The following is a 576,716-nucleotide window of genomic DNA, read 5'->3' as shown; positions in this document are numbered from 1 at the left end:
ATTTGTTCCATTTCATTGACAAAAACATGATATTTTGATAGGGATTACATTAAATGTGCAGATCGCTTTAGGTAGCATAGACATTTTCACAATATTTGTTCTTCCAATCCATGAGCTTGGAATGTTTTTCCATTTCTTTGTGTTTTCCTCAATTTCTTTCATGAGTACTTTTCTGAGCACTTTCTGAGTACAGATTCTTTGCCTCTTTGGTTAGGTTTATTCCTAGGTATCTTATGGTTTTGAATGCAATTGTAAATGGGATGGACTCCTTAATTATTCTTTCTTCTCTCTTGTTGTTGGTATATAGAAATGCAACTGACTTCTGTGCATTGATTTTATATCCTGACACTTTATCGAATTCCTGTACAAGTTCTAGCAGTTTTGGAGTGGAGTCTTTTGGGTTTTCCACATAAAGTATCATACCATCTGCAAAGAGTTAGAGTTTTACTACTTCTTTGCTGATTCGGATGCCTTTAACTTCTTTTTGTTGTCTGATTGCTGAGGCTAGGACTTCTAGTACTATGTTGAATAGCAGTGGTGATAATGGACATCCCTACAGTCTTCCTGACCTTAGCGGAAAAGCTCTCAGCTTTTCCCCATTAAGAATGATATTTGCAGTGGGATTTTCATAGATGGCTTTGATGATGTTGAGGTATATACCCTTTATATCTACACTTTGAAGAGTTTTGATCAAGAAGGGATGCTGTACTTTGTCAAATGCTTTTTCAGCATCTATTGAGAGTATCATATGGTTCTTGTTCTTTCTTTTATTAATGTGTTGTATCACATTGATTGGTTTGTGGATGTTGAACCAACCTTGCAGCCCAGGAATAAATCTCACTTTGTGATGGTGAATAATCCTTTTAATGTACTGTTGGATCCTACTGGCTAGTATTTTGGTGAGAATTTTCACATCTGTGTTCATCAAGGATATTCGTCTGTAATTCTCCTTTTTGATGGGGTCTTTGTCTGGTTTTGGGATCAAGGTAATGCTGGCCTCATAAAATGAGTTTGGAAGTTTTCCTTCCATTTCTATTTTTTGGAACATTTTCAGGAGAATAGGTATTAATTCTTCTTTAAATGTTTGGTAGAATTCTCCTGGGAAGCCATTTGGCCCTGGGTTCTTGTTTTTTGGGAGATTTTTGATGACTGCTGCAATCTCCTTACTGGTTATGGGTCTGTTCAGGTTTTCTATTTATTCCTGGTTCAGTTTTGGTAGTTTATATGTCTCTAGAAATGCATCCATTTCTTCCAGATTGTCAAATTTGCTGGCATATAGTTGCTCATAATATGTTCTTATAATTGTTTGTATTTTTTTGTGTTGGTTGTGATGTCTCCTCTTTCATTCATGATTTTATTAATTTGGGTCCTTTCCCTTTTCTTTTTGATATGTCTGGCCAGGGGTTTATCAATCTTATTAATTCTTTCAAAGAACCAATTCATAGTTTCATGGATTTGTTCTACTGTTCTTTTGGTTTCTATTTCATTGATTTCTGCTCTGATCTTTATTATTTCTCTTCTCCTGCTGGGTTTAGGTTTTCTTTGCTGTTCTTCCTCCAGCTTCTTTAGGTGTAGGGTTAGGTTACATACTTGAGAACTTTCTTGTTTCTTGAGAAATGCTTTTATTGCTATAAACTTTTCTCTCAGGACTGCCTTTGATGTGTCCCACAGAGTTTGAACAGTTGTGTTTTCATTTTCATTTGTTTCCATGAATTTTTTCAATTCTTCTTTAATTTCCTGGTTGACCCATTTATTTTTTTGTAGTATGCTCTTTAGCCTCCATGTATTTGTGTTCTTTCCAACTTTCCTCTTGTGATTGAGTTCTAGCTTCAGAGCATTATGGTCTGAAAATATGCAGGGAATGATCCCAATCTTTTGGTACGGGTTGAGACCTGATTTGTAACCCAGGGTGTGATCTATTCTAGAGAATGTTCCATGTGCACTACAGAAGAATGTGTATTCATTGCTTTGGGTTGGAATGTTCTGAATATATCTGTGATGTCCATCTGGTCCAGTGTGTCATTTAAGGCCTTTATTTCCTTGTTGATCTTTTGCTTGGATGGTCTGTCCATTTCAGTCAGGGGTTGTTAAAGTCCCCTACTATTATTGTATTATTGTTGATGTGTTTCTTTGATTTTGTTATTAATTGCTTTATATAGTTGGCTGCTCCCATGTTAGGGGCATAGACATTTACAATTATCAGATCTTCTTGTTGGAAAGACCCTTTGAGTATGATATAGTGTCCTTCTTTATCTCTTATTACAGTCTTTGGCTTAAAATCTAATTTATCTGATGTAAGGATTGTCACCCCAGCTTTATTTTGATGTCCATTTGCATGGTAAATTGTTTTCCACCCCCTCACTTTAAATCTGGAGGTGTCTTTGGGTCTAAAATGAGTTTCTTGTAGTCAGCATATTGATGGGTTTTGTTTTTTATCCATTCTGATACCCTGTGTCTTTTGATTGGGGCATTTAGCCCATTTACATTCAGGGTAACTATTGAAAGATATGAATTTAGTGCCATTGTATTGCCTGTAAGCTGACTGTTACTGTATGTTGTCTCTGTTCCTTTCTGTTCTACTACTTTTAGGCTCTCTCTCTGCTCAGAGGACCCCTTTCAATGTTTCCTCTAGAGCTGGTTTGGTGTTTACAAATTCCCTCAGTTTTTGTTTGTCCTGGAAGCTTTTTAATCTCTCCTTTTATTTTCAGTGATAGCCTAGCTGGATATAGTATTCTTGGCTGCATATTTTTCTCATTTAGTGCTCTGGATATATCATGCCAGTTCTTCCTGGCCTGCCAGATCTCTGTGGATAAGTTTGCTGCCAATCTAATATTTTTACCATTGTATGTTACAGACTTCTTGTCCCAAGCTGCTTTCAGGATTTTCTCTTTGTCACTAAGACTTGTAAGTTTTACTTTTAGATGATAGGGTGTGGACCTATTTTTGAAGATTTTCAGGGGGGTTCTCTGCATCTCCTGGATTTTGATGCTTCTTCCCTTTGCCACGTTAGGGAAATTCTCTACTATAATTTGCTCCAATATACCTTCTGCCCCCCTCTCTCTTTCTTCTTCTTCTGGAATCCCAATTATTCTAATATTGTTTCATCTTATGGTATCACTTATCTGTCCAATTCTCCCCTCATGGTCCAGTAGTTGTTTGTCTCTCTTTTGCTCAGCTTCTTCTTCTTTTTTTTTTTATTTTATTTTATTTATTTATTTATTTGACAGACAGAGAGGCAGAGAGGCAGGCAGAAAGAGAGAAAGGGAAGCAGGCTCCCTGCTGAGCAGGGAGCCCAATGCGGGACCCTGGGATCATGACCTGAGCCAAAGGCAGAGGCTTTAACCCTCTGAGCCACCCAGGCACCCTTTTGCTCAGCTTCTTTATTCTCCTGCATTCGGTTCTATATCACTAGTTCTCTCTTCTGCCTCATTTATCCTAGCAGTAAGAGCCTCTATTTTTTATTGCACCCCAGTCATAGCTTTTTTGACTTCAGCCTGGTTAAATTTTAGTTCTTTTATTTCTCCAGAAAGGGATTTTATTTCTCCAGACAGGTTTCTCTAATATCTTCCATGCCTTTTTTTGAGCCCAGCTAGCACCTTGAGAATTGTCATTCTGAACTCTAGATCTGACATATTACCAATGTCTGTATTGTTTAGGTCCCTAGCCTTTGGTACTGCCTCTTGTTCTTTTTTCTGTGGTGAGTTTTTCCACCTTGTCATTTTATCCAGATAAGAATATATGAACGAGAGAATAAAATACAAAAAGGGTGCCAAAGACCCCAGAAAAATGTACGCTAACCAAATCAGAAGAGATCCAAAACTGGGAGGGGGGGTGGCAAAAAGAAAAGAAAAAAATATATATATAAAAATATATATTAGACTGGTGAATAGAACAGAGTCACCCACTTGATTTTGGGTGTATTTTGGTCTCTTAGAAGAAACTATCTCCCATAATTTTAAAAAAGGAAAAACTTATATATACACAAAAATAAGGGTAAACATGATGAAGGGATGGAATACAACTATAAAGATGAAAATTTTTTAAAAAATTCTAAAAAAGGAATTCATAAGATAAACTGGTTGAAAAAAGAAAGATTAAAAAAAAGTGGAGAGAATGTGCTTAGGCTGGAGACTAGAACAAAGCCCTGTGCTACATTTAGGGTATATTTTGATCTATTAGAAAAACTTGTATCCCAAAAATTTTTAGGAAAAATCCCCTATATGTGTACAAAAAATAAGGTTAAATACAATGAAGTATGAAATATGATTGTAATAATGAAGGTTTAAAAGATTTTTTTAGAATGGTATTATTAAGATAAACTAGTTAAAAATGTGAAAAGAAGAAAGAGGAAAAGTTTAAAAATTAGAATAAGAAAAAAGTAAAATTAAAAAAATTTAATTTAACTTTGCAAGACTGAAGGATCATGGGGAGAAAGCCATGAATTCCAAGCATTGCTTTCCCCTAGCTCTGGAGTTCTGCTATTCTTCTTGATAGGCTTGGTCTTCACTGGATTTCTTGCTGATCTTCTGAGGGAGGGGCCTGTTTCAGTGATTCTCAAATATCTTTGCCCAGGCGGAACTGTGCTGCCCTTTCCATGGGCCGGGCTAAGTAATCTGCTTGGGTTCGCTCTTGGGAGCTTTTGTTCTCTGAACGCTTTCCATAGAGCTCTGGAGGATGGGAATGAAAATGGCGGCCTCACAATATCCAGCCTGGAGGAGCTGAGAGCTTGGACCCCACTCCTCAGTGCGCCCTCAGAGAAAAGCAGTCAATCCTTCCTGTCTCCCTGGTGTCCGGCTGTTTTCCAAGCTCACCTGGCCTGTGACTGAGTGTTTCTGTCTCTGGCACACAGCCCCATTTGGAGTCTCCAAACCCAGGAGATTCCTACTGCTCTGCTCTTCCAGTGGATGAAGGTGGGTCTCCATGCATCTGTTGCCTGTGGGGTTCCTGCTCAAAGAGTAGTGGTCCGACTGTGCCATGGATCACAGTTTAAGGTTACCCCGAGCTGAGAGCTCACTCCTGGGCTCTGTCTCTGTATTTGGCTTCCCACTCTGATACCTGTGAGCTCTGCTACAATCAGACACTCCCGATCCTTCTATGACCCCACGGGGCCTGAGACTACATTGTCCCTGTGAGGGCTCCAATCCTGCTTAGCCTCTGGAGCAACGTCCTTCAGTGGAACACACTTCTAAAAGTCCAGATTTTATGCTCCGCTGCTCCACAGCTTGCTGGGAGCCGGCCCCTCCCCCTGGGGGTCTATCTTCCCTTCACTTCGGAGTCACTTCTCTGCAAGTCCTACCTTTCAGAAAGTGGTCAATTTTCTGTTGCTAGAATTGCTGTTCTTTTTCTCTTTGATCTCCTGTTGAGTTTGTAGGTGTTCAGAATAGTTTGATAACTATCTAGCTGAACTCCTGTGACTTGATGTCATCTTAGTCTGCTACTCCTCTGCCATCTTGCCTCTCTCCATCTTTTTTGTTTTGTTAATGATTTCCTTTGCTGTGCAAACGCTTTTTATTTCAGTGTAGTCCCAGTGGTGTATTTTTTTTTGCTTTTGTTTCTGTTGTTTGAGCAGACAGGTCCATAAACATGTTGCTAAGGCCGATGTCCTGGAGATGACTGCCTATCCATGGTATCTACTTTAAAGATTGTTATGAGGGTTGGGATGCCTGGGTGGCTCAGTCCATTAAGCACCTGCCTTTGGCTCAGGTTGATCTCTGGGTTCTCAGGTCAAGTCCCATGTGGGGCTCTGAGCTCCATGTTCAGTGGGGAATCTGCTTTTTTATCTCCCTCTAACCCTCCCCCCACTCGTGCTTTTTCTCTCACTCTCAAATGGATGAATAAAATTGTTTAAAAATAGATTTTTATAAGAGTTACATGAGTTTTAAACAATGAAAGTTCTTAGAATAGTGCTGGGCATATAGGAAGCACTCAATAAATAATAAATAAATTCTTTTTTTATTGTGATGAAATACACAGAGCATAAAATTCACCATTTTAACCATTTTTAACTGTACAGGTCATTGCATGAGGGTACGTTCTCATTGTTGTGCAGCTATCACCCCCGTCCATCTCCAGAACTTTTTCATCTTCCCAAACAGAAACTCTGCCTCATTAAATACTAACTCCCCATTCCTCCCTCTCTCTAGCCTCTGGTAACCATTGTATGAATTCAACTACTCTAGGTTCCTTCCGGAAATGGGATCAAATAATACTTGTCCTGTTGTGACTGGCTCATTTCTCTTAGCATAATGTCTTCAAAGTTCACCCATGTTATAGTGGGTGCCAGAATTTCCTTCCTTTTTTTTTTTTTTAGATTTTATTTATTTACTTGAGAGAGAGAAAGCATGTGAGAGAGCATGAGCAAGGGGAGGGACAGGAGAGGAGAGGCAGACTCCCCGTTGAGCAGGGAGCCCCACTCAGCTCTCAATCCCAGGACCCCGAGATCAGGACCTGAGCCAACGTCAGATGCTTAACCCACTGAGCCACCCAGGCATGCCAATATCCTTCCTTTTTGAAGCCAAATAATAGCCCATTTTATACATATAGACCACATTTTGTTTATCCACTCATCTACTGATGGACATTTGGGTTGTTTCCACCTTTTGGCGTTTGTGAATAATGCTGCTGTGTATACAGGTGTACAAATACCTATTTGAGTTCCTACTTTCACTTCTCTTGGGTGTATATCCAGAAATGGAATTGCTGAATCATATGGAAATTTGGTGTTTAGTTTCTTTTGAGAGACCGCCATACTGTTTCTTGTAGCAGTCTCACCATCGCTCTTGTTTTTTATACACCACAGGCTGACAAATTCTGCTTTATGCCTATGTTAGGTCTTTTCTGAGCTGTAGAAGGATATACACAATTGCCTACTTGATCTCGTCAGTGAGATGTCTCACAGGCATCTTGAGATTAAACAAGTCCCAGGTGGAACCTTTTACCCCACCTCCTACTCTTCCCCATTTTGGGAAATGGCAGTAATGAAGCATCTAGTTGCTCAAGCTGGAAATTTTCAAGCAAGGCCAGTTTCATAATTTGGTAGACTCAGTGGAAAATGAAGACCTGGAGCCTCAACCAGGCAGGGAAGTCTCCAGTCTATTGCCCCATCTCACAGTGAATGGGCAGCCTGCAAGGGCCAGCTGGCAGCCCGGAGGCTGGGAGGTGCTCAGTGCCTGGATCCGGGGTGGCAGAGAGCCGTCCACTGAGGTCCCTGCCAGCCCAACATGGGGACAGCTTGTGCACTCATCATGCACCCATGTAGCTGGCCCAGCCTTCGATGAATCCTTGATTCCTGTTTCCCTCACCCTCCACATTCACTTTGTCACCAGGACTTGTAATTTCTATCTCTAAAATAAATCTCAGCCCTCTGCTTCTCTGTCTCTACTGTCATGACCCACCTCCAAGCCATCACCTTCTCTTTGTCTCAGACCACCCAGTGGGTCTTCTTTCCTCCCATTGGTCCCTCCCACCACATTCCACATAAAAGTCAGAGTCATTGTTTCCACAAATGAATTATCCATGTTTACTGCCCAGTTTTAGAATATGGGCTCCTTGCCATACCTGAAATAAGATGGCAGCTCCTTACTATGGCATACAAGGGTGTGTCCTGTCTGCTTCCACCTACTTCCTTGACTGACTTAATAGCTATTCTCTTTTCTGTTCTTCTCCAGTCATGGTGTCCTGCTTTCTACACCTTGAAGGTGCCAAGCCTGTGATGGCCTTAGGGAAGGCTTTCTCAACCATGTCAACCATTGACGTTTTGGATAATTATCTACATAAAGGTTTGTCCTATGCAAACTGTAGGATGTTTATTTGCATCCCTGGCCTCTAGCCATTAGATGCCAGTAGGTTGTTCTACCACCATGTTGTGTTGAGTACCAGAAAGTCTAGACGTGGACAAATGTTCCCTGGGGGGGGGGGCAAATTCCATATTCTTGAGAATAATTCCTTGCATCCTTGGGGTGCACTGGTTCGTCCCTCTGTCTAGATCTTCGCCCCGACATCCTATACCACCTTCCTCCTTCTAGTGCTTTCTTGCCCTTCAGATATCAATTTAATGTCACCTTCTTAAAGAGACCTCCCTGACCAATCAATATAAAACAGCCACTGAGTCATTTTCTCTGGTTTCAGTGGCTGTGTAAACCCCACCCCAGTCTCTGATCTCTCTTTTAGGCAGTAATTTAGATCATTTTGTTGGGTGCTGTATTTCTAACACCAAGCATGGAACCTGCCACACAGTGGGGGTTCAGGACATATTTGCTGAATGAATGAATTCATGACACTTTGACTCTGCAACCTTGCCTGTTCCTGTATACTTGTTAGGTCATTTTCATATATTTCTAGTTTGTCCTCTGTTCTTCCTTTTTAAAATTGAAGGATAGTCAACCTACAGTGTAGTATTAGTTGTAGGTGTTCAATATGGTGATTCAACAATTCCCCATTACTCTGTGTGTATCATGATGGCTGTGCTCTTAATCCCCATCACATTTCCCCCCCCACTTCCCCTCTGATAACCACCAGTTTGTCTCTTTTTTCCTTTGTCTGTTTTGTTTCTTAAATTTCACCTGAGAGTGAAATCATGTGGTATTTGTCTTTCTCTGTCTGACTTATTTTGCTTAGCCTTATGCTCTCTAGCTCTGTCCATGCCACTGCAAATGACAAGATTTCATTCTTTTTTCATGTCTAAGTAATATTCCATAGTGTTTGTGTGTGTGTGTGTGTACCCTATTTTCTTTATTCATTCATGTATTAATGGAAACTTGGGTTGCTTCCATATCTTGGCTATTGTAAATAATCAGCTTTTCTTTTAATACACATTTTTAGGGCGCCTGGGGAGCTCAGTGGGTTGAAGCTTCTGCCTTAGGCTCAGGTCATGATCTCAGGTTCCTGGGATCAAGCCCCACATTGGGCTCTCTGCTCAGCAGGGAGTCTGCTTCCTCCTCTCTCCTTCTCTGCCTGCCTCTCAGCCTACTTGTGATCTCTGTCTGTCAAATAAATAAATAAAAAAATAAAACCTTACCAAAAAAAAAACCCCCAAAAAATGCATTTTTAAAAAAGATTTTGTTTATTTACTGGAGAGAAAGTGAAAGAGAGAGAGAGAGCATGAGAGGGGGAAGGGCCAGAGGGAGAAGCAGACTCCCCACTGAACGGGGAGCCCCTCATGAGACTCAATCCCAGGACCCCAGGATCATGACCCAAGCATAAGGCAGGCACCTAACCGACTGAGCCACCCAGGTGCCCCAATCAGCTTTTCTTTTGATATCCTTTACTTTCCCTTTCTTATCCCCATTTTGCTTCCTGTTGTTTTTTTCTCTCTCTTCATTATGCAGCGGGTGATATTTCCCTCCATTACTTTGATTCAACATCTTCCACAACAGAAACTCAGTCTAGGATAACAGGATGCAGATAAGGTTTCAGTGAAGTTATCCCTAAGGAACAAGATCTGATGATAAGAGCTTGTTGAACTGTACATGACAGGAGGGTCTCCCGGGACATACAGTTCCAGGAATTGACTGGAATTGGAGAAGACAGCCCTGGTGGGAACCTAGGTGGCCCTCTCGCTCTGTCTCTTGTCTTTCTTTCCCTCTGAGTCTTGGCTTTATTCTTTATAAACCAATCCCCCAAGCCTCTCTTCATCTGGCAACATCCAATGTTGCTGCTGTCTGCACCTCAATAGGCTGTATTAAGAAATCATGCAGACTGAGCTAAGAGATCCTTTTTTGTTTTTAAAGATTTTATTCTTTATTTATTTTTGCACACGAGAGAAAGAGAGCACGAGAAGTGGGGGAGAGACAGAGGGAGAAGCAGATTCCCCTGCTGAGCAGGGAGCCCAATGCAGACTCAGTTCCAGGACCCCAGGATCAAGACCTGAGCCGAAGACAGACGCTAATGGACCGAGCCACCCAGGCACCCCTGAGCTAAAATATCTTAATTCCAAGTTCAGATGTCTGCAGAGAAGATTCATTAGCTCAGGCTAGGGTGGGAGTTTTTCTTACTGTGTGTCTACCATGGGCTGGGTGCTCTCCGGGTGATGAGGGTCCAGTAGAGAACAGAACAGACAGAATCCTGTTGTCACTAAACTTATATTTTTATGTTATTTACTCTATGTTTATGACTAAGCACCTATCAAGTTGCAAGAGACATGCAGCTGTAATTGCATATGGTGATAAATTCATTCATTTTTTAGTGAACTTTCTAGATGGCTATAGGAACATATAGTAAGGGCACTTGATCTGCTGAGCGGGGGTGTGGGGCTGGGGAAATTTTTTTTGATGGGAATTAAATTAACTTTATTTTTTAGAACAGTTTTAGATTTACAGGGAAATTGTAAAGACAGTACAGAGAGTCCCAGATATTTCACGTCCAATTTCCCTTATTATTTACATCTTCCACCACCGTGGCATGTTTGTCATGTATGGTGAACCATTATTGGTATATTATTATTAAGTCAAGTCTGTACTTAATTCACATTTCCTTAGTTTGTACCTAATGTTCTTTTTCTCTCTCAGGAGCCCATCCAGGATATCACATCACATTTATTTATTTTTAGTTTTTTAATTTTTGTTGGTAAAGATTTTATTTATTTATTTGTCAGAGAGAGAGAAAGCACAAGCAGGGGGAGTGGCAGAGGGAGAGGGAGAGGGAGAAGCAGGTTACCCGCTGAGCAGGGAGCCCAATGTGGGCCTTGATCCCAGGACCCCAGGATTATGACCTGAGCCGAAGGCAGACACCTAACCAGCTGAGCCACCCAGGTACCCCTCACATCACATTTTGTCGTCATATCTCCTCTATGAATATGAAAATTTTCTTAGACTCTTCTTGCTTTTGATAACCTTGACAGTTTTGAGGACTATTAACAAGTTATACTGTAGGAAGCCCCCCTACTGGAATTTTTCTCGTGGTTAGGCTGGGGTAATGGTGTTACGGCGTTACTTTCAACCTGACTTATCATTGTTGATATTGACCATGATCACTTGGCTGGTACAGTTCTTGTCACGTTTCTCCAGGGTGGAGGTACCTCCCTTCCCTCTTTCCCTTTCCATGTTATCAACTTTGGAAGGAAGTCACTATGTGCAGCCCACATTTAAGGGGGAAAGGGGCTCTACCTCCTTGACGGTATTGTTGGATTTTTAAAACTAGCTTTAATGAGGTATAATTTACATACCACAAAATTCACCTGTTTCAAGTGAACAATTTGATGAATTTTCAGAAATTTATACAATTGGGCCGGGGTGCACTGGTCTTTGAACTGGCATCCGAAAGATAAGGATAAGTTAAGTAGGCAGAGGAAGGGAAACACTATTTCAGGCAGAGGTAACAGCACATTCAAGCCCCTCAAGGGAGCATGGAGCATTCCAGGAACTTTGGTTCACCCAGAATCACCCAGAAAAGGTAGAACATGTCACCATCCTTCATTTAATATGCTTCGTAAATATTTTCTTCAAAACATTTAAAAGTCAACAGCCTTTTATTGCCTGAATGTATCAACTTTAGTTCTTTGAAACACTTCTCTGGAACAGCTCAGCCCCTGATGGTTTATCTAAGATTTTACTATAACAATAAGTAAACATTAGGGCAGTAAAATGCGGAATGGTCCCTGAGGAGAAGAAAATGTCATAAAATTTCCTTCCCATTCAGGTCTTGTTTAAACAAGAATGTAAAGTGCAGGTACTACTTCCTTTCCGATAAGTCCTTGATTTATTTCCCTTTGGAACAAACACACCAAAACAAAGTGGGAATGGGGAAGGTAACTCGGAGGTAGAGGAAGGAAGGGAACTATACTCTGAAATGTGTCCGAGACAAATTCAGCACTGAAAAAAATCCAGTTAGCAAATACACTGCAAGGCTTTTTCCATGCATAAAGTAGACAAGAGGTTCTCTCAGAACTTCTGTGGTGCACTGGGAAGTCCGGGCATGTATGGGCACCCTATTAGTCTGGATAGGCCGGGAGTGCTGCAGTAACAAGCAGACCACATATTCTTAGTGCTTACTCCGATAGGTCCTTGCTTGTTGGAGGTCTGGTGGCTCTCCTGCAATGATTGATTCAGGCCTCTAGGCTCTGTTAATCTTGCCATCGTGTCATCTTAATCCTATGTCCTCAAGGTTTGCCAAGGAGGAGGAGGAGTGAGTGTGGATGACGCCGTAGGGGATAGTATGGGGTGGAAATGGGATATATCATTCCTGCCTGCATCCCTTCAGTAAGAACCTGGTTACATAACCAGAGCCTTAGCACGCAGGACGTTGGGAAATGTAGTTATCTCGTGGATGCAGGAAGAAGAAAATAAAGTGGGATTGGATGAAGGTATTTGCCATAGGCTTCTAAATTTTTTTCATTTGATGTTTTTCAAATGATAAAATATGTGCTTGGTATAACAAGTGAAACATGGGTGTAGAAAAGTGAAACTAATTATCTCCCTACTTCCTGTCAGCTCTCACTCCTCCCTGTCTGTGGATCCTGCCACACCTTCTTCCTTGTTCATATGACTGTATTCCACATACATGGGTGACTCAGGGGAAATGAACTCCTGGCAGACACTTCCGGTCTGGAGGTTTTCATGATAATGCTTCTAGTTGCTAAGAAACACTTGAATGAATTCTTCATCCAAGAGGTACCTCATGCTGACAGAGGAGAGAGAGAATTTTGCTGGAATTTAAAATTGAGTGCTTTTGTTTATGTTGGTCTTGGCTTTTCTACAGTTCTTTGGCATTCACACCTCCTCTGGGAAGGCTCTCCCAGCTCCCTTTGTCACTAGGAGAGGCTCTGCCTCTGAATGGTGCCAGCAGCCATGGAATCAGAAAGATCTGGGTTCAAATCCTGACTCTGCCTCCTGTAATTTCTGTGACTCTGGACAAGTGATAAAGTCCTCCAAGCATCATGGAAGCATAACGAGCTCATATTTGAAACAAATCTAGAACCTAGGACTTGGGGGTATTTTCAGTACTACGAGATAAAGTCTACTCTTAAGTCTTGGGTGGCTAGATGTCTGGACATCTTAATGTGCACAATTAGAGACCAAGGCAACTAGTATTTAAAACCAGGGGTGCCTGGGTGACTCAGTCAGTTAAGCTTCTGCCTTCGGCTCAGGTCGTGATCTCAGGGTCCTGGGATCGAGCCCCACATCAGGTTCCCTGCTCAGTAGGGAGCCTGCTTTTCCCTCTCCATCTGCCCCTCCCCCATTCATGTGCTCTCTCTTTCAAATAGATAAATAAAATCTTTAAAAATATAAAGAAAATAAATTGTGCACAATGTAACTAAGAAGCTGAGGTAATCTTTTATGAAACAAAGTACCATAAGATGGGGAGGAAAGGGAGAGAAAATCCAGACTGGAAAATGTTAGTGGGCTGAGGAGTATTTGGAATATTCATTTAGGAAGGAAAGAAGACATATAGGGAAATGAAGATCAGACGATGTAGAAGTTATTAGAAACATGTTGAGACTGATCAGGCCAGATTGCTCCCAATTTTCCTCTTCATTAGTTATGCATAGCTCCCATCAACAGGGACACAGTCCTGCTGTGCGGACCTTTTTTGTTAATGACCCAGTGGAACAAAAGTTTCCCTGGAACTTGGAGGTGTTCCCAGAGAAAGGGATGGGGGTCTGCTCGGTGTTTTAAGGCTGTTTTGCAGTTGAGTGTAACCTGGGCCTAAAAGAGGAGCCCGGTTAAGGGCAAGCATCCAATTTTGCCAATGTCGAGAGGGTGGTAGGAAGAAACATCAGCAACCACAAAATTAGCAACAGGAAGATCCTGTCAAAGAACTCTGAGGACAAAGGACAGGGAGCCAAACACAAAAACTTGGGCATCGCCGCAAATATCCAAAAGAAAAATATACAGAAGAAAAAAAAAATCAAGGGTCCATCAGTAAGGGTGTGGTCAGGAAAACCAGAAACCACTTTAGCTATTTCAAAGTAAGAAGGAATTGTCTTAAAGCTGTTGAGAGGGCTAGGAGAGCAAAAAGGTAGAAAGTGTTATTACCCAGAGGTTGGAAATTCCGGGAGCTGGGACTGATCCCATGCAGTTCAGTTCTGGACGCTGAAGGCTGTCTATCACCCAGTGTTTTAAGAAGAGCTCAGCAGCTTTCTGGTCTTTGTGTTACCCACCAATATGGCTTAGCCTAGAATCCCAAGCCTTAATTCTGTGCAGTTCCCTATAGGTGCTCAAGACTCTGACAATGATAAGGTAGTAATGGAGAGGCTATGAAAACTCGTCCATGGTGTCTCAAAACTTTGGCCCACTAGTGGCCATTTACACAGATGGGCTGCCGAGAATCGCTCTCTTGGTTTTGCCTTTCTCTGATTCAGGCCAGGGGTGCGTTTGTTCTGTGACTGGCTGCCATTTGTATAAATGTGAAGAGATGGTGTGGGGAGGCCTTTCGTGGTTCTAGGTAGTTCCTCTATGAACATCTTTGTTGTAAGCCACGTTGCTGGGTAGCTAATTGACGGTAAGGCCATTTTCCTGTAAAAGATTAAAAAAAAAATAGCTGGTTGACCGTTTGGTTTGACAGTTTGTTGGTTTCATCAATGGGTTTTATTTCTTCATTGACGCAGTACTCCCATTTTTATTGTATATAAATCTCAGCCCTCTTAATGGTCTATATAGCGCTGCAAAGTTTTGAACCCACATTTCCCATAGAACTTTGGACCATTTATCAATGGACATCTGATGATATGCCAAGAACAAACAACAGCATAGAGGCTTTCAAAATGCAGTGGCTTTCCCAGGGCAACGCAAAACTTGGGTACAAACATGCGTCGTAGTATTTGGAAGCCGAAACCTCTCTTAATGAAGAAAGACATTTTAGCAAAAAAAAAAAAAAAAAAAAAAAAAAGTGCGCCGTCAAATCAGGAAATGAACCAACATACAGAAAAGGAGAGAGAGAGGAAGAAAGAGACAGAGAGAAAGCATTATATTATAGAGGAGAGATTTTGAAAACTAGTGCTTAGGTACAACCCATAAGATAAAATCAGTTATTTGTGCCACCTAAGCCTGAATCTACACACATGTTCAATGTGTTCAGATATTTTGTATTTTGCAATAAAGTCCTTTTACATGTGTTATACATTTTTTCGTGTTTCATTATGTGGTTTTTAGTGAAGATGCCTCTTTGCTATTTTTGCAAGTTTGTCTTGTACGACAACGTCGCTTGCCCGCCGAGCAGGTGGCGGAGATGCTCGTGGGGAAGATGCTGGCAGCGACGCCAGCGGACACAGGAACAGAGCACGGTTCTGCGCAGCCGCCTGGAGTGGCGCCCTCTCTTCCAGGCAACCGCACCCTGCTCATCCTGTCCTCTTTTGCACCCCTGGCCTGTCCTGCCAGCGCTGTCCCTCCCACCCAGGCTGGAAGAGCAACCCTTGCTTTTCCCCATTCTCTCTGCACCTGCCGTTGACACATGTGCTGTTAACATGGAGCCCAGCATCCCCGACTGATCAGTCATCAGCCGCGGTTCTGTTGGTGGAGTCCGTGGTTTTGTGAGGAAGTGCTAAGTGATGGGTTTTCTGCTCTTAAGCCCCACTTGCTACCCTGGAGTTTCTTCTTTGTTCCTCACCCATCACCCAAGATGGGAGATTATGCATCAAGAAATAAATGTTGCCACTGAGTCCTCTCCCCAAGAGCTTTCCAGTCTCCCTAAAGTAGGGTCAGGGGGTGCCCGGGTGGCTCAGCTGCTTAAGCATCTGCCTTCAGCTCAGGTCATGATCTTGGGGTCCTGGGTCCATCGGGCTCCCGGCTCAGTGGGGAGCCTGCTTCTCCCTCTCCCTCTGCCTGCTGCTCCCCCTGCTTGTGTTCTCTCTCTCTGTGTTGAATAAATAAATCTTGAGAAAAAAAAAAAAAGTAGGATCAAGTTCCCCAGCCTGAGAAGTCTGTTTCAGACTTGGTGTGGTACCCAACTTGTTCTGGAATCTACTGCCAGTCACTGAGTAGGGTTCCCTCCCCCCAGCCCCATCCTCTCTGATCCCACATTTAGTTTCCTCCTTCACAAGGTGCCACTGCTCAAAGCTTTCTTGGCAGGGACTGTCTTAGAGCAAGTGTCTCCCAACACCTCCTGAGCCCAGCTGGCCCAAGGAAGGTGGCATTCTAGACAGCTTCTTGGAGAGTGTGTTCTGGAAGCCTGAGGTTACTTCTCCTGCGTGTGATCGCTGGGAACACCCAGACCTGGGAGCTCCCGCCAGCTGATAGAAGGCACGCAACTTTTCCCACACAGTGTGGTTTGCAGTTTGCAATGCTTCCTACATCCTAACACACATTGTTACCTTGATCCTCACGTTTGTGATTTTTCACAGATGACAAAATTGGAGTTTCAGGGATTAGTGTGTTGATGCCTGCTCACACAGTAGAAAGTTGGGCGAGAAATCCACTCTAGATCGTCAGACTTTGACTTCTAGACCCTTCTCCCCATACTGAAGAAGGAACAGACTAAGATGGAAACCATAATGAGCGGGAGTGTTTACAGAGAATTTGACCTTCCAAGGTCAAAAAGATGAATTTGGGGCACCTGGGTGGCTCAGTCGTTGAGCGTCGGATCGTGAGATCGAGCCCCATGTCAGCTTCGCACTCAGTGCAGAATCTGCTTGAGATTCTCTCCCTCCTGTCCCTCCCCCTGCTTGTACGCTCTCTATAAGAAATGAAAATCTTAGGGGCACCTGGGTGGCTCAGTGGGTTAAAGCCTCTGCCTTCGGCTCAGGTCATGATCCCAGGGTTCTGGGATCGAGCTCCGCATTGGGCTCTCTGCTCAGCGGGGAGCCTGCTTCCTCTTCTCTCTCTGCCTGCCTCTCTGCCTACTTGTGATCTCTGTCTGTCAAATAAATAAATAAAATCTTAAAAAAAAAAAGATAAATTTATCCTTCCGAGCCTGCTGATCAAGGAAAGGAAGAAGATGGGGTAGACAAAGGAGAGGTTTAAGTATACATCATAACTCATGTGAGCCTTGTTTTTCCTGGGCCTTCATTTCACAGGCTTCACTGCCCTGAGAATATTCAGGAAGAGTCGTGGAATCGACGAGTTTGAATGGTTGTTCTCTTCCTTTATCTAAGCATTTTTGCATCACTGGAGTAATAGAATCTTATTTATTTTAGTATGTAATGTATTCCTATCTCTCAGGGAAGATTGGGAGACAGAACAGTCTAGTGGGGGGGAAAAAAGCACAGGCCTTGGATTAATAATCAGCTCGCCTTTGCTGACTTCTGACTTTGTCGCAGAGATGGTTCTAAGCACCTGACTTGTGCTGACCTGTCATAATCCCTGGAGATAAGCACTATCCGTGTTTTATTGTACAGGGGGGAAATGAGCATTTACAGAGATGAAGTAACTTGCCTGAGGTCACACAGCTAGTAAGTGAGGGGTTAAGATGTGAACCCAGGCCGTGGGACTCCAGAGCCCAGATTGTCAATGCCTCCCGCATAAGGTCAGGACATTGCTCAAAGTCTCTGAGTCTCAGGATCCTTATCTTGACACTGGTGATAAATACACACCATGCCCTGTGGTCCAATGAAAGAGCAGGCTGGGGGCGCCTGGGTGGCTCAGTCGGTTAAGCGTCTGCCTTCAGCTCAGGTCGTGATCCCAGGGTCCTGGGATCAAGTCCCACATCGGGCTCCCTGCTCAGCGGGGAGCCTGCTTCTCCTTCTGCCTGCTGCTCCTCCTGCTTGTGCGCGCGCTCTCTCTCTCTCTCTCTGACAAATGAATAAATAAAACATAAAAGAAAGAAAGAAAGAATGAACAGACTAAAGCATCTGGCGTGCAGTAGGTTCTTAGAGATTGGCTGTTATTATTAGCACAGTGGAAATCTGCCTGATGGTTCTTCTGAATGGAAACCGGGATGTGGACCCTGATAGCATGTAGACATATAAGCATCTGGGCCCCCCTCTAACAAGCTCTGTGATTTTGGGGAAGTCGCTTCACTTCCCTGAACACGTACCTCATTAGTAAAGAGGAGAGGATAATAATAATACTTCTCTGTTAGGGTTGTTGTAAGGATCACATGAGATCATGTGAGCTTGCCTGGCACCTGGAGCGGGTTCAGTGCATGTGAGCTCTTATTATTTGTTAAAGGTACGTTTTTTTAAAGAAAGCCTCTTGTGAAGAGTGGTGGGGTGGGGGTATGAAAGCAGGGTATGGTAGTGGAGGAGCCCCTCCATTGAGGCAGCTATTTCGGACATTTTCCAGGGATGCCTGGGTGGCTCAGTTGGTTAAGTGTCTGCCTTCCACTCAGGTCATGGTTCCAGAGTCCTGGGATCGAGTCCTGCGTCAGGCTCCCAGCTCAGCCAGGAGTCAGCTTCTCCTTCTCCCTCTGCCCCTCCTTCTGCTCGTGCTCTTTCTCTTTCTCTCTCTGACAGATAAATGGACAAAATTTAAAAAAAAATTTATAAAAAAGAACATTTTCCAAAAGTAGCATATTTTGATTTAAAAAAAAAAAATATTAGAGGGGCGCCTGGGTGGCTCAGGGTGGGTTAAAGCCTCTGCCTTCAGCTCAGGTCATGATCCCAGAGTCCTGGGCTCTCTGCTAAGCGGGGAGACTTCTTCCTTCTTTCTCTCTGCCTGCCTCTCTGCCTACTAGTGATCTCTGTCAAATAAATAAATAAAATCTTTAAAAAAATATTAGAAAAAGCAGCTCTGTTCAATATGTGATTGAGGGAAGAGGAATTTGACTCTAAAATTCTCAAAGAAGGTAGTAGAACGTGGTGTAGTTTCAGGCTCCCGTCTCCCAAACCAGGTTCATCCCTCTGATGCTAAATCTTAGGTATTCTTTCGGAAGAAAAGGGGAAGAGGACTCGAAAATATATTGATTTTTTTCCCTGCTGTGACACCCCTGGGCCCTCCGTCTCGAGTATGTCGAGAGTTGCTGACCAGACTTTATATCCCCAGGATTCAGGCCTCATCTGGGGCTGCTGTGAGGCTGGTGAGGCAGATCCTTGTTCTAGCTCCAACCCTGAAAGGCGTATTTATCTAAGAGTTTATTTATTCATTTTGAGAGAGAGAGAGAGAGAGAGAGAGCGAGGGGAGGGCAGAGGGGGAGGGAGAAGGACAAGCAGACTGGGCACTGACTGCAGAGCCTGAAGGGGGGCTTGATCTCAAGACTCAGAGATCATGACCTGAGCCGAGAAGAAGAGTTCAATGCTTAACCGACTGTGCCTCCCAGGCGCCCCTGCAGGGCAGTTTTTAGCACAGCAAGGCCACCCATCACCCTTTTGGACATTGAGGGCACTCAAGAACCTCCACAGTGGCCCAGCGTTGGGGTGGGGATGGGGATGATCCAGGGTTCTGTTTCCTGGAGGGAGAAGGCGGGTCAGCAGGTGGATGGCATCCATGTCCTGGGGGAATTACCCAGTAGCCCCTGCTGGACCGCAGACACGTGAACGGGAGGCAGGATGAGGGGGAAGCCCCTTGCTGGGGGTTGGGGGCGTGGGGTAGCACCTCTCCTTGTAGGGAAGCGGAGCTGGAGTTGGAGAAGGTAGTGCATGCTGCCTGGCTGTGAAGGGACACACACATCCCCGTGACACTATTCCCGGAAAGGTTGAGAGGTCTCGTGGTGGCTGAGTTACCCTCCAGTGGCAGGCAGGGTCAGGGCTAGGGAACTGTTGGACTTCAGTGCGAAATGTCTTCTTTGAGTCTGTCCCCTGCCAGGAAGCCGCGACCCCACCCCTTGTCGAGTGGCCACTCAGAGGCCGAGCAGGTATTCAAAGAGACGGCCGCAGGGAGCAGGAGGCTCACCCCGTCAGTGCCCATGTTTGCTTTGCCTCAAAGGAAAGGCATTCTTTCTGCTCAGGAAGCCCCAGACCACGGGCCTGTAATCGAAGGTATGTGTGACAAAGGTGACAAGGCATCTGTCTTTCATCAGGTTTCTAGGGGCAGAGCCATGCCTGGCTCACCTTCTTCTCTCCTCCATCCCCCAACCTCTCATCAGCCCCTAATCCAGACTATTTGTAGACTCTGGTTGGACTCCATCAGTTGGTCTGTCCTCCCCCGCCTCTCTCCCCTCCAGGCCCTGCTTGAGGACTCCACAGGCCCCCGCCTACCAGCCACCAAGCATGCTAGGGAGTGAAAGGAGGGCCCAGAGAAGTCAGGGAGATGGTTTGCAGGAAGGGGTGAAACAGAAGAAATGGGAGGGAGTGTGTGCAGTGAGGCCAGGTGAGGAAATGTGGTTAGTGGCTGCTCACCTAGTTTTCAGCCAAGGGACTCAAGGTAGATAGATCACTGCTCCCTCTGCTCCCCTGGCCACCTCTGTCTGCCTTGAAGCAATAGCAGAGGGCTGACGGCACATAACTGATGGGAAGAAAACCGTCCCGTAAACATTGTCACCTCGAGGGCTGACATTGCAGTCTCCTGAGCTTTGAATCCGGATCTCGGGCTTAATCTTGAGGAGGCCAAGGAGAGTGGGGGTGGTGGTGGGAAGGTGAGGGCTCTCGATTCTTGCCATCCTCGCTGAGCACTGTGTGGATTCTGGAGAGCGGGCAGCATCAGTAGGTCCTCAGTGCCCGGATGTAGACCCTTAGTCTCCAGAATGTGACATGCCCCCGGAATCCGAGGGTCTCTGTCGTCTTAGGCAGGGCTGGCTTCACATAGAACCCCAGGCACAGAAGGGACCTGCGCTTGAGGAATGCTCTGTTGCCACCGTGTTGAAATTCTTATTTTTTCTTATTTCATATATATATATATATATATATATATATATATATATATATATATGTATGTATGTATATACATATATATATATACTTTTGTTTAAGATTTTAATTTTTAATTTATCTCTACCCCGAATGTGAGACTCGAACTCATGACCCCAAGATCAAGAGTCACACGCTCCCACGGCTGAGCCAGCCAGGTGCCCCAGTAAATTTTCTATTGTGGTAAAATATATACAACATAGTATTGTACCATAATTAAAAATAAAACATATCATAAATTTTGCCATTTTTTAAAATCCCAAGATAGTTAACATACAGTGTAATATTAGTTTCAGGTGTACAATAGGATTCAACACTTCCGTCTGTCACCCAGTGCCTGTGACAACCAGTTCGCTCCCTCTCCCCATCATTTTTTCACCCATCCCCCCACCCACCTCCCCTCTGGCAACCACCAACTTATTCTCTGTGGTTAAGGGTCTGGCTTTTTGTTTGTCTCTTTTCTTCTTTGTTCATCTGTCTTGATTTTTAAATTCCACATACGAGTGAAATCCTATGGGATTGGTATTTCTCTGATTGACTCACTTCACTTAGCATAATACTTAGCTCTGTTGTCACAAATGGCAAGATTTCCTTCTTTGTGGCTGAGCAATATTCCATTGTGTGTATATTATATATACACATGTGACATGTGTATATATGTGTGTTATATATTGTATATTATATATTATATGTATTACCTGTATAATATATACATATATATTATACACACACATACACATATTTTTAAAACATATATTTTTATCCCCAGGGGTACAGGTCTGTGAATCGCCAGGTTTACACACTTCACAGCACTCACCATAGCAGATACCCTCCCCAATGTCCATAACCCCACCCCCTTCTGCCAACCCCCCTCCCCCCAGCAACCCTCAGTTTGTTTTGTGAGATTGAGTCACTTATGGTTTGTCTCCCTCCCAATCCCATCTTGTTTCATTTATTCTTCTCCTACCCCCTTAACCCCCCATGTTACATCTCCACTTCCTCATATCAGGGAGATCATATGATAGTTATCTTTCTCTGATTGACTTATTTCGCTAAGCATGATACCCTCTAGTTCCATCCACGTCATCGCAAATGGCAAGATTTCATTTCTTTTGATGGCTGCATAGTATTCCATTGTGTATATATACCACATCTTCTTTATCCATTCATCTGTTGATGGACATCTAGGTTCTTTCCATAGTTTGGCTATTGTAGACATTGCTGCTATAAACATTCGGGTGCACGTGCCCCTTCGGATCACTACGTTTGTATCTTTAGGGTAAATACCCAGTAGTACAATTGCTGGGTCATAGGGTAGTTCTATTTTCAACATTTTGAGGAACCTCCATGCTGTTTTCCAGAGTGGTTGCACCAGCCTGCATTCCCACCAACAGTGTAGGAGGGTTCCCCTTTCTCTGCATCCTCGCCAGCATCTGTCATTTCCTGACTTGTTAATTGTAGCCATTCTGACTGGTGTGAGGTGATATCTCATTGTGGTTTTGATTTGTATTTCCCTGATGCCGAGTGATATGGAGCACTTTTTCAACACATATATTTTTTTTAAGATTTTATTTATTTGACAGAGAGAGAGATCACAAGTAGGCAGAGAGGCAGGCAGAGAGAGAGGGGGAAGCAGGCTCCCCTCTGAGCAGAGAGCCCGATGCGGGGCTCCATCCCAGGGCCCTGAGATCATGACCTGAGCCGAAGGCAGAGGCTCAACCCACTGAGCCACCCAGGTGCCCCACATACACATATCTTTATATATATCGATATATATCTACCATATTTTTATCCATTTATCTAATGATGGACACTCGGGTAGTAAAATTTGCTATTTTGTTTTTTAGCTTTTTTTTTAATTTAAATTTTTTATTTTTTAAAAAAGATTTTATTTATTTGACACAGAGATCACAAGTAGGCAGAGAGGCAGACAGAGAGAGAGGAAGGGAAGCAAGCTCCCTGCTGAGCAGAGAGCCCGATGCGGGGCTCCATCCCAGGACCCTGGGATCATGACCTGAGCTGAAGGCAGAGGCTTTAACCCACTGAGCCATCCCGGCACCCCTAGTTTTTGGCTTTTTTTTAGAGACACAGAGTATGTGCGAGTTGGGGTCGGGAGGAAGAGAGGTAAAGAGAGAGTCTTAAGCAGGCTCTACACTCAGTGTGAAGACTAGTGCAGGACTCGTTCTCTTTGACTGACTGAGCCAAGCAGGTGCCCCTAAAATTTGTCATTTTGAAGTATACAATTCAATGGCATTACATTCACAATATTGTGCAATTGTCGCCACTACCTGTTGTCAAAACATTTCGTCATCCCAAATAGACAATCTAAACCCATTAAGCAATGACCCTTCATTCCTGCCTTCCCTCATCCCCTCAGCCCCAATTACCTCTAACTTAGTTTCTGTCTCTGTGAATTTGCCTAATCTGGGTATTTCATGTAAGTAGAATCATACGATATTTGTCCTTTTGTGTTAGGTCTATTTCTCTTAGTATAATGTTTTAAGGGTTTATCCATATTATAGTATGTGTCAGAACTTTATTCCTTTTGGGGCACCTGGCCACTTCAGTCGGTAGAGCCTGCAACTCTTGATCTTGGGGTTGTGAGTTTGAGCCCCACACTGGGTGTAGACATTACATAAAAATAAAAAATCTTTAAAAAATAACTTTATTCCTTTTTATGGATGAATAATACTCCATTGTGTGTATAGACCACATTTTGTTTATCCATTCCTCTGTCGATGGACACTTAGGTTGTTTCTACCTTTAGGCTATTGTGAATAATGCCACGTGCAAAGGCATGCAGGGGTGTGCCAATACGTGTTTGAGTCCCTGTTTTCAATTTTTGGGGTGTATACCGGGGAGTAGTATTGCTGGGTCATGGAAATTCTGTGTTTAGCTTTTGAGGAACTACCAAACTCTTTGCCATTAGTTCTTGAACAGAGGGCCCTGCATTTTCATTTTGCACTGGGCTCTTCAAGTCATGCAGCGATTCCTCTCTCAGGGCTATCTTCAGAGGCTATCCCAGTCCAAAGACGTCTTTTTTTTTTTTTTTTGGTAAAGATGTTATTTATTTATTTGAGAGTGAAAGAGCACAAGCAGGGGGAGCAGGAGAGGGAGAAGCAGGCTCCCCACAGAGCAGGGAGCCCAATGTGGGACTCCATCCCAGGACCCCGGAACCATGACCTGAGCCGAAGGCAGACACTTAACCATCTAAGCCACCCAGGCACCCAAGGTTATCCCAGTCTAAAACATACCTGAATTACCTGTCCCTCGGGAGGTCCAGCATGTTATCAGCCCTCTATAGCTAGAACTTAGCCGTCCCACCTACTCTAGGGCCTGTGGACCCACATGGCCTTCTTGTCTGTTTACGTCGTATTCTGGAAGGAGAATGGTTAATGTAAGCCATTTAGCTTGAGGACTGAAACCACCAAGTCCCACTTAGTCTCTGCCTTCGGCTCAGGTCATCTGCAGCAACGTGGCTGCTCACTAAGCGTGACTTAATTCCACAGTCTTTACCAAATAATTTTACTATTATAGAAACACTCACCGAAGACAAAAGTTGTAAATGGCTGTTGTTTTAAGAACTTACCAAAACCCACTTAAAACTGCTTAACTTCAAAAGATAGCAGTAAAGGACTATTAACTCACCTTGCTGTGCCCACAATCCTGACCTTTTATATCATGAGCCTTAGCCGATCCTAATCCACCCCACACCAAAACACCCACCATAAATGCTGAAGCCCTGACTTCACCACCCTCCACGGATATATTGTTAAAACTGCTAAGAAGGGGGCGCCTGGGCGGCTCAGTGGGTTAAGCCTCTGCCTTCAGCTCAGGTCATGATCTCAGGGTCCTGGGATGGAGCCCCGAATCCAGTTGTCTGCTCAGCGGGGAGACTGCTTCCCCTCCCCCTCTGCCTGCCTCCCTGCCAACTTGTGATCTCTGTCTATCAAATAAATAAATAAAATATTTTAAAAAAACCAAAAAACAAAAAATCCCCAAAACTATTAAGAAGAAGGCATCTGCCCGGCTCAGTGGGGTGGAGCGTGTAACTCTTGATCGTGGGGTTGTAAGTTTGAGTCCCGCTTCAGGAATAGAGATTACTAAAAATAAAATGTTAGGGGCACCTTGGTGGCTCAGTGGGTTAAAGCTTCTGCCTTCAGCTCAGGTCATGATCCCAGGGTCCTTGGATCGAGCCCCACATCGGGCTCTCTGCTCAGTGGGGAGCCTGCTTCCTCCTCTCTCTCTCTGCCTGCCTCTCTGCCTACTTGTGATCTCTATCTGTCAAATAATTAAATAAAATCTTTAAAAAATAAAATAAAATAAAATGTTAAAAAAAAAAACAGCCGAGAACCAAACTCTCTTCATGTCAAGAGCTGTGCCTTATCAACAGATCGTCCTTTTGTTATTTTATGGGAGCCCGTATTTAATCAACTACAGTTTTACCTTCTACGCTATGCATTTGCTCCGATTCTATTTTGGATATTTCATCCCATACCCATTCGTCCATTGATGCGTTGCGTGCCTGCCATGAGTTAGGCACCCTTAGACACTAGCTTTGTGATGACTGAGACAGATGCAGCTTTCATTTTCATAGAGCTCACCCTCTCCTTCATCCTTATATCACATTTCTGCTGCAAGGGAAAGTAGAGACCAAGAACCACTTTCAACTTGAATTTATTTGAAAATGGAGCTTCTCCAGCAAACAAGCCAGGTCTCTGCTTTTTTTTTTTTTTTTTATTTGACAGAGAGAGAGATCACAAGTAGGCAGAGAGGCAGGCAGAGAGAGGCGGAAGCAGGCTCCCCGCTGAGCAGAGAGCCCGATGCGGGGCTCGATCCCAGGACCCTGAGATCATGACCTGAGCCGAAGGCAGAGGCTTAACCCACTGAGCCACCCAGGTGCCCCAGGTCTCTGCTTTTTAAATCTGGATGTCTTGATATTGTTGGGGAGGAAAAAACTTTTCTTCTACCCTCTTAGGTTCAGTGCCTGGGGGCCTGCAAATTTAAGCAACAAAAGACAGACAAATAAGAGAAAAGGAATATAAATTTTATTAATATATTTCTTGCAAAGGAGTTCACAGAAAAGAGGTGGTTAGACTTGGTTTGGGGCTTGTATGCCGTCTTTATGAATGGAAAGGAGATTTGGGCTTTAAGGAGCCATACACTGCGAAGTGATGAGGATATATATATGGGAAAATGAAGGGTTTTTTTAGTAAGGTCTGTTAATGCAGACTCATCTCCGTGATGACTCCCTTGGTGATAAGAGTCACTCTCTTCCTAGTATGGGAGATGGGGACACCTTCACAAAGGGAAATTTATGTTTTGCTTTTAGGCAGAAAAGCGAAGGGAGGAGAATTCTTCCTTCCTGCATTTTGTTGATTCTCAGATGCCTTCAGCTTAAAATAATTCTTATGCCAGGGTAGCATATTTTTGGGTGGAATATCTTGATCCCCTTCAACTCGATCTTTATTCTTTTAAAGATTTATTTATTTATTGGGTGCCTGGCTGGCTGTCATTTAAGTGTCCGCCTTCACCTCGGGTAAGGATCGCAGGGTCCTGAGATTGAGTCCCACTGAGCCTGCTTCTCCTTGTTCTTCTGCTGGCAGCTCCCCCTGCTTGTAATCTCTCTCTCTGCCCAAATCTTTACATCTTAAAAAAAAAAAAAAAAAAAAAGATTTATTTATTTGAGAGAGAGAGAGAGAGCATGCCTGTGAGTTGGGAGAGAGAATCTTCAAGCAGACTCCCCGGCTGAGCTCAGAGCCCCAGGCAAGCCTCCAACCCACAAGCCATAAGATCATGACCTGAGCCGAAAGCAATGGTCAAGACACTCAACCGACTGAGCCACCCAGGTGCCCCCATTAGAAGGCAAGGCAGCAAGATGTTCTTTGAATGAGATTGTGGCTCGTAATGGTTCCTTCTTACTGCTATGCTACCTTACCTCCAAGGTACTCCTTGTGTCCTGGTGCTGGTCCTTGCTGCCGTTTCAGGGACAGAGCCCAGGGCTTGGATGTTGTGAAGCCGCCTGAGCCTCCCCAACCGGGCTGTTTTGAAGCCCTGTGTCCAGTTGGTGAAATGACCCCCAGGAGGCACATGAGAGCCCCCCCCCCCAGGGATATTTCCAGGATATGCCATCAGTCTGGTAAGGAAGGGACCTTATCAGAGGCTTCACCAAGAGATTAGGACCCGCCAGACCGGTTTGTCAGCCAGCTCCAGCCACTTTGGGGTAACTGTTGGCCGTCTGGGGGAACACAAATCTGGATGCTCAAACAATTCTCTCAATGTTTGGTTTTCTTTTAACTGAAGAAGCTCTTTCACTTTTCTTCACATTTAATCTGTGTTGCCGCTGGTTCTTAGAGACCCTCTAGCCCAGTCCGTTGATCTTGTGAGTTTCAGAAGGCACCCTACCCCCATCCCCGCTCCCATGGCTCCTTCCCCATGCATGTGATTACATCTTTCCTTGGTAATGGGGTTTCGACTGGCCTTTTGTAGTGTGCGAAGCCACAATGGGACAAGAATATTCTCCCCTTATTTTTATCAGGCGCTTTTATTTCCTGAGCTGTTTTTGTAAGTGTGCTTGTTTCTGGTTCTGCTCCTCATCTGGAAGGGGGCCCGGGATTCAGGGATAAGATTAGATGCCCTGCTGTGTCAATTGGTCTTTAAAAGAAAAAAGCAAAAGTTGATCACATGCTGAAGCTCAGGGCCGATGCAGAACCGCCTCCCAAGAGGCCAATCAATTTCAATTAAGGAGATTAAAAGCCCCGAGCAATGAGAGGCCTGGTCACGGGTTTCTGAATGCCTTGCTCCTCCAGCAGCCTAAAAAGCAGGCAGTGGACCCCGGAAGCACTGGATCTCGTCCTCCAGGCCAATGTCAAGACCACAGTGAGGGAGCACATGCAAAAGAAGAGGCTAGCTGAAGGGGCGCAGTGATCCTTCACGGGGTCCTACTGGCATCTGTCACTGTCCTTACCCCCACCAGGTATCCAGATCCACATTACTAGGTCAACCAACCGAGTGCAAACTAACCCCATCATACTTCCCGCAGGACCGAACTACCCCAGTTTCTCATGGTTTGTCCCCTCCCCTTCTACTGGGCTTCACAGAGGCTCCGAGGTATCTGCCCTCCCCACCGGATTCCAGACCCCACCTTCCCTAACTGCTCGGGCATCCTAGAGCCCACACCACTGAGGGGTGAGGGCAGGGGCCAGAGAGGGGAATTGCCCAGCAGAGGAGAAGGGTCTTAGCACCCCACAGGGTCTGCATCTTACCAGCTCTGCGTTGGCCCTGAGTCAGCACGTGAACAAGTTTCTTTTTAAGAATGGTTGGCACACCAGGGCATCCCCTCAGCACCCAGGGATCTCAGCGAGCCTTCCTTGCCATGTGTCTCAAAATGGAACAACCGCTCGCCTCCCCGGATTGGCCAGCCTCCCAGGAGGTCACGCATGTATACATCAAGTGCCTGACATCCCCTTGCCACTGTCCATAGGCAGCCTTTCCGATGACAGCGGCCCTGCGCAGATGGGGAGGTGGGGGGTGGGTTGACATTCAGCACCGCTCCCCCCATGTGGTGGTTTTTGTTCAGAAGCCAGTGACTCAACAGTACTGTTAGTGCCCAGCCATCATGTTCTGTCTGCCGTGAATGCTGTGTAAATATCGACGCTGGGTCACCGGCCAGGGACAGGGAGAACCAGGGCTGAAGAAGGGGGGGGTGCCGGGATGCAGGGGAGGGGGCTTAGCCTGCTGCAGCTGGAGCAGGGCAGGAAGGAAGAAGGGCTGTCCGGGGAGGGGAGTGGCAGGATACTCGGACAAGAAAGAGAAGTGGCCAGCAACTCTGCTTCGTGCCCTGGAGTAGCTACAGAGACAACAAGATCTAGCAAACACCAGGAGTCTGAAGCCTCTGTTCCCCCTCGCTTCTCTCTCTGCCACTTCTCCTCTCACTGCTTTCCTATTTACAGGCCGGTCTGGTGAGAGAAGGTGCCAAGGAGGAGGCTTGGTCCAGGCCATGTGGCTGCACGTCTCTAAAGGACAGGAGGGGCCGCTGTGGACCGCCACTGCATCGAGAAGTCTGGGGTCACAGCTCTCCCAGGCCTGTGGGGTGCCAGGTGCCCAAGGTCGGCTCCTGCACTTGCTCGAGGTCACTCTAGTTCATGGCAGGGCCATTTCCGCTGGTCCTTCTCCCAAACCTCTGGCTTCCTGGGCCTGCTTTCATCCCTGACCTACTTCTCCCAAGATAATTGAGAAAAAAATGACCACAGCTGCAGGCCTCAGCTTGCTGGGAAGGCTTGGGATGGCTGTTCATCAACATGAAAGCATCTGGACCTTTTTTTCTCCCCTAAAACAACAAGAAAAGTAAGTCTTGGGCAGATTGCATTAAATACAAATGGCATATTTCTGGATACAGATATATTTTACAAATGTAGAAAAATGGAACTTAATGGAACTTATCATCATTCACATTGAAGAGGAGGAAACTATTGCTTTGTGGAGTTTTAAGGAAGCTCTAAGTTGCTAAAGAAGGAATAGATGAGCTTCTCAGAGGAAGCCTTGCCTCCAGGTAGGACCAGCTTTGTGGGAGGGAAGGGATCAGGAGCAACTAGCCTGTCCTTCTTAAGATAGAAACTACCTGTGGTATGGCTGCTCCATCAGGCAACAGGGAGGCCCTGGGGTGTGATGTGCCCTGGGACCTGCCTTCTTCTTCTTCTTCTTCTTCTTCTTTTTTTTTTTTTTTTTAAGATTTTGTTTATTTATCTGAGAGACAGAGTGAGAGAGAGCATGAGAGGGGAGAGGGCCAGAAGGGGAAGCCCACTTCCTGTGGAGCTGGGAGCCTGATGCGGGACTCGATCCTGGGACTCTGGGATCATGACCTGAGCCAAGGGCAGTTGCTTAACCAACTGAGCCACCCAGGCACCCAAAATAAAATCTTTAAAAAAAAAAAAATAATAATTGCTGACCAAAGAGAAGAGTGGAGCAGTAGATTTACTCCATGTCTAAGCTAAACATGGACCTTGTGAGCACCAAACAGCTGGTCGGTCTGGGCTTTCTGGGCTCTGGCATAGGGAAGCCCCATAGACATGATCCTGGGGCACTGGGCTCACTGTCAGGAGACCAGGGGTCTCTCATTCATCATCGGCAAAGTGGCAGCAACAACCCCAGTATTAGTTGGCGGGGGCGGGGGGATGCCCTAACCAAGCCCCACGGCGTGAGGGGTTTAAACAACAGAAATGTGTTTTCCCACAATCCCTTCCCTCATGGCCTCAGAAGGAACCAGTCCTGCACATGACTCCATGTCCGGTTTCTAACCACCAGAACTGTGAGAAAATAAATGTCTCCAGCAGTGAAATAAGGGGTGAGCCTGGGATCCCCCAGATTCAGCCTGACTAAACAGATTATGTGTCCGCGCAGAACTGCGCCTCAGCCTTCCCCACGCTGCCGAACGTGTGACTTTGACCATGTAATCGCTCCAGGTTAAAATTTATGTATAAAGCACAGATAATAAAAATAACATCTATTTATCTCCCCAGGTGTTCTGAGCCTTCAGTGTGGTTGCGGGGATGATGGATCACAAAACGAAACAAATGAGTCTTTGGGACGGTCGACCCAGGGGCAAAATCAGCTACCACAACAAAAAAGACAAGCTTGCAAACCAACAAGAGAAGACAAGATTGTAATGCCTTCCTAACAACGTTGCTTTATTGATGCGATGCAAGGAAAACGACATTAGATTCTATCGATTCTCTTTGAGATCTAATAATATGCTTTATTCAGATCTTATTCACAGACAGCTTTCTTCATGGTCTTCTCTGGAGCTGAAATTGGCCAGTTACAAACAGAATTTGTTCTCCTGTCCTTTGAAATCACAAAAGCGGACGTGTTTTAGAACACAAAAGATACCAAGCTTTCTCGGGGAAACAAAGCAGAGCTGGAAAAAAGAAAAAAAAAAAAAAGAAAAAAAACAAACAAACAAAAAACTCCCCTTTAAACAAAATTGAAAGCATGCCTTACTTGAGATTTATTTGATTACAAAGTCTTTCTCGGGGCTAATCAGTTTTAGAAGCCGTTCCTATTGGCACCAATGAGCCAATAAAAAATCCAGAAGGAGAGAAGAAGTATCACAACTCAGGGAAACAGGGTTGTTCATTTTTTAAAAAAGCACTGAATTAATGTTTACGCTGCAGAGTCCAATTATTTATACGTATGCTATAGGTTTTGCATCCCTGGAATTTGTTAGCATTCAGAGTATGATAAATTGTACCTGACTGACTGGTGAAAAATCATCTCGAGGAGGATTTTTTTTTTCCAGTGGGAAAATATGTAGATGACACACAGTGGTTTATTGGAACTGTTCTTCAGATGAACAGCCTGAAGGGAGAGGCAAATTTTTAGATGTCACAACGAATGGTTAAGAATTTCGGCTATGGGGTAGTATTATCAAGCTCATCGAGTCACTGCACTTCTCTACCTCATGTTCATCATCTCTCCAGTAAGTTCCAAACTCAGGGTTTTCTGCAAATTTTCAGAATCTAATCAATGTCAGCTTTTATATCATTATTATTATAGAGAATCTTTTCCTGTGTATACTGCATCTGCAAAAAAAATTACAAAAAGGATTAAATCTTTTGGAAAAAAAAACCCAACAAAGTAGGTCTTTTGCACCTCCTTAATGCATGTACTATGTCAGGTCTAAGAAGGGAGGTTAACAAGTGTTAGGAAGCCCATGGAGAAACCAGAACACTCGTTTGTTGCTGGTGGGGCATTGAAGGGTCAGACCCTCTGGAAATCTGGTCGTTCCTTAAAAAAGTGAAGCACAGGGTTACTCTTGGCCCAGCAGCTCCACTCCTAGCTGTATGTATACCCAAGGGCATCTAATACATGCATCTCTATAAAATTTGCCTATAGATGTTCATTGCAGCATTATTCACAATAGCCAAAAGGCAGAAACAGCTTAGGTATCTATCAGCTCATGAGTGGATAAACAAATCATGGTAGAATATCATCTGGCCAAAAGTAGCAATGATAACACTGGTAGATGCTACAATGCGGATAAACTATAAATACATTGTACTAAGTCAAAGAAGCCAGGCGTCACAAAAGACACCTTGGTATGATTCCGTTTTAAAAAAATTTTTTTTGATGTAGAAGTTTTATTTTTATCACTGGCAAATTATATTTTCTCTTCTGATTTTTTAAAAAAGTCATTTATTTTTTAAGTAATCCCTACACCCAGTGTGGGGCTTGAACTTACAACCCTGAGATACAGAGTTGCATTCTGTGACAGCTGAGCCAGCCAGCCACCCCTCTTGTGATTATTTGAATACGATATTGTTAGTTTCAGGTGTATAACATAGTGATCCATCTTATGCATTTGTTCTGAAATGACCGCTTTGATAAGTGTAGTCACTGTGGGTGATTCCATTTATGTGAAAGACACAGAACAGGCAAATCCAGAGAGACCAGAAAGTAATTATCTGTTGCCTAGGTTGGGTCAAGGAGCTAACGGGTGCAGGGTTTCTGGAATTTGGTAGTGATGATGGTTGTGCAACTTTGTGACTGTACTAAAAACTACTGAGTTGTACACTTTAATATGGTTAGTTTTATGGTCTATGAATTATTTCTGGGGGAAAAATTTTGAAGGCTTAATGTGGAAGATAAGAAGGAAACAAAAACATTGCAGCATCCAGAGATAATCACCGCAAATGTTTTGATGTAGTAGATCCTTCAGACTCAAATGCAAATATACACATTTAAAAAATAATAATAAAATGGGATCACATAGTGCATACTGCTGAGTGGAAGTTTTATTTTTATAGTAGTATTCTATATTAGGAAATTGCCTCTACACTTCGATGACTTCTACCTTGGAATCTTCCAGAATGTCTGGCCTTTCCACATTTCTTGCCATGTTGTTCTCTTTCCAAAGCTCTTCAGGAGCACTTTCCAAACTATTTTGCACTCCTCGGATCACCAGGGTACTTCCGGGGCTTGCTGTCCCAACTTGCCCCGTGTTATATTTCATTAACACCTATAATTTCTATAGAATTGATTCATAAATCCATATTTCTACCTTGACTTTTATCCCCTCTACTAGGCATCTCCAAATGCCTACTGGAAATTCCTACTAGGATATTCATCACTGACATTATCGTATGACTAAAATCGAACTCATTATACTTTTCAATGCCACAGCCTGGCACGGCAGAAGATGTGCTGAGTGGTGAATCTTGAGAGGAGAGTTCGTGCCCACACTTAACCTTTCTGATTCAAATCAGGCTTCTTGGAAGTTACGGAGACCTATTCTGGCTAATTTAGAAATGGGATGCAGGGAGGGACGTGTGGTCGCTCTTGCCACAGGCAGGAAGGCTGGATATGGGACGGGGCAGTGAAAAACAGCACCCATCCACTTCGCTTAGCCTTGATTTCCTTAAACCGAGAAAGATGGGGATAATTTCGCCTCATGGGATTTGTAAGGAAGACAGTTGGGATTCTGGAAGATACTTTGTAAACCAGGAACCCCTGCACAGGTGTGAAGTTGTTTATACCAGAAAGTGAGGTTTTCTTTCCAGTTTCTGTTCTGTTCCTGACCATTTGTAACCTCTGTGTCCCCTAAGCATCCTCCCTTACCCATTAGCAGGCCCTTCTCGCCTCCATGCCCCCTACCCCCTCCACACCTCCGTATCCAAGCCACAGGGTTTTTGTTCATTATTCCTTCACCTTTCTCCCACCTTTTTCTCCCCATCATCACTGGCACCTTATTCAGCTGCACCAATGGAAACCAATCTTTCCCAAGCCTGATTACACATTGGACTCACCTGGTGTAATGATTTCTGCCTCAGAAGGCCTATCACAGACCTCCTTGTTTCTTCTTTTTTTTTTAAGATTTTATTTATTTATTTATTTGACAGAGAGAGAGAGAGAGAGAGATCACAAGTAGGCAGAGAGGAAGGCAGAGAGAGAGGGGTAACAGGCTCCCCGCTGAGCAGAGAGCCCGATGTGGGGCTCAATCCCAGGACCATGAGATCATGGTCATGACCCGATCACGACCCAAGCTAAAGGCAGAGGATTAATCCACTGAGCCACCCAGGCGCCCCCCCCTCCTCGTTTATTCTTAAGCTCCTAAGGAGGGCACAACAGAAACGGGCCCACCCTACGGAACTGAGAACCAAGTTTCTCACTTGGAGCACTCATCCCCAGAAAATAAGTTTAGAAAACGCTGCATCCATCTCCCTCTTCAAGATCCACAATTTCAAGAGGTCCTGCAGGAAAGATACCTGGACGACTGTGCAAACGCGTAAGGCCTAGGAGACTGTAAACCCATTCTGTCCCGTGATACTGTGGTTTATAGTAAAAAATATGTATTTGGGCTTGTTTCTGGTGCAAAATCCTCCAAACCGTTGGAATTTCCTCAATAATGAGAGCCACAAAGGTGTTTGTTATGTAAAGGAGGTGACTTTTGGACCCCATCTCAGGCTAAGGCTGGTTGGCCGGAGAACCAGACTTGCCCTCCTTCCAGTATCCCACCCACCCCCCCCCCCCCCGCCCTTTTGGTGAAGGGAGAGGAGCTGGAGGTTGAGTTCAAACAGGAATTTGAATCTAACGTGCCTGTGTAATGAAACCTCCATGAAAACCCAAAAGGAGATGACTCCGAGAGCTTCCAGGCTGGTGGGCACGGGGAGATTCGGGGAGAGTGGCGCGTCCAGAGAGCCGGAGGCGCCTCACCCCTTTCCCCACACCTGGCCCTGTGCCCCCTTCCATCTGGCTGTTCCTGAGTCCTCTCGTTTTATATGATAAATTGATCATCTAGGAAGTAAAGTGCTTCTGAATTCTGTGAGCCACTCAGGCCAGCTGATCGAACCTGAGGAAGGAGTCATGGAGCCGGTATGACCTCCGGAAGTGTTGACGTTTTGTCTCTTTGCTGACCCTTTGAAAGCAATGACCGCGCATAGGTTCTTTTAGACTCTCTTCTGGGTGCAGGGCCCTCGTCCAGTAGGTGTGCAGTAAACGGTTGTTGGTTTGCTTCCCGTCTTTTGGGACTCGGTGGTTTTGCTATCTTCTCCAGCTGCTGCTGCTGGACCTCCTGGGACGTGATGGTGGTGTCAGCGTCGTTCTGGAGGGCAGGGTGCTCAGGCAGCCATGTGCAGAGATGGAAGGGAGGTCTGGGAGGAACCCGCTGGCTGACTCGGACTTAGGGAAGGCAGTGACAGGCTGAGTCTGTGCCCAAGGAGGAGAGGTCTGGTGTTAATCCTTGATCTAACTCCTCTCTGCTGTCTGGGGTCCTCGATCAGAGCAGCCACAAAAAAGAAGGGGCTGGGTTTCAAATTTTCCCCATAGCAGCAGTTCCCACCCTTGGCCCCGCCTCCACGGGGGTCCCTGGAGAATCGGGCACTTCCCATTGCTTCTATAACTAGCCACCTGGTTCTCTCTAGTCAGAAGGTAAAGGACAGTGATGCCGTCACAGGGAAAGCTTTGAATTGCTCGAATTCATTGAGGGAGCGAATTCACACCTTGTTCTCTGTTGGTCACAAGTTACTGGTAATCCTCTTCATGGCTCCAAGGATGGGGCCCTGCCTACCTCCCAGGTGTTCTGGGGCTGTGGCTCCCAAACTTTGGTGCGTATCAGGAGAGGCTGGGGGTGGTGGTGGCGGTTTAACACCCACTGCGCCCCGGCCCAGAGCCTCTGGGTGAGCTCCGGGAGATTGACAGCTCCACCAAGTTCCGGGGTGACCGCAGTGCTGCCCATCTGGGGAATCCCAGCTTGCGGAGCACTGGCTTTTGGCATCACCTGCAGGAAATATCTCCTCCTAAATTAGGGGGTTCTCAGTGATTTCCGTGGCTTTCTTCATTCTGGAGATCGTCTTTCTTCCATTTAATCTCCCCCGATTCCTGTCCGGACAGATGGACAGTGGAGAGTGGGAGGAAATCGAGGATAAAAAGACACCAGAGCTAAGCGAGTGACAGATCCAGTATTTAAACTCTGGTCATTCTGGTTGCAAAACTCCTTCTTTTCAGCACTCTGCTGTGTTCTCTTGAAAGCTTTTTAATAAAGAACCTGTTGTCAGGTTGAAGACACGAGCTCCTTCTCGGCCTCTTTCTGGCACTATGAGGATATTTCAAACGAAATGATTCAAGTAAAACACTTAAGACCCGACATAGACTAGATAGCCAATACCTTTACGTAGAAATACATCCTAAACCATAAGGTTCAGAAGCATGGCCTCTAGATCAGAATGCCTGGGCTTGAATCCTGGCTCAGTCACATAGTAGATATATGACGGGGGCAGAGTTATTTCAGCTCTTTGAGACTCAGTGTCCTCATCTGTGAAATGGGCATGATAATAGTACTTCTGGACTTATAACGGAGATTAACTGAATTAGTATGGGTAAGATACTGAGGACAGTTCCTGGCTCTGAAGAAGCCTCAATACACATGTGTTCAATGCTTTTGTGCAAAATTCTGGCTCCATGCTTTTGTGCAAACTAAGGTATAAAGAGCACTGGAAAAAATATCATATATGCCCATCTCACCCGGGTCCTTCTGAACACTTCTCTCTGGAGTCAGAGTCCCATTCCCTGGTTTAAAATCTTGACTAAAACCAGTCCTTAGGTCTGGGAGCTGAAACAGGTCACTTCCCTTCTTTCCACCTGTTAAATGAGGATAATAATCGGATGTATTCTAGTTACACTACATGGCCTGAACTGCTTAAATTCTTGGCCCCATTTGCCTCAGCAGCTCCCCCCACCCCCAGCCCCACCCCCGACACACTGTGGTGTTTTTGGTTTTGTTTTCAGGTAGTCCTCCGAATCCCAAAGGCCCCGAGGGTGTCGTTTTTTGAACCGATTTGTCAAATGCCCTTGTAGCTCCGACGGGCTGCTTCTTGTCTTGCCGCTAATACATTTTTTACAGAGCATCATCTCCAGTTTCCTTTCAAGTTACGGAGAGGATATCCTTTTCTGGTTAGCCTGCGCAATGGTTGTTTTTTTTTTCCCCCTCCCTTTCAAAGTAAAGCCTTAACCTTCAGAGTCCTGTAAATAGGTTCAATGTACATACCATTGGAGTAGCGAGTTGAAGTTTTCACTGGAACTTATGTGACATTTCAGAAGCCGGCATTACAAGGAGTTATGCTGGTATTTTGGACATTTCCTAACAGCATCCAAGCGGCATTACATAGTCACGGATCTATAGACCACTGAGCCCTTTCTTCCTACTCGTCATTCTTTTACAAAGGGTAACTAAGCTGATAGTAAAACATCGTCTGTACCTTTTTAAAGCTGTAGCTGCCTGTTGGTATCCATTTTGGGGACATCCTGCAATCTGACTGTGTTTGTAGTTACAATGACCATGACTTCTAACTTTACAAAAAGAAGTGCGTTTCTGAAATTAAGAAGTACGATCAGGCTGAACATACTATTTAACGGTAAACATACCACGTTTCTCCACGCCGTTCAGTTTCCTACATTATTAAAAAATCTTTAATTTCCCTTCTCATTGCAAAAGCAGCATGTTCTTGACCACAATATTAATTTAGGTAAACGACAGGAAGAAACTTTTAAAGAACCTATAATCTTACCATCCAGAGATAACTGATTAACGGGTGGGTGTATGCTCTCTTCGAATTTTTTTTCTATGATTTTCTGCATTCAAAAAAAAAAAAGATCCTGCAGTATTTATTTTTCTGTGACCTGCTTTTTTTCAATGAATTGATTGTGGATTTCTATGTACACCACTTAGAATGGCTGCATAGTATCCCATTTTAAGGAGGTATTGGAATTTAAACTATGGTTGGTCATTGTAAATTGTCTTGGTTGGTTGGTTGGTTTTATTACTTTAGCTATGTGTGATGAACTCGCTGTGGTTTTGTGGCTTGGTCTTTGGGTAGATCTTTATCACTTTCAGAAAAATTCTTTCGGGCACAATTGCTGGGTCAACGGTTTTGCACAAATTTGATTTATGTTGCCAAACCACCCCCAGAAATACTGTACTAATTAACGTGCCTATCGGTCGTATCTAAGTGCCTTTCATTACAAGAAACACTGGTGCAACCTTTCTTTAAACTTCTGCCAGTTGAATGAATAACCAAAATATTTCCTGGTACTATATTAATTTGTATTTCTTGGTTTCATTTGAGCATTTTAGTATTTACTGGCCATTTGATTTATGAGTTGGATGTGTAATAAGTATAATCTTAACAACCATTTAGTTTGCAAATATTTTTCTCATTTTGTCATTTGCTATTAAGTCTTGTGAAATTTTGGTGCACCTGGCTGGCTCAGTCCATGAGTCATGTGACTCTTGATCTTAGGGTTGTAAGTTCGAGCCCCACATTGGGTGTAGAGATTACTTAAAAATAAAATCTTTAAGGGGCCCCTGGGTGGTTCAGTGGGCTGGGCGTCTGACTTGGGTTCAGGTCATGATCTTGGGGTCCTGGGATCAAGCCCACTTCTGGCTCTGTGCTCAGTGGGGAGTCTGCTTCTCCCTCTCCCTTTGTCCCTCCCCGCCCCGCTTGTGTGCTCTCTTTCTTTCTCTCTCTTTTTCTCAAATGGATGAATAAAATCTTAAAAAAAGTTAAACTTTTTTGGTAAAATTTTGAAAGTATGATTTAAATGTTTTTAGTTAATGAATTCATTTTTACTTGATAATTTCTTCATGTTTTGGAAATCCTTTCTCTCCTCAAGCTTATGGAAATAAGAATTTAAAACTTCTTAGTATTTTTATTATTTGTTTTGCTTGAATCCTTGAAATACCTGGAATCAGTTGGCACATACAGGGTAAGGTAGGAGGGTCTAACTTCATCAGTAGATTTTATGACCTGTTCATTGTGATAGAATTCACACAAGAAAATTCACATACTGTAGACTGAACGTTCATGTAGAAGTCTTCTGTGTACACGTTTTCAGTTCTCTTGGGTCTATTCCTAGGAGTGTAACTGCTAGGTCTTACGGTGAGTCTATGTTAATTTTTAGAGGAATTGCCAATCTGTTTTCCAAAGAGACTGCACCATTTTACATTCCCACCAGCAATGTTTGAGGGTTCCAATTTCTCCACATTCGTACAACACTGTTGTCTGTCATTTGATTCCAGCCTTCTTTGTGGGTGTGAAGTGGTATCTGGCGGCTTGGATTTGCATTTCCCTAATGACTGTAATGTTGAGCATCTTTTCATGTGCTTATCAGCTTATTGGCCATTTAGATATCTTTTGAGAGAAGTCTGTTGGAATCTCTTGCCCATTTTTAAATTGGGTTATCTTTTTATTTTTTAGTTGTAAAAGTTCTTTATATATCCTAGATACAAATTCTTTATCAGATATATGCTTCGGAAATCTGTTCTTCCCTTCTGTGAGTTGTCTTTTGACTTTCTTTGAAGCACAGAAGTGTTTTATTTCTGTGATGTCCCGCGTTCGTCTAGTTTTCTTTGTCCCTTGTGCTTTGGGTGTCCTATCTAAGAAGCTATCACCTGCCCCAAGAGTGTGAAGACTTACCTCTCTGTTTTCTTCAAGTTTTAGAGTGTTAGCTTTTACATTTAGGTCTATGATCCATTTTGAGTTAATTTTGTTCTTGCAAATGGCTGGCTGGTTGCCTTCAACACTATTTATCGAATCATTTGTCTTTTCCTGCCATTTAAAATTATATTTGTGGAACCAACAACTCATTGTCCCCAGTATCCATTCTCCCACTCCTCTTGGTAGTAACAGAATGCAAATTCTGGCTGGGCACATAGTCATCCAGCTAGAAATATATTTCTTAGCCCCTCCTTCGTTGTAGCAGAAGTGATCTATGCAACCCCCAAATCAAGTTTTCCTAAGGAAATTGTTCCCCTCCAGGAACTTTTTCCCACCTTCGCATGAGCTCAAACGTAGACTTCTGCTGGTGAGCCAGCTTTGACAACATGGTTGTAGACCTCTTCTAGGAGATGAGAGAACAATAAGATATGAATGGGTTTCAAGATGATCTCATGGAACAGAGCTACCTACCATCAGTATGGACCACGCAACCCACTCTGGGCCATTCTGAGTTAGAGGGAAAAAAAAAACCTGTATTTCATTTGAGCCCCCTTTATATTTAGGCCTCTTGTCATTACAATATCTTTAATATATGCTATATGTCTCTATAGGTAAGGTTTTCCTTAAATTCCCGTTCTATTTTATCAATCTATTCTTATACCAAAACCACAGCTTCAATTTCTGTAGTTTTATAATATGTTTAAGTGAGGGAATGAAGAGAGGGGAGTAAGATTCTGTCACAGTTCCTAAAGCATTTTCTTGGCTCTTCTCCTGCATTCAATCTGTCCAATGAATTCAGACTAATTTTGTCAACTTCCACCGCCTTCTCCTTCCCACCTCCAAAGTCACTGGGTACTTTCCAATCAAAAGTCATTTCTTGGTCTTTGAGAGTTTGTTCATTCTCTAAAACTATATATTTTGCTAGCTTAGGCATGATCGAGGTGCATTTTGGCTCCTCTTGCTTCATACGGGTGGTAGCCTGTGTCCGGGACTCAGCCCCATGCTGAAATACGCCCACCCCACCAGGACTGGTGAGCCAGTCCCATGAGGACAAAGTACAGGAAAGATGAGCTGTGGTTCTCGCCCCCCAAGGAATACCGACACGATGGAGGTGGGTAGGACAGACATACTTGAACAGTGCAGGACACAAACCAAAGAAACAGAATCTTCATGATGAGAGTCAAGGCTGTCCACAGCTGTGGGTCTGTCTGTTACAGGGAGAATTGGCAAGAGGAGTGGAAGGAGGTCGCAATGCTTCACACCGTGAAATAGTTCCCCTAACCGGGCAGTGTTACAATATTCCTCACAAGAGGGGGATGGGGTTAGCATAGGTGTTGTTAGCTGAGTTGCTTCTGGTTTCCAGGTGTTAGAAATACATCACTTTTGGAGGATGCTTAATTCAGTAATATAGAGAGTAAGTGCCATCTATTCTAATGTATTCTCTTTTTCTGCCTGTTGCTAGAGTAGAGCAGAAGGTCGTTTTTTCTACCAGAATATGCAATTGGTCCACCACTTCATTGAACCAATTTAGGACGCTCAATTTCCTTTGTAAAATTGATTTTTCACTCCGTATTCACATCGAGGGCCCTCCATGTTTTGAACTGTTACGGTGGCGTGGTGGAGAGTGTGAACACCTGAAAGTCAAGAAAGCCAGTTTCTGACCAGTGCCTCCATTTCCCATGCTCCCATCAGCTGCATTTTGGGAAAGTATTTTAAAAGGAATTATCAAAAGTAGCTTAGTTTCAAACTTTAGGTTTAGATGTCCCTCAATCTCTTAGCATTAACAGATAAAAATGGCAAAAAAAAAAAAACAACCAAAAACCAAAAACCAAAAAACCCCAACCCACACAATTAAAAAGGCCCTTAAGTATCAAGTCTTTTTGAAATATCAGCATGTGTAACACACAGCATACTCAGGTTATCCCACCTGGGCTTTGTTTCCAGACTGTTCTTTGGCTTTTTCATATGTATATTTCATATATATATATATATGTGTGTGTGTGTGTGTGTGTGTGTGTGTGTGTGTGTGTGTATAGTTTTAGGGGGATTATCTGTTGCCTACTGTTGAGGTTACAAAGTACAGACTGAGATGATTTGTGTAAATTCGAAGGGTTGCTCTGAATCATTTGAGTTCCCAAATTCTCATGGGTCCCACTTACATGTCTTGCATGGCACTTGTGCTCTGTTGATGAAGAGTGCCCATAAAGGGAAGAGAAAGGGCATGGGATTGAAGACTAGGGGACAGAAGAAAAGAGAGGGCAGCACACAACACCCCTCATCTGTCACAGTCCACCCCTTCTTGGGGAGAGTGACGTCCAGAAAATGTCTGAACCAGAGCCTGAAATGTTTCCTTCATGGTCTTACAGATAAGGTCCCTGACCTCATGAGGCTTAGATGCCGGTGGAAAACAGGCCATAAACAATCATGTTGTTAAGCAAGGCAGTGTCAGAGAGTGGTAAGTGACAAGACAGAGCCTGTGACCTGACAGGGGCCAGTGGCTGCTTGTGAGCCTCGGGTTAGGACTCGCTCTGTGCTGATGTGTAGTTGAGACTCGAGTCATGCTGCATGAAGGGTGCTGTGAATCTTGATTGCCTCTAGTTTGGGGCTGAGCTCCAAGTTCAAGTGCCTTCTCTGGTTCAGGAGCATACTGTACCTTATATCCTGGTGTTTCCTTAGGGCTCAGACTTTGTGAATGATGGTCCTGGCGAGGACTTTGGCTCACTGTTCTCCTGGCCTCTAGAACAGCACCAGGCACATTCTACGTGTTCAACACACACATGTTGAATGAATGAATGGAGTCACCTCCACACCCTAACGCACCTGTCATTCTTCTCCCAAAGGCGCCTCTCCGTGCTCCCTACCTTAAGGAGCACAAAGGACCCTGAGGTTCCCCAACCAGAGCTCCTCCCTAGAGCTGCACTCCCCTTTCTACCCCAGGCTAGTCCTGTTGGATCTCTCCTGCTCAGGCATTCAGGGCTGTGTCCTCATGGCAGCTTGATCTAACGCTAGCTATTCCAGCAGCTTCTTAATGGGACTCCCTACTTGAGGCTCGCCTGTGCCCAGTCAGTGTACCCTATCTCAGCCAGACACATCAATATGTTCTATGAATCTGATCAAGAGCCTTAGGGTGACTCAGGGGCCCTCACGACCTCCCACCCCTGCCCTGTTGTCTTCCCAGTTTCTTGGGATGGTCTGCATGGCCTGGCATATTTGGTCTGGGGCCGACCTCCCCAGTCTTGGCCCTCACTGCTCTGTCCCTTGCTTCCAAGCGTCCCTGCCGGACTGATCCAATGCAGCACCTGCCCACAGTGGGTGTATAGTGAACGGCTGAGCTGGGCACGAGGTGCCCCTGGGGAATGAGCCAGTGACTGCTCCCAATCACGCTGTGAGGCCAGGCCTGTGGAAGGGGAGGCAACGGAGGAAGTCTGTGAGCTTTCTGTCTGTGGGGATGGGACATGGTCCCCTTCCCGGTGACACCTCCCGTGGTGCACCTGGGCCCCTCACACTGCCCTGGAGAGCCCTTTAGGGCTGTCCGTTGGGTGACAAATGTGTGGGAGCAAGGGCATCCTAGGGCCTTGGGCCACCGCATCGTGGCAGTTGGGGCCGGCTGGTGTCAGTCTCCCAGCTTCTAGGAGGCGTGGGGATGTGAGAGCCTCCGGTCGGCTGGAGTTCGGGTTTTCTTGTTCTTGCAAGTGCCTCGCCCTGCTGCCTTCTCACCCTCGATCCAGCTGCTTTCTTCTGTGGCAGCTGCAGAAGAGCTCGGGGCCCTCCCAAGTAGGGCCCCAGAACCAGACCCCGAAGAGAGGCCAGGAGAGAATGGACAGACCAGCCTGGGTGCGCTCCAGGCCGGGGAGCATTGGGGTGGGGTGGGGGCCATGAGAGGCAGCGCCCTCCCGTGTTCAGAGAGGAGAAGAAAGCGATTATGTTGGACCAGCCACTTTGCATTAAAGAAGACTGATTTGTCCTTCTGATGTGTTGTTTCCATAGAAGCAGGGCTTAACCTTTTAAGTGAAGATTATAAAGCTACCTATTTCATTTAAAATTAGGCTTCAAGCCTATCCGTACTTAATGCTCCAGTGGTACAAGGGGGACTGGTTGCAGCCATTCACGGGGACTGCCAGGCAGAGCCTGTGACTTTCTGTGTTTGAAGACACTCTTTCTGGGGGCGATCTAGTTTATTTATTTATTTTTAAAAATTAGCTTCCTAAGGAGATGTAACCCTCTGTGTAAGATCACCCAAGTATTAATAAATACCTTTTAATTAATGATTAGCCCTGACTCCTCTTCATAAGCACAGGAGGACTGGCACACAGGCACGAAACAGGCATGTTCAATTAAAGTAATTTATTGTATTCTTCTGGAACGGACATAAAGAGCATCTTGGGAATTGATATCACAACACAATGTTATTCACCATTTCACAACTAGCCTTGTGTTGAAATTCTTTTTAAAGAACATAGTAATTTTAAAAAATCTAAATATTTACATGTTAATAAAACATATATACAGAAGATTGAGACATCATCCATAGATAATGGAATTTTTTTTTTTTTTACTAAGAAAGCCTATAAAAAGGATTTCTGAATAAAGTCTGAACAGTAGTCACAGTAAGTAAACACAAATACAATTTTAATGTACAAAATATGATTTTACTGTTACAGTTTTGTGATATGTATTTCCAATTTGTGGATGCATTGCACATACTTGTAAGTTGAGCAGTACCCCCCCCTCAAGTATTGAAAAATCCAAGCTGTCACCCAGTCTTGGAAGGAAGTGCTTTCGAAGGTTTGTGACGCGTATTTAACAGATCCCACAGTGGTAAGGTAAATGTTTCTCCCTTTATTAGCAACACACTCATCTCACTGTAATAGAGTTGAAAGGTCACTAATTAATCTTTTCAATTCCCTTGAGAAATATCTCCTGCTGAGGGGCAAAAGACAAATTTTAAAACACACGTTGTGGAAAAACAAAAGCCCTGAATGCAGAACTTCATCAGGCCACTTGATGACCAGTGGGACCAGTTTCAGGGAAGGGATTCCTAACTGGCCTAGAAATGTAAAAGGCTAATAACTACAGGACGAGACGGAAACCGTTTCTCTGAACCTTCCTTGTAACTTCAGAAATAAGACAAAAGACACACGGATAAGAGATGGAGCTCTCCAGCAGTGAGGTGGATTCCGCAAGCCACGCCTGCGACCAGCTTTGTCACATTTCAGGGACGCCTCCTAGCTCTCATCTTTGGCTGATGAGCTGGTCTTTGGTGGCACTCCGCATCGCCCCCAAGCTCAGGGGGAGCGGCTTGGCGTGTTACGGCACATATCCCCTGGACAGGGCGGCTCTACAAGAACTCGGAGCTCTAATGCTCTATGACTCATAAAACAAGTGCTAGGGAAATGACAGCCATTCTCTCCCTCTCTGGCTCGGCCTGGCTACAGACCCAATTTCTTTCTGGCCGATTTTTGGCCTTTGGGTCAAGTGCCAAAGACTTTATGGTAATTTAATTATACAGTGAATGAGATCTACGTGCAATGTTTCTAAGTAAAACGATATTTTTAAAATTCACCATCTTTTTGGAGAAGGGATGTGGAGGTAAATATTTCTGTAAAATAAATACCCACATGGCAAGATATCTCTTCAGTGTAAACCCTTATTTTCATATGTTGGTTTCATACGAAGCAGAGGGCGAGCGTCCTAAGAGCCAAATAAAGTATTAAGTCCCTTTGTGGCTGGTTGTCCAAAACCCTGGACCCTGCAGTTTAAAATCCTCTGTGAAAACAGTTGTCGGGTATCATGTGGGTCACTGGTTACTTTGAGTTCCTTGCCTTTTAGTTATTTTGTCACTGTGTTGATACAATCTTTGTGAAATGTCCTTCTTTCCTTGGAGTTCCTAGATCATTTGCACTTACTCAGTAACAAATGGCTATCTTTGGAGGAAATTATGTCACAAATGATTTCATCTACTAGGTCAGAGCTCTCCTGTCCCTCAAAACAACTTTTTCATCTTCGAAGCAGCTGAAGGCCTAATTAATGTTGGCCTTCCTAACTGCTCCCCAAGGCTGGGAAGAGCTGTTTTCCTTTATTCTGCATCTAAGCAGTGCACATGAAAATAAATACGCTTCAAAACTCCATATATTCACATTGAGCTTATGAAAAAAAAAAAAAAAACGAGAGAGAGCTGCTGCTTTTTAATGAACAATGAACTCACTGGTCTGATGCCAGAATTTTGAAAGGAATGAGTTAACTCTCAAAATGATTTCTAAAAATCTTAACACCAAATTGGAGGCTTGATTATCACACACAACAAAGTATATGACAACTATTCAGATATGACGGGAAAACTTCACAGAACGCCCACACTTTGCAGGAACCTGAAATGCTACGTGGATCTTTGAAGGAATTCAACAGAACAGTTACGTGTGCTAATGAACAGTGTCACTAAAAGGAAAGTCTAGGCAGTGAAATCTGGCTCTGTGTCTTCCGTGTTTTCTCTCCTGGTGTCAAATATATGACCTACAACAGAGACAAGACAATGAAGGGGGGCAGCTTCTCTAAAGGGGAGTCGCACACTTTTCTATGACTGGGCAAGAGGCAAGGAGGCTGGGCGGCTGGAGAACCTCACTGGTGAAGTATTGGCTTCACATTTAAATCACTGATTTTTCAGCCAAGGCTTTAGTTGTGAGCCATTTTAGCCCCTGGAGATTTGTACTGATTATTTTTACAGGAAAGTCCATGACACTGTGTCACTATTAGAGCATGTCCACACAGTGTTCAGGATAAGAATAGGGCTAAATAAAATAGGGTTTACCTGTAAGAGAGAACATGATGCAGCCATTAAAATAATGTGTACGAATATTTGTGAAAAGTGGACAATGTTTGTTATGTTAAAAAAAAAGGGAGAAAAACTCTCAGGAAACAAAAATTTTATGTAGTTGGGTGTCCGATGAGTAAATAAAAAAGTCTGGGGGAAAAATACCCATTAATGGCTGTCTCTGAATGGTAAAACTAATTTAAATTTTCTTTTATGTCTGTTAAGTGTTTAGAAGTATGTAAAAGATGGCCAATTTTGAAAAAAATTGCTAGGCCCAGGTGAGCTCTCTTCTCTCCTCTTTCAAATTAAGAAGTCTTCTTTGTCAATTTTAGAAAGCACTGTTTTGATTTTACTTTCTCTGTAGTCCCCCCCCTCCCCCCCCGCCACCCTTGGCCTGCCTCACATGGGACCAGGCTTCCCCGAGGGCGGGCGTTTGTTCCCAGAACCTAACAGGGCTGAGGCGATCGAGACACACTAGTCTAACCAAGATGATCTATTTCCAATACTGTGACATTTGAGCACCAATCCGTGACTTCGTTTCCCCTTTTCTAAATTGATAAATGGTATTATTTATCATGCTGCTCAGTAACCTGTAGCAAACGTCAATAGACTAGTGAAAGACCTGGCCTAGTCCTCTGTGTCCGTCAGGACCTCACCACCTCGGGCAAGGTTCGAGAAAGAACTCCAGTAAGTGAGTTTTAAGGCAGAGGACTTCAGGTAGGCTTACAACGGACATTCTAACTGTGAAGACAGACAGTGGAATGGAATCCTAAAGGGATTAGCACATCCAGTGACTCTTAAGATCTTTAGGAAACATGCAGAGAAAAGCTGGCTTTGGCTTAGGTATAAGAAAGCTACGCGGTGTAAGGGCTGGAAGTCGAGAGGCCGGGGGTCCGGCCGGGCCACCAACCAGCTGGGAGACCTTGACAGAGTCATTTAGTGTTTCTGGGCCTCAGGCTTTTTTACCTGTAAAATAAAAGGACTGGATAAAAAGAAGGGAGGGGACTAGATGATCTCTAACGTTCCTTCTTTCTCAGATTCCTTGAAATTCTTTTCAGTTCCGTGAGGTGTTTCTACCATCCCGGGTTCAATTTCCTCATCTGAAACATCTCTCTGCCTCCATCTTCAGACAGGAAAACGCAAAGGTATTATTTCAAGGGGAATGGCTTTCGAATAATAATAGCAGTACTGCTAATAATCACAAAGCCCACAGTGTCAGGGAGATCGTAGGGAAGGGCAGCACTGTGGGCTCTGGGAGTGAAGGGGCTGGGGGAGCCGGGGAGGAAGGCTGGATGGCACAACCGGGACAGCGGGGATTCCTCCACACTGCCTCCTGAAATGCACGGTTTCATGCCGGCCGGTATCCTTCCTGTGTCTACTGGGAGCGGGCTGGGTGTGATCAGAACAAGGCTCATACGAGCTGTGCTGATGGACAAGGACACGATGGGAAGGAACAGTAGAGATCATGCATTTCAGTTATCTTAATTCATAAATGTGGAAATGTAGCCAAACAAGCAGTCTGATTGCCTTTCGTATGATGGCTGCACGCGGTAAGGGCTTGATGTAAGCAGAGCTTTTTTGCACGAGGGGCCGCAGTTCATTTATGTGCCCATCCATCTGTTCCTTAGCCATGGAGTACCCAAGCGAGCTGCGCGACATTTACACGGCCCGGCTTTCTCACAGTCCTGACCAGGGTCTGTCCCGCAGCTGGGAGCTCTGCTCTCCTTGCCTTCTCAGGACAGCTGCTCCCAGGGAGCACACGACCCAGCAGGGCTCCTACGAAGACTAGCTCCTCCACTTACATTTGCTAGATTTTACTTAAAACTTACCACCCTATATCCGGAGTTAGGCTTTTTAGAGTGTCTGGGTTTTATGGGCAGAAAATGGTCAGGTTGACTTTGCTGGGAGGTCAATAAAGAGTCAGGGAGTAAATGGTCACGTGGCTCAGGGATCAGACCCCGTCCTTCGGGCTCTCAGGTATAAGCAAACAGAGAGGCAGGAGGCCGGGGTCGGAGTCAAATACTATGAGGTCAGAATGATGTCTGTGGCTTCCCACTGCAGCAGATGCTGCCCAGAATGTTCTATCTGGCTGATCTGCTTCTAGGACCAGGAACTGGCAGCCGGGCTGGAGGGACTGGTCTGTTCATGCACTCGCACTATTCGCTGAGTGCCTGTTTCGTGACGAGCCACGACTGCCTCTCAAAACCCCTTTTGGGGGAGGTGGATGAGGACAGAATGGACATGAATTTCATCATAAAACCGGTGATCCTTGTTCTAGAAAGCAATATCGTTTCATGTAAAAGTCCTCTTAATGCCCACAGGTTTTGGGAGGCACAATGTTATGACACTAAGTTCTTAGGACTTGCTGTTCTGGGGCTCTTGAGAATGTGAGACAGTGTGAGAAAAACAGGAGCTTTTCAGACTCAGGGTAAAAATATCTCTGAACACAGGGCACTGAGAACCTCTGATTACTAGGGTCTGGGCCAGAAGCCGTTGCCTCAAGCATCTGCGTCTGTGACGTTACAAACATTTCCAATGCAAATATTTTCATGTGCTGCATTTTCCAGCGGGTGATGAAAATGTAAATGTGTTTTACCTGTTGGTGGTAGGGAAATGCTGTCCAGTCTTTCATCACCGTCAGCTACCTCTGCTGGTTACAAACATAAAACACAAATCTCATTAGTTTCAGGGAGCACATTCATTTTCCTGAATACAGTAATACAATTTAAAAACTCCAATAATGCATAATAGTTTCAACTTTCTCCCCCCCTTTCAGCTTCAGTTGGTTCACATTACATATTTTAGTACCAGTAGTTAAGTAAAGTATTTTTTAAGATAATGATATAACATCTTTTCTCCTGCATTGAATTTCTTTCTGGTATCTTATGAACCTTATTCTGTCAATCATTGATGATTTCAGTTCATTTTCCCTTGTTTGCCAAGGCTTAAATATCCACCTAGTATCTGGGGGGAATTGTTTCAATATGATGATGGAAGGATAGAAGTCAGTGAGTCCCTGTGCTAGAATTTTCCCTTGTCATCCCCAAAACCATCCCGGTGAGGGAGGCTTAGGAAATCCTGGAGACGAGCCTTTCTTTGGAGATGACTGGAAACTCTGATCCCAGAGCGGCCTGTCTAAAATTGAGTCATAAATTCAGTCATAAAATAAAGTCATCAATTCAGTCATAAAGAAAATCAGAAGGAGTAAGTGTATCTTCAAAAGATTCATCACGTCTGTGTTTTAAAATGCAAACCTTTGCTCATGCCTGATATGTTTTAATCTTCTTAAGAGTTTTCCAAAGGTATCTCCTTCAGTCACAGAGAACCTTCCACTAAGTACAAAAAAGAGAGTGCTCCCATGTCTCGTGATAAATGATGGGGTGATCGGGCTCCCCGACCTGCTGGGAACAGGTCAAGACATTTCGTCAGGGTCATTTGCTCCCTGCATCCCGAGGCTGGTTCCCTCTCACAGGGGTGTGTGAGGCCAGTCATGTGGGGGCTGCCATTTGCCATCGCGTTGGAATGTTGAGTGGGTGGGCAGCAAAAGTAATACTGAGCTCCTGCTTTTATTGCTGTGGCTTTAAACCCAATCAGGGGGGCAGATATGGCTGGGAACATTCCCCTCCGGTTCATGCTCTCACACCTTGTCCTCAGATAGCTACACCCTGACTGGCCTCAGTGAAAGACCCATTGTGTACCGACCCGCTGAATCCACCACAGAGAAAACGCTGAGAGGACACAGCAGTCAAGGCCAGGCTGGGCTGGAGAAGAGTTTCTGCTCTTCTCCTCTAAAATGATGCTGTAGGGGACTATTTAGTAACATAAAACATTCAATTGAAGTGTGAGGATAAATGAGAAGATTAAAAATCTTTAAATAAGCTTATAGACAAAATACAGGACATACTAAAATGTTAACAGTGTCTCCTTCTGGAGGAGAGGCTTTTAGGCATTTAAAATTTTGTTCTTTGGGTTTTTAAAATTGTAAATATTTATGAAATGATGAACATACATTATCTTTATATTGAGAAGACACCATTTTCTTCTAATTGGCCTGAGTGAATTTGATTAGGGAGATGAACTACATGGTAGTCCTTTCACTGCCTAGGATTTAAAAAATTTTTCAGTAATAATACCAATAATAGCAACAAGAGCCACCACCGTTTATTAAATGTTTACCATTTACTGAACATTTGACATACGTCGTGTCATTTAACTTTTAGAAAATCCTACAAGGGAGGTCAGTTAATATGCCCGTTTTGACAAAGGAAACAACTAGAGGTTAAGAGACTGAGGTAATACAGGGCAGCTGGCTGGCTCAGTTAGAAGAGTGTGTAGCTCTTGATCTCAGGGTCATGGGTTTGAGCCCCCGCTGGGTACAGGGATTACTAAAAATAATAATAATGATGATGATAATAATAAACTTAACAAAAAGAGAGAGAGAGATGAAAGGACTGTAGCTAGTAAGTGGCCAAGGCTGTGAGTCAGGTTCATGCCTGGGCTCTTAATCTCTTTGCTGTTAACAGTCCAGACATATACTGTCTGCATCACTGTGAGCTAATTTTTAAAATCTCCAACTTCTAGTTCATTTTATATTTTAGTTACTTTCTCTACATGTATAATTACTTTCTCTTTAGTTATAACAAAATCCCACCCCTTTGCAATTTAACCATCCCTATTTTTTAAAAACCAGGCCTATGCAGTCCTGTGCTCTTGTAAAAACAAAATGTGGGGCACCTGGGTGGCTCAGTGGGTTAAAGCCTCTGCCTTCGGCTCAGGTCATGATCCCAGGGTACTGGGATCGAGCCCCGCATCAGGCTCTCTGCTCAGTGGGGAGCCCGCTTCCTCCTCTCTCTCTCTGCCTGCCTCTCTGCCTGCTTGTGATCTCTCTCTGTCAAATAAATAAATAAAATCTTTAAAAAAAAATGTATACATCTGAAAAATATACAAATTATTGTATGCAAATTAGTGTCTGCTGGCTACACGAACAGGGCCAAGTGACACGGCTGAAGAACACGGCTGTGTTCCTTAAATTTAATTATAACATCTGTCTGTACCAACAAACTCATAGTCTTTCTTCTCAGGTGACAGTCAAGTTGTGAAATTTAGAAAAGATTGAGCAAGTTCAATAAAAATTTAATAGCAGTGACAGCTTTGCTCTTAGATCTAACACAAATAAAAAACTGTGGTTGCAAGCTCGGAGGAAATAACCTAATGAAAATGATTAAAAATCTACACCGAGAAAGGAATCATTCCAGTTACAAGAGGAAATTATTACATGGGAGGAGAGCCCCTGATGAATTTTTTTTTTTCTTTCTTTCTTTCTTTGACAGAGAAAGAAATCACAAGTAGGCAGAGAGGGGAAGCAGGCTCCCTGCTGAGCAGAGAGCCCGATGCAGGGCTAGATCCCAGGACACTGAGACCATGACCTGAGCTGAAGGCAAAGGCTTAACCCACTGAGCCACACAGGCGCCCCCCTCAATGAATTTCTACTCAGTCTTACAGAACCACTTTTCAGATCTGTGTGGGGCACTTCTCTTTCCTGGAGGCAGGGTGGGCTTCCTTCAGCAGCAAGCCAATGAGCTCGCCCCGTTGGAGTCTGTGCCTAATCCCAGGAACTGCACCAAATATGGTAAATAAGGTTGAAGATGTGGAACATCTATGGGACAATGTTCGTATGATCATTTGGACAGAGAATAATCAAGACAAAAGAACATGTGTGGGAGCAACATTGATCTAGGACTCTCAGTTGCTATCAGCCTCAGGAAATCTGGGCAAGGGTCCCACTTTGGTGCCGCTTGAGAAGAATGAAGTGTAACAATATTTAGTGAAACTAGAAGGGAAAGGCTATTTGGCAGGTCACCGCTGATGTGCTGTGCCTTGGTATAGTTTGGTCTGTAGGTCAGGGCTGGTTTCGCCCTGGAACCACATCCCCCTTGTCAGATGCAGAAGGGACCTACCGAGAAGGCAGAGGTATGCCAAGGTGCCCACCACAAACAGCTAGGCAGATGTGAAGATGCCCTCAAGCCAATACAGGGATGACGAGGGAAGGGGCAGACACCATCTGAGCCTGTGAGAGGCTCCGGCAGGAAGGGAAGGGTGGGGGAGCGGTCCACACTTTGGACCCCATTCTGCACAAGCAGGCGTGCATCTGTGCAATGTGTGTGTCCTCGTGAATTACTAATACAGATGCCAGGATGGTTAAGAAATGTGCTCACTGGCCAGTCTGTGGGAAACAGAAGCAGGAACATGGAGGAAAGTCCCCACTATGTGCAAGTGTGTTTGCTGAGGGGAAGCAGGGAAGGGAATGGAGACCAGAGCTCATCCTAATTGGTCTCAGCATCTGACAATGGGGCGGGGCGGGGGGGGGGATGTGCTTCTGGATAAAAGATACAGCACGAGGGAAACAAAATTTTTTAAATCAAATATAAATTTATATCAAGATCAACTTTTTCCCCAACCAGCTTACAAGTGGATTTTCCTTTTTCTTTGTAAAAACAAACAAACAAAGAAACAAAACCCGCCAACTATATGTTGAAGATGTTTCCACACTACCTTACAACAAGGAAACAAAATTTAAACCAAACTTCCTATTTTAGTCATGTGGGCCGTTCCCAGTTGAAAGATACAATTCATCTGAGTAAATGTGGAGACCCAGTTGGCTCAATGAAGGGATTCAGGAATCGGGCAGCATCCCATCCAGCAAAGAGGAGCTCCAAAGGGCTCCGGCAAAGCATGAAGGTTTTAAAAGGAGGAGAAAGTCATCAACAGAAGAAAGGATTATTGTGGGTAAGGTCACCTTCCTTTGGGGACAGAAGGGTCTTAGTAGGTAGATTACTTCATCTTGCTCGGGGAGACGGAGAAGGTCCATGTGACCGATTACTTTATTAGAGCTAACCCCCAAATCCCTGACTGACCAGTTAGGAGTACATTCCCGGGGGAGGTTGAAAGTCCAGTCAGATTAGGGACGACGCCCCCTTCTGGTGATGCGGCCTGGCACAAGAGACTCCATTTTGAGCCTGTGAGTTTCCTTTTAACACCAGAAAGGCTGTTTCTGTGTCTCTGAAGATGGCTTTCCACAATACACTCTGTATACTCGATACCCTCCCTACTTTTCATGTCTTCTACTTTCAGAGGTTCCTCTTCAGACTTAAACTTTTCAGGTTCCCCAGGACTACAGGTCCCCTTGTAGTCCTTCTCCTCAGCTAGAGACACGTGTTCTGTAACACAAAGCCCCTTTCCTCCTTCCTTGGAGTTGCTCTGTCTTTCCTGAATTAGCAGTATTGGTACTCTGGATTCATACAGTTCTTTTTCCCCAAGCTTCCAAGTTGCTCCAAGTATTTCTCCCATTTTCCCACTGCCTCCCGCCACCCCCTGTGGAGCAGGCAGGGACCAGGCAGCTTCTGCGGATTCTAGGTTGAGGAACAGAAGGGCACGCTTATGCTAACCCCCCTCAGGCTAGAGGTTGGTGGCATTCCTGGGACCAGTGTGTGGAAGCACCAGAAGGTAGTCAAGTGGCCGGGTCTTGGGTACTTTGGGCCTTTCCCTCTCTTTCGGGCTTACAGACTATTAAATTCAGGTTTCTTCGCTATGGCAAATTTTAAATTTCTCTCAGGCCTGACGATTCTCCTTAGCATCTCTGTTTTTTGGGCTTCAACAATTTCCTCAATAGGTAAACGAAGTTCCTATATATGTAAACAGTCCAGATTGCCAAGGCAGAATTTCGGCAACACAGGACCAATTAAATACTCACTAGCAAAGACACTATCCAGGCTTAATAAACGGAATGTCACTTGGGATATAAAACTGAGGAGATACAGCACCCAGCATGACATCAGTGCTCAGTTTGCTGTTTGGTCTACTGGGCATTTGTCTTTGATAACACCTGTCATTCAACTGTGACCCTTTCCCCCAACACTTTCCTGGAGGCTGAAGTAATAAAAGGGTCTTTGAGAGGCAAACAAAGCTGAGGCAGGCAGAAGACCTTTAGCATAAGAAGGAGTGAGAGACCCACTAGGGGAGTTAACCTTCCTAATTGTTATTCAGTGTGTCTACCTTGTGTGAGGTCAGGCCACTGTGACTATGAACCTTTGGGGGAGGAAGCGGGAAGAGAGGAAATCGGGAGAGGACTAAGGAGGTAGGGTGCAGAGAAGGAAATGGGAGAATGCGCTTGAGGAGGAGGAAGGAAGGGACACTCAAGGACGACCATGTGGGTGCCACAGGCGTCCCCTGGAGTTCTAGGGACCTCATCCCCAGGGACAGAGCTCAGTGATGCTGTCACCCTGTGGCTTCTGCGGGGCATGGAATAAGTATTTGAATGTCAAGTAAGGAACTAATAGAATAGTTTCCAGGATCTTACGTGACCAGGATGAGCTAAACAATAAGACCTTTTCGTTGTGATTATTGCCTCTTCTTTTCCACGGACTGATTTGTGGGTTTATTCAACAAATATTCTTGTGTACCCATGCTGTGCCACCCACTTGGGAGAGAAACACGACTCAGGTGCAGACCCTGCTCCTGGGGATCTCGTGGTCAGTGGAAGAGACAGGAGTGCCATTATTCTGGTGGCAGAAAGACCAGGGGCCACTTATCAAGGCTCCTGGAGGAAGTGTCCTTTAAGATCTGTGACAAGAGTAGGTGCCATTTCCCAGGGAGAGCCCAGCAGGTTTCACAACAGGGAGGCGTCTGGCGAGGCTGGGGCAGGAGAAGTGGGTGAGGAGGGTGGGGCTGGCTGTCAGGGATGCTGCCTGCCCTGCTGAAGGGGGGGTGTACTAGGGATTGTGTTTGGGGAAGACAAAAAGCTAGAGGAAGTACCTAATTCTCAGAGAGCGAAGTTTAGGGTCTCGGCACACAGCCAGTCTGGAGCGGCAAACCAGTGAGCCATCCATGGTGGGACGGGTCAAGTCCTGGGTGAGGCCTTAGAATAACAACAGCACCAAGAATGGAAAGCAAGCCATGGGGTTTCGGAGGTGTGCCCAGAAGGAGGCAGCGGCTGTGGACTAGACCGAAGGCAGTGTGGGAGAACAGGGAGGACAAGCAAAGACAGGGAGGCCCCAGAGCCCAGGGGAACAGACCCCATGGAATCAAATCAACAAGAAGGTCAAGTGGAGTGTTAATGTAAGCAGAGAACAAATGTGATCATCCCACGCGAATGCAGCGGGAGTTTCTGTACGGGGACGGGCAGAGGGCAAAAGGCAATGGGTTCTGAAGTGAGCAGGGACAGGGAAGCCGACTCTGGCAGTGCCAACCCTCTGGGAGGAAATCTGACCAACGTCATCCAGGAGAACGAGACGGTGGTGGTTTTAAGAAATGGCAGGGATAGGGGCACCTGGATGGCTCAGTCGTTAAGCGTCTGCCTTCGGCTCAGGTCATGATCCCAGGATTCTGGGATCGAGCCCCGCATCAGGCTCCCGGCTTGGTGGGAAGCCTGCTTCTCCCTCTCTCACTCCCCCTGCTTGTGTTCCCTCTCTCACTGTGTCTCTCTGTCAAATAAATAAGTACAATATTTAAAAAAAAAAATGGCAGGGATAAACGAATAGTTCTGCTTTGTTTGGGGTTGGCAAAGGGAAGGAGGATCAGGGCCTGAACATTTTTTGAGCATTACCTGTTGGCTTTATATTAGTGGCAATACTTACACGGTCTAATTCCAACTCTGAAAACAGCCCTAAGGCAGGTATTAGCCTCATTATATAAACAGAGAGCCTGAGGCTCAGAGAAGGTCCCAGGAATTTGGAAATGGCAGATGGGAGCTAGGAAGTCAGACCTGTTCTTCCCAGTGCTCCCCTGCTGAGTTTATTTGCGGTGATTTGTAGATTAAGAAAAAGAAGGCAGAGTAAAACGAGAGACCCCGGGGAAGGGCGAGTGTATCATTTATTCATTATCCAAGCCTGGAAACCTGCGCAGGCACAAAGGGCGTTAGTAGCAGTTACGCTGGGACAACAGGAGCAGAGGGGACTGCCGGGCAGGGCGGGCTGCCTGGGCCCCTGACCTAGGACACCCCCTCCCCAGTGCTGCTGCCCACAGGCACACTGGTTTTGTTTATGGAGACATTTACGTATGACGTATGTCTGGAACCTCGTGATGCAGGCTTATCTTTCTGTCCCTTCATGATTGAGACACTGAGGACTGGGAAGCTGGAGTGACTTGCCCGGGGTCCAGGGCTGGTGAAGAGCAGAGGAGAGACCTGAACGCCAGGTCTGGACTCCACTACAACTTACTGCCTGATGCAACGCTACGTTTCTACCGACGACAAATACCAGTCGTCCACTGCTGTTTATGGAGAGCATCAGTTCGTATAAAAGGAAGCGAATGGGAAAAAAAAAAAAAGAGGAAGGGAAAGTTTTAATTAAAAATAAAATTATCTACAGCTAAATACTGTAGAGTCCTGATAGCTACTTTATGGAAGAGAGCTGTAAGGTTTTTCACCCTGAAGACATACTTGGTCCCTTGCCGCCCGTGTCTCGCTGCATCGAGCATGTTCCCAGCCTGAGCTGGGGGGCTCCCCACTGGGGACTGGTCACTGTTCCCAGTATGCTGTGAGTGCACCTAAGTGACCCAGAGACCCAGGCCCCTGTGTGTGTGCTGCTGTTCTCGGGGCCTCCGTACCAGCCAGCTGTGCAGTGGTCAGCATCTGGAGCTTGGCTCCCACACTTGCGTGCTCTGCTAGAGGAGCATGGAGGCTCTTAGCGGGCCAGGCGTCCTGAGGTTTGATGGGAATTGTTTGTTTGTTTAAAAAATAACGTCTAGAGGTTTGTGGCCTCCTAGAGATGATGATTCTTACATGATGGCAGAAAACTGATCTCAAAGGAATTCTTCACTGGTAAATTGGCCCACTATCATTTGGGACTGCAAATCACCAAATCTAAGTAGTCCTAGTTCAACTGGTATTCTTGTTCCTGGGTAAAATCATCTCCAGACTGCCAAAGCCCGATTTGAAAAAATATCTATGCAACTTAAAATCCCTTTGTCCATTTCATGCAGTGTTTCTGGTAGGAGGATTTTTTTTTTTTATACACCTCAAGCAGCTGGTACTTTTTAATAAAGTCATGCAGATCCAAACAAAACTCAACAGCAAATAGAAGTGGATCATAAAAGAGAGACCTTGCTTCACAGGTAAGACACACAAGGCCACGAACAAGATAAGTAACCTTCTTCATTCATACTAGTAAAAGTAAATGGCCTGATGTAATTTTTACTGTTTAACCTTCAGGTGAATTTCAGAACTCACTCAAGTAAGACTTTAAAATGCAAAATCACAGCACCTTCTCCAGAGCTTTTCCTTCAAAAGACAAAAGACAGAAAGCGCCCTAGAGCAGAGGAATTGTACTTTGCCGCATCTAAGAATTCAGGAAAGGGCTGATGGTGATGATTCTTTTCCTGCAACTGATTCATACCTGAGCCTCTTTTTAACCTTCTTCTGGCCAGTTTGATTTGATCCTGCAGAATCTGTACCCAGTCTCTCGGGCCAGGAAGTTTATCCACGTGGTTAGCCGTACAGTATTTTTCTGTGAAGACTGAGAGAAAATATGAAATATTGTTAAATACTTTCATAAATAAGCCACGCAGATCTGAAATAGGAATATATCCCAAAAAGAAAAAAAAATGTGTTTTTCTAAAAGTGGGTATCTTCAACGTCTATACTACGTTCCTTTGGTAAAGATGGAGGCTGGCAGGACCCCCCTCACTGGATGGTGCCTCAGGATGTAGCTGGCCATAGAACATGAGTAGATCTAATGGAACCTCTCTTTCTATTTGTTCCACGTGCATGTACATGTGTCTTACGGGCAGAGAAGAAAAAGCTTCCTCTGGGTCTGCTGGCGCCATGACAGAATTCAGCCAATGGATTAGTACTGTTGGTAAATTGAATCTCGGGCAAGATCAAACAAAATCGAATGCCAGATGACACAAAAAGATGGCATTCTCACAGTGTTTCCCTCTAACTCAGTCAACACTCAAACAAGAAAGCAGGTGTGTCTTAGAGTCTAGGCAGTACTAGGAGTCAGCCTCTGGTGTGTGGTGCTTGCACCTGGGAGAGTGGTGTATGGGGAGCTACGGAGGGAGCCGTGATGGGACACAAGGGAGGCGGGCCAGTGGCCCTCTGAAAGGCACGCAGTGTGTGGCAGCCCATCCCAGTGCTGCGGTGGACAGTCCCGCTTCCCTCCGCTCCTGGGCACTGTCATACCCTCATCTGTGCAAGGACAAGACCTGGTATGTGTCAGCTCCTCTGCTTTTGTGGTATTTAAAATACTGGCAGTTTTAATGTTTTAAAGGTTTCTTTTAAAAAGAAAGGGCAAGGGGAACTGTTGCAGATTCCACTCTCTACAACTGTAAAACTTCTACTGAACGAGAAAGAAACACTTCATCAGAATAAGAAAAGCTGATTGCGCTAAATACGACCGAAGAGGTTCCATATCCATCACCCAAAAAAAAGTTCATTCAAATAAAAGAACTACTTCAAAAGTCTCTGTAGATAAATGGACAGAGTGTGCCTAGGAGACTCGGCAGTCAATACATAAACCAAAGAATTGCAGAACACACTTTATATCACTACATTAGGGAAACGACATTAAAAAGCTAATACTTAATACGGATACAACAGTGGGGACCAGACCCATTCAAACATTAGAGAGCAGGCGGCGGGGGTGACTGGACCTGGTAGATATGGGAGAAACGACACATTTGAGGGAAAGGCGTGCTGTGCTGGGTTTGGTTTGGGTCGGGCTGATTTCGGGTGTCTGCAAAGCACCCACGTGGGGATGGCTAGCCGCTACTTGACATGGAAGCCTGCGGCTCAGGGAAGGGGTCCAGGCAGAAGATACGGATCCAAGGGGCGCATACCTATAGGTGGTAGTTAGAAATGAGAAAAAAATGTTGACCAGGAGAGCATACGGAGTGAAGAGAGTACCAGGTCAAGCCCAGAGCCAGACAGAACCCCAGATGGAAGGAGATGAAGGCACAGGACTAGCGAAATCCGGGGAACCGAGAAGTGTGGTCTGTAAAGACCAGTGAGGGGCGCTAAGGAAGACAAGGGACAACAGTCTGAAGTACAGAAGGGAGGGTCAGGCACAGCGCTTTGCTAGGTGTCACTGGAGCCCCTCAAGGGAGAGGTGGTGCGGCCACAGATGACATTCCAGAAACACCAGGTCAGTGGGGGAAGAAGAAGAGGGGCCAGGATGGGGGAGGGCTGTAGGCGGAAAAGATGTGAGCATGGTTTCCATTCTGGAGAAGGCAGGAGCCAGAATGGGTTGCAGGGGAGGGGTTGCCCTCCAACAGGAGGAAGACTCTCCCCTCTGAGCCCAGAGGGAGTGGGAGCTGGGGTGGACCTAGAAGTGGTCTAGGTTGGAACAGTCACTCCTGAGACCTCAGTGACTCAGTGGCAAAGGGTAGGGAGAGTGTGGGGAATGTCTGGCATTGTCTCTGAGAAGAAGAGGAATAGGACAGAGGTAGACCAAGGACGTGAGCACGGCAAGTCAAAGAGAAGCCTACACGCTTGTGGTGGCAACAGTCCTGTGGCAGCCTGCAGCTCGGGGCTAGGAGTGGTGCCACTGGATGGCAGTTTTGGCCCAAGTCAGGATTCTGCTGGATGGTTTCGGCAGGAGGACAGGGACAGAAAGCTCTTGCAGATGCCAGTGAGATTCTATTACCTCTGTTTTCTTCACTCCCCCACCCCGTCCCCCAATCTGGGGAGGAAGCAAAGCCAGAAAAAGGCTCAGACGCTTGGAAAAAAATCTCTGGGGATCCAGGGAATGGAATCAGTGGGGTTGGCAAGGAGGTGTCATAGAGTAAGGGCAATTGAGAAAGTCATGCTGGAGTAGACGACATCCATGGGGGAGCGGTTCTGTATGAGAATGCTGAGGTGTGGTCACAAGGGACTGGGTCTGGACATGATGTGGCTAGGGGTCAGGATCTTTCATGAGGATCGTGGAGTCACTCAAGGTGCCAGCAGGACCTGAGAGGGAGAGGAAGGCGTGTAGCTGTGGTAAGAGCCTTGATGGAAAGGGTCCACTCCAGCCCCCACCAAGCAGAGGAAGGGAGACGATTAGAAAGCAGGGCTGAGGATGGGGGAGAATGTCAACCAGGTCATCTAGTATACGGCCTGTGGGCATGAGCAAGCCCTGTGGACTCTACTCTCTACTCAGGAGGGAGGCAGATGCCGTGCTATTCCCAGGGGTAGGTGTGTCCTTGAATCTCCTATGCCAGATTGGAGACCATTTCAAGGGTCCTCATGTATCTTGTCTCCCTCAAAGCACTGACAATAGTGCCCTGTACTGAGCAAGAGGTCAATAAATATTTGATGAACACACGTATTTCCCAGTTTTGTTTCTAATGGCAACAGATACAATAGCTCATGAATTTAGACTAATTAGGAAGTTTTAGTTCATGGAATATAGTTAAATAAGACTGAATTACATCCAAATGCCCACAATAACACTTGCTAATCAGAGAATTGCCAAAAGGTTCTTAAAGTTCTATTTTAACAAAAGGAAAATAATTGTATGTAGCACACTGTTAATTTATGTGAAAATGTGTACCACAAAAATGACTGAATATATCATCTTACCAGGTAAACATCTCCCTCCCTGTGATATTATTTCTAAAATTAATTTCTATAGCAACCCCTCTTTTCTTAGATTGTGAAATGCCTATGTCCAAATTAGCACACACCAGAAAACAGTGGTTCCAAATTACAAAGTCAATGTGGGTTATGCCAACATCGAAATGACTCCTAGCAACCACGCATGTCAATAACCAAGTTTAGGAGAACCAAAGGGAAGGCTCTGGAATGTTTTCTCCCACTCTGTGAGGGACTTCCAAGCAGATCCTTCTTTTTTTTTTTTTTCCCCAAGCAGATCCTTCTAAGCTAATCTTGGGCTCAAATATTCTGTCACCCACTAAAAAGGCAATAATTTCGATTTCTTTTTTCTCCTTTTAGTTAAAATTCATCCAGTCATAATGAAAAGCCAGGGCAATCTCTATCTTCTGGGTGTGTGTCTGAGACCTTTGAAGGCACAGCATTAGGCTTCTCAGAAAATACCTACACCAACAAATAGTTCCACAGGCTATATTACTGATATTCTATTTCGTGGATCACATTCAAACTTAAAAGAGACTTTTAACTTGGATCTATCTCCTGAAGATGAAATCCTATTCTGTTACATGTGCAGATGAGGCCTTAGAACAAGGCCAGAAGATTGTCATTGTGTTGATCCAAAAATGCTCAATATGCTGTGTGAATAGAGGTATCGAGTAAGCAGAATATATTTTGCTGTCTGAATCTATAGCTAAAGGTCAAGCTATTATCCTGGTAACAGTTCCATTAGGAGTAATGATGTGAAAAGAGGCATTGCATTAATGCACTGGGTTTCCTACTATGTTAATGGTGGGTCATTAAGAATCATAGCACAATTTGCATTCATCCTTAGAATGCGATAGGTACTAAAAAGAAATTTCCCTCTTTTTTCTATTTTCATGTATTAGGGAGAAGCAAGGACTAATTTTAAACAAGTCCGAATAATCTGAGCAAGCGGATTAGAGCCAACAATGAGACTCAGTAAAAGAGTTGAAGCATCTCCTGCGCTTCATATAATTTGAGGTCCCAAGGTACAAAGGGTATGTTAAGTCACTAGGGAAATGACAAATGTTCAGTTTGATCTGTACATGAGTAATGACTTTTCTCATATGCTTGTGTTCATTTGAACCGTACCCTTTAATTGTATATAAATAATGAATAAGCTGGCAGTAGCTGAGCAGATCCGTCCCCGGGAAACGCAGCATCTAATGTAATCATCAATGAACAGGCGGTCTATAGGGTGTCTGGTTGTGCCCTGCTGAGGACACGGTGGATTGGCCGCGTTCCCCAAACAGCTATCTGTTCACACAGTGGTTCCTAGAGGATTTTTCTGCTCCCTATCCTGGGAAAAGCAGAACATGGAGAGGGTGTTTAAAGGAAGTCACTGGATGGCAGAGACACTCGGAGAAGCAGGAGGAGACCTGCAGAGCTTTCGTTTCTCTGCAGCACCTTCAGACGAGGCCACAGCTGGCCAGCAGAGAGAGCCCAAGTTCTGATCTGATGATGCAGTTTTATGTTTTGGTCAAATAGACAAGTGGTAATCAAGGCGGGCATCAAGCCACACTGAAGCCAGGTCCTCCCGGGCCCCGCCCATGTCCCCAAGCACGAGAGGGGCCAGGGACCAGTGGGAAGGAGCTCTCTCTGTGGTTAGGTTTTGGGGCTGTGCCAAGGAGAGGGAACCCTGGTGCCAGCCTGCGGGAGTCAATGAGATCTTCCTGCAGGCTGCCCACCTTCCCCTTCTCACATGTGAGCCACCCGAAGACCACCAGCACCCTCCCATGGCCCCCTCTTCCCTTTGCTCTTTTGAAACCATTATGTGGAGCTTCCCATGTGCTAATAAGCACGTTATAGATCTATCTCATTTAATAGTCGCTGTAACCTGATGGTACAGGTGTTGGCATACTGTACTAGAGACAAAATCAAAGTACAGGTGGGTTAAGTAATCGGTCCCAGACTGCATGGCTAATAGGGATTATTTTCCACATAAATTATTTAAATTTTTTTAAATAATGTTTTTAAAAGATTGTTTGAGAGAGAGAGAGCACAGAGAAAAGAATGAGAGGGAGAAGGAGGCTCCCTGCTAAGCAGAGAGACCTACATGGGGTTTGATCCCAGGACCCTGGGATCATGACCTGAGCTGAAGGCAGGTGCTTAACCACCTGAGCCACCCAGGCGCCTCCTAATTTTTAATTTAAAGTTATATATGAGCACATAGATTTTGTAGAAGAATAATGACTGAATTCTAAATATAAGCAAATCAATAGCTAACTTAATGTTGTGAATATTGGTCTTACTTTCATCTACACAAAACAGAAGCAAGGGGGGACAAGAAGGGAGAGGACCCGGGTGTCTGTGAGATCACCTTCCCTCTAGATCAAAGGGGTTGGTCAGCCTGAGGCAAGGAAGGGAGAAGGAGTGTGGGCCTTGAGGAGGATGGGCATACAGGTTTTTTTCAACTTCTGAGATTAAGGACTTGGTCCACTTTTTAAAAAAAATATTTTATTTTTTTGACAGAGATCAAAAGTAGGCAGGGAGGCCAGGTGGGGTGGGGAGCAGACTCCCTGATGAGCAGAGAGCCCGATGCGGGGCTCGATCCCAGGACCCTGAGGTTATGACTTGAGCCGAAGGCAGAGGCTTAACCCACTGAGCCACCCAGGTGCCCCTTGGTCCACATTTTATATGGATCTAACAGAGAATATCTTTTCTTTGATGATAAGATGGTGCTTCATTTCCCAGTTTCCAGGGGACAGCTGAAATCCCACAAGTCCTAGGCTTGATACCCATTCCACTAATTTATTAGTCACAAGAAACATGGACATACTAGGACGGAAAGGGAAAGAGCTAGAAGAAGGGCTGGAGGATGCTGCATGGTGTTCTAATGCTTCAGATCTCAGGGCAAGTGCTGCTGGTTTGGAGATGGGCTCTCAGCGTGCAGCTTCAAAACTCTGATTGTCTCAGACCACCCAGGGCTTCAGGCCTGAGAAACCAGCTCACAATGACTAGACCTACAAGGAACTAATCAATAAACGACAATGAAATTAATTAGTGCGTAAGCAGGGATTACCTTCCTAGTATGTGGAACATCTGTCATAACCCAGTACTCTCACTTCTTGGAATCAACGTGCTGGAATGAAAAACTCAACAGAAGGCTTGACTTGAAGCAAAGGTACCTGGATGATGTGGGGCTGGCCAAGCTCAAAGATGCCTCTGGAAAACCACCCCATGCCCCCGACCCCTGCCGCTGAAGTGGGCAGGAATGTTTCGTACCTGCACCCTCAGCTCAGTCACAACAGTGACGGGAGCTTGACCACATACAGCACAAAAGGATGAGCTTCTCAGAATAGCAAGCAAGGAGAGGCCGAGGGCTTGAGCAGTAATACGTAAAGCCGAGACCTCATGGTGTGAGTGGCCCTAACATATCTTGCAAACCACAACTGTCGGGGCCGGGGTGGGACAGGGGAAGGAAGCAAGGAGAGAAAGCCAGCTGGTAAGGAGGAGAAGGAGCAGATGTGCAGAGAGAAGAAGGGAGACAGAGAGACTGACAAGTGTCACTTGGAAGCAAGGGAGGCAGCGTGCAGGCAGTCAACAGCGTGTCTATTTTGCAGCCTTGCAAAACTTAGCTTCTTCCTAAGGGAGCGTTAGTGACACTGTGTTTTGAGACCAAAAAGAGCCTTCTTGAAGAGAACATTTTATACACACTGAAGTCTGGTTTTTCTTTTTCTTCTTCTTTTTTTTTTTTTTAAGATTTTATTTATTTATTTGTCAGAGAGAGAGAGAGAGGCAAGCAAAAGGAAAAGCAGGTTCCCTGCTGGGCAAGGAGCCCGATGCAGACTCAATCCCAGGACACTGGGACCATGACCTGAGCCTAAGGCAGACGCTTAGCCACTTAACTGACTAAACCACCCAGGCGTCCCTCTTTTTTTTTCCCCCTCTCTTCAAACTCACGATCCTGAGATCAAGACCTGAGCTGGAACCAAGAGTCAGACGCCCAACTGACTGAGCCACCCAGACGCCCCAAGTTAAAACCTGATTCTTAATTCACCACCAATTACACATGAATGACCACCAAACCCTACCATTACCATTACAGTTACAAATTAGGCAACCAAGCACATTCATAAGAATATATACCTAGACAGAGAAAACAGAGAATACCAAGGCAAAGAGATCTTAAAAGGAACTAGACGTAAAAAGATTGTCTATGGAAGAACAACAGACCGACAATAGCAACCAAATCTTGAAGAACATGGGATGTTTTCAAATTGCTCTGTAAAAGCCGCCCTCAGGCTAGAGCACAGTACCCCACTGGACTACACACCAGTCAACAGTGAGGGTGAAATAGGGAAATGGTCAGAACAGAGACTGCAGTAACATACCACACAGACCCTCGAAGAATTACTACAGGCTGTAGCTGAGGAAGAAGAGCGCTGAGAGCAGAAGGGAGAAGGGGAGGGGATACGGGGAGGGGAGGAGGGGGGAGGGAGGGCATAAGCTCTGAGATACTAGGTGATCCTGAAATGCCAAATTAATGAAAACTGTAGGACTGGCTCAGAGGCAGACCAAAGACCAAGTGTAAACAGGTAAAGTGTGAGCTTGGTATAGAACTGAGGGGCAATTACAATCCATGTAAAAAAAGAGGATGGTGTTAAAATGATTATTGCCCAGAGAGAAAAACAAATTAAATCCTTCCCTCACATTTTAGGCAAAAGCAAATTCCAAGGGGATGAAAGACCCAAACAGAAAAGATAAAACTTTAAAACTTGGGAAAAAAAAAATAGGAATATCATTATATATTATCATGGTAGGGAGAATTTCTTAAAACAGCCATCAAAAAAAAAAAAAGGCATAAAGTAGTCTATCTGGTTGTTAGATCTCAACTTTGGTGTGGTAAGAGGTCAGAGACAGAGTTTTCACAGGTGAGAAAATAAGAGAAAACATTTGTAACATGTGCAACTGACAGAAGAATTCACAGAAGTCTACAAGAACACAACAGCCTATTGGAGAGACAGGAAAAGGACGGAAATTCACAGAGGGAAAATAACCAAAGAGTGGTGAGTAGGAAAGGATGGTCAATGTTCTTAATCAGGGAATCCACCACTGAGGTACCGCTTAAGACCAATCAGACAGGTAAAGATTAAAACTTGTTAGTACCACAAGTTGGCAAGAATGAGGCAAAACAGGATTTCTTATTTGTTGCTGGTGGATATGTAAGTGATGTGTCACATGAACGAGCCATTTGGCAAAATGCTTAATGAAGCTGAAGATGCTCATGTCCTCAGTTCTGCTCCCCGGTGTGTCCCCCAGAGATACGCCTACATGAGCCACAGGACACACAATGGGGACTGTCGCCAGCCTAACTAACCCTTAACAGAAGACTGCAGAAAAAAATCACTGTGTTGATAGAATGGTTAGTGGTTAAACTGAATCAACGAGATTTATAATGTATTGATATGGATAAATCTTTAAAAAAAAGTAAAAAACTTGCAAAAGTACAGTATAAGGCTGTGTGTGTGGATTCATAAATTCACGAGACAGTAGTACAGGTGATTTATGGACACACACTTAAGCAGTAATGTACAAAAACATAAGGGAGAAAGATTCACACCAACCTCGGGTTACTCTGGAGTGGGAGGGAGAAAGAAAGGAGATGGTAGAAGAATATTTTTATTAATATTTTTTTTAAGGAGGGGGAGAGAGAGAGAATCTTAAGCAGGCTCCACGCCCGCGCAGAGCCCCAAGGCAGTGCTCTATCTCAGGACCCTGAGATCATGACCTGAGCCGGAATCAAGAGTTGGATGCTAAACCGACTGAGCCCCCCAGGCGCCCCGAACATTTTGACTCTTAATAAAATAAAAGGGTGGGTATGCAGTAAATATAACATCTGTTTTAAACCTCAGTGGTACGGTGGAGAGAAAATGAATCTTGGAAAATGTCTTCAACGTATTTAAGATGAAGAAGAATGCTACTATTTCTACTTCTGGCCTAATGACCACTGCTAATGGGGACAAATGCCATTCTTCTGTCATCGTATGAACCAATCAGAGTTTCTCCTAGGATGATGCTGGGACAATGTCAGTTCTGACAGGATCTCAAGTCTGCTGCCTACATCCACTCTCTCTTGGCAAAGGGGGGATCACAGAGAAGGCTCAGTACTTTGCCTGCCCGGAGCAGCAGGGGAAGGAGTCAGTCACCCGCCCCTCTCCCAGGCTCTGAGCTGAAATAAACGTGACCTTCTCAGCCAAGGGCCTCCTGAGCTCGTTAACCAGTGGTTTTCAGAATTACAGCATGTAGTGATCAGTGGGACTCTGCACTTGGCAAGGGCAGAGATCACGGCTCCCTCGCACATGGTGGCTGGCCCATGTCAGGTAGCGGTTCGTGAAAGAATAAAACCTGAGAAAAAGTTTGCTCGGGTCTGTGCCTTCACTTGAAAGAATTAGAGAATTTCTTCAGTAAACAGCCGTAGGTCTTGAGATTACACGGAGCCCTCAAGTTCATTTGGGATTTCATCTAATCAAAAGATTCAGCATAGTTCATCAACTAATGCACCTAAAAATGACATTTTTTTAAAAAAAAACCGCAATCTTTAAAGTTAACAAGTGAAGAAAATACAGCAGTGCCAACAATGATGCATTCAGTGATGAAATGAGAATGTCCTCCTGGATTATCTATACAGGGGACTGCAGGTGAGTCAGCTGGTCTAGCGGAAGGGTGACCATAATGTCCATTGTATTCTTTGTCCCCTAGTGCTGATCCCCGTGTGGGGCCGTAATTTCCATAAAATTGATTCGCAGTCATATTTACTTAATTCTCTAGGATTACTTTTGAGAATGTGGACTAAAATTACTGAACCATAGACTTTCTGAACTGGCAGAGATTTTAAAAATCAGCCAACCCACACCTCTTCCTTTCTTTTTCCCCCCAAGAGAAGGTAGTGTTTCAAGACCTTAATCACAGCATTAGGAGTGGTCTACACCCACAATGCTCCTTTCAGGATCCCCAAACTGGTGAGGCTTTGAGGTCTGAGCAATCTTGTTTAATCACAGTGATCCGCAAAGATTTGAGGCCAGAATAGTCTGGGGAAAAGAACAATATCCCTTGTCTTCTTTTTGCTACACTGGCATCTCTGTCTAAAAGAAAGTGCCTTTAGTGGTTTCTCAGATTAAACAAAGTTAATCTTAAATTTACTTCGATCCGAGAGAACCCTCAGCAGAGCTCATGTATAATACAACTTAGTGGGAGCTATGATGAACACTTTCCTTTGGCTCGCTCCAACAACACATGTTTGTTTAACATGTTTGCTATATTTCAAGGGAATAAATTATATCTGTGAAATATTAAGGTCTGGATAATAACCAGTTTTGATGTCACAGTGGTTTTACTATTTACTCCCTTTTTCAGGCACAGAAAAATATGCCTGGAAAAATCACAGATTTATAGAAATTCTACTTGGAAGACATCTTGGAGATAGTACAACCCACTTATTTTCTAGATCAGAGCTGAGAGAACCATTGGTTCAAGAAGTCAGGCAAGTGGCATAAGGCGCTCCCTCTCCCCAACCTTTGGGGCACGGGGCGTTGCTGTGTTTGTCTGCTCTGCATGTAAATGATGAGGAGAATGTACTGACTTTTTCTCCTGGTTTTTAAAAGTAGGGTTTCTGGGGCACCTGGGGGGCTCAATCGGTTAAGCATCTGCCTTTGGCTCAGGTCATGATCCCAGGGTCCTGGGATCAAGCCCGGTATCGGGTTCCCTACTTAGTGGGGAGCCTGTTTCTCCCTCTCCTTCTGCCTCCTCCCCCTGCTTGTGCTCTCTCTCTCACTCTCTAATAAATAAGATCTTAAAAAAATAAAGAATAAACTAGGGTTTCATGCAATATGAACTTTTGAAGTCATTCCACGAGGTGCTGAGTTCATGCCCTGGCCGGTAAATCTGGAAGCTATACCCACAGTACCAGAGTAAGTTAGGGAACATTCTGGAAGTTCAGGTACTGTCCTGGCCCTCACAACCACCTATACTCAGAGATGGCTAAGGGGGGAAGAATAAGAGTGATGAGCTAGGAGGGCAGTGGTACAGGGCCTCACCTACGAGGATCAGGTCACTGGATCAGGACTCTCGCCACCATCCCGGCCGCTACTGGCCTGTGGGCGTTATGTGGTGTGTGTGGTATGGTGGTGTGACTTCAGGGTGACGACGCTGGGGGTTGGGCAGGCCAATGCCTCAGAGGCTTTTGTTTTCTGTTCTTTCTTAATGGTGATAACTGCCTCCTCTAATGGAGATCTGCCAAAGGAGAATTTTGGGGCTCCCATTTTGAGGCTGACAATATAAAAGTTCTCTTTTCTTTGATACTGTCTTTGAGGCACCACGTTGCCATGATGGTAAGTGCTAAAAAACACACATGGATGGATAAGCACACTCAGATTTCCAGAAGACTTGAGATGGCAAAGACAGGAACTGGCACACTGAGCCGGCTATTGGGTTCCACGATGGGGTTTGTTTCCATCACAGTCCCACAATGCCATTATTATACATAACATTTGAAGAGGACTGTTCTCCGGTATGAAGGAAGGCATGACACTCTGCTCCTTCCATGCAGCAGACCGAGGAGGCTGCTCTATGACACTTGACAAGTCAGGGATTTCCAGGTCTCCACTGGACGAAGCGGGTTTGACATTCAGGGTCATCGTGATGCTTCTGGCTGACGAGATTTCTACCAGCCTTGACTGTGGTGCACAACTTGACTTGTCGGTTGGCGTCTCTTCTCATCTGCAGATGTACATTCTGCCTTCTGTAATTTCAGCTGCCCTCCTCCGAGGGGTCATGGAGAAGCTGTGTAGTTCTCCCATTATTCATGCCCTGTGTCCCTCCAATGTAGTGGAGCTGTGTTGGCTTTTTTTTTTTTTTTTTTTTTTTTTTGTGTTGGCATTTTTAAGAAACCACCTTTTTAGGGGCGCCTGGGTGGCTCAGTGGGTTAGAGCCTCTGCCTTTGGCTCAGGTCACGATCCCAGGGTCTTGGGATCGAGACCCACATCGGGCTGTCTGCTCCGCAAGGAGTCTGCTTCCTCTTCTCTCTCTGCCTCTCTGCCTACTTGTGATCTCTGTCTGTCAAATAAATAAATAAAATCTTAAAAAAAAAAAAAAAGAAACCACCTTTTTCCCTGAATAGACCTTGACTGCCTCATTCCTTCCATCCCCTTTTCCTTCCTTCCTCTATTCATCAGGGATTATGTGGGCGGCACTGTGCCACACGCCAAGGAGCATGCAAAGCAAATCGAGAAGGTGGTCTCTGCCCCACAGGGGCTTGCAGTCTTGTTGAGAAGACAAGAGGTGCAAGCTAAGTAGGATGGCCACATATCCTGCTTTGTCCAGGACAGTTCAAAATACCTGTTTTCCTGGTGAAATGATTGAGAGCCCCCTCTTCACTCTCCAAAGCAACATGGTTTGGGAAATAAATGATACTGTCATCTTCCACATAAACCATGAGTGGCAAAGCAAAGGGTTGAGATTTATGGGTAAACTACACAAAGGTAATGTGTGCGACAGGAATGCAGAGAAAGGAGAAATCAGGACAGGCTGGGACACTGGGGAAAGTCTCATGGTAGAGATCGTGAGATGTGGCCGGACCATGAAGAGCTGGATTTGTCCAAAGAGAGAAGAGTGTGGCAGTCCCAGAACCCAGCATAACTCAGAGTCCATGATGAAAACGTGACCCCTGGGGAACAGTGTCAATGCCGGGCTGGCTCACCTGGTAGGAAGGGGCACTGGGACATGTAGTTGTGAGGAGAGAGAACTCCAGTAATGGCGAGTCTGGAAGAGGCCAGAGTTTGGACTTAACGGGCAAAGATGGGTTAGGTGGGGAAATGGTAGAAATTTGGGTTTATAAGTAAATGTTACTTGGCCACATGCTAATACAGCAGGAACTGGAGGGGGAAAGGCAGGGCACGAGGATATTTACAGAGATCTTTTTCCAGACCATCAAGGCCAAGGTGATGCATGGCTGGATTAGTATTTTACCAGTGATGAGGGAGTGAGGACAGAGAGAACAGACAGGGCTGGGTGAGTAGGCAGGGTTAGGGGCAAAGGCAAAAAGGCACCAAAGAGGGTTCCGAGCATTCAAACAGAAAAAGCAGAATGTTGATTTCTCTGCCAACAGTGTGATTGTGAGGGGGTGTTATGTCAGAAATCCCATGCTACCCTTCAAGGGGTGTGCTGTGTGGGTAAGGAGGACACACCTGACTTTCAAAAGAGGCCAGGCCAGGCCCCAAGCCCTGCAATTAAGCCAGCGTGTTCTGCATGTCTTAGTCCCCACCGTCCACTGTCTCATCTGCTCCTGGCTTCTGTGCCCATTTCTAATCAGGATCGGCCCCCACTTAGTTGCCTGTGGTTATACTGATAGTCTGGGTGGTGATGAAGAGGTGTGGGAGGGATGTATGTAATGAGAACTGGTTTGTTCTGGGGTCAAAGGCACACAGTTGATGAGGGGAAGTTCAGGTTCTGAGAGCTACCAGAAGCTGGCCACGGAGAGGCGTCAAGATCTCACCAAGAGCCCGGTGCAAGAAAGAAGAGCCTTTTCCAGGTTACACAGTCAGTGTAACAAGAGACTCAAGTGTCAGGAGCAGCCGTGGGAAGACGGGATGTGTCCAAGAGGCAGCCTCCCTCTCTTCTAAGGGTGCTTTTAACAGGATAGATGCAGCCATGCCTGCTTTTAGACAAAGATATCTTAAAGGTGGCCAAAATCAATGCCACTTTCAGTTCAATTTTAAATGAAGGTCTATGGATTTTCAAGGGGTTTTCTTAATGGAAGCTCACATACACCGTCAATTTTTTTGCATGGTACTACAGGGACTAGAAGTATTCCACGATCGTTTGCACACACACTTTAGGGCAGAAATTCATGCGAGTGTCAATTTCTGCGTCTCTCAGATTTTGGAGGCATAGCTTGTAGGAGATCGTCAACAACCATTCATGGAACAGAACTGGAACTTGTGTCAGATCACTGGCACCCATGACAGGTCCAGTTGAAAAGCTACAAGGAGTGTAACATGACCAGCTGTGGGCTTCCTCTACAAGTCTGCTCCCCTATAGTGGGAAAGAAAACAGAGATGCGGCTTTGTTGCCTTACGATGCTGGTGAGCGCTCTGGATTAGCTACGTCATTGAGGAATCCATGCAAAAAAAGATGACAGGCCACGAAAACACCACTTTCTATTTCCGGGGCCATGGTTGGGCCATACGGTGCCGCCGTGCAAACCAGGAAGGCACCCCTTCCTCAGGACGTTTTACTTGTGCCTGCCAGGAAACTGTCATAATGAAGAGACAAATCGGCAATGTCAACAATGGGAAGGGTGCCTGTAATGTTGTGCAATGCACAGTCACGCTGGAGTGGCCCTATTTGGGCCACAGAAACTTATCTCTTTTGACAGGAGGCTTTTTTTGTCAACCCAGGTGTTAAAATGTGGGTTTTGTAAGAATTCAGTCACTGGGAGTTGGAGCTGGATCCTTGTCGCTTAGCCCACAGCTGTTTCCTGTCCATTCTGTGAGAGGCTGAATAAAGAGCCACGAGAAGCTGCAACCTTCTTAACAAATATCCCCCCATCTCTCCACATGCTCCTTATGTAGCAAGCAGATGGATCTGGAATTCTGAGGTAGGCGAGATTCCTTTGTTGAGCTTATGGAAGACCGGTGACAAAGGAGGGACAGAATTCTGACTTGCTGTGGCCACAACCCCCCAAATTCTGACTCTTCAGGTCTGAGGGGGAGACATTCAGAAGCTTGGGAAGAAACTTCCAGAAGTGCGGCTCAGGCTGAAAACCCCTGGGGAGTGTTTCCCTGGCATCTATAATCACAGAATTTAAACACTTCAAGGAAAACAGGTCAGTGAGGACTCAAGGCCCAACAACTCAGAACAGACTTTAAACAGTTCTGGGGGCAAAAGGCTTCCATCCAATGTTTTATTTAATTTCGGCCTCCTTGAACTTATCCTGCAGTTAACCTTTTCCATCCCACTTGCATTTGATCCACTTTTCATCCTTCACGGTCTAGTTCAGAGTCACCTATTATGTAAGGCCTTCTCTTTTAGGGCTGTCCCTCCTCTGTGCTCTCCCTCCATTCAGTAGTGGGTGATACCGTGGAGGTTTTGGCATTCTCGTGACTGACCCAGTACTGGAGAAGCAGTCAGGACCACAGCTTTGGCGTCATGTATGGTGAAGAAGTTGGCTACACTGAGTGCGCCAAACTCGCAACTGAGGAGACTGGCTGTGAGCTTGCCAACAATGGAGATGACACTTTCTTCAAGCCTTTAATGAGAAGGCCATATGGAAAACTATACAGCATTTGTTTAGTGATCCAGATGTGAGAGTTGTGCTGATGTCTGGAAAGGCCTTTCTGCCAGTGATAAATGAGGCCATTATTCAGGTGCAGGCATGTCTGAAACTGGGATCCTCATGTAACACAACGGATATGAGTAATTTCTAGCCCCAGAGGTTCGAAGGACGAGAGCCTTGACATATGCTATTTTCTCATTTGCTCCAGAAGAGAAGTAGGGCAGCCTTCAGAAAAAGAGCTGTTCTTGAAGAACAGAAGAAGGAGACCGAGTTTCACAGGATAGCTCGTATGTTAGAATCTGCCATCAGCATCAGGAGCTCGATGGTATGGCTTCCCAAGGGTGGTGTGAGACCACCTACGTCACCGTCACCCGCTGTTGCTCGTCCAAAGTTAGATTTCTGGGACTACCCTACACCTACTGAATCAGTCTCTGAGGAGGGCACCCAGAAATCTGAATTTGGGTTCAAAATTCTTCAGGTGATCCTGATGCATACTAAAATGTGAGACTCGCTATGGAAGGGGTTGAATATAGGGCTCTCTGCATAAAATGGCCAAGATTCAATACTGCCTATCTGTCACCGGGTCTCCATAAAAAGTGGGAAAATACAACCTCAATAACAACTACGTAAGAGTTCCTGAGCCAGGGGACAGCTATGTGTGTGATATAATTATAGAGCTGTTACATGTTATTTTGCTGTTATATATTATGCAGTTTATCCTGTTTTAAGCTGATCTGTTATGTAAAAATATGAACAGATAAATTAACAAATGATTATGCATCTTCCAAAAGGATTCTTGAATTAGAGCATTCATCAATTGGTTTCAATTGCCAAACAGTTCCGCTAGAATTAAATTTATAGACAACTTTGAAAAATTACTTACATGCAGTGTGACTTCCAAGCTCCACATATTGGAAGAGTCTCAGAAGTGTCTCTTTTCCTTGGGGAGGGGATTGCACTTCTCTTCTCCCTAGCATGATGGGACCGATTCTCACTACCTTCAGCGGAGCCCTAGCCCTTGAAGTTGCTGAGTAAACTGAGCTATAGCCCTACCCTTTACCCAGAAACTCACTGTGAATGTGCTCTGCATACACGGTAACCGACTAGTCATTTTAAATAACGAGTATAGCCACCTTCCTAGGAATTTATAAAGGATCCAAAAATGCTAAATTTCCAGGCAGAAATTGAAAGTTGGGACAACCTTTCTTCTTTCCTTTCAGATACTGCTTGGAGAAGGAAAGGACTGTGCTAGACAGTGGCTCTGGAGCCAGACAGGCCTGGGGCCAAGTCCCAGTTCTACCACCTACTATAGGTTTATCCTTAAGTTAGTTACTCAGTTTCTGAGATCTTCAGTTTGCTCTCCTGAAAATGAAGATAAAATCACCAACACCGTGAGGCTGTTTACACCCAAGCTGATGGCCCATCCTTGATCTTACAGAGAGTTCTCAGGATACACAGAGGTATCAAGAAAGAAATAATAAATCGGAGGTAAATCCCACAACCATATTAATTTCTATCTGTGAGGTCAAATGAAAAGCATATTTGCAAATGCAATAAAAATGGAAAATCGAAGTATTTTGAAAGGACTCCTATGGGTCCTATAAGTCCCCAGAGTTGCCGGGATAAAATGCGAGGTTTTGGTGGTCAACTCGGCAGAGTCTCTGAGAGGGCAATGCCAACTCTGGTTGGGCTTTCCATTCTTGCTAGAGGCATAGTTAAGTTTCTGGAGGCCTGCCAGCCGCGGAGGGTTCCCTCACAGGGAGGCTGTGACCCCCACGGCTAATGTCAGCGCTGACTGCCCGCCAGGGGGGCCACAGCTTGGGTTTACGCGTGTGTTCATGTGTTGCAGGGAGTAAACTGAGAGCGGTTGGTCGGGTCTTTCGTGTGACAGGCGTACAGAATTTCCTCTGAATGCAAGAAGATTCAAGAATCTAGTAGAGTTTGATAGTAATAAAACGTTCTCAACTAATCGCCATGAAACTGAATTAAAAACCAGAACCTGGGTCCTAAAAATTGCTTTACAGCAACTATATTTTCCGAACAGTCAGAGATCCAAGGATTACATCAATGTTCAGATAACTCTCACTAAGGCAAACTGTACAGTCTCCTGGCATATAGCAAGAATGAGCTGGTCTTCAGAGAACGTACCTGGGTCCTGACCTCTATTCTATGTTCTGGCCATGAAGTAAGTTCTGAATTCAATCCAAGATACTAAACTGTCCTCAGCCTTAAAATCTAAAGCTCCACTTAATAAGATCATAAGGTGCTTCTTTCCAGAGTTAAACTCCAAGTGCTCAGGTAAATGCTTCTAATTAAAGATCCTTTCATCATTAATACTTTGGGTCATAGTTATAAATGAATTTTTAATGAATTACCAATGGAAGTGGTAACCACCATAAAGCAGATTAAAATATGTGAAAAGTGTGATCTCTATAAAGACTTATGTCTTAGTTTCAAGATACTGTCATGGGGAATATTAATTATCACTACAAAAAGCCTTGTTAATAATCCCACAATAAACTCTTCTTCTGGGGCGCCTGGGTGGCTCAGTCGTTAAGCGTCTGCCTTCGGCTCAGGTCATGATCCCAGGGTCTTGGGATCGAGCCCCATGTCGGGCTCCCTACTCCTCAGGAAGCCTGTTTCTCCCTCTCCCACTCCCCCTACCTGTGTTCCCTCTCTTGCTGTGTCTCTCTGTCAAATAAATAAATAAAATCTTAAAAAAAACACAACTCTTCTTCAGTCCATGTCTGTTATTTATAACCATATTACAGATTTTCATTTATCTTTTTCCCCCACTCCTGTTTTAACCAGCCCAATTACTTCATTTGGAACAAAATTCAGCCCCTACTGTTATTTTTAGTTGTAATATCTTATAAAATTGACCAGTCTTTGTAAATTCCTAGGTTGTAGAACTTTTGAATTTATACGGTATTGGTGTATTATCCCTGAAAGGATAGAGGAAGGAGGACAGTATTTAATATTTGGAAAATCTTGTCCAAATCTGTGGCAGACACCAGCAATAACACGAGTGGTTCTGCCTCCTTACATATAAAGAAGCCATTTTTTTTCACTTTCCCAGATGACAATGATTCAAAAGACTTGGGTTAGGGAAGTAAACTTCCCTTTTTATCTCTACCAATAAATAGCAAGAAAAGCCAGGGAGAGTTATAAGACCTTCAATTACTAGCTACTTTCAAAGACCACTTTAAATTCTAATATGTGTGTTAATGAACTTTCTAGTGGAAGTATGGTAATGTATGTAAAGGAAAAAAGTACTAAGGAATGAAGAGAGTTGTACCTAAATTTATACTGAATTTTGGTTTCCTTTTTTTTTCCCCCTCACTGGCATTTTATTAACTGGTAGAAATTCACAACATTTTGATGTCAATCATTTCAAATCGGTTGAAGACATAAAGATGGGTATTTTGTATAAGAACCATATATCAATACATGAAGGCCAAAGCCAAGATTAAAAAAATAAAAACTCATGTCTGTTCACTCACCCAGCGTGTATTGATGGAAACCCCACTATGTGTAAAGCTTAGTGAAGCATCAAAGGTAATAAAAAATATTTAAGACAGAGCTTGTCCTCAGGGTGCTTATGAGAAATTACCAGAATAAATCTTTAAGGTAAAAACGATGGCTGACCATTACAAACAGAATGTCCTTGTAAGAAAGACAAATCTGATACCAGAGTCAAACTCTGAATAAAGATTTCATGGGGAAAAAAAGATGGGAATGTACAGAGTAACTTCTGAAGAATGTGACTATGGAGGCTTTTTAGCTTTCTATACATTCCTATGGTTTGGAATTTTTACAAGCATGTACTATTTTTGTAACTAGGGGAAAAAAAATCTAGATCAAAATATACACACTTATGAGTAAATACTGCAAGGAAACAAGGGAATATACAGTATTTGTTGATTTAAGTTGGTGGCTTATGGTTGGATTTCTCTGTTTTAAAGTGTTCTTGTTGTTTTAATAGAATTTTAATGCCAGATTTAATTCAACAATAAAAGTAGATAGAATATTTAATTTCCTTGATTTGAATAATCTGCTTTATTGTAATTAGGAGCAGAAGCCTTGTTACAATTGTTATTTCTAGCTAAAGAGGAGGCTGTGAACAAAATGAAGGCATATTCTCTATTTCTCTGTGTAATATGCTTTTTCAAACTATCGTGTAATGACCAGTCTCAAGCGAAAATGGTAGAATAAACCCTATCACTACTTGTAATGACATATTTCAACACCATCTATCATTAGGGTAACTCCTCTACTGTCATTAAAATGGAACATGGTCACTTCCAGTTCCCTAATTTCTAAATTCTTTCATACTGTTATACACTGTCCTGAAAAAAGAAAATTAAAACTATTCCTGGTGACATTTCAATGTGTTTAAAAGCTTCAGCATGAAAAGCGTCATCAACCTTGACCTTCATGTTTCTAGAAGGCTCCAGCCACATTAAATGGAAATGGGACCCTTCCTGACTTTAGCTGGTCTCAGTTACATCACTGACCGTTTTTCAAATTCAGTAATCTAGTTTTTAGTGTCACTTCAGGCTGAATCATTCTTTTCAGAAATGACACAGATTGTAGTATCTCTGTAGCTTTTCCTATTTAATACAACTCAACTGTCACTTTAAGTGAAAAAATTCTGTCAGAGAATGAGAAATTTTCTGTTAGTCAAGGCTTGTGTCCTTCTGGTCATAAAAAGGCTGTTGGGTACTTGCTAACTCCATTTAAAAGTCACGTTATTTTGTAAAGCTAATTGTGGGTTTCGAAGTATCCTTTAAGCGCTATTAAATTCATTTACTCATTTTGCAAGATAACGGGGAGCAGGAGTGGGGAAGAAGGCACTCCGCGTCCAGCCCCAGGCTGCAACCCCAGCAAGGCAGGGACTGAGGCAATGAAGAACGTCCTTATCAGCAATTCGAGTGTAAATTAAGGCCTGATCTCAAATGCCATTTTCATGGTAGTTGTGTTTATATTTGAGAATTCATTTACGTTCTTCTTTGAAAATAACGTTTAAGGACTTCTATTACCTAAAATTACATTTATCAGAGTTCTACATAAGGACTTTTTAAAGTGAAGAAATGGGCTTAGGATGCAGACCTGGATATAAATGAAAAGCTACTTATACAGGCACCTGCACGGCTACTGTCACGTGTGGAGCTCGGGTGTGTGTTCATGGTGCCGAGGGGGAGAGACTCACAGTTTTCTCCGCACGTAACTCGCATGACTCCGCACACAGAACGAGAGGGAGCAGAGCAGGCCAGGAATGGGTGCAGATGTGCAGGGTTTGGCTTCACTTTTCAATTTAAATTTAAAATGTCTTTACTCTAGAAGCCATGACCTATGTATGTGAAGCAACTTCCTAACTTTGGAGGGAACTGTTTTCCTTTATTTTCCAAAAAGCATCATAGTTTTATCCTTTCAACTAAAAATTGAAGTCAAAATAATATTTTGATGAAGTTCTCAGTTAGAAATTACTAAGAGGAAAGATGCTTTCTTCTTAAACACTTAGAGAAAAACTTCTTGGTTCTGCAGCAGAACAAACTGTCTCTGAAATAATTTTAACAAGCCAGCGTCACCTTCAAATACCAAATTCTGGTGATATTTGGGGTGCTGAGTTACAGAGCTCATACCCCAAAGCCACACCGGTGTGTAAATTGCCAAGGGCAAATTAAAGTGACCTCTAGCTACGTGACTACAGGTTCCACTGCATCTTTATGAAATGAAGGCAAAGCTCAACAAAGAACCCATAAAATGAAATGACGCACACCAACCTTTGATTGCACCCACAATATTTTGGTCTAGTCCTTTCCGGTTGTCATTGAGTCCTCTTTTCCTCTTCCCATTGGGTAAGGAGTTAGCCAAAGTCTTGTCATCAAAAAATGCACACACCAGCTTTCTAAACAGAAGGCTTCCTGAGCGAGTGTAGTTTGACAATATAGAGTCCAGCTGTGATTTAGGCATGAACACATCAAAGCCTTCAGCAAGTTGCACTTCTGGCTACCAAAAGAACATAAATATTTCATTAAAAGCAACATTTGAAGCATTTTACTTCAGGCATATGCGCAACAAAAAACCATCGCTAGCTTCTGCAATGTCTGTATCCTATAAACGAGGTGGTTTCGGCTTCATGCACCAGTGTTTGCAATTTATAAAACCAGTGACTAGTTATTACTCACAAAACAAGATGCTCTAATTCCAGCATTAAGTCTCTTCCAAAGCAACGGACAGGAGCACGCTGAAAATGCATGCTTGTCCTCAGAAACAGTCAAGAGAAGGCAGATCAACTCAAATTCATAGAACTGTAAAGCTACAGGGGGCTTGAGATTTCTAGATGAAATACTCTCATTTTCTTTGTTTCTTGAAATGAAGGAACTAAGGTCCAAAGAGATCATGATGAAATGATTTAAAAATAATCTGAATGTACTCAGTGCATTGTACTTGATAGGCTACTTTCTCCTACATGAAATAATTTCATTTGCCTAAGCACACGAATACGGGCCTACCCAGAGGCCCCTGCTCTTTTACTCTGCCAGTGGTTTTCGGCTGTGCGACTGTATTTTTTTTTTCCTCCAGTGAGAACTTATGGAAACTAATCCATAAAATAAATAGACAGGAAAAGCAGGTGCCCCAGGCAGTTTGATTCTGCCTCTCACCCCTACCCTTGGGAGGAGAATCTGAAGGCAGGTCCCACAGCACAACTCAAAAACCAATGCACCTGTCACCCTGCTTCCCTGTCAGGGATTTTCTGCCTGGGCTGCCGGAGCAGAAGACCTGTAACGCACCTTTCAACTTGGACTCTATGTGGTATGATATGAGCTCAGATGGTGATAATATATTGTCTGTCAGCACTCCGTGGATGCTTACAGCTTGTCTTTTCCTCCGCAACCCAGTGAACACTTCATTTTCAAAGCCTTTGCTAACTCTTTCCTTCCCGTGGAGGTGGCCACGTATTCTGACTGCTCTTTATGTGACATACTCACATGGCTGCATTTATTACACTGGATAATTATTTCTTAGATGTGGCCCTTTCTGATGCCTGCAACTTAGACTTTCTATCTCCGAGGCCTGGCACATAGTAAGTACTCAGTAATTTCTTGAATAGAGAAAAGTTAATTAATCATAATCTAAACTATTATGTCATTGACTGTTGATTACAACATGATAACTCTTAAATAATAACTTTATTTTTAAAAAGATTTTATTTATTTATTTGACAAAGAGAGAGAGATCACAAGTAGGCAGAGAGGCAGGCAGTAGGGGGAAGCAGTCTCCCTGCTGAGCAGAGAGCCCGATGTAGGGCTCCATCCCAGGACCCTGAGATCATGACCTGAGGGCAGAGGTCTAACCCACTGAGCCACCCATGTGCTCCTCAAATAATGACCTTAATACGAAGAAATGCAATTGGTAAGTGTTGATTAGGAAAAAGGAAGAAAATCTCACTTAAGTAAGATGTATTATAAAAGCTGATTCTTCGATCATCATACTTATCACTTTGCAAATCTGGTCCTACTTTAGATTTTTAAAACCATATTGGAAACAAGAGGATCTGGGATTTGTTCTTCTCCTGGTGAATAGGAATTATTAGTTTTATTTGTCCTAGTGCTTCTCAAAAATGCCTAGCACACTATGGTCAGCGTAAAGAGGGCGTCAATGATTCAGATGATGGGGGAAGTTTAGGCCCTGCCCTTGCCAAATGCTATTCTCAACTGGATTATCCATGACATCTCATTTCTCTGCTTCACTTTGGCTTCCAACTTGTGGTCCCTGATGCTTGGTAAACATCATTATGCAAAGAGTGCTCTCAGACTGTTTGCTGAGTTTGGGGTCCTGCGGCTGGTAAAGGGTGTGTAAGGGCGTTGCTGGGGAGCCAGAGGCTGTGACTGTGACTCCTGTCCCATACCGCGTGCTCCATGCATGTTTGTCAAATGAGTCGATGTGGGAATATTAGATGGAGAGAGTTTTACCATCATCATCTAAGATGAAGTTTTATTCATAACCAGAATTTTGCTATGCCTATCAATGGCTGCATTCAGACTTTATTCCAAATTAATTGATCTTAGATTTTTGCTAAGTGCTCCTATATCATTTAGAAGCAATTAAAAAAACGAATCCCAATTTACTTTACAGAAGCAGCTGTGTATAGCTATATGGGGGGCTAAGGGGGTATAGAAGCTTTTAGAGGTTCAGGAGTCAAAAGGCGAAGACACCAGCCACTCTGGTTCGTACACCCCGTTGAAATCTGATACTATCAACCAGCTGCTTCACACTCAGCCACCTGACCCGAGACTCCCAGAAGCCGCCCAGGACCCACCTGGCAGGACTTGACCCTGGTTTGAGGACTGTGGACCTAATCTAGCCATCAGGCAAAAGTGAGCCCCTCCTTTCTTCACAGACTCCGTCTTTTCTAGCAACTATGTTTCCAGCACTTTCCACACTGCATTTCTTTGGTTGGGAGTTTGTGTTTCTCATAAGAATAGGCATTCTTTTATGCTCAGAGAGCCAAATGCCCTGTTACTGCCCAAGAGGTATTTGTCAGAATAAACAAAACACTATGTAAGAATTCATTCAAAATTCATTCATTCAAAAATTGTATTGATTTAGACACGTTTTGGCCCCATGCAAAGGGAGCATGTTTGAGAGCCTGCCATGCCGTGGCTGAGCGTACTGTCTTCCCCGGGGCAGCTCGAGTGCTCGCTGGAGGTGCAGACTGCTTGGAGGGCACTGAACTGAGTCAATACGTATCTATTGTGTGTGTAGCTCCACATGCAAGGGGTTTCGGGTTGGGCTCCCCAGATGAGATACATACATAAATATCTGTCATATAAAGTACAAGGTGATAAATGCCACAAGAGAGGTTCAGGGCGTTAGGAAGCATTTGGTGGGTGAGGAGTGAGCGGAGTTGGGGAGGGGCCAGGATGGCATTTTAGGAGGGTCTTACGGCAGCATTTAGAAGACAGAGATGCAGTTGCTATTTCTAGCATTTGCTGCGACTCCTAAAACTGGGTATCTGGAGGTTTCTGTGGAGCCGGGAGCTCCCTATGGGATCATACAGCATCTTGACTTCTGAGACGCTGTCCTAATGCAGAAGCTGGCAGTGCTTCCTAGTCCACTTTCTACTGGCGGACAAAGATTGTTATTTTGAAGTGTTCTTACCAGATCAAGGCACGTGAATTTGCCGAGTTATGAGCCGCGTACAGAGGGGGCAGCTTTCTGACTTTCGGCCATAGCAGTGGCAGCAAGAGCAGAGGTGGCTCGTGTTTGGCCCCTTCCTGCTCTCCAGCCCTTCCTCTTATGCAGATTCTTGTAGCTCCTTGTAAGGAGCGCCAACACCATGTCTACAAGGGGCCACAGAGCAACAAACTCCAAAAAAGAGGGTCGCTTTATTTTCTGAGACATGAAGAAAACAAATCTCGAAATTTCACTATGAAACCTTCTGATTTCCTTCATTTTATAAATAAAATCACTGTGGACTACCATGTGATGAGCTGTAACTCTGCACGCATATGTAAAAACAGGTTAAAACTCCAGTTGTATCGTTGGATCGCCTCTTTTTGCTTACTGCTGCTGGTTTAAACAGGCTCTCTTTGCTTACTAAGGACGGCTGTGATAGAAACCACACTATTCCAAATGAGTATCATTTTACAAACTAGACTTTCTTTGACAGCATCACTCTCTGCTATTCAAGCAAAGACAGGTCTCTAATACACTAACTGACAGATTCTGTTGTTTACTGAGGTAGTTTGAGCTTTAAAGGAGGACATCCAAAGTGTGGGGTGGGGGTGGAATTTACGACACTTCGAGTCCTCATCTTAAGAGTTAAGAGTCTGAATTTGTGCCATAAATTTGGGTTTTCATGGATGTCTTGCCCATTTTTGAAACTGCAGCTACTTAGGACCAGAGCATATCAGAGGTTGAATTTTCTTTATCTTGTCCTCTACCCAGGAAGTCTGGAGGCAGAAACCACCTGTAGTTATAATGACCCTTAAAAATATTCATGGACTCAGGCCTGGGGGCATTAACTCTCCTGTTTCTCCTTGCACTTCAGTTGAGGCCTTCCTTTGCTTAGTAGAAGTTGGGGGCAGGATCTAGTATGGGTGGAGGATTCCCCTAACCAGGTAAATTAAAAGATTTCCCCCTCAGTCCCTGTGAGTGAGGGTATCATGTGATTCCCTTGTACAATCCAAAGAAACACTTGTAAGGCAATTTTAAAGAGATCATATCAGTGAATCACAGAAGGAACAATTCTGATAGAGGCTATTTTCCAGAAGGTATTATCAATGCTGAATTATAGTATAACATGTAAATAGCTAAATGTGGTCCATGGTTAAAGGAGTAAAAAACAGCTGCGTGAATATTCACACTAGACATTAACCTCAGATTTTCAATTGCCAGTTAGTAAATTACACACAGGAGTTGGTATACTCTGCTGCCTAGCTAGTTGAGCTTCAGACGGGCTCAAGAAAAAAACCCAAACAAACCATGAATGAAGAGGCCGGATTCTGGGGAATAGGACTAACTGATTTGGGGGCTGAAAACCCACAACAGAATTGTTAAGATTGTGTAAAGACTATGAATTTAGTCTTTCTGCTCCTAATACTTCCATATACAATGATCCTTTATTCTCATTTCATATTTATTTTGCAGTATTAGATGTATTTCTAGGCAAATGAGCTTTAGTTTATGAAAAGAAATTTTTAAAAAACCACGAAAGCCCCTCACAGCGGGTTTTATTTTGCTCAAAAATGTGATCTGGTTCGGTTGCTCACAAATGTGATCTGGAAAAACTGAAATCATTTCCTCTAACTCGGGTCTGCTCCAGGTAGGTGAAGCAGGAACCACTATTACTGTTTATTAAATGCAACGCCATCATGATGGCCAGGGAGCTGGGTAGTCATGAGAATACACCAGATCACAAGGCTGGGCTGCCACTGCCGGTCTAGCTGGGAGCTAGGAGCCTCAGTGTCGAAGGGGCAGAGTCTCCACCTTGGATGAACTATAGCAAGACTCAATTGCAAGGTGAATGCTCGGCAGTAGGTAAAAAATGCTTGGGCAAAAGTTCTAGCTCAACTATATACTAGCGTACATGTAAGGTTGTACTGGATGAAAATGACAAGAAGTCATTAAAGGGCTAAGCCTTTAATGTGTGTTCGACAAACTTTTGGTAGAACTAAGCATTTAACTTCAGAAAACACAATACAACTTGGCCCCTTGAAATTTCTCTGCGCACTTGCATAATGAGACACTCCAACGTCTTTTAGAGATGTTTTTGACTTTTTTCTTCCTCAGGTGGTAAATTAATGACTCGAAGCACTATGGCTTGATTTATGCTAAAGATATTTGAGCCCAAATGTTGAAGATGTAAGATGTTAGCCACGGCCCTCTTGCTTCTTCAACTCCAGTGCACCTGTTCCTCGGAGAGCCTGTCCTTGACCTTCCAGACAGAGGGCCAGTTCTGCTCTTGAAGTCTCCTCTGCCATCTTCTGACTGCCACGACTAGACCTTCCATCGTATTACACCGTTCCTCTTGCTTCTGTGTTTTCCTCCTATACTACTTGCAGGGCAAGGGCTGTTTCCTTCACTTAGGTATGCCCCGGAAAATGGAGATGTCATTAACATTTACTCGCTACTCCATATTCCAGGCCCTAGGCTAACCCACATGAAGTGGATTTTTCTAACTTTTATCCTCACCCTGCGAAGTGAGTATTTTATTATCCCCCGTTTGCAGATGCAAAAACTAAGGCTTGGAGAGGTCAGATAACTGGTTTAAGATTATCCAGCTAATTAGGGGCAAAGGCAGGATTTGAACTCGAACAGTCAGCACTGGAACATCCTTACTTAAGCATATGCTGCCTGAAGTGCAGTGTGTCAGTGAGTAACAGTCACCTGCTTGACTGATTGGCTTTACTAGTTTCCAGTGGGTGACATATTTCTTGGGCTAAGAAGGTGTTAAGAAACCAGATTCTGATTTTAGAAGTTACTTCTGTTGAGAGCAGCAATACATTTTAAATTATTTATTTTTGGAAGAATGACTTAGTATAAACATTAATGAAATTATCTTCAGTTAATGAGTAGCCATAGATTTATCTTCTGATACCTTTTAAATTTGGATAATCTAGGTTTACTGGAAAGTATTCACAATAATTCCAATAAAGAGAAAAAAGTGCTCTATTATTAAAAATTATCATAAACATATATATATATGTACTATATATATATATATATATATATATATATATATATATGTAGTATTTAAATTTGAAATTCGGTTTTGGGTTTTGGGCTCCTGGTTTGGCGTCTGTGGAACTTAGGCTTGAATTTTATTTAATGTGCTAATTTAAAATGGGTCAAATACTTCTTCCCCAAAGTAGAAACATTTCTGGCCACTCTATTTTTATAAACACTATTTATTCGTGTGTATTTATTCATTTACATGTACACTTCAGTTTATTTAACAAACATTTAGATCTGTCCCTATAATATAATCAGCTAGGACTGCTACGGTTCAAAAAAGAACCAAAATTTATTGAGTATTTAAATAATACCAGGAACTATTCAAAGTGCTTCACATAGATGACTTCATGTAACTCTTCCGGCAAGCCAGTTCTAGGAGGTCAGCGTTCCTATAATTCCCATTTTATGGAAAGAAAACTGAGGCGAGGGCTACCTGGCTGAGCTTCTCACAAAGGCAGCCTGATTTCAGATTTCACCATTCACTTCTCTCCTAGAACCTTCCAAGTAAACAGAACTGCCTTGATCCCACCTTTCTGTTCTCCTCACACAACGATTGTCCTGTGACCAGTTACTGAGTGAGGGTCACATACAGGAACAGAGCTAGAACAGATGCCCAAGTGTGTCACTCGGTGATTAAGGGCGACTGCAGACCTGAGTGTGAGAACCAGCTCAATGTTTCTGGCTGGGACCCCAAGCAGGCTATGTAAGCGCTTTATGCCACTGTGTCCTCATCTACGAGAACAGTGATGACACCTCAGAGAGCGGGGATGAAAGTGATTTAAAATTATTGAGCCAAGGGGGGCACACAAATACTATTATTATCATATAGCCCCTGCTCTGGAGAAACTGGCATTCCTTCCTGGAAGGAAGGGAAATCATGTAAATAATTACAGACTAGTATAAAAAGTTCTATAAAAGAGAACTATCTTGGGAGCACCTGGGGGGCTCAGGCGGTTGACCATCTGACTCTTGATCACAGCTCAGATCATGATCTCAGGGTTTTGAGATCGGGCCCCACATTGGGCTCCACGCTCAGTAGGGAGTCTGCTTGAGATTCTCTCTCCCCTTCTCCCTCTGCCCCTGCTGCCTGTGTTCTCTCTCTCCCTCCCTCTCCCTGTGCCCCTCCCCACACTCCCATGCATGCACGAGTGCTTGTTCTCTCTCTCAAATAAATAAATAAATCTTTAAAAAAAAAATTACATTGGAGCCCAGGGAAGGGGTACTGAGAAGGGTAACGAGGAGAGAACGAGGAAATGGGAGTTAAGGTGAAGAGAGGTTCCTAATTAAAGCTGAGCCCTAGATCTAAAGCTTCCAAAGTTTATTTTGTATATTGTGCTTCATGCAAATGCAGCTGCTTTGTTGTTTGCAGACTAAGTCACATTTATTGAGTACCTTTTACGTGCCAGGCCCTGCAGGAGGGCAGTCGCACGTGCTCTCTATCATTTAGTGTTTACAACACTCGGAGGGTCAGTGCTGGTGGCTTTGGTGAGAGTGCAGTTTTTACACATCTGAGTAGGGGTAACCATTGTGGCTCAGATGACGGGCGGTCTCCCTGCAAGGCCCTGCAGGGCCCCTAGACAAATCTGTATTGGGGTGACTCTAAAAGTCATGGTGCAAAACAGAGGACTTACACTGTGAATGAAAAAAAATTAATGTGAATTTTAACACTTAACAATGCCGTGAAAGCACAAGTTTTACGTGTCTTTTTCTTGTTGCTTCTAGCTCTGATCTTTCTGCCACCCTCCATCTAAGAACTTTTTTGCGATACAAACTTACTTGTGCTTCCCATCTGGAGCTGAAGGCCCTCTTCTGCCGTTGTTTCCTCTATATCTCCGTTAACCGAGTGCCTAACTTGGTTATCCAAAAGAGAAATGTGGGGGCTGTTTTCGACCGAGCCACCAAGGCCTCTGTGCACTTCCTAAATGGCTCCTTTCTCTTTCTGCAGGCTCACTGCTCATGTAGACCCTCCCAGACCGACCGACTCTGTCTTCTTCCTGGTCTCTTGGTCTCTACTATCTTTTCTCCATCTCTCTCTCATCTACAAGGCAGTGCCACTCTCCACTCTTAAGACACAGGTGTGACCATTCCTCTACTTGAAACTTGCAATGGCTCCCTAGTGTCCACAAGATGAAGGTCGAGGGCATCGGCATGGCATGGTAGGGCTTTCACTACCTGGTCCCATAGTACCTTTGTATCATCCTCTGCTACCAGTGCTGGCCAGACAGCTGTTCCAGCAGCCTTGGGCCACTTGCCCAATCCTACAGCTTTGGACCTAATCCTCCCATTGCTGGGTACTTCCTAGGGGCCATCTTCAAATCCACAAATACAGAATTCCCATCCATTTATATATAATCCAATTATATTTCATTTTCTCATATTCATTCTAAGGAACAATTCCTACAAGATCATTATGTATTTCCTATTTTCTCCTCTGGATTTCCACCAGATTTAAAAGGACCATGGCTAAGAAATAATAAAGAATAGAAGGGCACCTAGATCTAGATGCCTTTGCACTGATGATTCTGTCAACTAAGGGAGTCAATCCACACACCCTCCCCTGCCCCCCATACCTGCCCTGCCCAGCGACCGTGGAAGCTGGCTCATTAATGCCAGTGAACACCATCTGTGGACAGAACTGCCTCACCCATTGATGGGATTCATTGCACAGAGCTCTTGGCGCCGGTACAGTTTCTGCTGAACAGATGAATCGGATGGTATATCAGCTGGATAATATAAAGATAATTATCTCTATATATTTTTTGCTTTTAGAAGCATGTTATTCTTCATTCAAAGCTAATCAGCATCTAACTGAGTTTTCATGGACAATTCTGAATGTGCTTTGTTAAATTTAACAGCTCTTGTTAGCAAAAATAATCATGAATAAAAGGCAATTTGTTTTTATTTGGCATATAAGCAAAATTATGCTGATATTGGTAAAATTCTATTCTGTTTTATTAGTGTACATAAAGATTCTATCAGATCTTCCTCAATTTACCTCTGAAGTATATTTGGAGCTTAAAAATAAAGAAAGGAGGAAGTTCAGTTATTAGCATGGAAGTGACCCATTTAGGAGATGAGTTACGCAATTCAAATGATGGCTCCTGATACATTAGTGTCTATCAGAAAAGAACTCTTGGAATGTTCAAGAAAAATACAAAAGTTTTACGAAAACTGCTTAAGATGGAATGTACTTTGTGTTGTGGAATAATTCACCTCTGTTTCCCAATTTGTGATCTATCTGTGTTTTGAAACCAGGGCCTTAGTTGCAGTAAGCGTATGATATAATCAAATCAGCTGACTGGCCTGGGGTAGAACATTATCATCATTAGTGATTTTTTTTGAAGTTTAGTTTTGAGTTGATAAGAACTGTTTCATAATTTTAGCATGCGTTCAAAGATAAAAAACAAAAACAAAAACAAAAACAAGAAAACCCTTTCACACTAAGGACTGGGCAAAAGTTCAAATGACTTTCTAGTCTAAGAATGTCACCTCCCTTTAGTAAAGACCCAATGTGGATACATACTAGCAAACTTCAATTTAAAAGGGAACACTTTTTTTTTTTAATAGCAATTATTTTTTATTTAAAGTTTAAAAGGTAGGGCTGAACTCCAATCCCATATACGCCTGTGGGTGTTCTCAGCAGGATTCTCATCCTATGCAAACTGATAATAATAGATCACTCATTCTTGTTTATTTTAAGAACTCCCCCAACAAGATGGGGCTCGCATCCATGTACTTAAAGATGTTGTGAAAAGCGTGTGCAGTTGCAAAGATAGCATATTCTTAAAGACATGAGTTTATGATCATAGGACTATAAAATGGCTGGTCGGATGGATATCTTAGATGTCATCCAACATCTGGGACTGCACCAACTTTCTAGCTATGATATTAAAATAGAAAAACCTTTGCAGAGCGTTAACCTATCATTACACAGAGTAAATGGCATGGCACTGCGACCTAATTAGCAGTGTGGCTTGCATCTGTAAAATAGAATTAGCACTACTGCTCTTTTTCTTTATTATTAGTTTGTGTTTCTAGAAAGGTGTGACCTTATCTGTAAGGTTCTGTTCATTTATGCCCATTTACAAAGGATTTAATTATGTTCCTTTAACTCTCTACGATGAGGAAATTGAAAATGGCCACATCAGAATTAAAACTGTTAAAGAAATTAGTAGCTGATTATTTACTCCATCAGCCTCCGTGCAGGGATAAAGGCTGGAGGCAGGTTCAAATAAAGAAAGTAGAAGATTTGGGGAAGAGAAAATTCTAGGCAAGGAAATTATTGATAGTCTTCCTTTCCTCCTTCCCACATGTCTTTTGCAAGTTTCTCTAGTGTTCTTGCGAGGAGCCAGCTACGGAGAAAGTGTACAATTCTACAAAATTCCTGCAAGTGACATCAGCTTAGTGTCAGCAGCGAGAGAACATGGACTTACATCTGAGGCAGGCGACTCCAGGACAATGCCGAATCCCAGCACGCGGTTCTCCCCGGCCGAGGGGGGCTCGGCAGTCTGGGAGCCAGGCTGCTCGGACGCCCCGGCTGTCTTCTTCTCCATTTCTAACACGCCAGGCTTCTGCCTCACGGTCAGAGGTTCAACGGTCTTTGGGGGCACTTTTTTCTTTTTATTTCTCTTGCGATTGACAGCAGTTCGCTGGGAGCATATAAGGGAAATTGGGGGTTGTTGTCTGTTTTGGGTTCCAACTGTGGAGAATGAACAAAAATAGGGTACAGGTACCTGAGTCTAACTTAGGAGAAATTATCACCCATCTACATGTTCCACAAGCTGAGACTGAAACAGGGTTCAGTCAAGGAAGCAGACCAAAGGCAATCTCCTGTGGGACCTGTAGGTCACCAGAGATGGTCTCTGGAGCATTGTCGAGTTGTACGTGCAGGAGAGTAACCCAGAGAAGACTCTGTCCCCCACGCTGGTGAATGATGGCACTGACTGCTGCAGATGGGCTCCGGGGAAGAGAGGGTTGATGAGCCATAGGAAAATAACTGAGCCTGATCTCACAAGTCGCAGGACATTTTTATATAAATGGGAACCCAGAACTTAACTCCGGGTGTAGCAGTCCGTGCTTCCTGGTAAGCCAAACTCAGGAATGTTCTAATTGTCCTTTGAGGATAAAATGATCAACTGCTAGCAATCTACAGACACCAAAACTGATTAAGACTGAGCAACGGTGACCATTTATTAAAGAACGAGTCTGGAATGACTAGTCCGTATGTGGGCAAAGCCTGCTGGTCATTTCTCAGGGACGGTTACTGCTTCTGCACAAACCCATACTGTCCACACATCAGCTATCTCCACAGCCTTACACTCACTACTGCATTCTGCCCAGGCTGCCCTCCATACCTTGGTTTTAGGTAGCTAAAAGATAGGAATGACACAGTTCTGCACAAGTCAAGAAGACCAGTAAAATCCAGAAACAGAGGGAGTTCCAAAGACGAAAGCACCGAACAAAGGCCAAGTACCAGTACTGAATCTACACTTAAGGAAACCGAGGATAGTAAGTACAGTTTTCACAGACGCTCTTTGGCAAGTCATGTTTGTTAACCATTTAGAAATATTCTGATGGAAAGTGTTGGAGGAAAAATACGGCATCATTATTTAAATCTTCATGTATCAATATGGCTTACTAAATACGATCAGAGGATATGCCTGCTTTTTTATAGAAAGAAGCCAAATGAAAACCAAAGATCTTTAAATGCACATAAATATGGATCATCTCCTATCAGTTTGCAAATAAAGGGTATTTATACTTTGAACTTGGTATTTGCATCTCTAGACTGGCAAGAAATTTACAAGTATTAGAAATGAACTACTTGGAGAGCCTGGCTGGCTCAGCTGGAAGAGTGGGCAACCTTGATCTTGGGGTTGTAAATTTGAGCCCCACGTTGGGTACAGAGATTACTTTAAAAAAAAAGAAAAAGAAAAAGAAAGAAACCAACTACTCGCACTTCATAGGAGCACTGAAACAGTTTTTAGCCACCTGTGCAGTAATTAGTCTTGTTCATTGGAGCTTGACCTTGGCTGAACATTAGAATCACCCGGGAGCTTTAAAAAAAAAACAAAAAAAAGTCCGTGCCTCAGCCTTACCCCAGACTAACTGAATTGGAATTTGCAGGGGTGACGCCCGGGCACTTAGATCTTTTTTAAAGCTCTGCCAGTAATTCCAGTGTACAAGCCCGAGAGAAGAACTTTTGTCTCTTCTCTGGACTTTCACCAAAGGCCAGGTCTCCATACCCAAAGTCAAACGGACAACGGAAGCAGCTCTCAGTGGTCCAGGACTCACACCTCTCCAAGCCTCGCTATTCTAAAGTAAAAGTGAAAATGCTTTGGCTTTAAAGAACACAGGGACTATCTGAGTTTTTCTCCTCCGTTGGCAAGTCTAGACACAGTTGTCCTCGGTTGCTTCCAGATCTTATCATTTCATCGTATTCCTTTTCTTCTCCCTCAAGCAAAGGTGAAATTTTCTGAATATAATTTAAATCTACGTGTTACAGGCAATAAGCCTTAAGTCAATCTACCCACACAACACAGATTCTTAAGTTTAAGGAAATTAAAGATGAGTAATTTTTTCGGTTTATCCTTTCTGCTCTCCTACGAGCTCTGGAATCATTTACCGGCCTAATCTGCAAAGGTTCGGAAAAGAAAACACGGTGACAAAGTGGCATTTACTTAATAGATTCCAAAAGGGCTTCAGTCAAGGATTTAAATGGTTGCAATTCGTAGTGTGCCATTTCGGTAGTAAGGAGCTTAAGTAACAAAATAAATCATTAGAATTTCATATGCATATTTTCTTAAGTGCTAACAAACTCTTCCTCCGAGAAAAGAATCTGTACATCATGGAGTAAACTTTCTTTCTGTGTTCCTCATTTAAGAGATGTTAACTTTTGCCAGGTCAGTAAGAACATGGGTGGTTGTGTTGGAACAAGATGAGTGAACGCCTACTGGCCTGACCAAAATGCTTATTCCTTCCTCGGGCTAAAACCAAATTCAGCACATACAATTAGATGTTGCTTCTCAAGGGCCCTTTTGCTCACCTTCCTTTCCTGTGCTCTTGGGTGATGAGCGTGTCTAAGTATTAAGCTTTTTATATCAAAACCACATCACTGAATATTATAATTTTACTAGAATTCACCAAATGACGCCAAGTACGGTTTTGGAAGGATGACCTTCCTGAATCTCTTTCCAGTGCAGGGATGGGAAGGCTGACCGTATACGACTATACTATTTCCTGCTCAGGCACCAGTCTTCCCTCACCAGAGGAGGCCTTAATGAAATGACTTAGTATTTTCTGGACCTGTGACCAGAAAGTTGTATTCCCCCCCCATTGATGGAGATTAGACACCACAGCCGCTGTGGTGAACCCGCTCCTGGTCTTTAGAACAACACTAATGAAATAGTTGCTGCCTGTATCATGCTTTACAGACTTCATTTACGTTTACTAACTCATCCTATTTTGAAAACCATCCTGCGAGTTAGATATTAACATTCCCGCTCCAGAGGATAAATGTGAGAGCAGAGAAGTCACACAGCTTCATGAGGAGAACAAGGATCCTGACCCCAGCTGCAGACTCATGGCTCTTCCATCCTTCCACTTGACTAACAAGAGTGAGAACAAAAGAAGCGTCGTGTAACTAAGGAAGACAGGACGCCCAGTGTCTTTGGGCTTCTATATGCTGAATATTAGGGAGACAAGCCAGAAGCAGGGCCTAAGAGGCAACACCTCATGTGCTTATGCTCGTGAATGTCTCTTCCAGGACAGCCCGTGCCCCGAGAGGGCCCTTCAGCCCCTGTATGACAGTGCACGGCTTCCCCTCTGTCACACTGCACCCCACAAGGGAGGGGGATGGGCGTGGGGGTTCCCGGCGCACATGCAGCCCCCAAATGGAGCACCTCAGGAGGTCAGAGGAGTCAGCCATGCTTTTGTTCTGAGGTGAACTTCCTTGCTGACTCACACAGGGAAAGTGAGCTGAAGAACTATGCCCACCTTCACTTATGACTGTTTCAAAACTCAGTTAACTGACACGTGTCAAGGCCTTGGAGATGAGGGAGTGAACTCTGCGGAGCACGTGTGCACCAGTGTATGAGGAGTAGTATCAGCGATGAGAAACCTGTTAGATTTGCTACAGGAAAAAGGTGTTGGAGCAAAAGCTGAGGAAACAAAAAAGCACAGCGGACAGCAAGGTGGGAAGAACCAGATACGCAGAGCACAATAACCGTCCCAGCCCAAGAGGCCTAAGGCGTCACAAGCCAGGGGCCTCCTCCCTGGCCTGGTCTCGATACCTGCTTGAATTTGCATTAATTTCCGCATGGTCCTGAGTTCTTGGAGGATGGCCTGCAACGTCGACTGGCAATTGCAAGTACAGCAGTTTGATCCAACGGACGAATTCATGGCCGGAAGTTCTCCTAAGCATCAGAGAAGAGAATGGCCCACTCCAAGCATCATCAACAAATTACAAAGGGAAGGGGAGGGGGAGGAAGGTATCTTGACAGTAGTATGAGACAGTGCCCAAGGGAAATGGACCTAATAACGGTTACCACCTTAATATCGGGGGCCCACGCTCGCTCATAGCAGGCCTCCCTAGTGTCACACTGGTGCATCTCAGGGGACAGCACTGTAAAAATTCACTAGAAACACACACTCCATTGTACAAAAATAGGAGTTCTGAAAAAAACGGCCTTCCAGAAAAACCTGGGACCCACCTGTTCGAAAATCTCACGTTAAAAGTGAAATCTGTCTAACTATTAAAAAAATAGTTTTTCGGGGCACCCAGGTGGCTCAGTCATTAAGTGTCTGCCTTCAGCTCAGGTCATGATCCAGGGTCCTGGGATTGAGCCCCACATCAGGCTCCCTGTTTGGTGGGAGGCCTGCTTCTCCCTCTTCACTCCCCCTGTTTGTTTTCCCTTTCTCGCTGTGTCTCTCTCTGTCAAATAAAGAAATAAAATCTTTAAAAATATATATAGTTTTTCTAGTATTTCCCTAAATTAAGAACTGTGAACACATTAAAACTTTTAGAACACTCTCTGAGGGGTGGGACATCGGGGCGGGGAAGAGCCAGCGGAGCACAGTGTACTGGGAGGCTGTATTCAGACTCAGTGGGTTCCGGGCCGGGGGTGTGTTGGCTTTCCTCCACCTTAATGAAGGAGATCCTCATACATCTTTTCTCCATCTTCATGTTTTACATTTCCATCACTTTAGCCTCTTTATCTCTGTTTCAATTTAGTATCTTTTCCTTAATAAAACTGTCCTATTAAAGTAAACAGAGGTTGTTCCCTTGTCCTTGGGATACAGTGTAACATTTGGAAAATCCCTCTTTCTGCAGAGCTCCCTCTAGTGTCTGTGTCCAGCCCGACCACTGGGAACTGGAATGTGCTGCTGTTACTTAGGTTGTCCCTAGGCGCAATGGGAAAGTTTGAAGGATTGGATCTAATGGTATCTTTTGTTATACATTAAATGCAATTTTAATTCTACGGTATGCATTATTTGAGGATACTACAAAAAACTTCACGTACGGACAACTTAAGGCTTGGGGTACCATAATTATTTACACTCAAAGTTTGTAGCAAACAGAAATGTTTTAACTTTAAAAACTGCAAACAATTTCAATGAAATTCGAGGTAGTCACAGTTATAGATGATGAATGTCTACTGAAAATAAGCAAACAATAAACACAAAAAATCTGTTTTCAAACCAATATGGGGGGAATTTATGTTTGTAACTTTTAAAATTAATAACATTTCTCCAAGTAAATCCACCATCCTTGTTGCATGCTGTAAAACAGAACGCTCTTTACACAGAACTTATTGATGTTGGGTGAACTAACTTCATACACATCTAAGGGTGTCCTATTTCTCTTACCATTTCTTCCATGGCAGTCAAATTAGGAGGGTCTTATAGAATATTCCTACTCACTATGCTAAGTACTGTCTTTATCATTTTTAGAGGACCAAATCAACCCTTTCCAGCTTGTTATAAATCATTTTCTAATTTTAAAGAGAACTGACTTCTTATTTTTATGGAGAAGTCTTTGAAGAGCCATGTCCCCTTAACTTGGAAGCATGCCAGCAAGTGAATGTGATCTGGCTTATGCAATATTGAGAGAAAGAGAAGACTCCTGTACGTCTCTTGGGGTCCCTCCTGTCTCATCAGCTGTGCCTCGGGATGGCTTTTCGTGCCTCTGAACTAGTTACTGCAAATTGTGTTAAAAAATAATCAAAACAGTTTTCTTGTTGAAGAAATAATGAATGGAAAAAGGAAATCCTTAACTTTTCAAGGAAACTGAAAAATGCAGTCTTGCTTTTTCTTGTTCTCTTTCTGAAAACTACAGATCTGCACATCCATATATAATTTATGGGACAACTAACATCCAAGGTTACTGAATGGAAAGTTAACACATCCAGAAAAAAATTTTCAATTTCTTTAAGCTCTGGGAAAAAAATGCCATTTAATTTTTTTCTGAACAATTAGGAATTTAAATTAAGGAAATTTTATTCTAAAGGGATAATTTTCAGCCCCAATGAAGCCTGCCCCACAACAAGGGTCACCTGCTGCTGTTGCTGGAACGTGCCATAAAAGCGAAGGTGTCACTAGGATGTTGGGATATGTGTCCCCCCCTTTCACCACAAGTCTTGTGCTCACAAAGAAAAGCAAAAAACAAAAAAGAATAGGATGTAATCATAATATACATATGACTGGAAGTTCCCTTTGATGACAAAGGGGAGCTCCTTCTGCCCTAATGTTCAGTCTCTTGTGATAAAAGTATCTGCATGTAGGCAAATAATAGCTTTCACTTTTTAAAGGGCTGAAATCTCTACTAAGAAATCGTTACTTCTAACATAGAGCCTCAGTCTCGCTTCTCAATCTGGTTTTTTATACCCTTTGCGTTACTCAGTCAAGGCAGGTGACTAGGGAAGGATTTAATGTACTGAACTCAAAACCATGCTGAACATGTAGAAATAAAACACATTCAGACACACCCCCTACCCCCACGAGCATTCTCAATGTCTGATAATGACCATACTATACCGTTGGAGCTCCCAGTGGTGTGGGGCTGACTCTGGAAGGTTCTAGAGCGCGTGCCATACTGCCCTGAGAACTGCCCGCTGGGGGGTGGTAACTCATTCCATGCACCACGTGAAGGAGGGTGGAGGCTCTGTGGGGCCTCAGCAGAGGAGTTCAAACGTGGAGGCCAGACTGCATCCAAATCCTGGGGTTCTTCTTTTAATTTTTCTCCTTCTTTGCCTACACGTTGATAGATCCTCCCAGTGCTATCATTCAGTAATCTTCTCATTCCTGTGATTTGTTTTTTAATTTCCATGCTTTCATCTCCTAATGGAAACAGGGCCAAAGAGATCACTGCGCATGAACAGAAGAAAAAATAATCCACTGCCAAAAAACACATCCCTTCTTTGGAAATGGGAACGATTCCTGAGTTCAGAGGCAAGCTTTCAGAAACTTAAGTAATCTATAAAAATTAAAGGCAAGAAAACTGGCTATGGTCTCAAGCAACCCATCATATTCCTGGTGCATCTCATTTTAACTTTCTTTCTGGCTAAGTTCTCTTAGGATAAAATAACTTTTCCTGAGCAGGTTTCCTCTGGAACACATCTTAAATTCCCTTTGAGGGAGGGTGTCATAAGAAAATAAGAAAATGAGCTGAGGCAAAAGACCCACGATGGGACAATAGGGCTGAAAGCCTGGGCTTGGCTCTGCCGCAGACGTTCACTTGGGTTGGACATGGAAGCCAGCCAGCCCGCTCATCCACCGGGCCGGCAGATGCAAGTACCAGGAAGAGTATGTGGCATGGGTTGGGATAGAGAGCTTTCGGAGAATGGGCTGTCGGCATAGAAGACACCGCAGTATGATGCTGTTGCTGGAGGCATCACCTTCAGAAATGACAGTGTAGGAGCAGAGAGATATCCAAGGCAATGGAGGTGGGGGTTTTGTCTTTCTCCAGCCTTGACTCACGGGAGGAGACGTCCCTGCAACTATGCCTTCCTGGACCTACCCAGACCAAATCCACTGCCATCCACTTTGTAACTATGTGTCTTCATTTTCCCTCCCAATTATGGTTAAAAAACACATAACATAAAATTTACTATCTTAATCATTTTTTAAAAAAGATTTATTTGAGAGAGAGCACGCGCATGCACACACACCCTCAAGCAAGTGGGGAGAGGGGCAGAGGGAGAGACTCTTGAAGCAGACTCTCCATTGAGCGGGGAGCTCAATGAGGGGCTCGATCTCACGACTCTGAGATCATGACCTGAACCAAAATCAAGAGTCAGAGGCTTAACCAATTGAGCCACTAGGCACCTTACCATCTTAACCATTTTTAAGTGCGTAGTTCAGTTAATTATATTTGCATTGTTGTGCAAAAGATCTCCAGAACTTTTACAATGACTTTAAGATTCTTTTTCCCTAAGGGGATTTTGTTTTTGAACTAAGGTATCTCTGGATTGCACTGGGCGTACAATAAATACTACCTAAAGAAAAGTCTAAAATTAGGTACAAAATTGTTTCCGTAAATAATAACATTAGAATATGCTATGAGGAGCTGTTTTGGACCTCCTGTCTTTTTACCGTGGGCATCACCTGGTGTCCTCCCAAAGATTGAGAGAAGTGGATTTTTTCCCCCTCTAACCTGGGTGTTAAAGTGGAAGTCTTATGCCAGGATTTCTGCCCCCCACCCCCATATCTGGGAGTTAAAATAAAAGTCTCACACAGTCACTCCATTAAATGCCTGAAATTTAAACTATGATGAAAACAAAAGGTCTATAGAAAGTATCTATCAGGAAAAGCACAGCTTTGGCAGATAAATACAGCACATTTACTATTATGATATTTTAATGCAATTAGCATCATATAAGCCAGATTTCTCTGTAGAATTGGTAACTGTATAACGAATCTAGGTATTTTGTGTTGCATAAACAGTATTTTGTGTTGCCTAGCTAGATATTTAGCTAATTAATATATGGATATATTATTGAATATAAGGAAACTTTTATATACTGCTTTGAGATAAGTATCTCCAATTTTTAAAAAGGTAATAAAAGTATTAATTTTGCCTTTACTATCTAACAGGGGTGAACACAAATGGCACAGATTTCCAACTTTACAATATTGTTATGTGTTGGTGTCTGCTTGAGAGGAGAAATATTTTCATTTGTGATGAAACTATTTTTACCTCAAACACCTGCAAAAAGGACAACACAGAAACAGTAAGTGATATGCCAGACCTTAGGAGAATGAATGACTAAGCACGATTTAAATAATGCAGAGCCAGCAAAATTTACGACCTCCTCAGGATGTCTATGGCACAGGGTGTGTCTGGAAGAGCTCGGGGAGGAATTCCGAAGGGAAGCTGCACGCAAACGTGGTGTTAGTTTCAGCACCCAAACACATACTTTCCTGGCTGGTGACCAGCACAGTCTGGGCAAGAAGCTGCTTTCCTTCGGGGTTTTTCTCCTCCATCTTCTCAAGTCAGGAGCCCGGGCACCGGCTGATTTCCGCGGGCACAGCTGGTGGCTGCCACGCGCCCCCTCCTGGCACCCTGGCAGGAGCCGTGCCCACTCGGCCGCCTTCTGCCTACTCCTCTGGTTGGTGCCAACCTGCTTCTCTGCACGAACCCTGACACATCGAGCTAAAGGGATGTTCTCTCTTCAGAGCTTCCACCTCTGCTTTGGAGATCGAGCTCCACGATAGAGGGCTGTCCTCAAGGGGACAGAAAGAAAGCTACGGGATTTGGGACCTGCTAAAAGCCAATGTGCTTTGTCACAATCTGAGTTTCTTAGTTCTGAAAATTACCAGAATAAATGAACAGGCCACTTGAGTTTCACACGCTTTCTGTGTTTGTGGGGAGGGTCAGAACCTGGCCCTACAAGTTGAGTCTGCAAGAGGAGATGAGAGTATAAAGGGAGCCTCTGGTTAGGGGCCATCTCAGCAATGTTTAGAAACATTTCTTCTGAAGTCACAACAAAAACCCACCAAACGACAACAAATCAGGACCCGGTGGGGCCCAAGGAGGAAGACGCAGTGCTGGGAAGGAGGACAGCCCATAGTCTATCTGCCTGCAGAGGATCTCAAAGAACAGAAGACAGAGACCTGCTGCAGTCAATGAGGGGAAAGTCAGAGGGGAAGGTGGAGGAAGGCTGAGCTCAGAAAGCTCCTCAGAAGAGACAGGCTGGGCATCCCTAGAGGACAACCAGATGGATGTGTGCACATGTCGTCGGGGTAACTGAACTGTCCTTCTTTGGCCAGAGAAGCTGGGAGTAACCCTGAAAATCCCACCTGAAGAAGAGGTCCTGGAGTCCTGCTATATCTACGGGCAATGGCGGTCTTTGGCAGAAAGAGGGGAGACCCTCCCCCACACCTTGGGGGCAGATGGAGCAACGGTCAGAAACAAAAGCCGGAGATCAAAAGCATCCGAGTAAACGGACATAAACTGGGATGGAGTGGGTACCGAACACAGCAAGCGGGCTGAGAGGGCACAGGTTCTTTGACTTAAAACGCAATGGTGAAAAGTATGTAAGAGATTGAGATGGGAAGCATTAGTTGACTTGACTTGTCTTTCCAGTTGGGATCAGTCAGCATCTTCGCCATGTTTAATGCCAGGAAAAGGAAGCTCCGCAAGCATGATTCTATAAGGAAACGTGCGCACTTTCTTCATTTCTTTCCAAATCTATGTCTTTACTTATGCTCAACTCCAAGGGACTGAATCTTTTTAGGAAAGACAAAAAGAAATTTTACTAAAAGGTAAAACAACCTCATCTAAAATCCTTTTGAGAGTTTGGACAAGGTCTTAAAAAAATTGCAGAATGAATTCTATCTTTGGCTAAATTTCCAGACTCTACCAGATCACTTTTCTTTGCATAAACAACATACAGGTATATCATAATAATAATCCTACATATGATGATTCTGCATAATAATACATACAAAGTCTTGCAACACAGAGATCATACACGATCTCTCTTAAATTGGCCAGGAGAGAAGGATTTGCTACACAAATCATCATGGTCTGGGATGATAAAAGAAAAAGCTGGTAACATACATATAGTAAGAGATTATGTGTAAACATCTTTTTTTTAAAATGAAGTTTATTTTTTTTTTAAGATTTTTATTTATTTGACAGACAGAGATCACAAGAAGGCAGAGAGAGGGAGGGAGAAGCAGGCTCCCCACTGAGCAGAGAGGCCGATGCAGGGCTCGATCCCAGGACCCTGGCATCATGACCTGAGCCGAAGGCAGATGCTTAACCCACTGAGCCGCCCAGGCGTCTACCTCTAAATGTCTTACTATGAAGATTCACGGAGAACAGTCATCCTATCTTTGCCCTACAAATGTTCTCATGTAGATGCATGGTATGTAGTCCATAAAATTTTCCTAAGTGAATGAAAGAAATGGCTTTTTGAAACCAGAATGAATCCAGTAGAATTAAATGTAATATTAACATTATAAGCAAACACTATACTAATAGAGTGAAGTGAAAAAAGTCACAGACATAAATTGTTCAACAAACATTTATCAAGCACTTTCTGGGCCTCAGAGATGTAAAGATCATCTGGCACAAATTAAAAGATAGCCCCTCTCCAAATCTTTTGACATTTTTTTGCCCAGAATGCTTTATATTGATCGGTTGTTCTGAAAAATGGTCCTGATTTTTCCTGGCCCGTTGACCTCTAACATTGTGGACCTTGTGCTGCAGGACTTAAACCAGCAAACTACCCCACTATTTGCCAATGATTTGCTTCCTGCTAAAGCTGAAGACCTTCCCTGATGGTCCTGCTTCCCCTGAAGCCCCTCCCTTTGGGGCTGGAGATGGTGGCTCCCCAAAACATCACACTTCCGGCCCCAGGAGAAAGCTCTTGTCTGAGTAGATGCTCCAGAGCTGTCCCCTCTCCCCCTTCTCCCTCAACGGCGGTTCTGTGTGCCAGGAGTTCAAGCTCTCTAAGGGGAAGGACAGGTGATGAAGTTGAACTGTAGAGCAAGGTCATCCCATTAAGGGCCATACATGCCAGGCGAAGGAAGAATAATTTTACACGAGAGATACTAGGTTATTACTCCGGGTAATTTTAGATTCATATCTCTTTCAATAGAAGGACAGTAAATAATCAGGTCTATCCCGTAGAAAAAGAATTCTGGTAAAACTATGGTGAACACGGTGTGGTGAAAGAAAACCAGTTAGTTACAGTGTCCTTGCTGATGGCTGGGTGAAGGACCCGAGAGTCTCTGCCAGGACTGGAGGGGCTGCGGTTGGAGAGAGACCCTGAAGAAGCTTCATCAGATAGACCTGGTGATGGGCTGGACGTGGGGACAGGTGGTGAAGGACGAGAACCCGTGAAAGAGGACACCATGATTTCTAGCTTGGGTAACTGATGGGTACTAACACCAGTCAGGGAATTAGAAAAAAAAAAAAAAAAGGTTGCTGTGGAGTGAGGTTATAGTGATAGTTCTGACAAAGAAAATTCCAATAATAAGCAGGCAACTGGGAACGCAGCCACGTTCATGGCTGGGACATGAAGCAGACTCCAGAGCTGTCCTGTTAATAGTTGCTACTGCCACTACCAGTAGTAACCAGCCGTCTGGGCCGAGTAAGCCCCTAGAGTTCACTAACAACTCAGGGGGTGGAAGGGCACCTTATACAGAGACGCCAGATTTCCTATCAATCTAGCGTGCAGAGAGTGCGAAACCCCCATGTCCATAGGAGAAGAGCCACAAGCTCATCTGTTTCCAAGCTGGCAAAGTGGGTCACCTCATTCCTCCTGGGCTTCTGACCCCTGGGCAAGCAACAGTCACCTTGGTCAGAAGTGAGTCATCTGCCAAGCCCTCCCTCCTCCTACCGCCAACAAGAAGTCCACCACGGGAGCGCCACCCTTGGTAACACACCTCAACAGGAGGACTGACAGAATCCTAAGGAAACGAGGGACCATTCCACCATATTTGGCACTGGTTGACCTTCATTATACTGTCATGTCCAGTTTTGTCCTATTTTAAAGAGGTCATTGAGAGTCTTTAGGATGTCATGAAAAGTCAACAGGAAAGGTTAAAGGGACAAGGACAGGTTACAGGAGTTGGGTGTTTCACTGAGAAATCAATGTTTTTCCAGTGACTCGTCTTCGACTATACTATGGGCTGTTATGGGTAGAACGTTGTTCTTTATCACCAAAGGAGAAATGGATTGCACTGGAGCTTCTAGGCAGGAGGCTGGGCACATCTGGTCTTCAAGAACTGATCCTTCCAGCCCATAAACACCAACCGCACAGCAGAGACGCAGCAGAGAACATGTCCAGAAGGAGGGACAAGAATGCTTTTGTGTTCGGGATGATGAATAAGTTCAGGAAACGGATAGAGGTGGTGGTTGCACAATACGGAATATACTTAAAAAAAGAAAAAAGAAAGAAAGAAAGGATGCTTTAAAACTCCTTGTATTTTTCAGGTAATGAAGTGTTAAAAGATAAAGAAGTTGAGTACACCAGTAAGAAGCACTAAGAGGACCGGATTTATACTAAACAGTCCAACTATGTCTTCTCAAGCACTAGTAGAAGCAACACGGAGCCCCGCTGTAGAAGAGAATCACCCACAGCGGCTCAAATGACAGCACTGAGAGAGAGCAGGAGAAGGGGATAGGGTGCTTCTGGCCAACGCTACAGCTTTCTTGAGCACAAATCTCAACAAACAGTCTCAGAGCAGAGAAATGGGAAGCAGACGCTGTGCTGTGGGGAGGCCTGAGGTCGACACCCTTGTTTCAAGCCCATCCTCACACACACAGGATATCAAGGTTCCACCTGGCCACCCTCAAGGCTGAGAGCCGTGTTGACAAAGCACAGGCAAGACTGGGATTCTACCTCAGCAAAAATGGTCTGAAAAGCATGAGTTTACAGAGCAATCTTTTCCAAGTGAGCCCTTTCCTCTAATGCAATCTTAAGCGGGACCCCAATAAATAAAGCAGAGTAAACTGCTGCTGAAGAGAACATGCCAGAACGCACATTCCTGCATCAGTCCCTGGGGCGCATTCAGGAACTCTGTGGGCACCACACCACGGAGTCTAAATGCCACTGAGACGGAAGGAGGCAAAGAGTATCTCCAGAATCATTTGCTTGGTTGAATCAAACACTATGGTAAGGAGTATCTCAGCCGCGTGTGCATTGGCACATGTGCGGGGACCCAGTTAAACTGAAAGGTAGAAGTGCAAATAATTAAGCAGCTCAGTATATACATGGCATTTTCATTTAAAGGGCAACTAAGATCCTTTCAAATCTATTTAGGGAATATCAGGTTCATTCATCCATTCAATAAATATTTACTGCACTACTACTAAATATGAGATACTGTGGGACTAAAAAAAGGAAAAGAAAAGAGATATAAGCTCCAGTGGCTCCCCGTGAGGGTGTGCAGTCCGGCAGGGCAGACACTTGAATGTACAGACAATTTTAAAAACATGATGCCCCTCTTCTAATGAATGGCAGGCTCTCACCCAGGATAAGCCACCTGAAGCCAGGGTGGGAGGCTGGAGCTCTTTTTATTGAAGGCTGAGCATGTGAAGCCAGGACAGGTACCAGGAGAGGATGCCATGGATCCGAGCTGGAGAATAGGCCTTCAAAGTAAAAAGAACTTGAGACGACTGTTTAGGGCCCAAAGAGCAAAGACAGACCAGGAAATGAAGCAAAGCCTAGCAGTTCAAAATGCGCCATCAGCATCAGTACTGAGCTGTAAGAAAAGAATGAGATCTTGCCATTGGCACCAACATGGATGGACCCAGAGGGTGTCGTGTGAAGTGAAATAAATCAGACAGAGACAGATAGATACCATAGGATTTCACTTATCTTTGGAATCTAAAAAGCAAAAACATCCAAACAAAACTGAAACATACTCTTAAGACACAGAGAACTGGGGGTCGCCAGAGAGGAGAGGAGTAGGAGGATGAGCAAAATAGATGAAGGGGATTAAGAGGGAGAAAAGTCCAGTTGTACAGTAAGACAAGGGGATGAAAGTATAACATCAGGAATCTAGTCAATAATATTGTAATCATGTTGTCTGGTGACCACGGGGAGCACAGGGTAATGTACAGAATTGTCTGTCTGCCGTACACCTGAAGCTACCATACGTTGTACGTCAACTACTCTTCAATAAATAAATAAAATCAACTGGACAGCTATAGAAAATGGGCTGTCATACTGTTTCTCAAATGTGTCCCTCAAAGAATACCTACAAAGGAGAATAAACATAGAAGAAGCTTGGGGGCAAAGTCCTAAAAAGGGACTAGGGAATAATTTTCTTTGAGTCTTCATTTTACCTTAAAAAATAAATGCCAGTATTATACTCTGCTCTCTACCCATCAAGTGCAGGTTCCTGTTAACTTGCCAGTTACAAGTCTGCAGTTTAAAATGGACTGGTCAGCAGGAGGAGACGCTGGGCTGTTACAGAAGGCAAAGGGCTTGGCTTTTTAAGTCAGGCTTTTGAATGCTCCCAGCCACTTTCTAAGAGAACATCTCTAACGTCCATGACTGAACAGACAAAAACCAAGAGATTACATGAGAAATGCCTTGGACATTGCATGAATTACAAGGAATTGAGAGGCCGTTTTAAACTGGGAGTGCCACAGCCAGTGTCATGAAGATGCCTGATGTGAGCGGGTCAGTAAAGATGGCTAGCATTTCCATGGGCACTTCTGGGAAGAAAAGGGAGGGAACGGTTTCGAGCAAAGACTGAACACAGAGAAAAACAGAATGGGTAATGGTAAACAAGCTAACTCAGCTGGAGTTGAGGCACTGAGTGGGTAAAGTGAACAACAGAAAAACACTGAAGCTTTTACTTTATCCTGCAATGTCAGGAAGTCAACAAGGTTTTTCCATGAGACTCACAGTGATACATAAAAAGTAGCTGGAACTTCCCAACCAATTCCAAGAGTAGAATCGCTCCCTCAAATATTCTTGTATCATGGAAAATGAACTTTTATTTTATAATAACTACAACACGGCTGTCCAACTGAATGCTCTTTGGATGTGTAATTCCAGCCATTGTTATCAGAAGCCATCACTTTAAACAATGTTCGAGAATAATTAAGCCGGGGCACCTGCGTAGCTCAGTTGGTTAAGCGTCTGCCTTCAGCTCAGGTCATTATCCCAGGGTTCTGGGATTGAATCCTGCATTAGGCTCCTTGCTCAGAGGGGAGCCTGCTTCTCCCTCTGCCTGCTGCTCCCCCCGCTTGTGTGCTCTCTCTCTCTCTCTCTCTGACAAATAAATAAAATCTTAAAAAATAAGAAATAGTTTAAATCCCTTAATCTCCATAATTATTAATGTAAAGAAAATTAAATAATATGACATTCTTTATCTATTAATTTGGCAAAGACTGTAGCTTCATAAAACCCATTTTGGGTGGAAGTGTAGGGTTACAGTTGCTCTCACATGCTGTTGGTAGGGAATCTTTCTGGAGGGAAATTCAGCAATTCCACTACCAGGAATTGATTCTATAGAAACATCCCACCAAGTACCCATGACATATATACAAGAATATTCACGACGGCATTATTGTACTCATGAAACCCTGTGAACCATCCAAACATTTGTCAATGGAGCATCAGATAAGTGAATAATGCCATGTTGGTATAATGAAATTGATATATGTTTACATATCCTGTAAAGAACGAAATAGCCCTTTTTATAGTCATTTGGAGGTATGTGCAAGACAAACTGTAAACTCGTGATGGTTGATATCACGGTGACTTCATTCACTACCTTATAACCAGGGCTGACTGTCTGCCTCAAACTAGCCACTCAGTTCTTGTAGAATACATGGAGCCTCCATTAAGCAAAAAACTTACAAAATGTTATATAGCATAGTCCCATTTTCCTTTCATTATAACACACACAAAAACAACTCTACTCTTAACAGTGCTTGTTACTGGAAAGTCTGATGGGAACAGGATGTTCTCCTTTTTACCTTCTACCTTTTTTTCACCTTTCTCAATTTTAAGTTTAAAAATGGTTTTGAAATTATTTGAAACGTATTATTTTTTTTGTAAGAAAAAAATGACCTAGAAGAATTATGTGAGATCCTTTCCCTGTGGTATTCTGAAGCTAGGTATAGTGGCAGCTTTTGACATGAAAGTATCTTACAATGTCACCCAGGAAAGACGAAGTTGGACAGGAGTGAGTAAAAGGGGGCTAGAGGTAGCAGCAAAAGCAAGTCAAGGAAAGAGGATGCTGGGGTGCAGTCTCTTTTGCAACTCTTGGTGTACAGGCCTAAGATAACTTTCCCCTGAATCTCATACAAGCCACGTATTCTGTATTTTTTTTTTAATTTTGTTTATGTATGTGTGTGTGTATGTGCGTAAGTAATCTTTATAGCTAACGTGGGGCTCGAACTCATGACCCTGAGATCAAGAGTCACATGCTCTTCCAACTGAGCCAGCCAAGCACCCCAACCCATGTATTTTTTTTTTTTTTTTAAGTAATTTGGCAGTATGTAGGGGAAAAGTGTTACAGTCACCATTTATGGAGTACTCACTATGTACCAGGCCCTTGGGCAAACTCTACTTTTAATCCTGATGACAAGGTAAGAGTTTTAACTGTTGATGAATACATTTTACCCAGGAAATAACAGAGACTTTGAGACTGGAGTTTTAAACTGGGTAGGTCAGGCTCCAATGTCCATGAACTACTCTACTAAAACGCTCAAGGAACAGGCTGACTGGCAGGAATGAGGCCATTCACAAAATAATCCAGCCGCGTGGTATCCAGGAAGCAGTGAGGGTGCTGTGTGAACCAGTTAGCACCTTAACCACCGTTATGTTAACACATATGGTGGAAACAATTCAATCATTGCACCAAACCATCTATGAATTTCAGCTTAGTTGTACTGTTTCTAACTAAGGAGAATGAGGCTCAGATATTTCTTTTTAAATTGGCAGCACGGTTCACGTGAATCCTGTGAGTTCTACAAAAGCCAAATATTAACACTTGGAGGACACGCAATCAGAATTTGTTTATGTTCGTGATCCTGTGAAACACAGCAAAAATCTTTGAATGCTGGCAATAGAGCTTAAATATATCAAGACTAGCGTAGGAGCTGCTTCCGTATTCTTGTAGTGGCCTCGCCTTTATTCAACAAGAGGTAAAATGTTCATAACTTAGTCTGGAAAGAGTCCTTTTCAATAGAATTTGAAGTGCTGATCCTCTGCTCTCCTGTACAGAAAACTTCTAAAAGAATGCTCAGAGTGCAAATCTCCTCTGCCCGAGCCCTCAGTTTACACATGCCCATCATAGACCAGTTAAGTGTGAACGTGTTTAAGTAAAGGCCATACTGTTTTTTCGGCCATTTAAAATTTTAAAATATTCCTAGTTATATGTACACGCTATTGTCCTGTCTCATCATCAGTGTAAATAGTGTTCCTGATGACGAGAAACGGATCATATTCACAGCACCTTTTTTTCCCGAGGATTTCAGGGAACTCCGCTGAGTCTGGGTCCAAAGCACCTGGAGAGTGGTAGCCTTTCCTGAGTGACACTAATGACAGAGCTCCAAGGGTAAGGCAGCCATGGCTTAGGTCGGTGGGTTCCAACCTTTTTTGACCAGGGTTCACAGCAAGAAATACATTTTTCATGATTTCACACACTTTCATATGCATGCATGTGCGCACGCGCGTGCGCACACACACACACACACACACACACACACACACACTACGTATGTAATTATAAAAGATTCATGAATTTATCCTTCCTGCGTGCAATGCACTCTGACATTTTCTATTCTACTCTCTCTTTGTTATTATTATTACCATTATTGTTGTTAGCTCCTATGGGTGACAATCTGCTAAATCGATTTCATGACCCACTTATGGGTCACAACACTGGTGTGAAAAGCACTGCCCTAAATGTCGAAGGTTTTCAGGATGCTGCCTGGGCAGCCTTCTCACTCCCCACACCCTTTCTGGACCCACAGATCCTCTCTCTGGCTCCGTTGAACATCTGTATGTGAGGACTCCAGCCCTGATCCCGCTTCAGGGCTCCAAACCCACACATCCAATTGCCCACTGGACAGCCCCACTTGTGCACTTCAAAAGCAGCCTTAATGCCATGTCCAAAACCATATTTAACGCTGACTCTCTGTGAGCCTTACTGAACAGCACCCACCCTGCCATTCAAGCCAGAAACCTAGGACTTCTCTCTCTCCCTGCCCTCCCACAGCCAGTTAATCATAGAGTCCTGCCTACGGTGACTTCCAAATTACTTTTGAATCTTTCCACTTCTCTCCATCCCCCTGTCCCCATTATCTCTTGATGGGGCTACTGCCAAAAGCCTCCAGTGTTGCACCCCTCTCTCCAATCCCTCTTCCACCCCGAGGCCAGTGTGATCTCTCAGACATGCAAACCTCATTACATGACACACCACAGTGGAATGCCAACCACCTCAGGATGGAGCCCAGCTCCATATCTGACCTTCTTGGTCTCTCTCTCCCGTCTCAGCTCTTGCCACGTTCCCTCTCCCATCCCCATTCCCTTTATTCTACATGGGGGGGTGGGGGGGTTCGGGGGTGGGGGTTGGTTCACAGGTCTGGCTGCAGTTAGGATCACCTAGACAACTCTGTAAAAATACCAGTGCCCAGGCCTCACTTCAGAACAATTAAATACCAATCCAATTAGTAAATATAATGGACAGCTGGAGGCCCTCTGCTTTCCTTTATTATTTTTTTTTTTAAGATTTTATCCATTTATTTGACAGACAGAGATCACAAGTAGGCAGAGAGGCAGGCAGAGAGAGAGGGGGAAGCAGGCTCCCTGCTGGGCAGAGAGCCCGATGATGCTGCAGGGCTTGACCCCAGGACCCTGAGATCATGACCTGAGCCGAAGGTAGAGGCTTAACCCACTGAGCCATGCAGGCACCCCTGCTTTCCTTTAGAAGGAAAGTCTCTCGGTGGTCTGGAAGTGCTCTCACTTCCGGGCCTTCATACAGCCTCGGCTCTAGCCCCGCCCCATACTTACCCCTCAGGTGTCTGCTGGAATGTCATCTTCTCAAGGCTGTATCCCCTAATCCCCCAAGCCTGGTGAGTCCCCTCCTCCCCCATTCCATGTTCAAGTAGAATACTTCTACTCCCTGTCGCAACCTAGTGAGCTTCAAAATCTTTTAGCTTGGCACTAATGGCTACTCAACAAATACCCACAAAACGAACACAAGAAATAGTGAATTCCAGCATCAGATATGCAGAGAAGCAGCAGTTGAGGAGACCTGACAAAGAAAACACTACTGACGGGTCAAGACGTAGACCATCTGTGCCTTCTTAGATTCTCATGTCCACGGGGTGTGTAGGGTTGGAAGCCGAGGCCACTTGGGGTTTAAAGTCAATCATGTCTTCTTATGAAAGCTTTCCCAAAGGAACACAGCTCATCCTCATCGCATTCCTAGTTCATCAAAGGTGACAGACAGGGACTCACTTGCCCCATTTAACAAAGGATAAGACTAAGTTGCTTGCCCAGATTGACCAAAGCAGACCAGAGGAAGGCAAGTCAGATCTGAGCCACGTGTGTCCGTGGGATCAAGGCAGCAGGCTCTGTCTTCCAGAGCAGAGCTAGACAGCAGAACAGCGAACGTACAGAGAAAGCTAAGGCTAACATTCCAGCAGCAACTCCTTTTCAACTGTATTTCACACAATGCTTATTACGGTACCCATTAAAGTCTTGCTAGTAATTGAAAAAATTATATATGTGCAATGAGCATGAGTTAATGTTAACAGAAGAACCTTAACTTTTGCATCTCCTGACTTTTTACTTTTAGCTTGTACCTTAGCCTTGCATTTTTGTGGGGTTCTTTACATTTTATATGGAGGTGTAAAGTCACATTTGAGATATAATTCCATTAGCCATACAAGCAACTTCATAAGGCTATTATGTTGCATCAACTTTTTCTGTAAAAATAAATTGTTAAGGATATTATTCCTGGAACAGAATAAATTCTTGGAATTACTGAGTAACTTATGTACCGTACCACTGTTCCAAGAACACATTACTTATTTTATCATGACAAAGTAAAGTTATTAATCTTCTGGCTTCCATTTCAACAATGAGAAATGCCGTGAGAGGCAGAGACACCTGCATTACATTTCAGTTCAACTTTATATCATCCATAAACATCTCTGCTTTGGACACCTCATCCAAACAAATGCTCACAGAATCCTCTATGTAGCATTCGATTTTATGAAACTATAGAAGTTCCTTGCTGTTAATTACAGAGACAAATGTCTCATCACACATTTGGTTACCAGATAGCATAATTAGTTTTCTCCATTAACCTTTCAGATATAAAATTTGATTTCCAAGTAAAAAAACATTGTAAAACCCTTGCAATTCAAATGATACAGTATATTTGGACATGTTTGGGGAAAAAAGCAATACTAAGCAAACAATTTTATGGATTCTTATTTACAAGGATACTGATTGTCTGAAACACTCAAAGGCAATCTGTCTAAACTTCTTAATGATTTTAAAATATATGATCGAATATGCATATAACAAGGTGTACTTTGTATAGAAAGGAGGCTCAGTAATCTGACTGTGAATGGAATGTGCCCTTTGCTCTCGCTCTGGGTATGGTGATGTGGCTGAGTGGGTCCACCTTGGCCGCTCATCTCTGCCCCCTTCACATGGGCATCTGGGAGACAGCTGGTGACGAAGGGTGTGTAGTCTAGAGCAGTGTAATAGCATTTCTCTGCTCAAAGCTAAATGACCCCACAGCCTTGTCCTGCAGAGGACCACATGCCAGCCGACATGTGTAGGGGGCATTTCCGATCATCACAATGACTGGGGGTGGGGGGGTGTGCTCCTGACATTTATGTACACTGATGCTGCCAACATTCAGTCCTCTTGTAACACGCAGGACAGTCCTGCACAAGAAAACCGTCTCACCACAACAGACTGTCCAACTTGATCAGCGGATAATTGGCAGCAAATTGCATTTTTAACATGTTTTAAACATGGCACTTACTTGTTTATTCAAAAAGAATTATCGAGACTCGACTCTGTGTCAAGTATCGTGTACTAGGAACACAGTCAACAGAGTCTTGGTCTGCAGGAATTCAAGCTGAGATGGGAAAAATGAAGCCTTAGACAGAGAGGGCGGCAGGGGTGGGCAGAGCCCAGCAGGCCAGATGCCAGGCCCACTGGACTGCGGCATCCGGGGAGGCCCGCACAGTATGGTGTATCTGCAGGGCCCCGGGGGCCAGGGCTGGTGCACGTACACAGGCACAGGGATGCGTCCTCTCTCAGGGTTCAACTTTAAAAGGGGCCCTGCCATTAACTAATCAAAAAGAACAAAAATAGGAAATGAAAACTAAAGCGTCTGTGATCAGTGTTGACAAATTTTACTCCTCATATGTGAGGTCCAGTTAGCTACTAAGAAGGGAGTGTAAATTTTCACCCCCTGAAGCCAGAATGGAACTTAGAGGTAAGAGTTGAATAATAAAGTTTCAAAGTAGCTGAATCCACCACTTAATTTTGAATTTAAAAGTGGACATCTTACTCATTGCCTGAGCATGTACTGGTGATTATCACGTGACCAGGATGGTGCTGGGCAGTGGGGACACAGAGATGATTCTCAGGAAGTTTACAGCCCGGCAGGGAGAGAAAAGTAAACCAGCAATGCCTTGGCTGTGATGGCACCATGCCCTGGAGGCTGTGGAGGGAGAGGTGAGGGGAATCAGAGAAGACTTCGTGGAAGAAGTTTCATCAACTTGAAGTCTTTAGGGAAAAGAGAAAGCCAAGCCAAGCAGAGGGAGGATGATGCAAGTGTGAAATTCCAAGGCTTCCGTGCAGCCACCAGGGTGAGAAAGTGCCTGGCCTCAAAGGCGAGGAAGGATTCCTGCTGCAGTAATGAAAGAGGTCTGGTATGGGTGACGCCTGCGAAGGACAATGTCAGCAATGAGCTCCAAAAAAACAGGTGGCAGTTCACTCAGAGTCTTATCTGTCAGGCTGAGGAGTCTTAATCCTAAACTGAAAGCCACAGATAATGAAGAAGTTCAGGCAAGGAGCAACCCAAGTGGCCCAGCACCTGGACAAATCCCTGCAGGGTGGGGCACCTGCCCCTTGCAGGATCTGCCACCCCCACTACTGCATGCACACACTCGGGCACATCGATTCCAGGTAGCATCCACTCCAGGAATCTGTGACTTATGAGAATAACAGAGTTGCTTTGTAAATGTCCTAGATCTATTTTTAACTTGGAGATGCAAAACACACTGCTCCAAAATCTTTATTTTATCTTATAGATGGCCATGTTATTTTCTTCCAAAAGTAAAAATCCATATTCCCATGGGAACCAGAGAGGCTAAATTGTTAATACATCTCCTTAGAGCCTGTCCTTCTTGGAGGGTTTTTATTTTTTTTTAATTTTTTATTTTATTTTATTATTTTTTTAATGATTTGGTCACAATCAGAGAAGGAACAGCAAATGATCACAACCTGCATACATGTTACCCCGAGGGTGGCTCCTGAGCCACACCACGTCTGGAGAAACAGAAAGAAGCAACTTTTCCTGGGGACACAGAAGGGCGTTGGGGAGGGGGCACAGCATGTGCGCTCCCTCACCATGTCACATGCACCAAGGTCTGTTGCTGAAGGCTTGGCTTTTGGTTTTTCTGAAATTTAGGTAGGAAAACTTGCTTCCTTTGGAAATTGAGACCCAGATAATGCCAAAAATCAGTTGATAAACAGGTCAGTCCTCTCTTAAGCACCCTGAAGAGGGTGCACCAATGTCACAGCACACAGGGAGCCAGCAGAGCTCAGACTATTTTTGTTTTGATTTTCAACATTTCTCTGGCTTTCATATGCAAGGTCCTCTCCTTTTTGGTATTTCTAGGTTTGAAGGGGGAAAAAAGGTTTCAAGTTGTATCTCACAAATCAACCTCAGAAATCCCAAATTTCTGCACTAGTTGAATATATTATAAAAGATTCTTCCAGTTAAATGTGGCATATTTTAGTCTGGCTCACTAAATGTCCCCCAAATCTCAACAGAGTAGTATATTTTATTTTATTTTTTTGAAAGATTTTATTTATTTGACAGAGAGAGACAGAGATCACAAGTAGGCAGAGAGGCAGGCAGAGGGGAAGGGGGAAGCAGGCCCCCTGCTGAGCAGAGCATCCAATGCAGGGCTCCATCCCAAGACCCTGAGATCATGACCCGAGCCAAAGGCAGAGGCTTAAACCACTGAGCCACCCAGGTGCTCCAGAGTGGTGTATTTTAAAGCAGCTCTTCAGGGTGGCTCAATGGGTTAAGCCTCTGCCTTCGGCTCAGGTCATGATCTCAGGGTCCTGGGATAAAGCCCCACGTCTGGCTCCATGCTCAGAGGGGAGTCTGCTTCTCCCTCTCCATCTGCCCCTCCCCCCACTAGTTTCCTTCTCTCTCTCAAAATAAATAAATAAAATCCTTTAAAAAAATAAAGCAACTCTTCATTGGTCTATACGATAGTGTCCAAGCTACTCACGCACTTAGATATTTGAGTACCTATCATCTGGGTCCCTATTATGAACACAACACTGTGCTGGGTGCTTCAAAGGATATGAAAAAGAATCCAGGTCACACTCGCTCTGTGATCTTACAATTTACAGGAGGAGAGATGGTGCAAATAAACAACCACAGTTCAATGCAGTAATTGTTCAGGTTTGGGGATGATGGGCATGTCTGCAGGGTAACTTGCAGTGCAATAAAGCTGTGTAAAAATTAGTGGGTATTAGGCAGTACAAGGGAAGCGCCATAAAAGAGTGATGTTATTATTTAGTGCTAAGACGTTCAGAAGAACATTTAAATTCTATTTCAGAAAGAGAACGGACAAGGGGATAATAAAAATAAGTATACAGCATTTCCTACTTTGAAAAAGTGTTTTGTCATTGGGGTTTCCTACATGCTAGCGGAGAACCTGCTGGGGAAGTGAGGGCCCACATTATTATTCTATTACGGAAGACAAAGAAAAACCCTCAAGAGTTTTGTGCAAGGTTTTATTAACTGTTAACCTGAGATTCAAACCAAGGTTTTCTGACTTCAAACCTGACTTCTCTTTACTGTGCTAGACAAACTGAGAAGGCCTCCAGGCTTAGGTAATGTTTGAATTGGGCTTTAAAAACCAATAGGAGATAGGACTGTAATAGATGGAGTCTGGAAACAGGCTAAGACATGGGAGCGCCTGGAGAGACAGGCTGGAGAGAGGTGCACACACGGGCAGGGCAAGGTGCTCCAAGAAGGAATGCTAAGAGACCAGGCTGACATGAGCGCATGTTTTTAGCAGGAGGAAGAGGGAGATAAGGCTAGAAAGGTGAGCTAGAAGCAGACTACGAACGGCAAAGGGAGGAGGTAAGGGGGCCTGGCTTTCTCAGAGGCTGCCGGGCAGAGCAGAGCAGCAACAACGTGGGAGCCATGTCCACAGCCAGGCTCTCACCTGTGAGCTCTCTGACCTAGGGCAAACTGACATTTCCAAAGACGCCTATTTTTCATTAAAAAATGGAATTAACAATACTTCTCCAGTACGGGAAGTGCCCTGCGTACAGCAAATGTTCGACTAACTGGGCTTCCTTTCTTCCCAAGTGGGTCCTAGGCTCTGCCCAGTGGAAGCTTCCGCCCACCCCTCCCTTCCACCGAGAGCCCGTGCCCCCTCTCACATCTGGGGCCCCGCTCTGCCCGGGAGAGGATGAGACGTTACACACCCAACTCAGCCCATGCGTGCAGAAGGGCAGGCAGGACAGCTGGCAGAACTGCCATGGTGAAAGAGGGCAGGAATGGGCGTCAAGACACCGGAGTCTAAAGCATACTCAACTACTAATTTCCTTGTGCCCTGGTGCAAATCACTTTCACCTCCGAGCTCCGCTTCCTGTCTGTATAGCTGGTATAACACCCGCCTCATGCGCAGTTGTGATGTTAGCTAAATGATTAACCCCGGTATGCGTCAGGCCTAACTGCAAACTCTACCTGAACTTGAGGCCATGAGTAATATCTAAGAGCGTCTCCGTCTGCGTCTATAGGTAACAGAAGCACATTTACACATGCGCTTCTACTCAAGGAAGCCATCAGTGTTCAAGAGTCTCAAGAGGCTCTCTCAACCTTGACTTTGCTTGCAATTGTTCGGGAAGCCATTTGTGGACCTAGAGGATGAGCAGGTCTACTGTTAGTGCTATAGGAAACCTTTTAGAAACCATTCCAATCAGAGGTTTTTCCATGGTGACAGGGGTGCCCTAAAAGCCGTGCAGACGCCCAGAGAGGTGGGGAGGTAGGGGTGGGATGTGTCACCTGGGATAACACGCGAAGTTCTTACCATGGTGCCTGGCACACGGCCAGCTCTTCCAAAATGACCCCTACAGTTACTGGCTGTGTTTCCAACCCCAGGAAATGCTCAGGCCCACTTGGACGGACCTCCATGGCATTTGAGGTTGTTTCTCACTCGTGGAACTCCAGCCACAGGTGAGGTAACACATCAGGGCCCTTTCCCTCTGGGGAAGAAACAGGAAGCAAGCGGGACCCAGGCTGCCGGACTTTAGGTGAAGAGCACCCCCATTTAACACACGCACAAGTCTATGTCTCCGGGAAGGAGACTTACGCTGTCATGAGAGGCTGGCGCCCTAGCCTGGAAAAGTGGGTAGGGATTATTTGAGTGTGTCATCTTTGAGAGGACTCTGGGACCCTGGTGGGGGTGGCTGTCATCAGCAAAGCCACGGAAAAAGATTTCAAAATTCCGACATCTCGACCCTGCTCAACTGGCATGGCTACAACACGTGCTTTCTTTGTCTTCCGAAAGCTGTGTAACCGAACCGAGTACTGAAAGGAACGAGGACAGGGCCAGGGCCTGGCATGTAATTGGAGCTCAAGAAATATTTGTCGAATGAATAAATGAATGAGACCGAACACCTGAGAAACAGACATGTTCCAAATTTATATCTTATGACAGTAAACCTAAAACAAATCTCAACATCTCAAAAGAGATTTTATCAAGAGTTTGTATTATTGTTATGAGTAATAAACTCGCTGTCTCACTAAAATACTTTCCAAAAGTGCCTTGTTCTCTCTGGTAAGTTCTCCTAATGATTCTTGAATTGTCTGGCCCAGCATGGTAGAGAGGAAAGGTCTCTGGACAGGAGCCGTGGGTCCGCTCCAGGTTCCGCTATTTCTGAGCAAGTTGCTTTACTCTGAGCCTCAGGTCTGTCCTCTAAGTAATGGGAATAAGAACACCTGCCCCAGTGACCTTACAGGAAGTAAAAACCACAGGATGACAGAGGTGAAAGCAGTTCTTAAATGGACGGCACTCACTTAATGTCCGATCCTGATGACACTTCTCTGCTGTAGCTTACAGCACCCTTTGCACCTGGAACCTTCTCCAGCTCCCCTCTGTCTATGCAAATTGTCTCCAGGTTTGAGGGAGACTCCCCACTTGACCCTCCATTTGATCCTTCCCTTCCCATGCTGCTTTGGCTCACTGCCCTGATGGTCTGTATTTGTTGGTTAATTACCGTTCACTCCGAGAGGCATGCAGTGGGGTGTTTCCAGCATGGGCGGATGCACTGGGCTCCCAGCTGTGGCACTTGCTACTTGAGCGGCCTCTGGCAGGCCACTAAACATCTAAGTCTCATGTACAAAATGGGGAGGATAATGACTTACAGGTTTGCCGCGAGAGGTAAATGAACATAATTCACATGAGGGACTCAGGTCAACACCATGCGCACAGAAAGTGCCCAGCGACGGGAGCTGTTACAGTCACTGAACATTGCTCCTTAACTGTGTTCTGAATGTGCCCCATCTCCTCAACTGGATTTCATCTTTGAGAACAAGGTCTCTGTCCTTTCCATTTCTTTGGTTACCCCCAATCCCACTCTCATCCCAGAAAAGCACTGAGCGCATAGTCTTTTCTCAATAAATAAATAAATAAATAAATAAAAAATAAAAATAAAAAAAATCTGTTGAGTTGATTAAAACAGATAGTTGTTTTTCTCCAAACAGGACTCAAATTTTTATGGTCGCCCATCACAGCCAGCCTGACAATGTCAATGTCCACAGGGCAAAGTAACCTCCTCTGGCCCTATTATCACACTAAAAATGTGTGGGTAACTCTGAAAGCACTCAGCCAAGCCGTTCACACTACTGAGCTATCCTACCATGCTGGATGTGCTGCATTAGTCAACAGCCTAAAAATATTCCAGAGAAATAAATTTCATGTGGGAACACTGCAAAAACCTGGAGCACTCACTCTCTTTTCCTGAGATGTGAACTTTAATCTTATAGGTGCGAATAGTATTAAAAATACGACATAGGTCTGAACACAGAAAATCCTATACAACATCCTAGGGGCCATGTATTAGGACTAGATTATATTTGAAACCGTTCTTCTGGCGTTTGGCTAACAAACTCCCTTGGATGTCATAAACCTCACACTGAATTCTACACCCTAGCAAGTAACATCACGGATAGACTCAAGCAATTTATAAAACAAGCATGCTTTAAATCTATGTTTTGAAACAAGAACCTATAAACTAAAAAATGCCTGTTTTAGAACATCAGAGACAACCAAAATCTTAATTTCCTATGTTTTCAGTAACTATTCCCAATTGCTCTAGAAATTATGTTAGCGTAAACACTTAATTCTCTAGTTTTTAAAAAAATAACTGGAAATCACAAAATACAAATGTTCTTTGGGAACCACATCTCACGTCCCCCAGAATGAGCAAGACTGAGAAGTAAGCCAGGCACACGTCTGCACTGTTCAATCTTTGGTCTCTTCATGGCTGAGGCCTTCTTGACCAGTAACTTGCAAAGCTTATCTTGACCCTGGTCTTTCGCTGATGTTCTCTTATCTTCCTGGACTCGAGCCGGAAAAATGAAAGCAGCAACGTGTGCCCCTTTCAAGAGTTTGCATTTTCCTGAATTCTGAGAACTAGCATCTTCCTGTTGTTCAGCCCCCTACTCTGTCATACCCAGAATTACCTCACTGTATAGCATCCTTACTGTTTTCCAAACACACAGCAGGACAGGGGAAAAAGCCTGCTTTGTTGAAGAATAACTCAACCAAGGACACGATGTTCCGTTTTTATGATAAATGTAAATTTTCTACTAATGGGCAAATTCCTCATTTCCAATGACTACATCGAGTAGTACTTAGATACAGAATTCCAACCAATCAAGCTTAGGGAACTGAAGATACAAAATTCCAACTGATTAAGTTTAAGGAACTGAAGAGAGTGCCAACCAAGAATATTCTCCTTCTGGGTCGTAGCATTTCACTTGACTATTCACTTTTTGGTTTTTAGTTCTCTTTTTTTTTTTTTTTTAAAGATTTTATTTATTTATTTGACACAGAGAGAGAGAGAGAGAGAGAGAGAGAGAGAGAGATCACAAGTAGGCAGAGAGGCAGGCAGAGAGAGGGGGAAGCAGGCTCACCGCCAAGCAGAGAGCCCGATGCGGGGCTCGATCCCAAGACCCTGAGATCATGACCTGAGCTGAAGGCAGAGGCTCAACCCACTGAGCCACCCAGGCGCCCCTGGTTTTTAGTTCTCTTAACCGTAAACAGGTGCTGAGCACAGCTGCCGGCCTCAGTGACAGTCTCTGCTTGAGTACAGAGATCTACGTGCTTTCAGTGGTCACTTATGACCACTAAGTTTGTTTGCTGATACTTCCCTCCTATTTTACCTCGCTCAAGTATCCGTTTTGATTTCTCAGTCCACCGCATCCCACCGTTTCTCTCTCTCAAAGCCAGAAAGAGAGATCCTGGTGGCTGAGGACTCCACCATGTGGCTTTCATGTTGTTGGGATCTGCACCAATCCTACATCCTTCAGCCCTCGATACTCCCCAGAGAGCTGGCAAAGCTGACCCTTGCTTTTCCTCACTCTTGCCCCGTCTCCCACTTTATGCTCCCTTGCCATGCAGCATCCAGCTCTTACATCACTACCAAGGATGGTGGGGAAGCTCAGGATGGGCAAGGTGGAAGCCACATGCCACTGTTTACTCTCTAATTCTACTTCTCCTCCTCTCTGGGTACTCCACTCTTAGTAGCAAAATCGCAAGTTGTTTACATTTTGGGTTCACGGTCTGCAAATAACGAACTGCACATGCAAGTTCTCTCCTGTATGGCATTTGTCCCAAAAGCTGTACTTAAAGAGACTGGCAATGCTTCTGACCACCTACTTATTCATCACGCAGCTACCCTTGTCGGATGGTCTCCCGGACGCCACTTTTGCTCGGCCTGTCCCTAAGGTGAGCTGGGAATGAGGATGGTAAGAGCAAAAAGTATGGCTAGTCACCCTGACCACAGGTATCGGGGTGAAATGCACACAGGTCCAGGAAAATGATAGCTAGGACTCTCAAGAGGTGGTTAGGTGGACAATCACACTTTGATTTTCCTTACGCTTTTTGACTGTAGATTTAATTTAATTTTGTCATGGCAGGATTAGCAACCAGGCCACAGAGGTGAAGGGACATTATAATAAGACAGCATATTAATCCTCCATCCCACCCAAGGCAGAAGCAAAACCAAACAAATAGCAGCTTCCTGGAAATTGAATTTCTGTTATCCAGATGTCAAAGATGTAATACCCCAATTACACAAACTATTGCCAGTGAAGCATGCCAGCGAATATGCAATGTAAATGGGGTGAGCACAGAGCGACAAACCTGCACAGTCAGCATCTGGCTCTGGGAGTGAGTGATAATTAGCACTGTGTGTAGACACTAATAAACATTTATGTCTGAAATTACAACTTTTAGCAATGTTAATAAGGGATATATTGGCAATCTGTAAAATAAAAGGTCTTGAAAAGAATGTCATACATTAAGCAATGGCAGACATTTCCCGTTCTGGCACAATCTTTTTTTTTTTCCCCCTTCCCCCTAACTGCAAATGGCCACACTGTTTTGCTGAGAAATTAATTGACATAGGAACCTACCTAAATAAATGGGTTGTGTTTCTTTGGCCTCCCCATTAACATCGTTGCTGAATTCTGAGATCTTATATACCTCATGGTGATAATCTGGGATGAGAAAACAACCAAAAATTAAAATTCTAATGACCTGCAAGTTATGAAAAAAATAATAAAAACTAACTCTCCTTATATATAAGGAGTAGAATCTATACTTTAAATTATAAAATAATTTCCAAGAACTCAATTAATCACCGAATTTATAGTCACTAATAATCCCTAAAACTTTGCTTACTCTGAAGAAGTACACAGACTTGAAATATTACTTTGACTTTAGAAAGCAGCTTTGCTGATCACATGGTTTTCACAGTAAATTTGGCCCAGAGATGCCAATTACTAGGCCTCTTTGCTTTCAAATGACAACTATGTTTATAAGGGAAAGAAAAACCTTGCCCAATCATAGGCCAGGGGGTTGATTCCAAAATTATCTCAACTCATTTCCATGAGTACAGTATATCAAGAGCATGCTTTAGGGTAACCCGACACTCAGTTTTCTCAGTTTACCCAGCAAAATCCCAGCCTTTAAGCAGCTTACCGGAAAGCACACACGAAAAATACTGATTTGTTATTTCAAATATAGTATAATCTAGATAAGAAAGCGAGATTCTCATCTTTCACACAATCTTTTGCATTCAGCTACTGCACTTTAATATGCAATAGTTTATTTGCTAAAAATGCACCTGCAGAGAGAAGAATCAGACCCATAATTTAAAGAGAGGAAAAAAAGTAAAAAGAAAAACTTGCTAGGTCAGTCAAACTCTACAATACAGTACTTTAGGCGCTTCCTTCTTCTCTACCGAGGCTACTGGGCTTGCCAATGGTCTATTATCTAAAAAGTAGGATCATCTAGGTGAGAAAATAGAGGTTCCTTCTTAACAGCCATTCCTTTTTTTGTGGCTTGAGACCTGACAGGACAAGGTCTACAAAACTACTCTCACTTTTCAGATAAAATAGGAAGTTTCCTGAGGTCATAAATAAGAAAGCAGCCTACATTCCTGAATGAATCAATAGACCAACAGGCCAGTCACATATGGAGAGTTGTTTTTTTGTTTTGTTTTGTTTTTAAGGACAAATGACTGAGTAATCCACACAGAGAAAGCGGGAAGAGCCAAATATTTTGAATACGTAAAACGATCTCAGGCCTCTTTCATTAAACAGTATCCACACTAAATCAGGGGGAATAGATATGAGCAGATCTTCAAAATGTCTATAATCAGACCATTTTCAGGCCAGCCAAAAGCAGGCTTTATTGAATCTACATCATAGTTAGCTCAGCTTAGCTTGAAAAGCTCTATTACTTGGAATCACCCTCTAATTTTCATCAGCTCACATGTGACTTCCCCAGGTTGTTGAAACAATCGCCTTGCTTTCTACTCTGATGCCAATGCTAAATAAAACAACAGAGAAAAGGGGACAGGTTCTGTGGTTTGGTTTTGACCTCAAGTTGACTCAAAGAAGATAGTTCAACAAGGTGATTCTAAACTCAATAACAGGACTTGTGACATTAGGACGAGAAAAGTCACCTGTCTCTCATGTAAGGTGACACAATGCATTTTAATAGACATATTTTTATGTCTGCTCTTATCTCAAGTTCTCATCGTCTCTGACAAAGTCCAATCAGAAAAATAAAGCCCCTGGCAAGTAACTGAACCCAGACAAGGCGATTCAACTTTCCCCTCCCCTGATAAAATAGACCCAAGCCCAAACACCGCGATGTACACCTGTTAAATCGTCAGGAACACGCTGGAATTTTTTTTTTTTTTTTTTAAATAGGGATACTTTTCTGACCGATAAGTGATCTCTTCCCAAACACCTTTCCAACCCAAATAACGTCTCTAGAAAAGATGCCGGAGGTCAACAATTCTCATTTGGGCTCGTACACCTAATGAGCTTCTTTCTGGTTCTTAAAAGAACCACCACCTTTTTTTTTGCTTCTGTTTGGGGGAAAAAAGCAAACCCACAACCATTGGTCGGGATCCGTGTGTGCACGGCCTGACGGAGAGGCAGTTCTCCCCCACCCCTCAACCTAGCCACAGGAGTGGAATACCAAAGAAGGCTCTCGGCTCCCCAAGTGTCATTGTTTGTTAATTTCCTGATGTGCCCTCCGACTTGTTTACGCTGAATAACATCCTGCCTCCCCCCGCACAACTTTCCCTGCCGCGCGGCGTGTGCGGCCGCGGCCCCCGCGGGAGGAGATTCGGGGGTCCCGGAAGCCTGGACCCCCGGCTGGGACGCGCGGCCGGGGCGAGGGGCGGCGGGCCGGGCGCGGGGATGTTTACGCGGCGCCAAGTCCTCCCTCCGCCGCCCGCACGCCCCCCGCCCGGCCCGGCGCGGCCCGCCGCTTACCTCGGCTCACCAGTTTGAAGCTCTGGGATTTCCTGCTCCTTTTCCTCTCGGAGAACTCCATGGTGCTGGCAGGAGGCAGGGGCTGCGGCCAGTGGGCGGCCGGCGGGCGGAGGGAGCGGCGGCCGAGGCGGCGGCGGTGGTGGCGGCGCTGGCTCTTGTCACCCGGCAGCGGGAGCGCCAGGACCAAGGTCCGTGTCTTGAATCCGCAGGGGGAGGCAAAGGCAAGGGAAAAACCACCTCGAGCCCACTCGGGGGCTGCGGCTCGCGGGGTCGGCAGGAGGCGCTTTCCCGGGAGAAGTTGCCCCCGCCTCGCCGCCGCCGCCCGGTCCCCTCAGCACGCCCCCCGACCCCCTCTCATTCCCGGTCTCTTGTGCCACACGCAGCCGGAGCCGAACTTTCCGTTGGGGAGCGAGTTGGGGGCGGGGAGGGCGCGGCGCGGCGGGCCGGGTGCTGCCGGCGCCCTGCGCGCTGGCCGCGGGCCGGCCTGGGCGCTGCTCCGGACGCCGCGGCGGCGGCGGCGAGCGCGGCCCCGGGGACGCGGCAGGCGGGCCGAGGGCGGCGGCGGCGGCGGCGGTGGCGGCGGCGGGGTGCGAGCCGGGTCGGGGCGCTGACCGCCCCCGCGGGAGGAGGGGCACCGGGGAGGAGGCGGCGCCGCCGGGACCCCGGGGCCACCTGCTGGCGGAGCGCGGCCGCCGCCATCCCCGGGGGCCCGGGCAGCCGCCACCCACCGGCCTGGACGCGCGGCGCCCTGAAGAGGAGCCGGAGGCCGCGACGCAGCGCCCTCGGCCCGGCCGGCCGGCCTTCCCGCGGGGACGGCGGGCCCGGCTGGACGCGGGGGTCGGGGGGTCGGGGCGCTGCTGCTTGGGGCCCGGCTCTCGGCCCCGAGCTCGCCTGCCTGTCGCCACCGCTTCCCGGGGCCGAGCTTGTTATACGTAGTGCTGGGTGTCGGGGACCCTCCGGCCAGCCCACTCCTTGCCTTGAGAGCCAGGATGTCTGAGGGCCACACTCACGGGCTTCATGCAAGTTTTAGGAAACACACACACACACACACACACACACACACACACACACACACACACAACTTACCCTCCGCGCTCTGCAAGGAAACGGAGAGATTTGAGAATTTACTGGTGAGAAGAGTATAGAAAAGAGTGAGCTTCTTCTTCACCAACAAAGAGGGTTGTAGAAAGATCCGGAGTTATATTCAAGGAGACAACTTAGAATGAGGGGCTTGGAGCGAGTGGAAGGAACGAGGGGTGCAACGTCAGTGGGTGCTCGATGGCTTTGCTGACTCTTAGAGAAGAAACGGCCAAGGCAGGTGCGGGGGGAGGGGGGGCTCTGCCACCTGGTGTAACAGTGCCAAAATAATTGACAGCAACAATGCTTTTATTACTTTTATATAACATTCTTCTCTGGGGAGCTAGGAGCACGCCATTTCCTTCTTAGAACCTCTTTAGGGTGGGAATGGAAGAGAATTTTACACCACCTGGGAATGGCAGTACAGGACAGTAATCTGACATGCTTAAAAGTACCTCACCAAACTGACCGTCCCTAGACCTAAATACAAAAGAGAGTAAAGAGATGGACAAGGCATTCAGCCCGGCGGCAAACTCACGTGGCCCCAAAAGAGTGGCGAGGAATAAGGGAAAAGGGTATGTTGATAAATGCGATACATTTCATCACGGGTCACACTCAGAGGAGGAGACAGTCCCTCTGTTTAACTGGGATACACGAATAGGACAACTTTGAGCAAGGGGGAAGTTGAAGGCAGCTAGGATACACAACACCAGGAAACAAAACCAAGGAATAAGGTAATCAGATAGTGGAAGCAGGGCCTGGTATACCTTCTAAGGTCTTTTTGTAAGGCAGTATGCCGCAAGTGAGGAGGCTGGGTGTTCTACATGGCCAGGTGTGAGGAGAAATGTCCATTCACTTTCATTAAACAAACCTTAAACAAGAGGTTCTTAACCTTTTCTGGGTCATTGTTTCCTTGGAGATTATGTTCAAACCTAAGGGTCCTTCTCCCAGAAAATATGTAGAGGACACACAAAATTTTGTATTTTTTTTGGAGTAACTTAGACCCCTTGGAGCTCTAAAAGGTAGCAAAAGAGATTAAAGTGATAAAAAGGGATTAAATCCACCATGTTATTTGGTTCTCTTCCATACCTCTCCCTTTCTTTCTTCAAAGCCAGGCAGTAAACATCTCATGATGTTTTGAATGTTTCTGAAGAAACAAGCATACCATTTTGTTATCTAGGCTGGGACCCTTTCTTTTTTGTGATGTTCACGTAAATGTTGTTCCCAAAACCACAAGGTTGCATACTATACTGGTTGAGGAACATTTAGGATCGTTCCTGCCTTGAAGCATAAAATGAGATTTTATTATGCTTAAACTCTGGTGAAATCATTGCAGGTGTCACACCAGGAAGAAAATCCCTAGGGGAGAGATGAACACCTTTGCATTTTCAGTTAGAATGGAAATATAAGTTCTATGTATTGAGGAAAATATTTTTTATATAATTAAGAATGAAATATTTTTTAAAAGATTTTATTTATTTATTTGACAGAGAGAGATCACAAGTAGGCAGAGAGGCAGGCAGAGAGAGAGGGAGAGGCAGCCTCCCAGCTGAGCAGAGAGCCCAATGCAGGGCTCGATCCCAGGACCCTGAGATCATGACCTGAGCCAAAGGCAGAGGCTTAAACCACTGAGCCACCCAGGCACCCCAAGAATGAAATATTTTGAAGTAACAGTGTTTTTAGATAGTAATAATTTTCCTTGACCCTTTTTCCTGGCTCGACAAAGTTGGTCTATGAGTGAGTTGGTCTACAGAGGCCATGGGTCAGACCTGTCCTGATAACACATAGAGAAAATCAACAAATATTTATTTTTTATTTTTCACATTGTGCAAGTCACTATGCCTTTATATAACAAAAGTATGTATTCATAGCCTTAGGTAAAGATTAATTATGATATTTAATAAAAAAGAGATTGCTTTATGGGGCGCCTGGGTGGCTCAGTGGGTTAAAGCCTCTGCCTTCAGCTCAGGTCATGATCCCAGGATGCTGGGATCGAGCCCCCCCCCCCCCCCCCCCATAGGGCTCTCTGCTCAGCAGGGAGCCTGCTTCCCTTCCTCTCTCTCGGCCTGCCTCTCTGCCTACTTGTTATCTCTCTGTAAAAAAAAAAAAAAAAAAAAGAGATTGCTTTAATCAGTGAATTTCTGTGTTTGTTGCTTGAACTACCATAACAAAATACAGTAGACTGGGAGGTTTAAACTATCAAAATTTATTTTCTCCCAGTTCTGAAGACTAGAAGTCCCAGATGAAGGTCTGGCAGGCTCAGATCCTGGTGAGAGCTCTCTTCCTGGTTTCTCTTCCTGCTTTCTCACAGTGTTCTCACATCAGAGAGTTCTGATCTTTTCCTCCTCTTATAAGGACATCAATCTATTAGCACCCCATCCTTAGGACCTCATCTAAACCTAATTACTTCCCAAAGTCCCTACTTCTAAATACGGTCATATTGGGGGTTAGGGCTTCAACATATGAATTTAGGAGAACACAGTTCATTTCATAGCATTTTTGGTGAATTAAATGTATCATTTGTATTGGGGCATCCTGGAAAGTCAGGTTGGAGATCTGTTAAGGTCATTTCTCTGCCTCAATAGTACAAAGCCCTGAAATGTTTTAGAACTACAGGTTTACATATTACTAAAGCTCAGGGAAAACTGATTAAATAACCTGTGGCTTCATGGGGGTCAAACATCGGATGACCATTCAAAAACTCAGTTGATTATGAAGATTCAACATAGATTTTAATTGTTGGTAAAGACATGTAATTTGGCCAGAAAACAGTTAAGCAAGCTTCATCCTAATTCTTAAAACTCTTTTGAAAACTCTGTCTTAAGAGAAATAGCATTATGAAATTTCCATCTTTAGTTAGATCTCTGCTGTCCAATAGAAATATAATGCCAGCCATATAAAGAATTTAAAGTTTTCTATTAGCCACATCAGAAAAACTAAAAATAAGCTGGTTAAATTCATTGTAGTATACCTTATTTAACCCAGTGTATTAAAAATACTATCATTTTGACATGTAATCAATATAAAAATATGAATGAGATATATTATGTTCATTTTTGGGTGAAATTTTGAAGCTGATGTGTATATTATACTTAGAGGACAGACAGATCAATTCAGATTAGCGAAATTTCACGTGCTCAGTAGCCACATATGGCTAGTGGCTACCACACTGGACAGCTCTGATTTACAGGAATTATGATTTGATCCATGCTATTTATATACAGAGAGACGACTGCAACCTTGTTTGTTTTATTAATAACTTTCAAAAAGGAGATAAGCAGGATGGTATTATTGGGCTTGAAACTTTATAAATCTTTGGAGTTTCTGGAATTGAGTATCTTGTCCCAGGTAGATTCTGGAATCCTCCAGGAAGATTTAATGTTAGGATAAACATTACTTTTTCAGTTGAATGAGAATTGCCTATCAGAAGGGTCATGGAAAGAGTGGGCAGCTCTACTTTAGTACCAATTATCAATTTATCAATTTGTTGCTGGCCTAACTCAAGTTCCTCTTTCATTTACTTTATGGGTTTTACTTTATTGTATTTTACAAGAATGCAAGTTATATTTCTAAGAGATTACTTAAGTGAAAATGGTATCTTGGAAGGCTCCACAAATATTACCTTATATTGACAAAGGACTTCTCTTATAGCAGTGCAAAGATATTTTTACATTATCTAATACTCTTAGTTGCTATATGAGGATGGTAGATATTACTACCAAATGAGAAATTTGCAAATGAGGAAAATCCTAAAACTTTTTTTTTCTTTTTAAGGATTCTATTTATTTATTTGACACACACACACAGAGATAGCACAAGCAGGGGGAGTAGCAGGCAGTGGGAGAGGGAGAAGCAGACTTCTTGCTGAGGAGACCCCGACTCGGGGCTCCATCCCAGGATGCTGGGATCATGACCAAAGCCAAAGGCAGCCGCTTTAACCAACTGAGCCACACAGGCATCCTAAAACTCTTTTTTAAGTGAAACTTCAAAATGGTATACTGGTTATCTTAAATGTGATTATCTTAAATGTGATGCATTAACCAAGGTGCATTTCTACATTTCTGTCGTTTCTTTAAAATAAATATTTAATGTTCTTTTTTATTAAGATCTAATTTATATTTGGTAAAGAATATAAATCTGGTGTGTACACTTCAATTCCTTTTACTTTGGTATACATCTGTGTAAACTCCCTCCCCCCAGATTAAGATACAGAACATTTCCAGCCCAGCAGCAGGCTCCCCTGTGGCTCCCCTACCCCAGATAATCCCCCAGGGAAACCACAGTTCTAACTTCTGTCACCATACCTCCATAAGTGCCTGTTCTTGAACTTCCTGTTAATGGAGTCATAGCTGTTTTGCGTCAGGCTTCTTTTGGTCAGCGTCCTGTGTGTGAGATTCATTTATGTTGGCTAGAGGGACAGTTCACTCTTTTCCATTGCCATGTGTTCTTTCTTTTTTTTTTTTAAAGATTTTATTTATTTATTTGACAGAGATCACAAGTAGGCAGAGAGGCAGGCAGAGAGAGAGGAGGAAGCAGGCTCCCTGCTGAGCAGAGAGCCCGACTCGGGTCTCGATCCCAGGACCCTGAGATCATGACCTGAGCCGAAGGCAGAGGCTTAACCCACTGAGCCACCCAGGCGCCCCTGCCCTGTGTTATTTCATCATCTAAATCTACCACAGTTTTTTTTAATCCATTCTATTGTTGATGGATATTCTTGTACATTTGCTTTTGTCTATTTTAATGGAAGTGTATTAACATACCATGTTACATTGGTTTGAGGTTTACACTATAATGATTTAACCATTCTATACTTTACTCTGTGCTCCTCAAGGTAAGTGTGCTCTTGATTCCTTTTATCTGTTTTGCCCATTCCCAACCCCCACATCTCCTCCAGCAGTCACCAGTTTGTTTTCTGTTTTTAAGAATCTGTTCTTTTATTTCTCTCTCTTTTTTTTTGTCTGTTTGTTTGGTTAGTTTTTTAAATTCGACATTTGAGTGAAATCACATGCTGTTTGTCTTTCTCTGACGTATCTCATGTAACATTATACCCTCCAGGTCCATGCATGTTGTTGTACCTGGCAACATATCTCTTTTTTTTTAAGATTTTATGTATTTATTTGACAGCGACAGTAAGAGAGGGAACACAAGCAGTGGGATTGGGAGAGGGAGAAGCAGGCTTCCTGCCAAGCAGGGAGCCGGATGCGGGGCTCAATCCCAGGACCCTGGGATCATGACCTGAGCCGAAGGCAGACGCTTAACAACTAAGCCACCCAGGCACCCCGACATATCTCTCTTTTATGGCTGAGTAATATTCCATGGTATATCTGTACCACATTTCCTTTATCCTTTCATCTGTGCATGGACATTTGGGTTCCTTCCATATCTTAGCTATTGTAAGTAAATAACACCGCAATAAACACTGGAGTGCATATGTCTTTTAAAATTAGTATTTTCATTTTCTTTGGATGAATATCCAGTCATGGAATTTTTGCATCATATGGTGATTCTGTTTTCAATATTTTGGGACACCTCTGTACTGTTTTCCAAGCTGCATCAATTTGCATTCCCACCAACAGTTCACAAGGGTTCCTTTTTTCCCACACCCTCACCAACACTTGTTTCTCGTGTTTTCGATTTCATTCATTCTGACAGGTGTGAGGTAATAACTTGTTTGGTTTTGATTTGTATTTCCCTGGTGATGAGTGATGTTGAACATCTTTTCATGTGTCTGTTGGCCATCTGGATGTCTGCTTTGGAAAAATGTTTATTCAGTGACTCTGTCCATTTTTAAATTGGATTATTTGTTGTTTTTGTGTTGAGTTGTATACTTTATGTACTCTGGATATTAATCCCTTATTGGATGTATCATTTGCTAATATTTTCTCCCATTCAGTAGGTTACCTTTTCATTTTGTAGATGGGTTCCTTCGCTGTGCAAAAGACTTTCATTTTGGTAGTACCAACAATTTACTTTTGCTTTTGTTTTCCTTGTCTGAGGAGATATATCTAGAAAAATGTTGCTAAGACAATGGTAGAAAGATTACTGCTTATGTTTTCTTCTAGGAGTTTATGGTCTCAGGTCTCACATTTAGGTCTTTAACCCATTTTGAGTTTATTTTGTGGATGGTGTGAGAAAGTGGTCCAGTGTCATTCTTTAGTGTATAGCTGTCCCTTTTCCCCAACACCATTTGTTGAAGAAACTGTCTTTTCCTTATTGTATATTCTTGCCTCCCTTGTCATAGATTAATTGACCATATAAGTGTGGTTATTTCTGGGCTTTCAGCCTGTTCTATTTATTGATCTATGTGTCTATTTTTAGGCTAACACCATACTGTTTTGATTACTATAGCTTTGTAGTATATCTTGAAGTCTGGGATTGTGATAACTCCAGCTTTGTCCTTCTTAAGATTCCTCTGGCTATTTGGCATCTTTTGTGGTTCCATACACATTTCAGTATTGTTTGTTCTAGTTCTGTGAAAAATGCTATTGGTATTTTGATAGGGATTGCACTGAATCTGTAGATTGCTTTGGATAATATGGACATTTTAACAATATTAATTCTTCCAGTCCATGAGTGTGGACTGTTTTTCCATTTATTTGTGTTGTCTTTAGTTTCTTTCATCAATATTTTATAGTTTTCAGAGTATAGGTCTCACCCCTCCTTGGTTAGGTTTATTCCTATGTATTTTATTCTTTTTGATGTAATTATAAGTGGAATTATTTTCTTAATTTCTTTTTCTGCTACTACGTTATTAGTGTATAGAAACACAAGATATGGGGCGCCTGGGTGGTTCAGTGGGTTAAAGCCTCTGCCTTCGGCTCAGGTCATGATCCCAGGATCCTGGGATTGAGCCCCGCATCAGGCTCTCCGTCAGCAGGGAGCCTGCTCCCCTTCCTCTTTCTCTGCCTGCCTCTCTGACTGCTTGTGATCTCTGTCTTTGAAATAAATAAATAAAATCTTAAAAAAAAAAAAAACACAAAATATTTTTGTATTTTGGTTTTGCATCCTGCAATTTTACGGAATTCTTTTTTTTTTTTTTTAAGATTTTGTTTATTTGTTTGACAGAGACAGAGAGAGAAAGACCACAAGTAGGCAGAGAGGCAGGCAGAGAGAGAGTGGGGGAAGCAGCCTCCCTGCCGAACAGAGAGCCCGATGTGGGGCTCGATCCCAGGACCCTGAGATCATGACCTGAGCTGAAGGCAGAGGCTTAACCCACTGAGCCCCTCAGGCGCCCCAATTCTTAATGAATTATGTAAGTCAGGTAACTATTTCTGGTAGTTTTTTGGTGGGATCTTCAGGGTTTTACGTGTACAGTATCATGTCATCTGTAAACAGTGACAGTTTAACTTCTTCCCTAATTATTCAGATACCTTTTTATTTCTTTTCCCTGATTGCTGTCATTAGGACTTCCAGTACTATGTTGAATAGAAGTGAAGGGAATGGACATTCTTGTCTTGCTCTTGAACTTAAATGAAAAGCTTCCAGATTTTAATGTTGAGTATGATGTTAGCCGTGGGTTTTTCCACATATGGCCTTTATTATGTTGAGGTTTGTTCCCTTGAAACCCACTTTTTTGAGAGTTACCATAAACGAATGTTGAATTTGATCAAATGCTTTTTCCACATCTATTATGATGATCATATGATTTTTATCCTTCATTTTCTTAATGTAGGATGTCATGTTGATCGACTTGCAGATATTGAACCATCCTTGCATCCCCAGAATAAATTCCACTCGAACATGGTGAATGATCATTTTATTGTAGTGTTGAGTGTAGTTTACTAATATTTCGTTTAGGATTTTTGCATCTATGTTCATCAGGGTTATTGGCCTATTGTTGTCTTTCTTTCTCTTCTTTTGTAGCATCTTTGTCTGGGTTTTGGTATCAGGGGAATGATGGTTTTTTAGAACGTATTTGGAAGCTTTCCTTCCTCTCTATTTTTTGGAATAGTTTGAAAAAATAGATATTAACTCTTCCTTAAATGTTTGGTTGAATTTACCTGTGAAAACATTTTTCCTGGACTTTTGTTTGTTGGGAATTTTTTTGATTATAAATTCAATTTTGTTACTAGTAATTGGGCTATTCATATTTTCTATTTCTCCCTGATTCAATTTTAGAAGATTTTATTTTCCATGTAGTTTGTGTTTTTATTCTCAATGTTCTTTTTTTTTTTTTCCTTAAGTTTTTATTTATTTATTTGCTGGGGCACCTGGCTCATGACCTGAGCCAAAGGCCTTTGGCTCAGGTCATGATCCACCTGGGGTCCTGGGATCAAGCCCTGCATTGGGCTCTCTGCTCAGTGGGAAGCCTGCTTCTCCCTTTCTCACTCCCCTTGCTTGTGTTCCCTCTCTCCCTGTGTCTTTCTCTGTCAAAGAATAAATAAAAATCTTAAAAAAAAGAAAATTAAAAAAAACAAGATTTTATTTATTTATTTGAGAAAGAGAGAGAGCAAGAGGGAACACCAGCAGGGGTTGGGGAGGGGAGAGATGGAGGAAGAGGGAGAAGCAGATTTGTTGCTGAGCAGGGAGCCTGATGCAGGGCTTGATCCCAGGAACCTAGGATCATAATCTGAGCTGAAGGCAGAGGCTTAACCTCCTGAGCCACCCAGGCATCCCCATTCTGCATGTTCTAAACATCCTTCATTTTATTTATTTATTTTTTTTGAGTGAGAGAATGAGAGTAAGAATGAGTGTGTCTGTGAGCACTTGGGGTGGGGGGCGGCAAAGGGAGAGGAAGAGAGAATCTCAAGCAGGCTCCATGCTCAGTCTAAGCCCACACGGGGCTTGATCTCACAACCCTGAGATCCTGACCTGACCCCAAATCAAGAGCCAGAGGCTTAACTGACTGAGCCACCCAGGTGCCCAGCATCCTTTATTTTAATGAAGCTAATTTTATAAAACTATTTATGTCATGTTTAGAAATTATTTTCTATCTGTATAAACTTCTCTTTTAAACTTGAGTTTATCAGTATGTTAGCTCCCTTGAAGTTGTTGTAAGAATTTATCACAAACTGGTGATTTAAAACGATAGAAATTTAGTCTCTCATAGTTCTGGAGGCCAGAAATTGGAAGTCAGTAAAGCTGGGCTATTGTCAAGGTGTCAGCAGGGCTGTGTTACCTACAGAAGTTCTAGAGGAGAAGCTGTTCCTTATTTCTTTCTGTGCCTTTTCTCTTCCAGCTTCTGGAGGCTACTGGCATTCCTTGGCCTGTGGCCATATCATTCCCATCTTTGCCTCCATCTTCACTACATCATTTCTTGTATGTGCATTTCTTGTATGTGCTGTCTAATGAGGACTCTTATAATGTCATTTAGGGGCTACTCTGATTATCTAGGATCACTCCTCTCTCCCCTTAATTTAATCACATCTGCAAAGTTCCCTTTTCCATATAAGGTTATACATACAGGCTTTGAGAATTAGGACATGGATCTTTTGGAGATCCATTATTTGGTCTCACACTCCAATTGCCTCCAGAGTAACTAAACCTCAAGACAAGATCATGATATTATAGACAAAGTTCTGGCTGGCAGTTGGAAGACTTGAGTGTACTTGTGTAAAATGTTAATATCTGTGGGCTTCAGTTTCTTTATAGGAATGATAACATATGCCTTATCAACTCTACAGAGTTGTTTGGTGGTGAAACTCTGCATATAAAAGGGATCTGAGGGGCGCCTGGGTGGCTTAGTTAGTTAAGTGTCTGCCTTCAGCTCAGGTCATGATCATGATCCCAGGGTCTTAGGATCGAGTCCTGCATCAGGCTCCTTGCTCAGCGGGGAGCCTGCTTCTCCTGTACTGCAGTTCTCATTTTTACAGCCTCAGAGGGTCCAGACTGGGGGTGGAGTTAATCCAGATTCTATCCCAAACACGGGAGACTGTAGCATCATATTTTGGAGTGTCCCTCTGGTATCAGATTTACTGGGTTTGAAGCCCAGCTTGATTGCTTCCTAGTGGTACAGTCTTGGGACTATTTGGGGTCTGAAATAATAGAGTATCCTTCCAGCACTCTATCTAGGGACAATTTAATATGAAGACTTGCTCACTAGTAGAAGGGGGCTGACTACTTACAGGAGTAAAAGTTGTGTGCCAACCACTTCCTCTTGGCTGAAGAGAGGAGACAATAAAGGAACTAAGGGCCAGGGTGGGAGTCAGTCCTCTTCAGAGAAGCTGTGGGTACCTCAGGAACATGCAGCCTGCTGGTGGGGAAGGACTTTCCAGAAGGTAGGACCAGAGCTGTGCTGCAGAAGCCGCTAGGGAGGACAGTGTGGCCCCAGGTACAGCGGGGACTCCTCCAAGCTGCCTTCTGGTTTCTCCTGACGAAGAACAAACATGGAGGGTCGGGGCCTGGAGGGGAGGGTCTTCCTGGCATGTCCCTCTGGTGCCCTCTATTGACACAATATTTGGCCAGTCCCAGCTCACAAAACCGGGCAAAGGAGGGTGGGTTTGGAGCCGAGGGACAATACAGTGATATCCGGCAGTTATTTTTTCTCTTAGGCTTTAATGTTCTTCGTCTAGAAACTGGGGATAAGAATTGTGCCCCCAGGTAGAACTATCGTACAAAATAAATGAATTAATGCCTGTAAGTGCTTAGACCAGGGGCTAGCACAGTCTAGGTCATCTATTCCAACCCATCTTATTTATTCCTCGTTCCGGGTCTGTGTCATGTGCTGACATGGAGAGAAAAATGCGACACTCCCTCTGGCTTCATAGAGCCTCATCTTTAGCACCTTAATTACCTGCTCAGATTTGAGATACTTCCTAGGTTATATTTTAAGGACAAATACTATCTCAAAGCCTACCCTCAAGAATTTAAAAAATTTCTCCCCATAGTAGAACAATTTGGGCAGGGGGGGAATCTAGTTCTTTTTAGCAGAGAATATGCATGCTATTTTTCTGTCTGACTCTGTAAATGGAGAGGTCAGTGCCAAATAAGTGACTTCCTTTAACCAATCCTTAACTGCGTGCTGTGGGTCAGGCAGTGTTCTAGGCACAATGGTATAGAAGAAAACAAGACAAAAACAAAAAATTTCTGTCCTCGTGGAGCTTAGATTCTAGGTGAGAGCCAGAGGACACAGGCAATAAATAAACTAAAAAATTATGTAGACGTGCTAAATACTATGGTGAAAACTAAAACTGGGAGCGAGGATAAATTTTATTCTTCTCAAATCTCACTACTTAAAAGGAATTGTGTGCACATGTGTTTTGGTACCAGATCCTTGTCCATTCAGCGATTCTGTGTCATCTGTGGAAACCAGAAACCCCAGGACCCCAGGAGAGCCTGTGCTGGGAAAGTTTTCCTTTTCACACAGAGGAATTTTGGTTAAATTGGAGTTAGGGGGTGCCTGGGTGGCTCAGTGGGTTAGGCCTCTGCCTTCAGCTCAGGTCATGATCCCAGAGTCCTGGGATCAAGTCCCGCATCGGGCTCTCTGCTCAGCAGGGAGCCTGCTTCCCACTACCCCCGTCTGTCCCTCTGCCTACTTGTGATCTCTCTGTCTGTCAAATAAATAGATCCTTGATAATGAAAAAAAAATTGGAGTTAGGTTCTCTTATTTTAAAATCTTCTCCTCATACTATAAACATGTGCACAATTCAGATTCATCACACCCAGTTTCACATATACTCTGTGAGCAATAAACTCCTCTTCCTTAATGTTCTCTTAACTGTTAGATTGTTGGTGACGATGTCTGGAGAGTTCCTAAACCTCATCTTTTTTCACCTATATGTCTGAATGGCAACATCTCCTTAAATCTGACTAGGACCTTTGTGTTAAGTTCTTTAAAAAAAAAAAAAAAAATTCTTTTTTCAATATTCATGGGAATGGCTGATCTCCAACCTATGAAATGAAAGGAGAAGTTTTAGAAGAATCTCTTCCATTTAATTCCCCCACTGTAGAGACTTTAGAAACAGGTCTCAAAATTATAGGAACCACAAATTTAAAAAGTGTTAGTTTGATATGTCTGAAATTAATGCTTTAATTTATTCACCACAGAATGTCTTCACACATCGCTGTTTTGTGTAATTTATACCATATACTGTCTACTCAAGTTAATGTGTGAAGCATGGTTAAATTATGCCTAAAATGGAATATGAAAACTATCTACAATATGGTGACGGGAAAAGGGCCTAAGTAGGAGTAATGGGGCAAAATTTAAATATGACAAATGGAAATAGAAGCTTCAGAAAAACTGTCAGGTGTCTAAGATGAGCCTAACTGGAACACGCTCCCCACAAAAGACTTTAAGACATTCAGAGAAGTCTACTGGGAAAGGGGCAGACAAAGTTCTAGAAAATATTTCTATAGGGAACACGTAATTGTACATGTGGCCTAAAAAATGGACTAGATAATCTAATAGGCTTTTGTGTGTCTCATATCTTCAGTTTTCAGTCTTTGGTTAATCATGTCAAAGAAGCTTTGGGATAAAGATCAAATGAACAATTATAGAGAAAAAGGAGACCTATTTTGTCAATATGATTTCATTTGTTCTTTTCCCCAAAGTGTATAGCATGCTGATAGGACTGTCATTCATTTTTTTTATGGCTAATTTAATGCTGGTAAAAGGGGCCAAACCCATAGCTTGGGAGAATGCAGTCTGCCCTTCACTCCCCTGACCTTGTGCTCAGTCTCATTCTCAAGGAGTCTGGGGGAGAACCGTAAAGGCAGGATGATCTCCCAGTGATCCAATTTGGTTTTGTTTTTGAGATTAATAATACAATGCTAGTTAGTGTTGTTAAATATTAACAATTTGGAGATTGTTTTCATTAATTCACTGAAACTCCTGCTTATGTGCAAAGCACTTGCTTCTAGGTTTTAGGCCATGTAGGAAATACAGGTCTCTGGGAGACTGTTCCTGCCTTCAGTGGTGTACAGCTCGGTTAGCTGCTAAAATGAGAAAGAGCTGCTGTGTTTACAGTGGGCCATCACTTCTAAAACACTGAAGGCACAATGGGAAATGGAATTGAGATTAGGGGCTGGGGAGAGGGGATGTGCAGGAAGAGGTCCCTAGGTTGGGTGGGTCTAAGTTTATTTCCCTCTGTGATGTTTAATAGTCTTGTTTTTACTCTTATATTAATCAGGGCTTTCCAGAGAAACAGAATCAATAAGGGATATAGATATAGACTCAGATATAGAGATTCCTTTGAGGAACTGGCCCGGAGGCGGAGGAATCCCACAGTCCAATTCTGCAAGCTGGAGACCCAGGAAGGTCAAAGGTGTAGCTTGGTCCGAGTCTGAAGGTCAGAGAACCAGAGGAGCTGAGGCTGTAACTCTCAGTCCAAGGGCAGGAGAGGACTGATGTCCCAGCTCAAGCAGGCAGGGAGGAAGGCAAAGAGGCGAATTCCTCTTTCCTCTGCCCGTTTTCTTCAGACCCTCAAGGGTTTGGATAATGCCCACCCACCCACTTGGGGAGGGCGATCTACTGAACCAGGACCACTGAGTCAACTGTTAATCTCATTTGGAAACACCTTCATAGGCACACCAAGAAATAACATTTAATTTGAGTGCCCATGTCCCAGTCAGATACAATTAACCGTCATCACAACTCTGAAGTTGTATTTCAGCAAAAGAGCCTAAGTTTTGGACTTTGCTGGAGGAGGCGTCTCAGGACAGTCTCTTAGCTGTTGTCTGCACCACCGTCCCTTAGACCTCACCCTGTTTCACTCACACCCTGAGTGCCTGCCTCCTCTTGATCCCCTGCTGTGTTCTCTGGTGTGGGGCAGAGGGTGCTCTGCTCTCACAGGAGCCGAGTCACCCCCTATGAGCGCATGGCTGCTGCTTCCCCTAGAACTAGCACAGCCCAGGTCCACTCTGACAGTGGGGCCAACCAAGGGCCTTTCATTGCTTCCACACATCCTGGGTAGCTAAAATCCTTGCTTAGGAATGCTTGAATGAGATCTCTATCTTAGGGGGGACCTATAGTTTTTTAAAAGCAAAGCAAAACAAGTAAACTGGAGGTCTGCTATAAAATTCAAGTGATCTGGTACACCTTCTGGTTTCATAAATTGGTTATTAGTAATTAATAATCCATGCAGATATGTTCTACCATTTTAGTAATTTTTGCTAATTTCATCGAAGTCGTTTATTTTTTATTTTATTTTATTTTTTATTTTTATTTTTTTTAAGATTTTATTTATTTATTTGAAAGACGGAGATCACAAAGAAGCAGGCAGAGAGAGAGAAGGAAGCAGGCTCCCCGCTGAGCAGAGAGCCCGATGTGGGGCTCAATCCCAGGACCCTGGGATCATGACCTGAGCCGAAGGCAGAGGCTTTAACCCACTGAGCCACCCAGGCGCCCTATTTTTTATTTTTTTAAAAGATTTTATTTACTTATTTATTTATTTGTCAGAGAAAGAGAGAGAGAGAGCAAGCGAGCGAGCACAAGCAGGCAGAGTGAGAAGCAGGCTCCTCGCTGAGCAAGGCGCCCAATGCTGGTCTTGATCCCAGAATCCTGGGATCATGACCTGAGCCGAAGGCAGCAGCTTAACCAACTGAGCCACCCAGGTGTCCCATCGAAGTAGTTTATAATTTCATTTTAAATGAGATGTAAATATATTCCGTATTTGCTTTGAAAGTAATGCTCAACCCCCAGGAAGCTACGTGGCACTAGTTTCAATCTCTGAAGCATTAGGCTGAGCCTACTTTTTCTTTTCTTATGAGGATGAGCAGGATTGAAGGTGAGCAAGTGAGAATAAAACAGACTACACTGTGTTTATCTCTGCAAGTCTTCACTTTTCGACTCAATCTATATTAGCATTTTTCAAGACAAAAATATCATGGGCTTTTGAGCACTTGGGCCAAGGCCTACCTTTCACCCCTGAGTTTTTCCAGGTGGGCCTGGTTAGTTTAGCGTCTTTGATCTCTTTGTCTTCTCAGTCGGGCTATACAGATTTCCTCTGGACTTTTGTGTTCCTATAAGCAGTTTGCTTTGCAATTCCCATCACCCTTTACAGAAACTGAGAAGAGACTTTGATCTCATCTGTACAAGGTGTGCTCACAAGGAATTACCGCACGTCTACAGCATCATTTATGCTTTATGGACAAACTGACGTAGTATCTCTCTCTAGTACACCAATAAAACAGTTCCAGCTACTTAACCATCTTACTACTCTGTGTCTGATCTTGTTGTTTCCAGAGACAGTTTATTATTATTTTTTGATATTCTGATGTTTTAGTTACTTTCTAAAAAAGATTATTTATTTACTTATTTATTTTTGTGTGAGAGGGAGAGAGAGAGTGCACAAGCAGGGGCAGAGGGAGAAGCAGACTCCTGGCCGAGCAGGGAGCCCGACACGGAGCTCCATCTCAGGGTCCTGGAATCACGACCTGAGTCCAAGGCAGGCACTTAACCAACTGAGCCACTCAGGTGCCTCCAGGTACATTTTTAATGGGCAACTCAAGACACAATATCTACCTAAGAATTCCCATTTTTAAGCCTAACTTATTCATTCTTGGTTGGTATTTTTCTCATTGATTGTTCTAAATTAGGGTTACCAGATCTCTGGGGATAATTCATAAAGAAACACCAGCTAAATTTGAACTTCACATAATAATAAATGCTTTCTTTATAAGTATGCCCCATGCAATATTTGGGACCTACTCATACTAAGAAATTATTCATTCTCTATGTGAAATTCAGACTTAATTCAGTGTATCGTGTTTTATTTTGCAAACATCATAAATGGGAATTTCTGCTCTGCAGCATCTCCACCCTTCAATCCCCAGAAATTCGGGGGTTCAGAGTCCAAAGAGGGGGAAGGGGATATAGGAGTAGATACTTGGCTTTCATTATTAGGTCTTTGGTAATTTCTGGGGTTTTAAACACCCTTGGAAGCCTAGAAAAGTGGTACCTGAGGCATTCAGTGAAAGGAGAGGGACCCCAGGAATGAGGTTGCCCCAGGGATGAGATAGCTCTTCATGACATGGTTTACACATCCATTTAAATCAATATCAATTTATCCAGACCCCAGCAGGCCTGCAGCAATAGACACCAGTGAGTGTGTGGTCCTTGAACTGTTCATCTAGAGTCCGTGGGCGGGTCATGTTGTACTGTATGCTATCCTGATAGTGTGTCTGGCCAAGGTTACTTATCATACTATTGCTGTTTAGTGAAATGGAATTCTGCTTGTAAGATGTTGGTATGACAAGGAAAAAGATTCATATTTCAGGATTCATAGCCTTTCCCCCTCCTCACCTTGAAAAAGAGAGTTTCTTTTCATTTGCGCTCTGTCTCTGGTCCCAGCATTGCACGGGACCAGGTTAATGCATGAGGAAGGGAATTAATACAGCCAAAGCCAGTTCAATTCATTTCAGGAAGCAGCACGATGAGAAAATACCAGATCGAGAAGATGAGAGGGGTAGGCAGAAAAAGAACAGGGTGCTCTGTGTGTGCAAGGAGGCCTGGGAGAGAATGAGAAAGGGGGCTTTTGGAGGAATACAACAGAAAAGGAGGAGGTCTGGAAGCAGTGTTCCTGCTGGACTCCATGAAACACCAGAGAAGAGAAAGAAAAGATTAGAAGTTGTGCCATGGCTTGTAAGATTCATCCCCCTCTTGGCATTTTTTGAGAGACTGTGGTTAATATTATTTTTATCTGATGACTTTTGCTTTCACAGAGATTTCCTCCGTGTGTGAATGGTCCTGAAATATACGTACATGTAACCCAGCTTCTGCTGTTGACACAACAGGGGGAGGGAGGGTAAAGCAGGGCAGTAAGGATCCCTTAAATTCTGATCAGACAGTTGTTGGGTAGCAAAACTGTAGAACTTGTATCTCCTGATTTCATCATATACCATTCCCTGTTGGGGGGAGTAGGGGGGCTAGAACTGTTATTCCCGATGGGAACACTAAAAAACAAATCAACCCTATCTATTCATGTCTTTGTGACATTATGGATTTTCTCTCTACCTTCATTCCCTTTCCTCACGTAGTTAAGTATGTGTGTGACATAATGTATATATGACATGAGCATGAGATTTTAACTTATATTTTGGTCATGCGAAGTAGAACTTACACTCCAGATTACTGTGTTTTTCTTCCATAGTTGTCAACGTGAATGCTTCAATGTTTGCATCTTTGCATTATTTCCAGATATTGCATTAACTTTGACACTGCATTGTTCAAAAAAATTGGGATCTCCTGTTTTGGCATAACCTTCAGAGTCTATGTCAGATTACTTTGATTATCTTCAGTAATGGGAAATCTTCATCCTTAAGGATGCATTTGACTTTTGGAAACAACCAAGGATAATCTGGAACACGCTTTGATGGATAAAGTACATAATCATAATAGATAACGCTTCTGGGGGTGCCTGGGTGGCTCAGTCGATTCAGCGTCTGACTCTCACTTTTGGTTCAAGGCATGATCTCAGATTCATGGGACTGAGCCCTGTGTCAGGCTCTGTGCTCTGTGAGGAGTCTGCTTGAGATTCTCTCTCCCTCTCCCTCTCCTCCTGGCCCTGCTCACATGTGCTCTCTCTCTCTCTCTCTCTAAAATAAATCTTTAAAAAAGAAGATAACACTTTGGGATAAAAACAACACAGGAAAATTGATGAAGCTTTTTGTATCATTCATAAACGAAAAACAGTTATAAAAATAAGGTATTCTAAGTTATTTTTGAGCAATGGATTGAGTTGAATGAAAGTATAGTCTACTGAAAAACTATTTCAAAATAACCATTTGTTTGGAACTGTGTTTACTTTTTCATTCATCTATACATTCAGCATAAATTCAATAGATATGCCTTGAGGACCTACCCAATCTTAAAACAGTAGCTGTGAGAATACCAAGATCTTAAAAAAGGAAAGAAAAAAAGGAAAACTTGATTCTTGTCCTCAAAGAACTTCTAATTCTATAGAAAAATATTTATGTAAACATGATCTTAGTATGCAGATCTTATCTGAAACCTTTCATGGGTTTTAGAACTCAGAATATTTCACATTTTTACAAGGTAATAGGAGGAGATTCCAATCACTGTGGCTGCAGAACATTACCTAAAATTTTGTGCCTTAAAACAAAAACATGTATCTTTCTCATGAATCTGTGTTTGGGTCAAGGCTTGGTGTCAGCTTGTCTTTGCTCTGCTCAGCCAATAGGTGGGGGCACTTGAGTATCAAGGATAGGCATCATCTGAAGATGTCAGTTCATTCTCACGTCTGGTCGTTGATGCTGGTTGGTTGTTGATGCTGGTCGGTCATTGATGATGACTGGTAATCGAGACCTTGGCTGGGGCTGTGGGCTAGAACAGCTACAGGTGGCCTCACTACATGGATGAATTTCCTCACAACATGGTGGCTGAGTTCCAAGGGCAAGCATTTTGAGAGTGGAATGGAGAATAGGTAGAAGCCATATCACCTTTTGTGACCTAGCCTTGGAAGTCAAGCTGTGTCTCTTCTACTACTTTTATTCATAAAATCACTCCCATTTTCAAGGGGGGAGTAAAAATAGACCTCCCCTCTTGATAAGTGGTAAAGTTCTAGAAGAACTTGTGGGATGAGACACGTTGCAGTAGCCATTTTTGGAATGATGCATAGAGTAGAGGTACATATACTATGTGTTACATACTGTTACCAGTGGGGACTGAGGCTTCACTCTGCAGTGAAACCCATTAATATTTCTGCAGCAAAATTAATGAATATTAATACAAAGAATAAATTGAGATTATAAATATAGGTAGTTCAATTCAGATCTTATCACCAAATGAGTTACCAAAAATTTTTCAGTTTTAAGAGATTTTCTGATTTCACTCAGACTTTCTAGTAGCTGGTTTTTGAGCTGTCATGTAATTCGCACTGATGGGAGGCCATAGGTATCTACAACACATCTGAACAAGAAACCATAGGAGAACTGGAGGAGAAAAAAATCTTCATAGGACAGGTAGCTGAAAGTGGATTATTTAGAAAGGGTGTTCCAAACCAAAGAAACTCCAAAAGAATGGATGTCTGAGTGGAGAAAAGCAAGATTTTCAAAATAGGTAGAATGTACGCATTAGAGAACACAAGAGGCCAGATCATGAAGAGTCTTGGATGCCCTATTATGGAATTTGCATTTTATCCTGTAGAGACAAAATGAAGCCAATCAGGGGTTTTAAGCAGGAGAGAACTGTGATCATATTTGCCCTTCAGAATGATAATTTTGGTGACGGACAGTAGATTGAGGCAGATGAAGATAGGGTTCACTCTGGAAGCTCTTCAACAGGCAACCAAAACTGATGATCACCTGAAATAAAAGCAGGAAAGAACTGTTGCATTTAGCTGCCATTTTATTTTGTGCTAAGATCAGCATTAAGCATGAAAATGTGATGTGGAGATGGAGAGGAGTTGTCAGATTGTCTCTTATAATTAATGTTTTTATCCAAGTAGTGCATATATCTTCTTTACAATGTTAACTAGCACAAAACATAGATTAAAAGCCAACGTGCACCGTACCACATCCCATTACCCCAAGTCTTATTCCTTAAAGGCTACCACTTTCACCCCTTTAAATGGTTTCTTCTGGGATCTATATAAGGTGCCGCATCTGCTGCAAGTAACAAAATAAACCAATTTGAAAATATCTTAAATAATAACACTTATTATCACAACAGGCTGTCCAGAATGGACAGGCTTCAGACACTATATTTGCTTCCATCTCAGCTGTCTCATCATGATCACAAGATCAATGCTTCTGTTCCAAGAATCATATGAAAAAATCCATTGTAAGAAGAGGGACCATTCTTCTTGTGAGTCTTTGGGGTTTGTTTTGTTTTGTTTTCATTTTTCTTTGTTTTTTGTTTTTTTAGTTTATTAGCAAATAATTTTTTTTTTCCATAAGCTCTCTAGCTGCCTTTCCCTCCTGTGCCTTTGGCTAATTTGTGTCACATGCCTTGTTTGGATTCTGTATTGTCAACTTGGCATCACCACCACCCCTTCTAAAGTCTCCTTTCCTTTGAAGAGAAGCCAGGAGCTACATTTGCTAGATTCCCCTTTGTTGTATGGTCCCAGGCTAGAGTGTACTGATGAGAGGCAACCTTGAGCCAAAGTAATGGAGAGCTCATTATTCTTAGACAGTTGCAGCCAGAACTGGGGAAACTTCAAGGTGAGTTTTGAAAACCACCTGCTTGAACACTTCAGGTTGAGGAGGTCGGTAGCAATTTCTCTACCGAGAAACTGCTCTTAAGTTTTTTGGGGGGAGGGGGAATAAGCCACCAATTCCCTGTATTAAAGCCCTTTATAGCTAGCTCTGGTTTTATAGAATGATCTATGACCCTTCCTAAACATAGCACCAATGCAAGGGAAATGAATTACAACACTGATATAGACAAATCAGGATTTAAGTATGATTCCAGTGTGGAACACCATGGTAATATGGGGAAATTTGACTTCAATGGTAGTGTAGCTCGGTCAAGCTGATCTTCCTACAGATAACAATGATAGAGTCTGGATGGGAATGTTAAAAACCAGCTATCTGAAGGCATTGGACAGAGACCAAACACAAGCAGATATTGAGGAGTCTACCTTTAAAAGATTAGAATTACACCACTGTAGTTTTTGAATTTGTAGTTTTTGCTCAAAGTTGTTCACCAGTCCATTATGTGGCTCAGAATGAAAACCTTACTGAATATTGGTGTCAGAGTATAGAGTTCAGGACTGGAAGAGCAGCTGGGGAGCTGGGAGGGTGTATCCTAGGAGGGAGGAGGCATAGAGGTTGTGAACCTAAATCTTCATATAAACTTTGCTGAATTTCTTGTTCAGGTGCTAAAATGTGCATCAGTAGGAGAGACCACATAGAGTACAAAGAGAAAGTGACCACTAGAAACTGAAAGAATTAAGCAGAGATTTCAGCTATCACCCAGAACAGAGGAGACAGACTTAGGAATTTGAGTCCAGCCAATTTAACTCCCTGCTAGAACAAAAATCACTCTTCTTAACAATGTAACAGAATCCAGAATTTCTACAATGTATAATTTCTAATGTCTAGTATACAATAAAAATAACCAAATGTGTAAAGAAATGGGAAAATATGACCCATATGCAAGAAGGAAAAAACAACCAAAGAAAACCAAACCTTACATGGTACATTATAGACAGAAACTTTAAAGCAGCTATTATAAATATGTATGAGAACTTATGGGAAAATATAGTCTTAATGAATGAACAGATGGAGAAACATCAACAAAATAGAATGAAAAGTCCATTTTCCTCTGTGCTACTCTAACAAAAACACCATAGCCTGGGTGGCTTAAATAACAAATATTTATTTCTCATACTTCTGGAAGCTGGGCAGTCCAGGATCAAGGTGCCAGCAGGTCTGGTCTCTGATGACATTCTGCTTACTGGTTTGGAGTTGGCCATCTTCTCACTGTGTCCTTGCCTAGCAGAAAGAAGGAGCTCTCTGGGGTTTCTTGTACAAGGGCACTAATACCATTCACAAAGACTCCACCTCATGACCTCATTACCTGTCAGAGGCCCCACCTCCTCTAGTACCATCACACTGGGGGTTAGGATTTCAACATGTGAATGGCAGGGAGAGACACATTCCATCTACAGCAGACTCAAATGAAAATTCTAGGTGAAAAATACAGAAACTAAAATGAAAAACTTACGAGATATGCTTAGTGGCAGATTAGGGAATGCCCAAGAATCAGTGAATTTGAAAGCAGATAAATGGAAATTGTTCAAATTCCAGAAAAGGGAGAAAAGATAGAAGAAATATGAATGGATTTTTCAAAGAGCTCTGGTTTCTTAAATACGAGCAGTCTAATACATGTGATTAGAATACTAGGAGCCAAGAGAATAGGGAAGAAAAAGTATTTGAAGAAACAATGGCTGAAAACTTAGCAATTTGGTAAAAACAATAATGGATCCAAGGTCAGTGAAGCACAAACAAAATAAATACAAAGAAAACAACACTAGACACATGACTGACTGTTGGATTCTAAAGATAAAGAGAAAGGATTCAGGAGAAGAATAAGGCCTGTATGTTACTTAGAGAGAACCAATACAAATAAGGCAGACTTCTCACGAGAAACAGGGGAGACCAGAAGTCTGTGATACACACCCAGATCACATCAGTGGAAAAACCCGTTGCCCCAGCTGAGAGGAGTGCCTTCAGCAGACAACCTTCCATTTTCAGCCCATTAGGAGGGATTGACTCAGCTGTAGAGCACTAACTTAAGATCAAGCCTCTTCCTGGGATACCTACAGCGGTGGTTGATCAGGGCGGGACCTGACCATCTTGGCCCAATGCAAGACAAATCTGAAGGGCCATTCTTGCTCCAGATCTCCCCCCGGGGCGTTGGCTGAGGCTACCAAAGGACATGCATCAGAGCTCAGTTTTTCCTTCTGACTACTCTTGCTTCCTTCTCCTTTCCACAGGTTTTGATACCAAGGAGACTCCTTAGTAAACATTCTGCTGGCTCAATTCCACCTCAGAGTCTACCTCCTAGGAAACCCAACCCATGACGACTATTGGATAACACCTTTAAGTACTAAAATAAGTACAGCTGTTAACCCAGCTTCTATATGCTACAAAATTATCTTTCAAAAATGAAGAAAAACAAAGATGTTTTCAGATGGACAAAAGCTAAAAATCGGTGTGTTGTCTTATAAGAAATACTTGAGGTAATTCTTAAGTGGGAGGTGAATGACATCAGATGATAACTTGGATTCAATGGAAGAAATTAAGAGCACAGGAAATGGTAAATTTAGGGGTAAACATGAGAAAATACACACATTTTCTTTTCTTTTTTTTTTTAAGATTTTATTTTTAAGTAATCTCTATACCCAAAGTGGGGCTTGAACTCATAACTCTTAGATCAAGAGTTACATGCTCCACCAACTGAACCAGCCGGGGGCCCCTTGTACCCATTTTCTTAATTTCTTGAAAAAGCATAGGATTGCATAATGCAGCTTATGACATAGTATTGTGGGTTTTATAACGTAAGTACCTATAGTAGATATGACAAAAATCTCACCAAGTTGGAAGAGTGGTAAATAAAACTATGATTATTAAAAGGTTGCTATATTTTATGTGAAGTAGTACAGTATAAACTCTAAGTAGATTGTGGTAATATAAAGATGTATATTGAAGTCCTTGGAGTAACTACTAAAAATAATGGAAGATATATAGCTAAAAAACCAACAAAGAAATCAAAATGGAATACTCTAAAGTATTCCAACAACCCAAAAGAAGGAAAGAAGAAAGGGAAAAAATGAAGTGGACAAACAAAACAAACTGAATGCATTATTAATGTATAATAATGATTGTGGGAGCTAGGTTTCTTATCATCAGAGAAGGAAATTATCAATGTAGAAAGTAGAGTCAACTAGTGGTATTGGAATTTACTTATATAAGTAAACACACAAATATGGATATAATATATATATGTGTATGTGGGTATCCATAGATATCTGTAGATACACACAACTATATTATTTCTAGCTGTGACCACCGACAAGGTTTGAAAACATCAACTATGAGCGTATTTAGAGGCCAAGTCTTGATTTCTGAAAATGTTTCTCAGTGTAAAAGAACCAAGCCTTTTTGTTGAGAAATGACTGATTTGAGGACTGGGGTAGGGAATGTACAAAATGAGCCTGGAAGAGGCGCCTGGGTGGCTCAGTGGGTTGGGCCGCTGCCTTCGGCTCAGGTCATGATCTCAGGGTTCTGGGATCGAGCCCCGCATCGGGCTCTCTGTTCAGCGGGGAGCCTGCTTCCTCCTCTCTCTCTGCCTGCTTGTGATCTCTGTCTGTCAAATAAATAAATAAAATCTTTAAAAAAAAAAAATGAGCCTGGAACATTCTGTGCCCCAAAGTAAGGAAGTCCCTGAGGAGTGATGGGGATCTGTCAAGGGCCATAGAATCCAGCTTGACTGGGCTTCCCACCAGTGAAATATGGAACACTGTGACTTCGAAATAAATAATAGTAACAAATTGTAAGCCATTGAATAATACAAGAATTCATGAGTCCACAGTTGCTCTGAGTAAATATGTGAGTAAATTGAAATTTAAGTGAAGGAACAGATATCTACATAGTCTTTACCTCTTCATGAAGCACTTCTTGATTACAGAGGGAAAAAGTAAGTTGAGAGTGGAAGAAGCCTGCCAGACACCAGATCTTAATCAAATGAGCCACAGCAACATCCCTAGTAATGGGACAAACAAATCAGAACCACCTGCTAGAACACAATGAGAAGAACACACAAAACATCACTTCCGTGATAACTCCTGTCGAAGATTCATAAGCTGCATCTAATCATGAGGAAACAGCAGAGAAACCCAAACTGAAGGACATTATACAAAATAACTGTTTTGTAATCTTCAGAATTGTCAAGGTCATGAAAGTCAAGAAAGGACCAAGGAACTATTCCAGAGAGAAGGTTACAAAAGAAACATGACAAGTAAATGCAGTGTATTATCCTGGACCGGCTCCTTTTGCTATTAAGATTGTTACTGGAACAACTGGTGAAACTTAAATGGGTAGAAGAATTAAATAGTAATGTATTAATGTTAATTTCCTCACTTTGATGATGGTGTTGTGATTATGCAGGAGAATAACCTTGCCTTTAAGAAGTATACACTCAAGTATTTGAGAGTAAGGAACATGATATTAGTAACTTATCTCAACTGGCTTAGGAGGAAAAGTACTGTGCACTGTACCTGCAACTTTTCTGTAAGTTTGAGCTTGTTTCCAAAATAAACAAATACCCACTTAGGAACAAAACCCACAAGATAGCATTAGAATGGTTAAAATAAATTAGAAAGGATGATAGAAATGTTGAGAGGAGGGTTCAAAGCAACCAGTACTCTCATAAATTGCTGGTGTAATGTGAAATTATAAAATCATGTTGGAAAATGTTTGGTAGTTTCGTATAAGGTTATCCCTTCCTTTGAGCCAGCAATCCCACTCCTGGGTATGTATCCAAGAGAAATGAAAATGTATGCCAACACAGATACTTGGACAGGAATACTTGTGGCAGCTCTCTTCATAATAGCCAAAATCTGGAACAAAAGATCTCTCAGTAGGAAAATGGATTTTAAATTGTTGATACAATTGTACAGTGTAATATTACTCTGACCAAAATGTACTATTTATACATGAAATAGTATGAGTGAATTTCATAGACGTTATGCTGAGTGAACAAAACTGGAGTACATACTGTATGATTCCATTTATGGAGAGTTTTAGAGGAGGCAGAACTACTTTATGATGCAAAAACTAAGAACAGTTACTGCCTCTGGTGGGATTAACTGCAAAAGGACACTAGAGATATTTGGGGGGTATGTAGATGTTCTACATCTTGTTGGAGTGTGGGTTACAGAGGTACATAAATTAATCTAAATTGTAGACTGTTGACATAGACAATCCTAAGGAATCTACAAAAAAAAAAAAAAGATGAGAATTTAGCAAGGTTGCAATATACAAATTTACTACTCAAAAATGAATTTTAATTTTATATAGTAGCAGCGAACAATTGGAAATGAAAAAGAATTTTTTCAGGGAGAGAGTGCGTGCATGAGCATTAGGGGAGAGGCAGAGGAAGAGGGAGAGAATCCTAAGAAGACTCCTAGCTGAGCAAGGAGCCAATGTGGGGCTTGATTCCATGACCCCAAGATCATGACCGAGGCAAAAATCAAGAGTCAACACTTGACTGACTGAGCCACCCAGGCACCTTGGAAATGAAAAGCATTATTCCATTTATAGTAATGTCAAAATTTACAACATTTGGGAAGAATTTAGCAAAAGATATGCAAGACCCCTATCCTGGAAACTACAAAATAATTTTGAGAAAAAAAATTAAAAAAAAATCTCAAGAAATGGAGAGAGATACCAAGTTGAAGAATTGGAAGACCCAATATTGCCAGTGTGTCACTTCTCCCCAAATTGATTTCAATCCCACTAGGCTTTTTTTGTAGAAATTGAGTAGCCAATTGTATTTTGGTAGAATTACAAAGGACTTAAAATATTCAAATCATTCTTGAAAAAGAACATTAGAGGTGTTCCTCAATAGTTTAGTGATCATGGCCTGTCCTTTTACCTACAGAAATAAGATATTAAAAAATAATAATTAGAAGCTTAATGTGTATAAATAGGGCTGTTGTATGCATAGGATTACTGTCTGGTAGGTTTCACTGTAGGCTAATTGGCAGACCCATAGTTGTTTTATTGGTAAACTATCAAATGCAAATGTCTGCACATTTTCTCCAGGAGGATAGGGGTACATGAGGGGTGGTGGTGTGAGGCACTTGTGGTTGGTGGTATAAGCTTGGGAGATGACAGTGGGAAAAGGGACTTCAGATGATATTCACTATGCAGACTTTCATGCAAAAATGTTTCAGGGACATTTCTTCATTGCCTCCCTCTACAAAGTGTCCATGGCCAGAGTGTAGGGTTAAACCTCTCCAAAAATACAATAAATGTCTTACCCCTTCTGTGGGTTGGTAATGGAGTTTATGGAGGATCAGAGAGATTTTTTTTTTTTATAGGCACTTTAATCCCATTCTCACACCCACCTTCTGTCTTATTTGGTACCTCTAATGTCCAGGCCTTCCCAGGGTTCTTTTTGGTAAATTGAATTGCTTCTTGTTGGCATGTTATTGCCAACAAGTCTGGTTGTGGTTTTTTTTTAACTCTCTCCTGTCTTGCTAAGAAAATTTCCACTCCACCATCTGTTTTCCTTTTTCCAAAATTTCATTGATAATACTTATCTGTCACTTCCTTCCCTTTCCTTCTTCGTGTGTGTGTGTGTGTGTGTGTGTGTGTGTGTGTGTGTGTGTGTGTGGTTTTGCATTTTTTAATTCTTTACTATCATTTTTGTTTGGTTTCAGGAGTGAGCAGGTAAAAACACTTTGTTAATGTGATCTTTAGTTTAATCTACCATGAAAAACTGGAAATCCTTCTGAGCTTTCCTAAAAGGTAGTATGATTCAGAGTGGTAGAGTGGAGGGGAGGGTATCACAATGGGAGAGAGATGCCTTAGATGGAGAGAGGGGACAAATACAAAAGATAGGTAGATAGCATTTTTTAACCCAATCCTATTACTTTATATTCTTGAATATATAGCCCCAATAACATGAATATTTAATCATTCTACTATCCAAAGAATGTAAAAATACCCTTTTTTTTTCTGCACAAACACATGTGGATTATTGTAAAATAATATATGTTTTACTGCTGCTCAAAAATCAATTCTTCCTCAACAAAATATTAGCAAGTTGAATCAAACAATGAATAAAAAAATGATACACCACAACCAAGTGGGATTTATTCCAGTTACACAAGGCCAGTTCAACATTTGAAATCAATTAATGTAATCCATCACGTCAATAGGCTGAAGAAGAAAAATCACCAGCATATTGATAGATGCAGAAAATCTGACATTTATTCATGGTAAAAACTCTCAAAAACTAGGAATGGAGGGGAACTTCCTTAATTTTATAAAGAATATCTACTAAAAAGCCTACTCAATATCGTTCTTAATGATGAGAAACTAGGGACTTTCCCACTTGATTGGGAACATGACAGAACTCTCTTGCCACTCCTATTCGACATCATATTTGAAGTCATAGCTAATGGAATAAGACAAGAAAAGGGAGGAAAGATAAACAGGTTGGAAAGGAAGATGTAAAACAGTCTTTGTTTTCAGATGACATGACTGTCTATGTAGAAAATCTCAAAAAATCAATAACAAAAAAACACCTGAAACAAAGGTCATAGCAAGGTTGCAGGATACAAGGTTAATATATAAAAGTTAATTGACTTTTTATGTACTAGCAACAAGCAAGTGGAATTTGAAATTTAAAACATAGTACTATATACATTAGCACCAAAATTGAAATAAAGATCAAAGAAGATATAAATGAACAAAGAGATATTCCATGCGCATGAATAGGAATACACAGTATGTCAAGATGTCAGTTTTTTCCAACTTAATGTATAGACTTAATGCAATCCTAATCCAAGAATAGAGAGCCCAGACATAAATCCACACAAATACAGTCATTTTAGACTGTAGGAGCAAAAGGAGCAAAACGCAACTTAATGGATAAATAATAGTCTTTTAACCAAATGGTGCTTGAACAATTGGATACTCACATGCAAAAAAATGAATCAATGCACTTTTCACAAAAAAACTAACTCAAAATGAATTATGAACTTAAATATATAGAACTCTTAGAAGATAAAATAGAAAATCTAAGTGACTGGTTTTGGTGGTGACTTTTCAGATAAAGCACCAAAAGCATGATCCATGAAAGATAAATTGATAAACTGGACTTCATTAAAATTGAAAAAACTTCTCTGCAATAGACACTGTTCAAAGAATGAAATAAACCAGAAATTGAGAGGAAAAATCTTTGCAAAATACATATCTGATAAAGGACTGGTATCCAAATATGTAAAGAACTCTTAAAACTCAATAAGAAAACAAACAGCTCAATTTTTTAAAAAGATTTTATTTATTTATTTGACAGAGAGAGACACAATGAGAGAGGGAACTCAAGCAGGGAGCCTAATTGCTACCAGGAGCCTGATGTGGGACTCAATCCCAGGACCCTGGGATCATGACCTAAGCCAAAGGCAGATGCTTAATGACTGAGCCACCAAGGCACCTCAACAGCTCAATTTTTTTAATGGACAAAAGATCTAAATAGTCACATTACCAAAGAAGCTACACAAATGGCAAATAATTATATGAAGAGGTGTTTAATATCATATATCAAAAGGAATTGCAAATAAAAACAACAAGATACCACTATACATTGCTATACATCTATTAGAATGGCCAAAATCCAGAACACTGATAACACTAAATGCTGCTGAGTTTGTGGAGAAACAGGAACTCAGCAGTGGTGGGAATATGCAATAATACAGTGAGTTTGGAAGACAATTTAACAGTTTTTTGTTTTTTTGGCTTTGTTTGATTTGTATTTTTTATAAAGCCTTAACATACTCCCCTTCCATATGATCCAGCAATCATGCTCCTTGGTATTTACTCAAATGAGCTGAAAATTTAACATTCACACAAAAATCTGCACATGGTTTACAGCAGCTTTATTCATAATTGCCAAAACTTGGAAGCAAACAAGATGTCTTTCAGCAAGTGAATGGATAAATAGACCCTGGTATATCCAGGCAGTGGAATATTATTCAGTGATGAAAAGTAATGAGCTATTAAGCCACAAAAAGACATGGAGGAAAGTTAACTGCATTTTGCAAAATGAAAAAAGCCAATCTGAAAAACCTACATAGTGCATGATTCTGAATATGTGACATTCTTTGAAAGGCAAAACTACCTGGAGAAAATAATATCAGTCGTTTCTAGGGATCAGAAGGTGGGAGGAAAGAATGATTAGGTAGAGCACAGGGATTCTTAAGACAGTGAAAATATGATACTATAATGGTGTATGTATGTCATTATGCATTTGTAAAAACGTATAGAATGTACAACACAAAGTATGAACCCTACTGTAAATTTGGACTTTAGATAATCATAATCTATTAATATTGGCTCATCAGTTCTGTCAAGTGCACTATACTAATGCAAATGTTAACAATGGAGGAAACAGTGTGGAGGGGCAAGGGGGTATCTGGGAACTCTGTACTTTCTACTCATTTTTCTATAAACCTGAAACTGCCCTAAAAAGAAAGTCTATTATTTTACATATGCATACATACTTTTTTTTTTTTAATGTAAACTCTACCCAGATTGGGTTTTGAACTCACGACCCCAAGATCAAGAGTCACATGTTCTATGGACTGAGACAGACAAGTGCCAAAGTCTATTATTAAAAAAAAGAAAGAAGGAAGGAAAGAAAGAAAGAAAGAAAAGAAAGAAAGAAAGAGAGAAAGAATAAATAAAGAGAGACGAGGCTATTTAAAAAGCCAAGTCCAGGGGTTCCTGGGTGGCTTGGTGGGTTAAGCCTCTGCTTTCTGCTCAGGTCTTGATCTCAGGGTCCTGGGATCAAGCCTAGCATTGGGCTCTCTGCTGAGTGGGGAGCCTGCTTCCCCCTCTCTCTCTACCTGCCTCTCTGCCTACTTGTGATCTCTCTCTCTCTCTCTGTCAAATAAATAAATAATAATAATAAATCTTAAAAAAAAAGCCAAGTCCATGAGAGAGTTATAGTGATGGAAGTTGTATTTACACATGTGTGTATGTTAATCAAAACTCATTTAACCATACACTTAAGATTTATACATTTAACTGCATGTAAATTTTATCTCAATAAAAAGTCAACTCTGTATTATTATCTGTGCTTAATTTGGCTGTAGCCAACTAAATATATGATGCAACAGTGAAAAATTTAAAGAAAGCAGGACTTAGCTATAAATAAGTGTTCTTGACCTTGAAGAGATGCTGCAGTGTTCTTGAGCATCATGACTAGGTGGAGAATGGCTCTCTCAAATGTATTTCCCTGTGTAGCTAGTCCTCTTGCAGGTTAGTTAATATGCAGAGGGGAAAAAAAATCTAGCTCCAGCTCTCATTCCTCTCTGGCTTTTTTTGATGTCTCATTATATCTTTTCTTTTGGATTTCGTCAGAATCTTGGTAGAGGAGCATTGTGAACTTTTTCATGAAGGAAGTGAGGGGTCTGCATGGGCAGAGAAATTGAGATTCACAGCAGCAGGAATGCCCATGATCTACTGGTGAATGCTAGTGAATAAGAAAGAGGCAGAGCTGACCTGACTCACCAAGAGAAAGGTTGTATTCAGGATCCATGAGAGATAAGTATTTAAACATAAAAATGAGAAATGTGGGTTTGGTTCCATAATCTTGAACTAATTGGGAAAAGATACATTTATCTCTACCTGTCTCCCATATTCAGGAGTTGAGTGACCTGGATTTGTTTCAGTGGCTGTGATGGTTAATTCTCTATTGGCCAGGCTATGGTGCCCAGTTGTTTTGGCCAAATATATTCAGAGGCTATTTGTTCAATGACACTAGCATTTAAATTAGTAGAGTCTTGAGTAAAACAGTAACTCTTTGTAACGTTGTGGGCCTCGTCCAATCAGATGAGGGTCTTTTTTTTTTTTTTTAAGATTTTATTTATTTGACAGAGAGAGGGAGAGAGAGAGCAAGCATGAGCAGGGGGAGAGGGAGAAGCAGGCTCTTTGCTGAGCAGGGAGCCCGATGTGAGGCTTGATCACAGAACCCTGGGATCATAACCCGAGCCAAAGGCAGTCACTCAGCCAACTGAGCCACCCAGGTGCCCCATCAGATAAGGGTCTTAAGAGAAAATGGCTGAGATTCCCCAAAGAGGAAGAAATTCTATCTCTAGGCTGCCTTTACATCAACACTGAAACATTGGGGCACCTGGGTGGCTCAGTTGGTTGAGCATCTGACGCTTGATTTTGGCTTAGCTCATAATCGCACACTTGTGGGATTGAGCCCCGTGTTGGACTCCACACTCAGCATAGAGTCTGCTTGAGATTCTCTCTCTTCCTTTGCCTCCGCCCCTCCCTCCACTCATGTTCTCTCTCAAAATAAATAAAATCTTAAAAAGCAAACCAAAACCAGCAACATCAACTCTTCCTGGGTGCCAGCCTGCTGGCCTGCCCTGCGGATTTTGGTCTTGTCAGTCTCCACAACTGCATGAGCCAATTCCTTAAAATCAGTCTCTTTGTGTATTCATATAGACTGTTGGTTCTGTTTCTCTAGAGAACACTGACTAATGCAATGTCTAATAGTCCACTGCCAGCTCTGAAATCCTCTTGCCTCCTTTCCCCTTCAACCCATATTAGCTTCTAGCTAATTCTCAATTTGTGGAAAAATAGAGAATTTACATTGAAATATTGTTTATGTGAAGTTGGTAGGGCATTTCGTATCTTTTTAACAATGATAATGCCCTCAGGCTAAAAGGTTGGTGGATTGTACCATACATATGCATCTAATTATCCATACATGGGCATATGTTTTCAGGCTCTTTCTGGATGTCCCGTTGCTACCAGCAGCAGATAGGGAGTGCTAAGTCTTTGTGACTTTGTAATAAATAGATCTTTTCAGTCGTGGGTAGTCCATTAAAAACCCAGGCCACTAGTTCCAGATATAGTCTGCTGCTCTCAATCAGACATCTCATGTAGTGATACCCCCAAAACCCAAATACTTATAAGCCTGCCTGCTGCTTGTAGGCACAGAATTCCCTACTGTTCCTTACATGGGCCTGCTTTACACAACTGGGCTTCTCCCCTGGTTCCTTGTTTGCACTCTAGTAATCTGGTAGTTCTGGAACCATGCCACAAAGCAAGACCAGTTTGGCTGGGCTCTGATCGCCTGTCAAGATTATATTGGCTCCTCTGCCCCTGGGTATCTGACCTTGTTCACCCCTCTCTAAGTCTCGTTCAACCTGGATAAACTCCTCTTGAACTTTGATTTCGGTTCTGCTTGATTGTGTGTGTTACCACCCCTCTGTGACCACCAATGCTGTGTCCTTACTGGATAAGGCCTCCCAGGTGGATCCAACTTGAACTTGACCCAAATTTTTCTTGCTTCAGTGGACATTGTAATATGCATTTAGGGACCCACTATTGTTCCTGGGTTGGTGTATCATGAATCTAGTCCCACTGGCTCCAGTTTATGTCCTGGTTCCTGCTGTTTAGCCTTTGGGGACTCAACATACTTCACATTTTGGTCTGTAAGGGTTATAATAGAGTAGTCCAATCATACCACATGGAAGCAAATAAGGATATCTTTAGTAGGAAAATGACATGATGAAAGTGGTATATTAGGATAATTAATCTCTTAGTGTTCTGCAGGATAGATTGGAAGCAAGGGAGACTGGGTAGCATGTTAATCTGTTAATTCGGAGATGTGATGCTTAAGATCAGGCCTAGAGTGGTAGTGAATATAAGAAGAAGTAAAGAATCTTAATACTTTATGCCAGTAAAATGCTATTTGCATAAAGATGTTCACTGCAGAATAGTTTATAACCACAAAAACTTGCAATGATCTAAATATCCAACAGCAGGGGAATGATTTAAGTAAATTTTGGTAGTAGCCCACTTCATGAAATGTTATGTAGCTAATAAATAAACTGTTAAAGCTATTAATCAAAATATAGAAGTTCCTATGATGTAATAGTAAGGGGGAAAAAGCAGGATATCAGCAATGCAAACTGGTGTAGCTGTTATGAGAAACAGTATGGATGTTCCTCAAAAAATTAAAAATAGAATTACCATATGAGCCAGTAATTCCACTACTAGGTATTTACCCAAAGGATATAAAAAATGCTAATTTGAAAAGATATTTGTACCCCTGTGTTTATTGTAGTAGCCAATTATAGAAGCCACCCAAGTGCCAATTGATGAATGAACCAATAAATACGTGGTGTATACACACAATGGAATATTACTAAGCCATAAAAAAGAATGAGGTCTTGCCATTTTGCAAAAACAGGATGGATCTAGAGGATATAATGCTAAGTGAAATAAATCAGAGAAAGACAGATGCCATATAATTTCACTCACATGTGGAATTTAAGAAACAAAACAAACAAACAGACAAAAGAGACAAACCAGAAAACAGACTCTTAAATATAGTAGAACAAACTGATGGTTACTGGGGAGGAGGGGATTAAAGAGTACCCTTATCTTAATGAACAGTGAGTAATGTACAGAATTGTTGAATTACTATATTGTTATTGTATTCCTAAAACTAATATAACACTGCATGTTATTAATTATACTGGAATTAAAAGTTTAAAAAGGGTATAAAATACACACACAATTATTAAAAAGTCTGTAAATATGCATATAAAATATGTATATAAGTTGTATGAAATGATAACAATGATGGTAGTAGAGTTGGAATTACATATGCTTTCATTTTCTCTATTTTCCAAGTTTCTCAAATCTTTAATTTTAAAGACTATAGAATAACTACTAATAATATAATATAAATATATATAATATAAATAATATAATAACTAATTCATTCTCTCATTTAAGTGATTATTTTGACAAATTTATTTGTGTTCTCATGTCTTCTAGGTCCTGGAATGAGCCTGGAGAAAGTATAAGCATAGCCATTTTGAGAAAGTCATCATTTCATTACCAAAGGCAGGTTTGGCTATATTGAAAAATAAAAACAAAGAAGCAAAAACCACTAAAACATCTTTTTCTAGGTACTCCCAGGAAGACCTACTTAATGAAGATTTCTGCATTGGATTTATATTGATTTCTAGCATAGCTGGGCTCTAGCACTCTTCTGGACAACCAGGGGACCATATTTTGTACTCACTTTCTCTTCCCCTTTGGCCATGGTGGGAATTAGTGTTGAAATCAATAAGCCCTAACCATTGTCTCATTGACATGGAGTTCACCTGTGCTTTTTTTGTCCTCTGACAGTGTTCCTTATTTTTACCTTAGGGAGTGCTAACTTAGTTAGTAAGATCATAGACTTTGAACTAAGGCAAATATGGGTTCAGGTTCTAGGTCTTCTGCTCATAGCTGTATAACTCTGGACAAGTTGCATAATCATGCTGTGTCTTTGTTTGCTCAAGGGTGAGATTACTTACCTTTGGGGATTGGAGGGTAGTTGAAGCAAGGCAAAGGAAGAGCTTTTGATAGAGCTGTCTCTTAACTTTATCAAATTGCTGCTGAGAGAGAAGGGCTCTGGCCCCTGAGTGGATCCTGTAACTTCCACTCCCCCCTTTCAGGAGAGGTCAGGGCAGAGCTGTACTCAAAGACCTTATGTCTTTTGACTCAATGGATTCTGAGATATCATCTGTATTAATGACTCTCCTGGGACATTTGGAAGTCACCATGATCTACTGCCCAGATACTCTTAAGAACTACAGAATTTATTAAGGACAATAATTTCCAGAGGAGGCTGGAAAGGTAGCACTCTTTGTATACCTTAATAGTGGCAAAGATGAGTAGATAAGTCAGTAATCAGAAATAACCTCTGCATTTATATATAATAGCTCTCTGAACTCCTCTCCCCTGAATGCCCCCTTTTGTGGTATTTATTGTTTTACTCTCACCTCTTCCAGGATTACCCGGAACTTCTGGGAGCTCAGCTACTGGTCAAACCTATGTTTGAGCTCAGACTGCTTAGAAACACCTATAGGACATCCTCTAGCCTGACAAGGGGCATTATAATACAAGGCCATAGTCAATAGGTACCAAATACCTATTGGAATTTGTATTCCATTGGGGAATGAGTCAGATGGGAGAAATCCTGGCTGTCCTTCTCCCACTCTCCTCATCTGTCCTTGTCAGAGAGTTTGGGCCCTTTGTAATGACAAAGTCCATAGCTCTGGTTGCCTCCCACATTCAGTTCCTCCATTCCTCCTTTCTTACCTCAAATTTTAGCAACTTTTCTCTATTACACACCCTAGAGACTCACCCCAGCAATCTTATATGAGGCCCCAAACAAGTGATTGATGTAGACAGAACCTCCAAGAATAGTTCCAACTCAGCCCAGTGGAAGGGGCCCAGACTGCAGGATGCTCAAGGATGCTCATACACAGCCCAGAGGGCAACTCCATTTCTGTCAGAATACCCAAATGGGTAGCTCCAGGTCTATCCTCTCTGGTGGGGGGAACTTTTGGAAGAGATTAGCCTGTCTGTATCCTTAAACTGGCCAGCTACTTCTAGCACATGGGTCCAATCCTCAATGTAAATGAATTCCTACTCTGATACATTGTGCACAGCTTAGAATGCCAAATATTTATTTCAGGATTGCACTGTGTTTTGGGAAGAGATTTATAATGCCTTTTGCTCTTGATCCCTTGCCCCATCTCCTGTTTATGGGTATATACTTGTCCCTCCAATTTCATGCTTGATGCTGTCCTTTGGGCATGGACTTTTAATTTTTCTATACAGTGACTTTGATTTACCCTTAGGATTACCTCTGCTTCTTCTTCTTTTAGTCAACACTTATGCCTGGTCCAGCCCTCCCCTCATAACACCTGATATTACCTTTCATGGCAGGTATTTTCCACCCTGGCCCTGTTAATAGGAACCACATATAAAAAGTAACACATGAGGTTATCATCTACTGTAAGGACTATAGGTTTCTAGGGATTTTCACCTCTTTCACCCCACAGAACCCCAGTCTAATAACTCTCAAGGGGAAGATTTATAGCCAGCAGAGTCAGAAACCATCCAGGTATGAATACTTGAAGACTGACGGGGTAAAACAAAAACAGGTGTGGAATACAGCTGGGAAGCTGTAAATAATACATGCATCTAACATTCTTGCTCATGGACTCTGATCATGGCATTTTGTTACCTATGTTTCTTCTCTATCTGTTCCTAACTCTAAATGGTTTCCTCTTGGCTGGATCCATGAATTTGCTGGCTGTTTTTCTTGACTGACTTCTTCCCTGTTGCATTTTGACAATAGCCCTTATTCTCTGTCCCTCATCTGTCCTCCACCCTGCCTCTCCAGCGTGGAATGGTCAGGTCCTCCTCCACCAACTGCTACTCTTTTCCTTATTTTGTGGTCTAGATACTTTTAAATAGGGCTGTACTTTTAAATACACTCCCTATGGGGAATTTAGAAGAAAGATGGTTAAGTGATGGCAAGAGGGGATGAGGCAAAGAGGTAGTAGGAAGTGGGAAAGGGTGAAGCCAGGGAAGAGCCATGGAGGGAGAGGAAGAATTATAAGGTCATTCAGGTAATATTTGGTGGGTAAAACATTTGAAAGAATGAAGACAAATGGTAAATGGAATTCTCCAAGAACACAAGTAAAGTGTGTGGACGTGAGACCTGAACATAGGAAAAGAAAATGGGTGTAATAGTCATTGGAGAGGTGTGTGGCAGGAATGAGTGCTGGGAAGGTGAAATACAGGGCCATTCCAAGGTGAAAGGATAAGGGTGGGCACCTGAAACATTAAACAGAGGACTCCCATGAAAGGTCCCTGTCATAGTTCTTGTCTTGAAGAAAGGGATATTTTGAAGTTTATTTATTTATTTTTTTAAATAATCTCTCCACCCAGCGTGGGGCTCAAACTCATTACCTGAGATCAAAAGTCATTTACTGTTCCGACTAAACCAGGCAGGGACCCCAAGAAAGGGATATTCTAAAAAATGGCTTGAATAAGTACAAAAATAACTATACAACAAAGTAGACTATTAACTACAACCAGAAAAATACAAATAAAGGGTAAGGGGGGACTGCAAAAAGGATGCCATGGCAGTTAACACTTAGTGCTGTGCCTTATATGGAGTATATACTCAACAAAACCATTTTAGGAGAAAAGCTGACATTGGAAAGGGTACATGTGTGCTTTTGAAATCGTATAGCTGATGTTTACTTCTCTACTAGTGATTCTCAACAATGGATGCACATAAGAATTCCCTGGGAAGCCTTTAGAATGACCAATATCCAGACTTGGATTCAGAAGTTTTCAGTTAATGTGTCTGGAATAAAACCTGGGCATTACTATTTTTCTAAAGCTCCCAGATGATTCTAATGGTCAACCAAGATGAGAGACCTTTGGTATGCGTATATTTTTTTCTTTTGAAAGATTAAAGGGCTTAGAATCAAAGGATAGAAACACAAATTTGGGAAATAGAAGGTACAGATTCTAGATTAAGCACTAATGCCAGTTAATACATCTTGGATAATTTTCTGCCAGGGGTGCCTGTGTGGCTCAATTAGTTGAGTGTTCAACTCTTGATTTTGGCTCAGGTCATGATCTCTGGGTCATGACACTGAGAGCCCCACATCGGGCTTAGGTGCAGTTCAGTATGGAGTCTGCTTGTCCCTCTCCCTCCCCCTCTGCTCCCACCTCAGATTTGCTCATGTGCACGCTCTCTCTCTAAAATAAATAAATAAATCTTTTTAAAAATATCCTTTCATCCGTACAATTTTAAAAATGGTATATAAACTCAGGGTAATATATTGTTTCAGTCCCTTGTCTCTCAGGAGTTTGGAGAATTAAATTCGGGGATTTTTTTCAGTAGGAAGTTACTATGTAAATACACTTAATTACTATAATCAATCAAAGGAAAATCATGGGTTTTTGTTTGTTTGTTTGTTTTGTTTTTTACTTTCTAAAAATTGAGGTTGGGGCATCTGGATGGCTCAGTTGGTTAAGCATCTACCTTCAGTTTAGGTCATGATCCCAGGCTCCTGGTATCAAGTCCCATGTTGGACCCACTGCTCATCAGGGAGTCTGCTGCTTCCTCTGCCCTTCCCCTTCTCTCACTCACTCCATCTCTCTCTCAATAAATAAATAAATAGATAAATAAATAAATAAAATCTTTTAAAAAATGAGGTATAATTGACATATAACTTCAGTTTCAGGTGTATCATGTTATTTTGGGTAACAAAAATCTATTATGATTAAGAGTCCATTTATCATATTAATTTATGCATTTTGACATCCATCATCTCATTTTTTTCCTCTCAAAATCTTTGCCAGTTAAGTATTATCTTTATTTTGCAAATGACTGACCTACAGTCACACCTCCTAATGTGACAAAGCCACTCTTTATTTTCTTTCTTCAGTCTTAAGTATCTTTCTAAATCTTTGTTGACATGGTATATTTTACAGTGAGTCAGTAGCATTGGTTATAATGCAAAGAGTAAAAACTATAGCTCTGTTCAACCAGTTGTCTAACTGATAGGATGATGGAACAGAAATAAAATGTCTTGAGGAGGATAAGTAAGTCGGGAGAAATTGACCGTTTGGCCGTTGCTAAGCAGATTAAAAGGAAAAAAAAAAAACCAGTAACAAACTGCAATAAACTATTCAGGTTTTAGCATTATAACTGCTAGATAAATGTTGAAAGAATGAATAAATGAATAGGTGAATTTTAAAATATTTATGGAAGTGACCATAAGGATACATAAACTCTTTGAATACTTACATATGCCAGGCACTATTTTTAGCGCTTTATGTGTATTATCTCTTTTTTTTCTTTTTTTTTTAAGATTTTTGAGTAATCTTTACACCCAGTGTGGGGCTTGAACTCACAAGTCCAAGATCCATAGTTGCATGCTCCACTGACTGAGCCAGCCAGGTGCCCCGGGCTTATCTCAATCAACATGCTAATTCTTTTAGGTCGGCATTATTATCATTATTCATTTTGCAGATGAAGAAACTGAAGTGCAGACTGATTAATTATAGTGCTGAGGCATCTATTTGTCTTTTCTTTTTGTGGTGCCACCTGCTGGAGACCAGACCCGCTCTTGTTGCCTTTCCAGACCACTAGCTCTTCCAACCTGTTCCAAAGTCTGTCTGCACTGCTTGTCAGTGCAGGGCACCTCTTTTGCCTTAACTGGGGACAGGAATACAGGGCCACAGGGCTGATAATGTCATACATAACATAAAGACTCTGGCCCAGGGCATGGATTTCAGTCCTCTAGATTCTGCCTTGGCTCTCATCTCTTCTGTCTTAACCTTGTCAGCCACAGCAAAAACCTGTGCATCCTCTGTCCAGTCATTCTGCAGCTTATTGATTCTGTGGAAGCCATGAATTCTAAGGTGCGCCAGTAAAAGAAATTTACTACTAAGAAAAATAAACACATCCAATTATTATTTTATTTTTATTTATTTACTTTTTTAGAGAGGGGGCGAGGGAGAGTGTACAGAGGGAAATGGAGAGAGAAAATCTTAAGCAGGTTCCACACCCAGGGCAGAGCTGGATTCAGAACTCGATCTCACAACTCTGAGATCATGACCTGAGCCAAAATCAAAAGTCGGACACTTAACTGACCGAGCCACCTAGATGCCCCATAAACACACCCAATTATAATGATATGATGTCACCAGTTGAAAGATGCATCCCTGTTTCAGAAAAGTTAAAATGTGTAAAAAAAAAAAAAAAAGAGCATTTTAAATTTGATGATATATAGTATAAAATGTGTTTTGATAGATTTTTCTGACACTTAGGGGCTGTTCATAACCAGCTTTTCTCATGACCACTGCTATTGCCAACTTGCAGTGTTTGTCCCTCCTTTCAGGTGCTGTGAACTGTAGCAGCTTTTGTCACAAGCAGGGCTTTCCTTGAAAAAATTGTGAAATGTGTGTATTCTGGGGAGTGGTGGTTCATACAGGAGAAGAGAATGGTGGAACTCTCTAAAGACTGGATACAATCAGATTGTGGAATATACCAGATGATAGGGAGGTTAAGGAGGTTCTAGAAGTGTCTCTTTTACCACTTTGTGATATGTAGAATTTCCATCCCCCCTCAAAGTTTCCTTCCTGCCCCTTTGTAGTCAACTCCAGCTCAGACCCCAGCTCCTGGCAGTCACTAATCTGCTATCACTACAGTTTTAACTTTTTAAGAATTTGAGTGCATGGAGGGACGCCTGGGTGGCTCAGTCGGTTAAGCATCTGACTCTTGAACTCAGCTCAGATCTTGATCTCAGCGCGGTGAGTTCAAGATCCACATTGGTGTCCCTGCCGGGTGTGGAGCCCACTTAAAAAAGAAAAAAAAAGAATTCATGTGCATGGAATCATGAAGTGTATGGTGTTTTGTGTCTGAGATATCCTACTTAACATAATGTTTTGAAACCTCTCAGCTGTTAACTCCCTTCTATTGCAGAATAGTAGTCCTTTGAATGGATTGTACCACAGTTTATTTATCCATTTATCAGTTGGTATACATTTGGATTGTGCCCAAACCCAATGGGGGCACAATTTAGTGTTTCAACATCTAGTATGATATTAACTTTGTAATGATATTAACTTTGTATGATATTAACTTTGTAAATGCTCTTTTTCCAAATTTGCTGTCTTCTGCTGTGGTGTTGGATTTTGTGAAATGCTTTTTCACCTATCATTTACTATAGTCACTTGCTTTTTCTTCTTTAGCTTGTTGATATGGTGGATGACATTGATTGATTTCTGGATGTTGAATCATATCCTTGCACATCACTTTATTAAGATATATAATTCTTTTTATACATAGTTGGATTGAATTTGTTAATGTTTTGTTAAGGAATTCTGTATCTTTAGTTTATGAGAGATGTTGGTTTGTTGTTTTCTTTTTCTGTACTGTCTTTGTCTGGTTTTGGTATCAGAGGAATGCTGGCCTCATAAAATAAGTTGGGAAGTGTCACCGCCTTTTCCATTTTCTGAAAGAAACTGTCCAAAATTTGTGTTAATGCTTCTTTAAATATTTGAAAACTTCTCCAGTGACTCTATTAGGGCCTGCAGATTTCTGTTTATATCCCAGAGATTTTTAGACCCTGTGCTCTGATTTTCATTCAGTTCAAAATACTTTTTAATTTTCCTTGTGATTTCTTCTTTGATTCTGTGGGTTATTTATAAGGGTGTTTAACTTCCAGTATTTGGGGATTTTTCTAGAAATATTTCTGTTACTGATTACTAGTTTAGTTCATTATCAGAAAACATACAGAGCATGGTTTTAATAGTTTTTAATTTATTGAGATTTGTTTATTGTCACCAGAATATGATCTGTTTTAGTACGTATTCCAAATGGACTTCAAAAGAACATGCATATAGGGGCACCTGGCTGGCTCACCTGGTAGAATATGTGACTCTTGATCTTGAGGTTATGAGTCCAAGCCCCATGCTGGGTGTAGAGCTCACTTTAAAAAAATAAATAAAAGAGCACATATGCATTCTGAAATTCAGGGTAGATTGTTCTATAAATTTTAATTAGCTCATGTTAGTTTGGATAGTGTTCAAGCCTATTGTATTCTTACTGATTTCCTGTCCACTTATTCTATCAATTACTGATAGTAATGTATGGAACTCTCTCTCTCTAATTGTGGACTTGTTTACTTCTTTCAATTCTAACAGTTTTTGCTTCATGTATTTTGATGCTATGTTATAAAATACATATGAATTTAGGATAGCATGTTCTCTTGTTACTGCAACATCTTTATCAGTATAAAATATCTCTCTTGATCCTTAATAATAGTCCTAATTCCAAAGTTTACTTTGTCTGATATTACTATAGCCACTCCCAATTTCTTTTTATTAATGACAGCATGCATATATCCTTTCTCATCCTTTTACCTTTAACCTATTTGTGTTTTTATATTTAAATTAGGATTCTTGTGGACCTCATATAGTTGGATCTTGTTTTTGTTTTTTTTTCTTTAAGTCCACCTGATAATCTCTGCTTTTCAATTATACTGTTTAGGCAATTTATATTTAATACAATTATTGATATATATAGTTTGTTACCTTTCTTTTAACAAGATTAAACAATTAGGAAAAGTCTTTTCTATTTAATCCACGTTTAGCATTTCCATACTGTTAGTCCTTTTGCAACATTTTTCTTCCATATGAAGAACTTCAACATTTCCTTCTTTTTAAAGAGTTATTTCTTTGTTGTAGAGAGGTGGTGAGGGGCAGAGGGGGAGGGAGGGGGACAAACAAACTTGGCCCTGGTCACTGAGCCCCATGTGGGGCTCTGTCTGAGGACCCTGAGATCATGACCTGAGCTGAAACCAAGAGTTGGACACTTAACTTACTGCACCACTCAGGTGCCCCAAGAACTTCAACCTTTCTTATAGCACAGGCTTGCTGATGAATCCTCTCAACAATTTTTGTCTAAAAAAAAAAAATCTTTAGTTCATTTCCGTTTTTAATAGATATTTTTGCTGAGTGTAGAATTCTAGGTTGACAGTTTTTTCTTTCAGTACTTTAGAAACGTCACTCCTTTGTCTTCTAGCTCATGTCATTTCTTTTTTTTTTTTAATTTGTTTGAGAGAGAGAGAACAAGCGAGCGAGCGCACACAAGCAGGAGGGAGGGCCAGAGGGAGAGGTTGAAGCAGACTCCCCAGGGAGCAGGGAGCCTGACTTGGGCTCAGTCCCTGGACCATGGGGATCACGACCTGAGCTGAAGGCAGACACTTACCTGACTGAGCCACCCAGGTGTCCCTAGCTTGCATCATTTCTAATGGGAGCTCTGTAGTCATTCTTTCCTTTGTTCCTCTTTACATAATGACTTTGGGTGCAGCTTTAAACATATTCTTTTATCACTGTGTCTCACAAATTTGATTATGATGTGCTTTGGTGTCGTTTTCTGTTGGGTTTATGAGCTTTTTGGATCTGTGTATTTTCTAATTTTCATCAGATTTGGAAAAATTTTGGCCATTGCTTCTTGAAACATCTACCCCAACCCCTGCCACCAACCCCTGCCCTGCAACCTCTGATTTCCTGGAGCTCCAATTACAGACACGTTAGACTACTTGATATTGTTCCACTGGTCACTCATGCTACTTTTTTTTTTCCATTTCATTTCAGATACTGTGTTTTTCATCTAAAATTTCCATTTGGTCTTGTTTTTTTCCCTTTCTCTCTTCATTATGTTTATATTTTCCTCTGCATTCCTGAGTATCTGGAGCATATTTATAATAGCTGGTTTGGAAGCTTTCCTAGTTCATCATCTCTGTCATTTCTAGGCTTATTCATATTGATTGACTTTTCCCCTGGTTATGGATTTTATTTTCTGCATGTCTGGTAATTCTGTTTGAATCTCAGGACACTAGATTTTTATGTTTTGGGTTGCTGGATTTTGTTCTGTTCCTTCAAAAATGTTGGCCTTTTATCTGACAAGCAGTTAAGTTAGTGGGGATCAGTTTGATCCTTTTGAGGCTTGCTTCTTTGCTTTGTTAGGGTGAATCAAAGCAGTCTTCAGTCTGGAATAATTTAGACCCACTACTTGGGTGATTCCCTTCTGAAGACTTCATCCAATGCGTGATGCCCTGTGTGAACTCTGGGCATTTGCAAGTCCTACTGCTTTATGTTGGTTCTTTACTCACTCTTTGGAATTTCAACCAAATATATGCAGATCGGGATTCAGACAATGACTTGAAGGCTCTCCTCTACAGATCTCTTGAGATCTCCCCCCGGACACCTTTTTCCTCGCGAGTACTCTTCCTCCACAAATGTAGCTTCCTCAATCTGACAGTACATTTTCCTCAACTCAGTGAAACAACTGGGCTCTGTTTAGGTTTTCTATACCTGTGCTGTTATCCCGGAAACTGCCTCCATGTAGTAATCCTGGGCTAGGGCTCACCTCATTTGTTTTCCTTCTCTTAGGAATCATAGCCCTTTGTGGCGTATTGTCCAACGTCTGAAAAATAGTTAAGTTTCATCTGTCTTGCCTGTTTTTCTAGTTGTTTATGCTCAGACAGCAGTTCCTATGGCACTTAGTCCTTCAGGCCAGAAGCAACAGTCCACTATACCTTTCCATTATTTTTGTGATTATTATTGGAATTGTATGCTTCCATATGATCTGCAAGCTCATTATCTCCTATTACAAAAACCCTGCTCCATTATTATAAGTGAAACATGGAATTTATATATTACCTTTTGAAAGGTGACACTTGCACTGAATGTACAAAAGCAATACCAAGTTTGCTGACGCACTGGCAGGAATCAAAGCAGTGTTGCTAAACTGCGCAAGAAGGCTTATTCCTCATCTGCCTGCAGTCACACACACAAAAGCCAGTGTCATTTGAAAATTCCTAAAAAAAAAAAAATTAATTTTTATTAACTCTTGACACACAAGTAGGCTTTTCTGTAACATTCTGTGAGATGGCATGGGAAGTACACAGAAGCATGTCTGCTGTGGACTGAAGTATAATAGTTGGCTGCAGGAAAAGCGCTGGGTCATTGCTTAAATTGCAAGGTGAACTAGCTCTTGTTTTTATGTGGTACTACTTTTACTTAAAATAATAATCAGTGGACAAATATGGTTATTCAGATTTGGGTATTTGGCGGATGTTTTCTTGCAAATAAAGTGAGCCTGTCTCTTAGAGAAAACAATGACTATATTTGTTGCTAGTGATAAAGTATGAGCTTTCAGGGAAAATTATCATTTTACAATTAGTCAATTGCATCTGCCACCATGAGCTTAATAGCTTCCCAATAATTAAAAGGCTTTTCTGATGAGATTCAGGGGGTGATATTAATGGATGTGATTTTTAAAATGTCGTGTAATAAAGTGTGTCAACATTTGGAAGGTTCATGTGAATCAGTGAACTAATATTTTCCAAATGACCAATGCCTGATGTTACAACGTTATGTGCAAGTAAAAGATCCCTTCGAAGTTCAAGATAGGCCAATGAATTTAATGTAATGGAGAATGGAAAGTTTTTCAATAGGTAGGACACCTGGATGGTTCAGTCAGTTAAGCATCTGACTCTTGATTTTGGCTCAGGTCACGATCTCAGGGTCATGAGATTGAGCCCTGAGTCTGGCTCCATGCTGAGTGAGAATCCTGCTTAAGATTTTCTCTCTTTCCCGAACCATGAGAGACCATGGACTCTGGGAATCAAACTGAGGGTTTCAGAGGGAAGGGGGATAGGGGGATAGGTGAGCCAGATGATGGGTAGTAAGGAGGCCATGGAGCACTGGGTGTTATACGCAAACAATGAATCATGGAACACTACATCAAAAACTAATGATGTACTGTATGATGACTAACATAACATAATACAAAAATTATAAAAAAAACAACAACAGAAAAACTATCTGAAACTTAAAAAAAAAGAAAAGATTTTTCTTTCTCCCTTTCCCTCTGTCCTTCCCCCACCATGTTTGCACACTCCTGCTCCCCAGCTCTTGCTCTCTCTCTCTCTGAAAAAAAAAATAATAATAAATTTTTCAAAAGTTTATCAACATGGTTTTGGATTACAGCTAACTTTTAGGAAACTACCAGTTGTCATGTTCGGGTGTAGTATCATAGAAGAATGTCCGCAATTATCTGATAAAGATACTCTTCCCTGGGGCCTGACTGGTGGCAACTCTGAATCTGGGGCTCCTGGGTTCAAGCTCCATGTTGGGTGTAGAGCTTACTTAAAAAATAAAGATTCTCTTCTCTTTTCCAAGTACATATCTGTGTGAGGCTAGACTTTCTTCTTGTAGTTCAGATAAAATAACATATTATAACAGAGATTGAGTGCAGAAGCAGATATGAAAATCTGGATTTTTTTTAACTTAGGTGTGACACTAAAGAGGCTTATGAAAATGTGAAAGAATGCCACTCTTCTTCCTAATTTTTTTGAAAATATTTTTTTACCAAATATATTATTTATATGGATATATATAATATTTGTTATTTTTAAATGAATTAATAACTTGACATTTTTTCCTGTTTTAATTTCTAGGATGGTAAGTATTGATAGTTCTAACCTATATAAACAAAGCCTTTCTGAAAAATTCAAGAATTTTTAAGAAGAGACAGGGGCTCTGAGCCAGAAAGTTTGAATTATCTGTTTTTTAAAGATTGCATGCAGTGAAAACGTCAGAATCTGATGCTTTTTAAATGGGAGAATTTATAATCACCTTTTCTTTCTTTCCACTGTAATTGCTTATTTCAGTTTTATACTTTTAGTTGAGCGATTTTGTTAAGTTTTTGTTAGGAAATCATATCTTTAAGGTTTTTTAATTTATTGCCATTGTGTTGCAGGCAGTATTTTTGACATTTCCTTTAATGTTTTTTGTACCCTAGGTTTTTCTCCTTTCTTATTCCTAATCTTGGATTTTTTTCTCCTGAGCCCCACTCTTTATTTCCTTCAGTGCCCACAACCCATTAATAAAACAGTACAAAAGCTTTGGGATGAAGGGAATACAAGGGAAGACCATAGCAGACAAGCACTGTTCAGGAAGAAGGAAAGGGGTCTGATGGGTGTGTGGGGTGTCCCTCTCGTTTGATCCCTACGAAAGTTCCAGACAGAGACCTCAGTGGGGATTGCCAGCTGGTCTCTCAGCCTAGGCTTCACAGGGCCATCGTTTATAGATCCACCAGGATTCAAGCCTTTCTTCTCAAATTTTAGTGTCCTTAACTTTAATATTGCTTGTGTTACCAGATTTGAATCAGGTTCTGGAGTAACTGGCTAACCCTAGTCACAGAAATGACTGATGTGAAAGCTAGAATGCCAATTTAATAGTTTCCTAACAAATGAAGCTGAATACCTGTGTTTGTGGATGGATGCATTGTTTTCTTTTGCTTGCAAGTGTTTCTGGTTTCCTAGAGACTGCTCCTGGAGATGCATCTGTAAGGGAATGAGGAAGGCAGGGTTTGGCAGAGGGAGTTGCAACTCTGATGTCCTGGGACCCCATGGAGAGCTCTGCAGTGAGAATGGCCCTTTGAGATGCTCTAAGTTGAGGCAGTGAGCCGGGCCTTGGAATCCCCACATCAGTCAGTAGTTGCTTATGGACACCACCTGGGAGAGCCTGTAACCACAGCCGAGGCAGGTCCCTGCAGCCTGAGGCTTTGCCCAGTGAGGGATGCCGCTGTGCGCCCCCTGTCCCCAGCAGATGGGGGATGGGTGCCTGGGCCCTAAAGAGAGGTCCTAGGCAGAACACCAGAGCATTCACTACAAACGCATTGGTTGTAAGATACATCCTGAATTCAGAAACATTAAATGGGAAGAATGTACACCTTAAAATAGGGGTAGAACTAGGTTGTAAAGATTTAGTAGTGTTTTTTGGTACAGAGATGCAAGTTGGACTTCAGGATGAATCCAAGCAGAGAATGGGAAATCCAGGGGGTGTCAGGGTTTATACTCCATTGTCTGTCATTTATGATTTTTAAAAAAAATCTATTTTATTCTTCCTTCTTGATATTCCAACTTTCTTTGCTGAAGAGTTTAGCAAAGCCCACATGGGAGGTGGATGATGGCCAACACTGTGCTGGTGAGCATATAAGTTGGCTCTCTGGTGGAAAAGAAGTGTGCATATATAGTCATGTAATTTTTGCTGATATAAAGGATATGGAGGACACAATTTTAGGCAATAATGAACTCTACAATATTTTTTGCTCTAAGTTCCATATAGCCAGTTGATTCTCACAGAATGCTTTAATGGATTTTTGCAGAACTCTTGTATCCCCAGCTAACCTGTGTTTATAAAGGATGAATAAGTCTAGCTCTGACACGAAAGCTGGTTAATATTTTTGCCTAAATTAATAAGGCAGAAGTGTAGCAACAACAATGCATGTTAGAACTTCATTTGTTTGTCACGTGAGATGACTTTTTTATTGAATCAGATAATAGTTCTCGAATCCTGGGAGAATAGCTCCTCAATTTTTTCCTCTTCACCTACTAGGCGACAGCTGCAGACATAACACTTTTAAATTTAATTTGTATCAATTCTTTTGGACCGGAGAGAGATTTTGCTCCTCAGAGGATCTTTGGCAATGTCCAGAGACATTTTTGCTGGTCACAACTATAGAAGGAGGGTGTTACTGGCATCTAATAGATAAATAGATGTCAAACATCCCTCTCCCGCAAAAGAATTATCTGGTTCAAGGTTGAGAAATCCTGATCAATATCAGTAACATTTTCTCCATAACTCTTTAAAGTTTAGATAGTCAACAAAATAATAAATCAAGTCCATATTTGTAGCAGCTGCCAATTTCAGTGGTGTAAATATTCCCACTATGGCTGATTGAATCTACCAATATGACATCTTCAAGTGTGGAGTCGTTGAAAAATGTGCGGTAGCACGTTACGTGGAATTTCCACCGCAGAGAGGCAATAGTTATAACTAACTCCAAGATTAGAAATTCTAAATTAACATGTAGTAATATAATTGTACGTAATAGGTTCTGTGTATCTATTGCCTGCTTTTATAATGTACTTATGTAAATAAACATTTAACTTTTACTAATGGCTGTGCTTCACAGCTGGCTCATAAAATTCTTAAAGATTTAGCAGTTCACTCTTGGAGGTCAGTATAGACCAGCCTGGCTCCAGCTTGCCACTGAAATGACTATCCTCCACCCTTGAATTCACATTTTGTATTTCCTGCATCTTAGAAATATCGACCCAATTCCAATGCCAGTTTCCTAGAGAATGGACTCTGGCTCACCCAGAGTGGGTCAGGTACCCGCCCATGGTGTAGCTATGTGAATATAGCTGGATCCAAAGGGAGCCTGTCCCCTCCCATTAGGAAATTTCTAGAAGCTTCCCTGTGCGTGGGAGGGCACCCTCAGAGGAGTCCATGACTGCTACAGACACATAGACACTTGCTTCCTCCTCCGCTCCTGTTTATCAAGACTCCATGCAGACTGAGTTTCTGACTCATCCACTTTTTCCTCCCCAGAGAGATTTCAAAATAATGTATTAGATCAGTGGTTCTCAAAGTGTGGTCCCGGGATCAACAACAGCTGCTTCACTTGGGAGCTTGTTCAAAAAGCAAATTATTGGGCAGGACTTCAAACCTCCTGACTGAGATGTTCTGGGGGGTGGGGACCAGCATTCTGGGTTTCAAAAGGTCCTCCAGGTTATTCTCAGGGAAGCTGAAGAATGAGAGCTACTGTACTAGATTATCTAGTTTTTAAAAAGAAGTTACATTCTATTCTTTAGGACAGCAGCAAAACAAACCCAGTCATCCTGATTAAATTTGATATTTCTTCCAGTCTTCAGAAATGACAATCTCCCTTTGGATGAATTACTTTAGCAGAGGAAAAATATCATCAATCTTACATTGATTGATTTTTACTATTTCTTCTTTTAGAAAATGACTGGTCTTTTAGTTCTGTGAATGCTTTATTATAACCTCATCTATGCTATTAAATTATAGTTAACTTATATAATTTGACTTTTCAGGATCAATTTCTTGATTCCCAAGCCAGCTGGTAGTATCCTCAAGAGTAGGAACAATGTTTTGTATTTGGTTTAGGTCACAGAACCTAATGTAGTACAGAGCTCACAGAGGACACCTAAATATTGGTTGAATAATTATAAAGATTTACACAAATTTTTTTGTCCAATCCCTTGCTTTCTTTTATTGGCATTATTTAAAGTTTATCACACCTTATTTCTAAAGTAGTTACACTGGAAAAATTTAAAAAGAATTTCAATAATTAAAACAGAAAATGGATATTTTCTCCAAATTATGGGACTTTTATCAAATTATGTGCGAGGAAGAAAAGGAGAATCACCAGTGGTTACTATGGACAGATAACAAGCTGATATTTTGTTTCCTTCCAATCATTTTTTCTCAGTTTATACAGTTTTCTAACCAAAACGAAACCATATACTAGATTTCTAGTTTCATTAATTTACTTTTTCACTAAGCACTATATCATGAGCATTCTCATATAATTGTATATTTTTCTGAAACATGGTTTTTAATGTTCTAGATTATTCTGTTCTATGTATGAACTGTAAGTTATTTAACCATTCCTCCATTTAGGATATTTGGGTTGCTAACAAAATTTGACTTTTTAAATAACTACTGTGATGGAATGGGATGCAGTTTTCTTAAAGGTCTTATTTATTTAGAGTGCACAAGCCGGGGTGGGAGGGTGGGGGAAGGGACAGAGGGCTAATGAGAAAGAGAATCTGAAGTTGACTTCCCGCTGAGTCTGGGGGGCGGGGTTAACCTCCTGACGCAGAGATCTTGACCAGAGATCAAGAGCGGTTTGCTCAACGGACCAAGCCTCCCGGAGGCTCCAGGATGCATAGTTTGGAAATGAACACATTCTCCCTCAGAGTCAGGATGGGTTGGTTCTCTCCTGGTCGTCTTTTTTCCCTTCTGTACTGAAAAGCTTACTCATCAGTTCGCTTGTTCAAGTACACATCTCTCTGTTTCATTTCAAGCCTTTGTCAAGATTTAATGCATATGTTTACATAAACATCGAAATCAGCGAGAGCCTGAAATTTAAAAGGAGCCTGTTTTTGGTAGCTAGTTTTTTCTCTGTCTTGCACTTAGCTGTCTCCCATTGGCCAGCTGTTCCTTTGCTGGAAACCTTCCCTCACTGTTACTATCATCCCTGTCAATTCTTCATTCAGGTTTCTGTGTAATAATCTCTCATCCCTAAAACAGGAAAATGTTAATAAATTATTTGCTTAGGGAATTATAAGTGACTTAGAAGACTCTTAGCCATATAAGAGTGTTGCCATGTTTATTAGTTCAAGGACTTTTTCTTTGTAAAATATTTTAAGCTTTCCAAAGCCTTAAAAATTAGTTTAGGATTATCAGGGAGTGAGTTAACTTCCTACGTTGATTTCTTTCTGGTAAAAGTCAGCCATCTTTTGGATGAAATGTAACCAACACACACACGTGCACGTGCGCGCGCACACACAGGTGTACAAAACTTTGTAAATCGATTGAACAGTTCTCTACCATCTTTTATTTTGTTAAATCATCTCACCCAGTATCAACGGACTGAACTGAATGATATTTCTTTCCTTTTTTAATGGGAAAAACTAACCTGTCAAATATTGTTCAATTATGACTTATTTGGAATTTCAAAAACAACTTTGATGGCATAGAACCAAAGATAAATGCTTTGTAAACAGTTCTTAAGGTTTTTTTTTTCCTATAAAGATTTTTATTTATTTGGTAGACAGAGATCACAAGTAGGCAGAGAGGCAGGCAGAGAGAGGAGGAAGCAGGCTCCCCGCGGAGCAGAGAGGCCGATGTGCAGTTCAATCTGAGAACTCTGGGATCATGACCTGAGCCGAAGGCAGAGGCTTTAACCCACTGAGCCACCCAGGCGTCCCTTAAGGTCTTTTTAAAAATTTTAAAATCTTGGGGCGCCTGGGTGGCTCAGTGGGTTAAAACCTCTGCCTTCGGCTCAGGTCATGATCCCAGGGTCCTGGGATCGAGTACCACATCGGGCTTTCTGTTCAGCAGGGAGCCTGCTTCCTCCTCTCTCTCTGCCTGCCTCTCTGCCTACTTGTGATCTGTCAAATAAATAAATAAAATCTTTTAAAAAAAAATTAAAATCTTAGGGGTGCCTGGGTGGCTCAGTGGTTTAGGCCTCTGCCTTCAGCTTTGGTCATGATCTCAGGGTCCTGGGATCAAGCCCCGCATCGGGTCCTCTGCTCAGCAGGGAGCCTGCTTTCCCCTACCTCTCTGCCTGTCTCTCTGCCTGCTTGTGATCTATCTCTTTCTGTCAAATGACTAAATAAAATCTTTAAAAAAAATAAAAATTAAAATCTTAAATATAATTTTTCTCCACAATTTAATTTTTCTTGGGTTGGACTGACACAGACACAGACACAGACACACACACACACACACACACACACACTTTCTGATTACATCTCCCAATCATGTCACTGAAAATCTTGATTGCTGAACACATGACCATAAAGATTATCTCAGTTAGCCTGGGGTAAAAGTTCAATTAGCACCAAGATATGTAAGCCCTTTAGAACTGAGAAATGAGAGACATTTACTTCTGAAGTGACTTAAATGGACGTAGTTGCTTAACTTTACAGGAAATTTAATGGGCTGGCAATGAACACTGCCCCTTTATTCTTTACTGAGCTAATAGTATTGTTCACGGTTTTCCCACTTTAGTGCATTCATTTTGACAAGCAAGCAAGCATTTTGACAAGACAAGGTAACTTCAAGAACTCTGGTTTGAACTGGTTTAATGAGTGAGGATCTGGACCTAATTAATATAATTGAAGTGTTCTATGAGGAGACTTTTTCTTCTGAACTAGCAGGTACAAGCAGATGCAATAACTTCTCATTAAAAATACAGCATGTCGACCTCCACCGACTTCAAGAAGACTCCTGTTTCAGCCTACTTTGAATTGTTAGCTCTCCTAACATCAACGACCGGCGCGCTGCCGGAGGGCGCCACCAGGAGGCGCAAGTCTACAGAGGCTTCGTCAACAACGGGCCCCTGGAGCACTCCCTCCCCTCCTCTCACTCACTTCGGCTTCCGCCGGAAGCGGTTATTGTCAGTCGTTGTCGGGTACTTGGACTTGTTTGTGGTGGCTTCGCTGCGCCTTGCCGGCTGAGGCTTGGTCGGAGGAGCCCGTCGGGCGTAAACCCGGGCAACGAGATGGACGTTCTGAAATCGGAGATCCTCCGGAAGCGGCAGCTGGTGGAGGACAGGAACCTGTTGGTGGTGAGGTTCCTTGGCTGTCTTGGGGCTTTGGCGTTCGAAGACGTGTGGGTGGGGGGCGCAGGGAGTGAGGGTGGGGTGAAGGGGTCTGGGCGGAGATGAGGCTTGGTGGGAGCTCCGCGGCTACTCGGAGCAGCCCCTTTAGACCCACCTTTTGACATCTACCTCGGGAGTCTGAGGGAGGCGGGGAATTGCAGCAAACGCCCAAATTTTGGCAGATTTCCCCCAGCTGCCCTCTTTCCCTCGAAGTTTCCCTGTTTACCCTTTACACCCACTCCCATATGTCCGTATTCTGCGAACGTGCCCCGGTTCTGGTGGTTCACGTCTGTGGTTTTACTGAGGGTTTGTGCCCGGCTGAAACGAGAGAATAAAAGGGCAGGGCCAGAATTATTTTAAAATCTAGGACTCCGTCCTACTTTTGAAACCCGAGTTTTTATTACATCCCTCCAGTACATAACAAAAGTCTTTTGGCCAGCCCTTCGCTTGATAGGACGGCTAAAACTATTGTGGACAAACAGTGGAGTAAAAGGAGAAAGGAGAGAATTGCGTGGTTTAGAAACTTCCTTAACTAGATGTTCATGACTTTGTTGCATAACAATAACTGAGACCAGCGGTTTTCAAAGCCTTAGGCCTCCGGAGCCCTTTACACTATTACAAATTAGGATCACAAAGGGCTTTGGTTGGGGTATTTGTAGATATTTGCCGCATTAGAAGTTAAAGCTGAGAAGTTTTTCTTATTGAAATTTAGATGAGGTACAAAACTGTATTAGTTGCAGGTGCTTAACATAGTGGTTGACAATTAGAGACATTAGGAAATGCTGACCACATTGCAATTTAATATCTGTCACCAACAAAGGTATTAAAATGTTACTGAGTGTATTCCCAGTGCTGTACTTTTCATCAGCGTGACTTAATTTTATAATGGGAAGTTTGTATCTTTTAGTCCTCCTCACCTGTTTTGCTAGAGCCCCACCCGATCACCTTTTCTCTGTATTTTTTAGTTTTTTTTCCCTTTAGATTTTATATATAAGTGATATTATATGGTATTTCTTTCTCTGATTTACTTCACTTAGGGAAATGACCTCCAGCTCCATCTGTATTGTCCCAAATGGCAAGATTTCATTTTTTTATATGCAACTGTATAATTTTATATAGAATTGACGATTTATAATCCTTTCTGCGTTGAAGTGTCCATCAGTAGTTTTCAAATTTTTCACTGGACACAGTCACTTTAAGAAATTTTTATATTTTGCTCTGATATATATGTGGAAAAAATTTCATGAAATAGTTAACTACATGTAATTCAGTCATATGTTTTAATCTCTTCTGTTTGATTTAAAAATGCTGGTTGGGGGGGCGCCTGGGTGGCTCAGTGGGTTAAGCCGCTGCCTTCGGCTCAGGTCATGATCTCAGAGTCCTGGGATCGAGCCCCGCATCGGGCTCTCTGCTGTCTAGGGGAGCCTGCTTCCTCCTCTCTCTCTGCCTGCCTCTCTGCCTGCTTGTGATCTCTCTGTCAAATAAATAAAAAAAAAAAAAAAAAAAAATGCTGGTTGGGGATCGCTGAATTGTTTTCATTGCCTTATCTGTAGCTGGAAAACACCTGTGTTACCTTGTTCTTCTGGAAGAGCTGCCTCAACTTGGTCATTTCAAGTGATGTCGCAGCTTTTTATTGTTAGTCCGAGAGTTGAAATAGTAAGTACTTATTGCGAGTGCCTCATTGTTAAATTGGAGAAGCTCCTACAATAGCCTCCCGTCATCTGTCCTAAATTATCTGCCTGGTGTAACTACTCAGGTAAGTGTAGTCTCTGCGTTGCTCTCATACCAGTGCTTTGGGGCTAACACAGAGCATCATTATGTGGAAAATGCAGGGTGCTTAAGGAACAATAGAGCATAAGTAGCAGGTTTTTTTTTTTTTTTTTTTTTTTTTTTAAGATTTTCACAAGTAGGCAGAGAGGCAGGCAGAGAATGAGAGGAGGAAGCAGGCTCCCTGCTGAGCAGAGAGCCCGATGTGGGGCTCGATCCCAGGACCCTGGGATCACGACCTGAGCCGAAGGCAGAGGCTTTAACCTGCTGAGCCACCCAGGCGCCCCATAAGTAGCAGTTTTTGTTGTAGTGATGAGGATGGGCTTTGGGTAGAATTTTTAGTTTTGTTTTTTCCCCCAGTATTTATTGAATGTTTTGTATATTTCTATATATGCTACACTGTGCCACAGAAGATTAAAAAAAAATCATGCTCGATCCTTTAAGGAGTATGCATTCAGTTTCACAGAAAATAGGGAAGCCAACAGGCATGATACTCCTCACCTTTTTTTCCTGTTGAAACAGGATGAAGTTATCAGTTAAAGCTTGGGTCAAACTTTCCACCTGCGCACTGGATCCGAGCTCATCCTAGCACCACCAGAAACCTGAAATGTCACGTATGTCATTTCTTCCTTTGCCTTCCATCTATTGGCTTACCCCCACCAGCCCTGGAACATACTAGATGCCTCTTTCGTCTTTAACAAGGGTTTTTTTTTTTTGTTTTTTTTTAAAGATTTTATTTATTTATTTGACACACAGATCACAAGTAGGCAGAGAGGCAGGCAGAGAGAGAGGGGGAGTGGGGCTCCCTGCTGAGCAGAGAGCCTGATGCAGGGCTCGATCCCAGGACCCTGAGATCATGACCTGAGTGGAAGGCAGAGGCTTAACCCACCGAGCCACCCAGGCGCCCAACAATCAGTCTTCTTAAAATAAGTCCTAATTTCTGCACACTCCTTAACATGATGCACAAAGGTTGCTGCCCCCACAACGGTTCTGAATCCGTTCTAATCAGGGACAGCAGTGACCTCCATGTTTTCCAGCTGACCTCGACAACACTTGACACTCTTGACCAGTCTTCTTGCTACAGGTGCTCCTCCACCTCTCCTCCTTTATGATAGTACTAAAAGGATCTTGGACTTAAAAATGTCAGGAGTTAGTAATTTCTATGCCGGTGAAAATCTGTGCCCATTATACCCTAGCACCACAGTTGTTCTGGCTATTTTGGACCTTTTCTCATTTTTTCAGTTCTTTGAACTTGCCCTTCTTACTCTTACTCATCCTTTTTTTTTTTTTTTTTAAATAGTCTTCTGTAATTTTCTTCAGCTCCATCATGATCAGTGAATAGCCTTCGAAAGTGTTTTTTTCTTCCTAGTATAGCCAAAAAAAAAACAGTGTGATAGGGGCTTTGTTGATAGCATATTTTGACATCTGCGGAGTAGATTTTTTTCCTTCATTTTACTGTAAAAATTTTTAGTTGTGCAGAAAACTCAAAATTGTACAGTTACAGGGGTGCCTGGGTGGCCCAGTCAGTTAAGCGTCTGTCTTGAGCTCAGGCCATGACCTCGGGGTTCTGGGATCTAGCTGTGGGTCGGGCTCCCTGCTCAACAGGGTATCAGAGTATCTGCTTCTCCCTCTCCTTTGCCCCTTGCCACTGCTTGTGACTTCTCTCTCTCCCTCTCTCTCTCAAATAAATAAAATCTTAAAAAAAAAAATTTAAAAAATTGCACAGTTGGAAACTCACATGCGTACTATCTAGATTCTTTAGTTAAACCTGCATTAATATTTTGCTCTATTTGCGTTATCATGTACCTGTCCAAGAGGAAAGCTCCATAGCTCAGGGGTAAGAGCACTGGTCTTGTATCATGTACCTGTCCATCTGTCTATCACTTCATGTAACAATGTAGAAACTACTTCAGAGCGGTTACAGCGGTCAGAACTTTTTAGGACGGTGATAGGCTATTGTAGCTTCTCCACAGTTTGATGAAGGGGCACTCACAAGGTAAGTATTGTAACTCACAGATTAACAATAAAAAGCTGGGACACCACTTGAAATGACCAAAGATAAGGGAGCTCTTCGGGAGCTCTACGGACCGGTGTTACTCAGCTGCAGATGGGGTAATGAAAACAATTTAACGATCTTAATAATTTCAAGTTAGGTTATAGACATTGGCACACTTTACCCCTAAACAATTTGGTGTGCATATCATGAACAAGAGTTCAGTGTTTTAAATAAACACTTCTTTTTATGTGTATGCACAATTTTACATATTAAATAAATTTTAAATTTTGAAATTTAAAATATTTTATATATTAAGAAATACACAGATCAGTGAATTTTGACAAATGCATATGCCTGTGTAATCCCATCTGTGTCAAACTAGAGAGTATTACCTCACTCCATCTTCCAGTCATTCCCTTTGCCTACTACCCCCAGAAGTCACCACTGTTCGTATTTCTTTGCACCAGTGGTTAGTTTTGCCTGCTCTAGAGCCTCACAGGACTGGAATCGTACTGTGCACTCTTCTGTGTTCCACTGTGTTTCATCATAATGATTTGAGTTTTCTCCATGTTGGACAGATCAGTTCCTTTTTTTGCTGAGTAGTATTTCATTGCATGAATAGATCTGGTTTGGGAATCCGTTCTTCTGATGTTGGGCACATGGGCTGTTTCCAGGGTTTGGCTCTGAAGATGAAAGCTGCTGTGGAACTTGCTGTGTAAGTCTGCTGTTTTCATTTCTCTGAGGAAAATGCCAGGGAGTGGAATTGCTAGGTCACAGAGTACATATATGTTTTTATAAAAAGCCACCACATGTTTTTCTAATGTGTTTGGACATAATGTTACATATCTACCAGCGAGGAGGGTTCAGAGGTCCTCCATTCCCACGAACAGTTTGTGTTGTCAGTCTTTTTAACTTCAGCCATTTAGAGGATGTGTAGTGATACTGCATTTTGGTTTTAATTTGCATCTGCCTGATAATGATGATAAGTGCTCTGTGTGTGTGTGTGTGTGTGTTTAGCTCTTTTGTAAAGTGTTAAAATTGCTTGCATATTTTTTAATTGGGTTGGGTTTTTTCCCCTTCTTGTGTTGAAGGAATTCTTCATTAATTATTGATGCCAGGCTTTAGATACCTCAGAGATGTTTTGTGAACATTTATTCCAGACTGTGGGTCTTCTATTTCATTCCTTTCCTTTCCTTTCTCTTCTCTTCCTCTCCCCCCTTAACCCTCCCCCCTCTGCTTTTCCCTTTCCTTTTCCCCTCCCCTCCCTTTCCTTTCCTTTTCTTTAAGGATTTATTTATTTGAGAAGGAAGGGAGAGGCAGGGAAAGGCAGAGGGAGAGGGAGAGAAGCAGACTCCACTAAGTGGGGAGCCCGACACAGGGCTTGATCTCACCACCCTGAGATCGTGACCTGAGCCAAAATCAAGAGTCTGACGCTTAACTGACTGAGCCACCAGGCACCCCTCTATTCATTTTCTCAATTATGTTTTTTGAAGAGCAAAAGCTTTGAAATTTGATAAGGCCATTTTACCAATTTGTAATGGTTATTGTTCTGTGTGTCCTGTCTGGGAGTATGAGAGCACAGCTAGCTGGAAAAAAGTTTGGCCGTTCTTAAAAGCTAAACATACTCCTACTGTATACGATCCAGTCCCTCTATTCCTAGGTGTTAATTCAGGAGACTAAGGTATTCTCTCACATTCTAAAAGCTTTTTGTTTTTATTTAATAAACAGAATTCTAAACAATTTTGAATCAGTTTTTTGGTATGATGTGAGGTAGTGGTATGGTTTATTGCATTCCATGTGGGTATCTAGTGCTTCCAGCACCATTTACTGAAAATAATTTTCCCTTTGGATGGTTTTGGTGTCTTGAAAAATCAAATAATTGTTTAAGTGTGGCTCCATTCTGGGTGCTCACTTCTATTCTCGTAAGCTCTTTGTTGATCTTTATTACAATGCCACACTGTCTTTTGATTCCTTTCGCATTATGGTGAGTCTCAAAGTCAGGCGAGGTCCATACCACCACCACCACCACTACTAATTCTCCTTCCTTCCTTCTCTTCCCCTTTCTCTTCCTTTTTATTCTCTTGCTGTGATATTTTATTTTTAAGCAACTTTATTGAGGTGTGATTGACATACAGTATACTACACATATTTAAAATGTACAGTCAGGTGCATTCGACCTAAGTGTTTACCTGTGAAACTTTCACCACAGTGAAGAGCATGAACATGTCCATCGCACCCCAGAGTTTCCTTTTGCCCTTTTGTAATCCCACTTTCCTGCCCCTCCCTGCCCCCAACACTTGCTCGTCCACAGGCAACCACTGATCTGCTTTTACTTTCAATTAGTTAGCATTTTCTAGAGTTACCTGAGAAAGAAATTGTTGAGTATGGTTTTTTTTTTTTTAAAGATTTTATTTATTTGACAGAAATCACAAGTAGGCAGAGAGGCAGAGATAGAGAGAGGAAGAAGCAGGCTCCCTGCCAAGCAGAGAGCCCGATGCGGGACTTGATCCCAGGACCCTGAGATCATGACCTGAGCCAAAGGCAGAGGCTTAACCCACTGAGCCACCCAGGCGCCCCTGTTGAGTATGTTTTCTATCTTGTCGGCCTCCTTTCATTCAGCCTAATAATCATGAGGTTGATTCATATGCTTGTATATATCAGTATTTTATTATTTTTGTTACTGAACAATATTCCACCCTTATATGGGGAAACCCCAATTTGTTAATTAAACTATTGAAAGGCATTTAGGTTGTTTACAGTTTTTGGCTGTTACGATAGAGCTGCTTTGAACATTCGTGGACAGGTTTTTATATGGACATACGCTTTCATTTCCCTTGACTAAATGCCGAGGAGTGAGATGGTTGGGTCATATAGTAGTTATGTTTAATTTTATTTTCTTTAAGAGTTTGTGTAAGATTCTTGCATACAGTTTTATATAATTGTATATGTTTTATAGCATATGTAATTACAAAATAGATTTGTGCAAAGTAAATCTTCATGTAATTTTCTCCTTTGGATGATATCAGAGATAAAATACAGCCAACAGGATTCATTGGCACTTAATAGCTCTTTCATTTTGAAAAGCATTTGTCTTTTTTTTCTTTGGTGAGGACTTAAGGTTTACTCTCTTCAATTTCATTTTTCAGTTTTCAAATGTGTAACAGTAGTCACCGTGCTATACACTATATCTCTGTTAGTAATTATTTTATACCTGCAAGTTTGTACCTTTTGATCATCACCCATTCCCCCAATCCAACTCCTGCCTCTGGCAACCACTAACCTGTGTATTTCGGAGCTTGGTTTGTTGTTGTTAAAATTCCTTGTGTAAGTGAGATCATACATTGTCTTTCTCACTTCAGACTTCACTTAGAGTAATGCCCTCAGGGTCTGTCCATGTTGTTGTAAATGGCAAGATTTCATTTTTTATGGCTGAGTAATACTCCATTTGTGTGTGTGTGTGAGAGAGAGAGAGAGAGAGAGAAGGAAAGAGAGATTTTTAAATTTTTTAATCCATTCGTTCAGTGATGGACAAGTTGTTTCCGTGTCTTGGCTATTAAAAATAATGCTGCGATGAACACGAGGGTGCAGACATCTTTTCAAATTAGCGTTTTCGGTTTCTTTGGATAAATACCCTGAAGTGCAGTTGCTGAACAATATGGTGCTTCTGTTTTTAAGTTTTTGAGGAACCTCCACATCATTTTCTGTAGTGGCTCCACCAGTTTATATTTCCACCAAGAGTGCACAAGGGTTCTCTTTTCTCCGCATCTTTGCCAATGCTTGTTATTTCCTGATGGGTGTGAGGTGATAATCTCCTGGTTTTGGTTTGCATTTCCCTGATTAGTGATGTTGATTGGCATCTTTTCATGTGTCTGTTGGCCATCTTTGGGAAAATGTCTATTCAGGCCTTCTGCTTATTTTTAAATTAGATTATTTTTGTGCTATTTAGTTGAATGAGTTCTATATATATTTTGGATATTAACCCTCTATCAGGTATGTGATTTATAAATATCTTTTATTCAGTAGATTGCCTTTTCATTTTGTTGATGGTTTTGTTTGCTTAGCAGAAACTTTCTAGTTTCATGTAGTTTCACTTATTTTCTTTTCTTGTTGGCTTTGGTTTTGGAGTCAGACCTAAAAACTCCTTATTAAGACAGATGTCAAAGAGCTAACTGCCTCTGGTTTAATGGCTTTGGGTCTTACATTCAAATCTTTAATCAATTTTGAGTTAATTTTTATGTATGGTTTATGATAGTAGTGTAGTTCAGTTCTTTTGCATGTGGCAATCCAGCCCCATTTTTTGAAGAGACTACGTTTTCCTTGTATATTTTTGGCTCCCTTGTTGTAAATTAATGGATTATGTGGGCATGGGTTTATTTCGGAACTATTTTTTTTTTTAAAGACTGATTTATTTGAGAGAGAGAGAGCGAGCAGGCGGGGGAGAGGGAGAGAGACTCAAGCAGATCCACTGTTGAGTGCGGAGCCTGACCTGGGGCTTGCTCTCAGGACCCTGAGATCATGACCTGAGCCGAAATCAAGAGTTGGATGTTTAACTGACTGAGCCACCCAGGCACCCCTCTGGGCTCTCTCTTTTGTTGCATTCATCTGTTTTTATGCAGCTGCCTGTTTGAATTACTCTAACTTCGTATTATAGTCAGAGATGAGGGAGTGTGATACCTCCAGCTTTGTTCTTTCTCAAAATTACTTTGGCTATTGAGGTCTTTCATGGTTCCATATAAAACTTTGGATTGTTCTTTCTATTTTTGTAATAAATGCTATTGTAATTTTGACAGGGATTGGTTTGAATTTGTAGAGTGCTTTGAGTAGTGTGGATATTTTCACAGTACAGGCATACCTTGGAGATACTGCAGTTTTGGTTCCAGTCCACTGCAGTAAAGCAAATATTGCAATAAAGTGAGTCAGAGTTTTTTGGTTTCCCAATGCACATCAGAGTTAAGTTTACACTATATTAAGTGTGCAGTAGCCTCGTGTCTATAAAAATACAACATAATTTACAAATATGGCTAAAATATGCTAACCATCATCTGTGCTTCTAGTGAGTTGTAATCATTGATCAGATACCATAGCAAAAATAATAAAATAATAAAAGTGAAAAAGTTTGAAGTATTGCTGGAATTAACAAAGTAGGGCACAAAGTACACAAATGCTGTGGAAAAATGACACTGATAGACTTGCTCAAGTCAGGGTTGCTACACATCTTCAGTTTGTAAAAGGCTTAATATCTGTGGAGCACAATAAAACAACATAAGCCTGCACAGAATATCTTTCCAATTATTTGTGTCTTTAGTTTCTTTCATCACTGTCTTAGGGTTTTCAGCATATAGCTATTTTATCTCCTTGGTTAAATTTATTTTTTGGTAGTTTATTCATTTTGATGCAACTGTAAATGGAATTGTTTTCTTAATTTCTGTATCTGATACTTTATTAGTGCATAGAAACAACAGATTTGTATATTGATTTTTGTATCCTGCAGTTTTGCTGAATTTATGTATTCTTACAGTTTTTTTGATGGAGTCTTTAGGGCTTTCTGTATATAATATGTCTTCTGCAAATAGTGACAGTTTTACCTTTTCATTTTGGATTTTTCTTGAGTATTTGCTATGGTGAGGACTTCAAATACTGTGTTGAATAAAAGTGATGAGAATCGATCCTGTTGTCTTGTTCTGATCTTAGAGGAAAAGCTTTCAACTTTTCATTATTGAGTATGATGTTTTCTGTGGGCTTGTCCTATTAGGCCTTTATTATGTTAGTATGTTCCCTCTCTAACACTATTTTGAGAGTTGTTTTTTTTAATCATAAGTGGATGTTGAATTTTGTCAAATGCTTTTTCTGCATCTATTGAGATGATAAGATTTTTTTCCCTTCCATTTTGTTAATGTGGTGTATCCCATCGATTTGCAGGCCTTGAATCATCCTTGCATCCTTAGAATAAATCCCACTTGGTTAGGTGTATGGTTCTCCAAATTCATCGTTGAATTTGACTTGTTAATATTTTGTTGAGGATTTTTGCGTCTATATTCTTCAGGAATATTGGCCAGTAATTTTTCTTTCCTTGTAGGATCCTTGTATGGTTTTAGAATTGGGGTGATGCTGGCCTAATAAGATGAGTTTGGAAGTGTTCCCTTCTCTATTTTTTGGAAGCATTTGTGAAGGATTAGTGTCAATTCTTTGAATGTTTAGTAGACTTAACCAGTAAATCCATCTGGTCCTGAACTTTTGTTTTTTGAGAGGTCTTTGATTTCTGATTCAGTCTCCTTGCTAGTAATCAGTTTGTTCAGATTTTGTATTTCTTGATGATTCAGTCTTGAAGGTTGTAGTTTTCTAGGAATTTATCCAAGGTTGTCCAGTTTGTTGGCATGTGATTGTTCATGATAGTTTCTTTAAGATCTTTTGTATTTCTGTGGTATCAATTGTAACGTCTTTCATTTATGATTTTATTTGAGCACTCTTTTTACTTGATAAGTGTAGCTGAAGATTTGTTGATGTTTATCTTCTCAAAAAAAAACTTAGTTTCATTGATCTCTTAGCGTTTTAGTCTCAATTTCATTTATTTTTGCTCTGATATTTGTTAATTCCTTCCCTCTGTGAACTTCAGGATTCATTTATTCTTTTCCAGTTCCTTGAGGTGTGAAGTTAGGTTGTTGGAGATTTTTCTTGTTTCCTGAGGTAAGCATGTATTGGTATGAGCTTCCCTCTTAGAACTGCTTTTGCTGCATCCCATAAATTTTAGTAAGTTATACTTCCATTTTATTTGTTTGAAGGTGTTTTTTCATTTCTCCTTTGATTTCATTGACACTGCCTTTGTTCAGTAACATGTTGTTTAATCTCCACATATTTGTGAAATTTCCAGTTTGCTTCCTGTAATTGATGTCTGGTTTCATACCGTTGTGGTTGGAAAAGATGGGTTGATGTGATTTGATTCTTCTTTAAGACTTGCGTTGTGGCCTAATGCATGATCTGTTCTGGAGAATGTTCCATGTGCACTCGAAGAATGTCTATTCTGTTTTTGGATGGAATGTTCTGTATGTATGTGTTATGTCCAGCTGGTTTTAAGGCATCATTTCCTTATTTTTTAAATCTGTCTGGATGATCTGTCCAATGGTGTAGCATTGTGTCTCTTCAGATTGTTTGTGTGTCCTCCCATTTGGTATATTACTTTAGGGATTTTAAGACTTATTTTCATATTTCAGCAAGATGTTAACCCTGCTACATGGTTTGCGATCTCATGTATAGTGTCTTTTTTTTTTTTTTAAAGACTGCATCTGAGAGAGCATGTGAGCCGGGGAGGGGCAGATGGAGAGAATCTTAAGCAGGCTCAACAGGAAGCCCCAGGTAGGGCTTGATAACAGGACCCTGAGATCCTGGCCTGAACCTAAATCAAAGAGTCTGATGCTTAACTGACTGAGCCACCCAGGCGCCCATATAGTATCTTGCTTTGCATATTCAGGCTATATATTTGTTGGCTTTCCAATGTGTTTTTGTAGAGTTCCTGGTGATGTTTGTATCTAATTTATGTAAGCACTAAAAACCTTAACATGATTCAGGAAGGCTGATTTTAAATTATTGAAATGTTGACAGTCATGCTTGAAAGTTTTAAATTTTGCTTTTCCTTTATTAGGAAGGCAGACATTTTAGGTAATATGGTAGGTAGGTAGGTTTCTTTACTTTGGACCTATGAATCTCAGTTTTATAATCTAGAAAGTACAACTTGGATAGAGTCCAAGAATAACATTTGTGAAGCAGCATGTAGGAATTAGGTTCTGTCTTAAAAAGTAGAAGCACTTTTATATACATCCTTTGCGCATTGTTTTTTAAAATCTGCCAGGGTGAAAGGGCCAATAGAAATGTTAGGTGCTTTAGGAGAGAATCCAAAGAAATATAAACCATCCATTCATATGCTGTCTTAAACTGTATACCAGGCACTTACAGATTTTCATGTTTGTAGGTCTTTATTATGCATTCTGTAGTTCAACAAACTTTGAGTTTAAATATTTTGAATATAGTTAGAAAGGAAAATAAAGTTGTAAAGTGAATAAACAAGTTGTAAAACCTGACTGTGGCTGCATTCCTGGATAGCTCTATAACTTTGGGCAAGTTATCCAACCTCCTTGAGTTAACTTTAAAGGTACTGAATCACTGATATTTAAGTTTTAATACTGTGTAGTTTTAATTCTCTCATAAGTGTGTCCCCAGCACCTTATATTTCAAAGCGTATTTTCAGTGTACTTTATAAAATAACGTTTTACGGTTAGAGAAGCTTTAGTTGCTCTTGCAAACTGCTCTTTTTTTCTAAATAGAAGGCATATAAAGAGTGGCATTTGAAACATGGTGGGTAACCTTTTGTGCCAGACATCTTTTGTTGTCATAAAATAAATGGTCACATAGTACAAAGCAAAGTATTTTTATTTTTCTCATCCTAATTCCGAAATGAAGAGCTAAGTAATTAAAAATTTTATTGTTAATCATTCATTCAGAGGTGCCTGGGTGGCTCAGTTGGTTAAGCATCTGCCTCCACTCTGGTCGTGATCTCTAGGTCCTAGGATTGAGCCCTGCATCAGGCTCCCTGCTCAGCGGGGAGATCTTGAGCTCTGGAATGCCCCTGGAAGGGATGGGCCTTAGGCAGGAGGAGGGTTTCCTTTTCTGTTCTGAAATGAAGAAAGTATTAGTACAGAGCCCCATAAGGATTAGTATGGGGAGGACTTCTCTTTCAGTGGCTTCCTTTTTCTCTGTAACAGAGTGGCTTAGTCATTTGCTGAGAATGAGGCGGAAAATGAAGGGGTAAGAGGTCCAAGAGAGTGGAGAATGTTACTGGTCATTGTAGAGAATAGGAGAGCAAACTAAATGGATAAATACACCAGTATCAGTGGACAGCATTGAGGCCCAAGTGGTTTCCTAATATGCTTAGCACACTGGGTACCACCATGAGGAGGGCCAATGAAGGGATTCTACTAGGACCTTGGTTCTCACTTCTTGATTTTAGAACCCCTTTACATCTTTAGTTGATGGCTCCAGAGAGCTTTTGTTTATACAGGATGTATTTATTGATAATTATGCAATTAGAAATCAAAACTGGGAAATTTAGGGGCGTCTGGGTGGCTCAGTTAAGTACCTGCCTCTTAATTTTGGCTCAGGCCAGGATCCCAGGGTATTGAGATCGAGCGTCATGTCGGGCTCCGTGATGGACGTGGAGCTGGACGTGCTTGAGATTCTTTCTCTCTTCCCTCACCCACTCCCCTTACTCATGCGTGAGTGCATTCTCTCTCTCAAAAAATAAAATAAATAAAATAAATGAAGAATTAAAAATTAAAACTGGGAAATTTAAAAATACTTACATTCCATGTTGACTTCTATTTTATACTATAGTAAACCCATGTGTGTTAACATAGTGCTCTTATGAAAACTGTATTTTCCAAAACAAAAGAAATTAGCAAGAAGAATGACATTTTTTACAACTTTGCAAATCTTTTTAATCCCTGTCATGTTAGGAGACAGTTGGAGTCTCCTGTTTCTCCATTCAGCCTGTTGCGATATGTTGTTTTTGTTCACGTATATGAGGAAACTTCATTTTCACATAGCTAGGTAGTTGGAAAAGGTAGTATTTTAATAGCCTTTTCAGATAATTGTGGATATTCTTCTTTGATACTATACTAAAACTACACAAATGGTAAATTTTTAAAGATGAGAGTATGGATTCTGGCTGATACCAATGAACTTTTTTTTTAAAAGATTTTATTTTTAAGTAATCTCTGTACCCAACTTGGGTGTCAAACTTGACACACCTTGATCAAGAGTCATATTCTCCACTGGCTGAACCAGCCAGGTGCCCCATCAGTGAACTTTTTATATATTACAGTCTATTGATCTATTATGCTCCAGATCTATTCTAATCTAGCCTGCTCATAAATCTTTTGCCTATGCATAATTTCGGAGTTTGTTTCCTTTGTACTGTCATAGTTTGCTGAGTTACATAGATCTTCTACATGGTGATATGTTTCAGTAGATGATGTAAAAATGACATTCATTAATATCACCACTGATTCATCTGAAAAGTTTTCAAGTATTGGGAAGCCATCAAGTTCATAGAGATGGCTGCAAGGTTGCCACCATTCTGATTTTTGCTTGAAAGATGGAATTTTATCATAGGCAAGAAATAGTATCGTTGTCCTTTTAGTAACAGGCTTGCTTTGTCCAGCTTTGAGAAAGCGTCTGCCAACAGGAGACAGCTATTCTACTTTCTTATGTAGCAGAACTGCTTTATTTGTTTGATTTCATCACACCAAATAGTAAAAGATGAAGAATACAATGAACTCTGAGGCATAAATAAAGATCAGTACTTTATTTGTGCTGAAGTTCCAGTGGGCTTCAGCACCCCTGCTTTTGAACCATCAGTGCAAATATGATCGCAAGGAGGGGGGGGGGCACATAACCTCTTAGTATTATTATGATAATATGTCTGGCCTTGTACAACCTCTGAAAGGGTCTTAGGGACCCCCCAGAGGTCCATGAACAACATTTTGAGTATCAGTGTTCTGGGCTAAGATTTTCTTAGCCCAGAGATTTTCTTTCCAATTCCATTGGAATTGGGGTGTGGTAGTAAAAGATGCTACTGCAGACTGGACCACAGACTCTGGCCTGGAGAGTCCTTTACTTACTTTCTACATAGCTGTTCCTTCTGAGAGGATACCAATGTGTGTTTGTCAGCTTATTTATTTGAAATGTGACGGGGTGCCTGGGTGGCTCAGTTGGTAAAGCGTCTGCCTTTGGCTCAGGTCATGATCCTGGGGTCTTGCTCTGTGGGAGTCTGCTTCTTCCTCTGCCCCTCCCCCGATTTGTGTATCTCTCCCCCCGCCCCCAACTCCCTCACTCCCTCTCAAATTAAAAAAAAAAAAAAAAAAAAAAAAAAATAAAACCTTAAAAAAAAAAAAAAACAGCTATGTAGTCAAAAGAAATGGCTGATGCTGGGGTAAGATATTGGCAGTGAAGAACTGTAGCTTGCAATACTGGATCAGTTCAAAGGATTTTTTTTTTTTAAAGATTTTATTTATTTGACAGAGAGAAATCACAAGTAGGCAGAGAGGCAGGCAGAGAGAGAGGAGGAAGCAGGCTCCCTGCTGAGCAGAAAAGCCCGATGTGGGGATCCGACCTGGCATCATGACCTGAGCCGAAGGCAGCGGCTTAACCCACTGAGCCACCCAGGCGCCCCCAGTTCAAAGGATTTAAGGACCAGAGTTCTAGTTGTGCGTGTTACTCATGAGACTCAGTAAGTTGTGAGAATGTCCCCTGCCCTTTCTAACTCTCAGGTCTCTCGTGTCTAAACTGGGATTAATATTACTTGCTTCCAACTTTCTCAGGTAGTGTTGATGTTGGGACGATGCCATCAGTTCTTTATTCCAGGGAATACCTTCAACTTGATATCTATAAAGCTGTGTTTAGTGTGTGGTAGATGAATCAGTAAATGTTCATTGAGTTAATGGACTAAAACAAAGCTGTTTATTGTGAGAAATTTAAACATATGCAAAAAGAGAATTATATAATGAACCTCTCTCTATCCTTGTCTTAACACTTTGTAACTCTAGAAAATAAGAACATGTTCCTTTATAAACAAGATGTGATCATACCCAAAAAAATTACAGTTAGGTCCTTAATATCATTAAATACTCCTCTCACTCCAGTGTCTGCAATTGAATGAAAATATGTACATGCATGTTTTTTACAGTTTTTTCAAGTCCGATGCAGTCAGTCCACTCATTGCATTTGTTTACTATGACTCTTGGTTTCTTTTAATCAAGAACAATTTCATTCAAACCCTTCCCCCGTTTTTATGCCATTAACTTGTTGGAGAAACTGGCTAGTTTGATAAGTGTCCCAGTTTTTTTATTGCTTCCCTGTGATGGTGTATAGTTTATTTCCCTATTCCCTACATTTCTAATAAATTAGAGATGAGACCTACCATCAACAGATGAATGGATAAAGGTGTGATATGTGTACACACACACAATGGAATATTACTCAGCCATCAGAAAGAATGAAATCTTGCCATTTGCAGTGACATGGATGGAACTAGTGGGTATTATGCTAAGTGAAATAAGTCTGAGAAAGACAAATACCATACGATTTCACTCACGTGGAATTTAAGAGACAAAACAGATGAACGTAGGGGGCGGGAAGGAAAAATAAAAAAAAATGGAGGCAAACCATAAGAGACTCTTAGCTTATAGAGAACAAACCAAGGGTTGCTGAAGGATAGGTTAGCGGGGGGAAGGAGTGATGGACATTAAGGTGGGCACTTGATGTAATGAGCACTGGGTGTTATATGCAACTCAGAAATCACCGAATTCTACCCCTGAAACTAGTAACACACTGTATGTTAACTAAATTGGATTTAAATAAAACTTTTAAAAAAGACTTAAATGTGTGATTAGATTGACATGGAGCTTTTTGGCAGGAATACTTTGTAGATGTGCTGTATACCTCCTACATGTATAATATAGGAGACACTTAATGTTTTCCTGATGCCAGGCCTTCAGGTGTGGTGCCCTGAGCTGTTGATTGTTCACCATCAACTTCTTTTGTCATGATCTTAGCATCCATGATTATTGTCAGAGTGAATGAGCTTAGACACTGAGGTGCTAAATACATGTGTGGAGATATTACTGAGGTACTGTTACAGATACTACTAATAAAGTAGGGCAGTAGCATTATTTGAGCTAAATCATTAGTGGAATAGTATCCAAGATGGATAGTTGTAGACGATGGTAACAACATCCAAATTAGGGACCGTAGGTTTAACAAGAGACTAATGTATGTAGTATAGAACTAATATTTTTTTCTCCTACAGATTTAGAGCTTGTCTCATAACACTGAATCCTATAAAACAAATAGCTTTAAATGATTTTGTTAATACTTTCAAACCATTTTATGTCTGCATTAAGAATTAATACAATTTTATGGCTTGATTAATACAAATATAAGTAATTGATACAAAAAGATTGCAAGTGACAAGAAGAACTTGGACACACCCTTGGAGCTGTCTGGGTAATGGGAGTTAAGATGTCAAATATAGTTAACCCTAAATTTTGTTCAGTTGTTTCTGTTGGGAGAAAATAAAGCATCTGGTTTTATGTGGTTCATAATGAATTCATTTGTAGAAATTATCTTTGAAACCAAACATTGGGAAATCAAATCAAAACAATGTGGACAATTGGAAAATATTGTTGGTTTCTTCTCTTTGCTATTGGATATGCCTGTTAAAATGATGCTGTAAGAAAAATACTTCATATTTAGAGCGGGGTAGAGGACAGGTGCCATGTTCAAGAAATCAGTATAATCTCTGTAGAATCAAACTTGACCATACTCTTGAAAAACTGAAAAGTGTTTTTAGGTTGATGGTAGAACATGAAATTTTTTCCCCAGGGACCTATTAATGTACTTCTTTCTTCAATAGGAAAATAGAAAGTATTTCAAGCGTAGTGAACTTGCAAAAAAAGAAGAGGAAGCATATTTTGAAAGATGTGGCTACAAGGTATGACTGCTTGCTTTTATGTTATTGTATATTCGAGTTTAAATTTTTATAGCTGTTGTTAAAGTGACAAAATTATTGATCTCTGTTCACTTTATCAATGTTATACATTAGCCTATAAATGAGAAGCCATCTGGAGAGGTATGAGCTTTTTTCTTTTCTTTTCTTTTCTTTTTTTAATCTTGAATTCAGGAAAATACATGCATGACTTTTGGCTTGGAATGGTTTGGCTTTTTGTGGACAGCATGAAGTGGCTTGAGATCAAAGCTTGAATTTTTTTTTTTTTTCTTTCAATTCCTGGATCTGATACTGCCTCATCTTCATCACCACCACCATGCCTTTCCTCACCTCTCCCAATAAAAGTATTTTAAAGGGTTTCAAAACATTTTATTTATTCAACCACCGAGGTGTTACCAGTGGTATTTTCCCCACTTTCACTTGAATATTTTAAGCCATTCTTTTTGTTTGCATTGTTGGTTCCTTTTGGCTCTAAGTACCTCTGTCTGAGATAGTAAGCCATACATTTATATGCTTTTGTGTAATAAGGTACCACATTTGAAACACTGCTTGTCTATTGTATAGAAAATGTATAGAAATATTTGTTAGAAACAAGTGAGTTGTCTGGAAGACTATACTTTTGAAGCATGACTAAAAGTATCCTTAAGGTTCCCCTATTATTACCCTATTCAGCTATTATCCTAGATGAATAATATTTTGGCGTTTTTATTGGGAGGGGTTAAATGTTATGAGGTGAAGTTCTGTTTAAATTATTTTAAAAGAAGACAATATCTAGTGTGATAATTTTTTAAACAATACCTAGCGGTTCTGCTGAAATATTTTTGCCAGATCATAAATTTGACATCAACTTTTTGCTTGTGAAATGTGTATAATATAATATTCTTGTGCATGTGATGGGGAAAGTTCTAGAAATTAATCTAGCAAAGCACTTCTAGATGGAAGCATGAGGAATGCAAATAGTATGTATATGCATTTGATTTTGTCTTGTAGTGTGGCAGAGGGCAAGTGTTAATGTAGTTTTACATTTCTGATAGATTTCTAAAATACGAAAGTTTGCATTTGTATTTTATATTTCCCATAAATATATTGGTTTCATTTGTTTCCAGTTTAGGAAGTTAAAACATAATTCAGTAAATAGCCATCAAATAGATACTAAGAAGAATTCTTTTGCTTACCCATTGTTGTCTAACTGACACTTGATCTGGAATAAGAATCATTGACCATGGGTTTAGTCTGCTGAATTGTTGCTTTCCCCCATTCCTAAATTTGAACCTTTTCCACTTTTTGGTAAGGTAGGAAAATAATTTAAAACAGGCAGTTTTGCGTTGTTTAGATTGCTTCAGTGATGTGTTGGTACTTGTTGATACAGAGCGAAGCACTGAAGCAAATCACTACTGTAAAGTTACTGGTTACAACATGGGAGTCCTGCTGACAACATGTCTTCGATTTTTTTTTTTTTCCTACAAGTGATGAGCTGGCATTCTATCATTAAAAATGCTTTCCATCCTCAGAGTTTGCGAGAAATACCTGTTTTTATGCTTAAAAAGAAAGGGTTTCTAAAACATGTTTAATATTTCCTTCTTGGTAATAATGAAATACAGCACATGTTACCTTTATTCCTTTATGAAAACTAGTTACCATTTATGAGGCTTGAGGCTGATGTGGTTTGTGAAAAATCTGGAAGTTTAGTTTTTTCTTCAGTTTTCTGTCTGTACCAATTAATATAACCTTTAACCCTTAACTACAGAATCAGAAATGATATAATTTTAACCATATAGCCTTTCTTAATTGCTTTTTTTCCTCTTAATGTTGACCTTTTATATATTTTTTTATCTTCTTTTGGCATTTTAGATTAGTCTCATGATCAGATGGAAAACCGTGTTTGAGTATGTTTTTACAGACCACACACGCCATGGGCCTTATAAATTGCTGAACTTAATTTTCCTAAACTGTGAGCTGGGCAGTAGACTCAAGAAAGCACATGAAGAGATTTTTTTCCCCTGCAGGTCCCTATACACAAGAATGTCCACTCTGTGTGGATGAGTGGGAAGGTGCTAGAGCTGTTGTTGATGCTGTGGTGCTGTTATTTCCTTGGGGTTTATAGTGCAGTTTGGGGGCAGATCTCTGTAGCTTTGGGAGTGTTTCTCCATGTCCAGCAGTGATTTCAGTGCACTTGGAATCCAGCCTTTCAAAAAGGAGGGTAGGAAATAAACAGGAGCTTGAAGCATCATGGGTTTCTTAGAAAGCAGTTTTTTTGGGTCTTCATTTAAAACCCAGAGCAAGGATCTGGGTTTTAACCCTGTCAGATAATTTTCTCAAAGAAGAGAAGCCAATTGATTGTTTTGAAGGAAAAAGTAAATTCTTAAGAGTCTAGGGAGGAAGGAGTCTAAATTACAGCCCTTTTAAAAGTTTTTGATTTTGGAAACCATTATATTTCTGTCACTTTTCAGTAGCAAGAATGCTGTCTCCTGTGTGCATGTTTGCTACTTGTGTCCCTAAAATGGAGGCGTTTGATGAGTTTTCAAAAGCATGTCCATTTATTAGGAGCTTTTTCCTTGGTGGAACATTTATAAAACCTGGAATATTTGAAACATGTTTAATTTCCATTACCAACTAATGCACAGAATGGTAAATATTAGCTGTATTATACTTTAAAAACCTAAATTTAATTCTTTTGGCTATTAATACAGATACAGCCAAAGGAGGAGGACCAGAAACCATTAACTTCTTCAAATCCAGTGCTAGAACTTGAACTGGCAGAGGAAAAGTTACCCATGACTCTTTCTAGGCAGGAGGTAAGTTTATATATAAGTGTTTGGGGAAAAAAAAAAAAAAAAATCTCCAGAGCATTTGCATTTATCTTCTGTTCTTTCCAGTAAGCTTGTGTCATTATTGCCTATATAACATGTCTGGCTGAACTAAAATAATGTGCAGCTAGCCAGTTTCCTTCTTGAGATTCTAAATCTCCACGCTTTTTTTTTTTTTTTTTTTAAAGAGAGAGAGATTGCATGCACATGAACATGGGAGAGGGACAGAGATAAAGGGAGAGGGGAGAAGCAGACGCCCTCCTGAGATAGGGACTTGGGGGCTCTATCCCAGGGCCCCGAGATCATGACCCAAGCCAAAGACAGATGCTTAATCCACTGAGCCACCCAGATGCACCAATCTCTGCTTTTCTTCATACTCTTAAAGTTTTAAAAGAATATATTTTTCTAAACTTTAAAAATTAAACACATTGTTCTAATATATATTTTTAAAGTAATTATACATAGATTATTTGTCTAAATTATTTTAAATACACATTTTGTAACAATATATCACTCTAGGTCAAAACACAGATCTGTATAATTTTTTATAACTATATAGTTTCCCATAATATTTTAAAAACCTATTATTATTTTAAAAATCAAACAGTAATGGTCAGTTAGATTGCTTCAGGATTTCCCTATTATAAATCCTACTGAGATGAACATTTTTATACAGATGTCATCACATGCATGCTAACATATGATTGAACAAAATTTGGAAAATTTGTGAGAAGCATGATTTCTGGAGTCTGTTGACTAAAGACTGCGTTTCTGTGACGCGGGGTACATATCACTACAGGGCTCTTGTAGACATGTTGCCCCAGTTTGTACGCTTAACTACAGTGCTCGTCTGTACATGGGTCAATATCAACTGTTACTTTTCTGAAAAAGCCAAAAACCACAAAAATTTCAGTATACTCCTGTGACACGAAGACTACAGACTATACGGGGTGGGGGGTGGAGGGAACCAAACAAAAATGAACTTGGAATGGAAGGAAAGGGAGGATAGAAAGCATGGCTGACCCTAAACGCTGTCATGGGAGTCAGATGAAGGGTTTTGGAATACCGAGCCTGAAGAGAAGAATATTGGAGACCTTAAAAAAAAAATCCATTGACAGCAGGTGTAATTTTGAAAACATTTTATATCTTCTGTGGTTTCATGGAGTAGAAATGAGATAAATAGGGAGAATTTTGAGGCAGAGATTTTAGTTGATTGTGAGAAGTAAAAGCTATCTGTCCCAAACTGGTATGACCTGTTGCATAAGAGATGTGGTCCCTGTCATTGGTCAGTTGCGGACCTCGTAGAGGTGCATTTGAGGTCATTTCTGCGTTGATGGGAGGTAGCACCAGATGGCCTCTTAAGCTGCTTTTGAATACCGAGCTTCGGTTAACTCAGTGGGAGCTCGACCAGTGGTTTCTGTGCTACTATTTATGTTTCCAGATAAAGTTCTTGGTACTTAAAAAACATTTTGGATCAACCTTTATTTTTCTCAGTTATAGTTTTTTCTTATGAAATGGAATGTATATGCAAATAGCACACAAAATATGCATGTGCAATATAATGGAAGATTCTCAAACAGACACCCATTGACCATCACCCAAGTCAAGACACAGTATTCTCAGTCCCTCAAAAGCCTGCCCTGTGCCCTCCCCTGATCATTACTCACTTCTCTTCTGGGAGGTAAGTGTTTGGTTTTCATGTAGTCTTGGTCATGGTCTGTGAGTTATCAGCTGATTCTGGACTGTATTTTCCTTCTACATAAATAAAAATATATAAAAGTTACCATTCCCTTCCATCTTAATGTTTTTCTTAGGTATTCTGTTATACAGATGGAGCCTTTGCTGAGAGTCAGCCAAAGGACCTTAAATATGGTAGGGTTTTTTAAAGTGTGACAGTAACTCATTGTATCCATTCATGGAAAATTAAAAAGCAAACACAACTGACTTTTTCTGTCTACATTTCAAAATAAGTATTTTGTCACTTAAGGGAGGAATTACTATTACTCCAAACACTGGAATTACTATTATTGTTAATACTTCTTACAGGTTATCAGAAGATTGAGAGAAAGAGGAGAACCAATCAGACTATTCGGAGAAACTGATTATGATGCTTTTCAACGTTTAAGAAAAATAGAGATCCTCACACCAGAAGTTAATAAGGTAAGAAGTCAGAACAAAACTTGAGAAAGCTCACTGTACCACATAAACAAGAATAGTATGGAATTTGAGTTATTGCATTATTTTAGGCAAAGATGAAAAAGTAAAGTTGCCAGATTATTGCTGCTGAATGTAAGTTTTCTTTAATTCTTTTAAAAAGCACCTGTCTTAAGCATACAGTTCAGTGCATTTTGACGAGTCCACTCCAGGCATGTAACCACAACCCTTAGGAAGATACAGAAGGTTTTCACCACACTTTCTTTTTTTTTTTTTTAAGATTTTATTTATTTATTTGACAGAGAGATCACAAGTAGGCAGAGAGAGAGAGGGAAGCAGGCTCCCTGCTGAGCAGAGAGCCCGATGTGGGGCTCGATCCCAGGACTCTGGGATCATGACCTGAGCCGAAGGCAGAGGCTTTAACCCACTGAGCCACCCAGGCGCCCCTTCACCACACTTTCTTGTGTGTCCAGTGCCCCTTCTTAGCCAGTCCTGTTCCTTCTCCTCAATGCCTGAGCAAACACCTTTTAAAATTCTATCACTGTAGATTAATTTTGCTTGTTCTGCATTTCATATAGATGGAGTCATGAGAGTATGTGTGGCTTCTTCTGCTGAGCATATTTTTAAAAAGACTGTTTCTGCAGAAATAGGTACTTTGTTCCTTTTCATTGCTGGTGATAGTTGCCTGAATATCCCACCATTTGTTTCCAACTTTGGGCTGTTATGAATAACACTGCTATGAACAATTTTTAAACAGATCTGCTTGGGACCTGTGTTACTTTTCTGTGGTAAATATGTTCTATCTCTTAGTAAATACCTGAAGAAGAATTGCTGAATAATGAGTAAATGTGTGCTTTAGTTTTTAAGAAATGCCAGGTGTTTCCAAATGTCATCAGTATTTGTTATTTTAAGTCTTTTAAATTGTAACCGTTCTCTTGTATGTGTAGTAGTATTTTGTTGCGGTTCTATTCACAGCCTCCTGTTAACTAACTGTAATGAGCATCTTTCCTTAGATTTACTGCCCGTACATTGCTCTGGGCAGTGCATGTTAAAACCTTTTGTTCATGTTTTAGTTGGGTTGTTTGCCCTTTTATTTTTGAATTGTAGGAGTTCTTTGTATATTCTCAATACAAGCCCTTAGATGTACAGATATATGGTTTGTTACTATTTTCTGCTTGTCTTTGGCTTACCTTTTCTTTTCATGGTGTCTTTTGATGGGCAAATTTAAATTTTGATGAACTCCACTTTTTTTTGGTTATCACTTTTGGTGTTTTTCTGAAGAAATATTTGCCTATCCCAAGGTTTTAAAGAGATACGCTTTATTTTCTCTAAAAGCTTAACAGTTATAGCTCTTAGGGCTTTGATCTGGTCTTATAGCTCAGCAGATGGTCTGTCTTGGTGAATATTCCGTAGGCTCCTAAAAAAAAAATGTCTTTTATACATTGGGTAAATGTCAGTTACAGTAGTGTTGTTCAGATCTTCTGTGGCCTTAATAACTTACCTGTTTTCTCTACCGTTACTGAGAGACAGGTGTGTGATCTGTGCTGTGTAACATGCCGCTGCAAAACTGAGGAGCTTCAAACAATTTACTGTAAAATCTTTTTCAGTCCTCTGTGCCTGTAACGAACCGCCCTGAAACTTAGTAACTTAAGATAATTTATTTTATCACTTAGGGTTCTGTGGTTTGATTGGGGGTGCACTGGACAGTTTTTTTTGCTTGGAGTCTCTCATGTGATTGCAGTCCAATGTGGACTGTGGCCAAGGTTATCAAAGGGTCCCTTGGACTGGCCTTCCAACTGCGTAATACCATAGAAGTTCATCTATGTGATAGTGTAGGTCAGAATTTCCTTCCTTTTTAAGGCTGAATTAATACTCTCTTGTTCATATGGATCCCATTTTGTTTATCCATTCAGCTTTGATGGACATTTGAGTTGTTGCTACCTTTTAGCTATTTTGAATAATCCTGCTTTCAACGGAGGTTTACAAATACCTGTTTGAGTCCCTGCTTTCACTTCTTTTATGTATACCTGAGATGCAGACTTGGTGGATGCCACAGTCATTCTGTTTAGCTTCTTTCTTTTAAGCATAAATGAATAAAAACATTCACCTGCTCTAATGTTCACAGCAATTTTTTGAAAAATTTTCAGTCCTGTTGAAATTCTTAGAGTTAGTGGTTTTTGTAATGCTTGATTTTTACCAACATTTATTTCTTTTCTATATCCTGAATTCCTTTCTTTATCAAAAGATAGTATTAAGGGGTGCCTGGGTGGCTCAGTGGGTAAAGCTTCTGCCTTGGCTCAGGTCATGATCTCAGGGTCCTGGGATTGAGCCCCGCATCGGGCTCTCTGCTTGGCAGGGAGCCTGCTTCCCACCCCCCTGCCCCCTGCCTGACTTCCTTCTACTTGTGATCTCTGTCTGTCAAATAAATAAATAAAATCTTTTAAAAAAGAAGATAGTATTAAAATACTAATGTGATTAAATTAGTATGTGTAAATTAGTATTTGTAAATTTTTTAAAAATTGAGATATAATTGATATATTACATATATTAGTTTCAGATGTATAGCTTAGTGATTTTAGTGTGTTTTGTGAAATGATCCCTACAATAAGTGTAGTTAATATCTGTCACCATACATAGTTACAAATTTTTTTTGCTTGTGGTAAGGACCTTTAAGATCTACTCTTATCGGGGCACCTGGGTGGCTCAGTGGGTTAAGCCTCTGCCTTCGGCTCAGGTCATGATCCCAGGGTCCTGGGATCCAGCCCCACATCTGGCGCTCTGCTCAGCAGAGAGTCTGCTTCCCACCCCCCTGCCCCCTGCCTGACTCTCTGCCTACTTGTGATCTCTGTCTGTCAAATAAATAAATAAAAAGTCTTAAAAAAAAGATCTACTCCTACCAATTTTTAAGTACGCAATGCAGTATTAACGGTGGTCACCATGCTGAGCATTACATCCCAGTGACTTAATTTATAATTGAAACAGACTATTTGAAGATGATAACATAAGCATGAATGCATTCTAAAGCTCTCCATATTTACGCCGCCCGGCCATGTCTTAGTCACATTTTACATGTTTTTCTTGTGTATCCTTTAACTTAATGATTGTAGTTATTTTTACTATTTTTGTCTTTATAAGTGATTAATCTACTATCTTTACTATATATTTACCTATTCCAGTGAGATTTATACTTTCATATGTTGTTACTAATTAGCCCCCTTTACAGCTTAAAGAAGGCCCCTTAACATTGCTTGTAAGGCTGGTTTAGTGGCGATGAACTCATTTAGTTTTGCATGTCTGGGAGATTCTCTCCTCCAATTCTGGGTGATGACTTTGTGAGGTATAGTATTCTTGGTTGGAAGTTTTTTCTTGAAGCACTTTGAATATATTATGCTCTACCCCCCCCTTTGTCCTGCAGAATTTCTGCTGAAAAATCTGCTGATAGGTCCACAACAGATGGTTTTTCTTTTGCTGCTTTTAATATTCTCTCTTTGTCTTTACCTTGTGGTATTTTAATTAGAATATGTCTTGGTATGGGTGCATGTCAGTTTTTGAGGTGATTGCCATACAGTTTCCCAGCAGCTGTACCATTTTACATTTCCAGCAACGAAGGGTTCCATTTCTCCACATCCTAGCCAGCACTTACTACTTCCTGTTATTTTTGATCATAGCCATCCTGATGGATTTGAAATGCTATCTTAATGTGTGTGTGTTTTAAGATTTTTATTTATTTGAGAGAGAGAGCATGGGCAGTGGGAAGGGGCAGAGGGAGAGGGAGAAGCAGACTCCCTGCTAAGCAGGGAGCCCAATGTGGGGCAGGGTAGGGGGGCGCCTGTCAAAGCAGATGCTTAAATGACTGAGCCACCGAGGCATCCCCTTATTGTGGTTTTGATTTGCATTCCCCTAATGACTAGTGATGTTAAACATCTTTTCATTTGCTTATTGGCATTTTATGTGTGGTCTTCTATTCAAGACCTTTGCCATTTTTAGTGGTTTTTTTGTTGTTATTTTGGAGCAGTTCTTTGTATATTCTGGATATCAGTCATTATCAGATTAGTGACTTGCAAATATTTCTCCCATTCCACTGGTTATCTTTTCACTCTGTTGATAGTATCTTTGCAGAAAAGTTTTTAATTTTGATGAAGTCCAGCATGTACCTATTTTGTTCTGGGTTTTTTTTTTTTTTGGTGTGTGTGTGTGTGTGTGTGTGTGTGTGTGTGTGTGTTTGCCTGTGCCTTTGGTCTTGTATCCAAGAAACGATTGCCAAATCCAATATCATGAAGCTTTTCTCATGTGTGTCCTCTGGGAGTTTTATAGATTGAGCTCTTAAATGTACATCTTTGATTCATTTTGAGTTAGTTTTTGTATGTGGTGTAAGGGATGGGTCCAGATTTAAGGCTTCTTCTGTTTTTATCAAATGGTCACAAACTGGATGTGAATAGAATGTGGAATTTTCTGGTTTATTAGAAACCTGGTGAAAGCCTAGGATATAGATAAGATGCTATTTTCATGCAACTGACATTGCTGAATGTTAAGGGAATTCAGAGTTGTTGCAGTGAGGTTAGACATTTTAAGTAAACTGGGAAAATGGGTGAGGGCTTGAGTGGAGACCTGGTCACTTATTCAGCATCTATGAATATTCTCATCACTTATGTTTTATTTTTCTGACCAGGGTAGTTTTGTGCATACATTCTTCTAAATTTAAATATGTTCATTATATTTAACTTTGGACAATGATGATAGCTACATAATAAATTGAAATCTTACTCAAGTCTCTAGTTTTACTACGCTCTTAACTCCTGTGGAGGAAAAAAATGAACTGAACTTACTAGTAGTGAAAAATCAAAAGGGAAACATGAGTGAAATTCCGTAGTATGTGTAATTTTTCACCTTTCTTAGGGATTGAGGAATGATCTGAAAGCTGCTTTGGATAAGATTGATCAGCAGTACCTCAATGAGCTTGTGGGTGGTCAGGAACCTGGAGAGGAAGATACACAGAATGATTTGAAAGTTCATGAAGAAAACACCACAATTGAAGAGTTAGAGGTAATCTTTACACCCACCTGATCTCATATCTCATTTCCCCATCACATCCTTCATTTGCTGGGGCAGATGATGCTTGATTTGATCATGTTGTTCAATTTAGAGCACGTTACTATGGGCTGTGGTCATTACAAAAGCCCTTTTTATAAAAAATTTCTTGCTTTTATTCACTCCCTCTTTCCTCATTCTCCACTCATATTACCCTACTTCCTGCCTTCAGAAGTAATCATTCTGACATATTTGATGTGCATCCTCTTATTTGTTGGGGGTCTTTGTAAAGCCAGTAGTATTTTGTATGCTTATGTTTTAATATACATAAATGATACTATACTGTGAAATTTTTCTTTTAAATGTTTCTTTTTTTCCACTTGGAACTATAGTTAAGATCCTTCTTTGATGCTTTATGTATATCTGAACCTTTGATTTTAACTGCCGCATAGCATTTCCTACTTTATGGCATTCACTCCCTTTTACTTTTTGTTCCCTTGTAATGAGAGCTGGATTTCTCCCAGCTCCCTATTACTACAGCTTTGTGATGAATAGTCTTGTACGTAACCCCTGTGGACTCAGAAGCAGGATGGCTGGATTTATCTATGTGTAACTTGTCCAAGTACTGTCATGTTGCTCTCTGGAATGGCTGTACCAGTCTGCACCCCCATCAAAAGTGTGTGCGTGCCTTTTATTCCCACAGCACTGCCAACACTTGGCAGTATCTTGCTTTTTAATTTTTGCCAATGTGTTGAATGTGGAATGATACATGTAATCCTAATTAAAAATCCATGTTATACTATCTAAATTATCTCGCTCAAGCAGAAATTATGGCTTAGTTGAAAGCTTCTACTGCTTAATAAACAGAAACTGTTATTTTTCTGTTTATTTTCATTCCTGGCTGTGCTCTTTGTGAGATCATAGTTGTTTTAATTGTGGCCCTCCTCCCACCCCCCAGCACCTCTCTATAGATCCTAAATTTGACAGCAATAGTGTGAGCAAATCATTTCTGGCTTTTTTCTTAAATAGCTTTATTGAGATACTCACTTTACAACTTAACCATTTAAAATGTACAGTTCACTGGTTTTTAGTATATTCACAGGTTGTTGCAACCATCATCATGACCTAATTCTAGAACATTTCTGTTCCCTTAAAAAGAAATTTACCCATTAGTTCCCTAAGCCCCTCCCCCCTTTTTTGTCTTTTTTGTCTTCCTGTCTGAATTTCAATGGCAGATTGGTGTTTTCTTCTTTTTTAACTTACCTAGAAGTTCCTTTGGGTTTTTTAAAAATAGAAATTAGTATATATAATAAATATCCATGTTCAGACTGGTGTTGAGAATGACTATTCAACTGTTGGTCTTCACTAATGCACAGAAGCGTTGTTTTTCTGCAGGCATTGGGAGAGTCTTTAGGAAAAGGCGATGATCATAAGGACATGGACATCATTACCAAGTTCCTTAAGGTATGTACTTTTAGGCCTAGGAAAGGACATTTGGGTTGGTTAAAAACTGTTGTTTAATTTTTGGATGATTTAAGGGTTAAGGACTGGAAAGGAAATCCCTCAATAAACATGTTTTGCATGTATACAGTTTATGATATTGCTGTACACTGGCATTTGGAGGTTAATCAAAGGAGACGTATATTTACTTCACTGCAGCACTTTAAAACGGACTTGTCAATGTAAACACACAGAAAAGAGTCACAGCAGTGGAATGAACAAGAAGTTGGGGGATTTTAAAATTTTTAAAAAACATTCCAGGAGAGAGTGCAGTGAGGGGAGTATTCCAGAAGCTTTTATGAGTGGTGATGACAGTAGGGAGAGGAAGGAGGTGGGAAGACCTTGGCAGTGGAAAAAAGCAAACCCATCAGCAACCTTTCAGAGACTGTTCATTTTCTCAGTTCTGCAGATAGCTGCGTATTCCTGCTGTGATAAGTTCAATCCATCTTTGTCCTCAGCATTTCTTGCTTTACTGGTTTAGGTAGAGTGTGTGCAAATGCCAGATTCATTTTAGCATTTATTCACAAAACATTTGTGTTTAAGCCAAGAGATTAAAATGCAGGAAGTGCTTTTATTTGTATTAACAGTTTAAATACAACATATTAGTCATCAAGATTCTCAGTCTATTGAAGATATGGTATGGAATTAGATAAGCTTGGGAACTAGTGTGAGCTAGAATTTTCCTCTCTGAGTGACAGCCTCTCCTTATAGGGGGTACCCATAGGTAATGCCACTAGGGGGATATGTCCTTCGCCACCTTCCCTGTGTATGTGCCTCTAGGAATGGTGCTCTTGATGTGTTTGAACCCAGGGGGCCCCAGAGTGGTTTTCCAGGGCCAGGAGGAGGGGTTATAGTTTCTTTATTTCTGTTCTTTGTTTTTTCTTTCTTTCTCCTTTAGTCATGTGCTTTAGTGGGAGTATTTAAATTGTCCCTACTACCAAAAGCAGAAAGTCCAAATAGAGGTGTACCCCACTTTTATAGTGCTTGGTTTTATTGTGCTTTGTTGATAATGCTGTTTTCTTTGGTGATTTTGTTGTTGTTTGTTTTTTTTTTGTTTTCCTATAAATGGATGGTTTGTGGCAGCCATGTATGGAACAAGTGTACTGGCATTGTTTTTCCAGTAGCATTTGTTCACTTTGTATCTCTGTGTCACATTTTGGTGATTCTTGCAGTATTTCAGACTTTTTCATTGTTACTATATTTGTCATGGTTAATTGTGATCAGTGATTAGGACATGAAAGCTCAGATGATGATTAGCATGTTTTGGCAATAAAGTGTTTTTTTTAAGGGGGGAGGGGGAGAGGAAGAGAGAGAATCTCAGGGAGGCTCCATGCCCAGTGCAGAGCCTGATGCAGGGGCCCAATCTCAGTCTCATGACCCTGAGAATAGACCTGAGCTGAAATCAAGAGTCAGATATTTAACCGACTGAGCCACCCAGGTGCCCCAGCAATGAAGTATTCTTTAGTTAAGGTATATACATTTCTTTAAGACATAGTGCTGTCATACACTTAATAGACTCCATTACAGTGTAAACATAACTTTTATATACATTAGGAAACTGAAAAATTCATTTGACTCACTTTGTTGTAATACTTGCTTTATTAATCTGGTGGTGTGGAACCAGTCCTGCAGCATCCATGGGGTGTGCCTAGAGCACAGCAACATACTTGGAAGATTCAGTATCACAGCACAGTAGGTATTATGGCAAATGAATCTAGGTGGGTTGAATTTTAGTAGAAATACGAGTAAAAGTTTATTTCTGTCAAGGTTAGCTATGAAATTTGATAGTTGTTAGCTGGAAATTGTTTGCATTAGGAATGAATATATATGTATGTAAATATAGAATAGGGAAGTTAGTGACTTGTCAAGGCGCTACAAACACACATGTCATATATGACAAAATAAGCACAAATAGTTCATCACTTAAATATTGATGCTATTTTAATTAGAAAAAAATTTACTTTAAAGATGATAATACGTTGTTGAGTGTGTTAGAGAACTTTTAAACCTTTTGAACCACTGGGTGGCATCATAGTCTAAATTTACCCATTCTTTCAACAGTTTCTTCTTGGTGTTTGGGCTAAAGAATTGAATGCCCGAGAAGATTACGTGAAGCGCAGCGTGCAGGGCAAACTGAACAGTGCTACTCAAAAACAAACCGAGTCCTATCTCAGACCCCTTTTCAGAAAGCTACGGAAAAGGGTAAGGTTCCTTGAAAAATGCTTTCACATAACTGATTTAAAAAAAAAAAAAAAAAGACTATCTAAAGTTAGTATAAATGGTAGTCTGTAATTATACACAGTAGCTTCCGTAAATAGTTACACTTTTTTTTTCTTTTCCAGAATCTTCCTGCTGATATTAAAGAATCCATAACAGATATTATTAAATTCATGTTGCAGAGAGAATATGTAAAGGTACATTACCATGCTGTGCATCAATGTTATGGTTATGAGCTTATCTAGGTTGTGTTTACATAATACGTTCATTTGATGTGGAAGTATTTTACATAGGAACTTTAAGAATAAATGTGAAATGAATTAGTAGTAAAAAACAAAACCAAACCTTTATTTTCTAATTCATTGTCAGCTTTATTACTAGGCATCGATAATAAACTTTCCTGACCACATTGGTTTTTTAGTCATTTTTAAGATAGGTGTAAAGATTCTTCAGAGCATGAACTGGATATAGGCAATGTTCATTTCATGAATGGGATTGAATTTCAAAGATTGTCCAAGATTATGGCTTAGAACAAAATTTCCCATAGAAACATAGATTAGTTTCCCAGGCCAGCTATAAAAGCCTACTTAATCCGTAATATAGCTGAACTATTGTACTAATGATACAATGGAATTTAACCACCCTTTATACTTGTATGAGAAAATGTTCCAAGTAAGGCTGCTAGAATTCATCCCTCCCATTTCAGAACAGCAACAATAGCAGACCCCTTGTTAGGGAAGACTTTTCCCCCTGCCCCAGTGTCTTTGTAGGCAGTGGCAGGGGGAAAGAGCTCCCCGCAGCCCAGCGCTCCTGGAGTGGAGTTCAGGAAGGGGAGTGGGAAGCTGTCACCTGCGGCAGGGAATGGAAGGAGAATGGCCTGCTGTACCAGTAGTGAGGATTGGAAACGTGCCCCTGCATCTGGCCCATCAGCAGAGCCTGAAGAGGGAGGCTTCTAGTGGCAGTGCCTCTCAAGAGCGAGGAGGAGGGAGTTTGATCGCAGTGGTTCCCCTGTCTGTTCCAGAGCCGTAGGTGGGGCTCTGGCAGAAAAGTGGGGAATGCCAAGGCTTACTCCTGTACTCGGAGTATCTGTAGTAAACAGAGGGTTGCCTGGCATGCCTCCCGGCTAGAACCTTGTGCTTATGAGGTGAAGTGTTTTACTACCTCTGTAAAGAGCCAGTTTGTTTTATCAAAGGAAATGTTTTTGTTTTGGGCCTATAAATTTTATTCCTGGGTAGTTTCTGTTAGTTGCATGGTACCTAGTAAGGACAGTTGCCTTGGAAGGGATGGATAAGGTCACCATTGCTGCAGAAAGAAATCCGATCACTTGCCTACTAGCAAGTATGCCTTCCCTCTTGTTGCTTTTTCCATTTTTATATTTGAGAAGCAGGTGAAAGTTTATTTTGTGTAAACTGCGGAAGAACGAAGAAATTCGGACAGCGTTCTTCAGAAATTTTGGGAGACTAAATATTGGAAATTTTATCAGTTAATAACCAATGTGAAAATGGACACAAGTCAGAATCTGATAAGTGTGTAACATGCTCTTTAAAATTAAGCTTTGTAAAACTGAGTAGCGCAAATTCAAATTTGCCTTCAGGGCAGAATTTGATCTTCTAGTTGGCCTATTTGTGGTACCTGATTTTTAAAATCAACTCTGCATATCAATCGTGTATTTGGTTTTTTAAAAATAAAATCTCTTCAAAACCTGGCTATTTGAGCTTCTCTGAAACCCTAGGGGTCTTTCAGAATTTACTTGATTTCTGTTTTATTCTTTTTTTTCCTCCTAGGTAGCCAGACTTGGTTTAGAAAAAGAGCCGTTTGTCTTCATTGATTTCTGTCTTTACATTTTGTAGCTTTTATTTTAAGGTTCTTGGCAGGTGGGAGGTGCAGAAGGGCCAAAGTGAAACAATCTCATCCAGTAACTATTCAGCTCAAGGGCTAGTATTTAATCTCTGTTTACACATCTGCTGTGGACCCTGTGTGATAGTCCCAGCTCACACAGCCGTCCCCACCCCACCACCTCCCCCCACCCCAGCTTTCAGAGGCAGACAGTGGATATAGTTGCAGGTTGGATTCTGAAAAACCAGTTAGCCTCCATCTTCTCCATGTGACCACCTGTAGAGAAAACTGGGTCTAGAGGAGACCCAAATTAGAGTTGCATCAAAGTACCTACCTGGTACTTCCAGATCTGAAATGTATTCATTGTGGGGGCATAAAGGCTGCAAAGGAATGTTTGTCTTTTTACTCACAGGATTAGCTTTGGTTTCTGGTTTTCCATGGACGTTTGTGGTCCTGGGCAGGGCAGTCCTGACACCTCATATTTTAATTTCTTTTGTTTGAATAATGGAAATGATAATACTTGCAACATGCTCAAGAGATGGATGAAAATTGTGTTGTAAGGGGCTGTGAAATACTTCACAAATTGGGACCAACCCAGTATTTTTGTTTTTCTGATCTCTTAAACTTTTCTTTTTAGGCTAATGATGCTTATCTTCAGATGGCCATTGGAAATGCCCCTTGGCCCATAGGTGTCACCATGGTTGGTATCCATGCCAGAACTGGCAGAGAAAAGATTTTTTCTAAGCATGTTGCACATGTTTTAAATGATGAAACACAGCGGAAATACATTCAGGTAAGCAACTGGGAGGGAGAGAAGTTGCTCTGGAGGTTAACGTTCTGCAGTTCCCAAACTGTCAGTTTTTGAGAGCAGGAGAAGAATTGTAGCAAATTGGATATAATATGATAGGACACAAGTTCACTTTTTGTAAGTACTTACACTTAAGACCTCTTCACAGAATAGAAGAGAAACCTTGTAAGTTTCGTGTATGACGCAAGACAGGGTGAGACGTTGTGCTTTAATTCCCTCAGCATTGGAATAATGCTGTTTCATTTGGCTTTGGGAGTTTGGTGAAGAAGGACAAATTTAGACTGTTTAGCAGTAAATCTCATTTTGTCATTTTCCAGATAGATCTCGTATCTACTGGGCTAAAAAGGTATGAATAGTAAAAATCTGACTTTAATGAAAAATTATTTTTCAGTAACATTTAATGACACTTCTTGACACAAATAGGGTGAAAGGGTTAATAGTTTATTTTCTTACGGTCCTCTTTGCCTCACATAAACTTGTTTGCGTTATTGTTGGGTAAAACTTTTCTCCTTGGTGGAGGAAGAAAGTCAACTGTTACACCACTATTGCCAAATTGTCAAAAATCCCAGATTCTGTCTGTATAAGGACTTCTGCCGGATGCTAATTCTAAAGTTTGAAGATGATACTCGGGAAGTTTATTTAAAATGTAAAATTTGCTTAGAATGCATAACGTGCTTTCAGATTTTGTGCCAGAGAGCAATTATTACCATATTCATGAATTATCTTGTTATGTGATTTCAATTCCAAGTGCTGAAGATTAACTTGTGCGTCATGCTTGATGCCTTATTCATATATATTAGCATTTTCAGATAGTTCAACTTGACTCCCTAATATGAATTGTAGAATTTATAGAGTTCAAATATACTTGTTGAAATTCAAAGACCTTTCCGTTTTTTAAATAACCACTAGTGACTGTTGAAGGCAAAAAGCTTTTATTTCAGTGGGGGGAGGGGAAGGTCGTTTGTCTTTAACAATAGAAAATAGTTTCCGATGATTAAATTTGCAATTGTGTTCAACTGTACCATAGCCAAAGCCAGAGTGTGTGTAAAAGTTCATATAACAACATAAATTGTCTCAGGGACAGCTTTTAGGTTTTTCAACAATAGCATGATTTCCACTTCCCCACAAACCGATTTTCTTCTTAAAAATATATCTAACATTTTTAAAGATTCCTGGTTTATTTTTGAAAGCTATATAATGACCTGTTCTTCCATTGGTCTTCTTTTTTAACTCTTCCCTTCCCATTTAAAAAAATCTTCCTTTTTTTCCCGAAGATGATTAGGGAAAATTGGCAAATATACTGAACTTTAGGAGGATGTTTGACCTAAACCTAATACTTTTCTCATGGACAGATGTTGATATGCTAATACAGTCAGGTAGACGCATAGCTGGTTGAGTGAGGGATGCCTCAGGACTCAGTAATGGATCCATGACTCTTTGGATGGATGCTAGTGAGATATCATGGGGTTCTTAGTCACTTAATCCTGTCCTGTTAAAACATTTTAATGACTGATTTGTTGGCTCTATCTATAGAGAGGTTTATTTATCAGATTTATGGACAATAACGGTAGGGTGTGTGTTAAGGTGGAAAAGGACGTTGGCATTCCAGAAGTTCTTGACAGACTGAAGGAAAGAACAGATTCTAAAAATAAATATGTAGCAAGAATGACCATAAAAAAATTGGATCCAGAGAACTGGTTGCTTGAATATACAGTCTGAGCAATGTAGATAATGAGAAAGGATTAGGGAATTTTGTAGGCTACATGCAGTAAAATTAAGAGTATGATATGACTGCTACAGAATCTAATGGTAGCTTATGCTACATTATTAGACATAATAATTTAGGTGTAGGTTCCATAGGCAAGAACATGGTTCACTGTTACATACCCAGAGTCTAGAACAGTTCCTTACTCAGTGGTGCATGCTCAGTAAATATTTGCTGATGGAATGAATATTGTATAGGACCTGAAATGTGAAAAAGTCTTGTTACTTTTGTAGTTCTTGAAGGAAAGGACACTGTTGGTGGGGGATCTGAGCAAGACACCTGTAGATAATGGTGGACCTTTTCTGGCAGAAAAGGGAGTAAACTTGTCCTATAGTTAAGGATCAATTGAAGTAATAGGAAGGAAGATGCATTTTTTTTTAATCAGTGCAAGAAAACAGTGATTTTCTTTTTATTAAACTTTTATTTTAGAATAATTACGATAAACTCACAAGAGGTTGAAAAATAGGACAAAGAAGCTTCTTAACAGAAGTGCCCTGAGACAGGAGTAGAGCCACTGGGAATATGTGAGGGAGATCCCTGCCACTTGATGTTTGCCAGCGTCAGGTTAATTATTGCCCTTTTTGCTCCTTGGATAGCTTTGATTCTGCTCTGCCATTTTTCCTTGAGGCCATTGCTTAAACCTAAGGTTGCAAGCTCACATGCCCCGACAGTCAGTAGTGAGTGAGCTGAGTGTGTAAGAAACACTTGAGCCTCTGTCTTTTGTTTTCCTACTTCTCATATAGGCAAAATCGAAGTAGTATTTCATTTTGTCTCAACTCGTTGTAACAGGGGACAGTGGAGGCTGGTGTGCAGTGTCAGCTGATGCATGACCCTCACTGGTGCTGGAGTTACTTCAGCTTGTTGTTCCCTCGGAGGGATAATAGTAGTGCTCCATCTTCCACTTTCTTTTTAATATGTTAAATATCTTAATTTTTTAAAAAAAAAATTGAATGGTTCTATTTTTAAAATAATGGCACCAAATTATTAAAATTAAATTAAAGTAGCATTGTGTATGGACAGGTAAAATGTGCGAATCAGCTCAAGGCCAAAAAACACTGCCATCTCCACATGAGAATTTTATGAGATTCTTGATGGCAATGAACGGACTCATTTGCTAAGGTCTTTTGAGTCTCCCTCCTGTTACTTTGGTGTTTGGGTGAGGTGGATTTGGACTATCCTTGGAAAAGGAACACTTTAAATATATTACTTGAAGATTAAGTCAGGGGTTGACAAACTTTGTCTTAAAGGATCAGATAGAAAATACTTGAGGCTTTGCATTTCCTAGGTGTCTATTGCACCTCTTAGACCCGGCAGCTGGGGTGTGAAGGCAGCTGGTGGCTGCAGTCCCAGAGTACTAGATAGGAAAGAAGCGGGTGGCCTGTGGACCCTCGTTTGCTGACCTCCAGTAAACTGCCTGACCCACATGTTTTCTACTTTAAGATACTGGTGGAGTAGGCAGTAATGGAAATTCTTCAATAGGGTGACTATTTCTACTAAATTGAGGTACAGTTAACCTATCAAAGGCAGTGAGTGTGTGAGGTGTACTCATCTTCATTGTACCACTCAGTGACTCTTGGTGTGCATAATAATTTATCAAGACAGAAAACAACGTCTAGATGCAGAACGTTTCTGACGGCACCCCAGGAGTTTGTTCATGCCTTTTCCCAGCTCAAGTCCTCCTGCCATCAAAAATAACCAGTCTTCTGACTTGTGTTCCTATAGGTTAATTTTGCCTGTTTTTGGACATCATCTAATGGAATCTTAGATGTATGGAATAATTATTCTTTTATTTAGAAATCCTGGTGAGAAATATCTGTGTTAGAAAATACGGTTGAAAACAATTCAAGGGGCTATTTTATTGTACCATGATTTCATCTTTGGGTTTTATGTAAACCTCTATAGAATTTAAACTGTGAAAGTTGTTTGAAGTGTTCTCTTGCGCACAAAAATTAAACACACCACAGGGAGGGTTTTTTCACCATGCAGATCAAAGAAAAGCTGTATAGTTTATTAGCTAGCCTCAAGTCTGGGGTTAGATTTAAATTGGTATTAGTAACTTCAAGAACTTTGTTTGCCAAATACAGATGTAACCTTTGGCCCAGATTTGGGTAAAGCTTCTTTTATACAGATTATAGTAAACTCTTGCTATTGAGAGACTATAATTGAGTCATTTAAAGACATCTCTTGAAAAGGTCCACGTCTTGGGCATTCTTTACTTGTCTGTGAAGACGAGGAGGAGGAAGAGCTAAAATGCACACCAGGTGGCTGTTTGCTCTGCTGGTCACTCTCCACTTTTCCTCACCTTGTCCTGTGCCCCCAGAAACCTGGCTTTTATGAACATTGACAGGCTCCCTTTTCTTGAGTCCGAGAGGGGTAGGCAGTGACAGGGACGGGAAGACATTTTGTAGGTGGCAGAAGCACAAGTTTGGGGTATTTATTTCCCCGCCTTCCTCCCTGTGGGGTCACTGAGGGTTGTTGGCACCTCCTACCCAAGGCCATAGCTTCTCCCAGATTGCCATCGGCACACAGTTACCCTCTCTGGGCTTCGGTTAATTACCCCCTTTCCTTGCCTCTCAGAGCACAGGCTGGCTACTGCTTCCCAGTGTTGGTAGTTACAGTACTATCTCCTGTTGGTCCCACGTACTGCCCATTCCATGCCTTTGTAAAGTTCTGGGAAATACTACCATCAGATTTTCAAGTTTGAGCACGCTCTTTGTTTCCTGCTGGTAACATCCCTGATATATCTAGATTAATTGATCTGTGTACTGTGTTAGAACAGATTTCTCTGGGGATTAGATGATTAAGGAGTCATAATTCATTTTGAATAATTTTTCTTAGAGTCGCACGTTATAAAAGGCAAATGTCCTATAGCAGTCTGCTCTGACAGTTTTCTGTAATCTAAGTTAGCATATTCCCTAGTAAAGACATCATTCCAACATTTTCTGTCAGTTATTTCAATCCGTATTTCAGGTTTTGTATTGCCCAAAATGATAAAACAGACACTTTAGTCACTGCACTGAATGGTCACAACTTGAGCCACACATTGAATAGACAGTCTCATGGTTAGCTGGTAAACATTCCCTGAGCGTCAAAGCATATGTCACACTTGTGGGTCATGTGGCTTCATGCTGCCTCCTGGCATTGTTGGCTATGACCTGCCATTTCTTAAAGGCAGGTTATTGTGTGATATTGTACTGTTTACCCATTTAATATTTTCTGCCACATTAAATTTTTAGAAAAAAATACTGCTAGCATTTATTGACCACATACATCACCTTCTAAGAGCATAGAATACCAGTGTTCAGTGGAAACACATTTGGGGAATGCTGATCTAAGCAGTGCATGTTTCCTTTTCAGCTGGCAACTGAAGTAATAGCAAACAGACATTTAACTTGGGGTACTAAATCTTCTATTTCTCAACTACATGCTTGAGAAAAAAGATCACCCCGTACTGGGAAAGCCTGGTAATCAAATAAAGGAAATCTTCCCCCAGATGGGTCATTTAGTAAAAATTTTTACCTAACTTAGAGCTAAGCAGGCAAGTGCTGTTTTTAAAATGGAGTTCTCACTTGTGATTGTGCCTTGTTACTTTGTGTGAAATGTTGAGCCCGTGAGCTAGAAGTACATTCTCTTAAAGAAGCATTCAGACAAGTGAAAAATGAGTGCAGCTCTGCTTCTTACCGTGAGCCAGAGAGGCACCTTGAGTCCCGAGTTACCAGTTTTGTTTCGGCATCCATTAAGTTCTACAGATACTGAAAAATTTTATACTTTTGATACTTGCAGTAGGACTTTTCATCATCCCAGGTAGTGAGGTCCAGATAAGTTATTTAAAAGGCTAGAGTGAGTTATTTAGATGAAAGCGCTTTTAATGATCTTGTGTGAAAAGAATTCCTGTAGACAGTTTTTGAGGGATTGGCCTTTTTATGCCTAGCTATGGGTGTTAGTTGAAATTGTAGAAATTAACTTTTCATTATTAAGTACACGTTTTTTGAATATTCTATTTTAGGTCAAGTGAGTATTCCTTCAATCCAAAGTCAGGATTAATTCTTAAGTGTCTCATGTTAATTCATTCCTTATCAGAACTTTGGCAACTCATTGACAGAATTTTAAATAGCTAGGAAGAAAATGTCACTCAGGTAAGATCTTACTTTTCACATTCTTGGGCTGTATCACTAGACGGATCTGTGCTTTCAATTTCAAGACTTTGTTCTTAGAGTATAGACTAGTGATAGGGACAAATAATTGATGAGATGAAATGTCTTCTTTGCACTTCAGTACAGAGATTACTTAAGAACAGTAACAAAATCTTCCGTAAGTCCTAGTAACTAATGAGAATTTATAAACGAAAAGGCAAGTCTAGCTGAAGAATTGTGATTATAGTTGGTTTGGTTTTAAAAAGCTACTGTTTTCTGCAATAATAAAAAAAATTGGTCATTTTTTAGTGGCTGCAGGTTGATATAATGGTTCGTTGGTTTTTATCTGGGTATAAACAGCTTTCATTATGGAGAGTTTGTATCCTGTATCATGTGCTATAATACACCAGACTGTATCTGTATTTGGTATTTTTATACTTTATGTAGAATATTCTGTAACAATTTTAATTAGATTTTTGGAATATTGTGAAATAAAATTTACCATGTTCATCACTTTTAAGTGTACAGTTCATCAATTAGACTTTTATTTCAATGCAGGTATTTTTCTAGAAACATACTGATGAAAATAGTTTGGTTAAATTTGTGTGGGGAGGAGTCATTAAGAAGCCATTAATGTAAACTATGGAATCTGGAGGGATCAAGGTGTGGGGCTATTTGGCACCACTTCTAAAAGGTCAGACTATGGGATGGGGCTGAAAATGAGGGAGTGGCTGAGAATTAGGATAAGTAGGCCAGAGAGATTCCTTCTCCCTTATCCAGGTGGGCTCTCCTGCCCTTCTCTGGCAGAAAGCAGTTAACTTCCTAAGGGATCTCTACTGTTCAGGAACGGTGACATGCCTTAGTGAAAAGAGGAAACTTAACTGAGAGCCTGTATATTGGCAGATGAGCCCTGTAGTTCCTGTTCTCCCTTGATTCCTGTGATGTTGGAAGCTGGGCTTTTACCTTCCCACTCAGGAATTGAGAGGATTCTTCTCTGTGAACTGACTTGAGAAAAGATTGGCATTTACTTAACATTCAGTATTCCTCCAATGGAAAAAACTAGCTTGCTGCCATATTGTCCCCAAATGAACCTCCACTGACAGGCCCTGCCCATTCAGGGAGTGTCCCTTAGCTCTTCAGTGCCTTACTCATAAATATGAATGTTCACCTAGGATCATCAGACCTTTAGAGAAAGTTTACAGTGTGAAAGAGACCAGAATAAACTCTAGAAAACAAGGAATTCAGAGAAAGAAGGAACAGAAAAAAAAAAACAAAAAAACTTCAATTAAAAGCTTGCTTAATATCCTTAGCTAAGGCTGTGACCATGAAATAAGAACAGTATGCCACAAAGAAGAGTGAGAGAATCAAAGTTAGCTTTTAGACATTAAACATTATAAAAGAAATTCGAAAGTTAAAAGGGTTAGAAGGATAAGACAATGAGGGAGTCAGTCTAGAAGATCTGCACTATTCAGATTCTAGGAAAAAGTGAAGAGAATTGGAGAGTAGGAAATAAAGACTAATGCAGAAAAACTTCCCAGAGCTGAAAGATCGAAGTGTCTAGAATGAAAAGAGCTCACTGAATACATAACAAATGAGGATGAAAGTTCTCACACCAAGCCCTAATATAATGAAATACTGGAAGGCCAAAAATTAAAAAAAGGACTTGAAATGCTTTGGGAGAAAAGAAACAGGTCATTTACAGGGACTCAGGGATTCAAATGCCATCATATTTCTCATTAACAGTTCTGGAAGCTGGGAGACAGTGGGAGAGTACCTGTGTCATAACAAGGAAAATAATTTTCAACTCATTTACATTCTTCTTTGAACTATCCGTGAAGTGTGAATATAAGCTAAAGATGTTTTCAGATGAGTCTCAGAATGTCTTCAGAATGTGACCTCTCACGTATCCTTCTTCAGAATCATTGTTAACATTTATATCATGCTCACTGGATGCTTCACTTCAGTACTTTGGAGCAGCAGTATGCGGTTGATGGTATAATTTCTCTGTTTTACAAGTGGAGAAACTGAGCTGTGGAGAAGTTCGCAGGGTTACTCAGCTAGGAAGTGGCGGAATGAGGATTTGAACCTAAGTCCACGGTGTTAGACTGCCTCTACTTGAGGATGTGCTCCATCACTGTGACAGAGGGAAACAGAAGACCCAGGAAACAAGATCCAGGACAGGAGGGAATCAGAAGGAACTGCCGGGTTGGAGGTGAAGGGATGCACTAGGGTAACAGCAGTACAAGGAGCTCCGGAATTCATTTGTTCTAGGTTGGAACACAGAGAGGGCTCCAGGAGAAAAATGGAACAGATTTAATACCTGTTCTGTTTGGCCATATTGAGCGTAGTCTACTGGTGAAAAGTGAATTGGCGGTATCTCCATAAACAAAAAGAGAAAAATATGAAAGGAGGTATCGTCATAATATGCTGCATGGCTCTGCTTTGAATAATATTTGTGTAGACAGTATGCAGTAAATCCTGAATGTTGCATTCACTAGGAATTACGATTGGGGAGAATGGGGAAGAGAATTGCATTTAGGTGTCTATGCCTGTGCAGGGCCAGTGAGTGTGGCGTAAGAGGATTAAATCTCAGCTTTCACAGTAGGAAGTCCGTAGAGACGATTTTGAGACAGAAGAAAAATTAGGCACTGTCAATATCAGTAAATACCAGAAGAAACAGGAGATTTAAAGTGGTTGCCTCTGGGGCGCTGGAATTAGGGACTGGAAAGTGTGAGGCAAAGGACTGCTATCATTTAAGAAGCATGTGACTTCAAAAAAATAATTGTGTGTATACAAAACATGGCGTTATTTTTCTGTCTCAGCCCATAACCTGTGTGTCAGCAAACCTTGTGGTTCTATATGCAGAGTCTGTCTGTGGTCTGGGCCCTTCTCCGCACTATCACTGCTGCCCCCTGGGCTCAGCCACCAACCTCTCTTACCTGGATTACTACAGCGTCTCCTGTCTGGACTCTGAGCTTGTATCCTTGTTCTTTTTTCTCTTTTTTTTTAAGATTTTATTTTTAAGTAATCTCTACACCCAACATGGGGCCTGAACTTAGAACCCCGAGATCAAGATTTGCATGCTCTACTAACTGAGCCAGCCAGGCACCCCAGCTCCTTGCTCCTCTTCAGGATCTGCACAGTACCCAGAGCGAGGCAGTTCAAGTATGAATCAGATTATGATGCTCTCTTGCCCAGAGCTCTGCAGTGGTGTCCTAGTTCACTTGGAGTAAAAGCTCAAATGCCCTTCTGGCCACTCCCTATATCCACATACACCCCTCCCTGCTGTATTTTTCTCCATCACATTTATCATCTAATATTACATGTTTTACGTACTCCTTTTGTTTCTTGGCTGTGTTCCCTCATTAGAATATAATCTTAATGAGTGTGGGGATTTTTGTCTGCTTTGTTCCCATATTCTCAGCTGAAAACTGTGTGTGGCACACTGTAGCCCCTGAATAAAGATTTCTTAAATGTATTGCTTTCATGGAAAAAAAAATTACATTTAAAAATGGCACCAGTTTTTAGGAAGCTATTTGCAGTAAGCTAAGCTAAGCAGTTCGTTGTCTGACTGGTGTAAGCATCCTCGAGCAATTGGAAACGGAAATCCTGGGGGATCTAATTGAAAAGATTTGTTTCCAATTTGGAAAATAACCATATGCTGTCCTGACACTATGCCCCTTGAAAAATGTGTGCTGTGTACTCTCAGTCCTTACTGCAGAAGTGGATCATAATGTTTTGTGGTAACCATTTATGACTCAGACTGTTGACTTTCACAACCTTTTGGCAGCTGAGATTCCAGACAGGATACTGGTATTTATTTTTAAATCCTAGAATCTGCTTAGTGAGGTTAAGTAAGCATCAGAGATACCTCCTATGAGGAGCCAACAGCCAAGATTCCATTTCTTACAGGGAACACTACCTCCAGCAGTCTGAACACCAGGTGGCCTCGTGTTGGCTCGCAATCCTTCTTGGCGTGTTGCGGCTGACTAAGGCTGCTTGCATCTCGTTGGCGCGGTCTTTCTCAGCCCTCTGCCTTCTCACCTCTTCGTCCAGAAAGTATAAGGTGCCACACGAGTGCGATCACCTACATTTCCATGGCTACAGATCACATGTGTGCATGCACATGGTTAGAGTTCCCAGCGGGAGAAGCTGCACTGTGAGAGGGGAGGGTCTTCATCCTGAAGCAAACCCCGATCACGGGGGCCGACCGTGAGAAGACATGAGCGGGGAGCGAGGTGAATGACACGGTCTCTCTCTGCACTGCCTGCAGATGTCTCCTTGGAAGTCAGCTGAAGCATAACCTTACTCCACACTCCCGCTTCTTAAGTTAGCACAGAGTGGCTACGCTTTGAATCTACGAAGGACTTCAAGTGAGGTGCTTGAAAATCATGCTCCTCAGATGTTGGATCTGTTAGGCTGAGTTCCGTGTGTATTTGAGGGAATGTATATTTGTGTTCAGTTAACTGTGGCACCAAAGAGGTTTCGCAGGGACTTTTGTTGTTGTCATTATTGATTTTGTTTGGCTTTTGGTGATTTCCTGAGTGTAAGTGTTGTTTGCATACTTCCAGTAATTACAGAGCAAGAGTTCTAAATGCGTGATGGTGACTTGGGTCCCTGTTACGTCAGCGGGCCTTTCCAGGCTGTGTTTTGCCCTTCCTCCTCAGACTTCCAGATACGCCCTTGTGTTACTGCATTGTATAACGATCTATATAATGATAGCCACACACTGCTTTTCCTGCTAGGCTGTGAAGCTCTTCCTTGTTTTAAGAGCAGATGCTATTTTGTTGTATTGTTTTGAGGAAAGATACTGAATCCTGACAGAATCCTAGTTAAGTAGCAGGCAGTGCGCTGTATACATTTTCATATTCAGTATCCGGTAGAGCTCTGGCTGAAGCCAGCCTTTGGCCTGTGATAGGATTTCGTTGTTCTCGTTACTGTGATAGGAATTGGATGGCTTCGGCTTTTGCAAACCCAAGGTGAGAAACCTTAAACTAATTTGTGCCAAACAATACCTTGTGGGTCATTAAAATGAAGTGCCATTATGCTTGGTGGTGGTGGTTTATGTATAGATCGCAATAAAACATGGGGCAGAGCGTCTCCTTGTAAACAAAGCTTGTAGACTGGCAGACGAGAGTGAATAGGATCCATTGCTGTTGGAGGAGCTCTTCCAGAATTGTTCTGGAGAGATCTGTAGTGACATGTTGCAGGTTTCTACTCTTGTCCCTCTCCAGTTGGTGAATTCGGATAATGACTTAGGGGTATGTTTGCTCAGTGGTGGATGAGAAAGCCGAGAGGAATAACTAAAAGCCAGATGCCAGCTAAGGATGTTGAAAGATCACAGAAGGATCTGTGAAGGGTGAGCTGCAGGGGGCCGAATGAATTCTAATAGTGGCAGTTCTTGTCATCGATTCCCGAGTCTCTACAAAGTTAGATTGGTGAAGAACTAGCCAAACTGCAGAAGAGAGACAAGCACTTGAAATTTGTGAGATCCCGTGTGTCTTAGTTGCTTGAAAAGAATCAGAGCCTGGTGACAGATGCCAGAGGTGTAGAACAGAGGCAGTATGGGGGTCCTTGGACTGAATTCTGAAGGAATAGCTGGGTTAGGTTTGGGATGCTGTACTGTGCTCTTACGCTTATATTAGAATGTTTTTTATCATGTAATACTTGGTAATATAAAAGAATACATGTAATATATAAGTTATGAAACAAAAAATTTATCTAAAGACCGGTTCCCAGCTTAAAAACTAGAACATGTGAAGAACATTGACTGTTTTCCTCCTCTACCCCAGAAGTAACTGTTATTCTGAATTTGCCATTGCCTTGCTTTTTTCAGAAGTAATTCTTCCATGCTGTGTGTGTATTTGTAAGTCATGTATTGTTTAAAATTGTTCTTCAGTTTTATTAAAATGACATTATACTTACAAGCCTTTGCTCCTTGCTTTTTACGTTCAGTATTGTTTCTAAGATGCATGTGTTTCAGTTCTCAACCAGAATCCCTCATCATCAGAATTCCTGCATGGAACACAGAACATCTTGTGTGTTTTCTCAGTTCTCGCAAGGATGGTACATATGCAGCACTTTCTAGATGCACTGGAGAGCTGCGATCTGGGTACCTACCTTCCATGGGTGCTCGAGAGCGGCACTTTGGGCTTCACTCTCCGTTGGAACCCACTGGAGTTCTACTTAATACTAAGTTAATACTAGTTAATACTAAGTTAATATTAATTAATACTAAGTTTACTGCTGTAAAATGTTCCATGTGTGAGCATGGTAAAGCTTACTCATCTCTTCTCCTTTCGTGGACGTTTGGGTCGTTGCCGCACTTTCGTTGTTGTGGACAGTTTCGCTCTGTGTTGTATGCATCTTGGGTGTGTGTGAATAAACATTTCTCTCCGTGTACATCTGGTTGATGTTGCTGGGGTGCTGCGTTTTCATGGGGACATTGGTAAACCCGTGAGTAAAACGAAGGGTGATTCAGAATAGTTCATTCAGCTCTATCATAACCGGTCTTTATTCTTATTATCTTCTTAGGGATTGAAGAGGTTAATGACCATTTGCCAGAAGCACTTTCCTACAGATCCATCAAAATGTGTGGAGTACAATGCACTGTGAAGTCTGTGAATGGTGTCGAAGTAACAGGAAACTTGAGTGGACGTGGCACAGACTTCTGGAATTACCAGCAAGAGTGAGGGAAGAAGAGCAACGAACGCGGTTTCCTGTGTTTGAGTTCTACCTAATACTACTCTCACAGTGTTAAGAAACGGTGTTGGCTCTGTCACATCTGCTACAAACTGATTTTTGTGTCATTTACTTTAAATAGTCAAAAAATTAAGTTCTAAAAACTTCTTCAAATTTAAATGTGTAGACAACTGTCCCAGACGGGGGTCTAAAATGATGTCTTCCCTCTAGACCTGCAAGCTGGCAGTTAGATGCCTGAAAAGGAACATTTGAGGATGGGACTTAATTCTTTCTGTAAAATATGGTAATTTTCACATTGTCTTTTATGTAACATTTTTAAAAGATATTTTTATATATTTCAACAAAAATATGGAACCATTTAATGAAACTTTATAGTCCTTAAATGTTGCTGAACTTTTGCCATCTTGCAGTAGAATTGGAATGTAAATATTACTACTGTTAACTCAAGTGTTGTTTTTCTTGCATTTCAAGGCTTGCTTTTACCTTCTAAGGAGTGTGAATTTTAGTATTTGTCATCTCTTGGGACAGAAAGAATTAAAAGGAAATCGTGATTTGAAAAAGATGGTACATGATACCAACAGAAGTTTAAGTTAAGGAACCCCAGTGCATCCAAGTTCAAGGTGGGGCAGTGGATTGTCAAGCCAGCCAAGGATGGAGCTGTTGGGACACCACTGGTTCTTCCCAGACTAGGACTGCCAGCGAGTCTCCCTGTTGCAGGGTCTGTGGTGGGCTGCCGCCCCTGGCTGTGTGCCACCGGGCAGAAGGACAAGGGCCCGGAACTCCGGTCCCTGCCTGACCCAGTAGGCCGGGTCTGAGTTGGCCCAGATGAAGGCTTCCGGATCTCAGTGTCCTATGCAAATAATGGTGATGAATCGCTGTGGTCTGCGAGCTGTGAGGACTCGGTTAATAGAGGAAGGTGGGTGAAGGGAGCCGACCTGCCCAGGTGGAGTGACTGTGTCGATAGCAGTAAGGGGGTGCTCCCGAGGCAGCACTGCCGAGCTGGAGATCCCAGCTCTTCCCCCATGAGTGCATGACCCTGGGTATCACTTAGCCTTTCTCCACTTCATTTCCCCATCTGCAAGCCGTCGTGAGGAATTGGGAGTGTATACCTCAGCACGCCGTTGTGGTGTTCAAGTCAAATAAAACGCTTAGCACTCTGCCTGGCAAATGAGAGCTCGGCCAGTACTGGTTCTTGTGTCCTTGTTCCTCGAGTGTTGCCACAGTAGCGTTCCTGAGCCCTGTGCCTAGGGACGATGTGTGCTCAGGTCATGGGAACCCCAGCGACAGGGTGGTGGCAGCAAGAGCTATTGGGGTAGGAGCGGTTACCAAGCAGGGACTGTGTCTGGGCTCTTGACAGCTCCCACTTTTCAGCCAGTTCGGAGTTGAAAGGGTGAGAGATCATGGGGGAAGCTAGAGTCCGCTGAGTTGTAGGTGGGGGTAGCTTCTCAGCTTCACGGTCACCTATTCTGGCCCCTTTGGGAAGTCTTGAGAGCCTTTTGTGGTCACTTGCGTATGGCCCTGCCTGTCGGATCATTTCTGTTGGGTTTTTGCTCGGGGTGGCTGGAGCCCGCCGTCGTGAATTGAATCAGGCTTACTCCCTGCCCCACTCCCCACTTTGGAAACCATTTCTTACGATTAAATTAGTTAGGACTTAGGAGAGCTTACTCTAGGGCAGATGAGAGACTTCCATAAGCTAGGATGCTAGTCTAGACTTGAGTTATGTAGTCTTTTTTGTGTCAGACTTGTTGATGAGTACTGTTGAATGAATACTCCCCAAATTGCTTTTTTTTTTTTTTTTGGTCAGACCACAGCTTGGTAATCCGAGGACTTCATACTGTCTTCCCGTTTGCTTTTAATTAATACTCCACATAAAGAAGAAACTATCATGTGATACCAACACCTTCTAAAATTGATCCATATGGGTAGAAGGTTTGGGGGGAAAAAATGGTCACCTTCTATAGTCTGTGGGCTTGGGTAGAGGGAAGCAGCTTCATAGAAAAGCTTTCCATTTCCCTCAAAGATCTTCTGCTAAGTGCAAATAATCATGTGGCTATATAGAACAGTGACCTCCCAGATTCTCCACAGCATGAAAATTGTAGCTCAGCAGATATGACATTCTTCTGGTTTTAGCCATTTTAAAAATAATAAAGGCATCCTTCAAAAATCAATCACAGCCCTGAAATAACCATTCTTCCCTTTCTTCGTTACTGTCGGCCCAGACTCCTGTCCAAAGTCTTTTTGGAGTCAAATTTAAGAAATTCTGGTTCTCTCTCAGAAGTCATATTGTATTTCCTAGGAGTGTTCTTGCCAACTGTGGAGACCAAGCATTGTATTTTAGCATTACAACACACAGCCTGTGGCAATCTGGAAGCCAGGGCCGTGCTCTCAGTCTTTGGGGGAAAATTAGGAAAATAAAGTTGAAGCCAAAGACAATTGAGGGAGAGAGAATGAGGATGGTCCAGATCTCCTACAGAGAAGGGCGAGGTCCCGGGAGACCTGAGCTGGGAAGGCAGCCATCACGAGTCACAGAACTTAGGGATTTGCTCCGAGTTTGGCAAGAATTGGGAGGAATGGGAAATAGGATTGATAGCAGTAGGGCTTCTTCGTGTTAAGTTCTTCCATCTGGTGATTTCCTGACCTACTCTCACACTCTGGATTGCCCTGGGTGTTGACCTCGGTAAATACTTGAGAAACGCAACTGTCTTTTCACTTGAAAGAAAGTAATTTATTCTGAAAGCAAACAGTTTAGAAAAGACAACAAAAAGTGTTCCATTGTCTTTGGTAGATTTGAATTTGGGGATTCCTATCCCCGACTCCTTTTCAGCCACACAGTCACCCCCTTTTAATGCTTCATATGGAAGGTGGTCGAACTTGGGGCAGTTGCAGTGAAAGGGGAGCCTTAAGTTGCAGTGTGGCAGTTGTCTTTGAGTGTCTTGGAGATGTGCCTCCCCCACTGTGCTCACATGAAGCCCCTCGCAGACCAACTCGATCCTGTAGAAATGTAGGATATGGGATCACATTGGGAGTCCTGAACTGCAAGAACTTTCTCACGGCATATTTATGTAAGAGTTTCCAGCTGTCCGGAGTGTGGGGAGCCAGCGCCAGTCCCCCGAGGGTCACTGTGGGAACACTGTTATGGCAACTGGTTTTCATCACAGACGCTGTCGCTCCGTTGGCTGAATTTTAACCACACACTAGTAGCGTAATGGTTAATGGTATCCTGCAGATCTTTTGAAATTTAAGAGTAAGTTCTGGTGGTGTGGAGTAACTAGGGGGAAGGCCGTGTGGCCGGCGGCGGCAGCTGTGGTGTGAGCTGACCCCATTCGAGATTTTGGAACCATGCTCATTTAGAAAAAGGTTTTTGTACATTTACCAAAACTGCTTATTATGAAAGCTGTGATTACTTACCCAGGTGTCCCCATTGTAACCCCCAGGGTCCTTGGTACAACTTGCTGGAGCCACCCGTCCTCACACTGCCGTCGGGATTGCTCTGTTGAAGCGGGTGTCTTGGTTTTGTGGAGTTGTGCCTCCCCACCTTTAAGCACCAGGTTTGAAAATACTGTCAGCCTTCCCTCACAGCATTCCAGCTGGACACATACTTTCACCGTGGAGAGCACCTAAGAACTTTCGAGCTTCCTTTTGAGTATGATCAGTGACCTCAGACGTGTTCACCGAGCTTCTTTCCACAACTTGCACAGTCTGCTCTCCGTGCCTTTCTGAACTCCCAGTGTGACAGCTTGCCGAAACCAAATTGCCTTTCCTGTCCATCTGCTCTGTCTTTAAGGCTTCGGAGCAGTCAGGAACCTTTAGCCTGAGCCTGACTTGAGCTTCTGCCCTCCGGAGAAGCAGGAGAGTTAAAGCTGTAGCTTTGGAAACTTTCTGACCACAACTCAGACAGTAATAAATGCGTACGTACATAAACGCATATGGAACTGAAACAAAGGCACTCACATACTCTTCTCTTGTATTTCTTTTAAAAACATGCTGGCCTTGACTCCACAAATTGGCTTACAACGTATCAATGCGCTGTGACCAGTAGTTTGAAAACCACTGATTAAGACCACCAGTTATCGGTAGAGTTAAGGGTGGAAATGACCTGGTAGATGAATTCAGGGCAAAAGGACTCTACTTTTAAAAAGGGTTTTTTTTGTTTTTGTTTTTGTTTTGTTTTTAAATACAGAGCTACAAGATAATACTCAGCATTCAAGGTTAGTGTGAAGTAGAGCAGATTATAAAACTTTTCCAGTGCTGAGTACTTGGGAAGCAGTAATCCTATTTCAGATGAAGATTGTCCACCAAGGGGGGAATAACCACAACACACGGCCTAGCGCTGGCGGGGCTAGGTGGCCACCTGTGCTTGCTGTCAGTGGTATAAAGCGAGATGAAACAAGATCTAACATAAATGGGAGCTCAGGTAGGGCTGAGGCAGAAAAAGATGCCTAAGTGACCAGTATCATGCATCAAATATGTATTGAGAATTGGTGCAGGCCTTTAATGATTACTTCCCAAGGCTCAGGTAGGGCTGGATTACATTCCTTTTATTTTTTTTTTCCTATTTCATTTTTATTTATTTATTTTTTAAAGATTTTATTTATTTATTTGACAGATCACAAGTAGGCAGAGAGGCAGGCAGAGAGCAAGAGGGAAGCAGGCTCCCTGCCGAGCAGAAAACCTGATGCGGGGCTCAATCCCAGGACCCTGAGACCATGACCTGAGCTGAAGGTGGAGGCTTAACCCACTGAGCCACCCAGGCGCCCCTACATTCCTTTTAATGTAAATTTTTAAGTAACTGTGTAACACACAAAAAAGGACAAATCAGAAGAGCACCATGTCCTGATATATTTTTCAAAGTGAACTTTTCCTAAAGTTTCTAGCACCCGAGTCAGATAACGTTATTAATGCCCCGGAAGTCTCCTCCAGCCCCCTTCTGGTCACAGCCTTGGTCTTAATGTCCCACACCGTTACTGTTCTGTGATGTACATGTCCTGTGGTTCATTTATTAAAAGTACGTAGTGGATTTAGAACATCAGAGTTGTGCTGCCATCACTATGATCTAAGTTCAGAACATTCCTTCACCCCCAGAACTAACAGGTTTGCCTGATTTTCTGATCTGCTCATTTGTAAGTGGACTCAGTATGGTTGATTTGTTTCATGTTTGCTTTTTTCTGGTTTCTGATTCTCTTCCTCACGTGTAGTTGTGGTTGGTTCATTCTCATTGCCACATCCCACCGTTTATCTGTTTGACCGTCGGTAGACTTCTGGGTTGGTTCCAATCTGTGTATGAACATTGTGGTGCATTCCTTGGTAAATATGAATCTCTGGAGGGTACACGCCACGGTGCGAAATCTCTGGGATATGGGGTATGTACGTACTCAGCGATATTAAGATACTGTCCAGGAATTTCCCAAAGGGCTTGTACAGTGGACACTCCCCCAGGCAGGATTTGAGAGCTCCAGCTCCTCCACTTCCCAGCCATGCACGATCTAGTCTCTGCCATTTTTCATTCTAGCCCTTCTGGTGGGTTAACATGGTATTATTCCATGGCTTGAATTTGCATTTCCTGGCTGACATGTACAGGTGAGCACCTTCCGTGCTTGCTGGCCGTTTGGATGTTCTGTTTTGTGCAATTCCCATTCAGAATTTTATTTTTCCCCATGTCTTCTGTTTAACTGCCGGCTGTTTTCTTAGTGATCGTAGTTTTTCTTCTGGGTAGGAGTCCATTGTTGGACGCATTTTTTGCAAATACTTCTCCTACTCTGTGGCTTGCCTCTCTGCGAGGTTCCTCTTTATGCCAAGTGGAAATAACCTTGTAACCAGCTCAAATACTGACATAATCGTTGCTACCTGTGCCAGGTTGCGCAACAGTCAAATCGCGCGCTAGTCGCACAGGAACCTTTTCTCTTGATTAATAATGTCATCATATTGGTGTGCCTTAAGGGTGTAGGACTTGAAAGAGAGGAAATCATGGTTTTGGGGGGTTTTTTTAGTTTTTGCTATACTTCAGTTTTATTAGATTATTCTTTTTTTTTTTTTTTAAGATTTTATTTATTTATGTGACAGAGATCACAAGTAGACAGAGAGGCAGACAGAGAGAGAGAGAGAGCGAGAGGGAAGCAGGCTCCCTGCTGAGCAGGGAGCCCGATGCGGGACTTGATCCCAGGACCCTGAGATCATGACCTGAGCCGAAGGCAGCGGCTTAACCCACTGAGCCACCCAGGTGCCCCAGTTTTATTAGATTATTATTTTATTTAAGACTTGGCGACTTTTCTCTTCCTTTGGTGTGCAGGTTTGTATGCCATCTCTGTGTGGTGTAGACATTGCTAGTGGCTTACCCTGTTTTCGTTCTTCTCCTCTTGGTAACAGAAGCTTAATTTGTTCAGAGCTACAAGGAGTTAAAACTCCTTGCTCTCCCAGGACCCTTTGAAGTTAGGGTTGGCTTTGTGACCTGTTCTGCTAATAACCTATGGAGAGAAGAAGTCTGTTGGGTGGGAGTTCCCGAAAGCTGTTGCTTTTCTAAGAGAAAAAGAAATAGAATTAGCTGACAGACATCTTTTGCCCTTTCTCTGTTCTGTTCTGGAAGGTGGTTGTGAACCTCACATGCTTCGTAGCCATGGTGCAGTCATTGACGGCGAGAGAGACGTGCTAAACATGGCAGAGCTGGTTCTTGGGTGGTGTCATGGAGTCACTGTATAAACCTTGAACTGCTTTCTTAGGTTCTCCAGAGGGCAACAGGAGATTATGTATGTATCTCTATCTCTATAAAGTGAATGATGTACATTTATGAATATATATTAAAATATAGGAGCTACATGTAATTACATAAATGTGTATGTATTATGAGGAATTGGCTCCTGTGACTATGGAGACTGAGAAGCCCCGTGATTTGCTGTCTGTAGGCTAGAGACCCAGGAGAGATGGTGGTAGAAATTCCAGTTGGAATCAAATGCTTGGTATAATCAAAGCCAATGGTATAAGTCTTACTCTGAGGGAAGGAGAAGACCAAGACCCTAGTTCAACGATCAGGCAGAGGGAGCGTGCGTGCGCATGTGCATGTAGTCTCCCCTACCCTCAACTGACTGGTCGGGCCCACCAACACTGGGAGGAGCCATCTGCTTTCCACAGTCCACTGGTTCAGATACTCATCTTACTCAGAATAATGTTTAACTGGACATCTGGCCCCCAGTGTCCCAGTCGTGTTGACACATGAAATTAACCATAACAGCTGCCTTCCTCTGGGCCTCTTGTTTTATGAGACTAGTACGGGGTCATTTCCCAGGACTGTGTGTTCCCATATATGCCACTGGATTCAGTCCCTAAGCAATATGTATGTTACTCAGATATTTTGTGGCTTTCAACATCACTGAGACTCGTGGCAGGTGTGTGATGGTGACCTCAGCTGGACTAAAATGGGACTTGGCCGCATCCTGCTAAGGTAGAAATAGGTGTCACTGTTCATCTGAGTGAGCCCACTGGGTGCTGGCACCAGGCCACCAGCTGTGGAAGAGCCCTTCATCAGGCTGATGTTAAAGGCAGTTCAGAGACAACCATGTGTTCGAGCCCCAGAGGAGTGCTTCTGGTCGGTCGTGACAATTCCTGCTCATTTGACAAAGCATCTAGCTCTTATCCCTCTTTTGGGTTTTCCCCAGAGCTTCATTAGAATAAGAAATGACTTGGAGAGGACAGACTCCTAAATACTTCTTACGGATGTGAGACACACTTGAGAAAATAGATGATTGTGACTTCGTTATTTTGGGGAAAACTGGCTTTGACTTGCTCTTCTTCTGAGACTGTGACTCACTTTATACTCCCATGGGCCCAAAAGATATTGGTGTCTTTTGTCCTTGATAACATTTCTTTTAATCTTAAAAATTGAAGATTGGCTTGCTGTTAATGTGGCGGGAGCTTTTACCAGTGTCTGATGGCAGAGCCTTGGGGTCCATGCATTGACGGGATGCTGTGGGCCTGCCAGTGAGCCGACAGGGACAGCTTGGGGCATGCGGGCCAGGCCTCTCTTCCCACACCTTGCACGGCAGCTGCGACACGGAACAGCGAGCCGCCTTTCTCCTTGGGTGGCCGGCTTCCTGTTAGGTTCGGCCGACGGCGGGCACAGGAGAGACGGGCAGCTCCTCTCTGTTGGCTTTTTCCTTCCCTCACAGAGGTGGTGTGGCCACGGCTCCCCAGCCTGGCACAGCCGTCGGGTACGGACGGAGGAGCTGCTTCCCGCGGGCAGTTTTCCACACATGGAGAGGGGGCTCCGTTCCGCCGCTCAGAGATCACAGCCCTATTGGTGGGGGCCGCCTCTCCTGGGGCCCGAAACCCAGCGCTGTGGGTCCTACCGACTTGCCGGGGCCCCGGGCGGCCAGCTGCCGAGGCGAGCGGCTCCCCTCAGTCTGCTGCTCGCGGGGTTGCCTTCCAGCTCCGCGGGGCACCTCCTCATGCTTCTAGGTTTTCACAGTCCCTCACCTTGGTTTCCCTGCCCTGAGCAGGGGCTGCTTCCCTGGGGTCCTCTTTGCGATCTTGCGTTCTGTTGTGCTGTCCCCTCTTCACCGTCTGGGTGACAGTCTGGCCCTTCTTAGGAAATCCTCTCTGTTAAGGTCATGGCTATGGTCTCGGACTCCTGATCCGAAAGGCAGTCAGATGGGCAGCGCCTGCACAAAGGGGAGGGGGCCCTGGGTCCTCTTCCTGGCACCCCCGAGCTCTGAGAGGTTTCCCCACTAGCGTGCATCACTGTAGCATCGAGACTTTCCTCCTAGGTGATAGGGTTCACTCCCGGGGGCTGAGGTTGTGGGGACCCCCATATCGTCCCTGCTGTCTGGTCCTGAGGTCCTGTCCTTGCTGCCTCTCTCCTTGCCCCCCACTCTGCTCTTCGGCGGCCTCTTCAAGGCATCCTTCCATTCCTGCGGTGACTTCGACTTTCTCAGGACCGTCTTGGCTCTGCCTTTCCTTGTGGATCCCATTGTCATTGTCACTCTCCTGGGGACCTTCTGTTGCCTTGCTCTTCTGTCCTGCCACACGGTGCTACAAAAACCTAGCTGTGTCATCCCGTCAGTGTCCTCCAGAGCGTCTGGAGGGGATTGACCAAGTGTCCAGTGTCCCCTGGGCCCCAGGTGATACCTGGAGACATTCTTCCATCTTCTCTCCTCTCGGGGGCTCTCCTCAACGGACTGCTCTCTGTGGACCCGGCCCCGCTGTCTCTTCCTTCGCGCTTAGCTGCGGCCTCACCTGGCTTGGCTTGTGCTGGGCTGACCGTGGAGGGGACCTTCAGCGCTCTGCCTCCACACTCGTCAGCAACTGGCCTTACTTCACTGGGAGGAAAAGCTGTTCTTCCACCCGTCCTAAGTAAAATCTGCTTTCTTAGCACCTGGTAGTATGTTCTAGAACTGATTTCATTTTTCCCTCCCTGCACTCCTGATCTCATGGGAGTCTCATCAGGGCATGGGCGCTGCGTCCTCGGTTTGCTGCAGATGTGAGGCGAGAGAGAGAATGGCTGGATGGTCATCCAGTGGTGTGGCAAGATGGTCGGGCGGTCCCGGGCTTTCTGGCCTGACCCTGGATGGCTGGACATGCCTGAGCTGCGGGAGGTGGTGAGGGAGCAGATTCGGAGGGAAGGCTCAGAACTCTGGCTCTGGCCATGTTAGCGCGTTCGACCGCCGAGCGGTACAGGTGTTGTCAGCCCCTAGATGACACTGAAAACCGTGAGGCCAGGGGAGAGCTACCAGAAGCGCTGTTGGAGGGGAGGAGCCCGAGAGTAGAGCTGGGTGGGACACACCATGCCGGGTCGGCACCAGGAGATGACAACTGTCAGGGAGGCTGGAAAGAGGAGCCCCGCCCGTCAAGAGCAGGAGGACCCAAGAAGGCGTCGCATCCTGGCCTTGTGGTGAAGGATGCCAGGGGATCCGCTGTTTCCTGTTGCTGGTAAATCACGTGAGCTGAGGACAGAGACTTAGCCATTGTCTGTGGCGCTGTGCAGTTCCTCCTTGACCTGGGCAGCAGTGGCTTTGGAGGGAGCGGTGGTAGATCAAAAGCACGCAAGGAGTAGGTTTGACAGAAAATGGAGGAATGAATGAAAAACAGAAGGAACCTGCTCGTGTGTAGGGATAGCAGTTTATGGGGAGAAGAATGGGTTTCTGGTAAGAACTCTTGCACAGTTGTAAATGTACGGGCTCTGTGAGTCCGCTCGCTGTTTAGACTCGGCACTGCAGACCCCATCGCCCCTGTGTGAGGGGACAGTGGCTGTGCCTGGGGGCGGGGGGCCTTGGTGCAAGACAAAGAGGGTGTAGCAGGTTCTTGCCCTCTCCACGGCTGTGACTCGCAGCAGCCGGCTCCTCGGACCAGGTTAGCAGTGAGATCCCGAGTAGACACTCGGGGATTTCTTCCCTTTCGGACCTCTTTGACTCTTTTCCTTCCCTTTAACGTTGGTGACTTAGTTTGCTTTTCTCTTGCGGTGGTGGGTCTGTGTCTAACCTGTGCGAGTGTACGCTTTTGGAGACCGGACTCCACCTGCCCAGACATGCAGCATGGCACTGCCTGCCCACCCCGCCGGGGCTTCTCGGATGCCTGCTTTGGGGAGGAGGTTACAGACGGCCTCTTCTGAACTGGTATTCGGGAGAGAGGAGCCAAAGGCCTGGGTTATTTTTAATGCCTTCTGCTGGGATTTTTGGGTGTTTGTGTTCTCCGAAAACCAGAATAATAGCTGTGTAGAAGTGCTTTGTGAGCACTTTGTTAGTATGGGGCCGGGGGTGGGGGGGCGGGGTGTGTGTGTGGGGGGGCATGTAGAAGGTGGAGGAAGTGCAAAAGCACGGTCTTCCTGCTGCTTGCCTTCGTGGGCTCGTCAGAGCTTCATGAGGAGATAGCGGATTTGTCTCCCGAGCTGTGACATGTTTGCAGGGAAAAAACTTAGAGAAGATGTGGCTGTGTGACGTGAATGCTGATCATCTTGAGGTACGGAGCCCCTGGCTGCTTTCGCAGGGGAAGGCTCAGAAGTGTAAATGCCCTAATGAGCTCGCGTCCCACACGCATCACGTTCTCTATGGATGGTTTTCATTTTTGGCAGGGCTTAGCTCACTCTGGCTACAAGTGCTCCAGCAAGGGCTTTCCATCTGGAGGATGCTCTTGGCTTCCAGACGTCTGGGCTCCTGCTGGCGAAGACATGCCTGTTGGCCCAGGGGACGGGGGATGTGACCGCAGCACCGTCCTTACGAAGGTGAGCAGGTCACCGTCTTATCATTAAGTGGCGGGGTGGGGGGCTTTTGGTGCCCGTGGGCCCCGCAGGCTGCTGTGTTGGTGATGCGACTCCGGCGGTGGGGGATGGGTTTGACGGTAGGGTGGGCACGAGGCTGGTGAGGAGCCTGAGCATCCCACTGCCTCCCTGACGGGCCCTTGGCTTCCTGCACGGCCCTGGGCACTGCACAGGGCGGTGGAGAACCCAAGGACGGCCTCCAAAGCCCACATTCCCTCTCTCTCCCACCACAGAGAGTTCTGTACGAACAGGACCCAAACCTGGCATGAACTGCAGACCGGTAACTAGTTGTAACCAACGGTGTCAGACAAAGACCGACCTCTAACCTCAGACCCTTTTTTGTGGCGGGAGAATACACAGTTGAGAATGGATTATCTCTGTATACTTAACAAGCCCGTTAGAGTAAGGGAGAATTAGACTTGACCACACAAACTGAGCTCATCTGTATCTAAAAAGCCAGTAAGGAGATTAGCTTTCGATTGACTTTAAAAAAGGAGTCCAGCGAGGCTGCAGGCACCCGAATTAGAGATTTCCAGACTGTGGGTCATCTAGAAACAAAATCTCCAAGAGGCAGCTGAGATCTTTTCATTTTGAAAATGCTTTAATAAGTGTTGACAACACTGTTTTGCAAAATGTAAATGTACTATACAAATTCTTAATACAAAAAGAATAAATTAAAAGCAGATTTCTTTTTTAATTCTGCAACTTTGTCTACAACATACATCCTTTTCATTGATTACAGTTGAACAGAATCCAGTAAAATCATTTTCCATGCTCTACAGTCAGTTTCAGGAGCAACCTAACCCTTTCTCCCCGTTATTAAACTAGAGTCCATTTTACACGACGTGTAATAAACTATTGACATGAATGTGTATGTAAAACTTTACACCTAGTTAACTAAGCAGTAACTGGTCATCTGATAGCACCTGGAGGGGGTCTGCTCTATTTAGAACTAACACTGAATGAAAACAAATCGGGATTTTAACAGTTTCAACACTCACCTGCATATAATAAAATAAAGAAAATCCACCTGTCTTACAACAAAGTCTGATGTAGGTGTTCCTACCAGTCTTCAGGCTTAACAGGCAACTTCTTACACGTATCCAAAGAATCCAGTCGGGCCTTTATATCAGACCAGGGGGCTCAGATTCCATCTTACTTTGTTTTAAAGAGAGACGGATCTGTGAAGAGCTCGCAAGTGCTTGTTTGCACTGCCTCCCGTTCCCCGCCACACTGATCACTAATCCCGTGGCTCTCAAAGGACTAACATTATGTACATTTTGTAGTAACTGAACGCAGCTCAACAGTAAAACCTGTTTTACGTCATCTCTGTCTTTCCTACCAGACTCTCGTGGCGTTTGAACTATAATTTTCCTCCCTCTCCGTTCCTTTCTGCCTCCTGAATTTGAAACCCAAGCGTTGAGAAAGAATTTTCATCTCTTATCCCTGTCACCCAGCCGGGCTAAAAGCGCGATCTGAGGGACTGCAGGCCGGATTTGAAACTATGGGACATGCTATGTAACCTGCTGCCACGTGACCTCATCACCTCTGTTTCTCTGGACTTTTCCCATTGCACACAGTTCAGTCTGATTGGCCAGTATGTCTCTGGGGTGAAAGAAAAATGGCCCAGTGTATAGTGTTCTGAATGGGGAAGGAAGAAACCTGTTGGCCATAGCTCTGATCGTCAAAGTATGAGCAACAAAAATACCACCCCCTCCGTCCCCAGAATCCGTTAATAACATTAGAACCAGTTTTGTTGATCCCGCAGGGTTTACCCACGTGTTGTGTGAATATTCGTCCCTTCCCCAAGCTGTGTCACCAATCCGGTGCCCACAGGGCTGGGGAAGCAGGCCCTGAATTGTCCGGAGTGGTCCCAGTGTGCTGTGAGCCCACAGCGCTTTCCAAGCTGCAGCGGAGGGAGCACTGTTAAACTGACTTTTTAGGGTCCATCTTCCCTCCTGGTCTGGTAGTCTCGTGCTTCTCGGATTACACATACATAAAAAAAATGATTTTTCTTTTTATTCTAAAGCTAACTGTGGTTTTGCTTTCCCACAAAACTACCCCACCCCAGCTCCTGTCCCTGGCTGTCAAATGCCTTTCCAATAGGAAGTCGTTAAGTGAGAAAAACGGTCCGTCCCCCCGCCCCCCCCCCCTTGCGCCCATAAGCACAGCGTACCACCTCCGTGGAGACCGTGTTTGTGCCATTTTGAACAACCCAACTAAGAGTGTGCGCTTGTTATGATTAGAAAAGTATTTTTGAGGCCTTTGAAGATAGATGGCTTTCCAGTTGTGTCTTAAGCATAGCTCAAAACACATGTAAACATGCAGCTCTTTCTTCCCCTCTGGGTTTCTGCAGACCACTGTGGTCGCTCAGGGTCGCTGCCAAGGCCGGAGGCCCCCGGGCCCCCGGGGAGCTGGCGTGCTCTTCAGCCCCGCTCCGCCTGCTAGTAGACACGGGAGTAAACTCTTCCTACCTAAGGGCAGAGTTGGGTTCTCGGAGTAAGTGACACATGGTAACCGGGTGCCCAGAGAAGTCGGGTCTGAGCTCATTGTCACACAAGTGCTAACAAGTAGAAAATGAGCCACAACAGTTAAACACTCGAATGGATCGTGATGTGCTTTTTCCCTTGGTTTCCCATAAAAAGTAAAATCAAACACCTTGTGCAAAACAACAGGACACGCTTTTACTGCTTGTTTTAATAGAGAGAAGCGCTCTTGGCCATCCCCACCTTCCGCTTCCTACAGATCCCACCAGGAACGCAGCTCGGTGCAGCGGGCTGGGCCCGGACCCCCACGCAGCCCGGGCTGGCGGCGCACCCTGCTCCCCGCCTGCGGGCCTGGCCTCCGTGGGCACACCCCTGGGGACCCAAGGCCGCAGCACCGCTCCGGCTCCCTTGACTTGATCATCATACCGGCTGAGTTCTCCAGGCTCTGGCCTGAGAGAGAAGGTGGGACATTAAGGGCAAGGGATAAAGAGAGGGAAACAATTTACAAATGGTTGACTTTTCACTTGTGATGAGTAGTAGCAGTTGAGAATTTAAAAGATTTCACTGCAGAAAGAATGTCTTCCTCTTGGCCCCTCATATTTTTTTATTTTTAATTTTTTTTTTTTTAATCTTTGGCAGCATAGAACTGATTGTGATCCTTGGGTGCATCTCTGACACATGAAGCTTCCTGTTCATTCTCCTTCCCCTCCCCCAACAGCGACTCCCCCAGGGAACATTTCAAGTGTCAACTGAGCAGTCCCCGCGCATTCGAGGTGTCCTCCTCACCGAGCACCTGGTGGGCCTGCGGGTGGCAGGCTGACCACAGCGGAACAGTCCTTCAGGATCACCCTGTACGTAAGTCCCCTTTCCTGTTCTCCTGCCACTTGTCCACAGGAATTGGATGTCTGCTACCTTCCCTGATGGTTTCTGGCCTGGGGGCTGTCATGGCCCCGGGGTGGGGGGAAGCCACCAAGGTGCCATTGAGGATTGGTGCCTGGCTCTCTGTGGGTGAGAGCGCCAGGTGACACACAGTGGGACCGGAACCTTCCAGAATGTCTCCTCAGTCAGGGTTTTAAGGGTGAAGGGGATGCGGAGACGGGAGGAAAAAAAAGTGCTGAGGGCCGAAGCTGGTGCAGGGTGACAGTGCGTCTGGGTAAGGCAAATGAGAGGCAGTGAGGTGATCTCTGAATGGCGTTGAGGCGGTCAGATTGCGGCCGGCTGGCTCACACGAGGGTCCCGGGCTTGGCTTTCTCCTGCCCGTACCACTGGACATCGGCTAGTTCTGGATAGAGGGAGGAATCCAGGAAACAGCGGTCGGTGCAGCTCCTGCAGGGAAGGCGAGGAGGAGAGGAGCAGGTTAGTGGACGAGAGCGGCCTTCCTCGGCCCTCGAGCACAAGTCCGTGCGCCTTCACGGGGGAGGGGGGGTCTGCTACTGCCGGGGGTTTCCCTGGGTCGTGGGGAGGTCGGCCTGAGTCGGCCCAGCAGGGGGAAGCTGCTCACAGGCAAGAAAAAAGAAATCCACGTTCAGGAGCCCTGCACCAGGGACACCCGTGGAGGGGGAGAGGGAGACAGGGGCTTGAGAACTCTAGGAAACCCTCTGGTCCGGGCCCTGCCCTCTGCGCCTGCACCTCAGGAGCGTGCAGACCTCCGGGATGCCTAGAGTCCTCTTTCAGAGAGCAGCTGCTTGGGTCGCCCTCCAGGGGACCTCAGGCACCACCAGCTTTCCCTGCATTTGTATGTGGTCCTAGAAGCACGTTCAGAGTGTCAAGTGAAACGGAGATGATATTTTGAAAGGAGTTTAAAAAATTTCTGAATCCGCACTATTTATTTTAAATTACATCCACTGTTTTCTGATTACAGAAACTGTATGGAAAATGTATTGGACACTAGAATGAAAAAAGAGACTTTTTCAAGTCCTCGAGGTACGCATCACCGTGGAGGCTGGGAGAGGTGAGGAGGTAACTACAGACACGCCGAGGCCAGTATTCAGGACTAGGAAACCGCCCCTTTCTGATCCCAAGCTGGCTCTTTCGGGTCAAGAGTAGAGGTCAGACTTCACCTCCACGGACCCAGGAGAGGGGGTGGCATTCCCCCGATTGGTGTCTGGAGGCAGGCTAAGGGCTTGGGGCAGCCTCTGCGGCCTGGGTAGATGAAGGCCTGCCCTCCTCTCCCCTGCCCAGCTGGCCACAGCCCTACTGCTGGCCAGCTCAACTCTGGGCTCTGTTCACGCACTGCATGTCGGGCCTGGCGCCCCTCAGGTGCTGTTGCCTTTGTTCCTAGCATGGCTCCTACTATCCTCTGAGTGTCGATTTGTAGCGAGTCCCACAGCGATGAAACTAGAGGCCTAGAGCCTCCAGGTAATGAAGCAACATGTCCTGTGAGTGACATTGGTCTGTGATTCTGGGGCAGTAGGAGTGTCTAGGCCCCAGAGCATATGCTGTTTCGGGGTAGAGCTGCTGCTTTGGGAACACCACAGGGCTTCTGCGTATGTGTCAGAGGAGACCTGGTTCTCCTCGCCCTTGGCGCTAGGGCTTGGGGTGGCAGGAAAGCAACCCCGAACCCCACGCCCTGCAGCGAGGTGAGCGAGCACCTTCCCCCCAGCCCCACGAGCCAGTCGGTGAGCGAGAGCAGCTGTTGGGACCATCTCTCTCTCTCTGACTGGCCGACCTTGCTAGGAACGAAGGGATGAAGGCATTGTGGTTTTGTAGATGTTTCTCATCTGGCTTTTTAAAAAAACCCATAAAAGTTGGAAAACCCAAGGCATCGGTGGCATCCAGGGGCCTTTACTGAGAGCCCTGGGTTAGGACTCCTGACCCAGTGGGATGAAGGCCACTTTCAGAAGCAAAGTGACATACGGGCCCTTCCTCCTGGTGCTGGCCACAGGCACCTGTGAGCGGTGCAGGGCCCTGGAAGCTCCCTCTCCACCCTGGCAGAAGTGCCATTTGCCATATGCCTGAGGACTGAGAAAGTTTTTCTGGCAGGAAGCGGTTGGATCCACTGGGGGGACCTATGCTGTACTTTGGGGGCTGGTCCCTCCCTAACTCCTTATGGTCCTGATGCTGCCCTTCCCCTTCCCCCAGGTGAACCAGTGACCCAGGTGGGCCAGTTAGAATCCTCTACCCGCGGTCTCGGACTGCTTCAGAGAGGCCCAGCAAGGCCAAGCAGCCTTCAGCCCAGGGGGACGTGTTTCCTCCTCACACTGTAGTTAGCAGGGGCAGGAAGTGGAGGCAGAGATGAATGAGAACTAGCCGGTTCTGGCTCCTCTTGTGCTCTAAACCACGAGACAGCCACGATACTGGAAAACCCATCCATTTCTAAAACAACAGTTGGATCCAAATTGTTTCTGGGAGTTGGAATAAATGAAGGCTACCTGCTCAGACGGCTGAAGCACCTGTGGAGAAGACACTTAGGATTTTCACTCACCTAAGTTCCAAATAGACTTGCCCCTCTTTTTTCATTCTGGTAAGAATGACCGCCCTGAAGTTCGCACTTCAAAGAAACGGCCTATATGACAGGTCCTGGAGGAGACCAGCTGGAGCATTTATGTCTCAGAGAGAAGGCAAGCTCCTCCAAGAAGGATTTTTGGAATTTGTAACAACAACAAGAACAACAAAAACCCTTAGTGGAAGGGCTTTGAATTGCTTCCAGAGCACGGGACTATTCCTGTAAACACTGAATTTGTAAGATGGGGACACCTGTCCTTAGTTCCTCAACAACGGGGATTGCAACTTGTTTAAAAGCCAGTAAGATCCTGAAACTTTACTTAGTTGAATTTTGTTTTCTAACAGTTTGGTGACAGTGCTGGGATCCTAAGGAGACCTCACACGGCTTCGGGGACAGCAAGAAACACAGGCAGTGGAGACTGTGAGCCCCGAGGTGTCTCTGTCACCGTTTGTGAGGCCGTGGGTAAGTTCCTCTCAGTTCCGAGCTCTGCTTTCTTGTGTTAAGCTCCCCATGGAAGTGGCTTCTGGGTCTAAGTGACCATTGTCTGGCCTGACAGGTGGCTCTGAGTCCTCGGCCCTCACTTCACCTGCAGTCCCAGGCCAGGGCGTGGTGGCTTGGCTTGAGCTGGCTGATGGTTGCACCTGGAACCTCAGTCCCTAGTACTCGGTTAGTCTCCAGGGCCCACATGTTGTGGGCTGCTGGCTGTGCGCACCTGATGCCTCCTTTTGGCCAGTCCTCGGCATCATCTCTGTGGTTACTGCGGGTCTGTTAACGTGCCCGTGAGGTGAAGGAATAACATGTTCATGAGAACCTCAGAAGCCAAAGCTGCAAAATGGGTGGGCGCAGGCCAAGCACTAAGAAGCCATTAGGGCGCTTGCCCCCCCAGTGCTGGGGCAAGTGGGTTACGGAATGGGTTAGACGGCCACCAGGTCGACCTCAAGAAAACTTCCATGACAAGGTACACTGTGAAAGGCCCCAAGAACCCCAACCAGCGGCATGTCCCTCTTGGGTGTTCACTGGTCTCTGAGAGACCAAAGGCTCAGCTGAGAGCTCTTGTCCTCCAGAGAATGGTTCCAGAGAATGGCATGTGCCACCTGCTGGCGCAGCTGCTTGGGTGCCGTCTGGTAAAACATGCTAGCATCATCGTGGCCGTCGGGAAGCAATTTCAGTCCAGAGCAAGACCACAGAATGTGAAATGGAGCTGCTCAGGCACATGCCCTCAAAAGGACAGATCGTAAATGCCGAGAGACTGATGTCCTGTAACTGCCTGATCAATAGAAGACAGACACTTCTCTCCTGAGCAGCCAACACCTGCCCAGGATCTCTCCCTGTTCTCAAGCCAGTGAATTGGGACTGTGGACATTGCTAGAACACTTGCCACTTTTCTGTGAGACCACCTTCTGCAAAGTGTAAGACTCCTGTGTAAGGATAAGGTGCTTACGGACACGTAGGCTTCACACCGGGTCACCTGTCACCCACCAGACAATCCCGTGCGATCAGGGACACCTGGTCTTAGGTCAGACCTCTTGGAAAAACTCCCCAAAATGGGATCCCAGTCATCTCAAGGCTCTATGGGTGCCCCCACCAAACCCCAGGGTTTTCATGCTAAAAATAGTTATGGTATCTCATGCACACAGACCAGCAGTACTGAAGACAACCTAGAATCCCAGAGATCCCTATGAAGATTGTTCCAGTGAGGTAAGTTCGTTCATTTAAGACGTGCACGTGAATGTAAGGGTTCCCAAACAGAATGGGATCCATGTTTTAGTTGGTACGCAGAAGCCTCCGGAAGGCTTCAAAATTTGGCACTGCTTCACTAATTCTGATTCATTGCAAAAGGGTAATGAAAAGTTCAAGACAGAGGTGGTACCTAAAACAAAAGACTGTCCGCCTGCTGGGACTCCTGCTACTCCCCGTTACCCTCCTCTACACCGAAGCGCTCGTGGTATTACTCCTTTATCCAAATGGTCTTCCAGCCCGCAAGAGACTACGTGAGCCTGTAACACGGCTGTCAAAGGAGGGTCCCCACACGGGGCCCTCGAGGGATTCTCTTGTAACTGCTACCAGTGACTCCTGAAAGAGCCCAGCAGAAACTAAACCTGGGGCACCCCTGTCAGGTTCCAGTAGTGCATGAGATATACACTCTGTACTTCAAACCCCACTTGCTCTGGAGCCCACAGATGGGAATCCTGGAAAAACTAGCAGAAGCCTGCGGCAGGCAAGAATCCTTACCAGAGTCCTCTCTCCCAAATCTCTGTAGCCCACTCGGGAGAGGAAGGTAAAATTTTGAGTTCCTTCCTTTCCAACTCCAAACTGACGGGTTACTGAACCTCTCTTTCCCGGGGACAGCTGTTGCCCTCCTGTCTCCTGGGTCCTGAGAGCTGGGCTTGGCAGCCATCACATTGCCCCCCCACCCCCCAATATATGGCCAGGCAGAAATGTGGGTTGAACTCCATATGCTTATCGCCAGTCCTCAGGAAGTCTCTCGGCCTGTTTTGGTCATCTCTGGGAGTGGCTCTGGCTCCTGGGCGAGTGGTATTCTCTGTACCCTCTCTGAGGATGCCTTCTGTGTCCATGGTGGTGTTCAGTCCTAGCCAGGAATAGTTACTGTTTGGGCTCAAACCTGACAGAGTTGAAAGGATTTTTAGGAAGCTCTCTGGTCAGAAGTTGGCCAGATTGGAAGCAGCCTGTCCTCATCAGAGCCTGACAGCAACCTCATGGGCGGCTTTCTCCCCATGTCCTCAGAGGGAAAGAAAAACATTTTTGCCGCCATCTATGGAAGGATTTACTAGAACAAGCCAGAGACTAAGCTCTAAATCTGGAACACAGGAATCTTGTGATTTCCATTCTAACTGAAGGTGGAGTGGGATGGGTGGGTCTGCCTGTGATGTCTCTCAGGTCGCAACCCAATTTCTTGAGGAATTAAAAACAAGGGTTCCTGTCTGAGGACAAATCACATCTTCACCAGAACAAGTATAACTCTCGGAGCAAGTCAGATCCCACCTGTCGTTTTGACCCATCCCCAACCCTTCCCAGTTCGTCTCAAGAGGCTTGATGTGAAGGCCTTCTCCCAGGAATGGTGGGAATGTTCTACTTGCAGAACTTGTCTCATAGGCCATCTCTTTCCCGTGCAAACTTCAGGGAGGTCATTCTTACCAGAAGGAGAAAAACGGGGAGGCTATTTGGAATTAGGCGACTGGCAGTCTTAAATGTCTTCTCCCCAGATGCTTTAGCCGTCTGAGCAGGTGACCTGAATTCATCCCAACTTTCAAAAACATGATTTAGTTCCAGCTGTTCTTCTGTAAACTAGTCAGTTTTGTGTTCTCATACTGGTCTCCTGGCTACGCTTTAAAACGAAAGCTGTAAGATCTCTATGTCTGTGGATCTATGTTGTAGTTGGGTGACGTTTTTTCTACCTCTGGGTGATAATGCCAAAATTAATTTGTAAAAGCTTTTTAATTAATTGGCTTAAAAAGAAGCTTTCCTTGTCAACAAACCACTGCCAGTTTTGTAGCAACAAGATTACTTGAGAACACCATCTGGACCTGGGCCGCTGCCACAGGTTTGCACACTGACCTCAGAGGCCACATCCCTGGCCTGCCGATCCCAGAGCACGCACAGCCCTTCCTGTGCCTCAGAGGCTGCCCTGCCCTGCCCTCCTTAATCTCCGGGACTAGTAGAAAGGACTAAAGGCATCCTTGAAACCCCATTAGGAAACTTCTGTGCAACTCTGGAATTTCTCTGGACCAAGATGCGGTCATTGGACTTTCTGAAGCTCCAGTCCTTACGTTTAGAAAAGCTTGTTCCTTACAGAGCAGTAACTGGCGGGTGTACACATTTGCCTTCTTCCTGGTACTCTGACCCTCAGATTGCCCAACCAGACCTGTTAGGATATTGCCACTTCCTCTCTCTTTCCAGAACAAGAATACCACCCGACCCTCATGAGCCACATGCCGGAGAGTACTCGTACTGGAAGAGACGAGTCAAGTCAAGTCAAGGACTCCCTCTGTCCTATTGTGAAAGGACCTTTCTGGTACTGCTGACCAGTTCCTGCCCAGCTAACCCTGGAGGCATCTGCCCCAACGTCCAGGAGTCAGGGGACCTGAAAGGAACAGCCGCAAGCTCTCCAGCCACCAGCAGCAGAGGGCTAGCCCAGATGTCGGACCAGGCCTCGAACTCTCCTCCTTCCCTCTGAAAATCGTGACAGGCAAAAATGAAGCAGACTCCTCCACGTAAGTGTTGTTTTTCTATCTGCTCTCTTCTGTTACTCCTTGGAAAGACTTGGAAAGACTGTACGTTCCCCCTTACGGGCAACTGCCCAGGGAGACAACCTCTCAGACTGCTGAATCTGCCTTCGCAAACTCTGATCTGTCCATGGTTTTGGGCACCCCTGGGCTTTCCCGCATCCAGTTCTCCTTCATAAACCACATCCGAATTCCCTTCAATGTCAGCTTCTACAGTTAGACTTCGCAGCCAGGCTTTCCCAGTGTCGTCTTGTTACCGTTCTCCAGTGATACCCGTCCTTGACCAACGAGGTACAGATACCCGTGTGCCCTAGATAAGTCCACTGGCATCACCAGGCTCTTATGATTTTCCAAATCAGATTTGCCCCTGATCACAAAGAATTTTCACCAGAAGCATCTGCTTTGGCAAGGAATTTAGAACAACTCTTTACTTCAGACTAGGAGACTGACTTCCTGAATGTGCCAGAAACCTAACCAACCCCTGGCTGGACCGAGCAGACGTGGCGCTGACCACCTGAGCAGGGCCGCTTCAGCCCGACAGCACTGGTCTTTGTCCGGGGCGGGGCGCTGATCCTTCTCCCGGGGCCTCTGGGCACCCAGACTGGCATATAAGCAGTTCTCTCTCACTGTACCCCAACGGTCCGCAGCCAAACTGGGACATCTTATTGGTCAGCTCCCCTGGATTTACATTATCAGGTTAGAGGAGACCAGGAAGCATTCATAATTCAGGAGTCGCTTCCTTTGGCTGATCTCTACCTCGATGATTAGGGGCGCGCAAATAGGCTAGGGCCCCAGACTTTGCTTTAACCCATCGAACCACTGACAGCTCAGGTGCTAAGGCTATCACTGCCCAGCAAGACTCCCTAGATTCTCTGCCTAAAATGGTCTTTGACGGCGGGCTAGCTCTCGATTACCTCCTGGCAGTACAGGCTGGCTGTGCCACAGTTAGTCAGGATGCAGACTTGGCTTAACACTTCCAGGGAAGTCAAGGTTCAGTTACATCGTCTGAGAACAAGCCACTGGTTACAAGTCCAGTTTGACTCATCTTGGAATTTTTATTCAGCTGGTTCCCAAAAAGACCAGGCTTCTGGTTTAAATCTATACTACAACTGGGTCTTTCTATCCTACTTGTCATTTTGTTTTATGATTCTTTAAAGTACTGAGTTACCCAGTCTGGCCTTTGTGAAAATAACGAGCCTGACGCATTTCAAAGCCTTGGGCAAGCAGTGTCTGACATCTACACCCTTGACAAAGTCTCCTTGCCTTGACCGTCCACTTTGACCCAATATAAGTTGCTCAGGTGTGGCCTTTTGCTTGCTACTATTCCCGAAGCTGTTCTCACCCTGAAGGAAGGCATGGTAAAGAATAAAGATACGAGCATGAGCGAAGAAACAACACGGATCATCAAAAGGTGAAGTCCCTGCAAAAGACACTCAGCGGTGTATTGCGTGATTGCTGCCCCTCACTCGATACTGAAGGGGAAATGTAGAACCAAACTAAAATGGAGTCACTTATGTCAAGGACAAAATGGAGACAATCAGTGCAGGCTCATAAAGGAAGATTAACCTATCCTTACACAAATTCTCGCTCTTCCCAGAAATCAGAGGACACCAACCAGTCTCCCAAAGCCAATTCGGTTTAGTCTCTTTCTGAACTTCCCTGTCCCCTGCAAATACGCATGGTTTGGTTTTTGGCCTTGCTACTTGTTCAGATGGGGCCACTGAGATCCCCTTTCCAGTTCCCTCCTCTGTAGCACATGACATGTGAAGATGGTCTTCCCTCCAAGGGGCTTGTGCTCCATCTAACATCTTTGATTATGGAAGGAATAAAAGGGCAAACAATGCCTAAACAACATGGTTATCAGTGATGGTTTCTGCAAAAGATCTTGAGCAACAGTGGGGAATGTGAAAGGATTTCAATCTAAAATGAAACCAGAGGCTATGAAATGAACAATCTCACGCATGTCCCCTCAGAAGAATGGAACTTAAGAACTCAGAAATTGATTTTCCGTAAATACTTAACTTACTTACAGAAGACTGAGACTGCTTAACCAGAGAACTATGCCAAGGATCTCTTCCTGTCCTGCAGCTGATGAATTTGTTTAGACTCTGGCTAGACTTTTCCCTCTTTGCACACTTTGCAAATCCAGCCTGCCCCAAGCCCTCAATGCTCACCTGTAGCTTGCTACAGCCTGCATTTCTCAAAGTGCACTTCTTCTGCCACTCCCACAGGAACCCCATTTCTGGCCGCTGGAGCCTGCCTCAGTTGACCTCCTTATTGAGGTAGTTCGCCATCACTGGGAACATTCCAGTTAGATAATCCACGTAAGTCAACCTGAGAGCAAGGTTTGCCAAACTCATCAGAATGGGTTACCCATCTTCATGGGCATGCGGAAGCCTCCAAAAGGTTTCACAGTACCAGAATAGCTTCATTAAGAAAGTCATTGCAGGGGCGCCTGGGTGGCTCAGAGGGTTAAGGCCTCTGCCTTTGGCTCGGGTCATGATCCAGGGTCCTGGGATCGAGCCCCACGTCGGGCTCTCTGCTCAGCAAGAAGCCTGCTTCCCCCCTCTCTCTGCCTACTTGTGATCTCTGTCAAATAAATAAATAAAATTAAAAAAAAAAAAAAGTCATTGCAAAAGGATAATGAAATGTGAAAGACACAAGAGGTACCCAAAACCAAGACCGTAACATTGACGTGACTTTTCCTTTATCCTCTCTCCCCTCCGAGCACTCATGATCCGCTCATCCTCTGAAGTGTGTTTCCCCTCTGAAGAGACCACATGACTGTCAACAAAAGTCTGCCCTGTTACTGGCCCCAAAGGTGGGCCTCCGTATGAGCCCTCCTCATAGTTGACGGGACTCTGAGGGGTTTTCTGATAACCTGTGACCAGTTAGTCCATTAAACAGCCAACGGGAAACTAAAATGGAAATGAATGGAGAGCCTTGCTCAATTCTGATAGATCCTAGGGCTATATGCTCCACTTTATGCCTCACTTGCTTGAGACCCTGCAGGTGAGGGCCTGGGAAAAGTGGCAGAAGCTGGCAAAGGGTGGGAATCCTGATCAGAGTCCGCTTCCCTGACTTCTTACGACTCAAGTCTTTACAAGAACAGAAGTACGGCCATTTAAATGGAAGCAATTCAGAGCCCACTTAGCATTTTTAGCAATCCCCAAATCTCCACACCCACCCCCCTCCTCCCGCCATCATCTCAAAAACTTTATAATTACTGTAAAATTCTGGCCTCAGGATACCAAAATTCCGTCTTGAAGGAACTAGAGATGTGAATGTTCTATCTGGTTTTCTCTAGAGTGTCCCTGGAAAATCTCAAAGGATTTGTTTCTCCCCTTATAAAAGATGCTTCACTAATTAGGTTTATTTGCTACGTTAAATTACATGGGAAGCTTTGTCATGTAAGTAATGAAAACCTTCTTAGGTTATTTTTATAGACCATGTTATTCTTGAAAATGTATGAAGTTTCTAGAAATCTGATATGTCCTGGGTATAATGTTATTCACAATTTCAGTTATTATCTTTAAATGTTGTACATCACAGAAATAATCAAATTTCCTTATCAATTTCATTATAATGAACTCCAATTAGATCTGAGCATTTTAAAGTGTTTTGTCATTTACAGCCATTTGATTTTGCAGAACTGAGAATCAGGAAGGAATCCTACCAAGAACTCCTGACACCGCTGCTCGATTACAGGGTGCTGAACCCTAGTGCGTATTTTGTGACCGAAGAAGGCTCCATCTCCCGTCTGGTCCACTGCAGAAGCTGGAGACGCCAGACTCAAACTGACAAGTTAGAGGGGTACCAAGTCGAGGTTGAGGGCTTCCTCCCAAGGTGTGGCAAATTTCTCCTTCCCTCTCTGACCATTCTTCCCCTAATTCTTACTCCATGAAGGTCTGCGTGATCCTTTTGTCCACCTTTCTCCTGGCCCTGGCCTGCAGAGATAATGCCATTGTGCACCCGTCTCAGGCCACTGCCACGGGAGAGGTAATCTGCCCGTCACAGACTTCTGCCTGACTGCCCGCGCCTCAGTTACCCTGGGCCCAACGCAGCCCCTCTCTCCACCAGGTCACAGGCCCTGGTTACGAACCCCAGGCCCAGAGAACTTGGCGTCCAGGCTCTGTCCAAAGAAAGGGACACCAGGCAAGGGTAATAACCAAATAAAACCACAGACCTCGAGTTGTACTGGCCTCCGTGGCTGTCCTCCTCTGAGTCCCAAGCCACAGACTCAAATAGAAATGACCAAGAACCATTCACGAATCCAAGTTTGCTTCCCTTGGCAGATCGTCCGCCTCCTGGACAGGAGTAAGCACGAGCAAGCCTGCACTTTGGGACTTCTCCCTCACTCTCGCAGATGTCGCAGAATTGGCTTCTAGAACAAGACCTGCCTCACGAATTCCTAGGCTCTCTGCCCGAGCTGTTCCTACGCATAGCCCTGGAGTGTCTCTCAGCTGAGGTGCTGCTGTGGCCAAACAGTGCCACTTGCTGAACTCGGATCGATGCTTCCCGGGAAGTGAAGACTCAGTTACCCAACACCCCCGCACACGGCAGTGGCTTACAAAAGGGACTCCGTCGGTGGGGTCTTCCTGATCAGTTGTTCCTCTGCTCTGATAACCACAGTCGTCCCACTCACGCACGCTTTGCTCTCAAAAGCTTTAACTACATGGTTGCAGCCATTCACCACCCAGCAAAGGATCTCTCTACGGACAGAACTTCAGAAAAGGAACGAAGAGAATGACCAGTGTAAATAATGAACCTGATCTACTGACCTGTGAGTACCGCACAGATTCAGCAAAACCTGTGAGAACTGAGCGTTAGCTACAAGTAACCCTAATGCCTTAAGTTTTGATCACATCTCTTGGTGAGGCTAGGAGTCTGATTAAAAGGAAGGAATTGTTAAAAATAAGAAAACGAGCCCCAAATGGAGTCACCGATGCTAAGACCCACATCACCAAACTGAGACCTCAACTTTAGTATCAGTTCTCCCAGAGTCATAACCCAATCAAAAATGACCTTGCAAGAACCAGTCGATTTTTTGCCTCGTATAAATCCGTGTTCCTGCTCCCTTCTGCCTAGAGAAGTCTCATCTGGAACAGCTCCTTTCTGTCTGCTAGAGATGCTGCCCGAGTCATGAATTACTGAATAAAGCCTATACTGTCTCTCCGATTTCCTCGGTTTGTTTTTTTGAGCACCATCTTCCTCTCAAAGGCTAAGCCCCTGTTTTCCTAATCTCCCATCTGCCAACTCAGGAGCCTTTCAATAAAAACTGTTCCACGTGTCTCTCCTAATTTGTTCAGGATCTCATCCTGCCCTACTTTTTAGGGAGAAGTCTCTACAACACTCACTCTCTACAAGAAGATGAGGCTCTTTGCTGGTCATCAGACACCCCTGCCTCTTGCTGCATCTGTGTTTTTGCCTGTGGAATGCCGCCGCCCCCCCCCCCAAACCCACCCCACGTCGTGGAAGCCAGATTCAAGAGCTATCGCCGTAAGCCCGAGTCCTCCTGCTCCCCCTGGAATGCTCTGAAGTCTCGGAGTAGTTAATACCTACGTCCTGCTCTTCCTCCCTCTCCTCGCATGGCTCCTGTTAGAACTCCTGGTCTCAAGCATGGTTCCTGGGACACAGGGTTCTATTTTTGGCTGAAAAAAAAGCTTATAACTTTTTATCCACTATCCTTATCTTTTTTAGTCAACCCTTGAAATGCTAGTTAAATCTCAGTGTCTTATCTACCAGTTGGAATCTGGGCCCTGGGAAGCAGAACCTGACCAGGAGGTACTGGTTTTCTGCCCACTACAGCAGGGCTTCGCGAATTTCAATGTGCATTTGGTTCACCCAGGGAGCTCATTAAAATGCAGATTCAGGGCGCAGGGGTGGCTCAGTGGGTGAAAGCCTCTGCCTTCGGCTAAGGTCATGATCCTAGGGTCCTAGGATCGAGCCCCCCATTGGGCTCTCTGCTCAGCAGGGAGCCTGCCTCCTCCTCTCTCTCTCTGCCTGCCTTTCTGCCTACTTGTGATCTCGGTCTGTCAAATAAATGGGTAAAATCTTAAAAAATAATAATAAAATGCAGATTCAATTTCAGTATGCCCAGGAGTCCAGCTGTCCACCAAGCCCCCGCGTAATGATGGCGGACCACATTCTGGAAAGCAGGGCATTTGGCAGAGTCTGCATCTGTCCCTCAGGAATGCTGGACGAAATCAGGGGTGGTCTTCAGGTGCCTCGGTCAACTCGGGTCTGCTTTAAGTGCTTTGAAATGTCAACTGCAAGAAGCTCTTCTCTCCATGGACTAAACCATAGTCACTAAACCAATACGTACACAGAGTCTGGAAAGGGCCAGAACATACTCCGAGGTCTTTTCTGGGAAGTAGCATGGGGACTATCTAACATCTGCTATAAAAACAGACATATACACAGAGCTCCACGGGTTTCCAGAAATAAGACATAACAATAACAGCTTCCATACCATTCACAAGTTTCCTTCTGGAAATTACGATATGGGCAGGGGGGACACATGCAGCACATCTGAGACCACAAACTCATGAGCAGCAAAGGGGGGAGGGCTAGGAGAACCAAACATTCCCTTACGGTACCTCTATTCATCAGTGCTTTGGTGAGTTGGAGACTCAGACCCATCCATAATGGGTGAGTTTTCTGTTGCTTCTCTGAACAAAGGAAAGCAGAAGAAGGAAGAGAAGAGAGGTCATGTTAAAGAGAGGAACCGACACAGACATGATTAGTAGCTTATTAATACATTGGAGAGATCAGCTGACTCCATACCCCAGTGTTGGTGACAGACAATCCCAGCATGCAGAGCTTTCAGGCCCCCGGAGTGAGTCAGAGACCTCAGTTCTGTGAGGAAGGCAGGCTTTGGCACTTTTTACCCATTTCCCATTTTCTGATCACAGCACGGGGAGTAGTTACTGGTTGTTAATGATCATTCACCTCCACCCGATAAAGGTTCACTTCAAGGACCCAGACTGTTTCCAGTGGGTTTCTGGTTGGTTCTGAGGCCTCAACCAGCTCTCTGCAGTGACACCCAGGTTTCAAGACCAGCACAAGCCACGTAGGCCTTTGAGGTTGTGTTCACCCACTTCCCGCGGGCTGTCAGTCAGTCACATTCAGATCAGGGGAGACCGGGCACGATCCAGAAAACGTGGAGGAGCCAAACAGGCTAAAACCTGAAGCTCTTACTTGGGTGGAAGGGTTTGGCCCCAGGAGGTGCCATCCTGAGAGCAGACCTAACATTCTTGGAGTTCCTCTGGGTGCAACTCTGGGGCCCGAGGCCTTGCAGCAGCTGCCCGACCCCACCAGACGGAGCTGGCGTGAGGCTGGGATGCAAGGGAGGGTCATAATGATCTGGGACAAGGACAGAGCTGTGGCCCCAAAGGTACACCGAGACATGGGAGCGGTTGCAAGTTCCCTGCAGTTGGGACTGCGGGTTCTCCCACGGCAGATGGAGGGGGAGGCAGCAGGGGGCACAGCTCAGGGCCGGGCAATCTCAAGCAGGCCTCAGAACCTCGTTCAAACACAACTGCCCGGTCCCACGCCAGAGTTTCTAATTTCGTAGTCATGGGTGGGCCCCAGAATCTGCCTTTCTCACAAGATCCCAGGCCACAGATGCTCAGGCTACTGGTCTGGGGACAACACTGTAAGAACCACCGGCCTGGCAGAAAAACACAAGACCCCGGAGGTCCGGGAACGCACACAGCTTCATTCGGCCGTGTGACTCCGGGCAGGGCATGGCTTTTCCCTGAGCCTCCTCTGTCAAACCCAGAGATCTGCGTGTCGCCCCCTCGAGGCCGCAGTGAGGGACATACGAACGCCTCCGCCTTAGAAAAAGCTCCTGGCCTTTGAGTACGCAGCAAGCACTCAATAAGCATTAGCTCGCCTTCCCTTGTGTCAAACACTGGGGCCCCAGAGAGCCGGGCCTTAAAACCACCACAGGTACGTGAACAGGAACGGAAACACCACCTGCCCAGCGCAGGAGCCGGAAATGCCTGCCGGGAAGCGGATCGCGGTCCCGCTGACCCCGCCCCCGCACAGCTGCCCACCCTTCCCGACCTCCCCGCGGACGCTCCAGCAAACGGGGACCTGACTAAAGCCGGACAAGGGATCCCTCACTTCTTCACCCCACGGTCACCGACAGGACGTGACAGCCAGGTCGAGGCGACATCTGAGGAGCAACAGAGGCGGCAGGACCGCAAGGACAGCAGCTTCCGTGCGTCCTCGGGGCTTCGGGAGTCTCGAGCTCTAACTGTCCTCGAGGTCAGAAGCGCTCTGCCCACGCTGGAGCCCGAGAAGGAACGGAATGCTGCTTCATCTGGGTGGATCATGTCTTACGGTTCTCAGGGTGCCTGTCCCCGGTGCCCTGTGTTTGTTACAAACAAGCAGCCGGCCAGGATGGAGACGGGCTCTGAGCCTCCTGCCCGTTTCCCTCAGAAGCATCTTGGTTCCCGGACAGGACACCCTGGGGAGCGAGTGAAGCCCGCGCGGGGCCCAGCGCCTGGTGCTCAGATCCTCTGCCTCTCACCAGGCCCTGCAAGTCCACCTGAGACCATCTGAACACAAATACACAGGCTGTGACCAAGAAGCGCAGTCTACCTTCGGGCACCGACCTTCCCCATGTTCCTGGGACCAGTGTCGAGAGAGAGCCGAGACCCCTAGCCTGTCTAAAGGGACAGCTATGGAAAGGAGCCAGGTCAGAGGGAACAGCGTTCTCGCAGCTTCTTCGGGAAGGAAGAGGTTTCCCAGGAACACACCCTTACCATGTGTTTGCTGACAAACCCTTCTGTCACTAGGATCCTGTACTTGTTACTACAGCCTTCCTCACTAACAAGGAAAGCTGAGGATCATTCTAGGGCCTGGAAGAGGAGCCTGGAAAGTCTGAAAGGGGGACTCACCCAGTCTGCCAGGTTAGGATGTGGTGGGGACTGCTTGGGGGCGTCGCTCCAATTTCACTCGACGGTGTTGAGCTTCTCTGGCTTTGAGGTAAGGCAGCTGCAGGGAGGGGACGCAGAAGAGACAGGGCTCACACACAACTCAGGTGAACTTCCTTCCAGAAAACCCAGATATGACCCCGCAGTGGGGTCACAGTGGGGAGATGCCCCCCACGTTTGGCCAGCTCCATTTTCATCCTCAAAGCATGCGGCTCCATTCTGAGTCCAGCTGACCTGGGGATCCTAGGCCCCAGCTCTGCACTAGCAAGTGGCCACAGGGATGGCAACAGCCCCCACTGTGGCAGGGAATCTGAAGCCCCGGGAAGAGCCCGTCTCTCTGGACACCAGGGAGAGAAACCTCCGGGCATCCTCAGATGTGGCCCCAGTGTTAAAACAGTGCTGTGAACAGAGAACTTCCAGAAAGATGGCCAGCACTTGCTCCTTGTTTCAGGCCTGTAACTGACCACATCCAAGGGCGCAGGGCCTCTATAGGAAAGCTCATCCAAACCTGACTACTAGTGTATCGATATGGGTCGCATTTTTCTAGCTAGGAAAATTCACTAGCAAGTAAATCCTCCTGGAACGCATCCTCTGCCTTCCCGGGAACGGAATCTTTCTCATCAGTAACCCTCAGAGACAGCTGCTTTGAACTGTCACCTACCATACGCTCCCGGAGAGCTACCGAATCTCTGTCCGGGAAGCCAATCTACCGGGCGAGCGCTACCGTTTTGACAGAACAGAAACCGCTGTTCCCATCAGCGGGCAGCTGCTAACGCCATTCCAGAGGCTCGTGCTCTTTGAATGGTAACGTGTAATGCATTCATTTGCTCCTTCTCAAAATCCACCTGGAGAGTCCAAGGCACATTTCGCCGGGCTTCCATAACAGATGAAGGAGGAACATGGAAAGGGGCGAGGACCATGGTTCTCTCATGGTTGCCTGAATCACTTCTGTTCTCATCTCTGGAACTTGTCATTTGGTCTATGGGCCATAATGAATGAGTCAACGGGGACAGAAGGCAGGAGCTGTGAGCCCTGGTGCACCCAGGCTGGTGGCCCGTCCCTCCTCTTTGTCCCACTCATTCCAGGTCCCAAGAATCCCCTCCTGTTCCCCAAAGGTGAACCCCCTTTTCTATCCTTCCCCCGATTACCCTCATCTAACTCCTGTCACAAGCGGATCCTGACTTGGAGTTCTAACTCCCGTCACAAGCAGATCCTGACTTGGAGTTCCTTCTGTTGACTACTCACTCTCATTTTATTCTTCCATTTTTTAAAAATCATTTTACTATGTCTCAACCTCCTTCCTTTTCTTTCCCTATGGTCAGTCTGAGCAGAGCCTCCCGGCCATGCCCCCACCTCCCTGCCCTGTGTGTGTGCTGAGAGCCCTGCCCCTCACTGCTGAGCACTGACGGCCGTTGTCACCACTGTTGTTTCCCAAGGAGGGGCTGGGAAGAGAAAGTAGCTTCTGAAGCCAGCGGTGATGGTGTTCACTCTGGCCCTGCCCAGTACTTAGTACAAGGATAGAAAGTAACTCTTAATTAGGTTAGGAAAGTTTTCAAGATGTAGTATCATCTTGATACTACAAAAATTCCTCCGGTCCCGTTCCTAACATCACAGAGAGGGGATCTCCAGAGTTCTGGCACTAGAGCTGTCCTCAGCCCCATCCAGGGGACACCCCCTGAATCCCAGGGCCCTGGCGCCGAAGCCCAGCACCAGCGTCCTCTGGAAGGGGCCCCTCGGGTCTCTAACTAGTGTCTCTTCAACCAGGGTGAAGGTGCACCTTGCACTGGATAAAGCCTGAGACCTGTCTGCACAGAGCTTCTCTGGCTGTCCCTACAGGAAGTGGCTGGAGGGACGGTTTGCACCCCCACCTCGGAAGCCGAAGTGGGAGCCAGTTAGCCCAGCACTGCCCCTATGTTCCCCGAGATCTATCGCCCCTGCAAAACCGGGGCTGGCATCGCGGGCGTGGAGGGGGGCTCCCCCGGAAGGCCTCCAGTCTCATCTGTCTGACGCCAAGGTTTCTAGAACTCACGATACTCTGAGCAAACCAGAAGGCCCCGGAAACAAGCCGCTGACTCCACCCACCCCCACCCCATGCGAGGACGCATGTGCCAGGTCGTGCCCCCCCCACCTCACCTGACGTGGCCTTGCACATCTGGGGCATCCTGGTGACCCTGCTGTGCGCCACGAAGGTGCTCTGGGAGGAGGTGCTGTACTGGGAGCCGCTGTCCGAGGACGTGGAGCTGGTGTGCGACAGGCGGCTGTGCTCCTTGTGCGAGGCCGTGGAGCGCTGGTACCACTGGCGCAGCTCGTCCGACACGGCGGCGCGGCCCGCGCCCTTGTCGTGGGCGCCCTCGCGGCCCAGCGACGGAGTCCGCAGGATCTGCGAGCGCGACGGCGTCAGGCGGCCCGCATCGCCCTCGTCGCCGCCGCGCCAGCTCTCCCTGAACAGGCCGCCCGCCGTGTACGAGTTGGAGGTCTTGAACTGCGCCTTGACGCTGTAGTGGCCCTCCTGGTCGCTCTCCAGGCTGCGCACCACCACGGGCGTGGCGCTGCCCTCGATGTACAGCGGGTACTCCTTGATGCGGTACTGCGAGCTCGGCTGGCTCTGGCTGTGCAGGTAGACGCCGTGCGCGCCGCCGCCGCGCGCCGCCAGGTTGGGCATGCTGCCCGAGTTCGCCGCGCCCAGCGCGCCCGCCGCCCGCTGTCGCTGCCGCTGCCGCGCGCGCGCCTTGGACGGCGAGTCCTCGGCCAGCGTGGAGTAGTTGGCGTTCATCTGCGCCGGGTAGTAGTGCTCCGAGCTCGAGTGGCTGGTGCAGGAGGAGCAGTCGTCCATGGGGTCGGAGCCGTTGCTGCTACGAGTCCGTGGGGTGTAGAAGTCGGGGCTCCCCGTGTCGTTCTCCGAGCCCAGGAGCTTGCCCTGGGACTCCAAGCTGGAGCTCCGGTGCCTAAAGTGCAGGGCGAGGCTGTGCAGCCGTGTGGGGCTGAGGTCCACTGACCTGCGGGGAGATGGCGCCTGGGTGGGTGGGTGGGGGCCCGAGGGAGGGGGACGGAGAGCGGGGAGCGGGCTCTGCCATCCTCGGACCTGGGAAAGGGCAGAACGCCCAGCCCAGAGCTGCCATCTAGCAGACAGGGGAGAAGCAGGGCCACCCTGGGAGTCAGGGCTCTCCCTGCCATCGACAGGTGAACGCAGGGGCCGGAGGAGACAGCAGATCCCTGGAGGCCAGCCCCGCCTCGCCTGCGATGCCTGAGTCCCCAGGGGGCCTGGGACAGGAGCCAGCACCCACGGAAGGGTGTCCTCTGAAAAAATACGCCAGTAGTCTGGCCTGTTTGTTTTCTTTTCTTTTTTTCTTTTTTTTTTTTTTTTTAATTGTGGAAAGGGCTTCTATAGATACAAAGAGAACCAAGAGAATCCCTATTCTAGTATTATGTTCAATCATCTGAAATGCCCACTTTTTGTAGATCAAACAAGAGTCCCACAGCAGGCTCTTCACAGGCTTCAAGCAAATGCTAGTATGAAACCAACAGAAATGGATTTCCGTTCCCCTGAAACTACAACGGAAGGCTGCGGGCACGTGAGCACTTCGGAATGCCTGGTGCCAACACTTACCCTGCCACTACCTTGTCTACAGTGCCCGCTCTTCTTTTGCGCCCACACTCCAAGCACCCACCTCTGTTGCAGGGGTGGCCAATGCTAGGACACGTGTGAGACTCAGGGTGGCCCCACTGGCCAGGGAGAGGTGAGTTCCTGTTCTGTCACTCAGGGTAGAACCTGAAGTCCCTGGCAAGGGGCCCTCCGGACTCGGTCCTCAGTTTCCTCTCTGGTCCCACCCTCTCCATCACCTGCTCTGGGCAAACTGGCCTCCTGGGAATGTGCCAAGAGCAGGCCTGCCTCTGGGGCTTTGACCAGTCCCCGAGATGGCCTCAGAACTTGCTACCCCATCCATTCAGGTCTCTGCTCAAATGTCACCTTATTAAAGAGAACTTGCCTGTCCCTGATGCTTTCACTTAACAGAGACTCTCTTTCCATTGCGCAGACTCCTTCCCTGTTCCCTTTTCTTCTTTGTGCTTATCACCACTTGACATATATTTTTCTTTTTTGTGACTCCCCAGTGCTAAAATGTCACTCCAGTGAGAGCTGGAGTGTGGTCTGTTTTGTCACTGCTCTAACCCTTATGGGGGTACCTGGTACATAAAGGCACCTGGTAAATATTTGTTGCATGAAAGGATGAAGGAGACAATCTTGCCTGGACACTCAATCTTATCCTGTATAAACCCATCCTTTGCGCCACAGTCCTGGGCAATCAGGCTTTGATAAAATGGAATGATGGCTTTGGTTCTACCCCACATTTGGGGTAGATATTGCTTAAATAAATTTTAAACAAATATTTAAAAAAAAAAAAAAAGGGAAGCTCCATGCCCACTGGCTCTAGAAGCCTGGGGTTCTCCAGGCGACTCCTGGTGCCACTGAACGTAACTGGGATAAGAACAGGTCTCGTAGCTAACATGGGCTGGCCGCCTGCTCGGATCTTCATCCTGCCTCGCTTTACAGGAACCTCCCTCACTGGTTCAGGCCTCCCCTAGTTCACCATTCTTTGGGCCAGTTTGGGGCCAGGGAGACCTGCTCTAGGGAGGGAAGTGGCTCTGAAGCCTGATACACTCACCTCGTGGAATGAACATAGTGGGGACTCCGGACCCGGAGGTCTGGCGTGGACGGCATGCTGGACTGCGAGTTCCAGTGGGGGAGGCTGCGGATGGGGCTGTTCTGCAGGGAGCTGCTGCCCCCGCCGGCTTCGGCACAGCTCCCTGTGCTGGGAAAGCGCTTGTGGCTGCTGCAAACCAGAGGACACCAGGCCGGTCACTGCCAAGACACAACTGGCCCTCTTCCCAGGGGGCCACCTAGCTGCGGACATCAGCTCTGGTGTCGGGAAAGCTGGCCCAGGACCGCCCCACCTCTCGCTTGGATTCTGATTGTGGTACTCAGCCATCACCCCAGAAGTGGGTGGGGGTCCCCATCCCTGATCCCCATGGTGGTGTGAGACAAACACCCTCATCAACCCTGTTCTGTGTCGTCCCTGCCCTCAACCAAGTTTCTGTTTTCCAGCCGACAAATATTTACCTGTCTGGACAGCCACTGGGAGCTTTAAAGGGCGTAATTAAAGGAAATGAGAAAAACAGAGAAGTGGACCAAAAATGCCTTCCTCCTCTGCAAGACTCTGCAATCTCAGCTGAGTAATGAGCTGATAACATACAGCTAAGACCACAGCTGTCCGGTTCCAGAATCCTGTTGGACGATGGTGCTGGATTCTGAGCCACTTTGGGATTCCTACGAGTGGCATCTCACTTGCCATGCAGAGTAGTACCGCCCCAGACTTCCTCGTTACCTCCCGCGTCATCACACAACCTTCTAGCCCTGTGCCAACACGCCAGCTGTGAGCCCAGACGCCCCCCCTTTCCTTGTGGGGACGGAGCTGCACCTCAACAGGGTCAGCAGCAGAGGGCGCTGTGAGCACAGCACAGGGCGTCCCGGGAGGGAGGCCATCGCCCCGAGGGGATTCTGTGACTGGTGGATGCTGGTTAGGACAGCCTTTGCTTTTTTTTTTTTTTTTTCTGTGGCCTCCCGGACCCTGCTCACCTGGAATGGCCGTGGGAGGAGCGTTTCTTGACCTTCTCGTAAGGCTCATCCAAAGAGGACTCGCTCCACATTTTGGGTTTTATGGGGGACTTGTCATAGTCGTTGCGGTGATAGTGCATCTGCCGGAGTCCCTCCAGGGACTGGGGAGGGGGGGGCCTGTTGTGTGATGGTGGCCGAGGAGGGAGTCCCTTGTGAGGAGACTGTAAGGGGGACAGTGTGCTGGTGACCTGAGAGTCTTCTGCGCAGAGATGGAGAGAGACGAACTGAGCAAGGGTCCCTCCCGCCGACCCTGACAGACCCGCCACCCCCGCCCACATCCTCCCCTGCCCTGCAGACGGGGTGCGCTCGGTGAGAGCACCCCACGGCTTCCCCACTTGCCAAGACCAGTCCAAACAAAACAAACCAAACCGACATTTCAAGCAGCACTGGGCGGGGAGAGGAGTTTGACTTCGTGTTACCTATAGACCAAGTGAGGCCCAAATTCCATTAAGACCCACCGCAAATGATGGCTTCATAGTGAACAGCAGAATGGGGTCCTGATTATATCGTCAAGTTGTTTCTCGGCAGACCCTAAGCATCTGTTTTGCTCTGGAGAAGTTTTAGCTCTGTGAGGGTTCTCTTTTGTTCACTTCTACAACCTCAGTGCCTAGAGTGACGGCACCCATCAATAAATACTTGATGTGTATTTTGTGTATTCTGACGGCTCAGTAAATACTTGTTAGAAGAAAAGGTATGTATGTTGAATGTCATGATCCGTTGTTGGTGGCTCTGGGTTTCCTCTCTGCTTTCCTCAGATGGCTATGGTCCTTTAATGTGTGCCTGGAGATTTTCCTCTCAGACCTGCCTTAGGTTCTTCTGGAAGGAGACAGGCTACAGATACTAACCAAACAGAAGACTATTCCCTGCCCTCAAGTCAGCAGTGGATGGGCAGAGAGGAGGAAGGGAAGAGCCCAGGGCCACATCCAGCTGGGACGGTGGCTGGTGAGGAGGAGGAGGGAGAGAGTGGGGAGCTCCTTTCAGGGGCAAGGGCAGCTGACCTGCTGTGCCCCCTGAGATGACCCGGGTGCCCCAGCTGACAGGGGACCTTGATTCCGACTGAGGAATGGGAATTCGCAACTTCGCAAGCATGGATGTGTCAGAAAGAAAATCATGTTTGAGAGCCGGTCAGCTAGCAGGGTTCAAAGCAGGCAAGGCTGGGAGAGGGATGAGGCAGGGGTTGAGGGAGAGGGAGATATCCAGCGTGGAGAATGGTGGGGGTGTGAGGGAGCAGCAGTGAGCAGAGGGAGGAAGGAAGAATTCAGGGTTCATTGTGATGGCAGAGGGGCGAGTGTGAAGGAAAAAATACACAGAAGTAAACCTCAGAAACTCCAACCACCTTTCACTTGGCTCCATCCATCTCCCACCAGTGTTCTTAATCATAGCCTAATTTTCCATCCCTGATCTGGGACTCTATTATGTACCCTCTCCTCAAATCAGTAAAGGCAAGAGCCCCTAGAAGGGGCAAGCCTGCAGTGGGAGTGGGGGTCCAGGTGAGGCAGTAATGCCCCTCAGGGGGCCTGGGGGTCTGGAGACTAATCGCCCATGGGGCATCCACATTAGCTGACAACAGGCAGGTCCCCCAACTCTTCTCTTACCATGGAATCTCACTAAATGGTCCGTGCTCCCTCCTTTGGAGAGACTGCAGCCCAGAGGCCAGAACCAGGGCTGGATCTTCCACATGCAAAACGCTTCTCCCTGCTCCCCTGCAACCTGGCCTCGTCCCCGCCCGTGTAACAACGCTGACAATAAAAATACTATGACCTGATCACTAACAGCAAGGCCAAGACCACCAGGAAAATAACCTGCCAGCCTCTCCCCCATCAGTAGCACTATTACCAGCCTCGCAGTGATCACCACGACTCTGCATTGGGCAGATCGTTTTATATTTTCTGTGTGAACAGCTTCTTAACACTGCCCACAGGAGGTTTCCCTAAAGGGCAAAACAAATTAAGTGCCACTTAATATATTTCCATATCATTTAAGTCCTGGCCAAGTGTTGGTTTAAACCCACAGGAATACTCCCAAAGATGGTCCTGTGCCTGGAATTCTTTCTTCCCCCACATGTGGTGGAGGTGGGCTAGCGGGCTGGGGGATCAGTTCTGTTTTTCTAAGAATTTCCCAAGAAAATATCCTGATAACCGCTGGGCTTTCAGGTCAATGGAAAAGAGCAAGACAGTTTCAAGGCCTGACCAGCAATCTAAAGAGACATCTTCCCTTCCAACTTCACTATTTCTCAGGACGATGTGGAGGGCTGGTTTTCTTCCTGCCAACCCCGGGCTTTTCTAGTAGGTTTCCATCTTTGACTTGTGATCCAGCCAAAGTCCATGTCGTTCCTCCAGAAATGATGAAAAATCAAAAGGCAGCTGCACACGGTGTTTAGGTACAAATGTGGTGTTGGCAACCACAACCCAGAACACCGTTCACGGTCTGTCACCTTATCCACTACCTCTGGGCCACAGAAGATACTCCAGTTCCAACGGACATGAGTGGACGTTGCACTCACCTGCTCCCAACTGCACGCGTGAGCGCTGGAGATGAGGGACTCACGGAGCACCTGGCTGCCACCCAGGCCTGGCTCTTGCCTTTCCACCCAGCTGCGCCCGGAGACACACAGCTTAATGCCTGTTTAATCTAGGCCCGAGTTCTGAAGCAGGAAACGGACAACCTACCGTCCTCTAGCACAAGGGCGTCTGAGAGGGAACTGTCTTCACTGGCAATATTTCCATCTGAGAAGACAAAAGGCAAAAGTCTATGAGTTTCACACATTCCCCCAGACAGAGCCCTGCCTGTAAAAATCATGAGTTTTAGGACCATCATGTCCTCTTTCTGATCAGAAGGGTCGCCTGAAACACAATAAAAGTGCTGGCTGGCATTTCTTTGGACAGTCCCTGGGGTGGGTCATTCCCCACTCCTGACGCTACACTGTGCCCCAGTGTCTCTGTCTGTCTGTCTGCGCTCTTGCTTCCCTGGGACTGGCAGTGCTGAGTAGCTTAATATCCAGGATAAAGGCTGCCTGGCCTGGTTAAGCTGCGTCACTGTCCCGGCCCAATCTCAGGGCGTGTTCCAACTGGACCAAAGAAAGAGAACTGCTCTTTATTCTACACACGCCAAACCAGGGTGAGGAACTTGGCTTTGCTCTTATGGCCATAAATGTCTTCTCCATAAAACTCTAAAGTCATTAGTAGTGAAAACAAGCTGCTAAATACAGCTTCTCTCTCTCTAAGGCTTATTTTTATGGATACTAGTTAACCATGAAGACGCGCCCAAGAGGGAGCCAAATAATCCTTCCTCTCTAACATCTGGGGAAACTGAGGGCCACCTAGGGAGGAGTGGTTTATCTGCAGTCGCTCTGCTCTCTTGGAAAAAGGAGCCAGAAGTCTCAGTTCTGAAAGTTCCAAGTTTAGTGTTTTAACTCTTGAAATAAAACACCAGGCTAAGGAACTACAGAGAACTACAATTATTCCTCTAATTCGAGCGCAGCAGAAACCGTATTTAAAGGATGCAGCAAAATAAAGAAGATATATTCTTGAACAGTTAAGGAAAAAAAAAAAAAGGCTGCAAACCTGGGTGGGACCCTGTGCTGGGGGGACAGACACAGATCTGAACACAGACTCTGGTGGCAGGGCTCACAGAACAGACTTCGCGGGGCAGGCTGGGGAAGTTGGTTCTTCTGTGGCCGGCCAGGGACAGGCTCCCCCACCCCAAACTCAGCTCTGGTGACCATGCTGGGTGCTCCCACAGAGCTGCGACTCCCCGAGGGCCTTTGAGGGCCACAATGAGGCCCCAAAGAGGCATCACCAGGGCTGGCTGGCTGCTGCTGTGTTCAGAAGTGAGTTACAAAGGGACAAAGTCTTGGCCACGGACAATGGGGTAGGATGGGGAAAGACAGTTACTCCAAATTTCCTAGAGGGAAAGGATTCTTTTATGGCCTCTCTCTGGTTTTCCTCAACTAGGAAGTCACTTTATTGGTGTTACTTGGTGGACTGTGAGCAACTAGGGGACACAGAACCTTGACTTTGGTGTCTTGGGAGTTTCCAGTACAGCGTGGCTTCCCTAGTAAGCCCACGTTTTAAGGTTGCACAATTATATTTCATGAATTAGATAGTATTATTACATATATATGTACATATATACAATTGTGGTAAAACATACATAACATAAAATTTACCATTTTAACCGCTGTGAGCCGCACAGTTCAGGGGCATTAAGCGTATCTGCATTCTTGTGAAACCAGCACCGCCATCATCTCCCGAACTTTTTCATTTTTCCAAACAAAACTCATACCCATCAAATTCTAACTCCCTGCTCCTCCTCCCCCAACCCCTGGAACCTCTGTTCTACTTTTGGTCTTCCTAGAGCCAAAGTGTTTTCAACGTGTCAACTATGAAAGAACACTTGACATGTACTGTCTGGAGTCCGCTAGACATGGAAAAAGAGGACTGTAACCGCTGGGGGACTTGGTGGTGTTGGTGGATTCAGGGCTATTTCCTGCTAGTGTTTACCAGATAGAATCACCCAGATTCCTAACCCCTGCTGACCTGAGTTCGGGGGGCTAGAAAGTCAGAGAGGAGCAGCCGCAGCCTCCATGGCTTTGGCTCTAGGACAGGGGCCCTTGGAGCGGCTCTGTCTGAGGACAGAGGCTCAGTGGGGGTGCTGGCTAGCCGCATGCCCCAGCCATCCAGATGTGGGCAGGGAGTTCGGGTCCCTGAGGAGGTCAGAGCCTGGGCAACTCCAGCGAGGCCGAACCAGTTCGGTGAGCTCAGCCCGGCTCCTGGTGAGGGCTGGGGAGAGTGTGCGGCCCAGGGCTGCGGGCTCTTCCACGGGGCACTAAGGAGTGATCAGGACACTCCGACCGTGTAATCCTCCTCCTCTGTGGACCCGACCTCCCTCTGTTGCTCTCATTTGGTATCAGGCCTTGGCAAGCTTCGCTTTACGGATTTAAAAAAAAAAAAAAAAAAAAAAAAAAGCTAAGGCCCAGGGTGGTTAAATGGCTCGCTCAGATCCCACAGGGAGCCAGCTCTGGCCCCGCTCCTGGGGTTGGGTCTCGACGCCCCAGTGGGGAGCGGGCTTAGCACGGACCTGCGATGATCAGGGATGCCCTCTGTGTGGGCTTCTTCCCGGACTTGATGCGGTTCTCATTGATGGCATTTTCAATCTCCTGCAGCTTCTTCAGTGCATTCAGATAAGAGGTTTTCCTTTGTTTCTTCAGTTTTTTGCTGACATTGGGGTCACTGGCGAGGCGGCGGGCAGCCTCTGTAATCTGGGATTGAATGGCAAACTCTCGTTCCAGGCGTTCCAGCTCAGCTTCCTGTGGGAGGGAGAGGAGGCTGCTCACACTTCGCGGGACACGAAGGGCTCAGGGAGCAGCTGAGGGAGGCACTGTCCTCCCGGGCCCCGCCCCAAGGCCAGCGCACCCTACTCTTAGTCTCCCTAAGAGGACCCAGCCCCAACCTTGCTGACCCTGCAGTGGCCCTTCCCTAAAATCTCTGGCAGCCAGGCCCTGGGCACTCCCACTCTCGGGACCCTTGGCCCCTGTTACGTTCAGGAGACGAGTGCTGGTTGCTACGTGGGCAGCACCAGCGAGAAGCAGAGCTTTCCCGCAGCAGGTGGAGGCAGGGGCTCACTCGGCTTCATCTCCCTGGTCTCCACAGCAAGGGTCACGAAGACCAGACCCTCAGGGAAATCAGAGCCTGTCTGGGTGGCGTCTCCCTGCCACCTTGGACAGGGAGGCACCACTGCTTCCAGAGCAGGCTTCCATGGGTTTGCCAGCAGGGGGCTCACATGGGCCCTCTGTCTCTCATTTTTTGAGCCCCTCATGGTGGGATGTACCCCACTCCGCAGATCTCTTTTGGAAGCCCATTCTCCAAGCTCCAGCGGTCCTCACACCGGCCCGATGGCAGCAGTGCTGGGCTGCGAGGCGCTACGGGAGGGCAGAGGAGCCCGGCCCCCACTCCTGGGACTAAACGCCCCAGGGCATTCTCTGATCTCCCCTCCGTCATCTCCCTGCGGCTGCCACCCCTGACTTTGGCCAGAAGAAGCAAATGAGTGAATATATCCTCAAACAGTTTCGGCCCCAGGAGAAATGAGGCTGTGGCTGCCAGGACTGGGCGGATGGACGGGGACGGCCTGCAGGTGGCCAGCCTCTCTGCAAACATCTGATAGGAACGGACCCACGCACCAACCCACTGCGAGGGACCCATCCCCGTGTTCATGGGGATGGACAGACCTTCCTGGTTAACGCCGCATAACAAAGCCTTGCCTCCCAGCGGCCCGTGCAGGCCCCGGAGCTGGCATGGAGCACAACACACTTAGCGGGATTCCCTTCTGTTTGAGCACCTTGAGCCTGAGGGAGTGGGGACTTGGGAGGGAGGGGAAGCATGGGGATGACACAGAACTGCTCCGGAGACGATAAACCCCTTCCAGGTCCTTCCAGTGCTGGCTGCACTGGCTCTCTGGAGAGAGAGGAACGTGGGGATGGATTCCTGCCCAGAGTCTTGAAACAAACAAGTCACCAAGGACAAAGGCTGGTCTGTGAGGCTTCACTGCTAGAAGCAGCTGTCCCTGGGCGGTGAGGGGAGCTCTGGCCCTGGGGCCCAACATGGCGTGGGAGCCCAGGATGCGTTCGCACTCCCGGAGCGGACACGCACACGGCCACCGGCCCCGGGTGTCCAGACGGCTGCCTGCAGTGTGGACGGGGAAGTCAAGTGCGTTCCCAGGAGAAACAGAGGCAGCAACAGAGCTGAGGGTAGGGAGCCCTTCCTTCCTAGAGGAGCTCTGCACGGGCTCCTGCCGGCTCGGGGGTACTTCCTGTCACTAACTCCGGACCAATACACACAGGGACAGGTAAGGATGACAGGCGCACACGGACTTCTCGGGGAAGGAAAGGCCTCGCTTACTGGCATGTGGGAAGGAGCTGCTGGTGGGAAGGCATTCAGGGCTGTGGGCCCTTGCTAAGGTGGGGTCCGCTCTTCAAAGTTTAGTCCAGCTGTCTGTCCAGCATAAGAGTGGAAGTTGCCCAGGCAATCCCGGTGACAGCTGGATTTTAGAAGTACTTGACCTGATGGTCTTCTAAATCCCACCCACGCTCCCCCCCTGCTCTGCCCACCCGCAGCCCCTGCTTCGGCTGTCTCCTCCCCGCCTGCAGCAGCTCATGGTTACCGAGCACAAAGCAGGTGTCAAATAGCAAGCTAAGCGTTTCCCACACACCAGCGCCTATAATCCTAGCAACCACTCCAAGACATAAGGATTATGAAGCTCCTCTTCCAGAAGAGGAAAACTGCTGAGCGTCAGATGTGCCCGAAGCCTCTGGTGAGTCCACCTGTGCCCTGAGGCCCTGTGACCAGATCTCAGACTGGTTCCCTGCTGGTGGCTGCAGGGCACCTGCGTCCCCCCTGAATCTGCCCTCACACTCACCCGCTGTGGCTGTGACTCAAGAATGCCAGCTTCTCTCAGTCCCTTTTGTAAGAATATCTGTTTCAACGTGGCCACGGTATTCCCTTCCCTTCCCCCTTGGCTTTGATTCCTATTCTTGTAAGTCCTCTGTTCAAATAGCATTTTAATTCATAGTTTCACTCAGAATAAATCCATGAAGACAGTTCCTGGACGTGACCTTGAGGCCTAAAGGTTTGCATGGCCTCAACTCTCTCAGTCTGAGGCTGGAGAGCTTGTTAACCAGAGGGAGACCCAAGTCCCCGTACGTCCTGGAATCTGGACTCTCCAGCCCCAGCCCCCAGCAACTTTTAGTGTCGGAGGTGATAAATGAGCAACGCTTCAGTGGCTCCTCCAAATGCGGACGAATGACATCAGGACAGCTCAGCGCCTAGCTCATCCGCTGGCAGCAGTGCTAGCAGCAAGGCCCTACAGTCCCTCCCCAGTCAACAGCAGCCCTGCGCCTACAGGCAAGACCTTTCTTTCTCCCTTGGTTGTTTCCTTCCACAGGAGACTGGGCTCTGAGTAACAAAGAGCTGGAAGGCCATTAAAAAGACAGGTACACCTGAGAGTCTGGGATGTTCTCCCAAGCTTCACTTCACCGCTTACAACAGGCCTATCATGTTGGACAAACAACTTCCCCAGAAAGCGAAATGCCTACTCATGCAAGCGAATGAATCGGACCAAGGGGAGCCCCACGCTGACTGAGCAGCTAACTTAAAAGGGAGAATGGAAGATTCTGGGGAGGAAGGGGAAATGGCCTTTGGTATTGGGTAGAAGGAAGACCCTGTTACAGAAAACATGGATGCCCCAATATTTGGGGGAAATATGGCTAAAGTGAGAGAATCCAGCAACATCAGAAAAACACACCTCTCCTTTGGGCAGGATTTTCTGTTCATCCAGCTTGAAGGCTGTCCCGATTCTTCTTCGAACGATGGGTGGTTCCTCCCCTGGGTCCAAGGGATATTCAACGGGCAGCTTGCCTGTCAGCTCCTGCATATGAGCAACAGCACGAGAACAGGAATCAGAAGACGGCACGGGCTCGGTTCCTAGGAGGCACGCATGCACACGCACAGGCTTCAAAGCCTAGATTCAGTGCGTAGGCTTGAAATCGTCACCTTTAGCAATACATCTAAGGGCTCCTGAAATGCAATTTCATTTCTCTCTCTTAAGATTTTATTTATTTATGTGAGAGAGAGAGGGAGAAAGATTACATGCACGCATGCCTGAGTAGGGGGAGGGGCAGAAGGAGAGGGAGAAGCAGACTCTTTGCTGAGCAGGGAGCCTGATGCGGGGCTCTATCCCAGGACCCTGAGGTCAGGACCCAAGCCGAAGGCAGATGTTTACCTGACTGAGCCACCCAGGCGCCCCTCTTTTCTCTAAAAAATTATGAGAGCAGCCCTCTCTTTATAAAACAGATGTGCTTCAAAAAGTTTTTCCCAAAGTAAATGTCTTTTGGGTAAATAAAAGCGCCATCGGCATTCATCATAAAACCCGAATCTCATCCATTTGTTAATTTACCAAGTGTCCCCCGTGCCTGCTATGTGCCAGGTGGGACCACACAGCCAGGAGGGGCCAGAGCCCACACGACAGCTCTGGTCCGTCCAGGTTCTGTGTCCTTCCACTGCATCAAATAGTCCCTCATAAATATCTAAGTTCAGAATGTCCTTGAAATGAGTGTTCTTAGGAGGAGCGGTATCTAAACAGCGAAGCCAAGAAAGGTGCATATTACATAAACTAGAAACTGAACATAAATAATAATTACTCAACTCAGGCTAGGTGCTCAAGGCGCAGGCTGAGCTTAAAAAACATTACATGTATACAAATAAGAGTTTCACTAGAAACTGAAAATATAATCCATTTTGGTGACAAAGTCATTGAAAAAGACCTGTTGTGCATTTCCAGCTCTTAGAAATCTGTGTGACCACAATGACAGTGAACTTCGCTGATGGACCGCCACAGTGACTGTGACCCTGGCAGACGCCAAGGTCTGTGCAGCGATTCCGGATTAGAACGAGGCTCCATATTAGAGGTTATGTCTGGGAATAAAGATCAATTTGTAACCCACGTGGTAGAGGTGAGGCCTCCAGTGGACGGGGTCACTTCCAGGGGCCAGAGGCATGTGGGAGAGCCACCGTGCGCCTCCACTGGCAAGGCCCAGCCCCGGGTTTCCAGTCCCTGGTCAATGCCTACGGGGCTGCTCAGACACAGAGGAGCTCCCGGTCCATCTGCACAGAGAGCCTTTGTGCCACGCAGCCCAGTACGAGTGTGTAATGTGTGAGCAAGCCCCAAACACAGGACTCGAGGTGTTCACCCGCCTTCTGATAGAAGGAGGGATCTCGCCTTTCCCCACCACTGTGTGTGCACATGGAGTGCTTGTGTGCACACTGGGATGGGTGCATGCACTATGTGTGTGTGCACTAGGCTGTGTATGCGTATGCATGTGTGTGCGTGCATGTGTGCGCTGGGAGTGAGACTAGGTTGTATATCTGTGCGCTGGGATGGGTGTATTAGTAGGGTGTGTGTGTGCACTGAGTTGTGTGTAAGTGTAATAGGGAGTGTGCACATACATATGTATATGTGTCTGTACACTGGGAAGTGTGTGTATATGTGTGCAGTATGTGTGTGTGTGTGTGTGTGTGTGAGAGAGAGAGAGAGAGAGAGCGAGCGAGCAACTGGCATGCACAAACACAGCCACTGCTCACTCTCCTGGGCCTCTAGCCTGGGTTCAGGCCACCAGGAAATGAACTCTTGGGCTTTTTACTCCCCAGTGTAAGCATTTCTGAACATAATGGCCAACTGTTGAGTATGAAAGGCTCTGCAATTTTCTTCCCTGTTTTTGTAAAAAAATGTGGTTCAAATGTCCCCAGAGTAGTTATGTGTCTATTCTGCAACATTTTTATCTACTCCCCTAGAAGCCTGTCTATAAATAACATAACACACTGTGGATTTTATATGGTTAGAGCTTTTCCTTTCTACTTTGAAACTTACAAAAAGGAGGGGAATATTAACACGATCATTGACTTAATAACTAATGTGTCTGTAGTTCTGAAACAGACTACTTTAAGAATGCAAGGCTACGGATTTTCCAGCACCCACTAGAAGGTACTGGGTTCTCCATATTTAATCTGCCTTCACAGATAACCAGAGCCACGGGGGGAGGAGCTTGCTTTGGCGCTTGCAAGGGGCTCGGCCTGCTCCCCCACTTCCCTCTGGGGGAGTCAGCAGACCGGCTGAGCCGACACCAAGCAATCGGCCCCCAGGGCCCCTGTCCCCAGAGAGGCGACTCCTTCCACTCAAGTTCTGTTTTCTGGTGTCAACGCTCTAAGAAGTGGGAGCTTTGTTTTCCTTATTTTGCTTTTATTTCGAGAGAGACAGGGAGGCCTTTGTAACGCATGCTAACCCTGCCTTGACGCGGTTCTCCAGTTTTCTGATGCGGATTCCCTGCTGGGTTTAGGGATGTTTCCTTTATTAAAAACAAAACAAATCTTTTGCAAATTATTAAACACAGAGACCCAAGCTCTCCTTTTTTCACTGCTTTCAGGAGATTCTCTATGAAAAGGTTACTAATATTGAGAGAGTCTCAACACATATCCCTGGCCAGGCAGGCTGCTTTCCGGAGCTCTGCGGGGGATTTGTGCTGTGCGGGGGTGGGGGGGGGGGCGCTGCTGAAATCAGCCCAGAGCCTAATTAAGTCAAGTTGAAATGTAATACGATCCCATTCTATAGCCCCTTGTTTCATGCTTCCTGGGGCAAGGATTTGGGGGCAGAGGAAGTTACTCTCTTCAACTGAGCTCAGGAACCTCTTTTGCTTCCTATTCTGAGCTGCTGACCACCAGAGCTCTGTGTGACGTCACGCAGAGCACAGCCGCTCTCCCGAGGGCTCCCACCCACAGCATCTGTGTGCGACCCCGTGCTCATGCGTGTGTGCACACCCCCCCGGCATGTGTGTTGCATGACCAAATCAACTTTTCAAACATGCTAACAGTCATGGAATGAACAGGAGAACGTGGAAGCAGATATTCCTGCAAATAAACAGTGGCGGGCCACAGCGTCTAAACCCCCTGGCAACACAAGACCAATGTGTACACGGACTTGAGGAAGGCTTGCTTTGCATAAAATTAAAAACATCACTAGGCTGAGACCTCATTTTAAAAAAGGGAAGCACCAGATCATGAGTTTGAAAGGGGATTGTATACCAAGCGAAATCTTCATTTCCTTGTTGATCCCCACTGAGGCTTTTCCATAGGATTTCCCAAGACCAGTGTGAATTATCCTCAAGAGAAACAAAGGCACCATGACAATAAACTCGGGCACAAATTTTAGGAAGCTGGTGGCAAGCCAATATGTCCAAGGAGGTTATACCACAGGAAGTGACGTTTTATAAACTATGTTGCACATAGGACGGACCTCCATTATTACTTGTCATTTGGTCTCCAGTGGAGTCCCAATGAGGGTTTGAGCAGAGCAGCTCTACCTGCTATTGTCGCATTTCACTAAGGTCCACTCTTCCTGTTCATAACAGGGCGCGTTGTAGGGGTTGGGATTCCCACATTTGTGCTGCAGAAGTAGTCCTGCCCTCCGCTGATGCTCGCTGTGCAATCCCCGCCTTTGCTTTTCACAAATACATGAAGACAGAGGAACACACACACACACACACACACACACACACACACACACGGAATGTGAACTTACAGCTTCTCGAAGACAGAGTTTCTTTAGTTCCTCCAGCCGCTGGCGGAGTGTTTCCTCCAGCGCTTCCTGCCTGGATTTCAAGGCGGCCAGCATGTCCTTCTTGGCCGACTGAGAGCTATCAGATTCCTGAGAACCTGTTAATAAACAGTAGGGTTACTAGAGCAGCAGACAGGGGACCCACACCTGGACTATGGAGCATGTCACTGGAGCCCATGCCGTGGAGGTGGGACCTACCCAGGAGTCAGGGGAGCGGGGCACAAAGCGGGTGCTGTGGAGTCCCAGGGCCAAGGAGCAAATTCTTGGCACTTAGTGGAATTTATAGTTCCTCAGAGGACTGGCAGGAAAACTGACATGCCTGGAAAAGAAGTTTCTCTTTCTTGATAATCTGAAGATACGTGGCATACCTGTTTGATTTTCACTAGCATATCTTAATAGGCTTTATGCAGTGAAGCGGAAAGTTAAAATTCAGGCCAGTGATTTTAATACATAGTTTTAATTTTCTTTTTTTTTTCCATTTAAGAATGCTTATTTTTGGCTTAGTTCAAAGATGATGCATGCTTGTCATTAGAATTTTGAAAATGGAGACCTGTATAGAAATAGTCTATAAATAAGTCCTCCAGAGATAACCACTTCTGTGTATTCTTTTGATCTTTTTTATCATAGTGCACATATTTTAAAAATAAAATTTGATTTTCACTATATGTATTTTTAACTTAATACTGTGTCATGAGCAAATTCCCTCCTGATGAAAGTTATACATATTTTACCACTCAGGGTGGAGATATCTGCATGATGATTCGAGCAGCAGACTGCTAGATATGAAATCTTGGGGGAAGGCAAACTGTGAACGAAACACAAAAGGAAATATGCAAAAATGCCAACTGGAGGAATTTAGGTTGGATCAAAAGAACACTTTCAGGGCTGCAGTGTTTGGCTCCTGAAGCGGGTTTCCAGCAATGAAGCTGTTAAACATGTTTACCTTGATGGGTTCTGACAAGGCCCACTGATGCCCTGGGAAGGAGAAACTGATTACATTGCTTCTCATGCCCATGAATGTGGACAGATGTTCCTGGGTGTGTATTCAAGGGGCTCAGATGATGATGCCATTTACAATAGCATCAAACACCACCAAATACCTGGGGATAAATCTAGAGAAAGATGTGTAAGATCTCTATAGTGAAAACTGTAATATTCTGCTGAGAAACATTAAAACCCTAAAAAATAGAAAGGTATACCATAGTCATGGATTGGAGGCCTGATGCTGTAGAGGTATCCATTTTCCAGGAATTAAACAAGAGAACTGTTGCAATCCCAGGAAAAATTCCAGTGGGATTTTTTTTTGGGGGGTGGGTGGGGAGGCAGGTAGGAACTGTATTTCTGTAGGAAATCTGAGACAAGTCAGTGATCAGATGACAGACTTGAGAACAATGCAGTCACAACTGCCAGACACTCAAGTGTTCTGTCTCTTCCAATGGTAAAGAAAGCATCCTAGAATCCTCAGACTAGAAAGGTCTTTATGACTTTGCATCAGAAACCTCTGCTATACTCAAATCATCCCCCTAAATATACTATTCTTCTTAGTCCTTGAACAGTCTCTTACCATGGGACTAGGTTCCTAGAACCCTAATACTCAATATGTCTCAACAGCTATGTCTATTTTGACTTCAACTTGGGCTTTTCACTTTTTCTCCCCCAGCCCACCTTAGCTGGAAATAGAGAATATCACTGCAAGAACATATCATCTTCATGCCTCCACAGTAGCTAATAAATATTACCTTGAACAAACATATAAATGTCATCATTCATATACTTGGATGCTATGATTAAGCTGTAGCTTATCTTGGTAAAGAAATCTAGGACCCAGGAGTACGTATAAATTATAGAACCGGCCTTCCAAACTTTCATTAATTTTTGTAGCTCTTCCCCAGAATTTGCCAAGCTCAGTTGCAGGACTCCAACTTTAACAGCAAACCCGAACAAAAGCATGAATCTTACTAAGGCTCTCCTGACCTTGTGGTTGTCAGATATGAAGGCAACACATCACTGGACAATACTGCAAGCTCCCCTCCTGATATGGCTCAGATTTCTTGCCTCTGGAAGTCAATTACCCTGTGCTTATCAGTCCTCAACTATCTCTAGTTTACACCCATCCAAGATCCCATAGCTCAATCATGATGTGTCTTAACCTGGTTCTCTGAGCCATACTCACCAATCAAAATGGCAGACACAGAAACCCTTAATGGGGTTCTCTCCATTCCACCATCTAAAGCATTAATAAGGATGTAATATAATGTGGGGAAGAAGTCAGACTTCAGGTTTCAAAAACAGGCCTGGAGAAAACTGGACCTAAGGATATTAAAGAAGTTCTAGCTCAAGTGAAAAACTCATTGCTCTAATCTAAATACAGAACTAGTGATCTAGAGGACAAACTGACAGAGAAAAAGGATCAGGAGGAGGCCTGAAACAAACAGTTTAGAAGCCATGAAAACAGAATTAGGGAAATAAATCATACCATGAAACGTTCCAGCATCAGAATTATTGGGATCCCTGAGGAGGCGGAGAAAGAGAGAAGACTGGAAGATATAGTTGAACAAATTCTGGATGAAAATTTTCCCAATCTGGGGAATGGAACCAGTGTTTGTGTCCAAGAGGCAGAAAGATACCACCCAAGATCAACAAATCTAGAAAGACCTCGAGACACTTGATTGTGAGTCTGAAGAATCATAATTTTAGACAAGAGCTTCTGAGGGCAGCAAGGGGGAAGAGAACACTTACATATAGAGGAAGGTCCATCAGAATAAGGTCAGACCTGTCCACAGAAACCTGGCAAGCCAGAAAGGGCTTGCAAGACATATTCAGGGCACTAAATGAGAACATGCAGCCAAGAATACTTTATCCAGCAAGGCTGACATTCAAAATGGGTAGAGAGATAAAGAGCTTCCAAGACCAGCTACCGGGTGGCTGCTTCGTTGCTCGGGGCCCGTGTGCCAACGGGTGATGAGGACAAAGAGTATGTGACCATCAAGCTGGGACTACAAGAAATATTAAGGGGGGGGGTTCTATAAAAGAAGAAAGAGCCCAAGAGTGTCATAGAACAGAAATTTACAGACACAATCTATAGAAACAAGGACTTCACAGGCAACATGATGTCAATAAAAACATATCTTTCAATAATTACTCTCGACATGAACGGCCTAAACACTGCCATAAAACGGCAGGGTTGCAGATTGGATAAAATGACAGGACCCATCCACATGTTGTCTACAAAAGACCCATTTGGAACCTAAGGATACATCCAGACTGAAAGTGAAGAGATGGAGAACCATCTTTCATGCCAACAGGCCTCAAAAGAAAGCTGGGGCAGCGATTCTCATATCAGATAAATTAGATTTTAAACTAAAGACTGTAGTCAGAGATCATGAAAAACTCATTGCTTTCCCTTTCACCCCTGCCTAACCTCTCAACAGGAAATGATGATCTATTAGGTCTAAGGGTTCACCGTGCTCAAAATGGCAGACATCATAAGAACATTCAACTTTGGGAGGCAAAGCACAACATTTTTGGATAATCTGGTCTCTGAGCTTTGGTGTTGAATTACATGGCTCATTAGTGCTACTTAAATTATTATTATTTATAATAATTAGTCTAAATACCAAACCCACATAAGACAGGGTGGATGGCTCAAGAGGCCCCTTCTGTACCTGAAACCATGAATACTGGCAGGCTCCAGCTCATACCTTTATTCTGGAAATTGCTTCACGAGGAATGCAGTGCTGGGTACCAAGTTAAATTTTTACAAAGTAACTGAGCTGGCCTGGCCATGCAGATTTTTTTTTTAGTGGTAACTGGATGGTGAGCAGAGGTCAAACAGACCTGGTTTTGATGCACTCTATGCTGCTCACTAGTTGCGTAACCTTGGGTACATGACCTGCCCTCCTTAACCCGTCATAAAGTCTAAAGGAGATAATACGATGCACATACGATGCTTAACACAGTGGCTTAAACAGGTCAGTCCTCAAAATCCAGGGTACATTCAATGGGAGTGAAACACACACACACAAGCAGAACTGGAAAGAAAAACCACTGATGCTACCTCCTCCTCGTTGCTCAAGAAGAGACCTCACTGTGCAACTCTGCATACAAAAGCAGTATTTTCAAACTGTTTCTTGGATGCCTGAGTTTGCGGTTAGGTTTTTGGAGCTGCTGTGCCTGAGGTTGGGAACAGGATCACGGAGATTCAGGGGTTCAGGGGCCCCGTACTCCATGCTCCTCAAGCTAGGACAGCTCTGCATTCACTGAGTCTCGCATTTGAAACACTGCATTTGAAAAGAGGTTCCCAGGGCCTTTGTTTCTTGAAAGGAAATCCAGGGCACTGGGGGAAGGGTTCTGAGCCGGGGCAGCTGTTCCATGCAACCAGGCAAACATGGTGACCACGAGAAGAGATGACTGAGTGCGATGCCAGGGCAGCTTCCTACTGCCTCCGACGGGGGCCCTCGGGCATCCCTGGACCATCATGGCAGACACGTACAAGGGAGGCCAGCAAGAGGGCCAGGAGTCGGGAGGCATTGATTCACTGCTATTCTCAAGTGACCCAGAAGGACTCCAGGAAGAAACTCAATCAGAGAAGGGCCTCAGGTCAGCAGGAGTCTTACAAACTAAAGATGTGTGAACAAGAAATGATTCCGGATGGAGAGATCATTTCCCATCAGCACCTGGACTTGGTGAAAGGTACAGAAGTTCTCCACTGCTCTGGTTTACCCATTTCTGGTTATTTGAACACATGCATGCCTTGGCACACACAAGACCACGCTGAGGTTCTAAGTTTCACCTCTTGGAAATCAAAAAAGATGTCAGTCTGCTACCTCTGAGAGGAACGGTGATGGGCAGGGAAGGGACCTGGGTTTCCATCATATATCTGCTATTGATTGGTATAAGACCTCGGGTCACTCAACTCTTGGACCCATGATGTCCCCATCTGGAAAATGGCCAATTAACCAACCTCCAAGATGCTCCCAAACTTGGAGACTGTATTGCTTAATAAGCAGCTTACTTAGGTAGTACCCGCCTCCAGCGATCCTTGCTGCCAGTGTTACAGCTGTTACGTAACAGTGTCAACTTCTCTCTTCTTCACCATTCTGGCTTCCAGAAAAGACAAGCACCCTGCCAACTCTGGTCCTATCCCCAGTTACTGGGAGAGTGCCTCGAACTGGAGGGAATGTCTAATTATCGACCAGGGCTGAAAGGATTTACCCCCCATCTCAGCAACGGACCACATGGGTGTCAGTTTGGATGCTAAAAGAGGCTCATCTGAGCTGTTTTTGGGATTAATGAAGCAGGAAGATGGGTGGAACTTCTCTACTGCAGTCAGAGGAGGAAGACTGCAAAATTTATAGGTCGGCAGAACAGTAGTCGAGTGCTACTTGGAAAGGACACTTTCCACATGTGACAGATTCGTGCAGGAGCCAAAGAGAAAACAGAGGCGCTGTGAGCACTTTTGAAAGATAGAATTGTTGCTCCAAGTTTTAAAGTGATACCACATTTATGGAAGGAAGGAAGTAAATATTCTTTGGAAAACACACAGGCCCAGAGCCTCCCGAGGCAGGAGTGGTTTCGAGTGAGCAGGTCTGGGCTTGTGTCCCAGCTCTGCGACGCGCTAGTGGTGGGGACTGGCAACAGGGTACCATGTCTCTCAGCCTCTGAGTTCTCCCCCTACAGTACAAGAATGAACACAGGCCTTCTTCAGAAGCTGGGGGAGATAAGGCCAAAAGATGCCTGAAGAGAGTCAGAGCCTCATAAATGCTATGTGGGCATCTGTAGTTTTTGTATTCAATGGTACACCTGGCCTTTATGGGGAGTTGGCACCCCAATTCCAGGGAACCCCATAAAATAAAAAGACACATTAGTGGGCAGGGAAGATGCGTGGCGAGCCAATGGAGGGTGCGCACCATGGCCACCCTGTGCCCTTAGGACGGTTGGGAGGAAATGGAGAGGAAATGGATTTTCCCAGACTCCTGGCAGGAGCTGCCTGCATCACAGTTCATGTTATCCTCACAAAAACATTAGCACTGTTTTCACAGAAGAGGTCCCTGGGACACGAGGAAGCAGAGCTGGGATTTCAGTTGGGTGGCTCTGTTTGGCACCCCAAATGGAAAGGGCACAGGAGCTGGAACTTTGTCTTGGTCATGGCTGGGTTGCCCCAGTAAAAAATGATGCAGTGTGCAATCGTATCTGCCTTTCACACCCAGACTCTTTCCACATCCTGCATGGGATACAGTGCAGGCTGAAGGAGGGAGGAGAAGGAGTGGAGGGGTTCTTCAGATGAGCCAGTGAAGACCGAGTGTCTGTGAGCACGGTGGGGTGGAAGGGATGGGTGACCAGATGTGGGCCTGCCCTCAGAGAGCCGGGGGCAGGGGCGTGTGCAAAGCTGCCTACCAGGAAGAGGTGGCAGACAAGCAACACCACCTGGATGAGGGAGGGAACTGCATACAGGAGGGAACCCTTGTCTGGAGCCAGCGGGTAATTCATCTGGAGAGCTGAAGGTCCCCTCCAGTCTGAGCAGCTGAGACACTCCGCCCCCCCACCCGCTGCACTGCCAGGAAGCCGCATGTCAGATCTGTGCTCTAGAAATCTCCCCAGTTAGTGCTCAGTAACCACCTGTTTGCATGACACCAGGTGGAAAAGACCATCTTTAGGTTTTGGCAATTTTATTATCATGTTTCAATCCGAATCTAAAGGATTTTCTAGAAATAGGTCACTAATAATTTAACGATTAATTTAGGTGGGGGGAACACGAAAACAAACCTGACCTCCAAGAAGACAATTCCTATCCATCCAGCCAGAGTCAGAGAGTTCTTGCCTATTGTGCTCAACGGTCAGACAGAGTCGCTTTCGGTGTGTATCGGGACATCTTCGGAGAGAACTACTGACCCTGTGGGGCCAACTCTGCAGAGGTCACTGGTGGAGATGTGGTGAAAATCTGCTTGGCTACCTCTGGAGGAAAAGCCTCCACCACTTTCTTATTTCCCAGTTGGGGAACTCCAGACTTCAGCCCGTGGGCAGCTGGTGGCCGGGGGCAGGATGTGGGGGGAGGCGGGGGGACAGCAGCTCCCCTCCAGCCGGCAAACACATGGAAGGATATCCTCATTCAGCTGTGATGGAGAATCTGCTCCAAGCTTTGCAAAGACCCTCGGCCACTCAGCGCCGGATATGAACGCGCATCCTATGAAGAGAATGTTGTCAGGAACTGTGGCTCATCTGTTTGGATGCAGATGGAAATCTGGTGACTAGCCCGCTGATCTCAGAAGACAGAAGGGGTGCTTTCCTCTTTGAAAAGAGGGGAAATTTGAAACCAATAGTACCCTAAAGAAGAAAGAAATCCGTTGTCCTGAAAGTCAGGGAAGGAAACGACAATCTATCTGTTTCAGCCTTTGGGGACGTGGGGGGTGGGCAGAAAAAAAAGGAGGAGGAGGAGGATATTCTCAGCAGATCCATAAAAGCTGTAAGGAAAAGTTTCGGCAGACACCTCAGGAATAAATACGAGGGAAAGTTTGAACTCTCTCTCATGATGAAGAGATACTCATTTCCCTTACAAATCCTCAACGATGAGTTCCTTCCATAAAAGATGTCCTACGAGACCCTGGGAAATAATGTCACACTGCAGATTTTAAGGAAAATGTTGTCATCTCTGGAGATGGCCTCTGAGAACTAAATGTGATTTTAATATGTAAAACGTGTGCTTGGACAACTCGCCATTCAGGCTCAGGAATTATAAAAATAAAGTGGTTCACTTCCAAGAGCAGCGACGTGAAGGCTCTGTGGAAAAGCGGAAGCTCTGACGGCAGCCGGGGGTCTCCGGCCGAGGTCTACCGGGTGGCTGCTTCGTTGCTCGGGGCCCGTGTGCCAACGGGTGATGAGGACAAACAGAACTGGGGGAGGGTCAGGTCTGAACAGTTAATTATAAAAATTAGCAGCAGCATCTAGTAAAACCACGAAGTGCGATCTCTATCTGAACCTACTGCTCACGAGCGAGTCGAACGATTTCCCTTTCCTGTACTGTGGAAGGAGGGGGCCTAATTTTGCAGTTCCCAGACTCTATTGGTTCCCGCACAGCATCGGGAGGGCTGGCCTAAACGGGAACAGAGCGGTGCCTAGAAGAGGCCATAGTGATACTTATCTTTCCAATATTTAGAATCTCATTACTGAGCGGTGTTCACTCAGGTCATCCACGGTTCCTCTGTTCTGGTTCTCTTTCCCAGGCAGAGCAATTCCTTGAGCACCAGCACCCAAGGGCAGAAATAGAGCACTTTAAATGATTTAATTAGGCCTCCCCTCCCTCATCTGAGATCAGAAAGGGACAACTGTTCTTCCTTTTTGTCAGTCTCGACTCTGGCCCATCCTACACCAGCAAGCCCAGAAAAATCCATCCCACAGAGAAGGAGCTCTCTCAGCCGACCTCGGTCATGCAGTCCAGCAGGAACATGGCCTGGCAGAGCCCCAGGCGTCTGGCAGGGCCTGCGGGGCTGTGCCCGCCTGCAGAGCGCCGAGGTTCTGAGCAAAATCAAAGCCCCTGGAATCCTGCTCATCCCCAGACCCAAAAGCAGAGGCGGCAGGGAGCTGGTAACAGAGACTTTTAAGGGGCTGGTGAGAGACACACTGGAGAGGAGAGACTGAGGGGAGGCAAGACGGGAAGTGGACAGAAAACCCCGAACAAACCAAAAGACAATGAGACCCCTACCAGCGCCAGGCAGCATGCTCTGAGAAGAGAACAGCCGTGACCTTGAGGCTGGCTGATGCGATCAGATCAAATCTCGGTGGGGAGCGAGGTCAGATGTTGGCATGTTCATTGTTGTATCAGTTATTAATAAACTTCCTAACAATGGAAGGAAGTGCCAGCCCCAGAGAAGGGGAATGTGTGAAAGGGTGAGTAATAGTTGCAGACAGACCCCAGGTGGTGCGAGGGCCCCAGCTCGGCACGCAGTGCCCCCAGGAAGGAAAGCATCGGCCTGGGGCACGAACACACACCGCAGGGTTTGGGGGGGGATGTTTTAGACCAAAGATCCCTCCCTCACCACATTCTCTGCAATCCTGCTGATCACAATGATGACTCAATCACCATCTCGTTAATCACACAGCCTCACTCCTATTTATAGACACAACACAGCCCTTTGTTTTGGAGCAAATGGGTGGCTGAGGCCAGCAGCAGTCCCATGGTTTCATCTCTTGAAGAGAGGACACACAGTACCTTTTTTTTTTATGGTTTGGGAGGCTCCCGCAACAAGCCACAGGGGCCTCAAAACACTTCCAAGTCAGTTTCCACCACTTTCTTTAAATAGTTTGAGAGCAAAACCCTGTTTGGCTCAGCGCCCCCGCATGCCTGCGGGCCTCAGCTCTGTTCCCCGATGGTGTAGCCTCCAAACAAGGCCCACTCCTCTGCCACCTCCCACTGTCACTTGGTGCGGGAGGCCAGGCACGGACCGCTACAGGCACAAGCACAGGGGCTCTTCAGGTTTCTGTTTTGTGGCTACATTTTTTTCTCTTCTCCCATCTATTTTTTTGTTTTGTTTTGTTTTGTTTTTGTTTTTGAGATTTCAAGAAATGGGGGAAGGGAAGAGAGGTGTAAACCCTTTGAAGTCCCACAGAAAAAGATTTCGGATTTTTTTTTTTTAACTCGGAGAACATGGGCACTGGCTGGTTTGAGCCCACAGCTGTCCTCTCGGCCTCTGAACCTCCGCAGATTTGCTACCTGAGTGCAGAGGAGCCAAGGCCACAAAGGGGGAGGAACGGTGCTGGCTGTCCCAGGCCACAGTGGAGAGAGGGCCCCCATTTCCCGGCCCTGCAGCAGTCGGTCAGTCCGTCCGCAGGCTCGGGGGCACCCGCTAGGCAGAGTCAAGCTTGCAGAGGGCAGGGCATATGTCTCTGCGGCCTGCCTTGGTGCCAGCGCTGCCTCAATGTCCCTTCTTCCAGGGACTCTGGGAAGACCACACCATCTCTCAGCTGATGTGTTCTGGGGACAAGGGTCCTCACATCCTTTTCAAGCCTGGCTGCCAGGCCCCTCCACAGACGGATTCGGGATGAGGGTTCCATAACCTTCACGTGGTCTGTATCACATTCAGTGTTGGATCGGGCAGATTCCTTTTGGTCCAACACAGGCCTTGCGTCTTGGGCTCAGACAGCTCACTGCCTCTAAGGGTGTCTACTAGGACAGGGGCCTACAGACCTAACACAGCAGGGCCCTATGCATCACCGTCGAAGAATTTAGGGGGCCGGGCCCTAAGCCCTCATAAATCATTTCAACTATGTGGGACCCTTTCTTTTTGAAAACTAGCCACTGGCTCAGGGCATTAGCGAGTGTGGACTCCCAACTTCTTCCATACATAGCAATGACCCTGCTCTGTTTCTCTAGCAACTCATACCTCAGATACCAAGTACGGGATACCTGTAATTTTAAAGGTATTTACATGTCTTTAGTTAAATATGAAAATCACCCTCAAAGTTACTAAGGGCCTAGAAATATTTTATCTCTGTTAACATCAATAAACAGTGTGAAGCACTCTGAAGAGAGGGACTCTCACTTTTTAAAATGTTGTGTATAGTACCCAGCAAAGCTTGGGGAGCTAGAAAAGGTTTTCACCCCACAGTGATACCGCATTGTTGTTACACAGCCCAGCCACACCACAATCCGGGTATAGACCGGGGCGAAAAAGTGGATAGAAGACAGCAAGGATGCGTGCTATTTGCAACAGGAGCCTGATCTGACAAGATTAACCTTTCAAGGTCTGATGCCTGGGTACACAGCGATACGGGACAATCCGAGGGAGAATGTCGGGACAATCCGAGGCAAGGCCCAAGATGCCGTACGCTCCAGGAACACCGAAGGTTCTTAGAATGCAGCACATGAAGGGTTGTTACTACTCATCTTCTGGTTCTGCTTTCAATAACCCTACACCACGGACAATGGTTTTGTCAGGGATTTTTTTTTGATTTGACACCAAAATCAAAGGCACCCAAAGTAAAAATGAACAAGCGGAACTACATCAAACTAAAAGCTTTTGCGCAGTAAAGGAAACCGTCAACAGAACGAAAAGGTGACCTACTGAATAGGGGAAGGGATTTGCAAACCGTATAACTGATTAAGGACTTAGTATCCAAAATAAATCAAGAACCCATACAACTCAATAGCAAAGAAACAAACAATCCATTTTAAAAATGGGCAGAGGATGCCTGGGTGGCTCAGTGGGTTAAGCCTCTGCCTTCAGCGCAGGTCATGATCCCAGGGTCCTGGGATCGAGCCCCGCATCGGGTTCTCTGCTCAGCAGGGAGCCTGCTTCCCACTGCCACACCCCACTCTGTCTCTCTGCCTACTTGTGATCTCTGTCAAATAAATAAATAAAATCTTTAAAAAAAAATGGGCAGAGGATCTTATTAGACATCTTTCCAAAGACATGCAAATGGCCAATAGACATGAAAAGCTGTTCAACATCACTCGTCATCAGGGAAATGCAAATAAAAACCACGACAAGGTATCATCTCACACCTGTCAGAATGGCTAAAACCAAAAAGAGAAGAAACAACAGGAGTTGGCAAAGATGTGGAGAAAAAGGGACCCTCGTGCACTGTTGGTGGGAATGCAAACTGGTGCAGTCACTGTGGGAACGGTATGGAGGTTTCTCAAAAACACTAAGAACAAAACTATTCTGCGATCTAGTATTCACTTCTGGGTGTTTATCCGGAAAGAATGAAAACACGAACTCAAAAAGATACATGCACCCCTCCATTCTCTGCAGCATTACTTACAACAGAAAAGGTAGGGAGACACCCCACCAATGACTGGATGACAATGGAGTACTAGCCATAAAAAAAAAAAAATGAAATCCTGCTGTTTGGGACAACACAGATGGACCTTGAGGGCACTGTTAAGGGAAGTAAGCCCAAAGGAGAGAAACAAATATCATACTGTATGATCTCACTTTTATGTGGAACTTGAAAAACCCAAACCCAAAAAACTGAAGCTCACAGATACCCAGAACATGCTGGTGGCTGCCAGAGACGGGGTCGGAGAAATGGGTGAAGGGGTTCAAAAGGTACTATTTCCAGTTAGAAGTAAGTCATGGAAATGTAATATTAAAACATTTTTAAAAATCCTGTTTGGAGTATCTACTGGATGTCAGGCACTGGTCTAGAAGTAGAAAAAAGCATTTTCTTTTTTCTTTTTTAAAGTATGCTCCATGCCCAAAGCAGAGTCCAAGGCAGGGCTCAAACTCATGACCCTGAGATCAGGACCTGAGCTGAGTCCAGGAGTCAGAGGCTTGACGGACTGAGCCATCCAGGTGCCCCTGAAAAAGGGATTTTAAAATGAAAATTCATTTCTCAAAATATTTTCAAGGAATATTTACTAGACACCTTTCTTTTTTTTCTTTCCTTCTCTTTCTTTCTTAGCATAAGGCAGTAGGTGAAGGAGAAAGACTAACTGACCTTATAGGATACCGAATTAGATGCATCGTGTTTTCTTTTTTTTTTTTTAATATATTTTTTTTTATTTATTTGACAGAGAGAGATCAAAAATAGGGAGAGAGGGAGGGGGGGGGGGGGGGGAAGCAGGCTCCCTGCTGAGCAGAGAGCCTGATGTGGGGCTTGATCCCAGGACCCTGAGATCATAACCCTGGCCGAAGGCAGAGGCTTAACCGACTGAGCCACCCAGGTGCCCCTGCATCGTGTTTTCTAAATGCAAAGTAGAACATGGGGTCTGGCAAATGTAATAAAAAGAGCGTTTAAAATCAGGGTGCTCCTGGGAAAGCAGTGCCTTGGCCATCTGTGGGAGCACATCACTCAGGAATTCTCAAGGAACAGTTAGGCAAAAGGACACTGAAGGACAAACAGAACCAAGGGGGACACCAGCCAGCTGGGGAGCTATTTAAGCCAGCTGGATGTCCTCACCATGGGGGGCGGGGAAACCCTCCCTTCCAGGTGAGGGCAGCAGACGGAGGGCCAGCAATCAGCAGCCCCAGGGGGAGTGATGACCGGATTTGCGGACACTCGAGATTCCCTTTGTTAACTGATGGCCTCTATTCCTGTCTGTGGGGGATCTCTCCCTGCATGGTCTTTCTAAGTCACAGGAGGGAAACCTCCCCACGGACTCTCAGCCTCCGAGTGGCCTCCGGCTCCAGCTGGCAGGACTGGGCAGGGTTTGAGTGGCTGCCTGGTCTGGTCGCCTCCTACTTTCTGGGCTTCTCTTCTCTTGGGGCTTTCCTCTTGCACTGCGGTGTAGCAGAGAGTGGGCGAGGAGAGAGTCCGGGGGGTCCGTGCCCACGGATGTTGCCCCAATGAAAGCTGGGACAGCAAGGTCTTCGGCTGCTTCCAACAACTTCCCAACAGCTCAGCCTGGGGCCCCGGAAGCGAAATTACCACCCATTTGAAAATCACTTTAATATTCTGGTATAAAGGGGCACCTAGGTGGCTCAGCGGGTTAAAGCCTCTGCCTTAGGCTCAGGTCATGATCCCAGGGTCCTGGGATCAAGCCCCGCATCAAGCTCTCCATCAGCAGGGAGCCTGCTCCCCTTCCTCTCTCTCTGCCTGCCTCTCTGCCTGCTTATGATCTCTGTCAAATACATAAATAACATCTTAAAAAATATTTTGGTATGAGGATGCTTTATTTGATATTATTCTATTATTCTATCAGGCTGGGGGCAGTCACAGATGGACTGCTTTCTAATCCTTTAGATGCCTGGATCTCACTGGCTGATGACTGACTGATGTCCGTTCTAGGTCAGGAGGCTTGGGGTTCCCAGGCGCAGCCGGGTCCGTGGCTCTGGTAGGTTACTGGCATGGTGCCCACAGAGGCTGACAGGAGTAGTCAGAGGAGACAGCCCAAGACATGGGTCTGGAAGCGGGGACCCCTGCGTTCTGTGCTCCTGAGCAACCCTGTCACCTTAGGCTTTTATTGCTCCCTCAGCAGGAAGAGGGGCTCAAGGTGTGGGCCCCAGACCAGCTGCACTGGCATCTCTTAGGGACTTGTTACCAAGGCCAATTCTCAGGCTCACCCCAGGCCCGCAGAGTCAGACACCCTGGGGCTGGAGCTCAGCTCTCTGTGTTTGAACCGCCCTCCAAGTGATTCTGATGCACCTAGAGTTTGAGAAGCCCCAGGCTGCAAGAATCCATTGTCCTTTGGGATAGAACCAGACCAAATTCAGAAAGTACCCAGATTTCCAAGTGGATATGAAACCACAGCAGGGAGGCAAACCTCATTGAGCCTCAAGGATAAGTTGGGCTCTTGTGTGGCTGGAGGAGGAGGACAGTGGGCAGATCAATCCAGACTCTAATCTCAGACTCTGGGCTTTGACGAGGGTTAGAAGTGTCTAGAGTACAAACACAGGGGTTGGTGCTGGCTCTGCCGTCCGCCACTCAGCAGAGGGCTGAGAGTGGCTATAACCCCAGGGGTCTGGGGCTTTGTAGGATACCCTCTTCAATACAAGACAGCAATGTTCTTTACAGTGCTCGCTGTAAACCTCAAGGCCTCAGAAGTAACGATCATTTGGCTCACTGTGCTGATGAAAACATGTTGAAGACTCTGAGGCAGGGAGGGGTATATGGTGAACCCCATGGTGACCTGGCAGAGGGAGATCTTATAAGCTTATATTGGTGGCTTCATTTGAGGAAAAGAATGCAATTATTACAATAGCCAAGGTATGGAGGCAATGTAAGGTCCGCTGATGGATGAATGGATAAAGATGATGTGGTGTATACACACGATGGAGTATTACTCAGCCACAAGAAAGAATGAGAGCCTGCCATTTCTGACAACATGGGTGGACTCGGGGGGTCCTATGCTAAACGAAGTAAGTCAGAAAAATGAATACCATATGATTTCACTTACATGTGAAATCTAAAAAACAAACGAACAAACAAAAAAGCAGAAACTGATCCAAAAATACAGAGAGCTGGTGGTCGCCAGAGGGGAGGGGGCGGGGAGAGGGGCAAAACAGGTGAAGGGGAGGGGGGGGGGGGTCCAGGCTTCCAGTGGTGAAATAAGTACATCCCAGGGCTGAAATGGACAGCACGTGGAATATAGTCGATGCCATGGTACTAGTGTCGCAGGGTGACAGATGGGAGCCACACCTGCGGGGAGCACAGCAGACCTCAGACCAATCACTACACTGTATGCCTGAAACTAACATTGTGTCACATTGTGTGTCATCTACACTTCAAGGTGAGAAAGCAAAGAATGCAAAACGCGTCATGTTCACAAAAATACATGGGCCCTCCCAAGGCCTCTGAACGGCATGCCCTGTGTGGGCCTCTGAGCTGAAGCTCCATGAGCCCCCCCCCCCACCCCGCCCCAGTAAACGGGCCTCCTACGCCAGGCAGGGCATATCCTTCCCTTCATCCTCTGGGCCCACATTTCCTCCTGGCTTTGACTGCACTCAGCCGGCCTAGAAGCCACCTAAACCGCTTCAGGCTCTCCTCCTCCACGGGCTCTCCTCCTCCTCCTCCCTGCTGCTGTGTGCAGTCAGTAGACGTGATTCTAGGAAAGACCCTGGGGACTGACGGGTTTTTATTCTTATGAAGACATAATCACTTTCCACTGCTCATGCTTGCTTGTTTATCTTTGGTGATATTTTCACTTCCATCCTTTTATAACTGTGGAAGTGCCAGGGGAAAAGAAAACGGAAAACTAGGAGAGAAACACAATACGGAAGGTGCAACAAAGGGGAAGTGTCGTGAGGGGTGGAAGAATCTAGACCAAGCCAAGGGAGGCAGGAGACGAGATCCGGGCAGGCAGGATGGCTCCGTGAATAAAGGTGCTATGGTTCTCATCCCGAATCTCATCACCAGGGGTGGAAGCGAGAGCAGTGGAGAAGGAAAGGCTTCGTGTGAAGGGCGGGGCCTCGGTGGGCTGCACGGGGCGGGGCCTCCCTAAGCACCACCCCCCATGGGGCGGGGTCATCAAAGACGGAGGGATGTTCCAACAGGTATAGAACAAAGGTGACACTACGGACATAATATTCAGAGGCAGCTCCTAGAATGCTAGAACAGGAAGGAATCTTAAGAAAAAAGAAGAAGAAGAAAGAACAAACACTCTGGAAGATGAGGTTGGACAAAGACTTCTTGCTTCCTTTTCATGGCGCTGAGGCAAGGGTATACTTTCTCCAAGAACAATCAGCCTTTGATGGTGTAGCCTGGGGACTGACCTGCATTAGTTACTTTCTAACATTTCCAAACAATGATGGCCTCCCTCCCTCTTCCTGGGGTCCTCAAACCTTGCCCTCCTTCCTCTCACTAAAGCGAAAGGCATCCCTATTCTGGACATCCGCCCCATCTGAATCCTCAGGACTCATCCATCCCTCGCACACCCATGACAGAATGACTTGCTGGGGGCTCTTACTGCTCTCCCTGCTACACCACATTTGGTGACCGCAAGACTCTCCGGGCAAAGGCCAAGAGTTTCTGTGCCTTCTAGGGTCCTGAAGAGTTCTCCTGAGAATACCATGCAGTGTTGCTCTGCATCAGGAGCCCGCCTCAGCCCCTCCTCCATCTAACTCTTCTTTAAGGACACACAAATGAACACACCCCACCCTGTCCTTGGACTTGACATTCCTGACCCTCACCCATCAGAAAGCTCTGGGGGGCGCCTGAGGAGAGGTACGGGGCCAACAGTCGTTCCCACACAGCAGGGTTCTGCTGCTTCTTATTCCCCTCCACCCTTTGGCACTTTTGGCAGTTTTCTCAGATGCCTATTTGGCTCAGAAACTTGGTCTCACAACCGGAGCCAGCTCCTGGCAAGCCTGCCAAGCTGTGCCCTCAGCGGCGGCCGCTCCCCAGTCTTCCCCGGAGCCACTGTGGGGTGGGAGTCATGTGTCGGCAACAGCATCTCCCACGTTCCCCACTCGGCGGCTCTCCAACAAGAGCTGGCTTACCTGACGACAGGAGGCTCCCGCTGCTGCCACTGATGATCTTCCCTTTGCTCCCCATGTTGGCCAGCTTGGAGGTCTTCAGCGTGCCTGTCTCGGTGAGGTCAATAGCGATCTCGCTCAGGCTCCGTGCGGCATGGATTTTAGACTAGAGTGGAAAAGACAGCCGGGTTACAAAGAGGTGTTCACCTGGGAGACAGAAAGGTTATCACTCGTGGGCTTGTCTTCCTGAGATTTAGCAAATGGACTAACGGCCTGGCTTGTAGCATTTTTAGGTGTGTGTTCCCGGACCCCATCCCTCATACTGAAACTCTCTGCAGGGCCTGTGGCTCTAGAGTGTAGACACTGATGCGTTTTCCAAGCTATTCTACAGGCTCTGCTGTGCCGAGAACAGGGGCTTTGGTGGCAGATGGACCGCATCAGAGTCCTGGTTTGGGGAAAGTCCCTTGATCTCACTGAGCCTCATTATTCCCAACTATAAAATGGGAAAAAACCACTACCTACCACTGAAGGTTCTGTTAGGGTCAAAGGAAGTCAGGCTTCGGAAGGGCTCCCCTATGCCGCCCCCCTTCTAGGACACAGCTCTCAATAAATAGCAATGATCATAGTTTATGTTTAAAGGAGAAAAAAAAATTTTCAGCTTTATGAATGACAGAAGATGTATGTGAAACAGATTTGTGAAGTTCCAGTATATTCTGAGGGGATTTCAACTCCTTACAGTGTTAGCCACATGGCCATGAAATGTTCAGAGGGCTGGCAAGTGATCCTGCTCCAGACGTACGAGGAACATGTCTACAGTGTAGAAGCTGCTGGAACAACTGCTCCCATGGACACTCAGGTCCCGCCAATAAGTGACCGACACCATGCTCTGCTTCTATTTTGATACCTAACTGTGCTCTCCAAAGTCTTCAGATTCTACTTAAAGCTCCACTCCATTTATCCTGCTTATTAATTGGCCTGCCTTGGCTAAGAATAACATCGGGCTGGATTAATTAGAAAAGTCCTCTGTTACCACAATCATATTCCTAAAAGTGTTAGTTTTTCACAAAGCTACCTTTTTAGTTACTTGCCCTCGGTAGATGAAAATGGGTTTGCATTTCCTACACCTGTTTGATGTTTGATGTTTGGGTTTTTTTTCCTCCCTTTAAGAAATCAATTTTTGTGATCGTGCTTAAGGCAATAGGCTTTCCCCACAGCATGAACTTAATGAAAACCACCGTAAATGCTAGTACCACCCATACATTTGCTGAGGGGTCTTTCCGTGGCCACTGGCTATAGCCCGAATACCGATGGAACCAGGTGACGTCCAAAACTGAGGTTTTCAGTCCCTTCATGTGTGTTCATCCAACCATCCCCCACCACAGCCCTGTGTGTGAGACCAAGTCTGTCCCCCACACAGGAGAAGCCAGCAAAGGGCAGATATGGGGGGCATGGCATGGTGGGTAGATGCAGCCCATTCTTCCTTACTGACGTCCTCTGCCCAGGTGCCCTGTGCTGCCCAGCAGAGAGGCTCTCTGAACCCCCATGGCTTTGCCCTTCCTCTGGTCTCCACACTGACACTGATGAAGGATCAGGTCTTCCGACAGCTGAGCACTTTCTTGTTGTTGTAAGAGCGTCTGAGGGACTGAGGAAACATGCAATGTTTTTGCTTGTTTTGTTCTCCGGGTATGCATGTCATCCCATTGGTCCTTCCTTGACTGATGTCTCCTTTCTGACCTTGACTCTGAATGTCCCTGCACTCAGATCCAGGTCACTTTCCTCAGGTCAGGGGCCTACTTGCTCAGGATATAAGCCGGGCCACCAGGGACCCTGCAGTGCTCTGGCTGGGGGTGGCGGGGGGGGGGGGGGGGGGGGGCGGTGCAGGAAGAAGCAGGAAGTGCCTTTCATTTCGCAAATAAAGCACAGGACCACGGGCCCAGCTGGTTGAGCTTCACCCTCTGAGCAAGCAGAGGGAGCACACCCATTCCTTTCTGTAGCACTCCTCTTCACCAACGCCCACACTTGAATAAAAGGAGCTGTCGCTTGTAGCTACTTAATGACTCATGGAGACAGAGAACAACTCAGTGTGGCGGGGAGGCGTCCAGGCTTTGAAGTCAGAAAGATCTGGACTGGAATCTTGGCTCTGGCCAGTTCACCACTGTTTGGCCATGACCTTCAGCCTGTCTGATACTCAGATGCCTGTCTGTAAAATGGGAGCTCTTAAAACTCACATGGCAGAGTTGTGGTAAGGACTAAATTAGATAATACATGGAAAAGCTACTGGAATTGAACTAGGAAAAGATCCAAATCAGGGCCTGGAAGTAATTTGCTAAAATGAGGTGAGATTGATGGCTCAACCTGGGGGCTCTCCCTAATCACATGGAAGACATGCCCCTCCCCCCACAACCTTCACTCCCACCACGGATGGATCTGAGAGGCAAAAACCCAAATATGGAAAAGGGACCAAGAGATACCCTTCCCAAGAGAGACTGGATTCTTAGAAGCTTTAGGAAATTACTAGCTTCTCTCCAAATGGAAATAAGACAATGACCCAAAAGACCCAGTGCAAAGAGCAATGCTAAGAGGAGTGAGTACAGACGGGGAGAGTCAAGCCTTTGGGACAACCTAAAAGACCCTCCAACATTCTGAGCTCTGTGTTTTGAGGGGCTTGCCCTACTGAGTTTTAATACTGTCACCCGATTGCGCTGTTCCCTACCATGCTGTCACTCTGGCTCTCATCTAGGTGGAATGAGGAAGATGGATAAGGAAAAAAAAAAAAGAAAGAAACTATTGAGAAGAAGGAAAGATGTCTGGACTGGAGGCCAACTTGAGAAGTCCCCACTCTGAGTTCAGAAGAGAGGCATCTAAGGTTTACTCTCCACAATTCCAGCTTTCAAATATTTTCCCCCCAAGTCAACAAGACAGTCCTCGGCTCTGGGCTTCAGAGGTTGCTAGGATGCTTGGGGTCAGGAAATACAAGTTGCCAGTTGTAACTGGTGCCTGTACAGCCCCCTTCATTCTGCAAGAGCCACAGGAAACCAACCAATGGGGGCTCTTTCCATTCTGTCTTTGGTGATGGAAGGTGTGGTATGTGTGTGTGTGTCTGTATGTGTGAATGAGAGGGAGAAAGAGAGAGAGAGACTGAGAGCTGTTCTTACAGGATTTGGACAAGGTTCCTGAAAGAGGAAAATGCCTGAGTACCAGGGAAGAACCCGAGACTGCTCGGCCTCCCCACCCCCGCTGACTCAGACCACTAGACCGCACTTGTCTCTGGGGCTGATAAGCATCACTTGGGAGGCCCGGGCCCTGCCGAAGCACTTCAGAGAACGGAATGGCTGGCATGGCCCGGGGCAGCGGGGTGTGAAGCAACGGCCCATATGCCAGCCAGCACCGGTTGCTCAGAAATATTTTGCAGCTCGTCCCAGGCCTGTCGGCCATCACTCAGCAGAGGTCATTCTGCCCACCAGAGATGGATCACATCACCTTTGTACAGAGAACGACATTCCAGAAGCGAAAGGTGTTGTAACGTACTTCCTAAGGGGAATTTTCTCCTCTCTGACTTCATTTGGGAAGCTTTAACCTTTACGCAAGAACTTAACCTTTACGCAAGTGTTGGCCAGGGAACAGTATGGTGGATGGATGCTGATAATAAAAGACAGCACATATCTCAAGCGATTTCACACACACTATGTCATCGGGCCAGTCAATAATTTCTGCATTTCCTTTCTTGTTCTCTAATTGGGGAAGCTAAGCAGGAGCAACGGAGACTTGCCTAGGCTCACAGAACTGGAAACAGAGTCCCTGGGCTTCCATGTGGGACAGTTTGTTCCCCCTTGCCACTGTGGATTGCAGAATGTGTTCTCACGAGAAACGCAAGGGCTCTGGAGTGTCTGAGCATTCAGAGCTTACTGGGGGAAAATTCTCCTGCTTCTGGGTGTATATTTCCTTCGGTCCCCCAGGGGTCACTGAGAAGGACAGCTGAAATTTCCCTATTGCTATGGGCACATGTTTGGCCTTTTAAAAGGCACTTCCTGTTAATAAATGATCTTTGATAATTACTTTTTGAAGTTGATCAGAGGGCTATTCTCTAAGCCTGGTTGGTAAGGCTTCTTCAACTGCAGAGTAAAACCATCTTCAAAAATGGGGAAGAAAGAAGGCCTTGTTAATGGGCCTCTTGTGTTACCCAAGAGACCCTCAGTGCAAAGAACAAGTCTGGCAGTGGAAGCGGAAGATCTCAAACCACTAATGCATTAAGCTAAGGGTGAGATACACTTTGTCTTCTCCTTTCAAAATTGTGCTAACAGTGTGTGGGGGGTCTGCCCACAGGAGGAACTGGCAGTGGGGTTCAGGAGGGCTGCCAAGGTCTCTACCCCTTACCACCCATTCCCAAACAATGCAGAGGTTGGAGTCCGCATTTTAAGGTTTGGACCTCCAGCGACCCGAGGGCAAAATGCTGACACCCACCCACCGTCTCAATCTAAAGCATGAGTCAAAACGCTTTGGCCCTGTTTCTTTTGATCTAATCAGGCTTCAAATCCCTGTGCCAATGTCCATCATCACCAGGAAAGCTGTGGAATGCTCCCATTATGCCTAACAACAGCCCACCCCCCCACTCTGTGCCCATTCACCCCAGAAAATGACCAAAAAAGGGGTCAGGAAGAAGACTTAGCAGAGGAGAAAAACGTGTTACAAAGAAGAAAGTGACAGCTACACAGGAAGGGCTCGGATTTGAAACTGAATTATGAGTTGAGAGATTGTTTCCTTTTCTCCTATTTTCATACTATCTTTCTCCTTCCTCCCACTAGATGCCAAGGTCTCTTCTTCCCTCCACTTCCCAAGCCAGGGAAAGAGCAACTCCATCCGGACAGAAAATAAGGCAGAAGAAGAAGTCGTAAGTATCCAAGAGGGGACAGATCTGATGAATCTCAGGCCCAGTCAAGCCAGGGTCCGGCCACCTTCTCACCTCCGGAGAGCCCACATGATGGGACAAAATCTCCCAGGGGCCAATGCCAGCTCCCTCCATAACTCTGCAACCCCTCCTCCCCAAGCCAGCAGGATCCTGGGAAAGGGGCAAGACCCATCCCGATGGGGCTCTTCAGCAGAGAGCTCTCGAAGGAGAACAGCTCGTAGGGGGAAGGCAAGGCAGCACGGCAGACAGGGGCTGGAGGAAGAGGGGGCCGAGTGTTGACAGAAGCCCTGTGTGAACCAAGGAGACGTCATTCTCCCACCTGCCGGGAAATGCACCTGTGTGTCTGCACAGGGGCTGGGTCAGATCTCCCTTGGAGGATGACTGTTTACCAAGGCCTGAGGCTCTAGGCCTACCTTAGGGAAGCAGGGCTGGGTGGTGCTGGTGCTGTTTTGTTTTGTTTTAAATGTTTCCAGTTCTGACTTAAAAAAAAAAAAAAAAAAAAATGGAGGTGGCAGTTGGAAAAGCCTGAAGCACTTTCACAGCAATTATCCTAAACAGTTAGATGGTGTCTATTAATTGCAAACGGTTGCTTTTTTTTTTCCCCCTCTCAAAAAGAAAACAATACGCCACTGTTTAAACACCATAAAGGGCTTGACGGCTTGTTCCCGGGAGAAGTTCCTGAGGTTCAGAAGCACACTCTGAATTCCTCAAAAGGGCCCTACCTGGCTACAGGAAATGGTTCAAGAGGCTGCAACCATGGCTGGGCCCAAGCCCCCTAATCAAGGCGCGTGGAACGTGCCCCCGGGAAGAGCTGTCTCCTTCCTCCCGCCCATAACTGAAAGGCAAGTCCAAACCTGCACACGTCTCAGGGCGAGGGACACAAGGCCAGCCCCACCCACCTAATTCCCAATCCCTCAACTAGGAAACACGGGCCCTAGGGTGCCCTCCGGCAGGCCAGCGGTGTGATAAAAGGGCTAGTCATTACGGAGTCCCTCCCAGTCCCTGGAGAAGGACTTACCTTACTCTGCTTTCTGTCCAGATAGAACTGGTGTTGGCTAATGGCCATAGCCCAGATGGACTTGATCAAAGCTGGACATGCGTACCACGTATGCACCGCAATGCCACTGTGTCCAAACGTCCTCCTCGTCACTGAAGCCCTGGGACGGCAAGAATCACAAGGTTCAACCATGTCGATGATGCAGGACTCCAGGGACCAGTTGACAGCTTTTACTGATAACCCAAGGGATCTAAAAGCCCTTGCATAAATGGACAGAGGAGCGTACACACACGCAAATACGCAAATACACACACACACACACACACACACACACACACACTTAGGGAAACTAGCTGGAAAAGGCTATCTCTTTAATTGTTTAATAAAAATTGCATTTTAACCATTCATCAGTCAATGGACATTTGGGCTCTTTCCACAATTTGGCTCTTGTGGACACTGCTGCTATAAACATTGGGGTACATGGGTCCCTTCAAATCAGCATTTTTGTGTCCTTGGGATAAGTAGCTAGCAGTGCATTTGCTGGATCACAGGGTAGATCTATTTTTAGCTTTTTAAGGAACCTCCATACTATTCCAGAGTGGCTGTACCAGTTTTCATTCCCACCAACAGTATAAGAGGGTTCCCCTTTCTCCATATCCTCACCAATACCTATGTTTCCGGAGTTGTTAATTTTAGGTATCCTGACAGGTGTGATGTAATATCTCATTGTGGTTCTGATTTACATTTCACTGATGAGCGATGGGGAGCATCTTTTCATGTGTCCGTTGGCCATCTGGATGTCTGCTTTGGAAAAGTGTCTATTCATGTCTTCTGCCCATTTCTTAACTGGATTATTTGGTTATATTTCCTTATATATTTCAGAAACTAACCCTTTATCTAATATGTTGTTTGCAAATATATTCTCCCATTCCTTCAGTTGCCTTTCACTTTTGTTGATTATTTCCTTCACTGCGCTTTAGTTTTTTATTTTGATGAGGTTCCAATAGTTCCTTTTTGCTTTTCTCTTGGCTCCTTATATAATGGAGAATTGCTTGGTGATTTAAAAAAAAAGAAATCTTGCCATTTGCAACAGTGCGGATGGAACTAGAGTGTGTTATGCTAAGTGAGGTAAGTCAGAGAAAGACAAATATCATATGACTTCACTCAATGTGGAATTTAAGAAACAAAACAGATGAAGAGAGGGGAAGGGAGGGAAAAATAAGATAAAACAGAGAGGGAAGCAATCCATTAAGAGGCTCTGAGAGTAGAGAACAATCGGAGGGTTGCTGGAAGGGAGCTGGGTGAGAGGGCTATAAGGGTGATGGGCATTAAGGAGGGCTCTTGGGATAAACCCCGGGTGTTGCGTGTGGGTCATAAAATCACTGGATTCTGCTCCTGAAACCAGTGCTGCGCTCAATGCTAGCTCGAATTTAAACTGAAAAAATTCTATTTCGGGTGTATGAGAGGATTTGATACACATACACATAGTGAAATGATTATTACTCTCAAGGTAATGAACATAGATCATGACTTCATTTATCTGTCTCCAGAGCCCCTGAGATCTACTCTTTGTTCATTTCCAGGATTCAGTACAGCATCATTAACTACAGTCCCCATGCTGTAGCTTAGCTCCGTGGGCTTATTCATCCTGCATAACCACAACTTTGTACGTCTGACCAACATCCCCTCGTTTCCGCTCTTCCCAGGTCCAGGTAACCACCCTTCTACTCTCCGCTTCTACATATTTGATTTTTGAGAGTCTACATATGCATGAGATCATGCGGTTCTTTTTTTTTTTTTCCCCCGTGTCTGGCTTATTTCACTTCACATAATGTCATCCATGTTATTCCACATGGCTGCCAAAGGCAGGATGGCCTCCTTTCTTATGGGTGAATAATACTCCATTGTCTATACACACATCACCATGTCTTTATCTGCTCATCCCTCCATGAACACTCAGGTTGTTTCCATATTTTGGCTATCATGAATAATGCTATTCTTTTTATTTACTGGCTCCTTAGGGTTCAGAATTTGTCCAAGCCTTTGTCTTGTCTGGGATAAGATGGGTCATTCAAGGTCACTGGACAGTCCTTTCTGAGCTTTAGCTCCTGGCACTGGGCCAAGACAAACTTCAGAAACAGGAAAAGCCTTTGACAATGTCCTTTATTAAGCAGGCAATACTGCCTATGGTGAAGGATAAGTAAATTCTGTTCTAATCACCAAGGCCACAGCCTGTGGGACATCCCGAGGGAGTCTGGACTTCTCACACTGCTCTAACTCAGTGTTCCTTGAAAGAGCTGGTTATCAATTTCAAATTCAGTCAGCTGGCAGGCTGGGTATAAAGAGAGAGCGATGGTAGAAAGCAGTGTAGCCCATCTTCCACATTATCCCACCAACACACACATATTTATGGAGCAGGTAAGGCATAAATCTGGGGTACACAGAGGCAATCAGATGGTAACAAGTGGGAAATGTGGGTCCCAACATAATTTGCCACATCCATGGTGTTGGGGGAAAAAATAGTGACAGGATCATGCTTTCTGCAAATGAAATTGGAGAATGCGTTTGCATGCGTGCGTGTGTGTGTGCGTGCACACACACTCACATGCGCACGGGGCAAGGTGCTGGGGTGGGGCCTGGGTATCCGATGTGAACATCAGGAGAGAAGAGTGTTCTCAGGTTTAAGATATCTAATTTATTTATTTTTTACTTTATTTATTTGTTTGACAGAGAAAGATCACAAGTAGGCAGAGAGGCAGGCAGAGAGAGAGAGGGGGAAGCAGGCTCCCCGCTGAGCAGAGAGCCCGATGTGGGGCTCGATCCCAGGACCCTGAGATCATGACCTGAGCCGAAAGCAGAGGCTCAACCCACTGAGCCACCCAGGTGCCCCTAAGATATCTAATTTAGAAGAAACTCTCAAATAATCGTTTTTTTAATGACACATTTTCCCTGGAAGAAAATCTAGAGCTGTTCCCATGATTTTATCTTGGTGGCTAAAGACCAAAAAGAGGGTCTTCTTCAGACCCACTTTTAGGGAAAAACTCAAATCTGGTGGCTCATTACTGCTACTGATTCTAGGCACAGTAATTCCTCACTTGAGTTAAAAGTCAGGAGAAAACGCCAGCTCTGAGAGAGAACACAGTTGAAGATAATGGGGAAGGAGCCAGCAAGAGTCAGGAGCAGCAGCCCCACAGGTCTTTGGACAAGTAAAAAGAAACTGATCAGAGCTCCCACATTGGCTTCTACACCCATGGCAGCTCCTGGGAGGAAGTGTTATCTTTTCTCCCTGAAAAGCAGAATTAGAAAGGAAAGTAAGGAGTGCCTGGGTGGCTCAGCAGGTTAAAGCCTCTTACTTGTCAGGTCATGATCCCAGGGTCCTGGGATGGAGCCCCGCATGGGGTTCCCTGCTCAGGAGGGAGCCTGTTTCCTGCCTCTCTGCCTACCTGTGATCTCTGTTAAATAAATAAATAAAATCCTTTAAAAAAATAAAAGAAATGGAAAGTAACTGGGAGTGTGTCTGAGTGAGAGCATGAGTGGGTAGAGGCCAGGTGCTTGGCCTGTAAGGAAGGCAAGGGAGGAAGGGTTCAGGGGCTGGCCAGGTCTGGAAGGTTCTGCTGGAAACCATACCAGACACTGAGTCTTCTCCTGCTCCATTAGTAATTTATCTCTTCTCCACATCTTTCCCTTCAGGCTCTTCCCAGCCCACCAACTTCTGTTTTGCCTAAACCTTAGAAACGGAGGATTTGCCAAGCCCAGGGAACCACAGAATCCATGTGGGTATCGAGTTAAGGGGTCTAAGGTTACCTTCTATGGTCCCACCTGGGACCCGTGATCAAGGACGCACCCTCTGCCTGGGCTGATGCCCCGTCCCTACCGTGTCCCATCGGTGGCCCCTTTAGGACTGGATCCTGTTCCGTACTTGCTCTCCCATCACTCTGGTTCAGACCCCCTTTCCTGGCTGGGACCACCCCAACGTAGAGTCAACCAGACTCGTCTTCCCTGCTCCAAACAAACCTGGCAACAGCCGTGGGCATGGTGGTTACTGGAAGGAGCACCCTGCGGCCGTGGGAAGAGCACTTGCTTGCCGCCGCAGGAGGGGAAACTCTCAGGGCAGAGCAGAGGCACTGTGCCAGCAGCAACCCGGTGCACACACGGAGAAGCCGTCTTTAAAGCATCAGGGCAGACACCGTCCTGGCCTCCCTCCCTGCCCGCCCTGCCTCTAGGCTGACAGAGGGCTGTTTTCCTGGGGGAGAGGTGATCACACTCCGTGCGTTGCCAGCCTCCGGCACCTCCCTCCTCTCTTCTGACACCACCCAATGAAGCCTTCATCCCCCCCAAGGGCCGACCTTCAGCTTGCAATCCTAGTCATGCTTTGGGGTTCGGCTCAGAATCTCTCCTCCTCAGGAACTGCCCCGACCAGTCCGGCTGCTGGCCACCTTCAGTATTTATGGCCCGTGCCACCCGGCCCCACACTCGGGCCCCAGTGTGTTGTGCTGAACACAGCAGGGATGCCGGTGGTTTGTGGAGCCAGGCTCCCTGGGTTGAAATTCTTCTTGGACCACTTGGCCAGCTTTTTACAACCTAGAGCAGGTGACTTTGGTTCTTGTGTGCCTCAGTTTCCCCACATGTAGAACAGGAAGCTAGCAGTACCTCCTTCTTGTCCTGAGGCACAGCCCCTTAGATGACCCAGTCCCCGGGTTTCATCCTGTCAGGCAACCCCTTTCTAGCTCTGACTCACTGGGCATCTCACTCTTGTCACAAAGAACTTTTCCCTCCCCTTGCGCTTCTGAGACTGGTCTGGTTCAGTTTGCAGTTTGCCTGCAAAAGCCTGGCTGGAGTATTACTCTCAGCGTCTGTCTCACCCCCACAGGACTCTGCACAGATGGCTTCCTGCTCTGCGAGGCAGCCTCTCCAGCCCGAGACACCCCCAAGGACCCCAAGAAATGCTGCACAAGTCGTTCCTCTGCTAATGTCGCCGCCTTCATCTGATTGTGCAGACTGGATCTCCACCACGTTCTGCACCTGCTGGCTGTGTGGGAACCGAGGGGCGTGGGCTGAGCCTTCCCCCTCCGCGGAGTGACTGTGTCACACAGATTACAATGGCAGGGCAGGGTGGCCTGTCAGCTCTGCTGGGTTATCGCTGGTGGCAGGAGCAGAGACACTGCCCCAGCTCAGCCCTCTGACTGGGGGGCCAGCATCCTGTTCTGAGAGCTCTCTGGGAGGCAAAGAGGCTTGTTTGGGCTGCTCAGAGGCCATGTGTGAGGGCGGCTGAGGCCACCTTCTCTTTGGCAGGCCAAGGCTGGGGCATCCATGGTACCTAAATGTCCTGTTGGCTCCTCCATAGAGTCTGACTTTTCACCATCTTCCTAGGACTACTTCCTAGTAAATCCTCTCTGGACCTCCTGAAAGCAATTTATCCTTAGGTGTCAGGCCCGTTGTCAGGGGATTTTGCTGCTGTTTCTGAGCTGCCTCTAAGTCCAGGACTGCCGGCAGACAAAGAGAGGAAAAGCAGCCAGTATGTGCCGCCGAGAACCTTCCACGCAGGGCTTGCTGCATTCCAAACTGGGACCCTATTGTTTGGCATCTGACTTAGCACAGCTTTTTACGCGAGTGCTCCCTGCGACACAATGTGAGGTGGGGAGAAAAAGAACTCTCTCGCTTTCAACACCCACCCACAACACTAACCCCCGAAAATCACAGCTCAGGGAACCAAACAAGCTCACACTTTAGGTATAGCTTCCTTTCCATGCCAACTGTTCTCCCTGAAACATTCTCAGAAGCTCTGACAAGCTGTCCTTCAGACTCTCCTCTGGCACAGGCTCCCAAAAAGGACTCAGGCCACCACCCGCTCAAGTGCCATCCATCCACCCTAAAACGTCCCGGCATGCCAAGACACCACACACGAACACCGAACACGTGTAGCTTGAGGAGATGATCTCAGAATTGCCAATTCCTCTCATGCACACAGGCGTGCAAGCGCACGTGCACACACACACACATACTCCCGCGCACATGCAAAGCACACTTGGACCCACAGCATCTATCGACATATTTAGTACAAAACAAAGCTTCACAGTCAGATTGGAGGGCACTCCCCATGGGCAACCGCCCTCTCCCCGCTCTCCGTTCCCCAAGATGAACAATGACAGCATGAAAATAATAATACAAATAACATGCCAGCTGGGCCACACACTCCCAGCAGAAAAGCACTTTCCTGGCTTACCTGCGGGGGTCATGAACTTCCACGGAAAACTTCTTCTCTCTGAAATACAGGTTTTCCAACTGCCTCCATTGGAATATCTGGACAGAAAACAATGCGGTTTACGTTCAGGAGTGCTTGGCTCAGGGCTCTCCTCCTCGCTTTGCTGCTTAACTTCTACAGCTGGCAGCTTCCTTATCAAAGCAGAGACCGCACAGTTGTTTGCAAGTCCTCCGCCTCTTGGTGCAGACACACACACACACACACACACACACACACACACACACACACACACTGCTGCTCTCCAATTCAAAACCCGGCAACGTGGGTGTGGATTTTCCTGCAGGTTTCTTAACGGGAACAAAACAAGTTCTTTGCAAGTTGTTCCCCTCTGCTTTGCCTTTGTTGCTTTACCCAAGACCGTGCCCAGCTCCGCGGACTTTTCCCTCCAAAGACCGGGCGAGCGGGGGCAAGCGGGGGCGCTGGCAGGGCGAGCTGCGGAGCGGGGAGCAGGGGCGCGCTCAGAGGGGAGCGGGAGCCATCTGCGCGCAGCGCTGAACTGAGCTTCCTCCCTCCAGTGCTGAAATGGGAAGGCGGTCAAATTCCCAGCCTCCCATCGGGACTCCACTTCCTGCCCACTAATGTGTAAGAGCTTGGACTCGCCCAGGCGATCTGGCTCGGGAAGCTTCCCCGAGAAGGGTGGGGGCTGCTGGAACCTTATTTCGGGGCAGGCAACTCGAGATATCAATATGAGCTTGTCAAGCCCCTGCTTCTTTCCGCAGCACAGAGCAAATCCAGAGTCCGGCAGCGGGCGGGACGCTGCCGCCAGGGGCTGGCTGCCATCAGAGAGGGGGAGGTCGAAATGAGGCCGTTTTGCGAAGTGGGAGGGAGCGAGTTCCTCCCACTGCCCAATGCGTGCCCTCGGGGTTCTGGTGGGCACTCCTCCTTGCACGAGGGAGCCTGTTAACAAGAAACTGCAGGGTCTGGGAGTGATTAGAGCAGCAGTTCCGAGAGGGGGGTGGGGTCCTTTCATCGGAAGAAAAAGAAAGTTAATTAACCCTCTGGAAAATGTCAAAAGAGGTTAAAGTTATGTGCATACACATTTGTATTTCTATTCTTTATGCTTCTGTTTGATGCATTCCGCAGCTCCTTCTAAGCACCTAGAATTTGAGTTGATTTTGCCCAAAGTAGGGTAAAACGGGAATCCTGTGCTTCCTCCTCATCTTGGGAGCCGCGGATGCCTCCCTGGGGTCTTCTCTTATGCACTGCATTGAGGCATGTGCTTTTTAGGGTCTCCTCCTAGCCTCCCCCACAACCCAGTCCTCTCGGCTGGGGCTCCTGACACTCCCTGACCTACTCCCATATTTGCCTCCTAGAGATGGGATAGTGATTTCCCTGTGCCCTGTCAACCCTCCCCTTCCAGACCCAGACACGCCCACTAGTCAGGTCTTGGCCAAAGGACTCCACCCCTTCGTGGAACTGGGCTGGAAGAAAACCTGCTCCAAGAACGGCCGCATTCTTTTCTTTTCACGACCTGCTCTGCAGCACGTGACAATTATTCTGTCTGCGTAATAGGAAGGAGGTCATCTACTCTTACGACTCTTTGGTCCACAGTTCAAAGACCATTTTGCTCTGAAGCCCAAGGAAAACTGTACTTCTCTTTTTCCTTTAGTGCTGATCCCAAGCAAGCGGGTAGAGAGACATTCTCAAAGCAAGCAAGGGACCCAAAGCCCTACCTTGGCTCAGACAGCTGTGTGTGAGGTCACGGATGAAAGTTCACCTGAGCAGAGTCCATTACTCAAGTCACAGATCTGAGTCTCATGCTCCTGTTGGATGCTCTGCTAAGCTCAATCCCTCAATGAAATACCTTAAGTTCCTCTCTGACCAACCCCCTTCCCCGCTGTTAGATATTTATAGACATTCCACCTGAACTTTGCCAGACACAAAAACGCCCAATCTAACAGACCCCAGACACTGACCTCCTAGACCGGAGGTAGTAAGTCTACTGGATGCAGTGGCCAGGCACGCACGCCCTGGGGTCCGACTGCATCTGGGTGAATGCAGGGTCCCTGGATCCACGTTGTTTGACCTTAGGCAAGCGACAGCATCTCCTCCAGCCTGTTTCCCCATCTATAAAAGGGCAATAACACCCTTCTAAGGTAGAAGCAACAGATCCTCAACATGCTATCAGCACAAAGGAAGCGCTCCAAGAACTTAGATCTTAGTGTGATCCCTAATTGTTCTTACCAAATCCTGGCAAATAACAGAAACACCAAAATAATTTTTTTCTTAAATTTCCGAACTCAAGAGCTGACATCAGGGTTTAAGAAAAAGAAAATGTGATTATTCGCATGCTGGAAATCCTCGACTGAAGTGTGTAGAATTACTCCCCTGACCCCTTCCCCCATCCCTCTCTGAAAAATGCTGTGGATGGCAGCTGGCTATCCTCTCAGCGGGACCCTCAGCCCCGCACCGCACCCATCTTGGCTATGACCGGCCTCACGGGTGTGTGCCATGTGCTCAGCAGAGCCCCGCACTTGGTTTGGTGTTTTGCTGTTTCCCTCCCACTAAGTTTTGATCAAGTAGCCCCACAAATTCTATCATTGGTCCCAGTCTTTGGTCCTGGCTGGTGCTCAGGTCACAGGCTCGGTGCCCGGCTGGGCCGCACTTAGGGTCAGGTGCCTTCTCTGAATTTGATGGGTGGACCTCCAGGGCTTTCTCCTCCTGATCACAAGGAAAGAAAACAAACCTGGCACTTTGGAACACCTCACCTGGGCTTTTGTGTGAAGCCCTTCCCGCCGGGTGGAGGACCTGAGCAAGGAGAGCCCTGGCTCAGAGGGCTTGGCTCCCCGGTACCTCCTCCGTCCTGCTCCTCGAAAAGCGGAAGGCAAGCCGAGCCTCAGCTGTGGTCCCTGGCGGCCTGGTTCCTAGCATCTCTCTAGGAGGCTCTGTGCTTGTAGACATTTTCTAATAAGGGACAGGGCACGGGCTCTCCTTCAGGTGTGCTCTAAGCAGGGAGCTCGTCTGCAAATCAAACACTGGGAAGGGAGGGTGAGAGTAAGGTGAATGAACGGACAGTTTTTTAGGACAGAATTCCACTGGGGCATTAGCAGGGTCCCAGAACAGAAGAAGAGGAGGTGCTCATGGGGGAACACAAGCCTGATCCTTTTCGCCTCACGCAGGGGGTACTGGGAAGGCTGGGGGCCCCGGGTACAAAGGCAGCTCACATCTCTGCACCTCCCCCGACCTCCCTGAGCATGCAGGCAGCTGCTAGCCACTAGGGCCTTCACCCCTTGCTGGAAAGGCACAGTCCCTTCCTAGAGGGCTAGGCTCTTCTGTCCCCAGGCCCCTGTGCCCCAGAGCTCAGAGGCCCAGCCTGCTCCAGAGAGTTCTCCACTCTGCAGCTGACAGTTCAAGCAGAGAGCAAACAGAAGCTTCTCGAGCTTGCCTCCTCTCTGTTAACAGGGTCCACGGGGTGCCGTTGTGCTGGTTTTGGAGGCGGCCCCAGATCATCCATGTCATTTCAGAGAGCCTCGCTGGCTTGCTGCGGCTGTCCTAACCCAGCTCCCAGCTAGAGCCATCAACGAGCTTTGTGAGTCCACACAAAGACGCACACACAGAGACGATCATCACCGCCCGGCTATTCCCTTATGATTTTGTATGACTTAGGCCCATGAAGCTAATTAAAAGCTAACCTACTGGTTTATCAATAATTAAAGGATTTATTAATTAATACCTATTAAATCAGGCCTTTCTAATGCACCTGGGCATCTTTAAAGCTCTACAAACATCGCTTCTTTGATCTTCCAGCACCCCCCCCCCCCCACGAGGAGAACCAGTGGGAAATTTTCTTCTGGGGGAAAGTGAAGCCCAGAGAGATTAAGGGGCGCTGCCTAAGGCCACACAGCGAGTCAGGGAAGGAACCAGAAGCAGGAATCAAGGGCACCTGGCCCATTACTCTACGCTTCTGTCCACATGGGCCCACCAATTAGTGGGAACAGCTCTTACTTACTAATGGCTGGTTAACTTTATGAGTGGAATTATTTTTACAAATGAGCAACAATGGGACTGTCAGGAGGAAGTATAAAACCAAGTCTTGTGCGTCCTACCCAGTGGCTTTTCTTTCCTGTTTTGCTGTACATGATAACAAATACTACTTCTTTATCCTCTTAGAGACCTGGATTCCTCTGGTTTCCTATACAGCAAAGCCTCGCTGCGTTGCAGCGGCTCATGACGGACTACCAACCAACAAGAACCAGGAGTAAGAACGGCCTTAATCATGGGGGCCTGCCTTGAAAACAAAGACTTGGAGAAACTGTCCATGTCATTGACATGGTGTCTGTCACCCTTGAGGGGACCACGGTGGGTACCAGACGTGGTTTGTAGTTTTTGCCCCAGACAGGTGACTCCCAGGTGATGACAGATCCTCCACTCTCACCGTCTAATGTAGAGAACAGGAGCGGAGAGACATTTATCCACGGAGAGCAAACAAGAGCGGCTAATACATACCGCCTTTGAGTCCTTATACTGGGTCCCCTATAAACAGTTCATGAGCAGACCTGGATACTGGATCCTATTAGCAAGTCTGTTGGAATCCCACTTCCTGTGTATCACTGAAGGTTGGCGCAGAAAACAGCTACTGCCCGCCCCCCTGCCCCCACAAGCCCTGTTCCTTGTGGGTGGGGGAAGGCATGGCAGGGCCAAGTGTTTACAGAGTGCCGGAACAGCACATGGGTGGTGGACGAGCTCTTGCAATGATGGGACATAAAGGCCTGACAGGAAGCTCGTTTTAATGGGTCTGATTCTTGACCAGGACTTCAGGGAGCCTGTCTTCCTCCTGTCCCTGAGGCTGAGTCACCAAGCCTCTTAATGACCTCTGAGTAACTTCCTGCTTCTACTGGGGTGAGAGGGGGGCATTGGACAAAAATTCCAGCAGCCATCTGCTCCCATGTCCTCCTTCCACAGATAAAGCAAGCCCAGTGGAGAGAGGTTAGGGGCCAGGCGGAGGTTAAATAAGAAACTGATGTCAAGACTCATCCTGGGACTGGGTTGTCCTGGGCTCTTTCTAACACACCGGGAAGACCTGATCATGAGCAGGAACCACACTGTTGCGAGCCAATGGGTAAGGAAATGATCGGAAATGATCCCTTCTTCAAGGGCAGCGTCAAGATCCCGCATGCTTTCCAAGCATCAGCAAAGAGTTCTCTTACAAAAAGAGTGAGACTCGCAGCCAGGAATAATCTCCGAGCTCAGAATGAAACAAACAAACTAGAAAACTCACTTCCTTGTTTCATTTCTGCTCTGTTCACCTTCTAGGAGGAGGGCTGTCACTTACAACTTGGTGGGCTCACACCATCTACCAGGGTTTGTTTGTGTGTCTTAATTGCATAAGGATTCAATATATTTTACTTTATGCTTAAAGAAGAGAGCAGAGGCCCTGGGCTTTTAGGCCATCTCTTATCCTTACCCCCACTCCCATCTTCCAAGAAGGGGGTGTCTGCTTTGTGCCAACCCACGCTAATAGGAAAGAGAAAGAACATGATGCCTAATGGGTGTTTGTATTTCTCAGGAGCTCACAATCTAGTTGGGAAGAGAAGCCAGACAAGGAGTAGACTGTAGAGCAAGGACACAGCAATTAGCTTTCTGATGGAAAGCAAAATTGTCTACAGTTTCTAGCTTAGACTTCTCAAACTCTCCAGAGGCTCTGTGCTACCTTATTCAGATAGGGTTCATGCTCCTGCCTCACATAATCAATCATGGCCATCATTTATTCTCTACTGGTTCAGTGTATCATTTTTAGGGGCGAGAACTCTGGCTTGGAAGTTGAGAGGCTTTGTGATAGTCCTGACTCTCTGGGTCCCTCTCCATCCTAGCTGCCTTTACCATAAAACGGGGGGTGTGTGTGCACGCGCAGGGACATTCCTAGATCTTATGCACGGGCTAGAGGTCAGCACTGTAAATCCAGGGAGTGTCACAGGGCTACTCCTTGGAATTTAAAAATAAAGTTGCTTGTCTTAAACACTTCCTACTTCTGAATAACACAGACTAAAAGATGGTTTTCAAAGCCACATTGTCTACCACTCACTGGCTGTGGATTCTGGTGATGTCATTTCTTTGGGTCTTAGATTTCTCATCTTTGAAATACGACTAATAAGTTGTTTTTTTTTTTCCATAGAGCTTTTGTATGAATATATATATACTATATACAGCCAAAAGCTGTGCCTGGTACCCAGCACTCAAAAAATACTAGCTATCATTATGTGCTCTCCGTTCCATCATTTACACACCAGTGTTATTCTTCATGTCAAAATACAGTTCTGAACACATAGTAGCCCAAGGTACAGGTTATGTAATTTTTTTTTTTTTTTTTTAAAGAGATGGCTAACATGGTAACATGGGCCTTCTAAAAACTGTTTTGTCTTACTTGGATTTTTCCAACGCAATCATTGGCCTAACCCGGGCTCTTGTTCATTGCCTTTCGGTTGGCGTTTGCTATATTCTCTTTGGGATCCTTGGTTCCAGTTATCCAGCCAATTCCTAGGTCCACTACAATTCTGACCAGAGTCAGCTTGACCTGTTATCTCAAAACATTCACCCTGGGAAGAAGGCATCTTACCATAATCCGGATCAGTAGTACGTGGAACGGACTATGTTGGGAACCAAATCAGGCCCTCCAACATAATAAACTAGGTCCACAGATAATGAGCTTAGGAAGTGAAGAGGAGTATGGCCTTTGTTACCTGCACTGAAGGAGGGCTCCTTGACCTCTCTCTTCTTCTGAGAGGGCCACATATCCAGCAAGGAAAACAATGGCTAATTTTTCTTAGACGTAATGGAATCAAGATGTCCCCCCAGCTGGCTGCCTACTCCTCACTGTCAGACTCCACAAGCTCTGAACTGATTTAGTTAATTCAGTGACAGATGCCCAGAGCGCCAGGCCTTGACCCTTTAATGGATGACCTCTTTTTAACCCATCAGAAACCTCTTAGCTTCCTTTGGCTTAAGAGTCATTACTCAGGGCAGAGAGAGAAAGAGGGTCAACAAGTACTTAACAGGCCCAGAAAAACAGGCCACTTTTTCCCCCACTGGACTACACTGCCTTTTATTTTTCTCCCTGGGCAGGGGAGAGCATCTCTATTATCTTCTTGTGTGTACTTTGGTTTTTCTTCTAGAAAGACCTTACCAGAAATCTCTGGCAAATGTAGAAGCTTTAAAGAGAAGCTCAAAGTGTTTTTCCTTCTTATCCTTGGCCTCATGATGTCCCTTCTTCCCTCCTCAGAGTGTGCTTCTGGGGGATGCTGCAGGGTTAGTGTTGAATGGAGAAGTTGGCCAGTGATTCTTGATATCTGGGTCCAGATTTGCTGTCTTTCTCTCTCTCTCTTATCTTAAGCAATGAGCACTATAGCCCAGTTTTGTGTGGGTCAACCTGAGCTCCAGGCTTTCCTTTAAAAAACCTTCAAGGCTTGGGGTTGGGGCGGGGGTGAGGGGAATGGGTTAAGCCGGAGACGGGAACGAAGGAGCGTGCTTGTCGCAATGAGCACACGGTGATGTAGGTTAGTGCTAGCTTACTAGATGGTATACCTGAAACTAATATTACACTTATGAAATGAAAATAAAAACTTAAAAAAACAATCCTTCAATGCTAATCACACCTGCCCCGACTTCTTTCAATGGGAAGCCTCATGCAGGGAATTAATGCGACATCTGGCACATCTGGAGGGAAAATGATGAACATCTTCACCTGCAATGGCAAAGACCTCTGTTTGGATAGCCGTGAAGGGTTTTTGGTTGCTCTGGGGGAAAACCTGTGTTTCTCTCTTGGGGGCGGGGAGAGGGGCTGGCCGTCATCAGTACTCTTATGCCTGGTGGCTCTGTCCAGAGGTGTGTCCTCACAGTAACCCCTGATTTCGCAGGTGGAAACCACTGGACTCCATGAAGATGGGGACAGGATGGAGAACAGGTTGGCAAGCACTTCTCCATGGAAAGAAAGGTAGACTCTCACAACTAGAACCCTGTTTAATTAAGCTAAAAAAAGAAAAAAAAAGCTTAAATGACAGTCCTCTACCTTTAAAAAAAATTAGTAAGGCAGCCAAGGGCTCTTTGGGAATAATTAAGAGCAGCTCGTGTGCACCTTTAGCACACCTCAGGCTTCCAGAGTTGGCCAATCCCCCGGGAGGGGGAAGGTCTTGAAGACCGCCGTTTCTGTGGGCTCCAGGAGGGAAGCGGCCGGCTGCAGAGACCCCAGGTGTGAGCTCCGAGCCCTTCTGGCTGGAAGCATCCCAGAGCGGCAGCCGAGCAGGCACGGAACCAGGGCTTGGCAGGCTGCTTTCCGAGGCAGGCTGCAGCTGAGAACACTTGTGGTCTTACAGTGGGGACTGCAGCCAGCGGAGGTCGGCGACTGCCCCGCTCCAGCTGCTGGAGGGTCCGGCCCCTCCCCTGGACAGAGGCATGGAGGGGCCCCGGCTGAGCTGCCAGCCCTGTTTGCTGGAGCGGTTTTGTTTCTGTGCCTCCGTGTTCTTTCCCAGAAAGGAGGAGGAGAGGTGGTTTCCTAGAGGTGAGGACTTCGACTCTAGATTTTCTCTTTCCAGAAGGACTGGTCCTATTTTATAAAAAATTTTTTTTATCTCCCCTTCCTTGGATTCTGAAGTGGGCAGGTCAGTTTGGGGAACTATGCGTTTAGGGGAGGTGGGGGGAGCCAAGGAGGAAACAGACACTTGGACTCAGCAGCCAGCTGTCCCTGGGGCTTTCCCAGCCCCCAGCCTGCTCTCTGGGACATTCACGTGAGTACTTCTGCCAAAGCAAGGACCATCCTGTATCACAATGGTCTTTTTTCCCCTCAAATGTCTTCGCTACCAGGCTGTAAGCCTCCTGAAAGAAACTTCCTGGCACCTAACACAGTGCCTGAGGCTTATCAGGCACTCAACGACGGTCTGTTGGGATGGTGAAGTTTTTGAAGTAGGTATTACGGCAGTGGAAGCTCAGAGAGGTTAAGTCACTTTCTCAAAGTCACACAGGTACTAAATGATGGGAGCTAGGATCTGAACCACACTGTGAAGAACTGAAGGGTTGGACGTACACATCCGCTTACAAGTAGAGCTCTCAACAGGAAGGCATATGGCAACAGGGAAGTGGCAGTGAGGGCCAGCCCCAAGAGCCACAACCCAGGAACCACAGCCCTTCCCCCTTCCTGGCAATCCTGCCTGAGCTCAACTATTCCACAGGCAACCGGGGACATCTATGGTCGCAAGCTGGACCTCGCCAGACCTGAAGGAACCCCCACAACTCATTCTGCCTACAAACTGTCTGAAGTCAGCTGGAGGCTCCTTGTGAGGCTCCCCGCCCCCATCATAGTGTCTTCTACCCCACCCGGAGGCGCCCACGTGGAGCCCCAGAAAGCCGGGTCTGAGGGCCGCGTTCTGGCTGTGCCAGCATTCGGGGTTCAACAGTCTCACACTTTCAGGAAGGTGAGGTTAGCCTGGGTTTCCCCTTAGAATCACGCTCATTAAGTAAAAACACAATCTCACAGAACTCCCTGAATATCATATGGCTCAGCAGAAATGAGCTGCTAAGGTCCCCCCAAGACAAAGGGAAGGTTACTGGAATCAACAAACAGGGTTTCCCAGCAGAGGTTTCTTGCCTGAGAAAGAAAAGGCATCCAACCCGCCCGCTTGGCTCATGGCCCCGTAGGAGTTCAGTGACACACCCCACATGTCCCAGGACCATTAGCTTTTTGGGTCCTTTTGGTCCAAGAGACAGAAGAATAAAATCGAGGGATGGTCCAGATGGAAGGAACTCCTTATGCTTTCATCTTCCCATCAATAAGCCTAACGTGTGAAAACGCTGGTGCCTCCCTCCTCCCTTCCTCTTGCTTCTAATGGGCTCCTTCTCACTGGAGTCCTCAAACCCTGCCTTGCAGGGGTGACGTGCTTGTCCTGATGTCCACGAGGCCAGTGCAGGTGGACACGTCCCCATGACTGGCGGTGGGACACAACACGCTAATGCTCGGCTCTGCTTTCACTCGCTGAGCAGCTGTTTATGGAGAAGCTATCATGAGTCAGGCACTGGGCTAGGCAGCACACAGGCAGTACTGGGGAGAAAAAAGAGAAAAATCTCTACATTTTTCTGAGGGGGGAGGTGGGCAAATAAAACTACACCGTAAGGAAGGCGGAGCAAAACAGGTTCCAACGATGAACAGAAAGATGATAGGATGGGAGCTAGTAAGGCGGTTGGGGGAAGGCATCACTGAACCACCACTGGAGTCCTTTCAGAAGGAATCTGGGGGGGAGTCATTTGCCCTAGGAGAGGATATGGTGAACACAAAGGCCCACGGGCACCACTGGTGGGGGCGGGTGTGTTTGCTACAGTAATGCAGAAAATGTGGAAGGAAACATTAGACGACAACAAAATATCCTTCAGCCATAAAGAGGAATGAACTCCTAATTCATACTACATAACACAATGACCCTTGAAAACATTCTTCTAAGTGGAAGAAGCCAGACCCAAAGGACGCAGATACTAGGATTCTACTCATACCAAATGTCTAGAAGAGGGGAATCCACAAGACAGAAAGTAGATTCAGGGGGCCTGGGGCTTGGGAGATGACATGGGGAGGGACCAAGAGCTCCCTGTGACTTTTCTACAAAAAAGAGCTTTTTTTCTACAAAAAAGAGCTCCTTGTGGCTTTTCTACAAAAATTGACCAGTTTGACTGGTCAATCCTAGTTTGGATTAATCACAAATCACAGGATGCTCTTTGGCTAAAACTTCATAAAGCTAACTATTTCAAAGGAGCCGACAGTCCAGGACAAAGGGCCCCTGATCCCAGGAGGCTCCCCTTCTCCATAAGAAGCACCACCAACCCGTCAGAAGGTTCTCCTACCAGGGCCGTCTGCCTGGAGTTGCTGTGGTGGCTTCTGTGGGTGACAAAGGACCCCCTCCCACCTCCCGCCTCCAGCCCAACAACTCTGAGCTGTGAAGGCATCTGGGGCAGGGGGCGGGGGCGGGATTGTTCTCCTCAGCGGCTGTGGGACCTATAGTGCGTCCCAGAGTTAGCTGGTGGGAAATCTGGTCAGGGAGCTGGTTTCTATGGTTTTTCAAGCCCCACAGCTGCAAGCATAAAGTCAATGATGTACCTAAACACATTCACGTGTGCAGACACATGGAGGCAACTCCCTCAGCTGGGGCTCCTAACGCCTCCCACAGCCAGGGCTGGGTTTGGGTTTCCAGTCAACAATAGGCCTAGAGAGATGGGCATTCAGAGCCCCTCTGGCTCTCTGTGCCCCCAATAAAAGTCCGGAACAGAACATTCAGCACAAGGAGGCTGAATCTGCTCTGTTCAGGGGGAGTCCATGGACCACATCTGATGTCAGCATACATCTAGCATTACATACATCATTATATATACATTAATCATTTCTAGAATGATTGTAGGAATTGGTGAGGGGGCTTACAAAGCCCCACGGAGCCATCAGAAACACCGATTGGTGATGCTGGGAAGAACTGGCTGGTCGGATGTCACGGGATTTCACCGGCCACGCTCCTCTGGAATTGCCCCAGTTCTTGGCTCAACACAGGCTTGTGACGGGCTGTGCTGTGTGGGGGTGATAGCACCCCAGCAGAGCCATGGTGCGGGATTCGGAAATGGAAGCACCAGCTGAGGCTTTAAGATGATCTTTCTTTTCAGAGGGACCAGTGAGCAGACCACCCTATAGTGGAGGCCAAGAAAGGGTCAAGGGCAGGCTCGACAGGCCAGCACAAGCCTTGGTCTGCTGTGACAGCCCTGGCTGGTCTGATGTCCTGGTGGGATTGCTCACTGGGACCGCCATCCACCACCTAAAGCATCCTGGGTTTGGTATGATAATCTTATGGTCACGAAAATACAGATCCTCTATGATTCCACCCAGATGAAGTGCCCAGACTCACAGGCACGCAGCAACGGTGGGTCCCGGGGGGAGGGGATGGGCCTCGGTTTAAGGGGACAGACTTTCAGTCTTGCACCGTGAAGGAGTTCTGGAGACTGACTGAACGACAATGTGGATATACTTAACACCAAGGAACTGGACAAGTAGAAATGTTCCGATGGTAAATTCTACGTGCATTTAATCACAATTTAAAAATTTAAAAATAAATTTTAAGCCTCATAGTTGAGATGGCTCTGCAACTCTTCACCATCAACTGGGGTATAAAATGTTTAGGGGCGCCTGGGTGGCTCAGTTGGTTAAGCCTCTGCCTTCAGCTCAGGTCGTGATCTCAGGGTCCTGGGATTGAGCCCCGCCCGCATCAGGCTCTCTGCTCAGGGGTAGTTGGCTTCTCCCACTCCCTCTGCCCCTCCCCCTGCTATACTTGTGTGCGTTCTCTCTCTCTCACATAAAGAAAATCTTTAAGAGAAAAACATTTAGAAAGGTAGAAACTGAGGGAGAATATTAGGAAGAGAGAGGTGTGCTGTGAGCCTCCCCGACCTGGGGAGGGCAGTGGAGGATACCTTCTGCAAACCTCCTGAGAGAGCTCACTAGGGGCCCCGGGAGAGCTTGAGGGCTACCTTCTGAAGTTAGGGGAACCAAAAACGACTGCCTCACTTCTTGCTCCAGAGATCAAAACACTGAGAAGCAGGCTGGCCACATGAGCTGGAGAAGGGAAAAGATTTAACTTTAAGCCAAGCTTGGAGCTTCGGTTGTTAGAAAGGACTGGGCACTCTAATTACTTAACGAAATCAATTTTGCTAGTCAAAGTGACTGTGAGGCTTTGTATTTATTACTTAGAAGTGATCCGACAAGTCAAAGGACTTCCCCTGTTTTCAATCTAGGGAAGAACCCATTTCTAACAAACAGTATGCGGTAAAAGGGAGTTGCCTTTTGAGTGTCCCAGGGGATTGCGGTTCTTGTTAGACTAGGGAAGTCTTTGGGTTTTCATGAGCCAGAGAAACCGAATCTATTCCTGCATCCCTGCTGGCTCCTGGTTTCTTCTGGAGTGGATGGGGCTCTGGGATGCTCCTTGCAGGGGTCTAGGATCCAACAATAGCATTTGGTTTTGATTTGCTTCTTCAACTTGCATCCAAGGTCAGTGGGGCTCCCTGAGTAGCGGGAATCTGGTTCTGTGACTTAGAAGAGTCAGTCTCCAGGGGGCTGCTGGCCAGGCTGCCTGGGTGTTTATTAGCATGTTATAAATACCTAGGCTGGTGTTTGACCCTTACTCTCCATGCATCACCGTGGATGTTTATACAGCCTCCCCTGCGCTGTCATATGCTCCCATCCTCCTCTGCAGGACAAGAAGCCTGAGACCCGGCGAGGATCTGAGAAGCAGTTGAGCCCTGGGAGACCTCACGCTTCTCGGAAGGGACAGGTGTGTCACTCAGGGAGAAGAGCTGCCTCTGCTCATCTCATTAGGTCTCCCTTGGGCTCTGTCTGAACCGGGCAACCATCAAAGACAGCCAGGGGTTTGCCTACTTAGAAATGGGCATTTTCTCTTTCTACCACTTTCTTCCGAGGAAATGTTGCCCTTCATTCCTCCTTCTGTTAACTGCTCCTTTCTAGTTCTATGATGGGCTCGCCCCTTGCTTCGTTCTCTTCAACTGTTTCTAGTCTCCTGACTCTCCCCACCTCAAGAGTCCTGTCTATATTAGCTGTCTTGTCGATAAGAATCTGAGGCCTGGAGAAGTGACTTGTTTCACAGCCCGAGAGCTAGGTAGGACTCAGGTGTCCTGACTAGCAGGCCTGCTGTCTTCCCACTACAATTACGGGCGGGGGGGGGGGGGGGGACCAGGAACGTGGTGCCCAAATGGTTAAGCCAGCCCTGGAGGTTAACCCCCACAGCCATTCCCCCCCTCCCCGGACCATCTGGCTGGGATCTTGAGGGCAGAGGGTACCTCTACGGGGTACCTTCCAGCAGCTCAGCCCAGGAGAGCTTGGGATCTGCCTCTCCTAAAGGAGTAATTACATTCCTCTCCTTCCATAGGGCTGCCGAGAAACGGCTCTCCCAGGACAGCTTCTTTCTAAGGATGATCCCCATGGATGGGGCAGTACTTTTAGTTTCTGCTCACAGACCTCGTCTTCTGCCAAAGTGCCCATCTGACAGCAGCACGAGTATTGTGGGACACTTGCAACAAGAATGCAACAATACAAGCCGTGTCCTTGGAGCTTTGGGTAACTCAGGACGAGGCTCTGACACGGCCTTCACAGAGACTTGTGTGAACAGATGGACCTTGGGTTCCCAGATCCAATGACCAAGGAGAAAAAAATCGGTCCTCTTAACAAAGAGAGATTGTTTGCTCTTCGTGGCAATTCTGCCTCTTTCGCTCGCTATAAAAGAGGCCAACGATACTTCCTATGTCGAGGGCCACAGCATTTTTAGAGAGAAAGTAAAACTCAGATGTCAACATTCAAACGGAGAAAATCTGACTCTACCTCATGGCTTAGTCTCCATTTCACAGATATAACAAGAGAATCCCACAGAGTGAATGGGTTATCACCACTTTTTTGAATATGCCGGAAGGACTCGTGGACACGGAGTGCCGAGTCCCACCCTCTGACTGTCTGAGTGCACGGCTCAGGCGGGGGCGTGGAGTGTGCCCTTTCCACAGGTTCCAGGGTGGGGGGCTGGGCTGCCGGTCCATGGCCATGTTCTGAGAACCACGGCTGTAAAAGCCACATGCCCTACTGACTAGTCTCTCCCTCTTGGACTGACAGGCTCATCCCCTCTCTGGGAATTGCCCTCCACAGTAGGGAGCCACTTTGCTAAGGTCACGGCCCCTTCCCTGTGGGTCCCCTTCATCTAGTGATTGGGGATTAGGCTCGGTCCCCTGTCTCAGGTGGTGGCTCTGATGGCTCCTCCCGAGCTCCAGAGCTTGGTCCAAGCCTGCATCATAGCTCAGCCTCCCTCTCTGCGGGGTCCTGCTTCCTTACCCTGCCCCACTGGCGTTAATCCCAGAGTACTTCCTCTGTGCAAATCTGCCTTCGATGCTGCTTTCCACGGGGCCTCATGTGCCCCCTCCTGGAGGGAGGGTCACTTAAACGTCACCTGCTTGGCGAGACCAATCCTGACCATCCGCCACTCCTCCTTATTCTGACTTGTCTTTCTAGAACGGACACCGTGCATCATAGACTGACTTCATGTCATCATTGGACCATCTTCCCTGCTGGGCCACACGCGCTGGGACAGTATGGACCTCTTTTGTTCCCTCCAGCAGCGCCTGGCCCACAAGCGGCAGTTCTTGAACAGGAGGGAGAGACTAGGATTCCCACGCTAGACAGAGAATTCAGCCATGCCTCCTACTGGTGTCTTGAAGACAGGAGGTCTCTCTCCTATTTTGGGAAGGGCATTTCAGCTTCCTTAGAAGACAACTGCTTTTCCCCCTTTCTCTTGGGGAGTTCGGATGGCAAACTCCGGTAGTGCTCTATGTCCCCATACACACCATCACCCTTCCGGCAGGCCTGCTCCCCGGCTTTGAGGCAGTCCCCTCTTGGTGACCCGTGGTCAGGGTCCCTGCACCCTTCTGGGTCCGCTCCGCACCGAGGGAGATCTCTGAACTGATAGGGGGCAACCAGAGGACGTCCTCCGATCCAACACTGTGAAGGAGCAAAGGCTGCAAAATATAAGGAAATGCTCAAAGTATGGCATGGGGTTCTTCCTCCACGCAGCACACTGGGTGCGGTGTCCAAGAGGGATACAGACAGCAGAACTGAGGGAGGAGCCCACCCAGGGCCCGCCAAGGCAGAGGGCTCAGCAGCCCGAAAATGTGTCAAGTGCCTCCAAACAGAAGCTGAAAAAGAGGTCGGCAGTGCACTTAATGGAGTGCTTATGGCTGAATAATGGAAGCAGGCTAGCTCCACTGGGAGTCAGTTCACAGTTAATGGAATATTTCCTGTAAATATTATTTTTTCTTCCTGTCTCATCATCAGAAATCTTTACTAATCTGGGGAGGTGACAGTAATGCATCAATTCCCTGAGCTAATGCCCCTGCTTCTGAAATACTCTCAGGAACCGTAGGAAGCTCCGCTGGCTGCCTGGGGACACAGGGCAGACCAGTTACTCCGGTTCCTTCTCCAAATGTCTCAGAGGAGACCCCTCGGAGCTCCTAATTGTGCATCTAAGTGTACATAAAAGCGCTCCCTAATTGCATATCAAATAAATAAGTAAATGATGTCTGCTGAATATGTAACAAAGAGCATACCACCATGCCTCCCCAGCGCGCAGACCTCATCAGATGCGGGCTGGCCTGCGGGCCGCAGCCATAAATAAAGACGATGAACAGATATCGAACATCCCTTCCGGGGGCAGGGGGTGGTCCTGGAGCCACGTGTCTCTTGCTGTTTGTCCTCTAATGCTTATAGCCTCAGATAGAGCCCACAGGAGGGAGGACTCACACCCTCCTGGCGCCCCATTTGGAAAGCCTTTCCTCTAGTAATTTATGATGGCTTCTAATGGTTCCATGGCTGGGGTGTTCACAGCTTTGAAGGGTGCTAGCTACAGCAGCATGGCAGAGAAGCAGTTCAGCGTGGCACCGAGTGGGAGCAGAGTCCCGAGTGTGCGACACCCTGGTATCCTAACACCGCTGGTTCTCGTGCTTCCAGGAAGGGACTGGTGGTCCCAGAGATCAGGCTTTCAGACTTTCTCAGTTTTGCTCTAAGGAATGCAAGGTTCTCCTCAAAAAGAACCCTATGGGACAGATTATTTCCAGCCTACTCATCTCTGCCCCGTGACACAGTTCCGTGAGAGTTAATAACCAACGCCTCCTTGAGATCTGCCACATAATTTTCATTCAAGTGACGTCCATAGCATGTCATCACATCACCACCGTCACCGTCACCACCAAGAGTCCCTTAACATAGCTGGCACTCAGTCTTCTTTTGATGGCTTAGGTCTCTTTGTTCAGCTGTAAATGCAAACTAAGATGAAGCTCAAGACCGACTTCAAGCGCCCTTCAAGATTGGACCGTGTTTCTTTCTTCCCCAAGGCCAGGAGGATGGAGCTAACTTCTGAGAACAAGAACCTTGTCCTTAGGCAGCGCTCCCTTGCTCCATAAGCGTGCACGTGTGAAAATGGACTGTGGTAGCTAGGAGCAAATGCGCTAAGATAATCTCTGCAGCTGCAAGATTCTATTTCCGGACCACTGTGACCCTCCTTCCCCTTCTCTCACCGGGGCCAAAGCCACACAGGCAGATGCGTGGACACTGGGGTTCCAGTACACGCAAACCAAGTTCTCGACGGTGTATGAGAACTGTCCAACCATAAGGAGAGAGGAGAGGAGGAGATAGGCGAGCTGAGGCAACCACAGGGAGGTTTCCAAGCGTCACACAGTATTGCATAGGAACATCCCGGAGTTCAGGTGTGGGGAGGCGGGTACAGGGTGGGAGGGAACTACAACGCAGCTAGGGAAAGGGGAGAAGCAGAAGGATTTGCTGAGGACGTAGCAGAGTATTTGAGAGTTTATCACAGATGTGGATCCGTAGCGTTGGATACTGTTTGGGGTGCTCCCTAAGCTTCTCAAAGGAGCTCATGCGTGCAGGCAAGGGCTCATGTTCTCGGATACGTGTATGTAGTATAGATTCCTATTTTGATTTCGTTCTTTTTGTGGATTTTTTAGTTTTTGGTGGGGTATTCTTCTGCAGATGCAGTTCTAAAATACTTCTGGGGGCAACCCGGGTGGTGCAGTTGGTTGAGCCTCTAACTCTTGGCTTCGGCGCGGGCCGTGATCTCGGGGTCCTGGGACGGATGCTCAGCAGGGAGTCTGCTGGAGCTTATCTCCCTCTGCCTCTCCGCCCCCACTCACGTGTGTGCTCTCACTCTCAAAATAAATAACATCTTAAAAATTTAAGAAAAAATACTTCTGAAGTTGGCTTTGAGCTTCTGAACATACACAAAAGCCAAAACACCATTTTCAGGTGTCCCCACGTGTCTAGCTGCTCCTGACACATGCGCCCTGAGGACAAAGAAGCGGGTTTTCTCCTGATAAACAGGAGTGGCTTGTGTCGGGGGTTGTGCATCTGCAAGCCGGAGCCCATCTGTTAGAAGGTTCAGGTGGCAGTAGGAGCGTGTCATTAGGAAAGGACTTCCATGTTCTCTCTCCTCCACCTGTGAGGGACTCTGCTTTACTCCCTGTCCCCCAAAGCCACCAGGGTCTCAGAGTGACAATTAAGCAATTTAGGGAGACTCTGTGACCACAATGGCAAAGTGCACCCAACAGAGACGCTAGAATGAGCCAGGGTCCCGCCCATTTCTGGACAGAGATCAGCTACCCGCCACCCTCCTTTTCGGTGGATCATATGGAAACACTTGAGTACGTTCCCACAGGCAGCCTCTGAGTTCCTCCGGCTGTGTTGATGGCTTGCTGATGCATACCAGAGGATGCCTCCGGGCCCTCCGAAGAAAAGGCAGCAGGCTCAGCCTGTCACTGCCTCTACTTGAATGTTGGCTCTTAGAATAGCGCTGCGTGTGATGGAGCTGCTGGCACTGGGTCAGAGTGTCAGGCTAGCTCTGCCCCGGCTGGAGGTGCAGCTCTTGCTGCAGAAGGGCCTCCAGGTGCGCTGAACTGGGTGCCACTCCCAGTCTCCTGAGCAGCGCTGGGGGCCCACCGAGGTGGAGCTCCGCCTGGGCCCTGAGCAAGAGTGGTGGTGCTGCTGGAAGGCCACCCTTCCAAGGAGCTGGCCCCGCCTTGAGCCTGGGCTCTCCACGCATGGAGGTACTGCCAGACACACCTGCCAAGCGGGCTGACCTTCCCAGAGCTGGGCCAGGAAGTGCAGAGGGCTGCAAGTCCTAACTCCAGGGGTCCTGACTCCAGCAGGCCTGGGGGGAATGGGGAAATGGCCCCTCAGAGACAGTCATGAGTGGAGTGGCACGGCTGCGGCCCCTGCATGGTCAGCTTCCTGTGAGTTTCCAATATTCACGGAGACAAAGCAGCACCTGTCCGGAACTCTGGAGACTGACTTCGGGCACTTTCTGTGTCACTCCGCTTCGGCAGGCAGCAGAACAGACGTTCTCTTCCGAACTTGCTGATGTTGGGAGTGAGGAGAGGGAAGAGTTCCCTGCTGCGTTCCTACCATGGCTCCAGTTTAGGTCTGGTTTCCTGTGGGTTCCACCCCGCATCTTTGCAGACAAGAATCCTCCTCCAGCTAATGAAACTCAGGCATCTTTTCCTCGTCCAGCCCTTGCAAACGCCTGTTCTTATTTCACGGGCAGATTGCTCATTAATTTCTTAAAGAGGACTCCCCAAATGACATCGGGTTCAGGGCTGCACCACCTGGTCTGTCCCACAGTGAATGTCATGGTGGGGAACCCAGCTGAAGTCTGTTCACAGCCACTAGAAATTTCTCTGGTGTGTCAAGTGTCTCTCCCTCTCCTGTGCCCATTCAGTCTCTGGTTCAGTTATGCTTTTGGAAATTCTTCACACTCTGGAGCTACCACTGGATACCGAACTGCTTATCTCTCACAACAACCCAGATGTCCCAACACGCCTCAAACTCTGCAGGTCCTAAACTGCCCTTATATCCCATGCTCTGGCTGGGAGGCATTCCAGATACCCTCCTGCTCTGACGGCCACCTTCTCGACCACACAACAGATCAATCTCACCTACCTTCTAAACATCACCCTATTACTGAGACCCTGTTTGGTGGCTCTCACTGCCTCAGAGATGAAACCCCCTTCACAGAGCCTTCAGGGCTCCCCAAGCTGCCCAGTGGGGCCTTGTCAGCCCCCTCTCTGGCTGGCCTCCTCTGCCTCTTGCTTCCAAGTCCAGTGGAGCTGTGTGCTTCTCCACCTGGCACGCTGCTCTCCCTCAGGAGGCTCCCATGCACACTGGCATGCCTGCCCACCCAGTTCCTTCTGCTCCCACTCTGCTGCCTGGGAAGACTTTTCTTTCCTCCTTAAGCCCAGTGACTCTCCTTCAATTCTTCATCGACCCCCAAGCAGGCCTCTCTTAGAGCACTTGGGGACACTGACACAATTATACACCTCACTTCCTGACGACCTGGCCAGGCCTTGTACCTCTACACCTTCTGCTCAACTTGGCACATAACGAGTATGCAATAAATATTTTTCTGAATGAGCAAATGAACGGTGACTTTGGTGGTTTTATTGTTCCTCAGTTAGTAATAGATTGAAGAATCTCAACTACTGGGGTGCTTGGGTGGCTCAACCGGTTGGGAGTTTGCCTTTGGCTGGGGTCAAAATCTGAGTCCTGGGGTCAGGCTCCAGGCTCAGTGGGGAGTCTGCTTCTCCCTCTCCCTCTGCCCCCCGACCAACTCATAACTCCTTCATCAGAGGCCACAGAAACATCGGTTACTTTGTGTAACAACTCGGTTTGAATACAGCCAATGCTCTGAATAAATATCCTGACCTTTTAACATTTTTATTTTGCTGACCTGGATAAACTCAACAAATGAGTCTCAGTCAATGGCTGACCCTCTCAGTCAGTGGCTGATTACCCACACTTTTGGCTTCGTACTTTTCCCGATCCTGAAGCCTGTCAGAGTCCCGAGAGACAGTGACAATTGATGGCATCCCTACCACGTGTTGTGCCCTGCGTTTCCCATCTATTGGGTGCTATCTCATTAGTTCTGCAATCTTCATTAGCGCCTCAATTAGAGAAATGAAACTAGCTCACACTTATTAATAAATGAAACTGAATGCCCAAGAATACATGTCAGCATGTCTTTTCCACCCCCAGAGGGAGAGCAGAATGCTACCGCTGCATTAGAACTCTGCTCACTGGGAACTATGCACGTCCGCCTTGGTCCTCCACCAGGGTGGGTAATCAGGAGCTGGAGGGATTGGGACCAGGGTTTTGCGAGAGGATCTAGGAGGGTTCTTGGCTCTTGCAAGCAGGAAAAAAGGTCAGCCAGGTTTCAAAGAGAGGAGAGTGGATGTCCAAAGGAGGAGGGAGGGAAGAGACCATGCAAGGAAAAAAAAAAAGCACAGAAACTTACAAAGGCCAAGTGGGAAAGAGGCAGAGGGGAAACTGAAAGAAAGAGACAGTGTGGAAGCAGCACAGACCCTGCAACTGAGAAAAACACAGAGAAACCAAATCACACAGGACCCAGTGCAGGTCTTACAGCATATAGAGAAAACTGGAGAGGTTTGGGATTTAGCCACCGAACCAGGTGTCCCTGGATGCCCAGGTGAATTGTTCCCAAGGGAGAACAACCCCTTCACTTGCTCAGGATCTTTTCTTTGAACTTAACTGACTTACTGATCAACAGAGTGAAAATCCTCCCCAGCAAAGGGCATTTTCTCCCCCTATCATTTTAATAAAGCAGCTGGCTAAGGCAGATGCTAAGCAGACAGCCTACCATAAGCTCAGATATGTAGTATGGATTTCCATCCCGTTCGTGGATAAAGAAGCTTGGAAAGCGATCCGGAATGACATAATGGACCAATATTGCTTTCCCTCTCCTACAGCAAGTGTGGTTTTGATAGACTTTTAATATGTATTTCGGGGCTTGAACTGCATACCATCTCTCCATTATTCTCTGCCAGAGGAGCTGAATGACAGCTCTAGCCCAGAGACATTTTTCCATTATAATTTTTCAATTTGTTCTGGTCTGAAAAATGTGTGTAAATGAAAACAGAGAAAAGTCAAGCACTGTGTCCCCTTCAAATGTTCTGTTTTGCGTTTACGATGGCTTTGCAAACGCGGTTCTGCTTCCCTTTCTTTTTTGGCAAATGACCTTATTTTTTCCAGATTTCTGATCACTCCTAATATGCCATAAACTATTTATCCGATTTGCAGAAATGCCCCTGACTCTTCTTTATTTTTCACTCTGTTTTGACCTACAATTTCTTTTTTTAGCTCCCCGCCACCAAAACCAAAACAAACAAAAACTAATGAAGCACACTGACAAGCTTCGGGAAAGCTCAGATTGGCCTCAGGACGGAAGAGAGATATTCCCTCCCTTTCCCAAGTGCACGGAGCCCCCACCCTCCCCAGCCAGGAAACGAAGGAACAGGACAGTCCCTCAAAGCCCTTTTGCCCATCTCCTTTGGGAGAGCTGGGCCAGTTTTCTTACCTTAAATAATTATAACAGTTCAGGTTTCCCTAGTGACCGGGAGAAAAAATATTTACCCGGGAACTCAGACTGCACGACTGCGGAGTAATCTGTATACACTCAGATTTGCAGGGGATTGGTGAGCCCGGAGGCCCCGAGGCTGCACGGTGTCATATTTTTACTCACTTCTCTCCGCGAGCCATCCGCCCACAGAGGAGAGCACGCTTACCTTCCGCGGCTTCACTTTATCGTGGTAGTCATACTGGAAGATTCCTTTGTAGCTCAGTCCCAGCCACCATGGTATCCCCTGCTTGTCCTAGGGCACAGAAAAAAGTACGGGTAAATACAGGGCTGGAGAACACACATGGAAACCAAGGGAAGGCCTCCGGGCTCAGGAAAATGCAAATCCCTTGATACGGATGGAGGCCACCTCTCTCTTTTTCACCTTAACTGATGTGTCCCATCATCAACTGATGCTCAGATATGTGAACAAGATGCCATGGAAGGTGCCCTGGGGTGGGGACCCAGCTCTGTTCCTAATCAGGAGCCCACCATGGTCCTTCCCCACTCCCACCCTTTATGAATAAGTGACAAATGCCTTGTTCTTTGTCCTCCTTCTAAGACTCCAGGTTTCACCAAAACAGAATACCTGAGAGCATTCGAATAAAATGACCTGAGCAGAAAAACTGTCGTCGACTATCAGAGCTGGAAGGGACAGTAAAGAAGGCAACGCCTCTAAAAACCTTTTTAAAGACCTTATTCTTTTTTTTTTTTTTTTTTAAAGAGAAGTCTGAGGTCCAGGTTCACAGCAAAATGGAGAGGGAAGTATAGAGATGTCCCACACTCCCCTGCCCCCATACCTGCAGGGTCTCCCCCAGGATCAACATCCCCACCAGAGGGGAACATCTGTTATAACCTGATGAACCTACATTGATACATCATGGTCATCCGAAGTCCAGAGTTCACATTAGGGTTCATTCTTGGTGTTGAATCCTCCGTGAGTTTGGACAAATGCATAATGAGGTCTACCTGTCATTATAATACCATGTGGAGGAGCTTCGCTGCCCTAAAAATCTTGTGTTCTGCCTGTTTGCCCCTTCTTCTCCCCCCTCCCAGGTTCTGGCAGAACCATTCCACTCCTTGGAATCATACAGTATGTACCCTTTCCACCTTGGCTTCTTTCACTCGATGATATGCATTTAAGATTCCTCCAGTTTTAAAGACATAAAAGTCAAAGCAGGGGCATCTGGGTTACTCAGTGGGTTAAGCGTCTGCCTTCGGCTCAAGTCATGATCCCAGGGTCCTGGGATAGGTTCTGAGTTAGGCTCCCTGGCTCAGCAGGGAGTCTGTTTCTCCCTCTGCCCCGCCCCCCCCCCACCACTTCTGCTTGAGCTTATACACACGTTCTCTCTCTCTTTCTCTCTCGCAAAAATAAATAAATAAGATCTTTAAAAAAAAAAGTCAAAGTAAAGGGTTTACCCTGCTCTACTCAGGACCCATGCTATCCCTCCAGCAGGCCAATGGCAGAGACCACCATGTGGTCCTTCCTGCTTACCTTAAGAGATCCGCTGGACTGAGGGACTCATGCTGTCAGACAAAAGTAACAAAATCCAAGCCTAGACCTTCCGAGACCCGAGTTAGAAACACCAAGTCCCTCTCTTTATTCTTCTAACAGAGACCTCTTGCCACCAGGTTATAAACTGGGATCCTACATTCAGGTCGGGAAGACTCTGAGATGTTAATTAGAGCTCCCACAAACTAGGAGCCCAGTGGGCATAGGAAGCAGCCTTCCCCTACATTTGTCCTAATTGCCACACCCTTAAATAACTTAGGTCACCCCACTGAAGATGTCTTAACAACTCAAAATTGGATTCATGCTTTGCAAATACTCACAAGTTATCTCAAGGTAGGCACAAAGAAAAGAAAGGGCAAGGAAATACATTTGGAATTTTCAGAAAAGTTTTAGGCTATAGGATTTCCTACAAATTTTTTTTAAAGGTATAAAACGTCTGTCTCTGGAAAGTGTCTGTGTGTCCTGAAACAGTTCCGGAGAGCAGCCCAAGGCAGGGATTCAAGGCCACCGCGGCTCTGGGGGGACAGGTGCGGGCGGTCACCATGCCACAGAACACAGCCTCTGTGAAATCACAAGGCCTCTGACTGGCGAGGCTGGAGACGGCGGGTGCGGGCTTGCTTGGACTCCTGTGCTCTTTCTCCCAGTAAGTAGGAGTGCAGTTGTGGAAGCCTGAGGATTCCGAGCCAAACACGCATGCGCTTCTGGTGCTCTGACCATCACAGGGTCTGCTTCTGCTCTCACAGACTGCAAAAGAGCCTGTTTCTCAAGTTTTATTGTAAGGCAGAGAGCATATACATCAGAAGCTATCTTTCTGTCAGGTTCCGGGGCTGACAAAGAGAAGGGACACAGGTTTACGCAAGTAATAGACCGGATGGCGTCTCTGCTCAAAGATTTTCACTCTGTCTACAGTCTAACACCCACCCGGACTGTCCTCCAGCATCTAGGAAACTCTGGTGGGGGAAGTTGGAGAGGCAAATCTCATAATCTCTCTCTAAGTCTGAGCGACGGAGGTGAGATCAAATGACGATCAAACGGTGAAGGAGAGAACCTAGTCCAGGCCATTCCTCCTTTGCTCTCTAGAAAGCAGATCCGTTTGCCACACATGCCCCTGAGAGACAGACTCGCTGACTGACTTCTGTGAAAGGCCTCTTGTAACACAATGGGTGTCCCAGCGTCTGCCTCATAACTGGGCTCCATGAGTCGAGTTCTGACATTTGTTTCCGTCGCGGGAGTGTACCTTCAACCACCTGGTTCAACTCTCAATAAACAATTGCTCGGTAAATACCTAACTGAGCGTCTACGACGTGTCAGGCACTACAGCGGGTTCCAGCAACATGGAACAGAAGGCGACACACAGTCTGGGCCACCAGAAGGCTGCAGGTTGGTGGGAGATACAGGCATTTGAATATGTACCAAGGACCCGCAAAGTGCTGTGTGGGCTGCCATGAGTGACGCAACGATACGTGAAACACAGAACACGTTCTGGCCCAAAGGAATGAAAAATACAGCTGGATAGAAACATGGGGAAAGAAACTGGCCAATGAGCAAGAGAATCTCAGGTTGGCTGGGGGAAGTGTCTTGCATTCAGGAGTGCTGTCCCTTCTTTTGGCTGGACTTGGGCCGGGACTTACACTTTTTCATGGTGGGGTAAGTGAAGGGAGGAAAACGATCCTTTCTCATCATCGATAAGGCCCACCAGCACCTTGTTATCTGAGTTCAGGGAAGGGATCCCAGGCAGAGGCATTATGGATAAAATTAAAGCGAGTTTGGAAGAGGGTCCATGTTCCACTGGACTTCACAACATTTAAGACAACAAGATCTGTCTTCTTAAATAGCCATGTACTCGCTCTGTCAGCCTCTCATGCCAGCCCTCCTCCAAAATTGCCTATGTGGCATCTGACCACCAAGAAAAACACTGCGGACCCTGCCTAACGTTTTTATTCCCTACAGTGCGTTGCCTTTACATGGAATCGTCCCAGCTCTGAAGTCCCGACCTCCCAGGGTTCTTCTAAGTATAAAAGGTAGTGGCAATTGATTATACCCACTTTACAGGAGGTAACATGAGTTTTGAAGAGAAATTGCATCAATTCTTCCTACATGGAGGACTTCCTACATGGAGGACTCCCCCAGCACATAACCATCCTGACCTAGGCTTCCACCACACACCACCCCCAGCCCCCCACCACATCTTCAGTAAGATTAAAAAGGAAAAAAGTGAGAGGGGCTTGTATTTTTGGGGAGGGCAGTCTTGGCACTTACCTTCACTGCGTAATAGTGAACGCCGTAGGTCGGGAGAGACTCCACGATGCTCATGTAGCTGCGAAGAGAGACAGAGACACACACACGAGCGTGGTTATTCGGCAGAACTGGAACCATATACGTGTGTGTGCGTGTGACAAAACTCTCAGAGTGAAGATTTACTTGAGAACGACCCTGGACCATCACCCCCGCCCCAAGATTGGTCTTTGCGAGCAGAACTAAACAGCAGTGACACATACTATGTGAACACACACAGACACAACCTCACGGGCACTGGGACGGGCCACTTACTTTACAATTGCTTGACCTCTGGTCTGGCCATTCAGTTTCTTGTAGTGTTCAATTACTCGATCCTCACTAGAATTATAAGACAAACACTCTTGTTATATATTGTCCCTAGGTCCCCGGCCAGCACCCTGCTAAAAGAGATACTTCTTCCGAGCCTGAGCCATCTCAAGAGAAGCTCCAAGGAGCCAACAGCTCCTGGAGAAATGATTTGCCCTGCTTGGCATTTCTGAACTCAACCTGTGAGGTGCCTCGGGCTACAGGTTCCCTTGGGGTCAGCTCCCTGCAAGAAATGCTACCATGGAAGGTGAGGAAGCAACAGTGAGCATGCGTGTCACTGGAGAGGGGCACAGACTGGGGACAGGAGGGAGACCGGCTGGCGGGGGATCGGGGCGGGGAGGCTCTGGCTAAATGCCCACATGTCTTCATGGTCCTCCTCACCGCCCAAATCCTGTGTGCACATGGCCTGCACAGATGTTGACTTCAACAGAATGCCCATGGCTTCCCTATCATGAATCAGTGGTCAGGGCTGAGGGCTTCCAAGGAGGATGGGAAAGTTCTGGAATCTAGGCCTGGCTAACACAAACCATGAGACAAAAGCCCAGAGAAGTACTGGGAAACAAGCCAGCTACCAGAAGTGAACTGGGAACTCCTTGATCTCCTGAAGTCTTCCTTCTAAAACAACAAGAGACCAGCTCGTGCCTTAGGAGACACTGGCCAGCCAAACCGTTCTTTGACAGGGCAGAGGGCATGAAGGAACTCTGGGAAGTGACTCTGGTGCCCAGGGGGCTATGGCTGCTGTCTTTGGAAGCACAGAACCAACCTGGGGAGTCACAGGGGAAGCACATCCCACCTGCTGGAGAGTCAAGTTCAAAAGACTGGGCCTCTGTGACCTGGCCATACCACCTGGAGCCCCATTTCTCCACCTTCTGTCTTACGCCTCCCTCACCTCAGGCCCAGACCTCTAGGACAGGACGCAGCTCTAGGGAAGAACCCCAGAGACCTCGCTGGTTGGCCTTCATCATCTCTTATTTAGTATCCCAGAGCTGATCGAAAGCTTTTCCTGACAACCATTTTTTTTTTTTAAAGGAGAAAAGAGGACGCCTGGGTGGCTCAGTTGGTTAAGCAACTGCCTTCAGCTCAGGTCATGATCCCGGAGTACCGGGATTGAGTCCCACATTGGGCTCCCAGCTCTGTGGGGAGTCTGCTTCTCCCTCTGACCTTCTCCCATCTCATGCTCTCTCTCACTCTTTCTCTCTCTCTCAAATAAATAAATAAAATCTTAAAATATTTAAGAAAAATAAAGGAAAAAAGAAAGGCCATTTCTTGGGGGTAACGTGTCCTATATGTTTACTAACTACTACTACTTGGGGGTCATTTACTGATTTTCCAGTTATTATCTTTTTTTTTTTTTTAAAGATTTTTAGTTATTTATTTGACAGACCACAAGTAGGCAGAAAGGCAGGCAGAGAGAGAGAGAGAGGAGGAAGCAGGCTCCCCACTGAGCAGAGAGCCCGATGCGGGGCTCAATCCCAGGATCCTGGGATCATGACCTGAGCCGAAGGCAGAGGCTTTTTTAACCCACTGAGCCACCCAGGTGCCCCTCCAGTTATTATCTTAATCTTTAATGGCTGTCTCTTCATTTTAGCACTCTGAAATCTGTGTGTGTATTTTTGATCATCTGACTTGTCACAAGCGAGTGTCCTTACAAACACCCAGAAGAGGAACTGGCACGCTACAGGAGCCCTGCTCTCGTTGGAGAGTCACTCGGATGGGCTCTGGACACCTTCTCTTCAGGAAGGTGCAGAGGCAGCTCTGTTTCTCCTCGGCTGCCGGGCAACCCTGGATGCTCTTCTCAGAGTGTGAGAAAGCCCCCCCTGAGAGAATTCTCCAGCAGCGTCCTGCCCGGGGAGGACCCCACCCCACCAGACCTTCGGGGTCATGTCAAGACATTCCGGGGCTTGCTCGCCTAGCTTGTTCCCTCTCACTGAATCAACGACTGCCGCGGCATGTTTCCCACCACAGACAGGATCTAGCATTCTGTGAGGTCAGCTCTTGGATCCAAGCTCAAGCAACTCAGGGTAGATCTGAGCCGCTTCCCTTCCGAGCTCTGGGAGGGAGGACCCTGGGGCTGGGCTGGGGAGATCGAAATCAATGTAGTGCTGTGGCTGTGAACACAGGCGAGGCTCAGTACAATGAATGTCAGAAAACACCTGCAAGCAGCTGTTCCACAGCTTCCCAACTAAGTGTCTTCTCAGCGCCCAACAGCTGCAGGGCTCTGCCAGCCCCACGGCTCCCCGGGTCTCCTGCTGCCAGAGGCCATCAGTGAGGGCACAATATCTAGCTTCTCCTTCCTCAGCTTTCCCCACTTCTTTGGGCCCAACTGAAACGCGTGGGCCCATGCTGTGATTACACACGCATCGCCAACTGTGAACCCGCCCTGCCCCCAGCCCCGCCCCTTCTTCCTCTGGAATTTACGAGATGGCTCCAGTGCACGCGATTTGCCAAGTTTCCCAGCAACCCCAGAGCTGTGGTAGGGGCTCCATGGAAAAACTATAAAAAAAAAAATGCACCAACCAGAGTAAATAGAATCCCAAAACACTAATTGGAGGATACTGTGGTGCATGAAGGAAAAAGACAGGTGATTAAGGCTGACTGTGACTCGCCATAGCCATAGTCGTTCAGTGAGATCATCTCTCTGCAGGCAAGGAGCCCAGGAAATGCATGGGGGGTTAAGAGGAAACATGGGGATGATGATACGGTTTCCCATCTTGGAGGAGCCATCTCCCGCAGTGGGCAGTGACTTTGGAGTAAAGGCTGGTGCCTCCGCAAAGCCGCTCTGGTGTGGTGTGGAGGCTGGGGCGTCCAGCATTTGCCAGCTCGGCCCCGGAGAGAATCCGGGTCAGAGCCCTCATACTGCTCTGTTCCATGGCCCTGGGCACATATTTCTAACCTCTGCCTCAGATGTCTCCCGATTGGGAAGTCCCGTGGAGTGGAAGTCCAAGCTTGTTACACGCTTGGGGAAAATTAGCAGAAAGGATTACTTCATAGTTACTCAGCATTGCTATGTACCTTTCACTATTTGTTAATTGTGTCAAGTGACTTCTTACTTCTGCTCTTAATCACAGTCTGGATTGGGTTGGTAGGGTTAATTGTTTTATAGATGGGAAATTGAGGCAGCAGGGAAATAATTCAAGCCTCCCTGAGCTGTCATTACCCCACCGTTCAGAAACGTGGCTGGGATTCTCAAACCCACTGCCTCGCTCTGGAGGCTGTCACTAGTGAGCATGGGCGCCCTACGGCTTATTCCGGCCTAACGGTAGTCTGCCACATCCGAGAAGGCCAGCAAGAGCAGGAGACCTGGAAGAACTGCAGATCTGTGTCCTCCTTTAGGGGATGATCAGGGCTGCAGGCAGCTGGGTAGAGACTGTGATGCCAGGGCGAGTGAGGGTCTGCTCCACTAACAAGGGGTCATGTTAATCACTGAGACGCATGAGCTGGGACTGAGGGACGTCTTTGAACATGTTTGGCTGCCAGCTCTATGAACCATGAACATCATTATCTCTTCCTGAAATCTCTGCTTTTCTAAAAACCCAAATAAGTAAGTTGGAATACGAAAGCAAACTACGACTAGCCAACCACAGTGAAATAAGGTGTTTTTTAGCAAGGAATCAACGGGAAGGTCCACACTGCCTGTATGTAGCTGGGCTGTGGAGCCTGGGGGCACCCGCTTCAAAAATGGCCCCCCTCCCCATTTCTGCATCCTCTCTGTGATGTGTACACAGTGGCTGGGTGTCTCTGGGTCTAAAATGAGGCCCAGGGAAGGTGCCAACCAGGTCAGAGAGACGGAGGAATGCTCTGGCAAGATAGGTACAGATGTGGGTAAAGATGTTCGTGTTGACACAGGAGAAGACAGGAACATGAAGGAAGGCATTTCTGTAATAGTAATAACGTGTGAGCAAGGAGCCGACTGCAGAGATAATTAAAGAGAAATCCAGAAAAAGAGGAGAGAGAGGGAGACAGGGAGGGAGAGAGAGGGAGATTGAGAGAGAAGGAGCAGGTAAGCACAGGGTGTAGAAAGTGTCCGGCAACAACTGAATGAGGATATGGTTGAGGGCTGGTTTAGGCTAAAAGTGACCTTGACCCCAAACAACCCAGCAACCTCAGAGCCCCCAGATGGCAAATACATCTCCTTCGTGGAGGAACTACTGGTCTCAGAGTCATATTCTTGTATCTAGCTCTTTCACTACTAGTTCCCTAAACATGAACAGCTGGGAGGAAGGTGGTGGGACAGAGAAGATGAGGCCCAGGGAGCACAGGGGAGCGGGAGAGGGCAGCAGGGCTCCAGGAATAAGGGAACAGGAGTGTCATCTGTTGGTGTTCCCACATGCAGACAGCCAGGCTGGAAGGAGGCGAGCAGACACACGCACAGTCTCAGGTTAGACAGATTCTGTTCTGGAGGGCAGATTACCATTATACAAAGCTATGACATATCGACACCTATGTTAGCAAAGGACAAATGGCAAAAACCAGCTCAGAGAGATGAGTTTGGCGGGGGTGGGGGTGGGATTGGGGGAGGAGGAGATGTCAGCAGCCTGGAGGGAGCTCCCTGCCCCAGGAGTTGTTTTCATCATTTCTGCTCCCACTGACCCAACCTGTGGTCTCTTGAGGAGAAACGACTTCTGGACTGGAGTCTCACTGGGCTAATACCCTCTGCATCAAAGCTAGCCCCATCCCAGCCAAAGGGTCTCTCAGAGTCACGTGCATGGCTGAGCCATGAGCGTGCCAACTGCAAACGTATCCACACATGATGACGTGTTAGTAATCCATACATTGTGTAAAGCAGAGTAAAGAAGTGCTTAGAAGAGTCACATGGTACAATTGATCGGGATTAACCCGTTTTGTGATTTTTGTTTTACTGTTATTGTTTATAAAAGCAGTCAACGCTTGCTGTGAGGGAGGCAGAAGGGACATGGGGACGGGGCCTTCTGGGTGGTGTCAGGGGACGATGGCCAGGGCCCGTGCACACAGCACTATTTGCACACACCACCCAAGAATGCAGGCCCCACTCCACTGTGACCAGAACTGCAAGCCACGACCCTTTCGCATGCCCGTTTTGGTCAGAATCAGTAATTCGGGGCCTGACAGATGAACTTGGGCATAATGCTACATGGCAGCCAAATGAGGAGATGTGAAACACTGTGGGAAATATCAAAGAATCAATCTCTCTCTTCTGCGAAGGAAAAAAAAAAAACCCATAGTTCTTCCACATCCCAAAACCTCACATATCCTGTCATCAAATGACAAGGATTCCAGAACGAAACTCGAGCAGCACATGAAAGGGTCTCCAAGGAGGCAAACCATCCAAAGTGAAATTTTAGAAGGTTTTTTTTTTCCTCTTGTTAAAGAAAATAGAAAAAGGAGGTCTCACGCAAACCATGGCGTCTAAATATGTGCGGGAAATGGTTTGACCAGGGCTCAAGCAGCTCAGACAAGATGGAGTCAGTTGGGCTGGGGTCCAGCTTGACCCTCGGCAACCCCGAGCCCCCTGCGGGCTCACTCCTGAGGGGTGTGTGGAGAGGGCGCAGCTTACCAGTAGGCCAGGGAAGGGTGCTCCTTTAGGGCTTGAGTGGGAAGCGCTGGCAGCTTCTTCAAGTCACTCCTCACCACCTCATTGCTGGAAGAAAGAAAGAGGACAGAGATAATGCCAAGGAATGGCTTGCCCTCCATCCGAGAAAGCCGCCGTGCTCTGGGATCTGACCTGACCCAGGAGCCTTGGCGGAGACACCCCACATCTGCTCCCTTTGAATGAAAAGTGGGAGGGAGGAAGGGGTGCTCCCTTTTAATCAGTTTATTTAATAAAGAGGAAAGAGGACACAGGGTGGAGAGCCCAGCGGCCCTCCCCTCTGGGGCATGGAACAGGGCAGAGCAGAGCACTCACAGGTGGCCGGTACACAGAGAGGGACACAGACCCAGTGCCCCCGTTTGCACAAATTTGGGAGGAAAAGGGTCACCAGGGTCCCTTAAGCTCTCAGGAGGAGCTCCCAGAGATCCGTCAGGGGCTCAAGGGCCTCCGAAAATGGACCGCTTCTCCTTGAGAGCTGTTTCCCTTGCTGACACACAACGCTGGTTTTCGTTGCTTGGACTGACCACACGCTGAAAACTGTTGTCCAAAATATGACAAGTAAATAACTTTCACTTTTGACAAGGCCTGGAAATAACTCTGAGAGCGGGAAGGGATTATCTGGTCCTTGTAGGAGGTCCTGGCACCAGAAATCCTTTTCCCCACAGACTCACATGTTTGAGTGATACTTTCCCCCACAGACTCACAGGTTTGAAGGATACTAAAAACTCCTCTGGGTTTCAACCAGGGCTCTTCAGAGCCTTGACTCCTCTCCACATACTCAGCAGCCCTCTGGCCCTGCTGGGCTGGTGCATTTGCTGTTTGTACCCACTCTTTACCTCCAGAGGCAATCACTGGCCTCCTGCTTGGGATGGTTTTGGTATTTAGAGATCCAGCAAGCATCTCATGGCCCCTGCAGGGCTAGCAGACGCGCACCCCACGGAGCCCGCCTTGATCCTTGGTTCTAACTTTTGTGCACCTCACACAAAGCAAAGCAGAGTTTAGTCACTGGGATGCTGGGCAATAACATCAGAAGAGCAATGAATTAGAGGAGCTCGGTGAGCAGAGATGAAGGAAGGAGCAGCACAGTCACAGATGGGGAGCGCCTGCCACATCTGGACAGCAAACACACCAACACCCACGCTGCTCACGGATCACCCTCCACGATCACCCACCGGCCGGAAAAGCCGTCCTCGCCAACGAATCAGCAGCTCTTCTCTGGATGCCACGTGGCACGAGGCAAAACCACTCCAACACTCTGAGTTCATCAACATGGCCACAAGGAGACACACGGGTGTTGGCTGATGACACAGCCGTTCTCAGAAAGGGTGTTTCCCAAGTGGAGTGAGAAACGGTGTCGGCGCTGTTGTGAGTCCTGGCTTAGAACCAACCCGCCAGAAGGCTCAGCTTGCTACCGTTTGAATCAATAAATCCAAGTATTTCAACTGTTATCACCTAGGTGTTAAGGCAAGGATTTACCAATCATTAAGAAGCTGAAGGTAGCTGGGGAGCCCCCGCTCTATGGATGGTAGCGTAGGGGTGCGAACATGACAGACCACAGTCCTCATCGGAGAGGTGCTCACGCGTTAGCGGGAAGGCATGACGTGCAAACAGAGAGATAACTGAATGCCAGGGCAGCGTCTCATCGCGTTGACTCAAACAACGAATTCAGTAGCTCAGAGGAAAGACAGACCCTGGGCTCTTGGGGAAGAGCAAGCTTTGGGGCAGCGTGTGCAGGAAGAAAAGGACAGGAATATAATTTTCTCCTCGATGGGGCGCAGCAGAGTGTGGCAGCAGGTACACTGAGCCAGAAAGATGGATTGGAGTTGTGGGAGGGGTAGAGCCGAGGGGAGAAAAGGCCAACTGAAAGGCAGATGAGGCATGGAACTGTGAGGACCTTTCAAACCAGGCTCAGGGAGTTCAAACGCACCCAGTAGGCTATGGTCAGCCACTGGAGGATTTCAAACAGCGAAGCTCCCCATGTTCGGGGTTGTTCAATTCCCAAGCAGGGTTTGGAATTTTTACTCACACGCTTTAAAGGCATAGTGTAAGCAAATACTCAGTTCGCCAAATTCTGGAGAGCCCACAATGATGAATCTCTGGGTCTTTCTTCTCCCCTGTTTAACGACAAGCACCCTGAGAAGGGATTTGAGTCGCTGTAAATATCGGAAAAGCACTCTTCGGGGATGAATTTTACTGGCTGAAGCAGTGGGAGAAGCAGCAAAGCTGAAGCTGAAGTTTGGGTTTACTCACACTCATCCCATTTAGAGTATATTTGGAGAAGGAAGGAGCTCGAGGAGGAAGGGATTGTCTTACCCACCAAGCACTAGTTTGTTGGCAAACAAGTTTCCCCGATGACAATCACAGGCTTGACTTCCTCGCTGGAGCCTGCAGTGGCTTCCCCAGCTCTCCCCCAGGGCAAGGTTACACAGACAAATAGAACGAGAAATCACTAAGGCGTGAAGCCCGTCCAAATCCATTACATTCTGGAAGGGATCCATGACTCTTAATCCTTCCCAGAGGACAACTATGTAGAAATGTTCTATTTGCCTTTCTGCTGTCTGTAAACATCTGCACTAACTTAGAGGGGGTCAGCCCCATGGAATGATCTGGCCCTGCTCTGTGGCCGCGTTATCACACAGTTGCCCTGATGGGAGACCTGGCTGCCATTTCCAGAGGCGTGAGAAGCTAAAACCTAATGAATATGCTAGAAGTTCTCAGCTTCCTCTCTCAGGGTCTTCTACTTACTTGGACGTTTCCCCCAGAGTTCAGTGCACCTGATAAATGCTAACTTGGAAGATAAATGCTAACTTAGAGTCATTTGCTAAACCGAGATTAAAACAGAATTTTTTTTTATTTTCAACATTAACCAGATTTTTTTTTTTAAGATTTTATTTATTGATGGGGTGGGGGTAAGTACAAGCAGGCAGAGGGGCAGGCAGAGGGAGAGGGAGAAGCAGACTCCCTACTGAGCAGGGAGCCCGATGTGGTGCTCGATCCCAGGACCCTGGAATCATGACCTGAGCTGAAGGCAGAGGCTTAACCAACTGAGCTGCGCAGGTGCCCCCATTAACCAGCTTCTATTAGAAACTTTTAGCTAGTTATTAACGTTACCAGCAAAAAAGTGGACTCCCGATCCTGCGCCAGTCTTTGGTTTAGGGGTTTTTGAGACAATGTGTCTCTCTTCTACCACTTACACTGGTCATCAAACATAGGAAGTTTGAATGATCTACTAAGAAAACTTTCTAAGATAGGAAACATCAAACGGGGAATTTGCCGCGAATAACAGCAACGACAAATTTAACTAAGACACCATAAAGCCAAGGAAGCAAAAATCAAGTTGCAGAGCAAAATTAGCAAAATCTACACAGTTTTGTTTTCTTTCAAAAAATGAGGAAATGCTTTTTCAGGAGATTCTCCTTGGGTTAAACGAGACATGCATAATTTGCGGGACAAATCTGGGGCGAAGAGAACATGTTTAGCGCAGCAGAATCCTGCAGGGTTTCTGACACACACAATTCTCAAACACTAAAGGGCACTAAATCCAGAATGTCAAACCAGGATAGCAGGGAGCACTTCCCTGAAATTCAGAAAAGGCAACACGATGCTAGCGTCACACTAATGCCTCCATGTTTTATGAGCCCATCATGAAAGTCAAGTTCCCCAGCAAGATGGATTTCATAAGTAAAAGAGTATTACAGTTCCTCGTGATCCACAATTCCCAAACTGAAAAGCTCTAAGAAACATTTCTTAACCCACTTGGTGGCAAACGTAAACTTTTCACATGAGGCAATGTCTGACCTTTCTCTGTTCTACTTGGTGCGATTATCCATCCAAGTTCTGATGCAGGCACAGTAAGAGATGGGGCTCCAGGTGCCATCCCAGACCCCGACACGGTGTGCAGGACTTCCCCAGATCACCTGTCTAAAACCTACACATTTCTGAATTTGGAAACACAGGGACTAAAGTTTCAGACATGCACTGTGGGTCTCGACAACTTTATTCCATGGTACAATGAACCTAGAAAACTCTGAGCTGGATTAATAAGGAAAGCTATGTATTTTTTCTTCTTTGCTGATCTTTAAAAGCCATACAGCAGGGGCACCTGGGGGGCTCAGTCTGCTAAGCATCTGCCTTTGGCTAAGATCATGATCACAGTGTCCCCGTTCAGTGGAGAGTCTGCCTCTCCTCCTCCATCTGCCTCTCCCCCAGCTCATGCTCTCTCTCTCTCTAAAATCTTTAAAAAATGCAGGAAACTATTCCTTTCTTTCCTTTTCGTTTCTCCCTCTTCTTTATTTTGTGAAACAAGTTCAAGTTCATGTTGCCAGACACTTGCTGATCTCCTCCCTATCACCTACTTTTTGTGGGGGTGGTGTGCAGGGAGGGCTCGCAAAGCTGCTAGCTGGGATATTGTCTGTAAAGCTTCTCTTGGCAATTGTGTGACCATCTGCAGACAAAGGGAAGCACCTGGGCACCCACCTGGGACTTCTCCAGCATGGGATTCTAGATTCTGGGCATGGATCATGGATAAACAGGCCACACTACACAGAGGGGCAAAATTACAAACATTTATGAATTATGTGGGTTTATTTCTGATGCTAAGTGTTAATTTATCTCAGTAAAGATTTTTTTTCTTCATTGGTGAGTTTGGTTCCCTAGGGTGATACACATTTTGTGAGTTTCTAACATGGTTGTAAACTTGTAACATTCAAAACAAATTTTTAAAATTTTTTCTAAGTCTGTAATTGAAGACCATAATCTTACTCAAATAGCACAAGAAGAAGCAATTTGTTACATCACCCTTTAGAGTGGGAATCTTAATTCTGAAAAACTGACATAGTGTTAAAGCCATGAGCTGCTGTGTTATTCACAAGGTCAGCACGAAATAGGATACTGACGTTACATAAAGGCTTCACAAAAGAGACAGCTGTCATAATAAAATATCTCCTCCTTACTTTATATCTAAACCATTCCCATAGGATTTGAAGGCTATCACCCTGCAAAATACCCTATCTGAATACTTTTCTACGCTCAGAAAATATGAATTACACACTTGAAAAGCTCAGTAAAATGGATTTTTATGCAAAAACAAAGATTTCTGTAACAATGTATAACTTTTCCTTGAACACTTTGCTTCAAGTTTTCAGATTCTGTTCCTTTCAAAAGGTCTTGCCTGCCTGAAAGATTCCAGCTGCTTCTCCATCAAATCATGGGGAAAACATCACACACCCCTTTCTCTTTCTCCTGCTCTCTTTTTGTGAAATAATATATAAGAATTATATAAATTTAAATTATTCCCACAGAAACTCTTCTTTGGGCTGACAGATGGGTTTCAAACTTAACTGATGACTTTTCTAGTAAGTTTCCAATAGGGACATTTGCAAATTTGGGGTATTAAAGATAGCATGAGGTTATATCAGTTATATTCCAAATGTTGACTATTTCAAACACCACTCTCCGAGTATTTCTTACTAATTATCTAAGAGTCTCAGCAAATCCATTTCGCTTACTCTATGTGATTACTGGCAGCTGTTTTCTTTCAAGAGGCCAATTAAAAAATTGCAGGAAAACATATGCCAAATGATCAAATGCTCTAATAATGATTTAAAGCTAAGCTTGCTTTGAGTTGTAGTAGTAAAACCATTTATGTAAATGCAAAGTAATGACATCAGTGGACTCCGGAACTGTGACTTATAGACTGCTGCCTTAGATTAATCAACTTTCAACACCAAGCAAGAAAATAACATTGTCATCTTTTTAAAGATAGCAATCTACACTAATGTTTGTTACTAAAAAAGTCTTTCAGAAGAAAACCAGCTCTTTGTCTTCTTTTCCTGTTGATCTTCCAAAATTCTGCCTTTAACACATGACTGCCTAAAAGGTCTCGTCTGGTCTGACAAAAAGGCCCCCAAACCTGGAATTTTCAGACACCAGAGGGCCAAGCTTCATTTACATTAATTCACAAATGCTCCCTGAAAAGGCAGAAAAGATTTCAAACAAAGAACAAAAAACCAAGAGGGTACTTTTTTTTTCTTTTTATGGTCACAGAAATTTCATTTTGTTTTTCCAGACAAGTGAACACACGGTCCCATCATTTACATAAGATAAAATATTAAATATTAAAAGGTCTTTACTTTTTTTTTTTTTTTTTTGCTTTTAACTGTTCCTCCAGAGACATATGTAAGAACGTGCCGCCTGTGAAAGTTAAAGGGAATGTTCCAGCACAAGTAAATACTCCCAACTCCTCTTCTGAAAGGGAAGGAAAAATCAATTTCCCCTGTGACGGAGGACTGCTGACTTCTTAGTACTGATCAAGTAATGCGTTGCTCCATTTCAGAAAACATTATTTCTATTATTAATACCGTATTATTATTATTTTAAGAAATGGAATTAGAAGCCTGCAGGTTGCTACTTGGGACACGGTGAAATTTCTTACCTACTACTGAACTCCACTGAACTAATACTCACTTGGACCCGCATTTCACTTCGTACTGATGTCACAGAAACTGACCCCAAGTACTCGATCACAGCCTCACTTTTTTTCCTGTGATTGCTTGTGTTTATTTTGGAACAGAGAGAGCCTGCAGATGTAGGTTTCCCTCCCCCTGCCTCTTAGGCACATGACAGGCTCAGCCAAACAGGTAAGCAAAACGTAGCCCACGGACCTTTACGTGAAATGTTAAGACTGTCTTCTCCTTGGGGCGCCTGGGTGGCTCAGTGGGTTAAGCCTCTGCCTTCGGCTCGGGTCATGATCTCAGGGGCTCTCTGCTCGGCGGGGAGCCTGCTTCCCCCTCTCTCTCTGCCTGCCTCTCTGCCTTCCTGTAACCTCTCTCTCTGTGTCAAATGAATAAATAAAAAAATCTTTAAAAAAAAAAAAAAAAAAAAAAGACTGTCTTCTCCAGGTGCCGTTTGCTTACTGGTTCTGATAAATCTTATGCTGCTAGCATCCTGTTTTAATGATTAGCACCAGTACATCCGGTCCTTTATAACAAAGATATTTCCAGGTCCCAAAGGATGGCCCGGCCTAACAGAGCTTTACTGATCTGGTTTCAATAAATCTTATTAACAAAAAATTCTATATAACAGATTTTTTTTTTTTTTACTACTCCCTGTGTTTGGATGTTTCTTTATATGAAAAGTAGTGTGATTTGGGCATTTAGTTGTGCTGTTCAACATAAACTATTTTTTAATCAATTCACTGATTTGACAAAATGTTTACAACGATTTTTCTTTTCTTTTCTCCTGGCACCCTTCTGGAAGCATCCAAAGGGCTGATAGCAAGTAAAAGGTGAGGTGATTCTCGGAATCAAGACAGACTGGCCACCAGGCTTTTTAATAAAGATCCCCTTAGAGAAAACAAACAAAAAATCAAGTTCTTGAATACAATGTAGCAAGAAGTCTTCTGTTAAATTGCATCAGAATGTAACTCTATAATCTGGATGTCCTGTTCAGTTGATTCAAGGACCTTTTCAAGGAAGAGAATATTATTTTGCTATAATAACCCAAGGTTTTTTCTTTAATTTTTTGAAATAGGAAATGTCAGTGCTCAGCACTCAAACCCCCGTAGCGTCTGTAATGCATGAAGTAAGTACTAATCACAGAAAGTGTGTGTTAGCTGACAAATGGCCAGGAGTGGTTATCAAATAAGAACTTTTTGTTTTTAGGGACGCCTGGGTGGCTCAGTCGGTTAAGCGGCTGCCTTCCACTCAGGTCATGATCTCAGCATCCTGGGATCCAGTCCTACATCGGGTTCTTTGCTTGGCAGGGAGTCTGCTTCTCCTTCTGCCTCTGCCTGCCACTCTACCTGCCTCTGCTCTCTCTCTCTTTCTCTCTCTGACAAATAAATAAATAAAATCTAAAAAAAGAAAAAAAAAGAACGTTTTGTTTTTAAACGGTGTTGATCCTTCTCAACCTAACGTCCATCTACAGAGCTGCCATGGTTAGCGATTCTCAGGCTATTCAATGGTTTTTAAACAGAAATGCCAACTCTAGATTTCCGGATTGTTGATGGCCACTCATTTTTGTACACAGACACACACCAGGAAGGAAAGTACGATTATCATGCTGTGCTAAGGAAAATAATACAAGTGAGAAAATATTACTTTTTAGATAAGGCCATTTCCTAAACCTTTAATGCTCGCTCACAAATCTGTCCACAATATGTTAGAATATGAACATGTATGACATAGATTTCTTCCTACCAGGGACAATGCTTCGTACCTATCTAGACCCCGGTCATTTTCTTTCAGCAAAGCTCAACCCGACATTTCATGGCCAAGTCCAAGAAGACAGGATGGTGAACATTGATACTCATTGGAAAGAAAAGGAAGTTACGTAAGAATAAGCCTTCAAAGGGTCTGCTGGGCAAACGAGTCCAAAAGAAGAAACAAAACAGCCTGTGAGGATTTTGATTCCGAGCTGTCTGTAGACAGTTCTCCTTCTATTTAAGTATATCAGCACTTTTGACTTCTCCCTTTTGTAAAAATAACCCTTTTCCACTTCAAGGAAACTAACTGCTCCCATAATTTATAGATTAAATGTAATTCATATATATTCACGGACACATAAATATATAGAATAATAGGAGCCCCGGGGGCAAAATAGCCTTTTAGGAAGTTAGATTCAGGACCCTCCGGTTATGAAAGTGTTACTTTGTCTTTCATGTGTGACCATTAATTAAAAAAGGTTCTGTAAGCCTCTAGATTCTAGAACACCCCCAACTTAAGCCCTGGACCATGCCTTATTTAAAAGCCTTCTGCTGGGGCGCCTGGGTGGCTCAGTGGGTTAAAGTCTCTGCCTTTGGCTCAGATCATGATCTCAGGGTCCTGGGATTGAGCCCCTCATCAGGCTCTCTGCTCAGCAGGAAGCCCGCTTCCCTATCTCTCTCTTTCTGCCTGCCTCTCTGCCTACTTGTGATCTCTCTCTGTCAAATAAATAAATAAAATCTTAAAAAATAAATAAATAAAAGCCTTCTGCATGCGCACCCAAGTAGCTGAGTGAGTTAAGTGTCTGACTCTTGATTTTGGCCCAGGTCATGATCTCAGGGTCCAGGGATCCAGCTCCACGTGGGGCTCCCACACTCACTGGGGAGTCTGCTTGGGATTCTCTCTCCTTCAGAATCCTCTGCCCCTCCCCCTGCTCACACTCTCTCTCTTTCTCTCTCTCTAAAATAAATAAATAAATAAATCTTTAAAAACAAAATAAAAGCCTTCTGCCATGTTCTCTGTATTCTAAGCTGACATCTCATTTCATTGATGCTATTCAGGAAAACGTATTATATTTACAAGTTATGTCTACAAGTTGAGGCCATCCAGTTAAATACAACTAAGGTGGCACAGTCCTGTATTAATTATTAATAGAATAAAAGATAACTCTCAAATACTAAATTAAGAGAATGGGACACCTAACATGCCTAATGTTCAGCCACCAAACCAAATATGCTCAGCGTCAATGCTTTGGGGCTTTCCCTGGGTTTAGGCGAGAAAGGGCACAGACAAGGAATTTAGAATTACTTCTCTTCTTCCCAAACTCCAGGCCACTGGAGTCTGCAAACGCTGGGCCTGCTGCAGACACTGGGTGTTCATCAGGGCACCCCACATAATAAATCCTGTCCACCTTCCATGATGGGAGTGCTAGGCTGGCGGATAAACTGACCTTTGGGCCAAGGTGTCTGACCTCTCCCTCCCCTGACAGCTATTTCTCTCACCAGACAGCTGGGGACAAACAAACAGAGAGGCCACACTTTGACAAATGAAGCTAAACCAGGATGCTTTCTTTCTCTGAGGCCCGCAAGCTGGCATTCCACAAGCTCTTTAGGGGACCATGAATTACTGGGAGGCCGGGCCTGCACTTCCTCCTCCTTGGCAATCCCTGTGGCCACACGTTCCCATGATCTGTGGGGCCAGACTCCGCTGGTTCCAGTTCACATTCCATCCTGTCAGGGGACTCTCAAAAATAAATAATATTTACAGCAGAGTTCAGGGCTGGTGAAAGCCAACGGGAGAAAATTACCTTCAGGGAATCCACGGGAATTGTGGTTGTTAAACTCTTTTTCATGAGACCAGAAACCTTTGTGAGTCTATGACCCTGCTCTTATCAAAACCCCCAAATTCCAATGTCAAATGAGGGGCATAAAACAAGTAACAACTATAAAAAACCGGATATTTTCAGGATCTAGAAAATATTTCATTCAACAACTTCGGTGACTGGGCATTGGCCACCTACAGTGTTTAAGGTCTCCAGTTCAGGATGTAAAACAGCCTTAGTAAAACAGAACAAAACAAAACAAAAACCCCCAAAACAAGTGACTATCTCTGCTTTATAGCAAGAACTAGGGAAGTCTAAATAAAAGGTGCCTGGAGGTTCCCTTATACAAATATTCAAAGGGAGCTGAAGGGACTAATTTTAGAATCCGGGGTAAGCACACTGCAACTCACCAGCTAGGTTCAGCCCTCGCCCTGTTTTTATGTGGTCCACGAGCTAAGAATGGCTTTTACATTCTTTAAATGGTGAGGGGGGAAAAGAAAAATCAAAACAATAGTATTTCATGATACCAGAAAATGTATACAAAATTCACATTTCCAAGTCTATAAATAAAGTTTTATTGGAACGGGGCTACCCTGATTTATTTACACTGTCTATGGCTGCTTTTGCATTTACAAAGGGAGAGCTGAGTAATAACAACAGAACCATAGGGCTCGCAAAACCTTACCTTACAGACCAAATCCACCAAAGCAAGAGAAAACATACTGAGTTCCTTCAAGGAGTAGAGGCAGGATTTGTTTTTCTTTTTAATACCAGTTTAGCTAACTTCCTATTGATGAGACAGAATGCTAGGCCCTGACACTCTGTTTTCTTGGATATTTAGACCCTGAGTCTAAAACACAGGCTATCCCAGACATCTCTCAGGGAGTTCAAAAACCAGAATGCCAGGAGTCACGTCTGTCTTTGAGCAAACATTCCTGTTGATGGGTGGCCACAACTCCCTACCCTATACAGGCTCCAGTAATGATCACGAGAAACTGAGAGGCAAAGCAACCACGCAGGTCAGCAGGCGAGGCCTCAGGGAATGAATGGTAAGACTGAAGCTGGCAGTTCTACAGGGTTAATAAGCAGCTCACATGTCCCCAGTGGTTAAGCGTTGACATTCTCTCCAATGTACTATCTAGAGAAGGAAGAAAAGTAGAAGTGGGGGACTGTAATACTTTTATGAAGGAACTCTCCCCATGGGATAGCATTTGTCCTTTGGATGGTCAGGGGACTAAAAATGAGAGAGAGAAAAAAGATATCCACATGGCAGGGTTATCTGAAGCCCTATTCACACCAGAGGGGTGATTCCTGACTCCATGGACACACTTGGGCAGTCTGACAACCCTCTAGACAACAGCCACAGGTGACACTGGGGGCAACTCCTAGCTTCTAGTCACTGCTAGACTTCTCATTTAGTACAGGAGAGCCTCCTCACTATGACTGTTTCCTCTGCCCGAGGTGGTTGGATCTCATCATCAATATATACTATGAAAGCACTGCCTTCCTACAAAGGATCCAAAGAATAATTTCTTTTAATAGAGATGTAACACAGCACATGACCCCAAAAATAACAGAAACAAACAACCCCCCAAACCCTCAAACCTTTTGTAAACTCACCTAGAAAAATCTCCCTTTGCTTCCTGTAGAAGAAAAAAAAGTCTACGTCAGTGAAACATTCCAGTGCAGTGTGCCAGACTTTCAAATACATTGTATGGTCACGACAACTCTACCGAGGACACTCAGCTTATGACGGCTGTTGTCCTATCTGCCACAGGAAGACGATGAGGAAAGGACCAGACAGACATTTGGCCACCTGAATCCAAGACACTAAATTATACCTTAGAAAGTTATATACAAAGAGAGTGATTCATAATGACAAAATGCAAGTTTTTCCCTCTTAGGACCCTGGTTTACCATTTTCTAGAATCAGAATGTGCATCTGGGTAGAGCTGTCTCTGTCTCAACGTTACTTGTTTTGTCTTGTTCTGTGGGCTCCTTCCCGATATTACTGCAGAGGAACCATGGAACCTCTAATGACTCTAGCACCATGCCTTGGATATAGTAGTTGTTCAATAAAGCTTTATGGAAGAAATAAATTAATGTCCTTCTTTCAATTCATCTTGCCGGTGTGACTAATATTGTCATTGTTGCTAATTTTCATTAATAACTCTTACACATAAGCTAATGGTCTTCTTGTCTTTCCACGCAGTGTGAAATGATTCTCTTGCCAATTCATTCTGCTATTTACTTGGCTTTCTTCAGAGTGAGGAGGGCACCACACTTGAAGAAAATGGAGTCTCTGAATGATCTCAGTTTCCCCCGGACTCAAATGATGTAGAGACAATTTTCCTTTGCAGAGAGACCCTGTCATAAAACTTGGGAATCCCAGAAGCTCCTTATTTACTGCTATGGCATAGCTCCATCCTGTTACTGTTGTAAATAATTAAGATGACAAATAGGGAGAGCATATGGCAGCTGGTGTACATGTTACATCTTATTCTTGTCTCTTCTGTGTCTGGCTCTGGGATGCACACATGAGGGCAGAATGACCTACCTGTAAAATATAGGAGGCTAATTCAAACACCACTTCACTGTCAACGTCGATCAGCTCCTGAAAGGAAAAAACAACAAAGAAGGTTAACTCTGGTACTTCTGCAGATTTTTTCATGACATCTCCTAAAAAAAGGCCCACTCTTCCTTTTCTGAGCTGTGTTCCAGAACCTCAAACACTCAGAATATCTGTGGTCTCAATGACTGGACCCCCAAAGGCCCCCTGGCCCTGTTCATGGCTTTCCCAGTGGTCCCGGGCCTCCCCAGTCACCTCAAAGGCCTCATCTTTAAATCTTGAGAAATTAGGTGGTGAGCCAGCCCTGAGGGTCCTACAAACTTGTTAACCTGATTCAGCCATGGAGTATGGTTACTTGATATCCAATTGTGTTTTCTTCATGAACTCTACTTAGAACCAGGAGTAAGGTTTTATTGGGAAAAAAGTTATTAACGGGACTGTAACTCTTTAAATTAAAATGAAATGAAATTAAAAATACAGTTTCTCATTGCAATGGTTCATTGCTTTCAAGCACTCAACAGTTCGATGTAACGATTGGCTACCACAGGGATTTTGAGTAGATACAGGGCACTTCTGTCCTTGCAGGAAGTTCTGCAGACCAGCACTGCCAGAGTCTAAGTTTATTCATTCACTTATTTATTTTTTTAAAGATTTTATTTATTTAATTGTCAGAGAGAAGAAGACAGAGCAAGAGCGCACAAGCAGGGGGAGCAGCAGGCAAACGGAGAAGCAGGCTCTCCGCTGAGCAGGAAGCCCGATGGAGGACTCGATCCCAGGACCCTGGGATCATGACCTGAGCCGAATTCAGATGCTTAACTGACTGAGCCACCTGGGCGCCCCACAGAGTCTAAGTTTAAAAATGCTTCTTTCCTATTCCTTCCTTCCCTAAATATTTAATCATCATCTGTAGATATGGTCTTAAAAGGACATAAACCTCTCTGTAGTTTTTGAAAAAATATCTAATACGTATATATTTCAGTATGTATATAATTCCTATCTGTTTTCTAAACTGCTTTTTGAAGTGTAATTGATGCATAAAAACCCTGCATGTTTAATATATACAATTTAAGGAGTTTGGATGTGTGCAAACGCCTGTGACACCATCACCGCACTCAAGGTAATACAGATATCCGTAACCTTCAAAAGTGTCTTTGTGTCCCTTTGTGTGTGTGTGTGTGTGTGTGTTTACCATATGGTACAGAACACGTAACACGAGATTTACCCTCTTCACAGATTTTAAGTGCATAACATTGTAATTGTCATATACAGTTCAGATCATAAAAATAGAAGGAACTCTGGGGCGCCTGGCTGGCTCAGTTGGTTAAGCATCTGCCTTTGGCTCCGGTTATGTTCCCAGGGTCCTGGAATTAAACCCTGCATTGGGCTCCTTGCTCATTAGGGAGCTTGCTTCTCCCTTTCCCTCTCCCTCTGCCGCTCCCCCTGCTTGTGCTCTCTCTGTGTCAAATAAACAAATAAAATCTTAAAAAAAAAAAAAAAAGCAAATAGTGGGAACTCTGGAGTCTATCAGCACAGAAAAATAATAAACAAATGAACTAATGCTGTACTTCTGTCTTGAACTTCAACAGAAATGTCCATTTTTTCTTTTTCTCTCCCTCGTATCACTAGATGCTATAGCAGATGATGGGATCACAGCACGTTAGAGCTAAGCCAGGCTTGGACACCAGCTAGCCCAGCTCTCTGCTGTTATTGAGATCAGAAATCAAAAAATGTCAAGGGACTCTCCCAAAGCCACAAGGCCTTAGGAGGAGGCCAAAAACAATCCCCCAACCTCTCATGTAGCAGGTGACCTCTCTGAGTGCATGTGTTCCTCCAAGTCAATAAGGATTCTGGGGGTATCACCTGACCCTTGCTGGAAATGGCTCTTATTAAAAAGACAAGAAATTGCAACTGTTGGCGAGCATGCGGAGAAAAGGGAACCCACCTGCACTGCTGGTGGGGGTGTAAAGTGGGGCAGCCTCTATGGAAAACAGATTGGAGGTTCCTCAAAAAATTAAACATAGAACTAACCTATGACCCAGCAAGTCCACTTCTGGGTATTTGTCCAAAGGAAATGAAAACACCAATGCGAAAAAATATCTCCACCCCCATGTTCACTGCGGCATTATTTATGACAGCCAACTGCAAACATGGAAACAACCTAGCTCCCACCAACTGATGAATGGATAAAGAAAATGTCACTCACACACACACACACACACACACACACACACACAATAGAATATTAGTCATAAAAAAGGATGGAATCTTGCCATTGGAACAACACAGATGGATCTTGAAGGCATTATGCTAAGTAAGATAAGTCAAACAGAGAAAGACATGTATTATACAGTGTCACTTATCTGTTCCACGTACATGGAACCCAAAGAAAGAAAATTCAAATTCATAGATACAGAGAACAGGTTGGTGGTTGCCAGAGGTGAGGCTGGGGGAAGCGGGTAAAGGGGGCCAAAAAGTTCAAAACTTCCCAGTTTATAAAATAAGTAAGTCCTGAGGATGTACTATATAGCACAGTGACTACAGTTGCTACTATACCGTGTATCTGACGGTTGCTAAGACGGGCAGATCTTGAAAGTTCTTATCACAAGAAAAAAAAATGTATATGTGGGATGATGGATACTAACCAGACCTTTTGTGGGGGTCATCTCATAATGTACACAAATATTGGATCATTATGTTGTATACCTGAAACTACTATAATGTTATATATCAATTATATTTCAAGCAGGAAAAATAAGGACTTGGGCTCAGTCAACATGTTCTCAGAACAATATGTGTCACGAAGTTAGCTAAAAGTAGAATTACTTGTCTCTTGAATTATAAACCGAACTCCAATTCATGGATTTTCTTTCTTTCTTTCTTTCTTTTTTTTTTTTTTTTTTTGTGGTCCACAGTCGGACCCTGGAATTCAAAACAACACACTCAAGCAAGCCTATATCTTTTGAGGGATGGATATCATTTGGGCCCTTTCAGTCTCAGTAATTGCAAAGATGGATAATGATATTTGCTACCGAACCACCTCAGAAGTGTGGGCTAAGAGAACCAAGGAGAGCATATGGAAGAATCGGGCACAAAAATTCTTTATGCCTAACCAGCCGAGAGAGTCTTATGGCCACTGTAATTGATACAGACTGTCAGGGTCGGGATACAGAGGAATGCGTGGAATTGCCCTTCCGGGATTACCAGATCCCATCAGAATGTAAATCATTTAACAGTGTACAAATGATTTAACAGAAACACTGTCCAGGGTTTCCACAATGGCCCATTTCTACTTGTATGACGTTCCTTTCCATTCCCACCAAGGACATGCTGGGCGCTCACATGCACGGCCCAGTCCGGGGATGTGTGCTCTGTCAAACATTTACGCCTGTGTTGCAGCGAATGGTCAATGGTGGGCTAATCTTTAACCTCGAGGAGAGGCTTATGCATGGAACTCAAAACCAGCCGCCGGGAACAACCCCTTGTTAGTGTGAACGTAGCTTTTAGTTCATTATTTGACTCATCTGCCAGATGAAAATGTACCTCCGTTGTGGGGTGGGGGGAGAAGCAGAGTAGCAAAGGCAGGAACATTTTTAAAATTTCACTTTACTTTATGTAGCCTATTACACAGTTCCAGGGGAGTCGGTCAGAGACGAACCTGGTGGTAAGTGTGAACTGGAATGTGCCATTATTCAGTCAAGCTCCCCAAAATGCACAGTTCAATGCCTGCCCCAATTTACCCAAGTTCTTCCTCACAGCACTCGTCCTCAGGGTAACCAGGCACCCTCGCCCTTCAACTGGGGTGAGTTTTCACCTTCTCTGACCTTGACCATCTCCCGGGGATGATATTAAAAAATAGGGCAAGTCAAAACATGGCCAGGAAGAGGGAAAAGGATTAAAGGCTGACGTGGCTCAGACAGAACTTGCGCCTACACAATCCGATGGAAGTGCGGGGCATTAGTCCTTCTCACCATCTCTACTTAATACTGACTTCAGGAATCATCTTGTCGTCTGCCCTCAGTGGAGTCAGCACAGACATCTGAAGGACATATGTTCCTACCGTGCAGCTTCTACTCCATTTTCCGACGTCTCCTGTTCATAATGTGCCCCCCACCCCACTTTTTACACCTGACCCTCCCCGGGGGATTTTCTTCTTTAAAATCCACTGTGATGCATTAGCGTTCGAGACTTTCTGCCCACACCACACATTTCCTCTTGTGCCTCAAAACCTACAAGCTGAGTTCCCTGAGTCAGGGGGTAGACCAATGTTTCCAGGGGACCTCCTGTCAGACACCACGTGCCAGCTAACATCCAAAAGATGACTCTCCCTTATTCTTTTTTTTTTTTTTAATTTGACAGAAATCACAAGTAGGCAGAGAGGCAGGCAGAGAGAGAGGAGGAAGCAGGCTCCCTGCTGAGCAGAGAGCCCAATGTGGGGTCCCATCCCAGGACCCTGAAATCATGACCTGAGCTGAAGGCAGAGGTTTAACCCACTGAGCCACCCAGGCGCCCCCCCCACCCCGCCTCTCCCTTATTCTTATGTGACTTTTCTGGCAATCCGGAGGTGGTATCTTTCACGTGTCCCTGCTCCAGCAGAGAAAATAAGCTGAATGAGATCCCACAGAGGGCATGCAAAGACCACACTGGGTTTTTGGCTAGCTCAGGACCACACGGGACAGGGGGAGTGGGAGAGGGCCCATCAGGGAAGAGCTGTAGGTGCCTCCCAGCTGGCATGACTCCGAGGCTGGGTTATGATCATCCTTTGTGCCTCTGAGGCTCTCAGAGCTGCTGGACAGGCACATCTTGGGGGTATCTGCTGAGTTCCAAAATCTCCTGGGAATCCAGGGTGGTCCGATGGGCATGTAAGAACTTTACCTAAGTAAAGGTACCTAAGGGTACGAGGAAGGTGCTGGTAGAAGGGAATGTGATGCCCTCCAGTTATTACGGCCATTTAGGGCTGTACTCTGGGCATCTGTTTTACTTACTACAGAAGAACGTGTTGGGCTTTCTCTCATCTTTTGAAAAATGCCACAGAAAGACAAAACGTGACTATCTGCCGGTGTGCGCTTGGGCGCTCGGAGGGGGGTGGGGGAAGATGGCCCCACTTCATCCCACTCAGCACTGCTTGATCCCAGGTGATTCACTAGCCGAGGGAAGAGGCCTGAGGTCATTTATCAGCAGCGTAACTATGAACAATATTCTCAGAAAGATTTCCATCTGTGGGTCTCCAAGAGTTCCAAATAAATGGCCCCAGGAGAACCGGGAGCGGCAGGTGTTATGGACGTTCTCCAAAGTCCCGAGAACTGGAGGACCTCTTCACGATCCCCTCACTCTGAGGGACTTGGTGGTGGTCTTCATACAGCCCTGGATCTTAATGGAAAGCATTCCTCTGTGGTCGGGAGTGATAGAAATTCCAACTTTCCACATAAGATGAATAAGATAATTGTAACAGAAAACGTGATTAACCACCACATGCTAGGTTGACAAGATTTCAGTGAGGATGATCTATACCGAGTCCATCCAGAACAGCTGGCAGGGATGCCCCAAGGGTCTTCTCAGTCACCTCTTGCCAACCGCCGCCAACCCCTCTTCTCACCACAAAATGCCTAAAGATTTCCATTTCTGGCCATCCGCCTTAAGATCATTTCTACCCTCACTGGAAAGTTCCAGATACTAGTTCCCATCTCCCAACAGCTCTGGGACATTGAATAAATCACTGGGTCTCCTTGAGTTTCATTTCCCTCATCAGGAGAAGGGGGATAACGATTTCTTTTCCAATTATTTTACTGAGTTTGGTGAGGACACGGATAGGTGACTTGGAAACTCTGAGACACACTGCAAACATCCTGACTGCAGTATTTACTTAGGCTCACAGGGGTTTATAAACGGACCTCCCCAGTGTTGCCTCTGTTCTCAGCACTGGTGAGCATTTACAGGAATCATGGTGGGATGTATTATTTTAAAGAGGAGGGCAGCATTATTTATACGTGTGTGTCTACCTGTGTCACTGTATGATCTAAGTGGTCCCGATGCTGCGCCTGGCCTCCCTGTGCCTGTGTAGGTGGCCCAGCTCACTGCACAACTCGCAATGGCTACGTGAACATGCTTCGAGCAAACAGGGACTGCGGTGCCGGACAGGACCGACGTGGTCTTGCACAACCGTCTTCCTCAGCCCTCTGCCAGTTTTTCATCCGTCAAGTTACTTTATGTTTAGCTGATGAGCCACTGGGGGGGGGACAAGCCAGCCAGGCTGGGTCACCATAATCTCATTTTGTAGCTCAGCGATTCCTCCTGCTGCCTCTTGTTTACTGCCCATGTCAGGACCCCAGGGAGTCTCCCTTTTAGAGGTCCCAGGCACCACCAAGATAATGAGCCCATGTAAATTTGTTTCTAGAATTGAAAACGAAAGTCCCTCTCTGTCCTTTTTTTCCTCTCACCCCGTTACATGAGCACACACACTAACACACACTAACCCTGAGACAATCGCGCTAAGAGATAAGGAAGAGGATTCTGATGGTCTGAGACGAACACTTATGTTTGTTCCTTTGCGCTGTGGGGCCTGACTGTGGGCTTTGTTTCTCTCATCTCCAGACAAGATGATACTATCTGCTCATTAGCAAAGCTCTTTGAAGATCTTGGATAAAAGACTACTTATTTCAGTTCCAACAAGAGCAATGGTGTTTAGCCCTACGTAGCAAATGTGGCCCAAGGATGCTTATTTAAATGTCAGTAACATGGGAAGCTCTCAGACCAATGTGGACATCTCAGAAAGGTAGGTGGAACAAGACCCCAGCCCACATGAAGCAGGAATCTTTAGCTGCTTCTTTTCTGACACGATCTGCTCTCAGTGGGTACACGCAGACACCAGACTTGGTAATTTCATAGGAAATATGCAAATCCTTGCTCCCTCAGTTTGGAAAGCCTTAATTAAGAACAATTTCCTAAGCACTATCTATATGCCTAGTTCAGAGATTGGTCATGGAAGGTGATCCTAAAAATTCACTCTGAAGAACGCTCATGCCAACTTTTCCTCTAACCCAAAGAGGGAAACTACAGTCAACCCTTACATGGTGATCATGTGTTTTGTTTCTTTCGTTATCATCGTTGAGCAGGATGAGTGTTGAGATTAAGCATTTAAGTATGACAAATATATTTAAGTGTGGATGGTCAATCCTATATTACCTATGGGATTCCTTCTTCGTCTTCTTCTTCTTCTTTTTTTTTTTTTTTTTTACGATTTTATTTATTTATTTGACAGAGAGAGAGAGAGAGAGAGACACAGCGAGAGAGGGAACACTAAGCAGGGGGAGTGGGAGAGGGAGAAGCAGGCTTCCTGCCAAGCAGGGAGCCCTATGTGGGCTTCAGTCCCAGGACCCTGGGACCATGACCTGAGCTGAAGGCAGACACTTAACAACTGAGCCACCCAGGCACCCTGAGATTCCTTCCTTTTTAAAAATTAAAAAGACACTAATTTTATGACCTAGCAGTTGTGGTGTGCAAGGCTTTTGAAAATCATTGGGGTGACTAATTTTTGACAACAATTTCCCTTTATCAGTGGAGAGAGGGCAGGATTTAGTTGCATAGCCCAAAGGTGGGGCAAGAGCTGAGATTAGAATCCACACCCACCCTATCGTGTCCATCAGGTGGGACAAGCGCACTGCCTCCTGCCAGGCTGGCCTATGACTTCTTTAGTTTGGCAGGAGAAGCCACAACCAAAGAGAAAAGCCTTGGCAGGAGAGCTCTGCTTTCTTGTGTGATTTTCCAGGGAACACACAACATCAAAGGTAGACTTCCTATGGGAGTCTCCCACCCAATAAGACACACATTTCTAAGTGAGTTCTATCCATCCCCTGGTCATAAATTTTTTTTTTCCCTCATCCACCCGTAACCTTGGTGAATTAAAACATACCAGAGGGGCGCCTGGGTGGCTCAGTGGGTTAAGTGTCTGCCTTTGGCTCAGGTCATGATCACAGGATTCCTGGATTGAGCCTACATCGGGCTCCCTGCTCAGTGAGGAGTCTGTTTTTCCCTCTCCCTCTGCCCCTCCCTCTGACTCATGCTCTCTCTCTGTCTCTGTCAAATAAATAAAATCTTTAAAAGAAAAGAAAAGAAAACACCACACATCAGAAGTGCTGTTGAGCATGCAACTGTGTGGGGCATCAGGAACCTCCACTCTATAGCCCCTCCTGCTCCACTTAAAGTTCACCATTGGAACCCTGTTCTCCCATGACCACACTCTAATCCTCAGCAACTTGGGTTGATTATGACTGTATTTTCCTGCTCTTTTTGTGCAAAACAGGGGACTATAAAGTACAAAGCAAGGGGATGTGAGGGAGAAACCCATTGGGTCATGGGTTCTTCCTCCTGGTGAAGAAAGAGTGGAAGGCAGGAAGGTGGTGTTCCTAGTCTCAGGAAAATGACAAATAGAACAAAACACATTGAAGCATCTTTCCTCACTTTTCCACTGTTGAAATATCAGAGGTTCGTTCTCTGAAGAAGATTAATAGGAAGCTGGAATGAGGCCCCCATCAAAAGCACCAGGAATAGAAAAGGAGTCTAGGGACACCTGGGTGGCTCAGTTGGTTAAGCGGCTGCCTTCGGCTCAGGTCATGATCCCAGAGTCCTGGGATCGAGTCCCACATCGGGCTCCTTGCTCAGCAGGGAGCCTGCTTCTCCCTCTGCCTCTGCCTGCCACTCTATCTGCCTGTGCTCACTCTCTCTCTGACAAATAAATAATAAAAAAAAATCTTAAAAAAAAAAAAAAAAAGAAAAGGAGTCTATACCCCAAGTGGAGGGGTTCCTTCCCCTACCCTGGAAGTGGAGGACGCACCCAGACAGGAAGTGGAAGACCAGACAGCAAGTGGAGGATGAACACCCAGACAGGAAGTGGGAAGATTCTCCTCTGGAGAGAATGAAGAGCCATGGGAAAGGACACCCAAACACCACCATTCGGGGTTCCTACTGAAAGAACCAGCTCGCCCGTGGATTGCTCCACGAGGATGTCCACCAGGAGACCTCCCCCTCCCAGAAGCCTCACTCTTCCACATGGATGAATGGACCAAGATCAACAGACGACTGAGGCAAGCATCCTACATGAAAGACAGGGGCCAAACTAAATAGGAAATGCACAGAGGGGAAAAAAAGAACCGAAAAGAAACAGGACACAGAACGTGTAATTAATATTGAAACGATAAGAGAATGTTATATTTAAAGGCAATAACAGGATAATAGACAATACAGTGTATACATGTAAAGAAAGATGAGATAATACCAAGTCTCAGAAATAGAAAACATGATCACAAAGGTTAAAAAACCAGTAGAGATTAAACATCATATTGATGAAATCTTTCAGGAAGTAGAATAAAAAGACAGACAGAAAATAGGAGATACAAGGTATCATAGAAGGAGGCTATGCCCAGCATCTAATTAACATCAGTTCCATAAGGAGAACGTGAAAAAACAAAGGAGACACCATCAATGAAATAGTACAGAAAACTCTCCCAGAACTGAAGAATACCAATCTCCGGACTAAAAGTCGCCATTGAATACACATCCTAGCGATTTACAAAGACCCATTTTAAGGCATACCGCCCTAAAATTTCAGATGAAGAGGAATAAAGAGGAAATCCTAAAAGAGCCCACGGGTGGTGGTGGGAGAGGGGGAGAGGGTCCACATACAAGGTGCAGCACAGCAGACTTCTCCCCAGCACACTCTGAAGCAACACCTTTGATACTCTGAGAGATGTCTTCATTCTGTATTTCCATATCCACTCAAGCTATCCATCAGATATAAAGGTAACACAAAGACTTTTTCAGATATGCAAGGACCCAAACACTGTACTTCCCATATGCACCTTCCCTGGATTTACTGGAGGATGTTCTCCAGTGAAAAAGTGGTGTAAAATAAAACACAGGGAGACTCGGGACGCAGGAAACAGAGGACGCACTCCAGAGCTGGGTGAGGGACAGACAGGAGGGGGAAAGGGGTCCCGTGCTGAGTTCTGTGGATGGGGCCAGGTCCAGACTAGAGTGAGAGGATGGAGGATGGCTATAGGGAGGTCCCAGGACAAACAACAAAGGAGGCAACAATAAAAACGAAACCAAATAGAGGAATGGATGGATGAATTACCCAATGCATTTGGAAATTAAGATGGGCACGCACTTGGGAATCTACAGGAGTTCTTGGGGAAAAAATGATGGGCCCAAAGAAACTAAACAAGTAACAGCATGGCAATTATTACCTTTAGGTAAAACAAGTGGTTGTCTAAAAAGGGTGTTGCTTGGATTAGTCATACTAATGCAATGCTGGCAGCTGGGGCTTTTACCCAGAATGGGGCTTACCACCACTTTGGGAAAATGGGAACGGGAAAGTGTAGGTGGTTGTATTGGAGACCTTAATCTTCACCCACCTCAGTTGAAATTTGATAAGTCTAAAATGGATATAATCAAGGAATAACGATTTGTGCCAACATATTTGGAAATAGAGAGGTAAGAAATAGCTGAAATTGTTGAAGGTGCTGGGACTTGGGGGTGGGCTTTTTTTCCCCACAATAAGCCTCTTAGAACCATCTGACTTGAAACTGCATCACATGTTACTTTGATAAAAGTATTAATTTAGAGGCACCTGGACTCAGTCTGTTAAGCATCTGACTCTTGATTTCAGCTCAGGTCATGATCTCAGGGTCATGAAGTTGAGCCCCATGTTGGGCTCTGTGCTGAGCATGGAGCCTGCTTGGGATTCTCCCTCTCCCTCTGCCCCTCACCTCACCCCCTCTCCCACTTGTGCGCGCTCTCTCTCAAAAAAAAAAAAAAAAAAAGTATTAATGCTTTAAAAAGTGAATGAAATAGTGCTTGAAGGGAGCAGGAACAAAGAGCTCACTTATTTGAACAATTCAGATTCTGGTACACTGCAGGGATCATTGCCGGAGAAATAGGGAGGGAGTTCATATGAATCCTGCACTGGGTAAAGAGAAGCCCCCGTCTACCAGCATCATGTCCAGGTTGCGTGCCTGGCACTGCCGTCTGGGCTTCTCCAGGCCCCCCGCAGTGCTGGGGGGGCAGCATGGGTGGCACACAGAAACTCTCAGTTGAGACGAACAACTCAGGTCTGGATCCAAGAGAGCAGGAGCTCATAATGTTCCCGGTGTGGAGCTAAACCAACCACACTCATGCTTTATCTTGCTTCATCTTTCCAAGAAGGGTGTGTGTCCGTTCCTTTAAAGATTTATTTATATATTTAGAGAGAGAGAGAGAGAGCGTGCACCAGTAAGTGGGGGGGCGGGGGCAGAACGAGAGCATCTTGAGCAGATTCTGTGCTGAGCGCAGACCTGGAAACGGAGCTCGTTTCCACGACCCTGAGATCATGAACTGAGCTGAAACCAAGAGCTGGATGCTTAACCGAGTGCACCCCCAAGGCACCCGGGTTTGGGTCCTTTAATATCCTTGTTCAACCAAAGAGGAAAACTAAGCTTGGAGACATCAAAGAAGGCATCCACATTCATTGCATGTACTAGGAAGCAGAGCGAGGACAGGGACCCAGGTGTGCGGGACTCCAAACCGAAACTCCCGATCGTCCTCTGCTGCAGGGCCTCCCACCAGGCCGGCATAATTAACAACAGTGTAAACCGGACCGTGCCACTTGTTCAACCACTTTTGGTCCTTGGTCCTCGAGGAAGTCACTTAACCTCTCAGACACCCTTTCTGGTAAAGCTAATGATTCTGGCTCTACCTCTCGATTGGGCTCAATTAAGATAATATATGGGAAAATTTTAAAGAAGCTTGAAGTGCCAATGTATGCAAATGCATGTATTATTTTTGATGACAGGAGGGAGACAGGTGGTCTTGTTACCCTACTTGGTCTCCCACTTAAGCTTCAGGGAAGCAGGTTCTAGTAGGATCCTGAAGAGACAGCCCGGGGTTCTGGAAGACAGACAGCAGCCGGGTCAGCAGGCAGGCTGACACTGGGCGTGTCTTGGTCCCAAGTGTGGCTGGACATCTCCCCTGGAGGATCTGTAATATTAAATTTGGAGGACTTCTTCTCCTTTTTCGTTTTCCATGAATCCCAGGCTCTTTTGCGAGTACAGTATTCAGAAGCACCGCAGCCTTCAGCTCCGGCTAAGCATCTGTGACTGGACTGAACTGAACAACTCCGAGTGAACGGTTTCTCTCCTTTTCCCCAGGTGTCTGGACAAGCACGATTTGGGGCCACCTTTTACTTGGCGGAGATTTCATCAGTTGCGGAATTGGAATTTCCAGACATTTACTGCCCCAGTGTGCCCCCTGGTGGACAGTCTCATGTTTTACTTCCCAACTTTCTCAAAGTGCTTTCACATTCATGAAACAAAACCCCTCAGAGATGCTTGGGAGCTGCAAGCTAGAAGGCTGGTCTTAGTTCCACGCTAGAATGAGAAAACACATTTAGAGAGAGGAAGGATTTTGCAAGTTCCTGGAACTGTATTTAGTGTCTTTTTCCTCCATTCAGCAAAAACCCAAAATACTGCAGTCTGAGTGGTCTGGGTTTGAGCCCAGTGTAAGTCCTGGTTCAGCAACTGTCACCAAGCGAGGTCCTTTCACAGAATTGAACTTGATCCCTACCAGGCCCTTCATTATTGTGGTCATTTGCATTTGGAAGGACTATTCTGTGCAATGAATGTGCTGAAGTACTTCCAGAAGGAAGACTGACAGCTGATGTACCAAGCCAACTGGTGTGTGTGTTTTAATGTTTGGTGGGTTTGCAGCAATGCCTTAAAATAGGGTTTAGTTAATACAGGCGGTGGGATCTCCTCAGACTCCTTCCTCAGCCACTGACCACTTCACCATGAGCCCACTTAGCTTTGAAGTCCTCCGTGGCCGCTGGGGGCGGCGGAGGTGGGGTGGGGTGGGGTTGGGGGGGCGATCTCCACTCTGCGGGAGATCCTGCCCTCTGGGGCTCAGAGGTGGCTGGCCTGGAGTCAGGTTGCCAGCTTCTGATCTGTGCCCTTGGGTGAATCTCCTCACTTCCCTGTGCCTCTTCTTCCTCCCAGGGGAAACAGGGCTAAAAAGTAGTATTCACCTCTAGGTGCTGGGAAGATTCAGCTACACAACTTACAGAAAGCGCTCAGCCCCAAAGCTGTCCTTCTCCATGGCTGTTGATCAGCAGACCTGGGGAGATGCCCTGAAGTCTACATTGGTGCTGCACGAGGGACAGCAGTGTGGGCTTTTCCTTCAAATACCTTCTTCTGGTAGAGGATCTCAGCCCTGGTGGTGTTTGCAAGCCCCTCTCCCCAGGCAGGGGGTGTGTGGGCATTTGGGGTTGGCCAATGAAGGGAAACACTGCAAGCATATGGGGGAACTGGACACAGTGCAAAGGAGGGACCATCCCACTCAATTAAGAATTGTCCCTGAACAGATATGTCTCTAAAACAGATGTACAAATGGCCAATAAGCATATGAAAAGATGCTGGTTATCACTAATCATTAGGGAAATGCAAATCAAAATCATAATGAGATACTGCCTAACACCCATTAGGACGGCTATTATTTAAAAAAAAAAAGCCCAAAAAATAACAAGTGTTGGAGAGGATGTTGAGAAATTGGAAGCTTTACACACTGTTGGTGGGGATATTATGCGGTGCCGTGGAAAAATGTACTGTGGTACTGTGGAAAATAATATGGCAGTTCCTCAAAAAATTAAGCATACAATTACCATACAAACTAGCAATTTCACTTTTGGGTATACACCCGAAAAAACTGAAAGCAGGGACTGGAAGAGATATTTACCCATGTTCATGACCCGTGTTCATGGGAGCATTATTCACAATAGCCAAAAGGTGCAAGAAACCGAAGTATGCATTGGTAGATGAATGGATAAATAACACACGGTCTCTACGTTCACCGGAGTATTATTCAGTCTCTAAAAGGAAGGGAATTCTGACACACACTGCAACATAGATGAACCCAGACGTGAAATGCCAAGTGAACTATGCCAGTCACAAAAGGGCAAACACTACAGGATCCACGATATGAAGTGCCTAGGGTAGTCTAATTCACAGAGAAAGCAGGAGGGTGGTGGCCAGGGGCTGGGAGGTGTATAGAAGAGGGATTTTGTGTTTACTGAGTACAGAGTTTCAGTTTTGCGAGAGGAAAAGAGATCTGGAGATGGATGGAGGGGACGGTTATTGCACGAATGCTGTGAAAGCACTCAATATCATGGAACTGTATACTTACCAGTAATTACCATGATAAATTTTATGTGTATTTTAGCACAATTAAAAAATCTGCCCCACCTGAAATGCCAATAACATCCTTTTGAGAGATAAGTGGTCAGATATGCATGCATTTGGTTATAAGAAGTCCACTCAACCCTTGCATGTAACACCCTGAGCTCCTTACAACATGTACCCTCCTTAATGGCGGTCACCCAGTTACCCCATCCTCCCCTCTCTTCACCCCGGCAACCCTTAGTTTGTTTCCTATAGTGAGAGTCTCTTATGGTTTGTCTCCCTCTCTGTTTTCACTAAATTCTACCCCTGAAATTAATAATACACTATATATTACCTAATTGAATTTAAAAAAAATTAATTAATTAATTGAAAAGAAAGAACTATACATACTACAGAACTAAGGGACATAGAAACAATTTAATAAACAGAGAAATGTTTCATAATTATGAATGGGAAGAGTTCATCTTTTAAAGTTATATATTATCCCTCCCCTTCTGAATTTTTCTCCATCATTCAATACAACTGCAATTAAGTTTTTTGTGTGTTTGTGTTTGTTTTGCTACATCTTTTAGCAAGTACTCTCACATTTCTAACATTTATCTGGAAGAATAAACCAAACAGACTTGTGCAAAAAGAAGAAGAAGAAGAAGAAGAGGTCCACTCGTCCTTAGGGGCCCTGTCTACGTGGACTACTGCATCTGCCCTCCCCGTCCATGTTTCCTCTTTGTCTCAACTGCCAGGGAAAGGAGACTCCAAGGAGCCAAAACTTGATGAACTCCTGATGGGATCAGGAGTCCCGTAGTTAAATGGATAGTATTATTTCAGGATGTTCTCATTTATTTATAGCAATCCACTTATAAATGACCTATATTAATCAATAAAATCACACTGGGGCAACAACATGGGATTTCTGGCTTCAAATGATATTCTGGCTTTCAGTGGAAAACTGAACAGGAGGAAAGAGTTCTTACCTTGTAGATACAGGACTTAGCATTCAGAAAGAAGAGCTCGATGGTAGCATTGTCCTTCAGGTATGAGATGCTTTCTATATAGAACCTGAAAGAGAAAAACTGCTAATGAGCCACAGAGGCAGAAACTGATTGAGCTGAAAATCAGCTATTTTCTGAGCTACAGGATTTGACATGAGGACCAGAACTCCCCATCCTAAATGAAAAAGGAAAAGGCATGATCCGTTGTTTGCATATGGTTCCTTTTCAAAAGAAAGCACAGTTTTTCAAGACCCTTTCTAGCACATGAGGACTGCCATGCCTGACAATCTTGTCCAGAGCCAAGAAGCCAGGCCTCCTACCAGAGGGGGTTAAACTCAACCATCGCCTTTCTTTTTCCTAAGCCATGTTCCAATTTTTTTTTTTTTTTTGGATGTACAGATGGCCCATGGTGCCAATTTTATTTGCAGTCATTACAGTACTCCAACTCATGTTTACAAGTTACACCTTTGCCACAGCCTTGGCTAAATCTTGAACTAGTGCAGAATTTAGCTGTGCCAGCGTGCTGATCTTCGCGTGCTTAGATGTGGCATACTTGTTCTTGATGGTCATGTGCTTTGTAAGCCCACGATTCACCATGACTATATTCTTAGCCAAGTGTTGCATAACACTTAGAAGGGATTCTTCAGTGTATGATAGATAATGCTGTAGAGTGGGTGTACATTCACCGTTATGAAGAATTTTCAGTGCTAAGCAAAAGGCTCCTGCTGCAATCTGAGAAGGAGGAAAGTGCACCATATCATAGTCCAACATAGTTGGACACAGGTATTTGGCCAAAGTATGTTGCTCAACATCAACCTCTCCGACCTTAGATGCTCTCCGAAGGAAATGCGGGGGTAGAGGGCGGCCCAGACCAAAATTTAAAGATCTCAGAATCTTCACTTCCATCTGTCTGATTTGGTGCTTAGCGTAAGTGTTGTCAGTCACAAAGGCAAAGTCACCGATTTCTGGAGGGTACATTTCTTCATACTTGCTTGCAATAAACATGGCAGTGACGCCAACCAGCTGCAGCATCTTCTTGGGCACACAATTATTCTGCATGAACCGATCAATAATGGAAACAGTCATGTACATGGTCTCCTGAAGTAACCTGAACTTCACCTGAACCTGTACTAGCCAGTCAATAAGGACAGCTCTCATTTCCAGTGACTTCACGACCCAGTAGGTATTTTGGTCTGATGGCTTGCTCTTCCTCAAGTTGTCTCAGATAAGCATAAATATCTTTCACATATTCACTACAAAGGTTTGGATCAGCTCCATCTTCGGCATCCACATCATTCACTGCAAGAATTACATCAGAGAATGCCTGACCCAGATATTCTTCTGCAGGGGCACATCCAGATGTTTCCATTGGGCTTGGAGAGGGAGTATCAACCAAAATAGGCTCAGGCGAAAGTTTTTCTTCTTTAACAGGCTCAGGTTCTGGCTCAGGTTCTGGCACAGGCTCGGGTGCCTTCTCCAGAGGTTTAGGTAGTTTTTTAGCAATAACTTTTCCAGGAACCAAAGTTTTTGCTTCCTTTTTCAGAGGCAATTTGGCCTGTGGTTGTTCGTTGACTTTGTTACCAATGTCTCTGAGGGCTGTTCTCGGCCTCAGCCCGGCCTTGGAGGCCGCAGTCGTGGCCAGAGGCATGCGCTTTGTGCCTGCCATGCTGATCTTCGCCTTATTTTCCATATTAACTTTTGCGTTCCTGGTGACCAGGAGTGCCATGGCTTCTTCTTCACCAGGCAGCAGCTCGGTGGGGAGAAGCAGAGCATGGGAGTCACCAACCAGCCGGGGACCTGAACCCCACGCAGCTCAACAGCCATTCCTCCGCAGCACGCCGGGCCCATGTTCCAATTTTTAAAAATATTATTTGATTTTCATACATTGCTTTTTTGGTCCTAATCATTGTTGAGTTGGATTTCTTGAGGATAATTTCTCCTGCTCAATTGAAGAAGGGGGCCGTATTTCTCTTTGAAATGGTTACAACGTTATTTTCCCAAAGGTGGCCAGGTGTGATTTGATTTCTGCGAATCCCGAGAGCTATGGCAGTGTTCTTAGGCTGTGATATTAATGCATATTAAGCCAAACGAGAATTGGATTTTTATCCAGATGGAGCTTATAGATTTCTTTCACGATGAAACATGCTGAAATTATTTACGTTTACATTTAATGCACCTTTTTACGCATCGACTTTGGAGTTTATTAAATCACGTAATCAGATTAGGCACTTGTACTTGTCTAGGGGGACCAGCCTCGTGCAGGGAGGGGTGATGGAAGGCAGAGCCTTGCCGGAGAACAGGCTCTGAGTGGGGCCTCTGTGTACCTGCCACCCAGAAACTGGGGCTATGCCAAGGTGGTGGCGGCAGATGTGATGGGAAAACAAGGGCTATGTTCTTCTAGAACAGTGTTACGATATGATGGAAAGAATCCTGGGGAGGAAGTCAAGAGGCCAGTGATCTGGTCCCAGTTCCATATGATTTAGGGCAAATCACTTCATCTCTCTGGGCTTCTGTTTTCCACACTGTAGAAGACGACCACGGGACCCGGTCGGTCAGTGGTTCTCCACCTGAGAAGTCTACCGCTTTCAAATATTAGAAACTCATTCAGATGAAAACAACAATCACAATAGCAAAAACAAGAAACCAGTATTTCATGAGGCTAGCAAAACACACCCCTAGGCAAGGACAAGCCCATAGCCCACCAGTTTGCAACCTCTTGTCTGCAGACAAATAATGTTTTCGGTCATTTTGTGTGTGTGTGTGTGTGTGTGTGTGTGTGTGTGTGTGTGTGTGTGTGCAGAGGCTGCTGTGATGAGTATCACACAGATTCATTTAAATTTGTGAGTGAATCCACAGTAACTTCAGATACCAGCAGATATTTTCAATCAACAGGTATTAATACAATCACCACCATGTGAGAGTCTACAGAATGTTTGGAAATTACAGTATGGCCCTCATTCTTGCAAAGCTTGGGAATGAGTAGGATCCTTAGTGGACCCCTGCCACCTGCTCTCTCCCTGCAAGAAAAAAAAAAAAGAAAAAAAAGCAAGCACTGCCCTCCTGCTTTTTGGAGCAGGTGTTTTAGGTCATGGAGGTTCCGTAGAGGGTCTACAGTGGTCCCCCTTACAGCACAGTGGTCCCAAAGGAACCGCAAAGTGGTACAACTTCCTCGTCTCTACAAGTGGAGACTTGAAATGCAGTAGCAGGATGCTTGGGTGGCTTAGTTGGTTAAGAGACTGCCTTGGGCTCAGGTCATGATCCTGAGTCCCAGGATCGAGTCCCACATACATCGGTCTCCCTGCTGAGTGGGGAGTCGTCTTCTCCCTCTGACCCTCCCCACCTAATGCTCGCTCTCGCGCTCCCATTCTGTCTCCCAATAAATAAATAAATAAATAAAAATCTTAAAAAGAAATGCAGTAGCAAGCTCTAAGTCTTGAAGCAAAGTAAGTTAAATTGGATTTAGTAATTAATCCACATTTGTTGTGAAGGATTTTTAACTGGGAGTAGTCAGAATAGCAAAATCGGAAGGAAGGAAGGAAGGATGGAAGGAAGGAAGGAAGGAAGGAAGGAAAGGGAGACGGAGGGGGAGGGAAGGGAGAGCAGGGAGTGAGGGAGGCTGACTTGCAGGCGTGACTCATTATAGATGAATCTTGCTTTGCACCTTTGTTCAAGCTACTGCTCTTGACCCAGAAACCACCATCCTCCATTCCCCAAGCCACTCCTGCTCCCTTCTGCCCTCACTCAGGAACATCATGTTTCCTGGACTCCACTGATGGCCCCCAGGGAAAAGCGCTTCTCCTGGGCTCTTCCTCTGCTTGCTGTGCTGCCCCAGGGTCCTGCACTTTCCCGTTCCCTGGGGCATCTTCTTTCTAGGCTTTGGTGAGGCCAAATCCCATTCATTTTTGTATCTCCACCACTAACACAGCACCTGGCACACACGTGGGCTTAGCAAGTGTCTGGGAGGGAAAGACTCTTGTTTGTCAGCTTCTGCAGGAGGGGGAGGAGCTCAGTGATCCCCGGATGTCCTGAAATTCCCGGTCAAGGGCTCATATTCTTCATCCGGGCCCTGTCCCCCTGCCCTTCCCTCGCTGTCAACATGGAAAGTTGCACAAGCAGGCAATGATCCCCTCGAATCTTAAAGCCAGGACAACAGCAGAAGTTTCTGGAGTTTGACCGTGAGTGACCTCAGTTCTACAATAATCACTCTGAGTCTAAATCTGTTGAGTCTGAAATCATGTAACTTTCAATGCAATGCCTTGTGTCTTTTCTGCATTTGTTTCTATTCTTGAGAATTAAGGAGTGAAGACGTTCGCTACTCCTGCCATCCATTTTCTCCTCAATAGTAGGAGGAAACATAACACCCCCCACCCTCGCCAGAACTGAAGTTGGAAAGGACAGAGCAGGTTCTGTTCTCTGCGACAGCATTCGTGTCCCCCGAGTTCCACGGGGTCTGGCTGGACATGAAGCAGGAATGTAGAGAAAATAACCTAATCTGAGAAGAGGAAAAATAAACCATCTCCTCTTGACAGAAACTGAGAATCAGGTTCCTGTTAACCTTTATCGCTGAGAAGCAGCCTGGAAAACAGTGTGAGCTTCAGGCCTGTCATATTATTATTCTGTAACCCTGGATATTTAACTCATCCTGAACTTTCCATCTGCGCTAGGGAACTTGTGAGTCAAAATGCCCAGAGGAAAACAGACCTCAGACATCTCAATCCACACACTGAGGCTCAGGGCAAACTAGGGGAGCACCAAGGAGAAGAAACTTCTGGAGAAGTGGGAAACATTGATGGTTCAGTTACAAAATCCGAATTTTTGTTTTTTAAAACCGATTCTGTCCCTTTTGATTTTCCTGAGAGCTCCTCGTTTTTGCCAGTAGGTGGCGATGTTGCATTTCCTTAACCACCAGTGCGCGGGTTGGGTGGGGGGATCCCGCTGCGCTTCCTCGTAGACCTGGTTCACAAAGAAAATTCCAGGTCTCTGGGTAAAGCCAAGGAACTGAATGCTTTCGTGTAGATTCACAGGGTCTGCACGGACAGTTCCAAGTCTGGCTCTGTATTAACCTTGGGGTTCTGGTGCTATGACATTTGGGGCCTTGGTGGCTCTGAAGGGACTGCCCCTCCCAGGGCTGACCAGTTCCTTTAGAGGCCTGAGCTTGCCTTTCCTATGCAGACCAGCCACTGGAGAGCTCACACACCCTTCCTGGTCCTTTGTAGGGCCCTCACACTCCAGGTCAGGACCTTCCTGCCCCCATCACCCCAGGGCCTGGGCCAGGGCCAGACAACTCTGTACAGCCCCTATGCCCCAAAGCCTGCTGAAATTATTCAAAGAAGCCAAGCCTAAACCTGATTACCCTGCCTCACCCATTCCTTCCTGTAGAAATCACAGAACAAAGGCTCTTCCCCACATTTTCCCCCACTCCCTCTGCCTCCTGACCAACCCTTAGTGCGCCCTGGGCAGCGCTGCCTGCTACGGCCCGCCCCCTCCTCCTGCAGACCAGACCGTGAGTAGCAAGCTGTCTTTTCAATGGCCACCACCCCCTGATGGGTTGGGAGTACCCGTACCTGAGTAATAATAAAACTTACTTTAAAACGTGTTCTTTGGCACATTTAGCAGGACTGAATAGGACAGCTTCCCCCTCTCCCCCGCCCCCCACCGCCGAGTCAAAGAGCCAACCTTTGTTCTAGGCCCAGGGCAAACCTGGGTAAGTCTGTTCCCTGAATCGCATCAGCAATGTCACACCCCGCCTGGCCCAGATCATGCGATCCTGAGCGCCTGCATCTGATACTCCGAAGCAGGAATAAATATAAGCTGTGCTCCTACATGTTTGGGCCCATAAAATAATCAAGAGGTTCTGCAGCCTTGGGGAGTCTCCTCCCCTTGAACCCGCAGACGCCTCGGACAGCAGCAGCTTGAGCGGGTGTCCGGTGCAGGATGTCAGTCAGCTGGCCCCCTCTGGACGGCCCGCTCCTCCTCTTCCCTCTCACATCCACCCCCGGCACTGGGGAATCACCGAATCTTTACAGCAAGTGTTAATTAAATGGACCGCTGATTTCATTTTGTCAGGAACACAAGGGTCACATTCTGAATGCTGACTTAGTAGCAAAAAGGAGCAATGGGAATGAAACAGATATTTGGTGCTGCTGTGAGTTTCTGGGGCTGGATATCTCTGATCTTTAGAATTTCACCAGCTCGAAAAAATCCTCACTGGGGCACCTCGTTGAGATCTAGCAAGTTCTGGTTAGCAGGCACCTCATTTTAGGATCCCTGCCTTCGTTGTTACTATGGTGACAGGAAAGAACAACTGTGTCTCAACCAGCCAGGAAAGACACCAACAGTCAGGTCATAAACTTGGCTGTAAAATCCCCACTCCCAGATTAAACCTTCCTGGGATCGCCTCTCCCTCTCTCTCCCTCTCTCTCCCTCTCTCTCTCTCTGTCCTAGTGCTCACTTCAGTTTACTGTTGGTGAACGTCAGTTTGAGGAGACAAATCTAATCTCTTATTTATTTTGCTACAAACAGTGGAGATGATCAGCGTTGCAGGGACACTTGGCTGAAGATGATACAACTGAAGCAACAGCCCAGGCATGGAGGGGATCATCCTGAGCACAAACGTGATCCTACAGAAATACCCAGAGATTTCCTTGGGCGTGCAGGGAAATTTTTCTTAGAATTTTTCTTGACCTGTTTCTTAAGCTTGCCTGGTGAATATGATCAGAGGGTCATTGTTCTCAGATTTGGGGAGTTTGTCTCTTAGTCCCAGACAGTGGTCTGCAGAGGGATGTGACCTTGCTCACACACTGCTCGCCGGGCTGATCACAGAGCTGCAGGAGGGGAGGCCAGCAGGTGCGGCAGTCAGATCATACCGGACATGCTAAGGAGAACCGCAGTGTAATGATGGGAGGCCAGGAACATTTTGAGGAGGGGAGCACACAAGAATTCTGGAAAACTACTCAGTGGTAACCTAGAGAAGGCCAGAAGGAGCCATAACCAGGACACTGGTTCAGGGAGAGTCAGAAGTGGGTATAGGACCTATTTAAGACACAAAAGACAGGAATTAGTGAATGAAGGAAGGCAAGGAGGCAGGGGAGAGAGAGCAGGGGAGTCAAAGTTGACTCCTGAGGTTCCGGCTGGGTGTGTGGCTGTGCCAATCACAGAGATAAGGAGGTGCCACAGGAAGAGGAGGAAGTTTGGGGGGCAGAGAGATGAAGATGCCATTGATTCAGGCAGAGGAGGGCAGAGAAGCACCCATGGAATTTGGGGCCTAGAGACCGCCAGTGACCATGGCGGTGATGGGAGGACAGCCACGAGCTGAGGAGCCCAGCGGGATGAGGAGAAAGGAGACAAGGGCAGACCTTTGGTGTGGACATGGGTGGGGGGCAAGGAAGCAGTAGCTGAAGGAGGATGCAAGTCAGGGAGGGTATTCACTTTTGTCAGGGTAGAAGTCATGGACATGGGGGAAAGAATCCGTGGAGAAGAAGCTGCAGAAAACAGAGAAAGACGGGAGACTGGAGGCAGGGAGCTCTCAGAGGTGCTGGAAGGGGCTGCACTGGAGTGCGCGTGCACCTGGCTGGCCTCGGACGCTGGGCTAGGGTTGGTCTCCCTCCGAAGGGTGTGCATGTGTGAGTGTGTGGGCACGCATGTAGCGGGTGGCTAAGGAGGCCACAGGATGGGTGGATATGGTGATGTAAGGGAGCAGGAAGCTGCAGCTCCCTTGGGCCAGCTTTCCTTTTCTCTACAAAATCATAAGCAGTGTCACCTTGGAGCAAAGGAGTGAGCTCCTGGTTTGGAGTCTGTGGCAGGAGCAAAAGCTACTGTGGGCAAGGCAGGGGACCCTGAGCAGGTGCAACGGACAGAAGTGGCTAGAAACACCAATGAACTGTGTGGGCCTTCTTCCCTGGCCCGGCCATAGTCCACAGCTCAGGGACAGAAATAAAAAAATATGTGACTGGACTGATCCCATCCCACACGTGTGTGCGTGTGTGCGTGTGCATGCACGAGAGCCATGGATGCATGGGGCCAGCAGCCAAGGGAGGGGCGGTCCTGGGGAATGGTTGATTGCAGTGATGCATAACAGGCTTTAGACTGAATCGGCAGGGATAAGGACAGGCAGGGCTGAGAGGACCCCAGAAGTCAGGGAAATGGATGCACAGGTGCACAAGGGTAAGGGTTCGTGTGCTTTGCCCCCCCGCTCTACCCTTAGCTCCTAAACCAATGCCCACAACATAGTCAGTGCCTGGCCGATGGGACCATGGAGTCGTCTTTATAGGAGAGGAAAGAGCAAAGTGCAAGGCAGAATGCCTCCCCACTGGTGTTCACCCTGGTCAGCTAAGGGCAAGAGTTTCTCAAGTGGGGCTAATAGCACACACCTCGGCTCCTGAAAGCTGCTGCTTTACCATCTGCGAGGCCCCTTCCTCCACCGCTATGGAGGTTCCAACCTGCCACCAACCTTTGCAATTAGGGGCTGGCCCCCTGCTAATGGGGTGCACTCCACCAAGGCCAGTGGGAGTTCAGTAGGGCTAGATCTGGAATGTCAGGCCTGGGAGGGTTGCTCTCCACACCCTCACCCCCAGTGGGGGTGCATCCGGGCCACACCATCTCTGCAGATGGACCCCGGTTCTGCAGCCACAGCCGAGTGTGCAATGCAAGAGGGACCAAAGTCACAAATCCTGACTTGGCCTGTGGCCCCGCCAGAGTCTCTGAGAAGCAACCATGGGGTTGCTTTTCATTTGCGGAGAGAGAGGCAGTGTGGTGTAAGGGGGAGGTCTGAAGTTTGGAGACAGATCTAACTGAACAGAGGTGGTTACTTACTAGCGGTATTGGGAGGAGAATCAGCATGTTGGGCCCTCATCTCCCTCCCTTCTCTATTTTTTTTCTTTTAGATTTTATTTATTTATTTAACAGAGAGAAAGAGAGAGAGAGAACATGCAGGGGCAGAGGGAGAGAGAAAGGCAGGGTCCAGATTGAGCAGGGAGCCCGATACGGGACTCGATCCCAGGACCCTGGGATCGTGACCTTAACCGGAGTCAGATGATTAACTGGCAGAGCCACCCACGCATCCCTCATCGCCCTCTCTTTACCTAGGAGTAATAACACGTGATTCGAGGGCTGTGAAGATTTACAATCATTCTGAATAATGGATGGGTGTTTAATAATGGATAGTTCCCTTCCTTCAGACCTTTTTCCTTTTTAGGTAATTATTAAGACTCTGAAGGCTCTGTGATCACTCCCGGTGATCCGTGATCTGACTCAGGAGAAGGCAGGGGGAAGGTCCTCTTCAGGCTAAATCATGGGTCAGTGAGGACAGCTTCTCAGTCCTCTGTCCCGCCATGCTAAGAATACCACGCAGCACGACACCAGCCTCAGGCCCTTCGAGGACCTGCTCAGAGGAGAAAGCAGAATTACCTCAATTCAAATTCATGTTATTTAATATACTGGGGTCTTGTTTTTCACCATCGGTTGAATGGAGGGGATATTCTGCCCCCACTCTCACAGATGTTTCGAATATGCATTACAGCAAGAGAATATACAACTACCAAATAGTAAGCCATGCTGGGATGGCAGCCCAAATTTAGCTCCCCAGTGGCACGGGGTTAATATTTCCACTGGATGAATTCCCAACTCTTAGCTTGAGGCATTCAGCCCTTTCCACAGTCTTTTATTGGGTGCTTTTATTCTCCATTTCCACAAAGGCTAACGGTGCATGTGTTACAGAGATGGAATCTCTAGATGTTTAAACAAAAGGAGGGAGGCTAGGAGCGGCTAGAGAGACTGCTTGTAGGCACGCATGTGGGCTGCTGGCTGGGCCGGGGCTGCTCCAGCCATCAGGCTCTCATTGAGAAAAGAGAAAGGTCAGCGTGCACACGGGGGAATTGCCCAGCCAGATGGGGGCTCCTCAATGGACCCCGGGATCGTCCAAAGTCTGAGTCCTTTATAAAGATAATTCGTCCAGCCATTCCTTTGGAGAAAATAGCCTGAGGGCACCCCTGGAAAGGTACCCAGGTATAAGTTAGGAATTCTGCCCAGGCACCAAGGTAAAAAATGCATAATTCGCCTACATGCCAGCATCAGCCTCCTCTCTTGGAGAAAACAGACACTTGGTGTTTTGCTTCTGTGTTGCATAGTTGGCTGCAAAGTAGGGACTCAGGAGAGTGCGGTTGAGGAGACAGGCTCCTCTGTGATGGGTGCCAAGGGGACACCCACCCTAGGAGGTGGTGGCAACAGTTCAAGTGACAGATGATGGGGAGACAGGCAGAGAGGGCAGAAGGTGGAAGTAGCCACAGAGAATTCATGCACCTAAGAATCTGAGGAAGAGGAAAGACTTCAAGTTTGAAGCCTACGGGACTGAATGGATAATGATGTCACAGATTTGAGGGACCACGGAAGGCCTGGGGAGGTTAAGATGCTGAGACTGGCTTTGGAGCTGCAGAGTTAGAGGCACTCAGGTGAGCCAAGACTAGACATAGAAACCCGAGGCTCTGCAGAAAGAGCAGCTTTTGTGATGAGCTACAGAAGGAACTCCACCTGGTGACAATATTCTGCTGGGGTCTGTCCCCAAACGTGGCCTGGGAGAGTTTTTCCCTGGGCGTGTCCTCCCAAGTGCTGGCTGCAGCCACCTAGGAAAATGGGTGGTGGATGGCAGAAGCATTCATTCCTGGTTCTCCATATTGTGAGCATGGGATCTACTTCTGCAGCTCTCCTCTGTGTATGTGGTGTCACAGAGAGAAGTCAGGAGTGACTTGGAATGGCCTGCAAATCCTCAGTGACAATCTCAGGGCACCCCAAGCTTTCTTCCAAGGCTCAGTTCCCGAAGCCCACCAGTAACTCAGCTCATAACAGGCCCTTGCAAAAAGCAGCTAATATACAACCAGCCCAGAATCTTCTCTTCTTGATTAATGTTGGTGAAAAGCAGCAGGAAGGAGGGGAGCTCCTGATGTATGGCAAGTGGACTCAGCCACCTTTGATTACAGGTTAATGAAACGCTTAAATTCAACTGAGCCTTGCTAGATGCTGCCACACCCCCCCGGTGGAATTGTGAACTCTCCTTTACACAGTTACTTTCCCATTTATCTGAGAAAATTGAGCCACCATTAAAGAGACTGTGACATCAAGATCATGCCCATCAGTAATGGAAATGGCTAAGATTAGCTCTGATAGGTTTGCTGCTCTGAAACAAATAAAAAGGGCATTAAATGCAAGTTTAGATCTGCTCCACCACCAGGGGTGAAGATACATACTCCGGCCTGGGAAATGGACCCTTTAATTCTCAGATAGGCTCTCTGATGCTTTCTGTGGTATCAGGATGGCTACGATTAAAATTGCATTCCTGATGATGTTCTCTCGGAAAAACTGAACTATTAATTGTTTGTCCTGCTCTTGAACTTGTTAACATGTATTTTGTAAAGATTTTATTTATTTATTTGAGAGAGAGAGAGAGAGCATGAGTAGGGTAGGGGGACAGGAGGAGAGGAAGAAGCAGGCTTCCTGCTGAGCAGGGAGCCAAATGCCGAACTCAATGCCAGGACCCCGGGATCATGACTGAGACGAAGGCAGACACGTAATTGACTGAGCCACCCAGGTGCCCCACTGAACTTGTTAACATATATTAAAAAAAGGACAGGGTGTGTGTATTGGGTATGAGTGCTGGTGTCCACTGGAAGACGGAGGCATTCGAGCCTAAATGCCCCTGCAGTTGTGCACATTGACGGTTCTGCACAGACACAGACTGGTGGCTCCAAGAACCAAGGGCTCCAGGAGCTGCTGGATCTGGACGCACAGATCCGGGCTTTGCCCGTGAACCCAAGACACAACCCCCCTCCCTGCCTTGCCAAAACTTTCTGCAAATCAAAGTGTAAGTCTGGCTGACTTCATGTTTGCAAATGTTAACCATGAGAAGCAAATTATGTTCTCTGCAGTCACAAAATAAAACTTCTTATAATAGATTAGTGACCAGAAAATGCACATCGTTTCTGGTATTTTATTACGCCATATCCTCCCTTACTGGGCAACGCCGTGATCTATGGTTTGTTGCTGCATTTCAACTATTCCTATCTGGGATAAGATAAAATAGGCAAATTTCAAGAGGCCAAGTGCCACTTGTGATAAAAGGAAAGAAGACAAAGGGTTGCCTGGATAGCTCAGTTGGCTGCGCACTTGCCTTAAGCTCAGGTCATGATCCCGCGATGCTGGAATCGAGGCCTGTGTTGGGCTCCCTGCTCAGTGGGGGGGGGTCTGCTTTTCCCTCTATCTCTGCCCCTCCCCTCAGTTGTGCTCTTACTCTCTTTCAAATAAATAAAATCTTTAAAAAAAAAAAGGAAAGACGACACAGACATTTGTGATGTAGTTCCAAATGACTACCACCACCAATAATAATAATAACCCCAGGGTTTGTGTTACTGTAAGAGACCGAGTTTAGTTTGAGAAATATGCCCCCCAAAAAAGCAAAAAAGGGGGCTCTTAATTCCACCCAAGCGTCCTGTGCAAGAGCACAAACACGCATGTCTGTGCACATACACTGACACATCCTGGACACTCACACCCTAGCATTTCATCTACTAGGAATGCAGCTCTACCATGACCTCTGTCATTGGCAGTAGATGGCAACAAACTTGATTTCCCTCTCCTTTAATCATGCTGCCCTCCCAGGCCTTTCTTGACAAAGAAAAGGAGCAGCAGCAGAAGGATGGACACGAGGTATACATACCTGACACAGAAATATAAAACCACCGGTCCGGACTTTTTGGGGAAGTCATGTTCCAATACTCTTCGATCTAGCTGAAGCCAGTTTAAGTGTCCCCTGAGGAGAAGAGAGACAGATGGGTTAGGACTCCGGAGTTTGCATCTGTGATGAAGGCATGTGTGCGGCAGAACATGCTGGATCACAGATCAATGTGGGCCTCCACCTCACTCCTAAGTTCTCAGTATTTGAAGAACCTCAAGGCATTACCGGGGCGGGGGGGTGGGGTGGGGACACTGAATCAGCGGCAGATACCGTGTGACATGAAGGAGGAGGCGAACGGCAATCAGGAAGTGTGGGGTTCACGACCTGCTATCCACTTCCTAGATTGTGCTCAACTTAAAACGGAATCATTCTCTCGTCCTGAATTCCCTTATCACCACCTTCCTGGATGCCTTTTTTCCCCGAAGGACGCAAAACCCACTTTAGAAATGTTAGCAATCTTCACAACATCTTGCTGGAAGCAGACGGGGTGAAAAGTGAATCACAGTTTCTCAAAAATTTAAACTTACATGCATCATGGACCCAGACATTCTACGCCTAGATATTTACCTGAGAGGAATGAAAGCTATGTCTGTGCCAAGACTTTTTTACACACAGATGTGCAAAGACACTTTAACAGCTCAAAACTTGGAACAAGCCAAGTGTTTATCAACGGGGGAATGAGCACGATGTAGTTATAGAGCAGAATACTATGACCCAATAAAGCCAGTAAGCTATTGATACGTACACCCACATGCATGAATCTCAGAGTAATTACTGAGTGAAAGATGCCAGACAAAGAGGACAGTCTGTAGGATTTCATCTATATAAACTGCAGAAGGTGGGGTACCTGGGTGGCTCAGTGGGTTAAGCCTCTGCCTTCGGCTCAGGTCATGCTTGGCAGGGAGCCTGCTTCCCCCTCTCTGCCTGCCTCTCTGCCTACTTGTGATCTCTCTCTGTCAAATAAATAAATAAAATCTTAAAAAAAAAATAAACCGCAGAAGGTGCAAACTGATCTATACTGACAGGGCTCATTGGTGGTTGCCCTGGGGGGGTGGGTGCGAGGGAGGGCTTTCAACAGGGCAAGAGGAAACTTTCGGGAATGTTGGATATGTTCATTATCTTGATGGTAGTGATGGTTTCATGGGTGTAGACACATGTCAAAACTCATCAAACTGTACTCTTTAACGAGTGTTTATTGTATGTTAATTATACCTCATCAAAGCTATTTTAAACAGTGAACCACAGAGACCTTTGATACATAAATGGAGTGGCTTGTGTGTTTCTTCCTTCCCTCTCTTCTTTCCTTTTGTAAATATTAATTAATGGCTTTCTTGGAGAAAGGGTTTGGAGATGCTGCGGTGTACAAAATAGACACCATCCTGATTCCCCTTGAGCTTAAGGTCTTGTAGGGAGACAGACACTCAGCCACTATTCCTGCAATTAATGGCAGGATTACTAATCAGAATGGTATTAGGACCTCACACCTATGGTACAAGGACCATGAGAAATGAGAACACGTAAGGACCTGAGCTGGGGTCTGAGAAGTACTGCCTGGTGTTTGAGATTTGAAGAACAGTAAGAGTTAACTTAGCAAAGAGAGAGGGGCTATGTTCCAAGCAGTGTAGCCAGCATGTGCAAAGGCCCCAAGGTATGCCCTGGCATGTTGATGTTGTGTGAGTAGAAAGGGATAAGGCTGAAGAGGGCAGGGACCAGCTGCTAGGGCCTGGGAGGCCACGAGTGAGAAGAGTGGTCTTTGCAGAGTGAGGCAGAGCCATGGGATAGGTATGAGGAGGAGAGGGTGTCTATCTTTTCTTCTCCTCTTCTGACCCAGTTTTGGTCCAGGAGCTGGAGAACTCAGTCCTATAATCACCTTTGCTCAGGAAGCTCATGTTGAACACACACAACTGATCCATGAAGCCTCCTCAGGTGCCCGATGTTGGGTAACATGTTCATAACATATATGCAACATGTGAAAGGCTGGCACTAGCTCTGTGGACAATGGGAGACAAAAGTTGTCTGACTCGCTGCATTAGAATGTCTGCTCCTCCAAGCACATGCTTGCCTCCAACAAATGCAAGACAGAAAACATGCTAGAGGTTTCCATCTCCACTTGAGGGCTCATTCAAGCTGCACCTTTTACACAAAATCTCTCTTTCAATGAAGCCCACAGCTGTGGCTCTAGAGATGGTATTTGAATCTGCTTCTGAAGAGCGTCCACCTGAGGAACTTCTCTTTTTCCTCCTCCTAAGGATCTACATCTAGAGAAACATTTTTTTTTCTATTAACTTTATCTTTCATGTTTGTTATTCTTCTCTGAATATAGTAAGGATAAAAAATAATGGGAAAAAAGGATTTCTAAATAAAATGACTAGATCACTTTCTTCCAGAAAGGTGGGATAAATTCCCATCCAACTAGAAGATGGGATCTGGAAGCAGAAGACCTCGGTGCCAACTTGGTCTCTGGCTGTACCGGAAATGCTGAGACTGCCCCACAGGGTCATACTGCTTCAGACCTCTGTGCCTGAGCTCATCTCTCTGCCTAGAATGCCCTTCCCTTCCTTCTTCACCGAGTGTAGCCTGGCCCATCCTTCAAGACCTGGCTTTCCTGTGTTTCTTCCAGAAAGCGCTCCTTGACTACCTTCCCACACCACAAACCAGCCTGGGTTGGGTTCCTCTCTGGACCCACCCCAGGCACACCTGCTCCCATACTCCCTCCCCACCATCTGTGGAAGCTCCTCTGTATATGCTTTCTGTCTCCCCAAGTAGACCCTTTACATCTGAAAAACAGAGACCTGATTCATAAGGTAAAATGTGTATGTTTGGTCAAGTGGAAGGTATTAACACAAATGTTAGCCCTAAGTACTGGATAGTAAGTTACAGTCACGCTCCTCTTGTCTCTGAAAATGTCCAAAATCTCCGAGAGCCTTTTCTTCGGGTTCAGAAAATCTTGAGAAAACTCGGAACAGCAATCCATCCAATGACTAAGCAGATTTAAATTTTAATCTAAATTTTAATCTCTTGCCTGACAATAATTTGTGATAAAGGGTCTGTCAGGAAGGACCTTTTTATGATTATCACAAGAGAAATCCACAGTGCACTCCAACGGCCCAACATTACTGACCATACCAACTGCTTGGGATTCAACCTGGCCTTGGCGGGGGCAGGGGGGTGAAGGTGGGCCATGATTCACTTGGTGAAGAACCTCTAGGTGGGGACATTACATATGAAAGGACACAGACATAGGTGTCCCTTGGATGCCACTCTGTTCAGGGTGCTCTGCCCTACTTCATCCATGTGAGCAGAAGACAACAAGAGGAATAGATTACCTCTCTACAGACTTTCATTCCCGTTAAAATTTTTTTAAAGATGGGCACCTGGGTGGTACAATAATTTAACTGTCCGACTCTTGGTTTCAGCTTAGGTCGTGATCTCAGGGTCATGAGTTTGAGCCCTGTGTTGGGCTCTGTGCTCAGCATGGAGTCTGCTTGAGTTTCTCCCTCTCCCTCCACCCCCCAGGAAATCAATCAATCAATCAGTCAACCTTTAAAATAAATAAATAGAAATAAATAAATAAAAATAAAAACATTTTTTAAAGAATGACAGTTTCATAATATATTTATTTAATTGGAAATTCCTTATTGGCGCCATATTATCAGTTTAGCATTTACCAAGCACTGAAATAGTCAGACACTAAGAACACAATCAGGAAGCAGGAGGCCAGAATCACCCCAGACTGAACAGCCAGCGTCCGAGGAAGAATGACTTTCCTTTCTCCACTTCCTCTGCTTGACTCCTGAACCCCCAGCTGAGGGATGTGGGCGATGGCAGGACACACACGCACGCACAGGGTTCTGACAACCACGGACAGGTGGACCCCAGAGTCCTGAGGCCCTTGGGCAGAAGGAAGCGGCCCCCTCCATTTCGCTCCATTTCACGTGCCTGCAAAAATCTCTTCACTGCAAGCTGCTCACGAAGGCAAAGACCAAAGGGACAAGTGACTCATCCAAGGTCTGTTATGATAACTGCCTTATATTTGGGCAAAAGCTAAGAGATGGATTGAAATGTCGACTGGAGGGCACCTGGGTGGCTCAGTGGTTTAGGCCTCTGCCTTCAGCTCAGGTCATGATCTCAGGGTCCTGGGATCGAGGCCCGCGTTGGGCTCTCTGCTCAGCAGGGAGCCTGCTTCCCCTCTCTGTCTCTGTCTCCCCACTTGTGACCTCTATCAAATAAATAAAATCTTTAAAAAAAAAAAAAAAGAAAGAAAGAAATGTTGACTGGAAAGTCCCCTGGAAACTCGAGTACTCTGGGCTTGTTAAAATATTGTCCGCTCCTTGTATGTGGTTCCAAGTCACATTTGTGACAGTTAATGGCACCAAGAGTTCCTCACTGCTTCCTTCCCTGCGTCACACCCCACAGTCCCAGCACCAAGACCCTTCCTCAAATACTTTTTTTTTCCCTTTAAGTTAGGGTGGGATGGGGAATGAATAGATCAAAGGAGCATTTTCTCTATTCAGTGTAACTAAGAGATGTCTGATAGCTCGGTTTTCATTATTCTCATTGATTTTTCATTTGAGATTTCACCTCGGTGCATTTACCAATAACAAAGCAAAAAATAAAAAAAATGCCCCAGCCGACACTCAGAGTATTTGTGTTACTGCTTGACTGATAACTATCTTTAAAGCTGAGCGAGATAACACTCGTTTGCTTTATGGTGGCGATAGGTCAACCTGTTGGGCCAGGAATAAATACGCAATTGCTTCCAGGCAGCAGAAATTGGATGCATTTACTTAACAGATTGCTTTTAGCTTCTACATATAATACAAATAGATTTTTGGTTCGAGCGTTGGCACCTTCAATAGAGATGGCCCTAAGGAGAGCTTTGTTTATGGGGAGCTACCAGAGGGTAGAGGTATCTGATAAGCTGGTCACTGCTTGGACCCCTGAAGGAGAACAATATGCTGTGCCTTGTGCCTTTTAGAGGTTTTTACCGCAGATAGGTTATTATCTATGGAATGAGTTTCCAAAGAAAGCCAAAGCAAGAGCATGAAATGCATATGGATGTCACTGGACGGGGGGGAGGGGGGGGCGGTGAGCAGAGTGCTCCTCAAAGGGAAGAATGTTTAGCTAGTTCATGTCCTTAGTTGGAAATACGTGGGCTCATCAAGGATAGCTCAGGGTCGTAATTTAGCTAGAAACTCTCAAACAGTGGCCTTCAAGTATGTGAGTGAGTGTGTGTGTGAGAGAGAGAGACGGAGAAGGAGACAGACAGACAAAGAGAAGTATCAAGGAAAACAGATGGCTGTTCGGTCCCACTGACTTTATGGCTTTAATTTTTTATTTGTGGAGGAACTGTTTGCTCCACTATGTTCTCTTAAGGTTGTTCTGAATTTTCATTTGTAGCACCTCCTACACTGTATCTGATTATTTACCTTCTAAACTAAAAATGCAAGCCCTACAGGGGTCAAAGCTAGTCATCTCTCTATTTCCAGGGCTTAACAGTGGATGCTAAGTAAACCACGGCTCCAGAACAAATCCATCAGCTTCAAATACACTCCATCGATCAATACTGCTGGTGTAATGAGAGCCATCCACGCAGGGACACAGCTCCTGCCCTAAACAGTCTCCACATTTGGGGAGAATTCACTGCTTACTGACCCCAGGATCTGAGCACCACTGTCCTGCTGGCACTGGGAATGTCAATGTCAGAAGACAGGGATTCCTCAGACCTCCTCAGATCGCCCCATTCTTTTTTTTTTTATCTCAGCTGCACACAGGAAGAGCTCTAGAGCCCTTCTCCAGTCCCTAAATGGAAGGCACTGTGGTTTGCCATATGTCTGGATGTCTACACGGCTGTCTCTGAGGTAGCACTGGGAGCCGAATCCCACGTTCTCACGAGCAGCAGTTACAACCCAGGCATGGAGGTCTTGGCATTGATTTTTCTCCCCCGTCTCCTGGTACACAGCATTTCCCGAATGGAAATCCCAAACTATTTCTAAAACTACTTTCTCAGCACTGTATCTTCCTGCTATTTCTTCTGCAAGGGGAAAACTGCTTTTCTATGTTATTTTCAGATTGTAGATAAGCTTGAGGCTGGGAATGTTCACCACCTAAACCCTTCTCAGATGCCTCCACCAATGTTGGTCATCCTTCTCCTTGAGGGGAGAAAGGACCCAGAAGGTTCTCCCCACGTCCCAGCACAGGACGGCTGAGGCACTTCCAGTACAACAAGGCATTTGGGACCTAAGTTATTTGGATGAATCAAACTGCAAAGAGTACCAATCAATGATGTAATCAATGGAAACATAGCATGTTGTTAAAAAAAAAAAATCCTTAATTGGCTCTTATCCCAGGATTCTGGTTTCACGTATCTGTGAACCCTCTAAAACTTGAGCATAAATTATTATGTGTGTAAATTTTGGTGGAGGTGATGGAATGTAACTTGTTAACAAATTTCAAAGAGTTCTGTGATTAAATAAGAGGTTAAGAACTAGTCATTTTCTTAATTAGTATGTGAAAATACATTCTAGCTGTACCTGGCTTTTAAAATATGCAATGATGGCTCAACATGTTTCTTCCTCCCTCAGCTTTCTGAATACGTCTTTGAGGTTTTCATTACATAAAAAGACTCATTTACAGCATCTGACACACAATTCTGAACACTTTTCATAGAGATTCAAATTAAAATCTAAATATACAATGAAAATCATTACTTCAACTTGGGGTGTGTTTGACTATTTCTGTTAAATAGACTAAAAGTTATTTTAAAATTTTATTATTATTACTATCTTTAAAGATTATTTATTTTAGAGAGAGAGAGAGAGCATGAGAGGGAGGGGGAAAAGGAGAGGGAGAGAGAATCTTAAGCTGACTCCACACGGACCACAGAGCCTGATGTGGAGCTCAAGCCCACGACCATGAGATCACGACCTGAGCCGAAACCAAGAGAAAAGATGCTCAATCGACTGTGCCACCCAGGCGCCCCTATTTTTTTTCACTATTATTTTAAAGATTTATTTATTTATTTGAGAGAGAGAGAGAGAGAGAGCATGTGCATGAGTGCAGGGAGGATGGGAGGAGGGAGAGGGAGAGAAACTCATAAGAAGATTCCACACTGAGTGCAGAGCCTGATACACAGCTTGATCTTGGGACTCTGGGACCACAACCAGAGCCAAAACCAAGAATCAGATGCTTAACTGTCTATGCCACCCAGGTGCCCCTACCATTACTTTTTTAAGTAGGCTCTACACCCAGTGTGGGGTTTGAATTCTCGAACCTGAGATCAAGAGTCACAGTCTCTACCTACTGAGCCCAGTCAGGCACCCGTAGGATAAAAGTTATGTAGAGCTTTTGATGATGGGATCTTCTGTCAACAGTTAAAAACTTAAAACTTAACTATACACACCTGGCTGTGAAGGGTGTTTGCATATGTCTAAATTCATTGAATTGTACACATGAAATATGCATGGTTCTTCGTGTATCAATTACACCTCAATAAAGAATTTTCCTTGAAAAAGAAACCCAAACAGGGGTGTCAGGGTGGCTCAGTTGGTTAAGCATCTGCTTTCGGATCAGGTCAAGATCCCAGGGTGCTGGGATCACATCCCACATCGGGCTCTCTGCTCAGCAGAGATCCTGCTTCTCCCTCTCCATCTTCTGCTCCCCCCTGCTTGTGTTCTCCCTGTCAAATAAATAAATAAAATCTTAAAAAAAAAAAAAAAAAAAAAAGAAAAACCCAAACAGAGAAAACAAAATGATGATGGAGAGTAGATCAGATAACTGCAAACAGGGCTTTACTGATTTAAATTATGCAACCAGAAGCATGGGCTCTGAAAACAAAACAAAACAAAACTTGGGTGTTAAAACCAAATAGTCCACGGAAATTTCTCAAAAATAAAATGTACAAATAACTTTCCTTAAATGATGGGATCCAAGGACTGAAAATTTCAGTTATAGCGTATGGCTCATGGAAACACTGAATCTGAGCTGGTCCTCAAACAGCAGGTTTCCTGATTCTCCCTGGAACAGAGACAATTTCTAACTGTGCAAGTCTCCGGCATGTGTCATGACATAACTGGCGATGTCTGGCCTCAAATACTCAAAGTTTGAGTGAACTCAGCTTTTCTTCTCGGATCTCAGGGAGGAGGCAGAAGAAATTTACTCCAACTTTCCCTTCTCCCTCTAGAACAGGGGTTTTCAAACTCGGCTACATGTTACAATCTGTCCGGGGCCTTTGAAAGATCTTGATGTTCAGGCCACCGCCAGACCAAATAAATCAGAATTCAGGGGGTACGTCCCAGGCACTGGTATTTTATAAAATGTCTTAGTGACGCCAGTGTGCGGTCAAGGCTGAGAACCGCAACTCTAGCAAAGCATAATTATTTTAAGATCAAATTTATACCAGGCTCCCACTTTGCTTCAGAATGTTTTAAAGGCTGCCAAAATGTCATTTTTGCAGGGACCACCAGCATTCAGACCATCTACAGATGACCACTGATGTCTCTTTGTATTAGTTACTAAAAATAAGAGGGGGCTAAATTCAACTGGATCTCGGAACAGAAAAAAAAGATGCATTTGTGGAAAAACTGGTATAACTTAAACGAAGTCTATAGTTTCATACCAATAATATCAAAGTTGACTAGTTCCATGTTAATCTCTCAGTTCTGAAAAATGTCACACACTTTGTAAACTGTAACAATCAGGGAAGCTGGGTGGAGGGTGTATGGAAACTCTATGCTCTTTTTGTCAACTCTTGTGAGTTTAATTATTTCAAAATAAAAAGTTAAAAGGTGAAGTTAAAAGGCGAAGCTAGTACTAATGCCACATAACTGTGGATTAGTCAACGATATTAAATATCCTGGGGCTCAAAGTCATGTCCGGTGCATTTAGGCACTTTATTAAAGAATATAACCTGATGGTGTGAGAGAAGCTTAGAGAAACTTCCAACTTCCTTTCTTCCATTTGCTTTTATAGACTTCATCACCAGCCCCATCCAGATCCTACAAAATGCCATCAACAGCAGTTAATATGAAAGGCCATGCTGGCCATCAATGGCCTTGAAGTCTTCTGGTCTATCATAAGGAATCATAATACTGCTGGTGGGATCTTATACTTGCCTGGTATTTTACAGCTCACGAGCCCTGTCCAAATGTTAGTCTTGTTTGATCTGCATTAGGAAATATGCAAATGCACAAAGTATATACCATGGGCTATAATGAAAGATGAAACTTCAATTTCATTTTAGGAGGCACGGTGTTGCACCTGCATAAGTCACACACACACACACACACACACTCCACATCGTAGCATACACGCACAATTTGGACACAGGGTTATTTAAAAATTCCATGTTGGGGATGCCTGGGTGGTTCAGTCAGTTAAGCGTCTGCCTTTGGCTTGGATCGTGATCCAGGAGTCCTGGGATCAAGTCCTGCCTTGGGCTCCCTGCTTCTCCCTGTCATTCTGAATCTTCCCTCTGCTCATGCTTGTCACTCTCTCAAATAAACAAACAAAATCTTAAAAAAATAAAATTAAAGATTCTACATGAGTCCAGCAGTACCTAGGAGTGGGGGCCAGAGGCGCCTGTCACAAGGCCAAGTACTCACTGACACACGACCACCGACCTAGGCCGGGACTCAGCTGCAGGCACAAGTTCATGGTGGCAGCTGTCCTCCTCTCTCCCTCCTACCAGGAAAAGGAGGGAAGTTCAGATGACCCACAAGTCCGTCAGCCAACATCTGTTGGCCCCAGGTGTTGTCAGGCCACAATTGATTGTGCCCTGAGTCATGGCCACCCCTTTGTTTCTGTCTCCTTGGCCTAGTCCCTTGGGGGCCCTGGTTTTCCGAGGGGCCCCTGACACTAGCCAGGTCACCATGAGTCAGGCCCATCTGGCAGCTGCAGCCCTTGCCCACTGAGCTCCCACCAGCTGCCTGCCACTCTGACACTTGCTGGACAGATCCTCCCGCCCAGACTGGGGTGAAGGGGACGGTGGTGGCCTTGCTCTCCCTGGATTCTGCCAGAGGATGGCTCACATCCTCCCCGTGACTTGCCCCCATGCTTTCCTGACCAGCCCAGAGAACCAGGAGCACTAAAACCCACAGCACACAGGCTGGGTCTTCTGGTTTTATTTTGTTTTTAAAGATTTTATGTATTCATTTGTTGGAGAGAGAGCATGCATGCACAAGCAGGGGGAGTGACAGGCAGAGGGAGAGGGAGAAGCAGGCTCCCCGCTGAGAAAGGAGCCCGACGAGGGACTCAATCCCAGGACCCTGGGATCATGACCTGAGCCAAAGGCAGATGCTTAAGCAACTGGGACACCCAGGCGTCCTTGTTTTTTTTAAGTAGGTTCCACACCAGCACGGACCCCAAGGTGGGGCTCGAACTCATGACCCTGAGATGAAGACCTGAGCTCAGACTGAGTCGGACACCTCACCAGCTGAGCCACAAGGTGCCCCAGAAAGTGACTTTCTACCTTACAGCCGATTCCTTGTGGCCTGTGCTGTTCAGACACACATGTGCTAATTCAGCAGCCGTATTTCTTCCTCACTGGCCAGGGACAACATGCCTCTTCTTTGATTCTTGTTTATTCCAAAGGGAAGTCTAATTGGGGCTCATGCAGGGTGCACGGATCTTTTACAAGAGTAAACATACTCGGGCAATGTGAACAATGGGATATGATTAATTGAAACTTCTGGTTTCCCTCTAATTAGTGAAATGTATGACTAGCAATTTAGGGGGTTTAACTGTGATTCTCAGGAAAAAGGGTAGAACACACCTGCATTTGTGAAAGTAGTTGTGATGTGTATTTATTTTAAAGCATTTGTTTTCTTTCTATGCTGGCTCCTTCCCACCAGGGTCCTCCAGCTCCCAGCCATGCTCGCTGGTCCTCCTTGCAGGCACAGTGATCATTCTAGACCAGGGCAACTCTCCTGCTTTCCTTCCTGCCCAGATCCCAAGGCCGACCCGGCCCCTCCCAGCTTTCCTGAGGAAGATGGAGCTCTGCTCCCCACGCCTGCAACCTGATCACGCCACCACTTGAAATGTTGCCAATTCAGAGGGCAAATGTTCCAGTTCATCTAAGACAGCCCTCATTTACCTGCCCTTTTACTCACACTGTACTGATTCAGACAATAAATCAGACGGCCACCCTGCCAACTTGCAACTCCTGAGGCAAAGTGCACCCGTGGGCAGGTACATCTGACAACCCCTCCGACTGCCTGATGTGGGCGCCTACTGTCCTTGCATCTGAACCTGTCCTGCCTCGATGGCAGCATCTTGAGGGAGGGGAGATGGCCCCCCTCAACGCCCGTAATGTCTTGTCCGGCCTAACCCTTCTCTGTTAATATCCTAGGAAATCGCATCTGTAATTCTAAACATTTGGAAAGAGAGAGAGGGAGTGAGTATACACAAAGGAAAAAAATTGTGAAACACTTCCTTTTTGTATCTTATCTAGGAATCTGTGCAGGTGTTCAATGTGTTCTTTTGATAACAGTATATTAAGGAGGAAATTGAAATTTTAGCAAAGATATTCCTTGCCTGGGTTGCAAAATGCCACTTTATAGAGCCAAATTGAAAACCATTGAAAACAAATGTATTTTTCACCAGATGAATGATACAAATTTTCGATTTTTATATTCTATTTCAGCCAAGACAGTGAAACTGCACAAATACTTTTCATTTTGAGTTTATCATCAAATTCATTTCCTGTTATTGTTATTCTACCATTGGAGAGAAATATTTAATTTCCAGAAGTTTTCATTTAACTTTAATAGGAAACAAACCCATACAAAATCCACTTAAAAAAAAAAAAACATTTCAGTTCTGAACACGAATCTGCTTGATTTTAAGAACTAGTTTACCTAATAATTTTATATTAGCATCCCCCTAATTATATCCTTTGGCTGTTCCAGGCACGATCACAAGGTCTTTGAAATTCGGACGATGAACTTGGACTGACCCCGCAGCACATGACCCAAGTGGCCCGCTGCTGACTGCCCTGTTGACAGCTGGGACAGCACAATGTCAGGGTCTCATTCTCCCTGCAGGTTTGGAGGGCCCATGGTAGCACTTACGTCTCATCTGTGAAGGCTATTCCAAAGTATTCCTTTTCCTTCAGATTGAAGTGAGAGGCCACGAGGTCCAGCAGCTCCTTGGCCAAAAGCTTGGGCTGGAGGAAGGGTAAGATGGAAAAAGGACAAGTGAGCAGAGGTAAGACTTTTCCTAAGACACTCAATCTCAGGTAGATAGAATTTTTAAAATGGGATATCTCAAAACTCAGGTACATGAATGATTTTTGTAAAACCAACAGGAGTAGACAACGAGGACGCCACCGAGCAAAGAGCCAAGCACAGGGCCATGAACAGGCGGAGACCTTCCGCCTTGTTTCCCCGATAGTTTGCTCTAGAACAAATGGTACCTGCTGTGTTTGGCAGGGCTGTCAAACCATCTAGCTCTTCTTCTCCACACAGGAGAACATTTTATGCTGCACCAACAGGAAGATGCCTTACAGGAATATATTTTTATGGATACACATGTGACATACATTCACATAGTATGTGCTGCATGTCACAACTTGTTCTAAGCACGTTACAAACCCCAGCATCTCTGCTGCTCCTCACGGCCCCAGGACGTGCACCTGCTACTTACTCTGTTGTATGGGCCAGAACTGGGAACCAGAGATTAAGCAAGTGTTGGGACTGGGATTTGAATCCTCGCTCCAGAGACTCTGCCTTTGACCCATCTATCCACTCCATAATTCTGAATACAAACATTAAAAGTACCATCCTCCAGGAATGTTAAAATTAAAGCCAAAGAACCTTGGGACTGGAATTTGAGAATTACAAATTCACCCTCCAGTTGCCTTTCCAAAGGAGAACTGCCTTTTTTTTTTTTTTTAAGATTTTATTTATTTATTTATTTGACAGAGATCACAAGCAGGCAGAGAGAAAGAGAGAGAGAGAGGAGGAAGAAGGCTCCCTGCTGAGCAGAGAGCCTGATGCAGGGCTCAATCCCAGGACCCTGGGATCATGACCTGAGCCAAAGGCAGAGGCTTTAACCCACTGAGCTACCCAGGCACAACCCCCCCACCTTTTAAAAATTCTATTTATTTATTTGACAAAGAAAGAGATCACAAGTAGGCAGAGAGGCAGGTGGAGGGAGAAGGAGAAGCAGGGTCCTCAATTCCAGGACCCTTGGGATCATGACCTGAGCTGAAGGCAGATGTTAATGGACTGAGCCACCCAGGAGCAGCCCCAAATATTTTTTTTTTAAAGATTTTAGGAGAAGAACAATCTTTATGTGAGAGTGTTTTTATCATAAACTCTTCTTTAAAACACCTCTGCCAATCTAAAGGAGTATGCCAGGGGTTTAGGCATGAAATCACTGTCGAAGTCTGTACTGGTAACACATCGTTCACCTTTGCCAATCACAAGCAAGGAGGGCCCAGAAGGCCGGGCTGTGAGGTGGGGCCGTCTGCGGGACACACGGAGCTAACGGGAGTAGGTATTTCTAATCCAGCTTCCAGGTCAAGTACCCACAAACACATTGTCCTTACAATAACTACAGTATTCCACCGTACTTGCTAGGTCTCTAAGCTCAGAGCGAAAACAAAGGTTCCAGAAGAGAAAGATTTGTGTATTGCTTCTGTGTGTGTGAACGTGAGTGTGCATCTGTGCACATCCATATACCTTCCTGAGTATGTTTCCTATTCTAGTGGTTACCCTGTTAGGAGAATGGATGAGATAATGTAACAAGAGTTACAGGACAGTTTCATTTCTTTCTTTAAAGATTTTTAAAAAATTAATTTATTTGAGAGAGACAGAATGAGCTGGGTGAGGGAGAGGGAGAAGCAGACTCCCCACTGAGCCGGGAGCCTTGACATGGGGCTCGATCCCAGGAACCCGAGATCATGATCCAAGCCACCCAGTAGGCTCTAATCCCTACTGTGGTGGCATTTGGAGATGGGACCTTTGGGAGGGGAATTAGGGTTAGGTGAAGTCACGAGGGCGGGGCTGTCACGAACAGGATCAGTGACCCTGCAAGAAGAGGCATCAGAGAGATCACTCAGGCTCTCTCTCTCCACCACGTGAGGGAGGACACGGGGCCAAGGCGGCTGTTTGCAAGCCAGGAAGAAGGCCCTCATGAGAACCTAACCATGTGGGCACCCTGGTCTTGAACTTCCAGCCTGAAAAACTGTGAGAAAATAAATTTCTGTTGCTCAAGCCCCCCAGGCTGTATTTTGTAATGGCAGCCCAAAGTGACTAATTCAGGTACATTTCCCTTTAATTCAACAAATATTTACTGACCGTCTAATCTGGGCAGGGCAAGGAGCCAATACTGCAGGACACAGAGAAATGAGTGGCACATAGCACCTGCTGATAAGGAGTGCTTATCAGGGGCCCCTGGGTGGCTCAGCCATAACGTGTCTGCCTTTGGCTCAGGTCAAGATCCCAGGTCCCTGGAATCGAGCCCTGCATCAGGCTCCCTGCTCGGTGGGAAGCCTGCTTCCCCCTCTCCCACTCTCTCTGTTTGTGTTCCCTTTCTCGCTGTATCTCTCTCTGTCAAATACATAAAATCTTAGGGAAAAAAAAGGAGTGCTTATCAGGGGCACAAACTACTAGTTTATGCTCATTTTAAAAAGCCAAAGCAGAGAGTTTCCTTTGCTGTCTCACTCCTGGGCTCATAGGTAGCAGCTGCTGGGCCCCCATGGCCATCCATTTACCAATAAAAACAACTGGAAATGACAGGACTGGGTTTGAAGGTAGAGCAGAGTGATCTCTCCCTGGAAGCCAGAAATCAACAGGGGAATTAATCTCGATAAACTAATACCATTTAATGTTCTATACTTCTGCTCATGCTAAAACGGGAAAAAGTGAATATGTAATCCCTGTAACCAACAGGGAATTCGAGATTTTCTGTAAGACCCGCCTTCCAAACGGTAGGTAGCCTACCATGGGGGGCTGTGGTGGGGTAAACGCGGCTCAGCTCAGGATGTCACCAATCAATTACAAAGTAGATCCAAGGGAGGGGGTGCAGGCCGTGTTTGCTGCAGGCTCAGCCCCACCTCTAGGCCCGTCCCCGCCCCCAGGAGGTCCCTGGCTGCCCAGAAACAGAGCATTTAATGCAGATGTTGTGACCGAATGTGAGGTAGGTATGGCCGACTTTTAAATCTCAGTGCGCCATACTTTATCTATCCAAATGATGGCCACTGCTTTTCAAGTAGTCACAGTATTCCTATGGTGCCTGCTAATTCTTAAAATGTTTTAGATAATCTTTTGGGTTGCCTGTGAAGCTCGGGTCATATTTGTAAAAGCAATCCTCACTTGTGATAAATTTTTTGCACTCAGAATGGATTTGATCCCTTTTTTCCAAGTGGCAAAAGTCACTTAAAGTTAAGTATAGGGACTGGGGACAAGATGGGGAGGAGGAGGTGGTCAAACTGGTTTTATAAAATGAGGTGTGACTATTATGTAATTATTGTGGGTTCTTGGGGTTTATGGTGAGGTTTCTGGCCCCAAATTGGAAATGACAGAAATCAGATTTCCTTCCCTTTAAGATTAAATGTTGAAGCCAGCATCTCAATGGGATTGATCAGAGACACATAAACTTACCCACAAAGGGAAAGAATTACTCTCAGGGCTGGTATAGTTATTCACTCTGTGGAAGGAGTGGAGGGAGTGGAAGGTGTGTGGGGGGTGAGGGATGAAGGAGGAAGCAAATGGGGTCTTAGCCAAGAGGCCTCGGGCACCGGGGCCCCAGCGGTAAGGCCTCCTACAAGGACACACGTGGAGGCAGGGGGTTACTTCATCTGGTCATAGGAAATGCTCATCTGTGTAACTTTCCTAAGGCCGCGCTTTCTGAAGAACTCACTGAGGCCATGCTACGCCCCAGACGTGGTGCTGAGCCCTCTCAGGTACCATCGCCTTACCATCTAGAATAAGATTCTATGATTCCTTTGCCGGTGGAGGTTTTAAGGCTTGGAGTTGACAGTCAGTCCTCCCTCTCACAGCAAATCCAGGATTCCAAATAAAGTCAGGCCAGACTCACGGGCCACGAGCATCCCCCCTCTGCCATCCTGCCCCTGCTGACTCTCCTTCCTGGGTGGGAGGTCAGGGATCACGTGCCCTGAGGGCCCTGTCCGGGTGGGGGCTATGCCACTTACCGGAAGCCAGGTCACTCCCAGTATGGATTTACACTTTGGTACTTTGAACTTGGGTAAGTTCTTCCCCCGAGAATGAAAAATCATGTTTCTGAGTCTGCAGAGCTTAAGAACTGACTCGACATGCTGAAGAAATCACCAGAGTAATAGATGCCACTCTGGGAGCCTAGGGGAGATGGACTTTTGGCTTCTCTGTGGTGACAGAGCCCTGTGATTTAGCCTGTAACCACAACGCTGTCTATAGTAAGAAAACGAAATTTCTTGGTGACTCATCGACCAGGCAACAGCAGCACCACCAGAATAAGCTATCATGTCAAATGAACCCTTGTACACGATTGTACCTATCTGAATGTTTATCTTCGGTTAAAAAATGAAAAAGGTCAGTCCCGTTGCTTTATACGACCATTATGATGGGTCGCACGCATCACTCTCAATGAAGAAAAGCCTAAATTTATTACGTGCAATTTACAAATAGGGAAATAAAGGCACTGAGGGGGCAGAGAGCAGATGCAGAAGATGCTGAGGTTACAACTCCTGAATCTCGTGTCCCTCGAAAAGCCACACTCTCTCTTCCACTGTCACGGTGAGTGGCGACAGCCCAACGGGTAGCTGCCCATCGCTGGGAGGGAGGGCTCTGCTCTCACTGGCCTGATGGATGTGTAGTGCGAGCGGTTAAGCCACTGTGACCTATGGGGTTGTTTGTCATCACAGCCCAACCTAGCCCATCCTGATCGATTCAGGCACCGTCTCAGTGACTCTTTAATTCTCTGTATGGTTGGTTTAAAAACTACTTAAGGCATCAGCTCTGTGATTTCCTGATCTTGCAAACGGAGACAATACCCCACCTTGACATGCTAGTGATTAATGAACTACATTGTTCCGAACATGTCTTAAACTCATTTAGAGAAAGTTGCTGGGTAAGCAGAAAGCTTTATGCCATTATGTGCTTTGAAGGGATGTTTACAGAATCTTGCTGATTATAGTTTGCTGGTTACTTGTGTTATAAACATTTGTGAGGCTTTGCAGGGACCAGGCTGGGAGCAAGGCCAGAAAGGCAGCCGGTGGCCCAGTCAGGTTCTACGGGACACATTGGGCAAGCTGTGTGCGTGTCTCAGGTCAGTAACAGCCTGTTCTGGGTCACGGGCACTGTCTTGGCCCCACGAGGACAGTACATTTCAGACTGATTTTCTCCTGGCCTGTAATTAACTACCCTCGCTCAATGGCTTCTGTCTTTTCATTTTCCTTTCTGTTCTCAGATTCATTTTCCATTTGTCCTAACTTTTATTCCTCCTTCTATTTGACAAAAAGAATCTCTTTATAAATGTCCCATTCAAAATGTGCTGCCTGATGGGAGCTTCATAAGATGCTAGCAGGATGGCCTTGCTGGGGCTTATAGAGCTTAGAAACCTGGGTTTTGGTCATATTCTTCAGAGAAAAGGGCAGAGTAGTTCTTGGGCCTTGCAGTGTGGCCCTACCACCCAGATTTGAGTTCCCCAGGGCTCTGGACTATTCCAGGGGGAAATGTGCTCATACCCAGCACACCACAGGCTTCCAGAATAGACCCATTTCATGCCTGGTCTGCCTTCCAAGGTGGGATTTGATCAGAAGAACACTTCCCACAGAGGGCGGGCTATGGACTGCTCTAGGCAATGTCCCCAGGTGATGATCCTTCCAGATGGTCACTGTGAGCTGCTCTGGCGGAGCGCAGGGAGAGGAATCAGATGACCAGTGGCACCCTGGCTCCTCTCCAGTTTCCCATGTGATATTTTACCATCACTCACACATATCCTTCCCCCACTTTAAACTTAACATGGCTACATCCCAGACGGATGCTCTTGGACAAACTGTCCAACCTGAGCCTAAAAGTACCCATCTCTAAAATGGCCAGGTGGGTGCATGAACTGGATTCCTGCCTTAAGACCTCCACCTTTATGTCATCATTACATGTTGTTTCTTCCTTCCCTAACAGTACCCAACCTTCTCAAGGTCTATGCACCTATCCTCAAAAGCTTTACAACCATTCCGCATCCCCACTCCCCACCCCTTGATCTTTTAAATCTAGTGAGTTTCTTATATAATTTTAGGCAGCTTACCCAACCTCTCTGGGCCTCAGTCTCCTCAGCTGCAAAATGGGGGTGATGACTACACCCACCTCTCAGGGCTGTTCTGAGGATTAAATGAACTAATACTGAGCTGCACAAGGTGTTTGGACAGTGGCCCGCACAAACCAAGGGTCTCATGTGTTTACTCCAGATTCCCATGACCTCACCTCAGAATTATTAGGAGAATCTTCTAAATGATGTCAGTTTATAAATGCCAGCCTGGTATCTCAGGCCTCTCTTTGAATCTAGGTCCAGTTAACCCACGCAAACTCACTCCACCCAGTTCCCCACAAAAGTACTCATCTCTGTTCAATCTTTTTGTTTTGGCATAAAGGAAACCCCAATCTCAATTTTAATTCCAAACTTTTGCCCACAGCATGCTCTCACCTTCCTCTTCCCATTTAAATTTACCCCTGTTCAAGGCCCACTTCTCCCAGGAAGCCCTCCTGACCTTGCCACGTCCAAATGGTCTTTTAACTCTGAATCTCTATAACATTTGCCACATGTACCTCAATCACCCTTAGCATGTTCTTGTGTTGTGGCGAATTTATTTTTTTATTTTTAAAAAAGATTTTATTTGACAGATAGAGATCACAAGTAGGCAGAGAGGCAGGCAGAGACAGAGGAGGAAGCAGGCTCCCCGCTGAGCAGAGAGTCCAATGTGGGGCTTGATCCCAGGTCCTGGGATCATGACCTGAGTCGAAGGCAGAGGCTTTAACCCACTGAGCCACCCAGGTGCCCCGTGAATTTATTTTAATTAAAACAATTTTAAATAGAAAGGTGCCTGGGTGGCTCAGCTGGTTAAGTGTCAGACTCTTGGTTTCAGCTCAGGTCGTGATCTCATGCGTGGTGGGATTGAGCCCGACATTGGGCTCTGCACTCAGTGGGGAGTCTGCTTGAAGATTCTCTCCCTCTGCAACCCTACCCGCCCCTCTCTCTATCTGAAATAAATAAATCTTTAAAAAAATTTAAGTTGTAGTAAAATGCTCATAACATAAAATCTACCACCTTAGCAATTTTTAAGTATACAGTTTAATATCATTAAGCATATTCACATTGTTGTGAAACCAATCTCCAGAACATTTCCTCTTATAAAACAGAAACTTTGCACCCATTAAACAACTCCCCCTTTTCCGTCCCCTACCCCCTGGCGGGCACCATTCTGCTTTCTATCCCTATGTGTCTAACTACCCCAGGTACCTTGTGTAAGTGTAATTATATAGTCTTTCTCCTTTTGTGTCTGGCTTATTTCGTTTAGCATAATATCCCCAAGGTTCTTCCATTTGTAGTAGGTGTCAAAAGATCCTTCTTTTTTAAGGCTCAGTAACACTCCATTGTCTGGATAGACCACATTTTGTTTACCCATTTCACCTGCTGATGGACACTTGAGTTGCTTCCATGTTTTGGCTAATGCTGTAGAGACATGGCGAATTTTTTGTGACACGATTTGTTCACCCAATAATGGGCTAAATGGTGGCCCTCAGAAGTTATGTCCACATCCTAATTCCTGGAACCTGTATCACCCTACGTTACAAAGATGTGACTAAGATTCTTGAGTGGAAGAGTTTATCCTGAATTATCCAGTTGGCCCTAAATGAATCACATGGATCCTTACAGGACAGAGGCAGAGGGATTTTTGGCACAGAGACACACACACCACAGAAGGCCAGGTGAAGGCAGGGACAAGACTGAAGTGACAAAGGCATCAAGGGACGCTGGCAACCACTGGCAAGCTGAAAGAGGCAAGGGATGAATTTTCCCCTCAAGCCTCAGGAGGAAGCACGGGGCCCACCAACAGCCTGGTCCCAGCTCTGCCTTCCAGAGCTGTGAGAAAATGTTTCTATAATTTTAAGCCACCAAGTTTGTGGTGATTTGTTATGGAGCCTCAGGAAGCAAATACACACGCTCAGACTACAACCCCCAAGATCTGGTATCCCTCCACAGTGCCTGACATAGAGCTCCCAACAGCAGGAAACTCCACACTGGTGGGTTGGTTGGTTGAGCCGTGAGTAACTTGTGATCTCAGGTCAAAGCCTTTTATTAGTATTTGAATTCTCTCTTTACAGTACCGGGGACTTTTGGGGCAAGGAAGCCATACAGGAACGTCCAGGTGGGGAAGCCTCTGTCTTAGTGCTGACTCTGGGTCAGTCAATGGCACAGTGGGTTTCATCGCAAGGGACTCTCCCCTCAAACCCTTCCCGGTCATCCATTGTTCCCTTGTGGCATCTCGCAGATTCTATATCAAGGAAATTGCCACCCCTGAATTAACTGCATTAAAAAGAATTAAAACATCAAATGACTCCCATCTGTGCTTCCGAAGGAACCAAGGGCCCAGGGACTGAAAACTAATCCCTCCGCTCCCCTCCCATCCTCCCCAAGGCCATTTTTGGACAATTTGCTTCTCCTGCAGTGCAGGCGCACAGGGACCACTGGGCCACCAGGGCTGACTCCAACCCACTGGCCCGCCCTGCCCTCCAACCTCCATGGCACCCTGGTCCCAAGAAAGGGTGACTCTCTGCCCTGCAAGAGGGGCCACTGCCAGGTTGGTGACAGAAGAGCACAATGCAACACAGTCAGTCTGCCCTTTCTGTCCAAGTCCTCTGGAAACCTAGAGGGAGAGGGGGTACAGAAAGGCAAGTCCCAATACATGAAGTCTGAGCTCGCTGCCCCTTTGAAGACCCTGCCTGTTACTGTGTTCCTGAGCAGCTGGGAGTCTGTCTCCCGCCCTCCCCCTGCCCGGGGGGGGGGGGGGGGGGGCTCTGTAATAAGCTAGGCAAGTGCTTGTTGGCTGTCCATTATTCTTGGGGAGGGGGGCACCAGTGATGGAGAGAAAGCATGTCATCCTGCACGGGGAGAGAAAGCAGAAAGTCATTCTGCACGGGGACAAGGGTCTGGTGGCACTCCCCTTCCCAGTCACCCTCCTGATGCTCTGGCTGATTAGCCTAGGAGGCTAGCTCCCTTCCTGCCCACCGAGCATGGCCCTGGGCTCTGGGACAGGGGCAAAGGGAGGTCACCTCCTTTAGGCAGGTTGATGTGAAGAACAATGGGCCTGGGGGCTTCCAGCCCCCCCACCCCCAAGGATAGGTAGCAGGGATCTTTAAGTGGGTCCTGCCAGGGAAAGCATCTGTCTATTCAGAGGTCCTCATCCAGCCTAAACCCCAACCCACGAGAGGACACGAGACAAATGTTATACCTCCAGTTTAGGAATGACCAGCGGGCACAACTTGTCCACAAAGCTGCAGAAGACAAGCCACCACTGACAGCCTTCGTTTACGGGTGTGGCCTCTACCCCGTCACTGCCCAAGGGGCTTGACACAAATGAATGGGTCAGTCCACATTGGCAGCCCAGGAAGTAGATACCAGCATCACCCCCACTTGATGGGATGAGGAAGCCGAAGCACAGAGAGGAGTAACTGGCCATCTACCCACCACTAGCAACCAGCAGATCTTATCCCTACAGCAAGGCCATGCAGGTCACTCTGGAATGCTGGCTCATATACAGAGCCCGAGAGACCATTTACCCAACCCACTCAACTTCGAGGGGAGGAGATGAAGGGTCACGGGGTGGAGAAGCCTATCCAAGGGTGGAGGAGATAGGGCTGGGGTCCAAGCACCTAGTGCAGTGCTTGGGCCCTTCCACGATTCTGTGTAGTAGGGACTGCACAGGTTGTTTCAGGAATGGCTGCAAAGTTCTGAAGCAGGGAGCACCAAAAAATGACAAGGGGTGTCCTGGCAGGCAGAAAGCGGTCATTTGCACACTATGCTCTGGTCCGGGCTTCCTGGCCTCTCCCCGGCTTTCCCTCCTGCTGCTCATTTCTCCCACACACCAGCACTGTCCTTTTTATCAGGCCTCCCCCCCGCCGGGTTCTGGGCTTCAAGCTTCATTTATATCACCTAATTTAATCTTCAAAACAATCCTGCAGTAGTTTCTGGAGGAGGACACAGGGGCTTACAAGTGTTAGTGTGCCCGAGGTCACAGTCCCCCCAAGGACACAGGGTACATGCAGAGCTTACATCTGTGAGTGACTCCAAAGCTTTGGCTTTAATGACTGGGTAGGGATCCAGCAAGTAACAGTGCAATCAGGAAGGGACTGCGCGGCTTTTTCCAAATGCAATAGAATTTTGCCAGACGAGAAATTCCTAAAGGGCAGGGATCGGGTTTTATGAAACAGTGTACCCTGCACCCCAGCACACTGCCCGACACGCAGCACGTGCCTAATGCGGTTTCTCAATGGCAGACAGGGACAGACCAGAGGGTCGCGTGGCTGACTGTTACAGCAGCCTGGCAGGAAAGCAGACCACTGGAGAGGACACCCACACACTCTCTCCAGCACAGATCCGCCAGGCAGAGATGGTGTTGCTGCTCCGAGCTAGCTGGGGCCGGATGTCACAAGCTCAGATGTGACAGAGTCACCTGGTTTCAACAGGATGCCATGATACGGACTTTGGCAACATGACCTGTAATCCCAAGAAGGGATGTGTCCCGTCTGTGCTCCTAACCCCTATTTCGGTGCCCCTCTTCTTCCTACCCTGACTTCTCCCTGACGCCAACTAGGTCACAACCGGCTCCTGTAATGGCCTCCCTCCCCGCTCCTCCCCGTTCCCTCTCCTGCCAACAGCCTCTGCCATGGAGCATGGAGATGGGGACTCTGGGAACAGCTGTCTTGGCTTCCTGGTTGGCCCTCCACCTCTGCCTACTGCCCGGATAGCCTTCTTTCTACAATACTACTTTATTCCCTTGTTCTCTTCCTCTTACTTCCACATGGTTTCTTCCACATGTCGCTGAGAGACAGCCTGGTCTGAGAGACAGCCTGGTCTCAGGCTCAGAAAAGTTGGGGCTGCTATCCGTCTGGGGAGCTGCGTCTTTCTCATCCATGCATTTGAATGATGCCCAATGGGAAGGCTTTGACAGGCGTACATAATTACTGCTCCTCCAGAAATGCAAAGTGCTTCTGCCAGCCGGCCGTGGGGAGCCCGCTTTATTCAGGCTCTGCCCCCATTGGGACTCCGGGCGGGCGGGCAGGTGTTCATTAGGGAGCGCCTGCTGATCCGCATCGTAACCCCCCCGACGCCAGTCCGCTCACGGCAATGTCATAAGGGCTGTTCTTCCAGGGTGGCTCTCCTTGGCAGCCTCTTTGCAGTAATGAAATGATAACTGTTTCATGGAGGCGAAAACACAGACACATAGTCGTCAGCTTGGCTGTACCAGGGAGGGCTGTCAAGTCTGCACTCCCAACTCTGAGGTATTTTCTAGCAAAGAGTGGGACGCCGAGGTTCCTGGGATTCAAGCTCCATGTAAACATTATGTCTACCACTTGTATTGTTTTTCCTTTAAAAAGAAGCCTGCTCTACAGTTCCATCATGACCCCCTCTGGTCCTACTGTGGGTGAAAAATCACGATTTGGGGTATAAACTGTCCATACATTCACTGGAAGGCGGAGTGAGTTTTCTCCAGGACCAAACGGGCAGATTAATTACTTTTCTAGTCGGCCAAACGGTACCAGGACCCAGTTCGAACGTGACTTTTTTTGACATTGCATACGGACCTATTCGCTTTGCTTGATGCTCAGGGAAGTGTGGAGAAGAGCGACATTCGAGAGTGCGTGGAACTGGATCTCTGAGGTTGGCGCTCTGCGTGGTGCAAAGTCTCAGGCCGGCTCCAGTCATTCCAACCATCACTTTTATAGTCGGCAGGAGCTTGGAGCTCTTAGGAGGGCTGTGAGTGAAGGCACTGTATGACCATGGGGCAGAGAGGAATAGGAGAGGCAGAGCCATTTGCAGGGACAGGGAACTGATCTGCTACCTTTCTAGTGTCATGGAGAGGAGAGGTGGCACCTGCTGTCCTCTGCCTCGGGCATGGCTGGCCTTCAAACAGGGTGACCTGCTTTCTAGTGGGGGGGGGTCTGCAGGGGGTAAAGTTAAGTGTTCCTTCATGATGTCTGGGCAGTGGGCTTGTAGTCAGACCACAGGGTTTGGAAACACAGTTTACCCTGCGCGTGTGGCTGCTCGGCATTTACTTTCTCTTTGAAACATGGGGACAGCAGTATCTACCTCAGAGTAGTTGTGAGGCTCAAGACATGATTGTTTAAAAAGTGCCTGATGCATGAAAGGTGCTTGAGAAAAGCAGGCTCCCCTCTTCTCCTCTGACCAGTCCCTGAATCCCCACAAAAATTACCCAACCTCTCATCACGTTGCCAAGAAACCCGCTTTGATCAGAATCTCAATCCTCTTTCTGATTGAACCGCCACACCCTTCATGTCAGGAACCATGAATAAATCATCACTACACAGTAAGGAGAACAGAAAGCAGATGACTTCCGGCAAAATGCAACTTACCTGGGGAGACTTGCCCTAAATAGCACACCTTCTCCGCTCCCTGTGTCCACTCAGTAATACCCGCCTCCATTCACTTGCCTACTTGACCCCATCCCATCTGTCCCCGCCTCCAGCTTCTCCAGGGCTAAAATGACTCTTATCAGCTAGAAGAAAAAGAAGCGTCTCTCCAGCTCTGGTGAGATGCTTGGAGACATGGCACTGGCTTTCCATTGTTTGTCAGCATTTTAATTTGGAAGTTCCCCGAGCCTCCTCCCTGTGGATCCTTCCCCCATCACTCCTGCAAACTGCTGGCAGGTACATGCTGGAGAGAGAGACTGAGCTCTGCTGATGATGTCATTTTCAATATGATTAAAACGGTCCTCCCCTGGGGGTAGGAGCGATGAAAAAGTGCAGGTACGGGTGTCCCGGGAGGCGAAGAGCAACTTGGCTGAAAAATATTTGTTCCTGAAAAGCAGTTTCATTAAAGTCAGACAAGCAGCAATGCCAAAGGCACCGCAGCCCACCCCCTTCCTCGTGCTAATTAAGTGGATGAGAACAGATGATCTGCCGCAGGGTCCAAAGAAAAATTGTGCGTTTGTAATATCCTCGTTCTCAGATCAAAAATATTATTTTATTATTTACCACCTCCCCCCGCCCACCACCACTTCCAGGTCTGGAGGAGGCTTATAAGATTTTAAATGGTATAAAATTGGGGGCATTAAGGACATGTAGACAACAGAGGCCAAGGCAGAGGATCAAGCACAGGAGATAAACTAACTCCAGCCACCAGCAGACTTGACGTGGTCACCCAGGCAAGTTCATCAGCAGGTTCAGGGAGCCGGCCAAGGTCCCACACACTTCCTTCCCTGGAAGTACACCAGAGAAGGAATTTGCCGTACGGTCCTGCACATAAAGGCCACTGGAAGAAATGCAGCTCATGTGAAATGTTTCCTGGTTTAGCTTCTGATGAGGCCCAGGACAAGGCACCGTGCATCACCTCTGTTGCTCAGAGCAGACTTTATAAAGCCTCTTCTCGCAACTGGGTGGTATATTCTTTCTGGGAGAGGCTGAGATGTTGTCATGAGTGAATCTGGCCAGAAATTTTGGAGGCAGTATTTTGTTAGGTTTTAAACACATGCTAATATTAGACATTAGCAGCTCTGCGTGGACATTTTGTCTTGATGTAAAAGCTAAACCGCCTAAGAAATGCAAAGTCAGTCCCCACCTAGGCAAAGGAAAACAGCCTCCTGCAGACCTTTAAGATGAGAGAAAGGGATTGTGTTCAGAAAAACACGTTCAAGGGGTGCCTGGGTGGCTTAGTGGGTTGGGGCCTCTGCCTTCGGCTCAGGTCATGATCTCAGAGTCCTGGGATCGAGCCCCGCATCGGGGTCTCTGCTCAGCAGTGAGCCTGCTTCCTCCTCTCTCTCTGCCTGCCTCTCTGCCTACTTATAATTTCTGTCTGTCAAATAAATAAATAAAATCTTAAAAAAAAAAAAAGAATATTCTCCCTTTAAAAAAAAAAAAGAAAAAGAAAAAAGAAAAACACGTTCAAGAAAGTGAAAACAGGTGGACTGAGTCAAGTGCTCTTGGATCCCAGCGGGATGTACGGGAGCCCTGGTCATCAGCCAGGAGGCAGGGAATGGCCTGGGTCCGCCCTTCTGCCAGGGCAGGTCTACAAGCCCACCCCTAAGAGATGGCCAGGGCGGGGGGGGGGGGGGGTTCTGGCGGGTGCAAGAGCAGGAGGGAGAAGGGGTCTCTCTGCTCCCACCTGCTTCGGCTCTTGACGGCCTGGCTCAGCTCTACACATCTGCTCCTGCAGCCCCCAGGCCTCTTGCTCTTTGTCTACTGCCCAGATCACTTCTCACTGGGGACCCTGCGCGCTGACCCCCGTGCAGACAGCTGTCGCCATCTCACACCCCTCCCTCCGGTGCCTGCCCTGCTGCCCCAGTGGCTCCATGGCTGGCTCTGCTCAGGGAGGTACCCTCTCCTGACGTGCTTGCCCCCCACCCCCCGATACTTTCATCTTTGTTCACATCTGTCTTTCCAAGAATGACCACCTCCTGGGAGCAGGAATGGTGTCGCATGCTCATTTCTGTTAAGCTCGGCCTACATGGCCAGGGGTAAAAGTCTCCACGAATGGATGGAAGAATCTATGAATGAGTGAGCAGGGACGCAGGGAGATGCGAAGCATTCCCCTGGGTTCAATTCCCAGGTCAAATCCCCCTCAATCTTCACACGATTCCTGGGTGAGCTCATCTCTTCTCCTGGTTCAAATGCCCACCAAATTCAAGTGTGTCCCAAAGTCAGAGGCAGGACTCTTCGAGAGAAGGCCCGGCTTAGAGGCCTGCTAGCCCCCAGCACCCTTACAAAGTGGAGCTGAGCAAATGGGGAGGTCTGGCAGTGGGAATAAAGAAAAGTCAGGACAAGGTACTCATCCCAGCCTGCTTTTACCTTTTACTGTCTGCCTGTTTCTCCGTGTCAAAATTGTTTCATCAAACTGAATCGGAGACATGGCCGGGCCACCTGCAACATCTCACTTGAAGACTTCCAGTGAGAGGATGCGTGTGTGGTGTGAGGGACTCTGACCCCGCCTGTCGCTGAGGTCTGCGTCCAGCAACGGCTCAGCTGGGGACCTGCCCGCACTCCTCCAGCTCGTCCTCGTGTTCTCCTTTCCAGAGCACAGTCAATATGCTTTACGTTCATAATAGCGTGTCAGTCTGGAGAGAGAGAGACCATCATGGGCTGTGACCCCGTGGCGGCAAGTGTCACTGGTTGCTAGGCACGGTGTCCTTTGGGCAGGGAGCTGTCACTCCCGGACCCTCTTTCCTTCACTTGTAGGAGGGAAGGGTCAGACGAAGGCCCCTGTCACTGGCACAAAGGAGATTTTGTTGTCTGGGCTGCTGCCTTTCAAAGCTTCTCTGAATGTCTCCATCAAAGAAATCAAAAGGATTCAACTCGGCCGTAGCATCAGAATGAGAAGGTGAAACAAACAACGCAAATATAACACATTTTCCTCCCAGAGCTTCTCTAAAGCCCGGCTGGGGTAGAATGAGTCCCGGGCCCAGCTCAGAGTGAGTTCCAGGTGCTTGTCCTGACTCTGCAGACCCCAGAGTTCTGTGCTTCTAAGAGCAGAGGGGTTAGGATTATAGTTGATTTCCCACTGCTCAATTTCACCTATTCTCGTCCTGTGCAGAACCAGTGGGAGGCTCCGAAGAAACACGACTCCAGCATTGCCATGCAACACTTCGTAAGATGCCAAAAGGAAAGGCTCACCCTGTAAGTTCATGGTCACGGTCATACAAAGTGTGAACGTGTGCATACGCACACACATGCATGTACATCTGCACTCAGTATTGTGGCTTTTGATTTTTTACTTATTTTTTATATTTTTAAAGACTTATTTGAGAGGGGGAGAGCATGTGCACATACGCATGGGAGCTAAGGGAAGGGCAGAGGGAGAGAATCTTCAAGCAGACTCTCTGCTGAGTGTGGAGCCTGACTTGGGGCTTGATTCCACAACCGTGAGATCGTGGCCTGAGCTGAAACCAAGAGCTGGATGCACAACCAACTGAGCCACCCACGTGTCCTAGCGACTTCTGATTTTTTAAAAATTACTCCAGACCTATGCCCTTCCACATGACACTTCTCAGATGAACAGAGAGGCATGAGAGAGGTGGCACCCTCGCTTTCAGCCTGCTAGGTTTTTAGACCAAACATGTCTTCTCTGATCCCCCAGTAGAACCTCTCTGGATGAAACTGACCCCATGAGCTTCCAGCTGGAGTCCTGGGCACTGATCTGGGCCTTAAGGACCCAGGATGACCCCGGCTAAGAAACAGGAGGGGACTGGGTCAGACATCTGGATCGGAATCAGGATTCATGAACTGTTGTGTGATCACAGCCAAGTAGCTTCATTTCTCAGAGCTTTAGCTTCCACTCTGTGAAATGGGTCTAATACTGCTGACCTTCTAAATGAAATAAGACCGTATGTGCAAAATGGAATTCAGTTCTTGACATATGGTTATGATAGAATGCCTGTTAATTCCCTTCACACTTTCTCTTTGCACTTCCCCTGCCACACCCCAACTTCTGTCAACGTCCTCATCCCAGGCTGCCTTCTTTGCCTAGGAGCTTCCCAGACTGTCATGACCAGGGAACATGATGGCATTCGCTGGGGTTGATGTCCACTGGATGGTCCTGGTGTGGGTGGATGTGCACCTTTATCAGAATTCATTAAGCCTGCTACCCCCAGACCTTCTTAGCTGAGCCCATGGAAAGTCTCCTCTTGATGCATACTTTCTAAGACTTTCGCTTCCTCAGTCGGAGAGCAGAGGGAAGAATGAAACAGAGCAAAAGCAAAAACAAAACCCGGGCCTGACTTCTACTCCAGTGCATGTAAGAGGACACCTCAGACTACAAGAACCAATTCTGCCATGGGGCTCCCCGGAGAGTAAGCCTGGACACCGATTCCCTCCCTGCACACTTCTGACCGCTCCCTCCACATCTCTTCGGAGATATAGCCCAGGCTGGCCTTTCCAACTACTTGATTAAAATGCCCTCAAGGACGAGCCACCATACTCCCCAGATCTGTTCCCCAACAGAACCTGGTGCTTTGTTCAGATTTGGAGGTTCTAGAACAGGAAGCAGGAAATATGGGCAGAAAAATCACCTGGGATATTCTTCTCAATTAGTGATTTCCGCCTTGGCTGCACACGAGGCTCGCCTGGGAAATCTGAAAAGCCAGAGCTGCCTGGGCCCCATCAAGAGAGTCTTGGAGGGGCCCAGGAACTGGCTGATTCTTTTTTTATTTTTTTTAATTTTATTTATTTGACAGAGAGAGATCACAAGTAGAGAGAGAGAGAGAGAGGAGGAAGCAGGTTCCCTGCCCAGCAGAGAGCCCGATGCGGGACTCGATCCCAAGACCCTGAGATCATGACCTGAGTTGAAGGCAGAGGCGTAACCCACTGAGCCACCCAGGCAGCCCAAACTGGCTGATTCTAATGAGAAGCTGGGATTGAGATTCTAAAGGAAGAAACTGAGTTGGGGGGACGTTTACCTGTAGTGTTATCAGAATCCTGATACCTTTCAGTTTATAGACTGTCTTCACACATACGCTCCCCTAACACAGTGTGGCGTTCATAGAGCACCCACTCTGTGCTGAGCCATGTGCCAGGCACAGAGCTCTGTGACAGGAACCCACAAGGAAGCAGTCCCTTCCCAACACCATGGGTGCCCCGCCACAGGCTGTGTGGCTGATAGCCCTGGTTCTGGGGCTGCAGGGCCTTGGCGAGTTAGATGGACCTCTTGATACATAACAGCACTTACTCATCTTCATGTTGTGAGGGTTAAAGTCCTGACAACAGGTAAAGCCTTATATCAGTGTCTAGCATCTCTCAAGGTCATCAGAAGTGCTCATTGATATACACACCTCCGTAGTTCATCTCAACAACCCCATGAGACAAGTGCTATTGTCACTGTTATTCCTACAGCAAAGGTCCCACACCTATCACAGGGTACCTGGGGCTTCAAACCCAGGCAGGCAGACTCTAGATCTCGTCTCTTTACCCAGGGAGGCTGTAACTCGGTGCTTCCGGCGCTGTTTGCAGGGAAGAAATGAAACAAAAAACCACGAACCGTAGTTTGGGTGGTATCCCATGGCCAAGGTCTGAGCTTCCAGCTCTAAGTGGAACATTCCAGAAAGTCAGAGGGCAGGACCCAACAGGAATCTTCTGTGCTTTCTGGAGGGACAGTGAGTGGAGGAAGCAGAGGCGGCAGCGGTCTCTGACCATGACCTTCCCTGACATCCCTATTCCAGAAGCATCTCCTGGCCACTCTCCTTTCCTGGGAGTTGGTTCAACCACAGGAGAGGCAGAGCTCCCCTCTGGACTTCCTGCCTTTCTCCAGGAGCACCCTCCTGGGCAATCTGGTCACTTTCAGGGGCTAAGTCTGGAGGAAAGATGGCCTGAACTCCAACCATGGGGCCTCAGAGCCTCTGGGGAGCTGCCGCCTCCTCCTCTTTTTGAGCATCAGGGGGTCAGAGAATGTTAAGCAGGGCTACTCTTCAAGCCTGTTAGTATTTATGACAGCGAATTGTACAGGTGGTGTTAAGTACCTCTTTCTTTCCCCGAAGAGGGGAGACGTGAAATTCTGAGAAGAAATTAACACGGGCATGAAGAATTCCCTCACTAAGAAGGTTTTGACAACCCAGATGCTTTCTAAGAAGGCTGCGGCTTTTTTGCATGTGGTAAGACATACCATCAAATTTACCATCTCAGGCTTGAGAACAATTACGCTGCAGTGCAATCAATCTCCAGAGCTCATCTCATTTAGTGACACTGAAACTCTGTACCTATTAAACAAGGTATTGAGTCTATTACAGTTGAAGGAAAATTAAATCAGCGTGGTTTTATAAAAACTGATCTAAAGATCTAAAGAAGACATGGAGGGAAAACACACAAACCTACAGGTCTTTTTCCATATATCACAAATTCAGAATTCTAGCATTTATTCTTTTCCTACTGCCTCATCCTTCACTCCAGTGTTTCACACACGCAGTGTATTAAAAATGTCAGAACTAAAGATTCTCAACAAACCCTGAAGTCCAGTTGTGGAGAGAACACACCAGTTCCCCTAAGAATCTGACCTTTGTTTATAGCCCACCGACATTTCAGGAACCAAGGGCTTCCCTTATTTCATGCTGTTAAAACTGAATCTGAAAACCATGGAATTTTTTTAAATTCCTTTTTTTTTAATAAAAGCAGTCCTGAAAGGCAACCCTTAGTGACTTGAGACACTAGGTCACATTTCCTGCCGGGCTGGTCTGCGGACCAAGCGTCATATATGTGTTGCTCAAAGCAGCACCCCTGTTCTTCATGCATCCCAGACTCTGTCTTTCAGTTTTAACTAACACAGGACTGGGCAAAAGTTCTGACCCTCAGTTTACCTTTATCCATTTCTTTCTGAATAAATCATAACCCCGACAATTGAAGAGTGAGCCACAGGAACAAACTTAGCATCTTCACAGAGGAGATGTTATGTTACATAACAGAAAGGGTATAGGGTACCTGGTAATTCCAACAGGTTATGTGCATGCCTTGGATGAAGTTTTAACAAAACTATAGGATGCAGACAAAGCTGTACGAATGTTGGTGGGTTGTACTCAATCTGTGACAAAGGATGTCCACGCTCTTCAATGTGGGGTATATAACCTTTTATTTTTTAAGATTTTATTTATTTATTTGACACACAGAGAGAGATCACAAGTAGGCAGAGAGGCAGGCAGAGAGAGAGGGAGAAGCAGCTCCCTGCTGAGCAGAGAGCCCGACGCGGGTCTCGATCCCAGGACCCTGAGATCATGACCTGAGCTGAAGGCAGAGGCTTAACCCAACTGAGCCACCCAGGCGCCCCCGTATATAACCTTTTATGCTTGGATTTTTCTTTTCTTTTCTTTTTTTTCCAGATTTTATTTATTTATTTGAGAGACAGCATGAGTAGGGGAGGGGCAGGAGGAGAGGGAGAGAGAGAATCTCAAGCAGACTCCCCACTGAGCAGGGAGCCCAATGTGGGACTTGATCCCAGGACCCTGGGACCATGACCTGAGCCAAAAGTGGACTTGACCGACTAAGTCACTCAGGCATCCCTATGTTTGGATTTCAAATAACGGCCTTTGTATGTCAGATATATGAATAAAGTGGGTATGTTTGAAATAAAAGTTTCATAACTCAACATTTTAAAAGTAACAGAACCTTGGTAATTTTTACTTTTTTTTCTTGTCTGTACACCTCGGCAATATGAGGGAGTAAAGGTGGAGGGCTCCATGGGACAGTCTAATTCTTGCACTGACTTGTGCTCTGGTGTCCACCCCCCAACGCCCACCCCTGCCCTCCTGTCTGTGCCCTCCCTTCGGCATTTATTTTGGGTTTGGTTCCTGCTGAAATGCCTCAATCCTAGGACTCTTCCTGCCCGTCTTCCTGACTTGGTGCCAGTGAGGAAGTGAAAGGCTCCCCCGTGCTGAGTGTGCTCTAGAACCCAGATTACAAGCGGCCAATGGTTCACTCCTCACCCTCAGAGTCCCTGCCAGCTTTTCAAGGCCTGGACAGTGCTATGTGTTGCATTCAAGACCGGAACACCCCAGCTTCAAGTCTGGGGGTAAAGGCATGGAGAAGTAAAAAAAAATGCTTGCCTTTCCTTTACAGAGCCCCTAAAAATTTCTAATGTGGTTTCCAGAGAGCTTCTGAGCATGCTATGATAATCTGCTGGCCCGGCTATCCATGGTCTGCAAAGCCGGGTCTGGGGTCCGTCAGCTTCATCAAGCAGGGTGTCTGGGGGCGCTGGGTGGGCCCAAGGGAGACATGCTTGTTGGCTGTGGCTGCAGAATGAGCTAGGGTTTTTTGATGGTTCCCAGGGTGTATACATACATCAAAACAATCAGATTACACACTTTGAATATGCACATTTTGATAAATGTCAATTATGCCTCAATAAAGCTGTTCAAGATTACTTACAAACTTTGCTTTTGAAACATAAAGGTGGACATGATGCACAGTAAAAGGAACGCACAACAAAGAATCTGTCCCTCCCTCCCGCCCGCCCCGACCTCCAAGCCCCTGGTCAAGGGATTTTTCAGACAGATGCTCAGACACGAAAGTGGGCACTGAGTGCTTACACGTCAAACCCAAAGTGGGAAGTTCTCCTCTGTGAGGATGTGGAAGCTGGTTCGAAAAATACCAAGTGTTGAGGCAGCAGAGCCGGTTCTCTTAAGAAACCAGTCTCTGGACACAAATTGGTTTAGTCTTCCTTAAAATATAACTCTCTGCCTGCAGACATGAGCTCAACCCCCATCCTCTTCCCCAGGAAGAAAAATGGGGAGTTACCAAACCTCTTACCCCTGAGGCTTCTTTCAGCTCCTCCAAGTATTAATTTTTGAATAGTCAAAGGGTACCAGAATTTGAAAGCTTGACATTAAAAAGAAAACTTTTGAAAAGCTCGACTTCATCCCCCAGGGCATATAGGAGACTAAACTGATGTGCCTGAAATTTCTGGTCTGGAGAATAGTCTTCAGGGTTACAAAGAACATCAATAGAGAAAGGAATGGGGGGCCACAGGAGGGGAATAGGGAATAGAGACGGGCCCAAGTTAATGTATGACATACTTCCAGGAAGGCTATTAAGATGGGGTGATTTACATGAGCTCAAGGGAGCACCAAATGGCTTTTTAAGCAGACAGGGTTAACATTTCTCTTCTTGACTACACAGACCTCACTCTTACCTCTCGAATTCTTCTCTGCTCAGCTTTTTTCCTTAGTGCCACTTTGGCAAAGGAACTCGCAGACAATCAGATTGTCTCCATGGTGGCCGTGTGCACAGAGCATCATCTCAGACCACAGAGTCAGGCTGCCGAGGGCGCCTGGGATGGAGGTCACCAGAACAAATTTGAAAGAAACATAGTCTCTTTCTTTTCAAAACTCACTCAGTCGGCATGCCAGCAAATATAATGGCTGAGAGCAGGGCTCTGGGACCAGACAAACTTGGGTTTAAGCCCTGTTCTTTCACTCCTGGAGATGTGTGACCTTCAGGAATTAACTCTTTGTGACCCAGTTTCCTCAACACCAGCACGGATATAGGAACAGTTGTTTCTAGAGTTGTCATAAAGACTCAGTAAAAACATACACATGTATTTAGTAGTGTGTCTGCCAATGTAAATATTTGCAACTTTAATATATTATATACTTTAATATACAACTACATACTCTCTATATATTATTATTTTTATTCAATGATTCAGTGAGCATCTAGAGAGTGCCTATGATGGACTAGCGCTACAGGGCTCAGTAGAGAATTCAGTACAGAATTTTTCTTTAAGGAACGGATGTCAGTTTTTCTTGGAACTCTTATGACATTGGACATTTTGGCTGCACCATCTTCCTAAAAGGCTCAAAACATCATCATCATCATCATCATCATCACTATTATTATTATTATTTTGATCATTTCCTTCATCTCAGTAGTTTCTGGGAAAGGAAAAAGAAGTAGTATAGAAATCAACACTTTTTGTGGGAGAAACTGAGGCACAGAAAGGCCAAGTGGCTTGTCCAGATCGTCACATTTGTGACTTAAGTGCTGAGAGAAGACAGGTGTCTTGGCGGGGAGTCAGATGAGGCATTTCCCCGACTGTTAGACACAGAGTCCTGGGAAGACTGACCAACCTTTAAGTGACTCTACAGCAAGCCTCCTCAATGACCTTCAGAGCAAATGTGCCCGTATCTCAGACGGGAATGCACTGTAAGGCAGTTCTCACTCTTGCCTGACACAGAACCCTCTCCTCAAACTTCTGGGCCTCATGTTCCACGGAGCACACCTTCGGGAATGCTAGTTCAGGGAATGGTCTCCTCAAAGGGCGTGGACTTTTGAAAGGACCATCCAAAATTAGAAATACAAATTTAAACAAACAAAACTGCCTCCTTTCTCTCTCCCTTAATATGGTCACTGAGCTGGAAAGAAATTTCTGAAGCACAGCGGGCTGAGCCCAGCAAATATCAAGGACCCCGACACTGGGATTCTGGACTCCCAGCTGGGCTCTGAATCACCACTTCCCCATATCACACACCAAGAATCCAAGAATTCCAGCCAAGATTCTTGACCCTGTTTAACAAAACTGTTCAGAGATTTCCATAAATCAGAATGCCAGCAGTGGGGAACGCAGATAAAATCCCAAAGGATCAGAGGGTCGTGTTTGCAGTCATTGCGCTTTTTCCAACAGTTGGTCAAAATGGGTAGCTTCTGCTTTTTTTTTACATCCTTGGATAGTATTATTCCTTAATCTCACCCCTATGTCAGCCTGACACACATGTTCATCATCTGTGCTCCCACTCTTGACCGCATAAGCCCACATCCACCGGTAAGAAACGTGTGAGTGTGGTGCAATCGTGACTTCCTGCCTTCTTCCCTTCCAATCCCCATCTCACTCTCTGCTAGGTGCTCCGACAACCGATGTGACTGGTGACACACACCCGCCAGGCACCTCCTGTCTACTTCCTCACTCTCCATTCTGCTTCCTGTTCTGACCACAGCAGAGCGGTCAGGAATTTGTCTCTGGTCTCTTTGGTAACCCACCCAGAGAGCACCTCTCAAGAGGATGAGGAGGAAAGCAGGCTCAATGCCACCAGAAATCGTAACCTCTCCTCTGCTTATCCCAGTCTTCAGAACATCATGGGAAATGTCTCTGAACTCCCAGGCACCATGGCGGTCTGCTTTTGTAAGCTCATCTCTTCGTACTGTGCTTCTTGGTTAGTCCTGTTGTTTCTTCTCTGAATTGTTTTCTACGTATCTGACCATAATGGCATTAGATTCTTTACTCTGCAAGCTCCCAGGAGAAGGAGACAGTGTCGATTTTCCTTATGATACCAAAACACGGACCATGACCATGACATTGAATAAAGCCATCCATTGATGAAACAGATAAACACAATGATTAACATAACTTTAGGGCCCAACTGGAAGAACCACTTCTCAAGACATTTTGAGGAGGTCACTGCGTATTTAGTTATCTATCTAGACAGAAGACTAAGAGAATTGTATTTCTGAGGAAATACTTCTCAAATGACCCTCCTCAGTGGTCATCTCAGCCAATAGGTTTCCTGCCCTAAAATGCCACTGAGATAAATCTGAGTCTATACATACAGTTGTCAAGTTCTAAGGTTTTCAGTGAAGTCCTAGATATTTTGGCTTTGGGCACAATTAACATTCTTCTCTTTTCTTTCTCCTTTAAGTTCATAGGACAAGAGGGTTTAAGATTCAGATGGCATGCTTTTCCAGATTGCTATGTCAAAGACAGCTGGCTCAATGCTCCTCAAACCCAGGCCATCACAGCCCCTGGCAAACAGTTTCCTGGCTCACGGGGGGGGGGGGGGGGGGGGGGGGGGGCCCCCCCGGGGGGGGGGGGGGGGGGGTGCAGTCACCCATGTGTTATGGGTGACCTCGATGAGGAAGTAGTGGACACCACCACCAGAGCAATGACTCGGGCCCCAGTTGGCAAGTGCTGAGCCGGCTCTAACTCCCTCTGGTAAACACCCAGTTGGAGAGCGGCCTTCAGAGCCAGCAACACAAAACCAGCCTCATGAAACATTCACTTCCCAGGTGAGAAACCAGGGTCTCATCCCAGGAAGCACACCAGGGTATCCCCACACAGATGATGGCGGGAGGCCTGTTGCATTCCCTCAGGATGGCTGTGGGGGGCAGCTCTGCACACCCTATCACTTTTATGCCTCACAACTGTCCCTCAAAGAAAGAATCATTATCTACTTTCATTTCTTTTTACTTACTTTCCTAACCAAAAAAAAAAAAAAAAAAAAAAAAAAAAAAATTCAATTCCGGGCTTAAAGAGGTCAAAATCACTGTTACGAACTAAATTGTGTCTCCCAAATTCTTAGGTTCAAGCGCTCACCCTCAATGTGACTATCTTTTAAAAGGTTAATTAGGGTTACATGTGATCATAAGGGTGGGGCCTTAATGCAGTAGGATCAGGGTCCTACTAAGAAGAGGAACGGATGCCAAGGATGCTCTCACACAAAGAAAAGGCCATGGGTGGAAACACAAAGATGGCCATCTGCAGGCCAAGGAGACCTCAGGGGAAACCAACCCTGCCTCCAGAACCGTGAAGAAATAAATTCCTGTTGTTTAAACCACCTAGTCTGTGGGTATTTCACAATGGTGGCCTCAGCAACCAATAGGGTCCCACAGTTAAAAAGTGGTCTGAGGTCCAAGTTCATGCTTTGGGGCAGCAGAGACTTCATTCATTAACTCTGGTCTTATTTCAACAATCTCAGAACATGCTTTCAGATTTTGGATGCCTGCCTCATTAACTATTATTGTATAACAAAGGATTTGATTCGTTTTTATCCCTAATTTCTGGAAGGTAGTCTCTATATCCTTGGAATTTCCCTAGTAAGGGAGTGTCTTGGATATTCACAAAACACACCTGACTTCATTGTAATGAGATGACTCAGAGTGGGGTTGGTTACCCCCCATCACGTGATTATCGGGCTGGGGCTGTGAGTGGTGTGCCATCAGCCCAATCTACAATCTCTGGAGACTGGGTCCAATCACACGGCCAATGATTCCAACTGTTGGTGGAATGTAAAGCCACTACAGAAAGCAGAATGGAGGTGCCTCAAAAAATTAAAAACCGACCTGCCATCTGATCCAGCAATCCCATTTCTGAGTACACATCCAAAGGAAATGAAAACACGGTACTAAGGAAATATCTGTGCTCCCATGTTCATGGCAGCAGTATTCACAACAGCTAAGATATGAAAACAGCCTGAGTGTCAGTTGATGGAAAAATGGTTAAGATGTGGCACACACACACACACACACACACACACACACACACACACACACACAATGGAATACTATTCAGTTGTGAAGATGAAGTAAATCCTGCCATTTGCAACAAATGTGGGTGGATCTTGAGGGCATTCTGCTAAGTGAGATAAGTCAGACAGACTTATTACAACGTGTAAATGTACCAAATCAACATCTTGTATACCTTAGACTTACACAATGTTATATGTCATTTTATTAAAAAAAAAAAGCCTATATAATGAAGCCCTAATAAAATCTCTGTGCAGTGAGGCTTGGTGGAGCTTCCTGGTTAGTGAACACATTGATGCACCAGGAGGGTGATGCCTCTCTGGGGAGAGGGCACGGAAGTTCTGCATTTGGGGTCCTTCCAGACCTTACCCCTTGTGTCTCTTCACTGATGGGTCTGGGTTTATATTCTTTATGACAAAACTGTATAATCATGAATATCATGCTTTCCTGAGTTTTATGAGTCATTCTAGTGAATTATCAGACTGGGGGTCATGAGAACTCCCAGGGTTACATCCAGCTGGTCAGAAGTGCAGGGCACGTGGGGATCCTTGAACTTGCAACTGGCTTCTGGAGGGAGGGTCATCTGGCTGGGAACGTGTGCAGTCTGCACTGAGTCCCCGTGCTTCGTGCCAGAACCACGATGCCACCCAGCACCCATCCACTCTCACCGACTCCCTCAGCCCAGGGCACTGTATCAGCTGGTAATTCAGCAACCAAAGGCTTTGTCAGTTACAGACTGGCTATTATCATGCAGCTAAACATGTGAAGACGGAGGTGTTGGGAGGCCAAGGAACAACCAACCCCAAGACTGCCTGAGCTTTAGGAAATAAAATGATTATCCCAAGAATAATCACTGGGGAGTTTGTGTCCCATTCTTATGTTCCCCTTTCTCTTTTTCTGAGTATCAACTAGTTCATATATTTGGATTCACTGAAAATTAGTTTGGTTGTTCCTTCTGTCACAAATAAATGAGGATGGAAGCCACAAACTGAAGAAAGAAGTTTTCATTTGATAGCTCTTCATGCATTTGTTCATCTGTTTAACACTGATAAACTTTGTGGTGACAGCAGATACCATTTACTCGGTACCCATGACTAAGGTACTTGGCTCTGTTATCTGTACTTCTCATCACAGTCCTGCAAGGTAGTTGATAGAAATCCCATTTTAGCAACAAGAAAGCTGAGGTTCGTCAAGGTAAATACTTCCCAAGGCCACATACTGTCTGGGTGGGAAAAGAGAGCCGGGATTCAAACTTGGATCTGATTTTAGCCTAAGCATGAGCTTGATCACATCCATGGCTCCTAAGCCCCAGTACGTCCGTCCGTTAGTGGTACGACAGAAAAATAAGATTAATATATGTAATTTTTTATACACTTAAATGTATCCTATTTAAAGACTGTTTTTTATTGTTTTCCTATTCTTTTAATTTGTTTCTCTTTTTTATTATACAGATGAAGATAAAAGCAATCTGCAATGTTTTTTACTATCCTTACTCGGCATAAAACAAAACTTCCAGTCCTACTTTCCCTTTATCTTTAAATTTTCTGGTCGCTTAAAGGCCAGTCTGGGAATCACAGTGGCCCTAGCAGTGAGCCATGGAGGAAAACTCTAGAAAGGTGAGCCTCAATACTACCATTTGAACATATAGCGTGCTGGGAAAACATACCAGCTCCAGAGGCTGACTCTATTGGGTCACATTCTGGCTCTGTTCGGGGTGGAGCCTGAGAAGTTGCATTTCTAGCATGTTCTTGATTAATGCTGATGCTGCCCACCCAGGACCACACTGTGAGAATCACTGAGTTAGCCAATCACATGAATCCTACCTCCCTTGTCAGGGACTAGTCCAGACAGGACAAAATGACCCAGCTATGGTCTGGGGTAGAGCAGGGACAGGAGGGACAGGGAAGACAATCTGAAAAGGTATTTTTCCCCCCCCATGAGAAAAAGAGTTAATGAGAGGAGCAACTCCCTTTCCTCCTTTCCAACATTGCTGTCAAGATGTGGCTGGAGCCAGCCAGCCCCGTGACCAGGCTACCTGTGGCTGGGAAGGACACACATCAAGGAGCCCGCAGATTTTCTTTAGAATTGACTGTGTTTTGATTTCACTGTGCTCAAACGGAGTGAAGCTGAAGGGAAAAATTAGTATTTCTCTTCATGCTTCTGAGTACAATTTGGTGAGGACACTGCTATTGAACCCAGAACTCCGGGGCAGAGGTCCTCCCCAAGATTTACGTGTTGTGTGGGGGTGTGTATGCATGTGTTTGAGACAGCCAAATGAATGTTGAAGGCATCCTGCTACCACAGTATTCACTAGTGTGTGTGTGTGTGTGTGTGTGTATGTGTGTGTGCGTGTGTATATATACATAAGATATTATTAATCCCCCAAAAGACGGGTGAGAAGGCAGTGGTTTCCCCATACCTCTCTGGCTCTTGCCAGAGTAAAATGTGGTAAAATGATGCAGAGAATGGAGGTCATCTGTAGGATAAGAGCAGTTCATTCAGACCTGTGCAGGAATGCAGTGATACCTTCTGTTATTTTATAAATCACAAGCCCTATTATAAGCAAGGAAGGAAGGCTAACGTAAAGGTTGACAAAGGATTTTGATAATGCTGACATATGGCCCACTTTGATGCTGTAATATATCCTAGGCTCTGTCGACAAGGAAAAATGTAAGAATCGTTGTCTGGATCTATTGCCTCCCTCAAAAGGGCTCTGCATGGGATGTTAAAATCTTCTTCCCTTAAAGAATAAAATTTGGACCAGTTTTGAACTGGCAGCCAGGCCTTCTGGGAACCATGAGGTTCTCCTGCATTTCATCAAAGGCTGCTAGGATCCAGCAGGCCCGTGTCCTTCTGAGTCTCACAGAGTTGCACTGAACACATCTAAATGTCCCAAATCATCCACCCTGTTGTGCACTGCAAAATCTGGCTAGCAGGCCGCAACCTTTGTGAAGGATCCAACCTCTAATGGGAAACAAAGAGTTCGTACATGAACTTGAGAGCAGTGGAGTTCATGAGTAATAGGCTGGGAAACCAATCACTAATTTGTGTACAAGGGAAAGAATCTGCCTTCAGTCCTACCCTCCCGCATTATCACAGCCAATACGATCTTTCTGTATATAATTGTGCACCAGCATCCCTTTAACATGAAGCAGTAAGGCTGGGGTCACTCATCAGATACTGGGCTGCACCCGTCAAAAAAAATTTTTTTTCTATTTTATCTCCAAATATGTTAAGTGATTAACATGCTTTGACATACTTGGAGGTCAAAACTGAATTCGCTGATCTAGACGGTTTTCGGTATTCTGCATGAACGCACGTCCGTATACATCCTGCCTATCCTCACATGACCTTGTCTTAAGGATGACTTTGGAAGGATTAGCATTGTTAGCCAGTGTTTATGAAAACATTAGGGGATGGTGTGTAGGGAAGCCCAGAAGGTGAAGACATTTGAGAATCAACCCATCACAGTCACATGAACTTACATGAAATCCACAAATACACCACAAAGCCTTGCACAGAGTCATAATGTGACCAAATTACTAGGAGTGATAGCCCGGGAAATTAGACAGCATTTCCCCCAAAGGTCAGAGGTAGTTTATGATCCCATTCTACAGATGACATAGCAAAGGCACCTGGCTTGTCCAGATTACCACAGTTACTAAGTGGTCTAGCCTGGACACCCACCTGATGCCAGGCTAAGGCAGTGCCTATGAGGTGCCAATTAGTCTGTTGAGCACTTCCCATGTTCGAATCTATGAATCCCAATCACAACTCTAGGATGCCAGTAGTGTCCATTTACAGATCAAATCACGGCAGGAAGACTGGAGGCCTTATCCTTCCAGGGTTACAGATAAAGAAACTGAAGGTCAAAGAGGTTGGGTAATTGGCCAAGGTGACGGAGCTACTAAGATTTGGAGCTAAGAACCCCATGGCTTTGGTCAATTTTGAATTTTGGTCCGGCTTTGAAGCCAGGCTGCCTGGCTCCAAAGCTTGTGCTCTCAGTGTGCCGAAGTCGCTCTTACTCACATGGCCTGAGTTACACGGCCTGACTTTGAATCAGGTCTCTACTCTTCCCTAGCTGGGCCACTTTGAATAAGTTATTTAACATCTCTGTGCCTAAATTTCTTCATCTGCAAAATGGCAACAGTGACAGTTACCCACCTTCTAGAGTTGTGGAGGTGATTATCAGCTGATGATTTAGCATCTAGGAAGCACTTAGGACAGAAAGAAGTGCTCAATTAGCTAATGCGATGATTAATCACTACGCTAAAGTTTCTCATGGCATTTAAAAGATGGCTTATGTAATTAAAATTTGATTTACACTTAACTGTTCAGGAATGCATACATTTGCATAAAGCAAGGCATACTTATATTTTCCGTCACCTGCTCTCTATCTAGAACAGTGAGTTCCAAGCCCCGAGGGGTGTACAAAGACGCCTCCGGGGAATCGTTTGAAGAGGCAGTGGGCGCCAGGTGGGATTCCAACCTCCTCTACTTACGTGTACTGGACAGAGGATTCTACATGTAAGAGAAGTTGGAGAACCACTGGTTGCAAGGACTACTGTGGGGTCATGGGATTGCTTCTGTCCAGGACCATGGATATAAGTTCCCGCAGTTATAAAATGCAGGATGCCAGTTCTGCTGGCTGAGGCAGGAGAACAGGACCGCCTAGGGCACACCCAGAGAGGGGACAGTGAGGGACAACATTACACTCCTCATGTCTTCAATATATTGCTCTTGTAAGAAGGACCAGTCAGATTACGGAGGGCCGTGAAAGTCCAACAGAGGAGTCCAAACCAAATGAACTACTGATCAGAGACATGTCACAAAGGAGTCCTTTCGGAAGAATAATCTGGCTGTGTCATGCAGGTCCAACTGGAATGGACAAAGCGTGGAATTACAGAGGTCAGTGAGGAGGCTGCTATAGGACTCCAAGCACACAGCAGTGACAATGTCAAAGCCAGGTGGTGGTGACTGTCTATCTAAGGGTCATGGGAACTGGAGAAAGAAAGAGATCTGGCCACACATCAGGATAGGGATGGAGTCAAAGTAGGAGCCTGGTTGCCTTGGCAGAGTGGGGGGCTCCCCTTCAAAGAAGGTGCAAGAAGAGCATGATGTGGGCTTGATGAGGGTGGGGGTGTGGGCCAGGGGTGTGGAGCGCGAGCGGCCACCTAGGTGGTCACTTACGCATACCTAGCAGGCAGCTGAGGTGCATGACTGGGGCTTGGACGAGATATGGAAATCTTCCATGTCGCTTGGATGGCAAAATCATTAGTTCTATGCTGGCCTTAGTGACAGAACAGGAAAACAGAGAGCTTGAAGGGCTCTGGGGCAGGCCCATCAGGGTGGAAGAGCCAGAGAAAAATACACAGCAGCTGAGATTCCCCCTGACTTTTCGATTCCTTGCTTCACCACCCCTGGCTGCCTGACAGCTCTGTGTTTCTCAGGAGAGCTGTTTGCCTCTTTCCTTCCATCTTCAGGAGGGGTGGAACAAGGAGCAGCAGGGCTTCGAGAATGAACAGATCTGCTCTCCTTAAAACGGAGGACAGGGTGCTGCTGGCACAGCTGTACCCAGGAGGCGACTGTCCCAACCAGAGGAGGGAGGGAAAGAGAACACACAGCCCACTGGAAGAAGAGGAACCACCCCACCCCTGGATGTAAAAAGTCTTACAGCCTGAGTAATTTCTCCCCTCTAGACAGAACCTCTTGACCCAAAGGGAGGTTCTCTTAGGTCTGCAGCGCCCACTGGTAGACGAATGGAGATTTACCAAATGAGCAAGGATCTGAATTGAGCAATGAGCCAAACACCAATCTGTGAGTTATGGATAAAAAACAAAAAACACCCAGATTTGCTAATTCCCAGATTCCTGTGACGCCATCCCTTCCAGATGGCCCCTTTTCTCTCCAGAGCCATACTCTTCTTAGGGGTGTGTGCATGTATATGTGTCTGTCCTCTAGAAACACAGCTACTCCCATTTTGAGGAACCGCACTGTGTGTTAAATCTGTTTTAATCCCTTTTCTCCCTGCTCCACCTTTCTTATCCCCCTTGAACAGAGAGATGAAAAACTAGGAGCCCCTGGTTTGCAACCATCTTCCGAGAGTCCTCATCTGCCAACACTCCTACTGGGCTACTACGGAGAATATGTGGAAATGATTTAGTAAAGGGATCAAAGAAAAAAAAAAATAACTCAGCAGTGACATCAAAGCGAAAACATAACATCAAGTTTCTGGAGGGTTGTTCCTAGAAGACCAGGAGCTGCATCGTCTCCCTCTCCTTTCCTCATTCTGGATCCCATGTGGTGTGTGAACCATATGAAATTGTCCCTTCTATAGGACAAACTTGGCTCCCAATCGGCCATTTCAAATGGCTCCAACTAATACATTTTCAAACTGGTTAAAATTAGCATCCTGGGAGAATGGGGGTGGGGGGGGTGTTCAGAGGTAGCGTCGGGTGGGGGAGGGGAACGGAGAAGGGGTTGTTGCTCAGCAACCAGACCCTGGACAACCCCCACCCCTCCAACCATCGCCCCAGACAGCCTCTTCCCCTTATCCCGAGCCCAGATGAGCTGTCTGGCCCAGGAGCTGTGAGCACTTTTGTGTTGGGGGGGGCGGGGAGTCCCTGGATGATTGCATCAATCTGCTAGATCCTGACACTCCTCCCTCCATCACTGCCCCACAGGGAGACTGAGAGTCTCTTTTGTTCTCAACCAGAGCACAGCTCACCAATTTCTCGGTCACAGCCCTCGCTGGTGCAAAGGGAGATGTACAGGTCCCTCCCTCCTTGCCAAGAGGGAGACTCGCTAGCTGCTTGTGTCACACAAGGCTATGCGTTCTGGACTATTTCTCATTCCGCCATGCCACTAAATGAACGCCAGCTTACATGCAGAGGCAGCCTTGTGTTACCTGCCTCTCATCTATACCTTAACGTTGATTTGCTTCGTCACGTGCCTTTAGAATGTTAAATATGACCAGCCACCCCCAGGGCTCGGAAAGACATCTGTCTGGCTCATTTGGGGCAGGACCCAGCTTTGCAAAGAAGAAAGGATGACGGCAATCGTGGTGAAATTTGAGGTCAGCCCAAAGCGTGCTGCCCATTTCATGAGGCTCTTGTTTCATGAGGCAGCCTGTGGACTGGGAGGTCCCGGACAGAAGGTTCCTCCCACCGAGGCCCTCAGTCTGTTTCCAGCCCCTGCACATGGCTCCCCGCACGTGGCTGACCCGCACCTCCTGGTGAAGTCAGACCAGACAGGAGCAGATGGCAGACCCAGCTCACGCTTCAGCAGGCAGGCCAGCAAGCCAAGCAGACCACCCTTCCCAGTGAAGCAGACAGGATCAGCTCTGTGGGTTTTTTTGCTTTGTTTTGTTTTTTCTTTTTTCTTGGCCACACATGCTTTGGGGGATTTCCTGGTTCACTTGGTAGAAAACAGTCCCTTCTTTTTTTTTTTTTTTTTTTAATGGAAGAACATCCTTATCCACAGAAGCAGCTGAGGAGGGAGGGAGGGTGAGCGTGCATGTGGGGGTGTGCACACACACACAGAGAACCCCAGTCTGCTCATTTATTCTAGTAGCACTATTTATTCTAGTAGCACAGACTTTTTATAGTTGTTTTTTTTTTAAGCCCATTATAGGCCAGAATATTCACTTTGTCCTCCATGCTGCTTGACTCAAGGACCATAGCAACTTACTGAACCTCTAAGAGGGAGTATCACCAGCACGGTTGTCAGACAGAGAAATGATCAGAAGGTTCTATCTGCTGTGGCTTGTTTCTTCCACACCTGATGCCTGGAGGCGGACACATGATGTGGAAATCCGTCAGCATGTGTGTCCATGCTCAGATCTTCACCAGACAAATGAGCAGCTCAGCTCTAAGACATGAAATGACCTGGGTAAGCCCATCTTCGGTTCCAGACTTGAGATGGGGGTCAGAGCCTCTAATTCCAGTCATTTCCGAGGCTGGTGCTGGGGGTCAGCACAGTGGCCACGTTACAGGGGAACTCTCCCATGTCCCAGGTCTTTATTATATATATTTACTACAGTGCAGTGCAAGGAGGTCAGGACGTACTCTGTGTTCAAGCTGCATAGACTACTACTACTACTATGTGACCTCAAGCGAGTTATCTGACCTTCCTGAATTTGTTTTTTCATCTGAATTATCACTGACTTTACACAGTCAACATAAAAATTAGATAAATAAGCCCCAGTGACATTCTATAAGGAACTATAAAATGTGATCATTCTTGCGGAGGACATCCAGCATTGATCCGGGTAATCTGACTGTGTCCACAATCTTTTCTCTTGTTAAATGATCTTCTCTCTACTCTTTACAGATAGCTGTCCAACAGAAATAAAATGTCAGCCATAAACATGAACCCAATATGAAGTAGTCCTATTAAACAAGATGTGACTATTTTCACGGACATATTTTCTTTAACCTAATTATTATACCCCCCAAATATTCCATTTTCAACATGGAATCATCAATATAAAAATCCTTAAGAAGATGTTTTACTTTTTGTTTTCAGAGGAAACCTTCAGAACTGGGTGTGTATTTTACACTTCGGGTCCGTGTGGACTGCCCACATTTCAAACCTCCCATTGCATGACAGAGTCCAGCTTTAGATCCTTCCTAATGTTTCTGTCCCACTGGCTTTCTCAGAATTAGGGACACCGTGTCATGTACAACAATAACCCAGCTATGATTTCTCATTCTCCTGGAAAAAAGCTGAGGTTTGAGCCACTTCTCAGAATCACAGGGCACTCTGTTCCTCTATTTTCACATAAGTGGATGGTGTTGAAAGGGCTGCCAATGGCCACTGAAAGACTGGGTCAGACCCAACGGTCCAAGGATGTTAGTGACATCACGGGGCAGCTTCCCAAACAAAACATAAAGTGGGGATCGTTGAGGCAGTCGTGGGGCTGGAGAGAATTCCAATTTGTAAAGCTCTATCATCAGAGTGAAGAATTCCTGCCAACAGAGCATAACACCTACTCATCTATGGGGTTTGGGCAAAGCCCTGAAATGAGAAGGCCCACGTCTGTTTTCCCTGTCCTGGCATGTCTTCCTGTGAGAAAGGAGGCCACGTAATGTCATAAGCCTCAAGAGAACCTAATAAGGAAGAGCCACACCTCAGCCATTCCAATCAAGTGAAAATCTATTCTATTTTTAAGAAATTCAAGAGAAAGAGCCTGGGATCCTCCTTCCTTATTAATGGCTTCCGGGACTCCGTCTACTGACCCCCACTGTCCGGAAATTCTTCCCCGTCTTATTTAAATTGTTCTCACTAAGGCTAAGGCACATTTTCCTTCCTTGGCTTTCAAAATGCTCACCTAAATATTCAGGGGGAAAAAAATGGAGAAATTAACTTTAAAGGAATAGCCATATGAAGCTAAGACTTGAGGATTTTACTACAAAACATTCAAGACACCCTCTTAGCTGGCTACTGAAGCATCAGGAAGTGGCTGACAGAGAGACATGCATGATGGCAGACTCTGTCATTCTGATGCAGGCTTTTTCGAGTACATTTCGAATTGGTTGAAACAATTTTGGGTGACAGGGCAAATGACACCATCTCCAGGCTGGATGGGAGGGTGATGTGCCTGGACCCTGTCACACATTGGTGACAGAGGATGTGGAGGCTTGGTTTTGTTGTAGAAAGCTCACATCATCGTTCCTGCTGTCCTTAAGTGGAATTTAAGGACTATGGAGTCACGTGGTAATGCTGTGGGTACTGGGGACCTGGCTGTGGATTTTGAGATGAACTTTTCAAATATCCAATCCCAGTATGTGCATGCTTGACCTTTGCCCTTTCCCCTGTAGGGGTGACGTGGGATTTACTCAGGGCAATCAGGGATTTGGAAGCACAGATTCTGCTCAATCATCTCAAAGGGCTTTGTAAGCATTAAATGTTGGGATTATGGCCATTTTGCTCTCTAACCCAAAAAAGGGAAATGCTATAGTCACAGGGACCAGGTCTACATAGGAGAAAATGGTCTGTGTGGGTGTCTGGTCACCAGAATCCTTCTGGTGGGAGGGAATCCTTGTTAGCTGCTGACTCCAGGCCGTCTTGGTCCTCTTTCAGGCTGTCGGTGTTTCGCGAGGTGTAGCCTTCGATGCAGCTCTTACCCTAACAGCGGCTGAAACACTCGATGTCCCACCTCTGCCACTATTTCAAATTGCAGCCACCCTTGAGTAAACCCGCTTGCCCCTCTGTGGGAGAGAAACACTTCCTCCCAACCTGCCTCTCCGTCTTCCAAACCTTGTCAGGTCCACACCTACCCCACCCCAACTCCGCATCTCCAGATTGCAAGACTGAGAAGGGCGTTTCTTCATCTCAGGCTTGTTACGAATACTCTGAAATTGTGCTTCATGGCAACACCAGCAAAACCGTCTGCACCTCCTGTCCTTGGGTGACTCAAGAGTAAATGAATCTGCCAGGTTGTCACTCTGTAGATTTACGGTATCAAAAAGAGAAGTATGGGATCCAAATGCTTTGTTCTATGAAGAACCTAGCATGGGTCCAAATGAACCCAAGGAGAGGGATTCCCTTTAGAAAGGGTTTTGTCGAAAGAACGTAATCCAGGACAAGGGAACTTTGTAGAGGAGAAAGAAAAGTCATGTTTAACTTGGTGTTTGTCCAATAGTTTTAACCTTGCTCCTCTATGTTTTGCTGAAGTCTGCTTTGTAATCATGCCCAAAGGACTTCAGAAGTGTTCCCCTTTTTTTTATCTATAGTGTTTTTGTGCTCAACAAAATCCCCTGCCAAGCAATTGGTTCTACGACAAAAAGTCCTTTGGGGAAATAATACCAAGGCATTTTAGGATTAGCCCTTTTTTTCATTCCAAAAGGATTTGTTTAGTGACATTTGTGCCAGGCATTGGGCTGGGTGCTGGGGATACAAGGGGATCATGATGGAGACCCTGCCCTCAAACCGTTGGCGGCTCTGGGCAACAGAGTAAAGAGGCAGGGACAGTGAGCTGTGACACTGAGCTGTGATAGCGCCGTGAAGGGTGAAGGGGGACTGTGGGGGAGAACGCGCAGGCAGGGAGAATATGGGGGGAAGAGTATCTTCTAGGCTGTGAAATGGAGGCTTAGCAGAAACCAGCCACAGGCACAGGGATGCCGGCGCAGGAAACAGAGTTCTAGAAAGAGGGAGTAACACATGACGTGTGTTCTGCAGGGGGTGGGCAGAATAGGTCTTCTCTTGCTTGCCCTAATTCAACATCTTCTGGATTGTGAAGGACTGAGGACGAGCCTTCCAAAGGCACATATAGTAGTAACTAAATACCTTTTCTGCGATTCAAGTTCACTTCCAATGCCCTGGTTCACCTCTTCCCGGGGAAGGCTGGCTGACAGACCATAACTTCACTGCCACTTGAGGTTCCATTTCCTGTTTCAGAGAGTGGCTGCTTTCTAAGCCTCTAAGTGTTGATATATATATATTTTTTAAAAAAGCATCTAAAAAACACTGGACCACTCTCCTATAAACTCTTTACGCTGATTCTAAACAACTGAAAGCTCTAAGTGCTTTGTCCGTGATTTTGCGGATGAGATCTCGCTCACTTTACAATTGTCTCCTGCCTCACCTCACCCCCCAAATCCAAACCACAAGTTTGACTTCTAATAAGACTGTAAGTCTTGGAATCAAGCCTAATAAGAACATAATCCAAAACATTGAAGACTTCTGCACTCGTGGGTAAATTAATGACAGTGTTTACTGGTAATAGCAGAAAAACTATTAAACAAACCAAAAAAAGCCTTAAAAGTGCCCAAATGAGTGAACCATTAGATAATAATGGTATGTCCATTTTTGTAATTTATGCTGATATTAACAAAGATGAACTTACAGTAACTTGGGAACTGCCAATGAAAGACAATGTTAGATGGAAAAATAAAATAGAATTACACACATTACATTTACAACCACATAAGAAATAGAAATCTGAAAAATGCTGGAAAGAAATGTGCTGAAATGAGACTAGTAGGTAAATGAGTGGGCTGTGATTATGAGCTTTTTCCTACTTTCTGTTTCCTACATTGCTTTTATAATTTAAAGCTAATTGAAAGTATTAACTCCTAAGTTATTAGCAATTCAAATATTTTCAAATCCAAGCAGTATGTACAAGGGAACGTGACATTAGAGTATTTCTACGCAAATCTTCCCATTGTGGCAGTATCACCCCCCCCCCCGCCCCCACCAGTGAATGAGCATGAAGGTGTTATTTCAACCTAGTGATAAATTACATATTGTTTGGCAAAATGTTCTGGATAATGAGGGGCACTGCTCTAAGAATTTGATAGACGTTCGAGAATTTCAAGCAAATATAGTTCTAAAACTTGGAGTCAAACAACAGATTTGGAATTAAGGTCTTTAAATCAAGTTGGGCAACTTTGTGATTCTTTGGAGCTCTAGGTATAATGATGATTTCTTTTGAGAACAAGTTAAACAAGGCCAGAGTCTGTGATTCTAATACTGCTCTGATTTCTCTAACTCCGATGGGTGGGTGCAAAGTTTGTAGATGGACTGACGGATCTCCGGAGTGTCCACAGAGACATAGGTATTCAAGAGTGATACATTGTGGACACGTGGGATGGGGGTTATGTTGCCCCTGGAAGGGAGCCAGAGCCAGGAGATTGCCTCTTCTTTCCCACACCTATGAAGGATTCACTTGGAAAAAGCAAATGGTTTTCCAGCCCTCTCTGAGTAGGGAAGACGTGCATCAGTTACAGTTGCGGCAAGAGTCATTTACATTATATTCCATTTAGCTCCTGCAAGTAGAAATTGCTGATGGCAGCTGCGGAATTTCCTTTTCTAGAGCTTTGCAACAATAGGTTAGATATACATCTGGCCTTGAATGCCTTAGGCGTGGTGTACAAAGAAACAGAATGAAAATAGCGCTCACAAGCACAAAAATACCATGGTGTGCCGCCCTTCTCTCCTAGATTCTACCAGATACCCATTTAAAAACCACTTCTATCCTCTCCCCACCCATTGGCTGAATTGAAGTCCGAACCACATCAGCCTCGGAAGAAACTTAGAACGTTGGCCAAAATCAGTTACCTGTACTAGCAGTTCCAGCTTCCTGTCATCAAGAAGATGTACTTGACATCGACGGCCCTCCGTCATCTACAAAGAAAGACAAACGATGGTCACTGAGAATCTGACAGCCTGATACACAGCAAACGAACACGCCCCCTGGGCCGGGCGCCACCAGCCACCATCACCTGGGCAAAATGTCCCCCGGGGATGGAGCTATACAATGCTAAGAGCTGGCAGGACCAGTTCGTTCATTCGTTCCTTCAAAAATATTTATGGAGCCCCTTTCTGTGCCAGGCACCATGCTGGGAGCTGGGTGTACAACGACACATAAGACAAAGTCCCTGCCCGCATGGAGCTTACATTCTTACGGAGGAGATAGGAAATAAATCAGCAAACACATTCATAACCTAATACCAGGTGGTGATAAGTGTTCCATGCTTTAATCATTCTTCCATTCAATCATTTCATCACCACACACTGGGGACAGATTTCAGCATCTGGGCTCTACCACCTCGTCCCCCTTATAGAGCAGCCAGGAGCAGACTAGCACTCCTCTGGCAACTGCTTCTGATTTCTGTGAAGCTTCTTTCTCCACAGGATTTCTGTGTTACTCATTTGTTACCTGGTCCCCATAGTGTTTTCCATGGTGACAGAGGAACCTGGGAGCTGAATGTTCACAGCTAAACCTGACTCCTCACCCTCCTCGCCCCTTTCACTACGCACACCGCCGGCGGTGTAAGGGAGAGCACCCAGACAGGCATCCTCGGGTCTTGGCTGCAGGCCTTTGGACAAGGGTCTGTTCATCTCTGCAGCCCCGTCTCATGTACAAAAGTGAGTGGGCTGAGCCCAGGGGAGTGCAGCTGAAATGTTTAATCACTGGCTTTCTGGAAGGAAGAAGCCTTCATTTGTAGCATTTGCTGGAGCCCTGGCAACACTCTCAAAGGAAATCTTTTAAAGAATGAGGCTTCCCATCGATGTCAGCTGGCCACCACTCCAACCCAAACTTGTCTTGCTGCACTCCAGATAGCTTCCCTGGGTCTGATTTCAAGCTAGTGTCCTGACAACATATCTCCTACACATACGGTAACCTTAAATAACCCCAGGGTTATTTAAGGGGCATGGATGAGAGTAGAGTCAAATAATCAGGAAATTTTCCAGGCATGAGTAATGGGTTTTGAGTTTTTATTACCTTTGTTTTTAATATAAGGTACTTACCTCTAAATTTAGAGAATTTCATTTTAATGATGTTTATGTTTTTACCACTGGCACACGGAATTCCCAAAAACGTACCAACGGGCTCTCACAACTGCTAAGAGCTAGTTCTGACACCACTGTCTGGACCAGAAGACCCAGAAGTTTCCGTCTAGCTCTCGTATTTTTCTATGACTCCGTAGCCCCCTCTGAAACCACCTTCTTTTTGCCCACCTAGCAGCCACTTCATGCAGATCAAGGGGAGGGAAGCACGCGGGCAGATCCTGGCCCTATCTCCATGCCTAGCCATCACAGTCCCCTCTCATGAGCGCTTTCTCCAGGAACAATGCAACAGATACCATCTTCTCTTCCTGTTCAACAGGGATTATCCTCTAACAATCAGCATGTCCAAAGCTGGCATGAACTCCTGTGGGAAAATTCTCTTATTCCCTCCTCAGAAGAAGCCAACCTCTCCAACTACCATCAAGTCGGATTTCCCTAGTTATGGCATCCTAACCAAAACAGCACACGTGCCTGGATGGGGCCAAAATAAAGTCTCTTGAATCTGAGTTATAAGAGTAACTCGGCAGACCCCAGCTCTGAGAAAAAGCACCAAGAGAAGTTTTACATGCTCACAGGCTCTCCAACAGAGGTTAAAATAGAGTTAAAAACCAAGGAAACCAGTCCAAAGGTATGTCATTTTGCACATATATAAGCTGAAGCTGGTGGCCATGGATGTAAGACGGGTCTATGAAAAGTCCTTATTCATTCTTTGGACTCCTAACTTTAGGTGTTAACTGCCTTAAAAGGAGAAAGGGCTCAAATCCCATTAGAATCTACCAACTTTGCACATAGGTGGCATCTTAGCTGACTGACTTCATTTAAAAAATCCGTCAGCTTCAAAAAACAAACAATTGGGACAACATAATAATAAAACGCTCAGGCACCTGGATGGCTCAGTTGGTTAAGCGTTTGCCTTCAGCTCAGGTCATGATCCCAGGGTTGTGGGATCGAGCCCCACATTTGGGCTCTTTGCTCAGCAGGGAGCCTGCTTCTCCCTTTCCCTCTGCTCTCTTCTCTCTCTGACAAATAATGAATAAAATAAAAAAACAAAACAAAACAAAACAAAAAACTCCTGCACAACAAGGGGAATCATCAACAAAATGGAAAGCAAGCTACTAAATGGAAGATAATACTTGCGAGTTATGTATCTGATAAAGTGTTAATATCCAAAAGATATAAAGAACTCAGATGACTCAATAGCAAAACCTCACACAATCCTATTACAAAATGGGCACAGGATCTGAACAGACATTTCTCCAAAGAAGACAGAGAGATGGCCAACAGACACATGAGAAGTTGTTAGACATCACGCATCATCAGGGAAATGCAAATCAAAAATAAAATGAGCTATCAAACTCACATGTGTTAGAATGGCTATTACCAAAAAGACAAGAAATAACAAGTGTTGAGGAAAGTGTGGAGAAGAGGGAAACCTTGCACACTGCTGGTGGCAATGCTCATTAGGGCGGCCACGCTGGAAATCAGTACGGAGGGTCCTCAAACAATTAAAAATGGAGCCACCATGTGATCTAGCAATTCCAACTCTGGGTATTTACCCAAAGAAGAGGAGAACATTCATTCAAGAAGATAAATGTACCCCCATTTTCAAGGCAGCATTCTGTACGATAGAAAAGACACAGAAGCAACCTTAAGTGTCCACAGGTAAATAAACAGAGAAAGAATATGTGGTGTGTGGGGTGCCTGGGTGGCTCAGTGGGTTAAAGCCTCTGCCTTCGGCTCAGGTCATGATCTCAGGGTCCTGGGATCGAGCTCCGCATCGGGCTCTCTGCTCAGCTTCCCCCTCATGCTTCCCCCTCTCTCTCTGCCTGCCTTCCCCCTCTCTCTCTGCCTGCCTCTCTGCCTACTTGTGATCTCGCTCTCTGTCAAATAAATAAGTAAAATCTTAAAAAAATATATGTGGTGTATATATGCAGTGGAGTATTACTCGGCTGTAAGATAGGCGGAAATCTTGCCATTCGTGACAACAAGGATGGACCCCGAGGGCATTATGCTAAGTGACGTTAAGTCAGAGAAAGACAAATGCTCTCATAGGTGGAATCTAAACAAGCAAATAAACAAAACACCAAATTCATAGATACAGAGCCCAGACTGGTAGTTGCCAGAGCTGGAAGGCCAGGGGGCTGAGGGAAACTGGTGAAACAGGTCCAAAGTTTAAAAGGTACAAATTTCTAGCAGTCAGTTCTTAATGAAGGCACCCAAGGTTACCACAGTGGAAGTTCAAGGAAGAAAAGTGCTATAACCATCCAGCATTACTTTGAAATTCCTTTAAAGACATTTATTACAGGTTTCAGAAAAGTCTCTGAAGGGTGGGGAAGAGGAGAATTTGTTTTTTTTTTTTAAATGCTGCTGGTCCTCAGCGTCTTTAGAACACAAAGTTTTGAGCTTCCTTTATTGTAAAAGGTTAAGGATATAAACACGTTCTTGACTTCCTTAACCACATTCTAATAAATTTGACAAAAACAAAGGGAAATTGGTACCGCCAAGATATTACTGGATCAAATGACGTTTTAATTGCCATGATAAAGAGGCAGTACATCATTTTCCCAAAATATTTCAAAGCACACAACACATGACAAGACTTTGAGTTCATACCCCATACCTCAGAGTTTACTGTGAGGCTCTCATTTTCATCTGAAAAATAAAATCCTCATTCCATTAAATAATCTCACCTTATCTGCTCAGCAGTTGAAGGAATTAGCTATACATCAAGATGTTAACATCTACTCAAAGTTTTCCAAGTTTACTCTTCTCTTCCAAAATGCCTCGATTTTCAGTCCCGGGGAATTTATTACTAAGCACGTTCCCTATTTGAACAGGGAATTTCTAAGCTGCTTCCCTTTGGGAAGGCAAAATGTCCCTGGGGAAAAAAAAAAAAAAAAAAAAAGGGCAGCCCAGAGCAGGGCGCCCAAACAGAGACTCAACTTTGAATCATCATGTTTTTGAAACGTTCGCCTTTTGTTGGACGGCACTGCTGTGGTTTTTTTTTTTTTTTTTTTTTTTTTTTTCCCCTCCAAGCGGGGGCGGGGGGAAGGGCAGTCTGTCCTTCCATACTGAAAGAAGACTAGAGTATCCTGTTCTCATCAGTTCAGAACAGGTTTACCATTTTGGGTGTGGACTGGGAAAGAGTGGACATCTGTAGCTTTGTCTGGCTTTTCAGGCATTTTGAAATTTTCTTTTGAATGCTAACAATTGTAAAATAATACGGCTTTGCTTGTTTTCATTTTCAGCTGCTGGGAGGCACAATTGCAGCGTTGGCACCCCCACCCCCAGAGGAAAGCCTTTTGGAGAACAAGGAAGGCTTCTGGTAGATGTCAGCTGGCGACCACTCCAGCATAAATCATTTCGCTACAATACAATTCCATACCAAGCAGAGGCCTGCTAAAGGTTCTGTGATTTTCAAGGAATATATGGCAAAGTGTTATTCTAGAAGTGAGGTATCCACCCCATTGACCCAATTTTGCTGTTAAGAGGCACACTGAATCAGGAAGACTATTGATAAACAGAGAAATGCATTTCTGCTACTAGCTTAAGGGAGCATACCAGAATATGAATTGCTACGTGTCCTATTGAGGCAGCCAATAGAATTATCGTGCACTTGGACTGGAATTGGGAGGCAAAAATAAAATAGTTGATGTGCTAAGGAAGTAGGCGTAGTTCCCTCCCATCCCATCTCAATACTACTAAAATCTTTCGGGTTTTTTTTTTCCATTTAAAAAAATGTAAAAAAGAAATTTTATCTAGAAAAATGAATGACCGTGTTTGAGGTCACCTATAGGAAATGGATCCTGAGAAGCTTTGTTCCCAATAAAATTGTTTTAGATTGCCCATGTTTTTAATGTATCAAATCAGATTAATTAGTTTACAACTAAGAATTACAACTGTCACACAGGGTCAAAATACTGGAGACGAAAGGTCTGACACATTCTCTCTCTGCAGGTGGAATTAATGGTAAGCCAACTGCGATCAGAAGTTGCTCAGGGAGGACAGACCTGAAAAGGGGGGACATTTATAAATATCTATGTGTGAGGGCATCCTTCTCCACTATCCTGAAATCTTCCTGTTGGTGGAAGGAACCACTGTCCGAATGTGGCAGGGGAGTCCCCCCTCCAAGTCATTAGTAAAAAACAAATAATAACTAACTAGCAATGACAAGCCACCCCCCCAACCATGGGGATTTTCAGATGCTTTATATGGAGAAGGGCAGGCTACCAAGTTCAGCACGTGCAAACCTGTTTTATTAGGAACATTTTCTCTTCAAATTCAAAACGAAGCAAATCCCATTTTTAATTATGCTTTGTATTATCATCCTTTTCTCTACAGAGCATCTCTCCCGCTCTCTCCCTGTCTCTCCTCCTCCTGCTCTTCCTCTCTTTCTCTATCTCTCTACCACTCTCTGAGCCACTGCTTGGATACCTCCCTTTCCTGTTACTTGCCCTTTGCCAGGTAAGTTATACACTATGGTACACACACCTAGTTCCACTATGGATGACATTTTCGTTGAAATCTAGTGCAGTTGTACGAATGACTATAGGGGCACTGATTCCAAGCTTAGCAATGCACGTGGCTTTCAAAAATAAAAACTTACAAAATATTTCCTAAGGCACATTTATACGGAGACGGTTATCCCTGAGGCACCGGGGAATAGGATGAGGGCAGGGTGGACACTGGGAGGGGAGGCAATGTTCACAAACCGCAAATGGAGCTTTGAACCCAGCTTTGAACACACCCACTTGGTGTGTCTCTGTGCACAGTAAGGCACTGTGCTGTGACTCATATCCATTTTGGAGACAGTAACTTTCTGAGACAACAAAGTAAGAAATATTAAAGCCTCACTAGGATTGTATAAAGGGAAGGATTAAAATTTCCAAAGCATGCTTTATTTAGAAAAGTTATTAATACTCCCCCCTCCCAAGCCTGAAATCCTATCTTTTAAAATTCTACCATCAAATAGAAAATTTCAAAAGCCTCCAAGCCAAGGTCCAGACAACACAGAGACAAGCCTCCCCTCCTGGACTGGTCCATGAAACCGTGAGGCAGCCCAAGGCAGCTGGATGGGCGGATGTGCTACGGCAGCACCTCACAATCCGCCCTTTGACCTGGGCCCTTCTGCGGCTCAGAAGGAAATTCCAGAAACATGACTACAACTTCCCAGTGCAACTCACTGTTAGAGCGTCTGCTCTCAGGGTCACCTCAACATGTGACTGACATTCCTCTCTCCACTCTGGTTTCCTCTCACACTAACGAAGGCCCAACAACCCAGCGAAGGTACCAGAAAGTCACAAATTCATGACATCTCGATAATCATAAAGCTATCGCATCCAGGAGATGAATGAATGTGATATGCGCACAGTGTTCTCAAGAAATGCAACTCACAGTAAATACACAGAAAGGACTTCCGGCAAATTAAAATTTACTGAAAATACCCATCCCTTTGCTGCTGCTCACACCTAACTTGTACCATGGAGATGCCAGACAGAATAAACTATTAAAATGTAATATTATAACATTTTAACAGGCATGAGGAGGCTCTGCCTCCCCTTTAAAGGTTAAAGGTATTTTGCCCACTTTTATTATAATTATCCCCATATTCAAGCCTACCATTTTTGTCTTTAAGTGACATCATATTAAAATAACACAACTGGGGAAGGAGACACATGGTGCTACACACCAGAGGTCCAATTCAGAGAGAATGACCTTGTCCCTATTTCACCCTATGTCCTTTGCAGATTGTGTCATCTCTGTCTCTACCACAAGTCCCCTGGATTTAAAGGAAGGACACACAGGCATGTCCTTGATGCTCTTGGCTGCTGAATACAGTTATGACTTATCAAAACCAGAGGAAGGTGATTAAGTGAGTGGCTCCATGAGAAACAGTATCACAAGGCAATCTGACGGATTATAAAAGGTGAAAAAGACTTGCATTCCCAAAGCTCAACCTTCCCCAAGTTTGCATCTGATGAGGTCACAAGCAGAGCTGGTGCTTTACCAGAGGATCTTTGGAAAACATGTTTTAGGGCCATGGTTGCTCAGATCCCGCTTCTACCTTCCACACAAGGAACCGGCACTTCCTCCGATAATGCAGGGAGAGAAGTCGTGGTGTCATGGGTGCACTCAGGGCTCGGAGGCTGTGCAGGGCCACTGCTCTGGGGTGGACCCTGCCTCCCAGAAGACTACTGCCATGCATGATCAAGCCACAGGTCCTGGAGGACAATCCGTCTTAGTCTTTCCAGATGGTACTACAGGGCAGAGAGGGTCAAGAAACACTAACAGTTTCTGGGCCTAACGTCTAGCGGATGAGGAATGGACCCAGACAAGTGAGCGGTGAGGACAGCCAGGGAGCCCCAGTGATGAGCTTCGTGATCCCAGGACAGAGGGACTCGGTGTCAGCGCTAAGCTGCGGAGGAGGAAGGGAGGAAGGGTATTCTTCCCACCTTCCAACAAGACCTTACCATTTAAGGACAAGCTGTTGATGTGGAGGTGGGACAGGTCTGTTGCAGATGTGGAAAGACAAGGTGGAGTCGGTGCCACCCAGGGCCACCGTGGGACAGGCCATCATTGTCCTCTGTCTGAGGCCAACCATTCTGAGGACACGGTCAGGAGGACTTGGGCACCGGGAGATCCAAACACATGGGCTCTGCAGGCTGCCTGTGCACCAACCCCGGGAGCAGGGCAGGAAGCTCACTCCCATGACCAATGTGCATGAAGCATCCAGGGTTCTGGAAGGCACGGAGCCTTCTGCAGCTCCTTCCAACTAGCTACATGCCTAGAGAGCAGTAACTGGATGGCCCCACTTGGGTTCTGCTAGTGCACCTTCTGCAGAAAGGCTCTCCTTTATCTCCGCGTATGACCACCCCTGCCCCACCACACACACACCTGTGGCCTTCTGCTGCCCACACTCTCTGCATCTGCAGCGGAGCCTCTCAGAGGGAGGAGGAGAGCATGTGAAATACCCAATCAGGCCTTATTCCCTGGTCCACGGCACGGGCACAATCACAGCACCGCCCTGTGAGGAGGAACTAGGTTAATGCAGGGAAAGGGTGGGCTCTCTGCTTGGTGCACAGCAGGCTCTCAATCAATATTACCTTTAGAAGTTTCCAGTCCAGGAATTCAAGACTCTTCTGAGCAGGAGTGTCAGAAGGGCAGCAGACAGTATACCTCTCCTCCCGCCCCCCAATTCCAGGATGGCCCCAGGTGAGGCTGAGGCTTTCTGCCCACTCACACAAGACTTTTGGCTATGTGGCAGGGTGGGTGGGGGGACCGGTGTGGACAGGCTTCATCTGGGTGGCAGTCACCTGCCCTGAGCAAGTGCCAGGACCTCCTGGAGCAGAGCTCTGTGGGGGCCTGGCCATCCATAGAGGGGGGCATCTCACCCTGATAGAGGCCCTGGCCAGCCAGTCCTTCTCCCCAGCCACAGCAGCTCCCAGAGTCATGCTGGGCGAGCCAGCCGTCACCAACAGAGAGCTGATATGAGGAACATGGAGTAGGCTGCAGAAGGGAGGCTGAGGAAAGTCAGTGCGTGACACGTGGGTCAATGCTGGGCAGCCGGCTCTGCCAGACCACAGTCTGCAAGGTCAGTGGAAGAGATCAAAGTTCTTGCACCTGTTTCTCTGGGCAGGTTCAGGGTGTTATTCTTACTCACACACTGTTCACAGCACAGGTGTCCATGCAGACAGGCTTTAAAGGTGGCCGAGTGAGGTATAAACCCCAATAAAACATAACAGGCAAAGAAACAAGAACTTACATACCCAGCTAACATCCCACTGTGCTCCTGGAAGTAAGGACAGATGCAAGAAAATGACATATGTTCTTGGCTGTGTGGAGTTTTAGACTTAGTATCTTAGTGGCAGAGCCATGGGGGTGGAAGGAAGATGCTTCTTCCAAAGGAAAAGGTAAGTATTTACTCTTTCTTTGGTTTGATGACTGTACTTGGAATTTTTATAGTAGGAGGACGGTGTAGTCATACAAGGACCCCAGACACAGGGGAAACAGTTTTTTAAAAGTGTAGGAAAAGAAATAAAAAGGTTGACTCTATGGACCTTAAGGAATATTGTTTTTATGAGACAGAGACTTTACAGGTAAAAATTTCATAACCTAACAAAAACAAAATTGAATGAGAGAGTGAAGAGTGAGATATCCAAGCATACAGAGTTATTTGCACAGAGAACTCCCAAAGGAGACAAGCTTTTGGTAGAATACATGCAGTGTGTTCACGGTGCACAGTACGTTATACGTATTCTGTACCAATATGATAAATGTTTTCAGTGCGTCACAGACTGACAGGGATGGAGCTGGAAAACCAAAACTATCATGCGAAATAAGGGAAGTTTAAGAACAATCAAAGACCTTTAAAGACAGGCTCAAGGGACAAGAGAGGAAAGGAATGTTTTCATTATCTGGGGCCAATCAATTTTTGTTGAAAGAGGAACCACTGAACTACCCAGTTCTGGGTTGGTGTCAGTCTTCTGAAGCAAGAAGGGAAATGGTGGGCTAGCTACTACAAAATAAACTAACTGCACCGCCTTCCCCCAGATAAATTCCTCCCAGGGTTCATAAAGTGAATATTAAAAATAGATAATTACTGGGGTCCCTGGGTGGCTCAGTCAGTTAAGCATCTGCTTTTGGCTCAGGTCATGATCTTGGGGTCATGGGATCAAGTCCCGCATCAGGCTCCCCGCTCAGCAGGGAGTTTGCTTCTCCCTCTCCCTCTGCTCCTTCCTTTGCTTGTGATCATGCACTTGCGTGCGCACTCTCTGTCAAATGAATAAATAAAATCTCTAAAAAGAAAAAGGTAATTATTAGGGCTTTCTAAGCATGAAAGCAATGGGTGAGCCCAAAGGAGAAAATGTAGACACTGGTCCACCTTAAAAATATTTCCATTGGGACGCCTGGGTGGCTCAGTTGGTTAAGCAGCTGCCTTCAGCTCGGGTCATGATCCCGGTATCCTGGGATCGAGTCTCACAATCGGCTCCTTGCTTGGCAGGGAGCCTGCTTCTCCCTCTGCCTCTGCCTGCCACTCTGTTTGCCTGTGCTCACTCTCGCTCCTCTCTCTCTGACAAATAAATAAAAATTAAAAAAAATCTAAAAAAAAAATTTCCATTAAAAAAAAAGTAATTTGGGGCACCTGGGTGGCTCAGTGGGTTAAGCCTCTGCCTTCGGCTCAGGTCATGATCCCAGGGTCCTGGGATGGAGCCCTGCATCAGACTCTCTGCTCAGTGGGGAGCCTGTTTCCCTTCCTGCCTCTCTGCCTACTTGTGATCTCGGCCTGTCAAATAAATAAAATCTTTAAAAAAAAAAAAAAAGAAGGAATTTTACTTTACAAACACCCTGAGCAAAAAGAAAAAAGCAACTGCAAATTTTGGGGGGAGGGTGATAACAACTACAAGGAGGAGTTAATGTTATTAAAGATAAAATTATTTCATTAGTATATAATTACAAATTAATTCTCAGGTTACTAATACCCTACAGGAATTAAATTACACTGCAAATGGCTAAAAAGTTCCTCTGGCTGGGTAATTTCTCTTCTAAAGAAGAGATGTATCTCTGTCTCCAGTACTCTAGAGAGTAAGTAATCTAGTGACCAACCCATCCTAATGATATGGGGGGGGTTAGAGGGTGATATACAATAATGTCCACCAGAGTGTGGGTTCATTCGGCAAGGGTTTACAGTATAGTATTATGTGCAGGGCATCTTATTAGATATATAATGATGAACATGATTTTTTTCCTATATTTAATGAGCTTCTGTACCCCACAGAGGAGATACCGAAGTTAACAGGCCATTACAGGATAATCTGTGTGACAACAGGGAGGGTGTGAGATGTTCTGGGCAGAGGGTAGGAGAGACCATAACTCACACCTGGGGGACTGGAAGTGGTCTATGAACAATAGGACATCTGGCAGAGGCAGCCTGATGTAAAAAGGTCTGGGATGGGTGGGAGCTGGGCATGTTCTGGAAACATGGATTATGCAGAAGAGGTGTGAGCAGAGAGTGGTGGGTGGACCAGGAGCAGTGAGAAAACCAGCTAGAGAACCCTAATTATGATGATAAGAAGGCCATATATTCAATAGCTTGAGGATGGTACATCCACTGTTGAAATAGTAAGGAGCCATGGAACATCATCATCTTCTTCTTCTTTTTAAAATCTTATTTATTTGAGAGGAGATAGAGAGAGCATGAGCGGAGGGAGGGGCAGAAGGAGAGGGAGAAGCAAACTTCCTGCTGGGCACAGAACCTGATGCCGCTCCATCCCAGGACCCTGGGAGCATGACCTGAGCCAGAAAGCTAGATGCTTAACCAACTGAGCCACCCAGGCATCCCAGAACATCATTTTCAAATCAATTTCATCCTAAATGATACAGACATAAGGGGAGTTTGGAAAGAGGGTTTTAAGTGCAAGTATTGAAGCTCAGTATCTAAGAAGATACACAGGCACTTGGCAAACTGTACAGAAATACTAAATATAAGCTGTCTTTCTTAGTATCTGCGCGACCCCCTGTGACTCATAACAAATGAAGAATGTGTGCTGACCAAATGTATAGTTCACAGGGAGGTTCAGATGGTAGCTTCAAAATTTAACAGCTGGGATCAGATTATTTATAGTTTGGGGCCCTATTCTTAGTTCACATGCTAGAAGCATAACTTCCTGAATAATGGAATTAAGCAGCCTCCCACACTCCACCACGGTTAAACCATTTCTGGAAATCTGTGTTCGTTCTGGGCACCATATTTTACACAGGAAATGAAAGAAAGTGGAGCAAGGCAAAGAAGAGTAAGCAGATTGGGTAAAGATCCGGAAACCAGGTCTTCTCAGGACTGAGAGGAAAACCGCATACCAGCCGAAACAGCAAAGGCTCTAGAGGTAGGATAAGTCTATATAATCTACTGTCCATGTCAAGATATGTGAGTGAGGAAGAAGGGGAATGATTACTGATTCCAAGGAGTAACAGGTATAAATCCAACGGGGGATGCCTGGATGTGGGGACTGGCCAACTTAATGATTTAATGCTAATCTGATGATTACATTTAATAATTCAATGAAGAGGGAGAACTTTGCTTTGGTGGGCAGAAATGGAATCAAAGAGCAGAAGTTCCAGAAGACACATGTGAATTCAACAGCGGGGAGAACTTTCCAACAAGCATCATTGTTCAAAACGTAATGGGTTGCCCCCTCGTCACTGCATGTGATCAGGAAGGAGCCAGAAGACCTTTGGCCAGGGACAGTGTAAAAAAGGGTTATTGAACTCCAGTGGGACAGACACACTCTAAGGTATGTTATGGATATATGTGCACGGCCACAGACAAGAATTCCCCCCCAAAAATTTCATTTTAATAATGTATGTGTTTACTTATAATGCTCCTGTTACAATATTACATTTGATAACCAAATGTTCCCAACATCCATTTCCTGCTTCAGAAGAGTTTTTTTAAAAATCGCACTGTAGAGGGGTAGGCACCAACACATTATTCTACCTTTTTTCCTACTAAATTCCTTCACATAAATATGCAAACAAATGTCCTCTACTTAAAATATAATGCTGTGGAATCTTTGGTTTTATGCATCTGTTACTAGTTTGGTATTCATGTATTTGAAATCCAAGAACCTCAATGACATTTTCTTGGTAACATGAATATGCCTCTTTAGCTCCAATGTCTAATTTAATTGGTCATTTCAAATGAAAATTTTTTCAATTTTTGCTTATATTGTGATTAGTGGGATGAGATCACACTGTTACAACTATGGGTCTTATGAAGAAATAGGTTTTCCCATTTTCACCGAAAGTATTTGGTTAACGTTAAAATGATATTATATATGCATGAATGAAACAGAATGACTTAAAAAATTAAAAATAAAAAAAAGAAACAATGACTTGACTGCAATAACAGGCACTCACAATATGTATTTTTACATAAATTCACAGATATATATTCAAGTAACATATATTCTTATATACCATTTCAAGGACAACTCCAAAATCTAGGTACTATACAACTTAATTTGCATTCAGTGAGATATGTTTTTAATTTACCTATTCTGTAGGAACATATCCCCACACAGGGTATGGAACACCATGCATTCTTTGTAGCTAGAGGACCACGTGACAAATGAGCAGCATTGCTGTCAATCTTCCATCACTGGTAGCTGGGGTATCCTGCCATATAGTCTATCCCTGGGGATGTGGTAGGGGGCAGAAAAGAGTATCCAAGACCATCTGCAAGCTAGTGTGATTCTATTCTTAGGAGACTCTTGAAGCACAGGCAGAGAAGGTCGCCTAATATAATACATGGCTCACCTACTTCCACGGAACCTACATGGGAAACGAAGCTGCCACTTGTGCCTCTCAGGCCTGAGTCCAGGGGCCCCAAGCTCAGATGCCAAGTCCTCCAGGTTTGGAAGGAAGCATTCCAGCCCGACAGCTGACCCTTTTGAGATTCATGCTTAAATCAGACCAAATTCCCAGCAAAGCGCATCTGAAGACTATGGATGACTCTGCCTGGAAAGCCACAGTCCCACGGGGCGCTCCCAGCCCAGGAGACAGCCCCAAGGCCTTGTCCTCCCTGGCCAAATGCCCCTATGAAGGGGTGTAGGGAGAGCTTAGGAAACGGAAGTGCTTGCATTAAGGGCAGTTTCTCCAGCTACCTTTGACATCTATATGGGGGGGCAGTCCATCTGGGCTGGACGCTGCTGTCCGGAGATTTACAGAACTAGAGTTCTCTGGAAAGGATTCTTCTGGAGAGTCCTGGCAGGCACTCACCACACTTGCACGAGCTGCACATGGTGGCTCCCTTCCTCTGTTCATCTTGTCGGAGGTTTCTATACTGGGTGGCTGCCCCACCACCCCCGACTGTCCTGGGGACCTGCTCATGGGGTTCCTGATGCTGCTGCCACAGCACCATGCACAGGACAGGTTTCTAAGCTGTTCCATTTCTTCCCGAATACCACTTAAAAATGGGGGTGGGCATGAGGCTGGGTAAGGAAGGGAAATGGAGGAGAGTGCTGGGCAGAGGAAGAAGGGAGAGGATACCAAAACCAAAGAGGGTCCTCCCCGCTCCATGCACAGTTCACAAGCCTCTCAGTGGAAAAGCTGTCACAGGAAATAACGCAGTGCCTTCAAATACAATGACCGTTTGGCAAATGGCAGATCTAAAAATATCCAGGGTGCATATCATCAGTGAGCAGTTACAGAAGTAAAGACGTTCTGTTGTATCTGCGAGTCAAATCAAAAATTCTAATCGGACACAGAACAATTTCTCAGAGCTTTCGGCAGGAGGTAATTATTCTGTTGACGACACACAGAAATAAAGATGAAGCTGAGCCTACTGTTTGGGCTGCCTCCGTGGAAGGAGGAACGAGGGACGGGTTTTTGCCTGTATCAGCACTGATTATAGGATGGCAGGGTTCCTAATCTTTCCTCTTTTCCTGATTTCACCAGGAGCGCGGGTGTGAAACGGTCTACACATGGCCCTTAGGAGAGAGAACTGTGTACGGGAAGCCAGGATGCTGCATCAGAAATAGAGGGGGCATGGGTAGTGGCTACAGTCTAGATCCTTCCTACCACCTGGCAGCTTTAAACACACCAGAGTCTCAGGAAGTATCACTGATTAAAAGGACGGAGTGACAGTTCCTGATGGTGGTGATGGCTTCACAGTATGGACACGGGTCAGAACCGATCAAATAAGATCCTTCAAATATATGCAGTTTATTGTAGGCCGATGACCCATCAACAAATCTGATTCAGGTATGAAGGTTGAGATATTCTTTTCACGTATCCAAAAAGAGACAGACCCTCAGGAGGATATGGAGAGCTCCATCTGCAGTGGAACATCTCAACAGAGTTTTTCACATTTCAACGAAGTACTTCATTTATTTTTTTAAAGATTTTATTCATCTGAGAGAGAGAACATGCATGTGTGGGCACACAAGTGGGGATGGGGCAGAGGGAGAAGCAGACTCCTCCGCTGAGCAGGGAACCCCATGTAGGACTCGATCCCAGGACCCTGAGATCATGACCTGGGTGGAAGGCAGATGCTTAACCCACTGAGCCACCCAGGTGCCCCACTTCATTATATCTTATATCCTCTTCTCTTTGAAGTTGGGTGCTTACGGTGTCCCCCCAGATGTTGTCATGTTCAGGGCTGAGGCCTCACATCGTTCTGCATCCCCTCTTGGTGGCTAAGCCCCACTTTGCATCTCCACCCTGAATTCCTCCTTTCCCCGGCTTGTGTGTGATTCTGTCTAAACCCGCCCGTTCAACATCTGCATTTGGCTCTGTGTCAGGATCTCAGGCTCAGCGTGTGCCAAACAGAGTTGCTGACCTGTCTTCTCCCCTAAACCACCTCCACCCACAGCTTTCCCCTCTTGGGTAATGGCCACTCCATCACCATGTTCTGTTCTGTGGCTCCCAGCTGGGGGACTTCTCTCTTCATCTCACATCCCACACCCACCACACCAGAAAACCTCAGCGGTTCTCTCTAAAACATCCAGATCCTGAACACTTCATCATCACTTTATCACTGGCCAGATTCTTGCAACGGCCACCCACCCCCCCACCCTCCACCCCACCCAGGGCACTTCCTGGCCTCACGGTCTTGTCCCCACACAGCACCCAAACCATCCCTGTGTAGCCCAAGGGGGCCACGGTGCTTCCCAGATCCGTACTCTCCAAATACTCCCTCCTCTCCCAGTGGTTGCTTCAGGGCCCACAGGACTCCCACTGCTACATGCCCCCTCAGTCTGCTCTTCCACACTCGGCTCCTTACTCCTCCCTCCCCGTCACTCTTCCCTCCCAGGGCCCTTGAAGAGCTCCTTCATCTGCCTAGAATGTCTCCCCCACACACTCCCATGGCTCGTGTCTTCACATCCTTCAAAGCTCTGCTCAAATATCACCTTCGCATAGTGTCCCTTCTGATCCTGTATTTAAGATGGCAACCTTGCCAGACGTTCTGATCTCTGCTTTATTTTTTCTCAGAGCATTTGCCACCATCTAATGCACCATGAAATTTACTATGTTTGCTGTCTGCCTCTTCCTCTTGGCCTGCAAGCTCCCTGAGGGCAAGACTTTTTATCAGTTATGTTCACAGATACATTCCTGGGACATAAGAGGCCCACCATTAAGTGTGTGTTGAATGACTGACCCAACGATGGACTGGCTGAATGAAGGTACTTCCTGCCCCCCTGCCACAGTTTGCAAGACCAGCCTCACATAAAAGATGACAGCTGTGTTGTACCATCCTTACTCTCTGGCCCTCTGACACAGACACATCCAGAGACAGAAATCCTGGCGAAAAGCAGAGAGAGAAGAGCTGACAGATGGGTAAGGACACCAGGCTTATACAGGGAAAAACTCATTCTAGCTATCTGCAAACAAGCAAGGAAATGGGAAACCACAAGATGTGACAAATAAATACTCAGTTATATTTTTGAGAACCCACCAAATGCCAGACATAAGATTAGGTGCTGCAGAATCAAAGATTAGTAAGACACGGTCCTTTCTTAGGTGGAAATCCTACATAAATAGGTCATTCCAATTCAAGAGATCAAACCCAGAGCCAAGCGCCATGAGGTCACTTTGGGAGAGTAAGGGAAGGAGAGCTGCTCTGCTTGGAGGAACCTGAGAAGGTATCATCATCGGAGGTCTGAATTCAACAATGAGCAGGGATGTCCCCAGCACAGGAGGGATGGGGGGTGCTGCCCAATCCCCAGGCTGAGTGTTTGCAAGAGGCTGACATCTAGAAAAGGCCAAGTGTGCTTGGGGAAAGGCAAGGGGGTGTGTGGCTAGTCTCCAGAACTCTGAGAAGTAATCATCTGTCATTTACAAGCCCCCCAGCCTATGCAATTTCACAGTAGCCGAGACAGACTGACACGGTGTGTGAAAGTTGGTCTAAGAAAAGAAGTTTAAGAAAGTTGGTCTAAGAAAAGAAATGAGCTGCCAGGTTGTGGTGGGTCTCTCTAGTCCGTATGAAGTCCTGCGGGCTATAGGAAATGAGGGCAGGAGGGGAGCAAGGAGGCTGGGGAGGGCATGAGGTTGTGCCTGTGCCAGACGGGAAGGTGGGAAGCTGCGATGATCTTGTAATCACCCAGGAAAGAACAGGGAGGTGCTCAACTATGAGTGGGCAGCCCCCCTCCCTGAAGGAGTTTGGGAAGGAAACACGGGAGCAAGGTGTTAGAGAAATTTATTGTAAAGCCTTGAAGAGCTTAACACTAGTCATGCAGCCGGGAGGAAGAGCAAGGCGGGCGAGTGACTCACTGATCACAGGACAATGGTGGTTGAGCCCAGGAGGAGGAGGAACAGAGGTTGTCAAACCACCACCGGTGGAAGTAGTCAGAGGTGACACTCGCCACTGCCTTTGCTAACTCGGGACTACTGTCACAGGGTGTTCCTCTGAGGGGTCACGCTGGGAGAAACTGGCCATGTCAAAGCCCGTCTGACAGGCAAGCCGCCCTCCCTGGGTGAGGGGCTGGAGAGAAGGGCAGGAGCCTGTGCTGTGCTCTGTCCTCGCGTTCACTCTCCTCCGGCTCACTCAGGAAACTGCAGGAACCGGAGCGTCCTCGCTCCCACCTGTCCCCCATGCAGATAAGCATGTGTCCTCACATACTGACTTCTTTCCATTTCCAGTGTAAAACTGAAAACAAGATCTAAAACAAGAGATTATGGGATTTTTTTTCTGATGGGTTTTGTCAGTTCCCTAAAAGTGTGGTCAGTTCTGTTGGCAAGAGGAAAAGAAGAATCTAGCTGTAGAGCAACAACAAAAAGCCACACAAAAAAACAAAACAAACAACAGACCTGTGGTGGTTTTGTTTTTGTTTTTGGATATTATTCTTTGAGTATCTGGATATCTTTCCAAGTTGGAAGTTCTAGATCTCTGTATCTAAACAGTGTAAGTTCTCTATGTACTAAGTAAGATACAACCTTAGAAACAGCGGCGGTTGGGGCGGGGTGGGGGGGGAGGCAAACCACATTGTGCAGGGACAAAGAAACCATATTTTCCACAAGAAAGAAAGAAGGAACCACAAACAAATCCAAGATTATATTTTCTCCAGAAAAACACTCACTCCACCCTGTCCAGGAGAACTATTCTTATAAGCTGTCCCTGAGAGTTCACCTAAAATATATCCTGGTCCTGCACATGGCTATCATATTCTAGAAATACTTTCCCTGTTTTTATACTTATTTCATGCTCTTTTTTTTTTTTAAGATTTTATTTATTTATTTGACAGAGAGAGAGATCACAAGTAGGCAGAGAGGCAGTCAGAGAGAGAGGAGGAAGCAGGCTCCTTGCTGAGCAGAGAGCCAGATGCGGGCCTCGATCCCAGGACCCTGGGACCATGACCTGAGCTGAAGGCAGAGGCTTTAACCCACTAAGCCACCCAGGCGCCCTTATTTCATGCTCTTATTCTTTTGCCTGTTTAATCTGCTTCCAGAAGATGGACCACATATCATTCTGATTTATTTTATCTAACACCAAGAAGGTTATTAAGTGCTTAAATAATTTCTGATGAATATTATGCAAATTGGTATGTTGACTGCTCCTACTACGGAGAAACTCAGTATTTTAGGAGCTGTCAGGCAGTGGGTGCAATGATAAAAAAAAACTCCCACAAACATTTAGGACACTCAGCTTCTAGGCTTATTTTTGCTACTAACTCTGCAGTAGTTACTTGAGTGAAACATAAGTAAATAGAAGCTGAAAATTCGCCTAATAATGGCAACGAATGGGAAGTAATCAAAGAACGGTACATAGTGACTGGATTTTTGCCTCTGTTGTGAAGAAAGAGATGGCATTACCACTGATTGACATAACCTCTGTAATTCTGGTTTTGATTCTAGGATTATTTTTCTTACCATTTTTGAAAACGGAAGAATTCAAATTCTCCCTCTGCTTTTCAGTGCAAAAGCAAAGTCATCTCTCTTATTCTCCTTCCTTCCCACCCCAAACAACCCACCCCATATTAACGTTCCAGGACTCACTGGAGTCTCACGGATGTGGAAGGATGCCAACAAGTCTTTACCATCCGAATAGGAGAGGATCGCTAGGGTGATGCTTTTGCCTGCAGAAGTCTTTCTGGGAGGCCAGAGGACACACAGTCTCAGAGCTAACAGCTGTTCCCTTATGCTGCTTTCTCTTTACAAAACGTGTCTCAGGATTGCAGGTGAGGAGGTACCATTTACTTTTTTTTTTTTTTTTTTTCAAGAAAAGACAATCTGTTATATTGTGAAGAATGTAAATTTGGTATTATTTGATATTTAAGTATTATTTGTTTTATTGAGGTAAAATTCTTGTAACATAAAAGTCACCATTTTAAACAAAGTGTACAATTCAGTGGCACTCAGTACTGGCAGAGGTGTACAACCATCACCTTCATTTCTAAAATGTTTGCATCACCCCAAAAGCAAATAGTGTACCCACGAAACACAACCTTCTCATCTAACGTGATAAAATTTTTAAAAAATGAAATAAGAAAAAAAAAAAAGAAATTCCACTCCTATGTCTGTATGTGAAGAGCTGAGAAGAGTTGTTCAAACAAACACTTGCCACCAATATTCCTAGGAACACTATTCAACAGTCAAAAGGTGGCATCAACCCAAATGTCCGTCAGCAGCTGAACGGATTCACAGAAGGCACTGTACCCACAATGACGGAATATTATTCAACCATAAACAGGAAAGAATACTGCCAAAAACTACAACATGGCTTCACCTTGAAAACACGACGCCGTGTGCAAGAAGCCAGACTATAAGGTCACCTACTGTTTTGAGTCTACTGATCCGAAAGGTTCAGGACAGGCGAATCCACAGACATGGAAAACACACTGGTGGCTGAGACGACTGGGGGAGGGAGGAGGTACCACTTACTCGAGTCGTACTTCCAGGGCCAGTGGCCTTCTCACACCCCACTGTGTGCTCTCAAGTACCTTGCTGAGCCTTCCGGTGACATAACCAAGTTACGCTGCTGGGGGGCGGGGGGGCCGCGGGGAGGGTGGGGATGCAAAGACAAAAATTACTTATTCTAAGTCTCTCATGTTTTTGTGCTAGGTGTTTCACAGATAGTGTTTCACTGGCTCCTCCGAATGTAATGTTTCTTGTCAATGAAACAATGGAAGCACTGAGAGATTCAGTGGTTCAGTCATTCGTCCAAGGCCTCAGAGCTAGCAAGAGGCAAAACCGGGAATCAAAGCCACACTAGATGATATTATGGCTCACTCTCTTGTCCACCATACTTACATGCCCCGTCTAAGTCTTTGCCAGGTGATGGGGACTCCAGTATTGGTGCTGTAACTGAGGCCTTGGCGACGGCCCTGAGCATCTGTGAGGTTCTCTTCAACTGTTAACATGGTCTGCATACCCCTTCTCATTCCTAGAACTCCAACTATCTGAAATCTTTGACTTGACTGATAATCCCCAAATCCCATCTGTGCCTAGTTCACAGCCTGCAGGGAACATTCGATGTGATGTCAGCCCCCGTTACCCTGCTGGGTTTGAGGCCTCTGTCCTCCGGCCAAGACCTGCAGGCTACATCTGTGCTACTGGTCACTCTGTAGTTACTCTGTTACAAAACACTCGATCATCCCAATAAAAGGGGATTGAGAACGCCGAACACTACTCTCCATTGTGTTCAGCTCCAATCTGGTTCTTGTCCTCACCCTCCCCTCTCTTTGCTCTCTCTCTGAGACAGAGAAATGAGTATCTGATATCTATTGGGGGCAGCCAGTGGGAGCAGAGGAATGGGTAAGCCAGCACTGTATTCCCCAGCTCAGTGTATAGGTACACTGCATAGCTCCAGACGGATCCACACTATTCAGTTTCCTAGTTTGGGTTTGTCATATCTACATACTTTTTCACAGGCGTGTGGTGAGAGTGTAATTGTGCATTTTATGGTTATGAATGGGGCACAGCCTGACAACACTCTGATCATCATTTCCATTCACTGTCATGCATTATCAATCTAATTCCCCATTACACGCCTTTTTTTTTCATGCATTCTTCGTACAGCAAGGACAAAGAAAGGGAAAAGCCTTGCAAAGAAGACTGAATCATGAGAAGAACAGGCTAGTCTTCGTGGAAACTGTAGAGCTATATCGCCTTAAGGGTGGGGTGGGGGGTTAGCTTTTGGCTGATTTGAAGAGAAAATTATTGTTAAAAGGTTTAGAGTTTTTGATCTGTACCAAGACTTCTGAACCTAAGGTTGGCAAGGCCACACCACAATATAGGCTAACGCAAGGTACCCACAAGATGACCTCACAGGGTACATTTTAGTTTGGGCCACGGGGTGTTCTAAAGATGCCTAATTATATCCATGTGGGAGCAAGGTATGATAAAGTCACTCAGTGACTGACTTATTCCAGTAGGATCTACCACGTGCCCCTCACGATCAGGGAGTTCAATGCAGTGAACGTTAAGTGAACAGGAAGTATGCAGTAACCATGCGCTGGTAAGTAATTGCTAATAAAAGGGAGACCAGAAGACCCAGGTGGACATAGTCAGAGTTTAGGGGAGAGGGTGTGCATGTACAGATACTCTCAACCATGGACAACTAATTTCTTCTTGTGCTACATCATGGAATAGCCAGGGCTCCAAGTTTAAAACAAAACAAAACAAAAAAACCAGAAACCACCACAGATAATAGAGATCTAGCTTAATAACCTAGATCTAGATGTTCCACATGTGAATTAGAGTTAGTTATGCCTGTGTTCTGACTGAGGCCACCAGCCTTGATTTTTATTTGGTTATTTTCCTTGATTCTTACTTGGTAGTAATAAGGCCACTAAGCTGAACCAGATTCCTTATATTCTTCATATTCCATCCAATAATTATGGTCTTTATTCTTGTCAGTAATTACCCAACTTCCACTGCTACGGGTAAGAACTGAATACACACACACACACACACACACACACACACTCACGTACACACTCACTAGGCCCCAAATAAGGATTAATGCGATTCACTAAATAGGAGCAATGGCTCTGATCATCTTCTGTGAGAGGAAGAGAGGCATAACGACTGATTATTTTTAAGATGATGCTTCTAGGAGTGGAACCGACGGCCATAAATGTAAGGGTGTGTCTAAATTATTCCTTAAAAGAGAGAGACATGCTGATCCCTTGGGACACAGGAAAAGGTGGGAGCTGATGGATTTGGGGAACCAGAGGAAACTGCTGTGGAGAGAACTATGGATAAGCTGGATTTATGCTGATTCAGAAACTTCTTGCAGGACACGGTAGTGAAACCAGCAGGCCTGTGTGTGCAGTGGGGACTCTGAAGCCCAGAGCTCCAAGAGTTACTGTACCAGCTTTTCAGATTAGACATCTTGGGAAAAACAACGAAGGGAAATGTTATGGAAGTACCAGAGTCTAATTAGGGCTCGAATGAACACAAGGTAAAAGACTGAGATCCCACCACTCCCCAACAGTAGCCACTTTGTCCAGATGCTTTACAGCCCTGCTTTTGCTCACTGTAGGGCAAGTTCAAGTATCTGTGTATCCCATGCAACTGATGGAATGGTCCCTCTTACTCCTTTTCTCACTTCAACTCCAGTATTGCCTTTTGTTGCTTTCATCACATTTCAGAGAGAAATGGACAGCAAAGAAGCAGAAGCGGGAAGGTGGAGTAAAGAGACCGCCCCGTGTCCTGTGGAGGGAAGGAGGGGATGTGGGCCTGAGGGACCTTGGCTCAAGGAGACTAGAGTTTTGGGGAATTTAGATCAAATGACCAAGGGAAGATCTTTATCCCTAGATTTATGCTCTTATGAGGTCTCAGAAATCATTTCTAATGGAGGTCCTGGGATTTTCACTATGAGTAAACCTAAACAGAGAACTTCTGCCACACATTTTATTGATACGTCAGGCGGCATCTAGAAAATAAAAGATGTGAATGGAGGTCAGCACTGGATCCGGACTTATCCATTCTGATACTGTGGGGAGAGTGGATTAAAATAACTTTAAGAGTTCTTTAACCGTGAGCATGTCTACTTCTTGTTTTGACATATTAAACTAGAAATTCTCTAGAAGCTGCACTGTTCCTTCTTTTTTAAAAGAGAAGTATTTATCAAAGAACAAAGCTTTAGATTTGAAATCACTTGTTCATTCAGTATGTCAGGCTAAACGCAACCCTTGTAACAGAGAAGCATATGGCGTGTGAGTAGAACTGTGTCTTACACACACACACACACACACACACACACAGAGCAATGATGTGAACACAAGTGGTACACGTATGCAGTAAAGTTAGTAGAGATCTGCGGAGGAGGTCTCACTCCATCCACACTTACTGAAGTACACAGGTGCCCAGCAGGTCTTCTCACATAAGATTTTTGGACTTTCATCTCTTCGCTACCTTTCCCATCACAAACCCATCACACTTTTTCCTCAACTCATCAAAGTTGATTCTACAGCCCCTTCCTGCACAAACACTGGCATATCGACTAATCTACAGAGCCTTCTTCCAAGTTCCAGAACCCAAGCAAGGACTCATTGTTCTTGGCTTGTTCTCTGACCTCAGCCTCTGACTTTGCTGTTCCAATAAAACTGAGCACTCTACACATCTGGGATGCTCTTCTCAGGGATTATGAAATCGGTGACTCACCGAACCTCAAGGGGTCTCAGTTTCCCCAACGACGAGATAATGCTAATGGCACTAGCCACCTGCCAGGCTCTCAGGCAACAGCATCTACAAATCACCAAGAGGCCCTATGCCATAAATAACAAGTCTTATTAATAAAATTAGTTCAAGACAAGTGCCAAAGAGAATACAGCAACAGCAGCAGCAGATCACGCTTGGTCAGAACAAAAGAGGGTGGAGGGATTCTCTGATCTTCATTTCTACTAACAGTGCCTCCCTTTAATACAAGAAGACTTTAATCTATTTTTTTTTTCCTAAGAGGTTACTTCTACCCACACAACTTTGCACATCAAGTGAAAAACTTCATTCCAAGTTATCAGGAGGCAACTAATGAATTCTATTCATTGGCAGGATAATATAGTATCGATTTCAAAGCAAGTCCAAATATTGCTTCCAATTACATTAACTGTGGCTATTTAACCTCTCAGCACTAAATGGATTCCAATCTATTTGCTGCATGACCCTCATTCCTGTTGTGCCTTAAATAAATCCAGATTTCATTTGCAGCAGAATGGTTCCCTCAGTCAACAGAAGGGACTCAGCCCCTGATACTCTCGGTTGCAGGAGCTAAATGACACTTTGAGAATCAAAATCCAGTTTCTGCTGATCTAAGGGTTTGGCTCTCTGGCCTTGTCCAAGTCAGACTCCAGAGAAATGGGGTCAAATGCGATGAATGAACATGGAGCAATGAAAAGACCTGAAACAAAACAGTGAAATGTGTCCTCCCTCCTCCACCCTAGCCCCCACACTTTGGTCCATATTTTCAAGATGGCATACACAGCTAAGTTCCAGTAAGTGTAAGGTAGAGATTTCTGTGTCCAATTCCCCAGGGCTGGGAGTGGCTTCCCTGGATGAAGTCAGAAGTTTGCTCCCGGCTCTCTGGCTGGTGCTTTCCCACACCTGGCACTCCTGCTTTTGGAAAAGGATGAGACTCAGGGGATGCAGAGCCAGGAGGGATGTCTAAGCAGCTGCTCAAAACCCAGTCAGGTAAACGCAGATCAAGTCAGTCTGACCAGTTGTCTAAAAAGACACCGGTAGCAACCCACCCCCCCCCCCCCCACCGCTACTGAACCGGCCGCCAGCAGTGAAGAGCTCCGATTTAGCAATGTGCCTGTCTTAGGTGTTCTGAGAATTTCTTTCACGCGAAGCTGTGCGGATTCAAACTGCAAGACGCCAAAGCAGCGGAGGCAGCCTCTACTGGGATGTTCCATTCATAGGGGAGAAAGAGTCTCATCCATTCACTGTGGGGTCAGGGAGTCCTTTGCCGGCATTGGATCGCCCAGCTCAGCAAGCTGAGCTTCCGGCAGGCAGGCAGCCGGGCAGGGCTGCATCATTCAGAATGAGAGTGTCTATTAGGAAACCACCGCCAGCGCTATTATTAGAACGGCCATCCCTCGGAAATTTTGCAGAATTTGCTTGAATCTACTCAACGGTTACTTCGCTCCCAAGGTATTGGAGAAAAGCACCGGGTTCCTGATTACACAGGGGCGGCGCACACAGCTTTCAAAGTGCAGGACTGATTCATCTTCTCTAAAGGCAATAGGCACAAACGTTTGGGCATCTGTCTGCAACACAGATGCAACGCGTTTGGTCATTTTCAAATGACCACGTACTAAAGGTTTCCTCCCGTTCTCCTCCTCCCCCTTTCTCAATGCATCAAACTTGCTGCAGCCATTTGGAGTGTAAAAGAGCAATGTATTTTAGCAGGATCACCTGTCTGCTCCCTGCCACCCTGAGGCACGCAAAGGACAGGACTCTCCTATCACTTTCATAAAAATGGCTTTTCTTTAAAAAAAAAAAAAAAAAATCCCACCCAGGGCTGCTTTCTACAATGTCGTTTCCTTTCTCCCTGGGTAAATTCAGACAGTGTGAGGTTGAGATGCCAGAGAAAGTGTATGGGGGGAGGGGACGGGTAGCAGAAGGGAGTGTAGTAGGTGCCGCACGTGGGGTTTGCAATGAGAAAATGTCACATCCACGACATTAAATACTCTACGCTTCCAGTAAAGAAGAGTCATGTCCCTTTCACCGGCCCAGCATTTAAAAATGGACACACAAGTGCGCATAATCAACCTCCTCCCAGCAGTCGCGGCTGGGAAACAAAGACACATTACCTTTTTATTTGTTGCGCTTCGCTAGGAGCCCAGGAACTTGAGGTTTGCAGCGGCCGATCCACCGAAACCGGTGTCCCATTCGCCCTGGGGTGCGCAGGCCCGTGGCCTAGCAGGCAGCATCAGCGCCCGGCGCCTCCGCCTCCTCCACGGCGCCCGCAGCCTCCCCGCCGGGTCCCGGCGCGCCCTCGCCCCCGCCGCCGCCGCCGCCGCCCCCGCCTCCACCGCCCCGGCCCCGCCGCCGCCCAGCCGCGGGTCGGCAGTCAGCCCATCGCCCGCTCGCGCCGCTCACGCCTAGCCTGGCCGCGCGCCAGGGGCACCGCCGCCGGCCCGCCCCCCACCCGCGCCCGGCCCGCCGCATGCTGCGGGGCACCCTGCCCGCCTCCCCGCCCCGCGCCACGCCCCCGGCGCCCCCCGCTCCGCTTCCCCCGCCCTGCGCGCGGACCCCGGCGCGGCCGGCAGGGCAGGCGGGCCGCGGGAGGCCGGGCGGCCGCGGGGCGGTGCGGAAGGCGGGCTCCGGCGGGTCCCGCGCGGCCCGGCGCGCGACTCGGCGCGCCGCCCGCTCCCGGACAACAATGAGCGGCCGCTCCCCGCGCGCCCGGCGCGGCCCGGCCCCTTCCACGCCGCGGGAGCCGGGGGCGCCCGGAGCCGGCCAAGCCTCGCGTTCCCTCGCCGCCGCACACGCAGTCAGGACAAAGTTAGGTCCCGAACGCGCCTGCTAACCGCGAGAGGCTGTGCGGGGTCAGGCGTGGAGAGGAAGAAGAGCAGGGATTTCGAAACGGAGGTTTCCACCCCCCACCCCCAGCCAAAACCCACCAAAGCCACCGCGGGAGTCCCTCTCCTACCCTGTGAGCTGCAGAGAGGGGCCACCTGAGCTGAACTGGGCTGAAGATGCAGCTCTTAACCCTCCATGTCCAATTGTTTTGAGTCTTTACCTCCCTCAACTCTTTGGAAATGGAAGTTCCTGCGAGATAACCTAGTCTTGGAGCTATTGTCAAGGATTCGCAACAATTACAGGGAAAGGAGACTTCCATTTCAAGAGACCTGGGGGAGGGAAACAGGCTGACACGTTCTCTTTCCAAAAATGAGAAACAAACTCAGAGAAATATCCCTACGAAGAACAATAACTCAATTCACATTATGTGTCTAAATGTTTATCGCTTCAGCAGCTCAATTTGCCCTAGACACATTTTTTTTCCCATGAATTGTCAAAACACGGTTTGATAAAATAAAGGGAGAGGCAGACAGGAGCACCCGCTTACTGTGGGTTGGGAAAGCCGGCTTGTCTCAGGGGTAAAATCTTTCTCTAAAACTCACTCATCGCTTGAAATCCCAACATGTCTCTATCCGTTCATCCATCCATCCATCCATCCACCCATCCTTCAAGGGAGAAATGGCTTCCCCTTTAACCATAGTTGAAGGATTAGATCTAACACAATTATTTTCCTGACATTGGCAGGAGTGAAGACTTCAAAAATTCATAATAAAAAAGAAACATTGCATATTCTTTCTTCCCAATGATTGAAAATTAACTCTTTCTAGACACAGTTGGTGTATTCTTCTCTAAAGATCTCTGGTGAAAATTTCTGGCAGTTCAGGATGTCTCACAGTCAACAGAAGGCAATTTCTGTATACAATTAGTATTGGAGAAAAAGGTGAATGACCACCTGTGGTAAGGATGACCTTATTTCAACCTGTTGTCATCACAGACTCTTGACTGGGGAACTTGACTTAATTATCTGAGTCTGAGTCATGAGAAGCCATGTTTAGATGGGAGGTTTCTGTACCTTGGGAGTCCCTGAAGGTTGCTTTAATGCAAAGCCCCATTCTTTCATGATGGAGTTGAGGGAGTGCTCAGAGGGAGTGCTATTTCATTGAAAGAGCATTTCCAGTGCTGATCTGTTTTGACTGCACCAGCTAGTGAAGGGGTAATAGTGTTCAGACCTTTCTCTTGGGGTATTTAGTTCCCATCCTTCAAAAAGTCATTGGATTATTTCTACATCTACCTGCTGATTTTCCACCTTGGCCAATGGAATTGTTAATTTGTCCTGAACTGAACTTGTCCCATTGGCAAATCCTCTTTCCAGATTCCCCATCTTCCTGCACAGTTTCCCTCTGCACAGTTTTCCCTCTGCACAGTCTTCCCAAATGCCAGAACAGGGATACAGGGGTCTTTTATCTCCTTCCTTTCTCTCATTCCTTACATTCAGGTTATCATCAAGCCTGTCCTTATAAATGGCTCTGGAAAGTTCCTTGAGAGCAGCCTCTTGTCTGAGTTAGTCCAACAGTGCCCGATGACATTACAACTTTGCTGAACGAATAACCAGGGCCCCGGCCTCATTGAGCCCCCTCACCTTTCACTGAGAGGTCTCCAGAAGCTTCCTGGCTGGACTGCAAGCTTGTCCCTCCAAGACATTGTCCACACCAGCTCGACTCATTCTCCTAGAACTCAGATTTGATCATAGGACTTCTTTGCTTCCACCTGTTCAGGGCTTCTCTGGCTCTGAGGAATAAGTCAACACTTCTTCAGGTGGCCAGATTGTCCTGAGCATCAGGACCTCCTGCTCCATCTAGCCTTATCTCTTGCAACCTGACCCCACCAGGGTCCACGTTACCTTCTATCCTCAGCTACATAACCCTCTTCCAAGCCCCCTCCATTCCAGGTTCTCACTCAGCCCTTGTCACCTAGCAGCCAGTGACTTCAGAAACAACTCACATCGTGTCATAATCTCTGTGACTAAGCATGTCAGCAGCTTCTCATGGCTCCTGAAAGCATCTTCTCCGCGCCTGTCCCATGTCCTTCTCCCTGCACCCCCCCCCCAAGGCTTTCCCCGCCCCCAAGCCACATTTCTGCCCTTAAGAGACTCTTTCCTCGCTTGGCTTTTTTCTGCATTTCTTGTTCCTTCTGCTAGGAATACTCTCCCATCCTCCTGGCCCCAGTCTTTGTATAGCTTGTCATCGTCAGGTTTTAGCTCAAACACTGCTCCTCCCTAACCTTTCCTAATCAACACAATGAAAGTGCCCTCCACGCACCTTACCCCACCATGTAGCTTTCCTATTATTATCCTCTTTATTTCCTTGTTAACATTTAACCACAATTTATAGTCATAGCCCTGTGTTAAGAGCACAAAATCTTGCCTTGGCCACCTGTTAGCTGTGTAGCCTTAGACAAGTTTCTTAACCTCTCTGTGTCTCAGTTTTCTCACCTAGGAAGTGAGGATAATAAGGTTGTTAGGAAGATGAAATGAGTCAAGGTATGTAAAATATTTAGGACAGGGCCTGACTGCATAAGCCTAAGACCCATGAAGGCCTTTATGTGTTTACTTCTCACTTTGTCCTCATGGCCTGGGCTAGTCCTGGCACAGGATTTCTTTACGCCTTATACCTTGTATGTTTGGGGTCCAGACTAAGAATGGATAAAAATTTAGGGAAGAAAAATTTTATTTGAAGAATTTAAATACCGGGGACATAGGCATTGGAAAACTTGATGAATGAGATAAAATTCAAACTTAAATTATCAGGAAGTTAGTGGACATATGAAGGAAATACATCCTTTGTTTCACCAGCGGCAATCCTGGGAGCTGATGGATGGCAAGCTTTGCCAGTTGGAATTCTATAATGGTTTGTTTTCCGAAGAGCAGCTGATTCTACCACCAAGAATTCAGGCAGTTACTTGCAAAGGCACAGAGAATCAAAGGATCTTTGCAAAGTGTTGGTCCATCAGCCAGCCCTAACATGCAGTCTTGATGAAAGAATACAGTGTTTCCATTTTCAGCCTGAGTTTAATACTTTTTGAAGAGTCTAACTCCAAAAAAAGAAAAAAGAAACGTGGCAGGCTGGTTTCTGGACATTTGCCTTTCTGTTTCCTTCAGCGGCTGGAGAAGATTCAGAAAGGAGAAATACTTTTCCTTTTGCCCTTCCTCAGGGCAAGCAGGATTTTGAGACTTGAATATCTGGGGCTCCCCTTGCCTCTTACACAGAGTTAGGGAGCTTTATTTTGAAAAGAGCTGAACCCTCAAAGGGTGGAGAAGTGCTCTGAGGCTTGGAAATGGGGGATGGAGACAAGCACCCCAGAAGGAAAGGAGTGACATCTGTAATTAGGAAGCCCATACTGTCCCTGCCTCAAGAGGGCGCCAGACATCTGACCTGGGGCAAGTGGACACGGGCGGGGGTAATAAGTTCTAAGAGGTGTGTCTTAGGCACAGCAAAGGATTTTGGGGTTTGGCCTCTGAGGGATGAGTCTTTGACTTTCAAATGGATCTCCAGTTCTTGGGCACTGAGCATCTCAGTGGCAACCAGGATTGATAAACGGGAGACCCCTTTCCCATCTTAAGTTACAGTGTGAGCTGGGGGAGAGGAAGAATGAGTAAATCCCTACCACCTTTGTGAGTGAGGATATAGTCAGATTTTCACTGGGTTTAGAGAAATAAATTAGTGTGATGTTTTTTAGACCCCGAGTTGCAGAGCAAAAATTATCTCTGCTATATTAGGAAAAAAGTACCAGGTTCTTAACTCTGGGATCTGAAGTCACAGCTTTCCTAAGCAAGTTCCGGGCAGTAAATGGGCCATTAGCAGAAGATTCCTCAGCTCAGATCTTGGCCAGGCTACCATGATTAGTGAAGAAAGATGGCCTCCATTCCTGCCTCTGTGTAGCTGCCTTGCTGAGGACAGACACCAGTGTGGGAGTGGGTCTGAGTCTGGGCTACATAATCCTTTCCAGTAACATTGGATAGACCTGCACTCCCACCTGGAAGGTCCAGTGTGACCTTGAAGGAGTCTTTTAACTCTTTGGTGCCTGTTTTGTTCACCTTTAAATAACAGGCCTGATGATCCTATCTCTCTTCAGCTCTGTGAAGACTATGGTTTCAACACATAATAAGAATTTTCACAACCATACAACTGATATTCAACATTATTAGGAATATGTACTCTGTACCAGGCACAGTGCTATGAACTTTCCAAACATTCATTAATTTCATCATCCCCAGATTCCTATGAGATGGAAACTATTTTTGTTCCCCCTCTACAGATGAGGCACTTGGGGGTTTAAAGAGGTTAAGCAACTTGCTGGGATGACTTTGTTAATTGGATTTGAACCAAAGTCATCCTTTTGTGACTCAGAGCCTTCATCTTTCATGCTTCACTGCCATATATATATATATATAAAATCACAGTGAACAAGGCCTCAAACTTACTTTATATACAGTATTAATTATGGATTGAATTACAGTTGGCTTTGGATAGTACCTAGAGGTGACCATAACTTGTCCTGATACATTAGTTCCTTACTGTGAGACACACAGTTACTTTCCATTTTTTATCTTTCCAGAGAATAACGCTGCTGTCTTTTCCTTCCATACTCCAACCAGATTTTACGGACAGGATGAGACCCCTCTGCGGTAGGCTGAAGTGCTTGACGGATTTTAAGCGAACCCTATTATATTTTTATACCCAATCATTTTTTCTCCTCACTCCCAGGTCAATTTAAGGCCAATGCTGAACCACTTCAATCAAAAAGAAAGAATTCCATCTCCTCTCATGGCTTGACAGCAAGTACTTAAAACCATGTTCCCTGGGGTCCATGAAGAAATTATCTAATAGCTGTGTTTTATTTTGTTATTTTTTTAAATAGCAATATCGTTTTTTTAAATAGCTATGTTTTATAATTGTGTTATGTTCTCATTACATTAGATTATTGCTTGTTATTTTTTCCTGGTTGGGATCATGGTTTTGACTGCCTCAACTCATGGCAACAAAAACCCAGGCAATGCTTTCTGAAACACAGACAAGAATCAATCAAAACATCACAAACTAATTAATGTAATTTGGAGCCCCCAGGAGCAGCTGTGTTACAGTGAGTACCACAGTATGAAACTGGTGTACATTAGAAGCATGTTCAAATACGCAGGTTAGCTTTCACCAAACCCTTTCCGTTTATTTACTCAGAAATAGGCATTAATAATCATAGTCAACACTTGGTTGGCACTTACGAAACACCAGATCTGATTATGTGCTTTACACAGAACTCATTTAATCTTCTCATCAGTCCTATGAGGTTGGTACATTATTAATCCCATTCAGGAGAAAAGGAATTAAGGCACAGAGAGGTTGTATTTATTTATTTACTTAAGATTCTGTGTATTACAGAGCGAGAGAGCATGAGCAGGGGAAAGGGCAGAGGAACAAGCAGACTCCCCACTGAGTGCAGAGCCCACAGACTCCGAGCTCCATCCTAGGACCCCTAGATCATGACCTAAACTGAAATCAGATCCTTAAACAACCGAGCTATCCGGGCGCCAAGCACAGAGAGGTTTTATAACCCACCTCTGGACCTATACATGTTAAGTAGGCAAGAGACAATTAGCAAACCCTGGCCACCTGACTTCATTAGTAACACTCATCTTACTTGCCAATTTCAGAGTATGCAGAAGCATTGCTTCCTTATAATGCATAGCACAGTGTCTAGAACTCAGTACCTGTTATTTATTTCTCGGCCCACTGCCTCGTTACACAAGCGAGTTAAGACAGAAATATTTGTGAGATTGAATGGGAAAAAAATTCAGCAACTATTCCATTTTCAGTTGTGACTTCTAATAGTGTGGCGGCTTATGTGCAGGTGACATCAATCAATCAATCTCACAGCAAGCAATAAGAAGATATTGAAATGATGAGTTCGTGTGGGAGGAAGAGCCCCAGGATTTATGAGAACATGGACCCCTGAGACCCAGGGAGGAAAAGGCAAGTCAGTTTCTTGGAGTTGAGATAGGGCTGGAAGCTGTCATGCTTGTGACAGGATGATTTCTTCTGCCCCCCAAACCAAATCCGACCTACCCCAAATTATTATGGCAAAGAATGGTCACAATTCACATTATACATTTGGTGAGTTCTGCGTAGCAAATTTCTAGAGTTCTCCCTCACCAAATGGGAAGCTGGTTCAGCTATTTGTTGAGATGGGGATTAGCTATACACCATTAGAACTCAAAAAGCAGGGCACCTGGTGGCACAGTCAGTTAAGCGTCCAACTCTTGGTTTTGGCTCAGGTCATGATCTCAGGATTGCGAGATCCAGACCCGCGTCAGGCTCTGGAGCTCAGCAGAGTCTGCTGGAGATTCTCTCCTCCTCTCCCTCTTTACCCTCCTGCTTGTGCTCTCTCTCTCTCTCTCTCAAATAAATACATGAATAAATCTTTTTAAAAACTCATAAAGACATATTTGGCTGGAAAATTAAAAAGTTGACAATGGCTATACATAGAGAACTTTGAAACCTATGGAAAATGATGGAATCATCTAAGAAGATTTTCCAGGAAAGTAGGAATAGAGGAGGGCTTTGGACCAGTTCTAAGACAGTGTTTCTCAGACAAGCCAGCTTCAGGAGCACCTGGAAGGCTTCAAAGGATGCTAAATCCCACCCCTATAGTTTCTGATTCACAGTCTGAGTAGGGGGTTTGGGATATAAGAATTTGCATTTCTAATAAGTTCCTGGGTCGTTGATTCTGCTGGTCAGCTGAGTGGATACTACTTTTCCACTTTGGCCTTCACTTTGCTAAGCGCACCCTGGCCTCCTTGCTATATTCCCTACTCTTCAGGCTCTCTAGCCCCAGGGCCTTTGCATGTCCTCTGTCTGGAAGGCACTTCCCCAGATATCAGAAGGATTTAAGCCAGCATCTTTTTCAGATCCCTGCTCAAATGTTACCTTATTAAGTAGTGAGGTCTTTTCTGACCATCTTTTATTTTTCTCTTTTTAGTAGAGAGGAATGGAAGGAAGTTCTTTTTTCCATAACTGTAATACTTGATTCTTCTTAAAAATTTTTTTTATTTATTTGAGAGAGAGTGAGCAAGCAAGAGAGAGAACACACATGGGGGAGTGGCAGAGGTAGAAGCAGACTCCTCACTGAGCAGAGAGCCCAACATTGGGCTCAATCCCAGGAATCGGGGATCATGACCTGAGCTGAAGGCAGATGCTTAAATGGCTGAGCCACCCAGGTGCCCCATTCAATTCTTTAAGTGCTCCAAATCACAGTGATCTGTGACTATCTTCCTTAAAAATGGATCCTCTCACTTGCCCTCCTGCTACTGCCCCTCTCCCTAATCCCTTCCCTGTTTTTTTCTCTATTGTCCTAATCACCTGCTAACAGACTGTATACAACTTATTCACTTACATGCTTTGCTTATTACCTATCTCTCCCAGGAGAGTAGGGATTTATGTCTGTTTTGTTTATTGCTGACTCTTCTGAGCCCAGAAGAGGGACTGTGTCTCTGGTACATATTAAACGTTCAATAAATATTCATTAAAGGGATGAATAATATGAATGAATGAACATTCTCGGATGTAGAATTGTGGTTTTAAGAATTTAATTTTGATGGGGGCACTGGGTGGCTCAGTTGGTTAAGCATCTGCCTTCTGCTTAGGTCAAGATCCCGAGGTCCTGGGATCAAGCCCCATTTGGGGCTCCCTGCCCCAGTTTGTTTTTCCCTCTCCCTCTGTCCTTCCCCCACTCGTGCTCTCGCACACGCTTACTTTCTCTCTCTTTAAAAAAAAAAAAGGAAAGAATCTAATCCTGATGGACACCCTTCCTAACCGGTCACCTCTCTATCAAAAATGAAATATGAGGGACGCCTGGGTGGCTCAGTTAGTTAAGCAGCTGCCTTCGGCTCAGGTCATGATCCCAGTATCCTGGGATCGAGTCCCACATCGGGCTCCTTGCTCGGCAGGGAGCCTGCTTCTCCCTCTGCCTCCATCTGCCAGTGCTCGCTCACTCTCTCTCTCTCTTTCTCTGACAAATAAATAAATAAAATCTTTTAAAAAAATGAAATATGAACATGTTGCTCCATTCTGAAAACAGAATGCTCTTGCACCAGGGGTAAAGCTCTTGCCTGGGTATAAATTCACCAGTAGGCGCTGGGTGGGGCTGGGACATGGCAGGGCACATCCCTGTCTTCCTTTCCCTGTCCACCTTCTCCTGCCTGTGCAGCCTCTTCCGTGCTCACCACCTCCCAGCGAGCCAGTAGCACGTGTGGGTCCCCAACTTGCTCATGCTGCGTTTCTGCTCAGGAGGCCTCCTTACCCTCCCTTCACCCGTCACCCCTCACTCTTCACACTCACTTTCCGGGAATCCTTCCTGGAGGCCCTCCTCCAGCCCTCCAAGAGAGCCCACTGTCTCTGCATGCGTAGCCCTTTCCCCTCTGCACTTGCACATGGGCCTGTACTCCTCCCCATGGGCAGTTCCTCACAGGTAGAAATCATGGCAATGCTTTGCTTGTTTTTGTTTTCAGAATTGTTTGGTTTCAGCTCCTCCAAATGTATTAATCTCTACATGGTGTATTTAATTTTGCTTTATCACTTTCTTTTGGCCAAGTATTGTGATAATTACCCAATAGATTTTTTTTTTAATTGAATCCATCTTGCTAATAAAAAAAACAGGAAAAGAGCCTGTGATGGTCGAGAACAGCGTTTGCCCAGTGTTTATAAGCAATTCCATATAATTGTCTTAATAAAGGCGGCCCAAATTATGGCCAGTCTGAAACTGTGAGTCGGCTCTGTCTCTCGTAAATGAGCTTGGGTCTTTCGCGATGTTACATGCCAACATCAGAGCCCAGCTTTTTTTTTAGAATACTTGCATTATGTTCTAAAGATTCCTGTGCTTGTGGAGGCCTAAACAAAACTCTTAATAACCCAGTGGCTGTAATTTCTATCTTTAAATGGTTGTCCTTCCATCTCTCCTTTTACTGTCTACTTAGGGACTCTAAACTATTCTGGTATTGTCTTGCAGAAGCCTAAGGATCTCCCTTTGTTGATATTATTTCACCTTCTCAAGTACGTTCTTGAGAATATCTTCCCTGGTCTTTTCTCCTATCCCACAGCTTTCAGCCCCCCAAAAAGCCAAAACAAAGCAAATAAAATTAAGTTTGGAACAGCTGATCCTAAGTAGAGGCTAGGAGGCCTGAGGGTAATTTTAGTCTTGAGTTCGGTATAAGAGGGGCCATACAGTGGAGAGAAAGGAAAGTATCTTTTGAATCTTCAGAGAACGGCCCCGGTGTCCGTTACAAAGAAAATTCCCTTGCAAATAGTTCTTATTTGGGAACCAGTGGGACTAAACTGGGACTAGCTACTCATCGTCACCATTCTCCTCATCGCTCTTCTTTACTGAGAGGTCCTGGGCACATCACGTGTGTCCTCTACAATCCTCGCAGCAACAGTGGCTATGATTCATTCCTGTTGTGCAGAACCGGAAATCGAGGCTCAGACACATTAAGGAACTTGCCAAAAGGCCACACCCACAAAGAGGCAGAGTTGAATCAGAGTCTGTCTTCAAAGTCTCCAGTGTGTTCTGTCCACACACTTGCTTAAGTTTGAGCAAAAGCAGAAAGTGGTCCATGAAGGACTCTTAGGAAGAAGCGTCTTGGGGTGGTTTCTAGTGGAGTGGAGTGGATGGGTGGAGGGGGAGCTCGAGGAAGGGAAGGGAAGCAGGAAGCACCAAAGATAATATTCAGCTACGGGACATTTTTGCTGATCACTGCCCCTCGCTGACCCTGGCCATTAAAGCCATCCCCACCCAAGCAGAGGTCTGCAGACACACGGGGTTATTCTCCGGTAGGACCAAGTCCAATGGCGAGCATAACTAGTCATTTCTGGCTCCCAGTTTGCTAACTCGACATAATTCTTGGTAAGTACTATTACAGTAGTTATTGAAGGATTCTATTTTCACCATGAACCTTCTGGTTAGCACAATCACAGGCCGGCACTGGGGTTACAATCCACTTTCCTGCTCAAAGATGCCAAGGGCAACAGTGTTCTGGTTAAGAGTGCAGACCACAAGAAACTCGACTGCCCGGTTTTGAACCACAAGTCAACAACTTATTGTTGTGTTGCCTTAGGCGACTGAGTTCTAAACTTCTCACCGGTTCCCACTCACAGTTTTGCTCTGAGGACAGGCACTGTATAATGTATGTGAAGTTTTTGGTATGGAGCATGTGTTTAATAAAACATATGTTATTAATATTCATGCTTGCATTATCTGCATCGTCTAAAAGCATGAAATCTGTCAGCTTTTGCATCTGCACAATGCTGCTTTGCCCACTATGTTAGATGTTGATTCTCAGTTGAAGCCCTATACCTAAGTGTTGTGAGCTTTAATGAGATCCCAGGTGAGCTAAGCCCCTGTAAATAAATCATAGGAAATATCCTTGCCCTAAATAATTGTGTCCTGAATCCCTTTCCCTTCCTCTGAGGACACTACATGCCCTTTCCCTGTAGAGCATGTCCACCCTGCTCCTCTGTGATTCACGTAAGTGGGATTCAAGTCCATTTACAGAGCCCACGATCTTGTTCATCTGTTAAGGGTACACCATTTGCTACAAATGGATGCTCCTAGGAATGACGACCAGTCACAGCATTTGCCCCTAAAGGGTCGGTCACTCCATCTTATCCTCAGATGTGGGGTATAGCATAGCCACACCCACATGTGGACTTCTGGTTCCTTCTGCCTACTCAGACCCCTATAGCCCCAGGTCACTCAGCACGCTAGTGACAGCAACGGTGAGGTGAGACAGAGCCTCCAAAATCGTATCCCATTCCTTAGGAATCTAAATTCAATTTCATTTTACGTAAGACAAATTCTGTAGCTGGAAGTAGGAAATGACCCTGACTTTCATAAGTTTGTACTATCTCCAGTTCAGTGGGAAATCCAATGGGGGTTTTGGACTAGACAAAACCAAATGCCCTGACTGGTTTCTCCTGGGACACTTAGAGGGCCTGTCCAGCTCTGGTCCTGTTGAGGGTTGTAGGCTTCTGTCTGCGCCTCTGCTGGACACATGAGGAAGCAGGTGCTGAGCAGTTCCTAGCCAGCCCCAGGGCTTCCCGTGAATATGTGGGATATCCTGACTTAGAAGATACAGCATCTCACACTAGGTCATGAACACTGTACACCAATATTTGTCACCTACCGACCCATATCTGCACAGGGTTGTTCCTAGATCAAATATTTATACACTCCTAAGTTACTTCCTATTGTACTGAGTTCCTCATAATACAAAGGTACCTAAAAAATTTTTTTCTTTATAGTTTGTTGTCCTTCTTCAAAAAGTATTTTAAATAATAAAGCAAATAAGCATTCAGAAATGGACAGAAAATAAAGTCGTGAATAACTACCATTAAGACGAACATTCGGCCTTATTGGCTTTAGATTGCCTTTCTCTTTTTTTTAATTGAGATATAATTGACAGAAAACATTGTGTAGGTTTGTGGTGTCCAATAGGTTGATTTGATATATTTATATTTTGTCATTGATTACCACTGTAATATAATACATTTATATTTTATAATTTGATTACCACACCTCTATCATGTCACCTAAGTATTATTTCTTTTTTGTGATGAAAATAATTAATATCTAGTCTCTTAGCAACTTTGAAGTTTATAATACAATAATGTTGACTTGTAATCACTATGCTATGCATTAGATCTGCAGAACTTACTTACTAACTAGTTGTTAAGTTTGTGCCCTTAAACAACATTTCTCCTCTTCTCCCACCTGTCAGACTCTGGTAACCAACAGTCTACTCTGGTTTTTATGAGTTTGTCTTCTTTAGATTCCACATAATATAAGAGACAGAAGACAGTATTTGTCTTTCTCAGTCCAATTTATCTTACTTAGCATAATGCCCTCAAGGTCCATCTCTGTTTTTCCAAATGTAGACTGACTTTCATACCCAGAGAGAGGGAGAGGGAGAGAGAAAGGGGGCTGGGAAGAGAGAGAACCACACCTCTCCATCTTTCTCTTTCCCTCCCCAGAGGCTGAGGCTCTCCTACAGTTGCTGTATATCTTTTCCATGATTGTTTTGTCCTTTGATTGCATATGTATGTAGCCATGAACAGTAGATACTGTTTTGTGTGTTTTTAAACCCTACAGAAATACAACCAAACAGATTTATCTTTTCACGAAAGATAAATAATGTTTTTGAGATTTATCAATATTGACACATTTAGTCCATCCAATTGACTCTATCATACAAATAAACCATAAATTATTTATCTTTCTCTTCCTGCAGAGCAAGTTACTTCTGAGTTTTTACTATTACAGTTGGCCAGAACCTTTGTTCTATTTCCCCGGCCTGACATGCTCGCCTCCCAGTTACTTGCTCATTCAACAACATTCCCACGATGTTCACTCGATTTGCCCCCTCATTCCTGCAGGACGTTACTCAACTGTCACTAGGATTGCCAGGTAAAATACAGGGTGCCCATTTAAATTTGCATTTTAAGTCAACAAAGAGTAAGTATGTAGTAAATATTGTATGGGGCATGCTTATTCTTTTTCGTTTGTTTGTTTTTGTTTTTTGAGAGGGAGAGGGAGAATCTTAAGCAGCCTCCACACCCGGCATAGAGCCCAATGCAGGGCTTGATCTTACTACTCAGATCATGACCTGAGCTGAAATCAGGAGTCGGATGCTTAACTGACTACACCATCGAGGTGCCCCCCTGGGATGTACTTATTCTTAAAGAAAGTTTATTGATTATCTGAAATTCAAGTTTAGGGGTGTGTCTTACATTTTTATTTGCTAGATCCAGTAGCCCTAATTATCATGTTGTCAGTGAGGTTCTCCCTATCCATCTTTTTTTTTTTTTTAAAGATTCTATCTATTTGACAGAGCTCACAAGTAGCAGAGAGGCAGGCAGAGAGAGAGGGGGAAGCAGGCTCCCCGCTGAGCAGAGAGCCCGATGCGGGGTTCGATCCCAGGACCCTGAGATCATGACCCGAGCTGAAGGCAGAGGTTTAACCCACTGAGCCACCCAGGTGCCCCATCTCCCTATCCATCTTATTAAAGTTTTTCATCCCCTTCCCAACACTTCCTATTTTCTTTATTTTTATCCATAACACTTATCACCCAATTTACATGCTATATATTTTCCTTACTTAGTTTGCTTATTTTGTGTCATCCTCCCCTAGAACATAAGCTCCTTGAAGGTGGAATTTTTGTTTCTTTTGCCCTCTGCTCTCTCTGTAATATATATGTGGGACACAGTTTGTGCTCAATAAATATTTGCTGGATGAATGGATAAATGAGTGAAAACATGCAGAGATCATTGATGTCACCTTAGCACATGTCTGAGAACTTCTTCTGGATATACACTCCGAAATGGAATTGCATTTTGCAGGGCGTGTGTCTTACCCAGGGATTGCAAATTTGCTCTTTAAGGTGATTGAAACATCTTTCAGTCCCATCACTCATGTCTAAATGTCCCCATTTCCCCATATTTGCTTGCTTCTCTCTCTCTCACTTTCTCTTTGAAAATACAACAATTTTAACTTAGTAGCAATAGTTAAACCAGAGTGAAAACATAAAATTCACAGTGGTGAATTACAGTTTGTGAATTCATAATTAATGGAAATTGTTAATCCAAAAGGTTTCAGATGTCCTTAGATGCTTATTTAAAAGATGGCTTAGGGGGCGCCTGGGTGGCTCAGTGGGTTAAAGCCTCTGCTTTTGGCTCAGGTCATGATCCCAGGGTCCTGGGATGGAGCCCCGCATCGGGCTCTCTGCTCTGTGGGGAGCCTGTTTCCTCCTCTCTCTCTGCCTGCCTCTAGGCCTACTTGTGATCTTTGCCTGTCAAATAAGTAAATAAAATCTTAAAAAAAAAATAAAAGATGGCTTAGTTCTTATGGATGTGGAAACAATCCTAAACTGTGGTATCTCGTGTAAGAAACAAACAAAAACTGCTACAACCCCGTCACTACTGCAGAGACACTGAAAAGGACATTATACACATTTTGAAGGAAAACCACCTTACTATTATTATTTTTCAACTAAAAAGGAGGAAGTCTTGGCCAATAACCAGGACTAAGCAAAGCTATGAATGCTTTTTCCTGCACATGGTTAAGATCCCTTCTATAAAAAGGAAGTTCTACAACTGAATGCAAAGAGTTGATGGAGAACAATAAGCTTTTTGTAATCCTAAATTCGTTTCATGTTATGAAAACCACTGGGATGAGGGTCAAATAAAGAAGAATTCTTTCAGTCATCTTCACCGAAAGCCCTAGACAGCCAGGAATTTAAGAGACTGACTACGGGGTCAGGGACACTCTCAGGTCCCCTAAGCAAGCAGATGCATTTTTTTAACATCTCCTTATGCAGAAGCCTCAAATGCTCCATGGTTTGGTAGCATCCCAGGGAATCTTTAGGGATTACGCTGGCAGAGTAAGTAAAGCTGGGTGAGAAGGGTTGCTCTTTCTGCTCACATATGTAGGGGCGTCCATGTCCTCAAAATGTGAAGGCACCAAGACAAGGGAAACTCTCTGGACAGTGAAACTGATAGCTTTCGTTTTCTTCACTCTTCTTTCACACAGCTCAGCTTTCCAAGATGAAAAGGCACCATTTAAATACTTGCCATTTTTGGTTTCCTTGATTTTTCCTGATGGTAAGTAATTTCAATTCCAGAAACAAAACCTTTCTATCATGGAAAGGAATGCAACATTTAAAAGGAATGCAAAATAAGCAATGAGACTAAAAAGAAGCTCTATCCATAACCAGTTTTGGTGAGGATGGGGAGAAAATGGAACCATCATGCATTGGGGTGGGAATGTAAAATGGCACCACTGCTGGAGAAGACAGTCTGAGGTAGCCTCAAAATGTTAAACATAGAATGACCATATGATCCATTCCTAGGTGTAGATCCAAAAGAAATGAAAACAGACATCACGAAAAACCTTGTATGTGAGTTTTCATAGCACCATTAGTCACCATGGGTAAAAGTGGAAACAACCTAAATGTCCCTCGGCTGATGAATGGATGAACAAAGTGTGGTTCTTCAGTACCTTGGAATGTTAGTCAGCCAGCCAAAGGAATTGAGGACTGGACAGCTGCATGCAAAGGAATGAAACTGGACCACTTTCTTACACCATTCACAAAATAACTCAAAATGGGTTAAAGACCTAATGTGAGATCTGAGATCATAAAACTCCTAAAAGAAAACACAGGCAGTTAACAGACACATGAAAAAGTGCTCAACATCACTTGGCATCAGGGAAATACAAATCAAAACCACAATGAGATACCACCTCACACCAGTCAGAATGGCTAAAATTAACAAGTCAGGGAATGACAGATGCTGGTGAGGATGCAGAGAAAGGGGAAACCTCCTACACTGTTGGTGGGAATGCAAGCTGGTGCAGCCACTCTGGAAAACAGCATGGAGGTTCCTCAAAAGTTTGAAAATAGAGCTACCCTATGACCCAGCAATCACACTACTGGGTATTTACCCTAAAGATACAAATGTAGTGATCCAAAGGGGCACGTGCACCCGAATGTTTATAGTAGCAATGTCCACTATAGCCAAACTATGGAAAGAGCCTAGATGTCCATCAACAGATAAATGGATAAAGAAGATGTGGTATATATATCTACAATGCAATACTATGCAGCCATCAAAAGGAATGAAATCTTGCCATTTGTGACAACATGGGTGGAACTAGAGGGTATTATGCTTAGCAAAATAAGTCAATCAGAGAAAGACAATTATCATATGATCTCCCTGATATGAGGAAGTTTAGAGGCAATGTGGGGGACTTGGGGGGTAGGAAAGGAATAAATGAAACAAGATGGGATTGGGAAGGAGACAAACCATAAGAGACTCTTAATGTCACAAAACAAACTGAGGGGAGCCAAGGGAAGGGGTGTAGGGAGAGGGTGGTGGGGTTATGGACATTGGGGAGGGTATGTGCTATGGTGAGTGCTGTGAAGTGTGTAAACCTGGCGATTCACAGACCTGTACCCCTGGGGCTAATAATACATTATATGTTAATAAAAAAATTTTAAAAATTTTTAAAAAAGAAAAAAGAATACACAGTCATCTCTTGGACATCAAACTTAGCAACATATTTATAGATCTTTTCCCTTAGACAAGGGAAGCAAAAGCAAAAATAAAACACTGGGACTACACCAAAATAAAGTTCTTGCACAATGAAGGAAACTATCAACAAAACAAAAAGGCAACCTATTGAATGGGAGAAGGTATTTACAAATGATAGATCTGATAAGGGGTTAACATCCAAAATACATGAAGAACTTACACAACTCCACACCATAAAAACAATCTGACTATAAGGTGGGCAGAAGATCTGAATACACATTTTTTTTCAAACAGGATATACAGATGGTCAATAGGCACAGGAAGCTATGCCCAACATCACCAATTTATCAGGGCAATGCAACTCAAAATCACAATGAGATATCACCGCACACCCATCAGAATGGATAGTCTCAAAAAGACAAGAATCAAGTGTTGGTGAGGATGTGGAGAAAAAGGGACCCTTGGCCACTGCTGTAAATTGGTGCAGCCACTACGGAAAACAGTTTCTTCAAAAAACTAAAAACAAAAAGACAATACTATCCAGTAATCCCATTACTGAGTATTTACTCAAGGAAAATGAACACATTAATTCAAAAAGATACATACCCCCTTGTGTTTTTTGCAGCATTATTTACAATAGCCAATCTATGGAAAAACCGAAGTGTCCATCCATAGATGAATGAATAAAGAAGACGTGGTGTGTGTATGCAATGAAATATTACTCATGCATAAAAAAGAATGAGAACTTGGCCTTTGCAACAACATGGATGGAACTAGAGGGTATTATGCTAAATGAAGGAAGTCAGATAAAGAAAGACAAATATCGTATGATTCCACTTGTATATGGAATCTAAAGAACAAGTGAACAAATAAACATATCACACACAAACTAAGCAGACTCTTACTTAAACGTAGAGAACAAACTGGTGTTTGTCAGAGGGGAAGTGGGCATGCCAGGGATGGGTAAAATAGATAAAGGGATTAAGGAGCACAAACTTGCAGTTATAAAATAAGTCACGTGACTGAAAAATACACCATAAGGCATAGAGTCAATAATACTGTAATGATTATATGGTGAGAGATGGTGACTACGCTTGTCATGGTGAATACTGGGTCCTATATAGAATTTTTGAAACTATGTGCCTTTTCATGTGTCATACACTTGAAACTAATGTAACATTTTATGTTAATTATACTTCCATAAAAAAAATAATAAAGTGAGGACAAAGGGCAAAAAAAGGAATTAAGGACTGATACATGATACAACATGGATGAATCTTGAAGACATAATGCTAAATGAAAGAAGCCAGTTACAAAAGAAGACATATTTTATGGTTTCATTTATATGAAAAGTTCAAAATAGACAAATCTACCTAGAAAGGTAATAAATTAGTGGTTGCCTAGGGTTAAGGGGCTGGGGTGGGGGTAGTGAAAGTTAATGGCTACATGGTTTCTTTTTGGGGATGACAAAAATGTTCTAAAATTGATGATGGTGATGGTTGCATTATTCTGTGAATATACTAAAAATCCCTGAATTGTACACTCCCATGGGTGAATCACAAAGCATGTGAATCATTAGCATCCAGCTTTCATTAGGGCCACTGTACCCCAGCTCTGGTGAACATCTTTCGTCTTCTCCGCCATTGGTACTGGAGGATTCTATTATCCTAAGCAGAAAGTCTGGAGATAATCTCAAGTACATAAGCCCCATTTATTCATCTAACATTTACTGAAATCCTACAAGTCAGAAAGTATTTTTAGTACCAAGGATATAGTTAGTGAACAAAACACACCCCCCCTCCCCAATTCTCTGTCTCTGTATACATGCAGCTGAATTTGGACAACAAACTTAGTGGGAGCCCTAGAGTGTCATGTAGCGGACCCAAAAGCTAGCGCCATCTTAGTATACAAAATAAATCACAATGTTCTTGACAAGGGTGTTCACAGGACCAAGGGATTCAGAACATAAATGAATTGCTGTGTTCTCTTTCACGGGCTATGTTTTAAGATGAATGTTTGCAAATTTAACAATGTCAACAATTAGGATGAACAATGAGGATGGGGAAGCCCTCAGGGCCAACTTCACTGGTTGAAGGGATGGCAAAGGTCAGTCCCAAAAGGAATAGGTCCAGTGGAAGGAAACTGGGAGGCAGCTCCCTGGAGAGCTATTCCCAGGGAGGGCAGGTGTGTTGAGTGCTGGTGCCTGAAACCAGGACCGCTATGTGGGGAGGGGACAGAGTTTACCCTCAGGAGGACTCAGAGCTGCTAATCCAGGGGAAGGCTTCCTTGTGAAGTGGTGGTCAGAGGTCCTGTCACCGGGAGTATCCCTGCAGGGCTGCGGACCACCGGTGAACATGATAGGGACCCCTATCCCTGGAGAGTGGTCGCTGGACTCCTGACGTCCCTCTGGATCTCAGAGTCTGGGAGCAAACCCCCACCAACCAAGAGCTCCAGCTGGCGGGTTGGCTCAAACATGGGGGTTCCCAGCACCAGTCATTTGAATTCAGAGAACAAACACAACATTGGCAGATTTTTAAGCGCCACTGAAGCCTGGGCTTTAAGAAGTAAACATTATCTGGAATGGGGCTGGCTGCAAGTAAATTAGAAATGCAAATCTCTCCAAAATAGAAGCATGCTGGCACCCTCTGCAACTGCGTCGCCTGGCTTGACCCAACCATACATGAGCCCTGGAGTCCTTTACAAAGTTCTATCCTGTCCTCTGCTCCTGTGGACTATTTCAGGAAGCCCCTCTCCCAGCTCGGCCATCTGAGCCGCCTACGCCAATCTGCCCGGTCACCGCGGTAGACTGTTCACTCTGGTTTTGCTTTCTGCCTCCTTTCCGGGGTAGTGCCTCACTTCCTGCGGCTGCCTTCATCTAGCCCCTACACCTCACCGCCCCTTTGGCTCTTGAGGCTCAGCCCTGCCTACTTGCCTAGGGATTTTGTGGATCATAGCACAAGTCAAAGCCTTTATACCCTGGACGGAAGGTCCAACAAGTGTGTAGCTGGCACTCATTAGCCCCAGAATGGTGTCATTTATTATCTACTATGTGCCAGACATGTAATGATTTAAAGTTCATTTAGTCCCGATAATGACATCTCAGAGCAGATGTTATGCCCATTTTATAGACAAGGAACCTGAAGCTTGGAGGCTAAGTAACTTGCTCACTTCCCCCATGAGTAGAGAACTAGAATCCTATCCTCTATCTGCATCCCAGATGCACGTTTTTCTCTAGTTTGGAGTCAGAACTGTACTAAAACTATACCAGATTTTCAGTAACTATTTGTTGATTATTTCTTTTTTGGCCATTTGCTTGTTTTTAGGGGATGAAGAAAAATATTTCACTTATTTAAAAAAATAAAACAACAGGCCATGATCTTATGACTTTTACATAAACAGTGGCTGAGCACATTTCACATGAAAGCTTTCTTCTTGACAGATTTACTTTGAGGTTTAATACTTGGATAATTCTAAGTAGGAAAAAAAATGGTCTCTGTGGGTTTATAGAAGTTTTGGCTCTCAAAACCTAGCTTATGAATGAAACTAAAAAAGTTTTCAGGATAGCAGGGCTGACGCGTACTTCCTGACACAGACTCTCATCACCAGGAAGTGGCTTTCCTCTGATGACTAATAGGTCAGGTGATGGCCCATTGACAAAGGTATGCAGCACCAAATGTGGCAGGGAGAGCAGCCCCTAGCTGTGCCTCGCTCTAGATGTGTACACACGGGACGGGGGAGGGGATTAGACCCAGACTGTTCGAAGAGTCTTCAGTTTTACCTGATTCTTTTCTCTTGCTGTACATTAATACTCTTTACAGATTTCATTTAATAATATATACACATTGCCCTTTTGTTTCCCCTAGGGAGAAAACAAACAGACACCAAACCCAGAAGCTAAAGGTCAAACTCCATGAAACAGCAGCTCTGTCTGAGTGGAACCCAAATGCACCACAGCAGGCTTCCCCATTCCGCCATTGGCAGTAGGGATGCAGATGGATGCTCTCTCCCCGTCACCAGGAAGTGTGGAAGATGGGAGATCCCGGCCAGGGCCAGACAACACCACTCACTGGGAAGATGACTGAACTGTGTAATCCCTCAGTTTTAACATCAATAACATGGAAACTGTGGAGCCCTCACAGGGCCTCAGAGAAGATCCAATGAGGTCCACATATAGGAGTCCATAGTGAACCATAAAATATTGCAAAAAATGGTTACCATTACTTTAGTCAACAGACTCTTTGCAGTGGGGAGGGGGGGGGAATTCAACTGACATGCTCTTAAAAAGGAGATCTCTTATGTAAAATTGCCCACAACAAGTTCTCTTCCCCATCACTGGTTTGTTTTTTTCCTTCGTACTTATCACTTCCTAATATGACCCTTGTTTTCTTTAGTCACCCATTATCTGTTTCCCCATATTAGGTGATTTCCCCAAAGACATTGTTTTCATTTGTTTTGTTCTCTATTGAGTCCCCGAGCCTTGTACCGACTAGGCTCAATACATTCTTATTGAATGAATGAAGGTCAAGTGATATTTCTAGTCTAAATAACCCCCACACTAGCCCCTAGCTCTGACATCATGAATAAACTGTCACAAGATCATAGTTATAGGAACTTGAGCTTTGAAAGAAGGATTTAAGTGGTTTATTCATCTATACATAATTTTTCTGAGCATCTACTATGTACAAAGCTTTGGGCTAGGCAATGAAAGAACCATGCTGAGTGTGGGTCATAATCAAGAATATTATAAAATATGGGACACCTGGGTGGCTCAGCCAGTTAAGTCGCTGCCTTCCCCTCGGATCATGATCCTAAGGTCTTGGGATCGAGTCCCACATCAGGCTACTTGCCCATCAGGGAGCCTGCTTCTCCCTCTGCTTGCCACTCCCCCTGCTCGTGTGCTCTCTCTCTCTCTCTCTCTCTCTGGTTAAAAAATATATATATATTATGAAATAAAGCAAAATGGGTTTTGTAAAAAAAAAAAAATGATGTCAAATACATATTGAAACAACAAGTGTCCCCCTAATTCCCAAGGATCATTCTATTTGATGTCTTCATAGCCCATTTACAAACATCTTTGCTTGTAGTGGCTTCTTTTTAGATTTAAGAGGTTTGTTTTAATTCCCAGAGTGACATCTGGTTGGATGCTGAGGGGAAGATACTGTATTCTCTGGTCTCTTTCACACTCACTTTTAAAATATTTGCAATTACTGGAGCTCTGTGGGTTTAAAAGATAACCCTAGCGAGTGTGGTTGATGTGGAAAACAGTCCCTCAGCAGAAAAGGTTAAAAAGAAAGTCCCCATTCTCACATGATGACTTCTAAATGAGCCAGTTGTCTGTGACTTTGTTTATCCTGCAGTTGGGTATCATTTTACTTGGGAAGCTGTTCATTCATCATTGTCCTAATGAGTTAATAAGTAACCAGATGCCTGTATTTTCCAATTATGTGCCCCACTTTATTTCTGGGCAGTGACAGAAAGAATGGTTCGAAAGGAAGGACCCAGGAGAGAAAGAAAACTTAGCAAAAGCTCGGAACTTTTAGAAATACATTTGTGGTACACAGATTTCAAAGAATAACACATTATCACTGGGTTGAGGGTACAGAAAATGCTTCACAATGGCATATATAGACACAAAAAACACCCATAAATATTAAAAGTCACAGTTAAGTGGAATAATATCCATTTTGGAACCCAAGTAATTTTTTTTAAAACTTTGGATTGAAACTATGCTCCTACCTAAACATCTGACCTGATGTATGAAACATATTAGGAACCGTGAAGGAGAGCAATGAAAACTCTGGAAATTTCCCACCCCCACAGTCCCACATCTGTCCTATCTCTCAGAAGAGGAAGAGGATCTGTAAAGCAATAGAGTTCACATCAACTGAAGAAAGCCTTCAAGAGAAAAGCAACTACAGAATCACACCAGAACTTTATGAAACCAGTTAGATGAAGAAAAAGAATCAGGCCTGTTAGCATTTCTCTAACACTAGGGCATTTTTGTGGGGGAAGCAAAACTATGTAGCAACTGACTGAATGCTCTCATTTCCATCCAAATGTATAGGTTTTGTTAGGACAGTACTGCCATCCTGTCCTCAAAGCTATGGGGAGGTTCTTTTTTATCAAACACCTGCAATGCCTCCCTTGCACCCCGCCTGTCCTCACACACTCCTGCCTGATTATATAGACAATATTAAACTCTTTCATCCAGCACGCAGACTTTCAAGGTGATTATAGGATTCCTTTCCAGGACGTAAGAACCTACAGTATAATATATCCTTTGGTTGCATCCCAATTCGAACACATCCTCAGAACATGAATTTTAATAATTTAGGTATGTATTGAAAAACCACCATACCTAAGTATTTCCTTGATATTAGCAGGAAGTCAGAAATCCAACACTGGCGTCTCCCATGGGAGCCTTCAGTTTTAGGCAAGTGCCCTTCATTATTATTCCAAAGTTTTTTTTACACCCATTGTTTGTCTGGGAGTGGGAGCCAATTTTTATATTCAATGCATAGTGTTCTTTTTATCTTTTTAATCCCTCTGGAGCTTTTAGAATGGGACCAGGTATGTACAGATGCTCCCACAGCAGAGCAGTAAAGAACATTTGATAAATTCTTCCTGTGTGTCAGACACTGGGCCAAGCACTTTATCTACCTCAGTTCACTTAATCTTTGTAATATCTCCATTTTATAGATAAGGAGTAAAGTCACAGAGCTTGTGAGAGCCAGAAGTGAAATTCAAACTCAGACAATGTGGCTCCAGTGCTCTTACTTCATTCCATATTGTTTCTCGTAGCAACCTCTGCCTCCTTATAGGTTACAAATTTAGGAATTTTATATGGTGACTGCTATGGACCGAATTGTGTCCCCCGCTACCCCCATTCATATGTTGACATTCTAAACCTTAAGGTGTTGGTTTTAGGAGGTGGGTCCTTTGGGAGGAGATTATATTTGGATGAGGTCATAAAGGGACCTCCATGATGGGATTAGTGTCTTTATAAGAGGGAACACCAGAGACCAGAGCTCTCTCTGCCATATGAGGACATAGTAAGACGGTGGCCAGCTACAAACTGGGAAAAGAGTCCTTACCTCGTACTAACAAAATCTACCAGCACCTTGATCTCCAACTTCCCGGAATCCAGAACTGTGAGAATAAATGTGTGTTGTTTAATCCACCCGGTCTGTGGCATTTTGTTATATAGTAGCCCCTCCTGCCTGAGACGGTGACAATCCATCTGTCTACCTCTGATATTGATGATGCGTGGAGAAGAACAAAAATTAAGGTACCATGAAAGCAAGCAGGTGAACAATGGTCTTTAAGATCAATGTCAGTGCTTGTATTATAACAAATATTAAAGAATTGTACAAAGCCAGAAAATTTGCTTGAGACAATGGAGTCCTACCTTTTTACCGAATAGAAGAAAGTAAATCCCGGAGAGCTTAAGTGACTTGCCCCAGGTCACACAGAGGTTAGTACAAGGAATAGACAGATGGTTGTCTATTTTGTGGGGTTAGAGAAGATTATTTTCTATCTATAAGGTAAATGAACTCTGCTTTGAAAATAAAAAGTTCTCATTCTCGTCCTATCCAGACTCAAAGTAGTAAGTGCAATTCCTGTTTCATTATTCTAATGACAAGATCCCACCACTTCTGACTAGAAAAAGCCAAAGTATGAGATGTAATTAGAATCATATGATGCCAGTTAAAAATTATTTAGAAACCAGCAAGTTCAGTGCTTTTTAATTTTTCTCCCTTTCTCTAGGACATAGTTAGTAGAAGTGAATCATTACAATGAGACCTGTGACAGAAATGTTGACTATTTCTGCCATGTCTGTCTATTTATGACTTCTTTAAACTACAGTAATTGTCAGCATAAATAGACCGTCTTCAAACAGCAGGACTGATTTGTTATTCAGTATTATAACCAACTGTGAGTAGTTCATTCTTTGGTTAAATTATGCTCGTCAAAACTGAAAAAATGGGAGGAAATAAAACGCACTCCATCTATCATGATAACCTATGGTAATCGCATATCTTCTCGAGAGAAATAACAGGGAATAAACACCTTGGACACAGAACGATGAGCATGGTGTATGACTGGAGCGGGAAGTCAACGTGAGTGAAGATTTCCGGGGACAACCTTATCAAAAATGTCCACCTGTTTGAATTTTAGAAGGATCCACACATGGTTCCTTGAAGGCGATATTTACCTGATCGGACCTTCCCTTTCACCTCAGGGGAGGAGAGATGTCTGTGTGAACACAGGTACATGGGCATAAATACGGTGGCTTCCCTCTTCAGGTATTTGCAAAGCCTGAGGCCAAGCTAAACTGTGAAGGAACACAGCATACCCAGCCACCAGCCAGGTGTTCCCGAGTGTGGACCTTTCTGCTTCCAAACTACCAGTATCACAGCCTCAGATCTAGGTTCTGCAGGTTGAAAGAGAAGAGGTTCCTGCACTTGCTTATGCACTCATGCACACACACACACACACACTCACACACACAAATACACACACACATGCAAATCCAAACCAGGAATGTTACACCACACCACGTTCCGCGCACCGGGCTTTTGTGTGGGGTAGATGTAAATGTGCAACCTGTTTAGACTATAAGAATATACTTTTTATTTTTAGAGAGATTTTTAAAAAAAAATTTGTGAGAATGAGCAAGAGAGAGAGTGTGTACACATGAGAGTGGGGTGGGGAGGAAAGGGTGGGAGGAACAGAAGGAGAGGGACAAGCAGACTCCACGCTAATCTCATGACCCTGAGATCATGAACTGAGTTGAAACCGAGAGTCGGACGCTTAGCCGACAGAGCCATCCAGGCACCCCAAGAATGCACTTTTTTAAAGAAGCAGTTAGAGCCCATGTGTGCTTCACACTGAATTCAGGTCTGCTAAAAATCGGACTTTTTCCACATGAGCTGTAGTAAAGCTAGACCTTATTTATCCTATACATAAGCGGCTGATTCTGAATCTATTTCATCTTCTTGGTGCTAATCAGTCCTGAAGGATTACTAAAGAATGCCCTGATTACAAAGAAATGTTATTGACTCCCTACGGCGCACCAGCGCTGACCAACGGGGAGGAGAATGAGCACTACTCTCCTGCTTTCAAGGATGGCTCAGTGCTGAAGAGGAGAGGACGGAACTCACAAGTCACAGAGGGATGTGATGATAGAAGTGGGCACCGGCCTTAACAGAGCGTCACCTGGGAGGCCTAACCATCGGGAGAGGGTGAGTCTGGGGCTGAGTCTGGGGTTGAGCAGGGAGGACTTCGCGGCGGAGGCTGCTATTTAGCTGGGCTGTGAGAGTTAAGAAGACATGTTTTTAAGATCTTGATTTTGTTATGATCCCTGCTTTGTATTATTTGCAAGTCTCACAAACACTTTCTGTTTCAGCCCATTAGAAAATGACCAAAGACCACCTGGGCTCCTGGGCCTGGCCTCCGCTAGCTTCTCTTCCAGGCAGCCATCAAAGCAACCCTTTAAAATGATAAGCCAGGATCCCATTGTGTCACAGTTCATATCCCTCCAAGACCTTCCAACGAACCCAGCCTAAATATGACTAACAGCGTTTGGAATGCCTTCTCCCTGCTTGGATGTGTCTCCTCCCATCTTCCTCTCTCTCCCTCCCTTCGTTCCAGTCACCAGACTGGCCATGCTCACACCTCCAGGCCATCGTCCTCCATTCTGTCTGCCTGGAACTGTTTTCCCCAAACGTAGTCTCTTGGTTAATACAGGACTTGTCTCAAAGAGATGCTTCGTGATGACCCAGTCTAATCAACACCCCTGCCCCAGCCTCTACTCTCTATCCTCCTTGACTGCCTTCTTTTTCTTCCTGGCATTGCTCAGCAACTGGGACAGTCCTGACTTATCTTCTGTCCACCCTGGGCCCTCACAAAATGGAACTTCATGAGAGTGGCAAGGGCCAGTTTTGTTCTTTGCCTTCTCCCCTGTGTTTGAGGAGCATCTGGAACGTAGTGGGTTGTCAATAGCCATTTGCCAAAAGAATGAACTAGTAGAGAAGGCAGGTAGAATGTTTCTTCATTGAACATAGGCCGCCTGGTGACACAACTGGTGAGGCTCTGCGGCCATTTGGAGAGATTGCTGGGCCGGCTACAGCTGACCTCATCCCTGGCCTGGATTGAGAATCAGTCACTACACCAATAGATTTGACCACGGGGCTGAGAGAGAGAGAGAGAGAAGTACATACATTGCCTGAAGAATTTCTTCAAATGGCAATTTTTACAGGCAGTCAGAAGTAGTTGCATGTTTATTTTTGTGTAAAAATTCAATCTCACTGATGGGATCACTTTCCGCTCCTGTTTATTCAGACTGCTTTCCTGGGAAAGTTAATTTGAACCAGAGGAAGGGTATCAATGCTTTTCAGTTTTTGGCTTCTCTCTCTTTATTAAAACACACTTTCAGTATAACACAATGAAGTGGTCCACTGTCGTGAAATGTTACATATCTATCTATTTATTTATTTATATAAAGGGTCTCTTTACTTCATGCTACAAAGATTAAAAAACCATAAGGAAGGAATATATTCAATTTTGAATTGCAAAATCACTGGCGATTATATGAAGACATAGGACAGAGGAGAAAGTGAGGTTGTATATCGGGAAACATTTCTCAACCTGCCCGTGCAGATCCTGAGCACAGATACCCAGGGAGCCAGTGAAAACCTCCTTCTTGAGGTCATGTGCCTCCAGACTGCTCCAGATACTTGAGATTTTACTGGAGGGAATAATGCTGTCTGGGCCCCTGAAGGCACAGGGATGGGGAGAGGTGAGTACAATCTAACAGGCTGTTACTTTTTGTGGTGGGTTTTGATTAATGCTAAGACTATACCCAAAGCAAGTCCAGTCCACGGCGGTGGGGGGGGGGGGGGGGGGGGAGAAGGCGACACAAAGGTAGTGTCAATAAGCAGCTACTTACTGGGTCTCTCACCTTTCAGAGAAGGTAGTAGCATGGTCAAATGATCCCAAGTCTAGAGTTGCACATAAATTTCTGAGATTTCTATTTAGACATAAGCCCAGCATCATTGTTCTCCCCCCAGCACAGAAAACCATCCAGTCAAAACGACCACTTCTACAAGAATGGAAATGTCTCCTAGAAACTGGTGGTCTTAGAGCACTCAGGCTGCTATAACAGAATACCACAGCCTGGGTGTCTTACGAACAACAGAAATTTATTCTTCACAGTTCTGGAGGCTGGAAGTCCAAGATCAGGGTGCTGGCATGAATGGGTTCTGGAAAGACCCCTCTTCCGGTTTGAAGACAGCCAACTTTGTGCTGTGTCCTCAAATGGCAGAAAGGGCAAGGGAACTTTCTGGGGTTCCTTTTATGAGGACACTAATCCCACTCGCAAGCCCCCCGCCCCCTTTCATGACCTAACACCTCCCAAAGGCCCAGCCTCCTAAGACCACCACTCTGGAGACTAGGTTTCAATGTATGAATTCCGGGGCGGGTGGCAGGAGGACGCAAATACTCAGACCATAACACTACCTTCCCCTAAATTCACATCTGCTTGTGAATTTCTGCCTGAATTTTTATAGCATAGTGAATCGTATACCAGTATCTGATTTTTCTCATTCCACTCAAAAAGTGAAAATTTTGAATATCAGTGGGGTTCGGTTGGGTTTTCCTTTTTACCTGGACACAAGTATCACAAGGAACAGCAAAATAATTTAAAAACAGCCAAGAAATATCCTAGAAAAGTTATTTCCATTCGGCTGTCTTCTTTTATAAGTGAAGCTAACATGATCATGACGCAGAGACTATAAATTCTATGCATGTGGACAGACTGTCAGTACAAAAAAGAAGGCTGTAATCTCATAACAACATATGGAAACTGAACACAATTTGATCTTTAAATTTTAAAATAGTTGGCAGTACTCGAAATTCCAGAAACTTAAGTTCTTTGGGAACATGTAAGTTAAGCTGGAGATCCTAGGAAATGAAATTCATTTTTTTCCCCTAGTATCATTTTTAGAACCCATTTTAAGAATTCGACTGAATTTATATTCAAGATTTGAAATTATAGCTCAATGATCTATTTTAAAAAGTAGAAGTTCAGCTGGGAGAAAAAGGATGGTTATACTTAATGTATCTTTAGTTGCTTTCACAAGCGAGTTTTTCTCTTCTACTTAATAAAAACAAAAACAAAAAACAAAAAACAAAACCCTGAACTGTGGATTCAAATCAATGAAAAATTGAACTATTTGCACAAGTATTTGAATTGGCATTTATATCTTGGGCTGAGGCAAATGATCTAAATGTATAGTTGTTGTTTTTTTTTAACTTATGGAATTAAAAAATAAAGACTTTCTAGAAGACAAACAGCGGGATTTTTTTTTTTTTTAAAGTGGCTCCAATTCATTTCTTTTTACATTCAGTGATAAATAGGGATTATATGTTCTCCTGAATAGCCTGCTCCATGATTTCCCCAGTGGCAAGGCTGGCTAAGTGTCACTGCTCAGGGGTCCCACGGGGATGACGCCCCATCCCCGTTCATCCACCCAGGCCTGAAGGACCCACTGGACACTCAGCCAGTACCTAGGGGTTACAAGTCATGGGGGACTCTCTCCGCTTTCTCTTTTCCTCTTCCTCCCACCTTCTCAGAGACGTGCAACAGAATAACGAGAAGCAGGAGGCCTGCTTAGAATAAGGGTACATGGAATTTTTAATTTAGCCTCCAGTTTGTTCCAAACATTATTGAGCATTTGGTGGCATGTTAGAAATTGGTCCGAAAGTAACTGGACATGCTCAGGATTCTTTTTTTCCTGTGCCAAGCCATCCTGCTATTCTCACATTTTCATTCCTTATTATTTGTAGATGTGTTTGGCTGCCCAGCAAGCTATAAATCATTGGTGAGAAGGCAGCCTGCAGCAATTTTTTATTTTTAAATTAGGTTACCGCTTGACGTACAAAATGTAAATTTTCTGTAATCATACAGGGACAGTGGCAGCCCATGCTTTACAATTTGTCCGCTCCGTTCTCTCTCAGATGGACAATCAGCACATGGTCTGACAGACTTCCTCATGCATTCTCTATGACAGGCTCTTGCCAAAGACCATCCTCAGCTCGAGAGATGGGCATCCTCCCTGGAGGCCCTTGGGGGAAGCTGGGGCTGGGTCTGGAGGCCCCTTGGCATCAAGCCCGCCTGTGTCTATGGTCACCTGTTCATGGGAGTGATGACCCTTCAAGGTTTTCAGTGGCCCAGCCCGGTGGGGAGAAGTGTTGGCCACTTCCAGAGTGAAGACCAATTTATGAACATGAGAACTGCAGTCTTTGGAAGGAGTAATATAACTGGCCCACAGCCTAATCCTTCCACCTGACCAGGAGAGGGGAAAGGAGCAGAGCTCCCCAGCGCTGGAGGATATGGGCCCGAAGGCAGCCTTTCCCAAGTGGGAACCTACGCACATGTTTTATAATCTTCTGTATTTAAATTCTCTGCAGGCAAAAATGGTGGGAAGGTCTAAGAAAGAGGCAGGATCTGGGGTCAGCCTCCGTGAATGTGAGTCTTGGTCCCATGCTGTTTATTGGCTCTATGATAAGGCAAATTAAGTTACATGTTCTATGCCTCAGTTTGTCCATCTTTTTTTTTTTTTTTCAGTTTGTCCATCTTAAATGGAGACAACAACGGCCTCATAAGGTTGTCGAGAGGATTAAATGAGATCTTCCATAAGAAGCACACAGACCAGAGCCCAGTACATAATAAGTATGCAATACACAAACACATTAGCTGGGATGACTGTAAATGTTACACTTCCATGCCAGCATATACAGTGAGAATTCATCCTTTTTTTCAAGAAAACTCCTTGGAATTTCTGGGAAGAAGAGTTTCATAGAATAATACAGCATCTCGAACTTAGCAAGGAGAGAGAGGACTTCACTAGTACACAGAATTATGTGTTTGTGGAGTGTTTCCAGCGAAAATTCCAGGAGGCTAAGTCAGGTGTTCAAGGGCCTACCTCCGTTACTCATCATAGGCTCCTTCAATCAAAGACAGTCTGCTGCATTTGGTGGCTTGTGCAGCTCTGGTTGAGAACTGCAATAAAGAGGTGATGAGTGACAAGAGGGTAGGCTCCTGCCACTATCTGACTGCTTGGTTAAGTGTCTGATAATGCTGGTCTACACTAGATAAGCCACAGGGGTTTCTTGTCCTGTGTGAGCCTTCCAAGGAATGAGAAAGGAAGCCGGTTGGTGCCTATGGAGGCCGGTGAAATGCCCTGTGGACTGTTTTTCAACGAGGGACGGTTTTCTCCTATGGTGTACAAGATGATTCTCTGTAATCTACTGGAAAATCCAGTCACAGGCAAAGAGAGTCACTACCAGACATTTCCAAAAGGGCTGGGGGAAAGACATAGATAAGGGGATTTCAGCTTTAGGGGATAATGTTGTTTGAGCAAAAGAACACTTAAATAGAAACATAACGGTGCAGAGTTAATAATAAGGCAAATGGGCCCTTTAACTGCCACAGAATCACAGAGCAGATGTTCTTCACCTAGGTAACACGCTCCCAGGGAAACTTTCTCACATTTTAACCTAACACCCCAGGTGTGATGGAGCCCCTTAGAGGTCAGCGGGGAGAAGGGGATCGAGATACTCCGGTTCATTGATTTGTTGGCAGGAAAGTGGCTAACTCTGGACAGACAGACAAGTTGCTCAGGCTGCAGAGCTAAGTCACAGCCAAGGCAGGACTGGAATCCAGAGCCCTTGGTCTCTCCCTCTGGGCCTTCTGTGCAACCCCTTGTCTGCACATGAGCCTTCAGGACCGGGATAGCTCCAGTCAAGGGTGAGCTTCAGCCCAGGACTGACCAAATCCATTCTTTCTCCCCACCTTCATGCACTTTTGCACCCTTAGGATCCTTTATGGTGGCTCTGGTTACTCATTCATTCCTCTTTGTTCCTCACGTCTCAGAGCTCAGACGTTGGCACATCATTCCCTGGGAGTGTTGGTGGGAGGCTCATCTCCCTGTGCTTCTAAACCCTCCATCCCCCCTCCATCCCCACGTATCTCACACCTGATATGACTGTCTGCACTTGAGGAAGGAAACAAAAAAAAAAAAAAAGCAGCTACACAGAAACATAAAGATCCAGAATTAAGAAGCAATAAGGCAACCCCTTGTGTACTGTTGGTGGGAATGGACTTGGTGCAGCCACTATGGTACAGAGAATCTTCAAAAACTTAAAAATAGAACTAGCCTATGATCCAGCAATTCCACTTCTAGATATTTATTCCAAGAAAAGAAGACTCCAGCTGGGAAAGATATCTGCACCCCCACGTTCCCCAAAGCATTATTTTATAATCATCAAGATACGGAAGTAACCTAAATGTACATCGATGCATGAACAGATAAAGAAAACATCACACACACACACACACACACACACACACACATGGGAATATTATTCAGCCATAAAAAGGAAGGAAATCTTGACATTTGCAACTATGTGGTTGGACCTGGAGGGCATTACGTTAAATGAAATAACTCAGACACAGAAAGACAAATGCTGTATGATCTCACACATATGTGGCATCTAAAGTAAAATAAATAAATAAATAACTCAGCTCACAGGTCCGGTGGCTGTCTGAAGCAGGTGTGTGTGTGTGTGTGTGTGTGTGTGTGTGTGTGTGTGTGTGTAAAATGACTGGAAGTGGTCACATGGCCACACATCTGGTTACAAGGTAAATCAGTCCTGGGGATGGCCGGTACAGCATGGTGATCCCAGCCAATAATACTGTATTGTACATTTGAAAGTTGCTGCCAGCACAGGTCTCAAAAGTTCTCATCTCAACCAAAAAAATTTTGTAATTATATGTGGTGAGAAAGTTGACTAGGCTTGTTTTGGTGATTATTTTGCAATGATTGGAATTATTATATCATACACCTGAAATTAGCATTGTATATATGTCATTTATATTTCAGTTTATGAAAAAAATTTTAAATTAGACCTCAATTTAAAAAGATGAGGCCTCTTTTCCCATAGAATTATAGAGAAGTGGTTCCTAAGTCAAACTATATTGCCCCTTGGAAAACGTTTTTGCTGGGTTTTCCCTCATGAACTCTAAGTTTTGTAAAAGCAGCAACCTGGTCCCTCTCCTGTTGCCCATGGTTCCCTTCCTAGGCACACAGAAGGTGCTCGACAAAGGCTTGTTTAGTGAAAGCTGGATGAATACATTCATTATAACTAATAAGAATCAGTCCCGTCCTCCCAATACCTTCTCTTCCTCAAGCTAAACATCTCCATTTTTTTCTGTTTCTCATGGTTTCCAGAATCCTCATCACATGAAAGCCCCTTCCGGGCAAACTACAGGCTCTTCAAGCTCTGCGTGAAGACGTGCTCCAGATGGAGCAGGCTGGCCAGTCCAACCCATTCCTCCCGTGAGCTGGTCCCTGTGTTTCTATGAACGAGACCGAAGACTGCGTTGGCTCCCATAACCGCGGGGCACCACTTTCAGGTCATCTGAACATAGTCTCATCGAAGCCCATCATGTATTTTTAGAAAAAATTTACCTAAAGAACTTATAGTCTATCTGAAGAAGTTAAGAATAACAATAACGTGATAGTGGAATATACATTGCCATATATACGTGTGTGAATGCAGGAAAAGGAATTGATTTTATTCACTGTAATTATAAAACTATTTTGACTACATTTAGAAGAGTGAAGGGCTTCTAAATTATGTATGTACTAGAAGTCATACTCGAAACATAGCTGGGAGGCACTAAGGCAGAGTATAGGAACCAGATGTTCCCCTATTTGTTTAAAGTCAGATTTATCCACATTTAAACTTTTCCCTTTTCCAATGTAAGGAGAAGGTTGGTTGTTTTGGTGGTATTTTCACTGATCACGGCCAGTATATGTTGCCTGTCTCCTGTATCTCTCTCCCTGGTCGCCCTTGGGGCACAGACAAAGAGGACCTGGTGTCCCCAAGGACCTGGGCAACAGGTGAGATGGCCAGAGAGGGGAAAGCAGGTGGTGAAACAGATGGAGGGGAGAAGCTCATTTCTGTGAGCCATCAGGCAACCCCAACCTTGGGCGTAACTGAGCAAAATATAGAAACACCACCAGTGTAACTGTGTGGGGGAAATGTAGCATCCTTGACAGCTCGATAACTATTATGCAGAAAATAGCAACAGCCAGAATCATCCAAGGTTGTAAAGAAACATTAAAACCGTTATGAATGAAGATCTAAAAAGAAGTGATCAAAAAAAAACACTACAGGATTTGGCAAGCACCTGGATGCGAGGTTAATTAAATTTTCACACTTTGGGAAAAATATATGAGTTCTATGCCTAAAAACCACTGACGGTGACAGCATTGAGCGTGGTGAGAAATATTGAAGGGGGCCTGAGGAGGTCTGGAAAGAGCTTAGTTTTAGGGACACATTTATTTTATTATATCTAAATCACAGACTGCTAGAACAAGGAACAGATTCTAGCAAGGTTAGCAATCTTGTTTCTAATCATGCTAGCAGGCTGCACAGAGGGAACCATTCGTTTCAACATCTGGACATCAGAATTTGGAGAAAAGTCTGAATTCTTTCCCTCAACAAAGATCTAGGTATCTAGGATTTTCATTTAATTGCTGGATACATTTTATAGATGGAAAAACAGGGTTCTTAAAGTGTTCTTGCCATCCACTTAAAACTTTTTTTTCTTTTAAATTGGAGAAGTTGACTGTTCTTTGATGTTCATTGACCAAAGGGCAGAGGGAAGCCAATTTTGCAGGCAACCCCACTTGATCTGTGTTGGCAAATACCGAAGCTTCCTCAGAGTATATGCTCTTTCACTACACACTTGCTGAAGTAAAATGCTCATCCCTTTGCCCTCAGTGACTTGCAGAACAGTTTTTCATCGCATTAATTTAGAATGTTAAATAGTAGTGGTATTTTCTTCCAGATAAACTAGAAATGGACCACGGGCCAATTACCTCGTAAAAATAATTCGTTAGCAGGTTATGAGGAAGACCATGTAAACTCAAGACTAGAACAGCAGTCCTCATTCCGGAAGTGACACCAAATAATTGATGATATTCAAGAAAATCTCAGGACAATCCACATGCAGTGCATTAAGTAGAATAATTTCATATAAAGTGTGCCGTATTTTCTAGAGAGTTGGTACAAGCAAATTTTTCATCTCTGATATTTATTTCTCTGTGGTAAAGCCAAGCAAAGCCCAGTCAAAAGACAAGAGCCACAGGGAGCCCTTTCCTGAGTGCACTCTACCGCCAGCAGCTGTGTCTCGATGGCTCTTCCCACAGATCTCCCTGTGGTTGATTCTCACACCAATCAGGGCCGCTCAGCTACTATTATACTCCTTCTCACAGCCAGAAACTGAGGTTCAGGAAGGTCCACAGAGTCCCTAAAGAGATGCTTCTTTTCAGTGGAAAAAACATGACTCGAACCCAAGTCTGTCTGCCTCTGGGATCCATGTGGTTCCCATTGTAACAGATTGTTCTGACAAAGATGTTCCTTTTTCTTCACCCCCATGACCCGCCACGGAAGATCTGTGTAAGTAAGGGAAAAATGTGTTTGCACAAGAAGTAGTTCTTCACATTCTCCTTTGTTCAAGCTGCTGAGTTAGACGTTGTGAACAAAATATAAGGAAATGGATATCGTTCCTATCCCAAAGGGGCTGGTACATGGAGAACCATGAGCTGGGTTGCACACCCAGGAAAGTGTCACAGAGGGAATCAGCATAGGAACTTAGTGGAAAATCAAGACCTTCTGGACGGCATATATCTGGCAGGGTAGTAGTCATTGTTTGAAATCACCAAGGGGTGGTGACATGGCAAGAATGGCCCGGAGCTAGAGTCTGAGGACCCAGCGGGGCTCCTTGGCCCAGGCTCTGGCTCCCTTTGGTGGACTGAGATGGCTCTTCATTGTAAATGCCAAGAGGAGTCAAGGTGGGTTGCTTTGAGTCCCAAAGATCTAAGCATCTACGTTCTACTTTGATTAAGAAAAATCTTTCTCCTTTTGTCATGCTTTCATCACTTACGCAGCACACTTATGTGTTAACTAAGCTTTTCCCCACAAATGAATTGTTTTGACATTTCTTTGTGCTGCATCTGATCCATTTAATAAACACTGCGGAGGTCTCTGTCACCAAGGACCAGACAGGCACCGACAGCATTTTTGGATGGGCTAGCCGCAGGAGCCTTTGGTTCTCAGCCAGATGGGAAGACTCCTGACAGCAAAAGGGAGGTTGAAAAAGTCCTCCAGGGGTGACGTTTTTGCAAACCTTTTGGCGAGTAAGCCTCTTTACTCTCTGGAAAGCATCAAATGCTTGCCATCCCCAGAAGCGATGTGTCTTTGGAGAGAGGAAAGAATAACACTCATTTTGATAATAGCAAATCTCAGGTGGGTTGTAAAGGAGCTCCTCCTGTGATTACAAAGGTGCTACCAGCAAGATCTGAGATAATTGACCCCATGGAGAATGCACGTAGGGAAGCCGAAAGGGGAGGGCTAAAATCGTAGTTAGCAGATACACTGAAAAACAGCTTTAGGTTCACTTTGTGAACAATGAAAGCCAACACTACAACCCCTCCCCCGCAACCCAGCGCCAGGCTTTTTAATGTCCTACTTATGTTTAGGGTGCTGTTCCTTTACTTGTGGTCATGGACAAGGAGGGGTGTCTTTCAGGTTCAGACCTGCTTGGATTCGAATAGCACATTATCAGTCTCTTTTATACTTACGCTGCTTTTTGGTTAACTGTGGCAGTGACGTTCATTATCTTCTGTGAGCCATACTCCAAGGCCCTTTGGGCACTGGTGCTCATAAATTAATATTTATGATGAAGATTAATAAAACTGAAATAAAAAAAGGGACTTAAAATTAAAATTTAAAAAGCTCTTCAATCTGTAAATCCATTTCCAGCAAAAGGGATGGAAGAGCAGTTAGTATCACACGTGTTCTGAAACATTTATCAGTAGGCAAATCTCTTAATTGTAACCATTATATTATGTTATGAATGATCCACTAATCTCTCAATTTCATTCTCCACTGTTCCTCATTTAAGCATATTCTTTTTTCCCTTGTATGCCTACTTCATCATTAAAGAAGGAAAAAAGCCTCTCATGAAATAATTTACTTTTCCTCATATTCTTGCGTACTCACATGCTTTTCTGTTTATGCTTTTGTTAAATGTGAAAGAAACCAAACAAAAAGTTTGAAAAAAAGACTTGAAGGAAATTCCACTCTATTTACCCACCCCTCCCTAAACTACCCACTTCAGATAGCCTTAAAATTAGTTTTTTTAAGATTTTCAGAGTGGCACTGAATATCTCTCATTAATAAGTACCCTCATCTTTGAAAGTTGTTTTTTTTTCCCTTGTGTTCAGAAATCATACCTGTGGTGGTTTTAATGTACTGCTTTTTGCTCTGTTCTTGGGAATAAATCATAAATAAATAAATAAATCATGATAACATATTCGGACAGCACAAATTCAGGTTAAGTCTTGCCAAAGCTTTGTAGCAGCCACAGAGGAGTTAACAGTGATTCTCAGCAAGGGGTGTGTGGGGGGGGGTGGGGAGAGATTTTGCCCTTCCCCATCCCCCACCCCAGGGGACATTTGGCAACATCTGGAGACATTTTTAATCTCTACAACTTGAGAAGGGCTCCTGGCATCTGGCGGGTAGGAGCCAGAGGTGCTAGTCAACTTCCTCCAGGGCTTGGACAGCCCGCGAGACAAAGAATGATGTGGAATGACAGGCCAATATCGCCCAGGGTTGAGAAAGCCCTGGTTAGAAGGAAGTGGGAGCCACGTGAGACGGCAAGGCCCCCGAGACAGCTGTGGGGAATTCGACCCCAGTATCCACTGTGTGATTCCAAATGTTCAGAGTCTCATGGGATTAATCAACGTGGAGTGAGATTAGGGAGAGCAACGCAACCGCCCTGGAGATCGTTTGAGGTTTTGAAAATTATTAACCACATGATTTTAGTTATATTTTGGGTTTATTTCCCATTTTATCATGAGATTACCAACCCAATTTGCCTTTATTTTTCAGCAGGTAAAAAGCTGTAATTCATTATTTGGGAATTCTAATTTTTCAGGAAACATTTTGGCTTGGCCGGCTTCACTGTCAGCCTCTTGATAGGCTTCCCCGACGTAAGGAGTGTGATTTATTTGTCATATAAACTTCGGGCTGGTTAGTCCCTGGCTCCGACTTTAGAAACTGTCACATTCTGGGGGCAGCTGTACTTTCCCAACATTAATGTGAGAGCTTGAATGTTTTTTTACCCCCCCTCCAGAAAAATGCCTGCGTGTCAAATGTCAACAAGATAAAAGTATTCCTAATTTCATAGCAGGCATGACTAAATATAGAATGGAACAAACTCCAATGACTTCGTGGAGCCAAAAACAATAAGATAAATCCACAGGGCTGCAAAGTGACTGTCTTCCTGACAACTTCCAAATGTGCCACATGGCTTTTCAACAGGATGGCCACAAGGGAAGTTGATACAGAGCCTATGTTAAATCAGTCTTCCTACCCTGGCAGCAAAAAGTTTTCCCATCTCATCACCTTGGTTGGAAATGAAGGTCTAATATCCTGACAGCGAGCAGAGGTACTCTGTAAACAGCAGAACGATGCACACTTGTAAGAGTCATCAATGTGTTAATTTCCAATTTGTTAAAAGGCAAACGGTGCAGCCCTTTGACAGAAATAAATATGGGAAAACAACCTGTACTTGCTTAAGTTCTGTCCACCATAAGCCATTTGGCCCTATGAGTTAGAAAAAGAGATCTGTTACTACCACCCCCATTTGCTCGGTGAAACTGAAGGAGTTTGTGCAATATCCTTCCTTCCCTGGAGGGTCTGACACTGTTTCACTCAGAGCAGTGTCAACTGAGGCCAAGTTCATGGGTTGACTCCACCCATGGGCAGCCTGCTTCTTCAAGTCCTGTCACCAAAAGCCCGCCCTCCTAGCCTTCCCTAGATGTCCATTTAAGAATATGCAAACTGCTGTAATTGGAAGGCACAGGAATGTGGGATCATTCCTACTGATCCACTTCCAAGAAAGGCCATCCTACAGCGTAACTTTGATTTCATAGTCGAAAGATAGGAGTCTTTAAATTGAATACGGTGCCATATATGTCACCATTTCTTGCTCCATTAAAAAAAAAATGTGTCCTTATGTTAAAATTAGATTTCTGTGAAATGTCCATTTATTGGCCTGGGAACATTTCTCCTTCTCAATCCGGATGCCGTGAGTCTGGGGGAGGAAAGGCTCCATCTCTGCTTCTTTGTACCACATTAACTGTCTTATTTGGTGGATTCTGAGGGATTGAGAGATGGAGGGTGATAGGAGCAGTGATGGGAAGAGAGTGCTGACAAGACAAGGGTCTGATTGCTGCTGTGGGAGAACAGTGTCCTGATGGGGCCTAACCATTTGGCTTCTCCAAGAGCCTGACCTTGTTACCTTATCTGTAGACTCCTGGAAGGTGACCTCTCAGGAAAACTGTGGGCCAGAATGTGTAAGTATGTCAATGATTGCACAGCCAGCCAGTGGCCAAGTTGCAATCAGCCTTCTACTGTACACTGCCCCTGATTACAAAGCAAGGGAGCAGGATGGACCCACAGGAAGGATGGAGAAGACCAAAGACTTGAAATTCCAGTGTTTAAGAGCCATGGGACTCAAGAGTGCTTAATTTTGGTGAATATGAAGTGTGGATGGAAAAGAAAACATATAGATTTCCTTTCCAAAAAAAAAAAAAAAAAGGCATACTAAAGAATAAAAGGGCTCAAAAAACAAACAAACAAACCAACCAAAATCCCAGAACAAAATTAAACTAAAGGTTGAGGGGAGGCTTTCAGGTGGTAGACCCCTGACATTTTACCCAGTTTACCCAGAAGAGCTTTTCTGCTATCTAGAAGCTCAAGCTGGTAGAATTAAAGCAAGGATGTGTGCTTGTACTTTGGGGAGGGCTGCCACAAGTTCAGAACTGTTCTGAAATAGAATGAGCCCTCTCCTACTATACTGATAGAATCAATGTTTCCCCAGCCTGGAACCTCCCAGTTTCTGGGAGGTTCTCACAGGAGGGGAACCAAGTGGCAGACAAAGGGTGAGGCCAGATAAGGTCTGAGATGTTCCAGAAGCATGACTCAAGCTGGATGGTGGGGGGATCCCTGGAGATGCCAGACCCTGTCCCAGGCCCATTGGAACCCCTGCCCTCAAAATGGAGACCTGAGAGGTCACAGGAAGGGGTGGAGAGGGGCCCAGCATGCCCAGCACACACCCTTAGCTCTTCATTCAGGTGAGCTGCTGCTGGAGCCTGCAGAGCTGAAGGCAGGGGTCTGGGATCTCCAGGTCAGCAGTGTAACCTCCGTTCTGGGTCGTATTAAATTTTCATCACTGTATCTCTGTGAGGGAGGAACCCTGTCCTTTCTGATGGGGGTGACCCTCTCTGAAAACTGTTCTGTGACAGAGTAAATGATTCAGAAAGTTTCTGATTCAGCCTCAAACGAAACTGGGAAAGGCTCATTAAAGGCACTAATGGGTTGTCTCTTTCATTGCCAGGGCTGTCTTGACTTCTCCAGCATTGTGGCTGCAGCGTGAGGCCTCTGAGCTCCTCGTGGGAGAGCAGACTTACTCAGGTGGAACTCTGTGAACAAAGGCAGCATTCTAGTCTGAAAGGCAAGTCCATCCTGAAGGCATCTGAAAGTCACAGAGTTATGGCTACCAAGGCTTCCCAGGGCTGGCTGATGACTGGCCTGGAGTTCTGCTCTTAGAACAGTATTCAAGACATACAGTGCTATAGACTGGATGCTGGGCCCCACACCCCACTTCATATGTTAAGACCTACACACTAGTTGATGGAGTTTGGAGGTGATTAGGTCCTGAGGCAGGAGCCTTCCAGAATGGGATTAGTGCTCTTCTACCCTTGTGATGACGCAGAAAGAAGTGTTCCATGAGCCAGGAAAGGGCTCTCACCAGACATGGAATCTGCAGATATCTTGATCTTGGACTTCCTAGCTTCCAGAAATGTGAGAAGCAAATTTCTGTTGTTAACAAGTGACCCAGGCTATGGTATTTTGTTACAGCAGCCTGAATGGACCTAGGGCTTGAATTTTTCTGATCAAGATGCCTAGAAAAGGTGTGAATGAGTTGTTTCACACCCATTTTACAAAGATCTCTGAATTTTGTGCAAAAACAGAGAGCCTTCTTCCCAGATGGCAAAGAAATGGTTAAGAAAGCTCTCTTCTGCTTTTATCTTCCTTGAGAGAAACAAGATGTGTTGTGGTTTATGTCATAAAATTTCCGATCATATGGGGGGGGTGGGTTTCATGAATTATAAAATGCTGTTAAGTCATTCTAAAACTATGGGTTATATGTTTCATATGGAAAATTTCTATGGACATTAGCAAATAACTGCTTTTTCACATGGCAAAATGTCCAGGAGAATACAAAAGCCCACCCTAACTTTAAAAAAATATGTATGTATTTTTTAAAGTTTTTTTTTTTTTTTTTTTTTTTTGAGAGAGAGAGAGAGTGGGGACAGGGGCAGAGGGAGTGAGAGTGAGAGTAGACTCCATCCTGAACGTGGAGCCCAAGGTGGGGCTCAATCCCACAACCCCGAGATCACGACCTGAGATGAAAACAAGAGTCAGACGCTCAACCAACTTGAGCCACCCAAGCACCCTGAAGCCAGCCCTAACTTTTGATCAAAATAGTTAACTTGGTGAAAATAGACCTAAATGAAAAGTCATGTTTTATGTAAAACCATAAAAGCCAATAATTTTTATGCTTTCAACTAATACAACTAATACAGGAGCCAATGATCTGTCTTTAAAAATTTCTGACATGGGGGCACCTGGGTGGCTCAGTGGGTTGGGCCGCTGCCTTCGACTCAGGTCGTGATCTCAGGGTCCTGGGATCGAGCCCTGCATCAGGCTCTCTGCTCAGCAGGGAGCCTGCTTCCCCCCTCTCTCTCTGCCTGCCTCTCTGCCTACTTGTGATCTCTCTCTCTCTCTCAAACAAATAAATAAATAAAATCTTTTAAGAAAAAAAATTTCTGACATGGAAGAAGGTTGCATTTATGGGTTAAACTGCTGTTGAAAATCTGATTCAGAAGAGGCTGGAGCAGGGGGTCCTGCTATGGTGGGAAGAAAAGCACACTCCATATGGCAGCGAGAGGATATGGTCATAAATAACTTGAGCTATACGTGAGAACGCTCAAATGTGTCTCCCGCCTAGAAACAACACAATTAAAGAGCTGGAGAAACAACACAGTTAAAGACCTCCCTTCAGACAGGTGAACACTGAAACCATCAGGGTGGCCTGTTTATTCTTGTGCTCATCGTTTATGAGATGGGGACCACGCACCCATCAAGGGTCCAACAGAGCATGACACTATTGGGTCTGCTTCATGTTCAAGGTGTTTTCCCTGGCATTAGACAGAAAACCCCTGTTGATATGTTTGTAGCAATTTATGGGCCCAATGCTGCCTCAGTTGCTGACCAATGGCTTCTTTGTAAGATGGGAACGGTTAATAAGTGCGTGCTGATGCTGTGTCTTCTCTGCCCGTGTATATGTGAAACAAATAGGAAGCAACCCTATCCTTCCAATGAAGACCACTGACTCTCTGAATCTCTGTGAGATCCCGGCTGATGAGGACAGTTCTGGGGTGTGGATCCCATTGTGGGGAGGTCAGCTAATGCTAATGAAAGGTGGGCCCATGATTATGTGATGTCATGTGAGTGGGGATCAGCACTGGCCTTACCCTGTGTCCCCCTCCATGCCTCTCCACCAGCAACAGGGTGGTGGGAATAACAGAGAGATATGCCTGAGCTGGAGGAAGGTTGTGAAGGCACCAGGCTGCCCTAACCCCAAACCTAGAACCAACAGACCACAGGTAGAGTGAAGGAGACAAGCGAGCAAAAAGAAAGGCATTTCTTGGGTGGGTCTGCTGAAAACTACCAAGCTCATCTTAAATACTTTCTTTTCAGTAAAATTTTTATCTGTTACCTCGGGATGATGAGGTCTGTGTGGTTAGTCTCCTAATAGTCTCCTAAACACAGTGGGTCCAGCTGTTTGGTTTGGTCCTAAGACTTTTTTTTTTTTTTTTTTAAGGCAATGGTGAATTTTTAATAGGTTCCTTTCTTTCCTTTCCCTCCTACAACAGACCTGGGAAAGGAACTTAAAACCAGAATGCTATCAAATCCTTTATGAAACTTTTGGGGCTAATTACCCTTGCTGGAAGTCTCAGGATTTTTTTCTGTCCCCCCCCTTTCATTTTAATGGAACACAGTTCAAGTCTCATAAATGCTTAAATATGTAGTCGTAAAGCTTGAGATGTCTCACGGGCACCGCTGTCTGCAAACCTGCCAGGCGGGGCTCTGCGGAGGTTCAAATTTGAACTAGTTTCCGCCTCTCAAACAGAGCATTATATAAACTGAGCTGGGAGACTTCACATGCTCCGTGAGACATGTCATTTCATAAAGCTTTCTCGATTCCACACCCAGGATCACCCCTGGAAATCTGGCCCCCCACCCCCTCATTTAAACAGGGAGGAGAACTGTGCATTTGGTGGCTGTTTCTCCTCCTTATCCAGTTATCACCAGCAACTAGACCTTTCATTTCCTTGCTCATTACTCCAGGTTTTGAGAAAGAAGCCAGACCAGGCCGGGGGCAGATACTCCAGTTTCCCCCTTTATCTGGCCACAGCCAAGGCCATAAATCACACATCCTCTAGAATTTGCCTTCCCCCCCGCCCAGAGCAACATGCCAAGTGGTTTAGAGAGGTTAAAAAACAGGATCCCGGTGCAGAATAGTTTGGGGCCCCACAACGATGAGTTAGGACGGAACAGCACAAAGGAAGGGATCCTGTGTACCCCTAACTCTGTTTGCTTCTAACCCTGCCGAAGTCAGCATGTCTGGCCACAGCAGGGAGAATGGAGGAGAGACGGCCAGGGAAATTAGAGGCCCATGAATCCTTCCCGAACTTCAGAGCTATAAGAACAAATTTTCCAGGCGGGCCCTTCCCTGAACACAAAGGGCTGTATCTGATAGTTTGAGGATCTGAGCTTGGAACTGGGGAGCTGAGATGGGCTGGTTACCCAGAATCCCCTGCTCTCTCTTCCCAGGAGTCAGTGGGGTTCTCGGGAGAAGAAAGCATTTTTCTCATCACAGCAAAGACTTCAGGTGCTTCTGTGTAAGAGTCACTTGTTTTTGTACATCGTATCATTTTCCTAATCACACAGATGTCTTTCACTCACTGCGTACATTTTCTTCCTTCCTTCCTTCCATCCTTCCTTTCTTCCTTTCTTTCTTTTTTAAGATTTTATTTATTTATAATTGGGAGATTACGCATGGGAGCACAAGCAGTGGGGGAGGGAGAGGGTGAAGCAGGCTCCCTGCTGATGAGGGAGCCCAATACAGGACTCGATCTAGGACCCTGAGATCATGACCTGAGCCAAAGACAGCCCCTTAACTGGCTGAGCCACCCAGGAGTTCCCATTTTCATTTCTGTTGGGTCACTCTACAAACCCTAGTGGTTGCTGACTCACTTTTGAGTGATACTTTACTGTGGGAATAGAACGGAGACTTTCTTTTTTCTCGTCTTTTCTTTTTCTTTAAAGATTTATTTATTTGTTTCAGAGAGAAAGAGAGAAAGTGGGAGGAGGGGTAGAGGGAGAGAGAGTCTTAAGCAGACTCCCTGTTGAGTGTGAAGCCTGATGAGAGGCTCCAACTCAGGACCCCACAATCATAACCTGAGTGGAAATCAAGAATCAGATGCTTAACTGACTGAGCCACCCAGGCGCTCCTTGTCTTTTGTTTTATACCCCCCAACTTGCTTGTCCTTTCTTTTACACCCTTTTCCCTGTCGAGCAGTAAAAGTAATTGATTGGTTAAAAATCCACATGGTAGCCTGTCGCAGGCATATATCATGAGCAACACAAGCACAACCGTGGAGATGAGAAACAGAATGTACGACACCAAGAATGAACCCTAAGGTTAACTGTGGACTTTGGGTGACTGTGATGTGTCCTGTGGCTTGATCTCTGATAACGACTGTACCATCTGGTGGAGATGCTGATGACAGGGGAAAGGCTATGTATGTGAGGGGGTGTGGTGAGGTATGTGGGATATCTCTGTACCTTCCTCTCAATTTTGTGGTAAACCTAAAAGTGCTCTAAAAAAATAAAGTCTTGGGGCTCCTGGGTGGCTGAGTGGGTTGAGCCTCTGCCTTTGGCTCAGGTCATGATCTCAGGGTCCTGGGATCGAGCCCCACATCGGGCTCTCTGTGCAGCAGGGAGCCTGCTTCCCCCTCTCTCTCTGCCTGCCTCCCTGCCTGCTTGTGATCTCTATGTCAAGTAAATAAATAAAATCTTTAAAAAATAAAATAAAATTAAAAAATAAGTCTTTCAAGAAGTTGCGTGTCAAAGAACCGAACAAGTAGATTACTTGCCAAGTGAGTGGTGTGTTAGTCAGCCGGTGTGTCTATCTTGACACGTTCGATCTGTTTAGACTTTTCATAAATGCCTCTCCGGTGAGGTGACTCTTCATGCCGTCAAGAGTCAACAAGACGAACCCTGTACTGGCCTTTTCAAACAGTCAGGCCTATGCGCGTCCACTGGTGTACAAAGTCCTTATCAAAGTGCTGCGGAACTCTCTTTCTTGTGAATGTCATTCCCATTGAATGGCCTTATCATAGCCAGATGCTGTATGGTTATGCTGTTAAAATGTCCTCCTTCAAACCTGCTTTATACATCAGGAGTTGAGCAGACGATCCCACATGAAAGAGTGTTTTGCTGCTGCAAAGCTTGGCCCTGGAAAGAAGCAAACAGGAACCCCTGGAGGTACCCATACTTGAGCAGACAAGGGATGTATCCCATGGTGGGTGAAACCAGTGCAGAGGAAGACAGGAGGATGAGGTTGAGGAAGGAGTTCAGGGCAGTAAGCGGAAGCTCAAAGGTATAGGCTTGGGGGGCAAAGGCTGAACGAGACGGCAGGTGGTAGAGATGGGGAGACAGTACCAGCAGAATTGATAAGTCAATGGAAAGAGAGGATTTTTAAAAGGTAAAGTACAAATAACTTATTTGATTGTTCAAACACCTTCTGAAATTTGCAATAGATGCATCCCCTAAAGGATGACTATTTGCTGGGGTGTGGGAATTGGAACTTGCTCGTTTTTAGGACTCATTTGATCTTTCACTGAATTACATATAATCCCAAACCTGGAATCGAACAATATTCCATCCCTGTGTAGCCACTGGTAAAAGCCTCTCGCTTTTACCAGTTAACTCCATAAACTCCGTAAAAACAGGTCTGCCATGGTGCCCAGGGTACAAATTGTTGGTCCGAGTATGGGGCCATTTATGAGAGGGGCTCTTGTATGTTCTAAAATAAGAGGTTTTCTGCTTATATTTTCTAAAGCTTAATTTTCTAGGTATAACCTTCCTTACTTACACAGCAATTTCGCTCACATGGGGATTAGTGCGTGACTTCAAGTTGAGTTTTCTTGGTGCACTCATCTGCCTGATTTGGAAGATACAGCATGGTTCCTAAGAGCTCACATCTAGGGCCAGACTTAATCAAAAGGATCTCTGGGAATATTTTGTCCTTGCAGCTCCACATAATGAGAACCAGAATGGAGACTGCCAAGACTCTCGAAAGCTTCAAACATACCTAAGTATTCTATGCCCTTTCAGTACTTACAAAGCAATTTCACAAATTTGTGATCTTCACACCAACCATATTAGCTAAATTTTATAAATCCCTATTTTGTAGATAAGGGCACTGAGGCCCAGGGTGGGTAAGTAACAGTTAATAAAGGCTGCCAAGCTGATAACTAAACTTAGGTGTGATATTGTATTTATAATAAGAAATGTATATTTGGCTTTCATCCCTGTTCCTGGCACAGAGCTCCCAAAACTCTAGGCATTTCCTAAGTGGAAAGAGTGGTAAAGGTGTCTTTTGTTATTCATAACAAACCCCTTTCAATCATGTCTGAGTTTATGTTAACAGAGTGACTTTTGGAAAGCCCCAGTGGTCGGGGGGCAGTTGCTAAGAGAACCAACCATGCGATTATAAGGTAGGAACTTCCCAATCACAGGGACGGAAGAGAGGGTGGAGGTTGAATCAGTCTCCAATGGCCGATGATTTAATCAATCATGCCTACATAATGAAACCTCTATAAAAAAACCAAAAGGATGATGCTTTGAGAGCTTCGAGTTGATGAACATGTAGGGAATCAGGGAGGGTGGCGAGCTCAGAGAGCATGGAAACTCACACCCCCTTCCCACCTACCTTGCCCTATGCCTCTCTTCCATCTGGCCATTCCCTGAGTCCTATCCTTTTATAATAAGCCAGTGATGAAGTAAGTAAAATGTTTCCTTGAGTTCCCTGAACTGTTCTAGCAAATCCATCGAACCTGGGGAGAGCTTCGTGGGACCTCCTGAGCTATAGCTGGTTGGTCAAAACACAGGTGACAATTTGGACTTGCAGCTGACATCTGAAATGGCGGGGAGGGGGACGGTTTGGTCTTGTAGGACCAAGTCTTCAGCCTGTGGGATCTGACACCATCTCTGGGTACACAATTATGAATGAGTTAAACTGTAACTGAGCTGGCCCTGCAGAACGGCTTGACCTGTCACACATCGGGTGTCAGAGGTGCAGCAGTTTTGGGGTGACTACAAAGGGTGGGGGGGACCTGAGTGCTTTCCTTTTCACACTAGATTTTCTGACACCAGGCTGCACCCTGAACTCCCAAGACTTCTCGGTTTTTGCTCTAGAGGCGACGGATCCAGAGAACAGACACCCACATCTGTGTGTTTGCCTCTGTGGAATGCATGAAATGAGATGCTAGTCATTCTCCATATCATTGCAAGTCAACGCTCCTCATGACAGATCACAATATCTCAGAAACCGTTTAATGAGCAGTTGTTTCTGGCTTTGCAGCGTGCAGACTGCTTCCCCAGGAAAATCTTCTGGGTTAATTCAGTGTGACCTTATCCTGTGTTAGGAATTCTCCTCCACCCACAGCTGGTCCTGCAGAGATGAAAAACATGCACACGCCCTAAAATCTTGTCCCAGATGAGTGGCTTTGGGGGATGCTAAATTCCCAGGCAGGCAGAGACAAAAGAGAAAGGGACACTTGCTGTACTTGTTTTGGCTACATTTCACTGATGTTTCAGTGTGATGTTATTTCTGGCATCATTTTGATTAGTGATTCAAAGACTGGTTTAACTTGGGGAGAGTCTGTCTCTTAACAGATTTCAATTCTGTCTTATCTTCTTTGCTAAAATTCAGCTAATTTTGATCCTGTGTTTATCTATGGCTGGAGGGGATAGAAAAACAAGTAAGATCTGATCTGTCCACTTCAGAGATCTACAGTAGGAGATGTAAGACATTATGTAAATAATGTCATGACAAGGCAGAATGAAAGTAATGATAGAATTGCCAAATGATGTAGGAATTTAACATTTTATGGAAGAATCTACCTTTCCAAACATTCTTTCTTCCAATCTCCCTTTTGCTCACCACACTCTAGTCATGCTGTTTTCTTTCTCTTCCTAGAGCACACTATATTTGTTTCTGCCTCAGGCCCTTTGCACCTGCTCTTTCCTCTGCCCTTTGTTCTTCCTCCAGAACTTTGCTGTCTTCATTCTTTTTCATCATTTGCGTCTCAGCTCAGATGTCATTATGTCAGGAAGCCCCTCCTGATGGCCTTATCTTGCTTGTTTAGTTGATGTCCCTCTTGTCCAACAGAATATAAGCTTCCCATATATATTTGGGAGTTATGATTAACTATGTGGTGAACATGCTCAAAACATACTGAGATTCAAAGAGAGTACAGTTAGCCCTTGAACAATACAAAGATTAGGGGCACCAACTTCCGACACAGTAAAAAATCCATGTATAACTTTTTACTCCCCCAAAACTCAACTACTAGCAGCCTACTGTTGACTGGAGGCCTTACTGATAACATAAACTATTGACCAGCACAGATTTTGTGTGTTACATGTATTATATGCTGTATTCTTATAATGAAGTAATCTAGAGAAATGAAAATATTATTAAGAAAATCATAAGAAAGAGGGACACCTAACGCTCAGTGCGTTAAGTGTCTGCCTTTGGCTTAAGTCATGATCTCAGGGTCCTGGGATCAAGCCCTGCATCGGGCTCTCTGCTCAGCAGGGAGCCTGCTTCCACCCCCGACCCCGCCTGCCTCTCTGCCTACTTGTGATCTCTCTCTCTGCCAAATAAATAAATAAAATTCTTTAAATTTTTTTTAAAAGGAAAATCATAAGAAAGAGAAAAATACATTTATGATACTATACTGTATTTACTGAAAAAAAAATCCACATGTAAGTGGACCCATGCAGTTCAACCTCGTGTTATTCAAGGGTTAACTGTATACAGAGAAAAGAGAACAAGACTGGGAATTGATCTTTGGCTTTATCCATTTAGGTGGAATGAAGGAAAAAAGACACTAGCAATGGGAGCTGAGAAGGAAGAGGAGGAGAGTAACATAGAGAGAGAGAAGCCGAGGGTACTGGGTGTCTCCAAGTGAAAAGCTGATCCCACTGAAGAGGATGGGAGATTGGCATTGGATGGGGCAGTGAATGGTCACTGGTGGCTTCTGAGGAAAACAGGGGCAGTAGGGGCAGAGGCCAAGATAACGAGGACTTATGGAGGGGGTGGTGAGGATATGGGTCTCCAAGAACAGCACACTCTACCTGCTTGTTGGTAGACAAGGAAGGAGAGTTAGTGTGCCATCTTGGGACCACAGCCACTTGAGAGAACTAGCTTTGGGGATAGATGGGAAGGTCTGAGTTTGAGAGCAGACCAAGAAGAAACTAGAGAGGGGAAACATGATGAAAGAATCATGGGGAGTTTTTACAGGAAAAGCTGCTAGAATATGCTGGAGAAGGAGAGACAGAGTCACAGAGGAAGTTTAGGGCCTGGCTTGGGGTCCGGGGTGTCATCCTAATCTATAGGAAGAATGCTGAGGATGGCCATGAATTATGACCTAAAACTCTGCAGAGAAGTGGTAGGTGAGACTATCTGTTCGCTTTGCGTTTCCAAGTTTTGGAGTTCTTTTCTTAAGACGTTCTTTCAAATTTTTCATCTTAAATTTAGAAGTGCCTTGTTTTAGAGCCAATTAAATCTGGTTTAACGAACATCTCTGAGATGAGGAACCATGATTTTTTTTTTTCACAGTGCATATGGTTTTTAATCCCCTCTTTATGCTTTCTATTTTTTTTTTTATTTTTTCAGGTAATACATGTTCATTGTCAGAAGCAAAATTGGAAAACACAGAAAAGTGAAAGGATGTTAACATATATCTATATTTCTACTATTCAGAAATAACTGCTCTAATACAGCATGGTGGCAAAGAGCATGAATTCTAGAAGCACCTGCCATGCTTCAAATCTGGTTCCATCACTTCTTGCCAAGGGATAGTTACAAATTACGTAAACCGTAAAGTTTCAGCATCTTCCTGTAAAAAGATAGTGACAGTGGTAACAGTCACTGTTACCACTAATCCTCACCAGCAGGGCTGTGGTGAGGATTAGACTGTATAATGTTCTCAGAACATAAACCTGGTACCTCAAAAGTGTCCACTTGTGTGATAACGGGGTGTCTTCCACTTGACTCTTTAAACATATATTCTGCCCCCTGTGACATGGGGATTGCTTTGTCTGAATATTATGCATCCTGTTTTTGTTCCCACATACCATTAACTTGTGAACACCCTCCCGAAACATCTACAACATTTCCTGTTATCCTAGGGTGAGCAACGGCATGATTCCTCCAGCTCGAAAGAACTGCTTGTTGTCATAACCTGGCGGGATCAACCATTTCCACCCTCTGGAAGTAGAAGAACTCCGCCCATCACCATCACCCGAGGAGTTCACTTTACAGAGAATCATCACCGGGGCGCAGCCGGTCCGTATTCCATCTTTACATAAACAAACGAAAAGCGAAAACGAAGGAGCCGGCACTGTGCCAGGATGTCAGGGAAGAAACAGACCGAAACGTGCCCCGTTTCCAGTTCTCCACCCAGTCTTTGGTGCTTCTCTTTCGGTTGGGCTGTGTTTGCAGAAACACAGAAGGACAGTCCCCTTTCTAATCAGGGTTTCCTACATGCTCAGTGACGCCGGTGGTTCAAGTAACAGGAAAGAGACGCAGCACGAGCAACACGGCCCAGCCCTAGCGCAGCCCTTGCAGACACTGGTTTCTGGGGCCCAGGGCGGCATTTCCCCATCCCCACCTCCTGGCAGTCTACGTGACTGTTGGGGTCATGGGCAAAGCTCCTCTAAGGCAGCACCCAGAGGATATCACAGACCTACAGCCCAGGGTCCAAAACCCTCACTAATACCCCACCCCCCAGAGTGCCCGTGTGAAATGCAGAGTCTGCACACAAACATGACTCTTTCGTCACCCTCTTAATTTATGATACTTTAGATCACTGGTAGGCTAGAAATAATCAGCAATTGTCTTTAAAAACAATTTGAGTTCTCTTCTAATGAAGGACATTGACTTTAATTATTTGAGCCACAGACACAATTTTCTTTCTCAGACAGGCCCCATTTATCAAATGCCACAGGATTTTAACAAAGCATGCATCATATTCAATTGGGTAAGGTAGTCCTCCAACCTGGTTTTAATAATTCTGCTCCTAAATGCCATTTAATGGGTCATCGATCCATCGTTCTCCTAACCCAAGTTACCGAAGTGTAAATGCCCAAAGAGGGATCTGGAGGCCGATGAAGCTGACAATTCAGCAGGGGTGGAGAAGGTTCTCAGTAGCCCAAGGTCTCTTCATTCTGCAGATGAGTGGTATTACCAGCCTATGGGCTCTCGCATGGGGCTAGAAGCTAACCCGGAAGTCTGGGGTTATAGTTTCTTCCTTAATTCAAAACACACGGTAATACCAGAGACGGAGCCTGACGGCCGGCTGATCTGCCAACATGGAGGCAGTGCCCTGGCAGAGGCTACTTCGTTTTGGAATTTCTAGAGTATTAAATGCCCTACAGACAAACTGTGTTCCATGTGTGGAGATACCCAGCCCTCCAGAAAAGCAGAGGCGAAGGGAAGAGGGGGTTTGGTTAGTCATTGCTGGGAGGGGAAGGACATTGTTCTAATACATGAAGTGGTATATGTGAAGAACATTTCTATATTTTCCAGGCTCTCCCACCCGTGGTTTGAAATTGGTAATGCATGTGAAATATATCAAGGTGGTCTTTATTGTAAGCCCTTTCAAATTCCTCCCTAAAGCTGCTGCAAAGGGCCTTTCAAGCAAGACTAGGTTTCCAGGAGTGCTTAAATGGTGAATGAAGAATTGATAATGAAACTATTATAATTTACGGAGCATCTTGTGTGTGCTATTCAATATCCAGAGTGCTTTGGGTTGGATACCTTCTTCTCAAAACAATCCTATAAGAAATTGATTTTCACCCCCTATTTTGTAGAAGAGGAACCTGTGGCTTGGAACAGCTGAAGAGCTGTCAGATTCACGCAACAGGACGTGATGGACCTGTATTTGGTGAAGACACGTAACGTGAAAATGTATCAGTCCAACCCCAAAGTCTCTGCTCATCTCGGATCCAACATGATGCTAAGCTAAAATTACTAGCATTATTTTTTTAAAAAGATTTGTTTGAGAGGGAGAGAGAGAATAAGCACAGGAATGAGGGGAAGCAGGGGTGGGGGAAGAGAAGCAGACTCCCACTCAGCACAGAGCCTGACACAGGGTTCAATCTCATGACACCAAGATCATGACCTGAACCAAAAATCAAGAGTCAGACACTCAACCGACTGAGTCACCCAGGCGCCCCTCCTTGCAGCATTATTTACAATAGCCACGGCATGGAAATAACCAGATTGTCATCAATGGATAAATGAATAAGGAGTTTGTAGTATATATACACAATGGAATATTATTCAACCATAAAAAGGAGGAAATCTTGCCTTTTTTGACAGCATGGATGGATGCTGAGAGCACCATGCTAAGTGACATAAGTCAGACAGAGAAAGACAAATACTGTATGATCTTATTTAATAGTAGAATCTAAAAACAAAATAAAACAAAACAAAAAGCAAACTCATAGCAGAAGAGATCAGACTTGTGGTTGTCAGAGACAGAGGGTAGGAGACAGGGGAACTGGAGGTAGGAGGTCAAAAGGTACAAACTTCCAATGGTAAGATAAGAGTCCTGGGGATTTCGTGCACGACCTGATGACTATGGCTAATATTGCTGTCCAGCATATAGAAAAGTCGTAAAGAGAATAAATCCCAAGAGTTCTCATCAAGGGGAAAAAAAAAAAACTTTCTTTCTTTCCTTCCTCCTCCCTCCCTCGCTCCCTCCTTTCTCTCTCTCTCTCTCTTTTTATATGGGATGACAGACATAAACCAACCTTATTGTAGGAATCATCTGACAATATATGTAAGTCAAATCATGGTGCCATACACCTTGCACTTACATAGTACTTATGCCAATTATATCTCAACACAACTGGAAAAAAAATAAAATCACCAGCTAGGAAAAAGAAAATAATTGTGAGTGTACGGCTATGTATTTTTCCCAGTGGCACAGAAAACTGTGACTTGATCTGGCAGTGAGTTTGAAGATGCGAATGAATTGACGTGAACTTCTGAGCAGCAATCTGGAGAATAGCACAAAGCCGGATGAGAAAACAAAGCAAATGAACTACTCCCAAGTCTTGGCCCTCAGCAAACGCCTGGGAGAGTCAGAAAGCAGGAGATTTTGAGCATTTTTGAAAACTGAGATTCACCACGAGCTCCACATTCGTTTCTGATTCTCCCTCCCGCCTCCACACTAGGCACTTCCTCCAGGCCTAAGAACTGAGTGTCTGCTTATCCAGAACATTCTTGTTAAATCACTGGCTTGGAAAGCTGTGAAAAGAGTCAGCAGACCCTGAACCAGAGGGTAACCCAAACAGTTTACAAATGACAAGACCAGCCCTCTCTAGCGGATGGCTCTGACTCCGCACAGATGTGTGTGCGCGAAGGCAAGTCTGTCTTGAAGCTGAAAGATTAAACAGGCAGGTAACGCTGACAGGCTATACTGTCTAACTGTGGGTGTTTATGGATCTCACCACTTCTTTTTGGTTTGTACTTTGTCACAAGCAGAGTCCAGAGAAAATGGAGATAGTGTAAACCCTCCTTTGCTAGGAAGGAACAGTGTCTCCTATGGAGAATCTGGCTGGGAACTGGGAATCCTTGTGTTATTTCTGGCTGCAATAGTAATTCAGGGGGTTGAGCAAATAATAAGCTTTTTTCTGCCTTCAGTTCCTCATTCTACTCATTCCGATTTGTGTCCTTATATCTCTTTGCCCCCCTCCCAGCCCCCACCCCTACTGTCAGCCACTTAGGAGGTTGATCATATATGGTAACGTGGATATGTTGTACGCTTCTTCCCCTTTGCTTGAACTGTTCTCCTATTTAGAAACCCTCCTCTGAACCATAGCCTGGATAAATCCTTTCTCTTCTTCATCTTGAATTCTGCCCTGCGCACCCCTGAAATCCAGCAGGGTTTGTCGTCTGACCTTCTCATGGCCTCCTTCGACTCCTGCCAGGCATGCCATTACCTCTTTCCCACTTGCCTGACTGATTTCCCCAGCTGCTTTGAAAATTGCAGCAAATATCTTGCCGTCTTCTTTTGTGTCTCTCCCTCAGCTATCAGCACACTGACTGGTATGGAACTCCATAAACGTTGGCTGACTGAAAGGTAAAACAGTAATGTCAACACAGCAGCTACCTTTTTTTTCCTTTTTTTTTTGTTGAATGTCTACTGTCTCCCAGAACCATGCCAAGAGCTTTGCAATGCAATATCTCACTCAGGACAACAACATTTTGGGGTCTCATTTATGTTCATTTTACAGTGGAGGGAACTGAAGTTCATTAACAAGATAATGGTCATACAACTAGCAGGTGCTGAAACTGGGATTTAGCCCTAGAGCTCTAGTGTTCCCTTCTGGTACCACTCCTGTGCCCCCCTGCCTCAATCAAGAAATACTTGATTGATTAAAACAACAATGATACAAGGCGGGGACATTTGCATTTGTGATTCATGTGACCATAGGAATGGTAAGTAGGCAACTAAAACAGGAGGAGGAAGGAGATAATTTGAGGACTCCCTGCCAAGAGCTTTACAAGCTGCAGATTCCCGCATAGGCCACACCGCAGAGTGCTTCAAACCCTGAATGCTGAACTCAAACTGACTGGGTTTGAATCTTGGCCCTACAACTCACCAGCTGTTTGATCTTGAGTGATTGACTTAAACCTTCCTTGTGCATACATTGGGCAATAATGGTACCTCCCTCATTTGGTTGCCTTGAGAATTCAATATATATGTAAAAAGTGCTCATATAAATTCATGTCAGCTATTATCATCAAGAACCTCTAGGGGCACCTGGGTGGCTCAGTTGGTTAAGCGTCTGCCTTTGTCTGAGGTCATAATCCCAGAGTCCTGGGATCAAGCCCTGCACTGGGCTCCCTGCTCAGTGGAGAGTCTTCTTTTCCGCTCTGCACCACCCCCCACCCCTGCCACATGCTCAAGTGCTCAATCTCTCTCTCTCTGAAATAAATAAAATAAAATAAAATAAAATAAAATAAAATAAAATAAAATAAAAGAAAGAAAGAAAAAAAGAAGCTCTAACTGAGACAAAGGCAATAGAATCTAGGCTTACAGGCAGAAGTTGGGTATTTCACAGGGATTTTTTGGGGGAAAGAGCTCTAATTTTTACCCTTTAATCCCTAAGACAACAAAGAAAGTGCAGACAGGTAGTTCCAGAAGAGAGAGAAAGGCAACCCAAAGACCGTTTCTTAAGGATACACTGCTGTCACATTGACCGGAAACTCGTCATGACCGAGGTACGAGAACAGGGTGAGTGCCAGGAAGGTCCTTCTGCTGGTACACGGTTGACACTGCACTATATTCATTGGTATTTTCTACAATTACTAAACCCAGTGATGAAAAGCTGATGCAAATCTGGCCTGAGATTGTTTCTTAGGAGCGAGGTGACCTTGGGCTGGGTGACCCAACCTCCATTTCTTCCCAGTAAACTGTGGTAATCATAGTAGCTACCTCGGAGGATACTTGGGAGAATTACTGTACATGTTAAGGACTTGGAACCAAAGAAACACCTTTAATTTATTTTAATTTTTATAGTTATAACCAGTCTAGACAAGTAGTTCCCTTGGGTGGTTGCAATGTAGCCTTGACAGACCCGAAAGGCTTACTCTAGACTACCCTAACAAGATTCCCCAGCACTCCAAGTATTTTATTCTATAAAGTGGATTAAATATGGGACTATTATTAGACAGCTTTGGCTGGAATTCTCAGAATCCCCTTTCAACAACTCCCTCCCTGCCATGATTATCTGATAATGTCTATTCGGATTCAGAAGCTGCGAATTTTTTTTTCTTTTAAGATCTGATATCATCAGGTGATGTGCTCTGAATGTCCTGCAGAGAGCTTTTAGCGGAAGGCCAGGTCGTGTGGCAACGGCTGAGCCAATTCTTTCCAAGGGTTTACCTAAGGCTTCACTGGGCGTGGGAGGCAAACTAAATATAACATCGGTTGCTAAAAGGAGGCCACACCAACCACATCCTCGTCCCTGATTCCGACCCCGAGCACACTGAGAGCTGGCATTTCAGGCCCTGTCTGCTGCCATGCCTGGATCAGAGCCCTCAGAAGAGGTGTCAGCAGCAATTTGCGCCCCCTCCACCCCCAGGGCAGAATATCAACAAGCACTTCCTCTTGCTTAGAAAATGCTTGGGGGTGCCCTGAGCTCCTGGCCAAGAGAGAAAACAAACGGCAGGTTATTTGGCCCAGACCCGTAGACGCTGTGGAAAAGCCACAGCGGCTTCCCCAGAACAGGGAAATCGCAAACAACATGCTCCTTTAGGGAAACACAAACAAAGCCGCATGGTGTGGGAGACACAGCCCCCGAGCTCTGAGCTCGATCTGGCTCCTCAAGGGAGGAGAGAACAGAGGGCCCTTCAGATTCCTAGGAACCACTACCCTACGACTTTCATTCAGCTCTGTGTCCCCAGTGGCATCTGCTACCTAAAACATCAATTTGCCTGCTTATAAGCTTGGGTCACTGCTTGTTTATTTTCTGACAGAACTGTCCATCAAAAGACTTCCTTAAATTTCCCCTGGAAACTTGACAGGAAGCTCATGAATCATAACCCCATACACATTTTGGAAATTGAGGATTTTTTTTCTTTCTTTGAGAAATTAAGAAATATTGTTTTGTATCCCCACTCACTTCTAGGATGAGATGATACAACACAATTGAATATCTGCAAACTTGCTTTTATTTTGTAGCAAATAAATACATTGATAATAATGGTTTAGTATTTATTGAGCCCTTACTATTTATGAGGCATGGTCTAAGTATTTTACATGTAATGTCTCATCCCACAGTTTTAATTTCCATTTTATATAGGAGGTTTGGCCTAAAAATTGGGACTTACACCTAATTCACACTCCAGGGGACATGCCATTACCTCAGGCTAAGCTGACCCTTTGTGATAGGCAGGCCAGCTGCCCACACACCTGCTCTTCCCAGCGTCCCTGTTGGGGGTGGTCATGTGACTGTTCAGGCCAATGGGATGTGAATAGAAGGGAAGACCACCACTGCTAGGTCTGTCTGACACCTAAAAAAGTCTGATGGGTACTTACTTCCCTTCTCCCCCTTCTTTTGGTAAATGAATAGGTCTCTGGGCCCCTAGAGGAGGACAAAGTCCTGAGATTACCCTAAGTGATCCCGCGGAAGGCTGTATACCAACCAGAACACTTTTGGACTTACAAGGAGTGAGAACTAAATTTCTCCTGTGTCAAGTCACTTTGATTTCCAAGGTACCTGCTGCAGAAGCTCAAGTTACTTTACTTGATGTGCCCTATGATAAAAGTGAATCAAATGTCCACAGCTAAAAAGTTACTATTGGTGGAGCTTATGGCAGAATGGCCATATAGTTCTAAAGTGCATGTTTTCTCTCAATCTGCAGGGTGTGCAGCCCTATTGGGAAATTCTCCTCTCACTTAGAAAGATGATAAGGACCAACCAAGTACACTCTTTCCATCTTCCAAAGGGAGTCAGCGTGACATGAAAATAATCAGATTGCACAATCAACATTTATTGGGAACCCATCTGGTGTGGGGATGAGCTCATACCCTTGAGAAAGAAGAACACTTCCAGCTAAGGATGGTTGGTGGGGCTTCCCAAATAGCCCAGCTGGTTTTCAGAAGGTCCTGCAGTGGGTTAGGACAAGGCTAAGTGAAGAGCGTTCAATGATCACTCTGGTCAAGCAGTTTGGTCACCATTATTGTAAATAACATAAAACACATTGTATTTATTAAAGGGCGTGTGATTGATGGGCCTAAGAAATTCAGTATTCTTGCTCTGTCTACTGCAGCAACTTTGGGTCAGTACCTAGTGTTACTCCTGCCCTTCTCCCTCCTACCCCTTTGCCTTGTTCACCCCACTTGGCTTTAAGATCTCTGCTCATGTATCGCCTCTTCAGGAATACTTCCCTGAATATCTAAGACAAGGCAAGTTCCCCTATTGTACCTTCTTAGACCACCAGGTACCTTGTCCTCAAAGCCTTGAGGACAAGTATACTTTCCTCAAGTATTTATATATCTCCAAGTATACACAAGTATAATTTCACCTGAGTTTGTATAATTATTATACTAGGGCTATTGAGTGAATGAATGATTGTCAGATCGCTACCACTGGCATATAACCTCTATAAGAATATGGAATCATGTTTGGTTTTGTTCATCATCCCATCTCCAGAACATAGCCAATGCCTAGCACATAGTAGGTGTTTGCTCCTAATTTGTTAGATGGATGGACAAACACAGGAATGAAAGAGTGAATCTGCATTTAATTAGTGGAGAAGCCGAGGTAGACATCAGCCATACCCAGATTCACTGTATAAAAGCTAGAAATGTAATTTAGAATACTTGGCCCCAGCAGCTGCTGCTAATCGTCGTTTTCCAAATGACTGTTGAAAGGGCTATGCAGAATCAACTTGAATATGCATAGTTGGGCACTGCCCCAGAGCAAATGTCTAGATCCAAGGTCCTTCTCCACAGGAGGCCAGCCACAAGCTTCCCTGAGCTTCGATGTGATGCCCTTTACTTATAACACCTCCCAGTGGTATGGAGAATCTAAAAGAAGGGAAAGCATTTGAAAGGACGGGGTAAACTATAAAAAAGATATGCCTGTGTAGTTTTCTTGAAGTTAAGAAGTGTGAAAAATTCTCTCTCAAATGGTGGGATTTTGGAAAGATACCAGCTTGTGAAGAATAGAACATTTTGAGGATGTTAGGCAAAAAAATCACCATTTAGTTAAATATCATATTTGCATGGCAATGGCAGAGAAACTAGGGCCCCCATGCATTCCAACAGCCCTAACCCAGAGACGCTGAAACGTACAATTTAAGTGAAAAACTGGCCACTCCCCTTCTAATGGGATTACAATCCGCAGGCCCCACCTAAGTAGAATTTAGAAGTTCTCGATGTCCAAAGGTCATCTGATATTGGTCCAAAGCTAAAATTCTGAGTTGATTTGCACAGTGCTTTGAAAGTAGATTAGCATGGGTTGGGAGGGGCTGACTCAAAGAGAGAGATGGTTGAAGTAGTAACTGACGGCTTTTTAAACCTCCAAAGTATTACTTTCTTACTGGAACCAAGGAAAATGTCTTCCAGGAGGATGAAAACAGACTCCATGTCAGACTCAAAAAATATTTTACGAACAAAGTAAAAATCGAGTTCTTACATTGTTTGCAAATCCTGTCCACATCAAAGAATTAGAAAAGCCAAGAATGGGAGTTTTGCTCCCGGTCTGATTGCAGGGACGTGCTTCCGTGTCAGTTTAAGAACATACTGTTGCAGACGACAGGGTGTGTGACATTCTAGCACTGGTGGAAATGCAAACACATCATTTTTTACTGACAGGCACCAGCCAATGAGTGGCAGAAAAGGTTAAAACACACAAATGTGCGGACTTGACAAAACTTAGAAAGACATATGATAAATTAGCTAATTGTTCTTTTTGGTGCAAGCCTTCCTTTTTTCCCCTCCTTTACCCGTAACACATGGTATAGATCACTGGAGAAAAGGCTAAGCCCCACACCATATGTAGGCATTAAATAATACAAAGGGCACAGCCCTTTGAAAACATACATTGCCATAACACAATGATGAAAGGGGAACAGCAAAAATAGCAAATTGAGAATCAAAGCCCAACTTTCCACATGTGGAAACGTTTGCTGGAATCATGGCAAACCCACTGGTCCCAGATTGGTTGTGTTCGTTGTTTCAGAAGATATGGATGAATCATTGAAGTTTTTTGTTTTGTTTTTTTTTTTAAGATTTATTTATTTATTTATTTATTTGACAAACAGAAATCACAAGTAGGCAGAGAGGCAGGCAGAGAGAGAGGAGGAAGCAGGCTCCCCGCTGAGCAGAGAGTCCGATGCGGGGCTCGATCCCAGGACCCTGGGATCCTGACCTGAGCCGAAGGCAGAGGCTTTAACCCACTGAGCCACCCAGGCGCCCCTGGATGAATCATTGAAAACCCAATCTCATTTGAGAGGACTTGCGTGTCTTTAGGAGAACGCAGCACCGACCTCACTGTAACTCATCATGCGGGCAGCTGACAACGTTGCACTTTCAAAATAGTTCAACTTCTAGAACCTCTCAGTTTCAGAAACACGTTTTTCTATTAGGAAGAAAACACACAAACCTTTCTCTCTGACAACGAACCCCATCCCAGGATGGTAGGGCCCACTCGTGGGTTAGCTGGCGGGTGTGTGTGTGTGTGTATCCAGGTCATTGCGGGCCTGGTTCTGGGCCACAAAGAGCTAATGGTAGATACTTGGGATGGAAACTGCTACATTTAATTCAATAATTTTAAAAAAGATTTTTATTTATTTATTTGAGTGACAGAAAGAACATAGGAGAGTGAGAGGGGAAGCAGACTCCCTGCTGAGCAGAGAGCCTAATGCTGGACTCGATCTCAGGACCCCGGGATCATGACCCAAGGGGAAGGCAGACACTTAACTGACTGAGCCACCCAGGTCCCTGGTACATATAATTTAAAAAGCACTCTTCCCTGATTCCAGACACCTGGGTGGTCCCTAGAAGCACTGGTCCATATTTCCTCCCAAAAGCAGCAGTGATGGGTGAACACAGATAATCTGAAACCCACTTCTCGGAGGAAGGTGGGAATGTGCCCCGAGACATTTTTCCACTCCTACTTTCTCTGATAAGCTTCCATCCTAAAATCAGGAGGACCAGGTATGTGGCCTCCTTTGTGCTTTGTTCAGCAACCATCAGAAACTAAAAGGCAGAAACAAAGTTGACAACTCTTGTGAAGGGTGCAGTTTCTACAAATAGACCAAAAATAAAAAGATAAAAAAAATTTTTTTTAAACCGATGACATCCAACTTAAAAAAAAAATCACAATCTAAAACAGGCTCACATATGCTATACATATGTGATCCACATCTTTGGGGCCAGAAGCAATCTTATGGCATGGCAATAATCCAGGTTGTTGGTCTTATTTATTTTATTTTTCCCCTATAATTCATACTGCACAACCGGGGTCTGGGGGAGGTAGTTGGGAAGGTACAGGGGTGCATTTATCACGAAGCTTAAACTCCAGGGCTCCTCACTTCTTGTCTCCGAGACAATTCCTAGCAATATGTGCACATACTCGTATTTGCATCAGTAAGCTATTTTAATTGTCATCAGTTACGACACATGGCTCTCTCCACACTGACTTCCCCTCTGCTAACCCTCCCCTCTTTATCAGGTAGCATCGGACTGACTGTGGGGATTTTTGGAATTCACGTAAGGGTAAAGCTGAGTTGAGGTACTCGTAGTTTGAGATTAGTGGAATGTATGTATGAGGTTCACAGTCACTTACAGTTATGAAAAGATGGAAGTGAGCTGTACGACTGTGGAAGGGGATTCCAGTCAGTTTCCTCACTCCTAGGTGCCAACACCTTGTCTTGTCGTCCAGAGTCCAAAGCTAGACCTTATGCAGCTATGACTCCATGTTACAGCACCTGGCCCTGGAGGTATGTGACCTTCATCCACATAGGAGAAATAGGGTTGAAAATGCTGGGAGCCAGGGGCACCTGGGTGGGTCAGTCCGTTAAACATCTGCCTTTGGCTCAGGTCGTGATCTCAGGGTCCTGGGACCCTGCTCAGTGTGAAGTCTGCTTCTCCTTCTCCTTTTGCTCCTCCCCCTGCTTGTGCTTGCTCTCTCTCTCTCATAAATAAATAAATAAATAAATAAATAAATAAATTTCTTTAAAAAAAAAAAATAAATAAAATGCCAGGAGCCAGAAGCTAGTCTGTGGAGAAATCTTCCAACCATCAGACCAGTAAAATTATAAGTAAAGATTTTGTTTCTCATAACGCCTAGTCAAAAGTGGACGTTTTTCCCCCTGTCAAGAGTACATGTAATATACAACATATGCAATTACAGAAGCACCTATAATTTTTTTTCTTATCAAAGGGAATAGAATGTAATTGAATTTTCCCAGAATTCCTCTGTTCAGAGGGCACACACCTGTGTTCTTACTATAAACAAGTATGTTGGGTAAGAGATCACATGGAAATAAAGCTTGGCAGAAGACTTTTCCAAATTTAACAGCAATTCTAAAAATTTGCACACTATTTCCAACAACGAGCATGCCTGAAAGAAACCTTTCTAATGTAACAGTAATGAAGGGGCACATTTTGCTAGGCCGTGCAAGAGGAAGACGGAGTGATTGCCCAGTAAAGAAGAGATCAAAGAGTAAGGCAGTCAAAAGATGCAGGACAAAGAAGGGTAACAGCGATGTGTCAGGCGGTGAATTAACCGACATGTCATTTCTCTGGATTTCGAGATGCTTACAGTATTTGCTGCTTTACATTTGAATGAACTGTGATTTTCCATTCACGCTTAAGTTTGCACAATTTTTAAGTTATTTTTCTTTCAAAACTTCCCCACCCTGGACTATAGATTCTGGATCGATTGTAGGCTCCACGATGAACCCTTGTCTGAGAGAGTAATGTGGGAAAGTGCAGAGCGCCAGCCACTGCCGAAAGGCAGAGGTCCCTGTGGAGAAGAGCCAGGCACTCCCAGCAGGGCTACCTCCAGGCAGAGCTTAGTGGGGATCTGGGAATGAGGGAAGTCCCCCAGGGCCTGCAGTCCAGTCCTGTTCTAGAAGGGGGTAACTATGTGCTGACTAACCCCTTCAGCATGACCTTGCGCGATCAGGTTCGTTCTTGTAATAATAAAAGCAGCTAACATTTACTGAGTGCTTTGTATGTGCCGAACAATGGGCTTAATTTGATCAGATTTCATCCTCATGATGATCTTGTCTTTTATAACTCTCACTTTTTAGAGGGCACACAATGCTTTTTGTTTTCCATTAGTGGTTCCTACTAATACAATGGATCATGTACAGACTGCCAGCCCCTATGCTTGGATATTCTAAATCATTAAGTCTAAGGTGGGGCTCATGAAATTAATACATGTATGTGTATATTTTAAAGTGGCTCTCCTGATTCTGCTGCTGCCTATTGGGGTTTTGTAAGCATCTGCTTACTCTATGGGGTTCCTTCTGCTCAAGGACCCTCTAGTACATTAGAATCACCTGGATAGCTTTAAAAACATACCAAAGCCCAGACCCCACATCAATTAACTCAAAATCTCTGGGTCGGGCCTAGGCATGGTGGGGGAGGGGGGGCAGTTAAAATCATCCTAAATGAATCTAAAGTTCCGCCAGGATTGACAGCTATCTCTCTAGCCTACAGACAGACTGCAAACCATGAAACCATTGTTATGAAAACAGCAACAGAAAAAATAGAAAAAGAATATATATTGGTCTCTGTGCCTGTGTCCTGGCGCAGAGCTCATTAAAACCCTTGTAATTTTCCTAAGTGATAAGAGCGTGGGGAACATCTTCTGTTCTAATATTTGGTCTTCGACCCTGGTTCCTGACACAGAGCTCCTAAATCCCTTGGAATGTCCTGGGTGGTAGCAGTGTCTTTTGTTCTAATGAGGTGACTCTGGGTGGGCTCCTGGATGGGGGCTGCTCACCAGAAAGTCCAAGCCATAATTAGAAGCTTGGAATGTTCAGCCCCACAAGTCTATCCTCCAGGAAGGGGAAAGGGGCTGGAAATGGACTTAATGATCGATCAGGCCATCAGGGAGAAGCCTCCATAAAAATCCCAAAAGTACTGGGGTTCAGAGAGCTTGCAGGCTGTGAGCACAGTTGTCTGCCGGGAAGGTGGTACAACCCAAACTCTCTAAGGGGACAGGAGCCCAGGATTCTCCCAGATGCCCCTGTGTGCAGGACACTCCCACACCTGGTCAGAGAGTCATGAGGATGGTAGCAAGATGTAAATAAAGGAGAACACACAGACTTTTCCCCAGACAATTAACTAAACAAAATATATAGGAATGACCATTAGTCACCTTGTCACACCAATAAAGACACTCTTGATGAATTTTTCCCAAGATAAAAAACAGTAAGAGGACAGTATGTTAAAAAAACAGCACTCCTCATTTGTATATGCTTTTGTATGCGTAGCATACTCTTGGGAATGTGAACTTACTAGAACCGCACACGGGTTTGAACCATCACCCCCGTTTTAGAAGGAAGAAAGCAAAGGCTAGAGAATAAAAGATTTTCTGGTAAAGTCTTCCCTGAGCATAGTTTCTCTCTGCTCTTTCCTTGAAGACTCTATTAGTCAAAACGCAATTATTTGGTTTCTCGACTCTTCCCCAGGACGCTGTGAGCTTTTGAGGATGAGCTGTATTTTATTTTAAATGTCCTTTTAAACCAACCTGGCTTGTCAGCATGAGTGGGGGCTGGGTAAAGGGGGATGATATGATGTCTGGAACTCATTCAGACCACCCCTGCTCCGGCCAGCTGCTTTCGGCTTTGGGCTCCCCTACCTTCTCCCTGCCCCTCAGCTTGGTCCTGCAGGCAGCTGACTGGCCATCCTGGATCCCTGGGTCAGTGAACTGTCTGGATTTGTCATCCTGGCTTTCAAAACAAACTAGTTTCCGTTTGTACGTGTGGGCATTACCTGCTGGCTGTGGACAAGGCGGTGGGGGTTAGAGGCATCTGTCCCTGGGCCGACCAGCCCGGCTCAGTCAGAGGCAGGCGGTGAATAAGCCCGAGGTGCGATTAGCTAGCTTCTCACAGGGCTGGTGATCTGACCTGGAGCTGAGCAGGGCCAATTTGTTTTCCAAGACCTGGTGGCCAAGAATTCAATGTTCTCTTTAGGACACTCGCAATGTTAAGGGAAGTCCTGGAAAAGCGCCCTGGGTGGGGGGCTAGCCCACTCTGCTTCCTTGATGTACAGTCTTGGTCTTTATTTAACTTGATGAGACATGAGAGGAGACAAAAAGAGGTAAAGTGGGAGACGGAGGTAAGGAGTCAGGGCCCCCAAACCATGTGCAATTGCAGCCACAGCTAAGAAGAGAGAATTTTCCTGACTAAGGAATCATACCAAATGCCAACCAGGAGTTCAGGAAAAGCTTCAGATGGACAAACCAGCCACGTGACTACTTGAATCTCCCATCTGGGAGACTTTTTCCAGAATTCTTTCAGATTCACAACTCATTATTTGGAAATACCATACACACTTTTCAGACTGCTGTCCAATTTGGGTAGACTGCTCTCAAGTTTCTTTTATGATGTATTGCAGATAGATTTGCTGTTTGTAGTACAACTCCAACTATGTGCCCTTCAAACACAAGAATTCTGGAAAAAGATCTCATTCCCAGAAACCACTTGAACCATGTTCACCCCGTCTGCCAACGAGGTGATGAAGAAGCAAGAGCGGGAGCCCTGGAGGGTTCTGTCCCTCTGTGAAGTCAACACAGGGCTCTTGGGTGCGTCTTCCAAGGAAACGTTCCTTCAGTGAGTCCAGACATTCCATGAGGTGGGGTCAGGGGGAGGGGTGACCACATGGCCCTACACTGTTTAGCTATTACAGTTCATTAAGGGATTATATGCTGCCAAATTATGCCCTAAAATACAAAGGCCAGCTGTATGTCCTTGGTTCCAAGCAGTGGGTTGAGCCAGCTAACTAAGATAGCAAAACCACTCAAGTTGACTTAATGAGGGAAACTAGGTTGAGAAAACCGTCAATGGAGAAAGAGCTAGTGACTCCCCCTAGAGAAGCAGTCAGGGGGGAGACTTCCCCATTACTACTCTGCCTTCACATCCCCCAGTCAGGTCCACATTCTTTTTCTCAGTCTCGGCTGGGCAAGTGCCCATAGCAAGTGGGACCTGGCTTTATGCCACCAGTCCGGATGGATGGATGGGGAAAGAAGACCTCTCATTTCCCTGCCGTGGAGTGCTCTGTACCCCCAGCCAGTGGACTCAGAAGGGCCACCCTCTTGCAGAAAAACGTTCTCTCATGAGAAAAAGAGGCTGCGTGTGGATGTCTAACTTCAGAGGTTGCTGGGGAAGCCACCGAAGGAAAAGGAGGTGAGGACAGAGACTCAGTACAACTTGTCAGTGTTTTTTCCCTCCTTGTCTCCTGTCCCATGGCCACTCGCTCCTTACCAGCTGGTCACCACCCTCACCACATGGACACACACACACACACATACACGCACCCACATGCACAGCTTTTGAGAAAATAGCATTTCTTCTGTGAGAGGAACATGAACCCATGGAAAGGGTATCCTTGTTTTTTTAGCTAGAAAAACCTTCCTCTGTCACAGGGCTCTGTCATTTACTAACAGTGTGACTTTGAACAAATGATAAACCTTCTCCGAGTTTCAATAACCCCATCTCAAAATGCTGACAAAAGTACCTATTTTACCAGTTGTTTGGAAGACTGAATTGCATCCCGTTTATGAAGCACCTCTCACGGTGCCCGGTACCTAGAAGATGATGCTCGATTAATGTCAGCCCCTCCCCCACCATTACAACACACTTCATAGTACTCAACATGTGACAGCAGCTTACGCTCCTTCCCCACCATCACCGGCTGATTTCTTATGCTGCAAAGAAATGTAAGAAGAGCTTCAGGTCCCACCTGGTAGACAGCCCTGGAGATGCACCATGGTTTCAGCATCAGCTGCAGGACCCGAAGATGTCCCCCTCGACACGTCCTCAGCACCCGGGAAGTCAGGCCCCACACCAGACGGTCCCAGCTACATAGCAGGTCTTCTGAGCCCAGCGGCCCTGCAGCCATGCCAGCTCCAGGCCCCGCCTTTACCCCTCTGGTCCCAGGCCCCACATACAGGGCTGTGTTCTTTTAGTAACACAAAGTTCAAATGTCGCCAAGATTTAATCAGGCAAGGGAAAAATGCAGTCAAAATAACTCTGTTTCCTCTGTCCCGCTCTCCTCTCCTCCTACCTTCCCTCTACCCTCACTAATCTGCAGGGACTGTTTTCCCTCAAGGATTAGCAAATAGCTCCTAAATCAAGATGTTTTCTCCTTGTCTCTGGGAACTAACAAGGAACTAACTAACTAACAACTAATAAGCCTCTTACCCTGCAGACAATCGCACAATCCCTCCCTGTCAGGGGACTGCCGCAGACACAGAGCGGACTTTGGGGGCAAGTCAACCCCAAACCGAGGGAAGAGCATTAGCCCCGAGTCATCACTGGCTTCTCGTGGTTTCGAGATTCCACCCAGGGCGAGAAGCAAAGGGGAAGGAGCTCTGGCTTGCCCTGCCAACATTCTCAAGGCATTCCATCTCTTCTCTTAACTCTTTAAAACTTAGAGAGCCAAAGAGTTTCTGCGTGGTGAAGCAAGAAGGCCAACTTTGTATCAACACTGGAGAGACTGCTATTTCTGAGGGCACTTTACAAAAACGCACGCATTTTCTTTGGACATTTCCCAAGTTTACGTTAGGATTAAAGGGGCTGTAAGAAAACCTATCTATCAGATTTAATATCAACATCTGTGATTTTGGAGGAAAGCAGATAAAATAGGGAAAGACAACGTATCTCTTTTCTCTCCATAATGGAGCTTTTCTGCAAAAGCTCTTGTGACTCTATTATGTGTTGGATAAGCTCTATGAAGACCTTATGCCAAGGGAAGACACCCAGTTAAACAGGGTACAGCTATTTGTCATATCTATTAAGTTTTTTGAGTTTGGCGCATTTTTTTAGATTTATTTATTTATTTGAGAGAGAGAGAGAGAGAGAGAGAGAGAGTGACAGTGAGTGTGGGCGGAAGGGTAGAGGGAGAGGGAGAAAGAGAATCTTAAGCAGACTGTGCTGAGCATGGAGCCCGATGCAGGGCTTGATCTCATGATCCTGAGATCATGACTTGAGCTGAAACCAAGAGTCAGATGCTCAACAAACTGAGCCACCTAGGTGCCCCGAGTTTGGATCATTTTTGACCCTGTTTGAGAAGGGCATCTGCCTTCAAATTCAATAGGCTATATGCCAAAAGATGAGATCCCAAGTGGGGAGGGCAGGCAAGTTGTAGGGGAAGATTCAGTTCCAACACAAGCTGTATGGTGTTAAGAGAAGAGGTGTATTTAGTCTTTTATTTCCACACACTCTGTCATAAAAGGTGATGGGATTTTAAGGAATCTTGCCTTTCTACAAACACTCCATTAGCGGAGATTGTTTTATTAAGACAGAAGGAAGGAAAGATGGAAGGAACGAAGGGAGGGAGGGAGGAAGAAAAGGAGGGAGAGAAGAAAGAAAGAAGCAAAATTAAAAAAAGAAATAGTATGTGGAAAATGATTGCTCCATTAACATTAGTTAACCACCTTGGAATTCTCAAGAAAAAACAAAGGCAAGCTACATCATCATTAGCTTTTGCCTGTGTCCCTGAGCTCATGCTCTCCATCCTCTGGGAATTTTGGCTATGAACCAGACTCTTATCCAAAGCATGTAATTATGGAATAGATAGGGACAGTTTTAAAGGCACTGTTTTATTCCATGATTAAACAATGTGACTTAAAAATTTTTTTTAAGTTAAATATATATATTTAGCTTATGGTCTGGGAATCTTTTAAGTATAAAGGTACCATAATAAGCTTTTAAAAACATGCCTCAATATAAACATATTAGTTCCTGAGAACAGCAAGACTTACTCAAACTGCCCTGAAATCTTTATCACAGACACGTCCTCTGCAGAGCCTAGTGACTTTAGCAGATGTGCTGGTGGAGGACACCACCCAGTCTCTTCGGTTGTCTCTGATTCTGCCCTAGATTTGAGGTCAATCATTCAGACTTTGACAGGCAGTTTCCCCGATGGCAGATGGGAGGTTGTGCATGCAAACAGCACCATTACCATTGACCATGAAGCCCTGTGCTTTGAAAGGGATTTAGAATGCTCAGAGCAATGGGACACAGATGTGTGTGTCTCTGTATGCATGTGTGTCTGTGTGTATCTGTGGGTCTGTCTGAGTTGTGTGTCTGTGTGTGCATCAGGCGGCAGGAGGAGAAGAGTACAAGGAAGAGGGTGGTGGCCGTGGGCGCGAACCGCATGCATATCGTGAGGGAACAAGGACAGGACCTCAGGGCTCACCAGGCATAAGAAGGACCTCCATTTGCCTTACTGACTCCTACCTCTTCCTAACCATGTTCTTTATTCTTTCCTGGAAAATAAAAGAAAATCGGGGTTTTCTGGGCAGTGTAGCACTTAGACATTGCTCACAAAACTTTAAAGAATGATTTAAAGAACGATGAAATCAGTGGTCTCGTGGGTGCCCAAGGGGTGACGAAAAGCACTTGAGAGACCAGGAAGGCGTCAGAAAGAGCGATTACAGAATCACCTCTCCTTTCAGGAGACATTTTGCTCCTGTTTGGGCTGAAGAGAGTCTGAGGACTGAGTCAGTTGGCAGGACTGGCTTAGTTGCTGAGTGCTGGCCTCCTGTACGCCTTGGGGGAACAACACTGGGAGAAGCAGAAGTCTTGATCCTGTGGTTCCATATTTGGGAAGGGACCAAGGCTGGAAACTCTAAATCAGGTGCTGACCCTGGGAAGGAGGTGGGCGTGGCCAAGCCAGGAGTTCCTGTCCATGGTGAGGGCAGCAGAGGCAGGTGGGGCATTGTGTGGGACATAGAGCCGCCTCGGGGCACTGCACTGCCACCCCCACCCCTCCCAGCTGTCCACCCCACCATGCAACTATTCATCATCTTGCCTGTGTCTACCTCTGCCTCTGGATTTTCTGTCCCTGTGCGTTCAGACTCTCATTCACTGTATTTGTAGACAGAGGAATTCTTTTCAAAGCAATAAATACCTTTGCCTGACTCTAGGAATGTTTTCAGACTAATTACTGCCTCGAAAAGGACTTGGAAAAACTCTAAGTTGAAAGTAGTATATGGCACAATTAAGAACTAAATTTGCAAATACATAAAGATACAGGAAATTGCGTGCACACAGAGAAGTCTATTTATAGCAGCCCGAGAAATATATTCAGAAATGCATTCTAATGTAGCCCATCTTAATTATTCAGTGATTATTTACTGCCTATTTTAGAAAATGTCAGCCCTAAGACGGATGGAGAACTCCTATGCCCTCTGTCAGCTGCTGGGAGGCACAAATACCATTTTTTAAAAGATTCTCTTGGATGCATTTTGATATCTTTTACTGACAGAATCTGAAGGTCAAGGACAGTTGCTCCCACATCGAATCCCAGTCCAGTGGAGCTCCAACACCAAGACATTTCAACCAGAATGAAGGCCTCACTCCAACCAGATCTGTTCTTTTGGAAGGACGGGGATCAATGGGCAACTTATTCCAAATGAGCGCAACAAGGTGCAGGAAAAGAAATGAATCCACAACAGGAAGGGGAAAGCAGGGGCTTCTTTAGAAACACCCAACAACCCTATTTCCAGGTTTTGGAGAAAGCAGATCCCTTTCAGTTTTGCAGTTACCATTTCTGTGCCACATGTGGACATTTTCAGTTCTTAGCTACTAACTCACATTTTAATTCTACTTTCGCCTCCTGACTTCCAACACAGGACTCAACCTTGGGCTTAAATTTATTGCACATTTTGTTCTTTCCTTCCATTGAATGCTTTTGTTATTAAATCTCCATGTGCGACCAAATGCTGGTCGGGGGCAAGCTGGAAGCTTCATTCTTTAAGTGAAGGTGGCCCATACTTCTTTGTTAGTTTTTTTTTTTTTTAAGATTTTATTTATTTATTTGACAGAGAGAGAATGTGAGCACAAGCTGGCACAGCGGCAGGCAGAGGGAGAGGGAGAAGCAGGCTCCCTGCTGAGCAACAGTCCAGTGTGGGGTTTGATCCCAGGACCCTGGGATCACAACCTGAGCCGAAGGCAGCTGCCCAACTGACTGAACCATCCAAACACCCCTTTGTTAGTATTCTTAAAAAAAAAAAGAAAAAAGAAAAAAGAAAAAAAGAACCCAGCAGTAGAGATGTAATTTACAGTCCATACACTCCATCCATTTAAACAGTGCAGCTGAATGGTTTTATAGTATATTCATGGGGCTCTACAGCCATCACCAGAATCTAAAGTTAGAGCATTTTTATCACCCCCAAAAGATAGCTTGTACTTATTAGCTGCCATCAGCACTCCAAATTTTCTCAGCCCTTCCCCAGCCTCTGGCAGCCACACACCTACCGTCTCCATACATGTGCCTCTTCTGAAAATGTTATATAAATGTGATCTTCGCCACCAGCTTCATTCATTTAGCATAATGTTTCCAAGGTTCATGCATGTCATGGCATGTACCACACCTCATTTCTTTCTCTTGGTGAATACCCTTCCACTGGATGGACGGATCACATTTTCTTTATCTGTTCACCCACTGGTGGGCATTTGGGTCCTTCCCACTTTTGGGCTATCAGCCATAATGCTGTTATGGACACTTAGGGACCAGTTTTTGTGTAGATGTATGTTTTTCGCTTCTCTTGGGTAGATCCCTAGGAGGGCAACTGTGGGATCACATGGTAACTCTACGTGTAACCTTCTGAGGAACTGCCATGGTGTTTTCAAGGTGGCCACACCAGCGGTGTGTGAGGGCCCTAATTTCTCCACAGCCTCACCAACCACCTTAGTGCCCGTCTTTCTGATTAGAACTATCCTAGTGGGTATGAGGTGGTAGTGTTCTTCCTTACCTAGTCAAATTCTATGACATGTCTTTCAGTCGAGGGGATATGGTAGCACATGGAAAGGGTGCCTCTCAGGGGCTGGCTGCTGTCCCCCCAACTGAGCCCCATGCTTGCTGCTGCAGATGGACTCTGGGGAAACAGGACGGAAGGTGCTGGAAAGCCCAGCATTTCCTCTTCCGTCCTCGACTGCTCCTTCCACCATGTCTTCCTTCCCATCCTGACCCTCTCACGCCCACCATCAGGGGCAAGAAGTCCAAGCACTTTTGGACGTCCTCATTCGTCTCTTTATCGTCCTAGGGCCGCTCTTTGGGAAAAGGATATTCAGAAATAGCACTGGTACGGTTAAGTGAGTGGGCGACAAAACCAAAACTCAATCTTTTGAAATCCAGAGGCGTTTCAGGGCCGCTCACTAACATATTTAATCCCATATTCGGGTCTGGAAGATGTCCCAACTCTGACAAAGAGTCATCACTGCGTCATCATTCCTCAACCTGAGAACCCAAGGGGCCCATTTATATAAAAGCTAGGGAGCTCACTCTGTTCATTTGGGAGTATTATTTTAGAAAAAATGCTCGTCTGTGTATATAAAAATATTTTGGGTCCCTGGGAAAGTAGAGGAGAGGCAGGAGCTGCCCTCTGGCTTAAGCGCTTCCAGAAAGGCACGCCAAGAGCTATGTTTAGAAATATTTCCCCATGCTCCACAAACCATTATACAAGTAGTCCTATGGCCTTAAAAGTGATGTCATCCTATCAATTACAGTGGTTATGAAAGTTAAGTTCTCATATATATGCCAGACCCCAACAGAAATACAATCACGGCTGTCTGAATTCAATCAGTCCAGGCTCTGAATGAGAAATTAAATGCTCTCGGCTCCTCTTTTCTTGATCTCTTATTATTTGGTTTCCATGGAACTTAGTGGCCAAGGATAATTTTTGAGCCTCTATTTAGCAAGCTTGTGTTTATGAGATCATGGCCTTCCGTGAAAACAATAAATGCTTTGTTTTGTTTAGGAGTCCCAGAACAACGGTTTGGGGCCTGTCAGGAGTGAAGGTATAAGGTTGGGGGTCCTATTCACAAAAAAGGAGGTTTGCTCGCTTGAGAATCCCTTCTATCTCCTCTCACACAGGAAGACACGCTAATTCTCACAGGAGAGTTGTTGACAGATCATCAACACTTGCCCTCCACGTGGGAACTGAGAAGACATTAGAAAATTTGTCTCTAGGAGCTGTGAAGAGGTCTGAGGATAACTCAGTGAGGAGGAAGTTAAGGTTTCTCCTCCAGATGTAAAAGGAGGCACGTAGAACTAAGGAAGACATAAACTGGGATAAGAACACTCAGTTTTTACCTATCGTTTAAATTCCTTTTAGCCCTTTACTCAGCTGTGGATATTACATAGTTTATAATATTGTGTTACTTATAATATATTAGGAGATTTTTAAGACAATGTGTTATTCATTTCCTCAAAAGTCTATTTCCTCTCTAAAGTTCTTTCTAATTTAGCAGTTTTATTTTTTAAAAAATCCTTAATGTTTGAACTTAATAGAAATGTAATGACCACAGAATGAATAAAAATGTGTATTTTATATAAAAACATAGGCTTGTGGTTTTTCCTGCTGCTCTTGGGTGACCTCCCTTCATAAAACAGACTCTGGAGTGGCTTAAGTTTCCTCACAGGAAGTTCTGTTGTTCTTGTTTTGGCTTCTCAAGGAGCAGGCATATTAGGTGGGGTTAGCCCTCCATCCCCTTTCTTATTCAGTAATGAAGACATGACACACAATGACAAAGACAATGCGGGAGGCTTGATGAATGGGAATGGAATGGCCTTCCTGATGTAGGTAGGGTGAGTGCAGCTCTGCAGGTCACAAGCAATTTGGGTGAGCTAATGACTTTGGGAAGCCATTTTCAAGGCTACATTTTTCTCTTGCTTCCTTAGAATACTTTTCTCAAGGGGGAAAACAAAAGCGGAGATGTAAAAGAAACCAGCTGGGAGACTATTCGCTGACTACCACACTGTCCCACCCCAATGCTCCATATCATTTATATCACAGAGTCCAGAGGTCAGGACTTCAAAAAGCCCAGAGCTACACCTGACTGAAGAGACCATATTCCAACATGACCGTGGCAGAAAATCGATTCTATTCTAGTCCGTCCCATGTTCTGAAGTTTACAAAGTTCTTTCATGAAAATGCATCCCTACAATGACAGAAAACTCCAAAACGCACAAAACCAAATAAAAAGCAACCATAAGTTCTTTACTTGAATTGGTCAATGGGGATTGGATTAGTCCATCGGCTGGAGTTTGGTATTACAAATTTCAAGTGAGCCAAAAAGCAAATCTTTTGATATATATACAAAGTTAAGCCTGTTTTAGGGTAAGTTTATTGATGTGGTGAGTTTCCCTAGACTACCATGGAAGAACTCAATACCATACTTTTCTCATTAAGACCTCTCTCTCTCTCTCTCTCTGTCTCTCTTTTTAAGATTTATTTATTTATTTGAGAGGGAGAGAATGAGAAAGAGAGAAAGAGCGAGCACGCAAGAGTGGAGGAAGGGGCAGAGGGAGAGAGAATCTCAAGGACTTCCCACTGAGCACAGAATCGGACATGGAGCTTGACCCTAACTTGAGCTGAAATCAAGAGTTGGATGCTTAAATGAAGAATCACCCAGGTGCCCTTTCTCATTAAGATCCCTTATAGATAAAAGTGTTTATTTGGAGTGCTGCCTCTTGGAGCACCATTTAAATTAGCCTGACCATAGGTAGCAAGATCTTTTCTGCATTCATGGCTGACCGAGGATGCGAGGATGATAGGGGTGGGTTAGGATTTAGCAACAGAACTTGGAAAACCAAGAACTCTGTTGGGGTTGGTGGGCAGTCTGGGCAAATTATGTTTAGGAAGTCAGGACAGTGGTCATAGACATCCAGAATGGGGGCCATGGCTGGATGGAAGACTGAAGGAGAGCCAAGCAGGCTGAACCCAACGTGTAGGTGTGCTGGTGAGGAAAAGATGAGGCTCTGACAGGCACCTGTGTCAACCACTTCAAATGCCCCCTGTCTGGATCTCTTCTATGTCCTGCCAGTCTCTGAGGGGCTAAGTGAAATATTTACTGAACCCAAGGCTCAGTGTGTCCCTGAAATTGCAGGGGGTCCTCTACCTCCTTCAGCAATCCTGCAATTGGTGAACCAGGGAAACAACCAATGAAACAAAATCTAATGCCTTCTAACGACTCAAGAGAAAAAATGTAATTACACTTGTGCAGGCCATGAAAGCATCTGAAAATCTATTAGGAAAACTAGCTTAGACTTTACCATTGGATTTGTCACGAAAAATAGAATATAATAAATTTTTTCCCTAAAAAACAAAACAAACAAAAAAAAAAACCCCTCGGTGTGTTATATAATTTGAGGTAAATTTCCAGGAGAGAAGGAGGAAATTGGATCGGGGTATTGGTTATTTCCCCCTTGTTTCAGAAACAAAGGTGATGATTTAAGATTCAGCAGGGAGGGGATGCGTAGGATCTAAGCGCCTTCTGCTAGTGTCTCTTAATAAACCCAGGACAACCGCCTCATTGTACCGCAGCTGGGACCAGGCTTCTTGTTAATTAAGCACCGGTAATAGGCAGGTCTGAGCTCTCCTTGGTGAGTTTGACCACAATTAAGCGGCCCGAGGTGCTCTCTCTAGGGAGCACTCCACCTCCTCCACCAAAACTCAGGATGGATCTCAAAACGTGAAAACCAGAGCACCCCACGTGGCAGAGGTTTTGTGACACTGAATGTGTGTTCAGAGCCCAGACTCAGGCTGATAATCCCTTCCTCACTTCCAGTGGGATGCATGGAAGCATTCCCCTATTGGCTTTCACCCCCCAATCCTCCAGGTTTCAGATATTTATTTTTTTATTAAGTTAAAATATACATAAATTTACCATTTTGACCCTTTTTAAGTGTACAGGTCAGTGGCATCACATCCCAGTGTTGGGCAAACATCACCATCAGCTGTTTCCAGGACCCTTTTCATCTTGCAAAATGAAACCCCTGTACTCATTAAATGCTAACTCCCCACTCCTCGTAGCCCCTGACCCCCAGCATTCTACTTTCTGTCCCCGTGAATTTGTGAATCTTTCACACATGCTCTCGTCATGTGAGTGGGAGAATACAGTGGAAGCAAGCAGGCTCTGTCCTTCTGTGTGGGGCTTGTCTCGCTTAGCATCGTGTCCTCAAGGTCATCCATGTTGTAGCAGGCGGCAGAGTCTGCCTCCTCTTTAAGGCTGAATGATGTTCCACTGTATGGCTAGACCACATTTCATTGGCCCATTCATCTGTCAGTGGACATTATGGTTGTTTCCACCTTTCGGTTGTTACAAACAATGCTGCGATGAACATGGGCGTACAAAAATCTGATTGAGTCCCTGCTTCCATTTCTCTGGGTATTTACCCAAAAGTGGAACTGCTGGATCATATGGTGAGTCTATATCTAATTTTTTTGAGGAACGGCCATTCTATTCCGTACTCATCTTTTCCATCTCCTGCTGCTGCCCTGTTCAGTTCCTAGGCCTTTCTGGAGGCAGAACAGGACTTTGCCCACAGAGGGGCACACAGCTGCTGACATCTAGAAGTTGTTTGTCCCAGTGAGACCTCTTCATTAGGTGGTCCCGGGGTAGACCTACACATCTTTGCGTGCAGGAGCCTCCCTAGCCCTAACCTTTACCATGTCTGCTGGATTTGAGTCCTCCTTCTCAGGCTGGACCTGGGGTCTCTCTCTGAAGGCTTCTGCAAGGCCCTCAGAATTCTCACCTCTGGGACACGGTGCTGGCCACTTTCCTTGTCATGCCCCATGGGGCCTTAGTGTTCAGGTAGGCAGGTTCCTCTGCTGAGGGCTGGGGAAAGGGAAGGAAGTCAGGAATGGCTGGTGTCCACCGAGAAAATCACACTGGTCTAGGGTATCTGGGGGCTGACGGAGGCTGTGGCCCCATATAAATTACCCTGAACTTAGGCTTGTGGGTGTGAGCGAGGGTTAGGCATCAGGACGTGAGAAACTACCAGACAGGGATGAGGACCCTTCCTGATTTGAAGAAGGGGCCCCATCACAGAGCAGGGTTAGGAAGAGTGAAGTGGGGCATTAGGACTATAGGCCTAGCAGGTTCCAGCCTCTGTGAGAAAGTAGACACAAGTCAGAGTCAAGGGCACGACCCTTGGGTTTAACCTGGGTTTAGGAAGAAACATCTACAATCTGGGTACATGTGGGTCCCAGCCACTGGATGCCAGGCTTCAGGGTCAAGAGAGCCTGCCTGCTAGCGCAGGGCATCTCCCGGAACTCTGCAGCCTTGCTCAGTGCCACCTGAGCAAGGAGTGGAGTCCTGACAGTTTGGACACCTGCAGCGGGTAAGAGTCAGCGAGGTGGCCTCTGACAGGATATTGCCACCTGGCTCTCAGTGAAGCCCCTCTCACCCCCACTGTACCTACTGATGACAGGGGAGCCACCTGTGGCTTTGGACGGCTCTGTTGCCTGGCATGGAAGGTTGGCAAGGCCTGACGGACCCTGACCCACGGGCTGCCGGCTCCCTGTCCCAGGCATCAGCATTTCAGCTGACTTATCAGCACCCTATCCTCGCTGGTCCCTCCTTTCCCTCAGACTCACAGTGGCCCACCCCAGCAGCTCGTCAGAGTCACCAGGGTAGTCTTCATGAAACGTTTTGACTTGCGCTCCCCGCTTAGGGATGCCAGTTTTATCCATCTGGGGAGGGGCTTGGTGTCACTATTTTTCAAAAACATGCCAGGGGTTCTAACCCCTGGCAGCCCAGGAAAAGAAGCAGCACAGACGTCTCTGTCCTACAGACAGTTCCTTTGAGTCATGTGGTTACCAGTTGTCACACTGTAGCCTGCATTAGAAACACAGATCTCTGGTTGGGGTGGGTGCTGGGTGGCTCAGTCAGTTGAACATCTGACTCTTGGTTTCTGCTCAGGTCATGAGCCCATGGGTCGTGAGACTAAGCCCTGTGTTGGGCTTAGCGGGGAGCCTCCTTGAGGATTCTCTCCCTCTGCCCTTCCCCCACTTGCTTGCGCTCTCTCTCAAATAAATCAATCAATCTTTTAAAACAACAACAACAACAAAAACCCCACAGATCTCTGGGCCTCATTCCAGAGTTTTTGACTCTGTAGACTGGGTGTCGGGCCTGAGTGTCTGCATTTCTAACACAGTCCCCTGTAAGTCTGAATCTCTGGTCCTGAGACCACACTTTGAGAGTCACTGATCTAGGCCTGCCATAGCCCTTAATTCTCACCGTCAGGCTGACTGACAGAAATGGAAGCGAGCTGTGCCAGTCAGTTGACTGTGTGTGGGTTGCATTCTTCAACAGCCTCTTCAAAAGCCCTGAGTTCACCTTGGAGTATCACGAGAAGGAACACTCCGGTGGGGTCGCAGGTCCGGGGTGGAGACTCCAAACAGGAGATGGAAAATCAGCACTTAAAGACCATCCACCCAACTATTCCTCATCCCTGTCCCGAGAGAATAACTGGAGAGTTAAAAGGGATGGAAGTCTCCTCCCTTCACGAGGATCACGTACGGACTTGAAAAGCCTGGGTATTAGTAACATGCGTTTATTTCTAAATTAAAATGGTTTCTTAATGATGAGTCCTTGGGCTCCCCAAAGGCAGGAGTGAAGCAGCCAAACCGAGACCCTGAATCACTCAGTCCTTTGTCCTTGAGGCTGGGAGGCCAGAACGTTCAGAGGTTACAAGCCGCCGTCAACAAAAAGCATTTAGACTCTTGTTTTAGAAAAGAGTGACTCATCTTCGGGTCATTTTCTTGTCTATCTGCCCTCTCTCTCCACTCTTCCCGAACCGTGAGGAAACTGCAGGCGACACACTTGGTCTTCTTTATCTCAATGCACAAAGAACACAAATGTTGCTGATCGCAGAACCCGACTTCCTGTTAAGGAGGATATCCTACGATTTAATGGAGGAAGATTTCTAAGCAAAGCAGAAAGTCAAGTGATTTTAGAGTTTGCTTCCCACCTACAATTAATGAGGCTACAGCTGTAAAGGAAGAGGGAAAAAAATTAAATCACTCCAAGGCAGGGGCTCTTGCTATCATCTGTGGCTGAAAAATAAATACTTCATGTTTTTTTCTTAAAGAAGGAGCTCTAAATCTAACAGAAACAAAATACTTGTGAAAGGATAGAAAATGAAAAATATCTGATCAGACAATAGACAAAGACTGGTGTCCCAGGCCTACTTATTTAATTTCCCACTTGTACAAAACAAAGAGGGAGATGAAATCATCTCTTTCCTGCCTAAAGGCCATGATCTGCCTTCCATCTGTGCAGAGGACTTTTTTTTTTTTTTTTTTAAAGGGTGATGCACAACCTATAAACATTCCTTTTTGGTCATGCAAGGGTTACGGACGTTTTTAAGACCCAAGACAGTTTCAGGTCTGTAGGAGTTCCAAATTTGGCAAATGTAAAAGTCTCATAGCAGACTCTTTGACCTTGGGAGGATGTCAAGAAGGGAGAGGCTATTTCAGAGGGGATTATATTTTAAGTGTCCACAATATGCAAGGAAGGAATGCCTTTCAGAAAGGACATCTCAATGTGTTATGTTCCTTCCTTTCTCTCTTATAACCTCCTGCACCAGAGGATTTCATACCTTGTTGAGTGCACTGGACACTCACACTGATCTTGCCTGTATGTCTGTATAAAATGGGGTCAGGGTAAAGACAATAGATGGGTATAGGGACGGTCGAAGAGATGGATGATAGATAATATCTGAAATAAACAAGGGAAAGAAAAGTAATCTATGTCCACATGCATCAGTTAAGATATGTCAGTCTTATTACTCAAAGTGTCCTGCATGCACTCTGGTGTTTGCACTACCTGGGAGCTGGTTAGAAATTCAGATTCTCGGGCCCTGCCCCATGCTCCAGACCTAAAGAATCAGCATCTGCATTTGACAAGATTCTTGACTGATCCCTTGTCCACTGAAGTTTGAGAAGCCTTGCTTTTGAACATAACAGCCTAGAATGAAGAACAGTGATTTTTAGGGACTTACTATGGAAATCTTATTAGCCCATGTGAAATCATAGGTGGAAACCTAGGAACGATGTCAGAAGTGTTCTGGTGAGGCAGGGATGGGGGATCGAAGTCTTCCTAGTGCCCTCCCTGGCACCTCCCATCCCCACACCTCTGTGCAGCAGCTGTCTCCTCTTCTCTGGGGGCGGCAAGGATTCCCAGCACGCATACCCTAACACTTAAAGCTTAGAGAATGCAGGCCACCACTAAGAGTCCTCTGAACGACAGCTAAGCCCTGGGCATATTACAGGCACTCAAGCAATAGCAGATGATCATTAACAATTGATTTTTAAAGCAAGATGATGTACCAAAGTTGAGCTCAGAAATTGCACAGAAGGACCCGGGAGGAGAAATCAAGAAAAGCAGGGGGATAGCATACTAAATACGAGAGGAAGACAAGAAAGACAAAGAGATGGAGAAAGGGAAGAGGCCCCGATCGTCAGGGCTGCCAGATAAAATATAGGGCACCCAGTTAAATTTGAATTTTGGATAAACAACGTCCTTACACTAAACAGCTATTTATCAAAATTCAAACTTCACTGAGTTTCCTGTATTTCCATTTGCCAAATCTGGCCATCCTGGTTCCTCCATCAAGGACACTTTTCTCAGCAGCCTGGGCCCCAAGAGTCTTACTCTAATTTAGACCCCAGTCAGATTCCCTCCACAGAGATCCCTGGAGTCACACTGCCTGGATTCAAATCCCAGACCTGCCCCTGCTGTATGTGACCCCGGGCCCATGATTTCCTCTCTCCGTCTGTTTTCCTCTGCTATAAACTGCACACCCACACCCATGCTCATCGCAAAACCGTATTTAAATTGTTGGCTATCAGGTCAATGTCTCCTGGGTCTCGGCAATGCTCTGCCTGACTTTGCCCCAGGTCATTTTCTCGAAGACCTGAGGTCAGCGTGGAGAGGTCCGGAAGGGAGAGGAAGATGAGTTGCCTGAAAACCCGTAGAAGGAGGTGCTCTCCCCTCCTTCCCCAGGGGCCTGGCCGTCGCGTCTATCCGGTCAGTGCATTTCCTTCCTCCTGTTCCCAGGGGGCTGTGTCTGGGGATGTGCTGGGGAAGGAGGGAGGAAAATGTGTCACTTGATATTTGCTCCTTGACCCTGGCTGACCCGGCTAATTCACTGCAGGATGGAAGGAAGCACACTGTGGAGGCCTTCCTTTACCAGAGCTTCTCGGCCTTTCGTCTCAGCCATCAGGGAGTGAGATCTTGCTTCCTCGACACTTTAGCTGAGCTATGGGAGAGCCAATTGCCTGGCAAAGTGGACAAGTCCTAGAATGATGATATCTTCTATCTCAAGGTCAGAAATTCTCAGAAAGCTGCTAATTCCGGAGCCAGCATTTGGGAATGTGTTATTTCTTCCTCTCAGAGTAAACCTGACCCACCAATCAAACCTCGTCTTGAAGCCTTTCTTACCATCTTTCTTCCCCATGAACTGCAAGATCTGAGGCTAGATTCCAGGAATGGACTGTTTTTAAACATTAAACAAAACAAGAAAGCCAAGGTATCTGGAAGCATGTCGGGCTCAAAGCTCCCCCTGCTCCCGGAGGAGATCCTGGAGCCAGGTTCCGAGATAGATTCTAACTCAGAATCCCTAATGGAATTGAACAACGATCCCGAAACTGCTATCTGAATGCTTTGGTTTCCCTAAAACAGCATTCTTGGCTTTACTACTCTTCTTGGCACTGACCCATCGCCTGCAGCAGCAAATCTTTCCCAGGAACCTATTGTTATTTGTGTATCTGATAGTTTACAGCAGAGCACACTGACAGCAACATTTAGAAAGAAAAGGAAAAAAGAAGTGTAGGGTGAAAAGGACAAAACAGAGGCTTCCAACATCCTGGTGGGAATCGCAAAGCAGAAACTGCCTCTTTCTTGGCCCTCAGCACGGAGAGCCAGGAGGCTATAGAAAAGTCATTGTCAGGAATAGCCACAGCCTGTACGGAAGGTGGGCATCAGATGCAGAGACTCCGAATGGGAGCACGCACTTTCTGACCCTCCACTGGAGATACTCATCTCTGGTGTACTCTCTGTTCTCCCCAAGAACACCCCTTCAACTGCCACCCAGGGGCTGTGCTAAGTCACCACGCACACACAACACAAAATGGGGTGAAATGGAGTAGCTCTGCTTTGTCGGGGCTGAACACTGTGAATGAATTCATTCCCTTCTGGGAAAAAGGACTGCCTTGTTCAGAGCGTGATGTTCCCATGTCTCAGCTTACCTTTAAGCATTTCTGATACACCTGTTGGGATCATTAGTTCTGCCAACAGAAGGGAAGTAGGATACTTTGTTCTATTTTTTACTCTCAATGGACTGTGTTGCCATTGTGTTGGCTTCCCTTTCAGAAAGGAACACAAGCAGGAGGGAAACTTACAGGATTCCATGCTGCTTGGCAGGGGTGGAAAATATAGGTGTATAAATAAATACATGGAAAATAAGAGTAAACTAGGAAATGAAGGATAATAGAAATAAAAGAAAGAGCTACTTAAAAGACTGGGATAAATGTGAAAAGGCTTCTGGAATGAGCTACCCCATTCATTAGCTGGCAGGAAAGGTAAAAAAGGTAAGCAAATTGAAACATATATATACTGCTTCTCATCTCCTAAAAGAAATTAACAGGGTGGAATTTATATAAGGGATACTGAAAAGCATAAGGAAAAGTATATATATATACATATATATATATATATGTATATACACACACACACACACACACACACACACACACATATATATTTTAAGATATATTTATTTGAGAAAGAAAAACAGAGAGAGTGCAAGTCGGGGGTGTAGGGGAGGGAGAGGTAGAGAGAGAGTCTTAAACAGACTTGGCACCAAGTGCAGAGTCCAACTCGGGGTTTGATCTCAAGACCCGAGATCATGAACAGAGCCAAAACCATGAGTTAGATGCTTAACTGACTGTGTTACCCAGGCGCCGTCAAGGAGCAATATCTTTAACTGTCATTTTGAAAAAGTCTCAGAAGCATTTTCGTATGTTTCTTTTGTTGGCTTTGTGATCAAGGTTGTCCGACCCTAACCCCCTCCCCCAGCTCCCTGAGCTCAGACACCGGGCAGCTGTGTGCTTCTGCCCAAACTCTTCCTCCCACCTTCTGCTTTGAATCTACTTCTCTATTTCTCTGGTCTCTGACTGTTTCATTCCAACTGCTTCCAGCTCTAACACTTTCAGGCTCATGCCCCATTCAGCTGTCTCTGGGACTTGTTTCAGAGATCATGAGCACCTGCAAACTCTCTTACCTGGCCTTGGTTTTGTCTTCTGTAACTCCTGTCCCCCCCCACCCCCCCATGTCCTGACCAAGACTGGGGTTAGTTGGCCCGGTTCAGGCCCAGAATGGGTTGCTGCTTGTTGAAAAAAAAGAAGGCTAAACACCGAGCCTCAATAAAGATGAATAAAATCCTAACTCAAAATAGTCCCTGCAGGGAGTTGAGAAAATACTGCCCAGGTATATTGATATTTGATTATTTAAGCATAAAGGAATTAAAGTAATGAGGAGCTGACAGGTCCATCGACCTGCATCCCCTGGGGGCGGATGTCCCCAGGAAGCCTTGGGTTAAGTGCTAGAAGGCAGTCAGCTCACAGTTGCTCTATCTGGGAAGATGCTGAAATGAAGCTATTCTGAGATGACAATGAAAGAGACACATCTCTGCTGCAAAAATGACAAGTGAGGGCTGCTATTCAGAAGGGACAGTTAGGAAGCAAGACTGGCATTGTCTTCCAGCCTGGAGCGCCCTTCCACCTGGTAGGATCAAGAGTTCCAATGGGAAGAGCCAATGCTTTCATCAGAAAGGGAGCTGTGAATCCGTTCAAGTTCTCGCCCGGGGACTTGGCTGAGACCCCAGAATTCCCTTCCATCTAGCATGAAAGAAGTGATTTAGAACTAAAAGGTTTTAGTTCAGCTGTTACCAGTCAACCACCTTGATCATAAAAGAACCTCATTTTGGTTCTCATGTGGCCTCTGGTTTTGAGTAGGACCACACACTGCTGTTCTGTAAATATGGGTTAGCGGCAAACTGTATACCTCTGGGTGGTAGAGCGATGGTTTCATTGGCTAAAATTGTTCGATATGGTTTCCTTTAACACTGGGAACATCTGCTGAAAGCAGAAGAATGTGGCTGATTCTAAGCTGTCCTATCAGGTGGTAATTAGACTGTAGGTTCAGTTGCTCCCAAGTTCTATTCTCCTTGCTAGGTGATAAAACTATGCTCTCAGCGAAGAGGATGCTGTCTTTCTATTTCCTATAGCTGGAGGACATGAATCCAATTCATTTAAATATATTTTAAAATTTGCATTTAACCTGTCAAAAAGGTTTTTTTCTTTTCCTATTTTTTTAAATAAATTCTGATTTAGCAGTAGGATTATGATGCCAGCTGGAAGGCCTGAGGATCTATTCCAGGATGAGTGGTTTTTTTGTTTTGTTTTGTTTTTTTTTTGGTTTTTTTTTTTTTTTTTTTTTTTTTTTTTTTTTTTTTTTTTTTTTTTTGTATTGAGATGTCTCGTTTTTATGAAATTCAAGACTGGGGAGAAAGAATACATAGATATTTAGGTTGGGGTGGTACTCATTTTATTGTAGAAGTTGAAAACTGGCATCTTGTGGGCCAAATGTAGCCCACAAATGTGCTTTGTTGGCATGCAAGGTTTTTCTTTGAGCTTGGAATGGTTGCCTGCATATAAAAATTGAGATATTTCTCCCTTTCCCTCTCTCTCTCTCTCTGTCTCTCTCTCACACACACACACACACACACACACACACACACACACACACACACAGGCATTTTCCCTTAATTAGAAGAAAACTGCACAAAGATTTTTTGGAAATGTCAGAAGTACAGGACAAGGAACCTCTCTCTCCCCGTGGCAGAGCTGAGTAGTACTGGCCCCATTTGCTAGGGCCCTTCTCCTTGTTGTCCTAGTTATATGACTACCTGGCTCATATAGGGTTTGAGTTATAATGCCTGGATGGGGCCTTAATTTACAGGACACTGAATGTGAATAGAGGCATTCCAGGATTAACATGAAGGATTAGGTCCCAAGGGTATCATAGGAAATAGATATAAGCTCTTGAAAATAACCACTTTCTGATTGGTGAGTCTCAGAAGGGACAGGAAAGTCTTGGTCTGCACATTATACATGTTTCTCTCATGCCACCTTAAGGTCATTTGACTAAAGGAAAGAGGAAGTCACAAGTCTCAAAGATACTTTTATCTGCTGTTAGGCATATTGGTTCACTACTGTCCAGAGGGGACCACAGAACACACACATCTAAGGAATTGTACTAGAAATAAAGGACAATGAAGAGGCTCTGAGCACAGACTCTGTCTGAACCAAATGCCACAGGATATTAGTATTATCCCACAGAGGAGATGATGAGTGGGGTGGCACATGGCCTGAGGAGCCTGGGTCCTGCTCTTCGGACACTGGTTCTTGGGAGAGACTGCAGAGCTGCCCCTGGGGGCAAACACATGAATGTTTCGCTCTGTGCTGCTGAGTCCAAATCAGTAAGTGCTTCTGGAGGATTTTTTTTTTTTTTTCTTTCGTAGCTCCTCTCTCTAAAAGCTCTCCTACTTGAAAACTCAGAGCTGGATCCCAGCACCATGAGGGGTGCCCTCCCCTTTTCCTCTCCTTAAGTAGTGGGTTGACGTTTTAACAATAGGGGTTCTAGAACCTGGCACCTGCATTGCTGCCTATATGCATGGACCTGGCTACACAACACAGCCCTGGAAGGCAAGGGTGTTACTGCTTGTGTGCAGAAGAGTGTGCTCAGAGCACTGACGACTGAGCTCATCCACACACAGGCCTGCCAGTTCTGCTCCAGAAACAAAATAGTTTTATTCACCATGATCAGCCCAGAATCGTGGGAGGGACATACAACACGTCTGCTGTTAGAACTGTTCTCTCATTAGTTCAAATGTGATGTGCCAGAGGCACTGCCTTACCTAGAAGGGGAAAACAGGAGGGGATGGGGAAGGGAAACCTGCATGTTTTAACTGGGGGAACACTGATGGGATCTACCTCAAGGACTGTGTTCAAATCGCTACTGGCAGTGATTTTCCTTCAACCTAACCGGCAGATATGAGCATGATTTTCTTCTACAAGAACGCCACAAAGACCCAGTAAAACAAAGCCTGATGTCAAAGACATAACTTCTTCTGTTTCAATTCAAATCCACTTGCTTTTACAGGCCAGTTCCAAGGCCCTGGATGCAGAGTTCAATTTAGGACTTGTCCATTTCAGTCCCTCAGTGGCTGGCTCAACCCTAAACTATACTTTCTAAATATATTCTGGGACTTGGCTGAGTGATGAAGCCCTGACACATGATTACATCAATCCATTTTTTGAAAAAAAGTTTCAGAGGCCCGACAAAGCAAAGGAAAACAGGTCTTCTTCAGATAAATCTTAGGAAAGCTAAAACTTTGAGATGGAATGCTCACTTTTGCTATATAGGTGACCAACAAAAGATAGTGAAAATTTTCATCTGCTTTCTTATGCGTGTGTGGGAGTTTTTTTGTTTTGTTTTGTTTTTGGTTGGATAAGCTGTAAAGGACAGAGCAGTTCTACTTTTCTGATACAGTGGTTTAAGTGTGTTGCGGGGGGAGATGTCAAATAGGAACACTGTTCCTAGGGTGCCACCAGGAGGAGATTCACTCCTGGCCTTTGTTGTCATAAGTTTTGCCCCAATACTCTCCACCATAGCCTCTACTTGCTGTGTCTGGGATTGACTTTGGTTGAGTAAAAATTGTCCTGAGATGCTCTCTTTTCCTGTCTGCATTGTTTCCCCCTTCCGAGGCTGTGCTCTCTTCTCTACCTCACTGGTCCCTCTGTTTCTGGGAAACTCTATTGCAGGTACTGTTTCTCAGACTTGAGTCCATGTTGTATGGCCCAGACGTTCAGATTCAGTATGTCTGGGCTGGAGACTACACCTCTGAGATTCAGAAAACGCCCAGCAACTCTGATACACAAGCTGTTTGATAACAGTGTAATGAGATGATTTCCTAGTCCCCATCTTCCATGGCTATTAGCAGCACTGGACAGCCTGATGTTGCCTTCTGAGAATGTCTCTGCAATTCTATTTCTACCTCACAGGCTGCTCCTTACTAGTTTTCTTTGCTGGTTCCTCCTCACGGCACTGACCTCTAAACGTTAGAGTGGCCTTGGGCCCAGTCCTCGGACACCTCCTCGCCCCCATCCACATACATTCCCCAGGTGACACCACCTGGTCCTGTGGCTACACCATCGGCTAGTGGTATCCTAGTTTAACTATGAACTCTCTAGAGGAAAAAAAAAGACCCGATTCATAATGTTTGCTAATTTGCATGGTACATTTCTCCCGCCAGGGCCCATCTCAAGCTGCCCACGTGTCACCACTGAATGGGAGCTGGGAAGAGATGCACACAATCAGCTCTCGAGAGCCCAGACAAGCCAACTTCAGGGCACAGGTGACAATGTCCACGTTTACCTCTGTAGCCAGAACTCTCACACGCACACGAAACTCCATTTGAATTTTAATCATCTCAAGCTCACCCCATCCAAATAGAGCTCTCAGTCTCCCCTGGTTCTGCTGTCACTCTCACTGGCCTCTGGGCAGTGACTCCAATCTTAGTGTCAACCCCAGGCTACAGCTGCCAAGCGGTTAGTCTTGACCCTTCTCTTTCTCTCCTCACTTGTCACCTGATTCATCAGCCAATCCTGTCAACTCTACCTTCTAGATAAATCCAGAATCCATTCATTTCTCATTTCTCAGCACCTCCAGAATATCCTCTGATCTAAACCATCATCATCCTTCATCAGGATTTTTACACTAATGATGGAATGAGTCACCCTGCTTCCATCCATTTTTCTATCACCCTTGTAGCCACAAGGATTCCTTCAAAACATGTCAGCTTATGTCACCCTTCCATTCCTGGACCACTGGTTTTCTTCTGTCTCACTCAGAGGAAAACCCCCTATCCTTATCATGACCCACACAGCCCTCTGTCACCAGGGTTCCTAACACTTCCCTGATGGCTTCTCTGCCCCACGTACCCCGTCTCCTCACTCTACTCTAGATCTGCTACCCACCCTCCACCCCCAACTAATTTCCAAGCCCATCAAGGTAGCTCTGGCATTGCACCTTTTGTGTACTGGTGATTTCTTCTGCTGGGCATGGTCCTTCCCCAGAAGGTTCTGTGGCTTGTCGCCTTTACTCCTGGTCTCTTCTCAGACGAGAGCCACATCATCTAAAAATGCAGCACCTCCCCGCTCAATTTTCCCTTAGAGGCCTTAGCATCACTTAAGAGTCTTGGCCACATCCCCTCGGTCCAGAGCAGTGCCTGGCATGTAGTAGGTATTAAATAAAAATCTGTAGAATTACTAAATAGTGTGTTGGTTCCTAAGTATTATATTCCCTGCAGTATTTGTATTTTGAGACTATTTGATTGAACTTGGACTGCATTTTCCAGAAATGATCAATATACTTCTAAGCCTTATTGGTTTTCCTGATTAATGTTCCAGTCAGGGCATCAGAGGACTAGGTGGAAGCATTGTCCATGTGAATGTGACCTTGGCATTTTTGAGAAAAGTTAGCAAGCAGTAGAGGATAATGATCAGAGGTGTATTTATTGACTATCTCAAAATACTCACATACAGATTCTGACTAGGAAGGAGGACAGCCTACACACTCAAAAGTGTTAATTGTGTAGAGAATTTCAGTAAGTTTTTCATGAGCAAGTTGTCTACCAAGAAGAGCTAGCATCCTAAAATAAGCCACCAATTAGGACTAACAGTGACACAAATATGTGTCTGCATAAGAAAGGCGGGCACTTTGCAACCCTATCCTTTGGGTGACAATTTTATTTGATTAAAGGACTGAGTTTATGACCATGAAGACATTCTTTTTATTCATCTATTCACAGTCATTCAATAAATATTTATCTGTCCAATATACATGCCAGGCACTGTTCTAGGTTCTGGAACTTAGGAGCAAAACTGACCAAGTCCTTTGAAGCAGTTAGTTACTGAGTGACCAGAAAGGAAAAGGAAAAGAATGAAAAACCCACAGATGTGGTGTATTTACTCCCAGATTAGAAAACAAAGGTCCATGGCCATAGTTTCTCCCATATTGTTTTATACACATAAGATAATAGTGTTCTCAGAAGTGTACTGATGAATCAATACAATCAAAAGTGGACTGTTTTTAGCTGTCTGTCCAAAGACGCTCTAATGTTACACAGGTGGATAATACTCACCCTGCTAGAGCAATTTATAAGAGATCTGTTTTCAAAACACCCACAGAAAGTGTTCAGAGATCACATGATGGCTTTTGCAGACATAGCTGCAATACAGTAGGTTGGAAAGCTCAGGAGGGGGACTGTCCCTGTTCCAATGAAGACAAACTCTGCGGGACTAGCTGGATCGGGTGTTTCTGATCTCAAATTGTCTGTCCTGCATGAAACTGGCTGCTGTGACTTCAGAACTTTGTGTTTAATTACCCAGAATTTGGCCTCCAAGTGCTGAGCACTGCCTAAGATGTCCTAGAAATACGGACCCAACTCTCAAGGAGTTTAACTGACTTTTTCCTATTGAGAATGACAGTTTTGATAAAAAATCCAATATGATCCACTCAATTATTTCTTTTTCATGTGAAGACACCAGAAAGTACGGGTATTAGATAATTTCCTTGAGCTCCACTAGGCCCAGATGATCCATCTTGGCCATGATCTTACCTCAGTGTCCTACACACTAGAATTTTCTGGGGGCTTACATACCAGTGCCCAGGTTCCCTCTCCAAATATTCTGACACACACCAGTCTCCCAACCAGCCTGAACACTGGGATTTTTTTTTTTAAAGTTCCTCAGGAGCTTCCCATGTGAAACCAAGATTGAGAAGCACTGCTGTAGGATGAGTCATGGCATGTGACCCATGACATCTGTGTCCTAAGAAGCAGTCAGGACTGGTGGACAAGCTGTCTAAAGAGAGAAACCATCCTTTAGTTTCACGCTCAGCTGGATAATGCCAATTGGTGCAGGATGGGGGAAGTTCGTGGGGCTCCTAGCCATTTAAATCAAAGTTTCCTGCCCCATTTTCCACACTAGCCTGAGGAATGAAAACTCTAGAGTGGTACCCATAGGGACAGGCTTTCCACCATGCAATCTCATTCTGACCAAGATGGGAAGTCATTGCTTTCACTTGACATAAGCTACTACAAGAAATAAAATCAATATCAGCTCACCAAGTTTGGGTCACTTAGAATTGCATGGGACTAGCCAATATGGGGGGAAAGGGCCTTCCATGTGGCCTGTGAACCAGAGAATTAGAGTCCTTGATAGGCCATGTTCTTCTCCAGAGAGTGGTATATTTATAGAAGGAATAAAACCTTATGCAGGATGAGGGGGCTGGATAATAATATGTGTGAATACACTGATCTGTCTGAACAGTTTCTTGGCTGTCTGCTTTCAATGGTAATAAATATCCACTAAAAGCCGTCTGCTGTATGTGTTTCTGGTAAAGTCTCACACTTCCCTGCATGAATACATTCAGAATGTAAGCACCACACACTCAACTATAGAGACTCTGTTGTATTCTGAATTCTTAAGTTATTCAGCTTAGCAGCTGTGATAATGTAATGGTTTGCAAAATAATAGACTGGCAATACGTCAACCTGAAATAACACATCAAATAATGAATAATGTGGGTGCAAAAAGGTTTAATTTATACTGTGTTAAAAATACTGCTCCAGAAATATCACACCATTTCAGTCTTTCCAAGACCAAAAAAAAAAAAAAAAAAAAAAATCCTTTCACTTAAATATTCAAATAATTGTGGTAAAAGCAAATGCTTTCTTATTTCTTCCCAATCCCCAATAAAAATGTCAAATTTACATTACTCTGTGAAGAGACATATAAGCTAAGTCTGGTCACTTGTTCGCACACATGCTTCTTTCTACTTTAAGATACATGTGTGGTTGAAGAGTTCAGAGCATTTGTATGAACATATAAGAGTAAACACATTTCCCATCAGTAAGAATTGGGCATGGGGTAATTGAATGTAAAAGAAAATGAGGCTGTTTCTGTTCATGTCTTAATTCTGCTCTTCTTCCCAAATTTTCTCACTGAGGGAAGTTTATAAAAAACTTTCAGATTTCATTTATTTTTTTTTTCATCTAGTGAATATTTATTACACTCTTGTTATGAACCAGAGACCAAGATGTGCTTCCTGCCCTCAAGGAGCTTGTCATCATGTGGAGATCTGACATGACAGAAATAGGATGGAAACAGGGGGATTCGATACAGAGTTCAATACAGAGCTATCAGGGAAATGCAGAAGGTAGGGGAGCCCAAAGGAGGAACACTCATTCAGACTGGGGGAGGGGGCAGGGTGTCTGGAAAACCTTCTCAATGGTATTACTTTTAGGCTGAAAGGATGTGACTAGGAAGTTAAGGCAGTAGAGGGAGGAGGCAGTGTGTGTCAGGCAGACCAAAGCATGTGCAAAGGCCCTGAGGCAAGAGAGAGCATAGTCGTTTGGAGGAACTGCAGAATGTTTAGTGTGGTGGGAGTCCAGCACTCTCAGGGTAAAGTAGGGGGAGAGCTGAGGCTGAAGAGGGTAGCAAGGTCCTAATCATGAAGGCCTTTTAGTTATATTTAGACATTTATGTAAGTCCTTATCTTGAAGCAGAGAACCACTTAAAGGTTTTAAGTAGACTAGTGGACACAGCCCTGACTCTGTTTTAGAAAGATCACATTGCTGCAACACAGAGCATGGACTTGGGGAAACAAGAATGGCAATTGTTTGAAAGTGAAAGATAATGGTGGCCTGAGCCAAGGGGAGGGAGGGGGTAGGGTGGGTGCCTGGATTCTGTTCTGTGTGTTCAGGTAGCTGGTGGACTGAAGGAGGAGTAGGATTATGAGGGAAATGACCAATTCCATTTTGGACATGTTGAATTTGAGGTGCTGCACCATTCAGGAGAACAGAGATGTCCAGCCCTTCCTGGCATATGTGGGTCTGGATGCTAGAGAGGATAAACCAATGGGAAGAGGAGCATCCTTAATAAACATGCATCTGAAACAGTTTGGGCTGGGCCACAGAAAGCTTGGCCTACTTATTCTTGGGTTTTGGAACTATAAAGAAAGATAATCTCCAACATGATACCATGTCCTCATAGTGTAGGGTCATAGTAGTTGAATAAAAACATTACCCCCACTCCAAGGCAAACTCCCAGGAAAAAGGTCCACATTTGCTCTTTCCTTAATTCATTTACATGTTGTGCTCTTAGATTCATTAGAATTTTCCATAGGTTCATTTTTACCTCTGGAGTAACAACATCGGCTTTGGAATGAAGAGAGACCCTATAGAAGCATATGGGCTTGAGTAAGTTTAGTTAGCTGGCATTCGTAAGCAATGAATTTGAAACACTTTGTTTTCTAAGTGTCTTACATAAAATTGGAAGTCCAAGGCAAATCATCACCAGGAGATCCTGTCTGTCTTGGGTTTACTGGGTAAAGATCCCTAAAGGACCTCTCCAGGTGACAGTGAGGCGTGACCAAGAGTGTGTATATGTGTGTAAAGACCATCAGCTATTAAAAATACAAGCCAAGTGTCCCTCCACTCCAAGATAGGCAAATTTTAAAAATGTCCTTTCATTAATAATTGCTTTCTATATGTGAGATATTGTGTTAGGTCCTTACATATGTTCCCTCTAACCCATAACAACCGGCCTCGACGGCGGAGAGTACTGATGTATAAACTAACAACGCCGAGCAAGTCTGGTCACTCTGCCAAGATCACATGATTAGTAAAGAGTAAGGCTCTGAGTTTTGGGGACCTGGTGACTGCAAGCCCTACCCCTTCCACCCACTTTGCTGCTTTCAGCACCTATATTGTCTTCATTTCTTGTTTTGTAGCTAAGATCGTGCCCTGTTAAGTCAATACTGTTTTGTTTAGGTAAACCTGTATCCCTAATCTCTCCTATCTTACCAAGCAAAGTATCTTGTATTTCTTTGTTTTTGCCACCGCGCCTCACTCCGTGATGGGCTTGTGGCAGCCCGTGAAACTATGAAAAAGAACTGAGCCCGATCTTGCAGTCTGATTGAGTGTTTCTGAAATCAGATTTGATGACTAGCATAGTTAGAAAGGTGCATTTCTTTTCTTTCAACTCAACCTGCAGTTGGAAAACAGGACCAAGGGAGCACTCCTGGGTGCCTGAGGGCACATGACCAGCCCTGGAAATCATTATTCTCCTCAGTCATGAGTCTTCTATATTCCCTTTCATGGGATAGCCTGGTGACAAGTTGCTTACAATCCTTTGCTCGGGGGTAGGTTGCCATGTTGACGCTACCCCAGGGAGCAAAGATGATGAAACAGGAACAGAAGGTCCTGGGTTCCTAGACATGGGTCCTGCTCTGTGGTCGACAGTACGTCCCTGGACAGAAGATTAAACCCCTCTGTGCCTTGGCTTCCCTGTTCCTACAGGACAAGTGTGATAACCCCCATCCTCTGTGTCTCACCAGCAACTCAGGATCGTAATATGAAGTAATGAATAAAAAAGTGCATTGGAGTAAAGATAGTACAGAGGCGAGACCTTAAGATCATCACGTATCTCAAGACAATGGAAACCAACCCGACGGTCTGTCACCCTCTAGGCTGCTGATGTAACTGGAAAAGGTGCTGCTGCTTTTAATTCAGGGAGTCCCAAGAAAAGAGTGCTAGTTCCCAGTATCTGCCCTTAAAGCAGATGCCACTTCTCACCTTTCCTGCCTTCATTTTACTCAAATGCTTGACTCTGATTCTGAAAACTGTCATCAAGTCAGCAACAGTATAAAATGCCCAGTTGGAAGTGACACATTCATCATAGGTTCCAATTAGCGTCAACCTTCCTTAGAGTAGAAGGGGAGATGGGTGGCTCATAAGGAATGCAGGGGCGCTCTTCCTGTGAGCAATGGTGTCCCAACCCTCTCACTTCACCTCTAGCAGCCGAGATGAATAGGATGTCTGACGCTGCAGTGATGTGTGTGCTTTCTCCTAAGGGCCCAGCAGCTTGCAGGTCTAAGACCCGTGCAGCACAGGTGTGTGCCCATGGGCAAAAAATAGGTCTGCGTGTTTTCAACGTAAGTACATGCCAACACATGAGACAATGTTTTATGTATGATGCTGTGTTCACAGGCTGTCAGTTTTTTCTTAAATTGGTTAACAATGAATAACAGAAATGGTAACTGCATATATCAGGATTTATTAAAAATCCATGATCTATCGAACATCCATCTGGAGATTCTAATGGTTAAATAAAGGTTCCTATGGAATTTTTCTGTGCCTATGTCCAGATAACTCTCTCCTCAGTATTGTCAGTTTCCAGAACTCCAGTCTGTTCAATTCATGTTTCTAAATGACTAGTTGTGAACGGAACACATGATATAAACTTAGTTACTGCAAAGGTCAGAAAATTTTCAACCAAACCTAAAATCATATTCAATATAAGCCTGATATACTTTTAACATTTGCTGTAATTGTTAGTCCTATGCTCTAAAGCCACTGGTATAGACAGGAGACAGTATAGACAGGCATTTATTGTATATTAGCTGATGACTCTGATATTGAGCACAAGAGATCTTTCTCAAAATATAGACCTACAGGGGCACCTGGGTGGCTCAGTGGGTTAAACCCTCTGCCTTCGGCTCGGGTCGTGATCCCGGGGTCCTGGGATGGAGCCCCGCGTCGGGCTCTCTGTTCAGCAGGGAGCCTGCTTCCCCCTCTCTCTCTGCCTGCCTCTCTGTCTACCTGTGATCTCTGTCAAATAAATAAATAAAATCTTTGAAAAAAAATATAGACCTACACACAAACAGAATAGGAAGTAAAGCTTTTTTTTTTTTTTTTCCCCATCAGTACTCAAATGGCAGAAAGAATGTCACTCATCACAAGTCAGGAAATCAAGCCCACCTTCATTCTAGATAGACCCTTGTATTTTAAAGTTTCAACTGTGTTTTCCTTAAATTTAAAAATCACTGAGTAGTAAGTATACCAGCCAGAAAAAGTGACTCAAATTCAACCTGGTTCCCCTTTATAAGATGCAGCAGGTTGCTTATCTATCAAGAAAGCTTTTTGTGAAGTTATTTGCCTTATAGCTGTGAGATCACACCTTAAACTAGGATGTCTAAATAGACTCCACGGCTCACAGAGGGGACTGCTATCATTCAAACAGGAGCTTTGGGGTTTCTGAGACCTACAAAGCACTCCATGCCTGTGGGGGTGTAGGCATTTTGTCCTTACACGAAAGAGCCTGACACACCAAAGACAGCTAGCTTCAGTCATCCCCAAAAGTGCCTTGGTCACTCCAAAGAAGGACAAATCCTTATTATTCTACAGGATCATCTCTGCCAGGGGTTACCAAAAAGTAAGCATGTTTCAGAAAATTAACAGAGTCATTTTGAGCCCAAATCCGTGGTATTAAGAAAAAAATCCAAAATGATGGCAAGGTATGTGAAACAGCAACACCACCACAGAGGGGATTTTCTTCAATGGGGGCATAATTTAAACCCTCCAGACATCAAAGCTCCTTAACATCATCAGCGCCTCCTTGGAAGACACGGTCACCCCACAGAGGAAATCCGCAGCTGTGTCACACTAATGCATCTGTTTGCAGCCCCTGCTTTTCTCCCCAGGCACTCACATCTTCCATCCTGACTCCAAAGGGCAGTCCCCACCCCAGTCTCTTCCCTCCTATCTCATCTCACACGGCACCCCCACATGCATAGCTGGCAAAAATTTGTTTCAAATTTCTCATCATTCTCTGTTAAGAAAAAAATTTACACATGGCATAGTATTCTACAGTCCTAGGAATTCAAATTTTTCAGGAAAACAGGGAGACCAGAAGGGATGCTATGTACAATGAAAACAAACATCTCCTTTTCTTTGGAGCAATTGCTCCACGCAAAACAAATAGCCCGCCACGTCGCTTACCCTCTCCACGCTGCGTCTTCTCAGAGATCCATAAGGAATTTTCAGTAAAAGTCTTTGAGATCTATTCGGAGCCACTGCAGCCTGAACCACCATGGTGTAGAGCTGCGTGTGTGCGTTCGTGTGTGTGTGTGTGTGTGTGTGTGTGAGAGAGAGAGAGAGAGAGAGAGAGTGAGAGTGTGTGTGTGTGTTCCCAGCAAAGTGAGAGACAAGGCTTCCTCCAAACTAAGTTATGGTCTCCTGGAGGTTTCCCAAATATCAAATAACCGAAAGAGTTTTTTCTTTCGACCATATGAGTCAAGATGTGGTTTGTCGGCAGGCGGGGGGATGGGGAAGCAGAAAAATAGCCCAAGTTCTCCAACTTCAGCCTGCCTTCGGCAGCATGGCGTTAGCTGCCCCTTGTCTGTCCCTGCTTGTCAGTCCTTCGGTGAGACTGTATGTCCCAGAAGTTGGCAAGCGACGCCTCTGGGGACAGTGATCCAGAAATGTCAACTTTGCTTCTCGTGGCTACAGACGGTAACCAGGTCAGTTGTCTAATCGAAGCTCTATCAGTCGTATTATTCATTCCATCACGTGACTCCAAAGCCCCTCAGCCATACAGTAGGTCACATGCTCACCTTAAAAAGACTATTTGGAATATCACCATCTGGTGCGGAGATTAATGTGAAATCCTGCATTCTGATTTCACTCTTTTCCGAACACAGGAAAAATATTTGCAGACCCGTGACATAACGCACTGGGGACTTGGAGGAATCCCTGTTCGCAGTCATAAATTACACGTATGACCCTGAGCATCAGATGCGCCTATCTGGTTTTTCTCTCCTGCTTTCCACTGCACAGAAAATAAATGTAGGAGTGCAATTAATTATATATGTGAATGTAGTCCACAAAGATAAAGTGTGAGAGAAGGGAAAAAAAATGCTGATATCACGTGGTCCAGATGAATCGAATATACGAGACAGACTTAAATTTGGCATCTCTTCACTTAAATGTTTGTGTTATAGAACATTTATTTTTATGTGTGCCAATAAACGTGAAGAAGTTCTGTTTGATTTTACAAGGCTCTGAAAAGGACGAAGTTCAGATTCATTCATCACGTTTCCCTATTCTTTTCTAATAATAATAGCGTGTAATTCCTGATCAGACAATCCACTGAAAGATGGTACACATCGTCCAAAATTTTGACTTTTCTGTAATATTTTATAATTGATATATTCATCATCTATGGTCCCCTCTTTCTGTTCTCCTCCTCCCAAATCTGCTTATCTCTATAACAGAGAAAATTACAATAAAGAAAAGCAAGTTAGGGGCTTCCAGAATCGGAGATTTTTGTTTTAGTTTTTGTTTTCTTGTTTGTAATGTATTTCTACATCCACTGCTTCTCTCCATTCTGGGTTTTATGAAAGGGATGCCATTTCCCTTGTAGTAATCCATGCTTTTCAATATTAGCCTGATATCACTTGTATGCTTTGGGATTCGGCTTTATATTTACTCTCTGCAGACCAGTTTATTGCAAACCATGGAAAAGAAAGTTCTGTTTATTCAAAGATTCTAATAGGAAGTGGGGTGGGGTGCAAGGCGGAAGAAGTGAAGGTTTACACTGCTGGAAAATGAACCAGGAAAGACTCTCAGAAGGGGGGTGCTGGTGGGGGCGGGGTGGGAAGGATGGAAACGTGGGTCTGGTCACCCAGTGCAGACACACATTAAGAGGCAGTTAAAGAAAGCATCAAGTTGATGTGGGAAATTCCAAATATACAACAATCGGGCTTTGTTCGTAATTGGTTCCATATGTGCATTGGGGAGCCAGTGAGAGGGTTGAGAGAGAAGGCCGGCAGCAAGGAGAGACGGGAAGTTCCTCAGCCCGACTTGTGGAGCGTCTCTGGCTAGGTGATTGAGGTTTATATGTCTTTTTTCCTCTTTTCTCACTTCCTTCCTGAACTGCCTGGTTTCAAACTATTTTGGGGTGGCAATAGAGCTGGATTGGATTGATATGAATGATTTGGCCAAATGCATCGAATTTCCTTAAAACCCCACTCGACTACTAACAGTTTTGAACAAAGGACAGGCACATTTTCAAAACACTTATCTGTCTCGAGTCCTGCGTTTGCTTCCTTCCAGGGGGGTTTGAGAGCGGGTGCTGGACCACATAAGCTGAGAAGTCACTGTCTCTCTCTCTCCTGACCTGGGCCAGGGCAAAGCCTCTGGGAACTGAATTTATTTATATTTAACTAAATGCAACTTCCTGTTTCCCAGGGGTATTAATGAGTGTTTCACTGAAGAGCTTAAGGCCTCATGGCATAGTTCAGATCATAAGGGACACTTTGATGAACTAAGTGCAAATAAAACAAAAACATATGCATTTGATTAAGGTTAAAATACATATAGAAGAGAATGTTATTTGAAACAAAAATAACCCTGAGCCAGACTCACACACATTTGAGCCCCATATACTCTACCCCCCGGGGGTGAGGAGCAGGATCATTTCTCACATCAGCATCCGCGCCTTCTCCCAGCTAATGGGGAGGAGGAGGTTGGCTCTGGAGCTTTCTGCCATCCCCACAGAGTAGCCAGCCACCTCCTCAGACAGTTCTAAAGGCTCTCAAAGGTCAGCTTATCCAAAACTATTGTATTTGATAGTTTTACTGTGGATGTTTAAGATTTACACATGTAAAATTAGTTATTGAGACTAAAGCATTTAATTTCAGAAGGCTACTGTTATAATACAAATATGCTTCCCAGGAATGGATATGCACTCACACCTTTGCAGATATGACCACTTTAGGAGAGGTGAGGGGAACTGATGTTTACTGAGTACATAGCAATTGCCCATCAGTGTGCTAGAAGGTGACCCAAGGCTATCTCCACAGCAGAAATGAGCTCCGTGGTCAGTATTTTACAACTGATGAAACTGGGGCTCAGAGAGGTTAATAATTTTAACAAAGTAACCCAGCTAGAACTGTCAGATCTAAGATGAAACCAAAGTCAAGATGTTTTATTTCAGAGCCTGACCTGGTCCATTATAACCTCACATGACACAGAGGACTTGATCAGATTACAGCAGGTTTGAAATCCAGAAAAGACAGATGTCTGTGGGACCTAACAAAGAAAGGGAAAAATCACTGCCTTTGAGAAAGAGAGAATTTAAGCCAGGAAATGGCATTAGAAGGAGCAGATCTAGAGTCTCTGGAACTGTTGCTCTGCTGTCCCTTGGTAAGAAGCATGGGTGATAGCAAGAGCAAAGAAGCCCAAAGGAGCTAGGGAGGCAGCTCAGTGGGGAGGCAGGACAGCCCCTGACCTGAGGGGTAAAGGGAGGAGCCTAGGGCCAGGGTCCCCTTGTAGAGGCTGGAACACTGTGGTCCCTCTGGGTGAGACTTGATCACTGCTGAAGCCATAGGCCAAGGCGGAGTGGAGAGCTGGGGAGGGGGGAAGAAGGCCCTGCTCCTCCCTTCTACTGCCCTCCAGCCTCCCACCTGCATCCTCCAAGCATAGCACTGATGCCAGCCAGTTGACCAGGAGCCCTGGAAACAGCCATGAGGGCGGGGAGGGAGAGAAGAGGAAGAGATCTGAGGGTAAATGCCCGGGATCAGCACTGAGACCAGAGACATGGGAACAAAGGACTGGGAGAGGGTGACCATAGAGTAACTAAAAGACAACATACAAGCAAGGGGAAAACATTTGAAACAGAGTATTACTTAGAGAAAGCATGTTTTTGCCAGGATGCTGGGCATGGAGATCCCCCGCGCACCCATGGCGCCGTGTAATGGCCCACGGGACAGGTCGGGGGCTTGCTGAGGGGATGCAATGTGAGTGAACCCCAGGAGACGGGGTGAAGAAGACCCACCTCAGCCCTAGAGCCCCTGACACAGCTGCGTCTGATGCCCTTAGAGTAGAACACCCAAGGCTGGCAGAGATTTTTTATTTGCTTATTTTGAACACTTCCTTCCCATCTCAGTGGAAGTGTTTACATTCAAACTCTGGAATGAAAATGCATAGGGATCAATTGAACCATATTTCAGGAAAATCAATGGTCTTGACACACCAAAGCAAGATGTATCAAATCCAATGGGTGTTCTTGGTCATGAATAGCATGAGGTGGAAGTGGGGGTTTGGGGGATAATGGCCTCTCAGAGAGAAAGCATGTGACAACACCAGAGCTAGTGGGGGGCTGCCACAGGAGAGGGGAGACCCCACCGCTGAGTGTGTGAGCAGGGGTGCAGCAGCTGATGCAGATCAGGTGAGTGACTGAGTGTACTGCACTGCTGTGAAGCCATGGGAGGGGGGTGTGTGTGGCAGCAGTGGGGGTGTTCCTGATAGGACACTGAGAACTGAGAACTGAGAACAGAAACAGGGGAACTGGTCACTGAAGCCTCTTGTCCAGACTATGCCTTGGCCTACCAGCCTCCAGTGTTCATCCCAACTGTGGCCCAGTGCCTGAAATGACCATCCGGAGGCTCATCTCTCTGGCCCCCTGAAGCTCCCCATGCATGTGTATCTTACCTCAGACTTGTGATCACTGGTACTAGGTAAACTTGTCCAGTCGGCTTTATTTTGTTCTTTGGCCAGAATGCGGAGAGAAGGGGTAACAAGGCAGAGAGGTCTGGGCCAGGTTTGGGGGGTGGGAGGAAGGTCGTAACAGGTCACACAGTGGGTACAATGGGGTGCCATAGTGAATGAAGCTCCTGGCCCGAAGGCAGCCTGGGGCCCATGTGAGCTGGGATGAGGGGGAAAAGGGCAATGACCCGAGCAGTGCTGGGAAGGGGAGTTGAAGCTCCCTTCTGGAAAATAAGGACAGAAGCATTTCAAGAAATGTTACCCTTGCCTTTCATTCTCTCTCTGGTAAAAGGTGAAATATCGCTTACGTTAAGGACATAGATACAAAGCTGACGGTGTGAATGGCTCTTCTAACGTCCATCTCAAGCCATTCTTTGTTGTAAATTGAGCAGCCTGTTGAAAGGGGACTCTCTCTCAGTTTCGTAAGAGGTCTGAAGACCACAGATACCAACCATTCCCTCCTTCTCCACATCTTCTTGAAGTGTATAAAGGAAAGTCTGAGACCAGATTTGAGGTCCTGTGTTGAGTTGGCTCTGTGGTCTGTCAGCAAAGGAGTCAGAAGAACAGGGAGGGTGGGACCTGCTGCCCCCTCACTTCAGGCCCAGCGAGGGGCTCTGAGGAGCCTGTTGGGAGGCAGACAGCGAGCTTTTCAAGGGATGGGGACTGGCTGAGCATGGGTGACAGCCAAGGGAAGAGAAGAATGGAGTAGGGGAAGTATCTCCAATCCCATTGTCTTGGGTCAGATGTGGGTGCCTGAGAGAGCTAGTCTTGGTCTGGTAAGGTGCTCAGTGCATTGTCTGAAGGGCTAGGGAACCTCAGGAGAAAGAGGCTGAGTCTGTGGGGGCAAGAATTGATCTTAAATGACTAAGTGGAAGAAAAGATATCACTTGTGCCAGGAAACAGCGGTAAGAAAAGGGCAGGGTCTTCAAAGAACCCATAAGGTACTCCACTTCACAAGGACAAGATCTGGGTTTGGATGTCTTTCAGCCCCACAGAGAGACCCCAGATATGTTAGAGGCAGCTCGGTGAGCAGAGCCCGTGAGGAGTGACATGAGGAGGAAGCCAAGAGCCACACACCAGCCTTTCCCACTGCAGCCCTGAGCTGAGGAAGGGAAGACAGGCCCTGAATGAAGTTTGTGGTGTTTAACTGTTATCCTATAAAACAGGTGGGAGGATAAATGGGCTGAGATTGAAACAAAGACACACACAAAGAACTCCTCAGCAATTTGGAACATTCCTGGAGTAGGAGTGAGGGGAGCTGGGAAGGGAAACTCTGTCTTTCTTTAAAGGCTCCATCACCCTTCCCATTAGCTCCTAACTCAGCTAACCTAGGTCATTCATGTCACGTTTTATTAGAGTAAGCTCTGACTGAGGTTATGCAAACAGAAATGCTGCCTGCATCCATAATTTTGTATTTGAAAAGTGGCTGGAATTTAGGCCAAACATGAAACCCAATATCCCCAAGAGCAGGAGGAAGATATCAAGCAACACAGTTATCACCAGACCTCAGATGTCCAAGGCCTGCGAGATTATTCACAGTTCCCCCCTGGGACAGGAGAGTTGAGGCTTCTCTTGGTTTTAACGTAGGTCTGCATTGACAGAGTGCATTGTTGGTTATTGTCCATCTTTGGACAGATTTTTCTCCTCTTATGGCATTTGGAAGAAACTGTAGTTATAATTACACCTAGGGTGGGTAGGCAGATAAAATTTTCCTTCCCTTCCTTGCCTTTCCATTCATTCTTCCTTCCTGCCCTTCCTTCCTCTTCTCCCTTCTGCTTCCCTCCTTCCTTCCTTCCTTCCTTCCTTTCCTTCTGTCCTCTTTCAAGTTTCCCTTGTCCACTTGGGCTACATTCTGGGCTTTATTTAATAGTTCTCCTCCATGACCAGCCAGACAAAGAAAATAAAAGAAGTTTGAAGTGAATTGTTCAGGTTGACTCCTAATTATTGTTGCTGGTAGCGGTCTGGTGGACTGAGATGAGCCTACTACTTCCTTCTGAGATTACATTGTCTGTGCTCTTCTTGTATTCCATACCAAGCTCTATGTTACTGGCCTTGCTCTTGTCTAAACCAATTTTAAAATATCCTCTTATTGCTTATGCTGCATGGTTCACTCAACAGCTACTTTATTGAGTGTCTAACAGAATAATGGCAACCCCCTTATATGGCACAGTCTTTTGCAGACACTATTCTAAAGGCTTTTAGGTATATTAATTCTTTAAGTCTTATAACACCTTATCAATTAAGCACTTTCCTTTTCCCTAGAAGAAGAGGGAGACACTGAGGCTGAGAGAAATGGAGTAACCTGCCCAGGGTCACTCTGCAAGAGGCTTTGGGGTCCAATAACTGGTGGACTCTGCTAGATAACTACTGTGTATCAGGCATTGAGCTAAGAATTGAGGATACAAGGGAGCTTCTGCTTTTTGGAAGAGTTTGCTTTTGTTCCTCAAACTTAGTTCCCCCTGTGATGAGGTATCCGTAGAGAAGAAAGAAATAAAAGAACCTTTCACCTGATTCACACCTGAAAGGTTACTGAACAGCTACCCAATAGGATGAAATGAAATTTGTCAAAGTTCTTTGTAAACGGTACACACACACACACACACACACACACACACACACTTTCCACTCTTACTTATGCACACTGTTTTCCTGTTGCCTCGACATAACAGCCTTCGTGGACCTCACCATCCACCTCTCCACCTCTTCATACATATTCGCCCATGACATTCATGTTTCATCTGTCTGCATTCTTTAAAGGTCGTCCAACTTAGCCACATATATTGGTGGTAAAGAGGCTTCTTCTTGGACCTTTGAGAACACCTTATTCAGTAGTTTCACTGGAGTAACTAGGAGCAGAGAATTAATTACCCCAGAATAAGACCCCCATTCCCATCAACTCAACAATACACAGCCCATCACAAAGGAAACCAGACTATATTCTTCCGGGGTAGGGAAGAAAATACAGCATTTGCTGCATGGAAACCTCACGTGCTAAACAGGCATCCTAGAATTGCATTCAATCTTTCTGGCAATGATCACGCTGTAAAGAATGTCAAGTGGAAAATATTAATGGCCTCTGTGGAGGATTAGTCCATATTGTCTTAGCATCCCTTGCTTCACGGACATCAAATTCCAGCTCATCGGCATGCTGGCAGGATTATTCAACTATTCATCTGGAAAAGGAGGGAGCAGGTAGATATCTTGCTTGCAAGGGGCAGACAGATTATTCCTCTATATGAAAGTCCTTCACATCTGCCCTGGATATGATTTGCCCCCATCAGAGTTCCACTTGCCCTTCTCAGCATGAGGCTAAGTCAGGCAATCAATGGCTGCAGCCTGGGATAATGGCTATTCTGCATGGTGGTAATGGCTTATTGCCTGTGCTATTAGAAGTGATGTCATGTCCAGGTCTTGAGGAATCGATAAGATTGCCAGGATGCCTGTGTGATTAATCAGGTAATAAGCTGACCCATGTGGGGCTGACTGTGTAGATTGGCTTTCGAGACCATTTTGCAAAGCTCTTTTTCATGGGCTATCCATCCATGTGGATGGATTTTGATAACTAGCATTGATTTGCCATTTTTATGAAGTGCAGTTTGCACAGGGTAAACTGTGTAATTGCACCCAGAATGGCAAAATAAATAATGTTCTTATCTATGGTATTGACGACCCAGGATTAGCTGAATATATATAGCACACTTCCAAACAGAGTCAATGGATGTTGACTTTTGATTTTATTATGCTTGGCTCTCAAATTTCAGGTGTCTTAGATAAGCACTGGGTAGCAAATGATCAACTTTTTAATCTGCTTCTAATTTCTAGGCTTACTTTTTCCAGGAAGAGAAGTTTAATGTAATATTCTTCAATAGGAGAATGGTGGTCTTGGTTCAAGTAATCCCTCTGGTGCTGCAAAGAGAATGGCCTTCTTTGGGGCCATCAGATTGCTTCCTGTCCTGTGCCCAGGATCATGTCATTCCCATAGGCAAGTGCCCATTTGCCCAGGGGTCTCTGGGATAAGTCACATGGTCTGTATTTCCCCAAGGCAAGGAAGGAAAGCACTTGATCTGTCAAAAAGATAGGTACTGAGAAATCTCACTTTATGGGAATGGGTCTATGTTGAGTGTGCCCTAGAGGGCTACCAACACCCTGTAAGTCAAAATGAGAAAGGGTTACAAAGTAGAAGATCAAGGCCAGAATGGGTAAAATACACACAACAGACACCTGCTGAAATGTAAATGAGGATGCAAGGGTGATGCTCACTGCTACTGTCTACATGGGGTACTCCACTCCATTTGAATTTTAAACCTTGACAGCATGAATGTGGATAATAGACTTGTTGAGAAAATTAAGTGAGACTGTAGTATCACATGTGTGGGAACAAAGGCGTAAGAAATGCCATCAGAGCCAGGTTCTGACATGCATTCTGTAGAAAAATATATTTTAGACCTTATTCTGTGAGCAACAGGGAGTCATTACAAGTTACCTTTTTCAAGGAAGTGATACCCATCTAACTTGAATTTTTTGATCTTGAGTGGTAAAGACTGAGTGGTAGAATGGAATACCCAGGTATATCCAAAGCCAGGAGAGACATAGCAAGGTTACTGCAATTGTCCAAATGAGAGGCAATTAAGCCCAGAACTGGGACAATGGTGACAGGCTGAATATAAGATGTTGGTGAACAATAAACAGTAGAGGGAGGTATACAGTAATCCTCTATCATGGGGAGTAGGGGAAGGATGGTCCTATTAGCTAAGGACCCAGGAGAAGGGGCAAGTTTGGGGAGATGATAATGAGTAGCTCTGGACATACTGAACTCCTGGTGCCCAAACATTGTGACCTGGAACTTAAGAGGGGAGTCAAGCCTGGAAATGCAGTTTTGGATTTCAACCACAGACAAAAAACCACTAGCCAAGTTATTAGTTAAGTGTGAGGGCAGACATTCAAGAACACAAACACTGACTTCTCACATACCTCTTCTCAGAAGTTTATTAGAAGAGTCTCCAGTAAAAAAAAAAAAAAAAAAAAAAAAAAGTTAAACCTACAAAGGGGGGATATGAATTCTAAGGAAAAGAGAATGATTCCTAGGAGAGCTGAAAATGGAGTTCTCAGAATAATGAAGAGAGAAGCCCCAAGGACCCAGTTATGCAAGGGACTCAGAGAGGAACTAGCCTAAGTGGTACAGGAGCATGGAGGGGCCCAGGAAGGAGGGGTCTCAAAAAAAGAAAAAAAAAATGTATGGATCAAGTATCTAATGAGTGTGCCAAATGGAGAGGAGATACAAAGCTCTATTAAAGTTCTAAGAGAAAAATGACTGATAGGTACACAGAATATCAAGCCCACAGTGAAAAGGCAATTAGTACCACCTGGAAAAACATAAAGTTGTAAAATCCAGGGTATGTAATCATAAGATACACTGTTTCCCCACTGTAAACAATGTATTGGTAGACATAATAAGATTGAATTTTTATTTAAACTGTGATATAGTTATATCGGTAAAAATCGAGGGAAAGAGATACATGGGTATTTGTAGGGATGTGGAGCAGTGCTTTAAGTGAGTCAAAGCCTCATCTTTCAAGGGATGTCCTTGGGGAGAGGACTCAGAGATTGGGAGAAAGGGTTGGAAGCCTGGTATTTTTCTTCATAGGCCTTGTAGTACTCTTCAACTTTCGAATGTTACAAACACTGCCATGAACATGTATTATTTTGCTAAAAATGAGCTGAACTGTAAACAGAGGAGCAATGTTCCAGAGAGTGGGAGCAGATGAGGGCTGGGAGCAGTGTATGGCATTCAAGGGTCACTGATGGCCTTGAGAAAGTGTGTCCAGAGTGCTGACAACAGAAGCCGGGCTGCAGGATGGAGAGCTGGAACTGTCTGGCCTCGTTCTAAATGGACAGATTGGAGTTCAGGTACTGGGTTATTGAATCTGACAAGAAATGTTTCAGGAGCCCTGCTTGATTTCCTACATTTTCCTTTCTTTCAGTGTATGCATCAGGGCTCTTAGGCTATGGATCTGCTATTGAAATGGCTGCTAAATAAGAAGCCTCCGAGCTATACCTGAAAAGGAAGAACCTTAAATCCTATGAAACCAGATGAGGACACACGGACAGAAGGAAGCTGGACAAATACATCAGCAAGGGCACTGGCGACAATTCTGGAGATAGTCCTGAAGAGTCATCCGTGTACTTTGACTGGACCTTCTGTGTGTGTTACTTTTGGTGTGACACTGTGTGTGTGTTTACGTGAATACACTCGTGTATACACACGTGTGTTATTTCCTCTCATGAGCCCAGCAGCACTGCAGCAGCTACAGGAGCCCCAGAGTGGTGACAACTAATTATGAAACACCAGGTCTGATATGTCCCTCTTATCTCATTTTGCAGAAGCCTTGAATTCCCACAAAATCCCCTGGTGGCCTCTGGTAATCCTGGAAAGGAAGTGACAATCTGGAAACAGCTGTTCTTGAGATAGTGGGATGACATCCTAATGAGCATGTTATGAGCAACAGAGGAAACCCAAGGCTGATGGGACTGTGAGGCAAATATTTTTTCTAGACAATCAGACTCACAACAGAAAGCCTATATTCCCTAGCAAGGCTGACAGGAGAGTCACTGACCTATAGATGTCAAGTCCCCAAACCCTGTGGGAAGTTTGGTACTTTCTCCGGCTCTCTCCCAGGAGATGGCTCTGGCAAGGCAGTCCAAAGTCACCTTGCTCAGAGGCTCCACCCGAGAAACCCAGCTGGAGAGCAAAAGCAACCCAGTACAGGCCTGTACCTGGGCTCCATGCACCTGTTGGCTGTAGAGCTCAGGACAAGGTAGCTCCTGCATTTTGGTAGCAGGCAGGGAGGATGGCCTTGGATTGAAGTAAATGCTTCAAATTCATCAATGCTTCAAATTGATGAGTAAATGCACAGAATATAAATAAATAAATAAAATAAAGAAATAAAGAAATAAAACCTCTGCTAATTCCATGGAGAAGGTTGAGGGTGAGAGAGAGCTTAGAGGTAAAGGGGTAGAGAAACAGAAAATGACTTATTGCAATTAAGGGTTTGAAACAAATGCATTTTCTAGGGGAAGGCAAAGGGAAAACAAGGACTAACTCATGACTACCTCCTTTGCATCAGGCATGGCCCTGGGCACTTGTTTGAAATTACCTCTTTTAGATCTTCACTATGGTCCTGTAAGCTGGGTAGCATTAGCTACACTTCACTGATAAGAAAATCAAAGCTCAGAAAGATTAAATGCTTGCCAACAGTCATGCGAGTAGGACATGGTGCTGAGCTGGGATTGAGACTTGATGCTGGGCTGCTCATGTAACTTTAAAGTTCATTTTCCATATTCTTTAGGGATGTATACATGGAAACACATCAGAGCACCCTGTCTTTAACAAGGCTTGCCCTCAGGACAAACTACGTTATGAAAGCATAAACAATGGGGAAGGGAAACCCTTCTCAGGAGCCTCCCTGGGGAAGTGAAATACTTGACTCTAGCTGGCTCTAGCTTTCCTTGTGGGGGAAGGGAAATCCCCAATTCTAGCCCCTCCATCCACCCAGTCTCACCTAAGGGAGAAAAGCACCCTGAGAAACTGTGGTGTAGTTCACATCCCAAGGCCATAGGCTCACTAAAAGACTGAGAACTAGCATAGGACTATACAGTGCCTCTCCTCCTCCCATATCTTACCACCACATTGCTAAAGGCCTATTTCCATAGTTCCTTTCATACAGTACATCATGTCCACTTTAAATTACAAGACATACTAAGAGGCAAGAAACACAGTCTGAAGAGACTGAACAAGCATCAGAAAGAATGAGATATAGCAGGAATGTTGGATTTATTAGACTAGGAACTAAAAAATTAACTAAGATTTATATCCTAAGGGCTTTAATGGAAAAAGTTGTCAATATGAAAGAAGAGATAGATGGCTAATGTAAACAGAGAGGTGGAAATTCTAAGGATCAAAAAGAAATTCTAGAGATCAATAACTGTAAGAGGAGAGTAACTTGATAGATTTATTAGTAGACTGGACACAGATGAAGAAAGAATCTCTGAGCTTGATGACATGCCAATAGAAACTCTAAAAATGGAAAAGGAAAAGGAAAAAAAAAAAAGACTGAGAAAAACAGAATAGAATACGCAAGAACTGCAAGACAACTATAAGATGTATAACATATGCATAATGGGAAACATATGCATAATGGGAATAGAAGGAGAAGTAAGAAAGGAACAGGAGCAATATTTGAAGAAATAATGACTGGGAATTTCCCCAAATTTAATGTCAAGCACAAGACCACAGAACCAGAGAGCTCAGAGAACACCAAACCAGATAAATGCCTCTTTCCAAACAAAAACAATCCACAAAAACTCCTAACAGTAAAACCTCCAAAGTACTCCTAAGTATATCGTAGTCAAACTTAATGGAATATAAAGAAAAAGTTTTGAAAGAAACCAGAGGGGGGAAAAAAAATCTTACCTACCATAAAGCAAAAGTAAGAATTATATTCAACTTTCCCTCAGAAACCATGCAAGCTAGTAGAAGGTGGAGTGAAATATTTAAAGTATTGAGAGAAAAAAAGTCCACTAACCTAGGATTCTGTACCCTGCGAAATCATTCTTCAAAGTTGAAGGAAAAATAAAGATTTTCTCAGACAAACAAAAATTGAGGAAATTTGTTGCCAGGAGACCTGCCACATGAGAAATGTTAAAGCAAGTTCTTGAGAGAGGAAGAAAATTATATAGATTAGAAATCTGGATCTATGTAAAGAAAGAAGAGGATCAGAGAATGAATAAGCAGCAATAAAATAAAATTTTACTGGTTCTTTTTTTAAAAAATATTTTATTTATTTATTTGAGAGAGAGAGACAGATAGCAAGAGAAATCAGGAGCTGGGAGTGGAGGCTTACCACTGAGCAGGGAGCCTAAGGTGGGGCTTGATCCCAGGACCCCGGAACCATGACCTGTGCCAAAGGCAGATGCTTAACCAACTGAGTCAGCCAGTTAAGATGTAACATTTAAGTATGTTCAACCTAGTAATAGTAACAGTGCATTTGATTATGTATGCTCATATTTATGTATATACATACATGTATATGTAAGTATATATTAAATATAAGTTAAATAAAGGACAGAAATGATACAAGGGACAGAGGGGAGAGGAATTAGGAATATTTTGTTAGATAAGGTACTTGTACTTTTTATGAAGTTGTATAGTGTTATTTAAAGGTGGACTTGGTGGGGCACCTGGATGGCTCAGTGGGTTAAGCCTCTTCCTTCAGCTCAGGTCATTATCTCAGGGTCCTGGGATTGAGCTCCGCATCGGGCTCTCTGTTCGGTGGAGAGCCTGCTTCCCCTCTCTCTCTGCCTGCCTCTCTGCCTACTTGTGATCCCTCTCTCTCTGTCAAATAAATAAAATCTTTTAAGAAATTAAAAAAATAAAAGTGGACTTGGATTAGTTGTGAATGTATATTACAAACTCTAGGGAAACCACTAAAAAAAGTTTAAAAAAAAGGTATAATTGATATACTAAGAATGGAGAGGCAATGGAATTATAAAAAATACTTAATGAAAATCACAAAAGGCAGGAAGGTATAGAAGACAAAATTAGGAACAGAGAACAAGGACAACAAATAGAACATAGTAACAAATATAGTAAATGTTTATCTAACAATATCAATGATCACTTTAAATTAGTCAATGGTCTAAATATACAATTAAAAGATAGAGATTGTCAGAGTGGATCAAAACACAGGCCCCAACTATAGGTTTTCTATAAGAAATCCACAGACACCTATAGAAAGGAAACAAAGAGATGGAGAAAGATAAACTATGCTACAACTAATTGAAAGAAAGTGGGAGTAGCTATATTAATTTCAGACTCAGCAGACTTCAAGGAAAACTATCAGAAATAAAAGGGGTATTAGGTAACGATAAATGGGTCAATTCTCCAAGAAGATATAACAATCATTAACATATATGCCCCTAATAACAGAGTGTCAAAACATATGAAGAAAAAACTGATAGAACTGCAAGAAGAAAAAGACAAGTCTACTATTATGTTTGGACATGTCAATACTCCCTGTCAGGAATGGACAGTTCCAGCAGGCATACATTCAGTTCAGCACATAGTTGAACTCAACAACACCATCAATCAACTGGATATGATGAATGTCTATAGACTATTTCACCCACCAACAGCAGAATATACTTCTTCTGAAGCTCACATGGACCATTCACCAAGATAAACCATTTTCTGAGACATAAAACACACCTTAACAAATGTAAAAGATTAAAAATCATACAGTGTCTTCTCCCAGACCACAACAGAATTAAACTAGAAATCAATAACAAAAAAGATAGATAATACTTGGATATTAAACACCATAGTTCCAGAATAATACATGGATCAGAGAAAAAAATCTAAAGAGAAATTAGGGGTGCCTGGGTGGCTCAGTGGGTTAAAGCCTCTGCCTTCAGCTCAGGTCATGATCCCAGGGTCCTGGGATCGAGCCCCACATCAGGCTCCCTGCTGAGCAGAAAGCCTGCTTCCCCACCCCTCCTCTGCCTGCCTCTCTACCTAATTGTGATCTCTCTCTGTCAAATAAATAAATAGAGTCCTTAAAAAAAATAAAGAGAAATTAAACGTTTTTTTGAACAAAATGAAACTGAAAACACAACTTATCAAAGTTTGTGGAGTGCAGTGAGAGAAGTGTCTAGTGGGAAACTGATAGCATTGAATGCATAAATTAGAAGAGAAAACACGAAAGATCTAAAAATCAGTAATATAATATCTTCCCATTAAGGAAAGTAGAAAAAAGAAGAGCAAATTAAATCTAAAGTAAGGAGAAGAAAAAATAATAAAAATTAGAGCAAAAATCAATGAAATTAAAAACAGGAGATCAATAGAGAAAATCAATAAAACCAAGAGATGGTTCTTTGAAAGGATCAATAAAAGCAGTAACTGCTTAGCCAGGATAAGTTAAAAAAAAGAGAAGACACAAATTACTAACATCAAAAGTGAAAGAGGAGACATCTTTGGACATTAAAAGGATAACAAAAGAAACACTATGAACAGCTCTTGCCCACAGACTGGATAACCTAGATGAAATGGATCCATTCCTTGAAAGATAATCTGCCAAAACTCACACAAGAAGAAACAGAATCAATAATTGATAACCTTGGGATGCCTGCATGGCTCAGTCAGTTAAGCATCTGCCTTCAGCTCAGGTCATGATCCCAGGGTCCTGGGATTGAGTCCCACATCAGGCTCCTAACTCAGCAGAGAACCCGCTTCTCCCTTTGCCTGCTCTGCCTGTTCTGACTGTAGCTCTCCATGCTTCTGCTTTCTCTCTGACAAATAAACAAAAATCTTTAAAAAAATCTTTTAAAAAATAATAATTGATAACCTTACAAAACAGAAAGCACTAGACCCAGATAAGTACACTGCTAAATTTTGTCCAACATCTATGGAAGAAATTATACCAATCTTCTACAATATTTTCCAGAAGATAGAAGCAAATACTGTCAAATTAATTTTATGAGGCCGCATTGCTCTAATATCAAAACCAGAAAAACACATTACTAGAAAACTACAGACTGATACATGTCATGAACACAGAGGCAAAAATTCTCAACAAAATATTAGCAAATTGAGTACAACAATGTACAAAAAAATGATATACCATGATCAAGGGGGGTTTATCCCAGGTATACAAGGCTCCTTCAACACTAAAAAATTAAATAATGTAACAAAAGTGCAATGAATAAAATGTTTAAGAAGAAAAATAACATAATCATATCAATAGATGCAGAGAAACTATTTGACAAAATCCAACACCTATTCATGACAAAAGCTTTTAATAAAGTAGGAAGAGAGGGGAGCTTTCCTAACATGAGAAAAAATATCCTCAAAAGCCTTCAGCTAACACCACACTTAATGGTGAGAAACTTAAAGTTTTCCCACTAAGATCAAGAGCAAGGGAATGATGTCTTTTTCACCATTGGTTTTCAATATCATATTGGAAGTCCTAACTAGTGCAATAAGACAAGAAAAAGAAATAAAATAAATGCAGATTGGGAAAGAATACATATAAAACTGTTCACAGATGACATGATTATCCATGTAGAAAATCTGAAAGAATTGAAAAAAAAATTTGTGGAACTAATAAGTGATTATAGAAAGGTTACAGAATACAAGGTTAATATTAAAAAATCAATTGCTTTCTTATATACTGGTAATGAACAAGTAGAACTGGATTAAAAATATGTTACCATTTATGTTAGCACTCCCCAGTGAAACATTTAGGTATAGTTTGAACAAAATATGTACAAAATCTATATGAGGAAAATGGGAAAACTCTGATGAAAGATACCAAAGAAGAACTAAATAATTAGAGAACTATTCCATGTCCTTGGATAGGAAGACATGATATTGTCTAAATATCAGTTTTCTCAAATTTATCTATAGATTAACACAATCTCAATCAAAATCCCAGCAAGTTATTTTGTGGATATCAACGAACTGATACTGAAGTTTATATGGAGAGGCAAAAGATCCAGATTAATTGATTTAATATTAATGGGAAAAAAGTTGGAGAGCTGACACCACCCAACTTCAAGACTTACTCTAAAGCTACCTTAAGACAGTATGGTATTTGTGCAAGACTAGACAAATAGATCACTGAAACAGATTAGAAAGCCCAGAAATAGACCTACATAAATATAGTCAAGTGATCTTTGGCAAAGGAGCAAAGGAAGTACAATGGAGCAAAGGCAATCTTTTCAACAAATGGTGCTGGAACAACTGAATATTCACATACAAAAAAAAAAAAAAAAAAGAATCTAGACCTTATGCCCTTTATAAATATTAACTCAGAATGAAATTTAGACTTAAGTGTAAAACCCAAAACTATAAAACTCCTAAAAGATAGCATAGGAGAAAATCCAGATGACCTTGGATATGGTGATACCTTTTTAGATATAACACCAAGGCAAGAGCCATGAAAAAAATAACTGATAAGCTGAGCTTCACTGAAATGAAAAACTGCTCTGCAAAAAACTGCCAAGTGAATGAGAAGAGCCATAGACTGGGAGAAAATATTTGTAAAAGATTTACCTGACAAATGGCTGATATCCCAGATATACAAAGAACACCAAAAACTCAACAATAAGGAAATAAACAACCAGATTAAAAAATGGACAAAAGACCTTAACAGACACCTCACCAAGGAAGATACACAGATAAAGTAAGCATATGAAAAGATGTTGAACATCATATATCATTAAGGAATTATGAATTAAGATAGTAATGAGATACCACTACATACCTATTAGAATGGCCCAAATCCAAAACGCTGACAACACCAAAGGTTGGCAAGGATGTGGACCAACAGGAACTCTCGTTCAGTGCTGGTGGGAATGCAATATGGCATAACTGCTTTGCAAGATAGTTTGGTGGTATCTTCTGAAACTAAACATTTACCACACAATCCAGAAGTTGAGCTTCTTGGTATTTACTCAAATGTATTGAAACCTACATCTACACAAGAATCTGCACACAGATGTTTACAGCTATTTATTGTAATTGCAAAAACTTGGAAGCAACCAAGATATTTTCAGTTGGTTAATGAATAAACAAACTTTGGTGCATCCGAACAACAGCCCATAATGGGCTAAACACTAAGAAATGAGCTATCAAGCCATGAAAAGACATGGAGGAAATATACACACATATCATTAAATAGAAGAAACCAATCTGAAAAGGCTACCTATGAGTCTAATTATATGGTATTCTGGAAATGACAAAATAGTAAAGGAGACAGTAAAAATATTAGTAGTTGCCGGACATTAGGGAGGAGGAGAGATGAATAGGTAGAGCACAGTGGATTTTTAGGGCAGTGAAACTATCTTACATGATTCTACAATAGTGGATACATGTCAGTCACCCACAGTCAACCCATAGAGTGTGTAACACCAATAACCCTAATGTAAACTACTGACTTTGAGTGATAATGGTGTGTTAGTATAGGCTCAATGATTACAATAAATGTATCAATCCACTGTGGGATGTCCATAGTGGGAGAGGTTGTGAGTGTGTGGGAATAGGAATGTATAGGAAATCTCTGTATCTCTGCTCAGTTTTGCTGTGAAACTCAAACTAGTCTAAAAAATATTTTTTAGCAATTAATAAAGTGTAAAGAGGTTGATCTGGAGATGATAATCTAAAATGAACAGTAGGGAAAATAGTGGATACAGGAGAACAATTAGATGGTTAGCCCAAGTGAGGGGTAGTAAGGACCTAAACTGGGGCAATGAAATTATGGATTGTATTTACAGAAAAGGAGGGAGTATGTGACTGCACTCTCCCCCAGGGAAGAGGGTATCTGGGAGTTCCCAAATAAGGTAAAAGTGGTGGGTATATTGGAAAATAGTAGGGGGGGGCAGTTAAGGAGAGAAGGTGACTACATTAATGATTTTGTGGTATTTAAATGAAACAACTTCTTACTTAATTAATTTTTCCCTGAGGAAATAAACAATGTCACTGACTGCCCCCACACAAGACCCTACAGCCACCTACCACCAGCCACCACCATGGCAGACCGTGGTTGCTGGGCAGAGGGTATCAGCTGCCAAAGAAACTTCCCATCCTCCTGCTCAATCTCTACTCATACTTCAGAAAATCATGATGCTGGACATGAGCCTCCCATCACTGGAAATCCAGAAGGTTGCTCTCCCTTCTTGACACATTCCTTCTCGAAGGCATAACTTCCTGACCCTCCGGTCAGAATGAATGTGAGGTAGTGGGATTCCGGTATCCAGCCTGGAAAGGGCAGTTCCCTCTGGGAATCCTGCCAGTGTAATGTTGCCTCAATTAGATGACAGATTATAAATTAATAAAGCAAAAAAAAAAAAAAACAAACCCAGACTCTAACGGCTGCCAAAACACACCATTCCCTGTAAAGTTCCTGAAATTGACTTAGTGATGTATAGTGAAAGAGCCACCCCCCCCCCACAGCCTTTTCCAGATTCGAGACGCAGACTGAATGGTCCTCAGATGGACCACTGCCGCCTTTCCCAGGAGAGAGCCAATGTTGTTCTTGGAAGGAGAACACCTTTCTTTCAGCTAAATACCCCCTGCATGCTTCACACAGTCTGAAGTTCCCTAAACCCCCATCAATAATACAAAACAGACAGACCTATCACCAACAGAAATCCCCAAGAAAAGAGTAAGAACGACTATGGTTGGTTTGGGGCAGAAACAATGTTTAGGTTGCTACAGATGTCAGGGGTTTTCAAAGACTGTGTTTCTAAAATCATCACAGGAATATCAGTATCCTTTGTCAGCTGCCGCTTCTTTTAAAACCAGTCGCTCAAACCGCCTCACGCCATAAAATCCATTCCTGAGGAAGCACTGGTGACCTAATCTCTAGGAAAATGGCCAGGATCCAGTGGCTGGGGCTCTACGCAGAGCAATGAGCTCTCTCTACCCTCACCCTCAGCATTCTCTGTGGGAAAAATAAAGTATGTTGAGCCCGCCTTCCCTTTTGTTTTCTGGAATGATCACTTCACTTCACCAGGGGATCCGCGTCTCCCAGGGAATACCTTCTAAAGCTGCTTTCCTCTCTGGGGCAAATGTGTTCCATTCATTCAGCCTCCCACACATTGCTTGTTCTCAGAAGCCATTTCTTTGCTAGGTCATCTGTACAGACCATTCCCTGCCACTCAGGCATTTAGTGACTTTATGGTTTTGTTCCCCCAAGGCACATAAGCACACGTCAAGCCACTGTGGGAGCGTTGGACCGTTGTGGAATAGAATCCTAGTCGGGAATGGGGACAGAATCATGAAGACTGCGGGGGTGCAGAGGGGGAATCTGTTGTGCAGAATAAGGGAAAGCCTTTACTTACAAACACATCCATGAGCAGATGCTCCAGCGTCACTTCAAAGTCTTCCAGTTTGGCAGCTAACGTCATGGTGAACGCTCCGATGCACGAGGAGGCTCCACTGACACCCACGCCCACGAGCTCCTCAGCTCAGAGAACACAGCAGGTGTCAGACGGAGCCACAGGTGGGACTGGCGCCAGTGGGAAGGGGACTAGAACATCACAGAACGCGCTGATAGAACCCGGTAGCCAGAAACCTTCAAGGGTTAAAGGAGAAAGCTAGGTTTTTCTAGCATGAGGGACCAGACCGGATGCAAAGTGATGTCACCAGGTAAAGAAACCAGCCACGGCCGGCTCTTTACGGCTCCCCAGTCTGAGGTGCTGTGCGAAATGTGGGAAACCCCAACTGTGGGCGAGGGAGAAAGCACCGAGGAGGTGGTGAGGGGCAGCCGGGAGAGAATGGAAGATGCCGTCTGACTCTGATATTTATAGGGCCACATGTTTTTGACTCTAGCCCATTTCTCAGTTCATTTCTGACCTTTCATAAATGGCCAAGCACACTGGGGTGTATTGTAGAGCGGGGGCAGTGGGTCCCACAGAAGTTGGCTGTGACCAATGCTAGGGCAATTCACACAGACACGCCATCAATAGTTCTTTGTCAAAAACCCATCAGACCTTGTTCTGTACACGATGACAGAAAAGCACATAGTCTTGTGAAAAACAAGGAAACGAAAGTCGTGGGGGTACTAAATTTTTCCTTGGAATATTATTAGATCCTTACACTCTCCCCCGTCCTCTGTCCTCCCCACCCCCTCCTCTGTGAGAGTAGATAAACATCAAGGAAAAAATTTAATCTCTTGTGTCAACTCTTCAAACTTCTGCCAGTAAAGAATATCCACTATATCTTGCAAATGTCATTTTTCCTTTTTGGTCTTCAAAATTTGGCATTTTTTTTCTTATCTAAAACATCGCAAAATTGTGGTAAAATACACATAACATAAAATTTACCATCTTCACTGCATTTTATGTGTCAAGGTCAGTAGTGTTGAGTACTTTCATGTTGTTGTAGGATGCATCTCTAATTTCATATTGCAAAACTGAAACCTGTACCCATTAAACAAATTGCCAGCCCCCCTTCTTCCCAGCCCCTGGCACCCACCATTCCAGTTTCCATCTCTGTGGATTTGACTAGTCTCAGCAGCTCACATAAGTGAAATTATACAGTATTTTGTACAAGTCCTTTTGTGTTTGGCTTATTTCACTTATATTATCTTCAAGGTTCATCTATGTTACAGCATATGTCAGAATTGCTTTCCCTTATAAGACAGAAATCTTATATCCTAAGAAAGACCCCTGCTTTGGACAATTCTTCAGGCCTGTGAAAATCTCTCAGGAACACTTGTCCATCGAGTCTTTAGTGGCCATTCCTGCTGTGACTTTCCTAACAAAAACAGCCTTGCTCTATAAGTAAGTGCTGTCCTGTTCCCTAAACAATTTCCAAGCTGAATGATCCATGAAAAGTCTGGTCTCCAAATCCAAACAGGGTGTGACCACTTAAGAGTCAATATTGATGCCAAAGAAGAGGGAGCCCCATGTGAAGTTGAGGAAATATAAAAAGGTTCTATGATAAAACTTCTCCCCTTCTTGTCAGAGCTCTTAAAAGTGGGAACAGCTGAAACTCTCCAATTTAGTGTCTTTCCATGAATTTTCATTTTCCCAAAGGAGATACAGACCCACTTAATTCAGCATTTAACATTTAAACAAAGCAACCATAAAGGACAAGGAAAAATTTGATAAAAAGCATATTATTTCTAAAGCAGATTTGGAGTCTGTCAGGGTAGTTTAGCTTGACAGTTGGTCATAAATTGTACATAAATGTTCTTTGAGTTATGGTTTTGATTCTGTTTTGGGGCCTCTTGTAGAGGAATGAGAGTGGCTTCATGACAAGCATTTCTGTTTAGGCAAAGGCACAAGGGAGGGGGCAGTGATGCTGTGATGAATGGCTCCAATAGCCAAGAATGTACAGAAAATATATTTCCTGGATGGGTGAACTCATACTCACAGCAGTTCCCATCAGCAAATGCATTTGCCATGTCTGCAGCGGGTGCAATGACCAGAGGAAACAATGCCAGCAACAAAGACTCAGCACAAGCCAACTTCTTGCCATGCAGTTGCCATGTTTTGTTAAAACTATGGCTTTCCAGCAGAGACTCAAAAATCCAGGTGCCTTCTCTCACAAGGAAAGAGAGCGTTGAGTGAAAAATCGGCCACATGATCAGGAAGATTATTGCGGAAGACAGGTGTATCCATAGATGCAGTTTGGTTCTGGCCTCTTGGCCATCTCAGGAGAGCTTTCAAAATCAGGTTTTGAAATGCACTCTCTTTATAAATTAAATTTGGATGAAATATTTCGAATGTCTGGAATTTTGTAAAAAGGATACTTGCTTCTTTCGTTAATTTTCTTCCTGAGATGGACAAGGCACGAACCAATGGAGAACAGTGAATATTTTTCCTTTAAGGCCGGCAGTCTTCCAGCCCCAGCAATGAGTTTACATGGTCTTAAGCAGCAGACAATGGCTTCTCTAGAACATGAACAGCAAACTTCATGGACTAGAAACTGTATAATTTGAGCCATGGAAGTGGTTAGTATTCTGGAACTAGGGCTCCGAGGAGGATGTGTTGAGAATATCCTACTTTTAGGAACAAAATGACTTTAACAGTTTCCAAAGGGGAGAAATTGACCAAAAGGGAGTCAGCATGAAGAGAAGATGGAAACTGGTAGTAGGTTGTGGATGTCATCCATAAGAGACATTTTTTATGAATTCCAAAGTTAGTGGATGAAACGAGGCATGTGGAGTAAGTTGGTACCCTTGAGGCAGCAGGACCCCACCAGCCTTAAGGCAGGGAAACTGTTGATACAGTACTATAAGGCAAGTTCACTGGCATTAGTGCTTATGAGAAGCTGGTGAAGGATGGCTTTGGGAAATTGAAGGTGGAAGTTTTTTTTTAAGTAACTCTGTTCTGTCTAATGAATATATATTTTTGCTAATGACAGAATTTTCTTAATGCTAATGTCAACTCTGAACATGTATTTGCTCATTCATTTATGCATCCTTTCTACAAAAACATACTCAGCACCCAGCACAGAGGGTGGGATGATGGGTGCTGGTGCTGCTAAGATGAAGGCACAGCTCTTTCTTCAAGACCTTATAGTCTTGAGAAGACATGGCAAGATGTGCTGGTATAATTCTATACTATCCTTTTTCGAGGTTATAAAAAAAGGGTATATCTCCCTGTCAAGGTCATTTTCTCTGGGACGTGGGGGGTTAGGGAGGGCTCACTGATAAAGGGGGGAGGGAGAACGTCACCCCCACCCTATGGGAAAGGCATGAGCAAGAATAAGTGAGATGCAGAGTCCACCCCCAGATGGATTTACAGCAATAAGTGCAGGGGTCTGGCAGGGGGGGCAGTGATGGAGACTAGAGGTCTGAGCCCCAAAGACCATTTGAGAAGGTGGCAACCAAGGTCTCAAGATTCACAATGCAGGATCCTGACACCATCTCAAAGACATGCCTTTGATGGTATAAATCTCATTTGAGGAAAAAAAAACAACAACAACACACTTTAACCATTGATCAAAGCTTCTGGGTCACCCAAGAAGGATCTGACACGCACCACCGTGCCAGCACGATGGTGAATATGAGTCAGCAACACACCTGATACAGGAGGCAAATGCAACTTGAATAATAACATTGGTGTGTATGGTTTTAAATCTCGAGTCTCTTCCTGTTTAAATCTTGGGTGACCATTTTCTTCTTCCTTGTCTATGAAAAACTCCCCCCAGGAAGCTCAACATTTTGGTGATAGAATTCAATAAAAAGAAAATCTGTGGAAGGTGGGGATTTGGCTGAATTCCCTGTATAGCCAGGTAGACAGTCTCCCTGTTTCCCCAGGGGAGCTGTGGGCAAACCATCCTTCTAGAGAGTACTGTGTTTTCTGCAGCCCTGAAAATGAACTGTCTACTTCAAAAGCATGAGTCTTGATGGAGGTAAGGTCCGTGGCTCAACTAGATCATAGTCCAATTCATATCAAACAATTTCTATTAAGTACAATGATGAGCAAGCCCAAGGCGGTAGGCAATTGAATAGGCAAAAATGTTTTCCTGGAAAGGTCTCTCTCTCTGCCCTAGAGCAGTGGTTTTCTATTTATTTACTTAAAGACCATTTATTTAAAGGTCAGGTACAAAGCAGTGGATCAGACCACCATCAGGTCAATCAAAATTCGTCACTGAGATAACCTAGTAACCATTTTAATGCCTCAACTGGTGAATCTAAGCAGAAATTTGATCTGATGATGAAATAATTACTGAGATTATTTTAAAGGCAAAATCACTGACTCTTATTTTGATCACTCACTTATGTCCCACAGACCCAGTTTATAATATAAAACACCCCCAACAATATATATAAAAGCAACTAACATTAATGTCTATTGATGACCTTGCCTGTCAAGCTTCTGTCTCACCTTAAAACCAGAAAGGGAGGGTTTTTTAAAGAAATCATGCTTGTTTAAGTAAACCAGACTCTTCTGCTTGCCCTAACAGACAGCTGCCTGTCTGGGGCTAGTTATAAAGGCTCTCCTGTCTGCTCTGGCTCTCGGATGGCAGACATGGGAATTTAAAGATTTGTTTCTATAGGGCCCCTGGCTGGCTGGCACAGCAGTGCGTCAGGGCTGGGGTATCAGCAGACCACGCTCTCAGTGTCTGCCCATCCTTCCCGTGTTGATGTCAGATGGCTAACACAACCAACCTTGTCTTCGCTGCTCACAATGCACTTTCAATTTTGACAGACTCTCTGACAAGTACAAAGGCTCTATTCCTCTATATCTGTCCCCCACTCCACTCCCCCTGTCCCTCCCACCCACATCCCCTGCCTAGTCACAAGGAAGAATTTCAAGACTTTCAAAGCCAACGGGCAGTGAAATTCGTGTCAGGCACATGCAGTAATGCCCTGGGCTCATGATGGAGAGAAACACATAATAACTCTCCTGATCTCTCATTCTTGCCACTTGTCACATGGTCTACCACTTGGAGTAAAGGAGGCTTATGGGGGTTCTGAAACCAGCACCAACGGGGTGTGGGTGGAGATGTGCCAAAAACAATCACCTCAGCTCCACCACCTGTGTTTTCTAGACACCTCACTTTCCAGAGTTCAAATGCAGGTTTTGGAAACATAGACCCTTACCACATTCTCCCAAATTTTTTACGGATATTTTTGATGACTTTTTCTCATCTGTAAAAGTTGCATGGGATTTAAAAGATTTCCATGCCTTCCAAGGTTGTTTTGAGAATGTACATGATAAAGGTAAAGTGCTTAGAGCTAGTCTGAAATGAGAAGATATGCAATATGAACTACACGATGGTTGCTAGTTGCTGGGGACTGAACATGTAGGTACCCCCTGAAACTCACAGGCAGAAAACCTAATGCCCAGTGTGATGGTATTTTGAGGTGGGGATGCAGGGAGGTGATTAGGTCATGAAGGGGGTAGCCCTCATGAATGGAATTAGTGTCCTTATAAAAGAGGCCCCAGAGAGCTCCCTCATGCCTTCCAACTGCCATCTGAGGTCACAGCTAAAAGACGGTTGTCTACGAATCAAGAAGTGATAGGACTATAAAGCAGGAAGTAGGTCCTCACCAGACACTGAACTGGCCAGTGCTTGATCTTGGACTTCCCAGCCTCCAGAACTATAAGAAGTAAGTTTCTGTTACTTATAAGCCACCAGTCTATTGTATATTGTTATAATAGCCTAAACAGACTGAGACACTACTGTTACATATGTTCCTCTTTGGGGACCTATGAGTGACAAGTTGGCTCAGTTACATCATTGCCCAAATGAGTGAGTCTACTGGTGGTAAGAGAACCACCATCCATTTTGAGTAACTCTGACTTAGATTGGGTCTTCTCTCCCCAAAAGCCTTCCTCATGTTGCCTTAGAATGATCAATGACTCTTAATCCTTTCAGAGACAATGGCCTTTTGTTACAATGAATCTTTCATAATGTCCCTTACTGTCCTCAAGTGAAATAATGGATAATGTAACCTGCCTACACATATTATTTAAAAAATATCAACACAACTCTGCTACATAAAGAAGCAATAAAATGAAAGCAATCTATAAAGAAATAACACATACCAGTACACACAGAAGTCTTTGTACAATGCAACTACACAGAAAACATGGTGAACTGATCACTTAATCACTGTCAACACAACCAGTCCAAACACAAACGGACATCAGCCTGCTCCCCATGATATCAGTGTGGTGGTCTGCCTCCTTCTCTTCTGTTGTTTGGGGACAGCCTCCCTGGGCTTGACCAGTGGTAACAGGAAAGAGGAGAATCTGGATGGAAGGAAATATGGCTGCACATGTTTGGGCAGAAGAGAATGGTGTTTGGCACATCCTGACCAGTCTTAGCAACTTAGTAGCCTATTGCTCCAGATCAACTCAACTGTGATTTGAGAGGCTGTAATAATTACCAGACAGGCCTGGAATGGAGCTGAATATCTCCTCATCTCCAGTATATTCTTGAGATACTATGTCCTTGAATATCAAGAGCCATCTAGTGTAACTTCAATATTTTTCCATTTGGACCCTAGGGTCCTCCACTAAGGATAGGCCAGGAAGCTATGGCACTTGATCTTGACTTTTCATTTTTACTTTTCCCAGGGGCTCATCAAAATGCCTGCGTTGTATCTTGCATGTCCTGGCCTTACTCCTCAGGCTGTAGAGGAGACAGCTGGGGCAAGTGAGTCGGCTGTGGCAGGCTGGCATCACATGTGTGAAATTCTCTAAGAGCTCATAGGTGATCAGAATCCTAAGACACTGGCTCCTAACTGTTGCTTCATCCTTCCTTTGGCACAGCCCTGTGTTTTCCATTCCAGAACCTGGAAGGGCATTCTGGGTATAGCTGGCCAAAGAATTGCAGGGGGAAGATGACTCTTCACCTTTACTCTTGTTTGATTGATCTAATCCCATCGCTGAGAAAAATGAAGCTTCCACAAAACAAGATAAATATTTTTGTTAGAAGCACTCTGAAGGTGTATGGATCTTGGGCTTTGGGTGGCCTCTACCCACACCTCACAGCCCTAATCAATGAGAAAAACCTAAGCTTCAGATGCAATTGACAAACCCTGGTCAAGGTTAGCTAGCGCATGAACCTGGATGAGAGAAGGACTTGAAATGATGTGAATGTATATCGCCACAGCAGTACTGCTCCAGAGATGGGCCCTAACTTCCTCGCTTGGGGGGTCCTTTGAAGGGAGGAGGGCTCACTGCATCATAGGTTCTCTGACATTTCCACAATAACTACAGTTCCTGGGGTAATTTCATAGCAGGGAGATGAGCCTGTAAGACAGGTGCACACAGGAGCTCTTCACTGATCCTCCACAATCGTAAAATGGAGTCCAAAACATTCAGTGTCTTAGAGCTTTGCTTCCCTTCTGAATCTGTGCACTGATCAGAGTAGAATGAATCTTTTCCAAAATATGGTAAGATGAAAAACCCACTAGTCACATCAAGAAAACAGGGCACTGAAGTGTGAAAACTTTAGTAATGATGCCATATTGAGTATATTATTAATTATGATACACAAATATGAAAGTTTCTACTTGCTTCATGATTTATCCCACATTATTAGGGCTGTCTCCATAATTAATATTGCTTCTCTCACTTTTAACATAAAGACCTTTGGCTTAAGATGGAGAGTGAATGACCCAAGAATTTATTCCATGGGATTGCTTCACAAATAGCCAGGATTTGCTGTAAGTTGCTTTCCACTGGGCTTCCAGTGGGCTTGCTGGTTGGAACTGGAAGTCACAGGCACAATGAGGACAGCGCAGTGCATATTCTTCCCCGTACTAGAAGGCTGACCCAGGACAGCTGAGGCAGGAGTGACGCTGGCATCCTCAGTCTGTGACTTGAGTATCTGAGCCTCTTTGGCTCAGTTTCCTTGTGGGTCCAGTTCCAGGCAGAGATTAGACAAAGGTTTCTAGATGTTGGGATTACAGTACAGTACAATGTGCACATCAAGTTAAATACTAGGGGACCAAGCTGGGATTGCCAATATGCGAAGCTGGGGCATTAAAAAAAAAAAACTGAAGTAACAAGAACAAGCCAATTATCATCTGCCATCACCATGATTTTATTTAAGAAAAGACATTTCAACACATAGCAAACATGAAAGAGATATCATCTTAAATTTTAAAGTGGAAGGAAGTCAACTAGATGGCCAAGTCCGTCTGTTGTCTGTGTGCATTTTCTGCCATGTTCCAAGAACTTTATTTTAGGCCTGTGTGGGTCAGGGACTGGGGCTGGAACCAGAGATGGGAGGGTCTTCAGCTGCAATTCAGCTCTGATGCCTGTGGCTTCATCTCCAGTTTTCAGTACATCCTCACTGCTACCCAAACAGACTAAAGACACGCAGGAGAGCTGATGGGCAAATCACTGGAGACAGACCCATGTCATTTAACCTCTCACCAGCTCTCTTGGCATTGAAAACAACTTCAGCAAGGCAGAAGGGAAAGCCTATATAAACACTCTGCCTTCACCCTGAGAGGCATGGAAAAGGGACGAAGCCAGACTAAGGGAGAGTGGAGTGATGCTTATTTCACTTTTCGATCCAAACAGTCCTGGCAGGCTTGTTCTGGAACCAGCAGCGTGCTCTGGGAGCTACAGGCCTCACCATGATGAAGATTCTTCTCTAAGCAAGCGCCTGGGAGGGAGCAACCTGATTTCTGTCCACAAGACGGGACGCTCTCTTTTTTGAAACTTGTTTTGTTGATGGGTTAGAATAGGTAGTATATGCAGATGATACAAAATTAAAGATTAATAAGAGAGTACAGATAAAAAGTTAGTCTCTTTTACACCTCTGACTTACAGCCACCCAGTTCCCCTTAGAAACAACCACCTTTATTATTTCTGGAGATGTTCTAATCAGATTCAGGCATAAAATATTACCATTTGTGTATGCGATACGTGTATGTAATATGTATAATTATTTACAACTGTAAATAGTATTTCATTGTCTGGAAATTTTCATTTAACCTATCCCCTATTAATGGGTATTTGCATGGTTGCTAAGGCAACATGAAAATGCATTTTGCCCAAGTGCCAAAATATTTTTTATTAAAGATTTTATTAAAGATTTTGTTTATTTATTTGACAGACAGAGATCACAGAGAGGCAGGCAGAGAGAGAGGGGGAAGCAGGCTCCCCGCTGAGCAGAGAGCCCGATGTGGGGCTCGATCTCAGGACCCTGGGATCATGACCTGAGCCGAAGGCAGGCTTTAACCCACCTAGCCACCCAGGTGCCCCAGGTGCCAAAATATTTTTAAGGTAGAATTCTAGAAGTGGAATTGCTGGCTCAAAGGTTATGTGCATTTAAAAAAATTATATTGTAAATTTTACTCTCTGTAGAGCTTGTGCCAGTTTATACTCCCACAAAAGAGAGTGCCTGATTCCTGACACCCTCAGCCACAGGGTATGAGAGCTAGCTTTTGAATCTTGGGCAAGGTGATGTGAAAAATGGCATTACATTTTACTTCACTTTAAAATCTCCTTTAATAACTGAAAATATTCTTCACAAAAATTCCCCAATATTAATTCCCTTTTCTAAACCAAGACATCACTGATCCAAATGGGTCCAGCTGTGTCTCATAAACATTCCAATAATGGGCATACACTAATGATTAGCAACAAGATGTTAGACCCATCTACCCAAGAAGTCCATATTTAAAGGCAATTTAAGAGAATCTTTATTAATGGCTCCCTTATGCATCTCTGTATTACATACCCCCAAACACACCTGTTAGGATGAATGAAAATTAAAACCACACTGAGCAAGAACAAAGGGTAATTCATCCAAATAGTCTCCTTTGTAGAATTTCCCTTCGGCCTTGAGAAGAGATATCAAAGCAAAGCAAAGATTTACTCTTGAGAGACTTTGGACCATGACACATGATCAGATGTGGACTGGAAGAAATTGATAACATTTGTCAGCTACTCAGTTGCGAATCTCCCGCACTCCGAAGCTAATCTCATGGAGGATCAGCAGTGTAGGAGGTGAATGTCCCAGCATTTCCACCGTGTGCCAAGGTACATGAGCATGAACACCTCTAAGTGTGGCTACAGGTTCCCCATGGCTTTGCTGAGCAGACCTGCTCCCCATGAGTTTTATTGGCAAGGATGATCCTATTGCCTCACTAATTCTCCAGGTCATGAGCTGTGCTTGGAAAAATGATCATAAATGTTGACCTTCAGGATACCAATTCTTGGGCATTTTTGAAAGGGCAGTGTAGATGCCATGGATTTCTTGGACGTGTAAGAAATCTTTACAGAACAGCAGCCAACACGCTAAATAATTTATTTAATTCATTTAACTTAATTTTAACATATTAAATATTTATCGATCTTGTTTTCTATCAAATTTGCATTGAGGTTGTAGTGATTTTGTCATACACTGCCAACCCTAAGCTATGAATCCTGTGACTGGAAATGGTTAGACTCATGAATTGTTAGATTATTTTATAGAACATGACCTGTACTTAGACCATTTACCTCTACTGTTGTTTAGTAATATCCTTTTTGCTCACAATGGGGTAGATATTGTATAGACTACTGGTGGAGCAGGTATTTCACATCTAAGGATTTGCATTTCTAATTTCTAAGTAAGATGTAAAAGCTAGATTGCTTGCTCCCTTGCTCATCGTTCATCTATTATCTACCTACCCACCTATCACCTATCTAATCTTTGGTCTGTACCGGGCGCTGTTTTAAGTGCCTTATAAATACAAACTTATTTAATTCTCACAGTAGCCCAATTAAGTGGTTATCCCTTTCTATCCCATTTCACAGATGGGGAAACTCAGGAACAGAAAGGTTAAGTCACGTGGTCACAGTCACACAGCCAGTTCAATGGTGCAGTCTGAACACAAGCTCAAGTCTCCTGGCCCTGGAATCTGATACAATGATACACTGGCCCTGTGTGTGAAAGACATTCGAGTTTTGTGAGCAATCACTTGTCCCCTGTCTCTGAGGGAAAATCATTCTTCTGTTGAACGAAACACAGAGAGCTCTCGTGAGGAAGCGGAGCTGGTTAAAAAGTTGGGGGGGTGGGTAGGGAGTGTGACTGGAAAATATCTGGTATCCATTTATAAGATACTCTTAATAGCATCTCCATTGTGTCATGGAGAGAGTCAATAATGGTACCAAAGGAATTTAGTTGAAGTGAATGTTGGAGCAAAGAACATACAGTGATGTAATTCTTGAAGTTGGGGGAGGAGTATAATGTTCATGGGGGACTGGAGATGAGGGAACAGGCCCTCCGGGCCTTGGCCTCAGTTGGCCTGTCTGCCTAAGGCCAGTGTGAAACTAGTGGCCTGAGTCCAGATGTTCTATCTATTATCTATCTCCTGTGCTCTTGCTTCCACCTCTGGTTAAGAGGACTGTGGACTGCTCAGACAAAACAGATTAATTCAGGTGTCTCC

General features: G+C 44.8%; 3 protein-coding genes, 1 long non-coding RNA gene and 1 pseudogene across 10 annotated transcripts; 2 read left to right on the top strand and 3 right to left on the bottom strand.

The window, feature by feature from the left end:
* Positions 1–46,861: 46,861 nt before the first annotated feature.
* On the bottom strand, positions 46,862–122,432 carry LOC111155581 (BEN domain containing 7). 2 transcript variants are annotated; one of them, XM_022515829.1, is made up of 9 exons: positions 122,368–122,432; positions 119,989–120,072; positions 96,109–96,411; positions 93,366–93,488; positions 89,508–89,773; positions 78,615–78,840; positions 57,337–57,456; positions 48,543–48,596; positions 46,862–46,912 (listed from the first exon to the last, which is right to left on the bottom strand). In XM_022515829.1, exons 1-9 carry the CDS (start codon positions 122,426–122,428, stop codon positions 46,899–46,901), a joined length of 1,251 nt encoding a protein of 416 aa, XP_022371537.1. In that variant the 5' UTR covers positions 122,429–122,432; the 3' UTR covers positions 46,862–46,898. The 2 variants fall into 2 exon arrangements, with proteins under 2 accessions (XP_022371537.1, XP_022371536.1); XM_022515828.1 differs by lacking the exon at positions 46,862–46,912 and having other exon boundaries at positions 48,445–48,596.
* Positions 122,433–176,013: 53,581 nt separating this feature from the next.
* Positions 176,014–223,644, top strand: LOC111155580 (pre-mRNA processing factor 18). The gene is made up of 10 exons (XM_022515827.1): positions 176,014–176,167; positions 193,426–193,503; positions 196,209–196,313; positions 198,372–198,485; positions 203,376–203,522; positions 204,903–204,971; positions 207,069–207,209; positions 207,350–207,421; positions 209,698–209,853; positions 222,301–223,644. The coding sequence occupies exons 1-10, from the start codon at positions 176,102–176,104 to the stop codon at positions 222,379–222,381; spliced, it is 1,029 nt and encodes a 342-aa protein (XP_022371535.1). The 5' UTR covers positions 176,014–176,101; the 3' UTR covers positions 222,382–223,644.
* Positions 223,645–236,989: 13,345 nt separating this feature from the next.
* LOC111155502 lies at positions 236,990–249,060 on the top strand. Of its 3 annotated transcripts, none has more exons than XR_002641146.1 (5): positions 236,990–237,044; positions 238,055–238,116; positions 239,983–240,100; positions 243,557–243,870; positions 247,533–249,060. It is a non-coding gene; the product is annotated as an uncharacterized LOC111155502 (long non-coding RNA). The 3 variants fall into 3 exon arrangements; XR_002641144.1 differs by having other exon boundaries at positions 247,517–249,060; XR_002641145.1 differs by having other exon boundaries at positions 238,055–238,144; positions 247,517–249,060.
* Positions 237,041–544,845, bottom strand: LOC111155500 (FERM domain containing 4A). 4 transcript variants are annotated; one of them, XM_022515666.1, is made up of 23 exons: positions 448,808–448,960; positions 422,826–422,891; positions 383,895–383,989; positions 371,809–371,901; positions 359,088–359,172; positions 343,907–343,963; positions 342,970–342,992; positions 331,294–331,377; positions 325,707–325,772; positions 325,416–325,473; positions 321,813–321,899; positions 299,634–299,710; positions 293,432–293,570; positions 287,532–287,673; positions 270,622–270,755; positions 266,797–266,919; positions 263,578–263,806; positions 261,168–261,224; positions 258,460–258,697; positions 257,489–257,656; positions 254,961–255,823; positions 252,792–252,888; positions 237,041–237,519 (listed from the first exon to the last, which is right to left on the bottom strand). In XM_022515666.1, the coding sequence occupies exons 2-23, from the start codon at positions 422,889–422,891 to the stop codon at positions 237,417–237,419; spliced, it is 3,084 nt and encodes a 1,027-aa protein (XP_022371374.1). In that variant the 5' UTR covers positions 448,808–448,960; the 3' UTR covers positions 237,041–237,416. The 4 variants fall into 4 exon arrangements, with proteins under 4 accessions (XP_022371374.1, XP_022371375.1, XP_022371373.1 ...); XM_022515667.1 differs by having other exon boundaries at positions 254,961–255,772; positions 448,808–448,933; XM_022515665.1 differs by lacking the exons at positions 237,041–237,519; positions 448,808–448,960 and adding exons at positions 250,484–250,553; positions 544,753–544,845.
* LOC111155501 lies at positions 359,548–360,831 on the bottom strand (annotated as a pseudogene).
* Positions 544,846–576,716: the final 31,871 nt, after the last annotated feature.

This window comes from Enhydra lutris, unplaced genomic scaffold, assembly GCF_002288905.1.
Source record: "Enhydra lutris kenyoni isolate GAN:26980312 unplaced genomic scaffold, ASM228890v2 scaffoldscaffold42, whole genome shotgun sequence".
NCBI classification, from domain to species: domain Eukaryota; kingdom Metazoa; phylum Chordata; class Mammalia; order Carnivora; family Mustelidae; genus Enhydra; species Enhydra lutris.
The sequence above is the reverse complement of the archived record's forward strand: the minus strand, read 5'-3'. Positions and strand labels throughout refer to the sequence as shown.

What these genes read in the sequence shown, in the direction of transcription:
- LOC111155580 (XM_022515827.1), top strand. Translation starts at nt 176,102, where the DNA reads ATGGACGTTCTGAAATCGGAGATCCTCCGGAAGCGGCAGCTGGTGGAG. An exon ending in TCACACCAGAAGTTAATAAG is followed by an intron (nt 198,486 to 203,375) that starts GTAAGAAGTCAG and finishes CACCTTTCTTAG; the next exon opens with GGATTGAGGAATGATCTGAA. An exon ending in TGCAGAGAGAATATGTAAAG is followed by an intron (nt 207,422 to 209,697) that starts GTACATTACCAT and finishes TTTTCTTTTTAG; the next exon opens with GCTAATGATGCTTATCTTCA.
- LOC111155500 (XM_022515664.1), bottom strand. Translation starts at nt 515,886, where the DNA reads ATGGCTGCAGGGCCGCTGGGCTCAGAAGACCTGCTATGTAGCTGGGAC. An exon ending in ATAGCCTTCACAGATGAGAC is followed by an intron (nt 371,902 to 383,894) that starts GTAAGTGCTACC and finishes TCTTCTCCTCAG; the next exon opens with GGGACACTTAAACTGGCTTC. An exon ending in ATCCTAACCTGGCAGACTGG is followed by an intron (nt 250,554 to 252,791) that starts GTGAGTCCCCCT and finishes TCCTTTGTTCAG; the next exon opens with AGAAGCAACAGAAAACTCAC.
- LOC111155581 (XM_022515828.1), bottom strand. Translation starts at nt 122,428, where the DNA reads ATGGAGTTCTCCGAGAGGAAAAGGAGCAGGAAATCCCAGAGCTTCAAA. An exon ending in CTTCAAACTGGTGAGCCGAG is followed by an intron (nt 120,073 to 122,367) that starts GTAAGCGGCGGG and finishes TTCTCATCCCAG; the next exon opens with ATTATCACCATGAGGTATAT. An exon ending in AAGGTTAAAAAGAGGCTCAG is followed by an intron (nt 48,597 to 57,336) that starts GTATGAATCAGT and finishes GTTTGTAACCAG; the next exon opens with CAGAGGTAGCTGACGGTGAT.